We start from the raw sequence: 574,228 nt of genomic DNA on the forward strand, positions 1-574,228 counted from the left end.
GCATATGTAACCCAAGGTACCACTGTACTTAGCCAGATGGACCAATGGTCTGACTCAAGCTGTGTCTGCATGGCATTTTATTCTAGAATGAATGGGGACTGAATGCTTTCTTATCTACTGTTGTAAACAAAATATGCCCTGATTCCCTTATGGGGGACACAATAGCCCTTACAGAGTCCTTTGTAGGTTCTCCATCGGTCAGAGAAAATAACAGAGGCCAACCAGAGAATATTGAGAAGTAAAGCAGCTAGTAAGCCTGATCTTTATTAAAGCAGTTGCAACTGGGTGCTCCCCTCACACGCAGGAAAGGAGGAGGACCCCGAACAAAGGTGTGCAAGGGTTTATAAAGACTTTTGAAATTGCCCACCCTCAAACTCCAGACCACTCCCAGAAACATCATACATACATCACAGAAGGGCTGTAGGCCAGGACCACCTCCCCCAATACATCATACATACATCACAGGGGGTGGACTACAACAGAATCCTGAGTGTGTTGTTTATCTCCTGTCTGGCAAGTTACTTGATTGCATTATCTGGGTTTTGGCCACTCTTTTTTCTTTTTAATTTTTCATCATTTTCATAAATAACATTATGTTGCACAGTGGAATGAATGAGCATGTAAGTTAAGTGAGTTAGTTCTTGCGGACACAAGAGTCCTGAAAGCACTGCAGTTCTGGTAAGCATGCTGGGAGAAGGGTGTCTTCAACTCTTCACAGGAGTAGGAGTTGGTTTCATGGCTTTTTAAAGATGGTGATAGTTTGGCAGGATTTCCATTAGGAAGTCCAGCTGCAATGTTTGTGGCTGAGGCCGCTCAGTCTGCACTCGCCGAAGACAGTCAGCTCCACAGATGACCATGTTTTCAGGGATGACTTCGCAGGTGTTGACACTTCAGCAGGCTCCAAGGATGCAGCCGCTCATCAAAATCACGTTCCTACCCACAAATGCTTTGGACTCAGTTACATTGTTGTCTCCTATTTTCATTGCCTGGGAATAACAGCCAACTTCAAAGACATTGTTGGTGCCAACATTGTTTGGCTCCAACCTCCTCTGTATCAGGGGTAATGTTTTCAGGATAAACAACAAAATTCCTTCCAGTAGCACCTTAAAGACCAACTAAGTTAGTTCTTGGTATGAGCTTTCTTGTGCATGCACACTTCTTCAGGATAGTCATTTATGATCACTGCCTGTTCTTCTATGAGGTTACCTTCCCCAGTTACTATTGATCCAGCTTCTGCAATGATCCGTGCTTTGGGGTGAATGATGGTCCTAGGCCCAATTGTCACATCACCCTTGATTTCACTCTCGACACAGACAGCAGCTCCAGGAGCAGTCTTTACACTCTTCTGCGCCTTCTCTGCCCTCTTGCCCGCCCTCTCCTTTTGGCCACTCTTTTGTTATTATAACTACTTAATTCCTGAATCTAGGTCACAGTTCACAGGCTCACCCTATTCACACCTTAAATGTGCCCTTAAGGCAGGATTTGTGGGCACAAAGACAATGGGGAAGGGTTTTTTTTTCATTTCTTCCCTCCTTGCAGAGAAACATTTGGTCAGTTTGGGAGAGTCAAAATGGTTTCAGGACTGTACTGTTTCAAATATGTGGTTTATGGATTTATGTACGTGTTTGCCTTGTACATTTAATTTATATATTTGAGACCTTAAATTCTTAGAACACTACACAGGCAACACACAGGCAAGACCTACTGCATATTTCCGCCTGCCTTCTTGAGAAAGCAGCTTTCTTCCAAAAATAAAAGCTCATCGCAGATTGATTCTGCACTACCGCCCCCCAGCACAGATGTAGGCACCTGTGGTAACTGTGGGTGTATCTGCACTGGTCCAATGATTTTGTGGGTGCGCAAGCGCCTTGTATCAAAGTAACAGCAGTTGTATCGGCTTTCCAAAGCAAATGAATCCTAACTCAGATTCTGGTTCATAGATAAAGACGTCTGTTTGCAGCTTACAGCTTCTTTCTCTTTGGTTTCCCAGGATGCCAGAGGAAGATTAGGTCTTCATGCTGCCTCTGAGTAGCTGCTCAGTGGAATGCCATCTACCACACCCTGAGCCCCCAAAGGAAATGGGGGGTGAGGTGTGAAAGTCAACATGCTGCAGCGCCAAGTGAAGCTGACCCCTAGTGGCCACGTTTGGAATGACGCGTGTTTATTGCAGCCGCCCAGAACCATTCTAGAGAGGACAGAGGGACTCTCAGCGATGGGAGGAGAAGACAGTTGGAGTAACAAAAACCAGAACCTTTGGACTCAATTAAGGAGGGCTGGCGAAATGGAAAATGAAGCCATCCACAGCCGAAGCGGATGTGAGAGGACGTTAAGCAGCGTGCGCAGCTGAAGAGAAAGAGGGTTTGCTGCTACTTTGGTTTCCTCCAAAGGAATTGCCTACGAGTACAAAGCCTGGCGGGAAGTGGTCCCTCTTCCAGAATGAGGGGGGAATTCTGTCCTATGATGGGAAACTCACAAAATAGCTAAAATGCTGCCCTGTGGTTGTGTGTGGGAGCCAGCTTCATTTAATGTAGGGGTATACATACAAGCTTTTGAGTTACCCTTAGAAAGTATGGAAATGCAGTAGTGAGAGCAAGAGGCCAGGGGCTGCATTACCTGCAACTATGTTTAGTCACCTCAGTTACATAGATAGCAAGTTTAACACACTCACACTCACATGGTATACAATTATTATTATTATTATTATTATTATTATTATTATTATTATTTTGCTATATGTTACAACTGAGCAGCTGCCCTCAGCCCACATACTGTAGCACCAAGATATTTAATGGTGCATGTCTGGTGATGAGATTGTAATGCAGGAAGCCTCTTCTCTTTTGTTTTTTGGAGTGCAAGGTAGGCTTGGGGTGGGGGCGCTGAGCCCCTGCCTGAAGGTGGGGAGGCCCTGCAGGCAGCTGGTGTCCCGCTTGGCAGGTCAGAAATTGTGCTGACTAGGGTGTTCATGGTCAGACTCCGGTTCTGCCGACATACACGACCCCTGGCACTGGACCGTCACCTCCCTGGGACAAACACCTTGCAGCGGGATGATCAGGCACGTCACTTATCAGTGAAACATGCAAAGAAAAGTGCCAGGGATGTTGATGGCTCAGTATCAATAAATAATAAGACAAATGAAATCACTTCTCCTAAATGTCAACAGACACACCCAAGTGAGCTGCCAGAGCATTTTTCAGAGCTATGGAGGCCATTCCAGTAACAATCAGAGGCAGGGCAGAGACTTGGAGCCAGAATTCCTGGCTTTGGTATTAGTATCTGGAAAAGGAATGGGGAGGGTGTAGTTTCCGACTGATTCAAAAGGTGGTGTGGGTGTTTGTTTCTCTTGTTTTAGCAGCCCCCTTTTTGTGCTCTTCACTTTAAATTAAGATTATTAACCACTGAAGGGGACTGCAGATTAATCTGTAGTTCCAAGGGGAGGGAGAGCAAGCTGCTGTCACTTCTTTGAATAGACAAGGGCCCTTTACAGCAGGTGAAAATTCAACAGGTGAAGCACTCTTCTCCATGACAGGAAATGGAAAGAAGCAGAAGTCCTAGAAAAGGAAGAATGGATACAAAAACTTATGGAATATGCAGAAATTGTGAAACGTGCCAGAAGAATAAGAAATCAAAATAACAAACTCTTTAAAAAAGAATGGAAACAGATAAATTGTAAACAGATAAAAACATGAGCAGGATTATTGTAATAACCTGCAGTTTTATAAGAGTATATATTTACAGTAGATAATTAAACAAGTAAATTAAATGAATTTGGATATGCAGAAGATATGAAAAAAATTAAGGAACTACAGAAAGGGGGAAGGAAGTCAGATTTTGAAATGTTAAACGGATTGTAAAATTAATGAAATGTATAAATTTAAAAAGTATAAATAAAAAAGGAAAAAAGGAAGAGATTTTCTTTTGTATTTTGCCTACCACCCATGGATACTATAGGATCCATGAAAGGAAAATATGAGTAATGACCCCAGTTGTTTAGATTTTCAGTAGAAAAAGGAGTGCCCTGCATTTAGTTTTGAAAAAGTTTTCCTTAAAACCACACAGGGCAGCCTAGACGCAACCCTTGACTCTCCTAGGTCCAGAAGTGAGGAGATTGCCAAGGGTTACTTTGTACTGAGAGAAAGAGTGTCGTGCTCACATGGGGTATTTTCTTTATTATTATTTCTCATGGAGGACTAAAAAAAGAGAAGAGAACTTGGCAGAATGCTGCAGAAATGGATGGTTGCCCAGATCTCCCCAAACGGGGGACTGAGCTAGCGCTAGAAAAGTAAAGGTGAGAAAGTCATCACCCCAGCAGGACAGGATGCTCCTCTCAAGTTCTCCAAGCTCCAGCAGGCGAGGCTTTGTCCATCCTTTCCTAGTCAAGCCCCAGGGCGGGGTGTCAGCAGACAGAATTCTGCATTTGACTCTGGCTAACTGAGATCATGGAAAATAATAACAGCAACACACCCACCCTTCCAAATGTTGCAAAACATTTGCTTAGGCAAAAGCCTCGGGGAACATTGTGAGGCTGCCTGGTGGGTATGAGAATCTATTCCCAGAGCCTGCAGATTGTGTGGCCCAAACACAGGTGCCATGGATCCCCACACCTGACTCAGATGCAAAGCAGCATGGGAAAACATTGCTGCCTTCTGATGCCCTATCACCCCACATCCTGTCTTAGATCAGATCAGACTATTCAGGCACCTACCTCAGAATGGTCTGCACTGGCTGTGAATGTCTCTGCAGGGTTTGAGGCAAGGGACATTCCCAGCCCTGCCAGGAGACGGCAGGGACCGAACCTGGGAGCTTCTGCATGCAAAGCAGAATCTCTATCGCTGAGCTATGGCTCTTCCTCTGCTTTGAATGTCTGTGCACAGTGTCATTCGGAAAGGAAGGAAGAAAGGAAGGAAGGAAGGAAGGAAGGAAGGAAGGAAGGAAGGAAGGAAGGAAGAGGCATCCTCCTACATGCGTGCAGAGTGCCTTTCTCAAAAACTTGGAATACACTGGGTTTTCAGTCATAACGTTTGGCATTGAGATAGTTCATTCCAAAAGTGCTGAAGACTCAGCAGAACATGATTCCAGCAGAATAGCCTCACCAGAACAGTCCTGTAGGGCAGAGCATTATTATCACCATATTTCAGGTACAAGGTCAGGAGGACAGGGGTTAGTTGCCTCAGGGCTCCCTCACACTTCCTTTTGTGCTGTGTTTCTAGACACGGTTCTGGGTTTAAAAGCTCCATTCTATGATTCTGTGCCAAAGTAGTGTGTGTTTTTTGTCCTGACACTTTCCCTGGGAAAACCTGCATTTTACCGCTCACTTGTAGCCGTTTGTCTCATGCAGTGGTAAAATGTGGGTGTTCCTGGGGAAAGTGCTGGGACTAAAACAAAAGCAAAACCAGTCAGACAGAGAGCTTTAAAATGCAGACCTGTGGCTGGAAAGCATAGTTAAAAGGAAGTGAGAAGGAGCCTTTCATCTACCTAATGCTGCCTAGTGGCTAGCCCGTGGCTCACTGGATGTCGCTGGACTCCAGCTCCCATCATCCCTGATCACTGGCCATGCTAGTTGGGGCTAATGGGAGCTGGAGTCCAGCGACACCTTGGGAGCCACAGGTTCCTCACTCGCTGACCAGTGGCATGTGGTCAGTGGACTAGGGGGACTAGGCTACTCCTCTAAATGCTCCTGGTAAATTAGAATATTAAAGTATTAAAGCCTGACACCTCCTTCCCCAAACCCAGGAAGCTTCTGCCCAGGGAGGGAGGGAGGTGCAATGGTCGTGCGCACGACATCTCCCCCATTGCCCCCTCAAGCCTCTGGCCCCAACTGTTCCTCTATGAAAAATGTCACTGCATGCCACTGCCACTGAGCTAGTGAGGTCATAGGTATAAACACTATCTAAAAACAGGAGCTGGGGATGTGCAGTGCACTAGACAAGGGGCTGCACATCCTCTGCCTCTCCTCTGTAATTCAAGCAGTACCCTTCATCGCTGACATCACCTTACTTAAACAGGGCACCTGCACCTCTTCAGGACTATACAGAACTTGCATCCTGCCAACCCAGCTGCCTAGATGTAGAATTTAGAAGCAGGAGAAGAGATGTCTCATTAGTTGCTGGTTTAACCAACTCCAATTCTGCCTTGATAAGAGGTAAATTCCTGAATCCGAAGATAAATAAGGGTTTTCCAATCTGACCAAACTTCCTTCCTTATGCTGAATACAGTAAAACTTAATTGGAATAAAGGGACTCAGTCCTGGAGTGCCCCTAAGCATGTGCAGAGTACCATTGTCAGTTCCCTCACAGCAAGACTATAGATGTAATGATGTGTGCGATGAAGCATTAGAAAAAGCCTCACTTCTTTTTTAAAGTTTTAAACCAAGGAGACCTCTTAGGAAGCTAGTGTATTGCTTTTATTTTATTGTTCTTTTTTATAAATAAATAATATTCCCAAATCTCAATTTTAAACAGATCACAATCTGACAGCACTATATGTCTCCTCAGAACCTCATTCAAGAGAGATCATACCCAGAAAAAGTGTGCATAGGATTTTAACCTGGGAGCTGTTAACCATCTCTGCCTCTCAGATGTGGTTGGGACTCCCACTCCCATGAGGCCCGCTAGGCATGGCCAAAGATCAGAGATGATGGGAACTGTAGTCCAATGACATCTGAAGGGCTATGTAGGTTTCGTATCCTTGCACTGATTAAAGGAGAGGGTGCCTAGCTCAGTGAGCGATGGCTTCTCCAAATAGAAGGATTTGGATGCCTTGGGCTGTGTGCACACTGTACTTTTAAAGCACACATTTTCACTCAGAGAATCCTGGGCACTGTAGTTTGTGAAGGGCTGGTGGGGATTGTGACTCTGCAAGGGATAATCTCAGGGCTTTATATCAGCTGGAACTCACCGGACTCAGTTCTGGCCCCTCTCAGGTGGGCGCCATTGTTGTTATAAGAGAACAAGGGAGGCATTCGTGGTGATAAACTACAGTGGTACCTCAGGTTACAGACTCCACTAACCCAGAAATAGTACCTCGGGTTAAGAACTTTGCTTCAGGATGAGAACAGAAATCATGCTCCGGCGGTGCAGTGGCAGCGGAAGGCCCCATTAGCTAATGTGGTGCTTCAGGTTAAGAACAGTTTCAGGTTAAGAACAGACCTCCGGAACGAATTAAATACTTAACTCGAGGTACCACTGTACTGGATAAACTACAGTGCCCAGAATTCTTCCGGGGGGGGGGGGTGCTTCACATGCTCCTTCAAGCTGAGCACAGTGTGAATGCAGCCTTGCCCCTGGAATCCAACAACACTTGGAGGGTAACAGGAAGTGAGATGACCTGTGAACAGAGGCACTGGGGGCTGACTGATCGTTCAAATGCGTTTAAGTCAGCGAATGTATCATTGGGAGAGAAAACCTGGTGCAAGGGAGTGGGCAGGGTTGTCCAAATCTGGTTATTAGACACATGCGTTTAATACAGTGATCAGATTGTCTAGAACCCCATCGTCATGCAAATGGCACTCTCCTCTGTGCGAGCTCCTGGTTATCCGAACACTTTAGGATTTGGGGGCATCCCTCTGCTCCAGCAACACCCCCCGGAAAAAACCCCTGTCCAATTCAAACACAGCCCTCTAGATTTTTATTTGAGGGGCGGGGAGTTAAAACCTGACTCGGTTTATTAAATTTCGTTTCACTCGGTTGACTCTTAACTGCGTTTTCATGGTAACGCAGGGCAACCAATCACAACCAAACCCTTTCGACCCAAAAAAATTGGCACAGAGTGCTCGATTTCCTTCAAGCAAGGAAAACCCCAATGTGACATCATCAGTTCTTGCAAAACCGGAGAACTTTAACGCCGCTTGCAAAACGGAGCAGTTAATTTTTTGGGGGGGAGAACTCGCTTTGTGTGTGCGCGCGCGTGGTTGTTGTTGTGTGTGTTTTAAGGTGTGTGGGGGAGTTTAAAGCCAAATCTAGAACTCAAAACTTTTTCCAAATATTCATCAGAGCTGTTCCTGGCTCCCCTCCAAAATTCGCAGCGCTGGCAGTTTAATGAGATCCATCCTGCCCACCCCCTGTCCCGTCGAGGTGGGGGCGGGCGGGCGGGAGGGAGGGAGACTCCTCCTTTTTGTGAGTCATTCTCGGGCGAGGGAGGGAAGGAGGGGAGGCGGCGAGCCTCCGGAGCACTCACGTTCCGGGCGGGTTGGAGAAAGAAGACTTGGGCGAGCGACCATCCGGAGCGCCGGCTGGGATTTTGCTCCGGCCTCTCAGCCCATCCACCGAGCCCCCCTTCTCTCCACCCCGCACCCCCAGGCCCAGCTATGTTGCCCCGGGCCCTGCTCTTCCTCTTCGGCGTGCCCTGCGCTTGGGGCTTCAACCTGGACGCCGAGGCGCCGGCGCTTTTCCGCGGCCCCCCCGGCAGCTCCTTTGGCTTCTCGGTGGACTTTTACCTCCCGGACGCGCAGAGGTAAGGCGAGGCAAGGGCCGGGGGACACACTTGGTGGGTGTATATTTTTTGCGGAGGGGCATAGCGGGACAACTTTCACTCTCTTCACATACACCCCCGCATTAATCCGGGGACTCGGATTGTCTGTGAAAATGGGAGTGGAGGTGGGGATACTTGATCGAGGGACGTGCGCGCACATCATCCAAGGTGCAGGAGATTTAGCAAAGCTTGGATAAGAAGTTAGAAAGGGAAACGAAATGGAATTGGCTCCGATTGAATTGGCTTCGGAAAGTGTATTCTCTCTCTCCACTCCCCCCCCGCCCCGCACGACTCCACAAATCACGCCCCCCTCCCTCGGCTGGCCCGCCGCCCGTTCCCTCTTCCAGCCCCACTAAGTGGTTGCAGACCCACCGTGCCCCGCCTGGTGCGTTTCCTCCCAGCCCGCTCCCGTTACTCGGGATCTCCGCCCCGCGCACTCCCCTCGGGCGACGGCGCCGCTGCTGCTGTTCGCGGGAGAGACGCGCGCTGGCCCAGCCCGCCGCAGGCGAGACGGGAGGATTTTCCGTGCGCGCCCCCCTCGCCTCGCCGCTCTCCGTGCGCCCCCAACAGGCTCCCAACGAAGCATTTCCTGTAATCGGAGCTCCGTCCCGCCGCTCTTGTTCCAGCGATTGGGGGGGGGGGGAGAACAGAAGAAGGGGGTCGGCTTGGGGTTGAATGAGCTGGAGTTGGGGGTGGAGAGAGAGACGCACAGTCGGTACCAAACCTTTTGTCGGGACCAGGACTAGGGAAGTGGGTCTCTAGCTTGGGACAAAGCGGAGAAGGAGGGTGGGAGCCTGATTGTTTCTCTTCTCTTCTCTCTCTCTCTCTCTCTCACACACACACACACACAAAGGTGTGCTTAGTGAAGTAGCAAAGTTACTGTACTTACTTTCCTTGCTCCACTCAGGCTTTTCATATGGTGTTTTGGGGGAATGGGCAGGTGGGTGGGGAGGAATTTGGCAAGGCAAAATGCTGAAGATCCTGCTCTGGATCTCCTTTCCTACATTTGAGAGAGGGCCCTTATTTGCATCTGTTTGGACGCAGCAGGTCCCAGGTGTTCATTCTTTAGCATCCTCCATCGGGCTGGGAAAGATTGCTTCTCTGAAACCCCCAGGGGAGCTGCTGCCAGTCAGTGTAGACAGTACTGAGCTAGAGGGATCGGTGGTCTGACTCAGTGTAAAGCATCTTATGTGGTGGCTGATGAGCAGAGCATCCAGCTAATCCTCCCTGGACTTGCCCACGCTGATGGCGTCTAGCAGAAGAAAGCATGCTCAGACCTCCTTCCTCTCTGGCCAGGATGTTCAAGGCATCTAGAGGGTCGGGTGTCGAGGACACATCCGCATCCTGGTATGGTCATCGGAAAAGAAAGGCTGCTGCTTGAGACAGTGGGAATATTGTGACTGAATATCTCTCCGTCTGTGACAAGGAGGGGCAAGCTGAGTAGGGCAGCTCCTCCTGCTCGTGCACACACCAGAAGTCTGGAAGGCTTGTGCAAGTCAGAGGTGGGGTGGGCCATGTGGCACAAAGGGGAGTACAGGTGGGGGCACATGTGCACGTCAGAGACTTCCACCTCCCAACTGAGCTGCTGCTGCTGCTGGGCAAGTGGGTGGGATGTTCCAGTGGTGTCATTAGACAGAGGTGTCAAGCCCCCCCCCCAAAAAAAAATTGAATGAAAGAGCCAACCCCCCCCCCCCCGTTGGTGGGCATTGCCATTCCAATGTTGTGTGTGTGCCATGACATGTGATTGATTATGTGGGACCAGGGCCTGCTTACCCATAGGCGCTAGGGGTGCAGGGCATCCGGGCGCCAGGCCCAGAGTCTGGGTCCGAGATTTGGAGTCCGGGGATTGAAGAGCCAGGCCAGCCGACAGCCGCTGCCGAGCAGAGCAGAGCCCGTCGGAGCACTGCAGGCTTTTCTGCTGCCGGTGCTGCCCTCCTGCGCACGTGGGATTGGCGGCCGTTGAGAGGCCTGCCCAGCGCATGCACGCTGCTCACACAAGGCTTCCCTCCCAAGCCTCTGTGGGAAATGCTCTCCTTGGGGACGCTGGGCAGTTTTTTGCACCCGGCGCTGCATACGCTAAAGACGGCCCTGTGTGGGACAGGGCTTACCTGCCCCTCCAATATTTTATTCAAGTTGGCACCCCTGCCATTAGATCAGGCCGTGATAATTGAAATGTTTAATTAAGGGCTTCCCCATTACAACTAATAAATCTGTGGTCTAAAATTACTGTATTTTTCCATATATAACTCAACCCCATGTATAAGAAGACCCCTATTTATTCTTTTGTAAGTTCGCTGAGCTGTTGAGCAGCTTTTCAATGAGCCCCCAGTAATACACCGCATAGCGGCACTCACCAAATACTCTTTCTAAGCCGGGAAGAGCGGCTAAGCAGCCTCCTCTCTGACATTTCCCTGCTCCTGCCGCAGCACCAGCCCTTGCTTGCTTAGCATATTAACCCGTATTAAGAGGACCCTCAATTTATCACAAAAAATTCAGAAAAAGGTTGTCTTATACATGGAAAAATATGTTACCTAACTTCACTTAGGTTTTCAACTAGTGCCACCAACAGTACACATTCAAATATATCATTTCTTAAATTTTATATACTGTCCTTCCACCCAAAGGAGCCCACTAGCTGTGTAGTGGATTTAGTCCCAAATATCTTCTTTTGGCCCAGCTTTCTAGAAGGACCTTTAAATGCTGGTGCAATACAGTGTGCAGTGGCTTGGAATAAGTTCCATTTAATTCACTGGGACATCCTCCCAAGTAAACATGCATGCAATCAGCTTGAAAATCTCTGAACTTGTATACATGCCTAGGTTTGCACTCTCTTTTAATTGACACACAGGGAATATATGCTGTATACCCTGAGATGACAGCTGCCCCTCGCTCACAAAAGTGCACCAGAGGAGAGTTGGGAAGGAAAAACTCCACCCTTCCAAGTTTCATTCAACATCCCCTGATTGTGTAGACGAAAGAATGGTTTCTGAGCATTAAAAGAAAGCAAGCAAGCAGTAGCTAATCTGCCATGAGCAGTACTTGGGGACACGCCCTTATAATATGGCAAATGGCGCCTGATGCTTCAGAAGAGCCAGCGTAGTTCAGTGATGAGAGTGTTGGCTTCAAGAGAGCTAAGAAACCCAGGCTCAAAGTCCCCACCCTATAAAGCTTGCAAGCCCAGCTTCCACCTAATGTAGTGAGCCAGAAGGTCACTGGAGGAAAGGAGGCCCTTGCACGATTCTGTGTAGTTTGTGCTGGAAATTGTTTAAAGAATGGCCTCCCTCTGAGGTCAGGGATAGGGAACATGTAGCCCTCCAGATGTTGGGCTTCAGCTCCCATCAGCCCTAGCCAACATGGCCAGTGGTTAGAGAGGTGGTGGTAGGTATAGTCGAGCAACATCTGGAAGGGTCATTCCTGTTCCAGGTGCACCAGTCACTGCTTTTGGCCTGGCTGAGATTGCCTTGGTGAACCATCCCACATCTTTTGCTAAGTGCTGCAATCTTTGCTATATATTTATTCTGCCTTCCCAAGAAACTTGGGGCACCATGCGTGGTCCCATCCCCGAAGATTATCCTCACAACAACGCTTTGAGGCAGGTTTGCCTAAGAGAAGGGGATCATGCCCGAGATAACCAAGTGAGCATTTGTAAAAATTACCGTATTTTTCGCTCTATAACACGCACCCGACCATAACATGCAAGTAGTTTTTAGAGGAGGAAAATCCGTAGGCATGCCACCCGTAGGCATTCCCTCCATAACACGCACAGACATTTCCCCTTACTTTCTAGGAGGAAAAAAGTGAGTGTTATGGTGCAAAAAATACGGTAAGCTCATGTTTTCCCCAGTGTAAGCCCATCACTCTACCCACTACATTACATCGCACAAGGTGGTGGGGGTGGGCCTCTCACTTACTGGCATCTGGTTCCATGCAGCCAGGGCTGGTTCCAGGTCTGAAAGGGCTCTGAGAATGCCAAGCAATGCTGAGCAGCCTGGGTGTGGACACTCTTTTAATTTCCCACAATGCTCCGCAGCCAACACTATCCTCCAGATGTCGCTGGACTCTGCGGCTCCTCTCATTGCTGATGATTGGCCACGTTGGTTGCTGCTGATGGAAGGAGGAGTCCAGCAACATCTGGAAGGTAGCAGCTTGGTTACCCAGAGTGATGCTAGGTTGGGGACTTTGCAGGAAATTGGCCTGGTGACTAGATCCAGCTGATGGGTGTGCTCGTCCAGAAAAATAACAAGTAAGGGAGGCATCACTTTGGGCCCTGGCAGCTGCCCCTGACACCAATCCCATCATGCCCTCAGGACTTGCCTATCTGCATTCTCTTTGTCAACGAGTTGTTGTTTTTTGCGGGGAGGAAGGGGAAATTAGCTCCTCCCAGATTGGTGAAACTCCCCATGCCCTCCCATTTCCTCCATTTAATCCATACCATCCCAGTAACACTGTCACACAAGCAGAAGCAAATGAGGCGCCCTTCGGTCAGATGTCCACCCGCAGCCGAGGGGCAGAAATGGAACTTAATGTGACATCATGCCAGATTCCAGATATGAATTGGTGGATGTTCCTTTTCAGGCAGTTCCCAGTAGTGCTTGCACTTGTCTGGAGAAGTTCTCATTGGCCTCTGCCCTCTGTGAGCTTGCAAGAAGCAAATGCATCATCCTCCCCAACATTACGCTGCTCAGAAAGAGCCCAGTCGTCCTGGGCATCTGGCAGGCTGCCTTGCTTGGTGTTGAGCCCTGGCTCTGAGCCAGACCCTGAAACCGCCAGGCCCTCTCCTCTCCCCAAGAGACAGAGATAGATCCCAGGAGTCCTGGCCCTTCGTGCCTCAGCAGGGATGGGCTGGCATGTGCAGCAACTTGATTCTTCGGGCTCCCACTTTCTAGGAAGGCTGCTTGAAAGCCAGAGCATGGTGCTGTGTGTGATGTGTTTTCTCCGCCACCGCCACCGTGGCCTGGTTTAGGCTTCTCCACAGGAAACAAGATTGTCTTTGGAGTACTAGCAGGGTGTTTTGAGATCTAAAGCAGACTTTGGAGTGAGGATCTTTCAGCTGTGCTTAGCAAGCACAGTGGCTGGCTCAAATGCGATAACATTCGTATATACGGGATGCATTTGCATGCAGGAAATAAGATGCAGCCCTGCCTGTGGATCTTTATGTGTGATGTTTGCACATGGGCTGCAATGTGCATGCAGACTGGAAAGCCACAGGCTGCTTACAGGGGTGGGTGGGACAGCCTTCAGTAGCACATTGCACATATACCAGCCATAATGTGTGCGCTGGTTGCATGTTATTTACCCCACACGTGGGGCTCTCTTTTTTGTCACATTTGTAGCGACTCTTGCTAATGAGTGGATAGGACAGTTCTGTGGTCCAGTTTGCTTGATCTTTCATCTGGATGCTTGTTTGGTTTTCTTCATGCCAGTAGTCAAGAAGAGAGTGCAATGGCTTCTCTCACTCACACCTCCTTGTAGGATGCTGGTGTTCCCAAGAAGGAATAGAGCAGGGATAGGGAACATGTGATTCTCCAGAAGTTGTTAGACTTCATCTCCCACCACCCCTGGTGATTGGCCATACTGGATGGGGCTGATGGGAGTTAGATTGCAAAAATATCCAAAGAGCCGTAAGTTCCCCACCCCGAGATATATTTGTATGGTGATAGTGGTGCTGTTGTGACACACCTTAGATCAGGTTGGGACTGCATCTGAACAGCCACAAGTTCCCCAAGTTCCTGGAATAGAATAGGGATCTGAGTTAATAATATCTGTGTGTCAGGTGTGGAATGGGGACAGTCTGACAGTAGCTTAGGATCAGGCCTATGAAGATAAAATGAGGCCGTGGCAGAGAGAGCATGGGTGCTATTTTGAGGCCCCTGGAGTTGTTGGCATCCATCTGTCTAGAGAGACAATGGAGGGAGGGAGCTTCCAGGGATGAAATTAAACTGCTGTGTTAGCAGCACTGAAGTGCCCCCCCCCCAGGATGCAAGCCTGGACAGTGTGTGTGGAGGTCCTAGCCTGCCCAGATGCTGTTCCCCCTTTCGGCCTTGCTGATGTGGTTCAAAGGAAAGCAGTACAATTGGCACCAGCTGGGCTGCAGGAGTTGCTGGAAGGAGGTGTGCAAGGCACCATCCAATCACCTTAGGGATTCCAATCTGGAAAACCTAGCCTTTTATTCTGAAGATATCCCACAAGGCAGCAGAGGTTTAGGATCAGCATTTATTTCTGCTTGGTGGGCCAGATTCCCAGGCTGACAAGCCCCACCTGCCCCTCACTTCCCTCTACAACACATGGATAACTGCCTTTTTGACTGTGGGACCCACTATTGGTCCACTCAATCCACCAGAGCCTGCCTTTGCATGCAGGGCAAGTTCCTAACTCACTGAGGGATTGAGACCCATCGCTACCCTCAGCTGGTTTAGTCGGCCAGTCAAAGCCGTTCCTGGGGTGTGGCTGCTGTCGCATGCTGGCAGCTTCTAGGAGCCACACGAGAGCTGAGTGCAGGGTGGGGACCAAAGGTGGGCAGACCACCCCAGAAGGAGTACAATGTGTCCCCCACCAGAAACACTACCCTATACACCCCTGTCCCTGGGGAAAACTGGTGCCCTCCAGACTATTGTTGGACTACAACTCCCATGATCCCCTGCCATTGGCCATGTTGGCTTGGGCTGATGGGAATTGACTCCAGCAGGTTCTGTGTCTCTGAGCAAGCACTTGGTCTTGCACTGACACCACACATTTGAGCTTCCAGACAGCCTTTGCTCCTTGACTGATTCCAGGGCTCTTAGGCAAGGACCAGCAAATTCAACTGCAATGCCCAACAGCCCTCTCCTTTCTGCTGATCTTCCCCTTCCCCTCTTCTCTGTTTCCATACTGCACTTGAGGGGCCCGAAGCTGCAGAAAATCAAGGCTGAGACAAAGAAGTGTCTGCCTAAGCAGCTGGAGCAGGTATGCAGTGACCACAAACCCACCATGGTACGCTCCTGAGAAACAATCCAGCCAGCAAGATGGTCCTAACTGCTGCATATTGCAGAGCTCAGTGGGGGTCTCCTGGTCAGGCAGCCCATTTCATAGCATTTTATAATTCTGAGCACAAGACACAAGGTTTGAACAGATCAACATTGGGCCATGAAAATGATTTCTCTGCTAAGTCATTGCTAAGAAGTGGCAACCTTTCCAGGTCCTGCACAAGTTCACAATGGCTGGCTTGGCATCTGAGTAGCAGTCACTAATTAATTACGTAAAGTGAAAGGGACAAAGAACATTCCATGCATGTCTTTGTCCAGGCTGTTGCTTGAAATTCTTGGCAAAAGATTTTGGTCTAGGATCTAGATTTGGACAGGAGACAGGAGGGACGTGCATTGAACCCTAAAGAGTTGGCAGTTGGCCCACAAGGATCCCTCAGAGATGTTCAGGGTATTAGTAAAGATGTAGTTATGCTCATTCTGTCTGGGTCAAGGGCAGTTCAGAATTAGCAGAGGATTGTTCCCTCAAAAGGCCCCTCCAAATGTTATTTTCCTCATGGTGATTATCGGGGAGGTTTTAGGCAATTCCTCCTTCAATACTGTTTCAAGGTGGAGAAACTGCTTCATTTTCAATCAGTGCGTGATCCTGTAAGTTTCTGCTGGACTAATGTAAATGTACTAGAAATTTTGCTGGTGGTGATGTTCTGTGTTTGTTGCTTTAGTGCAGGAGTACTTTTCCTGACAGCCATAATAGTGTATTGTTGCACCAAAAGATGTTGCAGAATATGCAGCAAAAAGCCCACCCACAGCAGCCTGCAGAGGCTCAAAATCCCTCTTCTCAAGCTCCTGCTCTACACGTGTGTCGTGGTCTCAGCTGTGTACAGTTGTAGGGAAACAAACGCAGCCTCTTAGATGTAGGCTTTCTTAACAGCTTAGAGGCAAGCCCTAAAAAGTAATTTGTTTGCTCCCCCAACCCCTGCTTCTAAATGGATGAGTCCTTTGTAATGTCCTGATGTCGTGTGTTATGGTGATATAGCATCATTCCATGCTTTGAGTGGGGTCTCATTGGCTGTCCTGAATGACATGGCTTGATTTCCTTGAAATGCAGTAATGTCAGGCATTGCTACATAATGGCAACCCATTTTCTCAGTGGTACTAGATCTTCTGTGTAGACACATATGATGCTCTTCATAGAGGTTGTCCCCTTGCTACAGAAGTCCTCCATAGAAAAAAAGAGGACCAAGCCCATGATTCTCCCCCAACTCAGTGAAAAAGGTACTTTTCCAGTAAAAAGTCCAAATGTTTCTTGTGCTCCCCCTACCCCCACCCCCCGCAAACACTGGTGGATCTTTGTTCACAACCATTGTAACATAGGATGAAATGTCGGAATGAAACAAGAGACTTAGGGCAAGATGTGATAAGCCCTCCAAGACTCTGGAGACAATTGTAAATCGGTTGTTATCAACTACAGACAACAAACATAAATACATATCAAAAGCTGCTTTATACAGAGTCTAGCTCAGTGTTATTTACTCTTGACTGGCAGCATCTCTCCCAATATCTCCAGCAGAGGTGTTTGCTCAGCTCCGTTCCCTGAGGTCTCTTAAACTGCAGGGGTCTGGATCTGGGACTTATACATGGTAAGCATATATTCTTCCACTGAGCCATAGCTTTTAAAAAAAAGGGGGGGAAAGTGCAAAACTCTTTGCAGCTCTTGCAAATGTGACCTTTTTATGGATCGCCAAAACAAAGTTCCTTGCCGAGATTCCAGGGCGGAAAGTGACAGCATCAGCTTTTTTATTGCAGGAAGGGTTGGTTGGTGCAAGGGGTGGGTTCTGTACACAGCATTCACTTCCTGGCAGGCTAAGCAAGCCTGGTGCTTCAGCGCCAACTGTCCCTGTTTTATGGTTCCTGTCCTCCTTTTGTCTCTCGGAAAAACACTGAGTGTACATTGCAATACACACACAATAGATCTTCCCCTGTCCAGGGGAAGTTAAGTCTCTGCTTTTGAGAGGGGGATGTGTGCATGTTGAAGTTGGTGTGCGTGCATGTAAATGTATGTGCATGGACACACAAATCTAGTTTATTGCTTCCTTTCCTTCCTCCTTCTCTTCTGTGCCTATCCAGATAGTAAATGTGTCTGAATGTGGCAGCTATTCCAATAATAAGTACAACCAGATCCACTGAAAGACGTTATATTAAGTTTTTATTTAAGCTGGGGGTGGGGGAACTATGGCAATTTTACAAAGAAACTGCTTCCAAACCAGAGCAAGGCAGCTGCTGCTGAGTATACAAATACACTGTATAGCTTCAGGCTCCACTGGATCTGGTAGTTCAGTCTGTAGGGTAGGGGCATGTTGCTGTTAAAACCACAAGGCTGTGGGTTCTAGGCCCATGGGGTAGAGGGACGGCTGTAGCTCAGCAGTAGAGCACTTGTTTTGCCAGCAGAAGGTGCCAGGTTAGGGTGGCAAGACATAAAAGTGAACAGGGCTCCTGCATTTTTGTGGAAGGAGGAATTTCAGAGGCTTTAGTTTGCCCGGGAAGCTCCAACTTTCGAAATTCCCTCTTCTGGGCAACAGCTGAAGGTGCAGGAGCTGCTGTCTTTTGCATTTCAATATTCAGTTCTAGGTTTGATCTCTGGCACCTCCAGGTAGAGCCTGAAAAGACTCCTGGTCTGAAACCCCACAGAGCTGCTGAGAATCGATGTAGACAATCCTGAGCTATTTTATGGTGGGTGCAGCGTTAGAAACTCAGATATATAAGCTAGGCACCCAATGGCACCTTAAACCAAAGTTATGTTCACCAAAACAGAACATCTAGTTTCCATTTTGGGGCAACAGGGCTCTAAAGTCATATTTTTCAAAGGGTGGACTGATGGTGATTGATCAGTAAACATCTGGCTTGTTCAGATGACAACCTTGAGCTCAGTTAAGAGCTTTGAGAACTTAAAGAAGAAAAGTCACTTGATCCAGGGGCTGTCCACACATATATATTGTTCTATTCCTAGTTTTTATTAAAAGTTTTTTTGTGTTACAAAACAAACAGAAAAGAGAAGGTACATCAGTTGTCTCCACTTTCGATTTGTAGTTTTTTCAGAGTTGGTTCACATTTAGTGATTGACACTTTTGCCATAGACATCTTGCACTTGAGGGAAGGAGACATGGGGTATTGTTCTTTCGTTCTATTGCGTATTATTAGTGTAGGGTGATTGTGTCAGCATCACATTGGTAGGTCCTTTGTTTATGTATTTATTTATTTGTATTGATAATGCAAGAGGTTAGGGGGTCCTGAGCTTGGCTGGCTACGTTCAGTTGATTGCAGTGTGACTTGTTTGCAGGGGGGAGGTTGTTGCCGACCTCTTTTTCTTAAAGGCGACTGCTCCTGAGCTGGCTGCACAGAAAAAGCATTTTGGTTCCAGAAATTCATTCCAATTGTGCAGATAAAATATAATTGATAGAATTCTACAGGGTGGGGCATTAGTGTGTAAAAACAGTGCAGATCCAATGATCCCCAGATAGTGGAGCCTGGTGCCCAGGCATCTTCGCTTGGTCGCAAGTGGTCAAAAGCCAGGTGCAAAATGCCTGGCTAATATCAAACACAGGCCAGGGTTAGAAACTGGGATACAAAAGCTAGGAGCCATATGGCTCCTGGGGCCTGGATTGCGGGTGCTAAAACAGAATGTTTAGTTACCACTTGTGTGTGTGTGTATGGGGATTTCTTTTTTAAAGACAGATAGCAGTATTTTTATTTTTTGCCGCTGGATGATTCAGGGGGTCTGCAGGGTAGCGCAGCAGCAAAAGATTCATCTTTTACTACTGCGCTACCCCCAAAAAACAGCTGATTTGAGTGGCAGTGCGGCAGCAGCAAAAAACAAAGACTTGTCTTTTGCTGCTGCGCTACGGGTGAATCAGCTGTTTTGCGGGGTAGCGCAGTAGCAAAAGATGTGTCTTTTGCTGCTGCACTGCCTGCAGACCCATTGAATAACCTGCCCAGGCAGGTGGAGATGCTAGGTGCCAGCCAGTCGCAAAATGCAACTACTGCTTGGCTAATTTTGAATGCTGATTATTGCCACCCAAAGGGGCTACAGTGCATCAACTTAAAACCCAGACCATTTGTGATATGAAAAGTTACAGGAATTCAGCAGTAGGGTGCACAGATTGGAAATTAAATGTGTCCTGAAACCTTTGCAAGCACAGTATTGAAAGCAGGTCCATGTGGTCAACCCAGTATAGCACTGTGGACACAAAGCATCATGAATGTGCAATAAAAAGGATTTCCAGAGGAGACCTTTGTCCTGCACAATTACGGTTAAGTTATTGAGTGTCAAAAGCCCTTAACAACTTGGGACCACTTTACCTACGGGATCGCCTTGCCTTACATGGACCCATTTGACCACTTCCATCGGTGGAACTGGCACTATGACAGGTGCCACATAATCCCCGTTCCACATTTGTAAGAACTCAATTCTTTACTGTGGCAGCGCCTGCATTTTGGAGCTCCCTGCCTATTGAGACCAAGCAAGCGCCTTCAGTGTCCTCTTTTTGGCACCTGCTAAAAACATTCCTGCTTGGACAAGCCTACCCAGATGCTTAGGAAGTTGGGGCAATTTTAATTTGTTGTAGTATTTTAACTTTTGTATGTTTTAAAGTGTGGCTGTACATTTTTCTTGTTTTTACTATTTTACCTTTTGTAAAATGTTTTGAGGGGGTTTTCTTTGCAATCAAGCAGTGTATTTATGAAATAAATTAATTGCAAAGCACTGTGCACAACATTGATGAGACTTGTTTCTGAGATACTATACTCCATCTTAAGGAGAGCAAGACACGGATGGGGTTGTTTGGAGTAGATTTTGGGGGCTGCCCAAGAGCAGATGGGATGGGACTAGGGAAATCCAGTGGTACCAAAGGTGCAGTAAAGAGCGGTGGCTGAAGCAGAGGGGTCTTTTGCAGGGCGGTTTAAAGTAACAGAGAGGAGAAGTGACTGTCACATTGGTGTTGGTGGCATCCAGCCCCACTGCAGAAAGTCTGGCTAATGTGGTTGAGTGACTCCTTCCCTCTGATTCAAGGGGGAGAACCCTTCAGAGTTGGCAGGGGGTGGAGAGAAGAGAGCTTTGATGGCTTTCTGTCTGCTCCTGGTTTAGTCTAGAGCCAGCTTTCCTCTTTGCTCATCAGCCAGGGGTGTGCTCCTCCCTCCCTTGCTCAGCTGGCAGGACCCCAGACGGCACCAGGCCAGAGGCAGCTTTGAGCCCCCCCCCTCTCTCCAGTTGAGTTTGAGGAACGCAGAGTCCCTGGTTGATGTGTTGAGAGACCAGGAAAGGTAGTGACACTTACAGTGAGGTTCTTAAGTCTTGTGCAGATCACCTTTACTAAGTGTGGGTGGGTGTTATTGAAAGTTTTGTGGACATTTTGGAAGAGGTACAGCAGCTTGGATGAAACAGGTCTCACTGACTGTGCTTCTTCAACATGTTGCTGGAAAGGAAAGGAAATAAGGAGAAGGTTTATAGTTTTAGATGTTGCCATCAAAGAAGGGACATTAATCAGTGTCCATTTCCAGGAAAGGCTGCCATAATGGAATGAAAATGGTCTAGGCTGCTGCTCCAATTCTATCACAGAAATGTAGGAAGCTTCCTTGTACTGTCCCATCTAGCTCAATACTGTTTACTCTTAGTGGCAGTGGCTTTCCACACTTTCAGGTATGAGGCATTCCAAGTGCTGACTGGAGTTGCTGGGGATCCATCCTGGGACCTTTTGCATGCTAAGCAGATACTGTACTGCAAAACTATGGCCTGGTGTATCCTTGATGCTTCTTGCATGCCTGCGACGTGCTCACACTCTGGCTCCACTCTGACAAAGAGAACTGCTACAACAGGCAGGACTTGTGGAGAGGCAGTATCTCTTCTGCCTCTCAAGAGACTCCTCAGCTGCGGCCGAAGGTCAGCCTGCATGGGAGGTCAGGAAAGGACCTCTTCCTGACCCCTGTCCATTGGCTGACCTCTCCCACTTCAGCCCCTGACCTCTGCCACCCATTCTCATCTTCTTGGTTGAAATGCAAGCCCTCTGGCTCAGCCTTGTGACAGCTTCTGTATTTTTTTCAGTGCCAAATGTCTGTGGCTGCTTGCTTCATCTATGCTCACCAGCCCCAACTGACTTCTTTGGAGGGACCCAAAGGATGACTTGGCAATGGCTGGGCTCACAGTGCTAATCATGCCGGTGAGATTTCAGTTGCTCTGGAATCAGACCCCTTCTGTTGTCTCTTAAAAGGGTTCTCCATGGCAAACCCGGCTTGACTTGCTCAGTGTCTGGATTGGCTGCAAAGGGCTTAGGTCCACGCTTGGATGCCATCGTCTCCGGGGACCATGGGGACAGCAGCACCCCATATCCATTTATTTATTTATTTACACCGCGCCACCAGCGCTTGACAAACTCAAGCAAAAAGGCAGATCTCTTCCCCTTAAGGAGCTTACATTCTGATTCATAGGATTGTCAAGTTGGAGGGGATCCCAAGGGCCAACTCCTTGCAATGCAGGAATCTCAGCTAAAGCAACCATGGCATATGGCCATCCAGCCTCTTAAAAACCTCCCGACGACGGGGAGTCCACCACCTTCCAAGGAAGACTTTTCCATTCTTGAAAAAGTTCTTACTGTCAGTTCTTTCCAGTGTTTAGTCGGAAGCTCCTTTCTTTCATCTTGAAGCCATTGGTGCAAGTCCTACCCGCCGGGGAAGGAGAAAACAAGCTTGCTCCATCTTCCATGGAACAGCCATTGAGATATTTGAAGATTGCAATCATATCTCCTCTCAATCTCCCCTTTTCCAGCTCCCTCAACCATTCCTCATAAGGCTCTGTTTCCAGACCCTTGATCATCTTGGTCGCCCTCCTCTGCACACGGTTCAGCTTGTTAATATCCTTCTTAAATTGCGGCACCCACAACTGGACACAGTATTCCAGATGTGGTTGACCAAAGCAGAACAGAGCAGGGCAAGGGCGAGGAAGTTGGGGCCCTCCAGACTACAGCTCCCATCACCCACAACCACTGGCCTTGCTTGCTGGGGCTGATGGGTGTTGGAAGCTGGGCAGCCCTTACTATTACAGTGAACAAGTTGCTGGGGTGACAGATGCTGTGGGGGGGCCACAGCAGATTTCCTCCATCCTCTGTAACTGCCTGCACAGGCTCTGTTGAACAGTGGCAAGCAGGGCAGACCAAGATCCAGGAGGAAAAGGAGGTGGTGGGCAGCAGAGCTGTGCAGAGATGCACATCTGTGAAAGATCCAACTTTGTGGCCACAGGGTAATAATATATGTGCCAGTACAAGCTGTGAAACAGATGGAGAATTGAGAAGGTGGTGCATATACACAGGCCAGCTCACTGAGGAATTCTCCTTTAGGAACAGACGATGCCAGTCTTCTACAAAATCGGACCATTGGCCACCCTGATCCCTGCCAAGCTGTGCATAGGATTCCATGGGTCATGGCTCTCAACCAGGGCCTGCGCTCCTTTGGAGAATTGAAGATGTGATGGAGACTGTCATAGCCCTAAGATATATCTAGCACAGTACTGTCTACAACAGCCTTTCCCAACCCTACCAGGAGATGCTGGGGATAAAATTTGCCAGGGAATCAAACCTTTGCACTCTTCCCACTGAGCAGTGTCCCTGCATCTTCCTTTTTACAGCTCCAGCCTAGCATAATCCACATTCCTTTTCCCAGGGAGACGGATGTGGAGTGCCAGCTTGGGTTGCTGCCTCCATTATCATCATCAAAGGCCTTAGAGCGGGACCAGCTGCTTCTCCAGCAGGTTGCAGATTAACCAGCCCTGCTTACTGTTGGCTATTGATTCACCCACCTGAAAATAGAGGCTGCCTTCAGAGGTCTAGGGAATGGCCATGGCCTGAGGGCTGGTGCAGCCCCAGACTGTCAGATTTGTTTGGACTCCTGGCATTTGACCAAATGGTCCCCAGCAGGAACATGCAGCAGGAAAGGAAGACAGAGCCGCATATCAGATTTATTTCCCCCTTCGGCTGGCCGCCTACTTATGCTTCTTGACCCTCCTTTAATAGTGAATCCTGTATATTGGAAGCCAGTAGAATCCTATCTACCTGCACAAAGCTGGCAGCGTGTGTTGCATACGTTGCCAGAAGGTTGTCTTTTTGCCTTCTGGTTTATTAAGAGGCAGGAGCAAAGGACTCTGTGCCTTTAATGACCAAGGCCGGCCAGTGTGGTTCTTTCTCCAGCAGCTGCCCATGGGTCATTGCCCCTGCACCCCATTGACTCTGAAGCCAGCCCACCTGTGGCTCACGGCACCTGTAGTTCTGAGACAAGATCTCCAGATATGCAGTCCTTATCTAGGTTTGAGCTCTTCAGCCATAATGCCTCACCTGTGCAGTAGCCTTGAAAGCATGTTGCAACAAAACTCACCCACAGCACTGAGTCAGCAGGATGAGGAACAGATTCGTTGTTTTCCTCTGTTGACAGCAATCAGTGTGTTGCACAGGTATAGAGGGGAAATGGGGGTGGGTGGGATGGGAAAATCTTGCAATGCAAGGGGTGCAATCTCTCTCTCACACACCACTCTATATTTCAGAAACTTGTTTGTTTGCAGTGCGTTTGGATACCACTTGAGCTACTGTAACCAACTTTTGCATTACAGTTCCCAAGATCAAGAAACAGGTTGTCAACTGCGTCTGGATACGGCTGGGCACCATTTTGAATGAAAATAAGGGACTGAACCTTTAGAAAATGCCACTGATTTCAAAACTGGCCTGACTTCTTTGGTTTCTTAGAATTCTTAGACCATGCTGGGCACAAGGTGCTACATTTGTGTGGTGGAGAGAGAGAGAGAGAGATTTCTATGCCAAGCTCAGATGCTTACATGTTGAGCACAGTGGTAATCCACCACAGCAGTAGTCAGCTAGGAAGGTTTCTGCTATTGCCAATTCTGCTTTTGTGTGTTGCTGCTGGACATTTCAGACAATGTGTCTTGCATTTCATGGCCTTTTGGCCTCACCATTTATCAGTTTTGCTCGCTTCCATACTCATACATATATGTCCCTGCCAGTTGAAAGTAACACCTTATGCATTTAATGACACAAGGCTTTGGTCCGCAAAAGCTCATGCCACCATCAATCTGTTGAGTCTTTGAAGGTTGCTGCAAGATTGCTTTGCATGTTGGCTGGGGCTGAGGAAAGTTGGGAGTCCGACAATATGTGGAGAGCCACAGGTTTCATATCCCAGAAGCCTCTGCAATGTGCAGAAGATCCTTGATAGATGTTCAGAGGTTTCATGCCCCATGTGTTTCCTCTTGAGGCTGTGTTGTTGTTAACACCTGCAACATCACAGTTTCCTCTTCCTCTTGAATCAAGATGTTTTGACTGAGCTGGAAGTTTGAAGGCAAACTTGATTTGGGCCTGCAAAAAGTTAAATCTACCAGGACAGTGGTGAAGCTAGGATGACGCCGGGGGGGGGGGGCTGTACTGCTTCCTGGAGGGCAGAAGGTTACCCCATCAGGCCAGAAATGGTTAGCCACCCCAGCTCTGGGTCTTGCTCCTCTAGGTTATGTCTAAGCTACAAGGCACTTTCCTTGCTTCCTGTTGACTGTAGTTGCGTGCCTCTCTAGATGTTGCTGGACTACAAATCCCATCTGCCCTGGCTACTGGTCATGCTTTCTGGGACTGCTGGGAGTTGTACTTCAGCAACACCTGGAAGGCTGAAGTTTCTCCACACTTGATAGAAAGGCTTTGTAAGTAGAACTCACTGGGGAAAAGAGACAGTTTCAGCTGAAAGTCTCAAATGTTCTGCCTGGGACCTGGCATGTCTGCAGTGGAAGGAAATTCCATAGCAAGGGGGCTGCCAGTGAGTGTGATGCTCATGCAAGATGTTTTGGGCCCAGGTGTGGTACAAAATGCTAAAGGTCATTGTTGCAAGCATGTGTGTGTGTGTTGATTCAGCCAACACCAATCTTGTTTGAGCTATTCTTCAAGTGTGTGTGTCTGTACATGCACACACATACACACCCCTTAGACTGGATTATGTGGTCAAAAAGGCAGCATTGCTCTGACAACATATAAGGGAGAGAGTAGTCTCTCAGGAATGTGAGACCTGAGCCTTTCAGTGGCTTTATAAATCCACAAACAGCACCTTGAATTGTGTCAAGAAGGCAGTCTGGGAACTTATGTGGATGTTGCAGCAGTGTTGCCAGTGCGTTGCCAGATCTCTTTGTAAGCAAACTGCTTTTCCGTGGGGGGCTCCTCGTGCCCTGTTAACATGCAATATGAAATGTCCTGCTTCTGGATACCAGTTGCTGAAAACTGCAGGATGGAACCTTCCCCCCACCCCTGCAGATTGCCACATAGATGTTGTTGGACAACAATTCCCCCAACCCTGGCTGGGGGTTAAGGAAGTTAGAGCACGATATGTTGGCTATTCCAGGTCCATCCATTACCTGCCCACCCTATCTGGAGGGCCACAGATTCCCCATCCCTAAGGAAAGAAGTACCTGATCACGCAATGCAGCCTGATATTCCCAGCACTGCAAAATATTTACAGGCAGCTGCAGTGCCTGTGAGATCGGAGAGCAGGAGGCTTGTGAGCAGTACAGTGCTGAGGGAAACAAACAGTGCTATGTCTTATGCCCCCCCCCCCCTCTCTGGCTTCCTGAGGATGTGACAGGGTGGCAGCCCCCAAAGGGTATTGTTGTGTCATTTGTTGGGAGGGAATGTTTTGTGTTTGTGTGTAGCAGACCAAACTGGTTCACACATGCAGCTACTTTATTATCTTACCACTTGACAACACAATGGCTTGCAACTGATGGGAATAAATAATGCTGTGTCATTTAAAATCTCTCTTTCCACCTGCTAAGAAGCTTAGAACTCAAGAAAAGCCCAGCTGGATCAAGCCCAATGCCCATCTGGTCCAGTGTCTTGCTCCCGCCATGGCTAGATGCCTATGAGAAGCCTACAAGGTAGGACTGTTCAGTGCAACAGTCCTCTCCTCCCTTGTGATTCCCAGCTTCAAATAACGAAGGCAGGAGGTAGCTAAACCTCTCTTCGGAGCTGCCCTGGATGTTGGCCCTCTGCCGGCTGAGGAGTAGCTTACTCCCAACTTGACCCTGTTTTGTATGATTGATTCCCCACTCCCAGAGAAGGAAGGACTAACCCAGGGGTCAGCAAACTTTTTCAGGAGGGGGGCAGTCCACTGTCCCTCAGACCTTGTGGGGGGCCGGACCCACCGCCTCCCGAAAGGCCCCCCCCCCACCTATGCCACTCATGCTGCAGCCGCCAACACTGCCTCGTTTTCGGCAGCTTCGGCGTCCTCTGTCTCGGTGGGGTACAGAGCCCACACCACTGGCCTGGGCAGCAGAGGCAGCCTCCACACTGCTGCCGCTTCCTTCCCGCTTGTCCACCTTAGCGGGAAGGAAGGGGCGGCGCCCAGAGGCATCCACAGCTTCTGATCCTGCAGCCAATCAGAAGCCATGCCGCATCACGGAAGTCAGTATCCGCACGGCGAAGCCTCTGCGCCATGCCTGACAGGCATGGGGACTGACCGAGGGGGCAGCAGGGTCCACAAGGTTTGCGGGCCAGATTAACAAGCCTGGTGGGCTGTATCCGGCCTGCGGGCCTTAGATTGACGACCTCTGGACTAACATATCCCATTGCTTATTTTGTTGCTGAGAGGATAAAAAGGAGCAGGTTCTGCAAACAGAGATTAGATAAAGGCCTTCCTATCTACCTGTGAAAATATCGTCAGAGAGGCTAGTTGAGGAAGGGAAGACTCAAGTGTGTCCCTAGCCATTATCCTTGGGTTCCCTGTTCATTATGGGACTGCCACTTCATGGCAGGGGCAGATATTTCAAAAGGCATGTTTGCATTGTAAATGCAACCCCCTTTAATGCAATCCTGCTCCAAAAAAATTCTGGCGGCTATGTAAACTAGTGATCTGCAATACTTATCAACAGGATCATGGGTCATTACTCCCAGATGAATTAATCTGAAATAGCTAATACTCCTGGGGTCTGTACTCACAGACCCTACAGGCAAATCCCTGATAGAATTTGGGGTGAAATTATTGGATTTTGTGGGGCATAGTTGAACAAATATGCAAATGAACCAAGACAGACTTGAGAGAAAAAGGTCTGGAGTTGTTGGGACTGAACCAGTTTTATTACCCAGAGAAACTAAGTTGACAGTTGAAAAGCTCCTCAGTCATGATCTTCTTCCTTTTTTTTTTTTTTTTGGTAACTTCCCCCGCTCCAAAATCCACAGGAATTAGGGCCCATGACTACACCCTCCTGATATAATGAGCTCCAGTCTCTTTCTTATTATGCATTCCGTGGGAAAAAAAATACCTTCCTTAGTTTGACTTACCATTAGCTTTCTTTTGCTGATGTGTTGGGAGATTGAATTTTGATGTCCTTTATATTTTTCCTGGAAAAATTGCCCTCACTGAAAACATATCCCTGGATGCAGAACACAGGTGGCTTGTTCAAATTTCACACTGAATGCAGGTACAAGCTGTCTCTGCACAAGTGTTTGTGTGGAAGGGCGAACACTTCCTGATTTGTACAGCTCAGCTATTTGTGTAGATGGCAAACTTGTTGAATGTTACCTGTGAATAACTACAGCCATACAACTCAGCTATTGTGCACATAGATTGTGCACTCGTTGAATGCAATGTGAGAATAGCCCTAGTTTTGGGTGCCTTTCAGTAGAGGTCTTAGCTCCCAGTGGGGTTGGTTTTCCTTTAGTAAAGAGAAGCCCCACAAAGTGCATTAGTGTTTTCATCAAAACTCTGCAGACGTTCCCATTCAGTTTAGCATCTCCAGGTCTCAAGAGCTTATTGGCCAACCCCCAACAACAGGACAAACCCACACTCCATGTTAGAAATCAGGGGTAGGCAACGTGAGGCCCGTGGGACAGATCCTGCCCAATCGCCTTCTCAATCCGGCCTGCAGACAGTCCAGGAATGAGTGTATTTTTACATGAGTAGAATGTGTCCTTTTATTTAAAATGCATCTCTGGGTTATTTGTGGGACATAGGAATTCATTCATATTTTTTTTCAAAATATAGTCCAGCCCACCACATGGTCTGAGGGACAGTGGGCTGGCCCATGGCTGAAAAAGGTTGCTGCCCCCTGTTAGAAATCATGAGATGCCTTCCACCCAAGTTTCACAGCTGTGGTGGAACTTGAGCTGGGCAGATTCTCTTGTTCGGTTTCTCCATGGACATTTGGTTTGTCCTGTGGCTGCAGTTTGGCTTCTCCCTGCATGGACGTCTGCCAGGGAGAATGCTCAGCTGATTTTGTGGGGGTGGTTTGGGGGTAGATGTGCCCCTGCTGTCTCTCCTTCCCTTTCATTCCTCCTTTGGTTCTCGAGGCAGGAGTGGTGTTGTTGTTTTTAAATCATTCTGCTGGTTCTCACTGGTGTGAGTTTCTCCAACAGACTTTGAAGTTGGGTTGGGAATCCTGGCAGGCTTCTCTTTATCCCAGTTACTTTGGTCTGGGCTACGAATCAGCAGTCGGCTCCCTGCAGAGATTTGAAAGGGGGGAGGTGGTTTTGAGTTCCCACCGATTCCCTCCTAGCAGTCGGATGAGTCTGGCAGGTTTGCCGCGCTGCGGATGTTCTCCTTGCTGTGTGCCACCCGCCCCCTCTGTTCTGATATGGTGGGGCTCTTGCTGCCACTGCTGGGTATCTTAAGCTCTTTCCCAGGCCTCTTTCTGGGCCCCAGGAGGGGTGGCTTCACTGCCTGCTTGCAGCTGCTGAATTGTACACCTGGCTGCCTACACAAGGGCCCTTTGTCCTGCACCAGGGAGCTCTGAAGAGGGGGTGGGGGGTAGGGTAGGGGAAAGGGAGAATAGGGAGGCTGCCAGGAGTTGGGGAACAGAATGGGAGAGAGGAACCTGGCATGGATATCTAAATAAGCCGGAAGCAATAATTTGAGCCTGCAGGTAAAACAAACAGACCTGCTAGTGGGCTGGGGGCTCTCAGGAAGACCACTAAAATGCATCATTACAGAACACAAGGAGAAAGGCTACTAAGGAGTAGATTTCTCCTATCAGAACTGCCAGCAGCTCACAGCATTTCTTTACTGCAAGCCCACATTGTTCTGGACTCCAAAAACTTATCATTCCATCTATTCCCAGAGTTCAGGTTCAGGTGTGAGTGTCATTCCATTTGTAGCCAAAATGACACTGTCCTCCCAGGAGAGTGTTACAGGAATTTATGTAAAGGTTGCAGGGGGGTTGCCCCTCCAGCAGACATCATACACACACACCCCATCTACCAAACTCAGCACAATCACTCCTGCAAATGTCCCCGCAAAACACTTCATCACAGTTTTTTCCTATGTCTATTCAAAGGGCCTCTGCTGCACATTAGCAAATCCAACAATTCACTGATAAATGTATCTATGTACTGGCTCACTGGGAAAACTTTAGAAAGTCATATAAAGTCGCTCCAGTATGGATTTGCACCATTCCAACTTTGTTCTGTTCAGGAAACGAATGGCTACCAAGGGGGGAGTCTGGGATGTGAGCAGCCATAATCCCTCAAGCCTGAGACCAGGTACTCAGCAGCCTCTTGTACAAGAGATCATCACTGGCATCCTGGCAGGTGGGTGTCAGACAGGCAGTCATCCCATGGACAAGGGCAAACCACCCAGGAATGGATTAGGAGTGTGATAACCTGACGAGAAAACCAGGAACTTGTAAATATTCCTACTGTATCACTTGGTGGGTGTGTGGTGGTGGGTAAGGGAGGTTGGGGGCAAACCTGATGAACCGGTTTCTACCAGAAAACCCCTCACTGTTTGTGACATATTTATGATGTATCTGTGATGTATGCATGATGCTTCACCTGAGTGTTCATGAGAAAAAGGGAAAACTTATAAGGAAACAGTGACAGGTGGAAGGGATTTTGCGAGGGCACAAAAAGGCAAGTTGTGGGGCTCCAATTTATGGGCGGGGAAAGTGGGCCCCAAAGGTATAAGCTCAATGAGCCTGAGGCAATCTGTGGGTAGCCCCTTCAGGAACAGGAGTTTAAGGGTGGGAGGAGCTTAGCCAGGCTCAAGGTGCATCTGGCTTAGACTCATCCTTTTGCTTCCTGCTCCCTTTCTTTCCACAGTGCCAGTGTCCTCGTGGGAGCACCCAAGGCCAACACAAGCCAGGTGGACGTTATGGAGGGGGGTGCTGTCTACTACTGTCCCTGGCCCCTTGGCGAGAGTAGCTGTATACCCATTGAATTTGACAGCAGCAAAGGTAAGCGGGATGTGTGGGGTTGGGAGGTGCCAATGGTAAGGGCTGGCTAACTGGCTGGCTACTTGCCCATCCTCATCCACCTCCAATTTTTACTCTGATTTTCAGTCATAATAATAAGAATAATAATTTATTATTTGTACCCTGCCCATCTGGCTGGGCTTCTCCAGCCACTCTGGGCAGCTTCCAAAAAAGATTAAAAATGCATTAAAATGTCACACATTAAAAACTTCCCTGAACAGGGCTGCCTTCAGATGTCTTCTAAATGTCAGGTAGTTGTTTATCTCTTTGACATCTGATGGGAGTGCGTTCCACTGGGAGAGTGCCACCACCAAAAAGGCCTTCTGCCTGGTTCCCTGTAGCTTTGCTTCTCACAGTGAAGGAACCGTCAGAAGGCCATCGGCGCTGGACCTCAGTGTCTGGGCAGAACGGCTACTCCAGATTCCCCGAATTCCCACTTCTTCTTTCTTCCCTACTTAATTCAGAAAATAAAGGCAACTGTGTCAGTCTATAAGAGCAATTACAAAATCCATAGTAGGACAAAGCCTCTATTAGGCCAACCAGAATTGCATGCAAGCTTTTGAGTTCCCCAGAACGCTTCATTGGCTTGGATGGTGAACAGGGGAATGCAGCCGGCTTCTGTTTATGGTCACGGTCTTAAGAGGTTTGTTAGACTGTGATCAGAGGTGCCTGCCCAAATTCCCCTTGTCAGAAACACCAAAGCCCAGCTCCATACTCAAATCAGGCAACTGCAGGGGCAGAGGAGCCTTTGGCATACGTGCTGCCGGGGTGCAAAGATCCGCCCAGCACCCCACAAGCGCTGCCATTGTGATCTTTGGTAAATGAGTGCATAAAGTCCTTTAGTGAAATAGTAGCCATACATTTCGGCAATACCTACGTATATATGTATTTTGTTTTTCTAGCTCAATCAAAATTATTTATTATTTCATAACAGGTAGATAGTTAAGAGCTTAGGCTGCTTCAGCGGTGGGTGCCTGGCAACCCCCAGAATTCTGCGCCCAGGTGCCCTGCACCCCTTGCACCCCCCTGTGCAGGGATTCTTCATGAATTTATTTGCGAGTGTGTTGTCAGGGGGGACCTGGGTATTCCTGACACATAGAGCTTATGAGTGTGAGAGTGCAGTCCTGGATTAGAGGCATAGGAGCCAAATCCTAGGGGCTAAGGTCCCTTTGCCCCCCCCCATTAAAAAATTGAGGTTGATGGGCATTGCCATTCAAATGGTGTGTGTGCACCGTGACATGTGATCAGGACAGGCCTTACCTGCCCCCCCCCCAAATATTTTATTCAAGTCACAGGGTAGAAGAGTCATGCAGTCCCTAGAGAGCTGGGGTGATGTTGTGGTTAGGACATTTGCAAATTAAAGCAACTGTGGTGAGCACCACACACACCTTGTAGCTAAGCACACATTGCAGCCTGACTACAACAGGAGCAGCAGGGAGAAAGGGGGAGTGCCTCTGCGGCAGCATGGGCATCCACGGGGGTGAACCCCTGGATTAAAGTGTTGGACCCAAGTTCTGATGAGACCCAAGTTCTAAATTCCCCTGCAGCCATGAAGGCAAATGTGAATGAGCAAAGGAAGACCAGTGCTCCATCTAGCTTCAGTATTCTCTATCTCAGGGTTTCTCCAGTTGTTGTTTTTTGGACTACAATTCCCATGATCCCTGACCACGGGTCCTGATAGCTAGAGATGATGGGACTTGTAGTCCAACAACAGATGGAGACCTAGGTTTGGGAAACCCTAATCTACACTGATTCTCTAGGTTTTCGGGTAGGGTTGTTCCCCAGCTCAACTTGGAGGCACTAGGGATGGAGCCTAAGACCTTTTGCATCGAGAGCATGCACGCTACCTTCGAACAGCTTCCCTTCTGCACAGCTGGGTAAGCTGGGCTGATGAAAGGCTGGTCACTGTCTCTCGACCCATCCCACCTCACAGGGCCGTTGTGGGCAGGGGGGAGAATGGTGTACTGTGAACTTCTGCAGGAAGGTTGGAATGAAAATACAACAAAAACACAGAACTAATCTTGAATAAAGAGATCAAAAGCCGCCCACAGGCAGAGTAAAGTGCAAATGTTGACAGTCTCCCTTTAGGTTCAAAGGCATTCTGTGTTGTAGGAGAAGAAAAGGGTCCAAACCAGGGGTCAGCAAACTTTTCAGCAGGGGGCCAGTCCACTGACCCTCAGACCTTGTAGGAGCCGGACTATATATTTTTTTTTTGGGGGAGGGTGAACGAATTCCTATGCCCCACAAATAACCCAGAGATGCATTTTAAATAAAAGGACTCATTCTACTCATGTAAAAACATGCTGATTCCTGGACCGTCCGCCAGCCGGATTTAGAAGACGATTGGGCCAGATCCGGCCCCAGGCCTTAGTTTTCCTACCCATGGTCTAAACTGTCCCACCCCTGTAACTTTGTGGCTCAGAAAGGCCTGGACTTTAGTTGGCCTGGCCTGGCCTGGGGCTTTCCTGTCTGGCCGCATGGCTCTGTGTTGACTTGGCTGGTCCTCAGTGGACGTGGGCCAGAGAGAGTTTCCTTGGCTCAGCTAAGAACAAGAGATCAGATTCCAGCCAGAGAGCCAAACAGGCCATTGCTCAGGGAGCCCCTACGTCCGCGTAGGCCTGAATCTGGGAACTACTTTCCAGGTGGCTGGTGTGCTGAGAGCAAGAGAGAACAATACTTTTCTTTTAATCCTCCCAAAAGTGAGCATTTTATTTCCACAGAGGTTTCTTTTTTTCCAGGCAGAATTGCTGAAAGCAAAAAAATGAGTCATTACAAGGATACTAATTTCTGGAGCTTTTAAATTGAATACTTCCTCCCTCCCCAGAAACTACAAATAGGGCAATGTAAAAAAAAATGAGCTGGAAAATCTACAGCTGAGCTGGGGAGCCTGTGCCCCCTCCAGATGTTGTTGGACTCCAACTCCCATCAGCCCCTGTCAGCACGGCCAGCCATCAAGGATGTTGGGAGCTGCAGTCCAGCAACCTCTGGAAGGCCACAGGTCCACCAGCCCTTGTCTGGGGCAACTGATTGGTAAGGCTTTTTGTTTTCCTGCACAGTCTTCTCAGAAGTAAATCTCAGTGAGGTAAATGAAGCCTATGCTCAAGTACCTGATTATGCAGAATAGCATCTGCCCAAAGACCTGCTCCGACCATAATGCTGTAAAGATGGATATGAGACTAACTCCAACCGGCTCCTTCAGATGGAAGATGAATGACAATTTGTTCAGAGATCAGGAGATTACCAAAAAGGCCCAAAAAGCTTTGAAGGACTACTTTGAGATAAATTTGAACACTACGGTGGAAAAAAGAACCGTCTGGGACACAAGTAAAGCGGTTATGAGGGGGTTTCTGATACAACAGAACACCATAAAGAAAAGAGCACAGAATGAGAAAAAAGATAAGATCCTGGAGAAAATTAAAGAATGTGAGAAGAAGTTAAGATCGAGACCGAAGTCAAAGGAGATTTTAAGAGAAATTAAACTCCACCAAGCACAATATTCTAAATTGATAAATCAGGAAGTGGAATGGAAAGTTAAGCTAATGAAACAAAGATCTTTTGAATCGGCAAATAAATGTGGAAAGCTGTTAGCATGGCAGCTGAAAAAGAGACAAAAATTGAATACGGTCACAAATTTAGAGATTGAAGGAAGAAATATTCAGAACCCGGTGGAGATCAGAAAGTGTTTCCAGAGATACTTTAAACAATTATATACACAAGGGCCGCAAAACGAGGTGGAGATAGAACAATTTTTGATAAAGAATGGTCTACCAAGGCTGTCTCAAGAAAATAGAACAATCCTGAACTATAAAATAACACAACAAGAGATTGAAGAAGCCATTCAGAACATGCAACTGGGCAAATCTCCAGGGCCAGATGGGCTTACCTCCAAATACTATAAGACATTGAAAGACTATTTGATACATCCATTAATGGAGGTTTGCAATGAAATCATGGAGGGGAAGAAGGCACCGGAGTCGTGGAAAGAAGCTTTCATCACATTGATACCCAAACTAGAAACTGAAAAGACACAACTTAAGAATTACCGCCCCATCTCCCTCCTAAATGTGGATTACAAAATATTTGCAGACATTTTAGCAAGTAGATTTTAAAAAGTTTTAAATGAAGTAATTCATAAGGACCAGGCAGGCTTTCTCCCAGGTAGACATTTGTTTGCTAATACAAGGAATATTATTGACATTTTGGAGCTTTTGCAAACAAATATTAATACAAAAGCAGTGTTAATATTTATAGACGTGGAGAAGGCCTTTGATAACATCTCATGGAAGTTTATGAAGAAAAATTTGGAAAGGATGGGAGTGGGACGGGGGTTTGAGAATGGGATAGAGGCAATTTATTCGGAACAAAAGGCTAAATTGATAGTGAACAATGTGGTGACGGAAGAGTTCAAAATTGAAAAAGGAACACAACGAGGTTGCCCTATCTCCCCTTTGCTATTTATTTCGGTCCTGGAGGTGCTCTTGAACATGATTAGAGGAGACCGGTTGGTGGAAGGAATTCAGGTAGGAGCGAAACAGTATAAACTTAAAGCATTTGCAGATGACCTAGTTTTGACCCTACAGGAGCCAGAGTCTAGTACGAAAAGGGTATTACAATTGATTCAGGAGTTTGGTCGGGTGGTGGGATTTAAACTTAACAAACAGAAAACCAAGGTTTTGGAAAAAAAATTGACACCTTTAGAATCAGAAAGGTTTCAGAAAGAGACAGAGTTAAACGTGGTTAAAAAAGTAAGATACCTAGGGGTAAACATAACAGCGAAGAATATGAGTCTATTTAAGGATAACTATGAAAAGTGTTGGTCTGAAATTAAAAGGGATTTAGAAGTTTGGTCAAGATTGAAACTTTCCTTGTCAGGACGAATTGCTGCTATAAAGATGAATGTATTGCCAAAGATGTTGTTTTTATTTCAGACTTTACATATTGTGGATAAAATGGAGTGTTTTGGGAGGTGGCAAAGAGTTATCTCCAAATTTGTCTGGCAGGGCAAAAAGCCCAGAATTAAGTTTAATATACTAACTGATGCTAAAGAAAGAGGGGGCTTTGCCCTGCCAGACTTAAAGCTGTACTATGAATCAGCAGCTTTCTGCTGGTTGAAAGATTGGCTGCTTCTTGAAAACACTGATGTTTTAGATTTGGAAGGATTTAACAACATTTTTGGATGGCATGCATATTTGTGGTATGACAAGGTTAAAATTCATAAGGCTTTCAAGAACCATATTGTCAGGAAAGCAGTGTTCAATGTCTGGATAAAATATAAAGACTTATTGGAAAATAAGACCCCAAGGTGGTTATCACCAATGGAAGCCAAGGCCCAGAAAAGACTCAATATGGAGGCCAAATGGCCGAAATATTGGGAAATAATAGAAAAAGATGGAGATAATTGGAGGTTGCAGAGTTTGGAGAAATTAAAAGATAAAGTGCGAGATTGGTTACATTATGCTCAGATCAAAGAAGTTTTTAAGTTGGATAAAAAGATAGGATTCCAGGTGGAAAAATCAAAGTTAGAAACGGAATTGTTAGAACCTAAGACTAAGGTACTTTCAAGAATGTATAATTTGCTGCTAAAATGGAATACACAAGATGAAACGGTCAAATCGGCTATGATAAAATGGGCACAGGACATAGGGTATAATATTATGTTTGCTGACTGGGAAAGGTTATGGACCACCGGTTTGAAATTCACGGCATGTAATGCCTTGAAAGAAAATATTATGAAAATGATATATAGGTGGTACATGACCCCAGTCAAGCTTGCAAAAATATACCATTTGTCTGATAATAAATGTTGGAAATGTAAAGAAACTGAAGGAACGTTCTTTCACCTCTGGTGGACCTGCCCTAGAGTTAAGGCTTTCTGGGAAATGATATATAATGAGTTGAAAAAGGTATTTAAGTATACCTTCCCTAAGAAACCAGAGGCCTTTCTTTTGGGCATCGTCGGCCAGAGGGTGTTAAAGAAGGACCGAACATTTTTTATGTATGCAACAACAGCAGCAAGGATACTTGTCGCTAAATACTGGAAAACCCAAGATTTGCCCACACTGGAAGAATGGCAGATGCAACTGATAGACTATATGGAGCTTGCAGAAATGACTGGCAGAATCCGAGACCTGGGAGAAGAAGTTGTGGAGGAGGACTGGAAGAAATTCAAGGACTATTTACAAAAATATTGTAAATTGTATGAATGTTAAGAAAGATGTAAGATTATCAACAATATGGCACCAATAAGTTAGTTAAAAGGAATATGAAGATAAATGAAAATATAAGAAAAGATAAATTTTGGATAAATATTATGTTAAAATTAAGCTTTTAAGGTTTGGGTTAAATTATCTAAAATTAGGGATACAATATCAGAAAATTATAATATAAGAATTGAAACAAGGTGATAAATTGCTGGGTAAAGTTCGAAAATTTGGAACGCAGGAACGAGAGATGTGAGGAAGTCCAAAGAAGTGAAGAAAATGTGGATATTGGAAAAATTATATGTTATTTTGTTTGTTCTTTTTATTGTTCTAAGAAAATCTTTAATAAATATTTATAAAAAAAAAGATTATGCAGAATAGCTCTTAATGAGACTTTTAATCTCAGGGTCATGGGTTTGAGCCCCACGTCGAGCAAAAAGATTCCTGCATTGCAGGGGGTTGGACTAGATGACCCTGGTGGTCCTTTCCCAACTCCACGATTCTATCGTTCTGTTGAACTGCAGCCCTGACATCCATATTTGGAGCCCACATAATCCTTGGAAGGCAAAGAACTTTGTTAACTGAATAAGCAAAATGGACTGAATGTCTTATAAGAAACAGCAAGGGTCGCAGGTTCGGTGACAAAAACACAGGCCGAATTCTTATATATACAGTATGTCATGGCATTTTGAGATATGTGTTCCTGGGTTTGATCTCATGCCTGTTTGGGGTGAGAGAAGGCTGCGCTGCCAATTCTGTTTTGTTTTGAACTGCATTCACAAATGAAACCAAAGTATCACAGCAGCTGTCAAAGTAGAGCTGGAAAGATTCCTGTTCTAGGGACTCCTTGTTTCATGTTTTGTTTATTACTTTTTTACTCCCTGCCTCTTTCCTCCGTGAAGCTGAAGCACAGTGCCATCCCCCCACCCCAGTGATCTGATCTTTGCAACAGTCCTGCGAGAGGCCATAGTTAGCTCATGGTCAGCCATGGCCAAGTAGGGATTTCAGCCCGGGCTTCCTCAGACATGATCCATTGCACGCTAGCAGCACGAAACGCTCCACCCTCCTGGCTCACTGTGAGCGGGAGGGTGGCAGCTGAGCCAAGGTCCCTAATATCTCCAGACAGGAGTAGTCCTGGAAAGTCACTGCCTCTCAGTGTAGGCACTACAGTCATACCTCGGGTTGAAGTAGCTTCAGGTTGAGCATTTTTGGGTTGTGCTCCGTGGCAACCCAGAACTACGGAATGCGTTACCTCCAGGTTTTGCCTCTCACGCATGCGCAGGCGCTCCAAATGACGTCACTTGCATGCACGGAAGCAGCGAATCGCCACCCGCACATGCGCAGACACAGGTTACATTCGCTTCAGGATGCGAACAGGGCTCTGGAATGGATCCCGTTCGCATCCAGAAGTACCACTGTACTGAGCTGAGTAGACCCAACGGTCTGACACAGTCTATGGTAGCTTCCCATATTGTGGCTTCTTCATGTGTCTGTGGAGTAAAACAGATTTTTGAAAACTTACTTTCTTGAGGGAATCCTTTCCACATCTGTTTCCCAGCTGAGGACTCCTTGCACATTGCAAAGGCTTGTGGGGAATGGTCTGGGGCTCTGTCTTAGGAGCACTGGTCAGCCTGTTCTCCTTAATCGCGGCCCCTGCTTCCTTCGGGCTCTCAGTTGCAGGAAGATCCAGCATGGCAAGGAAGCGTGTCTGCCATTGCCAATCATCTTCTCACTGCGGAAACCTTGAGAGGCATCCAGGGCACCTCAGAGTTTCCTGGACTGGAGTTTGAAGAACCACTGGAGTGGAGATCGCACCATTAGGGAGGGTTGTGGGGCCTAAGTGGTTTTTGATTAACAAGAACAACCTCCCCCCTCCCTGGTCCTGCCCTCCTCCTCCTCTTCCAGTCTCCTCTTCCCCACCAGATGGGAACAATGGGAAATCTTGAAGGGGGAAATGGGCAGCAGTGCTATGTTATGAAATATTTTCTCTTTCTGAATAAACAGGGGAGGAATTTCTGGAGCATTGTTCACAGTGGCGGTGTGGGATTTTTGAAATTGCAAACTGCAGGGATTGTTGATTTTTCAGGCAGTGATGTGAATTAAAGAAGGGTGGAGGGGCGGGCTGGAAATGCCCACGTGGAACCAAATTGTATTTTTGGCAGTTCCTTTAGTTTAGAGTAAATTGAGAGAGGGAGAGAATTGGAAATGCCCTTAATGGACGAGAAGTAGCTTGTGAGACTTGGCATTTGTTTTATACCTGGTCTTCTGGGGTCACTGCCTGACGGTTTCTTTTGCAAGAAAGGGATTAAGTGGTGCTCGTTCCTGCAAGATCTGCGGGTATTATCACTACATCCCATTGGATTGATATGAAGGGCCTTGTATGAACCAGAGCCAGGGGGCTGGGGATGCCTCTTCTGGTCTGGATCAAAACCAAAGGCAACAACTGCTGGGAGAATAGCAAGCTCACAGCCTCAGATCAGGCTGTTCCCCACAAGCTCCATCCCACCCCCTAAATGAAAACGGGAATCCCTCTTCCCTCTTAGCACTCCACGTGGATTTAGTACATTTTCTGCATAAGCTGCTGATCTGGACCTTATTGGGAAAAGTGGAGAAACATTCAGGGCCGTAGGGGGACAACCTTTCTGTGGGTGGGCAATTCTCTGCAGCAGGAGTGATGGCAGGATCCTGTCGCACCTGAGGCTGAGATGGGGCAGAATTTCTAGAATTTCCTAGGCTCTCCTCGGAGGCCGGAGCCATGACTAGTGCAGGGGTTTATGGGCTGCCACATCTGAGGGTGACCACAAATCACCTTCATTTAGTTAGTTTCTGGCAGTTGCCTTGTGAAAGACAGTATTTGTTGTATTGGTTATGGTTTTTTTATAGTCCCTCCTCCCAGTGCCGCCCAGTAAATATAAAAATACAATACAATATGCCAACAACATATATATTGCAATATGTTGGTTATTCTTATGCTTTATTTATGTATTTCAATTTTTTATATTAAGTTTTTATTTAGTTGATATCATGACCTATAAAACACAGAATCATTAACACTGATTTTCATGGTTTAAATAAAAAGTAGTGTGTTCTGGCATGCAGTTTGGGAATTAACCAAATGGGGCAATGATCACATCTTAGGAAAACAGTGAAAAGGTGGAGATTTTGGAAGTATTTGTGGTGATGGGATGGAGCCAGAGAAGGCAACAAGTCAAGCAGATGGGGAAGATGTAGGAGGAGTAGAGGCTGAAGAGACCCGGAGCTGCAGTGCAGAAGGTCCCAGGTTCCTATCCCAGCATCTCCAGCTAAGTCTGGGAAAGATTCCTTCCTGGTCTGAATTCCTGGATGGCCGCTACCGGTCTGAGGACAATATCAGGGTAACAATAGTGTGTAGTGTTCAAAGTGCTTTGCATTACCTTGAAATCTTTACAACATCCCTGTAAGGCAGGCCAGCATTGTTATTCCCAAAATTATAGAAAAGGGACAGGCTTCCAAGACTGAGAGTCGGCAGTTCACCAGCAGCCAACCAGCAAATTCACAGATCAGCTGAGAGTTGAACTGCTCATAGCTCATGTTCTGAACCATTATGTTGAAGTGCAGACTTGTGGGGAGTGATAGAAAATGCAGTGCAGAACCACCGTGGCGCGTGGCGCTTGCTGGGCCTGCTTGCCTTCCTCACTGGTCAAAGAACCAATGCTCTGACTTGGTATAAGGTGCCTTCCTATTTACTCTTCCACCAAAAGGCCAGGAATTCTCAGATCACATGCTGTGCTCTGAGAGGAGCTGAGTTGTGCCTCGGTGGGGAAGGGGAAGGCTGTTTTAAATGCGTCCATCAGTCTAGGCTTCTTGTTCTCACTCTCTTTCTCTGCCAATACAGTGGTACCTCCAGTTGGATCCTGAGGTTTCTGCAACCAGAGGGACCGCTTCTGCACATGTGCGCGTGGCAAAAACCCAGAAATATACTTTCGGGTTTGCCGCGTACATATACCAAAGTTTACGTAAGTGGAGGGATACGTAAGCGGAGGTACGACTGTATGTGAGTAGTGGCATCAACTCAGTCTCCTCATATTGCTTTGCACCTGATGGATGCTGGAGATTCCCAGAAACATCCCCCTTGCCCCCAGAGAATGGTCCAGTCCCAGAATCCTGATGTGCCTGGGCAAAGGGGAGGTCAGGATACCTGGGGCCAATAGTCCTTGGGTTATCCCATAGAAAACACAGGAAAGCAGCATAGCAACATGGAAAGCTACCTTGTACTGAGTCAGATCATTAATCCATCTAGTTCAGTGTTGCTTACACTGATTGGCAGCAGCACTTCAGGGTTTCAGACAGAAGTCTTTTGCACCTAGGACTTTCTGCATGCAAGGCAGATGTTCTTGCCACCAAGCTACAATCCTTGTTCTAGGGGCTGACTGAAATGATAGTGTATATGATTTACATCCTCTGTCTCTGCCCATCCACCTTCTTTCAACAGTGAGAGTAAAATTTTATCCAGAATGCTGGAAGGAAGTTGTGTCCCGGGTATCTGAAAGCCTTTGAGGAACACTGATCCAGACCCCTTTGTGTTCTCTGTCCAGCAGGATCCCGCATGGAGGACTTTAATGGGATGGTGGAGCAAATGGAGTTCAAATCGCTGCAGTGGTTTGGAGCCACAGTGCGGTCACATGGCAGCTCCATCCTGGTAAGAGCATGAATTTGGCAAAGCGCATAAGCAATTGGTTGACCGGGGGAACCCGGACCATCTCCAGATGGCCACAGTTTTGCAGGAAAGATTTAAGCGCATACCAGAATTCTATTTTGGAAATGGATTGAAGTGCTCTGTCACCCTAGCACAACAACTTTGCTTTTGGGAACTTTTTGCAGTTTGGGTCATGACAGAAAAGTGTGTTGAAAAATGTGTGATAAATGAATGAATAATAGGAAGATGTTTAAAAGACCCCACAAGAAGATCGAGGTGAATGCTCATTGCCCTATAACCTCGCTGCAAACAAACCAGCATGAAGGCTCAATAAAGACCGGATATAATTTAGCCTTTGCATAAATGTTGTGGAAACACATCAGGATGAATGAGCAAATAGCTTGTCGCCAGGGTGGGGGGGTGGGGCTCAGTAACAACAGCCCATGCTGGTTCAGGTTTTGTTTTTAGCTGCTTCTTCCTTCTCATCACAGGACCCCTCTGCAGCATGGAAGCTGTGAGAGCTCCTGCCTCAGTGGCTTCTGGAGCTGCCATAGCTAAGTTCTAGGCACTCCTGGCTTGTGTGCTACACAGATGTGATCTATGTGCCTTCAGTGGCCCAAAGTCGCATGTTTCTTGAATATTTGATAACCAGGGCTAACGGTGCCTCTGTATTGGGACTGGTGAAACCAGATCCCTCTGAACTGGAGAGCGAAAACTGTCACTTTCCCAATTTTTCGCTGGGTTCTTTTAATTAAGGCTGCCATTAACCACAGGAGGGGAGAAGGCTCCTGTGCTCAGGTCACGGATGCAGATTACTCAGCACAGGCCACTGGTTGGCCACTATGAGAACAAGATGCTGTTACACTGTTGAGTAAACATTCATAGGATTGCACTGTAAGAAACCCAGAAATCTCCAATGCGGCAACGCCATTTCTTCCCTTCTAGATTTCTTGCATATCTAAGTCCACCCACCCACACAAACACACAGAGGCCAGTTATTCCCAGTGTCAGAAACCCCTGTTGCAATGCTGTGTCCTGTTGTGATCAAAGTCCATTGATAAAGTTTGTGACAAACTGATGTAGACTTGAAGGAAGATGTCATACAATAATACTGATCTTCCTCTGTCTAAATACGCTGTCTGGCCCCTCTAAAAAGAGATGGGAGAGCAGGGGGAACTTGATCTCCTTATTAGTCCCCTCCCAACTAAGTTTTATTTTCTTTCTTCTTAAAAAAAATGTCCCTTTTGAAATGCACACCCCAGTCTCCCCAGTACTAAGAGTGTCAGATGCTCATTTCCAGGTGTTGCTTTAGGGTTGCCAGAGGTTTTTTTGGGGGGGGTTGCTTCCCTGCAATTTATTAGTTACCTTGCTGAACTTCAAACTGTGCTTTGAACTCCTCAACTTTCCAAAGTCTGTCATATGGGGGCAGGAAGGATGCAGCTAGTAAGAACTGCAGGAAATGCAAAGTGTGGTGGTGGTGTGTGTGTGTGTGTGTGTGTGTGTGGGCGGGCAGGCGGGTGTTGGGCGTTGCTCAAGCAACCCTGTGGCCTCACTAGGACACCCTGTTTTTCTCTTTGGTTTCCCCCAAGATGCTCCCTGTAGTCCTTTTCAACTAGCCTGCTGCAGGCAGGGCTTCCTCCAGTCTTTTGACATCTAGGACATACCTTGTTGCTTTCTTTCTAAATTAAAATGAGAGGCACACTTCACTCCAACCTCACTTTATTTTGCTTGAAACCTTTTTTTAAAAAAAGACACCCTTCATCCTATTTGAATATAAGGTTAGTTTACAGAACAAAATCAATTAAAGTACAAAATGCAAACAGTGCGTATGTGACAGGAACATAGACTGCTTCCCCCACTGCTCTGGCTAACTCAGGATTCTCTACAGCAGCTGGCAGCAGCTCTCCAGGATTTCCCTGTCCCTCCTGGAGATGCTGGTGTAGAGAACCTGGGATCTTCTACATGCCAAGTAAATGATCTACCAGTGATCTATCGCGCTTCTCCAAATGGTGGGTGGATATCTTGGGTCCCAGGACAGCAGGAAGGCATCCTCCTTGCAACTCAGGGGAACCTGGGTCAACATTGTCTCCTGGCCTGGAGCACCCCTCCTCTTTTCCTACTTAGAGATGGGACTCTGCTTTTTGTCCAGTGTTGGGGCTTCTAGGATTCTGTTATGCTGGTTAACTAGGAAATTCTAATGCATCCTGGATTCTTTCCCTTGGGACAATGCGAGTGCTTGTGTTGGTGCAGAGAGTGACCGGTGAATGTATCAAAGAGTGTGCCTTAAATCACCAAGGAATTCTTCCACCTTTTTCATGGCTCTGACACAGTTTGGGACTCTTTGCTGTAGACTCTACAATGTAGAGCAATGTCCTGATCTGGCCACATGTGGATAGAGATGCTGGAAAGGGTGGTGGCCGCAAGATAGGCCTGGATGTTGCAGGGCAGTCATCTGCAGAAGGTGGCACATCTCTACAGAGGTCGTTGGCATTGCTGAAGCTGCAGTGTTTGACCCTTGAATTGTACAGGGCTAGTCTGACTCCAGCTGTGAGAGCTTTGGCCACAAGTCAGAAGACCATCTCGCTCCCAGCTTCTGTACATTAAAACTGAAAGCTCGTGGTTGTAAGAACATTGTAACATTAAGAGTCAGTGCATGAGATTGCTTGTTTTCATCTTCCCTCCCGACCCCTTTTCCTTTTTGTGCCATAGGCCAGAGTGCTGGGTTATTTATATTGATTTGTAAGCAGCCCTGGGAGTTTTTTTCCATCAGAAGTGGGGGGGTAGAAATGCTTTGCATGAGTGAAGACTGTGGAGCCCTTTCCATTTGCTTACCAGGCTCATCTTCTTCCTCTAGGCCTGCGCCCCCCTGTACAGTTGGCGAACCTACAATGACGAGCCTGAGCATGAGGTTGTGGGCACCTGCTTCTTGTCCATCAACAACTTCACCAAGTTTGTGGAATACGCACCTTGCCGCTCAGGTAACAAGGGGCTCTGGCAGGGGTTCAGCCCTTGCACAGGACCTCAGCCTTTCTTTCTTTTTAAGAAAACTGTATTGAATTTGTGTAGAAGTACATTAGAAGATTCCACTGGACACCACAAAAAATACATATAAAACCTTAACAACCAACCAGCACATCTGCTGAATAAAATAAATGGTTGGTAAACATAAGGGGGACCATGAGGTTTATTAAGACAGTTGGCAACCCTTTCATGCAGAGGTTCCATTCCTGGCCCCTGTGCACATCGACTGAGTGCATGGAAGTCCACCCCTTTTATGACTTTTTGTGACATTTTCAGTCACTTCTGAGTTTGGTGCTGTGTGTGATTACATGTCTTTCTGACATGTGCTAATTGGTCATCGCCTGTATAACTAATGGAACATTATCTTTAAGGTAACTTATTGAATGTGCCCAAAAGGTTGCATAAAGGAGGGGCTGACCACATTTTCTCCCCTTGTTAAACTGGATGTCTAAATCAGTTCCCTATGATTTCCTCAGTCTTTGAGAAAGAAGGAAGGGGACACAGTAGTGTCTTTGCTGTGTTGGTTCTGGGTTCCCTGATCTGTAGCTCTTCCTCCATGGAGGTGCATCAGTGTGCTGTTAGGCTTTTTTTTTTTTACCTTGCCTTAGCTGTGTGCCACTGTGCAGCTGACTTGCGCCTGGTGATGGGCAATGAAGGTATGGGAGCTGCATGTGGTGGTAAGGTTTGCCATCCACTGGACTAGGGAGCTGGAAGAAGTATGAGTGACTATAGAGGTCCCTTCCTTGTCCCTTGTACTAACCCCTTTTAATGAGCCGTCCCTCCTGCTGAAAGAACACGGCAGATGAACCGAAGGGCCAGCCAGCCAGCTGCTTCCTAAGCATAATCTGGAGCAGTAGGAAGTGGGTGTGGGAAAAGCTGGGAGCGTTTCCCTGGGGAGACCCATACAGTGATCACCAGAAGGCTGCTGTGCCACCAGCAGAGCCCCCCCCCCCCCATAAGAAAAGTCCTGTTGGATCAGGCCAAAGACTTAGTCTAGCATCCTGTTCTCACATTGGCCCCTCCAGTCTCTAGAGAGCCAGCTCTTGCTGAGTTTACTGCACAGCTTGAGGTCAGCTCTGGAAGAGGGACTTCCGGCAAAAGCATTCCTGGTCCCCCACAGATGCACACAAGCAAGAGCTGTCCTTCGGAGCTCTGAGGGAAGTCATATTGCTGAATTGAAATGAAGAGGAGGAGGATTACGAAGATGAGTTCAGCTTATATTCTGCCCTTTATCAAAAGATCCCAAGACAGTGTGCAACATAACACATTACAGAGCACCAATAATAAAAACAATAACAGACAGCATAGTAATAGAATACATCCAGTTTGCCCCTTGCTGTGTTGTATCTTCCACATCACCCACCAAATTATTGATGCTGAAGGTTTGCTATTGTGAAGCAAAGGGATAACAAGCTAAAGCAGGGCAGGGTGGGCACAGCAGCCTGGGTTCTCTTATTGTTGTCATATTCCCCCTAGGGCCAAGCTGTTCTCTTAAGATGAGAATCCTTTCCCAAGGAATTATTATTATTATTATTATTTGCTGTGGCCTCTTGATAATTAGCATAATTAAGCTAGGGGGTGCCTGCCTGAAAGGAGAATGCCTGTGGCGGAAAGAGAATGCTGAATGCGCAGCTTCAAGCCCCAGACCCCCACTTTGCCAAAGGAAAAGACTGTTCCCATCTCCAGAGACCATACTTGGTGGATAATTCACATGTCATCAGAAGACATACCCCACCCTCTGATTGGGTCGCCCCATCCACTCTGGGTGGCTTCCAACAGAATATAAAAAACACAACAAAAATCAGACATTAAAAATGGAAAGTCATCGTTGTTTATCTCTTTGCCAGCTGACGGAGAGTGAATAATAACAATGGGGATTCCTCTTCCCTGCTCAGGGCTGGGATTCCCTGCTGGACCTCTGGTGCTTCATCCCAGCTGTAGTACTCCTTCTAAAGTATATGCCTGAAAGTCTGGCTGTGATCAGGCAAATGGCACTTTGCCCATGCTCTAATGCTGTCTTGGTTGCCCATATTTTGTGAGGGTTTTTTGGAGGTGAAAGGCTGGATCATTTATTTTATTGTAACAGTTCTGTTGTTAGAAGCTAGTCACAACCTGAGGCATATTGGCCTCCTGTTCATGTGTTGTCTGACAGAACAGTTTATTTAGGGAGGAATCAGCATCATACACTCACAATCATTCTGTCAGTGCAAGCATTTCACCCCCTTCTCTCTCTCCTCCAAGTGCACTGATCTGGTGGTTCTCCAATAATTCATCTGTAAGCCTGTGGACAGGACCACCTTCTGATGGACTGGGATATTTTTAATAGCATATTTATTGTTTGGTGATTTCTGGCTCCAATTAGAGGGTGGCTTCAGTTTGGTGGGTGAGGGGAATAGGACCCTGTATTTAGAAGGGATCATTTTGAATGCTGGTTGCAGTAGGCCCTCTACCCCACCATGCGTCACACATTTATTAGTCATGCAAATATGAATAAATATTTGCAACAGGCAAATCTGAAGCTTACCAGAACATATTCAAAAACTCTGATTGCCAATGCATAATTCAGCTGCAAAAGGCATGATCCTCTCTTGTATCCTCAAGCTTCTATACTGTAACTTTTTCCAGCACCTCTGAATTTCCATTTCCACCCCCCACCCCTTTTGTCTTTCCTTCTCCTGCCAGAAAAGAGCGGGCTCAGATTTCAAGGCTACTGCCAGAGTGGCTTTAGTGCTGAATTCACAAAGGTGAGTTTCCATCTCTGCCAAGAACATGGGCGGAACATGGGTTCCTGTATGTGGGGGTTGGGACAGAGATAGTCTCCTTGGCATGAGGGTGGCTGGCTGTGGATACATAACAGGCACTGTAGACGCATCCACATGGCAGCTGTCTGCAGCCCCAGCTGTAATGCCAATCTGGAAAGCAGTATAGCCTGTGAAGCCCACAGGAGGGTGAATTGTATGAGTTGTATGGGTAAATGCTCCTGTGCTTAGATCAGCCTTCCCCAATCTGCTGCCCTCCATAGGTTTCTGGAGTACAACTCCCATCTTCCTTAGCCATGCCGGCTGGGGATGATGGGAATTGGAGTCCAATAACATCTGAAGCTCCCTGGTGGTCTAGTGGTTAGGATTCGGCGCTCTCACCGTCGTGGCCCGGGTTCGATTCCTGGTCAGGGAAGTTGTGTTTTTGACACGGGTGGCACTGTGGGTTAAACCACAGAGCTAGGGCTTGCCGATCAGAAGGTTGGCGGTTCAAATCCCCGCGACGGGGTAAGCTCCCTTTGCTCAGTCCCTGCTCCTGCCAACCTAGCAGTTTGAAAGCACGTCAAAGTGCAAGTAGATAAATAGGTACCGCTCCAGCGGGAAGGTAAACGGCGTTTCCGTGCTTTGCCAAAAGCGGCTTAGTCATGCTGGCCGCATGACCCAGAAAAACTGTCTGCAGACAAATGTTGGCTCCCTTGGCCAATAAAGCGAGATGAGCGCCGCAGCCCCAGAGTCGGCCACGACTGGACCTAATGGTCAGGGGTCCCTTTACCTTTACCTTTTAACATCTGAAGGGCAGGGCAGAAGACCAATTATTTCGCCTCTCTGTCAACCCAACTCTATGGGACACCTGGCTGCCATTTCCCTTGCTAGTAATGCTCTGGTTATAGAACAGGGGAAAGACGTGCTGAGAGTTTGCGGGGTGCTGCTTGGGAATTTCTTCCCTATCAAGCCTGTGCACATACATGCATCACTGTAGCCATCTGGATATTCTGCATCAGCCTTGTACTTGACAGCTCCCCTGGTCACCCTAGGCAACCCAGGACTCAGTGCAGGCGAGTGAGAGGGCTTGTAAAAGGCTGGTAACTTCTGATCTACAAAGCAGATCTAATGCTACCTAAAATATTGTTTTCTAAGACAATTTCAAAAATGCTTTTGAGTATTGCTGCCAGTCTTACAGCTCCTCACCTATGTTCAGCTGAGGCTTGCCAACACGTACCTCCTGAGACTGGTCCAGTTCCTAAAGCCCCTGCTTTTAGGTGTCTTCTGATTGCATCATTGATGGCTCCTGTGTGACCTTTGTGAGTCACAGCCTGGTTGCTAAGAGAGAGGGTGCTGAGCTGAGGGTGGTCCAATGTGACCAGGGTGATCTCTGAAGTGATGGGGATGTCAGTGGGTGGGTGTCAAGAGGGAGTGTGATGTAGCAGGTACGGAAAGTGGAGTCGTTCAAATCCCCTGAAGAGCCACAAAGCTGGCTGGGTGATTGTGGGTCAGCTACCATCTCTTGGCCCAGCAAACCTCACAGGGCGCTTGTGAAGATACAAGGGGAAAACTCAAGGCAAAGGTCGGGTGAACTGGCTCAGATACCTCTGAGGAAAACTAATGTTTTTCGTTGTCTTGGCAGGCTGGACGTGTTCTCCTTGGTGGCCCCGGAAGCTATTACTGGCAAGGTGACCCCCTCCCAGCTTCTTTGTTACTATTATGAAAAATATTACTATTTTGGCAATATTTATTTGATCCTTATTTCACTGGTCCAGCTGATTGAGATTTATATATTTATTTAGCTGATCAAGTGCCTCCTTTTCAAACACACCTTCTTAACCATAAGGGCTAGCAACATACTCTTTTCTGTTCTTTTTTCTTTTAAGGAAAAGAAAATGAAAGCTGGAGATTCCCAGGAAGAGCAATTTTTCTGTGTTCCTGTGGAATCACAGCATATCCATAAAGCTGGTCACTGCCTCAGACTCCTTGCACGTGGGGATATTGACATCCCCATTTCTCCCCCCCCCCCATCTCCCACCTTCCTGTCCCCCAAATTCAGGATAACTTCATTCATTCATCCATTTAATGTTTATCTGGCCTCTACTCCAAGGAGCGAGAGGTGGCACACAGAATAACCTCCTGTTATGTTGTTATTATTATTGTCAGTGTTTATTATATAGTATGTTCTTTAAAAAATGTCCTTGTATGTAAACAGTCCTGAGATCTCTCTTGATGAAGGACTGTTTAGAAATTATTTGGCTAGGTTTTACTCACAGTAGGTCCCCTGAAATTAATGGAAGGGACTGAGCTGTATGTTTGCAAAGCTTTTTGGAATGCCACCCTATATAAATGAATTTATCCTCACACCAACCCTGTGAGGTAAGTTAGGCTGAGATGTAGCCGACTTGCCCAAAGTCGCCCAGTGAGCTTCTTGAGGGAGTGGGGGATCTGACCCTTGGCCTTCTCAGTCCTAGTCCAACCCTCTAACTGCCACCCCCCTTTCCCTTCAGGCCAGGTGCTTTCAGCAGCCCAGGATGCCATTGTGGAGGTATATGACCCAAATTATTTAGTCCTGGAGGCTCGAGGGCAACTCAAGACGGGTCAGGCTAACTTCAAGGCTGATGACAGCTACCTTGGTGAGTGCTGGATGGAAGGAAAGGGTTGGAGAAAGAGAATATCATTGTCTTAGGACAGTGCTGGAGGTGGAGTCCTGAAACCCTGTCATTCATTACCATTGGCTGTGCTGCCTGGGAGTAATGGAGGAGTTGGATGGAGACAGACAGACAGACAGACAGACAGACAGACAGACAGACAGATATTAAATTTTACAAATTATTTTAAAATACAATCAGAACATATCGCTCTTATCAGTTGACCTACCATCCTTTGTGCTCCTCCCTTTCCCACAATAAGAGCAACGATCAGGAGAGGCTGTTGATTGATCTTGCAACAGTCCAGAAGTCCAGCAAGTGCAGGTTAAGGAGGAGCTGAACACCTAGAAGGCCGCAGGTTCTCTAATCCTTGCCTTAGGGGGTAGCATTTGCTTCCTGGGAGCTGGTTGCCTTTGCCCATTCTGTTCTTCCTGGTTGGCTGAGCAGGTGGTTCTGGCGCTTCAGCACTTGCTCAGTTCAGAATCTGGGCCCTGTTAGAAAGAAAGGGGTGATCAAGCCTTTGTCAATGGGCAGTGGATCAGAGGTTTCCCTGAACTTCAGAGTCAGCAGATCTCTGCAAGATCCAGGGTACTTGAGTTCACCCCTTGTTTCATCCATGAGGTGGGGGTGAGTAGTGTTCATGGGAGGTGTTGATATTATTCACAACTAATAAGCAGAATGATGCATAAGCATCTCTTCAGGGTCAACAAGGACATTCTGGGATACCCCAAATGCTCTGGAATTAATCTTACTTAACAGACAGATGTGGTTACATCAGCGTAACCACACTATGATGGTGAAATTTGTCACTCCATGTCCTTTATTTCAACCCAGTCACAGAATTTTTTCACCTCCTGATGATGCTTAGGAACATAGGAAGCTGCCTTTTACTGAGTCAGACTATTGGGCACACTTTTCTCTGCACCAAGTGGCAGCTGTGCTCCCAGATTTCGGGGGGGGGGGGGCTCTTTCCCAGTCTTACTTGGAGATGCGGCGGATTGAACCTGGAGCCTTCTGAATGCAGAGCAGAGGCTCTGCCACTGAGCCCACAACCTGTCCTTTTCCATTTCCCTGCAAAAATGACCACATGCACTTACCTTTAGAGAAACCCAGAAGGGGCTTATCCCATCTCCTCCAAAGGGAAGGATTTTGCCTCCTAGCAATGTTCAGCCTGGGGCCAGATTGCTGACTAACTAGTTGGCATTATGGGACCTATGGCTACCTGTGGTACCGCATGGCATGCTGGGAAATGGCAGTAGCGTTTCCTGATGGCCCTGGTAGGTGCAGAATGGCATGCATTCCCCCCTTAATCATGTTGTTTCTCCTTTCCCTCTCCCTAGGCTACTCTGTGGCGGTCGGTGAATTTAGCGGAGATGCCACTGAAGGTACTAATGGGCTTATTAGTAAGGGAAGATACTTTCAGCATGGGTGGTAGGGCTGGTTTGGAGAGCAAAGAATCTAGAATTGTAGAGGTCCTCTAGTCCACCCCCTGCAATGCAGGAATCTCATCCACAAGAGACTGCCATCCAAAATCTCCTAAAAACCCTTCAAGGAAGGAGAGTCCACAACCTCCTGAGGGAGACCATTCCACTGTCAAACAGCTCTTATTTTCAGAATGTTCTTCCTGATGTTTAGTCGGAATCTCCTTTCTTGAAACTTGAATCCGTTAGTACAAGTCCTACCCTCCAGGGCAGGAGAAATCAAGCATGCTCCATCTTCCATGTGACAGTCGGGTTTATGTGTACCTTGTGTCAAAAATATATACCTCCATTGCATTCTGAGTAAATCACACACGTCAAGATTTTAAAATGTTGTATAATTCTACCCCTCCCCCCAAGACAATAAATAGGTTTTCAAATAAATTATAACTTTATTTCTATTTTTTGTTAGAAAGTGTGGAGGGAATATTGGAATGCAAAAATAAGAGTGCAGTTATGAGGGCAGTAGGAGAGAGATTGGGGTTCATATTATTATTATTATTATTATTATTATTATTTTATAACCCACCTTTACCCATGACAGGGACTCATAGTAAGGGCTTGGAATTAGTAAATAGTGCACTGCATTATTATCTGGTTTCTTAAAGGTCATACTGTACGTATGTATTTTCCTCCTCTCCCATGAGGGCTCTTCCAGGGTCCATGATCTGTGCCATATGCTGCTGTTCACAGTGTGCTTGCAGCAGTTCGGACTCCTGCTGCCACTGATTGCATTGTGTTCCTTTGCTCTCTTGCAGACTTTGTGGCTGGCGTTCCTAAAGGAAACCTGACTTATGGATATGTAAGAGCCAAACCTGTGCCTCCTTTCTCCCCGCTCTCTGTGTGTACTGTAACTCTCAGTCTTCCTGGCAACCTTTGCATCATTTGGCGTGGGCTGAGTGTCCCTGTCCCCCTGCCTGCTTTGTAGAGCTGGAACATTGGCCATACAGTAATTCCCTTGAAAATGTGCTCTAGGGGCTGGCACAGAATTTGGCAGCAGACCTTTTGTGGATGGCAGGTGGGTTGTCAGGAACTTCTGTAAAAGTGCTCCAGATGCCCCTCACCACCATTCTCACCAGGTGCACAGGATGCTGCCTCAGGTTCTTCCAGCTGCAAGCTAATCTACAAGAGTGTTTATTTAAAAAATTGCTATACAGCTTGGACCTTAAAAGAACAACTTCCTTAGATCTCCACTTCTTCTCATAACGAGGAACTAACCCAGTGCTCTTCAACCTTGGGTCCCCTGATTGTGTTGGACTACAACTCCCATGATCCCCAGCCAGTTTAGCCAGGCTAGGGGTGATGGGAGTTGTAGTCTAACAGCATCTGAGGCCCCAAGGCTGAAGTACACTGGCCTAAACCAATGGGGTAACCTCTGGGATGTAGCTGGACTACAATCCCCTAATCCCTGAGGGCGCTGGCTTTGAAGGTGGAGTCCAGCAATCTCTGGAGGTTTTGCAACCAGGCTGCTGAAGGTTGCCTGAGAAATACTCTTTATCTCCTTTCTACTTGGGTTATTAATGGATAGATAGGGGACCAGACCCAGAGGGTGAAATTCAAAGTAGCATTCAGGAAACGGCTCTGTTGGCGCAGCCTGATGGAACCACCTCCTTTTCTGGGGGTTATCTCAAGCCCCCACCCCAAGCCGACTGGGGGGTGGGCACTGGGGAAGGGAAGGGAACCGTGTTGTGCTAGCAGGACTCTCTGAATCCAGCCCATAAAGTAGTACTGGTAGCATTATTTATGTTTTTATTTTTTAAAGTTGTTTAAAAGCCATTTGAAATCTCAATCCATTCTTCATTTTTCTTTGCAATGCAGCAAGCAGTCAGTTGCTTCTGAGTCAAGACTGGTCTATTAGGGCACTGCTCCACCAACCTCCGTCTCCCCCCAGTCAGGGGCATCATGTGTAGGGGGTGCAGCCGGGGTGAAGGCTTGCCACATTTTCCTGGGGGGGGTGCATTTGGCTCCTCCTGCTGCTCTGACAACCCTGCAGCACTTTGCGAGGCTGGAATCTGATCTGAATGCTTCGCTGGGCAAAGCAGGCAAGGCTGTGATCGAAGGGCACATTGCTGTTGCATCCTTCTCACACCGCCCTGCCATCCCCGAGCTGCTTTGCGAGGCTGGGATGGTGCAAGGGCTGTGCCACCCAGCTGAGCTCCACCCTGTGCGGGCAGGCAGGTGGCACAGCATGGCCCTTCTTGACTCCAGTGGGGGATCACTCCAGCAGCAAGGGCTGGGCTGGCGCGGCAGGCTCCATTCATCCTCTGCCCACCCCACCCCCTGCACACACGCACGCCCCGGGCACTGGCAAACCACGCTATGGCTCTGCCCCTAGCCAGTCCCCACCTGCTTACAACCAGTCCAGGGGGAGGCAATGGGCCACCAGATTCTTTTCTCCTTAGTCTCAGTGTCGCCCTTGTAGAACTCAGGAGAGAGGTGGATGCAGACAGAACCAGAATTAGGTGGCTGTGCCAGCCTTGTCCTCTGGCTCCAACCCCTGTTGGCCTGCCACCTTCTGCCCTACCCGTCCCGGTGGACACCGGCCTCCGCTGCTCCTTCCCAGAAGTTCCGTGAGAGGCATGTCTGGCCACATCCGGGCTGAAGAGTCCTGTGCTGGTGCTTTGTGGTGCCATGGCATCAACCGGTGTGCTTTTGGGTGTAGCCCCATCGCATTTCCCCTTCCTGTGTGGTTAGTGGAGGGCCCCACTCACAGGAAGGTGCAAGGTAAAAGTGGGTGTCATCCCACCTGGAGGCGCTGGTGTGTTCTTTGGCCCCCATGATCCCTTGCCATTGTGACTTTCCCCTGACACGGGACACACGAGTTCACGGTGAGCTCAGTGAGTCGTTGCCTCACACATGACACGCCAGCCTGTCTCTCCTCCTCACCCTCTCCTTATTCGGCACCACTTAGCTGCATGTTTGTTGTTGACCCTATGGGTTGCTATGGTAACGGGTGCATTTCTAAAGATGAGGGAAATGTAGAGGCCCGAAACCAAACAAATCTGATTTCCCTGCGGCCGTTTGGCTGCGGCCAAGAACCAACCCCATGATGTTGATGCAGAGGTTACTTTGGGCTGCGATTCTGTTCGCCTCTAACATGTGACGTGGCCCTTCCTTCCTCCTGGCGCTGCCTTTCTCTCGGTGACCTTGCTGTGACACTGAGTCGCCCACAGAGCAGAAGTGGTGCTAAGGGCACCCTCCTCCCAAAGCTCCCGCAATACAGCATCCGCCAACTCATTTTCTGCCACACTGTGGGATCCTTTGGGTGAGGTTTACTTCTGCATTCTAAGTTTGGGGCTGTAGTGCAGGAGGCATCCAGACTCAAAACAGATATTTTTACCTCAGGGCTGTTCTCTCTCTCCCTGCTGGCATCCCCCACAGTATAGCATTTCTATACTGTCCTCTCATAAAATATCAGGGCAGTGTACAGCAATACAATACAATACAATACAATACAATACAATACAATACAATACAATACAATACAATACAAGCAATCATTAAACTGACTCATGACTCAAGAAAATTCTAATCATTCACACATGTATAACATAAACATAAGCTCATGCACACACATATATGAGTACTACCAGTGTTGTGAAAAACTGCCTATGTGGATGAAGGAAGGGAAAATGTCCTAGTGATAAGAGCAATTAATTGCAGTGATTTGAATAAATTATTAGTATTATTTAAAGAAAAGGTTTCTATTTTGGTAGCCAGGACTCCCAGCTGTGGACGGAGAATGCGTACATGGCCAGAAGGGAGACCCCGGGTCTTGGGAGCAAAGCCTCCTCATTTCCCTTTTCATCCCTGTTAGGAGAAGTTGGGTTGGCTCCTTTGCCACAACAAGCCTTTCCCAGCTGAGTCCCTTGAGTACTGATGAACTATGACTCCCTTTATCCCTGGCCATTGGTTGTCCTGCCTGGGGATTATGGGAATTGTAATCCAGCAGTGCCTTAGTAGAGGATTCTGGCTTTGGATCAGTCTAATGAGACTGAAGACCTCTTACTTTCTCTTCCTTTCTTCTTTCTTTCTTTCTTTCTTTCCAGGTCACAATTCTAAATGGAAGTGACATTCGGCCCCTGTACAACTTTTCTGGAGAGCAGGTAAATGGCTGCACTGTTCACACTGAAGCCAGGAAGGAGGGTCTTGATGCTGCAGCTGGGCCATGCCCAACCTCTGACAGAGGCCCCAGAGCCCTCGTGCCAGGCTCCATTGCCATCCCTTAGGGGGACACCTGCGTTAAGGTCTGAGGTTCCATCCAGGAAAGGACAGGAGCAAGAAATAGGAAGCATATGATGGTTCCTGAGATCCACTGTGTTTACTAGTCCTATTTCCTCCGCACTCACCCCCCCCAAGCTTTCAGGCTACCTGGGGCCTTAGACAGGACTTTGTCTGTGCTGTGATTCAGTGTATCAAAAGTACAGGATTTGGACTGATTGGGTTCAGGGTGTTAAATTTGGTTTTCCGTACAGAGTATACCCTATATGTGCTTATCTGTCTGAACAGAAGTGTTGTTGCACAGCTGGTAGTCAGGGATGATGGGAGTTGTAGTCTGACAGCAACTGGAGGGCTCCCAGTGGGACAAGGCTGCCCTGGAAAACCCCAGAAATTTTTGGAACTATCCTGTCTTGGAGGTGTGCAGGTACCATGATGGGTCTGGGGCCCCATCTGCCCAATGCATTTAAAGCAGAATTATGCCACTTTGAACAGTGTAGTTTATGCTGCAAGTTGTCAGGAGATCTCAGTTCCCCTCACAGGGCTATAATTCCCAGAGTTCCATTTGCAGATAGGTAGCCGTGTTGGTCTGCCATAGTCAAAACAAAAAAATTCCTTCAGTAGCACCTTAAAGACCAACTAAGTTAGTTCTTGGTATGAGCTTTCGTGTGCATGCACACTTGTATCTGAAGAAGTGTGCATGCACACGAAAGCTCATACCAAGAACTAACTTAGTTGGTCTTTAAGGTGCTACTGCAGGAATTTTTTTGTTCAGAGTTCCATTGTGAGAATTGTTGCTCTGGGAGGGAACACACGTTTCCTAGCAATTCTTGGCCTGCTTAACAAACACACCTCCCAGGATTCTTTGGGGAAAGCGACCATGAAGATGCTTTCACTGTACAATGCAGATGTGGCCTGGGTTTGAGGGGTCTGTGGGCAGTCAAGAGTCCCGCCCTGAGCAGACAGTCTGTCACGATTGCAGGATGCCTGCCCCATGTTGACATCCTTCAGCCTCACCAGCTGCCTGTCATTTCCCTCAACAGATGGCTGCCTATTTTGGCTATGCTGTGGCTGCCACTGATCTCAACGGTGACAGGTGAGTGTTGAGGAAGGGTGACCACAATCACTAGTTTTGTGTGTGTGTGTGAGAGAGAGGGGGGGGCTTTTCTCCACACTGGAAGAAGCTGTGGGAATGTTTGACTATCTTTGAGTTTGGGAGATTTTGGGTGGGCTCTGTCTGGGAAGGAGGAAGAGCGTTGCCCTGGATAGCAGAGGGAAGGGGCAGTGCAGACCCCATGGAGATACTCTGGCCATGGTTGAGGAGGGGGGCTTTGTGCCTCTAGACCCTGCTGCTCTCCCACTTCCACTAGTGCTTCTCTGAACCCCGGCAGGGAGCTCTTTGTACCTTTTGGATCCAGAGTTGGTGATTTTAAGGCTCTTGCTCTTTCTCCTCCCACCCCACCATGCAGCCTAGATGACCTACTGATTGGTGCCCCCTTATACATGGAAAAAACAGAAGATGGTCGTGTGCAGGAGGTGGGCAGAGTCTACATCTTCCTGCAACAGCTGTACGGCATGGAGCCAGTGGCGTCGGCCGCACTTACTGGTCACCAAGAATTTGGTCGCTTTGGCAGTGCTATTGCTCCCCTGGGAGACCTTGACCAGGACGGCTACAATGGTAGGGATCTTTGACAAGGAGATGCAGGGGTGGGCTGCCCCAGACATTTGCATCCCACCTTTCATCAAAAGTTACCAAGTTCCTAACAATTTTCTTGCAACTTGTGAGCATCCATGAGGACATTTTCATTTTATTGCTGTTGCTAAATGTCTGCCCTTTAACTTTTTCACTTTGACAGCAGGATTAACCAACAGCTTGTTAGTTCTACCCTCCCTTTATTCCACAATGCCACACGGGCATTGATGCCAGATCCCTGTTCCACTCAAAGCAGTTCTCCCGCCCTTCCCAGATTTTTCATAGCTGAGGTTAAGGTACTCTGGTGGATTTTGGGGAGTTTTTTATGAGTTAAGATTGGAAGCGCACCCCAATCAATGCCAAACTGCATCTGCATGTTGTATTGTTCAGGGCATGCTTCCTGAATGGCAGGAGGCCAGTGGAGAGTAGCAGTTCGCACAGAGATGCAGGAGGCAGCCCCCTTGAAAATGGCTGAGCCTTTCCAAGGAGTGGGACTGGACAATCTCATCTCACCTGATGCAGCAGCACAGTAGCATTGTGGTCCAACTGCATCTGAAGAGCCACAGCTTTAATTTGTTTGCTTTCTTGCAGCCCACTAGCAAGCCCTGGGATGTGGTTTTGAATCTGCAGAGTCCTGATCTCATGAGCCATTATATAACTAAAAGTACAGAAGGGTCAAGCCCATCATTTCGACATTTGAGCTCATGTACCTTTAACAGTTGTGTAGATGGGATAATTTGGGCAAGAGCAGCTGTTCAAAGCAGTGTGCACTTACTGAATTCCCCTTTTCTCTATTCAGCTGTTATAGGTGCTGGACCCTTGGTGATCGACTCCCCCTGCAACACAGGCTCCCATTAGGGAACCCTCTTGAACCTGACAGACAAGTGTCCCACAAAATAACAAAGCAAAGTGGGGATCAAGTTTAATGTGGTACATTGAAAGAGGAGGCAGCAATCTGTTCAGCAGAATATGTGTGTCTGATTTGGTTCCCCGCCCTAGACATAGTTTGCATACTCAAGATAGCATACAGTAGATTAGTTTTCCTTTAATGTCATAGGCAAATCAGAGGAGCTCCAAAATCATTAAAGAGCAATGATTCCTCCTGCCCTTTCAGAATACATTTATGAGCAAGGTCTGGATTCTGATCACAGCCAGATGCAACCCAGGACAAAAGTTTTATAGGTATTTGTGACCCATATTTGTGTATGTAGCTGAATAGGAAAACCCTACATGTGATTTGGCTGCCATCTGCTGGAGGAGGTTCATACTGCACATTTGCATCGTCTATGTATGTCTGGGCACACCTTGAAGCAGGTACTGAAATTCCTGGTTTCTGCTACAGTCCTGCACAAGAGGCTAAGGCCTGGTGCTTTTCCTCTTCTCCATTGTTTTAATTTATTGTGTTAAAATATTTCCTTTTGTCCCACCTTTTAACTCAGAAGTTTCTAAAGCAGCTAAGAGAGAAAAGGCAGCAAAAATTAAAACTAATTGGAGCGGAGTGTGCATTCTTGTGTACAAATCCTGCGAAACCGTTTCTGAGCTCCTGTACTGGGGTTCCCTGGGCACAGGAGTTAGGGGGATGAGGGTGAGGAGTGAGAAGAGGTTACTATGTGTTTTTATTACATTATTCCCCACCTTTGCTCCAAGGAGCTCCAGGTGGCATACCTGGTTCCCCCCTCCTCTTCCTATCCTCACAACAACCCTGTAAGGTGGGTCAGGCAGAGAGACAGTGTCAGGCCCAAGGTTGTTCAGCAAGCTTCATGGCTGAGTTGCAATTTGAACCCTGGTCTTCCAGGCCCTGGTCTGACACACTAATCTCTATACCATATTGGTTCTCAGTGTGGTTTTTGGTTAGAGTACTAATGGAGGCAGCCTGGGGAATTTGGGAGACAACTCAGCAGAGAGAGAAGGAGGGTCCCTTAATCCAGTTGGGCTCCTTTTTGAAAGAAGTGAAGTAAGACCCTTCACCGTCTAAAGTGGGGAGGGATGGGGGGCTCTGTAGGACCAAGACCAGCAACTCAATTTATCTAACTGTGCCACTGCCAAGAAAGGCTCCGGCGGAATGCGTGGGCAAGACCAAGAGTGGGTCCAACGGTCAAGAAAACAGCTTCTGCATGTGCTGTTGAGGAAAGTGAGGGGCAGGTGGGGCTGTCCACCTGGGAAGGGAGTCCATCTAGGAGAAGGAACACTCTGGTCCTAAACCTCCTCTGCTTTGTGGGGCATCTTCAGGAAAAGAACAGACTAAGGATTAAAACCTACACACATCTGGAGTGGAGTCTCCTGCAGCCCAGCTGGTGCCAAACTTATTGCTCTGCTTTTCTTTGGGCCACATCAGTGAGGCTGAGAGTGGGGTCATGTCTGAGCAGCCCAGGACCTCCATCCACCCTGCCCAGGCATGCTCCCCAGGGATGTCATTTCAGTGCTGCTAATGCAGTAGTTTGACTTCACCCCTGGAGGTGCACTCAATTGTCTCTTGAGCCAGACAGATGCCAGCAATATAACGGCTTCCAGTTCTGGAGGTTATAACCCAGTGTGCCCTCCTCTCTCTCGGCCTTTCTGGCCTTCCCCTCAGCTCAGCTCACAGCTCAGCAGTGGTGATGGCAGTTCCCCTCTGGCCGCCTAACTACCACCCCTCTCTCCCTCACCCTCCAACTTGCGCACAGGCAAGAGTTGTCAGTCACAGCTGGCTGTGCATGCGCTCAAGGGCGCTAGCATGACAACAGTCTCAAGCAAACGGGAAGAACTGGTGCCTTATTGATGGTGGTTAGTCTGTCCTTCTTTTTTCTTTATCCCAATTGTCACTCCATTGCTTTTTTTAACCCCTGCTAAAAATTCTTTTCTTTAATCAAGCCTGTCCAGATGTGCATTTGACATGTTGTTTTTAACAGGTAATTGTGCTTTGTTTTTTTTTTTAACTGCTGGTTTTACTTCTGTTTTGAAATGCTTTAGGCCAACTTGCTTTCAGCACATGGGCATTTCTTTAAATGAGTGTTTTGTTTAATGTCAACGGTGGGGAACCTTTGGCCCTCCCGTGGTTGCTGGACTCCCAACTCCCTTGGCCATGTTTGCTGGGGCAGCTGAAAGTTCAACTCCAAGAGCAGGAGAGGCAACCTAAGGCCCAGGGGCTGGATGCGGCCCAATCACCTCCTCAATCTGGCCCGCGGACAGTCCAGGAATCAGCGTGTTTTTACATGAGTAGAATGTTTCCTTTTATTTAAAATGCATCTCTGGGTTATTTGTGGGGCATAGGAATTTGTTCACTCCCCCCCCCCCAAAAAAATATAGTCTGGCCCCCCACATGGTCTGAGGGATGGTGGACCGGCCCACAGCTGAAAAAGGTTGCTGATCCCTGTCCAAGAGCATCTGGAGGGCCAAGGTTCACCTGCACCTGTTTCATGCCGGCCACTTAAGAGGTGTTTGTAGATCGAGTGGCATCTACGCCTTGTCAAATACCTGAATGAATGCTGACGCTGGAATTTGTTCCTGCAGATGTGGCCATTGGGGCCCCGTTTGGTGGCAAGGAGCAGCAAGGCATGGTCTATGTGTACAACGGCCGGCCTGGCGGACTGAGCCCCAAGCCTTCTCAGGTGTTACAGGGCCACTGGCCAGCTGGCCAGACTCCAGACTTCTTTGGCTTCTCCATGCGTGGGGCTAAGGACCTGGATGGAAACGGCTACCCAGGTGAGGACTGAGTGTGAAACCACAAGAAAGGCTGCAATGGGGCATCTGAAGCATCAAAGAGCCATAGGTTATCTTTGGTAGCTTTGCATGGATGAGGTCCCAGGTTCTGTCCCAGCTCTCTCTGGCTAAAGGCAGAAATCCAAAGGGGACCCAGCAAACTCTTTATCCTGTAGAGCAGGTTTAGCCAAGTTGTTGGACTCCCACCAGCCCCAGCCAGTGTCGCCCACTGGCCAGGGATGATGGGACTCATCGTCCAGCAATATCTGGAGGGCACTCTGTTGCCTGACCCTGATACAGAGGCAATATGGTTCTCTGTACAATTGAGTAACAGCTTAAGGAAGTCCAAATACTATACACAAGTGGGATCTGCAAGAAAACGTTGCCATGTGGAGTGCTCCTGTTCACTGTATCAGCCAGCCAGCCAGGCTCTCTAGGATGCTAGGCAGTTCCTCCCACCTGGGTTCCCATTCCACCCCCTTCAGCATTCTGTGGCCACTGAGCACGCTCAATCCTCACTGAACTGTCGTGAGGTTTCTCACAGCTTTAGTGGTTTTTATTTTAAGATCTTTGTGCTCTTGATACCTCCCTTGTGCATGTATGGCGCCATTTTGGCTCTGTAGGCAGCGGCACTCAAACTCTGCATGTTGGAAATAGAGGGAATTATTATATTCCTGATGATTGATCAGATAATCCGACAGCCAGTTGGGGCATCTTGTATCCTAAGGAGCATGTTAACATCCGGTATAAATATAGGTCTTCAGGGAGGCAACCCTCAGAATGCTCTCAAAGGCAGAGTGAAAGCAAGAAAGTGTCCCAGTGGTATTGTAAAAGCCCTCTGCAATGGCATTTATAAACACCCACTTTATCATGAGCATTTAATATCAGGTCTCCAAAGAGACTCTCACTTGAAGGGCAGCAGTCATGCAAGGAGGCTACCACCCTTGTCTATGTTCAAGTGGTCCATTGATACTTATATTCGCAAAACTTGGACATAAGAGCATTATCTGCCCCTAACCATGCAGCTGTTGATTTGCCCTTATCTCAGAGGGCTTTGCAAGGAAGAGCAATAAAGGAGGCTTCCTCTGAGCATGTGCTAAGTGGTTTTCCCCATAACCACTGAGAAACAATAGGCAATGTGACACATAAGCAGCTTTGAGCTAAGTTTCTCTTTTGAAACCAACCCCTGGAAAATGGTATCAAAATCTGCAACAAGATAGAGCTCACTGCCTGTCCACTACTTTCTCTCTCTCCACCCTTCAGATCTGATTGTGGGAGCCTTTGGAATGGACACAGCCCTGGTTTACAGGTAGGCCCTGTGCATAAGGACTGTGGATGGGGATGCAGACAAATGCATCTCCCCACCCCTCGATTTGGGGGAGAAGAGTTTGAAAGGTTCAGAAAGACAGGTGAAATGGTAAAAACATCACAGTTCTTTCTCTCCCTCCCTCTCTTGCCTACCTTCACAGGGGCCGCCCCATAGTTCATGCAAGCGCCACTCTCAGCATCTTCCCCACCATGTTTAACCCTGAGGAGAGAGCTTGCACTCTAGAGGGCACTGGAACCCCCGTTGCTTGGTGAGTGATGTTGGAAGGAAACCTTTTCTTTCTTTTTTTTCTTTTTTTTCTTTAAATGTTCTTTCTTTCTTTGTGTGTGTGTGTGTGTATGGCAAATGAAACTTAATAAAAAGAATTAAAAAAAAAAGGAAGGAAACCACAGTGGAAGGTACAGTCCTGATGGTCCTCAAGTGACGGTGGCAACTGTAGCTCAGTTGGCCTTATTCTGAGCTACAATTCCCAGTCTTCTGGGGTAAGCCATAGGGAAGGACCATAGCTCAGAGGGAGAGCACATTCTCTGCACACCAAAGGTCCCATGTTCAATCCCCAGTATCTCCTGGTAGGACTGGGAAAGAGCCCTGTGCAAAACTCTGAAATAGGCTCCTGCTGGTCAGTGTAGACCACACTGCGAGGGGGTGTGGCCTCATTTGGTGTCAGGTAGCTCCCTGTGTTCCTGTGGCAGGTGAGCCATTTCAAAAGCAGTGTCTTTCCACACTGTAAAGGAGTAAAGGAGTATCACAAGCAAAAGCTCCCCACCTCTCACCAGGACGCTTTCTGGTGTTTACCCGATGGGAGAAAGAGAAGAGTCCCATGTGGACAAGCCCTAAGAGAGCTGTGACTGTTAGACCCATCTGAGATCAGTGCCGGGGCTTATCTCTCAGTAAGGGAGTCTTAGGACAGGAGGCCTTTTACTATTAAACCTGCACTAGCATGTGCATCTTGGTGTCTGCGGTTTTTTTTTTTAATGGTATGCTACTGTAGGAGTGTTAAAAAAAACCCAACAGTTTGTAAAATTCCAGAAACGCTTAAAATGTGGGGGGCTGTCCTTTTTGAAAAACAGTGTCCATGGATCTACATATTAGTGGGCAGCAGTGCTGGGAGCTGGAAGGAAGCCCCCCTGTGGGTGCTTGTAGCAGCTGTCCTAACCAAAGAGCTTCTACTGTTACCTAGAGGCTTCTCACCACATGGAACTTCATTTGCAGGCTCCTGCATGAACAAACCCCTAGGAGCCCTTACCTCCGTGCTTGCACTAACTCATTCACTCCAGGCAAAGCAGAATCAGGAAGCAGATAGTCTTGTGACATTTTACGGCAGAGGTGAAATAAGCTGTCACAATGGAGATCGGTTTCATGTGGTCTCCATGTGACAAAAATAGCATGTGCCTTCCAGATTTGCTCCAGCTAAGAAGGGGCTGTATTGATCCTCTAGCCATGAAAGGGGCCTGGGGGGATATTTATGAACTGAGTTTTTCAGTTGCTCAGCAACTGGAGAGAAGTGGGGGTTGCCCTGGCCACTTGCCCAACTTGACTATGAATGGGTGATTGTGATAGGCTGGTGACCCGGCTGGGACCACATGGCTGGGAGGAGATGCTGAGTCATCCAGACAGGAACACACCCCAACCACCACCACCCCACCATCACATGTTAGCCGCTCTCCCCCCCCCACCACCCCAACTCTTGCATCAAGAGAATCTGCCTCTTGAATGAGCTTCCCATTCCACACCTAGAACAGCTGCCCTGAGGCCAGGTGCCTTTTGTTGCCCTCTTCTCTGCATTTCAGTTTGTTCTGCCTTGGAACACCTGTGTCCCTGGGAACAAGGCCCAGATTCCCCTTGCTGCCCCATCCCGTTTCCTTCCTGGCAGAACTGACAGAACGTGGCACATCTTTCCTATCTCCATAGCCATTCCTTTTTTAAATAGGTGGCATTCCTGCGTGCCACTGGATCTCCTCTATCCTCCTCCCCCCGAAGTTCTGTTTCAACTCCAGCTGCATCAGAAGGCACCCTGTCCAGAGCACCAGCCTCCTTTCCTGGCAGTGATTTCCATTTTTATAGCACCATAGTGCTTTACAGTGATTAAAGCAAGCAATCCTTTGAGGTAGGCCCTTGACAAGGAATAACCAAGGTTTCAGGACTACAACTCCCACCAGCCCATTGGCCAGCTGGGCCTGATGGGATTTGGAAGGCACCATGTTGACTACTCCTGCCCTTAAATCATGTCATTCTACTGTAGTGGAGATGTAGGGGAGCCCCTGACTGAGCAAGGATCTGAACCCAGGGCATTCACATTCCAATTTGACCCTCCCTAGACTGAACTGCCTTTCACTCATTTCTTACAATGACTCATTGCTCCCCCCTTTCTCCCATGTCAACAGCATCAACCTGAGCTTTTGTCTGAATGCATCTGGGAAACATGTGCCCGACTCCATTGGTGAGTAATATGGGGAAGGGGTGGCATCTATGCCACTGACAAGTGCTGGCATCAAGAAGTTGTCTCAGAGTCTAGCACAGCTGGTCCACAGGCATCTGGTTGACCACTGGGAGAACTGCATGTTGGGCTAGAGGAGGCCTTTGGCCTGATCCAAAGGGCTCCTATTATGTTCCTATGAACCTTCAGCATCAAGGAGGCCTTGGAGTTAGGTCAAGATCAGCTGGAGGTCAAGCCACGTTTTCAGATTCTGGGACAGAAAGCATGGCGAAAGCAGAAGGCTACACAGCAAGGATGGGGAACCTTGGCCCTGCAGGTGTTGCTGGACTCCACCTCCCATCACCCCACAAGCAGAATGGCCAATGCTCAGGAATTATGGGAGATTGAGTCCAGCAACATTGAGAGAGGCACTGGAGGCCAGCAATAAAGCGAGATGAGCGCCGCAACCCCAGAGATGTCTGCAACTAGACCTAATGGTCAGGGGTCCCTTAACCTTTAAATTGATGTGTAACAAATCTGAAAATAGTATTCTCATCGTAAATTTCTTTCAGTTGTAATGAAAATGGGCAGGAAGAGCATCTGCCACACTTGTAGTGTCCCATAGGCCCCAAATTACCAATGTCCGAGTACAGTGCAAGAGTGTCCCTTCCAGATGCCAAAAATGCTGTAACTCTTAGGAAGCATCGCAGAACAATTAATAAAGCTGAATGATGTTTGGGTGGTCTGGGAGAACTCCACCTCTATTATTGCATAAGCAATGAAATGTTGCAGAATATGCCTGCAAACAACCAAACCATCAATCTGAGCACTCCCTGACTGCCATTTTGCTAAGAAACCAAGAGTTATATCTTGTGGGTGTGGGAGCCCCTCTTGGGCTGTGTTCTGGGGCATAGTGCTATCACAGCTCACTTGACCCCATCTTCTTCTCTCCTGCATGCATAGGGTTCAATGTGGAGCTGCACCTTGACCACCTCAAACAGAAAGGGGCAGTGAAGAGAGCGCTCTTCCTGCGTTCCCGCCAGCCCCACCTAGTCGAGACCCTCCAGATCCGCAACGGTGCCAATTCTGAGTGCCGCGAGATGAAGATCTACCTCAGGGTGAGTCTCAGTCTGTGCCCACAAGCTCTGCCTTCTTCTCTTGGGTGTGGCTGTTCTTCAGCATATTTCTGCACTTCATTGCAAGGAAAGTTGTGAGTTGCGGCTTTGTGCAGGGGTGGGTAACCTGTGGGTTTGCCAGATGTGCTGGACTCTGCTTCCCAGCACCCACATCCAGGGATCTAAAAAGGGTTCCCACAGTGGCTGGCGTGTGACTGCACCTGCAACTCCATGCAGCCCTCGCAGTTTGGCTGAAGAGTCAGAGGAGCACCCGTCACCCCATGGCGCAGCAAGCATTTCTTTGCAGCATGGAATCCATGCCCTCGGTGCCTTATCCCCCTCTGTCTCTTTCTCCAGAACGAGACTGAATTCCGCGACAAGCTCTCCCCCATCCACCTGTCCCTCAACTTCTCGCTGGATCCAGAGGCCCCGCAGGACGCACATGGTCTGCAGCCCATCCTCAACTACCTCACGCACAACCACATTGAACAGAAGGTACTCTCGGGTTGGAGGATTACTCAGCAGTTGCTCCCAGCATTCCATGAACACATGTTTGGTGCTATGGGATACAGAAAGGGCTTCTCTCCTCCCTGGCAGGGTAGACTGCAGTGCAGCGACACTCAGCCTTTCTGGAAAGATAATAACCCAAAAGCATGTAAGGTCTACAAGACAGGGAAACCTAATGCCCTTTGTCTAGAATATGTCCCTATTCGTTTCAAGAAGAACTGCAGGCTATCCAACGGTTAATGGTCACTTTCAAAACACGACAGCTCAGAAGTAGTGGCTCAGTCTTGGACACAACAAGAAGCCAGAATTCCGGGACTCGGCAAGAAAATGCTGCCAGCATCTTTTCCCTGCCTGCACGGGAGGAGATGGGAAGCATGCAAGCCCAAGACTCACTGCAGCTTATGAACATAGTTCTACGCCATGGTTTAGCTGTTCAACCAAATACAGCTTTTGTAGTTTTGTAGCTTATGCTATGTCAGCATAGCAATAGGTTAACGTGATCCTTTTAGTGTCAGCAAACAGGCAAAGAGGTGTTTTTGTCTTTTTTGCCCACCAGGCCCAGATCCAGCTGGACTGTGGTGAAGACAATGTCTGTGTCCCTGACCTTCAGCTTGACGTTTTTGGGTAAGGCTCTCTCTTGCCTCGCTCTGTGGCATCACAAACATGGAAGAAGCCAGGCAGTTTGGGTGCTGTTTGCATTCTGTTGCTTTATCCACCTCCCAGAATATTCAGGCAGATCCCCACTCCCCCTTGCATCCTTGTTACACATGTTGAACCCTCTGCTTTCGTGGATTCAGGAAGGGATTGTAGCTGTTGGCACCCTCTGCAGAAGAAGTCCTGATCTCCCTCCCTTCTTCCAGGGGTCTACTCTCTTGCTAATCAGATATTTCCTCTTCCCAGCGCAAGTGCATCCAGCACGGCCATGTGGGAACACCAGAACATACAATACAATACAATACATGCACACCTTTGGCATTGGGGGGCTGGGGAGCAGTGATTTCCCTCGGAAGGGTTCACCTTCAGCAGTTTGGCTCCCTCTGCTGTTGTAAAACGGAAGTGCAATTGGACGGGATAAAAAGATGGCCAAAACTATGCTCTTCTTACTACCCACAGCAACGTCTCCTGCTTCTCTGCTGTTAGCTGATCTCGTGCCTTTCCCATCTAATAGCACATGGACATAGATTATATCACTTCTTGTGTTGTGTCAGCAGCATCTTGCACACTGCTTGCCCATATGTAAATGTTTTAAAAAGTAAGCTTTCTAATAATAATGTAAAAGAGTAAGAATTGCAAAAGGCGTCGTATAAAGAGAAGCAAGCTATGAATTAAGGGGAGGAGGGCATGTGCTCATCCAGCACCAACAATCCCTTCCTATCTGAATCTGTCTGCAATCAATGGGTGGGGGGGCTGTAGCTCCATGGAAGAACATCTACTTTGCATTATGCCTCTGAATCCCTGTTGCTGGGAATTCCAGGGGGGCGGGGGATGTAGTTGCACCTGCGTCCTCCTTGCAGGTTTCCCACAGGTTGGTCACTGTGAGAACAGGATGCTGAATTAGATGAGTCATTGGGCTGATCCGGCAGGACTCTTCTTATGTTCTTCTGCATGCAGAAGGTCCAGCCCCTGGTGTCTCCAGGCAAGGCTGGGAGAAACTCCCAGAAGAGCTGCTTCCAATCAGTATAGACGTTGCTGACCTGGGCCAGTCACCTGACTTTGTAGAAGGTCGTTTCCTACCTTCCTAGGGATCCTGCTGAACACATTCAGTGCCCTTCTCCTACCTTAACAAGGTTTCCATTCCAGGGTGTAGAGACCTGAGATCTCAATTAAGCAAATGCTAAACACTCAGTATTGGGTGCATTCAAGGAATGCTCTTGGAGGCCTTTGTTATGGGATATATATATATAGCACTAGTATTAAGGACACAATAGGTACTCCTTTTTACGCAGAGAGATCTGTGCCTGGCATGCACACTGAACATACAGGCCCATTTTCATTTATAACCCTGTGTATAATGGGAGCTGCCCAGAGGGGTGGGGGCATAGCTGCTCAGTCAGTAGAGCATGCAACTCTTAATCTCAGGGTTGTGGGTTCAGTCCCCATGTTGGGTGGAAGATTCCTGCATTGCAGGGGGTTGGACTAGATGGCCCTTGTGGTCCCTTCCAACTCTGCAGTTCTATGAATCTACCTGAGGCACTTCTGGGGCTCTCTTTGTTCCATATGTCAGTCCAAAATGAAGGGTGGGGGAGAAACTGAATACAGTTTTTGCCATTGTTTTTTAAGTTCAAAGTGATAGAAGCTTCATGTGTGAAAACATCCAGAGTTGCATGGCCTGAAATGGCTGCTCTCTATATTGTACCTCCTAAAAATGGGCATCCCTGGATCTTCGCTGATATGTGTGTGCTCTTCTTCTCCTTCTTTGCTGGGTCTGTCGCAGGGACCACACTGTTGTCTACCTGGGAGACAAGAATGCGCTGAACCTCACCTTCCACGCCCAGAACCGTGGTGAGGGTGGTGCCTATGAGGCTGAGCTCCACGTTACCATCCCACCGGAAGCAGACTACATGGGGGTTCTGCGGAATCATGGGGTACGTGCCTCCGCTGGGGGGACCCCATCCTTCTGCAGGCAAATTGCCTTGCAACCCCTCCTGGCCAGGGGGGAGTGAACTTAATGAAGAGGCTGTCCTTTCCCAAAGCTTGGAACTGAGATACAAGCACAATTCTCAATTTTTGGGAAAGCAGATATATGATGGTGGGTTCCTGAGTATGATCATTTTTAAAGAAGAAGAAGAAGAAGAGGCAGCAAGTTTATCCTTTGTGGGTTTTTGAAATAACATAGGAAGTGCTTTTGCAAAAAGGTCTAGTCCTCATGGGGTAGGAGGTCTGTGGATAGATCTATGTTAGAAATTGATAATAGGTTTTGCAGCTGCAACTATCATGGCCCCCTCTTGAGGGATCCAGAGAATGCGGTTATGGTGAGGCTACAATGCTTGATTGCTTAGATAGGTATATTAAAATGCTCTCAAATTTCTTTTTTTAAAAATAAAATAATGTCCCTGATTTCCTCAGAGAGCAGACTTTCTGAGTCAACCTGTGGGTGGGGCTGGTATGATGACTCCACCCATCATCCCAGTCTCTGCTAACCGGATGTCCTCCAGATGTTTTAGAGTACAGCTCCCCGCGGTCCCAGCTAGTGTGGTCCCCTGCACCCTTGGCAAGGAGGTGCATCAACGCCATGCTCTGGGGGAAAAACACACTTTACTGCAATAGCCACATGAGAAATTGCTACATTTGATGCGACCCAAATACTTTAAGCATCTGTCGTGAGGGTGAGGCAATGCACCAACCCCTGAGCTCAAGCACAGGCAAGTCCACCCTCCTCTTCTCACCCTTGTTCCCTTCTGTCTTCTAGAACCTTTCCAGCCTGAGCTGCCACTATGACACGGTGAATGACACCAACATGGTTTTCTGTGACCTCGGCAATCCAATGAAGGCAGGCGCCAGTGTGAGTGTCTGCACTCCCTGGCAAGGGGGTCTTGTTAGGGGCAGGTGGTTGGAAGACTTTTCGAGCCACTTCCCTGGCGCTTGGGATGTGCTGGGAGAGCCTGGAATACCATAAGATGAGAAGTCAACTGTGGTGAAGGGATCTATGGTTATGGTGCGAAGGGGCCGCTCATTGGAGCAAGGCAAAACTAGCAAGCTGTGATCAGAGCCACTTTAATCTATTTGTGATAGGGGACTCAATGACAAAGTACGAGAGAGCTTCTGTGTCCTTTGGGAAGCTGCAAGCAGGGAGAGTGATGGCACTCATAATAATGGGGGGGAGCGTATATATGGGGCACAGTGCCTTTTCCTCCAAGTGGGAGCTATTTGTTGGGGGGCATTCATCCCACCGGTGTGTGAGGATTAACCAATTAGGGTAGGGCTAGCTAAGCTCACCCAGAATAGGAAGGTTGACTCTACCATAAGGCAGAGGGAGGCCGCTGCCTCAAGTGACACACAGCCATTGACAGTGGAGAGTGGGGGGAGGGACACAGATACTGACTCTTCTCTTTTCCGTATCTCGCCTAGCTCTGGGGTGGCCTACGCTTTACTGTGCCTCACCTTGATGCGAAGAAATCCATCCAATTTGACTTTCAGATTCACAGGTAAAAATGAGCCAGAGAATTCCCCCAAATTCTCCCCATAGCTGCCCCTGTTTCCTGCCCCAGGACGGCGCATTGCAAGGAAGGACCAGGGCTAAATGGGTGAGATGATTTTTGGGGAGGCTTGTCTTCTGTTGCTGACAGAGCAGGGATTGGCAGCCTGTTGCTGGGCTCCCATCATCCCTGTCCGTTGGCCAAGATGGCTGGTGATGATGGGAGCCGGGAGCCAAATGACACCTGGAGGGCTGCAGGTTCCCCATCCCTGTGACAGAGGAACCGCAGGATTCCCCAGGGCAGGATTCAACTAAGTGCAGAACACGGTCCTCTGGTGCAAAGGAATTCCCCCCTCTCTCCCCCCTGCGCCTCTTTAATCCTTTCCGGGGGACGGGGTTTTTTTGCCCAAGTGGCACGTGTCCTCGCACTCTGGTCATGCCTCTTCCTTCCCTAGGTTGATGACAGAGGGGTGTGCATGCGTCTGTGTAAAAACTACAGAGGTACAATTTCCACCCATTGCTCTGCCCACTTTTGTCTCTGGGCCCACCTGCCTTTGGGCTGAATGAAGGTCCACAACCCCTTTCCTAGCTGCTGCTTGTGTACTCTTCTTCTGTGCAGTGCCAGTCCTACATACAGTCACATATGACGATGTCTCTTTCACTACAGCAAGAACGCAAACAACTCCCACAGTGAGGTGGCTTCGTTCCCCTTGCGTGTCGAGGCTGCCGTTCATCTCAAAGCCCAGGGGTGAGTGTGACGCCAGAAGCAAAGTGTTTGGCATGGTCATTAATAGTTTTAATAAGAAGGTGTGAGTGAGGCCCCCACATCTCTTCAGTCCCCAAAGGGTAAATTATAGCTCTTCCCTGGTGAACCCCTGTCTCTCTTTGGGAGGGATATACACTCATGAAGTGAGCTCTGCTCGTTCATTGAGACCTTCCCCTCTGCCTCCCTCTTTGCTCCCCCTGGGGGTTCCCTCAACCCTCTAGCTCATATTTGTGGGCGGTGTGGGGAGAGGAGAGGGGGGAAAGCCCTGGTTGAGCTAGAGGAAGCCCCTGCGTTGGCTTCTGCGCTCAGGACTAGTTAGCTGAATCTCACCCGATGCTCAGTTCCTTTGTAGCAGCCCCAAGAAGCAGGTCTAGGAATCCTGTCTCTGAAGTAGCACTAAGACAACACTCCAGATGCTTCGGTTTAGCTGGTTCACACTCAGTCTGTTTTCCCCACGGGAGGCTAAGCTAGTCAGAGGATATCTGTGATCGAGGGGGAGCATAAGAGAACAAGTGGTCCTTTAGGAACTTTGGACTTTGTGAATTAATAGAAGAACCTTGAAGCTGCCCTGCAGTGAATTGGCAACCAGCATAGTTCTCTCAGTAGCAGAGGGTCGTGCTGTGATTCTTATTTACTTCATTTCATCTGCTTCTGTGAGCCACACGAGCTGTAGCTTCTGCATCAGAAACTCTTTTGTTTCAGTAAATAGACAAATCCAAATACACATAAAGCATATTAACAATAATGTTTGATGTTTTATAGTGTTTTTAATATTTTCTTGGGAGCCACCTAGAGTGGCTGGGCAACCCAGTCAGATGGGCAGCATGTTGTGGTTGTTCTTGTTAATTTACTATTTTTTCCTCTTGGATGTTATCATCACCTTTTTGAAGAATCTAGGTTAGCTGCCTGGAACAATTTATGGAGCAATAAAAATATTTCAATAAATAAATGATACCAATGCCAGAGATCTTACAATTTGATATTGCTGAGGAAAAGGGGCTAGGAAACGGATCTTCATTTTGAAATTACCAAAGAGAGATTTTTTAAAAGTTGCAATAAAATCCGCTGTTACCCCAGAAAACAATACAATGCAACTGATGAGGGCTTTGGCCTTCAGGTTTGCAACACTCGTTTTATTGCAATTCTGTAAAGTTTTTGTAATTTTGCGTTTTTTGCCATTTTGAATAGCCTAAATAATTCATAAGGATTTTGCTCTAGCCTGTTTAAAATTGCTATTTCTTCTGCATGTCTGAGTGCCTTCCTTTCCCCTTCTATAGAGCATCCATGCCAGAGACAGTGTCCCTTCCAGGGACTGGCTTGCTCCCAGGTCGAGCGCTGCAACGAGAACAAGACGTGGGCCCCGGTGTGTGCCATGTCTATGAGGTGGGTGTTGTCCACAGACGACAAGAGTGCAAGGGTGGTGGCAGTTCATGCATGGGCAGGATCACTCTTGCTTTTGGAACCATACCTTTGCTTAGCAAGCAAGGAGGGGAAAAGGGGAAATTCTGAATCCTGTGCCCAGTGCTGTATTTCTGTGTTTCTTCTGTGTTCCTGAAGAATTATGGCATGCACACTATCTCATATTCTTAGCTTTCAAGGTTTCACAAGGGAGAAATCTGTTGGCAGCACTGATAGCTAAATGGAACCTCCAGCATTAGAGGCAGTGTATCATTGGATAATGGGTGCTAAAGGGCAAACTGCAGGAGAGAGTGTTTGCTTCATTCCTGGAAGCACGTGGCTTGCCACTATTTAAAACAGTACCAGTCTGTCTCTCCTCCTTTCTCTGTGACCACTGGGCCTGTCCACCATTTTTAGATCATTGTGCTTTTCCCCCACCCCCATCCCTGCTGCTCAGTGCTGGAGCATCTGCTTTGCATGCAGGTGAGGGGAAACTTCTCAGTCCTTGCAACCCCCAGAGAGCCATTTCCAGTCATAACGGACCACTCCAAACCAGAGGGGCTCATAATCTGACTTGGTGACGTAATGCAGCTTCCAATGTCCCTGCAATTTGTTTTCTTCCCATTTGTCCTGCAGTTTTTGAATGACGGGCCAAGCGCCATCAGCGAGGGGATCCTGGACATCAGCTGCCCGCTCCGGACTCAAGGGCGAGCTGTGATGTACATGACACGCTACGTGGCACAAGCCAACTGCACCTCCAGCCACCTCCTCAACCCGTCACGCCTGCAGGTAATGGTTGGTCAGCGGGCGGGAAAAGAAGCGACTCTGCAGAGGACTGGCCTGGGATGTGAGTTTGGGGCCTGGAGCTCAGCCTCTGCAACCAGGGACAGTGCAATTCCCTATCAGCACAGGATTAAAATGCTGAGGAGTAGGAGCATTTTTAGGTGGGTGGGGGAACTCAGCGTTTACACTGCAGAATGCCAGCCTCTCCTCCAGACAAGCCTATTTATTAAGCATTCATCCTGATTTGATTGCACGAAGCCTGCAGAAAAGTTAGATCATGTGTATCCTTTATTGGGCGCTCATTTTAATTTGTTTGTAGGGAGGTTCTATGACATTGAGCATTCATCCTAATTTGCCTTTGGGGTGTTTCTACATCTTTCTATTAGTCATTTGTTCATCTTACACTTTTCAATGCATTTCCCCATTACTTTCCAAACTGCAAAAATCCAGTTTCTGGGGTTTTTAAGTGGATTTGTTGCCATAGAGACAGATCGCCTTGATCCACTTTTAATTATTCAAGCTTCTTGGTATTTTCTTGACTCCTTCCTGAAAACTCTGACAATCTGATGGCCCTCCAGGGTCTGAACCTTCTTTGTAACTCATCCCCATCCTGTTCTGTGCCAGGAACCCTAACGCTTTGCCCCTTCCCCAACATTTCTCCAATAGCCTCTCTTGCCCCCGGCATATATTTGGCCTTTGTAACCTGCCTCCATTGGTCAGCTGGAAAAGAAAAAACCGTTAAGCACGGTATCTCCATGAGACACTGCATGCCTGCTTCTTGACACAGACCCAGGAGCTGAGTTTCTCTTGAACAATGGGATGGGGAGGGTTTTTTGTTTTAAGTGAGAGATGCTTGACTACCAGAGAAGGAGACTGCTAAACCTCAATGAAAGAATCAGCTGTTTTCTTATAAATTCTGTGCATCTCCTGTGGCACTCCTGCTCCGTCTGATTCAGCAGAACTTGTGGACATGCAAAGAAGCAGAATGTTAGTTCAAGGATGGAACTCAGTGACTGTCACCAGCAAGGAAGGCTTTAAAGAGGGATCGGACAAATTGATGGAGGGTATCGGTGGCTCCTAGCCATGGTGGCTGTGCTAAGGCTATTCCTCCGTCATCTGAGGCAGAAGGAGTTGTTGCAGGGGAAGGGGGAGCTTAATGTGGGGGGAATGGCAGTGGGGTCGGTGAGTGGAGTGAGCAGAAGTGCAGCATCTATGTCAACTGTATCACTGGGTCACAGCTAACTATAGAAAGGCTTGTACAATGGGCTCGTGACTATTGATAACTTATTTAGAAAGGTGCCTTCTTTCTCTCTTAGCTGGAGCAGAGCTCAGCAGCTTCACCTTGGCCAGAGCAGCACTATGTGCAGAAACAAGATGGAGTTTTGAACACTCTGGTAAGCCTTGTAGCTTCTTCAGCTGGGGAAAAAAAATCACCCAGAGTGACCTACAGCAATCAGTTAGCTGCCCTCAGACTTTCAGTCTAAAATACATAACATGTAGGAAGAAAAATGTAAACTTGAGCACATGCTCTTATCTACAGAGCGCTTACAATGACCACCTGGAATGCAAGAGGAGAAGCCAAAAGTTGCTGGTCCAGCTGAGCTGATGGAGTGGTCCTGCTTCCCTTCTCTTTCTCCTGCTGCTGCTGCTGCAGCCTGACAAAGCCCCTAATGCGGTGTTTCTCAGCCCGGGGTCCCCAGATGTTGTTGAACTACAACTCCCATCATCCCTGAATTCTGGCCTTGCTAGCTAGGGAATATTGGGAGTTGTAGTTCAACAACATCTGGGGACCCAAGGTTGAGAAACGCTGCCCTAATGCATCCCTTCCTCATGCTCTTCCGCAGCCTTTGCTCACATGATTTCATGTCATTCTAAGATCTCCGTCGGTATGAAAAGTTGTGTACAGGCCTTATCATTTCCCTTCCCAGCTATAGCTTTAGAGCAGGGTTCCCAAAGTGTGGAAGCAGCAAGGAGAGGCGGCTCTGCTGCCCTCAGAGGAGGAAGAAAACTGCAGCTGGGCCAAGATGGGGCGAAGAGACTGACAAGGCACTGGAGTGGAAAGTCAGTACATGGGAAGGAAGGAAGCCATGAGAAAAAGGGGAAAGGCTGAGAGACAGCACATTGCAGTTCCTAAGCAACCGGCAGAAAAATCATTACGTGGTCTGCCAAGACCCTCAACAATTTTCAAAGGGTCGTGGGTCAGGGAGAAAGTTTGTGAATCACTTAGACATAATGACTTTCCCCAGGAGTTACGCTTTAGTTGTTAGAAGCACTGTTGCTGCATCCGATCGCTGCCTTTGGCCCTGGTGACCTAACTGGGTTTCTGGGGGTGTTTTCAGCCTCAGGCTCTCTTCTGACTATGGTTCCTTCTTGTGCTGTAGAAATGCAATGACGAGGAGTGCTTCCAGCTCCGCTGCCACATGGGGGCAGTGCAGAGACAGAAAAGTGTCAGCTTGCGCCTCTACTTCCGCATCTGGTCCAAGAGCTTCCAGCTGGTAAGCCCAGCACCTGCCTGGAGCCTCTTCCAGGCCTCACTTTACAGCTGCAGATTTGATTTCGGGGTTAAGAATCGACTTGAGAGAGATGAAGAGATTGCTGGTTGCTGGCTGGCTTTCACAGCATCTGGTGTATTGTCCTGAAACCCCTGCAGCTCTTCCACCTTTCCCAGACCCTCTTGCCTCCACTGGAAGGACACACCACACACACCACACTTCTTGACTTGGCTCAGCGGATCCACATGATTGATTGATTGATTGATTGATTGATTTATGAATGAATGAATGAATGAATGAATGAATGATAAAGGCTTATATCCCGCTTTCCAAGCAAACAAGCCCCAGAATGACTTGCAGCTGATGATAAGAATCAAAGCACTTATTTCTTGGTGGTGGAGCAATGAAGAGAGGCATGCAGCTGGTGTCTGTCTGTCTGACCCTCTCTTCCACATGGAAATGTTGTTTGCCTAAATAAAATAGTCACTGCAGGAAGCCAATGGCCTTCCCTTCCCCATACATTTACTTTTGCAGGCTCATCCTTTGGGAAGAGGATATGTTTGACTCCACACTAGGTCTCTTCAGAGTCAGCTGGCCACATACTAACCCAGGGCATCCCAGGATCTGGTCCTCACTTTTATTTTATCCCCTTTACACATTTGCAGAAAGAGAATAATCCCCACACCATAGAGTGCGAAGCTGTCTACTACGTGCAGAAAGTGCCCTACAAAATCCAGCCTCTAGAGAAACCCACCGCTTACCTCAAGGTCAGTATTCATTACGATTAACTATTGTTGATGTTTATTGTTATAAATCCTTGGTGGCGGTGACAATAATAGTAGTATCCTGCTTTCAGGATGCAGATCTTTCCAAGGTAACTTACAAATAGCATTAGAATCACAAAAACCTAGCATGTCTTCAGGATCCTAACCACAGAACAGTTGGAGATAGATGGAGAGGGGGACAGGACAGTTTAGCTGGAATACATTTTGTTGCTTTTCAAACAAGTAAAAATTAGCCTGCAGTCCTGTACTACAGAGGTGGGAAACTGGATCTGACAGATTGGCCGGATCATTATGACATCAGGCCAAGCCTGACGGGGGGATGGGCTTCCCACTTGTCAATCACTTTATGTCACAATGACACTGGGTGACTCATTCTTCCATAGTGCTGTGCTGCAGAAGCCCCAGTGATCAAATGATGGTCAACGCTTGCAAAGCACTGTTCAGGGAGCTTTGCAGGTGCTGATGGTTAGCTGATCTATGGTGCCTGCAACCTCCCTTTGGGCCAGTTACGCCTTTGCCTGCCCAACATCTGCCATCATATATGACATCAGGGGACATGATTTGCAGGCCACTTGGGGGGCTGGGGACCCAGTTAGGCCCACCAGCCAGGGCTGCTGCACACACCTACTTGGGAAGAGGTCCCATAGAACTCAATTGGGCCTTCTTTCAACAAGCTGTTGAATCATGCTGTTGATCAAAGAGAGTGTTTTGCACATCTTTCTAGATTGGATCAGGGTCCATCCATGGAATTCTGGTTCCAATAGGAGGCAGCCAGATACCTCTAGATAGACTCTCACAACCAAGGAATGGCCACCTTTGGTGTTCGTTCCCTGTGCCTGATACTGAGGAGACTGTTCCTGTACATGAGGCTTCCACTTAACCTCTGGATGCAAGACAGGTGATAACCTTATTCCTGCTTCCTTTCTGCTGACAGGTGCAAACATCACTGCACTGGCCCAAGGCAGAGACCAGTCAGGGGGTTCCTCTCTGGATCATCATCTTAGCCATTCTGATTGGATTGCTGCTCTTGGCGCTGCTCATCTATGTTCTATACAAGGTGGGATAACTGAGTTGGGAGAAAGTGGGGGGGGGGGCGAGGTTCAGAGTTGGAGATAAGGTGTTAGAATCTCTGACACACCAGCTGCAAGTAGGACTGTAATGACTAAATTCATCAGCTTAGGATGCTCCATGTTTTTATGCTAGACTGCTAAAAAGCTTTGCTTTCAAATGCTTTTTAACAGCAGTTTCTTGGCCTTACAGTTGCAGAGAGCAATATGAACAAATAATAATAAAATTCCAAATGCCAGATGAAGACTGTGCAGGATTTCAAGTGGTAATAATGGGGCGTGGCTTCAGCGCTCTGGACAGCTCCTGGCCCCTCCTTTCCCTATTATTTCTAGTCCCTGCAATACCCACCCCGCACCCTCATAGACACTTTGAGACATTTTTGCACATTGCACAGAGCTAAATTCAGGTTTGCCATTGCCTGCATGCTCAACTGAGAGTTGCAGCTACACTGCAGTTACCTGGCTAAAGCACCTCCAACAGTTGCAAATGTGTGTTTTCTGCTTTCTGTGCAACTAAAAGTGTCATGTGTGAGGTCATGTATGATGCAGGCAGCAAGGAGCAATGCAATTCTGCCCTTCACATGTAGCTGCCGCCACAAGGAATCTGGAGCAGCTGTAATGTGTGAGCCTCCCCCTCAGTCCCTAACGTTCCTAATTCTTGGATTGTGGAAATGAAAGACTTAGTGCAAACAACAACAAGAAGGAAAAAAGCATGACACATGTAAATCCATCTTTGGCTTTGGTCGCTTGATGATTACAACATGCAGTCACAATTTGCATGTGAGAATGCGCTGCTGCCAAGTCCAACTTCTGTGATTGCCCTGCATTTTGATGTAGTCAGTTCACATATTCAACAGAGACTTAGTGATTTGTACACTCGCGTGAAGGAGTCTTAAGTGTGCTTAATTTTCATGATTTATTCTGACTGCAGAGTTTTGGTTTATTTTTATTTCCTGCCTTTTTGCTATTTTGCAAAAAAATCTCAATAACTTTTGTGTTCGGATCTTCACTTTTTGAAATATGGCCACCCTAATTTCTGTGACTTGTGCAAAAACCTCTCTGCTTTTACCCTATGGGTGTTTCTAGTTTGGAGATCTGTCTGAAAACTAGCAGGCAGGATCTATAAGATGCAGTGGGCTAGTGTAGTGTTACAAGACTCACAGAATAGATTGGTGGAGCAGTCCCGCTCTTGTTTTGTACTGTTATGGGTAAACTATGCTGGGAATGTCTCCTGGGGGAGTTTTCCTTCTTTTGGTTGTCTCCCCATCACGATGAAGGTATCTAGAGATGTGCACAAGGCATGTTCACTGCAGTGGTGTTTGCCCCGGAGAAGATTCCTGGGTTGTACCTTTTACATTATAAGCCCTGATCTTGTCTCTGTGTTTCCTCCACAGCTGGGCTTTTTCAAGCGCTCACTTCCTTATGGCACGGCTATGGAGAAAGCTCAGCTGAAGCCACAAGCAGCTTCAGAAGCCTAGCAGGCCCAGCCTCGCCCTCCATGTAGGTGTGTTGCCGCTGCTGCCCTGCAAAGAGGCACCAGGATCGTCCGCTGTGAGCACTGAGAAGGGGAGCACAGCCAACACCAGCAGGGAAGGGCCACAGGCACCGGGCCCCACGGACTGCTGCAGAGGCCAGGCACCTCTGCTCCTCACAGAGAAAGAGGCTGCAGGCTCTCAAGGCCCAGCGCCCTCCCTCTCCCCCGATTTCCCTGGGGCTTGGATCCTACAAAACCCATCGTGCCCTGACGGGGGGTTGCAGCAAAGGCATTTGCTCCCAGCAAAAAAGGGAATACTTGAAGCCGCTGGAGCGGCCGGTGCTGGTCTGATCTCAGGCCCCCTAGTGTCAAGCTGTCTGTTCCGTCCATATGTGGGGAAGGGCACAGTGCCCTGGACAGTTTCCAAGCTGCCAGTCTCCTCTGATAATAACCACAGCTTGGCTGAAAGAGAAAAAGAAGCACAATCACCTCCCGAGTCCAGCTCTTTCTCCGCCACAGGCCGGAACAAAGGATCCTGGGCTCTCACTTCCGGTCTTCCCCCCAGCCTGCTTCCTGTGGGGGATGATGTGGGACAGAGACTTAAGCTGGGAAAGCCAGGTGCTCCCGCAATGCCAAAGATTTGCCACGTTTGGAAGCCAAGCCATCACCCGGTGTCGGCCCGGACTCGCCGACGGTCTTCGCACTGATCTCCAGAAACCGCTAGAGATTTTATTTTTCAGATGCCACTTTAATTAAAAGAGGATGAAGAAATGAGAATGAAGAAATGAGGAAGGTGCCGCTGCCTCATGACCGAGACAGGGGTTGCCGAGTTTAATTTAAAATGTTCATGTGCAATAAATGCTTCCATATTTTCCATAATGCCTCTTTCCCCCCCTAAGGATGACGAACTGCAAGGGGTTGAGAATGGATGAAAATTCCACTGTTGGTTCTTGTAGGTGAGAGTGGGAATTCTGATGAAAAAAAGCCTGAAGAGTGAGATGCAGGAAGGGGTTCAGCGAGAAACACCCCTAGTAAGGGCAATAATAATAAGGGCAGAATACTAAAAACATGATAAAACAGCAAACAATGCCTTTAGGCGTTTTCTAAGTCAGATAGTTGTTTATTTCCTTGACATCTGATGGAAGGGCATTTCACAGGGCAGGCGCCACTCTGTTTGGGGGTGGGGGTGTTGCTGCCATTTGTGGCCACTGAAATTCAGGCTGTTGGGGAAGTTTTCTATTTTCCCGGCATTTTAAGATCCCTGTCTGGGCTTAATGACCAGGTTCCAGGTTTATTTGCAAGTTGTTTGAAAAAATAGCACTCTTATTCTGAGTGTGTGTATAAAAAAGCTCCCTCTTGCTTGACTGCTGTGGCAAGAGTCCAATAACCAAGGAGAAACACCCCCCCCAAAAAAAAAAAACCAGAATCCCAGAGTAAGTGGCAGCTGTGGCCCTGTGGGGGTGAAGAGGGTTCCTCCTGCAGACAGGGCCTGGGCCCACTCACGTCTGAAGAACACGTAGTGTCAGACCTCGGCTTACAGACGCTTCAGGTTGCGTTTTTTGGGTTACGGACGCACCGAAACCCGGAAGTACCGGAACGGGTTACTTCTGGGCTTTGGTGGTCACGCATGCGCAGAAGCACCGAATCGCATCCCACGCAGACGCGGCACTGCGGGTTGCAAACTTGCCTCCCGTACGGAACACGTTCACAACCTGAGCATCCACTGTACAGTGTAAGCTGGTTATTTCAAAACCAGCTTAAAATCCGTATTGTGACATTGGTTCCATCATTTTCTGCCTGGCAATACATTGTGAATCATGTTTGTGCTATGCAAAAATCACAATGTGGGAAAAATCGTGAAGCCAACCAATACATCACATCATTTAGCTGGCAATATGATGAAAACCAGCTATCACCCAGCCCTAGATGTCTCAAGGGCTGTGGACATTTTTCTAGACTCCATTAGAAACAGAAGCAGGAGTGATTACGTAGTATGAATTTGGATCTGAGACTCAGGTATGCCACATGGTGTCTTGTAAGCTAATAGATGAACAAGGGCCTTGCTTCCTGCTTTGGTTCTGTGTTTGCATCAGTCAGTTTTCTCCTTAACCCAAGTGAAGCCAGAACATGCCACAGCTCCCTAATTGCTGCATACCTCCTACACGATTCTTGGGTGCAGAAAATGAATGACGACATATTTGTGTAATTAATGCTTTTATTAAACAAGGTCTGAGGTGAGAGGTTTGCTGTGCACAGACACCATTTGAGGGGAGAAAAAACACAAAAGAAATGCAGTCCATCCTCCCGACCCATTTACTCCACAAGTCCCATAGGAATAAAGAAGATTGTCTGGCTGCAATCCTATGGGTCCTTACATGGGAATGAGCCCCCCAAGTAATCATGCATATATAGGCCTATGCCTTAGCTCTACAAACTTGGGAGAGTCACTTGGGGCTCACTTTTGCATTAAATGTGGACTATTGGGGTTGTTAAATGCTTAACCAAGTGCCCCAGTCTAGTTTTTTTGACCACCACTTTGGCCCTGCAAAGGGGGTGGGAGTTACAAAGCCATCTCCCACATCAAAACCATGCTGGAGGCAACTAAAATGTAATTAAGGTGTGTTTTAAGAATGAAATGCACACATTTCTGCCCTCATCCAGCTAGATTGAGTGATACTGCTGCTCACATTCATTCCCTCTTACTTTGGGGGAGTGAACGCACACAGTACTTTTAAGGCCACAGTTCCTACCAATGCTTATTTTTATTTGTGTGTGTGTGTTTATTACTTAAAATATTTTTAAAAAAGCAAGCCCCATTGAATTCAAGTAGAACTTCCTTCCTAGTAAAAATGCACAGGGTTCATTGAGAAGTTCAGCTATGTCTACTGCAGAAGGAGCAAGAGTGGAAGCACCACACCAGCTTCTTAAAAGAAAGGTTACCTGATATCATGCAAACCAGCTGGGTGGGCGATTCAGCATCACTTTAACTTGTCAGCTGTGGAAGGTTAGGACCAGGAAGATTTCAACACTTTCTAATCTCCTGTGGGTTCTACAGAGGCTCATCAAGGATTCCACAAAGGGGCAATCCCAAAGCAAAGACAAAGTCCTTGCATTGGAAGTTTATGTAGAAAAACACTCCAAGGAGGCAGAGAAAATTACCTTTGGGGCTGTTTCCATGTAGGAGACAGGACATTGCATCAAGCTTCATTACCCCTGGCTATAAGGCACCAAGGCAGCTCTATATTGCCCAAGGTTCTCTCTTTGGCTTACAGCAGGATTGGGAACAAGTAGCCCTCCAGACATTATTGGACTCCCATCACCTGGCTGTTGCCCATGCAGGCTGGGGTTGATGGGCCACAAGCCCTGCCTGCCTGCTCTGTACTATGAGAAGCTTCGCCTGCTGATTTCTACCATTCAACCTGTAGTTGAAGGTATAAGAGCAGACCTAGCTTCTCTCCCTGCACCCAAAAAGTCACTGATAGTTCTTGAGTAAAACAGGAGTGTCTACAGACTTGGGGGGGTACTTAAAACATAAATCACTTGTGTATATGGTGGGAGAGAAAGGGATACAAAAAACTATATGCATAGCCTAAACAGCACAAAGAAGAGATTTAACAACAGGTTAAGGAGAATCTCAGCTCTTTAGGTATTTAGGTAGGGAAACTAGGGGAGAGAAAAATAGATGGAAAAACAGGGGGAGATGGCTTGAAATCTGAGTAGGAGCAACCACCCTGCAACATTTTGTTGCAGGTCCCCCTTGTGATATCTGATGCCCCAGCAAAGGTTGAGAAGAAAACTACCCCTTCTCCTGCCCTTTTCCCTCCCCAGTCCTCCCATTGACCTTTTGACCTGGCTAGATAAAAGAAGGCTCATTGGATTTAAGGCACTCTAAACTGCTGGAGTTTTTGGATGCAAACATTCTTTTTGGATGCAAACAGCATCTCAGTTGGACAGCACATCTGAGGACTCGGACACCAGCTTCCCATCCCGAGTCTCGATCTTCTTGATGACAATGGCCCTTGACTTGGTGACTGCAGAGCTCTCCAGTGGGGAAGAATTCATGGAGTATCCACCACTTGAGTATGAAGAGCTGTAGCCACCCCCATAACTACTGAAGCCACTGGACAGACCACCTGGGTGGGAACAAAGGAGTTTAATATTAGAGACAGAGTGGTGTTTCCAAACCCTAGACAGGGGAAGAAGCTGCCCCAGCTAACAACATCTATAGCACATAAGAGCAGCCCTGCTAAACTAGGCCAATGGCCCACCTAGCCCAGCATCCTGTTTGCATGGTGGCCAACCAGGTGCACCTGTGGGAAGTCTGCAAGCAGGACCTGAGCACTTGCAATTCCCAGCAATTAACAATCAGCAATCACTCCGAAAGTGGAGGCAGAACATGGCCATCATGGCTAGCAGCCATTTACAATGATGAAAACTAAATGTATATGCATATGCATTTTGTTAATCGGTTCCCAGAACAATGTGAGTCATCCATGCAACAGTGGGGCAGTCCTGTTAAAAAGTTTCCTCTGGGCATCCCAGGGTCCCCTTGGTCAGGACTCTGGGAGAGAACTGATTTCAGGGCAACAGTGATGCTTCTGGGATTCCCCCCCACCCTGACCACCATAACACAATCTGCATTGGGGAATTATCAGCCTTAAACACCCCCCTGAGGTGATATTGCTGTTCCTATTATTGGCAGAAACTGGGGAATAGCATAGATGGTGGATACATCCAACATGGTGGCTACATTTCCAAAATTTCCACCTATCAATGGAGGTTGGTTAACTGGGGCAAATAGTGCCCTGCCAGTGCTCAACCTGCCAGGCAGCCCCTTTCAGCCATTCCAGGAGTTGTACTGGCTGTCAACTTCCTGCCCAGTTTCAAGGTTGCCCTTGTAGAACTCAAGAGGAGGATGAGGACCAATCTAGAAGGAGTTGGCTTTGCCTCTCATTGGTAGCGCTGGCTATATCTGCTTTTCAACTGGTGTGTCACCAGCAAAACATTGTGATATAGAAAAGGGAAATCTAGTTGCCATGACTCTTTCATGCCTCAAAACATAACCCTGTGGATTCATCCTATGCCTCTATTTCAATGAAGTTGCATAGTCTGCTTACCTGAATAGCCGGTTGTTTTGGTCTGAATGCTCAGGTTCTGCATCCCTGACTCCAGCCTGCCAAAGTGGGTGGAGGGGAAGACAAAGCAAAAACAAAATCAGCATGCAGGGACAGAAGATGCAGGGACAAAAAATGGAACTGCTGAAAGCAAAAGTCTATGTGGAAGTGGAAGCATTTGTCGTCTATGTGCCGGCAATCCCAATTGCTGCATTGCCATGTAAGGACAGAGCACTGGAGCATATGCTGCTGCTGCTGCTGCCAGAATGCACTACTGGTTGTGGGGGGTGGGAGGAGAGGGGGCTCCAGAGAGCTGGGGGGGGGGGTTGCAGGTGTATTCTGCAACATGCCACTGACAAAATAATAGTGGTGAATTTCTACTGGACAGTCCAGTCCATTCTGCATTATTGATCGTTCCACTGTCGCTTTCAGGAGGGGCACTCTGGCATTAATAATCAGTGTAATAAAAGGAGGACGAAGAAAAGGCATCCCAGAGGAATTGCGGTATAGTTACTACAGAAGGAAGGGGACATGCACAAACTGGAAACAAAGCAGTACATTAGCCCCCAAAATTTTTGCAGACACAAGCAGTACTGGAAACTAGATCCCCTATGACCACCCAAATGCCACCAAGAGCACTTTTTTTTAGAAGTACACATGTCAGAGCCCTGTCTTGGCACCCACCTGTTCTCTTCTCCTTCCAGAAGCTTCCTATAGGTGGCAATTTCTATATCCAGAGCCAGCTTGACGTTCATCAGCTCCTGGTATTCCCTCAGCTGGCGGGCCATGTCTTGCTTGGCTCTCTGCAGGGCAGCCTCCAACTCAGACAGTTTGCTGCTGGCATCCTTTACGGCCAACTCCCCACGTTCCTCAGCCTCAGTGATGGCAGCTTCTAGATTAGCACGCTGGGGAGGGGAGGAAAAAAGGAAGAGCCCAATGGTTTTCCCATTTGCAAGAGAGACATTCAGCACTGCCTGTTAAAATCCCCAAAGCCAGAAGCAGCGGTGCAGCGCTCCAGAGTGCATATAGGTATGTGCATATGTGTGTATGCCAAAGAGTCAGTCCTATTTCTGCCTCTGGGTCCCTGCTGTCTCCAGTGTCCTGGAGCTGCCCAGTCTGCATGAAAGAAAGGGGAGTTTTTTCACCACTGAGAATAACAGCCACTGGGGACTGGCTCCTAGGGTCACTCTGGAAAAGAACACTGAGGAGGAGCTGTTCTGTCTGCTCCAAAACCAAGCATTTAGGAGCACTGAAAACACTAGGTGCTTCAGTTTCAAGGGAAATGGTGTGCTGCAAGTTCTGCCAAGAGCAATGGAACTTGAAGAAAAACACAACCAATATGATATTGGAGCAATCAAAATCATTTGCCTATGTACAGGTAGGTGGTTGAGTTCCATGAGGTCAGAGGCCTGCCTCTTTGGCTAATGTTATTATATATGGCACTGTATCAATCACAAACATTGCCTCCTGACCTGGCCTTTCAGACCCTCAATTTCTGACTGTGTCCGGTTGATGATCCTGTTGAGCTCATTGATTTCATTCTTGGTGTTGCGGAGGTCATCTCCATGCTTGCCTGCCACTGACTGGAGCTCTTCATACTACAGGGAGGAGATAAAAAGAGACAAATGTGACATGTGTTGGGAACAGCTTCCAAAAAGGTGTCTCTCAGTAAAAGGCGAGGGTCAGAGAATCTGAAGAATCCAGCAAGGGAAGACCTTTGCAGACACTCAGATGGAGTGCCCTGTTACTACTGCCATGACAGGCAGATTAAACACTTAAAACACACAGCGCACACACAAGGGCAACCTCTTAAAACATGGAGATATTTAACCCTCCACAGCTGTGACCCTCCCCCAGTGCCCTAATGCTGCAGTAAGACTGGGGGGGGGGGTCTTCCACTGGTGAGCAGAGGGGATGCTGCAGGTTGGGTGGGTGGGGCCCTTCTCTTCCCCACCAACCAGGGAATAGAGCAACTTTTCCCAGATGTTCTCCAGGTGTTCTTGAACTACAACTCCTATCACCCCTGACCCCTGTCCACTTGCTAGGAATGATGGGAGCTGTAGCCCAACAACGTCTAGGGACCAAAGACTGAGAAAGGCCTATTAACATTTCAGAGCAGACATGAGTCTAACATAGCATACACACCATACATTTAAAGCACATTTAAAGCACTCCCGCCCCTTTAAAAAAGGAATCCTGGGAATTGTAGATCTGAGCGGGATAAGCTACAGTTCCCAGCATGTCAGGATGTTTTAAATGTTACGGTGTGTAATGCAGCCCAGGCACAAAACAAATTGAGGGAGTGGCCAAGTCATTGTCTCCTAAGCTACCTAAGACGTCCCATTGGAAGGGCTAAACTAGGATCAGCCCCTGAAGTTCTTGGAGAACAGGTACAATATGAATGGGGCAGGTCCTCTGCATATGCCTCCTGCAACTTCCAAGAAAACTGGTAGTACACTGGAGTGGCTAAGAATATGAGTCACAATGCACAAATACTTCCTAAATCTCACTTCAGCCACAAACTCTCCTCATGTGGCCTTAGGCAAGCTATTATCTCTTAGCCTCACCTGCTTCCGTCTGCAACACAAGGATGATCATAGTAATACAGGGTTGTTGTCACTGAGATAATATATATGTTATGCACATTGCTCATACTTTATGCCAAATTATGATGATTAATGTGATTGATGTCAAAGGGCAACTTTCCACCCACCATCATCTCAAATACTGATGCTCACCAGCATGTGTTTGGCAGCCCCATTCCCCATCACCCACCCCATTTGCAGATTCTAGGATCAAGGCAGCTCACTTCCAATTAAAAATATAAATCCATCAGACAACAGAAGCCAGGAGATGCAGCACATGGAATTCAGGGGCAATTCAGAATAGAACACATCAACCCTTGTCAGAACACCATTATGCAGGTCATGCCAGTAAATGGCAGTTGTTTTGGAAACCCTACCTTATGCAAAAACTCACAAAATTCAGGATCCTTTGTAACAAATTTCACATGCAAAGTTAGCTAACCTATTGGAAGCACACTAGCCCTTGGTATTCTTGCCAGAAGTCTATACATACATTCCCCCTCCAGATGTTGCAGATTTCCTCCGTACCCATAGTCCAAGCAGATAATTTTGCTAGGATTGTTGCTTTTTAATCTGAAATTATGGGGCAGTGTTTATCAATTTACCATAAAGGTGGTGCAAAACAAGGGTGGAAGTATCCTGTTTCAATATAGTCACGCCATTACAATTATGTTAGCTGACACTGGCCGTCTTTCACTAAGGAGAACAGATGTAAACTTGTTGGTAATTCAGGGTTTTACAAGGCAAAGATTTACATCCTTGGCACTGTGGGAAGTTTCACTCTCCCTGGCCACATGGCATGAATGTGATGTGAGGACTGTGATGATAACACAGTCAATAGTTCGCATAGTACTGGGGGTGAACGAGTCAACCTATTGCAAAAAAATATGAAAATCCTCAAGCTCATTCACATGACGTTTCTCACAGTTTACTGGGGTTTCATGTCTAGCTAGACATCCTAACAGAAAACATGGAGAAACACAGATCAAAGGTCCCCCCCCCTCGTAATATGCCAGTTTGCACCCTAAAGAGGAAGGATTCCTAGCCCAGCCAGGAGTAAGCAAGGCAGGAGGGCTCACCTTGATCTGGTACATGCTCTCTGCCTCAGCCCGGCTCTTGGCAGCTATTTCTTCATACTGTGCTTTGACCTCAGCAATGATACCATCCAAGTCCAAGCTGCGGTTGTTGTCCATAGACAGGACCACAGAGGTGTCGTTGATCTGAGACTGCATTACACGCAGCTCCTGCATGGAGAGAAAGTTGGAGGCAATTTGGTATTACCATCATTAATCATGATCAAGAAGCAAACAGCCATGAGGAACCAAAAAGGCCTTCAAGAACAGGAAGGGGCATTTTATCATGCTTGGCGGACATCTTAAAAAATCTTTTAAAAATTGATACAAATACATTAATACAGAAGATTTTGAGGGTTAATATTCAACTGAAGCCAGAACTCCTCCTGCTGGGACTAATGGGATACACAACTAGAAAAAGATTATGGAAGATTATTTCAATATTTGTTCACAGCAGAGATTATGCTATATGCACAAAGATGGAAGGACTTACTATTAACTACTATGGAAAAATGGTTATTGAAATTATTGGATTTGTCAGAGATGGCAGAGTTGACATGTTTAGAGAAAAGTCATTGTTGACATTTATAAATCATTAGGCACCTCTTAGGGACTTTTTACTGTGAAAAGGAAAATGGAACTTGTCTGGATATCTGGGTTTGAAGACTGAAAAAAGTTTGGTTTATGGAAAGAAGAATTAGATGTTATTCTGGAGCAAGTGTTTTGCGTAAGTCTATATACAGCTGATACAGAATCAGAAGTCTGGCCCTTTCCTTTCCTCTTTTTCTTTATTTCCTCTCAGTTTTTATGTTAAAAAATGCTTGGTACTTGATGTTAACATCTGTACACCATCTTTTGTTTTTCAAGCTTTAAATTTAAAAAAAATTCTTATGCAATGAACCAAGAAAGGCCTCAAAGTACATGCTCTGCGACAAAGGCACAGCCCTGTTCTCTGCAAGGGGTTTCAACACTTAGGGTCAGGGACAGGGATGTTGGGCTGCCACACCTATCAGATCCAACCAACATGGCCAGTTGTCAGGAATGATGGGAGCTGGAGTCCAATAACATCCAGAGCGCCTCAAATTCCCCATCCTGGTTCTACTCCATCACCTGTACTGAGATTTCCTAGGCCATGTTATTAGTGGTTAGAGCAACGTTTCCAAGAGTCCAGCTTCCTGGAAGAAAGTGAAACACTTTGCCCAACAATGCCTTCACATATGCAGCCCAATAAGATAAGCTTTGCTAAACTTGAGCCACTGGAAAGTCAACTTTAACGGTATTGGAAGGAGGAGTTTGTTCATGTCTCAACACACTAGTAAGAATAGCTAAAACCTTATTAAGACCAGGGCCCAGGAAGCTAAAAAGATTTTCAGCATTAGACATGGAGGTGGAAAAAAAGATTTGCTATAAAGTTTAAAGACCCTGATAGCCTCTTTACACAAGAAGTCTGGAAGTGGCAACACAAGAACAGGCCTTTTTTGCAGTGGCTCCCTGTTTGTGGAAAGCTCTCCCCTGGGAGGTTCGCATGGTACCTTCATGATACACTTTTAGGTGCCAGGCAAAAACATTCCTCTTTAACCAGGCCTTTGGCTGATTGACAAAGTGTGTGGGGTTTCTTTTGGGGAGAGGGGTATTGGGTTGTTCTTGTTTTTATTTTGCTTATGTATTTTGTGTTTTTATATTGTGATTTTATCCTGTGCACTGTGCAGAGACCTGTGGGTATAGGGCAGTAAACAGATTTAATAAATACTAGTAATAATTTCAGTCCATGGATATGTCTGGGCTGCCTATTCTTATTTTACAGGTTCCCCCTGGTATTTCCAAGCAAAATAGGAGGAATGCCCATAGGAACCTGCTTTGTCCTGCACCAGACACTTGGGTCCATCTAGTTAAGTAGTGCCCATGCTGACCAGCCACAGGGACATGACAGGGATTGAACCTGGAAGCCTTGGCACGCTGGCCATTCTGTTTCCTTAAAGGTGATGCCTACCTCATCATACAACTGCCTCAGGAAGTTGATCTCGTCTGTCAGGCATTCCAGACGGGACTCCAGCTCAACCTTGTTCATGTAGGCCTCATCCACGTCCTAAGGAGGTAGAGCACAAGCCACCATTATAAATAAAGACCTGTCCGAAGTTGTCACAAAGCATAATAATCACTAGCTAGGAAATCACTCACCTTCTTCAAAAGGACAAACTCATTCTCCTTCTCAGTACGATGGTTGATTTCCTCTTCATACCTAATGGGAGAAGGAACAGGATGGATTAGTTTAGGTGACAAGTGAGCCTAGAATGGCTTCATTTAAACCAAGGCCACATGATTTTGGTGCAAAGACTGCTTTGGAGACACTGTATTTGAGCATGTGCAGAGTGTGCATATGCCTTCTCCTGAGAAACTCTAAATATCCCACATGCAACCCCAAAGGACCTCTAAAACAGAGGAATCGGACATCATAAACTTCCTATCAAGGCTCAGTCCCAACAGCTTTCACTTCACAAAATTAGGTCTTAGCTGGTTTAATTCACAAACCAAAATTAAGGTGTCACTCAGCTAGCATCCAGTTCAGTTAACGAGCAGAGCCACATCCGGATGACATGATCTCCATCCCCTTGTGCATAGGATTGCAGCCTCTGTCTTCAGGTGCAATCCAATCCCAGCTGTGTTCCTCTTTATAAACCGCCCCCTTTTTTCAACATGTTATTCCAGTCTGTTTTCTCTTCCTCTTTTGTGAGGCAAGGTGCATGAGTGGTAGACACCACCACCAGACATAATATATGCCAAAAATGCATGGAGATGGAGATCCTAATCCTGTTCTGGAGATTGCTCAGGAGTGGGTTGTGGTCTAATCACCAAAGGCTGCCCAGCTCCTCCTCTGGGTCAGAGATGTCTCCTTGGAGCTCCCAGGTACCACACCCCTGCACCCTCCCAGTCCCAGGAAAGCTTGCAACCCTAATGAACAGTATTCCCTTCACTGTCAAGTATGTCTTGGGCGGCAGGCAGGGTGTCCATATGTGTCAGCCTCATTTTGGAAACAGTCAGACACTTGCAAGACTGGTTCGTTCACCCTGGTGGTGGTGCACTGCAGCAGCTGTAGTTGTGCTTGGTACTAGGAGGAAGAACAGCACACTCCGGTAACATGGTGTGTACACTTGACTGAAGAGTCAAGGGGGGGGGTAAAGCTACCATGTGCAGGTTTACGACCCAATCATTTTAAGATTCTGCAAAACTGTCTTCCATCCGTTACTTCCTCTTAAAGGGAACAATTCATTTCAAGTATAGCATTGTTTAGAGATTGCTTTTTGTATGCTTTTTAATTCTCATTTCTCCAGAAGCTTCGAAGCATCTTAGAAACATAGGGTTGAAGATCTTAAAGCAGTAAAATAGTCAGCATACAATCTGCCCTTCTCATGTTGTAAGTTTCTAGAGCCCCACTCCACCTTCAGAGTGACCACAGGTGTGTGAAGAGGAATGTGGGGGAAGAAGATGACAAGAGCCAACACAGTTGCTCCCTGGAACGAATTCCTCTCCTCCCATCTTAAAATTATATTAGCACCAATCAGGTTCCTTCTTCGGCAGCGTTTGCTAACGTTCCCGATTGGAGTGGGGAACCTGGTTAGCACGGACTGCAACCCAGAGACTGGGACTATTACATCTGCATTAATCAGACATATGGGCAGCAAAAGGTCATTGTCAGGAAAACAGATCCCAAGCCAGACACCACTGCCAACTTTAATATAGGGAGCCATTCACATCATTGGTGTGGACTAACAACTTTTATGTTAGAAAGAAGAAATGCAGTAACTTCAGGAAGCCAAATAGTAGAGCTGATTCCAGAGCAACTATAGAATTTTCACAGCCTTGACAACAGGCGTGACTCAGGTTTAGTCAGAGGAAGATTAAATAATGAAGGTGCAATAACCCAGCTGCCCCCCACTCACCTAGTCTTGAATTCTTCTACAAGGCCCTGCATGTTGCCCAACTCAGCATCCAGCCTCACTCTCTCCTGCCCCAAGCCATCCAGCTGCCGGCGCAGGTTGTTGATGTAGGCCTCAAACATGCCATCCATGTTGCTTCGGGTGATTTTCTGGTTTTGCAGGAGGCTCCATTTGGTGTCCAGCATCTTATTCTGCTGCTCCAGGAAGCGAACCTGGAGGCAAGGGGGGAGAACAGAAGGGATTCCATCCAGTTAAATATTCAACATAGAGAGCTCACTTCTGTTTCATCAGATGCCAAAATGGTGCAATCTTCTATCATGTCACAGTTGGCACACCCCCACCATATATTTAAAGCAATGGCTTTCCAAGGAATCCTGGAAGTTTACCCCCAACACAGAGCTACCAACCACACTAAATAAATTTCGGTTCCCAATATTCTTTTTTGCAGGGGGAAGACTACCAATGGCTACTAGCCGTTGTTGAAACACCAGTGACTCAGAGGATCTTGCTGCTTCTGCAGATCAGAAATGACCGAAGGGCACATTCTTAAAAGGCCTCGGGCCAAATAAAAGACCTTTATACTACCAGCAGGCTTCTGGTTAGGAGCTTGTTTGACAGCTGTTGCCCAGGTTCAACAAACACTATAAACAGATGGACGATAAAAGCAGCCTAATTTCAGCCTAAGATGTGTGTGTTAATAAAGGTTGTCCAGGATACAGGAGAAAGCTTTTTAGTTCAGAGTGCCTACTGTTTGCCAGAGGTCTTCCCCCTTTTATACCTTCGGCTTTGCATTTATCATTCCTTCTCCGTCACCCCATCCTCCTGCAGGGAAGAGTGTGGGCCCATAATAGAACTACCAATGGAGACCACTTTCAAAGCTCCCTGTGAAAAGTTTTTTTTCCACACAGCAAAAGTTCAGCCCACTACCATGTATCAGAGAACTGTATGAAGGCAAACTTTGCAGCAGCACCAACAAGGGGGGGTGGGATCTGATCAATATTAGAAGCTACAAAGCCACATAGCAACAACTGCCAGAGGAAACAATTAAAAGCAACTGCCACTTGGCAACCATTTTCATACTCTCCAGCAAAGGAAGCATGGCAAACTTCCTATTTGTTCTATACCACTTCTACAAGCCTCGCTTTCTTTCCCCACCACCATTAGGGTTTCCATATTTCAAAAAGTGAAACTCTAGACACAAAAGTTGTTGGGCTTTTTCTGCAAAATCTAAAAAAAAAGTTTTTGAGCTATTTTATAGGAAATTTGCCAAAATCTACACTTCCAACATGGGATACCCTATGTCCAGATTCTCCCAGACATTAAAGCGATTTACGTGCAGGCACCGTTTCCAACAGCCAAATCCTGGCTATGTTCGGGAAATTCCAGCAGCCCTAGCATGCACAAAAGATTCTGGGAGTTGTAGTTTTATAATTAATTTTATAATGATTGATTTTAGAGTGTTGTTTATGCTGTACTTTTGTACTGTTTTATTGTTGTTAGCCGCCCTGAGCCCAGCTAAGGCTGGGGAGGGCGGGATATAAATAAAATTTATTATATTATTATTATTAGTTTGTTGAGAGTAATCAATTCTCAATTAGAGGTTCATTGCCCCGACGTCAAAGAACTACAGTTCCATGGCTATTGTGGCAAAATGCTTATTAAAGCCAGATTTAAGCATATAAGATTACCCCAGGTGATAAGACGTACGGGTGAGTTGGCATTGCTGGTGTTTAGGTTGTGTACTTAATCTGAGGCAGCGCTAACTAAGACTTAGACCTGGAAGCCATTTTTACAGGCAGAATGCAGAAGCCCTGTCAGATGGCAAGTAACAACAATGGAGTGAGTGTCTTTGTGTATACCTTCTAACCACAAACAGTCCAGCCCTCAGTGTGGAGAGAGTTGTATTTGGGCTCATCCACACTTCCGCTTGAGCCCTTCCTAGAAAACAGGTTCAAGTGGTTTTCCTGCTCCCTTCTCAGGGAAAATCCACTCTCTTGCTCTAAATTACACCAAACTTCAATCTGGGGGAAATTACCTTTTGCTCTGAGTGCTAAAGAGCTACTTTCGGGAGGGGGAGCAGTGGGACTAGAGGAAGTGTGTATAAGCCCTCATGTCTAACCTTATGGAGCCCTTCATCTCTATAGGTTCCAGACATGAGAAGCTGCAGCAGTGTTTGAGCTAGAAAGGTGTGGAGCCAATTGGTGACTCCTGTATTATTTATTATTAACACTAATAATTACCCGAGTCCTGTCTGGCTCGACTCAGGTACCATCTGGTGCACATTCAAACACCACACCTGGTCTCTTAATACACCCAATTTCAAACTCTGCATCTTTTTGTAGGAAACAGAGGCCTGACATGAACTGAATGCAAAGGAATCCAATTAACTGAAAGCATTCCTGGAAATTCAGAGACAATGCAAAAATTGGAAGGGCCCCATCCAGGTGTATCAAGGAGCCTGCCACAGACTCCATGCAGGAACTTTTGCAGAAAACTATTATAGGCGAGGAGGGCCTTCCAAATTTTGCAATCCAGTCTCTGATATTCTATACTAAAAACTTGGCATAGCCAGGAATGCACATGGAATTCAAGTTGGTGGTTCTCTCCCTCTTCCCATTCTGCTTTAACATAAGGGGTGCCATACAGAAATAAGGCTTCCACTTTCTAACTCTGCTTATAAGAGTTCAGAAGCTGGCTGCAGGGTCAAAGTTTGTAAGCTGCCTCTCCTCAGCTTCACCTCTCATACCTGCACATTTCCTCCTTCCTACCTGCTCCTGCAACGGCCCTGACTTTGGCAATTGGTTCCATCAGGCTGAGGATAGTTAATACTAGGGAAAATGCTTTTACTCTTCCTCCTTTGAGGAAGTCTGAAGGCTTCTACCCACTAGTATTCAAAACAGACATTCGGAAACCCAGCTCACAGGAAGCTGCCCAATAGGAGTCAGACCACAGGGCAGGACCAAGGGCAGCCGTCTTCACATTTTCACTCCCAAAAGGAGAAAGCACCAGGGGAGGATAAACAGGAATCCCACTACCTAGAATGCATGCTGGGGTCCCCAAGACTGCAAACAGCCAAAGAAAAATCCACAGGGGAATGGATGTCTAAAGGGGACCCTCACCACTGGTTAGCAGGCAGCCTTTCAAAGCTTGCTTCTAATGATTAGCCTGCTCAGTGTTATCCCAGGGTCAGGGTCAGTGAGAACGAAACTTTTGATCAAGGTTGGGAGCACAGAGGGAATTGTGAATGGCAGCAGCGGGAGACAGCCCAATCCTGCAACCACTCCTGACAGACTATAATTAGAGATGGAAACATTATGGCAGCACCTGGCAAAATAGCTCCTGAGAAGCAAGCAGCAGAGTGTTAAACAGAGCTTACTCCCAGGTGGTTGCATAAAGGTTTGCAGCCTCAAAAGGCACCTTTAGGAAAGCCCCATCTGTTGGCAAACAAAATTGCTCATAACCTTTGACTAAGGCCTCTGCAGAAGGGGGCAGCTTGCCCTTCCATCCAGGGAGGGTATTCAATGATATATGGTGAGTCATTGATAGAAAATGTGACCTTACAGTTTCCTCTCTTTCCCTACCCACGTCCTTTTTAACCAGGAAAGTAGACAGAACTTTTTGTGTGTAGTCGGCTCTCACACCTGTAGGAGGAGCCTTCGCTTGTTCAACTGGTCTGATCACACACCGGACCAGCTCTGATTCCCCCACCATGGGGGCGAGCAAAGTCCAGGAAACTTTCAGCCCATGAATGTGCTCTTTAAAAGCGATCTTTAGCCTCTCGTTTCCAACACAGATTCCTGCGCACCACCCAGGAGTAGAATCCAGGTTTCACTTTCTTTGCCTGCACAGCAAAGGCCTCTCTCGTGCTTCTCCTTCACTGTAATGACTGCCATTTGCCGAATTCCCTTTCCTCCATCTCGCACCTGGGTACACACACCCTCCTTCATTAAGGACAGATCAGCTGACAGAAGAGAGATGCGAACTTTTACAGAGGTTCCCTCACAGGTCGATTCTAACCGACTCCTTGGGCTGCCTGCCCCCCTACCGCTTTCCACCTCCATTCTCCTCATGCATGAAGCTCACCATTTAATTTCCCCCATCTTATCTGGGATTGTGTCTCCTCGGAGCCAGGGACCCCTTTTCCCTGTGGAAGGCGCTGGTGGGGCCGCGTCAATTAACCCCACAATAACACACAACCAAATCAGGGAGTCCTCTAGTCCCACCCCCCACCCCCGCTGAAACCACTGGGCCTCACTTCTTCCTCGCGCCCCCAGCGTCCAGCGGGTCTCTCCCGCCCCCGCCCGCCCGCGGCCCCACCTTGTCAATCAAGTTGGCGAACTTGTTGTTGAGGGTCTTGATCTCCTCCTTCTCCTTGGTCCGCACTTGCTGGATGTTGGGGTCGATCTCCAAGTTGAGCGGCGCCAGCAGACTCTGGTTGACGCTGACGGCCGTGATGCCGCCGCCGCCCAAGGACGAGCTGCTTCGGAAGCCCCCGCCGCCGAAGCGGCTTCCCCCGTAGCTGGAGGAGGCATAGGAGGTGCTGACTCGCGAGGCGCCGACGGGGCCCGCCGTGTAGGAGCGGCTGCTGAAGGAGCGCGCGGGGCCCGCGGAGGCGCTGCGGAAGGACGAGGTGGACGTCGTGGTTGTTCTCTTCATCGTGGCGCCGTCGGGGTCGAGCGGGAGGAAGGAAGGCAGGCGGGCGGGCGGGCTGCGAAGGCGGTTCGGGCGGCGGGCGGGCGCGCACCTCCTTATATGCGCTGGCGGGCGAGGGGGCGGGCGCGTCCTGGCCGAGTGCGGACTCGCAGCACCTGAGTGGCTTTTGAGAAAGCAAAGGGGCGGAGCCCGGGCTGCCTCGCCACGGCGGGGGGGGGGGCGCACCTGTTTTAACCCTTCTCTCGCTGGAGAGCAGAAAAGAGAGCCCTCTCCCCCCGCTCGAGGCTTCCCTGCGGCCGAGACGCCCAAAGAGGGCAGCAGTTGCCCAAGTTTGTCCAGGGGACCCTCCCTTCTCGCTCTTGGGGAATTGCACAAAAAGGGCCTCTGCAGCTGGAGCTCTTTAACGCGGCTTTCCCCGGACATTTCGACACCTGGGAGGAACGTTTTCAGGTGTGGCCCCGCTGTGTTAAGTGGAGACCGGGGCTGTGTGTCTGCGCGGACTTGCAAAGGGGAGCAAGGCAAGACAAGACAGTGAATATTCAACTTCCACTGGGAAGTAAAATAACAACTTAAAAGGAATAAGCTCCTGAACAGCAAAGCAAAACACCTGTTAAAGATAAAAAAGGTATATCTTGCCGGTATTAATAGCCATACAAGTACAAAAGACCCCCCCATAAAGACCATATTAGAAGGAAGGAAGACCATTTTAGTTAAAGCTTTGATATTTGTCTCTGCTTTTATCCTGGTTTTCTCCCCATTCTTGTTCTTCATGGAAATAACTCCTTGTAATCACCATACTTTCTGTATTCCAATAAAGTTGACGTTAATAATAATACCCAAAAAAATTACTGAGGGGACAAACACAATTTCAGATCGCCAGCTACTGCCTTTAAAGAGCCAATTAGGGGCTAAAACAGATATGGGGTGGGATTTCTGTATGCAGATCTTCCCTTGTTCTTCAAATTTATTTCAATGCAGAGACAGGCTTAAGACAGTTTGTGCTACAAACTGATGGTCCAGAAAGTTCTTCAATGTGCAAATCTAGCTGCTAATTACCAGCTCTGACAAATGTACCTTGTAAGAGCAAAGGCAGCATTGCAGATTTACAACACAATCCTTTGCAGATTTACCTGTAAGCAGCATTTGCTTTTTGTAAAAACTGAGGTGCTGATACTAATATTTTGATAAACATGCTGAGGGTGCCAGTACAAAATGGCTGCCATTGACAACACAAACACAGGTGCCAGAGGTTGGCTGAGTGCCCCTTGCCCCCTTAAGTAACCAGAGATTGTGGCAAACATGGGCTTAGAAACACTGCAGAGCCTCAGTCCCTTTCCGCAGTGGTCACAAGGCATTTGGGCCTCTGAGGCAGACCCCCAAACAGCAACCCGCTTCCTGCCAGGGAAGAAAGACCAACCTTGGGATCTGCTGCCCCTGTGGCTCCTGCCACCTGAGGCTGAGGCAGCTGCCTCACCTTGTCTCATGAGTGGGCCAGCCCTGCCAGGGATCACTGTAAAGGGCCTAAGGAAGCCGACGCCTCCCTTCCCTGCTGAAGTCACTGATGGGAGAATTCCCCCTGCAGATTGCATGGGGTCCCCAGGTTGCATGGGGAATCCACTTCACAGAGCAGTCATGAGGATGACTGAGATCACGGTTGCATACACACCATCCACTTAGAGCACATGACTTCCTTTAAAGACTCCTGAGAACTGCAGTTTGCTAAGGGTGCTGGAGGCTGTAGGTCTGTGGGGGGTAAACTACTGTTCTAAGGATTCTTTGGCAGGGGGAGTCATGGACTTTAATTATGCTGTAAATGCATGGCATGTACAGTATACAGTGGTACATTGGGTTAAGTACACTTCAGGTTACAGACTCCACTAACCCAGAAATAGTACCTTGGGTTAAGAACTTTGCTTCAGGATGAGAACAGAAATTGTGCAGCAGCAGCAGCACAGTGGCAGTGGGAGGCTAAAGTGGTGCTTCAGGTTAAGAACAGTTTCAGGTTAAGATTGGACCTCCGGAACGAATTACCACTGGTGCCTGTACCGAGGTACCACTGTACAGTCATAGTCTGTGAAGCTGACTTAGTGACCATGTAGCACATTTGATTCTTACAACTGAAAGCACTGTACAAATGCTAAAGATTCTTATTTATGGCACAGATGTATAGTTCCTATCAATGGAGCCATCAGGGCAAGATTTGGGGGGCAGAGACCCAGCAGAGTGAGCAGGGAGTGGGCCAGCTCACCACATTTTGATGTAACACATTACTAGCTAAAGAGCACCCCCCTCCAGTATGGGTTTCAAATCCCAGGCATCTCCAGGTAAGTCTGTGATAGATTCCCTCTCTGGAGCCCTGGAGAAATGCTGGCAGTCAGTACTGAGCTAGGTGGAAAAGTGGTCAGACTCACTATGGGGCAGCTTTGCATCTTACCTAAACTACTAAGTCCAGAGTCTGAAAGGTTCTAACACGGTGTTTCTGTAACTGTACACTGAGCATCACTAGTGCGCATCAGAGCCACAGTCCACCACCAGCTTTGGTGGGCAGATGTTAACAGCAGCAGCAGCTCCCCATAAGTATAGGGCAAGTACTCATGTGGGAGCTGTCTGCCGGCTAACACCCCTCCAAGCTGCCCCTGAATGGGGTTTGAGTGCAGTGCTTTTTGGATTCCTAGCAGCTATGCAAGATGGCGCAGTCTCATAGTTTCAATTGTTCTGTGCAAATATTACTTCTTTTTTCCAATTTTCCAATTTTTTAATTACTTTTCAAAAAAACACACCCAACAAACAAACAAACAAACATCCTGTTTGTAATTAAACCAAACTTGGTAACATTGTTAAGTGACTTCCTCAAATCCCCCTGATTGAATTTCATTATATATCATTTTAACGGTTTTCCCAAATCTATCTTCTCAAAGAAAAATTATCTTTGTCACTTAACATCTTTCATTCCTTCTATCTGGCTTAAGACATCTTAATTCCTATCCTTACATTTTTAAACCCTAGGCCGATCTTGTATTTGCAAGCTTTTCCAATTAGGTTATCTTAACATATTTAGCTAAATAGTCTTTAAATTTTATCCATTCTTCCTGGTACTCCTCCTCCTTCTGGTTGCGGACTCTTCCAGTCAGGTCAGCCAGCTCCAAAAAGTCCATCATCTTCATCTGCCACTCTTCCACTATTGGTACTTCTTGTGTTTTCCATTTCTTTGCTATCAAAATTCTAGCAGCAGTTGTGGCATACAAAAATAATTTAACATCTTTCTTGGGAAATTCCAAACCTGTTATTCCAAGAAGAAAGGCCTCTGGTTTCTTAATAAATGTATATTTCAACATTTTTTTCAGTTCATTATAAATGTTCTCCCAGAAGTCTTTCACCATGGGGCAGGCCCACCACATATGATAAAAAGTACCCTCTTTTTCTTTACATTTCCATCATAAATTATCACTGTTGTGGTATACCTTTGCTAATTTTACAGGAGTCAAATACTATCTATACAGCATTTTCATTATATTTTCCTTTAACATCATACATGCAGTGAACTTGGCCCCTTTCTTTGTGCAAATATTACTTCTGCCTTCACCATCAGTTTTTAAACTTACCTAGCAAGTGCTAGAGGAAGTGCAGAGGAAGGAAGAGGCCCATGTTATTTGGGCTCTGTGTATTATTATTATTATTATTGCTCTTAAAATTTATATACCACTCTTCATCGGTAGATCTCAGGACAGTTCATAACATAAAAATACAAGATAAAAACACAAAATACATAATAAAAACAATAACAAAACAATCCACAAACCCATTAGAGGCTACAAATGCTAATGGTCTGTTTATCTGGTGGCAGCAGGAGGAGGTGAAACAGTGGCTGAGGCTGGTTACCTCCAGGCATCGCTCCTGGTATGCCTTTTAAATGCAAGCAGTTAACCAGCTGGGTTTGGATCCCTTGTTCTGGAAACCATTTCCTCCAAAACCAGACAAGAAAGCTAATCTGAAAGGAGTAATCTGTTACTTTAAACACATGTAGGAGCCTTGGAATGAAAGGGGATTTTTGCAAATGACCAACATCTAGCCAATTAAGGCATCTAAATATCTAGTTTTCTTTAACTCACTGATCTGTGCTATTTGCATGCAGTCATCTCTCTTTGTATCCCAAGGGTATAAGCTAAACAAGGAGCTCCAGTCCCTCAACCCTGAAACTGCATCAGATGCTCTACCTTGAGCAATGTTAAGCAACCAAATGCAAAGTGATATCTAATATGGTCTTTAGCCAAATGGCATGCAGATAAGTCCTGCTATGATTTGTCCTTTTTTCAATGTCTTGTTCTTGGGGTATACTTGTTCTTTTTAGGGGGACTTGTTTTGTTTTACTTGATGAACTGGGATGCTCCCTATGAGGTTTTGGGAATCAGCTTTGATTCTGTTGGTAGGTGAGGGATAGTGGGAGGGCATTTGCATTGCTTCAGGTGAAAGATGGGGAGGAAATGGTTGGTCTTTTTGTTTTTTCAGCTGTAGGATTTGCCCATGATTTGGGGTTGTTGGCTGCTTTGAGTATTTTGCTGAAGTGAGAATAGAGTGGAGGGGCTGCAGCGCTGTGTGCAATGAGTGTGTGGTTCTTGAATGAGTGGGTATGACCATATACAGTATTACTTGAATTCCTGATTTCTGTTATTGCATATAATAACAGATGTGCTTGTATATAACAGTCATGTGATGTATATAATGTTGCAAACCACCCCAGTCTCCAAGCAGGGCAAGATTCCAGGGGTTCCAGGGTCTGTGTTTCCCTTGGAATGTGGCACAGCAGAGACTCTGGTGTTTTTATAATATATGGTTTATTTGCACATATATACAACCTGAGCCTATGATGGAGGTGTTCACAGCATCAAAACCCCAAGAGGGTCCTGCTTATCCCATAGCCAAAGCCTTGGATTCCAGCAGAAGGGAAGCATGAAGCTCTCTTTGCCTTTCCAGCCTGCCATCCAGCTTCCAGCTCACAATAAGTCTCCTTGTTGGCCTTTTGTCTTTCCAGCTAACAGACAGCTGAGGGAGAGAGGCACAGAGCCACTCCCTTTGTCGCCTTAAGGACATCAACCTCAGTCTGCTCTCAGCCAGCCTGCCACCTGCCTGCATTCATATTTACAACTAGGCCAAGACGTGGCTTTGCCTGTCATTGGCTCTGACACCACCTACTGTTGGTCTCCCTGCCTTCTGCCCTATCAGCCCCAGCATCAGGTACCAGCCACTTCTGCACCTGAACCACTGATCTGCCTTGTGGCAGAAAATGCCAAAAGTGAGGAATGAGGTTCCCTTAGGACACCCCTCCCTCCTCAGGTTCCCCATTTAAAACAACAGTGATGAAGAAAAAATAAATGGGGTGGGCCTACCACTGGGGGTTCTGCCACTCCACCTTCACTCCTTTGCTGTTTTCTGCCACGCCCAGAACCCCTTGCTATTGGGAACTTGAGCACAGAAGATAGGAATGTGCTTATCTCTTGCCATGCCATGACTAGGAAAAGTCTCTGCAAACAGCAAGAAAGATTGTGAGTCCTATGCAGGCTCAGTTTGGGAAAGAATGCAACACACACGCAAAGCTGGGTGCAAAAATGTCTTGTGTCCACACAAACAACAGCTCACTCTGCAAACATTGATGGTTGCAAAGGCTCTAACTGCAACACCTGGGAACAAGGGGTATGTTCTGTTACTGGGGTGGAGGGCTGTTTTCCCCTGTACTCAGATTATTGCATGACAATTAAATGTTTCCTTCTTGCATGTTTGCTATATTAATGCTGCATGCACACTATACCTTAAATTAAAAGCACATTCAAAACCCATTTCTCTCCCCCCCAAAGACTGTAGTCTTTTAAGGGGTGCTGGGAATTGTAACTCTGTGAGGGGTAAACTATGGTGCCCAGAATTCTCTGCAGGCATAAATAGCTTTGAACACCTATAATACACACCTATAGTACGCAGCCATAGTCTTCAGCCTCAAGCAGCTGTTGCAGAGATGTGTCTACCATTTGTATAGCACAGAGTTGCATCTCAACTGGCCACTGTCTTAAAGAGCAGCTGGAGGTGAAGAGCACAGATGGGAAACCTTTTTTTCAGCCAGAGACCACTTGGCCAACCCTCATGCCAGTAGTAGGCATGATCAAGTCAAACCATGACACACACTGGTAGACCCTCTGTGCCCAGAATTTTTGAAAGAAACAATGTGCTTTGCAAAGTTATAGTGTGTACACAGCCTAGAAGCTTCCCCAGACTCCAGGGGTGTGTTCTCTAAGACAGGGGTGAGAGACCTCTAGAATATGGGCATAATCTGACCCACCAGACCCCTGAATTTGGCCCTGCCTCTCTTCCTAATGTGAGTGTGTGTGTGTAAGCCCCGCCTACCACCAGTATGTGGCCCATACTACTCCCCTCCCCATAGGGAATTAGGCTTTGTGGGGAAGAAGGAATGCTCCCCATCCTTGCCCAGGTAAAATGGGCTTGGGGTGGTGGTAGTTCAGTAGATATGGAAGCCCAAAGGCAGCAACTGACTTTTCTGTTCTTTTAATGACTTCTGTTCTTTTTAAGGCTCAACCCCTTAGATTTTGTTGGGAGAAGATATGATTATTTCAGGGCCAAATTCATCTGGTTGCTATGTGAAAATCTATTTGGGCTTGACTCTGAGCAAGATGCTGGGCTCCAAAGGATGCGCATACACACAGGTGGGAACAATGCACACAGAAGTGGAGTCTTGTGGTTTGGTTTCTTTGCAGCGCTGCCCAACATGGAAGAAATTAGCTGTTTACAAACAAGCGAATGGTGGCTTGGCTCTTCAAGCTGCTGCACCACGAACAGCCTATGAAGTTGCAGCTGCTGCATATGCAGTTCCTTCCAACACGGGCATCTTTGTATCCACACAGATGGTTTCACCGAAGTGCTGGACGTTGGTGGAACCTTTTCAGCACTGCTTGAGGTTAGCCATGCATTGCGTAATTGCCTTGAGTAAAATGTGCAGGAAGGAAGGAGGGAAAATAAAGTATGTGCTGAGCAGGACCAGGACAACATTTCAGAGCTTTGAAGGTTGCTAAAATGGTGAATCATAAAATGGTAAAGATATGTCCCCTGAGCCAGATTTATTGTGAGTTGTGTCTTTGGGCAGGTCCAGGCAAGAGGTTCTGATAGACTAGATCTGCATTCCAGCCTGCCACAAGCTTTCTGGAAGTTGAGATCAAAACATGCCACATTATGTATCTGCCCCTTATCAGCTGTGTTGTGTGAATCAGAGGGGTCCTGTAAAGTCTGGGGTGAGGAAAAAAAGATCCTGGGGTGTATTCACTCCAGCTGTTTTTGCAGGATATGTCCCCAGAAAAGCTGCTGCAATTTCATTGCAAACCTACTATAGTGTCAATGCTGCACTTTTGGTCTTTAATGTGGCAGGTCCTTTTTTAAGGGGGACTCACTGCCTCATGGTATTCTATGTCAGGTGAGGAATGTCTGCAGGCCTGCAGGCCTCCTACCTGGTCCTTGAGCCTCTCCTTGCCAGGCCACACCCCTCAACAGCCTTGCTTTGCATACTCCTTGAATACTTGTGCCTGACTGGAATGTCTCCTTAAAACACAAAAAATTACTTTATACTATTGTCTTAAGTTGTATAACAAATATAACTAATATAACCAATTAATAAAATTAATAAAGGAGAAAAGATTGTTACAAAAGCTAGAACATAACCAACTGGACAAAACCAGAAACTAAACTACCAAGAGGCATCTATGTGCAGACCCCACACAAAATGCAGAGATACAGTATTTAAATTAATAAAAAAAGGAAATCTTTCAAAAATCCGCTTACTGGAGTCCACCCTAGGGATTTCCCTTTGATGCCTGAACTATTTGCATAAGCAATAAATCCTCACCAGTTTCTCGCAAAGGTATCTTTGTGCTCATTTCCTCTAGTAACTCTTAGTTGGCGTGTAACTTTCTCTGCTAGGTCTGCCTGCCAAACCCTTTTATTCTATGCTGTTAAATTAGCTCCTTAAAATTCCTCCAAAAGTGGCAATAGCTATATGTGCAGCTAGGATGTTAATACGTATCCTATCAGGGGTTTATCTGCCAGGTCCATGTTATCATCTGTAAACATATTTAATAGCACAAGCTACTTGCTTTCTTGAACTCTGACAATACCTTTTGCTTGCCAGGATGGAGAATGGAGAGGTGTGTGTGAACATGAGTAGAAGCCAGCTTGCCACAGAAAGACAAATTGGACCTTTGCTGTTCGACCCACTTGTGGCTCCCAGGATGTTGCTCAGAAGGGGGTGTGACCCTCAGGCTGGAAACTGTTCCTCACACTTGTTCTGTGCAGAATGCAAAAGCAGCAGGACTGGCCCAAGACATTTTGCTGTCTGAATCAAAGGGCAGGATGGTTTGTGCCACCTCATGCCACCTGTCGAAGCTGCCTGGACTGGTAGCTGAATCTCCCTTCAACACTGGCACTGTGCCTGGGGCCTCTTCCACTGACCCTGAGGGCATCTGGCTGGTGTAGAGGTTGCAAGGCTGGTAGCATGCCTGCCAAGTGCCCCGTTTTAAGCGGGACGTCTCCCCTTTCTTTGAAGGCACCATGGGGTCTGCCTTTGTCTCTGGGCACCCAATTTTGCACAGCCTGCGGGGGGGGGGTCACAGAAGCAGTTCCTGGAGCAGCAGCAGCATTGGTGCCTACCAAGACGGCACCCTTTCTCTTTCCTACATCAGCCCCCAGGAGAGGGGTCTGTGTGCACGTGCAAAGTGGAGGAGCCTCAGCTGCCAATGGCCCAACACAGCTTCCTCCACAAACTACTTGGTGTTAAACTCCGTAAGTAGCTCTCACCTGGAGTGGAGGAAGTGGCTTCCTTCTGCCACAACAAGTGCGGCGGCAGCATGCGTGCAAGTGGACCAAGGTGGCCTGGGCAGGCAGGGGGGAGTGGTGGGCCATGGCAGCAGCATGGTGGGGGTATTGTGGGGGAAGATGTCCCAGATTTTGGTCAGAAAAAGTTGGAGGGAGGCATGCACAGCTCTGCACCCCTCAGCACCTGCCACCTGAGGTTGCTGCCTCACGCTCTGAAACAGGAGGGTCAGCCCTGAAGAGCAGATATAACCAGGAGCCCTGTCCATTTCCAGGTCTGCTAGCTGAGGAGGGCTCCAGGTGGCTTCTTGAAGCAGCAATCTGGGCCTACTTCCAAGCTGGCAGGTTTGAAAGAATGTGAAAGAATAAAGTGGGAGATACAGTGTCAGGATAGGGAGCCCCCTGTACTGCCATGGTTTTGTGGGAGGGATGCAAGCACATGGCAGAACCTGGGGCACCTGTTTCTTTGTGGAGGGGGTCCCTGCTATCTCCAGGCAGGACTGGGAAAGGCTTCCCATTTGAAAACCTGGAGAGCTGTTTGGCAGCCAATGCAGACCAGCCATTTGGACCACAACTCCCATCAGCCCTCGCCACCAATGGCAGATGGTCAGGGGCCGTGGGAATTGTAGCCCAACAATATCCAAGGCACTAGGCTGGGGAAGCTGGATGCAGAAAATACTTGACTAGCTGGACACAAGTCTTTTCCTATGTTCCTAAGAAAAGAAAGCATTTTAGGCATCGGAATGTGAATTGGCATGTACCCCTAGAGTCTGCAAAGTGACGATGAGAAAGGGAGTACAGCAAGAAAGTCAATGTGACATTCATGCCAAGCCAACAGCAGCGGGTTCATGAAAAGAAATAAATGAAGCAGGTTTCAAGGGTTAGGAGGTCTTTGGTTGGTGGTGGGGGAAAACGACTTGTCTGTTCCACCACAATGTAGATATCAAAATTAGCTGTTGATCTATCACAGGTTGAAAGAATCTGCTTTTAATGCCAGCACTCAGCTGAGTGTGCACAATATGTTCCTTGCCCAGATTGATTTTGAACATTTTTTTAAAAAAGTTCTGTTCTTAAAGAAAAAAAAGTTTTACAATTGTTCATGTTTGGTAGAGATTGTGACTTTGAGATACTCCAGCAGAAATGTACATTTAACACAGGGCTGGGGAACCTGTGCCCCTCCAGAGGTAGCTGGACTCCAGCTCCCATCATTCCTGACCATGGCCATGCTGGCTGGGTCTGATAGGAGTTGGAGTCCAACAGCAGGAGAGCCACAAGCTCCCCAGCCTTGATCTATGTGCTTCACATGCAGAAAGTTCAGGTAAAATGGAGAATGTCGCTGAGTCCGAAACCCTAGGGATGGAGACAGTTCTGACCGAGATGGAACAATTGTCTGACTTGGCTTAAGGTAGCATTCTATAGTCCTAGGAAATGCAAATATAAGCAACAGTAGAACATAAGGGGCGCCCTGCTGGATGAGGCCCATCTGGTTTAGCATCCTGTTCTCACAGTTGGCCACTCAGATGCCTCTATGAAGCCTGCAAGCAAGACCCTTCACCTCCTACACCAACCATTTTTCCCTACAACTCACCCCCCATGGGCCATTCTCACTACCTCCCACCTGGGTCTAAAATGGTCTGCAGATTGAGGACCCACCCAGGCCCACTGATTCTCCCCTGAAAATACTCCTGCCTCTGCATTTCCCTTACAAGGAAAACTCAGGACTGGGAGCTCCCAAAGTTTAGCACAGTCCTGAGAAAGGCGTTATTTCACCTATGTTCTGTCAGTGTGATCTGTCTGTAGAATTAGAAGAGCTTGCAGGAGGATCACACCCAAGACAAAACACACACACTAGTGGTGGTTGGGACATGTTTTGCAAGTCATGGACCACTGCAATGGGGGAGGCCCCTTCTGGCTTAATCTTCATGGATCCCAGGAGCCAGATACCAAGTGGGGGGGGGGGGAGGCTTGGAAATGCAGACATGTTGGAGTCTGTCTATTGTCAGGCATCAGCCTATGCCTAGTGCGGGAGGTTTCCAAGGGGTTAAGCACCTGATTGAGGGAAAAATGCACCTCAACCTGTGTGCCCCTCTGCATTCCTGAGTTGTGAAGCAACTGTCTACTGCCCTGTACCATGAAGTTTTTGCTTTGCTTCCCACGCCTCATTTACTTTCAAAGCAGCAGCAAAACACTTTGGACGCAAGCTGTACCAAATTCTCCTGCTTGCTTTCAACCAAGTGTGCAATATGTCACTTCTGTGTCAGAACTGACAGCTGTGCTTAACTCCTAAGCACGCAAATTATGTTAGCAGAAAGATCCTAAAATCTAATACGTTAGCTTGGAAGGCTGGAGTGCAAAGGGGAGCTCTGCCAAGAGCAAATAGGTTGCAACACCACACAGACCCTTTTTAAAGGAGCCACTGCCATTACACCCCTCAGATTTTCAGCTCCAGAGTTGAACTACCTTTGAGTGAAAGGAGGGTGGATTGGGGCCTACAAGTACCATCCTCAAATTTCACTTGCCTTGGGCCAATTACCTGACTGGCAGTTAATGTTCCAGCACCAGGTCACCAAACAACCGCAAAGCATGTGCATCTGTGGCCCGTGGGGGTTAAAACTCCACATTCAAACTTTCTATTGTGCCCCATGTGAACTAATGAGAGGGGATGCCTTTATTTGTTGATAGCCACATTTCTCTCTTCTCCTTCCTCCTAAAAGAGCCCAGGGTAGCACAGGTAGCAAAATCTCTTGGACTAAAATGTATTTTAGGGAGTCGAGATTAGAGGTTCCCCTATCCCTTCAGGTTCTAGGATTCCATTGCAGAATCTAAAGCCCTGAGTATAAAGGGTGATGGTTGATAGAACGTTACCATTTCAGCACCTTCCCTCTCCTCAAACACATGAAGACACTATTTGCTCTTTGTTCTCTCTTATCCACTAGCAAAAAGGGGAACTTGATGCCACTAGGAAAAAGAAGAAGTAGAAGGAAAGGAACTGCAGTCAAATTGAAATCCACAAGGCCATAAATTAGGTAATGTGTCTTTGTTCTGGCAAGAATCTTTCTGATTAGTCCAGATCAATATTTAAAATGCATCATGCACCACTATACACAACAAGTACAGTATATTCATAAACTCAATTCATCAAAAACACACACACACACACACACACACACACTGCATGCATGTGGCAAATAAACAGACACACATATCTTTAAAGCACCTTCACAGCACATGGTCCGTCCCCCCCCGGGAGCTTGGGTACTGTAGTTTACCTCTCACAGAGCTACAATTCCCAGTTCCCTTAGCAAACTTTGGTTCTCAAGATTCTTGTGGGGGTGGGGACTGTGCCCTTCAAATGTTTGTTGTTGATGTGACCCAAAGTCACTCTAGATCAGTATGCGTAGTAGAGCTCTTCCCCCTGGCTTAGTCTCCTATTAGACTGACTCTGGACACATGACTCCCAACACAAATCTAATTCACAGGACAGGGCTTCTGGGCCCAGCACCCCACTTTGCATAGCTTTGTGTCTTCTGCAGCATGGGAGACACTCATGTGGTCCAATCCAGTATGACTGTGTGTTGCATGGGAAGGACTTAAGCACATTGGAGGGGGACAGATGGGTAGGGAGCCAATTTGTGAATAGTTGAATTTATATAGCTATCCGGTAACATCCGTTCTCCAGGTGGCTCACAAAACAAATCTAAAACCTAGCAGTGCAATTAAAACCCAATTAGAAAGGGAAAGACCCAATGCCCATGTAGTCGAATAATTTACAGGCAGCCTCACAGGCCTTTTGGGAAACCACTGCTCCTTCCCACTGTGGGTGACAGGAGAAATTAATCCCTAGATCTGAACCACTTTTAACTCTATGCTATTCCTGTCCCACATTCAGTTTTAAGGTGTTGCCTGCAGGACTCTTTGTAGATTTGGCTGTAGCAATGGACTTGACACGGTTACCCCTCTGGAATTATGGAGCCAGGTCAGTAACGCTTATAACTAAAGCAACCACAATGCAGAGCTTATGTGATCCATTTTTCCCTTTTAAAACTGAGCAACTGAGCCAGAGAATGAACGAATGGGGTAATTAAGCTTTTGTGCCACAATAGTTCTCTGGACAAAAGAACCTGGATTGTACCCAGCCTGTCAAGATCCATGACTTGACTGGCCGTGCACTGCAAGCAGCAGCCTCATTTGCTGGGAGTGAAAGACCTTCCCAAATCATTAGCTAGATGTGCAAGGCTAAGCCTGAAAAAAATGCTAAAATAGTCTAGCCTACACTGTGATTGTAAAGAGAGGTTGGAGAAACTACTGTACAAGAATAGAAGGAAATATCTCCTGGGTGGGTATTATCAATAAAGCTGGAATATCTCCAATGTCTTCTGAGAGTATAAACACAACCAATAATCATAGTGGCGATTTCTAACAATACTCCTAAGTACCACAGTGCAGTTTTCATGTACAAAGCTGTATACACATTAGAATGCTATATATGGACAGCCTGTTATCATGTCTGGCGTTAAAGTGGTCCTTTGGCCACTGACTTGGATTTCGCAAGATCTAAATGAAAAAATAGGATCACGCATTTAAAGCACTCATTTATATCACTTTAACAGACATGGCTTCCCCAAAAGAATCATGGGAACTGTAGTTCGTTAAGGATGCTGGGAATTGTAGCTCGAAGAGGTGGGCTCTCTGGAGAACTCTCAGCGCCCTTTTAAGGGTGCTTCAAATGTATAGTGTGGGTGTGAACTAGGTTTCCATACAGAGATTTCCCTCTCCACAAGTGCAGAAGGCCTTTTGCAGCCTGCCTCCTAATGGATGAAAACCTCTTTTGGGATCCTCCTTAGCTCTCCCTAATTCATGCCTCAAGGGGCGGGGGAGAAAGTTAAACCTTTGCTGACTTTTCCTAAGTCCTATCTCAAAAAGATTTTATATATTTTTTGCAGTTTGGTGCCTTTGTAGACGGCTTACATCTGTACTTCTGTAAATGAATTAATCACCATTTTATTTGTCTGAATGGAATGAGTCCAGATAAGGTCCGTCTCACCACTTCCAAAGCCAAATTTCTTGCAAAAAGAATCAGTCTGTAATAAAGGCTTTAAAAGGTGACCCCGGCCACACCTGCAACTATGAGCAAACTTACAGGAGGCCATCCATAGGTGACTAATCTCTCAAGACTGTATTCAGAAGGTGGGAACCAGGGGGGTGAGAGGAAGAAAGACTGACCTCATAGCCACAAAGTTTGAGGCTGCCAATCCTATTCACACTTCTGTGTGAGTAAACCTCACTGAACACTTGGGTTTAGGAAACATATCTCAAAGCTAAATTAAAGCTTGCAGGAATTTTAACCTGTAGATGAACCAACTACAGCTTTAGTTGATTCATTGGCAAGGTTCGGTTTTAATCATTGATGGCAAATTGTAAATAGGAGAGCTACATATTCAGCGCCCATTTTTAAAGGAATCTTTTTGTTTCAGATTTTATTTTCTTATTTACTAAGTTTCTAGACCGTCCTTCATCTGGGGATCCCAGATGAAACTCAAAATGTTGAGATGAACAAAATGTTACAGTCTAGCAATGAGCCATAGCTTTCATTTATAACATTGAATGATACCCAACGTAACTTAAAATGTTATAAAGGGGCCTCTATTATGTTGCTGGTAATGCAATAATTGATTTAAAGTGAGCTGATTTTTTAACTCTTTGAAAATACAACCAGTGTCTTCTCAGAAGTAGGTCCTGCCAAGTTGAATGAAGTTTACTCCAAGGTAAGTGTAGGCAGCCAAGATGGAGAATAGGAACCAGCTAGCAGGTTGGATCCTGAGCTCCCCCTGGGGCCATTTTGACAAGTGGGCAGGGCTGCCCCCTGTCAATCACCTGGTGTCACCATGATGTCAGGTGACACAACAAGTCTGATTTTGAGTTCCTAATTTGGGGGGGGATCCTTTATAGATGCTGCTCAAGCTATGCTTGCAAAGGTAGATCCTTTATATTGTCGGCTTGAATTCAAACTAGCACTTCAAAGGAAGAATCAAGAGTGGACTCTAAGTGTGGACTTCTGATTATTTGCAGAGTGACAGAAAACAGTGCCAAATTTGGGAAGCACATCTTTTTGATGCAAAGAATCAGGAGCACACATATAGTAGGCTTCTTCATTTTAGCCACAGCTTGAAATTCCAAGCCAAGTTTCCCATGCTGGACATCAGATATGACATCAGGCAAAGGAAAGGTGGGCATGATTTGCCCCAAACCCACTGACAATGTAATTAGGTTGGGTGGAATCGTCCATCACTTGGCATCCATACTCAGGTATGGTGTTTTGTGTATGTGTTCATTGCACTGCAAAATTCCATCAGAGGAGCCCTGCTGGATCCTGTTCTCACAGTGACCAACCAGATGCCCCTAGGGGAAGCTCGCAATCAGGACCTGAGTACAACCACACTCTGCCCCACTTGGGATCCCCAGCCTCTGGCATTCAGAAGCACACTGCCTCCGATAGTGTAGGTTGAGCACAGCCATTGAATTCGCTTCAAGATGCTTCATAGGAAGCAATTCCTAATAGATGAAACAAACAAACAAAGAGCAAGGAGTTGCTTAGAATGGTAGGTTTGAAACTGCACATGACATGCACATCAGAGCACACAGCGTTCTCAGGCACACCCTCCCGTTACAAAGAGCAACCGTGAGGTCCAACAGGCCTGGCCCATATTAACTGTGCCTTAAGAGAGGGTTGGACAGATAGGGGATTGGGGTCTACTGGCGCTCTAGGTGATTTGCAAGGCTGGTCGGAAAAGGTGTCTGACTCCCAGTTGTTTAGATTATTTGTTTTATTATATTGTTTTTAAAAATAGATTTAAATCCCACCCTCACTCCACAGCATAGAGCAAAGGGTAGCTTTCAACAATAGTAGATAATCCCCACACATACACTGTAAAAAATAGTATAAATTTCAGCACCACCCCTCCTCTCCCCTTCTTCCCCAACCTTGTACTGTACTCAACACTAATGACTCATAACAAATGTAACTGATCTGTAAAAAAGACACTACAACCTGAAAAAAGAGACAGTGCACATACAGTACTTCTGTAAACCAAGAAAATCTTTAATAAAAAACATTTTAAAAAAAACAATAGTAGAAAATCAGAATAAAAGCAACTGCTTAAGAACAGCAAGAACAAAACGACCTTTATTTCTGCTCTTTATTTCTAACAGCCCCTCACATGGCTCTGTGGTTGTCCTGATCCACAGGCCCCATGCGAGTGGTTTCTTGCAGGGAAACCAAAGAAGGATGTCAAAAACATGAGAGTGATCAGTTCTAGTGCTTAATTAGAAGAATCATCTTACAACAGAGCCTGCAAAGTCTTGCTGCAGTTACAGACTCAGGGTGAACACCAAAACAGCAAGTAGTTGTCATGACTTGTCCACACCTGGGAAAGCATTTAGGCATTACTTATGCAAAAAACAGCCAAATCAGTTTGGCCAGAGCCTCTCATTAGTCCACCTGCTAATGGATAGCTCCCCTCCCTATGCCAATAACCAAGCATCCCAAGCCCACAGATAGGCACCACATCAAAGCAAGCCAATTAGCATATATCAAAGCAAGTGCATAAAGATATGTGAGCTCATTCTTGCAGCAACTACCAATTAGTCTTGGGGTTAAATTGACTACCAAGATGGCGTTTACAGGCCTCCTGGAACATTTTCACCATTTGGTTCTACACAGTGGTGGGTAGATTCGGGGGTGGGGGTGGGAACCAAGTAGATCAAAGAAATGTGATGTCTTCCCATCCCTGCTTTAGGATATGCATCTCCTCCCACCCCAAATCCAGCAATGGACATAAGCTCCATGGCATACATGTAAAGATTCTTCAGTGGGCATGTCAACATGGAAATTGCCTCCAGAAAACCACCTGCAAAGCCATCTCCCTGCGAACAGAGAACTTTTCAAAGCCCAAGTAAGAAGGCCCCATTCTTCGGATGACTCAAAAACCTACTATCAAGTAGCTGCAACATTCTGAAGACACCCTACACTTTCTCTTGTGTTAGAACCCTGTATGACACCTTTTACTGATCTCCACTTGCTCAGATGCTCTTTGGCAGCTATGTTTAATTGATTCACACTAAGCTGGAAAGAAGTATGGCCACGGAATGCAAGCTTAGGGCCTCCCTGATACCTGCTATATGAGTGCAGGGAAAATGCAAAAGTTTTAGAACCTAGCTGCTAATAAAGTCAGTGGGAGTAACAAATGTTCAAAACCTTTTACCCAAAAACTCCATGAGACATGGATCATAAATGTGTCTAAGACTGCCCCAATGGAGTCCCGCTCCAATGTTCCATAATTATTTGGATATGCCAGAATCTGGAGAAAGAAGAGGCCAAATTTTGGCAATTGCTTAATCTCATAGGCTGGATCTGGCCAGGCAGCAACAGTAGATTCTTGGGGGAGGGTCTATATTCTCAATTTCAAGTTTCCATTAAACTTGTTCAATATGCACTGGCTCCCTGCACAAATATTTTGGGAGATAATCAACAAGAGGAGTGTGCACAGTAAGGATCATGCGGAGTGAGTTTGTGTACATATAACTTGCATGTGCATAAACCTGTATGTGTGCATCGAGATCAAAAGCTTTGACTGGTGCATCAGCCTGTGCTCCTTCCTAAAATGGCAGATCTGGTCACAGTGATACGTGCCTTGGTCAACTTCCAATTTTATTACTGTAATCCGCTTGACATGGGGCTGCCCTTGGCAAGTGTGCTGAAACTGCAGCCAGTGGCGTAGCTAGCTGCTCAGGCGCCTGGGGTGGTGCAAATGCCCTGCACCCAGGGGTGGGGCAAGCCGGGGCAGAGCATGCTGCGCAGAACCTCCACGGAGTCCGCAATCCCCACGTTGCCATTTGGGGCAGTGCGGAGCCTGCAGGTACCTGAGACACCTGGTCACTCCCCATGAGAGACATGTGGCTCAGGTGCGCTGCAGGTCAGGCCCCGCGGTCACCCCCCTCAGTGATGACACCCGGGGTGGCCCACCCCCGCCGCACCCCCCCCTCCTACGCCCCTGACTGCAGCTGCTGCAAAATGCACCAGCCAGATTGCTTGCTGTGAAGGATCTGTGTGGTTCACTCTGTTTCTCATTTTCGCAGTCTTACATCATTGGTGGATTCTTGTCATTGTCTTGAACTCTGCTCCATTTGTTTAAGGTTTAGTTTTTGTTTCTTGATGGAGTTTGGTTTTGTCAATGTAATCATCACCACCATCCTTATTTATTTGTATGCCACTTTTCCATAGTTAAACTGCTCAAGGCAGCTCGCAACATGGAAAGATCTACATGATTACAAAAACAGAACCAAGTTTAAGTAGTCGTAAGCAATGAACAAAAACATCTGAATAAGTAAGCAATATAATTAAGGAATCCTCACATAATTCACAATAGGGTTCAACAATAAAGGTACAAAATTTTATAACAATAGAGCAAAAAAAACTGAACCTGGGAGAAATTCCTAAACAATCCCCATTGTCTCCGGCCTTCCTAAGCAGCAGCTCCTGCAAGATTTACAGGTAAGGCTACATTGAGGTTTTATATAAACCACTTTTTTGCCAGGGCTGGGAGCTTGTTAAGACCAAAGATCACTATCATTTTCTTAAGTAAATAAAATAAAATAGATCTAATTATCTGCACAGGGCTTTCCTCTCTATGAAACATACAAGATGGGATGTCACTCAAACATTCAAAACACTTCAGACACATCCTGGCAATAAAAACAAAGGTCCAATAAATTCATTCTAGGGTGGCTTTACTCACTCTCAACCTGCCTTTCTTCTTGTTTGGGGACATACTTGTTTGACTTTGCAAATGTCTCACTGAAGCAGAAGCAGACCCAGAAGAGATTCACTGAGGTTTATCTGATGTTTGGGTTTCATCCAGTTGATGGGTCCCAGCAGTTTAGGCTTGACAGGCCAATAAAAGGAAGCAGGACTGTACAGCCTTCGCTCATAAATGAGCAACCTAATCAGACCAGGGTTGTCCCAGCCGGGAAGGAGCCAGTGCTCATCTGCAATAACATTTGGGTTGTGTTGAGTGAATCTTGATTTGCTGATCCAGATTACATCTGAAGAAAACAAAGCCGGATTAAGCCTGCACCCTGATCTGATTGAGGCATGCTTTCAAGGTGAAACTGAGGGCCGGTTTGGTCATGATGACATTTTGGCCTGACATAGTTGTCATTCTGGTTCACTGGAATAGATGGACGGTTCTGTCCATTTCAGCAAATTAGTTCATATTTGTATGTTATTTTAACTAATATACACATTTTTGTGTCCCTATAAATTTTTTTGTAACCATATTTTGTTGGGAAACTGCAATTACACTGGCTTTTAACACTGTGTGTTTTCAGGACCCACCTTATTCCTGTGACTGTAATTTGTTTTTAACTCTTTTTAATTCTGAATTTTAAATTGTTGTAACCTGCCCTGCAACCTGCTGGTGAAGGGCAGTTAATAAATGTAGTTAATCATAACCATCACAAAATTTGGAGAAGTGAAAATTTCATATTTTTTAAAAAAAGATATTTATTAAGATTTTATATACAGAAAAAGGTTACAGAATAAAAAAGAGAAAAAAGAGAAATGAAAAAGCTACAAAAATACAAATGAAAAATACAAAATACATAAAAAATAGATGAAAAATTGAAAACAATTAAAAACAAATCAATCTTTTCATGTCTTATATTTCATTTACTTATTTTCCTGACCTCCTCACACCTCCCTTTTTTTGTATTCCAGTTCACATGGTTAATTCAGCAAATCCTTACCCTCTTTGTTTTTATCTTAATTTTATATCTTAACATATTGAGCTTCATATTTTCATCTAATTATCAATCTATTTTTACATATTCTTTAAACTTTGTTGCTAAAGCCGTCTCATTTCAATCCTACATCATTTTAACATTCATTAATTTTACAATGTTTCTCCAAATAGTCTTTAAATTTCCTCCAATCTTCTTCCACCAACTCTTCTCCCTGGTCTCGGATTTTGCCAGTCATTTCCGCCAGTTCCATATAGTCCATCACTTTCATCTGCCATTCTTCCATGGTGGGTGGATCTTGGGTCTTCCAATACTTTGTGATGAGTATTCTTGCTGCTGTTGTTGCATACATAAAGAAAGTTCTGTCCTTCTTTGGCACCAATTGGCCGACCATGCCCAGGAGAAAGGCCTCTGGTTTCTTCAGGAAGGTATATTTAAATACCTTTTTCATTTCATTATAGATCATCTCCCAGAAAGCCTTAATCTTTGGGCACGTCCACCAAAGGTGAAAGAATGTACCTTCATTTTCTTTACATTTCTAACACTTATTATAGGGCAAATGATATATTTTTGCAAGCTTGACTGGTGTCATGTACCACCTGTATATCATTTTCATAATATTCTCTCTTAAGGCATTACATGCCGTGAATTTCATACCTGTGGTCCACAACTGTTCCCAGTCAGCAAACATTATGTTATGTCCAACATCTTGTGCCCATTTAATCATAGCAGATTTAACCGTTTCATCCTGAGTATTCCATTTCAACAGCAAATTATACATTCTTGATAATATCTTAGTTTTGGGATCTAACAGTTCTGTTTCCAATTTTGATTTTTCCACCTGGAAACCAATTTTTTTGTCCAAGTTGTAGGCCTCCCTTATTTGATAATAATGAAGCCAATCTCGCACTTTATCTTTTAGTTTCTCAAAACTCTGCAATTTCAGTTTGTCACCCTCCTGTTCCAAAATCTCCCAATATTTTGGCCATTTGGCCTCCATATTGAGTTTTTTCTGAGCCTTTGCTTCCATCGGTGATAGCCACCTTGGGGTTTTATTTTCAAGTAAATCTTTATATCTTGTCCAGACATTAAACAATGCTCTTCTGACAATATGGTTTTTAAATGCTTTGTGTGCTTTAACCTTGTCATACCACAGATATGCATGCCACCCAAAAATGTTATTGAAACCTTCTAAGTCCAAAATGTCTGTGTTCTCAAGAAGCAGCCATTCTTTCAACCAGCAAAATGCTGCTGATTCATAATAGAGTTTAAGGTCTGGCAGGGCAAATCCACCTCTATCCTTTGCATCAGTTAATATTTTAAATTTTATTCTGGGCTTCTTGCCCTGCCAGACAAATCTAGAAATATCTCTCTGCCACTTCTTGAAACAGTCCATTTTGTCCAAAATTTGCAATGATTGAAACAGAAATAACATTCTTGGCAATACATTCATCTTTATAACAGCAATTTGACCAAACAAGGAAAGCTTCAAATTTGACCATATTTCAAGATCCTTTTTCACTTCTGACCAACATTTCTTGTAGTTATCTTTAAATAAATTTAAGTTCTTAGCGGTCATGTTAACCCCCAGGTATTTTACTTTCTTAACCAATATTAAACCCGTCTCCTTCTGAAACCTCTTTTTCTCAATCGGTTTTAAATTTTTCTCAAGAACCTTAGTCTTTAATTTGTTCAACTTAAATCCTGCCACTTGACCAAATTCCTGAATCAATTCTAATACTCTTTTAGTACTAGATTCTGGCTCCTGTAATGTCAATACTAAGTCATCTGCAAACGCTTTAAGTTTGTACTGTTTAGCTCCGACCTGAATACCTTTGATCAGATGGTCCCTTCTAATCATGTTTAGCAAAACCTCCAGGACCGAAATGAAAAGCAATGGGGAAATTGGGCAGCCTTGTTGTGTCCCTTTCTCCATCTTAAATTCTTCTGTCACCACGTTGTTAACTATCAATTTGGCCTTTTGTTCTGAGTAAATTGCACCTATACCATTTTCAAAACCTTGACCAACCCCCATCCCCTGAAGATTTTTCTTCATAAAACTCCAATAAATATTATCAAAAGCTTTCTCCGCATCAACAAATATCAAAACTGCTTTAGTATTAATGTTCACTTGCAGCTTCTCTAAAATGTTAATTATGTTTCTCGTGTTGTCAGACAAGTGTCTACCCGGGAGAAAGCCGCTTGGTCTTTGTGTATCTCCTCAACTAGTACTTTTTTCAATCTTTTAGCCAAAATATCTGCAAAAATTTTGTAATCCACGTTAAGTAGGGATATGGGACGGTAGTTCTTAAGTTGTGTTTTTTCAGACTCAGTTTTCGGTATAAGTGTAATGTAAGCTTCCTTCCACGACTCTGGCGCTTTTTCCCCCCTTGGAGAAGTGAAAATTTCAAAGATTAGCTCCATTTCAATTTGCAGGCTGGTTCCAGAAGTGCAAACTAGACAGGTTCACAATAAATGCAAATGAACGAATCTATCCCACATCGCTATTCCCTATAAATCATGGAGCCAACCTATGGATGCACACCCCGTCCTCCCACTCTATCTAGAGCAATTCTCCCCTCTCTTCTAAATGTTAATAATTAATCATGCACTGGCACAGACTCCGGTTAAGAGGGCAAACCATGGTTCCTTTGCAAGTCAAGTATACATAACTATAGCTGAACCAAGGCTTATGGTTTGTCTCCTCCAGACAAATCATGAGCAGTAAACCAAGCGCAAACCTTTCTTAAAGCTCATGATTTGCATGGGCCCAGGTTGGGATGTACATGCTAAGCCAAACCATGGCTTATCCCTGGGGAGGATAGCAGCAGCAGGAGCAGAATAGGGGCACTGTGGCTGCAATCTTCACTCTGTGAACCTGCACGTTTACTCATTCATGCTAAGCCATAGTTTTATGTAGTGTCATGTACAGAACTAAACCAACTTCATTCATCCCACTGACTATTTTGTAGAGCACCAACAGCCTTCTTAGGTGAGCTGTGTTGAGTTGTACATCTCCTTGAACAATTTGCAGCTAGGAATGCTTCCAGACAGGCAGCTCCTAGAACTTCCTAAGAATTGGTCTCCTGCTGTGAACTGCAAGTGGAATTGCAGTGGACTTTCCACACTGTTGGAGGTAATGCACTTTTTTGATGGACACATCCTGCTACATTCAGTCCACACCAATGGCAGCAACATAGCTCCACAGGCATGGAAAATGTAATTCACATGAGCAGCCATTAAAAAGAAAAAGAACTCAATTTACAAATAACATCACAATCCTGCATCAAATTGGGACCAAGAAGCTTCTGTGCCCCATTAAACAAATCTACTCCCCACTTTCTCCACACCCCAAATTAATTCTGTACTAGCAGGTGGGGGGGGGATGCTCCCTTCACAAACTTGAACCAGCCTTGGATTAATGGAGAGGGAATTTCCAGCTTCAGCTAAGATTTATTTCTATGTTTTCAAAAGGAATGCTGCTTTGATCAGCCTGCTTTGAACTGCTTGCTCTTAAAGTCCATCAGTTTCCTCATCTCTTTGTTAAGAGAGATGGAGTGCAGAGGAGGCGTGGGACTGCTTTTCAACCAAACCAAACAGGAGCCTGGCACCAGCTGGATAAAAGCAGCTCCCCTAGGCCTGTGTTTTGCCAAATAGCATTGCTCAGCAGGCAATGGTGATAACGCTAATGAGCAGCTGTGGAGAATGCCAGGGCAGATGCTATGAAGTGCAAGGAAGGGGAGATGGACCTTTGAGGTGCATGTTGGATCTTTTTCTTTTATCAGATTATCCTTGGACTGGGAAAATTAACTGGAGGGAAAGTAAAATTTGCCACTTGGATGAGGGCAGCAGCTGTGAATGGAAAAACATGCCCACCTGGGATGCATCAAGTCCACCTGAAACTGCCATTTGTGTACACAGCTGCACACTTGTCAGGCAGGTCTGTCTGCAGCTCTACTCTGAGCGTACACTTGGTGGCAAATGGTTGAAACAAGGAACTCAGCTTATTTGTGGAATGTATTCTCCACTTCTCAGCCAAAGCTTATGAAGCAGCTCCAGCTTCCCTGGAGTGAGAATTCTGTCCTTCTGTGCAGATAACTATTCACCTGGCAGAAGAGTAAGTAGGAAGAACAAGAAGAGGGCAGCCACCCCTGGTTTTCTGCTACTAGATGTGGATTAAGGTGTGGTCTAACTTGTGTTTAGCAAACAGCAGGCAAGGCTGTTAGGCTGCATTAGAGTTCTGGTGCATTTCCCACCAGCAGGGTGAATTTGATTTCTGTTTATTTACAAATCTACCAGTTTGAGCAGGAATTATGGGAGTGGAGAGGCAAGCACATGGGCAGGCAGCTGTACTGCCTCAAAGCAACCTCAACACACTGGAGCCCAAATTCACCCTGCTGCTTTTTTGTGTCCACTCTCAAGACAAAAACAGATCCTGTCCCCCATGCTAGCAAGAAGGTGTGATATGTATTCCAAGTTGATAGAACAACAATCCCCATTATCTCCCATAAATTAAAGGTCCGAGCAGTGTCTAAGGCTGGAGGGGCAACTTGTGGTCCTCCATATATTTGTTGGATTCCAACTCCTTTCAGCGCTGGCCAGTTGTCAGGGTCTGGCAGGGCTCTGAGGAGCGGGTGGCAGAGGCAGGGGGGTTAGAGGCTGATCCAGGGGCAGTTCCATAAAATCTCTGCCATCCTCTTTCCTGCTGTTTCCAAGGACCAGGGGGGTCTTGAGGAGGCAGGCACAACAGCACCTTCTGTGGAGGAGAAGTCGCAGGTTTAGACAAGGGCACTTAATTTTGGGTGGGGGCAACGTGGTCGCGCTGTTGCTTCAACAATCCATTTCAGAGTGCAAGCCTGGCGAGAAGATGCCAGCTACTTACTTGCCAACTGCATGTGTGTGTGTTCAGTGCACCTTAGGAGCTACTGTAAGTGCTTTGCTTTGTCAATTAAGGATGAAACCGGCCATTTGTCCTCCTCGGGCTGGATGTGCTCAGGATGCCAGTATGGCCAGTGATCAGGGATGGTGGGAGTTGGAGTCTGACAACATCTAAAGACCCACAGGTTCCCCATTCTTGCTTAAATTGACTGCATACACACCAAACATTTAAAGCACATCCCTCCCCCTCCCCCCCAAGAATCCTGGAACTTGTGGTGTTTTTAGGGTGCTGGAAATTGTAGCTATATTGGAGTAATCTAAATTTCCAATGATTCTTTGGGGGAATATTTTAAATGTGCTTTAAATTGGTGGTGTATGCAAAGCTTTAGAGACATTCTCCACTTTGCACAAAAGGAAAACATGCCTCATTCATTCATTCTACCATATTGGGTGGGGTGATGCAGGAGCATTTCGGAATTGCCGTTCAACTATGATAGCCACAACACACAATGAAGGGCAAGAGAAAGGCAGGGCAAGCCAGCTGCAGAGACTGCACTCTCCCGATTCCGTTCCCTGAAGAACAATATAAACAGAGAGAGACTTGCAACAGAGGGGCAATTTGCCCTTCTGGGAATGAGGAGCTTTGGCAGGCCAAGCAAACCCAAGGAACTTGAATCAGGGCCAGTCCTGCAATGAGGCAGACCGAGGCAGCTGCCTCAGGCTGCAGGTGTTGAAGTGCAGTGAATGAACCAAGCTGTGAGTGCCAATCCAATTGGCTTCTGTATGTGCCCTGGGGGAGAATGCCATCTTGTCCTTCCCCTCAGGTCACAAAATGTCTTGGGCAGGCCCTGCTTGAATCCCTCCTACTAACAGAACATGGTGTGCAGAAGTATAGCCACATCACCCTGGTAGTTCACTGCCTAATTAACCAGCCTGTGTAGCCACCCGGGATCAAACGTGGTGGTGAAACTTCACAGTGGAGGCGTCCTGCTCTGGCCAATGATGAGAAAAGCCTTCCATAGAAGCAGGGCATGAACAGGAAGGATCTGGGGGTGCTGTTAACTCTCCTAAGGCCTCCTCCCTCCTGGTAGGGCAGTTGGGCCAGTGCCATGCAAGACCATCTTGCTTGCTGGTGCAGCAATCTGAATGTTGCCACACTGCAACGTTTGGACTTTGGTGTGGTTGTGTGGCTAAAGTGCTGAAACAACACAACCAGTAAACTAAAACTGAGCAGCTGAGAGCCCTGCCACTACCTAAAAATGCATGCTTGTATATTTGGTGGGTGGGGCTGAAAGTCTCTTGTAATTTGGATCCGCTAGTAGTTTTTTGCTCCTCCTATGCCAGTTGTTTCAGTTTAAATTGATCTTGTCTAATTGTGGTGTTCCAGAATGTGGGTTTTTTTAAATTTTAAAGGCTTTTACTCGTGGTCTTTTTTAGGATGTTGTAAACCATTTTGAACGGGACGCGGGTAGCGCTGTGGGTAAAACCTCAGCGCCTAGGACTTGCCGATCGCATGGTTGGCGGTTCGAATCCCCGTGGCGGGGTGCGCTCCCGTCATTCGGTCCCAGCGCCTGCCAACCTAGCAGTTCGAAAGCACCCCCGGGTGCAAGCAGATAAATAGGGACCGCTCACCAGCGGGAAGGTAAACGGCGTTCCGTGTGCTGCGCTGGCTTGCCAGATGCAGCTTGTCACGCTGGCCACGTGACCCGGAAGTGTCTGCGGACAGCGCTGGCTCCCGGCCTATAGAGTGAGATGAGCGCACAACCCTAGAGTCTGGCAAGACTGGCCCGTACGGGCAGGGGTACCTTTACCTTTACCTTTTAAACCATTTTGAAATTTTCTTTGAAATATACAGTGGTATATAAATTACTTGAATAAATTTCAAGACTTTAAAAAACTGATCAGCTTGCCTCAAGCAGACAGGCACACACATCAACATTTCAGAAGCTGCCTCCCAGCCCTGCCCCTCCCATGAGCCTGGTGAGTGACTCCTGCAACAGAACAGCCCTGTTGGCAGATGAAGGTTCTCTGACCTTTCTTTTGAGGTTTTTTAAATGAAGGAGCACTAAAGACTCCAACACAGCAGCTTCTGTTCAAGAAGCTCTCAGCCTAAAATCACGTCCACAGCATTCTGACCCAGAAGATACAGAGACGCTTCTATGGACTTGCAACTTGCTATCAGCTATAGTATCCCTTATAGCTCTGTAGATTAGACTATCCTGGTTGACCATCGCTCGGGGATTTTCCTCCAATTGTTTTTCCAAGATTTCATAAAGCTTGTCAAATTTAACAGTGCTTAGTCTGAAGACATTAAGATATGAGGAGAAGCAATATTTACACAGCGGCTATTAGGAGGGATAAAGACAGTGCCTGTTATTCTTGACATAGTCAGACAGGCTCTCTTGGCAGTTAGGAGTGAGGCAGGGCGGACAGAGGAATGTTCTGCATTGTGAGAGAGGTGATGGGAACTTGGGAAGGGCTGGCTGCTGAATACATTCCCCTATTTCTTTGGGGGCTTCGTTATACTGTTGTGAAGTTGGATATACTGACAAGGACGTCTCTCAAAATACCCCCATGTTTGCGTTAGGCTCATGGTTTTTAATGGGCCTCTGTAAGGAGGTGTTCCTCACCAGCTCCATTTTTGGGAAGGCCACAAGTTCAGTGGGTAGAGCATCCACTTTGCATTACCAAAGGCCCCAGCTTCCATCCCTGGCATCTCCTGGTGGGACTGGGAGTGTCCCCTGCCTGAAGCGCAGAGAGCCACTGTCAGTGAGTGTGTGGAGTCTACACTGTGGACAGTTCTGACCTAGATGGACCAGCTGTCTGACAAGCTGCAAGGTAGCTTCTTCCTATGTTCCTGTAAGCAGTGATAGGTGAACCCCGCCTTGCCTGATTTGGATTGGTCTTCTTTAGTAAAATCAACTGATTTGATTTTCAAGAATATTCAGTGACTACTGGAGAGGGACTTTTGACTTGATTCCAGAATCAAACCCTATCATGCTCTTAAGGATGTCCCTGTGAAATAGACAGAGCCCAATGGCCTCCATTCTAGAAACCACCATGGCTAACCCTCTTTGTTTTATTAATTCTTCCTTTCTCCAAACTTGTCCAACAATGGCTCTGAGCCAGTCCTGTCATTAGGTAGAGTGGGGTAGCTGCCTCTGGCTCTTGATTTTAGGGTATCATGAAAGCAGGGCTGGTCCAAGGCATTTTGCCACTTGAGCCTGTCGGAGAAAAAAGTGATGCCTTTCTCTATTCCGCACACAGAAACCAGAATTTTACGTCAACACAGCACCCACCACATCTGAGGGCAGCATGCACAGCCCACGCCACTGTTTTGGAGTGTCTTCTGGTGATACAGTGCAATGAGCCAGGCTTTAGTGGCTCACCTCCAGACTTTGGCCAACATACTACAAGTTCTGCACCAAGGAACGATGGGTCCTGCTGTGTGCTGACATTATGCAAATCAATTATGCAAATCCAATTATTTCCATATGTTTGCTTATATTGTCAGTAAGTTGTTCAGCACTAGATAGTCACAGAAAGGAGCAGAAAGCTTTTGCTGATGAATTGATAGGAAGGAAATATCAGCTGGGGGGTCAAATTTTGATCAGTATTGGTCACAGAAGTTTTTGAGATGGGGGAAAATGGCAGCCACCAGAAGGAGATCCAGAGACAGTGGGTGTGTTTTGCCTCCACAGCCCTGGATTTTGAGCTACTCTGAAACTCAGTGACACCATCGCCACCGCTGCCCCCATCCCGTTTCACCACACACAAATGGGTCTGAAAACTGGTGAGGAAAGGGTTTCAGCCCTAATTATAAAGAAGGTGAGCCCACTAAAATTGTTTTAATCAGCTGACAACTCCTAATCGTTATCACTGACTTAAGTGTAGCAGCAGTGAAGGCCCCCAATAGGGTCTTTCCCTCTGTATAAAAACTTCCCTTGAGGAAAACACCAGCACTGTCACATCTGATTTGTCCTGCAGTCATGAGGATCATTGCTCCCGTCCTTGCCCCTAACAAAGATCTCTTACACAACATTTACTCCAAGCAGCCCTTCAGAATAGGTGCGCATTGCGGGATTGGAGGAGTGTTCTCCATATATGCTCCAATATTCTTTGCAACTAAAAATGAATTATCCAGTTAATATTTTGGCCTCTAATGCAGGAGGAGGACATCATTTCCATCCCTAGGGCCACATTCTCTTCTAGGTAATCTGTTGGGGGCCTCATACCAGTGGTGGGTAGGGTTAGAGGGAAAAGCAGGCTGCAGAATGAATGTAAAATTTACTTTTGGACACTAGGCTAGTTTCTACACACACACACACACACACACACACACACACACCTCTGTCCTCCATCCTGACAAGCCAAAGACATGATCAGAGTTCAAGGACTCATTCCATCCAGGCAAGGAAGGTGCAAAGCAAGATCATGCATTTGCCCTTATTTTTACTGATTATTTTTACTGATTTCTTCTTGTTTTTGCAAACTGTATCTGTATTGCCTTGCTATACTGCTTGTGCCTTGAAAAGTGGGATATAGGTAAGAACATAAGGAGAGCCCTGCAAGATCAGGCCAACAGCCCAGCCCAGCCCAGCCCAGCACTTCATTTTCCCAGAGGCCACCCAGATCCCTGTGGGGAGACCACAAGCAGGATGCAAGTGCACCAATGCACTCCCCACTTGCAGTTCCCCTCAGCTGGGTAGCAGCAGGCCTTTGGGTTACTTACTTACTTCCTACATTTATATACCCAATTTTCTTCCAAGGAGCTCAAGGTGGTGTAGAAAATTCTTCTTCTCCCCATGTCATCCTCACAAGAACCTTGTGAGGTATCTGAAGAAGTGTGCATGCACACGAAAGCTCATACCAAGAACTAACTTAGTTGGCCTTTAAGGTGCTACTGGAAGGAATTTTTTTCTTGTGAGGAAGGTGAGGCTGAGAGAGAGCAACTGGCCCCTGGGCACCCAGTGAGCTTCATGGCCGAGGGGGGGTTCAAACCCTGACATCCCAGGTCCTAGTTTAACATAGTTCCACCAGAACACCACTGGGAAAGAAGGGAGAAGGAGGGGGGGTTCCCCACTGGCAATTCCCAGTAACTAGCATATTGCCTCAACCAGCAGAGGCAGATAATCAAATCAAATAAATTCTGGGAAAATGAAAGAGCCGCCACCCAGAGCAGCCGTCAGAATGAGTCCTGCTGTCGCCGCCCGTCACCTCCACCACCAAAGGAAGGTGAGCCCGCCCTCCACCCCATGAATAATTGGCAAAGGACTACAAATGAGAACAGCATTTATTTCAGAACTAGCCTGAGGCAACGAAGAACACAATCCCTCCTCTCTCTCATGTTTCCTGTAGAGAAGCCCTCTGCACTGGCAGCTGAATCTTAGGTCAACACAGGGGATGGAATGGGGTCCTCCACCACACATGAAGGGAGGCATCTGGGCACGTTAGGGGGCTCAGGACAGGTTATGTGGGAACAGAGGGTAATGCCTGGGGTGGCTCGGGAGGAATTAGGGGTGGCCGCTGCTGGCTCCTAGCACCTGCTGCCACAGGCTGCCACCTCAGGCCCAGCACCAGACCACATGAGGCCCCTGCATGGTCCAGCCAGTGGGGTCCCTCCACTAACCCCCCAGCCAACAACCGTCATATCTGTGGTGGCAGCACCACCAATCCTCCTCCTCCTCCTCCTCATCATCATCTTCCTCCTCCCATGGTGACTTTTCTGCCACTTCCCTCAGCACCTGGACTCTGAGAAAGGGCCAAGGCAGAAGGCTTTTAGAAGCCAGGTGTTACGGTGGCCAGGAGAGCGCCTGAATTAGCACCAGGGTTTTCTGCAGAGCCGAGGAGGACTTTTTAATTAGAATGTATATGTTCATACCTGTTTAAAGTCTTTCCAGCCAGCACACTAAACTGCCGTAGTGGCACAGGGAATGATTAATATCCACCTTTTCCCTCTGACAGAACTCAAGGCAGTTTACAGATAAATATAAGAACCGCTAAAAACATAGGAAAAAACAATCATTATAAAACTGCTAGAATTAAAACTGTATACATATACATATACAGTGGTACCTCGGGTTAAGAACTTAATTCGTTCTGAAGGTCTGTTCTTAACCTGAAACTGTTCTTCACCTGAAGCACCACTTTAGCTAATGGGGCCTCCCGCTGCCACCGCCACGCGATTTCTGTTCTCATCCTGAAGCAAAGTTCTTAACCCGAGGTACTATTTCTGGGTTAGCAGAGTCTGTAACCTGCAGCATATGTAACCTGAAGTGTCTGTAATTTGAGGTACCACTGTATAAAATCTATTAAAACAATACTGTAATGCCTGCTGGCGTGGTTGCTCGAGAGCGAACAGGCAAGACTCCCACTGGTCTTTTCAAAGGCTTTATTATCAGTGCAAAAACATTCACAGTGCAGAGCGTCCCAATTCCATGTCTTGCTCAGTCACTAGCAGAATCTGAGAGTGGGCGGTCCTTAAACTTTCGCCAGCAGAGTAGTCTCTTGACCCCCATCCTATGCCTCCCCTCTCTGCACGTAAACCGACTGCACAGAGAGGGCATGGCCAAAGGGGGACCTGCCTCCTCCCCCGCTTTGCTCATGCAGGGTGTTCTGTCTCTCCCTTGTATCTTCCGAGCCCTGCGCCCCTTCCCCACTAGAGGCGTGGCTTCCCTCCTCCACAGAGGATGTCCTGCTTCTCATGATCTTCGGAGGCTCCCTGTAACCCAACTGCCCTTCCACCTCTCGCCTCTGAGCTGATGGTATCCCTGACACATACCAATGTGAAACAGCATGGCACCAGTCCTTTCATGAAAAACAATCAGTTACCAAGAAAGCCATTAGCTGCTGGCAGCAAGACAAAGAAGGAGCCAGTCTAGCTTCTCTAGGGAGGAAGGTCCAAAGTCTGGGAGCAGCCACTGAGAAGGCCCTCTCCTGCATTCCTACCAACCATGACTGAGAGGTGGTAGGACCAAGAGAAGGGCCTCTCCGGAGCAACTCAGACTCTAGATAGAATCATACTCGTATGAGGGAATATGGTCTTTCATGTAACTTGGACCTCAGCCACCTCACCCAGAATGCCAGGCTCTGAGAGGAAGGAGCTGGCAATGAGCAAGGGAGTGGCAGGTTGAGCTGGTGAGGCCCCCTTCTGAGTCCTGGGGCCCTTGGATAGTGCCCAATCTGACCAAGGGCTGGTGCTAGACGTGGGGGTATGTACCCAGACCCAGTGACTTGTTAATTTTTAATATAACTCCAGCTGATGAAACCAACATAAAAAATGCAAAGTACCCCAGTGGCAATCCCTATTCCTGAGACACTGAATAATGTCATTTCATGAGTAAGATATGGTTTATTGGCTTCTCATAGGTAGCTCATTCATTTGCTTAAGCAAAAGCAAATGCAAAATACTGGAACGTGCCGTGTTGACAGATCAACTTTCAGCTTGGCAAAAGACGGTTTACTTACCTGCCTCGCCCAGTCAGCATGCATCCCAGCCAAGGTCACACCCTTTCATTCATGCCCATAGCCAGGCAGGCCTTTTAACGGGTTCACTGTCTAATCCATCAACATGGACACTGTGCAGTTAGGCTAAAGAACTGTTGCAAATAGTTCCAAAATGTCAGTCCTTCAGCAGGGCGTTTTGATGTTGATTATTCCGGTATTGTCAATATTGTCTTAAAAACTTGAGTTTTTATTCTGCACTCACCCAGAAGGTTATTTGACTTCATTTGAGTGTGACATGACACTGTGGTAGCGTAAGCATTTATTTATACAAATGAAAAACAAATGTCTTTGCAAAATGCCTGGTTGGCATAGAGGTGCTCTAGAGCAGCAGGACCATTAATGTGCAAGCCTATGCTCCGAAGTTAAGTCTCATTGAGTTCAGTGGGACTTATTCCCAGGTAAGTGTACATGTCTGTTTGTTGAATTTGTATCTCACCCTTCCTCCCAAAGGAACCCAGGATGGCAAACAGCAAAGTGACAAGAAATGGAAACCAAAATCAAATAAGAGCACACGCACACGCACACGCACACACAACATACAGTTGCAATCAATATTATTCAACCCCCATTGCAAATTGGGTCTATTATCAAAATTTACAGACTTTCGTTTGCAAATCAAACAAAAGCAACTGAAATAGCTCAACACAACAGATGCTTCAAGTGGTCCCCCCAAATTCAGCTGAAATTGCAACTTATACCCGCTTCTCTGGTCTGCAGTTCTCCCCTGGCTGAGGCAGGGCTGATGGGAGCTGGAACCCAGAAACATCTAGAGGACCACATCCTTGTTCTATACTTTTTAGTGTTGGTGCTTAGAAGGTGCATTAAATTAGCAGAGTTTTTGCAAATTACTGAATTCTTGCACGTGCACACCACACTAGCAAACTGCCCTACAGCATTCAGCATAATCCATGGTGCATGTTCATTGTTGTGGGTGCATATGGGACTGAAGTCAGATTCTGACTTCCCAGGTGCGTACTTGACCTGTTTCTCCATCCATATTTTATTGCTGTTCTGCAGCACTCACCCTATGGAGCCTCTGTCCACTCCCCTGCCTCTGTTGGCATCCCTTAGAGTGGGAGATCCAGGAGAAGCAGCAGGTAAGGATAGAAAATTATCCTGGCTATTTACTGAGACTTATTTTTGTGTTTATATGGCTGCAATCCCAATGCACACTTGGGAAGACAGTTTCTTGGATTGCAGAAAATTCCATGCCAGTTTATAACTGAGTACAACAATGTATTTATTTTATATATCTCAAAAGTCAAGACTCAACAAAGAGACATTTTCATTAGAACATACATTCCAGAAAGCAAGACCAATCACTCCATATTTTGTTGAGTAAGTTGATTTATTGATTTGATATACTGTCTTTAGTCCATGAAACACCCAAAAAGGCAGTTATAAGCCCAACAGAATAAAAAATCCCACTGGTTTTTTTAAAAAACAACAACACACAATTCTGTGTGGGAACTCAGCTTTGGCTGCAATTTATATACACTTACCTAGAATAAGCCCTATTACATGAAATGGGACTTACTTCTGAGCCGGCATGCATAAGATTGAGTTAGTACATATAAGAACAGAAGAAGGGGGAAAGAGACCAAAGACTCATCTAGTCCACCATTTGGTTCTTACACTGGTCTGCTTTAGCCTTCTACCTAACAAGCTAGTTTTCTATGTGCAAGGACAGGGTTGGGGGGTGGACATGTCACCAACATTTTGCAGTCATGTTGGTTATTGCCTTCTTACTACCCCCCCCCCCCGCTCCAATCCTGTGTGTGTGTGTGTGTGTGTTGGCTGATTGTCTTGCAGATCTTTAGTCCGTAGAATGTTCATTCAGGCTTGGCTACTGTAATTCACCCAACCTGGGACTACCTTTAAAGACAGTTCAGAAGCTTCATTTGGTGCAGAATGTGGCCGCGACGGTGGAGGTGAGGTGGGCAGTTTTGTGAATGCCTTTGCTGCACAAGCCACGATGGTTTCCAGCCCAGTTTAAAGTGTTGGTTCTAAAAGTTAAAGAATGGATGGCAAACCTGTGACCTTCCAGATTTTGCTGGACTCCAGTTCCCATCAGTCTCAGTCATTGTCAGGGATGGTGGGAGCTGGAGTCCAACAGCATCTTACAACAACAGGATCCCCATCTCTGATTTAAAGCCTTAAATGGTTTGAGCCAAAGCTATGTGCTGCATCACCTGCATCTGTTTCTCATCCTGCTCACACAGGTCCCAGAGAGGAACCTTGCAGGCTAGAAGAGCTGGGGAATCGGATCCTGTTTCCTCTCCACACCAACCAGCAAAGACTAGTCTTTGAGCCAAGCATCGCATTTCAGCAGAGCACATTTTCTCTCTCGAAACAGCCCCTGGCTACCCCCCTCCATGCATTCCAGCCACACCTAGGGGAACAATGCTGAGTTCAGGCAATTTTTTAAAGAAAAAAATTCTCTAAGACTTATCACCCTTCCTCTAAATAAATTCCAGTGACCTGGAGAGTGTAGAGATAAACTTTATGGGTGACATGAAGAATGGAAACATTCCTCTTAACAAGCTGGGATGGGCCGCCTGTGATTTATGGATCCCCCCTTCAGTTTTCCACCACCCTCCCAACACTTGGCCTAGTGGCCTAGTCCACCATATGGCACAGTGCTGTCAATGGACTAAATGTGACACTCTCTGCCATATACCGGTAGGTCTGGCATCTCCATCACGTCCTTTTGGACAGCATCTGACAACCACAAATGGTTGACTACAACATACACAGTGACCAGATGGGAAAGAGGCAGTGCTGGGTAGAGCCTGGATTCACTGGCAAGTAGAGTGTTCACTTAATACATTTACGGCACTGTGATACCACTTGGAACACTCATGCCTCCCCCAAGAAATTCAAACTACAGCTCCCAGAATTCTTTGGGGGAAGCCGTGAGCCATGACTGTTCAAAGAGGTATCATAGTCCTTTAAATGTATGGTGTGAAATGTGGCTACAGAGTGATCAGAGCTTGAGGTAAAGCAACAAATTGTGTCCTCCCCCGGGGGCCAGTTAAATTATTTTGGCACCTTGGACAAAAAATCCAACATTTGCCCCTCTGTAGCAGTAAAAATACACTAATATGAAATTTAAATAGTAGCCATTTGCTCCCCTTTCAATGAAGCCCAAATCAGGTAGATCAGGAGACACATTAGAGTGGATTGAGAGACTAGAACTGGGACTATCATTCAATCTTCATTCAGCTGTGAAGCTTCCTGTGTTGACCTTGGGCAAGTCAGCCTAACCTACTTCACAGGGTTGTTGTTGGGATAAAATGGAAGACAGGCAAACTACCTGCTCCTTGGAGAAAACGTGGTAGGGGAAGCAAAGTAACTTGCAAAGAAGAAAAAGAAAAGGAACCTTGTATTTCACTATGAAAGCTTTGGAATAAGGGTGATGCATCCGCTAGCAATGTATTAGCACCATCCGTGGGTACATAAAGACTCTTTGAACTCCTAAAAAAGCCACATTTAAAACCAGAAGCTGAAACATTCAAATCACACACAAAAGAGAAAGGCTAAGGAGCCAAGAGTCTCCCTTCCCCTCGTCAACCAGCAGGGCATTCTGGATTGATCACATTCAAGTTTTTTGGTTTTCTAGTTTGGGAAAGTCTTTCTAAATATAATTGTTATTATTGTTTTGTTTTATTTGGCAGCCTGCTGCAATCTGAGGCTGAGGCAACAAAGAGACAGGAATGTGCAAACAAAGGAGGCTAGATCGGAGAGAGAGATTCTGCCCCACCCATTGCGACAAAGATCAAAGAAAGTTCAGGTTCTACAATCTCTATGGTTCTGTACACCACATGGGAAACTAAAAAAAATCAAAAAAATCAGAGACTCTAGACAGGGTGGCCAATCTTTTACCCAGTGCTCCTGACATAACAACAGCAACATATTTCTTATACTCCACCTATCTGCCTAGGTTGCTCCAGCCACTCTGAGTGGCTTCCAACAAAAATACAGAGAGAAAGAGGGTGGGGGAACACGAACAGCAGCCTACTTTGAGTTAAATAGGGCAGTCAAAGCAGAGAACAGTGCAAATTTGCAGAAGTACAATTGCTTCTAAGCAAATGAGCAAATTGCATCAGGAGAGTACTGAAACTGGAAGATGAGGAGCCCTTTGAACCACCTCCTACAACACCAGGACCCATAGAGCCGGAGCCAGGGTCCTGGTGGGTGCCTTCCCCTGGACCAGAGGAACTGTGTGCCTCCCACAATTAGTCCACCTAGGCAGAGAACGCACCAGCCAGGAGGCCCTGGAATGCAGGACAAATGCCCTTTCTTGACAAGTGCCCAGAGGGCTGGCTCCCCAGGGCACAGCCTAGGAGAGGGAAATTGAAGGCAGGGACTCAGAAGGGATTGGTTTGCTTCTGACCTTTGGAGCTCTCCGTGGTGCTGCAACCACCAACTCCTTCCTCTGCAAGCTCTTGCTCTGTGCGCTCCTATCAGAAAAGGGCAGCAGCTTGGATGAAGTTATGGAAGCTATTGTTCTTTTATTATTTGTTACCATTATTCTATCATATAGATCTATATTTAACTGATGCTGTAAGCTGCCGTGCAGCAAAGACTGGACAGCTTTAAAATACGATGAGACAGATTCATGGAGAAGAAGGATTGTTGGCTAACAGTGATATCTTCACCACCGGAGGCAGTGGGCCCACATCCACATCCTACATGCAAAGCACATGGCTTCCCACAAAGAATCATGAGAAATGTAGTTTGTTAAGGGTGCTGAGAATTGAAGCTCTGTGAGGGGTAAACCGCAGTTTCCCGGGTTGTAAGTCATGTGCTTCAAACAGGTGGCGTGGGAGTGACCTCACCAGTTGCTCAGGGAACGTGGAAAGTGCTGTTGCCCTCAGGTGCTGCTTGTGGTTTGGTCCCTGTGGGAACAGGATGCTGGACTAGATGGGCCTCTGGTTTGATCCAGTGGGAGTCGTTCTTGGGTCTTTAAAGCCAGGGTATTAATGTTTGCGATGCGGGTGGCGCTGTGGGTTAAACCTCAGTGCCTAGGGCTTGGCGATCGCATGGTCGGCGGTTTGAATCCCCGCGGCGGGGTGAGCTCCTGTCTTTCAGTCCCAGCTCCTGCCCACCTAGCAGTTCGAAAGCACCCCTAAGTGAAAGTAGATAAATAGGTACCGCTTTATAGCGGGAAGGTAAACGGTGTTTCTGGCCACGTGACCCGGAAGTGTCTTCAGACAGCGCTGGCCCCCAGCCTCTTAAGTGAGATGGGCGCACAACCCTAGAGTCGGACACGACTGGCCCGTACGGGCAGGGGTACCTTTACCTTTACCTATTAATGTTTTGAGTAAATTATATAAATAAATAATCTGCTGCTGCCTGTTGGGATGGGGAGGGATGGCAGTGAGCCCCAGAGGGAGTGCCAGACTGGCCATGATCCCACTAGCAAAAGCCCAACGGCCCAACCTTGCAACTGCCTCAGCCTCCGCAGCAAAACCACCCACGCTGGGAGGCTTCACCCTGCACCCCCACTGCTATGGCCAGATGCTGCCTCTTGACTGTATTCACTGAGGTGAGATTCTGCCATTCCCATCTAGGGGTTTGTAGAATTTGGGGGCTGGTTGCTGAACTGATAAAGCTTTCTCTCTGGAATGCTTCATGACTTCACCCAGGAATGAGAGTGAGAAGTCCCAGCTTCCACTCAGACCATAAATCAGGGAGAACCACAGTCACTGGTTGTGCAAAGCTATGAGGAAGGAAATGTAGAGAATTAACCCCAGAGGCATCTGCCAGAGATCTTCTCCGGGGAGGGATGTCTGAGTGAAAGCTATTTCATGCACACCTGAGGGCTAAAACTGATGCAAGTCTGGAGGTCCGTGATCAGAGCTCCCTTCCTGGCCTCCAGTTAAAGCAGTGTGTGGGTTGCAGGGGCTCAGTATCAGAGCACTGGGGAAGGGAGCATTTCACCCCAGAACTTGATGAAGGGTGGAATAGAAGGGTGGTGTCCACCTAAGTTAAGAGTAGACTCAGTGATATCAGTTGACTTGCTTACAAGGCCACCCTAAATCCATGAAATGAAATAAACAAAACAACCCATGCCCTCACACTGGCTCCCGGATCAAAATTGCCCCTCTGAAGCTGATATTATACGCACAGCAGATTTTAAAAAGTATGGCACCATACAGGTATTTGCCAGGCTAGGAGCAGATTCTGGGAGGGAGGTTTCGATGATCAGGGAAATAATGTGGTTGGTGGGGTTATTTATTTACTCACTTCATTTATATAGCCGCCCCATAATTAAAACACAAGCAAACAGCTCCCTTCCACCAACTGCCTTGACCCAAATAAATGGGGGGGTGTCTGGGGGGAAATTAAGGGAACTGTGCCTTGTTTTTGTCTCTAAGACAAAATGTAAGTGTATTGTAAATGTATTGACCTCAAAATGTAAAGCATAAATGTGATGGACCAATGCTTGAAGAAGTTTGTACCATACAGGTTCACTCATCCAGCACTCAAGACTGGTGGGCTGCCACTGAATGAGAGGGAGAAACTTTGTGATGGCTGATGTGTAATGTAGGAAAGAGTTTAACACCAAGACAGATGTGACGATTAACCAGAAAATGGTGAATAACTGGTCATCCCTGCTGAACTCAAATGACAAATTACCAAGTGTAGAGAAAATATTTTTGAATCCTGAAGAGGACAGCCCTGCAGTCATGCAGATATATGATATGAAATAGCCTAATGCTTGTTTTGACATATAAAATAAGTTCAAGGGCATATACACTTGAGTTCTTTTTGAATTTATCTGATGGTGCTGTGTTTCAGGCTTCTGTGCAAACAAAGAACTAAGAGCAGACTTCAGCACTGTTGTGGAATGTGCGTGGTCAGTGATACATTGCCGTGTAAGCAGAGCAATTTCACCATATAAAGACACTCTGGCAGAAATCTAAAGAAGCAAGCAACTAGGGCAAATGCTCCTCACCACTTGGGACAATGCTGCCATTTTGCTAAGTGATTTACTGCACAATGCTATGCATGTCTACTCATAAATAAGTACATTGAGTTCAATGGGATTTACTCCCAGGAAACTGTATATGATTGCATCCCTAATATACAACATGGTAAGTTGCCATTTGGGGAATGATTATGAGTATCATTTGAATACAAACATGGTGGGGGAGGGGGTATGCTAGAAGTTTATAAAATTACAGTCATGCCTCAGAAGTCGAACAGAATCTGCTCCAGAAGTCCATTTGACTTCCAAAATGTTCGGAAACCAAGGTGTGGCTTCTGATTGGCTGCAGGAGCTTCCTGGAACTGGAAGCTGCAGAAGTGTTCAGGAGCCAAAACATTCAACTTGCAAGGTGTTCGACTTCCAAGGTATGACTGTACAGTATAGAGAGAAGACCATTTTCTGCTTCTCTCATAATAATATAGCCCAATGAAGACCATAGGCAATAGATTCAGGACAGACCAAAAAAAGTACTTCCTCCTGTAACACATGTTTAATTTGGGGAACTCATTACTGCAAGATGGATTGGTGGCAGATGAGAGAGAGAGAGAGAGAGAGAGAGAGAGAGAGAGAGAGAGAGAGAGATAGATTTCCTGGAACTGGAATGAGCAATCTTCTCTTATTTCTGCTTGAGAGCTGGATTCCCTCATGGCTAACCTGCTAGAGGCCACATGACAATAGGAAGCAGGGCCAAAGCAAAGTGGCCAGCGACCCCCCCCCATTCATACACAACCACACACAGGCATATAAACATCCATTTATCCACATCCATTCCCATTTATTCATTCAGTCACAATACACACACATCCAGACTGACTTCCCAGCTGCAATATCCAGGAAGATTCTGCCATCTTCCCATGGAGCAATTAGGCTTGGGGAGACGGAAGCTTATCCCACTGAAAACTACAATGACCCATCATGTACCACACACAGAATGCCTCTAAATGCCAGCTGCTGGGGGGGGGACAACACCTGGAGAGGGGCCACGAGGCCCTGATTGTGAGCTTCCCAAGGGCACCTGGCTGGGCTGTTGTTGGAAAAGAGCTGCTGGATAAACGGCAAGGCAATTCTCGTGGCCTTTTAAGAAGAGAACAAATATAACAAAACAATACAGTTCTGGGCACTTTCCATTATTTGTGCTGTCCAGAAACAAGAGGTCAAGCCTTATTCTTTACATTGCTTGTGGACGCACCCCAGAATACTATGCATTATTCTCAGCAACTCTTTGACCTCTCCGAAACCTGTAGGGCTATCCAAAAGAAGAACAGCTTAACATGCATTTTTAAACGCTCAAGGGATGAGAAGATCAAGAAACAAATCTGTCCGGTTGCACAAAGGAGCTGACCAGAGAGAGAGAGATTGCAAATATTTGCAGTATAAACACTCAGAAAGCAGTGGAGCTGGCCGTGATGGGTGTGGTGAGGGAAGTGGTGGAAAAGATCTGTGATGAGACTGCAAAATCCAGCAGGGGAGAGCAAAGTAGACCATCTCACAACAAAGAGAGGAATGCGGCAGCAGGATATTATCCTAGCTGCAGAAGGCAGTGCGGGTTACTACTGAGGGCAAAGAGCCTGAGGCAAGGTTCCCATACAGCTGAAGTGAGGAGCCTGTGGCCCTCTAAATCAGTGTTTCCTATGTTTTGGGACTACAATTCCTTGACCACTGGTCCTGCTAGCTAAGGTGATGGGAGTTGTAGTCCAAAAACAGCTGGAGACCCAAGGTTGGGAAACCCTGCTCTACATCCTCAAACCATTTCAGGCCCAGAAACCGCCTTTAATCCAAATATGGATTTGGGGACCCATTTCTTTTAAAAAATCTGAACAAACACCTATTTTAGGACATGGAGAACTTATGGCCTACCATATGTTGCTGGACTACAATTCTCATCATGTCTTGCCAGCGGCTAAATGGAACTGTCTGCAAGGAAGAGGATTAGTGGACACTATAGGGATCTAAAAATGGTAGCACTCAGAAATTGGGAGTGGGGGAGAGAAGCCAATGTCTTAACCTTGTCATACTTTAACCCACACTACACCTCAAAAAAGTGTCACATTGGAACTTGCCAGCAAGTCATATATTCTGGTTTTGGGGCTCAACAAATCCTGGGAGTGGCCAGCTCCCAATGGAAAGTCATTGTCCCTTTTCAGGTATGTATTTACAATATTGATCTTGCTTGCCTATTCATCTTCAGAGGCCGCTAGCATGGAATGCTCTGCACAGTAGTGTGACACACCTATTGCTATGACTTGTATTGCTCGACCTTTCGGCTTTACTTGGCTTAGAAATGCACACATACATTTTCCACTCCCCTTCTAATCTCTGTACTCAGGAGATATATATATGTATATGTACACTCGCCAGGACCTGCATCAACAAGCAGTATTCTCAGGGAGCTGCTGGTGGAAGCCCCAGTGTGCCAGAAGAACCTGCCACTGACATCTGCAGCCCCTGCCATTCAAAGTCCCCACACGCCTTGGAGAGAGGCTACTTCAGATGCATTGTGGGAAATTTAAAATGGCAGGTGGCTTGCAGCAAGCTGGCACAAATCACAGCACTGCCCCTACTGATTCCTCCATCACCACCAGGTAAGGACACCAACATTGGAGAGGGCCAATAATACAAGGGGAACATTGGGGGGGGGGGTTAACTTAGAACCAGCCCTACTGTCCATTAGGACAACCACTTCATGCATGAGGCAAAGAGGAGTCTGGCCCATGGAAGCTGGCCTGGTATGTTAAACTTACAGGAACATAGGAAGCTGGTCCCCCTAGCTCAGTATTGTCTGCAAGGGCTCTCCTAGGTTTCAGGCAGGGGTCACTCTCCCAGCCCAACCCAGCAACTGAACCTGGAACCTTCTACACACAAAGCAGATTCTCCGCTCCTGAGCCTCGGCCCTTCCCAAAGATTTGTGTGATTTAAAACCCCCCTGATTTGTTTCCACTCCCTCCCGTATGAACTTCTGAGATCTTCAGGAGACTTTTCGCACTTGTCATGTGAAGTGCAGGGCGCAAGGACGTGTGCAGAGAGGCCTCCTCAGTGATGGGACCCAGATTGCTTTGGCTCTACTTTCCTCCTGTAGCAGAGTTTCCAGGCAGAAGGTAAGGACCACTCCTCTGGACTGTGCATTTTAGTGGTATTGGATGCTGCCCTTGAATTTTTCTCATTTTGTTGTTCTCTAGCGCTGGACAATTTTGTATGTTTTGATGCTGTTGTGATTATTATTCTTGCTCTGTTTTCTTGATTGGTTGGGCTTTATTTTTGTGCGTTACTAGGGGTTGTTGCCCCTGCTTGCTCCGTCTGCCAACTCTGACAACCACTCCCCACTCCTCCCCTCCCCCAGCCACCCACTCCGACTGGAGTGCAAGTCCACACCCAGGCGCGCACAAAATTAAGGCCCCATTCACAAACCCTCCTTTCAGCTCTAGTCCCTTTCTATGGGGCGCACCCTCAAGGTGAGTTCTCCCATCTAGTATGTCATAACTGATAAGCTTATCAGCTTCTGCTTCCTGTGTTGGTTCTCATGGTGGAGCACCTTATGCAATATAGAGCCGTGCTGTGCTCAGTCTCTAAAAGGAGAGGCAAAGGTCTAAAATGTAGAGGCAAGGAAGGGGTAGTTCACTATCGGCCCTCCAGATGATGTTGGACAAAAAAATCCATCGACTCCAGCCAGGGAAGACTGGGGATGTGCCTCAGCCTAAACTCCCTTGCAAGGTTGTTGTGAGGAGAAGAGGAGGAGGAGGAGGAGAAGCATGTACACTGAGGTTACCAGACTTTTCCCAATAAATCCAGGGACATGGATTTTGTATGGGAACTGGTTTGTAAATCCGGGGACTGTCCCTGGGGAACAGGGACGTCTGGCAACCTTAATGTACACCACCTTGAACTCCTTAGAGGAAAGGTGGGATTCAAATGCAATAATAAATGAAAATAAGTAAATAAATGTATGAAAACGTCTTTGATGACTTGATGGTGAGGGGAAAGCATTCTGCACACACTCAGGTGTTAACTTTTCTTCCTTATTGCTTCATGTGTCTCAGTTCTTGCGTCCCAAAGAAGAAAACCAGTTCTACCCCAGCCAGGTCACCTTGGAGAGGGCTTAGCAAATCCGAGGGGTTTTTGTTTGCTTGCTTGCTTGCTTATTATCGTTGTCAAGGGAGCTCAGTGCAGACGACAGCAATAAATACTCAAAAAGAATCAGAAAATTGTGAAACCACAATATCGTCAGTCAGTTGCCTATCACAGGGCAATCTCTGAGTGACTTACAACCCAGTCGAAAAACTTACAACCAATAAAAATGGGAACAATCAAATCAATACATAAAACACCAGCCTCCACATTACAACAATGGTTTTGCTGCCAGTTCCTGTCCTTCTCCTGAGTAGCACATCCTCACCCCAGCCCAAGACATTTTGGCACCCAAACTGAGATATCTAATGCCTGCCCACTTTGTGTTAAGAAGATGAAGATAATGATACGGTTACAAGCAAGCTAATATCTAACGGGACCTCAGGAGTTCCAATGCATATCCTGGGTTGGTTCCCTTTGAATGCGATCACTGGTGACTTATGGCATTTGGGTAATATGTTAATTAAATTTATACTCCAACCTTCCTCCCAAAAGAACCCAGGGTGTTCTCCACCTCTGGTGTATATAAACCTTATATTAAAAGGTTTATATATACCAGGGGTGGGGAACTTGTCACCCTTCAGATGTTGCTGGACTTCATCTCCCATCATCCCTAACCATTGGCCAAGCTGGCCAAGGCTAATGGGAGCTGGAGTCCACCAAGACCTGAAGGACCACAGATGCCTCACTCCTGATTTACACATATATACAGGCTGAGCATATGATGGGGATCCACAGTATTCACTCCCCTGGTTGCCTTCCCTGCTAATCTGACATTCAACTGCCCATTGCTCCTAGAGGCCAATGAGCTAATTTGGTTTCATTTTTTCTTCCTTTTCTTTTAATTAAAAGTCCATATTCCACACATACCTTGGGAGTACCTCGATTATGCAAGAAAAAACCCTACTTTGCCTGGGAGTGGCCCTGTTTGAAGGCTCAGCATAGGGCCTCAAGGTTTGCTCTTTGAGGGAGGACATGGTAAATAAATACTGCTGCAAAAGCTGGAGGTGATGCTTCTGCCTGTCATTTTGAACTGATGGCCCTAATACCTCCTCCACAGAAGAGATCAAAGAGACAGCTAAGGAGGTAACCAGCCCCTGGAGCAGGAATGGGCTGGAGTTTGCAATCAGCCCAGAAGTGCCTTGTGAAGCGACCTCACCGTGCACCCACAACGATCCCTGAAGATGAGACCTGAGTGGCTCACCCCTGCATGCAAGGAACTGGGTGTATTGGCCTGTGACCTTTTGTACTCCAGGGACAATTGGCAGTGTTGCCCCTACAAAAGGTGAACAGAGCAGGGGGGGGAGATGTGGGTGTCTTGGTGTAGGGCCATGTCTCTCCATCTGATGCCTTTGTGATAAACCAGGAATGCAGTGGGCCCCGTGGCAGACAAAAGGTGTGGGCTTCCTGCTGAACTGGAGGGCCAGCAGGATTGTACGTGCGCACAGCACAGCCTCCTGCTTATCAGCATGTTGCTCCTCAGGGCAGGGCAGAGGGTGGGACCACACCGCTTGGAGCGCTTCCTTCAAACAGCTACATTCCGCAGGTGGGGTGTGGCAGCCCACAGAAGTCAGGAAAAAGATGCGCCAAGTGAGCAAGGCTCTCTCGACAGCAGGGATGGGGAACATCTGTGGCCCCGCAGGTGCCGCTGGACCCCAACGCCCATTGCCCCTGACCATTGGCCACGCTCTCTGGGGCTGCTAGGAGCTGGAGCCCAACAACTTCTAGAGGGCCACAGATCTCCATCCCTGCTCTAGAGAAAGATACTTGGGACTCACTCTCTCACTGACACCTGACAGCAAAACTGCAAAGGCATTAGTGGTACCTCAGGGGAACCTGCAACTCAGAGTCTGTGTGTGACCCTTAGCTTAATTTTATGTGGGGGTGGAGAGAGCCAGAGGGAGAGGCCAAAGGGGTGGAAAGAGCCAGAGGGAGAGGCCAAAGGCACAGGGGAAAGAAAGGGAGAACCTTGGGGGGGGGGGAGCCAAAACATATGGAAGGCTAGCAGGAGGAAGAAGCCCCCTGCGTGTCCATCCCCCAGCAGCATAGGGAGGCAAGAGGGGAGACAGAAACAAAGTGAGAGAAAGAAAGAAAAAGACCCGCTATTGGCTCTGGTTCCACCCAATGATGTTATATATCACCATTTTGATACACATGAAGTTTAACACAGGGCTGGCCTACATTATGCAGATCCAACATACACACCGAACATTTAACAGGCTTGGCTTTCCCCAAAGAATCCTGGGAACTGTAGTTTCCTCCTTCTCACAGAACTTCAGTTCCCAGCACCCTTAACAAACTACTGTTCCCAGGATTCTTGAGGGAAAGTCATGTGCTTTAAATGTATGGCGGCTGCTCCATGCAGTAGAGGCTGGTGGGCAAGGAGCAACTGTGAGGTGTTGGAGGCAGTGGCGTAGTGTGGGGGTGCAGGGGGAGCCGGCCGCACCGGGCGCAACATCTGGGGGTTAGGGTTAGGGGGCGCAAATCCACGGGTTAGGGGGCGCAAATTACTTGCCTTGCCCCGGGTGCTGACAACCCACGCTACACCACTGGTTGGAGGGCAGAGCTGTGTCTGCCCCATGGCCTGCCCTTTATCCCTCAAGCTTGCCAGATACCCTCAGGTGTGGTGGAGGATGCTATTCCATCACCAGCATTGAAGGAAGATTTTACTGCTGTCCCAGTCAGATTTTATTCATGGATTGGGAGGGGGCAGGGCTTTGTGTTTGGCTTCAGGCCCCTGTAAATACTAGAAACATCCAAAAATGTGCCTCTTGCTAGGAGCTTTGAGAGAAGTTGTACCTGCCTGATACTGACTCAGGCCCATGTTCTCTCCAGCCCAGCCCTGAAGTCTTAGATCTTTTGTCTGAAGATGCCAGAGATTAAACCAAGGATGTAAAAAGGTGTGCTCTGTCCCTGAGCTGTGGGGCACAGTTCTTGAGAAAAGTTAAGTATTGGCCACAGCATTACTCAACAGGTCTCCTTTTCACAAAGGTAGATTCAGCTAAACAGGCAAGTTGGTGAAGGTGATGACTGCTCCACATATACTTTGGCAGGACTAGGGATTTTGTTTACATTTTAATGAGCAACCGTCTAATTTGCACTTCACGAAGTGAAACAGGTATCTTTTGAAATTCACACTTCTCCAAATTTTACGATGTAGTTCTCAAAGCAAATGCTATGTACAAAATGCATAAATATGAGGTGGGGAAACATGCCTAAAAACACAAATATATTTATGAAAATAACATACAAAAAAGTATTCTATTAGGGGAAACTGCTTGCAAAAATGTATCTGTTGGACAAAGCTGCATATGACTACAGTGGTAGCTCAGGTTACATACGCTTCAGGTTACAGACTCCGCTAACCCAGAAATAGTGCTTCAGGTTAAGAACTTTGCTTCAGGATGAGAACAGAAATTGTGCTCCGTCGGCGCAACAGCAGCAGGAGGCCCCATTAGCTAAAGTGGTGCTTCAGATTAAGAACAGTTTCAGGTTAAGAACAGACCTCCGGAACGAATTAAGTACTTAACCCATGGTACCAGTGTACATGCTTATTAGGAGGAATCTGCACTAACATGCTGATGAAAAATCATGAGGAGTTTTGGAGAACTGAATTTAAGAATGGGGGGAAATGAGAAAGACAGAGAACTGGAATGGACAGATTGGCCCATTCTCCGTGACAATTGATCTGGGTGCCACCACTTTGGGGGGGGGGGGCAGAGAGAGCCTTGAGAAGCCAGATACAGGGGTCCTCATTGCCAACATCTGACACAATCAGTTAACTTCCCTGCTGTTAACCAATTTTATGGCTATGGCCTTTATTTAATGACGGTATGGGGTTCCCCAGATTAAAAGACACCAGTAGAGTTATCTATTGTTTGGGGAATCCTCTTAAACACACTGAATCAACTATTCACTACAATGTTATCAGAAGAGAATACATTTCCACTAGGGATCAGCTGTAAGTGGTTCCCCCCCTCCCATCTCAATCTTTGACTAATGAATTTTCTACATTGTTTAAAACTCTCAGGCCTCATTTGTAGGGAAATTATTTCCCCATTGTGGAGCCACATCACTGATTTAGAGTGGATTTGCTGAGAGCTTGGCTGAGGTCAGCACTGAAATGACAACCGTATCTGTATGTCAAGTAAATCTCACAATGGTTTACAAGAACATTAAGAGCTGCAGCAAACGGAAGGTTAATAATCCATCCTGTTTCTACCCTTCTCAGAATAAGGACAGAGTTTCGTGTTTCCCCATCTTCAAGGTTTGTGCTCAACCACTTTCTTCTTTTTGGATATACCTTGCTGTCTTCCAGAGGGGTGATCAGAGAGGTGAGATAGCATGTGGAACATTTTCCTCATGAAGCAAGACTTGCAAGGTTGCAACTAGTAGTTTTGAGTAGGCATGATAAAGGTTTGTAAAATTACTAGTCACCTGCACTTAACAAGTTGGCTAGTGAAAAATATACAATGGTACCTCCGGTTAAGAACTTAATTCGTTCTGGAGGTCCATTCTTAACCTGAAACTGTTCTTAACCTGAGGTACCACTTTAGCTAATGGGTCCTGCCATGCCGCCGGAGCATGATTTCTGTTCTCATCCTGAAGCAAAGTTCTTGACCCAAGGTACTATTTCTGGGTTAGCGGAGTCTGTAACCTGAAGCATCTGTAACCCGAGGTACCACTGTACCTCTCACATACCTCTCACAATGTCATGCCCACTTATGCCTAGCTGCCCATTTGGCAGACCTTGGGAGAATCTTCCTTCCCAATTTCTCTTCCGATTGCACAACAAAAATGGCCGGCAAGTGTTGAAGCCAAGAGGCAGGATCAACCATCCTCCTATTGGTCACCCATAGTCATCATTGGCCTAACATTTGGGTCAGCTATTAAGACCGACTAATAGTTAAACTTGTCTTGTCTACACTAGTAGACAAGGGATAGAGAACTTGTGGCGCTGATGTTATCAGACTACAGTTCTCATGATCCTGGACCACATGCTGGCTTGGGCTTTGGGGAGCTGGAGTCCAAGGACATCTCGAGAGACTCAGGTTGCCAATGGGTAGTAGTGACCAATGCATAGTAGTAAAGTAGTTCTTTATTGAGGGACTGCAAACCAACATTGCTTCTGGCCTCTCTGTTAATACTGATACCATTCGAAAAAGAGACTTGCGCATATGATGCTGCTTAAACAGAGTCAGGCCACTGAGTCATCTGCTCTCCTCCAAGAGGGGAGGAGTATAGCATCAATAGGAGTATAGCATCTAGATCAAGGGAAGTAATAATGCCACTGTATTCTGCTCTGGTCAGACCTCACCTGGAGTACTGTGTCCAGTTCTGGGCACCACAGTTCAAGAAGGACACTGACAAACTGGAACGTGTCCAGAGGAGGACAGCCAAAATGGTCAAAGACCTGGAAACGATGCCTTATGAGGAACGGCTAAGGGAGCTGGGCATGTTTAGCCTGGAGAAGAGGAGGTTAAGGGGTGATATGATAGCCATGTTCAAATATATAAAAGGATGTCACATAGAGGAGGGAGAAAGGTTGTTTTCTGCTGCTCCAGAGAAGCGGACACAGAGCAACAGTTCCAAACTACAAGAAAGAAGATTCCACCTAAACATTAGGGAGAACTTCCTGACAGTAAGAGCTGTTTGACAGTGGAATTTGCTGCCAAGGCGTGTGGTGGAATCTCCTTCTTTGGAGGTCTTTAAGCAGAGGCTTGACAACCATATGTCAGGAGTGCTCTGATGGTGTTTCCTGCTTGGCAGGGGGTTGGACTCGATGGCCCTTGTGGTCTCTTCCAACTCTATGATTCTATGATTCTATGAGCTTAGGTAAGGGTCTTTCCTTATTTTAACTTTACTTAAATAAATATTCAAAGCTTTAAATAATTTAAATTCCTTTGGCGCCTTCAATCTCCCCCTTCCGCTGGTTGTACAGAACCTTCTTTTCTTACAATGCCCAAAGAATAACATTTTTTCCCTATTTGATAAGAATCAGCAACAGTGGTCCTTGGGGCTAATCTGGTCCATAGATTCTTTACCTCTCTCCACCCACATCCCATTTACCAAGAGTAGGATGTGGGGAAGGAATTACATTTAGAAGAAGAGTTTGGATTTGATATCCCGCTTTATCATTACCCAAAGGAGTCTCAAAGTGGCTAACATTCTCTTTTTCCTTCTTCCCCACAACAAACACTCTGTGAAGTGAGTGAGGCTGAGAGACTTCAGAGAAGTGTGACTAGCCCAAGGTCACCCAGCAGCTGCATGTGGAGGAGCGGAGACATGAACCCGGTTCACCAGATTACGAGACTGCCGCTCTTAACCACTACACCACACTGGCTCTCACTGGCTCTCATTTATATGAATGGGACCTGACAGCAGCCCATTTTAAAGAAGCATATGATTGGAGTCTTTTTTCAAATACGGTTGCCAACTGACCAGGAAAAAAAGATGGACCACCCTGCTCCTGTGCCTTTAAGAACAGCCTGAGCTACAGTAATTGGCAGCTGAAGCTTTTTGCAACATGGAGATACATTCTATTGCCTGCAGGTGAAGCTGTTTGTTAATGCACAGGTGTAGAAGGGACAGTTAAAAATAGTCCATGGCAAAAAGAATTCCTATCCAGGGCATTAGGTGCACCAACAGGTTGACATGCATTAAGAACTAGAAGCAAAACACACACACACAAAACCTAGAGGGCACAGACAATATAATCCTGTGCGATGCTGAGTATATGTAATAGTTCTGGTAGGTTAGAAGAGCATTTCATAGCCAAAAGCATGAAAATAGGTTTGTTACACAAGAAAATACTGAACTGGGTACGTAGCAGAAAATTAAGACAATTCACTGGCTTAACAGAGACAGGTATGTTGTCAATGGCCCATTTAAGATCATTAGTTGTGATGTGTTATGGCTTTGGGCAGTGCCATAAATTCAGGAGCAATTATAAGGCCTCTCTCAATCTGTACATTCAGTCCTCACTGGAATCTATAAACAGTGGGCAGCTTAAGTTTCCAGTCAGAGAAACTCCCCATTCAGGTTCTCATAGGCTGACATGCCACAATGGAAGAGCCAATGAGAAAGTTCCACAAGGCAAAAAGAGTCAGGGAGTTTAAAGGGGGGGTAGGGAGAAAATGGCAAACTACCATCAAAATGGCACTCAGCTGTCTCCTCTTTCTGGGACAGTGCTTGCCTCAGTGGCTGCCCATGTATGCAGATATCTGGCTATGGGCACCTCCGGATTATCAGCATTTTGCAGAAGGGATTCAAGCACATACCGGGAAATTTAATTAATGCAATTAAAGTGGATTAAATTGCTCTGCCACCCTAGCATGACAAATGCACTTTCTTGGAAAAAGGGACTCCCAACACAGTCTCCCAACAAACAGACCGGAAGAAATGCTCGACAAAGGCCAGATATAATCTAACCTCCATGTAAACTTTGTACAAGCAAGTGGGGAAGAATGCACAATAAATCTGTCCTCTGGACGGGCCCCTTGACTGCTGGATGGAATCCCCCCATTCAGAGGCAGCACACCTTTGAACATCAGGTGATGGGGACAATGATGGGGCAGGGAGATGCTCTCCTACTGTGCTCACAGGCTTCCCAGAAGCATTTGGCTAGCTGCCACTGGACCAGAAACAAGCAAACTCGAACCAACCAATCCATAGCTTAAAAAGGAGGTAGAAAGAACCACCGGGAAAGCATTGTAGAAGACCAGTTTGTTGTTGGGGGGGGGGGAGAGAATGACCTTAAGTCCTTTGAACTTTGCAGTTCCTTCTTAAGGGTACTATAATAGAAGCAAAAAACTGTACACATTATTAAAAAAAACTACTGGCATCTCCTAATCATAGACAGTGCTAAGGGATAGTACTTCTCCACGTGCATATCGTTAAACTATGGAACTCCCTCCCACAGGAGGCAGTGAGGGCCACCAACTTAGAGGGCTTTAAAAGAAGACTAGACAAATCCATGGCTCCCAGCCACGATGGCTCTGCTCTGCCCCCACAGCTGGAGGCAGCAATTCTTCTGAGTACCAGTCACTGGAAACCACAGGAGGGGGGAGGGCTCTGGTGCTCGGATCCTGCTTGTAGGTTTCCCACTGGCATCTGGTTGGCCAGGGTGAGAACAGGATGCTGGCCTGATGCAGCAGACTCCTCTCATGTCTTTGTTCTTAGCTTGGCCAGCCCAGCATTCTCCAGTTGCTTCGGATTACAACTCGCATCAGCCCCAAGCAGGCTGCCTGGAGTACTCCCTGCTGCCTCGTCCATCTCCTCCTCTCCCTCTGGCCTGGTAGCCCTACCATGAGCTTAGGTGGCCTTGGGCTCCTTCTGGAGAAAGGGCAGTATTGAAAATGTAATAAATGGGAATAATGTTTTACATATGGCAGTGTTTGAAGGGCAATCTGATCCAAGACCGGTTCAAAAATAAAGAAACCTGTAAAGATCAGATGTGTGGCATTTGCATTTGCCCATCAACAGTTAGCATTGCACCTGGAGAGAAGGCTGAGCAGGCCTATAATATTCATTCATTCATTCATTCATTCATACCCCATCCATCTGGCTGGGTTTCCCCAGCCACTCTGGGCAGCTTCCAACAAAAGATCAAAAATAGAATTAAACGTCAAACATTAAAAACTTCCCTGAACAGGGCTGCCCTCAGGTGTCTTCTAAATGTCAGATAGTTGTTTATCTCTTTGACATCTGCTGGGAGGGCGTTCCACAGGGCGGGCGTCACCACCGAGAAGGCCCTCTGCCTGGTTCCCTGTAGCTTTGCTTCTCGCAATGAGGGAACCACCAGAAGGCCCTCGGCGCTGGACCTCAGCGTCCAGGCAGAACAGAGTGGGTGGAGAAGCTCCTTCAGGTATACTGAGCTGAGGCTGTTTAGGGCTTTTAAGGTCAGCACCAACACTTTGAATTGTGCTCAGAAACGGCCTACACATCATCTAGCCACAGTCTTCCCAACTATAATTTTACTTAATTATAGTAATTGTTCCTAAAAAGGTTTTATCAATCTGTACCTTCTTTGGTCCTCCTTTTTGGAGATGCCCAGGTGAAAGTCCCACCATGGGTGGGCAGAGTGAATGCGGGCTTGAGAGGTCTACATACAGTATCCTGCTCACGGGTCCACAAAAGCCTGAAGCCCTCCTTGGGAAAAGCACTCTGCGTGTGCTCAAAGGAATTAGTTCACATTCTTTTTCTGTATTAAATGAGCTGCAGTATAGAATGCAGGATTTGTCCTCAAAATTAGGTACTGGGAGATGCATCTGAGAGTGATCCAGTGAATCTGCGGAGATGAGAGTTGAATCAAAATGGGAAATACAGTGGTACCTCTACTTACGAGCACCTCTGGTTATGTATCCTTCAGGATACGCATGCGGCAAACCCGGAAGTATTTTCCTGGGTTTCGTTGTACGCACATGTGCAAAAGTGTTCTACCGTGTCACGCGCATGCACGGAACAGGCACCTCCGGTTGCAAAAACCTCAGGATCCTACTGGAGCTCCAGAACAGATCCCGTCTGCAACTGGAGGCACCACTGTAACTGTTTTGAGTTACATAAACTCTATGGAGAGATTTGGAGGAGGCTTGAAGATGTGTGACCTCAGCCTTCACAACTGAATTTGCTGTACTAACAAGAGGGGGGAAATCTTGCTTCACCACCAAGTCAGGTCTGCTGATGAAGAATCTACAACAGCCTCCTCCAACCTGGTGCCCTCCAGAGGTTCTGGACAGCAACTACCTTCCATCACAGCCAGCATGGTCAATGGTTGGGGATGATGGGAGTTGTAATAATAACAATAATAAAAATAATTTTTATTTATACCCCGCCCTCCCCAGCCAAGGCCGGGCTCAGGGCGGCTAACAAGTAATAATAAAAACAAGTTGAATGAATGCAACTTAAAAACAAGATAAAAATACAACAATTAAAATATTGAAACATTAAAATATTAAAATGCAGCCTCATTGCAGGAGGAGAAAGGAAAAGAAAAAGGAAAGGTGGGGCGAATCAAATTGGCTCCAAGCCAAAGGCCAGGCAAACCAACTCTGTCTTACAGGCCCTGCGGAAAAAAATCAGATCCTGCAGGGCCCTGGTCTCATGAGGCAGAGCGTTCCACCAGGCCGGAGCCAGAGTTGAAAAGGCCCTGGCTCTGGTCGAAGCCAATCTAACTTCCTTAGGGCCTGGGACCACTAGGGTGTTGTTATTTATGGACCTTGAGGCTCTCCGTGGGGCATACCAGGAGAGGCGGTCCCGTAGGTACGAGGGTCCTAGGCCGTGAAGGGCTTTAAAGGTCAAAAGCAGCACCTTAAATCTGACCCTGTACTCCACCGGGAGCCAGTGCAGCTTGAAAAGCACTGGGTGAATATGCTCCCATGGCAGAGACCCCGTGAGGAGCCTCGCTGCAGCATTCTGCACCCGCTGGAGTTTCTGGGACAGCTTCAAGGGCAGCCCCGCATAGAGCGAATTACAGTAGTCAAGCCTGGAGATGACCGTCGCATGGATCACTGTTGTAGAACAAACAGCTGAAGACCACTCAGTGAGAAAGCCTTTGGGAGGACACCAGGCGGCAGGTCTGGTGGTTTAATGCTAAAGAAACCAACACAGGAGAGCACAGGGTGTTTCTGGGCAGAAACGCCCTTACAAAGTCCAACGTAGCTTTAGGGTTATGAAATCCGTGCTGCCTCACGGGACTCTGATAACGCTGGAGGAAGCAGCCAGACCTAGCCCCACCCTCACCCACAGCAAAGGCTATTACAGGATTGTGAAATGTTGCCACAATGTACCAACACAGATCCTTCCAAACAGCAATTCCTCCCTTTAAGGGTCATGGATCAGCGGTAGAGCACCTGTCTTGTGTGCAGAAGGCCCCTGGTTCAAGCCCCAGGTGGGGCTGGGGGTGACCTGGGGGTGAATCCCTGGAGAGCTGCTGCCAGTCAGTGCAGATAGTACTAAGCCAGATAGACCAATGGTCTAATAAGCTATAAAAGAGTGTGTTTTTAAGTGGTGGTTTTTTTTTGTATGGCTTAGTTGAGATCCCTGCATTGCAGGGGGTTGGACTAGATGACCCTCAGGGTCCCTTCCCATTGTATGATCCTATGTTCCTTCCATCCTTCTTTCCTTCCATGCCCACCCTGATGTGGCCCAAAGGAAAGCAGAGCCAGATGTTTGGCACCAGCTTGGCAGAAGGAGCTGCTGGAAAGAGGTGAACAAGGCGCCTTCCAACCGCCTTAGGGACTCCGCTCTGGATTCGGGGAGGGATTACTCCTTAGCTGCAGATACCTAACCAGGTCTACTCAGAAGCATGTCCTACTGCATTTAATGAGGCTTACTCCCCGGTAAGCAAGGCTAAACCAGGCGCTGAATCTGAGGAGACACATTCGGACCACCAAATAAATGTAGCTTCATTCACTATGAACCCTGAACTTTGGGACCCCCTCCAAACCTTTGTAGGGCAAATCCCATGTTTTGTAGTGGCCCCCATACTGGGTAATCAACACTCAGACTGGAGGCCATAGGTATCCCCAGAAACCCAACATTGTCCCATTCACTCCAAACTTGTGCCAAAGTTTTGTAGCAAAAACCCTGCACTCTGTAGGTCCCATAGGAGCCACCTTTTGGGGCTGGGGCTCTTCAGTCCCCCAATAAAACATTTGAGGGGGCAGGGCCCCCAAAGTTGATGGGCATTACGATTCAAACTGTGTGCGTGCGGCGTGTCATGTGATGTGCCCCCCTCCAATATTTTATTCAGGTTGGCACCCGTGGTAGATCCTCCCCTCCCAAAAAAACCCCACCCCTGAATAATTGATACTACGACCCCCGGTTTGATGTATCAATTATTCAGTGGGTGGTCCTACAAAACGCGGGGTTCGCCCTACGAAAGGTTTGGAGGGTGTCCCAAGTTTCGGGGTTCGTAAGTTTTGGAGAGGGAGTAACGAGGCGGAGGAGTAAGGGACGCTTCTTAACACCTGGCCCAACGCATTCGGTTTGCAGCAAGCAGCTCTTGGATGCGCTGGCCGAAGCCTTTCGAAGGCGCGGACACACCTCGGTGCCTTCCTGCGAAAACCGGAGTGGACGCGCCGTCGCTCCTTCTTGGAAGCGAATTGGGGGCGTCGGTTCCCGGCCGCCCCTTCCGCGCAGCGCCCGGCGGAGGTGGGGCGTGTGGGCGCCGGCCAGGCCCGCCCTGCGGCCGCCGGCACTATAAAGCGCGACGGGAGGCGGGCGCCGCCGTTCGCCCCTTGCAGCCCGCAGCGCAGTCGGCCTCCTCTTGCCCCGTCGCACCGCCGCCGCCATGAGTTACTCCAAGTCCAGCGTCTACTCCAGCTCGTACCGGCCCGTCGGGGGCTCGGTGCGATTCGGGCCGGTGGCCAGCGCGGCCAGCGTCTACGCCGGGGCCGGCGGCTCGGGCTCGAGGATCTCCGTCTCGCGGTCGTCCAGCCTCGGCTCCAGCTACGTCGGGGGCGGCGGCGGCGGCGGCTATGGAGGCAGCGGCTTCTCGCTTTCCCTCTCGGGCTCCGGCGTGGTCCACAACGAGAAGGAGACCATGCAGGACCTGAACGACCGCCTGGCCAGCTACCTGGAGAAGGTGCGCAGCCTGGAGGCCGAGAACCGCCAGCTGGAGATCCAGATCCGAGAGCACCTGGAGAAGAAAGGGCCCAGCACCCGTGACTGGAGCCGCTACTTCGAGCTCATCGAGGACCTGAAGAATCAGGTGAGCGGGGGGGGGGGGCGCCGAGAGCAGCCTGCCTCCGGTACCGGAGAGGCCGGGGGCTCCGAGAACCCCTCGCCGCCCTTAATCCCCGCCAAGGCCACAGCCCGTGAGCCAAGGTTTGCAAAACTAAAAGATGCAAGCTTAGTAGCTCAGTAGAAAACAACAATCAAGGAGTAGTTAAAAGTAGCTGGAACTGTTCCGGGGGTGGAAGGCACCTTGCACATGCCCCGATGCACTTTCTTCTCCGTACATAACTTTATATGTTCCAGAGCTGAGCTCCAACCTTGAAAAGAATGTAGGGTTTAAACCCAGTCGGTGTCAGGTTCAGAGAAGGTCAAGGAGACGAAGTCAGTGCCTCTCCAGAAGTGACATGGTTTGATCCCCATTAGAATTTGCCCTTTGCACATGCATCTTCTCTGCCCGTACAAGAATGGATCTTTGCTCCATGGAATATAGAAGCCCCGCTTTGTCTGATGTGGCCAGAGGCCATTAGCTTTCCGCTTCAGCTTCCTCCCACTAGCTTACTGTGTTTTCTTTAGACAGCCACTAAGAGGCGGCCTAGTGTTAACCACAAACTGTGTTGCCAGATTTTCAAACCATCCCTGACACTCAGCTTTTAACAGTGGTTTGAATATACCGAGAGAGAGCAAACCATAGAGAGAAACCATATCCGCTGCTAATTCGTGCATATCAAGCCACTGTTAAAGGCATAGCTACAGAAACTATTTGAAAAGTTGGCAACCCAAACTGCAAAAAAACCCACATTGGCACAAATTGATGGTGGAGAAGAGAGAATGCCTGGAACTTAGCCGATAGTTTTGCTCTGGGTTCAGCAAGTCTGAAATGATCTTCACTAATTTGCTTCCGTTCATGAGGTCAGCAGTGCTAATCAGGATTTCATAAGCATCCACTAAAGTATTTATTTTCTGCTAATTCAGCTGGTAGCTTCCCTTGAAACCTCTCTGTATCCCAAGCCCCACCTTCCTGTTCATATACCAGGTATCCTAGGTGCAAACACTTAACCATTTTGGGTTTTTTCTTTTTAAAAAAATTGAGGATATTATTGTATGGAATGTATAGGGAAACCATTGTATGTATCAGTCTTGATATGAACCGGAGCTCAGCAGCCCTTGAAACCAGGTTGTTATAATAGCAGAAAGGGTGCTTTGGGGCATGTGAGGATTGCCCTTCTCGCCCCCAAGTATGCTCAGTCAATACATGTAGGTCTTTGGATAGGATTCAAGATCCCAATAACTTAAGTGTGGTACCATGGAAGTGTGAGTTCCAGTGATTTTAATTTTTGAAATTCTTGGATAGGAGAACACACCTCTACATCAGGAAAGCACTCCATTCCCAGTGGTATCCTGTTACGGGTCTAGATTTACTGCTCTTGTGTTCTGTTTAACTGCTTCCTGACAGTTCAATAGGTGAAGTGTTTCCAATAATGTAGCTTCACATTTTGAATTTCTGCCCAGGACCCATGTGGAAGCAGGAGGTCAGGGGAAGGTAGCAGACAACCCATACAAAGAGGCAGAAAACCACTCCGCTTGCTCCTATCATAAACCTAGCTCTTGTTCCTTCCTAAGAGTTTCCCGACCAAGAGAGATTCCTGGCTGCATGTGCACACAGGTCAATCATGAACCAGACTAGGGGCTAATCATTGCCATGTTAGCAATTGCAGGCAGCTGCAGCCCGTCCTTTCCAAGAAGGTTGTGTGTGCGGGATTCACTCTCTCCCCCCCCCCTAATTCATTCCTGTAAGCCCCATTGTCTTTCTGTCTGTGGGGCTAGAGTTATCCACTTCTTTTCCTCTGCTTATACTCCCTTGCACTGAGATCAGTTGTGCACTAGATAGAAAGCAACCGAAGCTTTTCTTCTAACATGGATAAGCAAGAACAGAGGGACAGGGAAAGTCTGCAGAAGTCCAGGCGGTTGTGCATCTGTAAAGGCACAAAACGCTTATTAAGGAGGGAGGAAAGAAGCAGGTAACCAATAGTAAGAGTCAGTCTGGCTTACTCAGTAGGGAGGAAAAGCACTCTAACCTCCACCCCCCCCCATACAAGTCAAACAATTTATATTTAGTCATAGGTCATAAGAAGGAAGCACTATGCTGCCAGAAAAGATGGCTCAACAAAAAATACCAGGGGAGGGGAACTTGTGACCCTCCAGCTGTTGCCAGAATACAGATCCCATCATCGCTTGCCATTGGCCAGGCTGGCTGGCTGGGAGTCCAGCAACAGCATCCGGAGGAGACAGTGCTGTACAAAGTGAACAAGTAATTAATATCTCACGTTTTACTGCCACTGCGAGAAAAGGCATCGAATTATAGAATGGTAGAGTTGGAAAGGGACCATGAGGGTCATCTAGTCCAACCTCCTGCAATGCAGGAACCTTTTTGCCCAACCTGGGGCTGGAACCCACAACCCTGAAATCAAGAGTCTCATGTTTGACTGACTAAGCTACCAAGGTCGATACACATTTTTCAAACACAAAACAGGTTTAGGGTCTAATTCTCTAGTTAAAACTGCCCTGGTTCTAGTTAAAACTGAGAGCTGAGGCTCCACTCCAAAACTGAGGACTTGAATGTGACACGGACAGTCGGTTTCTGTGCCTTTTACAGGGGTGGCCAAATGCAATAGAGGACAGAGCTCCTGTGCCTTTTAAAACACCAGTTAGAAGAAGGAATGTAAGACTGCCTATGCCCCATATAGTTAAAGCATGTTGTTTCCCCCAGAGAATCCTTCAGAGTTACAATTCCCAGGATTTTTTGGGGGGGAGCTTTAAATGCATGGTGTATACACAGCCTTAGTAGGTGTTGTTTGTCATGCAAGCAATACACCATCTGAAATTCCCATTTTAAACTACAGTTTGGGAGCAGTTTACTTGCCCACCCTCCCCATGTGCCTGCCTTGCCTCTTCAGTGTGCAAAGCATGCCCTCCTGCAAGTACCACACATAGGATATACACTCCAAGTCTGTGGGGAGTGGCACTTTCAGTGTGGCGGCACCTGTTTGTGCTGTGTTGTCTAGCACTTGGGGATCCTTTGAATAAGCAGTTTATAGATAAGGGGAGCACTGAAATGTACAGATCTTGTTCTGGTCCCCACCGCCGCATGAACATGCAAAATCCACATGCAAAGCTTCATCCTAACATGCACACATAGCAGTGGGTGAAAAGGCTTCTCAACCTTCCATTTCCATCATGCCCTGTGACTTCTGGGAAACTGGAACTTGTGAGGCGGGAAACCAACACCCAGAGGCTATAGCAGTTGGGTTCAAAGGACAATTGTGTGCTGGGAAGAATGACTGAGGGTAGATTAATTATAAAAAAATATGTTTGTTCTCGTGAGTCATGTATAGTCAATCAGCAAACAAAGTGTGCACACAAAAGGATAACAGTGGAAACGACTTTAGCACCTGGTGAGAGCAGGTGAATGGAACAAAAGGGAAAGGGGCTGGGTTAGAGGCCGCAGCTGCAGGTGCAGAAGATGAAAGAGGTGCAGGGAAGGTCTCCTGGGAAAGCTCAAGGGGGGGGGATGCGTTTCCAGAAGCAATGCCCCTTCCCCAAAACACAAGGAGAGAGAAAGTTTCCTTAAAAAAACAAAATCAAACCAGGCTTCTGTGCCAGGCAGGGGCAGCATTTGCATTTGTGAGGCCACCATGGGACACTTGCAGCCTTACATGTTCTCCAGGCAGCTGCTGACAGGATGGTGGTGAAACCAGAGCACATTTAAGTCCCTCATAGTTTACACCTCAAGGTATGGTTGCCTGGAGCACACCCAATGCTCCAGAGAGCTTATCCTCAAAACCTTCCCTGTTACCTGTTCCTGCTAAGAACAAAGGGCTTCTTTAAACAAGCAGGATTTCCTACAGAGAAGAAGCAGGGCCATTTTCACATGAGAGGCAGAGAGGGAAAGGCCAAGAGTCACTGAATTTAAAGAATCAGTCACAGAACTGAAGTGAAGTAGAATCTATGCTTTGGGGATCCATCAACATCCGAGATTACAGGTGGGCTAGGATTCATCATGTTGGGAAGGCAAGGAAACCATTTTGTCCTTGTGCTTCTACTTGTAAAGGAAAGAAGGTGGTTGTCTCACCCACTTTCTTAACTTGAGAGGTGTCCCTTTAAGAATCTCTCCTCCTCTTGTTGCCTTGGGAACTGGGAAGGTGAATTGCACCTGTGTTGGCTTAAGCAAACAATAGGATCTGTGTAGGCTGGCAGGAAATCAGTAGATTCAGGTTGCATTAGCCTTCACTAGACCAGAAACAAAGAGGAAGTTGGCAGTCCTTGGCATAAGGCTGGGAAAATAATTTTTGAGTGACACCAACTTACTCCAAGATTAGTTGGCTTAAGGATGATGGTTGCCAACTTTTATTTCAGCCCCTGCTCCTCTTCCTTTGAACAGCACCCCAGTTTGCAGATCTTAGGAGGTGATGTTTGCCTTGATGATGAAACTTGAAAGTTTATTCGGCTCAAGCTGCTGTTGGAGGAGCAATGACTAGTTGTGCCCTTTTTTCTGGACAGTTGACAACTCTTCTAAAGGCTGGTATATGTCTTTCACACACTGCATTAATTACTAAGTTTTGTGCTTCCTTTCTGTCCTCAGATCTTTGACCAGACGGTGGATAACGCTCGCATTGTCCTGCAGATTGACAATGCCAGGTTGGCTGCTGATGACTTCCGTGTAAAGTGAGTGGACTTTCTTCTTGTTGGTCCTGTTTGGTCCTGGGATCCCTCCAGAGGCCCATCTCTGTAGAACATGAGACTCAGGGTTATGGGTTCGAGTCCCACATTGGGCAAAATATTGCTGCATTGCAGGGAGTTGGACTAGATGACCCCCATGTTCCCTTCCAACTCTGATTCTATGATTTTATCATTTTGGGACCTTAGAGCAGCTTTCCCCAACATCTTTCCCCAGATGTTGGTCTACAACTTTCATCATCCAAATCCAGTAAGGTCAATGGTCATGGCTAAGGTGAATTGTGGTCCCATATCTGGGGACCCAAGGTTGAGAAAGACTGCCCTGGGGTGTAAAGTATCACTATCTCTATATGTGCATCATTTCATATTTTTATGTTGTAAACTGCCCTATGATCTTTGCATGAAGGGCACTATTTTAATTTAATTAATAATGATGATATCTGTAGTTAGAGCAAAAGCAGCAGCCTCCAACTCTTCTTTTTCCATGGGGCGGTAGGCATGTATAAAGCCTACAGATATCAGAAAGGGAGGAACACAAAGGCCAGTGGGTCTCCTCCATCCCTGCCTACGTGGTGTTGTGCAGGACTCTGGTTTGCTTCCAGAGATTGCTTGCATTCAATCTCAATGAGTCCTAGTTCCAGTGGTAATTTCTGTCTCCAGTGGAATGAGGCCATTTGAGTGGCGAGCAATATCAGGCAGATGGGGGTCACCTGCTAGGCCCTTTCTATGCGTTCCCTCTTAACAGTCCATAGTTGCCAAAAAACAGAGTGGAGGGCATTTAAGTGGGGAAGGCCTAAATCCATACAGTCGTTGGATGACACTGGGGTTTCAATGGCTAGCCATGCATCTGTCCAGACAAAGGAAGGAATAAACTCATTCACTGGGCTGAGAATACTTTGGGTAATCCTGTAAAGTCAGGGTTTAAAGGAACCAGGCACTGAGTGGGTGGGAGAACTGTTGTTGGCCTCCCACCTCACCAGCCCCCAAAAGCATATCCAATGTTCTTGATGGGCGCTGTAATCCAGCAATATCTGGAAGGCCCCACTCCTGACCCACAAGTATTCCAGAGTGCTTTTTAAAAAAAAATCTGTAAATTTTGTGCCAAGAAAAGATTAATCCCCCAACCTGCATAGATTATGCACATTTAACAAATTTGCACAATTTCTCTGAATTCTGCAAAATTTGTTCACTAATTTATTTAGCATTTTGCATGCATAAATTTATTCTGGTTTTGCTAACCCCAGAAGAGGGACAAGGAGCAGTATAAAGCACCAAAGATCCACCCTTAACCAATGGAGATCTTACCCAGCAACCTCTTTGGCCTCTAAACTGTCAGCAGGCATTACATGTTTTTAAGCATATGTTTAGAGTCAATAAGGGCTAGAAACTTCAAAATAAAAACCAAGAAGCCAAATTCTTCATTCACCTGCACTTTTTGTGCATTTACCTAGGATCATTCACGGCATGTGCACACCCCTGCTTCTTACACTCTGAATTAATCCCCCCATCGCCAGTGTACACATCTGTTTGCAAACTGATTATTGTGAAGACCTCATTCCTTCTTCCCTGTCACCCAGGTTTGAGGCTGAGCTGGCCATTCGTCAGTCAGTGGAGAGTGACATTAATGGCCTCCGCAAAGTCATTGATGATACCAATATGAGCCGCCTTCAGCTGGAAGGTGACATTGAGGCCCTCAAAGAAGAACTGATCTTCCTGAAGAAGAACCACCAAGATGTAAGTCTCTACTGTGGTCACTGGGCAGAGACAAGATGGAGTTGGCAGGAGCAATAATTTGATGGGAGATACTGACGGGGGCCTGTCATGAATGGAATCAATGGCTTTGCACATTTGGGACACACAGCACCTTCAGAGTCTGTGCTCATTTTATGCCTCCTCTTCCCTTGCTAGGAAGTCAATGCGCTACAGTCCCAGATCGCCAACTCAGGACTGACAGTAGAAGTAGATGCTCCCAAGTCACAGGATCTGGGCAAGATAATGGCTGAAATCCGGGCACAGTATGACACCTTGGCTCAGAAGAACCTTGAGGATTTGGACAAGTACTGGAGCCAGCAGGTGAGCAGAATAACTTTTGCAGCTTGCTCCTGACATGCCCCCATAGCATTTCAGGGTTTTTACAATAAAAGAGAGGTTTTGACCCCAGAACTATAAACCTGACTGCCCTCATGAAGAATAATATGTCTTCCCACCTTTCCATTAGATCACTGAGAGCACCGTCATGATCACCCAGAATACCAAGGAGATTGAGACCGGCCGTGCTACTGTCACTGAGTTGCGCCGCAACGTCCAAACACTGGAAATTGAGCTGGAATCTCTGCGCAACCTGGTACGATCTTCACCTATCATTCCAAATATTGCAGGGGTGGGGAGCCTCAGTCCAGGGAGCTATGTGGCCCTTTGGACCTCTCTGCCTGGCTCTTGGGAATCTGCCCAGACCAAGCCCCCTCACCTTGCCCTCCTCTAGTGATATTTACCAGGCTGGAATGTGTGATAATAGCTGCTCCTTGCCTGGATGGCGCTGGGTGTGGGTGTCTGGCCAAACCCCCAGATGTGACCACCTTGGAAGGTTGCCCAGAAAGGAATATGGCCTTTGGGCTGAAAGGGGCCCCCGTTCCTGAGCATAGTAATATAGTAACGTAGCGCTTGCTTGTTTGTGGTGCCTTGTTAGTGTTTTAAGTTCTGTATTGAGAGAGAGGCACTCTGCATGGAATTATTTCATAAATCAAAGGTGCAGCCTGTTCCTGAAACAGAGGCAATATATGGAGTGTATGGGATGGAAATACCACCTAAGAACAATAGAAGTGTTGTTGGCTTCGCAAGCAATGACCCTGATCCCCAATCCTGTCCCCTTTTTTATTCTCTCTACAGAAAGCCAACCTGGAAGGAAACCTCCTTGAAGTGGAGAGCCGCTACGGCATGCAGATGGAGCACCTCAATGGGCTATTGCTGCGGACTGAGGCCGAACTGGCACAGATGCGGAGTGATGTCCAGCGCCAGGCAGAGGAATATCAGGCTCTGCTGAACATCAAAGACAAGCTGGAGGCTGAGATCAATACCTACAGAACCCTGCTGGAGGGCGGAGATGAGTTCAAGTGAGTTTTTCATTCTTTCATCTTTCTGGGGCAAAAACACAGGACTGGTCATCTGGGCTCTCCCAAGCTAGACACAGATGTTCTATAGATCACCACAGCTCTGGTGCATGTGGCCCTTTCCCTGCTCTTTCTCTGTAAGCTCTGGAACATCATTTCCCAATCTTGGAGGGGAAACTGCTTCTAGTCACAATGGCTATATGCTACCTTCGGGATCAGAAACACACACCCCTCGATGCCTCCAGCTGCCAGGCATGGGAGAACAATGGCAGGAGAAGGCTATTGTACTCTGTCTTGCTTTTGGGCTTCCTGTAGGTACCTGGTTGGCCAATGAGGATGAGAGAGGATGCTGGACTTGATAAGCCTTGGGTCTGCTTCAGCAGGGCTCTTAATGTTCTTTTAAAGTGTGCGTCTTGACTGAATTAGGATAGAAGGTGTGATGCTCACTAATGCCAGAGGAGATTTACTTTTACAGTACTTAAGAGTATACCTGTTAAGTGGAAGCCACAGGTCAGTCTTAGCAACTTGAGATGAACCTTGTGCACAGTTCTATTCTTAAGTTCTAGGACATCCTTTCATGATGGACAAATTCTAGACTCCCAAGTACACTTGCCGAAATGGGTTGTCACTGGTCCTGGCCTTGCGACCCCTAGGACCAGGAGGCTTTCAGATTGGGCTGCTTAAACCACCTTAAATTGGCTTAAGATGACTGGATTTCCCCAGGAGGTAACAAGGAACTGGCAGCAGTGTCTCATGTTCATTGTCGGTGTCTTCTGTCTCTCTTCAGCCTGAAAGATGCATTACTGGAAAGCACCATGCAAACTACTCAGAAGATCCACACCACCAAGATCATCGATGGCAAAGTGGTGTCGGAGACGAGCGAAAGCAAAGTGATGAAGCGTTGATCCCACCTGCTGTGTGGCAAGGATTGCCACCCGGTGCAGCTAACGTTGCGCACCTTTTGTTCCAGAGCTGGAGGGTTCCGGGGAGGGACTGGGGTGGGTCTTAATGAAATTCAATAAAGAAATGTTATTAAAAGAAGTGGTGTGGTTTGTATGCCTATTCGTCTATTTTGCAGAGCCCCCTCCCTCCCTCGTTCCTGACCCTGGGAATCCTCCTGCAAGTGGTATCCGTATTCAGTGGCTTTGCACATGGTGTGCCTTGGAACAGGATACTGAGGCATGTTCTAAGATGCTCACTCTGGTGCCTGTTGGGCTTTTTGCCACTTGTGAGACGGAAAATGCACCTTAACACAAATGGATTTTCTTTTTTTAAAATGATATTTATTAGAAGTTTAAAGATTACAGAGAAAAGAGGAAGAGAAAACAACAAAAATTTAACAAAACATACATTACAATACATAAAAAATACATTAAAAATAATAAAATAATACAACAATAACAATAAAAAATACACATCCAATATTCCATATCTTTATCTTTCATTTACTTGTTTCATCAACCTCTTCACACCTCCCTTTTTGTATTCTAGTTTAGTTATTTGTTTCAGCAAATCCTTTCCATCTTTCACTATATTCTGTCGTTCAGTTTACCTTAATTTATTTTAACCTTATCTTACCATAAAATGCCTTAAAGCTTAAAACTTAATACTTATTTATACATAACTCCTTATATCATTTCTACTAAAGCCAAATAGTTTCATTCCAACATTTTTCCTAATACTCGTTAATTTTACACTAATTCCCAAATCTTCCTCCAATTCTTCCAATCTTCCTCCAACGTCTCTTCTTCCTGGTCTCGGGTTATGTCAGTCCTTACTGTCCATTCCATCTAGTCTATCAACCTGGTAATCTTATGTCCGAGGCTCTTAAGTCTTTTCCATGTCCCTTCTGCAGATCTTCTTGTTTTGTACCTGCACTTTACCTTGTCTTTTGTTGATCTCTTTCTTAGTTTCTTTCCTTTCTCATTGAGGAGTAGGTCTCGGGGAAACTCGAACCCAAAAATATCTCCATCTCCCCTCAGCAAATCAGCCCATTCCCCACAGTCAGCAGTGTAGTCCGGAAAGTATTTAAAAGCATGTTTCAAAGTCCCTCCAAAATTAAGAGTCCCCACAACTCCAGACCCCCCCTGGCCTGCTCCAGATTCTATCTTCAAGAACAGCGGCTTATGCTCCTGCAGGACCTCGGATCTCTCAGTTTGTGTTACTTGAGGTTCAGCAACAACCTCCTCCATTTTCTTCTGCATTTGCACTTGCCCTGTCAAAACAGGTTCCTGGGTTGGTTCCTGAATGGTTTCTATATAAGTATTCACTGTTTGTCCAAAGTTTTTGACTGCAACAGTCATCAAATCCATCTTCTCATGCATCTGCTCCAACAAAGCACTTGTCTTGCAGAAAGCAAGCACCAAAACTACTTCTAAACACATTTTTATTCAAGGTCAGAGTCTGGTCCCACGATCCTAATCTCCACAGCTGTGAAATCCCCAGATCAACTCCAGCAACAATTTAACAAGCTCCCTCTAGAGGAGACAATTTCTATTTGTATCCATCTTTTGAAAGCAGGTCCAACAAAAGAAAATTACTTTCATTTTTCAATTTTTATGTTTCTTTTAAATGCAAAAGGCAACATTGGAATCAATTTGTTTCTCTTCTTTAACTGTCTGTCAAAAGACGTTCCATTCCCAGTCAATGAACTTCCCCAGAAATTTCTGTCTCTGACACCCCGTTCCCAGGTTTGAGACGGTGGAAATTTATCTTTCTTTACTCACTCTCTGCAGGCTTGAACAATCAAAATTCCCCCTCTTTTCTTCTGCTTCCAAGAAGGGTTTTGGTGGTTAAAACTGAAGGAAATTTAGACCTTTATGTACAACTTTCCAGGCTTTAGCTTACACAATTTTTGCTTTAGTCTATTTACAAAAGCGGAAGGCGGACGTCCTGTTTAGAACCTTCCCGCTTCAGTGCCGGATTAAAATGTTTCTTAATCCAATTTTCCGTTCTACTCACGGGTACTTGTTTAGAGTCCAATTGTCCACAGGAAAAAGTCAGCGCTCTCCGGCAACGGCTGTGCGGCTTCACTCCGTAAAAGTAGCGGTCGATTCAAAACACCGCGCCGCTCACCCCACGTCGCTTTGGATCCCCAAAAAAGGGGTTCCCTGCGAGTAGGGGAGGCGCTCCTGGTATCAGCCGAATCCCACGTTCCCAGGCTTCCTCCGCCTGGGATTTTTGAGGGGTCTCCGCCTTCGCTGCGGCGGCAAGACCCGATTTTTGTGGAGCGGGTTCCTCTCAGTCAGAGGAACTCCGCCATTGCCGATGGCGCTAACCCGGAAGTCCTCCAAATGGATTTTCTAGAATAAGGGGAAATCTGGTTTAAATGTTTAAAGAATGACCATGACAATGCATGGATGCACGCCATAAGTTTCTGCAGCCCGGAAAAGCTTGTGCTGTAATAAGCAATCTACGGCAGCCGCATTAAGTGACCCTTGGTTGCCAGCACACCCAGGAAGGCAGCGTCAGGCCCTCCGATGAATGGAATATCAGTTTACTTACTGGGAGCAAAACACTCCTTTGCAAATATTTGTTTGCAGGGAGAGGGCCATTTCCAGGAAAGGGATCCAGCCATAAAAGATTGTGCAGCTTGCCTGCCAAGCCCCTACCATGAATTACCTTTGAGGCTGGCTATGTCTGTTGCCCCACCCAAGGAAGCTGAAGTGTTACCCACCCCTGTTCATTACTAGGGGATTTATATAGCAAGAGAGACGGGGTCCCAAGTCCTGGGTCTTATACTGAACCTTGGCTCTCCTGTCCTTCATCCCTTATAAAAAACCAACCACTATATAGTACTGCAAAATGAAGTGTTGAGACTCCAGACAACCACCATTTTAATTTATTCACAAACCTATGTTTTAAGAAACTGTTTCATGTCACAGGCCTGTGTCCCACGTGTTTTAAGTACTGTTAGGAATTTGTGGGCTGGGGGGAGGTCATGGACACCAGAGCCTGCTTAGTAGTGTAAAAATGCAGGCTGAATCTGCTCCCTGGCAAGGAACTGCTTGGGGAGAAGAACCACCATGTAGTACAAAGGAAGGTAATGGCCCATTGGCACAAACAGTACCTCCTCCCATGAGGGGCTGGTGAGCAGAGACAAAAGCCAGGTTTAGGCTTTCCATGTTCCATAATGGAAGCTGGGAGGAGGAGGGTGCCCAGGTTACAGGGGGTGTGATGTCACACAGGAAAAAGGTGTCCTTTTAAAACTGAAGTTTGGAGGAAAGTACAGAGCTGCCTGGGAGAGGCTGCATGCAGAGACTGGGAGCATGGCTGGCTTCTGGCCTGGACCCAAGCTTGCTGAAGTTCAGGGAGAAGCAACAAGAGAGACTCGGGGTGTAATGTTCTGCACTTCCACCATCAAAAATCAGATGTAAATCAACCATATTTCTTAAAGACACTGCAGACTCTGCCATGCCTCATTCCAAACCCTGGTTTCCCAGATAATTCTTCAACACGCAAACCACTATACCAGCACTGGCTCCTGGGTGTGTCATCTTCAGTCTTGGAAGAAATGGTACTTCACAAGTTCTCAGGTATTGGATTCTTACAGAAATCTACAATCTATAGGCAATCAATGCCCCAAGCATAGAGCTGAATCATTTTCTAGGAATGGACATTATTGGTGTTAGTCAGCCCCTCTAACATTACCCTTGTATTCCTCAGCATCAAGGGCAACAGCTTTTCCTGCATGAGTTCACTGTATGGAATGTTTTTGAAACAAGGTGGACTTTGAATTTTATTGTCGGGAATGGAAGGACTATCTGGAGAAATGTGTATGTTGGCAGAGTGTCCGATTACTGCGAAATGTGCAAGGCTTAGGCAGACTCTTGCCAAATATGGAATTGGGTGCCCCAAACTTCCAAGGTAGAGGGAGGAGCTTGAAGCCAGTTGGACAGAACAGAGATCACCCTACAGCTATGTGTGTGTGACAACAAAAGGAAATCACCTGGGAGATAGCCTTGAGTAGAGAAGATTAGTAACTCAGATTACCATGGAAAATGCATATATAAGCAAAAGCCCCTTGTTGCTGCCTTATCTTTAAATACAAGCCTGGAGCTGTTTGCAACCCAGACACAGATAAGAGGAAGTCTGTGTGGAGAAATGGATTAACTCCCACCCCTTGGATGTCTTTGGGTAACTTGTTAGTTCATCTCACTACAAAAATCAGCCCAACCCAGAGATCTCAACCTGCAGCAGTGAAGCACATTGTGCAACTGTGCTTGCTTGGAGACCCAACAGATGGCTAGCGCTATCAGTGTGGCTCCACAAGTCACCTATTTTGTGACATGTTCTCCCTCTGCCCTCCAAGAGGTGACTGATGCTTACAGCATCTCACTGGTGCTGCATGTCCAGTCCTGATTCAGTGATAAAAAGCTCAAAAAAAAACTCATATAGTTTTGGCAAGTTAGGGAAACAAAGTGAAGTTAGTTCAGGAAAGCTAATAATAATAAATAATAATAATAATAATAATAATAATAATAATAATAATAATAATAATAATAATAATATATACCCCGCCCTCCCCGGCCAGGGCTGGGGAGCCTGTGGCCCTCCAGATACTGTTGGACTCTTATCAGCCCAACCAGCATGGCCAGTGGTTAGGGATGGTGGGAGTTGGACTCTGGCAACTGCTAGAGGGCCACAGCTTCCTCACAACTGGCTTTCGCCATAATAAATGTGTTCCATAGCACTCTAATCATTTTATCTTGTTCTGTAACAGACTAGGGGCTCACCCACACTTCCACTTGCCTTATGCTTTCTAGGTGTGGGTCCAAAAGGGTTTGCCTTTGCTCCACTGCTTTCTCCTAGAAAACCAACTTTTTAGCACTAAATTGGAGCAAACATCAATCCAAAGAAAACGCAATTGACGTTTGCTCCAACTCAGGCATAAAGGTCGGGTTTTCTGGGGGAAAGCAACGGGACAAACGGCGGTGAGGAACAGACCTAATATTGCCTACCCTACACTGAAAAATAATATTTGTTTGACTTAATGGCTTCTCCATGCTACAAAAGACACAAAGATCATTGCATCTGAGTGTAGGGGGAAATTATTGCCCTGGGAGCCCCCTAGATAATTTAACCTGGCTCTCTTGATGCCTTCCTTCTGAGTTCTGCATTTTTGGGAGGATAAATTTTGTAGAAGGGGCTGCTACCAGGCATACACATGCCAAGGGCCAAAGGATTACTTTGAAAGAAAGCAATCTTTGTGGAGATACAACTAATATCCCTTAGATAAAGTTTCACCACTCTTTACTGGCTCCAGGAACCTTTAGCAGTGCACATTCTGGACACTATTTGGAGATTAGAATGACCCTGGAGGATAATGACACAAACCTTTAACAACCAACTCATACTTGGGGCCCATTCAGACTCTGGCTTTGGACCAGCCCAGGGGCTTCGGGGAGCTAAGTAGTAGACCCTGGAAGCTTCAACAACTCACACTCACATGCTTCTTTTTCTCTGAAAATCTGTGTCAATATTTAAAAGGACGGGTCTACCATTATCACATATAACAGGGATGGGGAACCTGTGGCACTTGGACTACAACTACCATCATCCAGTGCCAGATTTAGGGTGGTGCAGGCACTTACCCCACACAGGGCACTGAACCAAGGAGGCGCAAAACTGAGAAGATCCATAATTGAGAAGATCCATTTGGAAGTGCCAAATTTTGGCCTTGCACAGGTGCCATGGTCATTCCTGGCCACTTGCCATGCTGGCTGCAGCTGATGGGAATGGAATTCAATAACATGTGGTGCCATATACCTTGGGCCCAAGCCTTTCTTATGAGCTATCTGACACATACATGAATGGCTGCAATACAGATTTAACAAGGCGGAAAATTAAGGCCCATGGAGGAAGATAGATTTGCAATTCTACTTCAATGGACATGACTTTTTCTGTCACCTGTGTGTTCTGTTTAAAGAACAACATTGTTTGGTTCTGCGTTGCCACAGGGTCTTGTATTCCTTACATTTGGCACACTGGAAAAAAGTACAGTTGGTACCTCCCTGAGCAGTAGCTTTAGGAGGGGTCGCTGCACTATTGGGTCAGGTTAGTAAGCCCAACCCGATAGCCCAGCAACACCCTCCTGAAATTAATCTCTGCCACATCACCTGGAGAGGAGCAACCAACTCTCAATTCTATCTCTTCCTGACCTTCACAGCAGCATAAGCCTCACTTTTGGAGAGAGTTAATGCTAATCAGCTCAGCCAGGTGACTGTCACAAATATTCTGATTGTAATTAACACAATTTCCAAGGGGTGCCCGTGTGCCCTTGGGCTGGCTGAGAGGGAAGGGGAGCGCACTGCTGCCACCCCCACCCCGTCAGCCTTTCTGTTGGGCTCAGGAGAACAAGGGAGCTGCAGAGGCAGCTTTCTTGGCAACAACCCAGCACCACCTTGCCGGAGCTTCACTCCCAAGCCAAGCCTGACCTGGGGTGGGAGAGGAGGAGAAGTGGCGGCAGCATCGCCCTACCAATCAGCCCAATGGGATTGAACGGAAGGGCGTTTGCCTGCCCTGCTGCGTCTTGCTCACGTCGCCTTCTGTACCTGCCCACCTGCGGCACCAGGGAGACACACTCCACTGCTGTTGCCAGCACTGCTGAGAGTGCCGGAGAGAGCGTGCTTGTTTGTTTTTTAAGGGAAACCTGGGGCAGGTGTCATTTGCAGGCTCTGCTATAGTGCTGGTGCCCTAACAGCACTATAGCACCACATGAACAGCTTGCAAATGAACACTGCTATGCCTCTGTATATGGTTATATATGGTATATAGGATCTGGGTGCCAGAGAACCCAAAATTCTTGGATTTAGTAAGTTAGAATTAATCACGATTTGACTAAACTGGGCCAGACATGGAAACCTCTGCATTTAGTTTATGGATGGGGGTCATGGAAGAACAAAGGTGACTCACCATTAACCTTTTAAGTAGGCCATTGACAGAGACTTTTTGGGCTCGCAGAAAATGGGAAGAGCCCCACCCTGTGGTGGAAGATCATGGAGACACAAGGCCAGAATTTAATTTCAGGAGGGACAGAATGGAAGTGGCTGATGTGGTAAGCAAGCAGGAAAAAAGTGTCACTTTTGCAAGCTGGAGAGGGGGGCCCAGAGGAGGAGGCAGACAGTCTGTTTTATGCTGCAGAGAGGATCAGACACATTTGGGTTTTCTTGGAATCTAAGGCTGCAGCAATGGGAGAAACAGGACACTCTTGGGATCTGAATGCCCTCTCCACCCAGACACAGGTTGTATATACAGTATGTGTAAGTATAGGGACACGGGTGGCGCTGTGCTATGAACCACAGAGTCTAGGGCTTGCCGATCAGAAGGTTGGTGGTTCAAATCCCCACGAAGGGGTGAGCTCCCGTTGTTCGGTCCCAGCTCCTGCCAACCTAGCAGTTTGAAAGCTAGTCAAGTGCAAGTAGAGAAATACCCGTAGGTATTGCTCCGGGGGGAAGGTAAATGGTGTTTCCGTGCACTGCTCTGGTTCGCCAGAAGCGGCTTAGTCATGCTGGCCACATGACCCAGAAGCTGTCTGCAGACAAACGCTGGCTCCCTCGGCCTATATAGCGAGATGAGCGCCACAACCCCAGAGTCGTCCGCGACTGGACCAAATGGTCAGGGGTACCTTTAACTTTTAAGTAAATCTTATACCATAAAGACAACACAGACTCCGCTGTGTTTCATTGTCCCAAAAGAGAACACACCTGGAAAGCACACCTACAACTCATGGAATCTTGCCCTGCTTGTGGAGATTGGGGTGGCGTGTAACAATATGGTGAATAAGGATCACGCCCCTCTGCTCAGGGAAGGGCACAGTGGTGGCGTATGTGCTTTGCACGCAGAAGGTCCCAGGTTCAACCCCTGGCGTCTGCAGGAGTCTCTGTCTGAAACCCTGGAGGGTCACAGACTTTGCTGAGCTAGATGGACCAATGGTCTAAAGATGCTTGACATTTGCAGAAGCTACAGAGTGTGTATGTAGATGGGAGTTCTTAAAAATGGGAGCGAGAACTGCAAATGTAATCCAACAGGACAAAACTGGCAAAGGCAACCAGACAGGAGCAGCAACATGTTGCTGCCCTCTCGTGTCAGATTAAGATCAAGCACTGCAGTGGCCATTTCAGAACCAGGTGAGCACACAGACTTCTCTGTAGTCACTTTCTCCAGTTAGGAGTTAGGAAAAGAGACCTGTCTGTGTCTCCTCTTAGTGCTAAAAGTACTGCTAGATTCAGCAGTGCTAGCACTATATTCTGCCCTAGACAATTGCCTAGGGTGGGGAGAAGGAAGCTTTGGCACAGGAGCAGGAACAGGGCCGACCCACCCATAGGGCAAAGTGAGGCAACTGCCTCAAACGACAGGATCTGCAGGGGCAGAAGATCTCAATGTAGATTTTCCCTGGTGCCATTTTGGGGTCCGCCTGAGGTGTCAACATGTCTTGGGCCAGCCCTGTGCAGAAGGATCTCTTTGCCATCGTGCCTTCTCCACCATGACAGCTATTGTGTACTCCTGTGTTGCAACGTTCTGGAAGAGAGAATGCAATCCTCTCCTTTGCTTCAGCTTTGTCACTGTCACCCCCTGATGCATGGCATTGTGGACAGGTCCGGAGTGACTCAGTAGGAAATGCCCAAACTGTGGAACAGCTCAGGATTAATCTGGTGCAATTCCAAGCAGCTGCAAGACCCACTGCAGGTATTCGTAGTTCTAAACTTCAGTGGGTAGACAGAGCATGACCAAATCTAACACTCTGTTTGTTTGACCAATACATCTTCCTGACCCGTAAAGAACCATTTCACAATAGTCTGGAGACCGAAGCACTGAGAGTTCCTATTGTTTTACACTGCTTCAATGTCAAAGTGACAGGATGACCTCAGACTGCAAAGCTATAAGCAGCCTCTGGGTGCAGCAGCTGGATCATGAAGTATGTGCTCTATTTATTTATTATTTTCCAGCATAGTGCCCCACCCCCATCTCATAAAAACACAAACAATCTAAAAGCAGCGGCACAGATATGTAAAAGCACAATACGCTTTAAATAAATAAAACAAATTAGAAATGCTGTCCAGTCAGGAATAAGGGCTGTATCCAATGCTACTCAAAGTAGGACCCATTGAAAGTCCAGAAAACAAACAAACAAAGTGAAAGTTTCCCTGGGAATATAATTCAACAACAGTATTAAATATAAATATAATATCTAAATAAGACAATACACAATGGAGGCCAAACATAAACAGGATATTTTTCAATGCTACTGTTTCCTAATTTGTTAGATAGATAATAATATGCTCACAATAAAATTAGAAACATGCATAATATTTTCTGTATTACCTTCCAGGTATTCAACACATTATTATATATATTTTCAAATGCAATGCTAGACAGAGCTACAGAGTTCGCAGCTTTATTTGGGTCCAGAAAACTGCCTTCAACACGTTGGGTTTGTGTCTCTAATTTGTATTACACTGCTTATTCCTCAAGTATTTCAGAGTGGTAAGATGATGGATCCCTGGCTTCTTTTCCTGTCTGAACACAAAATGAATTTGTGCCATGTGACCAAGGTGTTGTTTCTACATTTTCCTTTTATTAATTATTTATTGCATCTATTCTCATGAAAATCCCGAAGTGGTTTAACAGAGACATATATAAAAATCAATTTCAAATCCAATACAGTAACAGATTGGGATAAAACTCTCCACTTAAAAGGCTTGTTGAAAAAGGAAGGTCTTCGATAGGCACTGAAAAGACAATTGAGACAGCACCTGTCTTCAAAGAATAGGCACCACCACCCAAACAGCCCAATTGGTATCTTCAGTAAACTGTCTCCTGCAGAGTATAGTGATCTGTAGAGTATATCAGAAGTGAGAGGATCTTTTCTGTGTGATCTTTTAGGTTAGCTCCTTTTAAACCCAGTTATGGTAATTGTTTAGTTATAGGAATTTTGGTATTAGCTCTTTACTTTCAAGTTCTTAGTTTTGTTTTTTGTATTAATCTGGCATCGTATTTTTCTAATTCTTAAAAATTGCTTCCAAAAATAAAATTACTGTTGGATATGTCCATCCTATAAACCACTGAGCCTTTGGGGCTTGCCGATTAGAAGGTTATCGCTTCGAATCTGTGCGACAGGGTGAGCTCCCATTGCTCTGTCCCAGCTCTTGCCAACCTAGCAGTTTGAAAGCATGCCAGTGCAAGTAGCCAAATAGGTACTGCTAGGACGGGAAGGTAAACAGTGTTTCTGTGCACTCTGGCTTCCATCACGGTGTCCCATTGCACCAAAAGCAGTTTAGTCAATGCTGGCAACATGACCCCATAGGGGTCCTTTACCTTACTATGCACCTTTATCGGTGCAGCTTCTCCAGAAGAAAGGGGGTTGAGTTCCATTTATATAGGGTAAGTTAACTGCTGTGTTATATCATCAGCAAACAAATTTTATTGAATTATTTCCACCTATAGGTTTTTTATACTTCATGTGATATTGCATGTATTCATATCAATGTTCACATTTAAGATCAGAATCTCATACATTTTTGTTGTGCCCACCTCCTAATCTATATTTCATGTAATTTTGATGTTTCTCCTTCAGATGTATTTGTTTCTTCTGTTATTATTTGCTGAAATAATGTCAGCTGCCTATTTGCCTGAACTCTGCTTTCTAAGCCCATGTACCAATTTTTTTCCTCTAAGGGCAGACAATCACATCAGAAGGCAATGATTTCTATGGATGTATCACTTTCAGAAGCATATGTCCATTTCATTCATGCATTGATTAAACTATGATTTTTCTCCCCTCCACATGTATAATAATTTCCTTAAGAATAATGAAGACTCCCATCAGACTTGCATAACTTTGCCAGCTGCCCTGTAAGTGGAGTATAGGATTGATCTACCCATTTAGGGACAATCGGCTTGTATTATGCTCAGCTCCAATTTAGAGGCTTTTCTGGAAGGCTGAACAGACTTCTATAGTTGTTGGCTTGTGATGAAGATACTTGTGCTAGTTATGAATTTTATGCCTAGCGTTACATTGTTAGTACATAAACCCTACTCCAAGAACTGTGGGTGTCATTGCTGACACAGTTCCTGACTGGTGGGCTACGGCAGTGCTTCCAAAAGGCACAGAGCAGGGTGTATGTGCCCTTTTCTCAGCATATTTTTATTTTCTGACTGTTTCCCACCACCCTTCCCAGGCTGAGCACTTACTGAATTCAGCATCCGTTCAGTGGCGTATCTCCAGCCCCAGTATAATGTCAATATTGGATTGCTTTTATCCTTGATTTGTTTTCTTATCGCCTTGTTTTATATAGAATTGTTTTATGTTGTATTTCATCTTTCTGTTGTGTTTTACATTGTATTTTAACCACTTTGAATACCACTGTGTAGAAAGATGGCATAAAAAATAAATAATGCAACATTTTCCAAGAAGGATTCATGTTTTCTAGCTAGCACCTGTAAAACATTGTCCCATTACTGTTTTGGGGGGAGATTAGGTTTCTAGAAGTGAAATAACTGGGACCGGGATGGGAGTCCTGTGCCACCCCAGATGTTGTTTGACTCCAATTCCCATAAGCCTCAGCCAAGAGTCAATGATGATGGGGGTTGTTGTCCAACAACATCTGGAGGAGAACAGGCTCCCCATCCCTTATCTTGTGGGTTCCAAGAGATACTGTATTGGCTGTAGCTGCACACACATGCAGAGACAGATACGCAGGTACAAAACGCAGATTCCCATCCGCTTTCACTAAGGTTGTCAGATCTTAAGACTTTGCTGGCAGAGAGCTGGAGCAGATCTTGATGAGGCAGAGATGAGGCACAGTAGTTTCTTGCAGGGGGAAAGAGGCTGACATGCTGACTGTTTATCTGGGTGGACCCTGATAATACATGAGTATTATCCCTTGCTTCTGGACACCAACCTTAAGATCATTCAAATTAATCCTTTCCAACCTAGTGCCTTTCAGATATTCTGTACTACAATTCTCATTGGCCCCAGTCCGTACACTGCTTGAGAGAAGGCTCCTCTTCCCCTCCAGGTCTGTGGAGGATGCTCTGTTTTTTTTTTATCACATAGGGACGACCATCTTTTCCCCACCACATAGCTAATCTATTTAGCAGTTCTCATGCTGTTGATTAAAGCCGAAAGAACTGAGATAGTTGTGGTTCCTGCATTGCAGGGGCTTGGACTAGATGACCGTTGATGTCCCTTCCAACCCTACAATCGTAGGATTCTATGCAATTTATGTGGCAGAAAATATGAAGTGGACAACACAGATTACATAAAACAACATAAAATTAAACATTTTCTCCACTTTTAAAAATAACTTTTCCAAATATGGCAGGGGAGGCTTGAGTTTTCAGCAAGAGCCCTGAAACTTAACAGAGAACTTTACAGAACATTTAAAACAAATTAAAAACCTCCCACTGGCACTGAATAAAAAATCAGCACATCATCAGCGAGAAAGTTTCCCCCCCACCCCGCATGCTAGTTTTCTCCTTGCAGGGTGCCACTGCTACTTCCCTCATCTTGAATGTGGAAATTGCGGGGGTCTGGGACGTGGGGGGGTCACCAGCTCCAAAGAAGCATATCCTTTTAAATGTGTTTGTGGGAGGGGAGGGGTATTATGCACTTTGTTGTTTTTATGTTGTGAGCTGCTCTGAGATCTTTCGGTGAAAGGTGGTATACAATTTTAACCATAACAACAACAACAATAATAATTCAACAAGTAAAGCAAACTAGCTAGGGGGATCCTCGAGGACCCCGAGGGTCGAGTCCGACCCCCTGCCACGGTCGGGAGGCGTAGGAGGGAAGGTCCGCAGGTGTGGCCCACCGGGCCAGTAAAGCCAATCTTAAAGTGGCCGAACTCGGGCCGCCCTCCGCCCCCTGCTGCGCGACAGCCCCCCACTCAAGGCGCCGCCGACGGCGGGGCTCGAACTTCCGGCCTCGCCTCCGCTCGACGCGACTCCGCTTTCCCTCGCGCTTGCGCCCGACCGCGCGACCGCGGCGCCTCTCCGGACTGAGAACCGCGGCGCCAACCCGCTCCCTCCGCCGGCTTCCCTTTTTTCGGACCCGCCCCCCTCGGAAGGAGGAGGCGCCTCTTTCGCTATAATCACGTGACGGCCGCATCCGGGCCCTTTCGCCTTCTCTCCCTCTTCCCAACATGGCGGCCTCAGGTGAGCGGCGGTCGCGGGGCGCGTGGGCCTCCGGGTCCAGGCAGGCCGCTCGGCCGCGCCGGGCTCGGCCTCCCTCCAGAGCCGGGAGCGGGGCGGCGGGAGCCGGGAGCGCGTCCCCCCGAGAAGGCGGCTCTCGCCCTCCAGCCGCCCCAAGACCGGAGCGGGCGCGCGGCTTCGAACCAGGCGGCCTCGCGCGGCTCCCGCTCCGGCCTGTTGGGGGGGCGGGGGGGCGCGGGCGGCACTTGGAGCTCCGTCAGGGAGGGGCGGCGGGGCGGCAGATGGCACCTTCTTGGGCCGCGTCCCAGTGCGCAGGCGCGCGGCAGGCGCGGGCGAGGTGGGGCAGGGCGGACCTGGGCGGCGCCCACGTGGGTGCTGCTTGGCTGACTCGCCGCCGCCGCCGCCCGGGCTGGCGGGGCGGGGCGGCGGAGGCTGCGGGGAGCTGGTCGCCCGGCGCTTGCCCGCCCCGCCTCCCTCGCCGCCGCCCCCGGCAGCGGGTGGCATTCAGGGGCCCACCTTCCCCGCGCACCCGCCGCCTGCCTGCCTGCCTTCTCCCCCACCCCGGGAAGGAATTAGCAAAGCCGAGAGGTCAATCCGGAAGCCCTCCTGGACCCCGAGCTCCCAGGATGGCCTGGGCGGGTGGGGGAAGGACTGTCGTCTCCCTCTCGGCCCTGCTTTGGAATACGGGGAGGGGGCTGAGAAAACCAGCCCACCTCGGAGAGCTGCTGGAGCGGTTGCTGAGACTCCTGTGTGCGCGCAAAGGGCTGCGCTCTCTCCATGAGGGAGAGAAGTTTTCCCTGCGCGTTCACGGCCCCCGATCTTACTTGCCTAGTATGGTTGCCTTCTGGCCTCCTACTTTTCTGTTATCTGGCTTCTCTGGAGGCTGTGTTCTTGCTCTGTCCCAAGATGGCCTTCCTATTTACGCCATTGCAGTTTACTAGGGAAGTGTCCAGGCTGTTCTTTGTTATATCTCTTATAACACCTGGTGTATTGGGCTGTGTACGTTTTGTGTGGGTTTGGGCCAGTCATTTTGCCACTTGGTTTCCTAGTTCCCTTCCTTCACACACCACCAGTCTTGAAAAGATTGACTTTGTCTATAGGTGCAGCAGGATGAGGTGGTAGAATGACCTTCATAATGGAAAGGGGATCATATAAAATTCCCCTCTATAAACAACACCCACATGAAAATGAGCACAGTGCAAAATCAGGCTGGACTAGAAACACCGACTGATATGCTAGTAGCTTCCTTACAATGGGGGGGGGGGGGGAAGATTCAGAAATGGCTTTCCTTGCCTGCAGTCTGGAGTGTTGCAGTCCAGTCTACCATTTAATTCTCCTTCATGTATGCTGTGAGTTGCAGGCTATTTCTCAAATATAAAATTTACCCATCAAATGTCTGGAATGCTGGGTCTGTTGCGGCCTGACTCCTGCTGCTTGCTTGCTTGCTTAGCTTTGTCTTTGCTGGAAGAAACATAGGAACAGTTGGGTCCACAGGGTACTACTTACCATGCTTTCTGTATGCATTTCTGCTTTAACATAAAATGAGCCTTCTCTTGTTCTTTGCACACTACTTCCCTATTTTGATGGGGACATAGCACATTGCCATCTGTGTAGAAGATGCTTGTGTCTTCCTGTTGGAGAGTTAATTTTATTTCTGTGTGTTGATAGCACAATAGTCTGCCAAGCTCTAGTGTAACAATTCCAAATTGTGTCTTGGATAATGGAAAATACATCTGCCTAAGATCAACCTCAGGGTGAAGTTGATGGGCTTTGGATAGGTTATTTATTTGACTCTGAAAGGCACCTCTTTGTTCCCTCCATTGCCAGGTAACAGGATTGCTCTTTGTGCTTTTCATAAGGTCCAACTCTTCCATCTAAGGGATATGTGGTGACACTGATAGCTGTGTTCCATGGAACTGTGTTCTGCAGGCAAATCTCTCACCTGTACTATATTCCCTACATCTGCACATTAAAAAAGATTGTTTTCGGTTACATTTAGTAAGTCCTTACAAGATGACAATGAAGCTGATTTTTAAATACATAATTTTATTTCTAAATTTTGAAGTTCACAAATCGATACATACTTTTAAAATATTAATGAGAATATTAGATTGTTCTGCCCCCAGACTGGTATTTGAAAAACAGAGTAGCTCTCAGTAATACAGAAACTGGGCATCAGTCATTCTGCAGTATCATGTCCCAGGAGTTCCCTAGGACAGTGTTTCCCAACCTTGGGTCCCCAGCTGTTTTTGGACTACAATTCCCATCATCCCTGACCAATGGTATTGCTAGCTAGGGATGATGGGAGTTGTAGTCCAAAACCAGCTGGGTACCCAAGGTTGGGAAACACTGCCCTAGGAGACAACATCCAGAGGGCAACAGGTTCCCCATCCTTGGTGTTTAGGTTCTCATTACATGTTGAGCTTACCTCCCACACTACACTTTTTGCAGCCCAGTTGCTTGGCTTTGGTGGGGGGCATAGAGTATCCCTTGTTTACTTTATTCCAACATTCCACTTTCTTAGCTCCTGGAGTGGTTTCCGCTGCTGAAAATGGAAGCTCGAGGACTGCTCAAGGTGAGGAGGATTTTAGTATTTCATTCTTTTCTTCTGACCTGCCAAGATAATGTGGCATATTTTTAATCTCTGAATATGGTTTGCATAACAGCACAAGGGATCCCTAAGAATTAGGGAGGAGCACTGCAGCATCTTCCATACAAAACAAAGTGTGAATGTTTCTTGTGTAAGTGTTCTTTGTGTCTGTCTGCTTGGGTAATAAGTTCTTTGTGTCTGTTTAGATGTTGTGGGTCGATCTCTGCCAGGCATGACTTTTTCCCAGTGGTTTAGTTATGGTGGCTGACTTCCATATGCCTTTGAAATGCACCAGACTGCACCAAATAGCTGCACTAAAAATACTAAAGTGAAAATGAGAGGGCACACCTTCTGTATCTTGTTAGCTGGATACTATAGTATTGCAGTTAACCAGTCATAATTCCATTAGAATTCTACAGTTTACTTTGAGACATTTGCTGCCAGAAATGAAACACCTCTGTCATAATGGATGGTCTTTGCAGAGATCAGGCATTCTGCTATTTGACTCCTAATGGTAGGACAAACCATTGCAAATGCTTTGAGAAGCACATCTTAAATACTTGAGGGGTTTTTTCCCTGTGGGCCGGATTCAGCAAACCTGGTGCACTTGTGAAAGCCAGCACTAGTGTAACGAGCTCCCCCCCTCCCCCGCTTGCCCCAAATCTGCTGGAGGGTTGGGAGAACTCTCAGAACAGCATGCGATGGGAAAAGAAGGGGAGATTGTTCAGCCTGGCAAGCAAAAATGCTTGTATGAGCACGGCATTGAATTCTATTCTCTCCATAAGTCTGAGTCCACTGTAAACCTGATTGGGGGTTTTAGCACCTAGGGGACTTAAAAGGGGTTGAATCACATTTTTTTTTTTTAAGTCTTAGCTGGAATGATGGCTTTAAATAATTTACCTTCTTGCCAAAGTTTGGAAACTACTGTTTATACAACTGTGAATCTTTTGCATCTTGCGTAGACACAGTGGGCTGTGCCAGAAAACACAGCAGAGCTTGAAACCTGGTTGCATTTGTTTTTCATAGGTCAGTGCAGTGTGTATTATTCAATCTAGTAAGTTTGGCAAGCTTCCTTCACTTGCAGTCTTAATTGAAAAGAGAGCTAATCCATTTCCTCTTTTTTTTAAAAAAGGTAGGTATTCTTTTGTCATACTGCATTGGCATAGTGCATTTATTCATTAGATTTTTTAAAGTTTATATTTATTGTCAGGCCTTTGTATAAGGGTTGATTATATATCATTGTGTTAGCCTTTAAACAAACCTGCAAATTGGGTTAGGCTGAGAGATGGTGACTTGCTCAAAGAATCCTTATGAGCATATATTTTGTGCCTCAGATGATAAACGTGATAAGCAGTTCCATAAAGCTGTGTTATGATAGGACAGGGAGATTGTATTTCAACAGCAGTTTCTCTGTGGCTGCTGCTGCTGCCTCAGCTAAGTTACAGGAATTGTATCTATTCTTGACAGTAGCTTTTAGGTCTTAATTTCTGACCCAGTTCTTTAGAACAAGAGATGCCACGAAAACAGCCTTGCAGGTTTGAACAATATGGGCATAATGGGGTCTTGTTTGGCAAAACGGGGGGCCTGTAATATAGGCAGGGACTGTTGTTGAGTTATGGATACCCTATACCAAGCAAGAAGAACTGTTTTCAGCCATGTGGGGGTTATTCAGTATTGTTCTTGATCTTTGACAGGGTTGGTGATATAAGATCAAGCAACACTGTGTATCTTTGCAGTGTGACTTTGCCGTACTGCTTGCTCTCTCTGAGTTGTCAGCCATTTGATGCAAACTGAGCCTGCAGGTTTTGAGTCCAGTTCTTGCTTGTTAGCATTGCATTTGTTGTCACTGAGAAAGTGATACAAATATCCACTTTTAAGAGTGCCATGCCATGGGGGACAAAAGAAAGTGGAAATGGCTGCATGTGAAGGTATATAGTTTGTTAAAAATGCAGTTAGTAGGCTGCCTGCTTCTAACCAACTAAATTTTTAAATAATTCCTAAGCTGATTGATAGTTCAGTACTCTCTGTGTGTGTTTGTCCTTACCAGCCTGAACTTCAACACTCCAAAAGGGCTTACTCTAATATTTTGTTAAGGAAACTGGTGGGTTGTTGGGTTTTTTAAATGGCATTTTCATTGCATTCAATTTTGTAAGTGACTGAGCATCTAAGGCTGCTAATTTTATATTTAAAATAGTCGTACCAATAAATACAATGCTAAAAGGTTTGCAGCCTCTGAGTTGCAAAGCAAGGAGTCACCTTAAACCAGAATATGTGCAACATGGATTGTTAACCGATAGTATTAACTGGAACCACACCACAGTTTGAAACATTATGAACTGGGCAAATGTCTTAGTTGTATTTTGGATGTGCAAAAGTCAAAGTGAGCTGCTGATACAGATGGTAGTAACATTTGTCTATGACAAAGACTTCATATCTTATGTCCAGTAAACTTTTATATTCCTTCATATGTTTGATCTCTGTAAGAAGGTAATTACTACACTTTCATTTATGCTTTTAAATTATTGTACTGATATCATTAAGCTGCTGCAGGAGCCTCTGGGCATTGTTGGATAGAAATTTGAGTCAATAACAACCAGCTTCTACTGATGCCCCATGGCAGTTTACAGCAGGCATAAGCAAACTCGGCCCTCCAGATGTTTTGGGACTACAACTCCCATCATCCCTGAACACTGGTCCTGTTAGCTAGGGGTGATGGGAGTTGTAAAGTAGATGCTCGGGTTGCGAGCATGATCCGTGCGGGATGCATGTCCGCAACCCGCAGTGGCACGTCTGCACACGTGTGGGTTGCAATTCGGCACTTCTGCGCACACGCGACTGCCAAAACCCAAAAGTAACCCATTCCGGTACTTACGGGTTTCGGCAGTCCGCAATCCGAAAAAACGCAACATGAAGCATCTGTAACTGTAGGTATGACTGTAGTCCCAAAACATCTGGAGGGCCGAGTTTGCATATGCCTGGTTTACAGGTTGGGCTTTGAGATTATTACTGTGCACTATGATGAGCAAAGCACAGTGGAGGGTCTTTCCTGCCTTTCACTGAAATAGATCTTGTCTGATGACGTCATTTGGGGAGTGCCCCTAGGGCCCATGCAGCAGTTCTGTATCCTATTTAAACTTGATTTATCTGCAGTGGATATGACCAGTGCTGTATGTTAATGAGGGTAGGAGGAGAGTTGTGGGTGTGAAGGTTTTGTGGTTTAAATGTTAAAAAGACTGGGAAATAAAGCCAAAAGAAAAGTGTGCTGTTAACAAGATCAAGTTGGGTTCCTGTATGTAATTCCTTTTACATTGGGCTTTGGGGTTCCAGACCGTGGACTGAAAGGACCACAGTTGTATTTTTGAATATTCCTATCCCAAACGTGGTGTGGAGGAGCTATATGTTGGAGCCTTTGGACAGCAATGCAGAAAGTCCTGTTTTTATTGCATGCTACAAAGAGGTTTCCTAAGCTACACAGTTGACAGTACAGTGGTGCTTGTGTAGAAAAGTGACCAAGACTACATCATGAACTAGGATGGCCTATTGCCTTTCTATGAGCAAGCAAATAATTTTGACCCTCACCTACCCCCCCTGTTTTTGGAAAAATAGGAACATGCTTTACAAGATTGTTGTAAGGATGTGCTGTATTTGAACACTAAATGATTTGTGTATAAATATTGTGTATTAAATTGGAGTCCAGTTTTAGTATATAGGCTGTACAAATCTGTTATGGGCACGGATAATCTCCTTGTCCAGTAGTTACTTGAAGGGTTAGCAACTTTCTAGGCTCTCATGAAGTCTTTCCCAGCCCTGCTGTTTGTGGTACTTGATGACTGTGATTAAAACAGGAGCCTCACATATGCACAGAGATGCATGCAGCTCTTCCTCTTTCTAATGGGACCTTTTACAATGAGGTTTCCACTCACAGGCATGTTGATCTCATTGGAATACCAGTCTCTTCTAGTCACTGGGAAATGGAGAGTCTGTTTGGGAAGCTCAAAAAACATACTTCTCCAAAGCACAACGATGATGAGACTGAGATTCCTCACTGTAAGTAGGCAAAGCTGCCTATGTTTGAAGGGTACTTTTCATATATTCTGACAACCTTGCCATGAAGTCACAATGTGATGACATAATTGAAATTATCACAATGTGGAGGCAGATAAACATGACCCTGTAACTTTACTGTAGGATTTGCACTCTTAATAAGAGAGGGGAGGGAGCAAATATTTTAAAACCATGCCGTTTATCTTTGGTCAAGTATTGGCCAATTACTATGCAGGTTGCAGAAGAAAGTAAGTAAATTAAATGGGTGTCCGTAGCTCAAAAGCATTAGGTGTTTCCAGTCCATAGCACTGGGTCCATTTCCCATACCCATGCTTTTCACACAGAGGGAGTAGGATTCTCTGTTTGCTGGTGGTGTAGGAAACAGGATCCAGCCCTAGTCGAATCTGTAGTCTTCTTGAAACAGCATTGAATGTGGTATATAATGAATCACCCTATCAGCAGTGAATCATAATGCTTCAATGTTGCTTCTTCACCAATTACTGTTGGTAATTGCAGTGGAAATATCCAGCTTGTTGGTCATCATGGCTGCAGCTTTAACGTAACTATGAATGCAGAGTTGAAGCTGCTTGTTTTCGTTCTCCATAATTCTTTCCAAGATAGAATGTTACTGACGGGGGAGTTCATGAGTGCTATATACACACACTTGTTTTACTCCAGGACAAAGGTTTAAGGAATGCAGAGCAGTCAGTGATAAGTTGCCAAGATGTGAGTAGTAAGTGGCTGTTCAGAACATCACTTGGCATTAGTATGAGTGAGGATAGACATCATCATAAGTCATGGAAATTCATATGCCAGGTTATGTCCTCCCAATTATTTTTTTTCAAATTATGCAGTATTATTTTGTTTTTATAGCTGATAAGTTTTAACAATATGTTCATTATTGTAAGCCACCCAGAGAACTTTGTTTTTGGACAGTATATAAATGTAAGTAAATGAAAGGACAGCGAAAATTGATGAATCAAGGGTTGTGCAAAATTTGCTTACATTGGTGCAATAGTAGCTGATAAAATAGAGCTGCTGTGTAAATATTAGGAGAGTTGTTTCTGTTATTCTGTCTTCTGTTATTCATCCCCTCTCCGTCCTGCTAGCAGCCTGGGAATGTTATTGGGACATGGTCCGATACAGCCTGCTGGAGCTTCTCAATTCGTTCTTGCTGGGACTGTTAAAGGTCTCTCCCCCCCCCCCCCCGAGCTCCATATAGAACTGCCTGTATATAGACAATAAATAGTAAAATTTAAAAGGCCTAAAGTTAGATGATCCACAAAACACAAGTGTGGTCACTGGAGAAGTGTGTTTGCTGGTGGGTCAGCTCCATGTAATAAACAAAATGTTGGGCTTGTTTATTAAAGACCCAAGTTCAAAACTTTACTCCTCTCAGTAAATATTGTGGCTGTTGCACACATCATGTTTTTTGGTATATAACTGTGGTGTGAATATTACTGATAGCTGATGAAAAGACTGCAGTTTATAAATGTGACATTGCCCTCTAGTTTTCCTTCAGTGGAGGAGAGGTAGGAAGATGTGAGCAGAGATCATGTGAGTGGGCCACACAGTCTCTCCCCACTTCACTTCCCACCCAGCCCCATAGCAGATTGCTTCTTTTTGCAAATTGTAGGGGACTTGCCAGCCTGGTCTACCCTTATTCAACCCTTATTCTGAATAGAGTCCCTGCCCTTCTCTAGTGCTGGGAGACAAATAGAAGCAGTGTACAAGGTCAAAGAGAATGTATGGCAGAGCCTTGTCTCCACCATCACCATCTACCTAGGAAAGGTAGGTAGGGGCTTGCTGTTGCAGTAGTACTTGGAGCATAAGATCACAGGCAAGAATCACCCCTTTGGGGTGGGTAGCAAAGGTTGTTGCATGGCCACCAAGGCCAGCTAAAGCTGGCAAATCCTTGCTTATAAAGAATTAAACTGACTTTGCCCACCGTTCCTCCCTCTCCCCCAATTTTAGCTCCTTACTCTTTCCCCCTCTCAGTATGTTTTATCCTCCAGCCAAGGACAGCATAATCCTACTACGGCCCAGTTAGTCACCTGTTCTAAGGGGGAGTTTGTACTTCTAAGGAACAGAAAGTGCATTACTCTTCCAAGAAGTAGGAAACACTGTGTGCCCCTTTTACATTGGAAAGGATGTTCCCTAAAGACATTTCTGTGGCCTCAATAGTATCAGTTATTCCAGATCCTCCTCTCTTCTAGAGGCTGTTCCTCTGCTTACAAGTGTGCTTTCTAGCAGCACTGTATGGGCCAACAACTTTGGTATGTAATATTTAGCAGCATTTCAGATAGGATAATCGAGCTCAAAAACAAGACTTTCTTTCCTAATAATAATAATAATAATAATAATAATAATAATTTTAAAAAGCATTTAGGGTAGCATTCTTCTCTGTTTCAAATTCTGACAGCTCATAGCAAATACCCTCCCATTCTGTCTGTCTGACACATAAGATAAAGGGCAGACTTCCAAGAATAAAGAATTGTGTGCTTCTAGGATAGAAGGTTATCTGCTCTGTGTGTAGGCTGTTTTCTACCATTGTTAGGAAGCGCTGGTTCCTTTGCCAGGGCTTTAAGGTTTCCACCTAAGATCTAGAAATAGGTTGAATTTTTGCGTTCCTTTTTTGACATGGTAAAAGCCCAAAGGCGTTCTGTAGAATTTTAGTTTTTATTAGTCTTCATGACATTTCAAAACTGGGATTTTCTGTGGAGCACATTTGACACAAATAGTGATCCTGTGATAGATGTTGACTCATGGTGATTTTTCCACATATAAAAATTGGTGTGGCCATGCAACCTGAGAAATGAGATTTTTATTCATCTATGAAAGTACATGATAAAACTCTTGTGTTACACTTCCTTACCTTTAACAGGAAGGGTTTGCTTAATGCTACATTTAAGGTCCATTTAAACCCACGTAGGTTGGATAGCAAGCTTCTAAGGGTTCCTACTCTTTTTTAAACCCTCAGCTGGCATCTTTGAATGTTAATTCCAGCATTCTGTGTATTGAGTAGACGACTTTTGCTAGATTTCCTTGCAAGCAAAACCACAATATAATTTTTGCTGTGCCATCAAAATATATAACAATTAAGGTGAACAAAGTGGCAGTTGTGTTCTTTGTGTTTAGGATTTTAACATTTGGTGTTGACTGTTTTTCTATTATAAGTTATGCAGCATTCTTTATCATTGGGGATCCCCAGTAACTAGGGCGGTTCTCTTGAGTTTTACTGGAGGCAGAAACTCCCCCAGTGTGGAATAAGAGACCTCCCACAAGTTAAGTACAATTGACAGAGAACTATGAAGAGGAGTCTTATATAGAGCTCTGAGTATTATCACTGGCCAACAGTTCTCTTCTCTGGTTTGTGGATTCGTGGAGGCTTGTTGGGTATACAGAGTTCTCCCTGATGTTTACCTCATTTGTAAAGCCATTGTGTGACTTGGCTTAAGCTGAGTAGGAAGTGAGCTTCTGGCTCAGCAGGTCATCTGGACCCAAGATGACTTCTCTCTGTCCTGATCCCATTTCTGGGCCATGCTGCTAGCTTCTTTCCTTTGTTAAATTTTGCTCCTCTGAACCCCAAAAAGGAGGCAGTGGTGTCCTGCCTATGAAATTCTCTCCTGATGAAATGCCTCTCTGCAAACACTTTCCTTTTTTACAATGCAGAATACCAATATTTTCTTGGCTTACCAAGAACTCATTACAAACTGCTATCTATGGATGGGATAACTTAGAACACTGTCACAACAGGAAAATGACGGGGAATGAAGCTGTACAACACTTTATTTTCTACTGATTTTGAAATTGAATCTGTTTGAATTCAAGTGTATGTTTTGGTTGTGCTGAAATGTGTGATTGGGTGTTGCTGTGGAAAAGTGGATTTGTAAATCAATGTCTTCCTGTCTTAATGGCAGTTCCTACTGTCTTTTGAGATTGCTTGGTTTGGTTGCTTGTGTTCAAATCAGTAGCAATAGACTGATCGGCATTGTGTATGCAAGTGAACGGTAAAGGACAATAGCAGTTTCCAACGTTTTGAAGAGGCTTTTGTATCACTTTTTCTATTTCTTACAGCTAAGAAGAAGAACAAGAAGGGGAAGACCCTGACTCTGACAGACTTTCTAGCAGAGGATGGCGGTGGTGCTCCCACCTTTGTTCCAAAACCAGTTAGCTGGGCAGATGAGACAGACGATCTGGAAGGAGATGGTAAGATAAAACATAATAATGGTGTTTGGTTCGGGGGGGGGGGTTGCTTTGCTTCTGCTGAACAGTTTATAGGTGTCAGTGAGAAAACATCCTGGAGTTTCTTCTAATCTTGACTTTTCAGCTATTATCTCTTTCCTCCAAACTGGTGTCATACACTTGTTGTTGGACTGCAGTCAGTCCCAGTCAGCATTGTTAATAGTCAAGGATGATGGTGGGTTGCAGTCCTATATCTGAAGGGTACCATATTGGGGAAGGCCAATACTAGCAGTTTCTTGTTCTCTGCTGCATTTTTATAATGAATTTTGGGTAAGTAGTTATTTTGTTTTATTAGAGAAAACAAAATAAGTGTCAACTAGGACAGCTATGGAAATCTCCAGCCATGGTAAGAAGCCAAAATTTATGCCCAAAGGGTGGGGTCTTATCTCTGCTGTCATGCTTAGCTTTGGGGGTGCTTGGAGCACAATGAAGCTAATACAATTTCAGAGCTAAGGTACCATATTCCTCCCCAGTACTGAGTCCTTCTGAAGCTATCACAAGCCCCTCCCCATTTCTAATTTGGTGGGCTTTTGGTGTGTATGCAATGACATTAAGCAGTGTATCTTCCTAAGAAATACAGCCCATGGAAACTTTAAGAGCATGCAGGACTGTCACTTGGCTTCAGTCACATAGAGAGTGGCATTCAGGGTGGGCCCTGTATTATGTACCCTGAGGTTGCAAAAGACTGAAGTGTTGCTGCAGCATCTTTCCCTGCACATGGAGGCACTGGTTCATTTATAATACCTCTTTGTGATACCTCTCCAAGGTGTTGGAGAGTCATCACAGCCCTCAGCTACACACCTTGAAGTGAACATTTGTCAGCAGTCATTGCAAGTGCTACTAATATGGAGTTGTTCTTTAGGACAGTTGGCTGCTTTTTTTGCAGCCATTTCCCATACATTCTCTTTGAGTGGATTGTTTGGGACCAATTGCTTGTGTTTCTGTGAGTTAGAATGTGGGAAATTGCTTATGAAATGGCATGGCATTTTTATTAGGCTGTTGTTTGCTTGGAAAAATGAATCCCATTTGGGGTGGTTTGTGGAGGTGGTGCTCTTGTCTAATAGTGACCAGTCCCTATAAGTCTCCAATACTTTCCTCGCTGCTCACAAGTCGAATGGAGGCTGAACATTCTTTGCTGTTCATTGTAAATGCTCTGTGTGTTTTCTAATGTGTAACGCTTTTCCCTCCTAGTTTCTACCACCTGGCATAGCAATGATGACGATGTGTACCGAGCCCCTCCAATTGACCGTTCCATCCTGCCTACTGCACCTCGGGCAGCTCGGGAGCCCAATATTGACAGAAGCCGTCTCCCAAAGTCACCCCCCTACACTGCCTTTCTGGGAAACCTGCCCTATGATGTATCAGAAGAGTCCATCAAGGACTTCTTCAGAGGGCTTAATGTGAGTATTTCATGGGTAGCTTTAAAGTTCACGGTCTGGTAGTGCCACGTGGAATCCAGTAGAAAGCATTCAATAAGAATCCAGGTATTTTTTGTGTCACCTTGAGAGGATAGCAGCATTATCTTAAGCTGTGTGAAAATGGTAATGTCAAGAGAAATTCCGCACATGCCTTGTCTTTAAAGATGATGTTTCTGATATGAAACTCCACAGGAGTTTCCCTAGCAGCTGGTAGAAATCCCAGGCCTCTTTGATGAAGTAAAGAGCGCTTTATAAAGTGAGAAGAATGATCTGGATTTTTATATTGTTTCTAGCTTCTCAATACCTTACAGCTTGGAAGGCAGCAACAGACCCAACTCTACTATTTTCAAATAGCTTTATGCTACATAAACCTATCAATTGTAAAGAGTAGTTTTCTGCTTCTGGTTAACCCAAAGCAGGCAGCCACCCCTTAAAATAGTGATGTTTCATGCAGTTTGCTGAGTGGGTGATTGGTCAGCGGTCTTGTGTCCAAACATCTGGCAGGTACAGGCATAGATCAGAAATATAGTGGATTCGGTTCCAGGCCACCGCAATAAAGCAAGTCACACAATTTTTGGGATATCCCAGTACATATCAAAGTTATGTTTATACTGTAGTCTATTAAGCCACCCCACCCCAGTTGCAGGGGCAGAAAGAGAAAAACCTGTCTCCAGCCTGCTCCACTCCCATGGCTAGAAGAGGAGGGGTGGTGGCGCCAGTACTGGGGGGTTTCCTTCCCCTGGAAGTTGCCAGGCTTCCTGCAGCTGCACCCACATTCTTGTAAGGAGCAATATCTGCGAAGTGCAATAAAGCAAAGGCATGCCTGTCTAAACCACAGAGCCTAGGGCTTGCTGTTCAGAAGGTTGGCGGTTTGAATCCCCGTGATGGGGTGAGCTCCCGTTGTTCGGTCCCAGCTCCCACCAACCTAGCAGTTTGAAAGCACATCAAAGTGCAAGTAGATAAATAGGTACCGCTCCGGCAGGAAGGTAAACGGCGTTTCCGTGCACTGCTCTGGTTCCCCAGAAGCGGCTTACTCATGCTGGCCACATGACCCGGAAGCTGTACACCGGCTCCTTCGGCCAGTAAAGCGAGATGAGCACCACAACCTCAGAGTCGTCCACAACTGGACCTAATGGTCAGGGGTACCTTTACCTTTTATGCCTTTAAAAAAAAGTAGTGACACTGTGCTTCAAGAGTCTGGTTCTCCTCTCTCCCCCACTTGAACAGAATTAAATTGGAAGGAGGCAAGGCCAGAACAGTAAATTGTGAAGAGATGCAACAGGCAGCTCTTGTGAGATGTGCTCAGAACTCATGTGAACTGCTATTTCACACAGCACATGAGGGTTTCTCTTGTCACATGGTTTGGGAATTGTACCTCTAGTGATTTAGCATGCTGGAAGGACAGATCACAATTCCCAGCAGACAAGCCTCTTGTTTTGAAATGCTGTACATAGCTTGGGGCTTAAAAAGAAACAAGACAGGTGTGATGAAACTGCATTTGATGTTGGAAGGAACTTCCTGTACAATAAAGGAAAGCATCATTGATCTTCTTTGTTGTTACACCTATCTTGAGTCAAGCTCCAAGAAAGATCTAACTCTCCTGTGGTGGTCAAAAACTGAAGAAGATTCTTCCCTGCTAGCCATTAGTCTAAATATATATTTGGTAGCTTTGATAGCAATGAATGTGCAGTGTAAATAGAAATGTATAAGCTTCAGGTGATCTGCTGGTTGGTTCCAATCTACCTTCTGAGTACTCCTGACCTAGAATAAAGTTAGCATCTTTTTAAGCAGTCTTTATTGAAATCAGGATGGTTAAGACTGCAGTCCTGTATACACTTAGCTGGGGTTAAGGCCCATTTAACTTGATGGGAGGAGCCTGAGTAGGCATGCATAATAGTGTGCTGTAAAAGGTGTGTTCCTCCAGTGTTTCAATATCATCTTATAAGTGAAGCAGAAAGAATAATTGGTGTTAGTGATGCGTGTGTAGAATCATAGAGTTAGGATAATCGTTCTGTTGGTGTGAAACACCAGAGTATATTATGTGGTCTGATTTAAGGAGTGAAAATCTATCACCTGCATCCACTCCTGCCTTTCTCTTTTCAAGTGCCCTTATTGCTATTACTAATTTTTTAAAGGTTTTTTTCTAACTGCTTTGAGGGGGTTTTCTTACTATCAGCAGTATATAAGTTTTATGAAATAACATTGTTTGTTTGTGTTTTCTGTATATACAAGCACCATATAGTGGAAAGGTAGGATACACATTTAACAAACAAATGAGTAAAGCCCAAGGACATTTTATCCTGGATTTCAATTGCCTGCGAGTTATACAAGTTTGTATTTTATAAAGGCCACCCTAAGGGTGAAGGGTGGCATGAAAATGTATTTAAATAAGTGCAGTGGGTGGAGTATGGCACCTGGAGACAACCACTGCATCTTCTTTGTAGGAAGATGTTTACTTAAAATATTTCCCCCTCTCACTCAACTGCAGATAAGTGCTGTTCGTTTACCACGGGAGCCTAGTAATCCAGAGAGGTTGAAAGGATTTGGATATGCTGAGTTTGAAGACCTGGACTCCATGCTCCGTGCTTTGAGCCTCAATGAAGAGGTGAGTTGAAATCTGCCAAGAAATGTAGTCATATCCTTTGGCTTGATGTAGCCCAGCCTCTGGGGTGGAGAGAAAATTCAAAGGAGCAAAACTCTTGAAAACTTGATTGAAGTAATGATGCATAGAAAGTACTTCACTTTGCAGGTATATCTATGTCTGGATTAGAGAGGAAAGAATCATTGAAAGAGATAACCTGTAACAGGATCTGGTGCATTTCTGTCAGCTGATGTGAAACTCTCAGGGCACAAAAGGCAGTATGTTTCTAAAAATAACCTGAGGATGAAGGCAGATTATGCAGGCTGCCCAACCATGTTGCTGCTTGCAAACCTATCCACATACGATTAAGTACGCTTCCAGTGTGTTTCCAAGCACAATTCAAAGTGTTGGTGCTGACCTTTAAAGCCCTAAATGGACTCAGTTCAGTATACCTGAAGGAGCGTCTCCACCTGCATTGCTCAGCCCAGACACTGAGGTCCCCATCCGAGAGTCTTCTGTTGTTCGATCATTAAATGCAATAATTTGAGCTAAAAGACTGTTTTCAGGGGTTTAACCCTTTGCAGGAGTTGGCAAGGATCTGGATTGCCAGAGTAAGGTTTCTTAAGGCTCTACAGTTGCACTCCCTAGAAATTTTATTTTCCTAATAATGTTTGCAGACTGTAAGTTTAAGGGCAGGAAACCTGTTCATCTTAGGCAAATCCCAGTTACTCAGGATTTCCTCAGGATGCACAGAGGATTCCAACGTGTTTATGGAATAATGCATGCTTTGTTTGGAAGCAGTGCTGGAAATAAGGTACAATAGGGACACGGCTGGCCCTGTGGTCTAAACCACTGAGCCCCTTGGGCTTGCCGATTGAAAGGTTGGGGTTATTATATATTTATTTTTGTAAAAATTGACTGCTTCAGAAGATGCATGGTATACATCTGAAATGGACTGCCTTTTATTATCTCCAATTGGCTTCTGAGAAGTTGGATGCAGCCAAATGCAGCCACATTGATTTTGAACACATTCATATCCACCAGTTCAAGTTAGGCACTTTTAGAATAGTAACCTTACATATTTTTTAGAAGCTGGGACAGTGCCTGTTAACCTCAATCTCCAACAGTGGGCTCAGTAATTTCCCCCCTTCTATCTTCCTCCTAGTGACATGAAAACAATCTATAGTAAAATGGCAAAGATAACAGTGCAATGAATGGAAGCAAAATCAGATAAAATTAGCCACGTTTTAGAAGTTGGCCCCCCCCCCCCAATTTTGTATCTTCAGAGCAGTCTGTTGAAGTACTTAAGGACAGCAGTGATCTGTCCTGTTCTGATTGGCATGTCTCAAGTCTCAAGCAACTTGGGTCAAGAAATTGGACTCAGTTTTCTCAGACAAGCCAGATAAAAAGTGTTAACTATCGTTCAGCAAAAAGCATTTTCAGGTGGTTGTTCTCCTGCCTTAGCTATTTTAAGTAGATTATTCTGGCCATCTCAGATACTTGGCAAGTGATCCTGCCTCTGAAGTCTAGACAATACCACCTGAAGACATCCAAACCATTTTTCTGCCTCAACAATTTTTTTTGCAAAGGACAAAGCTATAATAGGTACAGGAAAGTAAATCTGTAAACTGTTAAGGGTGTTTGTGACAGCTTGGAAGCTTAAAATAAGCAGTTGTATTTGTTGCTGCAGATATTGAGGGTGCAATGGGGAGGGAGGAAGAGGAAGTTGCACTGTGCAAGCAGAAGTCTGGTACACAAGCAGAAACACCGGATACACTCTTGGATGAAGAAGCTTTTGATACCCTGTGTCAACCTATTTGCAAGACTGGAGACTTTTCGTGGGCCATAAACATAATCTTCTCTAGTCGTGTGAAAGACAGAGTGAAAGATCCAGGCCTTGGTTTGATTGAATTTAACTCCATCAGGCATCTTAAAACTCCATGACCCTTCACATTAGAGAGAACACATGAACAATGTGGCATCCCTGCTTCCATCATTACATACCTGGGGATGCCAGGCAAAAACATTTCATTTCTGCCAGGTCTTTGGCTTTTAGTAATCTGTGGCCTCTTTTAGTGGGTGGGGTGTTTTAATCTTACCTTTTAAAAATATGAATGTCTCAGAAGTTTCTTTTTTATGCTAAGTCACTTTTAGTCAGTTTAATAAATAACAATTCTGCTAGCATCCTTTTTTCCGTGTGTTAAAGTGATAGGTGCATCCATTTACAAAGCAATTTTCTACATGTGTTGGTCAGATATAACCTTGAACTTGCTGTACATCTTCTTTAAAAAATGGGCTTTAAAATGCTAATGTTCCACTGTATGTTCAGTCTCTAGGGAACAGGAGAATACGAGTGGATATTGCTGATCAAGCTCAAGATAAAGGTAAGTGCTGTGGCTTTGTGAAAAGAGGTCATCTTGTACCAGTTAAATTTTATACACAAAGGCTGGAAAATAAAGCTGTGAAACTACCAAGTTTCCCCCACTTACTAGCAAGTCTTTTCTGTGTACGGATGAAATTGACGAGGAGAGCTTATGAGGTTTACCTGCTTTTGACTTGATCTTGTTGGGTTCAACAGTGCAAATTGCAAAAGGTACCTAGTAAATTCAGAATTAGCACTGTGGGTTTCCATTTCCTTAAAAGTGCCTCTCCAGCCCAGTACAGTACAGGAGGTGTGAGCTACACGATTCCACAGAGCGCATTGAACCAGCATCCTGCTCCCTCTTACCTACACACTGTGATCTTGCCAGAGGTCACGTTTATTGCTCCGGCAGAGAAATTATTAGTGTATCTTTTTTTTCTTTAACAAAATTTATATGCCACTTGGTTGTAATAAAACCTCAAAGTGGTTGACAAAAAAAATCTCATTACAATTACCCATAAAAGACAGTTAAAAAACAGGTATTTTAAACATTTTAAAACTTAAATCAACAATAAACTAAAAACAGATTAAAACACGTGTAACTTCTAGGTGTCTGGAGAGGCTTGCCTAAGCAAAACAGTTTTAAGGAGGTGCTGGAAATAATACAGCAAAGGCACCTGCTTGATATCAATAAGGGAGTTCCAAAGTGTAGGCGCTTTTACTTTCCTCTCTGCAGACGTCTGAATCCATGAAACTGGATGTGCCATTTAACTGTTGGGTTGCTTTTCCTTTCTTTTGCAGATAGGGATGATCGTTCTTTTGGTAGAGATCGTGACCGCAACCGGGATTCAGAGAGATTTGAAACTGACTGGAGGGCCCGTCCTGCTACGGATAGCTTTGATGACCCCCCTCCCCGCAGGGGCGAGGATAGCTTTGGAGACAGTGAGTTCATCACCAGTTGCCTGCTGTGCTAACTACCATTTTCCTTGCCCTCTTCTAATTTTCCTGCATGCTCCTGAGTTGCTGAACCCCTTCCTTTATATTCTGTTCTTACAAGAGTAGCTTTCCTCCCTGTTCTCCCTACACATGATTCTAGATTGAATACTAGCCAGTTACTACAAAAAGCTAGGGAATTAGGCACACTGAGGAAGGGCTGTGGCTCTAGGGCAAAGCCTCTGCTTTCCACGCAGAAGGTCCCAGGTTCATTCCCTTGTATCTCTAGGTAGTGCTGGCTGTGTCCCGAGTCGGAAGCCTTGGGAGAGCCACTACCAGTCAGGCAGACAATACTGAGCTGGATGGACCAGTGGTTTGACAGTGTAAGCAGCTTCCTGTGTTCTGGGCTTCTGGAGTCGTATCCTGTACCTATGTTCCCATTGATGCCAAATACACAACGGAAGATTTCTAGCAGTTATTTCATTGTACAGTGGTATCTTGCTTTTCAAACTCAATCCGTTCCGGAAGTCTGTTTCAAAACCAAAGTGTTCCAAAACCAAGGCACGCTTTCCCATAGAAAGTAATGCATAACGGATTAATCCGTTCCAGACTTTTAAAAACAACCCCTAAAACAGCAATTTAACATGAATTTTACTATCTTAACGAGACCATTGATCCATAAAATGAAAGCAATAATCAATAAAATAAATAAGACAGTAATGTAGATTATTTCTTAAAAAAAAATCTTACCTGCACTGATGATAGTCATTGTTTGGATGGGGGGCTTTTATCAATTTCTGCGGTCACACAATCAGTCAGTCAGTCAGTAGCTGAACTGGGTTCCACACAGTCACAAAAACAAATTAACCAAAAAAGCCTCGAAATCAAAAACACAAAATAAATAGCAAAAACAAAAGCGTCAAACTTAATCCATTCTGGAAGTTCGTTTGACTTCTGAAATGTTTGAAAACCAAGGCGCAGCTTCTGATTGGTGCAGGCGCCCTGGAAACAATAGCCGACAGCCGCAACAGACATTTGGTTTCCGAAAAATGTTTGAAAACTGGAACACCAAAGAAAACCGGCTGCGCTGAAAACAACGGAAGGACAGGGGGCAGGGCAGCCAGAGACGAGCTCAGATGCTGAAATTATGGAATTTTTGTACCAATGGAAAAGAGAATTTATGAACAGTATGGCTAAGATATCAGAGACCATCAGTACCAGATTGGATCACTTTAAGAACACGGCGGAAGAACCGGAAACAAGAAGAATAGATGCAGGGGAGACCCTCTGGCAACGACAGGAGGGAACATTTGTAAGCCCGGGGGGCGGGGAGCTAACTGAAACTCCAGAAGGAAAGACAGGGGAATATGAAGGGCAGCATACACAGAAAATATTTGAGGAAGTACTGTATTGGTAAAATCACCAGTGTTAAGACAGGAGGAGTTGAAACTGGAAATGGCCTTAATTGGTAGCAGCTTCTTGAGGAGCTTTAAATATCAGTACAGACAGGAATTAGAGCAATTTGGGTGAAATCACAACTGTGGAGACAGAGAGAAATTTGGAAGGAAGGAGGGTTGAAATGGGGAATTGTCCTAATGGGAAGCCTCTTTAAATATGCCAAAGTAAGAAAAAAAAGAATGGGTAACAGTCTGGAAAATCGTTTTTATTTAGGGGTCAGCAGTTGTAAATAAATTGGGACATCAGCAGGCATGGATTAAATCAGGCATACGCAAACTCCAGCGCTCCAGATGTTAGGGACTACAATTCCCATCATCCCTGACCACTGGTCCTGTTAGCTAGGGATGATGGGAATTGTAGTCTCAAACATCTGGAGGGCCGGAGTTTGCCTGTGCCTTGATTAAATGCTTGCAAAAAGCAACAGTTAGGATAATTTTAAAGGGAAATAGCATGAAAGCATAGGTGTGTAATGTATAAAGTGGTTTTAATGTTTAAAGTATCTGTGCTGTATACCACAAGTTTAATTGTTTAGTAGTTGGAAATTTGGGTAAAGGAATCTGGAATGTAACATGATTTGGTTTATTTGAAGACCCAGAAGAGGGGGTGGAGGAAAGTCTGGGGATTTGGGGGGCGGGGTAAAAATGTGTTCTTTTAAATTATTTTTAAATGCTAATGAGAAATGTGTGGGGTAATCTGGTATTGATACAATGTAGCATATATTTTGATTTTGTTTTTTTTAATTGAAAACTAATAAAAATTATTATTATTATTAAAAAGAAAACCGGAACATTTACTTCGGGCTTTTTGGCGTTTGGGAACCAAGGTACCACTGTCCATGTCTCGTGTCAGTCAACCAAGCTGGCTTGGTACTCAAAATGCAGTCATTTCTTGCTCCAAATGTTGCATGATTTCTGTTCATGTTTTTACAGCATAACAGAGACCGTAAAATGGAGTCCTAGCTGCACAAGTGCATTGAAGGCTAATCCCTGTTTTCCTTGTTCTCTTTCAGACTGAAATGCGGAAGACCCATTTCAGTCTGAAATGGGGATGAACTCAGCAGGTTCATATCATGAGCTGAAGACATGGAGGCATGTCAGACATTTATGCTTCATGACTGTAAAGCATGCATTCTACAGGCTACTTTTTTGAGAAAGGAATGCCTTAATCAGAAGACAAATACATCTGAAATCTTCTTGTCTAACAGTCTGGAGAATTAGAGTATGGCAGCTGTGAAATTGTAATCAGTGTTTTCACAGCTATTTTTTTGAAGCACAAAACTTGAGTTATATGTAATTGCGTGATTGCCTAACCTCATGCATACCTAGGAGGTAGCTTTATAAACAGTTCGCTTATAGTTCAGAAGATACATAGTTCATGTATGTTGAGATTCCTGCATTTCAGGGGGTTAGCATAGAGGACCCTTGGGTTCCTTTCCAGCTCTGCAGTTCTATGATTTCCTGTGAATTGCCCGCCTCCTTTTGAGAAAAGCACATTTCCTCTACTATTCTCTTGCTTAGAACAAAGACTTTTTATGATGGTGGGGATAATTTTCTAGGGGTACTTCAATACCTGTTTTTTCATCACATTTTCTACTGTGAACCTTCTGGGTGCAGTGGAATATATATGTAAATACTTCTTTACAGTACAAGGCAATAAAATGTTTCAATAATAAATAGTTCTGTGACCAAGCACTATGGTAGTCACGTGCTGGAAGATGCCTAAAGCCTGCCCCCTGAATCTCCCCCAGCTGTGTCAAACGGTTTCTGAAAGTCATTGCTCTGTGTCTATCTTGTACATGCTATAGCTTTTTCCCCCTGCTTTAGGGTATCGAGACCGTGATCGTTACGATTCGGATCGGTACCGTGATGGTCCCCGAAGAGAGATGGATCGGTTTGGGGGCAGAGATCGTTACGATGACCGTAGAGACTACGATAGAGGAGGTACTGTGGGTCACAGACTTCATTGTGGGTCTGGGGTTTGAGATGCTTACAGGAGCCATCGCTTAATATAAACATTTGCTTACATTGCAGCATTGGCTAGGTAATACAGCTCCCACATTCCCCTGCTATCGATGCAACCTTTTAGGCACACAATCCATTTTATGTATAGTCATTGTGGTCTGAATGGCTTTTCTCTCTTGAAGGTGAAAATACTTGGAAGTTGGGATATGGAATATAGAGCACTGCTGCAGTTTCTTTTCTCAAAGGCTTAAAAAGATTTTGCTTTTGTGTTTCAAGATTCAGTGATTGCTCTTGTGGAAAGACATTTTGAGTGTCCTCCCTGCTTGGTCTACAAATACCTCTTGCATCTTGCACACACCTTGATACCTGCAGCACTCTTATTATTTGTGCAGTTTTTAACTATTATATTGGTTGTGGAGATGTAGTAAATGAGGCGAAGTTACAATTTTGGGTTCCTTTCCAACCAGTCATTTTTCTCTGGTTTCTTTTGCTTCTGTGGTCTGTTTTCCTTCCAGGCTGAGTGATCTTGTAATTAGGAGTGGTGCTTTTGTACAATTGTGCATGACTTGAGTCCCTACTAGTTAGCATTTTCCAGCTGTGTTAATTAAGCATTTTTGGCCATGTTTTGAACTGAAGTGGGAGGTATTTTCTTCAGATGTCAAATAGGACTCCAGATCGTGCCCTTGAAACTGTACATGAAATCTTCCTGAAACTGGCTTGATCTAACATTGTGTGCCATGTTTGGATACTGCTTGATCAGGGACTGTGTGCCTCTGTATATGTAACCTCAGGGAAACATTTTGATAGCTGCACATGTTGGAGGGGTATAGGGGTGTGTGAATGTACATACAGACTCTGAGGTCTGCTCTCTTTTCTGACTCGCCTGTGAGCACTCTGGGGTGCTGTCCTCAGAAATAATGGTCTTCATGTTGTGCAAGATTAAACCACTGAACTTCCTTTTCCTGTAGGTTTCGACTCTAGGTCAGGCAGTGGTAGAAGAGCCTTTGGCAGCGGATACCGTCGGGACGATGATTATAGGGGTGGTGGTGACCGCTATGAGGACCGTTACGAGAGGCGAGATGATCGAATGGATAGGTGGAGCAGCTCGCGGGATGACTATAGCAGGGATGACAGCCGGCGGGATGATAGAGGTATGCTCGGTGTTTGCTCAGAAGCAAAGAAATGAGAAACTGTTGGCTTTGCTGTCATTGTTTGTTGTGTATTGCTGCAGATTATTCTGTTCCCCCTTATTCCTTGTGGTATTCTGAATTCGACCCTAGGCCATGGCGATGTTTGCCTCTTGCCCTACCCAGTGTATATGGTATGTTGCCAGATCCATCAGACACTGTTAAGAAAGATTTATTATGTAGCCTAGCCATTTCTGAGAACTGGGTGACCCACCTTTTGTAGGAGGTTTGTCTAATGATTCATTGTCCCCTGTTGGGCATGGGTCCTTTTCTGACTCTTCCTTGCTTCCAAGATCTCCTTATGCGGCCTAAATGCCACATACCATTCAGCCTTTAATCCCCACCTCCTTATCTAAATAAGACAACCATATGAATTTTTCACAATTCTCCTGCTTCTTGGCTTTTGCCTAATCCTGAATCCAGTGGCTTTGCTTTTTCTGAACGGTTCTGCTTTTTTCAATCTCCTGTTCTTTTTCTCTTAGGTCCTACTCAGAGGCCTAAACTGAACCTGAAGCCTCGGAGCGCACCCAAGGAGGAAGATACATCTGTAGCTCCTGCTACCCAGTCTAGCCGTGCAGCCTCCATCTTTGGGGGGGCCAAGCCTGTGGACACAGCTGCAAGAGAGCGTGAAGTAGAAGAGAGGCTACAGAAGGAGCAAGAGAAGCTGCAGCGCCAGCTGGAAGATGATAAGCCCAGGCTAGAGCGACGGCCCCGGGAGCGGTAAGTGACAGAGAAGGAGCATGAGCTGCACACAGTCCAGTAGAGAAACTGCTTGAGTTAAACACCACTTGGTGGGTCACAGGCTCAAGCCGGTGATCTGTGCAAAAGGTGCCATAGATATGTCTGCAGCTCCTCTGATGCTGCAAAACACCCCTATAGTAGCTTCCTGCTGAAGATGGTGAAGGGTGACATTCCATTAGCTGCCTTGGTAGGTAGGTTCATGGCATTACAGAGCACTTTTGGGGGGCCAGCTATCTGTGTAAGCCCAGAGAATGAATGCTAGGCTAGCACCAGGCTTGCCCGAGCTGCTGTATCCCAAACTGTGTCACTGCCGCATGACAAGCAGCCATACTAGCCTAATGACAGGTGGCTGCAAGGCCAAATCACATTACATATAATCCCCTAGCAAATTAAAAAAGGTCTTAAGTTTTGTTTAACACATATAATTTGAGCAGTTAAGAAACATCTCTAACTGCTTCGGAGCTTTGTTTCAAACCTGAACATAGGAATGCATCATGTTGAGGGTTGCTTCCTATTCCCATTGTCCAGAACCTTTTCACTTCCAGGATCACACTTCCCTGTGGACAGTGTGATCCAATGCTCCACTTCTCCAAAAAGTCCCTTTTCTTCTCCCCAAAATGAGTTCCTTTAGGAATCTTCCTCTGAAAGGATATCTCTCTGAAATTGTGATGTATTCCATCTTGGAAAACTTGAGGAGGGTACCTTCTTGTGGTCTTTCATCTGGGCATTGATCAACTCTACATTTGCTTAAGTTCTGCAGTACTGCAGCGTCAGCTGCTCCCTGACCAGTGACTGAATCAGTAAGCTCAACATAAGAAGACTCAAACCCCAGACAAACTTAGCAGACCACCCCACCTGGTCTCCACTAAAGGGCTGACTTGAGCAGTACTATGGATTGAAAGGTGCTAATGGCACAGTTGTCTCAGTTTGATTTAACCACCTTGTTTTTATTTATTTTTTGTAGAGTTGTGCATACTTGTTTTTTATCCAGTGCCCCACATTTACAGTTAGTAAGCCTTGCTTCTCTGTATATGTTCTAGACACCCCAGCTGGCGTAGCGAAGATAACCAAGAGCGGTCACGGACAGGGAGTGAGTCTTCACAGACTGGCAGTACAACTCCTTCTGTGGGGACAGGCCCAACAGGAAGAAGTAAGTTGTCTTTGGGGTATCATTCACTTAGCCCTGAAGTGCATCGTCCTATTTCTGGAAAGCCCCATAACTTTCCTGGATTATAGCACGTATTTCAGTTGGGAAGCTTCAGTTGAGTCACATGGCAAGCCTATGTCTATAGATTTGAGAATATGGGGTTTCTTAGTTCTTCGTAATGGAAGTTGTCCATAACCTACCAACAGATCGACTAAATAGCCGACCAGCAGGGAAGCTAGCAGCTTAAGTAGCTGTCGATCAGTGGTGGTACTATATTGGCCCGAATATTAGCCACACATGCAAAATTCGGGGGGGGGGGAGAGACAGTACCCCAGTATAAGCCACTCCCTTCAAATTCCGCAGGCACTCACACCCATTCCGTTTTACCATATATCTGTTTCAGCAGTGCTATCATAAAAGCCAATTTTTGTAGGGTTGCGAATTTAAGCCACACTTAAAATTTGGAAAAAAGTGAGGCTTATATTCAGGCCAATATGGTATTTACAAGTTAGTACTGTACAGTCGTCTCTGTTAGGACAAATGTTTGTCCCTCTGGTTGTTGGTAAGCAGTTGGATTGCATTTTTGTTGGTGTTGCTAGTCATGTAAATTGCCTGTTACCAACAGGTAGATTTTATACAATCGACTTCGTAACAGAGTCTACAATGACTGGGTGGAAGGGGCTGGCAGGGAGTGGGCTAGCTTGGACACGGCTGCTTGACTGGGTGGAAGGGGGCAGCATCCACCGCCTCCTGCTCTGGCCTTAGATTTTCCCAAGGGAAGGGCCAGTGGGGAAGGAAGGATGCAGGCTTGGGCTCCACTGTGCAGCAGCACTTGAAATGCCCTCACAGCTGTGCGTACATTCACCCTGCCGGCAGGAGTGTGAGCAGCAGGGGACCATTGGATTTCACAGCTGCCAACAATCCCCAACCGCCCTCTCAGCTTTGGAGATGGTCGGGATCACTGCACAACTGAGAGCAATCCCTGCCCACCTCTGCAGTTGGGAGTAACACTCATCATTATCATGCCATTTCGACACTTAGCACAGAGAGATTTGTTGAAGCCATCTTTTTAGGTTTTGGTTTGTTGTTGGGGTTTTTTAAAAAAAGAACCTTAGATGCTCACTACCCAGATTCCTGTTTGGCGGGAATTTTCATTCAACTCTTTGCTAAGGGAAAACACAATGCTTCTATTTTCATGTACAATTGACAAATGCTGGCTTTGGTCTGAGCCTATGGGCCACGTTGACTAGATTGGGCTCTGCTGCTGTAAACTGAGATGTATTTTAACAATTGTTTGTTTTCCTAGCCAAAGCAGCCATCAAATGGTGTTGACAGCATTGGGGGAGTTGCATGTTTAAAACCTTGAGGCCCAAACTAAACATTTTTTTGTAAGGGTATCACATTCGTGGGTGGGTGGGTGAGAGAGTGAGCTCGATCATAGCAGTGGTACTGGGGGAAGATGATTAACTCATTCCCATGAAACATTTTTCACTATCAGAAAATAGTGAATCAGTATCAGTATCAGAAATAGCTGAAATAGTATCAGAATCACTTCCCTGCTTGCTTTCTCTCATGCAGGCAAAACAAGTAGGATTTCAGCTGGTGGGAGGGGTGGTGTCTCTGTGTGTGTGTGTTTGTGTGTGTGTGTGTAAAAGAGAGAGAGAGAGAGAGAGAGAGAGAGAGAGAGAGAGATTCCTCAACCACAGTCAGCTTCACAGACCCCATGCCAGCCTGCATATAGACTGGACATAGTAACACTGGACTAAACTGCAGGATTGTCATGCCTCTCACACACACCTCATGCATGCCCACTTGCACTCACACACAATAGAGCATAAACCTTTAACTGGGCAATCGCACATCCACACCCCCCACCTGGATGTTTCTGTTGCTTCCTATGAGCGATTGATCACTTCTACCCCAGGAAAGACAAAAAGACTGACATGCAAACCAACCAGGAAGTCTCTTCATCAAACAATGGAATTGTCAGCCCAGATCTTTTCACAGGTCTGTGATTGTATTGTGGATGTACACATGGCCCAGTTTAGGCTTGTTCTGTGATCTTCTGCTCTGTAAACTCACTGGGTGTTTTTGGTGGTTTGTATTGGTAAAACATGCCAACTAGCCCAGAATCACTGGGGAATGGGCCAGGAAAAAAGTGCTTTCCATCATACAGCCAGGGTGCATATGCATATCTTCTTAGCCCATGTTGTATTGTATCCTGCGCTTCCAGCCTCACGAAGGAGGGAGAGTGAAAAATCATTGGAAAATGAAAGCAGCAGCAAAGAGGATGAAGGTCTGTCTCCCACTTCCAAGACTCCCAGGGAAGAGAAGCTTCCTCTGAAGGTGATGCCAGCGCCTCCGCCAAAAGAAAATGCCTGGGTGAAGCGCAGCAGCAACTCTCACCCGGCCCGCTCACAGAGCTCCGACTCAGACCAGCATTCCCCTACAAGGTGAGGGCCTCTGGCAGGGCTGCCCTTTTCAGCCAAGGACTTAATCTGCAGGAGGGATGGGAAGCATGTAGGCTGCATGGTACAACGCTAAGGCGTAATAGAATCCCAAATTATTATTATTATTTAAATGCATAAAATGTGACAGCAAAATGTTAGGGATTGTGGGCAAGGTGGGTGCAATGGAAACCAAAGTAAGCTTTGGTTCACTAGGGTAGGTTTTATTCGGAACTCATGATTTTGAAGTGGGGATTTATTTTCTTTCATATTGTGTTGCTGGGGGTTGAAAGAGCTGTGGTTCTGTAACGCTGGGTAGCGGGTGGCCCTGCTCACCTGTCAGGATTAAGGGAGATGAATATCTGGTCCTCTAGCCAGACAAGGCCCCCCACCCCACCCCAGCTTAAAAGCTAGCTTCACTATAGATAAGAAACATTAAAATGCAGCAAAGCTAAATAAATAAGTAGCTGCAACTTCTTGGCAATCATTTTTAATGATTTCTATGCAATTTCACACACATTTTACTTACCAAGCAAAACTAAATTATATTAATTTAAATAAAATACCTTTTGAATTCCCAAGCCATGTTACAACTTTTTGGCACCCCTCATTTTAAGGAATTTGAAAGTTGAAAAATTCAACACACCTGAATGTGACGTGGAGTTACAGTAGCAACTTCCATGGAGTGTACAGTATGCACAAAGCATCAACGCTGCTTTCCTCTGTTCTTTGTTGCAGCGGCAGCCAGGCTATGCCACCCCTGCCTTCAGAAGATGGAGTGCCCTCCAAGAACGCCCCAAGGAAAGGTAAGGCTCGGGTGCGGAAACTTACCTGTGGCCCTTTGGGGCAAAGAGAGAGAGCCCTGGCGATTGAGGATTGGTTGTGTGCAGCTATTGTGCCTGGCAATACACATGCATTCTTTGTTACTTCCTCTCTGTTGGGTGTACGCTGCTTTGAGGAAATGGCTCTTGTGGCTGGCAGCTGCGTTTATTATTATTTATCTGCTTTATTTCATTTATTTATTAATCTCTTCCTGGGAATCATCTCAAAACAGTTTCACAATACAAAAAAAAAATCCATATCCAAAAAACAATTTCAGATAATTGCAGATACTGAGCAGGGTTCAAAATTCAAAATATCTACTTCATAGCTATTCCAAGAAAAAGACATCTCTGCTCCCTCTTCACTGAGAAGTCGTGAAAGTTCCCAGTGTCATGGCTTATTGCTTGCAGGTGTAGTTTGTAGGTTTATTTTCTAGCTTGCCAGGAGAGGGCAGCAGAGTCCAGTGAGGAGACACCTTAAATTCAGTCTGGGGAAATTCTCTGTCTGGATCCTGGTTTCAGGAATCTGCCACATGTTCAGTTGTTGATGGTTTGACGGGCGAATGACAAGCGGCATCTTCCCCACTTGACTTCTCCTGCCCAATGTAATAGAAACTTGTAATACAGTCCTTAGGTGTGTTTACTTTGAAGTAAGTCCCGCTGTGTTCACTGGGGCTTACATGCAGGTAAATGTGTATTTATTCCCTTCTTGCTGACGGCAAGGTAGGTTCTGTGGTCAGGATGATCACAAGTTGATAAGAAAATTGGCACAGTATACTTGGAAGTTCAACTTAATAATGGAGTAATACAGAAAACTATGATGACCCTAAAATTCAGGGAGGCAACCCAAGTCAAGAGGACTCACATTTCCTCATTACAAAGTAGGGAAATCCACACAATCTTCCATATTTTTAGGAGAAGAAAAAATTAAGAGCAAGAGGGTGGAAAACAAACCTTAAGGCTGGTACTTTGTTGCAAGCAGTAGTAAATTTCATTGAAATGAAACTTGCTTAGTGTTAGGTAGGGCTGGGTGAGATCTGGGTTCCAACATCACAATATTTTGATATATCACAATGTCTGAAATAAGGCTGGAGCTAATGCAGAGGAGAAGCGCGGTAATGTCCTGGCAATTCCTAATATTTAAGGGTCTTACTCTAAAACTGATAATTTTTTACTTACCTTTAACTTATTGTTAAAACAGTTATGAAATTCTACTTCTTGATAGCATGCTTCAATGAAACCGCTTAAGATTTCTGGAGACTATATTACTGCAGTTTTGTGGGCATATTTAAAATTTATGGAAGTGGTAGATCATCTGATTCATTACTCAGATGTTCCAGTGGAATTCTAGGCATGTGTAAGCCTCATTGAGTTCAGCTAAACCTACTTTCCTGGGAGTGAGCCCCATTAAATTCAGTAGGGCTTCCTTGTGAGTAGACACACATTTGCTTGCACTCCTTACCAACAACACCCCCCCAATCATTTTCACCCCACACAACAACTACCCAATCTCCCATTTCAGCATAAGGAGGCCACGGATAATTCTTCCCCCCTCTGTTTCCCACAGAAGGGCCCCCCAAAAGCCCCCACCCACCCCCACCTCCGAGAACCTCATGGCATCTGGGAGAAAATGCACATGGAGCAGGCCACCCCCCCCCAGGCTTTGCTGTTTCAGAGAATATGGGAAAGTGAAGTTTTAAGCTTCCCTGGCAGGACACATCACACAGAATACTTGAATCACCTGTAGGAAGGGACCTCTGAGGGCCAGCCATCCTCTCCCATAGGAGATCATAAGGCAGCAGAGGCCTCATGTCTGTGAGCTACTACAACAGGCAACATGTAGCTCACAGACAGAGAAGGAAGGAAAGAGCTGGGGCTGTCTTTAAGGGCATGGCTATGCGCTTTTTTTAAATTCTTGAGCTAGAACCTCATGTCTCAGAAAAGCAAGGGAAGGCATCAGTGCACACACCTTGACACACACACATTGAGGTGGGGAAAGGGACAGGGCACGATCCCCCCCCCTACTCTAAAGGAAATAACCCCCGTTAATGGGAGAAAGGAACTCAGAGCAAGAAGCCACCTCCCAGCCTGGCACCTTTTATTACACACTTTTAGCAAGAGCCGCATAGCATCTGAGGAGCTTGCTGCTCTGCAGGCTGTTCAGTGCTGCCTGCTCTTGCGATTGGCTGTGGCTACAGGATTAGGGGAAGAGCTGAAGCAGAGACTGTTTTTTGCACAGCGGAGCTGAGGCAGAGACGGTTCTGCAGGGATTGTGATATTTGCATTAGCCAGCCGCCTGCTCTTGTGGTTGGCTGTGGCTGCAAGGAAGTAGGGGAGAATTAAGGAGGGCTCTGCCGAGGAGCATACAACGCAGTGCTTCAAAATCACAGGCAGGCAGGTCCTTCCCAGCGATCGCCCCTCACAGTGGCTTGGCTATGGAGTGATGATGTGGGCAGGTGGAGCAACCAGGAGGAAGGGAGGAGGGAGGCAGCCTGTCTGCAACGGAAGCAAGGCACAAGCAGGCAGGTGAGCACCTTATCAGGCTTCCTCTGGCACTAGTGCAGGCTCAAAAATGTTACCGCAACAAGCTCTTCAAACCATTTTCAAATTATTTATCGATGTATCACACAGCCCTAGTGTTAGGGTACTAATAACCTGGGTGGGCTAACTTGACATCTCATTGCTGAAATTAGTTCAAGATGGAATGACAGATTTGTCTCAACTTACTTTAGGTGATGAAAACCGACCTGATGAAGGGAAGGAGAGTGCTCCAAAGGGCCGAAGTGGAAATTCTGGGTGTGGTCCTGGAGATGGAGGCAGCAGAGACCATTGGCAAGACTCAGATAGGTACAGTTGTCTTCACATCCTCATGCTCTGACTCTGGAAACCTTGTGCCGGGGGGCAGGCAGTGAGCAGCTAAGGGAATGCTGGAGATCCACTGTAAGCTGATACAAAACAGCTGGAGGCTGGAACACCCGACTGCAGTTTGCTGTCTGTGGCACACAGAGCTCTGGGTTGTCCAGACTCATCTGCATAGGGCTGGAGTGTGGGTTGCACCTGATGGGTTGAGCATGGAGCAAATGGCTCTCACTGCCATTATTCTATGTGTGTAATCCTTGTCCTTTGGTCACCTTATTAACGTGGTAGCAGTTTTCTTTTTCAGGAAAGAGAGTAGTGAGCATGACTCAAGACCTGCATCTGAGCCAAAGAAATTCGAAGAGAACCCTACCCCCGTAAGTGCTGAATCTGTTGCTTTTTGAGCAGTGATTGTCAAATGCTGGCGTAATTAGGCAGCAGCTCTCTGTCATTCAATGTGCCAGAATGTATCGGGATTCCCTTAGGACTTTACTCAGTTAATTGTGGATTCAACTAACTGATTATAATTCTGTAACTAAAATATTCTTGTGCTACATTCAGACTTCTTGCTGAGAAGCTTTTACAGCACTGGTACCCATAGTTACTTCCTATTACTGGCTCTGAAAAGTGGGGAGAAGGGAATATAGGCTTCACCAATTGATAGAGAACAGAGGATATTCTGCTGATAGAAGAGGAGGCACACGAATGTCACAGAAAGCCAAGCATCTGTTTTCTAAATCCTCAGCTGGAAGTAGAAGTGCCAAAATCCCAAGTTTGTACTCTTGTAAAGCAGATAGTTGTGTTTTGTTTATATTCTCAAACTGTGCTCATTGGTTATTGAATTCTTGGTTTTTTGTTTGTTAATTGGAGGATGGACTAATAATAAAAAATAAAGTTTGCCACAGACAGAACAAAGACCAGATCAAGAAATTTGCCCTGGAAGTGCATGCAAAGAATCTTGGCCACAAAGCCCACTTCATAGGGGGCGCATGGAGCTTGTTTTTCCTTTTTCCTTCATTGCAACCTTGAGAAACAGCGATCAGCCCAAAGGTTGCCCAGTGTGGTTTCAAATTCAGGTCCCCCAGTCTGCCATTTTTATCCGCCATGCCGGGGTGGTACACTTCTAGGTTGTGGGCTGAATTTAGCCACTGAGGCTGTTTTCCTCAAACCACACCCACCTGGCTGATCCAGCTGCTTCGTGCATTGGCTGATTTCATTCCTGATTGGTCACTGTGTTCTCCCACCCTGACAGCCCAGCTTTGACAGGTGGGCAATTTCATCCACCTGCAAAAGCAGGCTCTCAAGGTGGGGGAAATAAAGATCTGGGCCAAAAAGATTTCCCACCCTGCCCAGGGTGCTGCCATCCCACCCTTCTCTAATGTCTGTGTTACACCGTCCCAGGAACACCTGATACCCACAGCCCTATGTATAGAACGTGTCACAGGATGGCTTTCAGTGTCCAGTTTTGAATGCTGTTTTAACACCCACTTCCCTAACTCTCTTGCAGAAATTTAGCTGTGCTAGCAAGTATGCTGCTTTGTCAGTGGATGGTGACGATGAAGCAGAGGGGGATGAGTACGCTGATTAAATTCTCCGGCCCCTCCATGCCGTCTCCTTACCGGTTGCCACCCAGGAATATTCGGCAAGCAAAACCAAACCTTTATTCAGACAAGACAGAAAAATAAAAGCCTACAAGTCAACATCTCCTTGGAGAGACCTTTCTTAAACCTTTCTTTAAAAAAATATATGAAAAAGTGATACAGTTTCTCTTGCATGCTGCTGCAGCCTTTAAAGTATTGAACTAACTGGAGAAATCCCTGCAAAAAAAAGTATAGCAAGAGAGAAAATGGCAGGTGTCTTTTTTAAAAAAGGAATAGGCCCAGTGTGTGTCTTGAGTGTGACTTCATGCAGCTTCCAATCACGTCCAGAGCCCCAGGTCCCTTCCCATTAAAAGAGAGGCTAGCACTTGAGCAGGCCAGGTGCGTATTAGTTGAGCACAGTGGGGACATGGACAGCTAAGATCTGTCTCCTCCTTTTGCCAGGTTGGTTGACTTCTGCAGTGTAAGCTTCAAACGAACTTGAAAGCATTTTAGTGCATTGGGAAAAGGAGGAGAGCAGTCTTGCCTTGATGGCTGGGGGAAGAGATGAAATGGCTTTTCAAGGCAGAGAGTTGGCATCTCTACACAAGTAATCCCTGAGGTTTAAGTTAGAAACCTCGCCCTGGTGGTGGTGGTGTCCCCCTCTGAAACCCATCAGGTTTGGGGAAGCCCCAGGCAACACTAAAGCTGAGTAGCAAACCTTTGCTACCAAAGGAATCTTCTCAGAAGCCTCAGAGCTGATCCTGGGGTTGTACCCTTGCCTGTCCCCAACAATAAAGGCTGCTGACAGTTGGCTTCTATGTTGAAAGCCACTTTCCACATAGTTTGGCCAAATGGTGCAAAGACTCTCTGTGCTGGTGGTCACCAGGACCATGCAGTGCTGATGTGGAAAGTGCGCCTTGCATATGAACCATGCAGAAAGTAACTTTTTGTATGTCAAGGTGCTCCACCATATGGAATCAGTTTTTGGTAACCTCCCTGAAGGAGGTTGCAATATATATGAAGGAGCCATTGGATTTATGGGAATCATTAGTTGAAAGAGCAATTTCTGGAGACTATAAAGTTTTCTTGAATTCCCCCCTTCCTATCCCTTCCTCTTCTGCCCCCTTTTAATCACTGAGGTACCACCACAACCACTCTCACAAATTTAAATAGCACCTGTTTTAAACTTGGGCACTGTTTAAAGGTAGCAAGAGTCATTGAAAGTTTGACTGAGCATCATGTGACTGTTCCAAGTTCCTTCCTCACTTTTGGGCAAGTAGGTACACAACATGACTGGCAAACTTCCTTCAGCCCTTACAAAAAGGGTTTACTTTTAGTCCCCTAAATTTCTTTTTAAAGCTTCCTTCGCCAACACCATCAGACACAGAGACAAGCAATCTCTTCCATTTCTTCCAGTAGTCTTGGTCCTTTCATTCTTCTTCCTTGAACTAATTAATGGGTAGGACAAGTGGGAATTCAATCCACACAGTGGAACTGAAGCAGCACAAGGTTTTACTAGCCAACTCTCAGCAGCCTGATTTACATGGTGGCTGCAGAGGAGGATCTGGCTAGCTTTTGGGAGGTGTGCACGGGCTCACCAGGGAACTGCCAGTTTTTACCTAGTTGGGGAGGAGAACTGTGTGATTTTCCTCTTGAAGCAATTCTGGCTGAGTCAAATACAGGATTTGGCGTGTTGTAAACCCTGCCGTGGTTGGTGTCTTGTTTCAGTAAATTTTAGCTACAATTTAAACCAGTCCTTTGAAATATACAGAGTAGTGGCACATCCTATGGGCAGGATATAAAGGAATGGGAGGGGAGACCCTGCTGAGTGCAGATAATTGATTTGAAATGCAATATTGCTTTGACTGTGTGAAATGCTGGGGGGGAGGGGCTATATTTGAGGTAAAGTGCTAATTTGCATACCCCAGAAGCATTTTCTACCCTCCCTTCTCTCTCTCTCTCTCTCTCTCTCTCTCTCTCTCTCTCTCTCTCTCTCTCTCTCTCTCCCTCTCTCCCTCTCTCTCCCTCTCTCTCTCTCTCTCTCCCCTATTCTCTCTCTTTATCTCTCTCTGCTCTATCAGGACAGGTTCACGAATGGATTGAGGTGCATTTTACACATTCTGAAGACATGTAAAATTTGTACAAAATATCTTCTATGAAAATGATTTGTAATCTGTGTGGACTTACTGGGAGATGTCTTTTATTATGTAAAATTTTCCCTCCTCCCCCCTTCTTGGTTTTTTTGTTTTTCTCCAAATAAAACTAATCTTTAAAATAATGCTTCAGCACAAGATTACTTTGCCAGTGGTGTCTCTTCTCCATCAGGACATGGATGTTGCTCTCAAATATATAGAACTAGTAGGGAGTGCCATCTTGATTCAAAATGGTGGACACCAATGTGTCCCCCAGAATCTGCTCAATCTTCTGGAGCGCACAGGGGGCTCTAGGGGAGCAAAGCCCCACTGAAGGCTGGTAGTACATTCTGTCTGCACACACAGGATTTGACACAACCCAGAGACTTGCTGATGCAAAGAGATGTAATTGTAGATTTCATAAGTTATGTCACCGATTCTCTTTGTAAGATCTCTAGAGGGTAGGCGATATCCTTTCATAAATACAATACAAATAATTTGGGGACGGGTGAGTGAAGCCAAGGCCCGTGATCCCTGCAGCCCTTACAAGTGGCCCCTGTTGAGATCTCATTGCTGCCCACATTTCTCGCTCAATGGTTAACTACAGAAAACTGGATCTGTCAAGATTCAAGTTCTCTGGCTTCCCAAGTCCTTTGGTTTGGACTAAAAGCAATTGACTTGTTCACTTATTTGACAGGAGGGCTGGGGACGGGGAGAGGAACTGAGCCTTGGTTCTTTTCCGTCTATTTCTGAAATAAAAATTACCTTTCTTCGCTTGCACAATTGCGTCTCTGTGCCTCCTTCCCTGTGCTTGGATTGGTAGTGCAATGCTTTAGCCAATTCCAGTTCCCTCCCTCCTGCCAAAGAAGCAGGGGGTGTGATCAAGGCTTGGTTTTATAAACAGCAGGAGAACACAGTGCCCTTTTCATTGTGCATCCTCCCCACATAAGGCATCTGAAGACAGATAGTCATTGAGACAGCATCTTGTATACCACCACCTCCTGCACTTGATAAATGTCCCAAGTGCCTTGTGAAGTCCAGGCTGGCTTCCAGGCATGGAACGTACCTTACTTCAACTCACTGGAACCCCAAGCAATTGGATTCTGTTGGCTGCTTCCACCACTCTTGTGTCCATCAGCGCAGCAAGGCTTTGTGCAGTATGGGTGCCTCCTCTCCCTGCTAGTAATCTGGAGGGTGACCAAAGATTATTTTGGAGCTGGAGGGAGGAAATCCAACCAAACCCTTCCCCTCTCCTCCATGCTTAATCTCCTGCGCATGCGCCACTGAGCAGAAACAAAAATGAGCCAGAGCTAAAGAGGAAAAGGATAAATGCTCAGTAAGCCCATTACAAGACCAGTGGTCTACATTCTCAGGGAAGAAAGAAGAGCCTGCTCAGAGGTGCCAACTTGAATAAAATATGGGGGCGGGATATAACAGGGTGCAGCCACATCATTTGAATGGCAATGCCCTTCAACTTTGGGGGAGTCTCTGCCTCAAATATTTTATTGTGGGGTCCAAAGGGACCTTGACCCCCTAGGAGTTGGCTCCTCTGGCCCTGCCTGATTGGACCAAAGGCCCTTCTGGCCTCACAGTGGCCAAGCAGATGTTCCTGAGAAGCCTCGTCAGGAGGTCAGGAGGGCGGTTTCTCTCTGTTGCTGTTCGTCTCCACTGGTCGGTTTTCAGAGGCATCTTCCCCCTCTGATCCTGGGGCTTCCAAGGGCAGGGAGGTGCACAGCCCCCAGGGAGAAGGGTTTGGCTTTACACACACCCTGCCCACTCCTTTCCCCTGGGACCAGAGCAGCCAGTGGGCTGGAGGTAGTTCCCCCACCCACAACCCCCCTCCAGAGCTGAGTCACATGTGCTTCCGTCATCCTTGCTGGGCAGTAATCAGCACCAGATTTTCTCCGTTAAGACCCTTTCAAAGGCTGGACATCGTCTCCCTCCCCACCTCCACCAGTCAAAACCACTTCCAAAGAGGAGGAAGAGTCTCCAGCAGCTTTTATTTACTGCAGCTGGGGGGTTTCGAAACCTTTCATAAACATAGCTGTAAAGGTTATGGTGCCTCTGGTTGTCTGCAAAGCCCACCCTGGGTGAAAACGAGGCAAGAGAGGGAGAGGGTCCCAATAACAAGAGAGCTGCTGAATCAGATCAAAGCTGTTTCCAACAGTGGCTACCAGAGGCTTTGCAGATGAGTGAAATGCCGGCAGGGTTTCTTTGTCTCTTTTAAACCTTTTTGGAATTGGTGTGCTTGTATACAATGGATGCTCCTTGGTGCCCGTTGGGACTGCCGGGATAGAAGGCAGAGAGGCCAACAGTAGGTGGCTCCAGAGCTAATGACAGGCTGGCAGAAGCACCCCCTGGACTGGCCCTAAGAAAAAATGCAGGTGGGGGACGCTAGTTGAGGGCGCAGTGACGCTGGTGGGGCAGTGCCCCATTCAGCCTCCTTAGATTGGTAGATTGGTCGGCGGGGGGGGGGGGTGAGAGGAAGAGTGTGACAATGTGGTGATCTGAAGAGAGAATTGTAGATAGTAACTGAACTAGGTGAATCAATGGACTGACCTGTGTACACACCACACATTTAAAGCAAAACAATACTGGGAACTGTAGTTTGCCCTGCATGGAACAATAATTCCCAGAACTACAATTCTCCATTTTATTTTCTTTTTTTAAACTTTTTTTTTATTCGAAATTAAAACAACACATATTATCCCGAAACATATCATCCTTATTTTTTCCCCCATTTTTCCTCCCTCCCCCCACCCTCCCACACAAAACCCACCCATCCCCACCCCCCGGCTTCCCTCAGTTCCAGTCTTTGATTTCTCTGAGAATGCTGTTTTCTGCATGTTGTATAGTTGCAGTTGTATGCAGTTGTATGCAGTTGTTGCAGTTGTATAGATCCTCAAACTAGCTGATTATCATCAATAAAAAAGTTTGTGGATGTTTATTCAAAGCCAGCCAAGGAGTACAGTTCGCTTTGTTGCGTCTTCAAATATTTTGTAAAGGGTTCCCATTCATCTTTAAAGTCACAGTTATCCTTGTCCTGTAGCTTATATGTCAATTTTGCCAATTCGAGGCTCCTCACGGGGTCTCAGCTGCACTGGCTCCCGGTGGAGTACAGGGTCAGGTTCAAGGTGCTGCTTTTGACCTTTAAAGCCCTTCACGGCCTAGGACCCTCGTACCTCCGGGACCGCCTCTCCTGGTATGCCCCACGGAGAGCCTCAAGGTCCATAAATAACAACACCCTAGTGGTCCCGGGCCCTAAGGAAGTCAGATTGGCTTCAACCAAAGCCAGGGCCTTTTCAACACTGGCTCCAGCCTGGTGGAGCGCTCTGCCTCATGAGACCAGGGCCCTGCAGGATCTGATTTCTTTCCGCAGGGCCTGTAAGACAGAGTTGTTCCGCCTGGCCTTTGGCTTGGAGCCAATTTGATTCCCTCCCTCTCTTTCTTTTTTCCTTCTCCTGCGATGAGGCTACATTTAAAATATTTTAATATTCCAATATTTTAATGTTTTATTTTAATTTTGTTTTTAAGTTGTAATCATACAACTTGTTTTTATTATTGCTTGTAAGCCGCTCTGAGCCCGGCCTTGGCTGGAGAGGGTGGGGTATAAATAATAATAATAATAATAATTATTATTATTATTATTATTATTATTATTATTATTCTGCATAGTCCATCAATTTTTCTTGCCATGATTCTTTAGTTGGGGTTTCTTCAGTCTTCCATCCTCATGCGGCCGTTGTCACATACGGCTGACAACAACTACAATTCTCCATTTTCTTAGCAAGAAGGCATGTGCTTGAAAGACACCTTCCTACATTCTTGCTTAAGATGGCAACCCTGGGATATCTGAGAACGGCCTTGCAATTACAGTGATTGCAGCAAGTCTTGGGCAGCGAGGTCACACGGAGGTGGCCTTGGCGCTAACCCACCATTGCAAAAAAACCTTTTCACATCTTCCTTTGCAAGCCCTGTCTTATTTATTCTGGCTCTTGGAAGGTAGGGTTGAGCCAGCAGGGTTGAAGCTCTTACTGTGTTGCTGTGAGTCATGCTGTTGTCTTACACACAGGAACATCTCTCCATCGGCTTGGCAGAACCTTGCCCAGTGATGGGAGCAAAGCTGTCAACTTTTCCCTTTTCTTGTGAGGAATCCTATTCGGAATAAGGGAATTTCCCTTAAAAAAAGGGAAACGTTGGCAGCTATGGATGGGAGGCGATCTAATTTAAATGGGCACTTGGACTCTTCCAGGTACCTGCAGAACAAGTAACTAACACACACACACACACACACACACACACACACACACACGACGGAGGTTCAGATTTCATTTGCCTGGCATTAGCAAAGATTGTGGATGGAGCAGAGAGGAAGGAGGCTGTGGAAGGTCTGACAATTAGAACAATTAATTGTCCCTCTAAAGGGCGCCAGAATTTTAAAGAATATTTGGCTAAATATTCTAATATAAGATAAACAGAAATTTCTTGGAAGTAATAATTAGGCTTAGGGGTAGAATAAGAATACGTTGTTAATAAACATTAAGGATTAAAATATTAATAAAGGAGAAGAAGTTAGTAAATGAAAGAAGTTAATATTATTAGAAATATGAATTTGGAGAACTGCTAAAGAGGAGATTTAATGAAATTCAGAAGAGATTTGAGGAAGTCGGTTATCAATGAAATGAAATTAGGATTTGGAAGTAAAAAAATCTTTTTTGTGTGTTTTTTCTAAATTGTTTTTTTGTATTGTAGTGTTTTTCTTTTTTCTTGTTTTTTTCCCTATGTGATAAATGTGAAAATCAATTTAAAAAATTGGGGGGGGGGGATAAAGGGGGCCAAGCATTGTTACTGGATCCCTCTTTGGAAGGTACACCACAAAATGTGGACTGCTACTGAGAAACAGGCAGATAGGCCCTTGGCCTTCTCCATACGGGAGATGACTGTGTGTGTGCAACCAGCGGTGGACTTTGGTAATATGGCAAAAGTTGACACCCCCCCAAAAAATATTTTCACAATGATTCCCTTTGGTACAGTTGTTTTTAGGGATCTTCTCAGTAGGTACCCATATAAATATCGTTTATTTTTTTAAATATATATATTAATTTGTGCCCCTTCAGCTTGGTGCCCTGTGCGCGGGACGGGGATGGGGGGGTGAGAGAGATGACAGGAAAACAGTGTGTTTAGCAAGGTGTACTGGGAGGGGGGGGAGACAGGGATCCATCTTGGGCAGACTGGCTGAAGGCAGGCTGGGAGAGATGCCTTGGACTCCAGCACTGCGCTGCTATTGGGAACAAACCCCTCTTGAGATGACCATGCTTTAAGAGCTGGACTTCCTCCATCTAAACTCAGCTGTAAATATGTGAATGAATCATATTTCTTTATGCCATGGCACAGACTCTGGTTGAAGGCCAAGACCCCTGGAACTCCATGCAAGGCTTGGCAAGTTGGCAGGGATTGGGGTGACCAGTAACAATACTGACAGTTGGGGAGGTGCCCATAGAATCACAGAACAGGAAAGGGATCTCAACCACGGCCTAGTTAATTCTGCTTAGTAGTACAACATCCCTGATAGGTGTCCATCCAGCTTCTGCTTTAGGATAGGACCTCTAAGAAAGGAGACTCCAGGATCACCCAAAGCCGTCTGTTCCACTTGCAACCCGACAACCTGCTTTTTGAGCATCCATCCTGCTTTGTTTTCAGGGAAGTTAGGCAAGTGTCACCCTATACTTTATAGTGCACTGTCCTATCAGTTTCTTCAAAAGGATGTCACATAGAGGAGGGAGAAAGGTTGTTTTCTGCTGCTCCAGAGAAGCGGACACGGAGCAATGGATCCAAACTACAAGAAAGAAGATTCCACCTAAACATTAGGAAGAACTTCCTGACAGTAAGAGCTGTTCGACAGTGGAATTTGCTGCCCAGGAGTGTGGTGGAGTCTCCTTCTTTGGAGGTCTTTAAGCAGAGGCTTGACAACCATGTGCCAGGAGTGCTCTGATGGTGTTTCCTGCTTGGCAGGGGGTTGGACTCGATGGCCCTTGTGGTCTCTTCCAACTCTATGATTCTATGATTCACTGCAAAAGTCCACTGCCATTGCACAACCTGAGCTTGTTGGTATGCAGTTCAATCCCACTCAAAAGTAGTGACAGCCTGGAAGCGTCCACACTGTCAGAAAGTTCTTCCTAATGTTTAGTCTAAAGCCTTGTAATTTGAAGCCTTTGGTTTGGGTCTTACCCTCTGGAGCAAGAGAAAACAAATTTGCTCCATCCATCTATGTGACAGCCCTTCAGGTCATTAACTGCTGTGCCCCCTTAACCTGACTTTTTTCGTGCATTACTCAACCGTCACTCCAGCTAATCTTTCTCTACTTCCTGAAGTTTCTGCCTGGGCTTGACAGCCAGGCACTCCCAACCTATGTTTCCCTTCAGATGATCCCTCCCACCCCTCTTCTGCCAGCTTTTATGGGCTCAGGGCCTGGATTCCTGTGCTCTTACTCCTCTACAGCTACCTGCCAAAACCTTTGGCCCAGGGAAGTTGGCACAATAGCACTGGGTATGTTGTTAGACTATTACAATGCGTTGTCCTGGAAATTAATCAAGTCAAATGAATTTTCCATTGACGTTGCAAATCCACACTCTGGTCAAAATGCTTAATGGGAAGGGAGAGAACAGCCCTCTATCTCTGCCCTGGCAGGGTGGTGGCTGCAAAGCAGCGGTGAGGCCATCCCAGATGTTGCTAGACTACAGCTGTCATCATCGCTGAGCAGTGATCATGCAGGCTGGGACTGGTGACAGAGCATCTGAAGGGCCAGAGAGGTGAGCCACCTCTGTCTTAAGACACACACACACACACCCGTCTCAACACCTGGCATCTATTATTATGCAAGGGTGAAAATAACACTAACTCAAACTTGACTTTACAGCAGCGGGGGCTACCTGCCCCCCTGCATATGGTGTTGGACCAGCCTCAGGGATGATAGGAGCTGTAGTCCTGCAACATATGAAGGGCCAAAGGTTAGACACCCTGAGAAAGCCCCACCAGCTGACTGGTGCAGTTCTTGCTGCAATGAAGGGCACAAGAACAATCTGCCTTTAGGTCAGTTGGCAACCCTACTCTTTATTGTGCCTTAGTCTTCCTGTACTAGTCAAAACGCACACACAAAGGGTTTGGGGTTTTTTTAGGTTTGTTGAATGGCTTGTTGCCAAAGGTGGAGTATCTAGCTGGCTAAAAAAGCAAACCCAAACAAAGAAAGTCTCTTGCATTTGAAGCCTTTTGTGCATCCTAAAAGGAAAATTTCTGCCAGCTGGGCCTTCCTGCCTGCTGGGCTTCCCGTATGCCCTTCTCCTGCTACCCCTTGTGTGAAGCTGCATTCTGCAAAGCAAGGGAGAACCGGGACTGAGAGGGAGGTCTGACGGCCATTGCAGGGCCTCCACAGAGGCTCCCCGTGAGCAGCAAACAGGCTGTCTCGCTCCCTCCCGCGCACAAAGGCCACAAGGCTGGCTCTGTGGCTCCTTGTCGGCATGAATCCCAGCGAGGAGACAAACCTGTGGCCCCCGTTTTCCTTCCCATGCCCTCGCCTGCTTTTCTGCTTCTCAGAGACCCCGGAGAGCAGCCAAAATCAGCAACTGGAACCTACTTGCTTATATAGAGACAGAGAGTTTCCTGTGGGGAAGGAAGGAAGGATTCGTCTGTGTTGTGGCCCTGAAGTGCTGCTCTCTGAAAGGCTGCTGGCTGCTGATTCTGCAGATCAGGGAGCAATAAATTCACTGCTCCCTGTTTGCAGAATCAGACACACCCATCCCCAGACTTTGCACATACACATCAGTGGAGACTGGCGCATTAGGGCACATGGGGCAGCGCCCACAAAGCTTTGCTCTCAGCCAGCCTCCACCTGCCTGCCTGCTTCCTCACAATCAGTTTAGGGTCAGTCTCCAGCTAAGTGCACATCATGTATTTAAAGCGCGCCCACACACACACACAGAGAGAGAGAGAGAGAGAGAGAGAATGAATAATGGGAACTGTAGCTAGGTAAAGGTGCTGGGAATTGTCACCCCATGAGGGGTAAACTACGGTTTTCAGGATTCTTTTGGAAAAGTCATGCACTTTAAATATATGGTGTGTACACTGCTTGTGTTGCTTTTGTTGAATTCAGCAGGGAGGAGGACAAAACCAGAATTAGCTAGCTCTGCCTGCCTTTGGCTCTGACACCACCTGATCGTAGTCTCCCTGCCAGGGAACTCAGGATGCTGGGATTCTTCTATGAGAAACCCTTAGGCTATGCGGGGTCACGAGGGTCACCTAAGGGTACCTCATAGGCTCAACAGCCAAGACCTTGTATGAACCAAGACGCTGTGGAATCCTTTGCAATGCACAGAGCCATCCAGAAAGCCGTTCCTCTGAAGCAGGCAAGTTGAATGGAAGACTTGAGAACAATTGGTCCAAAGCAAAGGTGGGGAACTTGTTGTGGTGCTGCTGGTGCTATTCGACGACAATTCCCATCAGTCCTGTGCAAGGCCACAGTTTCCCCATCCCTGGCATAGATGTTGCAAATCAGTTTGGAATATTTCCTGAAATTTCCTACAGCATCAGGAGGGATCAAGTGTGGTTTTCCAAAAGCCACCGATAAACAAACAACTGTTGAGTTGAGCAAAGTTGATTCGGTGTGAGCTTGGCTGCCCTTCTCCTGTTGTGGAGCAGCTTGCTATTCCAGCTGGACGAAACAACCAAACAGAATCACATGACTCCAGATGTGACTGCGTTAATGAAGACAACAGGGCAAAGAGCCATGGGATTCTTTGGGGCAGATTTAGAAATATGTGCTGAGAACTATGCAACCAGAATGTTCTGCAAAATCCTCTGTAAACAGTTTGCCAGAAACGGCCTATTTTAAGGGTGAACTCTGGACGATCTTGAACTTGAGACCCGGCTCCATGATGAGACCCATCTCCTCCCTTCCTGTCTCACCATGGCACCAGCAGTGACTTTGGGATTGGTTCAGCAGTTCTGAATCTTATTTGTTGCCTTGTTTTCTCTTCTTTGAGGTTAGGCGGTGACTGTAGAGGCAAGCGCTTCCCCCCCGCCCCTTGTGCAATGACAATAAACAGACGGACGCCTGGAACTTGGTAATAAGCTTCTATCCTTAATGGCCAGGCCAGCCGCTATCCGCCTGGCAGGCAGCAAATTTTAATAATCTGATTGGGAAGCTATTTTGCTTGTTGTCGATATCCGTTTCATGTGGGCACTGTCCCACAAGACACGGACACTGCTGAGTGAAGTAACATTATTTTGGTCTCAGATATGACCTTCAAAGTAGGTAGTTTATTTCAAAATATAACCTGAATTGAATCCACCCTGCACCGTCGCTGATCCCTAGGGGAGGGCAAGTCTTGCTCTGCTGGCAGCGTTGGCCCTCAGGGACAAGCAGCCCATCAAGAAAGAGGTGGTCTCAGGAGCCCCTCTTGAGGGTGGCCAGGGCCACTGCGTGGCTGACTCACCTCCTTTCATTCTGATTTTTTAATCATTTCCTCCCCATTCAGGCTCAGCCCGAGCGTTTGTGATAAAATTCTATGAGTGCCAATTTATCTCTTATACACTTCAGACCAAATGGCACCTCATGTATTTTTGTTGGAGGCTTCCCTGCCTGCTACTCCCCAATTCCTTTGTTCCAACTGCTGACCACCTTGTTTTTCATCCATTGCTTTATGCCACTCACTTTACAAGTCTGATGCATGAATTTGCATGCACGATTCCCCCAATTCCCCCAACAGTGCACTCACATGTGTGGGCCTGATCACAACCCCTCACATGCACAGCCAATTGTCAAATGGGTGCTGGTGCAAGGTTTCCCAGCGCCTGCAACTCAAATTTGGGGGTTTTCAGGTCCGTGTGCAGCTGCCTGAAGGTAGCTAGAAAGTAGCTTAAGTTTAGAAGGTGGAGTCCAGTTCACAAAATCTGAGACCCTCTCTGGTGCAAATTACCGTAAATCCAGGTTACAATGGCCTTCTGTGTGTGCCTTTGTGATGCATTTTGAGCATCCTGTTTTTACTGGTAAACCCCCACTCACCTCCAACCTCAAAGGGCAACCGTACCTTCCACCCAGCACATTACTTGGGGTGTCATTTCTTGCTACACCTGGGAGACCATATTTGCTCTGCTCTGGACTATGTCATGTCATTTTTATGCTTAGGAGTAAAAAAAAAAAACCCTGTAAAGGAGGAAAAAGGGGAGGACTGCATGTCAGGAGGAAGACTGGGAGTCCGATGAAGAACAGGATAGAAGCAATGAAGCAAGGGAGGACGAGGATTCAGGAAACAAGCAATTTTATAGCTATGAGAGCAGCGTGGTACCAGTCCTCAAGAGTTGTTAGATTCTGGGGCTTGGGGGAAATGAATCAAACCCTGAGGGGTGAATAGCTCTCACACTGTGTGGGTGGGGGTGAGAGAGAGTGCACATTAAACAAATACTACTGGCAAAGATATCTAGTTGGCTCCAAGTAATGCCCTGTAATTGAACTGTTGTTGAACTGACACTGCCATAAGGCCCCTGCCCCGCATTATAGTGTGGTAGACTGCTTATGGATTCTTTTTTTTTAACATTAAACATTCATAAATTGAATGAACGAAGGAAGGAACGAATGAATAACAACCTCAGAGCAGGCTGAGAAATGCTGGCATGCTAGATATAAGCACTGCCTGTTTGTCTCTGGTCTTTGCTGCCCTTGCAGCAAAGCCGCTCTTAGAAATAACCTGCTCTCCTTTTGCAAAGCTGCCTTACAGCTCCACCCTTTCTCTGTTCTGGGTTGTGTGGGTGGCTAATCCCCGAAGTGCTCTGCTCATCTTTCTTTGGCACCTGAATCAGCCCTTAATCCTTTGGGTGCTGTAACCTGGGGTCCTTTTTCTTGTCACACCTCTTCACCCAGAGTGAGCTGGTCATTCCCAGGGTAGGTTTGTTACACATCCTGACCTTCTGTATCTTCTTCTGCATCTTTTATAACTGCAAAATTGTCAAGTGTGACTATGTTTTGTATCAGATGGGCAAAGCTGTGTCTGGCAGAATTTCCCCTTCTGTGAAAGGCTTAAGAGATACAAGAGCCTTCTGTGGGCCTGGACTTGGCAACTTTCATATTAAAATACAGTGGTACCTCTGGTTATGTACTTAATTCATTCCGGAGGTCCATACTATTTCTGGGTTAGCGGAGTCTGTAACCTGAAGCATCTGTAACCCGAGGTACCACTGTACTTACTTTTTTCCTATATGATGCATGCATCCAGAAGGCTTCTTCTTCTGTTGTAGATGGTTTTGTGCTCAGTTACAAGCCAGAAAGTGGGAAGCAGGGAAGCTGCATCTTCAACAGGGCAGAAGTTGGCACCTGCCATGCTTGGGCAGCTGCTGCCCACCACCCATCACCCTGGCAGGGCCTGCTGCCAGGTCTGTGCTGTGGTTGCTTCCAGGGGACTTATTTATTGAGCAGTCATCCCTGATTTGTTTGCAGACAAGCGAGATGCTGCTGGCTAGTTAGTAAGCCCTCAGTTTGGTCTGGTTGCAGGGAGGTTATATGATGTTGGGTCAATGCTATTGTTATCCCACACTTTCCATTTCACTTTCCATATAATGAAAAGTTCAATGTCTTGTAGGGGGAGCAGGTTTCTTTGGAGCAGAAGAGCACTAAATCCACTCCAATTTCACTACCTGAATTTACTAGGCATGTGATTGAATCTTATCCCCCAAAACAGTAACTGTCTGGAAGTGCCGCAAGCCTCTCTATCTGTTCTTCACCTTGCCTAGTGTTCTAAGCAGCACCTGGAAGGTGGGTCTAGGTGTCATTCCATTTCCCACAATGCCTCTGCTGTTGTGTCGCTCTGAGGAAGTGTGAGTAATTGTATGCACCCTGCCCTGGGACCTTTTGATCAAGGGTAGGTTATAAATTCACACAAGAAATAAGTTTAAAATTAACACGCCAGCTCTCAGCTGCCGTTGCAGTCGATCTGCACTGCTTCTCTGGGCTCCCTTGAATACAGACCTGGCCTAGGTCTAAGGCATTCCCTCCTCCTCCATTTGTTAAACTTTTAGTACCTTGCATTTAAATTTAATTTGGAGCGTGTTGCATTGTTTGATGCTCCATTTGACTGTATGGTCCATCCTGTGTCATGTCTGGCGATACAACTAAATGCATGGATCCGATCACAATCACTCATGTGCACACTGTTTGTTGAAGAGACACTAATGGTGTACATTTTCATGGGCATGAGTGCGCACACACACAAGCTCCCCTAATGCCACCAAAGCCCATAATCGGGTCAACGCTGCTAGCTTGCAAGTGAAGATGAACAGTTGGTACTATTTATTTCCCTTGTTGTGTAGGTAGCCTCAGACTAGCAAGCACCAAGACTAATGCTCCTCCTTCCCCTCCTGCCTGCATTGTTGCCTGCCATTCCAGGTGTTTACCTGCCCCTAATTACTTGCCTGGGTGGGAATCTTCCTGGGAAGCAGCAGGTTTGTGGGAAGGGCCATAGCTAAGTGGTAGAGCACCTGCTTTGCACCCAGAAGGTCCCAGGCTCAATCCCAGGTGAGGCTGGGAGGGATCCCTGCCTAGAGAGCCCCTGCCAGTCAAGGCTCATCCACACTGACTTTTCCTCTGCACATTCCAGGCACAGTAGTCCGCACTTTATAGCTTCATGTCTGAGCCCTATTTTCTTTGTTCCACAGCTTTCCCTGCGAAAACCCGCTCTTTATCACCCAATAGGAGATAGCTCAGTTGGTAGAGCATGAGACTCTGAATCTCTGGGTTGTGGGTTCAAGCTCTACGTTGGGCAAAAGTTTCCTGTACTGCAGGTGGTTGGACTAGATGACCCTTGGGGAAGTGGCGGAGCTTCATGCTTCGGCACCGGGGGACGGAGAGCAGGCGGGGGTGGGTCTGGCACGCGTCCCGGGGGTGGGGTATGCCGCCTGCAGGGGTGTGGCGCCCAGCGCAGGAGGGGGGCAGCTGCAATGGCAGCCCACCGGGATCACGCTGCCCCCACCTTCCTCTTCCTCCGTCAATGCCTAGGGGTCCCTTCCAATTCTACAATTCTGCAATCCATGGAAAACCCAAATTGCCATTTGTTGCACTTCAGCTTTAAGCAGCAGGTTTTTGCAAGTAAAGTTCAGAGGTGAAAGAAAGGGTGCTTGGACACAAAGCTTTGAAGCATGAGCCTGTCCCTGGAAAGTGTGGGGCAAAAGGTCAGCGTGGATAAGCCCTCAGTGTAGACAATACTGGTCTAGATCAACTAATAGTATGACTTGGTATAAGGCAGCTTCCTATGTTCCTACATTTCCCTCTTTGCTGAACATCTGATCTCCTAAACTTGGACTATCTGAACACATCTTGAACCACCTGCAGCATTTGGCAGAGCTCTTTGCAAATAGCTATATAGCTGTGCATGTCAGCTCCATTGTCAGAACCCCCAGCCCTTGAGCAGCTGCGCTGTCCCCTGTGGGATGCTGCTGCTTCCTCCTTCTAGTCAGTAAGAATTTGTCACTTGCAAGCCTGGGGATGCCTTTGTTTGTAATGGTAATTAATACTTGCCTTCCCCCTTATTGCTAGGAAAATGGTGGGAGGACAGGAAGGATGTATTTGGATAACATGCTTTTAAATGCAGTATTAACTTCAGCTGAATTTAATTAACACCCAGTGATATCCACTTGTAGATTCCATGATGTGCATCTCACAGGTTGCTTTCCAAATTTCCCCATCCCCCAAATTAAAACTGGAGGCACGTCTCATTCTTATCTTCAAAGTTAGTGTGTCTGGGAGCTGAGTTTTGGCATAAATTGCTGTTCTAGGGCAGGCAGTCTGCTGTGTCTCTCTCTCTCTGGAGCAATTGAATGATCTAGCCCAGGGGTAGGCAGCCTAAGGCCCGCTTGCTCAATTCAGCCCGTGGACAGTCCAGGAATCAGAGTGTTTTTACATGAGTAGAATGTGTCCTTTTATTTAAAATGCACCTCTGGGTTATTTGTGGGGCATAGGAATTCGTTCATTCCCCCCCTCCCACAAAAAAATATAGTCCAGCCCACCGCATGGTCTGGTGGACCGGCCCATGGCTGAAAAAGGTTGCTGACTCCTGATCTAGTCACATCTGATGCAGAGACAGAGGAGAATTATTCTCCATCCCTCCACCAGAGGCTCATTGCAAGAAGGTATGGCCAAAGAGCACCGGTGAATCATGCAGGGAGGCAGCTGGCCCCCTCCTCCTCACAGAAGCCAAAGTTCAGTTAAAGAATAAATTAATTTCTAGCTGTGCAAAAGTATGCCCTGTTGCACAGCTTTGGCATCACTCATCTAGCCCCATCTGTGTGCTATGTTTTGAGTGACTTGTTTTTGTCTGGAATCGTAAATCCTAAGAGCGAGCTCAGTTCTTCAAGTGCTGCTGCTTATGCAGCCGAAACACCCGAGTAGGAGTTACTGGCAGATTAGGAAAGAGTTCCAAGGTTTGGAGAACCCTAATCATACTCATCCTAAGGCTGGGGAATCTCTCAAACAGCCCAGTGTAAACTGAGCACACTTGGTGGCCACGGGAGGTTGGCAGGCTATTGGAGGGGGGTGTGGAATGGAGCCTCTTGGGGGAAAGATTATGGCAGGCTGGCCGGAGCCCTAAACAAGGGCACTCACACTGCAACATTTTGTTCCTACTTGTGCTTATCATTAGCAAGGAAAAGACACATCCGTGACAGAGGAGTAGAGTAAGAGAAAGCCTGGCAAAGAGAGACAGGAAGTTCACTCCAGGTATGTTGCACATGCATATATTCCTGTTTAGGAAGTGGAAACCCAACTGCTGCTGCTGCTTTTTCCTCCCCCTCCTGAGATGCAGGCCCTGAAGCTGCTGACCCAAAGCACCAAAAGCTGGAAGGAAACAGGATACAGATCTGGCTGAATGGTACACATGTCTCTTTGTTACTCCAAAGCTGCTCTGGAGGGATTTTCCAGGGGATAATATGTTTCCAATTATCCTGTTACGCTCTTTGGAGTGCATGTGTTCTGACAAGGCATCCTCCCCATTTCCAACAATATGTCATCTCCCCCTGCGTTTCCCTCTCCGTGTTATTCCCTGAAAAGGTTATGACCTTCTTCTCTGTATGTTCATGCGCGCGCGCGCACACACACACACACACACACACACACACCCCATACTAATCTACCTACATCTCAGGGGGCTCCACTTTGCCACCTGTTTACAGGCCCAGTTTTGCAAACTCACACAGCTTCATGTGGCATGGCTGAGTTTGCTCTGGCACTGAGCTAAATATTATTAAGACTCTGTATGTGTGTGTGTGTGTGTGTGTGTGTGTGTGTGTGAGAGAGAGAGAGAGATGGAGAGCAAGGGGGTGGAAAGAGTGGGACAGGGAGGAGGAGTTTGTAAGGCAAGGCAGTTCCAAAGATCCAGAGAAGGGGGGGAAATACCCACAACTTTTGCCGGAGAAAGAGAGAGAGGAAGCAGAAGGGATCGTATGGGCTGGGAAGGAGGGTCCGATTGTTGGGGAACGGATTGCTGCTCTGCACCCCGGGGGAAAGGGAGCCCAAGAAGCGCCACAAGAATGCAGCTGACCAAGGTGTGTTACCTAACTCTCTCTCTTTCTCTTGTTCTCTTTCTCTGCACAGGCAAGCATGGAATTACAGGCTGCGTCATCTCATTAAAATTATTCAGCCAGAGACGCTGGCTGTTTTGTGGCATACGATGGCAAGGGGCGTGAATGTATGAGTGTCTAGATGTGTTTGACTTTCTGGCTAGAAGCATGGATGGAATGGATTCATCTCCAAAGTTTCATAGAGACTAGAAGCTGGGACACTTTTGTCTCTGTGCAATGCAGTCTATTCCGTTCCCTACTTCTGCCTCCTTGCTTCTTGTATTCATTTACGCCTCTCTTTTTTTGCTGTTCCTGAATCAGGGTGTGTTAGTAAACAGTTCCTAAGAGAGCTTTAGTCAGAGTGACTGAACCCTCACAATGGCTGTGATTGTGCTTCTGCTAGAATAAAGCACTTAGCAGTTCCTGGCAGGGTGGGTGGAAGGGAAAAGGCGCACATCGGTGCTAGTGTCCATGTGCCGGCCGTTTTTGTGCATGTGCACTAGAGTCAGTTTTCATCCCACTCCCACATAGTTTTAACTTCCAGAGGCCCAATTTGAGCCTGAGGCTGCAATCCTCAAGAGTGTAAGTCTTGCTGGAATAAATGGGGCTTATGCTCAGAGTAAACTTGCCTAGAAATACATTGTGTTTGTGTGTGTGTGTGTGTGTGTGTGTGTGTGTGTGTGTGTGTACACACACACACATACACACACACACCGTATTTTTCTGTGTATAAGACGCCTCTGGGTATAAGACAACCCCTATTTTTAGGGACACCAATTTAAGAAAATAGGAGGGAGATTGCCCAGTGTATAAGATGACCCACAGTTTTTCACATAATTTTAAAGTAAAAACTAGTCTTATACATGGAAAAATATGGTATATATGATATGTATGCATGCAAATAAATAGTTAGAAAGGCTCCCCAGAGGCTAAGTGGGAGCTCTGTATTCTGCTTTTGTCAGAGTGGGTTGTTTGGACAACTCTTCTCAGTTGTGGACACCACACTTCAGAAAGTCCATTGCCTCCAGAGGTTGATGTTGATCACAGGGGCATGGAAACCCATGAGGTATAGTTGAAAGAGCTGGATATGTTTTAGTGTGGAAAAGAGCAGATTAAGGGGAGGCATGATAACTGTCTTTGAATATCTGAAGGGCTGTCACATAGAAGATGAAGCAGGCTTGCTTTCAAGAACAGGGTGAAAGCAGAGTTTGTGGAGCAGACTTGCATCAGGAGGTGAGGGTGGGCTCTCCACAGCTGGAGGTGCTCAAGCAAAGCCTGGACAGCTGTCTGCCAGGGATGCTGCGGCTGAGCAGGGTCCCCTTCCAGTTCTAACATGCTGTGGCAGTGCTTCACAAGGAAGAGGTGCAAGAAAAGAAGGACTGGTAAATGGGAACAAGCCAGTTGTTTGAGAATCCCTCCCTACCCTGCCCCACAACCCACCCACTCACCCCAGAATTACAGTATAGTCACTGCATCTGACAGGAGAGGACAACTCTCTTGCTTTGAGAGAACAGCTTGAAGCCTTATTTACCTAGGGATCCATCAGCCTCGCCATCCCCGGACCTTGGAGGGAACAAAAGTACCAGGAAAGCAAAATCTTCTTTGGAGAAAAAGTTTATTAAAATCTATGCACAGAGACAATCTGTACATAGAGACAACCAGCAGGATACCTCCTGAAAGCTGGCTGTAAAGAAATACATTTCAGCAAGCCTTCTTATACCTTTTGAGCATTTCCCCCCTCCCATTCCTTCCTCAAATTTTCCCAATCAGCTGGCAAATGTTCAACTTATTCCCTTATATGGCACATCTATCTGCTGGCTAAGCACTTCCTCATACGTGTCTTTCTGCTAGCTAAGCACTTCCCCATACGTGTCTTTTCTTATCTTTGCATTACTTAAGACAGGAAGCGTATGGCAGGAAACATGGTGATGATTCGCCGTGGAAGAAACTAAAAAGTTTTAAAAATTAGTTTCTTGCATTAGATTCACAAAATGTTTAGGGGTATGCATCCCCCTAGAAACCACCTTTTTGCCAAGGCACCCAAACATGGTTTGTAGTTTTGAAATATGAAAACAAATGCATGTTATAAAAGACAGAGTGAGACCTCTTTGGCAGGCTGGTTAAATTTGCAAACAGCTGCAATTTTCTGGCTAGCTGGTAAGGCAGGAAGCTGGACTCTTGACCTGCCTGAGTTTAGCAAACACCCATTGTTTGGTAATGCCGCAACTGCAAAAACAGGATTAGTACAGGAATTTACTGCAGGAAATATTTGAGAGCAACCCTTACAAGGTACAATGGTACAGAGAAGGTAGAGAGAAATCCTTCTCATGCCCTGCATGTATGTCTTACATTTCTAAAAATATTTCTAAAACAGGTAGCACAAAAACAGGAAACAGCTCCCAGTCTGCAGAGCTGAAAACAGGAAGCAACTTCTGGCCTACAGAGCTGACGCATTTGCGGTTTTCTGCCTAGCTGCACAACTTTTAGCTTCTTTGCCTTATTAACCCTTCCTTCTCCCTTCACTCCCTCCTCTTTTTATGAACAATCTATTACTTAGATTCGTTCTGGGGTAAGGGTCTATATTCTCTCATAAAAGCAATCACACGAGGTCCCATCGTGTGGGATATCATCTTTTCCCATCATATTCTGCAAGCATTGCATCAAGCAGGGAATACAAAAGCAGAAAAGCAAAAGGATTATAAGCGGCCCTGCTATCAATACCTTAATATGTCTGATCCAACCACCATCGGGCAGCCAAGAATATAACCAATTCCATGGATCACCTTCTGTAATTTTTTTAGCGGGTTTTCAGCTATCATTGTTTCCATGTGGTCAATTGTGGCCGAAATGCTAACATTGTTATCTGGGATAAACATACAGCATGAGAATGAACTAGCACACAAACTCCTCTCTATGTTGAAGATGTTACCAATGGGAATTCCATGTAGCATCAAACCTGGCCGTTTAGCATAAGGTGGTATGTGCATACACAGCCAACAATTGGAGAGATTTAACATTGTGGTGAACTTAAACATATCTTGGACATAAATATTATTCCTCCACATCTTATGATAATTTTCTCCTCGTGATGTTTTATCCAATAACCTAGTCCCCATCTGTCCATGTTCACCAGGTGCAGCACTTTCCTTGTCTCCTGCAACTATGAGAACAAGGAATACTAGGAGGATCATCAAGGGGATAGAAGGATTTGGCTGTTGCCTCCCGCAGAACCTATGACGTTCATGCCAGCAAAAGAAAAGGCACATCCATATGGCAAGGGCAGTTGAAATAACCCCTATCCACCATCCCCAATTACTCCATGGTTCCTCCCACCAATATTCAGGGAGTGTGCTCATTGTTGAAGAGCCCACTGATATTCGTGCTCGATTACCTGTTGAGCCTCAAGGGTGAGAGCCCACCGGTGAGCTGATTCTCCCACTATGTGGGTCAACTTTCCTACTAACCCTGTTGGGTGGATTGAACTCTCGTGCTGCCTCCCTACTGACCAGGGCATATGGAGGCTGAAATCCTGGGGTGGCAATTCTTATTTTGGGAGGCTCGAGCCACCACAATTGTCAGAGGTGGTACTGGCACTTGTTCAGCAATTTCAATGCACACCTGGTTAAGGCTCCCACCCCTGCAACACTTGCATTAAGATAGGTTCCGTCCCATTTAGGTTACTCCCTCCCCTGTTTCCAATAACCAATGAGCACGCCATCTCTTGCCACCGGCAAGACGAACCAGTCATAGCAGAGGCCAGCAGGCCAGTAAGGGCGGTATGGCTCAGTGGGGTCAGGGCTGTGGGGCATAGAGCAAATCAATACAGAATATAACAAGGAGAGAAAAGAGAAAGTCCTTATGAAAGTATTAAATGTCCTGGTGGACTTCCTGGATTAGTCCCGGCACGGGTTTTCACGTTGGGGACGCTGCCCACGGGCGCCCCTCCCATCCAATTCTTCAGCTGTGCGTAGAGATATCAGCTTCCGGTGTGATATCAGCAGAGCGGTCGTCTGCCAGGCTTCTGGAGATAGTCAGCCGAAGGGAGTTCTCTGGATCTGGTGTAACTGTCCAGTCTGAAATGGCTTTCTTCACTGAGTATGGTGGACCCAAGGGGTAATGCCGACAACTTTCACGGCTGTGGGTGTGAAGAGCAGGACGATATAAGGTCCCTTCCAGCACGGTTGTAGCAGCGTCCGTGCCCAATCTTTTACCCACACTTCATCACCTGGCTCGAACTGATGCAGCCAACACACAGGGGTTGCGAGCCTGGGTCCACCTGTTTGAGACAAAAGAAAACTCGGAAGAATATCTGGACTTAATTATTCAATTGCATATCCTGACCAGCATGTGGGGGCAACATTCTGACATATGGGACCGGTCTCCCAACCACAATTTCAAAGGGTGACAGATGGGTCTGTCTTAATGGGAGACTGTGGACCCTGAATAATGCCAGAGGTAACATTGTCACCCAATTAGACCCAGTTTCCTGTGTCAGCTTGGATGGCTGATTCTGGGGTCTGTATGCTGTATGCAACTTTCAGTTGTAGTGCCTTAGCCAACTCCTGCAACACTGAGTGAACAAAGGCTGGTCCATTGTCAGCTTCTGCCCCTTTGCCAGGTTTAGGGCTCTGGTGAGCGCAGTTAATTCTGCCATCTGGGCCAATGTTCCAGGCGGGAGTGACTTTGCTTCGATCACCTGGTCCTCCAGGGCTACCACTGCATAACCTGCCTTCCGGTGTCCAGCCTCAATGAAGCTGCTTCCATCCATAAACCATGATGGCCACTGGGGGTCTGCTTTATCTTTAAGGTCAGGCCTGCTAGAGTACACCTCATCCATTACTTCAATGCAGTCATGCGTGGGCTCCTCACCTTCTCCTACCGGTAATAGGGTAGCTGGGTTGAGGGCTGTGGTGACTTGGAATTTCTAACGCGGATGTAATAATAACATCTGACATTTCCTCATTTTAGCCTGGGAGAGGAAATAGGTGCCTCTCAGCAGATGGCACGCTGATTCTTTCCTAAGCGGCCTCGCCCTCCTCCCCGGGCAGTTTCTCCCAACGGTGGACCTCCCATCCTCAGGGCCATCAACTTCTTTGCCTGGTACTTCTTTTTCTTCTGGGCCTCTTCCTCTTTCTGATTATAAGTGGTCTGGGCTTGTTCCAGCATCCATTCAAGGGTGTGGCCCATAAAACCATTGTGGTTTTGTTTTTGTTTTTGTTTTTTGTTTTTGTTTTTTTTTAAATGTTCCTGCGGATATCGGGCGCTGCCTGGGCTACAAAGGCAGTTTTTATGATAGGGACATTGGCAGCCTCATCTGGGTCCACAGGGGTATACTGGCGGTAGGCTTCCTTCAGCCTCTTTAAGTAGGCTCCAGGGGCCTCCTCTGTTCCTTGCACTATTTCTCTGGCCTCCACAAAGTTGGTGAGTTTTCTGGCTGCCCTCCTCATGCCATTTAAGACATTCTGGCGATAAGTGGTGAGGGTATTTTGCCCTTCAGTGGTCTGATTTGCTGGGTTTTCCTCAAATGAAGGGTTTTGGTTCCTTCAATTATAAATTTCTGCACTAGAGAAGGGGACATGTTGAACTGTACAAGTTCTATTGGGCACCACCCCATCAGGTCCCGCGGGGGCCAGAGGGTCATACACTCTGCGGAGAGGCATCACTCTGGCCGCGCCCTTTTCCTGTGCCCTATGGAGGGTCACACTTTTCACTGCCTTCCTCTGTCCATGTCTTATTATTTTTGGTTAGCTCAACTAATCTTTCTACAAACTCTTCATCCTCATCATCCTCTTCTCTTTCTTCCCTTTCTTTATCTTTGCCCAGGTCTAACAATGCATTGTCCACGGGATTGGGGGCTGGGCCATCTGCTCCCTGTGGCGGGGGTGGTGCCAGGGCTGTTGCCGGGGCATGGGGTGGTGGGGCATCAAAACTTTATCTTCTTCCCTCTCTGAATCCTGGAGGACTGGGGGTTGTCCTCCTCTCTTCCTGACTGAGCAGATACGGCTGCCTGAGACTTTTTGGCAGCATGACTTCAGCCAAGGGGGGGGGGGGTTCCTTTCCACATTGGTCTTCCAAGTGGAAATATAGGGGATTTGATCAGAATGGACATTCAAAATATTCTGATATAATGGATTAAATGAATTGCAAATCAAGGGTCCTGGTGGACGGCCAATTTATTCTTCTGGGTGGGCCAATCTAATTCACAATGTCCTCATCCTCCCCTCATCAGCTTGGATCCCCAAAAAGCCTTCCAAAGGGGTGCTTTTACTTTGGCCAGAACCCATTTCTTCCAGAAACTCCGCTCCTATTCACAGTAAAAATTCTCTCATACTTCATATACTACAGATTGTGATTTGGCGAGGTCGCCCTGCCAAAAAATGCACAATCCTGCAACCGCTCGGCCAAGGGGAATGCTAAACCCCGACCCTCATACACCAAGACAAACACTGGAGTATCTGGTACACACACACCACACAGAACACACCAAAAATCACAATATATATATATATCCCACCCTCTTCTGTTCCCAACTTCTGCTGGTGGCATTCTCCTGCACAACCCTGCAATCGCCCAGCCAAGGGGCACTAATACCCCAGCCCACACTCGACAATTCAATCACTGGAGTATCTGACATGCAACATACAACATACAAATCACATCAATATAATTTCCCCTTATTCCTGGTGGCTGGCACTCTATTGCACAACCAATTCCCTTATTCCTGGCTGGCACCTTATTGCCTGTGACACCCTGCCACAACCAGGGGAGGTTGATCAAGCCTCCTGCCCTTTTCCGTCGGGCTGCCCTTTCCATCGGGCTTACCTGTTCCGCTGCGGACCTGTCCCCTTTCGGCGCCGTTCTCTTTTCCTCCCTCAACAAGATGTCTCCACTCCAGAACAGTGTGGCTGGCTCCCCCCCACGAAACAGGCGGGGTGCGCACGGGGAGCCTGCAAAACGCTGCTGAGCTGTTCACCTTGGTTGAGCCTGGCCCTCCGGTCCATATTGGGGAGGAGGCTAATCCCGGACGAGCCCCCAAAGAAATGAAGCCTTATTTACCTAGGGATCCATCAGCCTCGCCATCCCCGGACCTTGGAGGGAACAAAAGTACCAGGAAAGCAAAATCTTCTTTGGAGAAAAAGTTTATTAAAATCTATGCACAGAGACAATCTGTACATAGAGACAACCAGCAGGATACCTCCTGAAAGCTGGCTGTAAAGAAATACATTTCAGCAAGCCTTCTTATACCTTTTGAGCATTTCCCCCCTCCCATTCCTTCCTCAAATTTTCCCAATCAGCTGGCAAATGTTCAACTTATTCCCTTATATGGCACATCTATCTGCTGGCTAAGCACTTCCCCATACGTGTCTTTCTGCTAGCTAAGCACTTCCCCATACGTGTCTTTCTGCTAGCTAAGCACTTCCCCATACGTGTCTTTTCTTATCTTTGCATTACTTAAGACAGGAAGCGTATGGCAGGAAACATGGTGATGATTCGCCGTGGAAGAAACTAAAAAGTTTTAAAAATTAGTTTCTTGCATTAGATTCACAAAATGTTTAGGGGTATGCATCCCCCTAGAAACCACCTTTTTGCCAAGGCACCCAAACATGGTTTGTAGTTTTGAAATATGAAAACAAATGCATGTTATAAAAGACAGAGTGAGACCTCTTTGGCAGGCTGGTTAAATTTGCAAACAGCTGCAATTTTCTGGCTAGCTGGTAAGGCAGGAAGCTGGACTCTTGACCTGCCTGAGTTTAGCAAACACCCATTGTTTGGTAATGCCGCAACTGCAAAAACAGGATTAGTACAGGAATTTACTGCAGGAAATATTTGAGAGCAACCCTTACAAGGTACAATGGTACAGAGAAGGTAGAGAGAAATCCTTCTCATGCCCTGCATGTATGTCTTACATTTCTAAAAATATTTCTAAAACAGGTAGCACAAAAACAGGAAACAGCTCCCAGTCTGCAGAGCTGAAAACAGGAAGCAACTTCTGGCCTACAGAGCTGACGCATTTGCGGTTTTCTGCCTAGCTGCACAACTTTTAGCTTCTTTGCCTTATTAACCCTTCCTTCTCCCTTCAAGCTGAATCTGCCACTGTGTCCCAGGTGTGTGAAACGAGGTTTCTGGTCAAAAAACACTTTTTAAAGATCATTGCCGACACCTTTAGGAATGACAGAGGCAAAGCTTTCCTTAGCTGTGCACAGTCTTGACCCATTAAGAAGTAACTGCGCAGCAACTGCAGTTTCTCTTTAAAAAAACAGAAGTTTTTGCTGTTGCATGTGGCGATGGGGAGCATCTTGCAGCAGTTGGCAGCCGGTGGCTACTGTTCTGCTGCCCCACCCTTGCCCCTAAAATACCCTAAAATGGCACTTTCCAGAGGGATGTTGAGGGAGAGGGGGAAATGGAAGAGCTCTTCTATTAAAGGATGTGGCAGAAAAGAAAAGGTGCCACTGCAGTTATGAGGGCTGTGTTCCACCTCCCCTGTTGGGGGCAGTATGCCTCTGAATCACAGCTGGAGGGGATGCTTTTGTGCTCAGGTGCTGCTTGTGGCTTCCTCTGGGGGCTCTGGCTGGCCACTCTGAGAAGAGGAAGCTGGACCAGAGGGACGTTTGGCCTGACCCACAGCCAGGCTCCTCTGATGTTCTTATGAAAACATTAAGTGTCTCCTGAGACCTCTGAAATCAAATGCCCCCTTTTAGCCATATGTGAATCAGGGTGAATTCAAGGAAGGGAAAGGGGGAGAGATTTCATTTCATCTCTAAAATTGTAGACAGCTGTCAGTTTTGTTTGCTTAGTGCTGCTGTTTTGAACATGTATCAATATGGGGTTTTAAAATTATAAATAAATACATGAAACCAAAAAGTTTATATGTTGCCTCTTGGCCCTAAAAAGGGGCTTTGAGTGCTTTACAGCAATGGAAGACTAGTTACATTAAAAAAAATTAATTCACAGCATTAAAACTGGTAAGACCAAGGCAGTATCCCACACCATACATTTACAACACACTTAAAACGTATTTCCCTCCCTCCCTCAAAAAGAATCCTGGGAAGTGCCGATTAAGAGTGCTGGGAATTGTAGCTCTGAGGGGTAAACCACAGTTCCCATGATACTTATTGGTGGGAATGTGCTTTAGATGCACCGTGTGTATGCAACTTCTGCTATGATTAAAATACACTAAAAGCTGAGTGAAATACAAATGCCACAACCAATTCATTTAGAAAATTGCAGGAAAAGGGACCAAATTTCTCTGGCTTGATTCTTAATTTTTGGTCTTAAAAAAAATAATGTTCTGCTATTTTGAACTTTGATGCAGAAATAGAGTAAATTATTTTAAGAGATGGCATTCCTGTAACCCAGGGTGGTGAACATCAGCCCCAAGGGCCAAATCTGGCCTTGGGAGAAATATGTGTGAAAATGTGTATGAATTTCCATCCATACTTTTTTTAAAAAAATTGCATGTATCTTTGTTACATTTCTAAACCTAGGATTAAAAAAATGAGAAATTGAGAGAAATAAAAATTGAGACACTGGCCATCCCTACCTGGCACTGTAAAGCTCATCAGACTCAACAGGACTTCTTTTTTAGAAGACCCCTGGAAGTGATTGCACTACTGTATATTACAGAGCAAATGATGAGCCTTCAGTGATGGGCAATAAAAAGAAGGGAGGGCAGGGAGGAGCTTAGCAGTGATCTTCAAGGTGAGAATGGAAGGTTTTCAAGCACGCAAGAGTGTCTGTTCAGCTGTGAAATGTGGGAGGCTATGTAATTGGTAATAGGCTTATAGGCAGGCAGGCATCCCAGGAGTTTCCTTAAGGGTGGGTCACAAGGCCACTGAGATTGCTGAGCACAAGCAGCCCACTTGCAAGTCTAGCTTCTCTGACCCCTTTTTATTCAGGTCCAGCCCAAGGCCAGCCTGAGGAAGAGCAGCGAATCCCTCCCCCCTCTTTGTATAGTACATAAGGTGGATCAACTTATTTTATCCCCTGAAGCAGAAAAATCTCACAAGCACCTTCTGTCTCTCTGGCGGTAGAACAAACCCAAGTGATTGAAAAAAACACATACTGTCTTTCCATGACTTCACAAATCCACTACCCAGAGGCAACAGCCTTTCTTGGCCCCTGGTTCTGGGGCTGGAAGCAGTGCAGGGTGGATAGGAGCTAGTAAGGAGGTGCTGGGGGGGGGGCGGACTACGTACATACCATGCATTAAAAAAAACCACACACCCCCAAAAATCCCAAGAACTATCGTTTGCTAAGGGCATTAGGAATTGTAGCTCTGTGGGGGGGGGGGGGTTACACAGCAGTTCCCAGGTTTATTTTGCCAGGGTGGGTGTGTTGTGTGCTTTAAACTGTATGCAGAGAGATATTTAAGGCATGTAACACCAAGATGTCTTACCTGTGTTTATAAAACAGTGAGCAGTTTATGCTGGAGATGTAAAATACTCAGTGCTGACATCTTATATATTTTCTGGACCAAATAAGGAAGCTTTGGATTGATGTTATTAAAACAAGTACAGGACATATATTACCAACAGACCCACTAGTAATTTTGTTTGGTTGTATTAAAGATGTAGGACCAATGGTTGGTAGAGGGATGGCCCTTTACTTATTGACTGCAGCCTGTACAGCTATTGCTTATAACTGGAATGAATTTGATCCCCAACCCTGGATGATTGACTGACTAAAGTTTGGCCTATAGCTTCCATGGCTAAACTGACTAAAATGATTCAAGGTCAAAGTGGGTAGACAGAAGTATGACAATTTTCTTTAAAAATATGCTGATGCAACAAGGTACAAGAAAACCTAAATCCACATGCTTTGTTGGGAATATTGTGAGATTCTGATGTATGGATTTAGCAAGGTTTCTGGAATAGTAGGATGAGAGTCACCTAATAACCCCATCAGCAGAAGCCTCTCCCCACACTCATGAAATTGGCTCCAGGGGGTGGAGTCAGAAGGAACCCCCCCCCCCAAACAGCATGCTTGTGCAGATGGAATATTTTTAATAGTGCCACACTGAATTCTACCCATGGTTAGCGTTTACCTTGTTTAAATGTACTCGATTTTTTTCAAAATTATTATTGTGTTTCTCCCCACCCACCTTTGCTTGCATACTGTTAAATACAAAAAATCTGCCCTCAAAAGATACTCAGAGAGAGCAATTCTGCTGTCAGGGCAGGCAAATAAATGGCTTGTCAGACCAGAGCCTCTCTTTCAGCATCTACATTTTCTTGCCTCCCTCCCCACCCATCTTGCTTGCTATAGAAGCCCCTCTCTCTCCCTTCCTTCCTTTCTGTTCCTCTGTGCTTGTTGGCTTAGTCCAATTCAGAGGACGTTCTTTGCATTTTTTGAGGTTAAAACTTCTGGTGGGGGGGGATTTTTTTGGACAGAGCAAGGGCAGCAAGTTGGGTATGAGCACAGCTCAGAAAGATTGGCTCAAGTGGCGAAAAAACAAACCAACCCACAGGCGCCTAATCCATGTGAATGAGGAACAGAAGGAGCCTCTGGAGGGGCTGATTGGCAGGCGAAAGAGGGTTTTTGAGAAGATGGGTGTAGGGGTCAGGCACTGTGGCTGAAGAGCATTGAAGAGTATTGAAGAGCATAATAGCATAAAGCAGCTTTCTCCCAGCATGGTGTTGTTGGACTCCAACTCCCATCAGCCCCTGCCATAAGAATATAAAATGTGTCCTGCTGAATCCAGCCAATGGGCCGTCTAGTCTAGCATCCTGCTCTCACAGCGGCCAACCAGGTTCCTGTGGGAAACCCCCATGCAGGACCTGAGCGCAAGAGCCCTCTCCCCTCAGACAGTTTCCAGTCCTGCTTCCAACTGTGGAGGCAGAGCATGGTCATTGTGGTGAGGAGCTGTTGATGGCTTTACCCTCCATGAATTGGTCTAATCCTCTTTTAACGCCATCTAGGTTGGTGGCCTCCCATGTGAGCGAGTTCCATAGTCTAACTGCGCTGTGTGAAGAAGGACTCTTGCATTCTGGAGTAAGAGGAGGAGACATTGACACAGAGAAGCATCCTAATGCCACGTGGAACATCTTGTCTTGTCCTGACAATTCTGCGTCACTTTGTGGATTGCTTACATTGTAATATGATTCTCCTGAGTCGGCTGGACAGGGGCTACTACCATTTTATAGTTCCCAGAACTCCATCTGGGTAGTTAGCAGAGCAGTGTGATATGCGTGTGCATTTGGCATTTCCTCTCTTTAATCCTTTCTGTCACCCACACACACAGACTTGCGTGCTCTGTTTGCTGCCTGCTTTGTGGGATTCTGACTTTTCATGCTAATCGGTTTTTGGTTACATAGCAGAGACGTGGTTACTCAGTTCTGGTATATGATGTCATTTATGACTTGACTCCTGCTTTAATTTAAAAGACCCGGGGGAATAAATATATGACCTCATTATCAAGATGGGACATTTGAAGTTTTCAAAGAGTCTAGATGAGTAGCTGTTTTTATTTGTGCCATGCTCTACTAATGGCCCCATAGGAATCAGGCAGACCACTCCACGGAGCGGAAAGCCTGGGCACCTCCCTTCAGAAGAAGGGCCACAGCTCAGTGGCGGAGCACCTGTCCTACAGGCAGATAGTCCCAGGTTCAATCACCAGCATCTCCAGGTGGGACTGAGAGACAGCCCTGCCTGAAACACTGGAGAGCTGCTGTCAGTCAGTGCAGACAACACTCAGCTTGAAGGACCAATGAGATTAGGCAGATTCCTATGTTCCTGTGCAGTCATTGCTCTGCTGCGAACTGCACCTTGATTTCATTCAGACTTGGTTTTATCAACCAAAGGACCCTTATGCAGCAGGGGTGGGGAGCCTTTGACTCTCCGCATATGTTGGACTCCATCAGCATACCGCACAACTGTCCTGTTTTAAGTGGGACATCCCAGAATTACAGAAGCTGCCCCGGCTTCTGAGTGTATCCTGGGGTGTCCTATTTTGGCTCCCATGCTCTGACACACGTTTTTGGTCTCACACTCTCACCTTGTGCTTGTGTGCCACCCACTCCTCTTCCTACTTCTAGAAGCCGTGCCAGCTTCCAGAAGTACAATGGTGGGGGGCGGGCAGTCATGGGGGGGTGAGAGGGGATGGGGCCTCCATCAAGGTCATGTCCCAGTTAACCTCACCAGGATGTTGGAGAGTATGCACCAGCCCCAGCTGATGGGCTCTTACTGCTGGTCTGGAGCAGCCAAGGGGAGAAAAGGAGGAGGCTGGGCTACTTTAAAGAGTGTGGCGCACTGTAAATTCACTGTGTTTTACCATCTTGGACACTTTGAAATTGTTTGATTAAGAGACTTTCAGAAGTCTTGAGACCTCCTTCTTATTGACTGGCTGAGCCCAAGCAATAAAACATTTGCTGAAATACTCTTTATTTTGCTATGTATGCTATCTCTGCTGCTTCTCTGCAAGAAACTACCTTTATTTTGTAATAGTTTTTTCCTAGAGGCTAGCGGAACACCCCCGTCTAGACTCAGGGGTGTTCCGAGGCGGGGCCGGGGGGCGGTCCAACCCGGGTGCCATTCCAAAGGAGGGGTGACAAATGATTGGCGGCACCTCCGGGGCATGCGTCACTCACCGCACATGCCCCCGGGGTGGTTGCCATGCCCCCTGGGACACGCACCATGCCCCCTGGGACGAGCACCACTCTGGGTACCAGAGCAGGTTGCTCTCCCTCTGTCTAAACTGCTTGCTAACAGGCTAAGCTGGGTCAAGAACCCTTTTTCAAGAAAGTGAAGGGAGCCAAGCACCTTGAGTGGAGCAGGCAGGGGAGTCCCGGGCCTTAAAACAGTTCACAAAATGGTGCTTGCAAGATGCTAAAGCTGGAAATGAGAGGTCGTATTCCTGGAGAGACTGTGTGTGTGTGTGTGTGTGTGTGTGTGTGTGTGTGTGTGCGCGTGCGCACCAAAAACAGTAAAAAGGGGAGAATAGTTTTTTGTTTTTTTAAAAAAACCAAAATCCTTTACATCAAAGGTTGAGAATCATATGTTGTTGGACTCCAACTCCCATCAGCCTCAGCCAGCATAACCAGTGATCAAGGATGATGAGGTCTGTGTAGTCAAGCAACATCTGAAGGGCCATAAGTCTCCCATCCCTGTCAACCCCGAGGCTCTATTTTACAGAAAAACTGCACTGGCAGCCCTATTTACCGTATTTTTCGCTCTATAAGATGCACCAGACCACAAGACGCACCTAGTTTTTGGAGGAGGAAAACAAGAAAAAAAAATATTCTGAATCTCAGAAGCCAGAAGAGCAAGAAGGATCGCTGCGCAGCGAAAGCAGTGAACCCTCTTGCTGTTCTGACTTCTGCGGTAGCTGCGCAGCCTGCATTCGCTCCTTAAGACACACACACATTCCCCCTTACTTTTTAGGAGGGAAGAAGTGAGTCTTATAGAGCAAAAAATACGGTAATTAAAAGGATTGCTTGTGTGTCTGTGTGTATACATATACTGAGGCTAATTGATTATAAAGAATGCAAACCTGAAATCCTTCAGCTATCATGTACTATGATGGGCATTTGCAAGTTAGAGAATTGTGTGCACCCTTCCAAAAGCAACTTTCTTTATCTTACATAAAGAACGGTTGTTTTTCTAGTTATACCAGGTGTCTAGTTGCCAAAGAAGCCTCCTTTGGGTAGAACTGGATACATTTTGTGTAAGATGTTTAGGAATATTTAATAGTGGACCTCAGTTCAGGATGGGTTTCCTTCTTCTTTCTCCTACAATCATGAGATGTCATAAGGTTGTCATGTGAGTGACAGGTGGGCAGCACCCACAGCTCAAATTTGACCTGTGATGCCAATCCTGATAAGGATCTGGCCCATGGAGCCAAAAAGGTACCCGTCCCTGTCCTGGATCTTGTGAGTTACTTCCGGGGCTGGTTACACTCTTGTGCTGAATCCAGCTAAGTCATTGCGTGAATGGAGCAACTTCTGCAAGCGCAATGGAGCTTTGTCCTCCTTCTCCCCGTCGTGTTCTTATACAATTTAGGAACTTTCACCATTTTGGAACTAACCTAAGTTTTGCTTGCCTGTGTCTTCTGAATGCTGTATGGAAAAGCACATGAAACCATTTCTAACCTACAAAACATGTGGTCTTTTTCAATGCTAGAGGAGAACTTTGGAAGAAACTCACAAGTGCATATTTTAAAGGTCTAATAGCCTGCATTTGCATGCTTTACTTGGCTGCATGTTTTGTGATTTTAAATCTCTGCTGGGGTTCTCTCACCAAAGAGTTGTAGTTGTTGTTGTTGTTTAGTCGTTTAGTCGTGTCCGAGTCTTCGTGACCCCATGGACCAGAGAACGCCAGGCACCTCTGTCCTCCACTGCCTCCTGCAGTTTGGTCAAACTCATGCTGGTAACCTCGAAAACACTATCCAACCATCTCGTCCTCTGTCGCCCCCTTCTCCTTGTGCCCTCCGTCTTTCCCAACATCAGGGTCTTCTCCAGGGAATCTTCTCTTCTCATGAGGTGGCCAAAGTACTGGAGCCTTAGCTTCACAATCTGTCCTTCCAGTGAGCACTCAGGGTTGATCTCCTTCAGTATGGAGAGGTTTGATCTTCTTGCAGTCCATGGGACTCTCAAGAGTCTCCTCCAGCACCATAATTCAAAAGCATCAATTCTTCGGCGATCAGCCTTCTTTATGGTCCAGCTCTCACTTCCATACATCACTACTGGGAAAACCATAGCTTTAACTATACGAACCTTTGTTGGCAAGGTGATGTCTCTACTTCTCAAGATGCTGTCTAGGCCTGTCATTGCCCTTCTCCCAAGAAGCAGGCGTCTTTTAATTTCGTGGCTGCTGTCACCATGTGCAGTGATCATTGAGCCCAAGAAAGTAAAATCTCTCACTACCTCCATTTCTTCCCCTTCTATTTGCCAGGAGGTGATGGGACCAGTGGCCATGATCTTCGTTTTTTTGATGTTGAGCTTCAGACCATATTTTGCGCTCTCCTCTTTCACCCTCATTAAAAGGTTCTTTAATTCCTCCTCACTTTCTGCCATCAAGGTTGTGTCATCTGCATATCTGAGGTTGTTGATATTTCTTCCGGCAATCTTAATTCCGGCTAGGGATTCATCCAGCCCAGCCTTTCGCATGATGAATTCTGCATATAAGTTAAATAAGCAGGGAGACAAAATACAGCCTTGTCGTACTCCTTTCCCAATTTTGAACCAATCAGTTGTTCCATATCCAGTTCTAACTGTAGCTTCTTGTCCCACATAGAGATTTCTCAGGAGACAGATGAGGTGATCTGGCACTCCCATTTCTTTAAGAACTTGCCATAGTTTGCCGTGGTCGACACAGTCAAAGGCTTTTGCATAGTCAATGAAGCAGAAGTAGATGTCTTTCTGGAACTCTCTAGCTTTCTCCATAATCCAGCGCATGTTTGCAATTTGGTCTCTGGTTCCTCTGCCTCTTCTAAATCCAGCTTGCACTTCTGGGAGTTCTCGGTCCACATACTGCTTGAGCCTTCCTTGTAGAATTTTAAGCATAACCTTGCTAGCGTGTGAAATGAGTGCAATTGTGCGGTAGTTGGAGCATTCTTTGGCACTGCCCTTCTTTGGGATTGGGATGTAGACTGATCTTCTCCAATCTTCTGGCCACTGCTGAGTTTTCCAAACTTGCTGGCATATTGAGTGTAGCACCTTAACAGCATCATCTTTTAAAATTTTAAATAGTTCAGCTGGAATACCATCACTTCCACTGGCCTTGTTATTTGCAGTGCTTTCTAAGGCCCATTTGACTTCACTTTCCAGGATGTCTGGCTCAAGGTCAGCAACCACGCTACCTGGGGTATACGAGACATCCATTTCTTTCTGGTATAATTCCTCTGTGTATTCTTGCCACCTCTTCTTGATGTCTTCTGCTTCTGTTAGGTCCTTTCCACTTTTGTCCTTTATTATGGAAATCTTTGTACAAAATGTTCCTTTCATATCTCCAATTTTCTTGAACAGATCTCTGGTTCTTCCCATTCTATTGCTTTCCTCTATTTCTTTGCATTGCTCGTTTAAGAAGGTCTTCTTGTCTCTCCTTGCTATTCTTTGGAAATCTGCATTCAATTTCCTGTATCTTTCACCATCTCCCTCGCATTTTGCTTGCCTTCTCTCCCCCGCTATTTGTAAGGCCTCATTGGACAGCCACTTTGCTTTCTTGCATTTCCTTTTCATTGGGATGGTTTTCGTTGCTGCCTCCTGTATAATGTTACGAGCCTCCATCCATAGTTGTTCAGGCACTCTGTCCACCAAATCTAAATCCTTAAACCTGTTCCTCACTTCCACTGTGTATTCATAAGGGATTTGACTTAGATTGTATCTTACCGGCCCAGTGGTTTTTCCTACTTTCTTCAGTTTAAGCTTGAATTTTGCTATAAGAAGCTGATGATCTGAGCCACAGTCAGCTCCAGGTCTTGTTTTTGCTGACTGTATAGAGCTTCTCCATCTTTGGCTGCAGAGAATATAATCAATCTGATTTCGATGCTGCCCATCTGGTGATGTCCATGTGTAGAGTCGTCTCTTGTGTTGTTGGAAAAGCGTGTTTGTGATGACCAGCTTGTTCTCTTGACAGAACTCTATTAGCCTTTGCCCTGCTTCGTTTTGATCTCCAAGGCCAAACTTGCCAGTTGTTCCTTTTATCTCTTGACTCCCTACTTTAGCATTCCAATCCCCTATAATGAGAAGAACATCCTTCTTTGGTGTCACTTCTATAAGGTCTTGTAAGTCTTCATAGAATTGGTCAATTTCAGTTTCTTCCGCACCAGTAGTTGGTGCATAAACTTGGATTACTGTGATGTTAAAAGGTCTGCCTTGGATTCGTATCGAGATCATTCTATCATTTTTGAGATTGCATCCCAGTACAGCTTTCGCCACTCTTTTGTTGACTATGAGGGCCACTCCATTTCTTTTACGGGTTTCTTGCCCACAGTAGTAGATATGATGGTCATCCGAACTGAATTCACCCATTCCCGTCCATTTTAGTTCACTGATGCCCAGGATGTCAATATTTATTCTTGCCATCTCATTTTTGACCACCTCCAACTTACCCAGGTTCATGGTTCTTACATTCCAGGTTCCTATGCAATATTTTTCTTTACAGCATTGGACTTTCCTTTCGCTTCCAGGCATATCCGCAACTGAGTGTCCTTTCGGCTTTGGCCCAGCCGCTTCATCAGCTCTGGATCTACTTGTACTTGCCCTCCGCTCTTCCCCAGTAGCATGTTGGACGCCTTCCGACCTGAGGGGCTCATCTTCCAGCGTCATATCTTTTATATGCCTGTTGTCTTTGTCCATGGAGTTTTCTTGGCAGGGATACTGGAGTGGCTTGCCGGTTCCTCCTCCAGGTGGATCACGTTTGGTCAAAACTCTCCACTATGACCTGTTCATCTTGGGTGCCCTGCTCGGCATAGTTCATAGCTTCTCTGAGTTCTTCAAGCCCCTTCGCCACGGCAAGGCAGTGATCCATGAAGGGGCTCACCAAAGAGTACTTGCTCCAAACCTGGATCATCCATGGAATTCTCCTTTCTATATTTTAATTTTTCCTTACCAACCAACACTGAGGAGAGGAAGGGGCAGCTCCACTGCGCTCATGGAAGTTGTTCTGCACATGCAGTGATTTAATTAGATACAACCCCATGATTTTCTGAAAAATAATATTTTTAGGGTCACCGAATTCTACAATAAAATCTGGCCTCCTGTATACGTTATGCAAGTTAAGCAAAGCCACATGATCCACAGCAACTGTACCTGTTGACCTGAGGCAGTTGTTAACATAGTCCGTAATAAGAAGATTAGACAACTTCATAGTGGATAAGGTGATCTGTGATGACAACTTGTGATGGCTCTATGACGCCTCCGAGAGCAGAGGCAGCGTGCCAGTGAATACCAGTTGCTGAGGCAAAACAGCGCGAGGGGGCTCCGTTGCCCTCATGGCCCACCAGGGGAAAGAAGATGCCTGGTAGATGGACCCTTGGCCTGGCCCAGCATGGAAACTCAGTCTCTTGTGTTAATGAGAAACTCTGGAAAGGTAAATGTCAGGCGTCAGGGAAGCCAGCTTTGGCTCCTCCTGCTGTTCTTAGCTGTATGATTTTAAAGCTGTACTATTAGGTCTAACATAGCCAAACTAAGGGGCTAATGGAGAGGGAAGCTGTGTGTGTGTGTGTGTGTGTGTGTGTGTGTGTGTGTGAGAGAGAGAGAGAGAGAGAGAGAGAGAGAGAGAGCGCAATTTGATTCCAAGGGAGCCTCTCAGGACCTGGACTGCTGCACTCATTTTCCCAGTCTCATTTGTCTGAAGTAGAAAAGGAGAAATTGGAAATGGAATTCCTGAGGCCTTGTTTCTTATTGGAATTCAGTCGTGATGAGCAGCTCAAAAAAAACCCCAAATGCCAAACTGCTGCTGCAACCCCCTGCCTGAGACAATGGAAAAAACTGCAATATGCACGGCTTGGACTGTAGCCCTTGACTGGAAGTGAGTGAACCAAGCAAAAGATTTGCCTGTCCCTGCCGTGAGACGTCTCCGTCAGCCAAACTAGAAGTCATCCAGTCCTTGATTCCTCAGTTCAAGGAACCAGCCCCCCCCCCATAAGCCTCTGGCCATGGATCTTGGCCTTTACCCAGGGAGGAGGTATGGAGCACTGACACATTTAAAACATGTGGCTCTCCCCAAAGTATGCTGGGAAATGTAGTTCATCCCTTACAGAGCTACTATCCTTGGCGCCATAAACAAACTTCAGTTCCCAGGATTCAGGAGGGGAAGGGCAAAGTCATGCGTCTTAAATATGCCTTAAATATACAGTGTGTGTCAGAAGCAACACCTTCTCTGGAGGATTAAGATTCTTCTGAAGTTGTGCAGGGGCCCCTCTGAACACCGAGGGACCCCAGCCCCTTCCAAGCCCACAGGAACATATACCCAGCATGTCGAAGGCTTGAATTCCCGACGGGTAAGGGTCCTGTTCCTCGAGTCAGTGTGGTGTGGAGCACAGAGTGGTGGACTTAGAGCTAAACTAGGCATTTCTACGTATACCTGGACCTGGTGATGAAAACCACCACAGCACTTCTGGCTTTCCACATCATTGCTTGTGGAAAATCTACCTGGTGGCCTGACTCTGCAACAGTCAGTATGTTTCCTTCCTATCCCTGCTTCCCTTTATTTATTTATTTATTTATTTATTTATTTATTTATTTATTTCATCTTTACATTTCTATCCCACCTTTCCTCCAAGGAGCTCAGGGTGGTGTATATAGTTATCTCCCTTCCCCATTTTATTCTCACAACAGCCCTTTGAGGTACTTTAAGCCGAGAGATGGTGACTGGTCTTTGTCCGGCCAGCCCAGGACATTTTGGCACCTGAGGCAAACCACAGCATGGTGGTCCCCTTCTCACTCGGGAAGAAACAGGGAGTGAAGACCAAACCAGGAACAAAAGAAAAACAAAGATCTGCTTCGGATCCTGCCTCCTGAGGTGGTCACTTTACTTGGTGGTCATGTGATCAGTTCATATTCTAGAATCTAGACATTGCTAAGGGTAGGCACAAATTTACTGGATGATGTTTGGTTTAGCCTTTGGTCTGAGGAGACTGAGCTTTAGGGAAAAGGAAAAGATGGCTCCTCTCTCCATTCCACATACAGAAGCAGACCCTGCTGGCGGTTGAATCTTACTTCAACAGTGGCAGTGGGGCACCACCTCTGATGCTCCTGAGGGCCAAGGGCTGCCTCAGAGAAGACAAGGCACACACCGCTCTGTCTGTTCTGACCCCTCAGCATATGCCACCCGAGGCATCTGTCTCACTCTGCTCAATGGCAGGGCCGGCCCTCAGCTTCAGATCCCTGCTTGGCATCAGTGGCCCTTGCCCAGATCTCACAGGCTAACAAACCATAGGTTATCAACCAGAGAACATGCTGAGTGCCCACCTGCTTCCTCCTCATCTCATCCTTCACACACCTGGCTGCAGCGCTTCTACCCTGGCTTGCTAGGCCACAGTTGCCCCTGTCTTAAAGCCGACTGCGTTTTTTCCGGTTTTATAACCAGAAGTTCAAACTGTGTGCCATGTTAGTCTTTTTCTTAGCACCTCTGAGTTTTAGCAGCTATAGAAGGGCTTTTTGTAGATTGTATGTGTCTTGACAAGAGTTGGTGAGGCCTCTTTAATGGTTTGGTGCTTAAGGAAAGATGGTGTTGAGTCAAGGAAGGAGAAATCACATCTTATGTTGTGAAGAATCACAACATAAGTAAATTCTTCACATTCTCATGAAAAATTGTAGAAATATCATTTCAGGTTCACATTCAGGCTATGATGCCTGCTCACCCAGCTGCAGAATGATCTGCCTGAGAAGACTGTGGAATAATCTGAGGAGAAGTCTAGGCCAGGGGTCAGCAACCTAAGGCCCATGGGCCAGAAGTGGCCCACGGAGGTCGTTTGACCGGCCCACAAGCTGCCCCTGAAGTGAGATGCCCACTCAGGCACCGTGCTAAACTGGCACAGCATGGCACGGGGACTCACTTCCGTGGTGCGAAAAACACATCTGTGCAGATGCCAAAAATCGCGGGCGTGATCCAGCCCACAGAGGGGCTCTGTGGGACTGGCCCAGGCAAGATAAACCTTGCTGACCCCTGGTCTAGGCAGTGCCAGAAGACCTCTCAGGATGCAAGTACAGGGGATCCCTGTTGCTTCCATAGCGTGCTGAGTAAAAAGCAGTAATTGTTACCTTGCCCTGACAGAAAGGTTTAACACAGTGGTACCTCGTGTTATGTACCATCCTCCTTACGAATGCTTCGGGTTACGTGCTCCGCTAACCCGGAAGTAGATGCCCCTTGTTGCGAACTTTACCCCAGGATGCGAGTGGAAATTGCGTTCCAGCAGCATGGCAGCAGCAGGAGGCGCCATTAGCGAAAGCGCGCCTCATGTTACAAGCAGTTTCCGGTTACGAATGGACCTCTGGAACAGATTAAGTACATAACTGTACTGCTGTTTCAGTTCAGTATGGGAATATGGGATAGTCCCAATTAACAGTAGCACACTAGAACAAAAGTGTCTGAAATATCATGCCGTAGGACATTTCAGGGCTCCTCCAGATGCCCTGTTTATTGAGTATTTATCTTGATTTACTTCCACAAGCATATGTGGCGTGCAGGTTAAATTATATCCTGTCTTTATTGAGCATTGATCCTGATTTGCTGGCACAAAGTTTATTTATGTGGAGTGGAGGTTAGATTATATCCTGTCTTTATTTGATTTGTTGGTGGGTAGGGGTTGTTATATGAGAATGAACATTCATTCTGATTTGCTTGCGGGGTGTTTATACATCTTCCCATTAATCACGTCTTCATTCTACAATTTTCAAGGGATTAAAGCACTCTGTCACTTAGCAAGACAAACCTATTTTTAAAGCAAACAGACTTTTTGTGGTTAGGAAAGAAATGGCAAAATGCACCAAAAAGTCTAGGATGAACAAAGGATTAATGGGAAGACTCCACAAGCAAATCAGGATGAATGCAGGATGAATCCTCATTGTCTTTGTAAACAAATGAAAGCAAAGGCTCAATGTAGACTGGGAATAGTCTAACTACCACATCATCTTTGGGTTGTCTGAAGTGGCCCTAAATATCCCAGCATGTGTTTGAATTCCTTCCTGCCAAAGACTGAGTTCAGAGCTGCCCTTAGCCTTCAAGGGGACACAAGACTCTTTGTGTTTTTCAAATGGAAAGTCCACGGCTCATCTGCATTACATCCAGTCCAGATGCGTTGACATCATAGATGGGAGGTATAGGAGGATAAGGATGGGCCAAGGCCCACTGAGAAAACTATCCTGCTCACCTTTTGGCCTCCCCTCAGCTGGCAGAGTTTTATGACAGTGTAAAGGTAAAGGTAAAGGTAAAGGGACCCCTGACCATTAGGTCCAGTCATGACCGACTCTGGGGTTGTGGCGATCATCTCGCTTTATTGGCTGAGGGAGACGGCATACAGCTTCTGGGTCATGTGGCCAGCATGACTAAGCCGCTTCTGGCGAAAACAGAGCAGCACACGGAAACGCCGTTTACCTTCCCGCCAGAGTGGTACCTATTTATCTACTTGCACTTTGATGTGCTTTTGAACTGCTAGGTTGGCAGGAGCAGGGACCAAACAATGGGAGCTCACCCCGTTGCAGGGATTCGAACCGCCGACCTACTGATTGGCAAGCCTTAGGCTCTGTTGTACTAAACATATATAGTTGCAATTATTATTTACTTCTGATAAAGCATTGTTATTTGTTTGCCTCACTCTTCCTTCAGAAGGCAGTAAAGTCACTAATCCTTCATCTGTCTCTATCCTAACATACTCATTAAGCTCTGGTGTGTATCTCATTCCAAATCCGAGAGAGAGAGAGAGAGAGAGAGAGAGAGAGAGAGAGAGAGAGATACTGAACTATCAGGAGAATATTTCAAGTCATTGGCTCTTATTGCTCAACCAATTGTCCTGGGCTATTAACATGTTTTTTTTCTAGTTAAGTTTTTATCAGCATCCTTAACACCTTCTTTCCTATATGGTTTACATAAATTATTTACAAATTATTTTTAGCTCTTCCTGGAAAAGAGGGTAAATCGGGCTAACAAGAAATAACGATTAAATCTAAAGAAACATACATGATGATTCATGGTTAGCTATATACAAAGGAATTTCTTCTCTTCCTGTCAAGCACTTCAGGTCATTGCAATCAGTGTCCCAAGACCAATAAGCTTTCTAAAGAAAACATTCCCTTTTCAGGCTATTACATGCAATAGTCACCATTTGCAAAACAAAAGGCAACATTTAGTCTTTCATGCGAAGCTTTCTGTGCTCCTCTCCTGTGTGCACTTGTTCACAGGATAGACATTCTTCTCCACAGCTCACAAATACAACTAAGAATTTCCTTGACCATGATTCCTTCCTGGTCCTCAATTAATAAGGTTGTTTGCTGAGATAAATAGAGTTTTATTATGGTAGGGCCAGGAATGTGTGTTGGACCATCACAGCTACATTTCAGAAAAGAAACGAAAAAAACTGTTTCACCTAAGACTGACATTTGCTAATATGGACCAGTGGCTAATCAGGGTGCTGGACTTAAGACCAGGGAGGCCTGGGTTCACATTCCCACTCAATCCCAAAGGTCACTGAGGGAGCTGGGTCAGTCACTCTCAGCCACGTCACCGTGCAGGATTGTTGTGGTGATAAAATGGGGGCGGGGGACACATGTATCTCTGAGGAGGGGGTTATGCATGTAATCAATTTATAAATAATTTTTCATTTTTTCCAGTAGTCCAGACACCTACACTCAAACATTCTTGCTGCATTAAAAACACATTTCCCAATACAGATGAAATATCCTCTCTTGGCACAAGGACACTTCCTTGGACTTCCACTCACTAGGATAACGATAACCTCTTTGTGGCCAATTTTATTGCCAGCCTCTTAAAAAAGGTACTTTCCCCACTAAAGCAGCCGTCCTGTTATGTACTGAAGTTCTCACCCTGGGCCAGCAGGGGGATACTGTAGATAGTTATGCAAATGAAGGATCGAAAGTGACGTTCAGTGATTGGATAGTTTGTATGCAAATGAAGGATTGAAAGTGACGTTTAGTGATTGGCTAGTTACAGAAAATGGTTACTGCTGCATTCTAGTGGAGCTCTATATAAGCAGGCTGACTGAGCTCCTCAGTTCAGTTCTGTTCCAGCTTACAAATAAAGAGCTGCTTTGGAAGAATTGCTGTGTCGTCTGATATGTTCGCCCACAACCTAACACCAACGTGTCTACTCAGAAGTAAATGCCATTGAATTCAATAAAGCTAAGGGAAAACCTAACAACATGGTAGCAGGGCCGGATTTGGATGGCAAGCGGCCCTCGGCTACTCCACTTGTGAGGCCCCTCCCAACCCCCCACCCTCACGACAAAACTGAATGAAGCCAAGGATGATGATGGGCATTTAAAATTCTGCAATTCAAAATTTCTCCTCTAAAGGACATCTGAAAACTTCATCAAAATTTGTTTGTCTAAGTTTGTCACTTTCAGTGAACAGAATGCTCAGTGCGGACAACCTCACATTGTGGCCCTTAATTCATTTTTAATTATTTTGAGTCTTGAAAAACTCCTCTCTCCTGAGCAGTTAGTGACCATAAAACTAAGAAATAGCCGCAAGATTGCTTCCACATTAGGAAAGGCCATCAGAATTTTTTCCTTGTATATAATTTGATAAAAGTCTGTATGAGACAGAGAGTGCTCTGCTGTAAGCCTATGGCTTTGTGTCACGTAGAGGTGAAAGTGCAAAAGTTCATCACTAGGTTTCAGGTCAATATCTTCTGGGTATGCTTTCATCAACAATTCAACACCTTGCTTAATTTCTTGCTTAGATGCTGTCAAAGTAGCAAGAATGGCAAACAATTGTGCAACATCACTGTACACAGTACTTCTTTTTAAATTGGCTTCAAGTGCATCTAATATAGGAATAAAGGATTTTATTCTAAACCTATCTCTTGAAGATAGTGCATCTAAGACATCAGGTGCACTTCTGTCATTTCTTTGCCATTCCCTCACTCTTTGTCTCTTTGTTTTGTAGTTGACATTTGGCAAGGTGGCTTTTGCTTGTTTCTCAAGCTCATCAGACGTGAACTGTACAAACTTGCACCAGAACTCAATAACAGGTCTGATTTCTAAAGGGCTTTGCTGACCTTGTGAAAATGACCTAGCACACGGATTTATATCTCTAAGATTTTGCAGACTTTGGCTATGAACTGGGGCCCCACAAAAAAAATTCAAGTTGGGCCCCAGAGTTTGGACCGCACAGGCTGGCCCTGAGTCTCATAGTTGCTGGGCCCAAGTTGCCCTGCCAGCGCATGAAGTCTTGGGTTTGCAATTTGGGGTGAGAGGGGACCGCCCACTGTGGGGTGGGCAGGCTGGGGAGGCCCCCTAGATTTAGAAGCCCAAGGCTTCAGTCTACTGAGCCCATACATAAATCTGGCAATGAATGGTAACTATTTAGTGCTGATAGCACAGCTAAGGGTGCTTCCTGGCAACCTATTTATTGCACATTCATCCTAATTTATTTGGAGGGAGATTAGATGGCCTGGGTTATTTAATTGGCAGCGGCAAGAGTCAGTCCAGCACAGTCAGTCAGTCAGTCATTAAGTCTCAATCTCTAGCTCCTGGATGCAATTAGTCCTGCTCTAGTTAACTCCCTCTTGAACACAAGCCTAGTTGCATCCCTCATGTGTGGGTGTGGGTTTTTTGGCATTTTCATTAAAAAACTCAACAGTTTTGGGGTCTTTCTAAAGATAGCTCTTTCGGGGGGAGGTTGCGTTTTTTACTTTGTTAGCCTAATGACTGTTGGGAAGAAAGTTATTAGATGCTCAAGCAGCAGAGCAGAGGCAAAGCTGCTGCAGCAGATTGCATAGGCTTCCCTGCAGGAAGGAGCCCCAGCTCACTAGCGTGGTGGCACATTCATTTTTATCACAGATATCCTCCCCATAAATGACAAGTTCTTCCCCAAATTTATAGGCTCTTCTTAACCTCTCTCCAAACTTTCGCATAATTGTCTTTAAAAATATTGATATTCCTCAGTGTTAAACACACTCCTAAATATTTAATTTTCTTTTCAATCATTAATCCTATTGATAATTGTAGTACATTTTTTATCTGGCAATTCATATTTTTCACCATAATTCTTGTTTTATTTTTGTTAAGTTGTTTTCTCTCTGAATTCAGAAATTTGTTCTAAATCCCTTGGTACACTGACCATAGATTCCTCTACCGCTGTCATCACATCATTGGCAAATGCCTTGTGTTTATATGCTCTCTGCCCCACTGTTATCCCTTTGATCTCTTCATCAGATCTATTTATTCTAGCCAGAACCTCCAACACCAATATAAACAATAATGGTGACAGGAGGCAGCCTTGTCTTGTCCCCTTAGTTATTTTAAATTTTTCTATTGAGGCATTATTCACTATCAGCATAGCATGTTGATTAGAATAGCTTGCCTCAATTGCTTTCAAGAATATATCTCCACAATTTATTTTTTCTAAAGTTTTTGTCATAAAAGTCCATGAAATGTTATTGAAAGCCTTCTCGGATTTGTTTCCCTGCTAAAGCAATGGGAGGAACAAAGTGCTGATTGTTGAACAAGGTTTGCTGACCTGGCAAGATCTAAACAGGCAGGAGATCTTTGGTCATGATTCATGATAAATAGCCCAATGGCGTCATCAACTCCTTATGTGTGGCAGTGGGAGGCAAATGCATTGTTGGGGATTGGTAGGAATGAGGAGTTAAAAAATGAATGGTATTATAATGCCTTTATATATATCTATGGTGTGGGCACATCTGGAATGCTGCATGCAGTTCTGTTGTTGGTTTGCTGCATAGACAACTTTTTACACGAGGCACCTCCTCCTGCCACGCCACACAGCAGGCAGGCATGCTTATCTGTGAGGTAGGAGGAGACAAAGGGTGCTTCAAGTCTCCTCTATTTTCAGGTGGGATTCAACCACTTCCCCACAAAACTGGACTTTTAACAGAAAGCGACAGGCAAACTGGAGTGGAAAGGGTGTGGCAACACTTGCTTTGAAGCAAAGTCATCCAAGCTGTCCACAAATAAATCAGGATGAATACTCAATAAACAGGTCGTCTGGAAGCACCTGCAAAGAACCCCCCCCCCCAAAAAAAACCCTACATTGCCTCTATGTGTCCCTGCCACTTCCTTGCCCTTCTTTTTTATATATTAAAAATACCCTCTTTTTGGGTGTGGAGATCTGTCATCCCTAAACCTCTGACTGTTCTCATACCTACCTTCCCTCCCTTTTACTTCAAGGGATAGAACAGATTAACGTTCCCTAAGAAAGCTGCCCCTTAAAAAATGGAAAACAAAAATCCCTGCAATTAATTAATTAATTGTGCCAGTCAATCAACCCAACGAACCAATCATAAATGATACTGACAGTGCAGCCAAACCACTCCAATTCTTCCTCTCCAGAGAGTTTAATCTCCCTCTTCTGGACAGAATTTTATAGGCGTAGCCAAAATATTGTCCTCTTGCCAGGATGAGACAGCATGGGCAGGTGGAGAGAGGCCCCAGCAGACCCATTTTTGCTGTTTAAAGCGTGTGCCTGGCATGCAGTGCTTTTTTTTTCTAGAAAAGAGGTCAGAAACTCCCACTATTTTTGACGGACAACCGTACGTTCTTGAGCTTTTTTTAGGTGGGAGCCAAAGCCAGGAGCGGGAGTCGTGCCACTAAACAGCTGCCAGTAAGCTACAAAGAGGTGAAAAAAGCCCTGTTGGCCCGTCATCACAGCATACGCACCAGCTCAGTATTGTGAAGGAAGAGGTAGCATTTTATTGCGAGTGGGGAGAACTTTGTTTTTTGTTTTTTTAAATAAATTTTTATTAAATTTTTCCACCATAATAACACAAGCCACAAAGCAGAATAATACACAGAAACAGAAAAGGAAAAAAAGAAGGAAAAAAAGAAAAAGAAAAAAAGGGGGAAGGGAGGGGGAAAGGGGGAACAATAAACAAATAAACAATAATAACAAACTTAATTCTTCACAAATCCAACTTTTTAAACATCTTGATTGACTTCCTCAAATCCCTCCCTTCTGAGTTTCCTTGTAATTTAAAAGTAACAGCTTTCCAATATCATTATTAAACTAAAACAATTTCCAATTATAGTCATCTTATTCACTTTTCTTGACATTCTGAATCCCATTTATTTAATTATAACTTAATTTGTCCTAGGCCTATTTGTTTCTTTCAAGTAATTTCTATTTTTTTCTAATATTTGTTCAAATAGTCCTTGAATTTCCTCCAGTCCTCTTGAAACTCCTCTTCTTTCTGGTCGCGGATTCTTCCAGTCAGGTCAGCTAGCTCCAAAAAGTCCATCATCTTCATCTGCCAATCTTCCACTGTTGGTAGTTCTTGTACAGTGGTGCCTCGCAAGACGAAATTAATTCGTTCCGCAAGTTTTTTCGTCTTGCGAGTTTTTCGTCTTGCGAGGCACGGTTTCCCATAGGAATGCATTGAAAATCAATCAATGCATTCCTATGGAAACCGCCTTCAGACCAGGTCCGGGGACAGTCTGTCCCCCGACCTCTTCTTCTAAAAGCTGGGGGGGGACAAGGGCTTTTCTTCCCACCCCCAGCATTTTAAAAAACCCCGGGACAGCAGAGGACGTCTCCGCTGTCCCGGGGTTTTTTAAAATGCTGGCGTTCAGCAGCGAAGGCTTCGCTGCCGCCCGCCAGCATTTTAAAATCGCCCCGGGACAGCGGACTTCTCCGCTGTCCCGGGGCGATTTTAAAGCCCCCGGGAAGGCAGGCGGGGGGGAGCAAAGACTTTCGCCCCCCACCAGCCTTCAGAAGAGGTCCAGGACCTCTTCTGAAGGCCGGCGGGGGGCAAAAGTTTTTGCTCCCCCCCCGTCTGCCTTCAAAAGCCGTCCGGGATAGCGGGAACCGCTTCCCTGCTATCCCGGACCGCTTTTAAAATGCTGGCGGTAGGCAGCAAAGCCTTTCGGCCCCTGCCGGCCTTCCTGGACCTCTTCTGAAGGCCGGAGGGGGGGGAAAGGCTTTGCTCCCCACCGCCAGCATTTAAAAGAGGTCCCCGGAGATTTCCCTATGGGCTTTCTTCTTGCGAAGCAAGCCCATAGGGAAATTCGTCTTGCAAAGCAACTCGCAAACGGAAAACCCTTTCGTCTTGCGGGTTTTCCGTCTTGCGAGGCATTCGTCTTGCGGGGCACCACTGTATTTTCCAATTTTTAGCAAGTAATATTCGAGCAGCCATTGTGGCATACAAAAATAATTTAACATCTTTCTTGGGCAATTCTAAACCTGTTATTCCAAGGAGAAAGGCCTCTGGTTTCTTAATAAATGTATATTTCAACATTTTTTTCAGTTCATTATAAATCTTCTCCCAGAGGTCTTTCACCTTGGGACAAGTCCACCACATATGGAAAAAAGTACCTTCTTTTTCTTTACATTTCCAACAAAGATTATCACTTTTTTGATAAATCTTTGCTAATTTTACAGGGGTCAAGTACCATCTATACATCATCTTCATAATATTTTCCTTTAACATTGTACATGCAGTGAACTTAACCCCTTTCCTCCATAGCCTCTCCCAGTCCTCCATCATTATATTATGTCCCACATCCCTTGCCCAATCAATCATGACCGATTTAACTTCTTCATCCTTTGTATGCCACTCCAACAACAAACTGTACATTTTAGACATATTCTTATCATTAGTATCTAACAACTCCGTTTCCAATTTGGTTTTTTCTGTTGCAAAACCATTTCTCTTATCCATCTTATATAATTCGTTAATTTGATAATATTGCAACCAATTCACTTTATCTTTAATTTGTTCAAATGGTTTTAATTTAAAACCTTCCTGATTCTCTAACAACAAATCTGAATACCCCAACCATTTGTTTTCCATATTTAACTTTTTTTGGACCTGTGCTTCCATTGGTGAAATCCATTTTGGTGTTGTTCTTACTAAGAGATCTTTGTATCTAGTCCATACATTGTATAATGCCTTTCTAATTACATGATTCTTAAAACCCCTGTGGGCCTTTACCTTGACAGTGATCCATGCGACGGTCATCTCCAGGCTTGACTACTGTAATTCGCTCTATGCGGGGCTGCCCTTGAAGCTGTCCCAGAAACTCCAGCGGGTACAGAATGCTGCAGCGAGGCTCCTCACAGGGTCTCTGCCATGGGAGCATATTCACCCAGTGCTTTTCCAGCTGCACTGGCTCCCGGTGGAGTACAGGGTCAGATTTAAGGTGCTGCTTTTGACCTTTAAAGCCCTTCACGGCCTAGGACCCTCGTATCTACGGGACCGCCTCTCCTGGTATGCCCCACGGAGAGCCTCAAGGTCCATAAATAACAACACCCTAGTGGTCCCAGGCCCTAAGGAAGTAAGATTGGCTTCAACCAGAGCCAGGGCCTTTTCAACACTGGCCCCGGACTGGTGGAACGCTCTGCCTCATGAGACCAGGGCCCTGCAGGATCTGATTTCTTTCCGCAGGGCCTGTAAGACAGAGTTGTTCCGCCTGGCCTTTGGCTTGGAGCCAATTTGATTCCCTCCCTCTCTTTCCCCCCCCCCTTCTTTTCCTTCTCCTCCTGCGATGAGGCTACATTTTAATATTTTAATGTTCCATTATTTTAATGTTGTATTTTATTTTTGTTTTTAAGTTGTAATCATTCATCTTGTTTTTATTATTGCTTGTAAGCCGCTCTGAGCCCAGCCTTGGCTGGGGAGGGCGGGGTATAAATATTATATTATTATTATTATTGTTGTTGTTGTTGTTGTTGTCATACCATGGATATGCATGCCATCCAAATCGATTATCCAGTCCCTCCAAGTCTAACACATCATCATGGTCAAAGGCCTGGAAACGATGCCTTATGAGGAACGGCTAAGGGAGCTGGGCATGTTTAGCCTGGAGAAGAGGAGGTGAAGGGGTGATATGATAGCCATGTTCAAATATATAAAAGGATGTCACATAGAGGAGGGAGAAAGGTTGTTTTCTGCTGCTCCAGAGAAGCGGACACGGAGCAATGGATCCAAACTACAAGAAAGAAGATTCCACCTAAACATTAGGAAGAACCTCCTGACAGTAAGAGCTGTTCGACGGTGGAATTTGCTGCCCAGGAGTGTGGTGGAGTCTCCTTCTTTGGAGGTCTTTAAGCAGAGGCTTGACAACCATATGTCAGGAGTGCTCTGATGGTGTTTCCTGCTTCGCAGGGGGTTGGACTCCATGGCCCTTGTGGTCTCTTCCAACTCTATGATTCTATGATTCTATGATCATTCTCTAATTGAATCCAATCCTTGATCCAGCAGAATGCAGCAGCTTCAAAATATATCTTCAAATCTGGCAGGGAAAAGCCCCCTCTTTCTTTTATATCTGTAAGTAATTTATATTTAATTCTAGGTTTTTTCACCTGCCAGATAAATTTAGACAATACCTTCTGCCATTCTTTAAATCATTTGACATTATCGATGATTGGTAAAACTTGAAATAAGAATAACATCTTCGGCAATACATTCATCTTAACCACTGATATTCGGCCCATCAATGAGAGTTTTAGATTTGACCATACCTCAAGATCTCTCTTAATTTCATTCCATAATTTTTCATAGTTATCTTTGTAAAGATTCAAATTCTTTACTGATAAATTTATACCCAAATATTTAACTTTTTTCACAGAAACAAGGCCTGTCCTTTCAAAAAGGTTTTTTCTTTCCTCATTATCTAAGATTTTTTCTAAGACTTTGGTTTTGCTCTTGTTTAATTTAAATCCTGCATTTTATTGCGAGTGGGGAGAACTTTGTTGCTTTGGTGCGGTACAGTGGTACCTCTAGTTACAAACTTAATTCGTTCCTGAGGTCCATTCTTAACCTGAAACTGTTCTTAACTAGAGCATAGCTGTCAACGTTTCCCTTTTAAAAAGGGAAATTCCCTTATTCCGAATAGGATTCCTCGCGAGAAAAGTTGACAGCATTGAACTAGAGGCGTGCTTTCACTAATGGGGCCTCTTGCTGCCCTGCGCCGCCGGCACATGATTTACGTTCTCATCCTGGGGCAAAGTTCTCAACTCGAGGTAACTCTTACAGGTTAGTGGAGTTTGTAACCTGAAGTGTTTGTAACTTGAGGTACCACTGTATTTGTATATATCTTTCTTCATCAACATTTCCTACCTAGCCATTTCCCCTACCTGAATAAGCATTCCCTCCAGGCCAGCCATGTACACATTGGTGACTTGAAACACATCAGGTTGATCCCTTCTTCCCCGGCTGTGTTTCACATCTCACTCTTATGTTGCTGTACAGTCCAGGAAGGGGGCGGGGGGGGGATGGCTGCACATGTGCAATGACTGTCTCAAATGTACACACCTCAGCCTAAATTCCATTTCCAGATAGGATACAGTGGTGTCGGAGGGGGGCAGGAGGCCAGGGCCCCAGATGCAGAATCTTGGGGGGCACTAACCATGTGCACACAAGCACCCACCCATCAGCTGATGGGTGCTGGGTGACCGCGGCACCCGTCCCACTTCCGCCCGCCAGCTACAGGCGTGTGCCCATATGCTGGGTGGGGGCAGGGTGCGGAGGGTGAAAAGCAACCTCTGCGCCCCAGCAATGGCAGGGGCTTGGGGAGTGCAGAGGGTCTCTTCACTCTCTGTGCTCCCATCCCTGCGCCCACCTGGCATGCAAGCGCCTGGCCGCCAGCTGTCGGGCTGGGGCTAGTGTGCAGGGCAGGAGCGGGGCATGGAGGGTGAAGAGCACCCTCCATGCCCACCCTGCCCCTGCCTGTCAACACCAGGGGCTCCCTCTGCACTCACCCAGTTTCCGCCACTGATGGGGGTGGGCGCTTGCGAGCCAGGCAGGGACAGGGCGCAGATAGAGTCAAAATGGTTTCAGGATTGCTCTCCTGTACTATTTCAGACACGTGGTTTATATACTTATGTATGTGTTTGCCTTGTAAATTTATGAACATTTAATTTATATATTTGAGATCTTACATTCTTATAACAATTGCATTTCCCCATTGGTTTGCAAAGTGTGGGATGAACAAATGACTAAAGGCCTCACGAGCAAATCAGGGTGAATGCAGAACTAATGTTGATTTTCATATAACTGTGCTGCTATAAAGAAAGCAGAACCAGTGAAGACCAGGCAGATTCCAACCACCATGTACACTTTGCATAAGCAAATCGGGATGAATGCTGAATGCTGGAGGTCATCTGGAGCAGGGGGGAACAGGGCAGTAAGACAAGCCCCACCAGATCAGACCAAAGGAACAGCTCAGTCAGTAGAGTATGAGGCTCAGGCATTGGGTGAAAGATTGCTGCATTGCAGGGGTGGACTACATGACCCTCATGGTCCCTTCCAACTCTACAATTCTATGCTTCTAAGTCCAGCATCCTGCTGTCACAGGGGCCAACCAGATGCCCATGGGAAACCCACAACTGTAACTTGTGCATAGTTCCTGCGGTGCAGTTTCCACTCCCGCCCTACTTATTTCCCCCCTTGGAACTTGTGCATAGTTCCTGCGGTGCGGTTTCCACTCCCGCCCTACTTATTTCCCGCCTTCCCCTTTCCGTTAAGAGGCCTGGGAAATAAATAAGTGACTGCCCCAAGCCCCTAGGAGCCATTGTCTGCTTGGGGGGTCCTGGAATCACACAGGGCTAGGAGACGGCTATGCTAGACAGTTGGAAGCTGCCAAAATATCCCCCCTTCCTCCTCCTCCTCCTATCACAAGGGAACAGCCAGAGGTTAACTCTCCATTCACCCAAATAGCTGTGTTAACCCTTTAGCAGCCAGCAGCATCCTCATCACCAGACTCTGTGCATTTAGTAAAAGGTTGTGGTTTAAGGATTAACTTTAGAGCTCTGAGGGTAAGAGTCAATTCAAATGTGGATTAAAATCTTCTTCAGCCACCACCAAAGATTAACTGGGAAGGGTAACAAGCAGAAAACATTGGGGCTCTTGATCTTTTGAAGTGCCCCCATAGCTAGCCGGCCACACAGAATCGATGCTCTCCTCTCTCTTTAAGAATGCACTTGAAGGCAGATTTCCCCTTCCACTCCATAACCACAGCCAGCAGAAGATTTGCCTTAGGCCCAAATGGGCAGGGTGGCAACCAATGGTCCCTTTAGATGAGAAGCTATTAGTTAGAGGAGAGTGGGAGGCAGAGGAGGGAGGGTGGGTGCAGGGAAAGACTTAATTCTGCCCTCCTCCAGCTTCCCTTCTCCAAGTTGCTCCCCCCACTGCACAGGGGGAACATGGGCATAGCCAGGATTTATGTTAGGGGGGGCAGGCTTAACTAACTCAGTTAAGTATTTTTATTTATTTACTTGATCTTAGGGGAGTAGCTGCCCCTTCTGGCTACGCCCATGGGTCGGAAGTCCTTGGCAGTGCAGTTTGGAGGGGGGCGGAGCAGATAGGGGAAGGGTTAAGCACTCTTCCACTTCAGCCTCATGCAATGATTCCGCCCCCCTCCACACACACACCTAAGCAGCTTTCAAAGAATAAAAGGGAGCATCTGGCTGCAGATGAAGAGATAATGGAAGATATCATTTCATCATTTCTCCCAAAATAGAAGTTCCTTCTGGCAAGCAGACCCACAACCAGTGTTGTGAATGGCAGGGCGGAAGGCAGGAAGGTCAAGGGAGGTGGAGTCAGAGGCACTGGCACTAACAGCAAACATATTCTAACTCTATAAAAAAATAAAGAATTGTCTAGTAGTACCTTATAGACCAACTAAGTTTGTTTTGGTATAAGCTTTCGTGCAACTTAGTTGGTCTATAAAGTGCTACTAGACAATTTTTAATTTTTAAAGTTTTTATTTCAGTTGCGTCAGACCAACCCGGCTACCTACCTGAATCTATTCTAGCTCTGTTCCCATCCACCTCCCTGCTGAACTCTACAAGTATGAAACTGAGGCTAAGCTGACAGGCAGTGTCACTCCCTGCCCGCCCCTGGTTGTTTGTAAGTAAAAGGGCTGGTGGGTGGGGGCTGTTTGAGGGCAGACTCAGCTTGGTGGGGCAGTGCCCCATTTGCCCTAGTGAACCTGATTCCACCACCTTCAACCACATGCAGTCAAAAATGACAATATCAATACCAAAATCAACCAACAGAGGCAACAGAAACAGAATTGGGGGAAGTGGTCTCTGTCTCAGGGTTCCTCCAGATCAGGGGTCGGCAAACTAAGGCCCGCGGGCCCAATTGCCCTCTGGATCCGGCCTGTGAACGGTTCTGCAATCGCCGCTTGGATCGGCATGATAGCCCTTTTTTTCAAAAAAAAAATGGGCACCATTTTTTTGCAATTCCTCCCCCTCACTGTGGTGGCGTCTTCTCCGTCCTCCCTCCCTCTTCCTGGCTTCTCCCCGCCCTGTGGAGGAAAGGGGCTGGGCTTTGATAGGAAGCCTCTCTCCCCATGGCCGCGCTGTGGGCTGGAGCTTGGCGCACCTGATGGCCCCGCTCCTGGCACCCGGGGAAACTGGCCTGAAAAGAAGAGGTGCCGCCACCACCGCCGGCTCCCAATCACAGGCAGAGCGGTGGAGGAGGTAGGCAGGGGGAGGGGAGGGGCTTGGGGAGAGGGGGGGGAGAGAGAAGTCCCCTCTGCCACGTGCGCAGTCCAGCCCGCCACTAGGTCTGGAGGATGGTGAACTGGTCCCCTCCAAAAAATGTACTGTCATTTGCTGCTTGTGCACTACAAGCTGAGTTTGGGCCAATCAAACTTCATTCTGGATGTGGGAACCTGCACATAGCTACTGTTTGGTGGATACTGGGGGTGGTGTGTAGCCTTTGTAACAATACATTACCCTGATGATGATGTTATAAGACTTTCTATTCTCAATGCCCAAGACTGGAGAGTAGAAAGTGGGGGAGCTGTCTATACATTTGTGCTGCCATGTTTTAGTGCAAAACCAGCATGATATCACCACATCTTATTTTTTAAAGAAGCAGACTCCAGCTTTAAGGAAGGGTGCAACCCCAGACACCACCTACTACTAATGATCTTCCATCACCCCCGCGGCCACCCCCACTGCCTGAACCAGTAATGCATTTCCACTCCAAAGCTATTGTGTTCATCATTGCAGAAATGGCGACAAAGCTGGGTGGCAAATACGGTGCAATGCAGCAGTCTGGTAGTATTGTCATCTGGATAATAACTGAGTTGGAGAAATGATAGGCATTCCAGAGAAGACAGCTAGCACGGAAAAAGCGTTCTCTTCCAGCGTCATTTATTCCCAGTGCAGTTTGGTACCTGGCCAGAAGGTGGCGCGCTCTGATTTCCACAAAGGCATTCGTGATCTCTCCACAGCAGCTGTGAGAGGATTCCCTGCCGCCCCCTTTGGCAACGTTCAACACTAGAAGTTAATTGAGATGAATAGACTCAATATACACTGCTATTTGAGAAGGGAGTTTGTGGAGAAGGGGCAGTATTCTTTCTGTTATAAGCAAATGAAGAGAGTGCTGTACTCTTCACCTAGGAGAATGTAGCAAAAACATGGAATTTACTATATTACCATCATGGTATAAACCAGTGATGGCGAATCATTTAGAAACCGAGTGCCCAAACTGCAACCCAAAACCCACTTATTTGTTGCAAAGTGCCAACACGGCAATTTAACCTGTATATCTCATTTTTTGTGTGTGTTTCACGTTTCTTCTTTAGGGCCACTGTTGTAATAAATAACCCTTCTTAAAAGTTATTGCATTACATTCTTTATTAAATTATCTTTCCATTGGTATATAATTTTATGGCATAACTCAGTGCTTTTTTTCTTAAAAAATGTTTAGGGGTACTCTCATTTTGACTCAAGAAAATGACCACCGGGGGAAAATAAATACAATTCAAATTGGGAAAAATAAATGTAGTGAATTTCTTCTCCCGTTAAATTCACAAAACGTTTAGGGGTATGCGTCCGCCTGTGTCCCCACAGTAAAAAAGCACTGGTATTACTCCCAAACAAAGTGGTGTTATGGGCCATCAAATCTCAGAAATACATTTTTTTCCAGCAGGTTCCATAATTTTGGCTGCTAGTGTACACTGGAGGGCTGTACTGAGAGCTACCCTCTTCCAATTTTTAATATGAGATAGTAATGATTGTCTGCATGTGCACATACAAATAAATAAACCCAGCCAGATGGACAGGGTATAAATATTTATTTATTTATTTATTTATTTATTTATTTATTTATTTATTTATTTATTATTATTATTATTATTATTATTTGATGTTTCTTCGGCTGCCATTTGATCGCAGCCTCCACGGAATGAATTTCTCTGTTGGCTTCCACGGGAAGCCCAGCAAACATTCAAACCCAGCAGCCCAGTTTTAGGTTGCCGTCTTTATATGCTTACTGACATGGGGGTTAAGCCCTGCTGAACTCAAGGCAGCTTACTCCAGAGTAGGAAAAACAGACTGGCAGAAGGCCTTGGCACATCAAAAGTCATGCCTGCTCAGCCCCTCACTCGCCCCCCAGGCCCTGGTGCCGCAGGCTTTGGACAGCACACAGGACCCATCCTCTCCTCCTCCTCCTCCCCCACCCCCTGCTGGGGCAATGGCGCACTCTGAGCGCCCTCTCTGGCACGTGTGCCATAGGTTCGCCACCACTGGTATGGACACATGATTTGGGCTTAGTTTTTAATCCAGTTCATAACCCACACTATGTGTGAGAGAAGTCCTGTAACTATGTTAAACAAACTGGAACGTGTCCAGAGGAGGGCAACCAAAATGGTCAAAGGCCTGGAAACGATGCCTTATGAGGAACGGCCAAGGGAGCTGGGCATGTTTAGCCTGGAGAAGAGGAGGTTAAGGGGTGATATGATAGCTATGTTCAAATATATAAAAGGATGTCACATAGAGGAGGGAGAAAGGTTGTTTTCTGCTGCTCCAGAGAAGCGGACACGGAGCAATGGTTCCAAACTACAAGAAAGAAGATTCCACCTAAACATTAGGAAGAACTTCCTGACAGTCAGAGCTGTTTGACAGTGGAATTTGCTGCCCAGGAGTGTGGTGGTGTCTCCTTCTTTGGAGGTCTTTAAGCAGAGGCTTGACAACCATATGTCAGGAGTGCTCTGATGGTGTTTCCTGCTTGGCAGGGGGTTGGACTCGATGGCCCTTGTGGTCTCTTCCAACTCTATGATTCTATGAAACCCTCCCTTTCTCCTATTTCTTTATCAGCAGAAGGTAGTTTAAAGAAACCCCCACTATATTTATATAATAACTAATCCCCTCCAAGTGATTTGAAAGCAGATTAGAAAGCCAACATCACACTGCTAAAATGAGCCGGATTTTGTTTCTAAACAAGAGAAACAGCAGCATAACATCTTTGTTTACCTTTGTGCTATGAAAAGCCTCCTTGTCTAATGTCTGCAGATCAGGATGCTGTTAGAGGCACCAGAGCAGGCTGGGCTTGTTCTTTCTATCCGGTGGCAATACTACAGGTAAAGGAAGAAGGGGAGGAAAAACTCAGTGCTCCAGTCTATCTGGGAGCCCCAATCTGAATGGATACTCCCAGTAGTTAGTGACTGATGCAGTTGGGAACAGTTGTTGACAAGAGCTGTGACTTAGCCTTCTCCTTCCTGACAGGTCTCAGGCCTTCAGCTTCCTGGTTCAGCTGGTTCTGGACTAAGGATTCAGGAAAGGAGGGGAGGACTCTGCCAAGGGGAGGAAAGGGTGTGGGTCTCTCGAGTGCTATCAGCACTTCCTTTGCCTGAGGACAAGAGGCCAGGCTGAGGATTGGAAGGCCACTTGGGAGTCACAGTAAGCGCTAGGCATGTTGCACTGGTAGTGCAGTACTGAAGGGTCCGCATCTGTCGAGGCGGCAGAGAATTCAATGCAGGTAGATAGGAGATGGGTGGGAAAGGACTTGTTCATTCACAAATACAAATGGAGCAGACAGGAGAGAGAGAGACCTGTTAGACACCAAATATGTGTACACACCAAATATTTAAAGTGCATTCAAAGCACCTACATACCCACACCAAGAATCCTGGGAGCTGTAGATTGCCCCTCATAGTGCTACAATTCCCATCATCCTTAATAAATTTCAGTTCCCAGGATTCTTTGGAGGGGCGTGTTTTAGAAGTTAGCTAAATCCAGGATCTGATTAAAAGCTGCTGAGGCTGTGCACCAGTGATTATTTGGGGGAGACCTTACCGTATGCTGTAAAAACTTTCAGTTTTGTGGAATTTTAATGGGCCCAATCAGGACTTCTGCTACTTTTAAAAAAACACCAAGAGCATTGCTCAAGGCTGGTTTGCAGGCTACAGGATACCTTATAAAAGCTGATTTTAAGTTGCCCTGGGAGGCTCCATTTTAGCACAAGGGAAGCTGTTCAGTGTGCAATTACTCATTGTGCAGCAGGATAAATTTTCCTTATGTCAGCACCAAAGTCCCCAAACATAGACTATGGCAACCCTGGTGGGGTCCATTAAAATACTCCATGGATGTGCCACACTTCTCTGGATGCTGTTGGATTTTTTGTTTTTTAAAATGGAACCTAGAAAGCTGTATTATACTGTGTCTGGACATTGGTCCATCCAACCCAGCATTGTCTACACGGACTGGCAGAAGCTCTCCCAGATTTCCAACAGGTTTTCTCTCCCAGCCCAAACTAGAGAGGCCTAGGATTGAACCTAAGACCTTCTGCATGGAAAGTGGATGCTATTCTATATGCAATTGCTTGTGTCTTACTTGCTTTTATTTGGCTACTGTTCTTTGAGAGGTATTTGTGATTGTAGGTAATGTAAAATGAGAAGCATGACCATTCGTTCTCAACAGCTGAATTTGTGACCTTTGGCTTTGCATATGGGAGACCTGGGTTCAAACAGCTGCTTAGCCCTGAGAACTCATTGGGCAGCCTTGGATCAATAACAAAAATAATAATAATAAACATTTCCACAACTAAATCTTAACCCCAACAAAAACCTCTGCACCCAGCAGCCTCTAAGCATTCTGGTTAGCTGGTCTTGCAGAATTCACAGCAAAGCTGATCTCTGGATGCTTAAGCTCTAGCAACAGCTAGTCGGTGAGGTCCCCGTCCTCCCAAACCAGGTGGAAACAGATGGGTAACCCAGGGAATGAGTCTTGCAAGACTTACAGCAAAGATGGTCTCTCTGGGTAGACCGTATTGCGTTAGATACACCAAGCTGGTCTGATTCAATAAAAGGCAGCTTCTTATGTTCCCCATCTGAAGCCTCAACCTGTCACCATTCAGACATGTGAGCATGCTGCCTATCACCTTTTCATTCCGCTTCATGCCTATAGGGTCTCCAGAGCCTTGAGGAGGGGAGGCGGTTGAGGAGTATATGGGCTCTTCTCTTACCTTTGAGAACTCTTTGATTCCCAATAATTAATAAGGTTGGCCTCATTGGCAGAGTAAAAGTTTTAAAGCAGAGTGGGGGGGGGACCTCTGGCCCTCAGATATTGCTGAACTACATCTCCCATCCACCCAAGCCAGTATGTGTCCTAGTTAAGGCTGATGGCAGTTGTAGTCCAACAACATCTAGCGGGCCAAGGGCTCAGCACTCCTGTTTCAAAGCATGAAGAACAGTATTATCACTTCCTAATTGCTCATGCAGCTGGTAAAAGTGCCAGACATGACATGGTCCAATTCAAAAGCAGGCAATTTTTATTGTAGCAAGGGGTTGGTATGCCCTCTGTGCTGAAAACTGAACCTTTTGCACTAATGTTATCCAAACTGCCCAGAAAACCAAATCGTTCAACCTATATAGATTTGACAGACTAGCATCTATTTGATAGTTTTGGACAACTTCTTCAGTTTTTGCTCATCGGGGATCACAGAAGCTTTGCCTCTGACAAACAGAAATTTATCTCTCTTCCCCAGCTCCCTAGCTCCTGAAATTTCAGTGGGTGTTGCTTATATACTTTTGAATTCCCCCTTTTTTTGCAGCTGTAAGGGCTACAATCTTACTTTTATTTTAAAAAAGTGAATGGATGTGGGACAGAGGGAGATTCTCAGGATGCTGAATGAAGTGTACAGCCCTTGTACTCGAGTGTTGGGGGCACATGGAGGAAGCATTGCATAGAAAACACTGGTGTACAGAATCATAAAATTATAGAATCATAGGACTGTAGAGTTGGGAGGGACCACAAAGGTCATCTGGTCCAGCAGTGAGTTTGGAAAGTCCTTGTTTGCTGGAGAACAAGCCTGTTCCTAAGTAAGTCCTGCAGAGTTGACTCCCAGGTCACAGCAGATTTTAGCCAGATTCTAGGATGTCCATCCAGCAGCCCATGAATTGCCTCTAATATACCAGAGTTTATTCTGCCACCAATCTGAAAGTGTTTTGGGCCCACTCTGCTTCAGCATAACCATGTAGGCAATCTCCCCAACCAGGCCCCCATGTGGGTTAATTGACCGGGAGCTTAGATCCTACCAAAGCCACTTAAAAAATGATAATCAGGGTTCAGCCTTGAAATGAGCAAGCAAAGTAATAAAAATGCAGAGTGCTTTGCAGAATGTATGAAGTGCCTTTTCCTTCTACACTGAACAAGCCCAACCAGACCCACCCATCCGGGATAAAGCAGTTAGAGAAGAGTGATTTCCAGACATGGTCAGCCCCCCCTCCACCCCCAGACCCTTCTGCTTGGTTAAGGGAATCGGCATGGTTCATCTGTGCATTATATGGACTGAGCCAGGGCGATCAACTCTCCCTGCTTTCTGCCGCAGCTGTTGACTCGCAGAGCTGATTTCCCACTCTTTCTTCCTCTCTCCCCTCCCTTCCTACGAGATTTCATACTTTCAGCAGGAAACGCAGTTTGGGGGTGGTCATCATTCCCTGCATTAGGAGGGTAGGGAAAAGGGGCTGGGAAAAATCTCAGAGAGGGAGGGAGGGAGAAAGGAAGGAAGGGAGGGAAGAGAGAAAAGGGAGGGTGTGTTTCTGCTCAGGCTCAAGAGACACTCAGGTTTCTTTACCGCAAGGAAGTTTGCAGCTCCCTTCTCTCTCAGTAAGAATCGGGCAGAGGGGTTTTAGATGGAGGCCAGCTCAGGGGCTGCCACCAGTTTTGCAGCGCATTGAGATGCCAGCCCCAAATCAGACACCATCAGAATCCATGAAGGTAAGCTGGGAACTTTTCCTTTTCCCTTCCCTTACTGCTTGTGACACCGAGTTAGGGGGAGCAGCTTCTTGCAAAGGGGCTCCAATGGCTGGGAACACAATTTTCTCCCAATTTTTAAAGGCTGTGGCGGAGACACAGGATTGCTCCGGGAGTGGGGCCTGGATGGACCAAATAGGCTTCAAAGGCAGTTGCAGAAAAGGGGAAGAGGGGAGCTTTGATGGGATGCTGGCCTTTTGATGGGTTGCTTCCGACTTCACTAGACAGCCTGGAGATGTGGCTTTTGAAGGAGGACTTGTAATATTTTACAAATATGCTTTATCTACTTTATATGGGTCTGCAGGGGGCTAGCAGCTCATTTCACTTTACAAAAAAGCCCATGCAGAAGCCAGTGCTTTAAATGTGAGCATGTAAAAGCAGCCCTGCTGGATCAAACCACGAATCTGCTTAATCCAGAATCCTGTTTCTAACAGTGGCCAGCCAGGAAGGCAACAGTCTCTCCCCCACCCCCGCCGCCCATGTTGGTTTTGCCCCCAATGTCTGATGTTCAGAACATGGAAGTTTCACTTATTAGCTGTCCATGGCTAACAACCTGGGATGCACCTATGAGTAAAATGGGAGGGGGTGGAGCTCACCCTCTGGGCCACAGGCTCTTTCCCTGGGCTCCTCTCCCAGGCAGCTCCCCTCCCCAAGCCTATTCTGCACCCTTATGGAAGGCTTTTTGACTGGGAAGCGTCCACACACTCTGCTTGCCTGGGTGGAGAGGGGTGTGTTCTCGGAAACCTCTGACTTTTGTGTGGCTGGAAGGTACAGTGGTACTTCAGGTTAAGAACTTAATTCGTTCCAGGGGTCCGTTCTTCACCTGAAAGTGTTCTTAACCTGAGGTACCACTTTAGCTAATGGGGCCTCCTCCTGCTGCTGCTGCTGCTGCTGCTGCCGCCACGCGATTTCTGTTCTCACCCTGAAGCAAAGTTCTTAACCCGAGGTACTATTTCTGGGTTAGTGGAGTCTGTAACCTGAAGCATCTGTAACCCGAGGTACCACTGTAGTCACATCCATTGCTCGGCCCACTTTCTCCTCTGGCCCCTCCCACCACAGGCATCCACTTCCCTAAGCCAAGGTCGCCCATGTGGAAATGGGGCTGATAAAGGAGGTTCCCCAACCCCCTTTAAAAAACTGTAAGGTGATAAAGGGGTACAAAGTGTGAAATAATTTGTGACCATCAGTATTTGGCAAATGACTAAGCTGGGCTATGTTTGTGTGTCTCCCCATGATAGGGGATTTCCCAGTTTCCAAAATATTGTACCAGATTAACTGCCGCTAAGGGAGGATCCAACATCCAGTGCAATTTTGACACTTTAAGAGGGCTGCCAACTGAGCATGGCCTTGGGTAGGGCGACACTGGCTGGGCGCATGCTATACATTTAAAGCACATGCCCCCCCACAAAGGATCATGGGAACTGTACCAGTCACAGACTACAATTCCTGGATTCTTGGCAGGGAGGAGTTCCCTATATCAGCCATGTATTCTTGCCCTGTACAGTGGTACCTCGGGTTACAAACACCTCGGGTTACAGACTCCACTAACCCGGAAGTAGTACCTCAGGTTAAGAACTTTGCCCCAGGATGAGAATAGAAATCATGCGGCGGCAATGGGAGGCCCCATTAGCTAAAGTGGTGCTTCAGGTTAAGAACGGTTTCAGGTTTAGAACGGACCTCCAGAATGAATTAAGTTCTTTACCCAAGGTACCACTGTATATGGCCAGAATTGCGAGGGGTTGCTTGTAACTTCAGTCTTTGCTCAATACTGATCTGAACCATCCAGGAGACGACATTGCTTAAGACGCCAACAAGAATGTGTGTCTTGCATCACAATAAATTAATCCTACCGATCAAATAACGGTGCATATTTATCGAGTTGTTGCCTCCTGCTTCATTAGGAAAGACAGTTTACAAAGTCCTGAGCTGCAGCCACCAGTCTTGGCTTGTAAGATTGGAAGGGAACAGCTTTCACTGTTCAGTCCCCCCATGAAGCCCTATCGTTTCCTTCTGGCCTCAGCAGATATGCTGAAACCCAAGCTGGTCTAGTTTCACTTTTGTTTAAAACGATATTATTATTTTTTAAATGATATGACTATTTAGCGGCCCTGTTTGTGTAAGAGTGGCACCATGTTGCTGTTTTTGTATCTCTCTACCAAGAATTTTTAAAAAGGTGGTTCCCAAGATTCCCTCGCACTCCAACATGACCAAGAAACAAAACTCATACGGGTGACGGAGCCACGCTAAGTAGGTAGTCTAGGCAGATCCACATCATGCGTTTGAAGCACATCCCCCAAAGAATTCTGTAGGGTGCTGGGAATTGTACTTGTGAAAGGGGAAACTATAGTCCCAAACTTTTGGGGGAGAAATTGTGTGCTTAAGCCTTTGTTGTGAATTAGCCTCTACTAGGCTTGATCCTAGTGGGTTAAAGCCTCAGCGCCTAGGACTTGCCGATCGAAAGGTCGGCGGTTCGAATCCCTGCAGCGGGGTGCGCTCCCACTGCTCGGTCCCAGCGCCTGCCAACCTAGCAGTTCGAAAGCACCCTTAAGTGCAAGTAGATAAATAGGGACCGCTTACCAGCGGGAAGGCAAACGGCGTTTCCGTGTGCGGCTCTGGCTCGCCAGATGCAGCTTTGTCACGCTGGCCACGTGACCCGGAAGTGTCTCCGGACAGCGCTGGCCCCTGGCCTCTTGAGTGAGATGGGCTCACAACCCCAGAGTCTGTCAAGACTGGCCCGTACGGGCAGGGGTACCTTTACCTTTAGGCTTGATCCTCACATAGTTGTAGTTTTATCCCCTGCTTTGTTATGAATGAATTTGTTCCTCTGTTATCACAATATCCTGTCTGCAGAAGCTAGGCCACTCCAGGCTGGAGGGAGTGGATGGACTTGCAATGCATTGCCCCAAGTACACACCATCACCTTCTGACATATAAATGATTGGCTGCCATGCTCTCTTTGATGTGCTTGCGCAACAGTATCACCATGAGACAGTGGGAAGCCTGGATCTCATGGCACGGGACCCTCCCAAGGGGTGCTGTTCAGTGGAGGTGTGTACAATTATGCATGGTGGGGAGAGGTGGATATAAAAGGTTTCCCCCCCCCCTTGTGTTTCTAGAACTCGGGGACATCAATGAAGCTGAAAGGTTGGAAGATTCAGGGCAGACAAAATTAAGCACTTTTTCACGCACCTTGTACTTAAACTATGGAACTTGCTCCCCGAAAGAAGTGCTGTACTGATTGCACCAACTTGAATGGCTTTAAAAGAGGATTAGACAAATCCATGGAAGAAAAGGCTATCAGTGGCTACTAGCCGTGCTAGCATGCTCTCCTTCCGCTGTCAGAGCCTGTAGGCCTCTGAATCCCAGTTGCTGGGAACTGCATGAGGGGAGAGGACTGTGGCTTGTGGGTTTCCTGTAGACATCTGGTTGGCCTCTGTGAGAACAGGATACTGGACTAGATGGGCCTTTGCCCTAATCCAGGAGCACTCTTCCTACGTTCTTACGTGTCTGAGTATACATACCCTGAAAACATCCTTGAAAAATTGGGACATCTCATTTCCCCCTGTGAAAGCATGGCAGCCATTCTGTGCACTGTGATATCGTGCAATCGTGATAAGCGCTTTTGGGGGGCTGTGATCTTGTGCGGCACCCCAAACACATGTTTTTGGGTGCTGTGAGGGCATGACCCGCCAAAAAGCGTGTCTTTGGAGCACAGATGAGAAGAGGCATGTTCCGGTTTTAAGACGCAACATGTTGGAGGGTATAAGTATATAGTACATTTCACCCCCAAAAAGGTCCTGTCTCTGCACCACATTGCAATGGTGGGTATTTTGTTACTGATCTCTCTCACAGAGAGAGACACACACAGACAGTGCCAGCTGCTGGCTTCTGTCACTTAATCACGCTGAACTTAAATGTGTGTGCATTTTCAGCATAACCAAATCCACCGATAAGCCAGTGTGTGGCAGAAGAGGCAGCCAGCCAGGCCAAGTGGGCCCACTGCTTGCCTTCTCGCCTCAGTGGCGCTTTGGCTTGTAACCACCTTGCCCCCACAGCTGCCGCTCACAGGCCGTGGCTGACTCATCTCCATCTCTCTGACCTGGCAAGGCCAAGCTAAGAGGAGCAACCGAGTCTCTTGCTCACTGCTTTTGGCCTGCTCACCTGGTCGGTTTGCCCTCCCCAGCTGTCAAATAATTAGATGTGCTTTTTATTAGCTCTGAGTAATCCCTTAAACACTCCTTAAAAATGGGAGGAATGCTTTACAACCCTTTTATAGTGGGTGGCTAATAACACTTTCATTTGAGGGCAGCAGGGAGATGGTGAGTAGACTCAAGCGGATCCTGGCATTAATGGTTGGGTAAAAGTTGTAAGAGGTGGTTGTGTATATCAGGGCAGGCAGAAGGCCAGTTGGGATCTGATAGAGATCTACTGATAGATCTCTGGGTGATTTGTAGTAGATCAGCAAGAGGTTTTGACTCCCAGTTGCTTCACAGTCGTAGCAACGAAATGACGTTTTCCTCACCTAATTTATGCTGCTGAAATGAAATGAAAGCTATCCCATTGTAGCAGACTTTTCTGCAATGGGATAGTAAGCTGCTTGGTTCAGTTTTGGTGCTGAAGACAAATCTCTAGACTTAGACTATGCTCAGAGGCCACCCTGTTTTTCAATTCTAACTGTAACGTCATTTGTACCGGGCTCTCATTAGTAGAGATTGAGGTTCTATTAAAAATAGGGCTGATCCAAGAAGACTTGATGTCTGCCCACAACAGTGTGTATAATTTGTGTTGCTATATAAATGTATGTACAGTGGTACCTCGGGTTACAGACGCTTCAGGTTACATACGCTTCAGGTTACAGACTCCGCTAACCCAGAATAGTACCTCGGGTTAAGAACTTTGCTTCAGGTTGAGAACAGAAATCGTGCAGCAGCGGCGCAGCGACAGCAGGAGGCCCCATTAGCTAAAGTGGTGCTTCAGGTTAAGAACAGTTTCAGGTTAAGAACAGACCTCCAGAACGAATTAAGTACTTAACCCGAGGTACCACTGTATATGAAATCTGCCTCAAGGTAACATAAGTTCTGCAGCAAGAAAAGCTGGGTGCTGCAGCCTGAAGGGCTTGTGCAGATCTGCATATATTTTGCTTATTTTTTGTATAATTTAGTATTGGTTAGTAGTGGGGAAGGGGTAACTAAAATGTTATCATGCTTTGACTGATGGAAAACCTGCCCAGGATCAAACCCCCTCCCTGCACGCGTTTCTAATCAGAAACGTGTTTATCAGGTGCTGCCCATCAGCTGCAATCTATAAGGGTTTGTGTTGGTTTTTAAAAAATAATAAAATAATTCTGTCCTGCAGTAACAAGGAGGCAGGTAGAAGAATCTTAGATGAAGCTGCAGCTGCATTGTCTCCTGCAGCCCTGTCACATTCAAAGATGGAGTGCAAGATTGTGCTGTTGCCATATGGTAGGGTTGGGGGAACCTGTGGCCCTTCCAGATATTGCTGGACTCCAACTCCCTTCAGCCCCAGTGGACATAGCCAATGATCAGGGATGATGGGAGTTGTAGTCAGGCTTTCCATCCTTGCAATATTTATTATTTTTAAAATTAAATTTCATATACTGCCCTTCATCCAAGGGTCACAGGGAGGTTTACAATATAAAAACACAAAAAGACAAAATATGGTGATCATGGTTCAGAGGCGCTGGTTGCTTCCAAATGGCCTGTTTATTAAGGATTCACCACAATTAAAACAAAAAAAATTCCTTCCAGTAGCACCTTAAAGACCAACTAAGTCAGTTCTTGGAGCTTTCGTGTGCATGCACACTTCTTCAGATCTGAAGTGTGCATGCACACGAAAGCTCCAAGAACTGACTTAGTTGGTCTTTAAGGTGCTACTGGAAGGAATTTTTTTTGTTTTGACTATGGCAGACCAACACGGCTACCTATCTGTCACCACAATTAGTTTGCACACAGTTTGGAGGGGAGGTTAGATGATGGTGGCTTTTTAATGAGCATATGTTCAAATTCCTTTGGAGGGAGATGATACAACATTGATTCAAGCAGAGTGTCTGGGTATAAATAATAAAATTATTATTATTCCTGTCACTTTCCTTATTGCAAAAAGTCCTCTGTTTTTTAGTGTGGGGTGTGTGTCTATTGCGCAAAAGCTCCAAATCCACTTTTATTGTGCAACCTGAGTTTTGTCAGTATATGATGCTAGGAATACATGCATACATATATATACATAATTTTATTTGTGCGCCACCTTTCCATAGTTAAAACCCATGCTCAAGGTGGCTTACAACATGAAAAAATTACATAATTACAAACATAACAAAAGTCATTATAAACAATAAATAAAACATTAAAAGTACACAACCAAATTAAACAATTTCCATATAAATCACAATAAGATCTAAAATAAAGATACAAAAAAAAAACACAATATCACAAACAGCAACAACCTCCTCCCAAACAGCCGACTCCTAAACAATACCCCATTGATTTGGACTTACTAGTCTTTTGTTACCTAAGGAGGACTCCAGGCGTCTTACATTTAAAAATATAAGGGAAAGAAAATCGAAAGAGATGAATGTCATAAGCAGATTAACATTTTTGTGATTGCAAACAGCCACTCCCAACATAATTGAAACCCGCCTAAAAAATATTAATATTATTACATTTATATTCCACTTTCCCTCTAAGGTGCTCAAGGTGGCATACAAAAATCTCCCCATCTCATCCTCACAACCCTGCAAGGAAATGAGGCTGAGAGGCAGTGAGTGTTCCAAGGTCTCCCAGTGGGCTTCATGGCCAAGGAGGGATTTGAAGCAGGGTCTCCCAAGGCCTAGTCCAGCACTCTGACCATGACGCCACACGGACTCTCATGGACACCATCTGGAAGGGCAGTGAGAAAGAGCTTTCAGAGTAGCAGAAGCAAAGATCAAAGGCTGCTGTGGGTCCCACTAGAGGTCAAGTGGTAGAAAAGCAACTCATTTGAAAAGTATTTATTGTGAGTATTAAAAAAAACCAAAACTTTTTAAAGTGCCTCAACATTGCTATAGCTGTAGCTGTCAAGTCACCACAGGAGGAAAAGGCAGCATTTGTACAATGCAAAGCCTTTCAATGTAAGACAAGAACTCTTTCAGCCCATGCAGCACGTGAATTGTCCAAGGAGGAGAGACACTTCTGAAGGACAATGAGCACATTTATTTTAACGGAAATTTCTATCCCACTTTCCACTCCAGCAGCAGAGATGCTCAAACAGTTCACCGTGTGCAGCAGATATGATCAAAAGAAAAAAAAGAGCAATAATCCCCATCAGTTTAAATAATTAAATAATAATGTTTTACCAGACTTTTAAAAAAGCATTAAAAGAACTCAGGAGAGGGAAAGTAACAGACAGTAACGTAAAACAGCAACGGAGTTAAAAGCTTTGCTGGAATCAAATAAGAGAGAGCTCATCTCAGAGAGCTCATCTTGTGCTGCCCTTTCCAGGCACAGAGCTGCACCTTTAAGCTCCGGGTCCAAATGATGTTTTTATCTGCCCCCCCCCCCCAAGAAAACTCATGTTTTACCACTGAATCAGAGCAAATGTCAAAATCAGAGCAAATGTCAATCCATAGAAAACCCAATGGCGATTTGCTCCAATTCAGCAGTAAGACATAGGTCTTCCTGGAGAAAGTGCCAGGATACACATCCACACACACAACCAAAACCACAAATCTTTTTGGACATGGAACTTTAAAGCCCTGACCTGACCCTAGAAATGTGACACAAAAGGCAGTCTGGGTAAGTCCAGAGTCTGGGAAGCATGTGTGTGTGACACAGAGAGAGACTGTGACAGTCCCTTCCAACCCACGCCCCATTGGTGGGACCCCTGGCATAGCGTTGGGCTCCAAGCTTCACCTGCTCTTGCTCTACCACGGCAGGTGATGCCCCAAATGAGCCTGACTCATTTCCCTCTTCACTGGTGGGACAGCTGCTAATTCCGTGGTGGCTTGTTCTGGCCTTTGGGTGAATTTGGAATGCAATCCTTGCTTTGCCACAGACTTGGCTCTGGACCTTGGGCTTGGTTAAACTTGGATGTGTTTTTTCTATAGGCTGCGTCATGCTAGAATTTGGGACAAAATATAATTCCGCTGTTACTTTCTTTCTTTTTCTTTTTGCTGGTTGTTATCCAGGGTTGGCTACGAATAACACCCAGAATTTATAGCTCCATTTCAAACTGGTGTTTGTGTGTTTCATTAGGAAACTTGAAAGGAGGAATGGACACAAGCTTCTGGTGTGCCAAGATGGTGCCATTTGGTTATGGAGGTCTGTGACACTGCGCTTCTAAGTAAAAAGTTGTGAATGCCATGGGTGCCGCCCCCCAACCTGCCTCTCCCCTGCATTGTGACCACATCATCTGTGCCATCCTGGCTGCATCCATTTGACCCAGTTCCATGGCAGACGTTCAGCTTCCTCAAGGCAGCTCTGGTCTGACTCACTTTAACACCCACCCACGGTTGAAAGAGGCCAGCAAAGAGCCTTGGAAACATGGAAAAGGCAGACTCTCTCTTCTCTGAGCAGTGTCTGGTCAACAGCGTTCTGCCCAGAGAGGAAAAACAGAAGGAGAGAACAGAACTCTTTGCTTTCCCAGTGGGGTATTGTAGTAGTTTCTAAAGCAAAAACCCGAGTATCTGGTTGGCCACGATGAGAGCAAGATGCTCTGATCCAGCAGGGCTCATCTTATATTCTTGCTATTTAGCTATCCGTTACTTATGGCTGAATGCTTCAGTGGCTTACAAGTGTCTCAGCTAAGGTTTATCAAGCAGCATTATCTGGGCCTCTGAGGAGCACAGAATGGTCCCTCTATTGACAGCTCAGAAGAAAAAAAGGATTTGTGGAAACGAGAGTCAGTGCTGAGGCAACAGGGCTTTGGGACAGCTGGAGTGCACAGGCCTAGCACTTTCTGGACTGTCAGCTGAATCTCCCTTCAGCATTGTAACGGGTATACTGTAAGTGTTGGGCTAGGGGCACTCCAGCCCTCCCAAGGAGCAAACCGATGCCTTCAAATCAGAACCTGTTGGATAGTTCCACACTGTGGCTTGCTTGCCTCTGGTTGCATCTGCATCATACATTTAAAACACCTTTCCCTCTCCCCCACCAAAAATTCATGGGAACTATGATTTGTTACGGGTGCTGGGAGTTGTAGCTCCGTGAGGGGTCAACTACAGCTCCCACAATTCTTTGTGCTTTAAATGTATGGTGTGCTTAGTAGCCTCTGCCCCTTTTGAGTGCCTCTGCCAGACACTTTCCCATCCCTGGCTTCAAGGGGTGACCTGGGCTCCTCTGTTTCTCTGCCAGGCCCAGCTGTCCCTCCTTCCCGGTCCATCCTTTTCCATTACCTCCGCGCAAAGGGAAGGAGCTATTGTGTGGCAGGAAACAGCAGCTCCCTGCCTGCCCGCCTGATCTCGCAGCCCAGCCTTGGCTCCTGCCTCATTGTTTCCAGCTCCACATCCTCCTCTTTCACACACTCCCAAGGGCTGAGCTAGTTTGGGAAGCTGGATAAAGCAGATCCACCACAGCCACGGATGCCGTGAGTTGGGGCAGACCTCGTCCCTCTCATGTGGATTTGTTCTCAGCAATGCCAACCTGACAGTGTTTCCAAGGCAATTGTGGGATTAATGTGCCGTCACCATCATCTGTAACCATGAAGCCCCGAAACACCATGGACACTCTTCTGAGAGTGCTGGGAAGAAGAGAGAGCACCCGAGTACCAAGTGGCTGCCGGGTAGGTGTACAACAGAGACGGAGGGTAGGCACTGCAAGGGGAAGAGAGAAAAGGCGAGGAAGGGTTTTCTTGCAAGCTGTCCAAAGTCTCTGAGGTCACTTCCAGATGGCTCATTTATTGAGTATTCATCCTGATCTGTTTGCACAAGTTTGCGTAGACCTAGGCTGTGGATACACCATGCATTTAAAGCTCATGGCTTCTCCCAATGAATTTTGGGAACTGTAGTTTATTAAAGTGCTTTAAATGTATGGTGCTTATGCTGCCTTGGATTATTTACTGAGCATTCATTATGTTTTTGTTTCCAGAGAGGTTATATGATGTCGCATCAAGCAATTATTACCACACATTTTTCAGTGTGCTTCCCTATTGCTTTCCTTATTGCAAAAAAATCAGGGTGGGGGGCAGGGTTGTTGCACAAGCATGCCAAATTGGTTTTAATTGCACAACCTGAATTTGCTGGCATGCCAATGAATTCTACCCCCCAAATAGCGACAGTCTGGAAGCCCCTGTAGTGCATCTGATGAAATAGGCTGCAGCCTGCGAAAGCTCATGGCGGGGTGAATCAGTTAGGGCCAAACAACACATTTTAATAAACTTTTTAAAAAGCATACTTCTTGAAGAAAAAACAGCTTCAGGGTCCCGAGGGGCAAGGTTCAGCTTTGTGGTGGGCACCTGCCCTGCATACCCAGGTAAGACTAGGCGTATTCCCAGTCTGAAACAGTGTAGACTGTGCTGGATGACCTCTGGTCTGACAGTAAAAACCAACTTCCTCTGTTCCCCGCTCCAGAAGGTGCTCCTGATCTGAATTGGGGCCCCACACTGGTTTCCTACAAACACCCCCTACCCCAACTCCTGCTTCCCCCCATGCGGTTTACTGCAAAAGAATTTCTGTCTCTTTAGAAAACTATGAAAAGAATCTGTTTTGCTTGTTTTTTCTTCTTCTTCAGCTGACTTAACGTGACTACTCTTCTGGAGTATGAAGAAATATTTCCCCCTTCTTAAAATTAAGGGCAGTTGACTTTAGTTTAATTTTTTTCCCTCCTTGGTACTGCAAGGGACCTAATGAAACTAAATTACTGGGGGCTGAGAGGTTTGTCTGATGGATAGTGCTCAGAAGCTTAGGAACCAATTTTGACATTTGCTTTTTATTGACACAGATCTTAAAATCCCAGATGGGTGAAAGCTGGTTGGCCAAATGCCACAGCAGCCTGTTTGAGCCATTTCTTAGCATGCATCTTCAGCATGTAGCAGCCCTGTTTCCTCTTTCACTCTCTTTCTAAAGTGCTCTGGGAGGAGGCAGCTTCCTATGACCCCAGGTCTGATTTTGAAGTACGTACTCTGGTATGGCGGTGATACAAAAACAGCTCTGGTTCAGTCACAGGATTTCCATGATGCCAAGCGATGATGGCTTGCCCACACTGAAGGCACCATCAGAGATCAAATCCCCGCAGGGGGACACAGACCCCTCTCACCTTTGCAAACACAGAATTAGTTCACGGAGCCCGTTTGCACAGTCACTTGCAAGCCCTGAAGTGTAGAGAAAACAAGTGATGGTGTGTGTAAACCATCCCTAGGATGTGGGTCCTGTGTTGGATTTGGGGACACAGCTACCACCTGCCCTTACCCACACACACCCCATTTGTTGCCTAAAGTACACAAGGACATCGGAAGTTTCCTTATACAGTGGTACCTCGGGTTACAGTGGTATCTTCAGGTTACAGACTCCGCTAATCCAGAAATAGTACCTCAGGTTAAGAACTTTGCTTCAGGATGAGAACAGAAATTGTTCTCCGGCGGCGCGGCAGTAGCAGGAGGCCCCATTAGCTAAAGTGGTACCTCAGGTTAAGAACAGTTTCAGGTTAAGAAGGGACCTGCAGAACGAATTAAGTTCTTAACCTGAGGTACCACTGTATTGAGTCAGGCCATTGATCCATCTTGTGAGGGACGAAGGAAGCAGCAGCAGCAGACATTTTGTTCACAGGCTTATTTTAAAATGTTTTTCCACCAAGAGTTCATTAGGCATGGCCTTTCTCCCCTGGCAGGGAAATCTTCTAGCCAGCGTTCCAGAAGATCTGGGAATGCTGAGTAAACAGGAAATGAGACTGCAAATCTAGGCTGGTTTTGCTCCTTCTGAAATGACCCTAAGGGCTCAGCCATCCAATCACACACATACACACACACACACACACACACACACACACACACACACAGAGCAGTTGCTTTCGGTTGACCATTGGTCAGCTTTGTGGCCCTTTGTGGAGAGGCTATGCGAGACCTGAGTGCAGTTTTCACAAGTGTGGCTGCTGTGAATGATGCAGCTGTGCTGGAGCAGCTCCAGTGTGTGAGGCTTTGTATGAGTCAGTTGTGGCAGGTGCAGGATGGGAGGAGGAGCCCAACCCTCTCCCTGTCAAGAGTCCCTCTATCTTTGCACTAGTGCATTATTGTAGTTAGGTGCCAGCTGGGGTTCTTGGATCAGAGGAGCTAGTGGTAGGGACTCCCAGCTTCTTGGTGTCGCTGTAGGAGCTTGCAGAAGGAGAAAGCTCCTGGGCAGCTATCACTGCTGATGGCCAGAGTGTCACATTGCAACTACCAGTTTGGTTGAGGTCAGATGGCACAAGGGGACAATTGGAGTCGTGGTTCCAGGCAGCTGCAGATTCTAGCATGACCCCTAAGACTGAGCAATGACCTAGGCAGAGGCAGAGGTTTGCTCCTCTGTGCCTTTTAATGTGTATGTGCTTGGCTCCTTACATACAACCTTCCTGGGTTTCTCCAGGCTATTAGCTCTGACAGTTGCAGCCACAAGATTCAAGGATTATTCTGGGAAAAGGAGCTCTGAGGGAAAACTCGTATGGGCTAAGCAGACTTAGGCCATACATTTTAAGCATGAGGCTTCCTGCAAAGAATCCTGGGAACTGTAGTTTGTTCAGGGTGCTGGGAATTGTAACTTTGTGAGGATCTCCAAGTAAACAAATGAAGCAAAGATGTTCCCTGCATGTTGATGCTAAGGCTGCCAACTTATTAAATATATTTAATCTTCATGGATGAATTGAACTGTTGGCTGATTAATATACATTGCTGCATATTGCAAGACCTCAATGAAGATGTCCTTGGTAGGCCATTTCATATTTGAGCATGGCAACAAACCAGGCTCCTTGAGTGTTCATTTGACAGAGTGCAGCCAGTCTTGGCCCTATGGTGAGAGTAGGCCCAATGGCCCATTGGTTAGAACTCAACATCACACAAATGTTCCATCAGTGCAAACATTGCAGTTGCTAGATGGAACAGTCCTCCTCTTCCTTCAGGGGGTGCAAGGGGAGAGGAGGGGAGAGAAGGAAAGGCCCATTTGTGAGCTGGAGTCCCAGTGCAGATCTATCACTGATGGGCTGCATTAGGTGAATCCCACTCATTGTATGTTAGATTTATGATTTTCATCTTTTAAGTGTATGCTTATAAGCCATAATATGTGAAGTGGGAAGTATTCCCTTGGAGAACCTGCAAGAAGCAGTTTCTCTTGGGCTGAAAATGCTGACATTTCATAACTTTCATTGGCTGGGTTTGGATACATACCAGAAGGGAAATCCTTCTTTACATTTCTTTTTCAACTGATCTGGGACAGGAAGGCTGGCGCTGGCACAGCTGTGTGGCCAGAGCTGCTGGTCCTGGGATTTTTGCTTCTTGTCAGGTTTACCAGTTAATTGAGAGGGTGTGTGCGTGTGTCAGGATTTTAATCTGTGATTAATGGATAAATGTTGTAATCCTAAACATGCTTATCGGAACTCAGTGACACTTTTTGAAAAAACACATGCATAGGATAAGGCTACCTGGTTGGAGTCCTATGCACACCTCCAGGCAGCCTGATGAATTCAGCATTCATTCTGATTTGCTTGCACAAAGCTTATATGGTGGTTAGACTATGGGGCTGTCCATACCTGGGTTTAATGTGGTTTGGGAATGCATTATATCTCCTTTAATTTTCCCTCATTCATGTAGACCACCTAACACTGGTCTTGAAAGACCTACATTGGCTCCCAGTATGTTTCTGAGCACAATTCACTATGAGAAGTCAAGTTACAGGGAAGCAGGCAGAGGGCGTTGTTGTTGTTGTTGTTGTTATAATATATAGCTGTTCTCATCCAGATATTGCTGTCCTTCATTTTCTACTCCCTAAATCCAGAGATTCCCTATGCTTTGAAAAAGCTGACTAAGCTGATACTCCTGATTTGGGGAGGAAAAAGTAGTTGGAGGAAAATGTCACATGGAGATAAAGGAGACACAGGTGGTTCACAATCCACATTAAACCTAGCTATGGATGGATCCTTAGTCCAGTATTTATTGAGCATTCATCCTGATTTGCTTTCAGGGTGTTTACTCATATTCCCATTAATTATTCATCCCACACTTTTCAGTGCATTTTCCAGTCACCTTCCAAACCACAAAGGACCCCTCCAGGTTACCTATTTATTGTTTGCTTGCCCTGGTTTGCTTGCAAAAGGCTTACACAGAGATTGGATTACTGTATATCTAGTCTATATTGAGCATTACCGGTAATTTTGATTTGTTTGTGGGACAGTTATATGACAATGAACATTCATCTTCCTTTCATCCTGATTTGCTTGTGGGATGTTTGCACATCTTCCTGTTAGTCGTTTGTTCATCCCATTCTTTTCAAATGTGTTTCCCTTGCAATTCTTGTTGCTTTCCCAAAAGCCAGGTTCTTTTTGAACAAGTGGATTAGTTGCCCCAGGGCCACAGAGCGATTTAATCCACTTTAGATGTGCAAACCTAATGTTCCAGTAAGTGCTTGTATTCCTCCCTGCAAAACATGAGCAAGATTGAGCTGGAAAGGTGGCTAGCCCTACTACTTATTATGTATTGAAATTGTAAAATCCTCTCACCGGTCACTCTGCCATTGTGGTAGCTGTTGCTGTTTCTGAACAATTATGTTGAATTTCCTGGGAATGTAATTAAAGTGACAGTCTTTCAGACAGACTTCCAAGGCTTTGATTTAGGCTTCATGTGCAAAACATGGGGTTTTGCTTAACCAGCAATTTGATGCATAGGGTTTTGAAGCCAAAGAAAAGAACCCATTTCCAGGTTCTTAAGACCTTCCCACATGCTCACTAGCTCATTCCAAGCAGTGCTGGGAAACCTGCACCAGGGGAAAGAGGGGGGTGGGTGAGAACCAGGAAATGACAATAATCATAAAGCAGGAAAGGGAAAGGGACTCTATTGGTTTTCCTTTTTTGTGAAGAGATATATTTTTTTTGGGGGGGGGGGTATTTCCAGCAAACTGATCTGCAGGGCACAATGAAGCAAGCAGAATTTAGTTTTGTTCTCAAACTGTCAGCTGTGCTGGGGAAGCGGTTTTAAAAGCACTGATATCTTGACAGATCCTTAAAATAAATAAAAAAGTCCTGTTCCTGACCTCTGGAGCCCAGCCTGCTATTCTTAAGCCTTGACCAATTCCCATCTGGTTTCCTGAGTTATGGAACACTCTGTTCTGCTGGGTGGGAACCTCCCATCCCTTGCAAAGCTCTGCAGCAATGCAGGAGGAGGTCAGAGATAATGTGCTGTAGGTCCCCTGAATTAGCTGATTGTCATAGATAGGACATACGTACATAGTATTGGTAAATTCTGCAGCAGGAGCTGGGGACCTCAGGCCTTGTGCGGGATTATGGCCAATGCAGCTCTCTTTTTCCACCCCCAGGATTCCCCCCCCCCACCAGCCCTGCTCTGCATCCTCCCTATTTTGCCTGGCTGGAATAAGTAATTGAGCTCTGATGAATGCCTCTTGTTTGTCTGGATGAAGAATTGTAAGTGTGTGTGTGTGTGTGTGTGTGTGTGTGTGTGTGGAACAAATCAACAAAGTTAAACTGCATAGCTGTTGCTCTACTCTCTTTTGCCTCTGGTTCCTTCCATCGCTGGCATGGACGTTGCCCTCAGGGTGAAAAAAGTCTCCCCACCCCTGCTCTGGAGGATCTGTGGCTCTGGTCAGCAACTCAGTTTTTTGGAAGGCTGCTTTGAGAAGAGCCCATCTCCCATTGTGGCTAGATTGCTCACTGGGGCAAGACGGTTTGAGCATATTACACCTGGCTGCCTATTAGTTTCCAGGTGCAATTAAAGGGCTGGTATTGACCTATAAAGCCCTAAATGGCTCAGGACCGCAGTTTCTCAAGGACTGCCTCTACCCATATAAACCAACCTGGACTCTGCATTCATTATCTGAGGCTCTTCTTTGGGTGCCTCCTCCATGTGATGTCTGGATGGCAGCAACACGAGAACAGGGCTTTTGTGCAGTGCCCCCCCCCCAGTTTGTGGAATGCTCTCCCCTTCATTATATATCTTTAGGTGCCAGGCATAAACGTTCCTCTTCAACCAGGCCTTGGGCTGACTATTCTATAGTCTTTTAAATGTGTTTGTGGGATGGGGAGCTATTATTTTGTTGTTTTAACTATTTATTTGTGCTCTTAACCTGCATTTTTACCATATGAACTGCCATGAGATATTGTGATGATGGGCGGTATATTTTATTTTATTTTATTTTAGTGGTTGCCAAGCAAATCCTGTCTCCATATAACTGCCCCACAAACAAATCAGAATAGTCAATTAAGATGAGATGCAGTCTTAGGGGTGCACAAAAAGGACTCCACTCTGGCTAGAAGCCAAGGCTCCAGTGGGCCACTTGGTGGAGGAAACTGGTTGCTGGCAAGGGCCATCGCAGCAGTCCTGCAGGGGCCCCTCAGTCGGCCAGGCAAACTTTTTTAGGTCCATGGCCTCTCCTGGCTTCCCAGGTGCCAGTCCATCTACTTGCAAAGGGTCAAGGTTGCCTAGGTCTGCCTCTGCCTCTACATGAATTTCTGTGCAAGCTAATCGGGATGAATGCATAAATTGGTTGTCTGGAGGAGCTGGAAGTGAGTTTCTCAGAGGCTTCTGCAGCTAGGGCCTCAGACAGCTTCCAGACTGTCACTGTTTTGTGTGCGGGATTCAAGTCTCATAATAGCAAGTTCAAATTATGCAATTAAAACAGATTTGGCTTTCCTTCGTAACAACAACAAAAAAATATTATTAATAGCAGTAGTAGTAGTAGTTACTTATATCCTGCCCATCTGGCCAGGTTTCCCCAGCCACTCTGGGTGGCTCCCAACAGAATATTAAAAATAGAATCAAACATTAAAAACTTCCCTAAACAGGGAATCTGCCTTCAGGTGTCTTCTAAAAGTCAGATACTGTAGTTGTTTATTTCCTTGACATCCGATGGGAGGGCGTTCCACAGAGTGAGCGCCACTACCGAGAAGGCCCTCTGCCTCGTTCCCTGTAACTGCACTTCTCGTAGTGAGCGAACCACCAGAAGGCCCTCGGAGCTGGACTTCAGTGTCTGGGCTGCATGATGTGGGTGGAGATGCTCCTTCAAGGTATACTGGGCCAAGGCCATTTAGAGCTTTAAAGGGCAGCACCAACACTTTGAATTGCTCGGAAATGTACTGGGAGCCAATGTAGGTCTTTCAGGAACCATGTTATAGGGTCTCAGTGGCCACTCACATGCTATTTGTAGTAAAGAAAGTGGGATAAAGAGATGCGCTGGAAAGTGTGGAATAACAACTGCTCAATTTGATGTGTAACCTCCCTGCAAACAAACCATGATGATGCTGACAGTGGTGTTGCATCCTTTGCTGGTTCCCGGGGTGTGCATGCATATATGGGCAGGACTGGGGGCAGGGCATGGAGGGTAAACAAAATCCACCACGCCAGCCCAGCCCTTGCCGCCAACACTGCAAGGTGGGCACTGGGCCTGGAGGGGTCATGGGGCTGTGCTGCGCTGCGCCACCTGCCTGCCTGCCTGCCTGCCTGCCTGCCTGCACAGGGGGGAACCCAAGTGGCTGGCACAGCGCTTGGCGGCTGCATCCCCCCCCCAACACTGGTCAGGTGGTCATTCAGTGAGGGGGCCGGGGTGTGGCAGCAAAACCAGACTGGGCTCTGGGTCCCAGAGACCCCTGCTAGCAGATAGGGCAGGGCGGGGTTCCTTGTGGGGGGCATCAGGTTTGCAGCCCCTCAAAATTCTGTGCCTGGAGCTATACTGCCCCCCTCGCCCTTCCCATGCTACATCCCTGGATGCACTCATGTGGCTAGTCTGCTAGAGAAAAATTAGGGCCTCCAGACACCCTTTCCTCGTGCATTCAGGATTATTTGTACTCACTATGGTGTTGGGGGGTCATATGCAACCCTGCTTTTGATCCTGTTTACGCCTCTAAAATTTGGTGCGCAGGCATACTGCTTCATTTCCACTCAGGACATGTCCTGCGGCTTCCTGCTGAAATCCCATCACTTCTCATACAGCAAATGTTCTCTCTGTGTGTGTGTGTTTATTTTTGTAACACTTTCGTTGTACTGTAGTGCAAAGGTGCCCCTCCTGATGGCAATAATATCTAACACTGGAGAATCATTGCAGAACTAATAAAATGGAATGATGCATGGATGGTCCAGTATAAATTCATCACTGATGCATCCACTGCTATTGCATCTGTGACATGTAGAATTATATACTCAGTCTGGAGGGCCCTGTAAAAGAAACCAAATGCCACCACTACTCCCATGAAATGTTTTACTGGGTGGATAAAGAAAACACCAGCTAGATTTCTGGCGTCTGCCACCTTTTATTCCTTTGATAGGTTCAGTATTGCTCTACTTTCTATCCTTCCTCACTGCCTGTAAACTTAGGGGGAGGGGCAGAGGAAACTGGATATATTCAGAAGTTTAAGAGTTGTTTGAGCATTGGGTTGGTTTCAGAGTCCTCATCCTGCACACATCATTTCCCCCAAATTTCCAATTCCTTAATTCGTGCCCTTTGCACTAATCTTTCTTGCCCTGAGGGAAGAAGAGCATTAGGAGTCGTGTGCTTTTGCCCTCAGGCCCTGCTTGTGGTCTTCCCATAGGCACCTGGTTGTCCACTGTGAGAACAGGATGCTGCACTAGATGGGCCTGTGCCTCATCCAGCAGGGTTTTTCCTTCTGTTCTTAGGAACCAGACCATTGGTTTCCTCAGGGCATTTGCTGTGTACTTTGAGTGGCAGCCGCTCTCCAGGGTCTCAGCTGGAGAAGGTTCTCCCCAGCACTGCTACCCAACATGCTTTTAAATGGAGATGCCAGAGACTGGACCACTTACATTTGAAGCATGTGCTGTACCATTGAGTCACCTCCCTTGATGCCTTCCTGCTTCCATCTATTCCCAGTCCAAATAGCCACCTCCATCCCCTTCAAAGCTCACTTCCTGAGCCTTGCCATACCATTCTGGATTCTTAGTAATAATAACAACAATAGGATTTTCAATTTTCAATTATTTTTCTAGGAAATGCATTACAGTATAACAATATGAACAATAAAAACATGAGTCATGTGAGTTACAGAGTCAATTTGTTGTCATATTCCCAAATACGCCTCCAGAGTTTAACTCTCCATACAATGAAAAGGTTCTGCAAAGGCTGTCTTTTAATTTCCATAACTTACCCAGAATGTAAGATTTCTGTTCCTTTGGCACCAGATTTGGATTGGTGTGCATAGCAGTGTAAACACAACTCTTCACATGACTGGGATGTTGTGTAGCTGGGGAAAGCACCTCTCAACTGGCACACAATAGCGAGCAGTCATTGCGCGGCACTGTGTGGCTGAGTCAGTGAGTAAACATGTTGTTCTGGACTCACTGAGAGCAAGGAAGGAGGGGGAATGGATGCTGCAGCAGCTCCTTGTGGGCCCTGATTATGTAAGAGTCACTGCCCAGCCAGTTCCTGCTTTGGTGAACCTCCTTGCCCGCCGGCAAAGGCTGTGGTCAGGACCAGCCCACCATCCAAACAGATGGTTTCCTTCCCCAGCTTGGTGTGGATTTCAGCATGTTGGTAAGAGATATTAGGTACCTGATTTTGCCATTGCAAAGATGCCCAGCTGTGTTGTATGTGTGTATGGATATGTATATGTGCATATTAGGATGGAAGAACTGGCCCATTTTGTTTCTCCGTGTCTCGTTTTCCCAGTCTTAAATTTGGTTCTCCACATTTTTGCAGCAATTTGTGATTTATTTATTTAATTTTCATGAGCATGAAAAATAAATAAGCAGCATTTTAGTGCAAATTTCTTGATATAAACATGCTTTTTTGTATGTCGTTTAATGTACACCCTTGTTGTGCAAGGATTTTCCCCTTGTATATGCATTTTTGTGAAAGTGGTTGGACCAAGTGCATTGTAAAGTTCAGACAAGTATGCATGTCGGGAAGTGCAAATTTGGAAGATTCTCCTTTAAAAATGAACTGAATTGAATCCCCCCATCTCTAGAATGCACAGTTTTGTTTTGTTTTTAGCAGTTCCCGCATTTTAATGACACTTTCAAAGGTTCCTTGTTGTTGTTGTTGTTTAGTCGTTTAGTCGTGTCCGACTCTTCGTGACCCCATGGACCAGAGAACGCCAGGCACCTCTGTCCTCCACTGCCTCCTGCAGTTTGCTCAAACTCATGCTGGTAACCTCGAAAACACTATCCAACCATCTCGTCCTCTGCCGTCCCCTTCTCCTTGTGCCCTCCATCTTTCCCAACATCAGGGTCTTCTCCAGGGAGTCTTCTCTTCTCATGAGGTGGCCAAAGTACTGGAGCCTCAGCTTCACAATCTGTCCTTCCAGTGAGCACTCAGGGTTGATTTCCTTCAGTATGGAGAGGTTTGATCTTCTTGCAGTCCATGGGACTCTCAAGAGTCTCCTCCAGCACCATAATTCAAAAGCATCAATTCTTCGGCGATCAGCCTTCTTTATGGTCCAGCTCTCACTTCCATACATCACTACTGGGAAAACCATAGCTTTAACTATACGAACCTTTGTTGGCAAGGTGATGTCTCTACTTCTCAAGATGCTGTCTAGGCCTGTCATTTAATTTTGTGGCTGCTGTCACCATCTGCAGTGATCATGGAGCCCAAGAAAGTAAAATCTCTCACTGCCTCCATTTCTTCCCCTTCTATTTGCCAGGAGGTGATGGGACCAGTGGCCATGATCTTCGTTTTTTTTGATGTTGAGCTTCAGACCATATTTTGCGCTCTCCTCTTTCACCCTCATTAAAAGGTTCTTTAATTCCTCCTCACTTTCTGCCATCAAGGTTGTGTCATCTGCATATCTGAGGTTGTTGATATTTCTTCCGGCAATCTTAATTCCAGCTAGGGATTCATCCAGCCCCGCCTTTCGCATGATGAATTCTGCATATAAGTTAAATAAGCAGGGAGACAAAATACAACCTTGTCGTACTCCTTTCCCAATTTTGAACCAATCAGTTGTTCCATATCCAGTTCTAACTGTAGCTTCTTGTCCCACGTAGAGATTTCTCAGGAGACAGATGAGGTGATCTGGCACTCCCATTTCTTTAAGAACTTGCCATAGTTTGCCGTGGTCGACACAGTCAAAGGCTTTTGCATAGTCAATGAAGCAGAAGTAGATGTCTTTCTGGAACTCTCTAGCTTTCTCCATAATCCAGCGCATGTTTGCAATTTGGTCTCTGGTTCCTCTGCCTCTTCTAAATCCAGCTTGCACTTCTGGGAGTTCTCGGTCCACATACTGCTTGAGCCTTCCTTGTAGAATTTTAAGCATAACCTTACTGGCGTGTGAAATGAGTGCAATTGTGCGGTAGTTGGAGCATTCTTTGGCACTGCCCTTCTTTGGGATTGGAATGTAGACTGATCTTCTCCAATCCTCTGGCCACTGCTGAGTTTTCCAAACTTGCTGGCATATTGAGTGTAGCACCTTAAGAGCATCATCTTTTAAAATTTTAAATAGTTCAGCTGGAATACCATCACTTCCACTGGCCTTGTTATTTGCAGTGCTTTCTAAGGCCCATTTGACTTCACTTTCCAGGATGTCTGGCTCAAGGTCAGCAACCACACTACCTGGGGTATACGAAACACCCATTTCTTCCTGGTATAATTCCTCTGTGTATTCTTGCCACCTCTTCTTGATGTCTTCTGCTTCTGTTAGGTCCTTTCCACTTTTGTCCTTTATTATGGAAATCTTTGTACGAAATGTTCCTTTCATATCTCCAATTTTCTTGAACAGATCTCTGGTTCTTCCCATTCTATTGCTTTCCTTTATTTCTTTGCATTGCTCGTTTAAGAAGGTCTTCTTGTCTCTCCTTGCTATTCTTTGGAAATCTGCATTCAATTTCCTGTATCTTTCACCATCTCCCTCGCATTTTGCTTGCCTTCTCTCCCCCGCTATTTGTAAGGCCTCATTGGACAGCCACTTTGCTTTCTTGCATTTCCTTTTCATTGGGATGGTTTTCGTTGCTGCCTCCTGTATAATGTTACGAGCCTCCATCCATAGTTGTTCAGGCACTCTGTCCACCAAATCTAAATCCTTAAACCTGTTCCTCACTTCCACTGTGTATTCATAAGGGATTTGACTTAGATTGTATCTTACCGGCCCAGTGGTTTTTCCTACTTTCTTCAGTTTAAGCTTGAATTTTGCTATAAGAAGCTGATGATCTGAGCCACAGTCAGCTCCAGGTCTTGTTTTTGCTGACTGTATAGAGCTTCTCCATCTTTGGCTGCAGAGAATATAATCAATCTGATTTCGATGCTGCCCATCTGGTGATGTCCATGTGTAGAGTCGTCTCTTTTGTTGTTGGAAAAGCGTGTTTGTGATGACCAGCTTGTTCTCTTGACAGAACTCTATTAGCCTTTGCCCTGCTTCATTTTGATCTCCAAGGCCAAACTTGCCAGTTGTTCCTTTTATCTCTTGACTCCCTACTTTAGCATTCCAATCCCCTATAATGAGAAGAACATCCTTCTTTGGTGTCACTTCTATAAGGTCTTGTAAGTCTTCATAGAATTGGTCAATTTCAGTTTCTTCCGCACCAGTAGTTGGTGCATAAACTTGGATTACTCTGATGTTAAAAGGTCTGCCTTGGATTCGTATCGAGATCATTCTATCATTTTTGAGATTGCATCCCAGTACAGCTTTCGCCACTCTTTTGTTGACTATGAGGGCCACTCCATTTCTTTTACGGGTTTCTTGCCCACAGTAGTAGATATGATGGTCATCCGAACTGAATTCACCCATTCCCGTCCATTTTAGTTCACTGATGCCCAGGATGTCAATATTTATTCTTACCATCTCATTTTTGACCACCTCCAACTTACCCAGGTTCATGGTTCTTACATTCCAGGTTCCTATGCAATATTTTTCTTTACAGCATTGGACTTTCCTTTCGCTTCCAGGCATATCCGCAACTGAGCGTCCTTTCGGCTTTGGCCCAGCCGCTTCATCAGCTCTGGATCTACTTGTACTTGCCCTCCGCTCTTCCCCAGTAGCATGTTGGACGCCTTCCGACCTGAGGGGATCATCTTCCAGCGTCATAACTTTTATATGCCTGTTGTCTTTGTCCATGGAGTTTTCTTGGCAGGGATACTGGAGTGGCTTGCCGGTTCCTCCTCCAGGTGGATCACGTTTGGTCAAAACTCTCCACTATGACCTGTTCATCTTGGGTGCCCTGCTCGGCATAGTTCATAGCTTCTCTGAGTTCTTCAAGCCCCTTCGCCACGGCAAGGCAGTGATCCATGAAGGGGCAAAGGTTCCTTACCCAGTCCCTTTGGTTCACTTTTTGCACTTGTGTGCACACTGTAAGGGCTGTTTAGTCCATTACACTGAGGAAAAACCAGAAGATGTACCAGGGCTTAATTCTTCAGTTTAAGCTTGAGGTAGAATTTTCATTCCATGAGTTCATGGATGAATGGATGCCAGTTGCAAAGGGTGGCATCCAGCAAAGTAGTTGCACCAGCATAACAACTTCTGCCCATGCAGGGGAACTACCACTCTTCCTCTTCCACCCTGTGTTGCCCCTGCACCTTCCCAAATTTGCTCCAGAAGATTGGAAGAACACCCAGGGAAGATTTTTGTGTGTGTGGAAACCAGCAAAGGTAAAAGGTGCTGTACTAAGAGGGAGAGGGAAGGTTTGGCACTGTGCAAATGCACTGGTGGAACCAATTTTGTTCTCCTGCTGGTGTGTTTGCACTGCGCCAATCTCCTTGCCCTCTCATCCCTCCTCTTCCCAGTAAGCAACAGCGACCCACCTGCTGTGAAGCAAGTGTTGCAGCTGCATGCCACTCAGCCACTTCTGTTTAACAGGAAGGCATATAAACACCTGCAAGCAAACCAGGATGGTTCTTAGTTGTATAACTGCCTGTAAACTAATCAGAACAAATGCTCTGTAAAGTCCTGATATAGTCTATCTGCTGCATACATTTTGTACAAGCAAATTGGGTTGAATGCTGAATAAGCAGGTCATCCAGAGGAGGCCTTTCAGTTGTGAGACACACAGTTCTAGCTTCACCAGAACACCTGTGCTCCTAGCGCATAATTTGCTATGGGTAAAGTATGAATTCTAAACCGTGTTCGTGATGGTGTCCACTGGCAATTATTCCAGATTATCATGCAGATAGTGTGTGGTGCAGAAGAGGTTTTGTTTATAAAAAAGGAGGTGGGTCATACTTAAGGTGCATTTGATGCATTTCAGTGTATGCCTGGTTTAGGACCTTGTAATGAGCACACATGCTGGCAATTAGGTAGCTGACTGCAATGCCTCAAGCATGGGGTAGGGGCATGTAGTAAGCCCATATTGGGGTAGGCAAGCCCATATTGGGGTAAGAGGGTAGTGTAAAAACTATACTGGGAAGGGGACAGGGAACACTTATGGTGGCATTATTCGATAGAGTGGTGGACAAGGACCAGGGAGATCCAGGTTCAAATCCCTACTCAAGTCACAGCCACACCATGTAGCTAAAGCACATGGCTTCCTCCAAGGAATCCTGGGAATTAGTTTGTTGAGGTGGCTGGGAATAATACCGTTGCAACCTCTAAGGCTAACCCATTTTGCAGGCCTGTGAGGCAAATAGGGTGTGTGTGTGTGTGTGTGTGTGTGTGTGTGGAGGTGATTTATGCATCCAGCATTGAGCTCCTTTGGGGGATGGACAGAACATATGTGGAAAAAACGAATTTAACTTTGGATGGGGTTCCATGTGACTCACCTCCTATTTTGGGAACTCCCTGCTTACCATCTAGGAAATGCCTCTGAAGGGACAAGGGGCTTTCTTGGGAAGCTACACATCCGATATTGGAGCTGAGACCCCCAGGGTCCAGCCCAGCCCCCAAGGTCTCCATAACCACCTCCAGTGTCACAAGGACACCCCTGCCCGGCCATTTTCTCCCCTGTGAGCCAAGAAGGCAACAGCAAAGGGGACTTTTTCAAGCACAGCTCTGCCCACATTAACAACAAGAGCAGAGGCTGGTAAGCATTTTCTCTTCTGTGCCCCAAGCAGACACAGTGGAGATAGTGAAGTGTGCATGGAAAGAACCTTGGCAGAGCCTCTGGGACTGACCCAGCAGAGGCAGCAACAGAGGGGCAAAGAGCACTTTGCCTGCGTTCTCAGGTGAGCCTGCATGAGGAAGGGATGGAACTGCGGCAGGAAGGGGTGCACTTCTGTTGTTGGGAAAGAGGCTGGAAAAGCAATTTGCAGCTTGGGTTTTACAGGAGGGAAGGCGGAATCAATAAGTCTCTTGGGCAAATGAGTGCTCCTAAGGGCGCATCCGCTGAGAAAGCCAATGCAGGGGCAGAGAGTATGCGGGGGGGGGGGCATTGGGAGGGGAGAGTGCGTTGCCCGAGGCAGAACTTCCCACAACCTAATCCCTTGGGTGACACAGAAAATGCTCTCTCTCTTTCTCGCTCGCTCTCCACACCGATTTACTCCCATCCGGCTTTATTCTAGTTTTGGAGCTCACCTGGAGATGTCAAAGGCCTGGGAACAAATGCTTAAAAACAGCCTTGCTGAAAGCTTGCGACAGATTCTTGGTGGGTTTGGGGAAAGGTGAACCCAGCCTTCACAGACTACAGCTGCCACCATGGAGGGCACCAGGTTGGCGGAGGCCGGGGGAAGATGTTTGTGCTTGTTGACTGCGTGGACTGGGAGTGGAGAAGCATCTGACCATGTTGCCTGCTGATTTGTGCCTTGTGACTCTCGGCCAGTCAGTTTCGACACAGGGCAGGTCCTTCCTGCTCATCTGTTCGGAGTTCAGTTTGTTTCTTTACTTTTTGGGGAGGGGGGCTGGAAGGAGGCCTTTCCCCTGGGAGCTTCAGACAGCCGCTTCTTGCTGGGCTCCTGCCCCCTTGGCCTCTCACCTGGGCTGGCCAGCAGCTCCTGCGTCTTGCCCTTTTAAACAGATAACTTGTTTTCACAGTTAAGAACCCCACAACAAAGCAGGCGATTCATGGTTATTTATAGCCCAGCCGGCCATGCTGTGGCCCAGTGTGAATTGGCTCATTCAGTAGGGCTTATGTACACACGCTTTGAAACAGAGCCCTCTTCAGCTCTCCTTGAAAGAACTACATGTCCCAGGAAGCCTTCCTTCTTTGCAAGGCGGGCTTGCAATTTGGGCAGCTTTGCCTGTTCCTCCTCTTTCAGGCCTCATTTAAGCAGGCTGCAACTCCCACCACCGCTAGGAGCTGGGTGTGCTCTATTTGACCCCCACTTTACAAATTCTGCAGCCTGAATAATCCTTTTCTTGCTAGGAGTAAATGTTTCTGCTTTTAAGATTCAAGTCCCTACAGCAAGCCTTCCCCAGCGGTTGCCTTCCAGATGTTTTGGACAGACTGCAGTATTGTTATAGAAAAAATAGGGGGGTTGGCTTTTGCTGTCCAACTCCCCAAGGGATGTAAAATTCCCTCCGGATGGGCATATAGGACCCCCCCAAAAGAGGACATGTCTGGGAATTCCCAGATGTGTGGCAGGCAACCCTACCATAACACTGCCCTGTGTGAAGAAGACTTTTGTAGTTTTCCCTCTAAATCTCCCACTGCTCTGTGATGTAGGATGACTTCAGGTTCTTGTGTGATGAGCGAGTGAGAGAAACTTCCACCCACTTTCTCCACGCCATGTGCAATTTCTATAAACCTTTATTACACCTCTCCTTATTTGCCATTCCTCCCCTGAACCAAATATGCCACTTTTCCTTCTAGGGAAGTTGCCCAGTTTTATTGCAAGATTGTAGTCTTTCTTTAACCAAAGAAAAACCACGGCCGCAACAGGCCACAACAGAGGCCCCATGGTGGAAGGGCAGGCCCTAGTCCAGTTGCCTCTGGAGCACCGGAGGTAATGCAGCAGGGTGCAGTGGTGGGCGGTAGGGGGTGCTGGCAGTGGGGGGTGGAGACCGGGCACCCACAGCAAAAGCTTTGTGGGGTCCCAAGCCCCCAGAGCTCTCTGGAGATGGTGCCAGTGGGGATGGTTGTACATGGACCTGCTTTCGATACTGTTTGTGCCTTCAGAAGTTTTGGGGCAGACATGGCCTTGTTTCCAATCAGTGCATATCCTGTAACTTCCTGCTAAGATCCTGCAACTTTTTTATACCACATATGTTCCAGGATTATTGCTGTTGTTTGTTGTTGTTTTGGTCTTGCTTTAGAGCTCCACAGTGCAAGGCTTCTCCTCCCTCCAACTGCAATAACGCAGTAACATTGGGAAAGCATCGCAGAGCAATTAGATAAAGTGGAATGAAGTGCGGATGGTCCAGCCCAAATCCACCACTACTATTGTGTCAAGAATACAGCCATCCAAAAACACACCCATCTGGGGGGGGGGCATTGCAGCATAAATGAATCCCACATACAGCAGCAAAGCACATGAGAAAGGAGCCTTAAGCAACATGCTATAGCATAAGGGTGTGCAAAGTGATCTGGGGCTGAGAATGGAGGTGGGTGTCAATTTGCAATCATGTCCCTATATTCCTCTGACGTGTCAAAGGCACAATGCAATTGCTTGGCTTAGGAGAGCCCTGCCCATATTGTAGCTGCAGGCAACTTTAACGGCAAGAAAACTTAGTAGCTGGTGAGATTTCTAAGAAGAGGTATGATTATGATATCTGAGTACAGATCCCAATATCTGAAGGTGTGTTTGTTGTGACATCTCTCACACACGTGTGTATACTGCTTGGGTTGCTCATATTCTATAATGCACCACATAACATGCACACTTTCCTCCCTGCAGCATATGGAGATGTGTGGAAGGAGAAGGGAAGCTCTGCTGGTAATCCATCTCTCTCTCTCTCTCTCTCTCTCTCTCTCTCACACACACACACACACACACACACACTGCCCAATTTGCATGACTGGAATGCAGCTCCATTTCCGGCAGGACAGCTGTTGCATTTCTGGGTAATCCAAGCTTCAGTGCCCTCAGAATCCAGGAATGGGGATTTTGAGGGGGGCACTGAGAAGGGGAGAAGGCTAGGGAAGGTCATTTGTAAAACTTGTCAGCTGAGGAATTCCTACTGTCATAGATGGTGCTTGTAAAAAAAACCCCTCTCTCTTTACATAGTATTCTCTAGACTCAGGGCTTTTTTTCAGCCGGAACTCTGGAACTGAGTTCCAGCTCCTCTCAGATGGGCACCACTGCCATTCTAAGAGAACGAGGGAGGTGTTCATGGTGAGTTCCAGAATCTCTTTTACTAGAAGAATAGCACTGCCTAGTCCAGGGGTTGTCCACCTGGTCCCTACCGCCCACCAGTGGGCATTTCAGGATTCTAGGTGAGCGGTAGGGGGTTCTATGGCACAAGCTGAATCCTCCTTCCATTGAGCACTGGCAGGCGGTATGGAAATTTTACCATCAAGAAAGAGGCATTAGTGGGCGGTAGGTATAAAAAGGTTGACTACCGCTGGTCTAGACTGTACTGTTCTCTTGAATATAATTTGCTTTAATGCATTTGAATATTGTATTTTAAAATTGTTGTAACCTTCCCTGGGACTTCATGATAAAGTGCGGTAAGATATCTAAACAGCAGCAGTAGGAGCAGCAGCTGTCAGGGAATAGGAATACAGTACTTTCCTTTCCTTCTTATATATATAGTTCATTGCTAATACTTATAAATCGCAAATCTTTGAGCAGAAACACTCTCTCTTACTGATGAATTGCGGTGAAAGTATTCATTCCTTCTGATCACTTTTTGGAATTTTCAGAAATAAACAAGCTGAGTTTAACTTTCAAAGAATATGAATGTGCTCAGTTCTGAACAACTGCAGATAAACAGCAGAATGTGATACTGGAAACAGAATTCAGCTTCCTGAGAAACTCATACCCTTTTCAGAAAGATGAATGGAATCTTTTCACCCATTTCTCATCCTTCAAGTTTCTAGCTCTCTTCATTGCAAAGATATGCTTCAAAGCATTTGGGCAAGGCTGGGTCTCCAAAGCTTAGAGATGTTGCACAATACTATTTCCAGTTGACAGCACTTGAGCTTCTGTGCCTCATGGCTGACCATGATTAAGAGATGCAGAATACTTATTGTTTTAATGAAAATTAATCATTGATTGTTTATTACTGGAATAGGATGCATGCTTCCGCTGATGTAAACCTTGTAATTAGGCTGCAGTTTATGCAGTTACCTTGGAGTAAGCCCCATTAAATACCATGGAATGGACTTCTGTGTAGGTACACAGAGGATTGCATAGTCTTATTACAGGATGATGATTATATGCTATGGTCAAGGAAATATTTGCATTCATGCAACTGTAATTACCTGTACATGCCATCATTAAAGTAAAATGGTTACTCAGTTTCAGAATAAATTAAAATGAAACAGAGAAACATGAATTATGCAAAATAATGGAAGAACAACAATAAAGTAGACACAATTGGATTCGGATAATTTATATCACAGAATTTCCTTGGAACAAATATGTTGCTTTAAAGAAGGGAGAAGGAAGGGCATTGTATACACAGCCCTCCACATCAGCCCAAGAAGGTGAATCTGATAAAATTGCAAAGCAACTTATGGTGTATTCAAATTGCAGCTTAGTACTGTCATATATTGAAGTATATCACTCGGATTCCTCAAACCAGCTTTCAGTTCCTACTAATGTGTAGAAAGGAGATTCACTTTTGTTTATAGAGCCAAGAATGGTGATAGTGTGGCTATTCCAGTTTACTAATTAAACCGGAGTAAAATATTGTGATTTTGTTTAAGTTGCTCTTAAGCATACCCAGATGACTATTTATCTTCAAAGCATTTATTCACAAGAATGGTAAGGTTGCAAGACCCCTAAAAGGCCACCTAGTTTATCCCCCTGCCATGAGTCAGATCTCGCCATCCACCAGCATCCCACAAGAAAAAGCAAACTACGCCATTCAGACCACAAGGCGAGCAGAACACATCTCTTGCAGAAAGCTGATTACAGAGTGAAATAGCCAGTGAGCCAAGTTTAAAAAACAAAGCATACAGGGGCACTGCCAAACTGACCTGGGGAGAAATTCCTGCCATGCCCAATGTATTTGTTTCCTTGCTTCTATGTATACATTTAGATGTATTTTTTTCTGCCAGGGGCACTCAAATCAATTTACAACGAATCTGTCAAAAAAAACACCAAACCCCCCCCCCCACACGTGAAAGCCATTGTAAGAAAAGTTCAGCCTCCAGCAAAGTCATAGGAGTAGTAGCTAAAACAAATAAGCAATAATAAAAGCACCACTGGAAGCCAACTAAATCGTAGAATTATAGTTGGAGGGGGAGGCAGAGGGCATCTAGTCCAACCCTCTGCAGTGCAGGAATCTTTTGCCCAACATGGGGCTTGAACCCACAGCCTTGAGATTAAGAGTCTCATGCTCTACCAACTGAGCTATCCCAGCACTCATTTTTTTTTTTTAAGATATATCTTGTAAGGGGTAAACTACATGCTGCAACTGATAATGTCTGGTATAGACTCCCAACATTATCCCACTGTGAATTTCTCTGTTGCTTGTGGTGATGGGAAAATTGCTTTGTGTAAGTTGAACAAGTTGTTTTAGATAGGGGAGGAGACTCTACCCCGTCCTGCCATTTTCAGCATAGGCTGCCTTAAACTGTGCAAGACAATTGGTCCATCAACACTGACTGCCAATGACTCTCTGGGGTTTCAGACAAGGAGCCCCCCCCCCCCTCAGCCCCACCTGAAAATGCCGGGGATTGAACTCGGGAGCTGCTATGTGCAAGGCAAACGCTCTAGCACTTAGCTGTGGCCCTTTCCAATCGAGCCCTCACTCATTTTAATGTGCAGTTCTGCTGGAAATTGTTCATCAGGGCAGGGGCATGGTGTGGGGAAGACCAGGGGGCTGTAGCCCCAGGCACATGGTTTTAAGGGGGCATGAACCAGGTGCCCCCCCCACAGGGATCTCCCCCCCTGCCTGCCACTGGGGGTCTCTGGGCCTCAGGGCCCAGCCTTGCCGGTGTACACCTGGTTCCATTGCCAAGGGTCGCGTTGGCCAGCCAGGTTCCCCCATGCATGGACAGGTGGGCAGGCAGTGCAACGCGGCCCCGTGAACTGTGTGCCCTGCGCCTGGCAGCAGCGACAAGGGTTTGGCTGGTGCAATGGGCTTTGTTCACCCTCCACGCCCAGCCCCTGGTCACTTTCAAGGTGAACGTGTGCATCTGCTCTTCACCTCAATTTCAGTTAGCGAGGGAAATCACTGCTATCTTCCGTCCATGTAGTTGAGATTATACATTCCAAATGAGTGTAGGTATTTCTTCCACGTTCCAGCAGAACACTGAACATTGACCTGGCACCCGCCATTCCAGGAAGAATGATCTAATGGACCCTTAGCATGCACATTCCTTCTATCTGTAGAGGATTAGGCTGGGCCTGCAGCTTATGGAGGAATGTTCAGCAAAGTTCTGCATATGTCACAAAAGTTCATTGCAGTCATTGGACTTTATTGGGGGGAGGGTGTCCTTCCCAAAGGAGTGGACTGATTTTGTTCATGTTCTTCAGTTCCAACTCTACAGTTCTTTGATTCTATAATTCTATGATTCTAAGAGTCTGGGCCTTACACACACACAGAAATGCTCTCCTCGCCAGCAGGTATGTCTGAATGTGATTAATTCGTATAAAGATGGTCTTGCTGGCTCAGATCCATCTCTAGTTAGTTGAGAGCTGCAACAGTTTAACTTGCTTGTGTCATTGAGTTCTGCGGTGCTTACTTCCTTGTACGTGGGTGTAGCTTTACAACCCTAGTTGGTTAGATCAACCAATTCTAAAAGAATATTTTCGTTAACTAAAGAAGATGCTACCCTTTGCTTACAATGAAGTGAATTATTTGTTAATATGATACGTATAAAAACTGCAGATGTCAGGTACCATCTTAAGAGGCTTTCCTCCACTAATACATTCATTTTAGTGCACAATTTCTCCTAACATATGCATTTTGTACATAGTACGTAGCAGAATTTGTAGAAGTGCTAATTTCGAAGAATAGCTGTGTTCATGCATTATTTCGGGAAGTGTGAATTATTTAGCTTTGCATTAAAAAATGAACCAACAAAATTTGCATGGAGGTTATATGATCCAGCCGTCAAGTGATTGTTATCTTGTACCTTCCACTTTAGTCTTCTGACACTTCTTTCAGTGAAAAAAGTCCTATGTATTTATTTATTTATTGGATATGGGTGTGTTGTGCAAGAGCACACTGTTTTGTTTTGCAAAGGGTGTATGCCAACATCTACCTGAATGTGTAAGGAATTAGTGCAGAAGTGTGACAGTGAGTGTGCGTTGTGCCTGTTTCTAGTGGCGGCTGGTAGGGTGGGAGGCCGGCAGACTAACAGTAGGTGGAGCCAGCCAACTAGGAGACAACTAGGTCTAGCCCTGGTCCCATCTTCCTCCCTGCTGAGTTCTACAAGGGCAAGACTGAGACTGAGGAGGAGGAGGATGAAACTGGCAGCCATGACCACCCCCTGGACTGGATGTAAGTAAGAAGGCAGGTGGGCACTTGCTGAGAGGAGACTGAGGTTGGTGGGGCAGTGCCCCCTTTGCCCAAATGGACCAGCCCTCACTGTCTTTTGCATTGTAACATGTCTGCATTTTAGTACCTTCAACAGCAGCACAGCTGTTCTCTTCACATCTTTACATTGTGGCTTCACAGACACATGTCCATGGTATCTGTTTGTGCAATGAACAGATATTTTTATTTTAGCGATCCCCCATACTAAATCCCTGACCCTGTGTTTGTCATTTCAGCCTGGGAAGGTGTCCGAGCCTCACACCTTCAAAGAGAAAGTATTTAAGAAGAAGAAAAAGGCCTGCGTTGTGTGCAAGGAATCCATTGAGACCCAGGGTCTTGTTTGTAAAGGTAAGAGCTGTCCAGATATAGTCCTCCCAGTCTTCCTTATCTTTCATAGCGGAGAAGCAAAAGGCCCAGTCAATATGAATAATTCTCCATCTATTTAAAAAACACAGAAGCCAGGGTTGTCATTCAGTTAACAAGAGCATCCAGGACAGCAGAATTAAAAGGAAGTCATGTGGCAATTAAATAACCACACAGTGCTCTTCAATGTGCTTTACTGTTGTACCATATACCTTATTGTTAATTGCACATCAGAGAGAATCCATCTTTAACGTTACAAGGTGTGGATCTGGAATAGCTTTTCTGAAAGTGTTTTTTTTCTTGCAGTGTGCAAAGTGGCAAGCCACAAGAAATGTGAAGCCAAGGTAAGAGCAAAGAGGAGTTTGTTAGAAAAAATAGGGGGCAGGGTGCTGTTTAGTGGCATATAATAATCACTTCAGTTTGCATTCTGTGCACATAGATGCGTGTTCCTTGGGAGTTTAATAAACCTACCCCACCCCACCCCAAAGGCCCCTTCAAGTGTGTGAAGGAGCAGCAGCAGCAGCAACTCCCACAGCCCGACATTCCATTCCATTCCTTGCTATGTGTGGGTCTTTTTAGCTTAGTGCTGGCGAGTGCATGCCTCCTCTATGAGGTCACCACTCTGTCCTATGTTTTGACTGTTTGGTGTCAAAATGCCCTGTTTTAAAATGGAAACAGGGTGCCTTTGCCTGCACTTGTGAAATGTCAGCCACCTGGGTGGAAAGATCTGAACCATTTTGGGGTTGCCATTTCCAGTTCGAAGGATGGTATCCTCATAATCACCATTCTTTATATAGCACCAGCCACATTCATGGCGCTTTACAAAGCGCAAGAGGGCAAGTCCCTGCCCCGAGGAGCTTACAACCTGAAATTGACAGACAGGAAGCAGAACCAGAAGGGGGTGGGGTGGGCAGAGTTAAAACAAGGTAGGAATCTGTGGTTGTTTCCGTTCTTTGTGCTTAGGGTTGCTTTAAGGCGAGGGTGAGGAGTCTGTGGCCCATGGGCTAATTGTGACCCTCCAGTCATATGGGGCTGTCAGGAATCGCCCCATGTCACACCCTTCTCTGGGCCTGTTCCCCAGCAATGCCATGTTGCAATCAGTGGCGTAGCAAACTCAGGTGGTACCCAGTGCGGTAAATTTCTTGTCACCTGCATTGAAATTATTAAAAGAAGGAAAAACAAGATGCTTACAGTTGCAAGTGTTATTTTCTGTTTTATTTACTTAACATTGTGAGCATAAGCACTTAAAACCGTTTTTTCCCTAACTTTGTTCTCTGCAAATTTTGAAATCACATCATCAAAATCAATTCCTTTTGCTACTTTGTTTTCAATTGACAAAATGGCCAAGCCAGAGACCCGAGCTTGACTCATAGTGGACCTAAGATAACTCTTGATTAATTTTGGTTTTGAAAAACTCCTCTCACATGATGTCTAGCAATGTAAACCGAATTTTAGAATAACTATTCAGAGATTTGAAATAAGGCTGAAAGCAAACAGGAAATTGCCCTAAAAATGGCAATATAGACATACTGTATATTTGTGTTTACCTTTTAGGCTGTGCGCCTGTTTCAGCAATTCATATAAGCCTCTAGTAAAAATGTCATTTATGGAAATAGCAGGAGTTATATAATCGGGTCTTACTCAAAAATGTCAGGAAGCTACTTTGCAACTACTCACTTTTAACCTAGGATTGCATCCTCTGCAGGGAGACAGAGCAGCTTCAAGCCTGTCTGCCTAATGATAGAAGCACCTTGTGCTCGTTCATGTCACCCTGTACAGCAGCTGCACCTTGTCTTCATTGATCTGGTGCTGAAACCCACAAAGTACTTAGTACTTCAGTACTTAGCAAGTGAATATAAAGTAAAGCACCAGGGACTTCATGCCTCTGTAGACTAATTGTCAGACCCAAGGGGGGGGGGAGTACTCTATACATTTACTTGAGAATTGCATGCCTAATAGTACCTATAGCATAATTGCTTCTAATTTCTATTGCTTATGAGGATGACTTTTCTCTATACTTTTCATACACGGCTATGCTGCCTCTACAAGACAATACAAAAAAAATCACCAGTATGCACCTGTGCCAGGTAGTGTGTAGAACCTTGACCATTAGGGCTCAAGACCCAACTAGTCATTGATATATTTATGTAGTGGTGCCCACCCTGTGGAACGACCTCCCATCAGATGTCAAGGAAATAAACAACTGTCTGACTTTTAAAAGACATCTGAAGGCAGCCCTGTTTAGGGAAGTTTTAAATGTTTGAAGTTTTATTCTGTTTTTAGTATTCTGTTGGGAGCTGTCCGGAGTGGCTGGGGAAACCCAGCCAGATGGGCGGGGTATAAATAATAAAAGTATTATTATTATTATTAGTTATTATTATTATCAAATAGATTTCTAGCAAATACTTCTATAAAACGAGCAAATTATGTCATATTATTTTCTGTCATTTGAATGAACTTGAGAATGGTAGCTACTCCTAGTTCAAATGGCTGGAGAACTAATGGTTCAAACTTCATGAAAAATGGCACCTAAAAGGACATATCTAGTTAAAAAAAATACTATTAATGACTCTATTGTTTCAATTCATTTTATGCTCCTTTACATCCATGTTTCTAGCTTTCATTTCCCTCCTCTACTCTTTCCCTGCTCCATATCACAAACCCAGATAGCATAACTGCATAGTTTTACATATATTTATTGATTGCATAGCATGTAATTAATCTATTGAACATTCACATTGTTAATCAATCTTGGCTCCATTAGCCTATGTTTGCAACTAAGGCTGTAATCCCTCTGTCCCATTCTACTTGTCTGTAGGAGATGGAAAGCAGAGCTCACTCCATCAGCTCTGCTGCGACAGACCTAGCCATGGCTACCCAAAAAGCAGTCCCATGTAATTCAATGAGGTTTACTCACAGTTAAATGGGGTTACAGTATAAGACTGCAATCCTATACCCACTTACTTTGAGGCACATCCAGCTGAACTTGGATGGGAATGACTTCTGAGTAGATATGCATATATTTCACTGTAAAGTAGTCTCTCTCTACAATTGCAACCCTGCCTCCAGTTACTCAGGTATAGAACGCATGCATAATTAAGGGCAGGATTGCACCCACAGCTATCACACAGAACTACCCCTGGGGATGCACACATGCCATGGTAATTTCTCTGCTCATAGAATCCTATCCCGAGAATGTTAGGCTACAGTCCTACACACACTTACACGGAAGTAAATCCTATTGAACTGAATGGAATTCCTACTAAGGAAACATCTTTAAGAATGCACTAGTAGTTTCACTCAACATTAGCTGTGATGTGATCCCATGGATTTCAAATGACCAAAATGTAACTTTCTCCAAATTGGGACCATAGAACTGTCACATATTAAACTCCTTCATGACAGGAACATTCACCTGCACATACACACCCAACTCTACAGATCAGCCTTTCTCAACTTTGGGTTCCCAGATGTTGTTGGACTACAACACGCATTATCCTAGCTAGCAGGACCAGTGGTCAGGGATGATGGAACCTCGTGGCAAGAAGCAGGGGGTGGGGTGGTCGGCGAGAGCTTTAAAATAAAGAGGCGCATCTTGGCCATCAAAGATGGCGGTCCCTTTTCTACACAGAGGAGGGTTTGGGGGTGTTACAATCTGAAGGTGGGGGGCACAGAAGGAGGAGAATTCAATGCAAGCATGAAAATGATGGCGTTGGAACTGACCTGTTTGTGTGTGTGTTTAGAGGAGGGGGCAGAATGGAGAAGATATAGGGGAGGAGGATCAAAGCCCCAGCAACTCCCGTGTAGTTCGGTGCGCGTTGATTAAACACGCTCCATGGTGTGTAGGAGGGAACGGCATGAATGAACAGGGGAGGCAAAGAGGAAAAGGAAGGCGGCAGCAGCAGCAGCAGCAGCAGCAGCTGACTTGCTTTGGTGCACAGGTGCGCAAGGCTGGATGGAGGAATCACTGCCCTCCGAAGAAGCCCCTCAGAGCCACCTCTAGGGGCAGAGCCTCCTTAAAAGGGCAAACAGGATTCTCTGGGTCCCACCAGCCTTTATTTGTGCAAAAGAGTATGGGTTCAGCCGGCATTATGACACCCAGGGCAGACTGTACCCCACACCCCTTGGTTGCAGTGCATAATAGTGCTACAGTGGTAGGTTTATGTTGGACTGTCCATACTTCAGTCCCACCTCCCCTTTTAGTTTTCCTGCGATGCTTCACCAGTGTTACCACATTATTGCCACTTGGAGGGGCACTCTTGCACTGTAGCACAACAAATTCGGGAAAAGCCCCAGCCCACCGCTGCCCAGAATATCTGCGATATAAAAATAGGTCACAGCAGGTTTCAGCAAGAAGCTATGGGACACTGCAAATGCAGCAATATTTATTTATCTGTTTCTTAAAATTTATATACCGCTTGATTGTAAAAATGAATCATGAATGCACTACAGTGGTACCTCGGGTTAAGAACTTAATTCGTTCTGGAGATCCGATCTTAACCTGAAACTGTTCCTAACCTGAGAAACCACTTTAGCCTCCTTTTGCCGCCGCCGTGCGATTTCTGTTCTCATCCTGAAGCAAAGTTCTTAACCCAAGGTACATTCTGGGTTAGCGGAGTTTGTAACCTGAAGCGTCTGTAACCTGAAGCATCTGTAACCCGAGGTACCACTTTATTTATTTATTTATTTATTTATTTATTTATTTATTTATTGTTTGTCTCAATGCCTTCATTTATTATCTTATTTTTACTTTTTTAAAAATATACATTTTTATTAGTTTTTACATATATTTTCCAAACAGAACATTTCATCTCATCTTAAACAACATTTTGGGTATTTTAGCCTGAGACTTCCATCAACCACGTCTAATGATTTTCAGACCTCATCTCTTAATCTTACATTTCTTATCCTAACTATTACTTTTAATACAATCCATAACTTAAAATCCATTCTCATAAATCTTTTCTGTAGTATTTCATATAGTTCTCCTTACAAAACTTCTTGTAGTCCTACAAGCATAGTTGGTTGGTTACAATTGTCTTTCAGATAACTTGTATATTTACTCCAATCTTTCAAGAATTTCTGGTCCCACTGGTTTCAAATTCTCCCTGTCATCTTATCCAATTCTGCGTAGTCCATCAATTTCATTTGCCATCCCTCTTTGGTCGGTAGTTCTTCCTGCCTCTATTTCTGTGCCAATAATACTCACGCTGCAGTTGTCGCATATAAAAACAGTTTTTTATCTTGTCTTTTAATGTCAGTGCCTACAATACTAAGTAAAAATGGTTCTGGGTTTTTTATTATAAATGTATATTTCAACATCTTTTTCATCTCATTATAAATTATTTCCCAGAAGCCTTTCACTTTTTTACATTCCCACCACAGATGATAAAAAGTGCCTTCCTTTTCCTTACATTTCCAACATTTATTACTTATTTTATACATTTTAGCTAATTTCACTGGTGTAATATACCATCTATACATCATTTTCATTACATTTTCTTTCAAAGCACTACATGCAGTAAATTTTGTTCCTTCTTTCCATAATTTCTCCCAGTCTTTTAGCTGTATATTATAACCAAAGATGAATGCACTATTTTTAAGGCCTCGCTAGGAGATGGAGGCTTCCCCTGGCTCTGTGATGCCCTTTTGTGACTTCTTTATAGATGAATGTGCTCTCCAGCATGCCAGTGGAGGCTGCAGGAGTCGGGGAGTCGCTGAGGAAACATAGAGCTCTTTGCACAGGTTCTGGCTTGAGCCTGGCCAACTTCCGGGAGGGAAGTGTGGAGTGTGTGGCAAGGGGCTGATCTCATAAGGGCATACAGAGGGGTGGTTGGAACAGAGGCAGCTGCAGCTCATGGGGGGGGGGGGAGCCAGGTTACGGGGAAAGGGTCAGAAGGCCTGACCTGAAGAGGATCCCTTTGGGGTTGCACGGCTGCTTTTGAGCATAGCTGCAGCCTTTAGCTCTATGGACAGGCCTACAGCTATGGAAAGAGAGAAATCTAAAAACAAAAGGGGGGAAAAAATCTTTTAATGATCAAGTAGAGCAAATGCAAAAATGGCAAAAGATTAAGGTTTTCATTTGGGGGTGGCAGAGCTGGCTTTAGTTTAGGAGATGCAATGGGCAGGGCAGGCCTTCTCTGTTGCAACACACATACACCCCACTGGAATTAATTACGACTTGTTACTATAGATATTTAAGAAGCGATGTCCAGAGATCTCCCTCCCCTCTTGGGCTATGGTAGCAAAGAGGGAACAGGGAGGGAGAGAACCCCTCTCCACTGCCCTCTGGCTATGCAGTCTGTTGGGCAAAGCCATAAACAGCTCCTCAAAAATTGAATGGGTTAAGTTAATTTAGGAGAAGGGCTGCAGCTCAGTTGGTAGAGCATCTGCTTTGCCTGCAGAAAGTCCCGGGTTCAAGTGCATGGCGTCTCCAGGCAGGGCTGGGGCAGACTCCATCTGAATCCTGGAGGGCCACTGCCAGTCAGTGAAGGCATACTGAGCTAGATGCCGCAGTGGCAGCTTCCTGTGTTCCTAAATCTTGCAGCCTTAAAAAGAAACCAAACACGTTTATTACTGACAGCATATAGAGTTCCTGCTTGGGCACCCAATCAGGCCCTGACCTGCTTAGTCTTAGCAAGGCTTCTTCATTGTGCACTTGCTTTTCACTGGGGCTTCCAGTGACCTCCTTTGTGATTACGGTAGGTCCACCTTGGCCACACTCCTGTGCACCGTTATCCAGGCATGATGAGCCCTGGAGTCGGACCCTGCGACTCCTGTGAGATCCAGACCTCTGGCCCTTTAAGCCCGCACGGGGCCGCTCTTCTGAGTTGTGTAATTATGGAGCGGAGTTTGCCTTGGACCTGGGCCAAGGGCTGCAGCTGGAGGAGAAGCCACTTAACTCCAAGCTGCTGCTGTTCTGGGACTAGTCCTCCCCCCCGCTCCCCTTTTCTAAATAGCGGGATCAGTGGCCGTTTCTGCAAACACAGCTCTGCTCTCAGGAAAGACGCGACAGCAAGTGGGAGAATGCGGGGAAGGGAGGAGGACAGCTAGGAGGCTGGAGGGTTGAGCAGGCTTAGTCCCTCATCCATGGGACAGCTGGGACCTCTGGTTTCCTCCGTGTAGCTGGTGCCTCTTTTGGGAGGCTCCCTGTTGGGCAGAGAGAGAGAGAGAGAGAGAGAAGAAAAGCCGGCACTGATCGCTGGATTGCAAGCAGGGAGAAGAGCTGCCGCAGCAGACCTAGTGTAGAATTGGTATCTTCCAACAGGTGGGCTGGAGGCGTGCACGGTTCTGCTAGCAGAGGTGTGTGTTCTTCCCTCGCCACAAGGGGGCAGCAGTCCCCGGAAGGAGCGCTGGTCAGTGGACACTGCTTCAGGTGAGGGATTAAGGATGAAAAGGTGGGTAGAAACCCCCATTGCGGCCGAAGGGACCACACTTATTTATTGTTATTTATTATTTTGTTATTTATTTATGCATTACATTTATTCATTTACTTGTTATGCTGCATTCATTAATTAAGCTATACACTGCCCATTGACCAGGTTTGAGCCACGATAGGTAAATGGGAGGCATTTGCTATATTCTTTTGTTTATTATGGGTGGGATTCAACTCACCAGCCCCAGGAGCGGAAGCTGCAACAGGACTTCCTTGGGGATTTTGCCCCCTTTCCTCCCCTGTGCAGCCCATACTTAGTGGGAGGGGGTGTTGAGAGAAATCCCAGAACAGCAGACGGGGGGGGGGGGGCTGAAACGTTTGCTCCGTCTGGCAAGCTGAAACGTTTGCCCTGATGGAACGATTGTCACAAAGCTGCCTTGTATTCCTCCCTATGTTCATATCCTGTCGTTCCTCGGGGCGACCCAAGATGACATTTGTGGTTCTTCCATGACCCCTCTTTGTCGCATCCTCACAATAACCCTGAGAGATGGGTTAGGCCGAGAGAGAGAGTGTGTGTGTCACAGGGCCAAGGTCTCTCAGCGAACTTTGTGGCTGAGAAGAGGTGTGAACCTGGGTCTCCAGAGTCCTAGCTCAATGCTCAAACCACTACACCATCTTGGGCACCAGATGCTGGGGATAAGCAAGGAGAGAAGGCCCCTCTTGCCTTCATGGCCTGCGGCCTTCCAGATATGTCTGTCTACTGCTGGAGACAGATTGCTGGACTAGGTGAACTTTGGTTTGGATTCAATAAGGGAGTCCTAACATTAGTATTCATAAGGTGCAGGGCAGTTTACAAGCACAGTGTACATTGGGTTGGATCCAGACTTTGCCTCCTGTGAAAGCAAGGGCACTTTCCAGTCACGGAAGAATCCTACTGGCAGAACACGAAAGGAGCTGATTTTTGCTGAATGTCGTCTTCTCCTGAAGCCTGCTTTTTCTCCTGAAATTTGGCTTTGGAGGGCAGGGGGGGGGTTGGCTCTAGAGAGTGTGGCCCCCCCCCCCTTTCTCTCTCTCTCTCTCTCTCTCTCTCTCTCTCTCTTTCTTTCTTTCTTTTGGAGGAGAAGACATTCTCAGCTGCTCGGAAGCAACCTCTGTTTCCCCCTCCTATGTTGCTGGCCTGTAGCTCCAACCTGCATGGCCGACAGTCAAGGTTGATGCAAGTCATAACCCAACATTTGGACAGCACCAAGTTGCGGGAGGTTGTTCTAAGCAGAACCTGAGAAGTGGGGTATGAAATGCATAGCTCTTGAAAAGAAAAGTTCGTAAGTTTTTGCCTCTGCTGTTTATTTGGAGTCTCCCCTCCTTCTCTCTCTAAGTTGCCCACGATTCCCCAGCGGCATATGGCTTAGATCTTGCGTGACTCGTCCAGAGCAATTTGTTCTGCAGCCTCCTCCCTGGAATCTCTCCCCCTCCGCTGTTCCCCTGGTGGGGAGAGTTTCATCCTTGGACTCTGGCTGGCGGGAGGCCATTCAGGGGAGGCATCAGGGACAGTAAGAAGGCTGCCCTGCAAATCCCTTTGGTGGGCTTTCCTGGCACACAGGGCCTGACAGATTAACGTACTTGGAGGTGGTGTGGATTTCCACCCCTCCTGCAAGCCACAACGCCCTTTTCGTCTTCCCTTATGTCATGTTTTGCCTTCCCCTATAGTGAGTGGATTGGCTTGCATCCAAAAGTCATCTGGAACCGCTTTGCTCTTGTGAGCTCATGAGAGGTACCGCCATGCCGGATCAGACCAAAAGCTGCATCTCGTCCAGGATTCAGTCTCTGTCAGCCTCTGGAGAGGGTGAGCAGAGTGGGTGGGGCACATTTTTTGAATGCTTCCCTAGCTAGCGAAAACAAAAACTCCCTACCAGTAGAAAAGCAGTGCATCAGGAAGATGGGACCAAGCTCAGCCTGCTCCTTCCTGCGCTGATTTTCTGCATGCAGGGAGATTTTTGTTTTAATTAACTTACTTTAATTTAAAATACTCACGTAAGCCTTCCCATCACAGCTTACTAGAGGTGATTTAAAGAAAAAGAAAATGCACTTCAACAGGAAAATGGCCACAACTTAAAACTCAGCTTGCAGTTCTTTCAATTGAAACCATCAATTTACTAATTAAAGGTCCTTTTAAAAAGTTGATAAAGATGGGGCTATACGTTCTTCTTTTGGGGGAGAGTTCCAAGAATTCAAGGCCACTGTGGCAAAGATCCTGTGGCTCCTGCCTGTCAGCCTGACGGAGGGATTGAAAGCAGAGCCTCAGAAGCCGTCTCAAGGCCTGGGCAGGTTCACGTGGCTGCAAGCCGGCCTTCAAACAACCTGTTTCCAAACCCTTTATGGCACGGGCAGGGAAACTTTCAGCCCAAGGGCCGCGTGTCAGTGGTGGGCGGAGCAGGGGTGCAAATTTTACCTTTGTCCAATAGGCACGCTCCCACACACCCCTATCTGTCCAGGCAGACTAAGGGCATTTTCAGAGTCCCAGGTCATGTTCCAGCCAACCAAAAACACTTGGGCCAGTGACGGGTGCAGCCTGTGGAGCATTCTGAGAGCCAGCTAGAGTGGCCTCAAGGTCCACATTTGGGCCCCAGGCCTGAGGTCCCCCCCCCCCCAAGTTTATGGCTTCAAAGAGGGAGCCTAGAGCTTTCAATCAAACCTTTTATATTCCTTTAATGTAGAGGAGCATCAAAAATGTGATCCCCTGCAACCTCTCTAGTATCGCCTCCTCCGTGCATAGGTCCTTAGAAGAGGCATAGGGAAGGCTGAGATCCATGGCAGCCCAGGTTTGAAGACTGATGCATAAATGGACCTGGCTAAGCTCCTTTCCTGCTCTGTGCCTCACCCCCACCCACCCCCCGCTGCTGCCTGTGGCATCTGGAAGGAGGGGAGTACAAAGCCCCCACCCCTCCAAGCTCAGAGGCCTGTCTATCCTTTGCAGATGTGCCATAAAAATGCAATGTCTTCCTTTTGCTAAGAAGCTGCCCAGCTCATCCGGCCGTGAGGCCTGCTAGCTGTGCAGTTGGCCTGTTGAGATGTACAGCCTAGACTTCCTCCTAGAGTTTCCCACATCCTGGCGACCTCCCCTCTGCCTCCCATGGGCTGGTCCAGATGTTTTCCCAGGCCAGGGCTTGCTGGAGGGATCAAGCCAGAGGGCTTGGGAGGGGGAGGCAAGAAGCTTCCTCCAGAACAGAGCGCACACACACACATCTGCTCCACATCCCAAAAGTTTCCCACAACCGAACCGCAGGAGAACATTAAAGATTGGAGGCCGTTTGTGTCTGAGAGAGGGCATGTGTATGTGGGGCAGGGTGTGGTGATGAGATGAAATGGGGCATGAGCAGTAGAAAGAACCCCAGACTAAAGACCCAAGTGCATTTGCAGAAAGTGGGAGAAAACTTGAATATGAGTAGAGAGATTAGTAAATGGATGGTGAATTATCCTGAGTTCTTATCGACTACTCAGGCTACCACATCCCTTTAATCTGCTTCCAGTGGGTCAATGCATGCATTAATTGTGTCCTTTTGAAACTGCAGTACTGAGGTTTCAATCTCATGCACGCATGCTTGGGATAAGGGGTGCCGACTTGCCCCCCACATTGCGGAGGCCCGGCATCATGTGATGTCATATGCACAATGGAGGGGGCGAACCAGGCATTTACTAGCCTGCTGGCCCACACATTTTTCTGTTTAAAATGATGTGTGGCTGAAAGCAAAGACACACTTTTTAAAAAGCTTTGGATACTAGGAAGCTATTTCCGACCATCTTGGTGATGACTATTTATAGGTCTGCCTGTGAGTAAAAATTACATTTGTTGGACTTTGTTCTGGGGGCCAAATTAGACATGACATGCCCAACGTTTTTCCCTCCACGGCTAATCATAGTTCCAAAGTATGTGTGTGTGATTTGGATCTGGGCCATGGCAGGGGAGCAAGCATTTGCTGACCCCCTCATGCCCTCCTCCATTATGCTGATCTAACCCTGTGGCTGCTATTAGCAATCAAAAAAGGTAACTGGAGATGCATTCCTGTGTCTCTGCTGTTAATTTCTCCCCTTTCTATGCCTACATGTATTCTTATTAGTAGCAGCATTTGGTGGTATTCAGCTCCTGTGTCGCATTAGTGCAAGGGTTTCCACATGGGACTCCCCCCACTTCCCCCACATGTACCCCCAGAAACACCTAGGACAGATTTAAGGGGAGAACAGGAAGGAGAGGGAGAGAATAGTCTATTGCACAAATAGAAATCCTTGTGCTGACAGAATGTTCATCTAGCACTGTGTTTAATGTATTTTTAATCTTTTGTTGGAAGCTGCCCAGAGTGACTGGGGGAACCCAGCCAGATGGGTGGGCTAGAAATAATAAATTATTATCATATTATTATTATTATTATTATTATTATTATTATTATTATTATTATTGGATACTTAGAATCATAGAATTTGAGGGAAGGGCCCAAAGCCTACCCCCTGCAATGCAGGACTTGCAACTAAGGAACCCCTAACAGATGCCCATCTAAGTTGTTGTTATTGTTATTAGTATTGAATCACTTTTCACATAAATCTCAATCCTATAATAAAAACAAAGTAGAACAGTTTGAAAAATGATGCAAATAATTACCCAAAGCAGAGACCTAAAAAAAAGTATTCAATTGTTCCTGAAAATGTGTCTGTCAAATCTGAAGAGGAATGCTCTTCCACAAAATGGGCAGCCAAACTGAAAGCCTTGCTCCAAATTGTTGTGGAGCACCTGATGGATTCAAGTTCCTGAAAGCTTTTCCTTAAGTTGGGGCTTATCCACACTTCCTCTCGTTCTGCTGGGAGAAATCGCTCTTTGAGCTCAGCTGGAGCAAAGGACAAATTGATTGCCTTTTGTTCCGCTCTATCACTAAGGGTGGTTTTAACTTGGAAAGGAAGGGGCCAAGGGGTAGACCACTTGGACCTGTGTCTAGAAAGTGTTTTCCAGGCATGACACAAGCAGAAGTTTGGATGAGCCCTTAGTCTCTTAAGTTGCTACAAGATTCTCTTTGTTTTGACTATTAAGCTTTTCTCCTGTTTCCCGCTCTTGACTTCACTTCCCATCAATAATGGTGTAAAACATTATTTCAGAAGGTGTGGGGAACGGAAAGAGGGGCGGGTTATGAGTCATTGATTCCTAGGTCTCTTATTCCAAGTCATAATCCTTGCCCCTTTTTTCAGCCTCTGAAGCAGTAGATGACTGTAAGAGCGCAGGGGTGGGGAACTGGATCATGGTGGAGGGCCCAATCCTTCCCTTCCTCCCTCTCTCCCTGTAGGCCAAGTTTGACAGTTGGTAGCAGTCAACTAAGTGATAAAATTCCACAGGAATGCAGCAAATACATAAAAATCCAAAAACTGCATTCATTCCATCAGTGCAAAGAATGTGCAACAGAACGTTTCCTCACTCTCCTCCGCTTGCCTGCACTCTGTACCTTCCTCAAATCTGCTCAGGAAGGTTGTGGAGGGGAACTCAGAGAAGATTAAGTGTGTGCGATGGGAAAACTCCATTGCACAATTATAAACCCTTGCTCTAACTGAATAACTTTTACTTAGAGTTACATTGGATTCAACCCATAATTCACAGCCCTGTAATTTCTGGAATTGGATTTGAAAGTGATAGGACTACGCTATTCAACTCTGGTTCCATTTTGAATGTTAACCCAGCTGTGCACAATCAGCTGTATAATTTTATCCCACCAGGTAGGTGTGTCTTACCCCCAGGATTCAAGATGCCTGCTCAGCCACAAAACAAAATCTGTGTATTCAAAACTCCCAAGCTTTGCTTCAAGAGGCAATTTAGATGAAGGATAGGGAGAAAGGGTGGGGAATCCTCTTTCTGCCCCAAAAGGCAAGTCATTCAGAGGGCAACAGCTGGCAGGTCACAGGGACCTGATTAGATTCAAAATGCTTATTGATTGTTTTTTGGAGTGCTAATAACAATCTGGCAAATTAAACTATCCCCCCAACTCCCCCAGGCTTCAGAAGAGAAGATATTCTCCATCCCACTTGGTGTTTGTTTGTTTCTTTAATTAAAGGCACAGGTCACAAAAGAATAACCTGCGTCATGTGCAACAGGCACCTCTTTTGTCTCTTTACTTAATTGCACCCTTGTTCACACACAGTGTAATTTCGGTTGTGTTGATAGTTGGTTTGACAAAGGCACTCTGACCTGCCACTTTGCACCACATGATGGGACAGAGGCAGGAGCTGCAACTAGCTTTGACACCCAGACAAAACTACTTGGTTTGATTGAGCCCCACAGCTTTCCAGGTCTGAAAAAAACATAGGACCCATTGAGGCAATGTGTTTTGCATTTAAAAATTAAAATCTCATGAACTCAGTGGGCAGAGCATGAGACTCTTAATCTCCGGGTTGTGGGTTTGAGCCCTAGAAAGATTCCAGCTTTGCAGGGGGTTGGACTAGATGACCCTTGGGGTTCCTCCCGACTTTACAGTTCCATTATTAGTATCATAGAATTGGAGGGTTGGAAGGAACCCTGAGGGCCTTCTAGTCCAGCCCCCTGCAATACCTCTTCCTCTTGCGCAGAGGGATCAGTTTTGTCCTGCAAAGGAGACTTGGCTCTTCCAACAACCAGAATCTGTGCCTGATGTTAGTTTATTTTCTTTCAAAGTGAAAGGTTGATCATAGGGAAACATTTTTTACATTATTTACAATAGAAAACAGCAGAACAATTCAAGTAAGGCTGTGCTTATTACTGGCATTTGGGACTTGAGAACACTGACGCTTTGGAAGTTCTATTGCAGTGCAACACGGGAGCGTCTGACTCTTACCTACCTAGTTTTCATAATGTAGCCCAGGAACAGAAATAAACTCTTCTTAGTCTGGAGTGTGACCAAGATGGGAGCAGGGAAGAGTTTGTTTTTGTAAGGGAGCTTCTTAAGGAAGGATGATGGGCTCCAACATGTAAGCGCAGGGTTCATGTGCGTAGTGGTAAAATCACCCTCCCCTTCCCCTCAAATGCAGCCGTTCCTTTCCTGTGTGTGACTCATGGAAAAACTTTACACATGTGCACAGGCATCCCAGCTCCTGTTTGTCTAGGTAGGAAGGGGGATTCTTTTTCTGTCAAAGCCACATTGCTTATGGGGGCAATATCTTGGGGGCTGCTAAGTTTATTTGGGTGTGACTGAATCCAGCAGTGGGCACAACCATAGCCCAAAGTGGGCCTGCCCCCTACTTTTCTTTTTCCTGACGTCTCTTGTGCCCCCCCTCTCACACACACAGAGTGACTGACACCCTCTTCGTTCTCCCCATTCCAAGGGCTTCCTGCCTGTGGTATTTTGAAATTAGGTTGGAAGCCTAAGAGTCTGATCTGATTCTACATCATTTTGGTGATTTCATCACTAAGGGATTAATGATATGCTGTCATGAAGGGGGCAGCTGCATAAGGAAAAATAGATAAGGGGTATTTACAGTACATGTTAAAAGGGATGTGGGTGGCACTGCGGTCTAAGCCACAGAGCCTAGGGCTTGCTGATCAGAAGGTCAGCGGTTCAAATCCCTGCGACGAGGTGAGCTCCTGTTGCTTGGTCCCTGCTCCTGCCAACCTAGCAGTTTGAAAGCACGTCAAAGTGCAAGTAGATAAATAGGTACCACTCCGGTGGGAAGGTAAACGGCGTTTCCATGCGCTGCTCTGGTTTCGCCAGAAGCGGCTTAGTCATGCTGGCCACATGACTCGGAAATACTGTCTGCAGACAAACGTCAACTCCCTCGGCCTGTAAAGCGAGATGAGCACGCAACCCCAGAGTCATACACGACTGGACTTAACTGTCAGGGGTCCTTTACCTTTTTATTTACATGTTGCAACTCCAAAACTCAGTGCTCATACTAAAATTCGCAGGTTTAACAAAATGAACGCACATAAGCCTATCCCTTCTGACAGTTCTGAACCTGATCTTTAAAACTTTGCAAAACCTGTTTGGAAGTTACAGCAAAGCATGGCATTGTGGAGGGTGGAAAGGTTAAAATGAAAAGGCTGTGAGAGATGAGCTGGTAGCTCTCCCTTGCATGACACAAAGACTTTTCCTGCTACACACAACCTATGTATTACTCAAACAAGTCTTCAGAAGCAAGAGATCTAGGAACTTTCTTATATGATCCCATGGCAGAAACTTGATAATTTTTAAGACTTCAAATGCTGTGACAGAATCTGTACAAAATTCTATATAGATGGTGTTTCAGCTGCCTGTTTTGATTAGCAACTTGATTCAGTTTTGGAGATTATTCATTGCTGATTTTACGAATGATGCTTACAGAACCTGTTGATTGAATTGTTCTTTGGGAGTTTCAAGGCTCTACTTTTTTTTAGTTGCAGTTTACATACCCTTATTTTAATATGAAAGATGCCTTGGGTGAATTTTGATTTGGAGAGGTGGCAAATAAATGATTTAAAATAACTATAATAAATAAATGTGCTTGTTGTGTAAAGCAGGGATGTGGCCTAACCCTCTTTGGACCGAGGGCTGCAGTCCCCCTTGGCCAACTGGAGGGGGTGAATGCCAGGAGTGGGCATGACCCAAAGTAGGCGTGGCCACCCTTATCCCCCCCCGCCCCCACCACATGACGCAGCCTCTGCTCCGCAGCTGATCTCTGCTGTACAGCTGATGAGGGAAGTTGGTCTCCTCCTTGCTCATCAAATGATCAATTTGATTACTTGGGAAGGAAGCAAATTGCATCCCCATCAGGTAGGGGTGACTGGAGCCCTCTGTTTCTCATTTTCCTCATCTTAAAAATACATATCTTCATGAAAATTCCTCAGCATTTTGGTGCAAATTTCCTCTTTATCACATTTTTTGTTGGCAGTTTGTACACATTTTTGCAAGCAATTTCTCCTAACATAATGCTTTTGTGTGATATTGTCAGTCTGTTAATTTTTATACACATTTTCCCTTAATATAAGTGTTAAGTGTGAATTTTGAAGGATGGCTGTGTTTCTGTTCTTATATTGTTTCAGGAAGTCCAATTTTGATAAATTCAACTTTAAATGCAAACTGAGAGGAATTTCTCCCCATGTCTACCATCAAGGCAACCTCTCTCCCAAACTCCCGATCATACCTTCTTTTTTCGTTTTGCTGCCACTGCCAAATGATGGAGTATTTGGGGACTAGCAAAATGTGCTTGATCAGGCCTCCAGGACAGGGGTTAGGTACCCCTGCAATAAGGAAGCAATATTTCTGAATAATATCTGGTTTGAATCCATCTAGCAGCCAAATTCATCAAAGAATGTTGGAAAATCAAGCTGAAAAAAAGCAATCTATAAAAATTGCTCTTAGTTAGAGTGGTATGTCTAATATTAAAACAAATTTCATTTGGGGAGGTTTAATGGTATAGCCACATGGTCCCTCTTTCTCTCCTCAGGATGTTAAATAAAACCTTCCCTGTTTTCTGCTTCAAAGGGCATTTTACATGAAAGGAAAGGTGAAACAGAATCTTCCTATTTACAGGAATTGGCCATTTATGTACATCTCTTAATGTTTGGCGTTCTTATTAGGAAAGCAAATGAATCCTCTCAGTAGAAGTGTTTGCCTAACTCACAAATATTCTACTTAGAACTTCAAAAAATGTAGCATTATCCTATTTCAGGTTCACATTTTGATTTTTGTACGCCCTTATAAACATGTCTCTGGAGCACAGTCTCTGGGGCCTGGGGGGGGGGGGGAGCGGGGAAAGTGGCAGGCAAGGAGAGCATTAAGCATACTGATGTTTCTCTGTTCCAATCCCCCCCCCCCCCGAAACAGCTTTTATCTCACAAAGTACCACGGGCACTCAGGATTATATTTGCCTGTCATGTTTAGCTCTACTCTGATGTTCAGTTTTTGTTTGTTCACGGACACATACATGCACATTCATGTGTGCGCGTGTTGAGTGAAAGCCAGCAGTTGAACAAATATTAATAAATTTCGACTCAATTATTTGTTGCTAGTAACATCCATGGCGGAGCAAGGCAAACCCCTTGCTGACGTGGCCTCATCCCTTAGATCAGGCTGCCAAGGGAGGTGGGGGTTCTCTGTCCCCTGAAAGCAGCAGTGCCAGAACCTGTAGAAGATGAAGGAGACGGCACTTGGTCCCTCCCTCTTCTCTCATAGGTCACCCAGGGATGCAAAGGCAGCTTCACCAGGTGAGATGGGAGAGCAGCCGGGCTGAATAGCCTCCCTGTGCTTCCCTCCTGGGTGTGGGGTGCAGCCTGTTTACATTTCTCTATATATAGCAGAGCCCCCACCGCTGTGCTGCCCGCTCTGCCTTCCAGCCGTGATGAATTGCTGCCTATGTGTGCGCCGTCATTGGAAGGGCCCAGCCAGGCCAAAGCAAACACCCTGATGGGAAAAAGAGGCAGATCCTGCCTCTTAGAGAGGCAGTCCGAGGAGCTGAGCAAGAGTCTTTCTCCACTCCCCCCACTCCTGAGCATGGAGAGAGGAAGGGGTGGTTTGGTCATTGCAAAGCCCTGTTTGTGGGGATGCTGGCGATCTGGGAGGCCTCCCAGCTGAGCAGCCAGGGATGTGCAGCCGGACTTTTCATTCTCTGTTTCTTCTCATTTCCAGGTAGCGTCATCCTGCCAGCCCCTCCCTCTACCTGAACTGGTAAGTGTGGATGTCTTGCCGTCCACTGTATGTTTTATGCCTTACCTGTGGCCTTTCCCCATCCCCTGCATAGTTGCTGTCTGCTGTGTTTTAGTTCAGTGAGGATGGGGATTTAGCACAAAGCATGACGGCATGTATTTCTAAATTCACCATGTTTTTTTTGCCTTTCACCTGGCTTCACCTCTGCAAAGGTTTTGGCAGGCATATGCATCAGCAAACCAAACACTGATGGAGTTGTCTGTCTTGCACACTCCCAACCAATTTAACATTTTTTTGGAACTTTTAAAATGATGATAAACTAATTTATGTTGACAAAACCGCTACCAAGGATGAGGCAGGAGAGGTGTATGTGATACCAGAAGCCCCCAGTCAGCCTGTGCAATGCATTGTCAGATTCTGCCCCATATCTACAGTTCCTTCATAGAAGTATAGAATTCCCCAGGCGTTCCTTCCTAGAGAGAAGATTGTATGTGAGCAAATCACAGTGGGTGACTCCGCTGCTTAAAGCAAGGGTGGGGATCCTGTGCCCTCCACATGTTGTTGAACTGCAACTCCCATCTGCCCCAGCCAGCGTGGCCACTGGCCTCAGCGGTGATGGGAGTTGGAGCCCAACAGTTTATGGGGGGACAGATGTTCCACAACCAGGAAGGCTAAATACTGGCAGGTGGGTGGATTCCAGCCACCACCACCTGCCATTGATGAAGTAGTTCTCTGATGAGGTATTCCTTATGAGCCAAACTGCAGTTGAGGTTATAGGTGGGTCTTTGCTGTGGAGGTTTGTGAGAGTACTCAGTAAGGAAAGTCCTTTCTTCAGAGTGTATAGATGCATGGATGGGAATATGGAAGGGAGAGGTGGTTTCCTGGGTTGAAAGCCCAGCTGAGCTTTGGATTTGTTGTGTACTCTTGGACACGTTCTGTTTCTTGGTCTTGGCAGTGGGATCCAAGGCCAGCCCAGCCATTAGGCAGGGTGAGGCTACTGCCTCAGGTGGCGGAAGCTCCTGAGGCAGCATTTCCACGGGCACCACACCACCTCCACCAGCAGCAGCAAAGAAGCGGCGCCGGCATTGGCACCAGTTTCAGCCAAGATCAGGGCTATTTGGGGCATGATCTTGCCTGAAATTGGTGCCATGATGGTGCTGCTTCTCTGCCCGCAATGGATGTGGCAGGGCACGTGGTGCAGGCAGCAATGACAGATAATTGTGGTGGCAGGAGCGGTGGCAACAGTAGGACAGGGCAGCACTTCCTGATTCGCCTCAGGTAGTGAAATGGGATGCACAGCCTGGTGGGAACAGTATTAGCCCGGCTCATAAGCTCGTAAGTGCTGCTGTGAGAATGTGAAAGAACAACTGCAAGGAACCAGACCAGATTAATGGTAGCAGGAAGCAAAATCTCCCACTGAAGAGGGAATGAAAGAAATGTTAATAATGCAGCTTGAGAGGATGCATTCCCTTGCTGCTGACGTCTGATGGGCCTATTTTCTCTGTGAGGGCCAAGACAGGAGTTGCAACCTTCCCTGTGAGCTAACCTGTTAGCAACTGGGAGGCGTTCTACGCCACCCAGTGCAAGAAGGGCCAGCTAAAGCACAATGATTTTTTGGCTACTGTCTACCATACAGGAATGTTTCACAGAAATGCCAAGATACAGATAAGAGGCTGTCCAACTTGCTTGCTCCAGAGGGCCTTGCAGACCCCCACCCCACTCCCAAATTGATTGTGACCTTAACTTGCCTTGAATCTGGGATCAGCAAAGGTATTCTAGTGACCTCGCAGGTCAGGAAGACTCAGGAGACTCAGTTCATGGCTGGTTTAGTGATTTAGGAGATGGATGGTCCCTTGACTCTAGCCTTGCAATGGAGGATGAATGTGGCTTCATGTTAGTTTTTAGAGAAGTCAAGATAGTAAGAAAGCTGTATGTGATCCTAATTATCTGTAGCTCCACTGTATTGTTTATTTTTCTCTCTTTTATTGATTGTCCTTTTTACGCTTTTCCTTGTTCTATTTGTCCTTTTTTGACGTTTGTAACTGCTTTCTCTGCTTGCAAAGCAAAACAAAAAACAAAACAAAACAAAATAAAGGCCTATCAGGTGGCTTGCCAGCTTTTTGCTGCAATGACAATGAGCTTGAAAGAACAGGTGTATCCTCTCTAAAGTGCAACCAAATGTCCCCCGCCTCTTCCCAGTCCTGAGTGCAGGCTCTGTTTCCCTCGCAGGTTGTCCCAAATTGAACAGACAGTAAAGGAAGTGAGAGACAAGTAGTCTCCAGGAAATGTAAAGAGGAACCAGGCTGACAACTTATTAATAGCTGTCCATTCAGTGACCAAGGTGTGGGGGGAGGGCAGGAATCGGGCCACATAGCCATTTTCTCAACACAATGAAATTGTAAGTCATTTGTGTTTGGCACGGCGAGACATTCTTTTGACTATGCTGACATTAAAAGATTGCAACCTGCCTTTCTGGCTGCAATAATCCATGCGAAGCAAAGAGTTCGCAAGCAAGGGTCAACAATTTTTGGCTGAGCTTGCTGACCAAGCCAAAAATGGCAGTTCCAGCTCTTAGCAGAATTTCTCAAGGAGCAAGCTGGGAGAAGCATGCATTGTTGGAGAAGCTCCCACCCAAGGGAAAGGCAAGCTCATCAGGCTTGCCAGAGGGTGGTGCCACACTCTCTGTGGTGAGTGCATTTGTTGAAACCGTTTGCCAGGACATGGCAAGCTGCTGAATGCCCTCACCCCATCAAGACAGTGTGATCTGCATGGGCCATATTGTGGGCTATTGTCTTATATCAACTTCACTACCTTATGATCAAGGAAAGAATGGTCATGTAAACTGCAGAGATCACAAGGATGTGCATACTGTACTTGTTTCTTTTTTAAATTGTGAATTTGCAGTTCATTTAGGGAGGGTATGAGAAGTTTCTTAAAACTTAGGGTCTGCCACTGAAAATTGTACTCCCATATCAAGTTTTCCCTCTTCCCTTCTATAATATGTTTTAAAACCCACTCCTGTGTCATGACATCGTTGCTTTCCCTACTAGGTGTCGTGGGCAGCAGGGCTGTAGAAATGCACATTTTATGACATCAGAGGGGGGTAAGGTTAATTACACTGTAGCTGGGAGGAGAATTTGACATGAGGAAGCCATTATCAGTAGTAGCTCCATTTCACTCGCATTTTAGTGGTACAGTACCTCTAACTCCCATCAGTCTCAACCAGCAAGGCCCATGCTCAGGGTTGATGGGGGTTGTAGTCCAAAACATATGGAGGGCCCCAGGTTGGCAAAGTAGGAAGGTGTCGTGTCGCTGTTGCCCCTGTGTACCTCTCCTTCGACTCCGGTTTGTGGATCAAGCCATCAAGGAATGAGCTTCAGGCCCCCCACTGCAGCTGGGGAGAGTCCCAGCCATAGAAGCTGCATGGTGCTGTCTTGCATTTAATGCTCGTCTTTGTGATTTTGTTTTGCTTTCCTAAACACTCTCCTTCTCCCCATTCTTCCCCATTTGTCAAGAGGAGGAATACAGCTCCAGTCCGGCGTATTGAGCATTTGGTAAGACTTTGCTTTCTCTAAACTCTCTTAACTCTGCCTGCGGGGCTTTCCAGTCTAAAGTTTGATTCACTAGCGACTGAAAACTGTGTTTCTAGACACCATGCTGACATGTAATCAGGAAGGGCATGTAAGGGCATTTTTCTTCTTCTTCTTCTGCTTGTAATTACATTCATTTTTCTACTTAAAAGGTCTTTATTCATTTCATGACTTGTTCGTTAAAATCACATTAGGTTCAGTGCACATTAGTCAAAGAGACATTTGTTTCATAACTTGAGTTCATTTCTCTCTCTCTCTAACTTCTTCTAATCTCCCTCTCTCTTTTTAAAAATGGTGACGTGGGAAGATAGTTGGCTTTGCAGCTGCCTCCAGGCGGCCTCCCTCTCTTTCCTCCAGGTGCTCCAGAGTTCCCTGCAAAGACAGATCGATGGTTAAGCCACTCTGGGAACTGTAATGCTGTGAGGGGAATAGAGGCCTCCTAACAACGCCCAGCACCCTCAACAAATTCTGCTTCTCGGGATTCTTTTGGGGAAGCATGGCTAATTAAAGTGGCATGCTACCACTTTAAACATAAATTATTATTATTATTATTATTATTATTATTATTATTATTATTATTATTTAAATTTGTATATTGCCCTTCATCCAAAGATCACAGGGCTGTTCACAACATAAAAAATACAAAATGAGAACACAAAATACATAATAAAACAAGAACAGACCAATAACCTGCCCTCTCACAATCACGTTCAAAAGGCCATAGAATGTTAATCAGCCAAAGTTTTGGTTGAAGATAAATATTTTTGTGGTACATCTTCCAGCTCCTGCAAATGGCTGGATAACTCATTTATAAAGTCTGAAATTTTCCTGACGTATTTTTATTAGATATGTCAAAAGTGAATCTGTTAAGTTCACTTTTTAAAAGCCTTTCTATCAAGGTGAGTCAATTAAGATGGAAGGGATGAAAACAAACTTCTCACTTTCAAAGATATCTATTTATTAATCTATGCATGCTAATCTGAGTGAGGGAAAAGATTAAGATCATTATGTTTTGTTCTTAAGAAGTATAGCCTGAGAAGGAGAGAGCCCTAAACCTATTTGCTTTTTCTACAAATCTCATCCACCAACTCAAGGAGACATTCTCAGCCCATCAGTGGTTTCCCTGTTAGCTTCATATTATTAGCCCTTATATTGCAGGTGGGGAACTGAGGCTGAAGCCAGCTAGTGGGTTAACACAAGAAGCAAGATTCAGAACAGGGTTTCCTCATTCACAGCTCTGAGACAAACTACATCTTACATTATTTGTGCTTTTGCAAAAGGCATTATTAAGCGGACTGCTTTCATTTTGAAAGAAAAACACCCCTGTTGAGCCCCATCCAGGAACAGCCATCCAATTCATCTTTAGGGGCAAATAGCAGTTGGCTAGTTGTGGTAAGGGTGACCAGCTTAAGCACACTTTTGAAAAAACATGAATAGTGAGCACGGGAACATTGGAAACTCACTTATATTGAGCTAGGCTGAGCTGCAGTAGTGAGATGAGACACAAACCTGTAGACTTCCTTCTGCTAGGGGGGTTGTGGGGATGGGGGGGGCACAAGCCTACGAGAGAGGGAGGCAGCAGTGCAGACGCCTTCCCTCCATGGCAGAATTTGTAGATCTGACATTGGATGACGACAGGAGCAGCAGAAGTGGGGGGAATGTGGGCACAGTACCATGGTGGGTGGGGCTCAGCGTCCCTGTGGATATGCAGATTGTTCCTTCCCTGGTCATCAGATCAGTCCTTTGATGAGTGGAGAGGGGGCACTGTGAGCTAAGGTGGGGAAACTGTATGCCCGTGTGCAAATATACGAAGGTGTGTGCCCCCCTCCCCCATATGTGGTCCACATGCTCACTACCCTGGTAGGCTGGCCAAGGGGAAATGCAGCTCTCAGGCAAAAAAAAGTTTGGCCACACTCCTGCTTTAGAATAGAAAGAAATATGAATAGAAAGAAATCTGTTGCTCTGTTTCCTGCATGCTATTCATTGCTCTTTTCAGTCAGAGTCACTCTATTCTTGCTTGCTGTTTTGCTTTGGAAGTGCTTTTTTGATGGCTTTCCCCCAACTTCCTCCCTCTCCACATTTATTTTTCAGGGCTCTACCAAGTCCCTCAACACTACTAAGCAACGGAACACGCTACCCAGGTAAGGGGTTTGCATTTAGGTTTTGCATTCTTGTCATGCTGACTTGCCTTTGCGACCTATAGTTATCCTGTAACTTCTGCAAGCAGCAGATTTGTGCTTTGCAGAAGGTGGTAATTTAAATACCATTCCGTGATTACAAAAGGCATGAGTCTGGAATGCTCCAACCAATTCTGATTGGCCACATTCAGCTGGAACAAAGACAAAGAGAATCTATAATGTTTATGGGCCCAGGAAAGGCCCAGCAATAGTTTTGAGGTACACCTGCCCTGGGCAACCCTGTCTCCCCCACCCCTTCATCTTTTGGTGGAACCCCTCCAAAATCAGCACCCAAATAAGAAGGCAGTGTAGTTTTTGAAGTGTGGCCTTATGATCTCTTGAGATCATATTTTCTATGAGGTTGTGGTGTTTGTCTCAGGAGCCTTGGCTCAGGGGTGGTTTGATATACAATAATATTGATAATGTTCAGTCAGTCAAGTCCCAATTATGTAAACTCATTTGCAATGCAAACTATAGGTGCAGTTGTTCTACATGTCAGAACAGTGCCTGTATTTGAATAGATCCCTACTTGATTCAAGCTACATTGGGGATGGCGATAAGATATGGTGGACTTCTGCTTCATCAGTGGAACTTCAGAAAATGGAGATTGGTATATCTCACCCATATCACCATCTAATCCCCACTCAGCTAAATTCTGTGAGGCAGGAAGCACTTCCTTTTGTGCCCTGCTTCCTAGGCACAGGTCTGGGATTTCTAGGTCTGCATCTAAGTGGGTGGTTTTTTTATCCCACCACTTTCCCTGGGAAAACCCACTGTTTACCACTGAATTGGAGCAAACGTTGATTGGTTTTTCTGTGGATTGTCACTGGTTCCAGTACAGCGGTAAACAGCTGGTTTTCCCAGGGAAAATGGCATGACAAAAAACAGACTTGGGAACAGACCTAGAAATCCCAGACCTGTGCCTATAGTTTGAAAAATGGACTATATGGCCCAAGTGAAACCACAATGCCTGACAGTGGCATTATACTGCTGTGCACAAACATCATAAATAACCAACTGTCAAATTAGAAACCATGTTGGGACACCTTTTCTGAAATCCCCTCTTTTCCATCAACATTTATTCTATTCTTTGGTCCCTTTTGCAGTGTGGTAAGTTGGGCCTGTGTGGATTAGAAAACAACAATGGCTTGCTTCCCTCAACCCTTCCTTCCTTCCTTCCTTCCTTCCTTCCTTCCTTCCTTCCTTCCTTCCTTCAGGAGTTTCAGTCTAGACCACGTGATGGAACGCAAGTATGACTTTGACCTCACCTACATCACTGAGCGCATCATCTCTGTCTTCTTCCCCCTGGCCTTGGAGGAGCAACGTTACCGTGGCAACCTTCGGGAGGTGGCCCAGATGCTAAAATCCAAGCATGAGGACAAGTACATGGTAAAGAAGCCAAGGGAAGCCAGGGGTGGCAATGGGTAAAACATCCATTAGGGGGCCATTGCAGTGTGGGCACGTGAAATCAAAAAGTGAGCCATTCTGGATACCTGGGGTTGAGTGAGTGTGTGAGGGATGCCTGCTTCTTAGAGAGATGGGGAGCACCATACCATGTAGACACAGGATGCTCAGCACAGGAGCGTAGGGATCTTTCTTATACTGTGCCCAGCCATTGGTGCATCTAGCTCAGCTATTGTCAGCTATTGTCTGGCAGCTATTGTCTGATTTCAGGCAAGGGTGTTTTTCAGCCCTATCCGGAGACACAGGGGGTAGGAGTTAGGACCTCCTGCATGAGAAACAAGTGATCTGCCCCTGAGCTACAGCTCATCCCTTGGAATTCGTCCCTGTTCCTCAGTTCAGTCTCCTACCTGAAGTATGGCATTGGAAATCTGCAAGCCGCCAATTCAGATACCCTTATGGGTATTCTTCTTCTGGGCTGTACAGACACACTTTTGCATTTTGTAGGCTTTGCAAAGGAACACGGAGCACAGAAGATTGATGGAACTGGTCTGGGGAGGGGGAGAAAAGTTGGAATGGGAGGATGGGGAAGGGTTGCCAATGTTTTAATTTAAAAACAGAGTCCCTGGGCATCAGGGTTGGTGGCAGAACTAGAGCAGACAGAGCCAGGTTAGAATCTGGTGGGGTTTTGCAACTCGTGCTGGTGAGGGGCAGAGAAATACTGGCATGATGAGTACAATATTGGCTGGCTGGTAATTGTGCCAGGGGTCACTGTGAGTAACAGAAGCTAGTGAGATGTCTCTTTGTGTCAACAGCTCCTCAACCTGTCAGAGAAGCGGCATGACATCATCAGGCTGAACCCCAAGGTGAGGGAGAGAAGGGTTGGGTCTCAAATGCTTATATTGACCTGGGAACAGAGTTTTGTGGTGGTGGGTCTCGAAAATTCTAATGATGCAAACTTGCAAAATAACTGTCTGTGCCTTTCTAAACACAAGGTAAACAGACAGTGAGTCAAGCTTGCAGCTGTCACTTTTGGCTGTATGCAAATTGCACATTTAAGGCACATGACTCCCCCCAAATAATCCTAGGAACTTTAGTTTGTTAAGGGTGCTAGGAATTGTAGCTGTGTGAAGGGTAAGCTACAGATTTGTTTGATTTGCATTTTCATAATTAAACTTGGGTTTCCAGTTGCAGGATATAGGGAACGTAAGAAGCTGCCTTGTGCTGAGTCAGAGTGTAGGTCCAGCTATTTTCTGCATTGACTGAGGTAGCAGATGTTGTGGTGGGGCACTGCTGCTGCTGCTGCTGCTTTTTAGTGAGATTGGAGAAGGAGGAGGAGGAACGAAGTGGCAGTGGGGTCAACGTGGTGCAAGACCACTGGATTGGCTCTGCCAGTGCACTTGCACCGCAACAACTCTCCTCCTGGAGGTCAAATGTGTGATGCCACTCCACTGTCCACTCCTGCCCGGTAATGGCTCTCCAGGGTTACAGACCAGAGGTTTTCCCAGATGCTGGGGATTGAACCTGGAACCACCTTCATGCAAAGCAGATGCTCTTTCCCATTGTTCTGTAGTAAAAAATAAAATACAATCTGACTCTCTTGGCTCTACTTCCATTTGTTCTGCCTTCGTATACACATGTGCCTCCTTAATGTGTATGCTTCTCTCCCCTTCCTGGCACAGGTGCAAGACTTTGGCTGGCCAGACCTCCATGCCCCACCTTTGGACAAAATCTGCTCCATCTGCAAAGCCATGGAGACCTGGCTGAACTCAGACCCACAGCATGTGGTTGTGCTTCACTGCAAGGTGCAGAGGGAAATGCCCTAATTTTCCTGGCCATTATAGATGGGCATTTAGGGGAAGTGGCTGTGGATGGTGGAGACAGAGGGGACTGCAAAGACACCAGAGACTGGGGAAAGGGCTTTGGACTTCTGCAAGTCATGATCTGTGGGTTCTCACAGTCATTCCTCTGTCTCTCCCCCTGCCTCTGAGTTGGTTCCCATAGTTTTTTGGGAAACTTCTTGCACTTCTAGGCTGATGGTGCTGCTGCATTTTATGGTCCTAGCTCCAGTGTTTAATGCCCCCCCTCTCTCCTTCTCCCTCTTTGTGTCAGGGCAATAAGGGCAAGACCGGCGTGATCGTAGCAGCCTACATGTACTACAGCAAAATCTCTGCAAGGTACCAAGCAATGTGGGGAGGGGGTTGTAGTTGTGTGTGGTGGGCTGTAACTCTACTTGGCTTCTGTCTTCAGCTCAAGACAGAGACTCCCCAGGGGGCCAACATGCAGGCACCCACTGGCCTCTTTCCTTTCTTCCTTCTTCAGTGCAGACCAGGCCCTCAGCACGCTGACCATGCGCAAGTTCTGCGAGGACAAGGTGGCTGCTTCTCTGCAACCCTCCCAGAAGAGGTGAGGCCTGCAACTTCACCCCCACCCCCACCCCACTTTCCCCTCTTCCTCTGCTGTCATGCATGTGAAAATAAGCTGCAGGATGGGTGGGAAACGCATCATGTCAAGACGTTGCAGGGGTGTGCTGTGAGAAACTTTAGGGAAACACAGAAATGGGGTAGCTGTGTTTGTGTGCATGTTGCACTAGATATGAAGCCCTTGTGCCTGAAGACCATTCTGGCTATCCATCGTGCCCTTCTACTCTCACAAATCCACAAGATCCTCAGGGAGAGAAAATGTGCTGGTAGTGTTATGTGCAATAGCTAGGAACAAAGGAAAAATTCAATTCAGTTCACGTTTAAAGACAAATCTACCTGGTTTGCACTTCCTTCAAAAGTTGCACTTCTCCGAATTTTGCACTGCAGTTCTCCAGCTAAGGGCTCATCCATACTTTAAATTGCCCCATTGCTTTCCACTGGGAAAAGCTGTGGTTTAATGCTGAATCGGAACAAACGGCAATCTGCTTTTCCACAGTTGTTGTTTGTTCTGATTTAGCACCAAAGAGCAGATTTTCTGGGGGGAAGTAGCAGGGCAAAGGCATAACTGCTCGGACGTTTGCCTAGATTGTATGGGACAAGCAGAAAGCGGCTTGGACCCATGCTTGCAAGGCATGGGACAAGTGGACGTGTGGATGAGCCCTGTGTAATTTGTTTTTAAAAATGCATATACTAGGGTAAACTCTGCATAAAAATGCATATACTAGTAAAAATAGCATTAAAATGCATTATATTTGGGGAAATTGCTTTGCTAAAATGTGTATGATAGGCAAAATCCCATACAAAAATGTGTATTAGGAGAAATTTGTATTAAAATGCTTATGCATTTTCATGAGGATTTAAAAATGGATTTCATGATGTGGAGACTTGAACTTAAGAATGGGAAAATGAGAAACCGAGAAACCAAAAGTGATAGATTTGCCCATCCCTCAGGACAGCCCACTCCCAGTGCACCTGCAGTTAACAGGGGCTGCATAGCTGTTATGCTCCCACCAAGCAGACCTGATCATCTGGATAGGTGTAGTAGCTGCTACACAGTGTTGCAGAGATTTGGAGATGGAGAGTGAAGATGGAAGGGGAGCAGTGATTCAGGGGGCTAGTTGTAAACCTCCTGTTAGCCTGATAAAGCCTGGAGGCTTTGGAGCTGGTAAAGCCAACTGAATCATCTGAATTACCACCTGGTACAAGTGAATTTTCCCCCATATACACATACAAAAGCTCCCTATACATAGGTAACTAGACATTGGGGAGCTGGATTCTAGCCAGCTTTTCTCCCCAAGATGCTGATTGTCTAATTGTGGAGATGTTTTCTTCTTTGGGACACTTCGCACCCCGTGGGCTGTCAGATGTGGTTCGACACAGATGGGGACTTACTACCTTTGGGGCTCTTGGCTGCTATTATGAAAGAGGGAGTTTAGAGGCTAAGGGGTAAAGGAGGAGGTAGGTTTGAGACCCAGAATTTCTCCTGGAATCCTGTTGGTAAGCCTAAGAGCTTGTGCTGACCCTTCTCTCTTTTCCCTGTGGACAGGTATATCCAGTATTTTAGTGGGCTACTCTCAGGCACCATCAAGATGAACAGCAACACCCTGTTTCTGCACCATGTTCTTCTCCCAGCTATCCCCACCTTTGGGGCTGGAGGAGGTAAGTGCTGCAGGTGATGTCCAGAAAATACATCTCCCCATTCAAATGCAAGACCGGCATGGGCATGGCTTAAAAGCCTGCTTGCACCTCCCGTCTGTTCTTGCACGCATTTGTGCATAGCACTATTTCAGGTCAAACAAGAGTGACCAAAAGGGTGAGAAAAAGCAAGAGGGAGAGGGGGGAACTGACCTGGCAGGGTTTTATAAAATTGAGAATAGCATGGAGAGCACAAATAGGGAGAGTTTTCGCTTTCTCTCATAACACTAGATCTTGAAGTTGCTCATTTACGTTGATCGACAATTCTTCATGTGTGGGACCTGCAGCAAAATGTTGCAGTGTGACACACACACACACACACACACACACACACACACACACGGTTCCTTTTCCCATTCCCTGTGTCTGCCACCCCACCCCACTTCACCCTGCAAACGCTGTCAGCAGTCTGTGCCTCCTGGGCCTGCTCCATGACTTCACTGGTGGGCTGTTTTAACCCTCACCTTTTAGGGTTCCCCCCCCAAAAAAGATTTCTTTGTACTTGGGGTTTTCTAATTGTGTTGAAACCTCCCTTTTGCAGGTGGGGGGAGCTACCTAAACAATGGCACTTAAAGCCCAGTAAAGAGAGCAATACACTATAATAAAGTTAGGGAATTCACTGCCACCAGATGTGGGGGAGGGGGCATGGGTTTAGATTGCTTTTGATCTGAGACAAATCTGTGGAAGGGGCACCTGTCAATGACTCTTAGTTAAGCTGCCTAAATGAGAACCCCATGTTCAGAAGCCTTGGGCTGCCTTTGTGCCCTGTTTGAAGAATTCCCAGAGGTATCTGACTGGCTGCTGTTGAAAACATGATGCTTTTATCACCAGCAGGGCTCTTATATCCCTAAGATTGTGCTAGGACACAAACATAGCAGAAAGTGTGAGTGTGTATACAGGGCTAGTTCATCTGCCAGTAAACTAGGCAACCATTCAAGGGGGTCACAATTCAAGGAGTACCCACAATCTCAGAATTAGAACACAAGCCCCATGTTATTGTGCTAATTATGGTATGCTCTCCAGTACATTCTGATCTGAGTGTGCACCCCATCTGCATGAAATGAGGTTGTAGAATGAACTCTTTGTTTAGGCAGGGAAGCTGGTCCTGATGCACATTTGACCTATGTAAGGCCTTGTGAATAAGAAGATTCCACGTGGTGTAGGTGTGGAATTGTTAGTACTGGTGCTAGAACTGAAAATCAGTAGAGTCACCAAATTACATACACATGCCCAACTTTCCTTAGGAATTGAGTTTGTTGGCCTGACCCATCAGGCTTCTCTTACGTTCTTATCTTTCCTCTTCCAGGTTATCAACCCTTCTTGAAGATCTACCAGTCCATGCAGCTGGTGTACACTTCTGGGATCTAGTGAGTATGAGTGGGTTCTGCCTCGGGCAAATGCCTGGGTCACCCTCTGAATTCTTCATAGATAAGGGCCAATCTCCTTGTAGCTTCCATCCCAGCTGTCCTTCTGTTTCTTCCTGTCTTGCAGCAGTCTTCATGGTTCTGGTGGAACTCAGAAGCTCTGCATCAGTCTGGAGCCAGCCTTGCTCTTGAAAGGGGATGTCCTGGTGAGTGGTGGCAGGAGCTCAGGATGTAAGGTGGGAAGGCTGGACTTGGTGGACCTCTCTCTGATCCAGCAAGACGCTTCTTTATATTCTTAAGGAATAACTAAGACTCAGAAACGCAATTATGCTGTAGCTGGTAAAGAGATCCCAAGTATGCTATCTTCCTTGTAAATGTAGAACATGCTGTTACATAAGGGGTAGTGAGATTGGTGGCGTCCATATATTATTGGACTACAACTCCCATCATCCCTGACCATTTGCCATGTTGACTGGGGCTGGTGGAAGTTGGAGTCTAACAACTGGAGGCCACCACACTGGATACCCCTGTGGAGATTCTGACATCATTATTTAAAACAAACAAATGATCCACTCTGTCTCTGTTTTTCCCAGAGAAGGTGACTCAGAAGTGGCTCACTTCACTTTTGCCTCTGGTCAGCAGGTTTACATATTTTAAAATAATGTCTCCAAAAATTATGAAATCTGTTTGACTGGAGATGACTGAGGTAGGGGGAGTGGAGAGGAAGTGTGGGGGTGTACCCTGAGTAGCGATGACTCTATCTCAAGCAATTTCCCTTTAAAAAAATTATTTAAAAAAAAATTCAATCACATTCACATTTAGGATTCTCTGAATCTCTTGACTTCCCTCCGCCTTTCTCTGGTTTTCATTGTCAATCCCTTTTTATTCAGCTTATCCTCGCCCCCCCCCCATCTGTTATTAACTTTTCCATTATATTTTGTCTTTTACAAGTATTACTCTAATCCTGCCAAGGTTTTTAGTTGTTTACAGCGTTCTCTTAAATAAGCTATAAATTTTTCCCATTCTTTCCTGAACTTCTCCTCATCCTGGTCTCTGATTCTCCTGGTCAATTTTGCCATTTTGGCATAGTCCATCATCTTCATCAGCCAGTCTTTTCTGGTTGGAACCTTGTCTTCTTTTCATCTCTTTCTCAAGCAATTTCGAACACTCCTAGGAAACGCTGACAGCCTTAATAACTGTAATTAGCCGATTCATCACTTCATCTGTTTTCCGTTTTCTTCCAGTTTGGCTGAAGACAAAATAAGTTTATGCATAAAATAATTGCTACTGGATCTCTGGAGAGCTCATCATCCAGCATCTTCAGTCTGGATGCAGGCTTTCCACAGGCACCTGGTGGGCCACTGTGTGATCAGGATGCTGGGCTAGAAGGGGCATTGCCCTCATCCAGCAGGATCTTCCTATATCCTGAATCAACTCAAGTACTTTCCGTCAATGTTCCTTGACCATGGAAATAATGGTGCCACAGTAAATGTGCACAAAATCTGTGGGCTTGGTGTATGTGAACTTGTGAGCGTGCCCAGACAGCTGTGTATGGTGGGTAGTAGCAGAAGCCTGCTTGCCAGCTGGGAGAGCTAGGCCTCGAGTGATTATTGTGTTCATTTCCCCTCCTTTTTCTTAGGTGAAATGTTACCATAAGCAGCTCCAGGGCACCGAGCGTGATGTTGTGTTCCGGGTCCAGTTCCACACCTGCACCATCCACAGCACCCAACTGTGGTTTGGTAAAGATGAGTTGGATGAAGCCTGGAGAGGTGAGAGCAAGAGGCCTAATCCTTAGGCAACAAGAAATCAAAGCAAAAGGGTGGCATTCAACTCAGAGCTGACCTGTTGAAATCAATGGACCCAACTTAGTCTTGTTCATTAATTTCCCCAGGTGTACTCAAAGTCTGGTAAGGTTAATTTATTTCAGCATGAGTTTTTGTAGACAAGAACCTATTTCTTGCCACAAAATCTCTTCATATGCTTGCTGCAGCAGACCAAGGTCTGGTCTGCATATTCAGCAAAAATCCATGATAGAGTCCATCCCAGGCTTTACCACTTAGGACTTCAAAGAGAAGGAGTCACATTTTTAAACTGTCCCTGCAAGTGAAAAATGTGCTGCACATGGACATTGGGGGGGGGGGAGGGTAGGCCAGAACCTTTTCTCCCTGGTGCGTTATTTATCTCCATGAAGGAGTTTTTTATTTGAAGGAAGCATTCAGAAACTGAATTCAGCCTTAAGTTGTAGAGGCCAAGATTTTGCTGAACATGTGGCTCTCCTAGAGTCTAGTTCTGCAAGGTTCCACCACAGAACACACCTTGAGAACAACCTCAGGTTTTAGGTGAAGGGGGTTGCAAGTACATTTCAGACTAAAGCCAGTGTTTGCGTGAACATGGCATGTGATGCAGGTAATCTCTCCTGCCTTATTTCCTTCCCTAGATGAACGGTTCCCATTTGAAGCAAGTGTGGAGTTTGTCTTCTCTTCCAGCCCTGAGAAAATTAAAGGTGGGTGGATGACAGAGTTGGAAGGATATGGTTGCAGCACTATGAACTACGCCACAATCACCTCCTGGGTCATTCCAAAAGTCAGGTCTCAGTGCATGGCCTAAAGCAGGAATGGGGAACCTCAGCCCCCCTCTGGCCTCTCTTGTCTGACCCTTGCTCCACCCACCTTGGCCTTTGGCCCCAGCCCCACTGGCTTGTGGCAGCCAGAGGTGGCAGTCTTGCTGAAGCTGAGCAGGTCTTGATCTGGCTTAGATGGGAGACTTCCGGAGACCCCTACAAGTACTGTCTTGAGTGATTATTATGTTCATTTTTTGCTTCTCTCTTGGGGTGGTTGGGGTGGTTTATCAAGCATCTTGGAAGGCCACAATTTCTGGCTGGCGAAAGGAGGTGTGTTTGGTGTGCTGTGCTGATCTGCCTTTAGAGAAATGGTGTCATTTGGAAGCATCTTAAATTACCATGGCACTTTTGGGGGGGCGGGGAGTGGGGGTGACATCTTCCTTGCTTAGAGTGATCCTTCCCCTGAACCACCAGACCAATAGAAACACCTTTTGTCCTGCAAATATTGCCGGTGGTGAAGGGGGGGGCGTGAGCAAGCATCATCTGTCGATGGAGATCAAAGCATTTCCTTCTGCCATAAGTTCTTTAAGCTTCCCATTTCCTTGTATGGTCAGGGCTGTGTGTATACCATGATTACAGGAGTGAGGGTGGGCAGAAAAGAGACAAGGAAAGAGGCAAACTGCAAGCAGACCATGGACTGGGAGGTTTATTCCTGTGGAATGAAAACCATAAGAAGTATAGTTTCGATTTCAAGTCTTCTGTTAGCTAGCAAGGTGGTGACTATGGGTCTTATATTCATTCACTTCAAAGATAATTCATTTGGGAACCTTCTGCCAAAATTGTAGCATTTGCCAGTGGGGTATCTCAGAGTAGCTGCCAGTGGTCTTTCATCCAGGTGCTGATGAGATCCACATTTCCTTAGCTTCTGTAAAGCTTCAGAATCAGAGGGAATCCCTGACAAACCAGAGCGCAGATGGAGAAAAGCAAGTTCAGCACATCAAGACTTTATTTTACTTATTCATTTTTGGGGTTGGTAAACAGCCACTCCAAAATGGAATCCAGATGGCTTGAATTTACTGTCACTAGAATTGAAACTGAAAACCAGGGGTCAGTCTACATGACATTCTAATACGTCTGTGATGACCCCAGGGCTTTCAGAGTATTTAGGTGCAGATGTTCCATAAGGTATAGTGGTTGGAGTGTTGGACTAAGTCTAGGGAGACACAGATCCCCAAATTCCCATTTAGTCATGATGTTTGCTGGGTGACTGTTCAGTCACTACCCCTCAATCCAACCTGCCTCACAGGGCCAATGTGAGGATATCATGGGTTTGGAGAAGCAGGTACACAGCTTGAGCTTATTGAAGGAAAGGCAGAATAAGAGCACTAAAAACCACCTTACTAGGATATATGAGAAGGGGGTGGAGAGCATTTGTACAACGCATGTCTCTGTGTGCTCTGCATGCCAATCTATTTGTTTATTTAAAATACATCAAAAAGAATTCCACGGCAGGGTACAAGCAGAATAAAATATTGAACTTTAAATCTGTAAATGCATCAAATTTCGAAACAACATAAATGACAGCAGAGAAAAGAGCATCATCCTTCAAAGGTGCAGAGTGACTTCCTCCGTCCAAGCTCACAGCTGATATTGCATAAATGCCTGGGTAAATAGATGTGCTTTGAGCTGAAACAGGGGGGAAAGAGTGTCAACCAGACTTAAGTGGAAAGGGCTCATGTCCCATAACCAGGGGGCCACCACAGAGAGAGATACCATAATTGCACACCCCTTCAGGATGCTGACCAGAGACAGAGGAGAACACCTGGTCTCCAGGGTAGCCAGATTTTTACCTTTACTTCAATGTCATTCCAAATGATAGTGTTTTATTTTTCCCGTTTCAGTGAAAGGTAACCATTAACTGGCATAGTAGAAAATGAAGAAATACACTCCTTACATGAGGGCTTGAGTAGATCTATCCTTATAGGCCCATTTTGGGCAGAGTGACAGAAACGTGGGAATCCTATTTTTTAAAAATCCACAGATTAGGCTTTTTAAAAACATTGTCAGTCATGCTTGAGCCTGTTGCAGAAAATCCTAGGTTATACAGTTAAGTAAATATGCACATCCACAATCCTTTTTATAACTCTGCTGACTGGTGTGCAGCCACTGGAATATGCTATCCATTCCAAACATTATCTTGAATGCACTTAATCCTTCTAATGCTGAGATTCTCTGGCGCTTCCTGTCTCTTTCCTCAGGCCGCGAGACCTACAGGAACAACGCTGCTGTTGCAGTAGATTACAACATCTCCAATCCCATAGTGCGCTGGGACTCCTATGAAAACTTTAACCTGCACCATGAGGACAGCCTGGAAGGTACACAGGGAATAATAATAATAATAATAATAATAATAATAATAATAATAATAATAATAATTTCCCCAGTTACAGATAGGTAGCCGTGTTGGTCTGCCATAGTCAAAACAAAAAAATTCCTTCCAGTAGCACCTTAAAGACCAACTAAGTTAGTTCTTGGTATGAGCTTTTGTGTGCATGCACACTTCTTCAATTCCTTCCAGTAGCACCTTAAAGACCAACTAAGTTAGTTCTTGGTATGAGCTTTTGTGTGCATGCACACTTCTTCAATTCCTTCCAGTAGCACCTTAAAGACCAACTAAGTTAGTTCTTGGTATGAGCTTTTGTGTGCATGCACACTTCTTCAATTCCTTCCAGTAGCACCTTAAAGACCAACTAAGTTTCGTGTGCATGCACACGAAAGCTCATACCAAGAACTAACTTAGTTGGTCTTTAAGGTGCTACTGGAAGGAATTTTTTTGTTTTGAATAATTTCCCCAGCCACTCTGGGCAGCTTCCAACAAAGACATTCCTGCAGTCTCTTCCTAGCACTTACACCCTTATTGCCACACTACTTGGGCAAAACTGTGTGTGTGTGTGTGTGTGTGTGTGTGTGTGTGTGTGTTTCCTGCAATTCCACACTTGGGCCCAGGATTTGGTATTTGCAGAACTGAGATTTTCTTGATGCAGAAGTCTGGTTGTCATGGCACAGAATTTTGCTGTTGTGTTTGAGGATGTACAGTTGAGCCACATCATGCACTGGGATTATGTTCCAAGGGTAGTGTGCATATGCAAAAATCGTGTACAGTGGTACCTCAGAATGCAAACGGGATCTGTTCTGGAGCCCCGTTCACATCCTGAAGCAAAGGTAACATGCGACGGCACGTCTGCGCATGTGCGGGTCGCCTTTTGTCGCTTCCGCGCATGCATGTGATGTCATTTTGAGCGTCTGTGCATGCGCGAGTGGCGAAACCCGGAAGTAACAGACTCTGTTACTTCCGGGTTGCCATGGAGCGCAACTCGAACGCGCTCAACCCGAAGCACATTCAACCCGAGGTATGACTGTATAGGCAAAATTGCCTTCTTCTGGTTGGCTGCAGGCAGGGGCATGGAGGAGCAGGGAAGGGCTTTGTGGTGAGACCTTCTTGGTGTCTCCACTGCCTCCCCTCACTCCGCCTGTGGAAGGGAGGAGGAGGAAGGCGGTCCGAGAGATGAAGGCAGATCCGTCACAGCCAGAAGAAAAGCTCTATAAGGGACCCTGGACTGGAGCTGCAGCCAAATGCATATAGTTGAAATCACATAGGATTAATGCACGTAAGATGTGACTCAGCTGTACACACATGCTTATATCTAAGCACCACACACTCTGCTTATATCTGAAAGTGGACAATATTGAGATTAGTTTTTGTTTTCACAAGGATGCTTCGGGCAGCTTTCTGCTGTTGGCTCTAAGGCTTCTTTCAAGACTGAGCTGTATACATACCACAATTCAATCAGCCCATCTTAACTTCCTGCATTGGTTACACTTTGAGTAGATGAGCGGAGCTCAAAGTTCCCCCTTGATTTTTAAAGAAATTTGGTGTTTCAGAGTTTGAAACCTGTAATGGGAAAAGGGGGCTGCTCGTGCGTAAGCGTTTAAGCCCTCCAAGCTTTGCCATCAGTTCCTAAACTCTCCCAGTCCGCGGAGCCAAGGGTGCATGGCTACCTCAATCGCTGGCAGAATCCGTCAGTGGGCGCTTCCAGAATTTACGCCAACATAAGAGTTCCTTGACGGAAACTCTCCTTCTGGATTCTCTGCGTGACAGTTTCCTGCGCGGAGTGGGCGTCCCCAGCAGAGGTCCTGAGCCCTCCCCGCTGTTCTCACTGGAAACATCTTGGAGCCATTCCTCCGATTGAGTTTCTGCAGGAACTCTCCCTCTCCCCCTACTGGTTCCTTCCTCCGCATCCGAAGGTCTCCTAGCCTCCTTGAGCCCTTCCACCACCTGACTCTCCAATGGCAGTTCCCTGACAAAACCCCAGTCTGGACAGGATGATAGGGCTCCTCCCCAGCACAGACACATCTGGACTAAAGTGACTTTTTTGCCCCCGGGAGCTGTAATCCCAGCAGCTGGTTTTTACGCAGTCAACCCTGATTACAGTTTCCTCCTAACATCCACTTAAAGTAAACTCGTTAAGAACTAAAATAAATAAAATACCGAAGGGAGTAAGCAAATGGGAATTTAATAGTTGTGGCACGTCTGCCTCAAATGCCAGAAAAACGTCAACAGGATGGAATAAAACTCCTTCCTTCTTCCCAGCAAGAGCTGATATTTAGAGAAAGGAGGCCATCTTCTGCAATGTGTGTATTTGTGGAGAAAGAGTGCCATAAATTTGGAAAATTAAGTATAACGATGAGTTGGATCAGTGGATGGATGAGTAATGGCTTCTTGAAAGATGTATATATGAGGAAGAAATGCACCCTTCACAGGCCCCAGTGAACCCCCCCCCCCATACACACGCTGGACAAGGCCTGATTCTAGTTCAGCCATGTTCATTAAACCAAAACTATGGCAGAAGTGAGACAGAAGTTTTTAAGAGAGGTGAAGGTGATTTCAGAGAGAGGCTTTGCTTTCTGCAATATTCACATATATTTCCTTTGACTCGCCGTAGCTTCTGGCCATATTGGTTTTCCAGGATTTTGAAACAAAATAAAGGAACCTAGAAAACCTGATTACCAGAAATAAAAGCCGGATGCAGCCCATAAAAGGCATCCCCAATTTCAACGCAGTTTTAGCTCTAATCATCTGTCTCCAGCCATGGGATGAAGATAGGCTTGATGCTTATTTTTAATTTTTTTACTTTTAACTTGTTTTTAATTTTTTAGATTTAACTGTATGTATTGATATTGTTATAAACTCCTGTGATATATTTTAATGACACAGCGGTGTTTAAATTTTTTAATAAATAAAAAATAAATAAAAGGATTTTAAGAGCGGCCAAAGCAGGTTCTTCATCATCGAAGGAATCTGGTTCCATAACTTGTACAACAAACAGCCACTAGCCAGTCAATGCTCCACTCTTTGCACATCAAGTGTGCTTGCTCGCCTTTTTGTCACTGTTTTAAAGAAACACATGTAGGCTTTCTCATTTATACACACTTTGCTCAATTAAATAAACAAACTTCCTTTTAAAATAAGTTTTTTTAATTACTTGAGGAACTGGAGCACAAACTCATAGTCACAATAAATGTTTCACTACTTGAACCATGCTTTTCTGAGGTAGATGGGTGCAAGGTTGTTCTTGAGGGTGGTCAGTTCATGCAGTAGAATATGCTTCTGGTCCCCAGTCCACTGTCTGGAGAAAAGAAGGCAAGAGCTGTCAAAAATATAGATTCCATAGGTGATGTCATCAGGTGTGAGGCAGGTGAAGATGCTACTGCCAATGCACCATCAGAAGCCCTAAAGTGTCTCCTGAGGTGCACTGGCAAGGGAAAGCAGACTTTGTCTCTTCTGCCCATCAGCTGATGGGCTGTTGAGCCCAAACCTGGATCTGATGTGCAAGGGAGAGCCCCATGGGGAACTTGCTCACACACTGATGATGCCTGAGCTGAGTGTAGTGCTTTGACGTTCTGAATGCAGAACTTTGAAGCGCCCAGTTACTTGGTGGTCAGCCCTGCCCACCTCTCAAATTTGGTCTGCAAGGCTAGATCCTGATAAGAATCTGGCCCACAGAGCCAAAAAGGTTCCCCACCCCTGATGTAAAAGTTACTCATCCCCAGTACTAAACCATGAGCGTAGAGTGCGAGGCACCTGGACAAACGTGTTCCCTGAGTAGTTGTTTCACTTGTCCTTTGCAGATGTCTTGCACACCCGGGGCCCTCTTGATGGAAGCCTTTATGCCCGGATCAAGAAGAAAGGGGACCTGAGTAGCTTCTCCTCCTCCACCAATGGCAGCCCCAGTGGACCAGAGTCCCCTCCGCAGCAAGGTGGCCGCTTCCTGTCCATCAGCAGCGACTCGGGACACTCCTCCCTGCTGACCGAGAAGGCGGACGAGAGCACGCCACCGTCTAGGCTGCAGCCCACAGCTGCCGAGAAGGAGGAGCTGGACCGGCTCTTGGGGGGCTTTGGTGTCCAGCCTCGGAAGCCGAGTGAAGGGAGCTGTCCCCATGCTGTTTCCCCTTCTCCTACCAAAGAGAGAGAAACAGCCATTTTGGAAGATGAGCTCTCAGACATCGGTCAGCCAGGAATCCACTTTTCCTACCAAGCTCAGCGCTCTGGCCTGGCCCGCCATTGTTCCTGCCGCCTTGGGTACCGTTCCCACAGCCCTGAGAGGCCTCACAACGTGGCCTACTACAGACCAGATGGCACTCTGGAGAGGCGGCAGCCCCTCTACAATGGCGGGCCCTCTCACGCGCATCCTGAGGGGTACGAAGAGAAACGGCGGGTGTTCCGCTCCCTGTCTGAGGGCATACAGCCCCACGCCTACCCCTTCGGCCATGAGCCACTGCCGCCTCACAGCCCCAGCCGGCGGGAGCATGAGGAGCTGCTCATCTTGGAGGACCCACCCACTTTCTTATGCCCCTGCCAAGATTGCCAAGAGATGGCTCGGGAAGAGGCAAGGTTGCCCACGGCTGCCTTCTACAGCCTGCGCCTGGACCGGGACCCTGATCTGTGGGGGGTGGAAAACGCAAGGTCGCCACTGCTTCATCACCCGCTCCACCGGGAAGGGCAGCCAGTGCCACTTCTAATGCCCGCTACCTATGGGCACCACCATGTGCCCCATGGGCAACACCAAGCCTTTAACTTTGAGCCCAAGATGGTGGCAGGGCACATAGGTCACGCTTACCCAGCCCACCAGAGGTCCAAAGTGATGGAAGAGAATGCTGAGGCGTTTCCTTACCCCCGCTATGGCCCCCCTTACCCTCCAGGGCCATCCTACACCTACGGTCGGGGCCCAGCCAAGGCCTGCCTTGTCTCTGGATACTCTGGGTCTCCCCACTCCATTTCACCAACCAGCCCCCTGTATCCACCAACCAGGAAGCAGGGCTATGAGCCCCCAGAGAGCAGCGACGAATTCCTCCCGCCAGCACCTGTGGAAAGGCAGCGTGGTGAGTGTGACTCTCAGGGAGGGCCCCCCCTCCCACCAAGGATTTCAGGTTCAGCAGTTATGGGTGCTGTATCACGTGGCTAGAGAGGAACCAGGGGTGTAGTTCTTTGTGCTAGGAAAAGGGCAAGGGCAAACGTCCAGAAACCTTAGTGCAGGGACAGGGAACCTGTGGCCCTCCAGATGTTGCTGGACTTCACCTCACCATGTTTACCTTGTCTGTGAATGAAATATGCAGAGTAGCAGGACAGTAACTCAGCTGCTTCTGTATGCTTATATATACATATATTCTGTATATCAGTTTATCTGCACACCAGTCACCAGACAGTTTCTTTTGAGAGAGAGAGAGAGAGAGAGAGAGAGAGAGAGAGAGAGAGAGAGAGTAATCACTAATTTGAGGGGAGGGCAATAGAGAACACTTTTGTGCATTAGTCTGAAAATACGCCTGCCTATTTGTATAGACAGCACAGATGATGTCATTGCGCAAACTGCTATGTACAAAAGCCCACTGTGAAAAAATGTCCCCTGTGCATTTCAGAAACCTGCTTGTATATACAGCTTTATTGCCAAACAGGTAGACCTGGTATCCAGACATTGTGCTTCTCCTTGCTGCTGAAATCCTCAGTTTTTCCCCTGGTCCCCTCCAGCCTTTAAGGCTATGTACACGTGAACAGCTTAGAAGGCAACCAGGTGGCTCTTTTGTACACTATTGTACAAACTCCCCCCTCCCTTTAGCGCAATGGGCATTATAACACTGGGTTACTTTGCAGGGCTGGTGTAACTTGTGGTTTTTTGGGTATAATCATTTTAAACTTTCATCTGCATTGGCATTAGGAGAATAATTTTTAAAATGTTTACAGACTCTGGGGGGAGTCTGTGTATGTGTGAAATAACAGTTAGAGAGATTGTGGACCCTTTGCTGCTGGCTTTCATTTTTGAGTTGAAAGGTGAGCTATAATCTCCCCAGTTCTCAGCAACTGGCTCCTTTCTCCCCTTCCCTGGATGCCCATGAGCCCAGCATTCTAACCACTACTCGGTACTACTAAACATATCTAAGGGGTTCCATGCAAGAGCAGAGGCTATGAAATGCTGGGCTTTTGTTGCCACAATGCCTATGCAGGAGATATCCTATGAAAAGTGATCATTGTGCCCAAGGCCCTGGAATCTGGGACCCGTTCTCTGTGAATGGCTTTGTGGTATTCCAACATACCGTCTGCATTCCTCTCCTTTCCTTTCCACAGAGCTGCAAGACTGCAGGGATGGCATGATGGCCTGGCATGACGGTCCCATCTCCCTTCCGCAGCATCGTCAGGAGGTACGGGCTCACTGTGCAGACATCTCTGGCTCTCCCACTTCCTTCCACACCAGCAGTCCAGTATTCAGCAGTGACAGGTGGGTGCACCACAGAGAAGCCGGCACACATTTCCTACCTGTGGCTCTTTCTAAAGTAATCTTTCTGTCCTGTTTCAAAGTCAAAGCCCGCTGTCAATCATCATCCTGTAGAGCGATTAACTTTACCTGTAGAGCCACTGTTTGAACTGTGTTCCAGAAAAGGTATCAGATTTTTTGAAGCATATCAGGGGTTCCTTGGTGAAAAGGTCAGGAATGTTCCCTAAAAGACAGTCTAGTATTCCCTTGCAACTGGCAGCTACTGGTGGCAGTGCTGTCTCCAAGTGTGCCAGGGCATGTTGTCAGGCGGCTCAAGCAGAGCATCTGGGCTATCAACCTGGCTCTGAGAAACAAGGTGCTCAAGCTGAAGACCAAACTTAGCAAGATGCCATTCATGAGACTAGCAAACAACACTTAAAAACACAAAAGCAGCAGGTGCAGGACTCTTCTCCTGGGTGTGAACCATAGCAGGGTGACAGGTGAGTAGAAGAGTTAAAGCCTCAGAACTCCACATTTTGCACATGCACTCTAAATAAGTCTGACAGCTGTTTTGTTGACTGCTTTTTATTATTGTAGCTATTGGTCAATGGGTATTAATGTTTCTGGTTAACTCTTATTATTGCAAGCATGTCAGCAACTACTTGCCAACTCCTGATAAGTTCAGAACTGCCTCTAGGCAATGGGGCAGAAGAACTGTGCAGTCACTGAGGTGGTTGCTCAGCTGAGCCAGTAAAACAATACTGTGGGCCAGTCAATCTTGTGTGCATTATGTGAAAGGCTGTAATCCCCCCCCCCATAAGCCACCTTGACGGTCCTCACTGGGCAAAGGCAGTACCAAACTCGAATAAGGGCTTCTCCACACTCCCCTTTGCCACTTGTTTTCTTCTGTTTGCCCTGTGATTTCTAGGCATGCGTAAGAGAGGTTTTCCTTTCACCCTTCCGCTTTCCCTGGACCCCCTGCAGTTTACTACTGAATCAAAACAAACATCAATCTGCAGAAAATCTGACTGATGTTTGTTCTGACTCAGTGGAAAACATGGGAAAGTGGCAGACAAAAGAAGAACCTCTCAGACCCCTGCCGAGGGATCAGGACAAACGGAAGCGTGGATGAGCCCTAATAGTAATCTGTGGCCCTTGGATACACTTGGGTCCCTCCCACCCAACTACCAGTTTCAGCAGCTGTGGCTTTTCCCCTGCTTGCCAGCATGGACATCTTTTTCTGGGCATGCTAGATGCTATTGTCAAGATTTATTAATGATACGCTTTCTCTCTCACAGCCCTGGCACCTTCAAGCACAGCAACAGGGCCACCAGCCCCCCTGAAAACGTGCTGCGGCTAAGCCCCGAAGAGCTGGCTTCTCCTGGCTGGAAAAGAGGCCCAGAGAAGATGGCTTCTTCAAGCAGCCCCACACAGATGCTCACCCCAATGCAGGCCTTCACACACCTCCCCACTTTCCGCCCACAGGCTAATGGGACTTCTCTGAGACCAGGCCTCCAAGCACCACAGCTCTGCCCCCGCACCCACTGTTCTTCCAGCCCTCCACACATCACCCCCTCACCCACAGCCAAACATGGCGTCCCGGCAGAGGACCAGCCACACCAGAACGGTTCAGAGAGCTCTAGCCTCCAGGCCACAACAGTCTCCTGCGAATCGTCTGCTGAGGGAGCCTCACGGCCTCAGCTAAGCCCCGTCATGGAGAGACCGGCCCTAAGGAGCAGCTTACGGGTCCCTTGCTACAGCCAGCCTCCGCCCGGCTGCAGAACTGTGTCCAGTGCTCCAGCCTCACCTCAGATCCCAGCAGCCTACAACGGGCAGCTGCACTGTGAGAGAAATGAGGCCGAGGGAAGGCCCCTTCTCCGGTGCCCCAACAGCAGCCCCTCTCTCGGGCCCTACCCAATCAGTGTCCAGTCGCCAGCCCCTGGCTATGGTTTCGCAGACATGCAGGGCTCTCCAACCCCGGCCTTCCCCATTGCAACAGCCTACTACACGGGCGCCGAGAGCAGCCTCTCCGAACGGGACCCGCTCTGCGAGCCACAGCAGCCCCCGCTGCCTGAAAAGCATCACATACCGGCAGCCAGGAACTGGGAGAGGAGCTCACCGCCCGGCCGTAGCCCTGGCTCCGCTCACCATGTCACATTTGCACCTGGCGTACCTGATGGCAACACACCTGGCCCAGCTAACAGCTCTGTTCTTAGAACAGGTATTTGGTGTGGCGTTTGGCTCCATTGTCTCATGTTTAATCCCTTGCTGTGGCTTCCTAAAGGTCCACCCTCTGCTCTGCAGCTCCCTTCAGTATCTCAGTAACTAATTTGGATGGAGGACACTGAGGTGGTCCTCATTCCCTGGACTGTACCAGTTCAGGATGCAGGTGGGGACCGTGTGATTTGAATGCTCCCACCTGTGAAAAAATACCATGTGCATCAGGTTGAAGGCTATCCATCAAGCCCTCCTCATGTGTTACTCACCTGCAGGGGGTTAAGTGTGAAGTTGGCTTCTAGGCTCACTCCTGACACCATCTTTCAACAGCCATGTGTTGTGTAAAAAAAAGCCCAGTGTGTGAGCTGCTGCTTGTGTGTAGGGGCTTCACGCGGTCAGAATCAGGTGTCCCAATCACGTAGAGTAGCAGCTTTCACATTGGGTTTTCTTTCCACACAACTGCAGGCAACACATGGTTGTTGAGAGAGACTAATTCAACATCAGGAGTCAGGCTAAATTCCACATTGGTGCCTGACCTGTGAGTAACACGTAAATAGGGCTTATGAATCTTTCTCCCTGACAAGCCAACTTTCTGTGTAGAAGAGCATTTAGCCAGGCAGTCCGCACTAGCATTCTGAAATGGTTTCTGTTGTGTGGAAGGCTCCGACACTTGGTTTTTCTAACTCAGCAGTAGAGGCCTTGATCTCAAATGGTGTTGGGTGTAAAGGAGAAGCAGGCTTCCTTTTGAACCAAAGTTCCCTGGGGCTTAGCCCTGAAACCCAGGGTCCAGAATGAATAAAATATGGTACTCCAGCAACCTCAAGAATCTAGTCCATTTTCCTCATTCCATCTAAAGCTGTTGGCTGGGATTTGTTAGGCTTTAGTATTCTGTTCTGTTGATGTTTGTTTTAAATGTTATAAACTACTGTGTGAACAGAATCATAGAATCTTGGAGTTGGAAGGGACCCAGGGGTCATCTAGCCCACCCCCTGCAATGCAGGATTCTCAGCTGAAGCATCCATGACAGATGGCCATCCAACCTCTGCTTTAAAACCTCCAAGGAAGGCGAGTCCACCACCTCTCGTGGGAGTCCCTTCCACTGCTGAACAGTTCTCACTGTCAGAAAGTTTTTCCGAATGTTTAGTCAGAATCTCCTTCCTTGCAACTTGAAGCCATCGGTTTGAGTCCTACCATCCAGAGCAGGAGAAAACAAGGACCATCCCTCCTCCATGTAACAGCTCTTAAGTATTTGAAGATGGTTATCCTATCTCCTCTCAGTCTCCTCTTTTCCAGGCTAAACATACCCAGCTCCTTCAAGCGCTCCTCACAAGCCGCACACCCCATTGATTTGGGAATAATGAGGACATGAAGCTGTCTTATGCTGAATCAGGCCCTTGGCTCATCTAGCCCCATATTTTCAGCTCTGACACTCAGCAGCTGTCTGGAATCCTTACCTGTCCCCTGAGATCCTTTCGAATAGATTGAACTTGGGACTTGGGCCTGTGTTCTACCTATGACCCTTCCCCATTATAATATTGTGGTAAGAGTCACTTGGAACAGGTATGGGAAACCTGTGGCCCTCCAGGGGCTGGTGGACTCCAATTCCTATCAACCTCAGCCAGTATTACAGACGATGGTCAGGGGTGATGGGAAATGTAGTCAGGCAGCATCTGGAGGGCCAGAGGTTCCCCATTCCTGACTTAAGAATAATGTAAGTTAAGCATGTCAGACACTCTTAATGGGCTGCAAAAAATGTTTTGTGTTAGTATTAATGTTGCACGTTTTAAAAGCCATTCCTAACACTGCTGCTTGTCTGTCTTTTGTAAAGAGAGCCACACTATCTTCCATTTTCTTTTCTTCCAGATTCACAGCAAGAGAACCAGGTTAGCGTCAAATTTGTCCAAGACACATCAAAGTTCTGGTACAAGCCTCATTTGTCCCGGGATCAAGGTACACCATTCCCAAGCACTTTTGCCTAGTTTGGATAGGATCTAACAAAATCAGTATTTGACACATTCTCTAGAGCAGGCTCTCCCAACCTTGTTTTTAAAAAGCATCAAACAGCGCTTAATTCAATAACTGCTCTAGATCTCTCTTGCAATTCAGTTAATCACTGTGAAATATGTGTCTGCTTGAGTTGTGACTCTTGATGTTAACTTTGTGTTCCCCACTGGGTGATCATATTTAAAATGTCTCTGCACTGTAATAGCATATGTAATCAAGGCCATAGCTAGGGGGTGGTGAGGTGGGCCCCTGCCAGGGGCGCAGGCGAGGGGGGGCCTAAAATCGGCTGCGAAGGCCCTGTCCAGCCAGCGCTCCCTGCCCGCAGCCCAGACAGGGCAGGGAAGAGGGCGTGCTGGGCAGTGCCTGCTCTCAGCTGCCGCCCTCACCCCTTGGCCCTCCTGCCATCTGGGTTGGCTGGGCAGCCTGGCGGGGAGTTTGTGTGCGCCCCAAGCACCCCATCCTGGTTGGCTGTAAGGCGCCGGCTCTGCCTCTCCTGGACTTTGCTCAGGGTTGGGGCTGGGGAGGTCCACCAGCCTTGTCCCCTGGTGCTGCCCGGCCCACCTCACTGCCTGCACCCCTGCCTCTCCGGGCACCAGGGGAGAGTCGCCAGGTTCAAAGCCTGCCTACTCCATAGTCACTTTCTTTCTCTGTGTCTCCTTTCACACACCCTCCCTCAAAGGTGCCAACTTGAATAAAATATATGGGGGGGCAGGTAAGCACCGCCCTGTATAATTGAGATGGAGCACATGCACACTATTTGAATGGCAGTGCCCATTAACTGGGGGGCGGCATCTTCATAATATTTTAGCGGGGGGGGGGGTGAAGGAACCTTGGCCCCAAAGAGTTGGCTCCCTCCCCTTCTCCCTGTGAAAGTGGGGTGCTCCCCACTTTATGCGACTTCACTTATGCACGCAGTGGCCCGGAACGTAACCCGCGCATAAGCGGGGAGACACTGATGTACCATCACGTAGGTCAGCCTTCCCCCATCTTGGTGTCCTCTCTGTGTTTTGGCCTCCTTCAGTCAGAATTCATTACAAACGAATTCATTACAAGGTGAAGTGCATGAGGAATTGAGTGGGTGGAGGGGGGTGGAGGAGAGGCGGAAAGAAGAGCTAATTTGTCCATGGCTAAGGGGCCCTATCTGGATGGTTCTGCCAGGGGTTCAAGATCACCTATCTATGGCTCTGTATGGAGTGTATGTACAGTGGTACCTCAGGTCAAGTACTTAATTCATTCCAGAGGTCTGTTCTTAACCTGAAGCACCACTTTAGCTAATGGGGCCTCCTGCTGCTGCCGCACCGCCGGAGCACAATTTCTGTTCTCATCCTGAAGCAAAGTTCTTAACCTGAGGTACTATTTCTGGGTTAGCGGAGTCTGTAACCTGAAGCGTCTGTAACCCGAGGTACCACTGTAATAGCAAACACTTGCCTTTTTTTGTATTTGCCTGTGTTTTGGAGAAATGGTCACTGCTGCTTCCTGTCTGCTGGAGAGGAGGCAGCCATCATAACCGGCGAGTAGCAGGTGCCTTTAAAGAAGTGGGTGTCCATTTTACACAAGGAAGTACCAGGGACCCCAGTTGGTACTGGGCCTCATTCTGAAGAATAATGTAGTGTGATGGCAGAACTGCAGGCTTCTGCATACACAAGATTTGATGCTCTTACATTTTTGCTCCTGAGCAGCCATTGCCCTTCTGAAGGACAAGGAGCCTGGGACCTTCCTCATTCGGGACAGTAATTCCTTCCAGGGGGCCTACGGCCTGGCTCTGAAAGTGGCAACACCTCCACCCAACAGCATCAACCACTCCACCAAAGGTAAAAGCAACCAACCAACACTTCCTGACTTGCAGCAGTAGCTACAGCCCCATGCGAGAGAGTGCCTGCCTCCCAAGCAGTCGCTGCAGTGTTAGAAGGAAAACTCTGATCCTAAACCTACACTGCCTCGCGGGACACCTTCGGGAGAAGAAAAGGCTGCAGAGTAAACCACTACTCAAATATAGAGTTCCTAAGATGGTTGGTTGGTGTCTTGTAAGCCTCCTTCCAGCAGCTCCTACAGCCCCGGTGCCAAACATCTTGTTCTGCTTTCCTTTAAACCACATCTGTGAGGCCAAGAGGGCGGCGTCTTGTCATTTGGGCAAACCTTTCCAGCCTCCCAATACAAAGAGTGATGGGCAATTTGCCCATTCTTGTTCATTGTCCTCTCATCTGTGACTGACAAGACAAGGAGCAAAGCCTCCTCTCAGTATCGCACAATAGGAACACAGCTGCTTCTGACATTCCTGTGCCTCTTGGCCATGTCCTGGCCATGTCCAGCCAAGAAGGGAAATGCGGAGGGGTAACTGAGAAGGCTGGCAATAGATTTCCTTCCCTCCTCTGCCCATCCCTCCTCTTTAAACTACCCAATTCCTTCCTTAGCCTTTTCTCCCGTCAAGAGTGTTCTGAATTGCTGGCTCTTAATGTTTTATGTGATCTTTGTCCTCGTATTATGTCTTCTTGCTCCCCTTCATCGATAGGTTTAGTTTTTATTGTATCTGTGCTTTCTTAACTTTATGAACCCCCAGAGGATGTGGTTAACTGGAAGATACGTAAATAAGTTTCCATCCCTGGCAAATTCTCTCTTTGCTTGAGAGAGGTTGGAAGAAAAAGTATATAGGAGAGACCCTAGCAGCCATAACTGATGAGTACTCTGCTCTTCCTGAGAGCATGTTGCATAGGGAGAGGATAATAATAATAATAGTAATAATAATAATAAAAGTAATAATAATAATAATAATTGTACCCTGCCCATCTGGCTGGGTTTCCCCAGCCACTGGGCGGTTTCCAACAAAGATTAAAAATACATTAGAATGTCACATATTAAAAACTTCCCTGAACAGAGCTGCCTTCAGATGTCTTCTAAATGTTAGGTAGTTGTTTATCTCTTTGACATCTGATGGGAGGGCATTCCACAGGGCTGGCGCCACTACTGAGAAGGCCCTCTGCCTGGTTCCCTGTAGCTTTGCTTCCCGCAATGAGGGAACCGCCAGAAGGCCCTCGGCGCTGGACCTCAGTGTCCGGGCAGAATGATGGGGGTGGAGACGCTCCTTCAGGTATCCAGGGCCGAGGCCGTTTAGGAGTAGGGATGGACAGTTCACCCTATTTCTGCACGGTGTCAGTTTTGCCTGTGTTTATTCATAAAAGTCCATTCCATCCCACTTTCAGACTAATCTGTGAGTTTCATACAAAAATGTGTATGTAAGTTCATATTTCATATCCTTGTACACATTTTTAAACATATTCTGAATGTTAGAAATATGCACTTTTGAAACATATTTTGATACATTCATTGAACTGAGAACTGCATTGCAAAATTCAAAGAAGGGCAAAACCTAAAGGATAATTACATTCTGCTTCATATATTTGCTGAGGAGGTGCAAAGTAGTTAAGTTCACTTAAAAATACAAACCAACCCAAATTCTTCTCCCTCCTTCCATAGGCGATCCTGCTGAGCAGCTGGTGCGTCACTTCCTGATTGAGACGGGACCAAAGGGGGTGAAGATCAAAGGCTGCAACAACGAGCCCCATTTTGGTGAGTGACTGGGATAAAGAAAAAGAGGTGGCCATACACCTGGCACATTCTCATTTATATTTTGCAATGTAAAAAGTTACACACATACCTAAGCAGATAAGTTTTAAAGCCACCTGCTTGGAGTCTTGAAGGGTAAAGCTATCACTGGCTGCCAGCAGGATGTCTGTGTTCTGCCACAACAGTTGAAGGCAGTAAGACTTCTGAAGTCCAGTGACTGGAAGGAGCAGGAGGGCAGAGTGCTTGGGTCTTGCTTGTGGGTGTCCTACCAGCACCTGGCTGGCTACTGTCAGAACAGGATGCTGGATTAGATGGGCCCTTGGCCTGATCCAGCAGGGCTCTTTGTAATAATGTTATGATGTACCATGTGGGGCAAGTGGGTGCTACCTCCAGGAGCTCCTGATATCCTCATCTAGAAAAATTATGTTATGCTTTTGCTAGGGAGGTTAAGCAGTGCTCCAGGCTTGAGGGAGGAAGAGGGTGCTTGCTATGTGCAGGGAGGAGATACTGTCAGGAGGCTGTGCAGGAGAAGCAATGCTGTGCCCCATGACTGTTCCTCTTCTCCTTGCAGGCAGCTTGCCAGCCCTGGTGTCCCAGCACTCCATCACCCCCATCTCCTTGCCTTGCCGTCTCCGTATCCCAAGCAAAGGTAAGAAGTGTTCAGGAAGCTTTTGGGAGTCAAGAGATCTGGGTGCAGTGAGGACATAGTTTGGCTATAAATCTTGAAACAATCAAATATAATGCCTTGTATGGCAGCTTCCCCACATGAAGGCAGAAAGGGGGATGGGTGCATGTATTCCAGGCAAGTCGTCATCTCTGCTGCTTGGATTTTATCTAACTAATCTCTATTCAGAGTAGAGCCATCAAAATTAATGTACAAAACTAGCAGGTCCATTGATTTCAGTGTGTCTACTGTTAGCAGGATGCGGCCAAGTTTTCCAGCTACTGTTTCCCATGCTGGTATAAGCAGTGAGATGGCTCAGAGATAGAGCTAGGGATCAATAAATCTTTAGGTCAGATCCTGACTCTCATGAATTTACCAGGTGGTTCTTGCCACTCAGCCCCACACCCTTCATGTACCTTGCAGTTGCAAGGATTACAAGATAATAACTGCAGAGGGCTTTTCACCCTTGGAAGTACTTCGTTAAATGCTAAGGTTTATGGCAGCTTCATATTTACCACACCTGCAACCCACCTTTCTCTTGGGAAGCCCATGGCAGAAATTTAACTTTACAGCCACCCTGTAGGTTGGGACTAATCTTTACAGCTGAATGAAGTTTTGAACTTTTTTTCACCACATGCAAGCCCCACATCCTGTAACCACTGTGTGCATGTTAGACAGTGTTCTCTCTCTCTTTGCCTCCCCCTTTTCAGATCTTGTGGAGGAGAGCACAGAGCTGGCTGTTCCCACCAACATGAGCACAGCTGCTGATCTGCTGAAACAGGGAGCAGGTCAGTACCAAAGCAGAGAGGGAGGGCAGTGGGTGTTCATTTTTTTCGACCAGCAGCAGTTTAGAGAATTCCACTTCTGATATTCACAGGTGACGGGGTGCATAACCACACAGAGTGCTAAAGCCCCATGACTTACTTGCATTAGATCACCCAATGTGGGGCTCAAACCCACAGCCATGAGATTAAGAGTTCCATGCTCCAGTGGCTGCGCTATCCCAAAAAAGAAAGGTGGTATACAAATCAAAACTGAAAAATAGAAGCAACAAAACCTTGTTTTTTGTTCTTCATGGAAGTTGAGATGCACAAGAAGCTGAATATTGCACTAGATGTCAGTGTCACTCAAGTAGGAAGATATATTAGGCTATTTTTGTCACAAATAGGTAAGGAGGTCTGAAGGCATTCAGCAGCAGATTCAGCTGTGGAGTGCTAGTCAGTTTGAAAAGCTGCAAAGCAGCAAGGAGAGGATGAAATTCACAGGGGAGAAGAAGTGATTGAGGGAACGGTTGCTTAACCCTTTCCCTGCTTCCCACTTCCCACTGCAGCCTCTTCCCAGCCAAGGCTCGCTAACATCTAATTCAGACTTTGGTTTCAGCAGCGGAAAATCAAACAAGGATGAAATGGAAGGGATTCTCTTAAGTGTTTGGAAGCCTGAGCAGATGGGGAACTGAGTGGGGTCCGAGCTGTGTGGTTATGGAAGGTGCAAAGTTTTGGACAATCCATCTCTTTCTCTCTCCCCCACCTCCCCTCTTCCAAATTATAGCCTGCAGTGTGCTGTACCTGAGCTCTGTGGAAACAGAGTCCCTGACAGGCCCACAGGCTGTGGCCAAGGCAGCCACCAGCACCCTGAGCGCCACTCCTCGTGCTTCTGCCTGCGTCGTGCACTTCAAGGTGTCAGCCCAGGGCATCACGCTCACAGACAACCAGAGAAAGTGAGTCACCCTGCCTCTGCTCTAGGGGCACCAGGATACCCGTGGGCCAAGCCCCTCCTCCCCTTCTAGTATGCTGTTGTCTTCCCTGCCCATCTTGATATGTTTTGCTCTTCCCGTGTATTTTCTTCTTCCTGTTGTCATGAGAGAGACCCACAGTGGGATTTGCACCCCTCCTCCCTTCTTGATTCAGGAAAATTTCCTTCTACCCGCAGGCTCTTTTTCCGGCGCCATTATCCTGTCAGCAGCGTCACTTTCTGCAGCACAGATCCTCAAGACCGCAGGTAACCAGCAGCTTAGCCTGGCTTTGCCACAGGCTTTTGCTTAGCTTGTGCCTTACTCAGAGAACGCCAGTCTGCTGTCAGTGTTCTCTCTAGAGCCTTTACAGCTGTAGCTTTGAGGTTGTGGAGGAGCTTCTACAAAGGCTCGTCTGTGTGATCTTTCCTGGGCCTCTGGGGGAAATGTTAGCAAGCTTTAAGTTGTGTTCTAAGAAGAGGCTGTTGTGTAGAGACTATGGCTGGATCAAAAAAAAGTTTCAGGAAAATGCACTGTAAACCTCATAATGGGAAATCACATTGCTGAAAGACGGAACTCCATAGTGCCATCTGGTGTCACAGTGTTATAGCACATTTAACATTATTTTTCTTTACTGATGTCGCTGAGTCCTATATTTGTGTTTCCTACTTTGGTGGGCTCACAAGGTTCTAATTATAAGTGGTTGTGGGTTTTTGTTTGTGTGACTAATAAAATGACCACAGTTATGATAAATGAGTTTGTGCGCATGTGCAGGAGGAGGAATTGTCTGTTGTAAAGACCCCCTAGGGTGGAAAGTGCAATCACTTTGGTTGAGAACAGTGGTTGGGAGCCTTCAACCCACGAGCCGGATCAGGCCCACCAGGCCTTTTCGGGCCAAACATACCCACCTTCCCTAGGCCTGTTGTCATTGTGTTGATCGTGGTTTCTAAAGCCCTGGGGTCCAGGTATCCAAAGCAGCACCTTCTCCAAGGCCAGCCAATGTGATTCCTAACATTGGTGGAGTGGGTTTGTCTCTGCTTATGGTTCCCACTAGGATTCATGGTTCAAGATTGGATAGCAAGCCCCCCCCCCCATTCTAGAATCAGGACCTCCTGGAGTTAGGCTTGCCTTCATCATTATTTGCATTCAGCTGTCTGTTGAAGATGTCTTTCTTTACTCAGACCTTTACAGAACAAGCTTTTATTGTCTTATGCCTAACGTCAGCAAGTGATACTATGTTTTAATAATGTTGTTATTTCATAGAGATTTGGGGATTTGTAATGTGTTTTATCTACTGAAGTATTTTGTTGTTTTATCTTTTATTGTACATCACTCTGGGCTTCTTTTGGAGGAAGGGGAATTCATAAACCTAATACCTAAAAACAAATAAAGACCTCACAGGCAGTTTCTTAAATTGTGATGATGGTAAATACACTTTTTCTGATATGATATTATTCTGTCTGTCTGTCTCTCTTTAATTGCAGGTGGGCTAACCCAGATGGCACCACATCCAAGTAAGCATTGGGGGGGGGCAAAGGTCATGTGGCTAACTTTTCAAAGGTCTTGTCAGCCATTGTTTAAACATCCCTCCTGCACAAGAGAATTTGGGCAGGAATAGAGCCCCTCTCTGTGTCCCAGAGACTGGCTATTATTATTATTATTATTATTATTATTATTATTATTATTATTATTATTATTATTATTATTATTATTATTATATTGCTATTATTACTATTACTATTACTACTGCTACTATTATTATTATTATTTACAGTGTTTTACAGAGTACAAAAAAATTGTGTGGATGTTTTTTCCTCCAAAATTCTTTGGTTTTATTGTGGTCCCGAGAGCTGAGCCCTGACTTTCCATTTTTGATGCTGTATCCAGGTGCCTTAACCAGCCTGGAGTTGTGGAGGAGGGAGAATCAATTAAAATGGGTACCAGGACCATCTCTCACGCATGCACACACATTTTCAGCAGTGCTTTTCTCTTACAGGATCTTTGGCTTTGTGGCCAAGAAGCAAGGCAGCCCATGTGAGAACGTCTGCCACCTCTTTGCTGAGCTAGACCCTGAGCAACCGGCATCGGCCATTGTCAACTTCATCACAAAGGTTATGCTGGGGACTCACCGGAGATGAAGGGACACTGCTGCAGATCTCTCTGCAGGCATCTTCTTCCTCCTCCTCCCCACCTTGACCACTGATTTGTGCTGCTCGTGTAATGCGGGGAGAAGCTCTTATTGGGCAGGTTGGCAGGCCCAGGTGGAGTCACTGCTAGGGGGTTTTCTACTCCCCTGCCTCTCTCCCACCTACTGGCCAGCAAAGAGGGCTCTAGGGGGAGTGGATGTCAAGGCTGCACTCACTTCACTGGACCCCAGGAGTCTGCATTGCACTGTGTTTTCTTACTACCAGACAAAGCGCCAATGGATGACAACTTAGAAAAGGACTGTACAGCTTTAAATATTTGGCTGATTTTTTTCATAAGCTCGGACAAGGCTCTGCAGCACAACAGTAACTGAAGGCGTCTGGAAGCAATGAATATGTGGAACTGTCTGCATCCATTAAGAGGCAGCATATTGTACCATCCTAGTAGACGAAGAGGTTAGAATTACTCTGGGCAGGCCAAGGGTAGCATAAGGGCCAGCTTGCAAACACCATGTTGGGGAAATCTGGTTCTTGCTTCTCCGCTTCAAAGCAACAGAAGGGGGTGGTTCTGTTTGCAGGGTCAAAGCCCCAGCAAAGTGAGAAAAGCACCTGGGAATATGTTTGCCAGGGTTGGGGTTGGGGAGGAGACTAGTGGGCAGGTTAAGCTCTCCCCCTACTTGCTGTTTCCCCCACTCCTGCAAATCCCTTGCATATGGGCATGTGTGCCATTTTGCGGCACAGAACCAGCAGCCAGAGGTCCCAGCCCCATGTCTGCTTCTGATCATGCAGGTCAGTCCAGCCTGGCTATAAATACCCTTTAGACTTCTCAAGTACTAACCTTGTCTTCCATTAGTGAGGAAAAGTGCTCAACATGGTAAGATAAGTGATCCATTTTGGAAGTTTTAAGCTAGGTGGACAGCAGTCAGTTCTACTGTTACCTTTCTGGATGTGTTGAAGTAGATCAGCAACTCCCAAGTTGTGACAACCAGAAAATAACACCCCTCCCAGTGTTACATTACTGAAATCAAGGAGATGGGCAGGGGGCTACCCGGAGTGTTATTTGTGTGTCTGAAAGACTGTGAAAGTGGTTAGAGGGTGTCCGGGTTTTAGTAAAAAATGGAAGTAGATCTCATAAGCCTGAAGCCTGTCCGCCCTGTTTTAAACACTCAAGCTATGGCTGCAAAGCTGGTCTTGGGTGTTTTAGAATTCTAATTTAATTTTTTTAATGCCCCTCCCTTCCTTTCATCCTTTGCTGTACCAATATATTTTATCAGTCTGGCAGTCTTTCTCACCATTGGCTCTGAAGCTTGGATGTGGGTTTCAATTATTTTCCCACTACTCTTTGCCATTTAGAATGAAGGCCTTGCTTTCTGGATAGGATTCTACGGCAAAAACCCTTCAACTTATTCCAGTCTACATCTTGAATAGAATTGAGCACTCACACCTCTTGCATAGAGTGTTTAAGCTATCGGGTAGTATTACTGGACCCCCAACTCCTATCAGCCTCAGCCATTACAGCCAAGGGGCAGGGATAATGAGAGCCATAGTCCAGAGATATCTGGAGGTTCATGGGGTCCCTACCCCTGATGTAAACAGCATCCAAATGGATAGAACCCAGACTGCAGTAGGGAAACAGTAGGATTTGTAAATACTCAAAAATATTAACACGGGGTTGGGGTGGGTCACCTTTTTAGGCCATCAGTGGGAGAAAGATTTGTAATGCAAATCAACACTCTGACCAATGCCGGTTTTGCATTCACATTGCAGCAAGAGTCATGCATGAAAATGCACTGATTGTGTAAAGGAGGTGCATAGTCCATAACGTCTCTGGTGAGCTACCTTTCTCCTAGTTCTATAATGGAGCAGCCTTTATGGCATTAGGCAACTGTATGTGATAGAGGGGTCAAGTAAGTGGGAAGCAATGGAACCTGCTGTATTGCCTGAGTAAGGATGCTTGGTCTTCAAGTTACCAGGTTACCTTGTGGCAGGAGCCGAGAGTTGCGGCAGCAATGTGTGCTGAACGGACCAGAGCACAGTGAAGAGAATGGGACCAACTGCTCTCATATTCTGATTAAAATTAAAGGCAGCAGTAACCTGGGGGTTAGCAGAGTGAAGAACCAGGTTTTCTGAATTCTGCTCCTAGCAGGAGTGCAGAGAGACTGAGTACATGGATTTATGGCTGGATCATCTGGACCTGTCTCTGTGGGTGCTTCCGGCCAGAGGCTTGGTATTGCAAATAAGTAATTTGGGTATTACAAACAACCAACAAGTGTGTTTTTTAAATCAGATTTTCTGAAAAAGGAAAAAAATGGATCAAAGGCAGGGTGGGGGGACTACTGCTTGATTGCAGCTGCTACAGAACCTGTGCATGTATGGGCAGCACCAATCCCATGTAAGAACCTGTCAGGAAGCACCTTTTGAGTTCAGTTTCCAGTTCTCTCCAGGGCACAGTTGTAAACCAAGTGCTGTTTTTCCCAGTGAAGCAATGAAGAGAAAATTGGAGTGGCCATTTATGGACCAATCAGTTGATATCTTTGAAGTTGTATGTGGTTGCTTTCAGATGACCTGTTTATTAAGTCGTCGTTTGCATGTTTGCAAACGTTGGCTGTTTTACTGAGCATTTCTTCTAATTTCTTTGTGGCGAGTTCACATGACACCGCAACAAAGAACTGTTATTCTACCCTTCCCTGTGTATTTTCTCATGACTTTCCTTACTATGAAAAGTCTGGGGTGTTGTTTTGTTCTTGGCTTGTTGTGCAAGAGCACAAAAAGCCACTTTAATCAAGCAACCTTAATTTGCCAGTATGCAACTGAATCCCACCTGAAAGTATTGACAGTCTGCAAGTGCTGTATGTTTTTGAACACAAGATTCTCTGCCAGATTAAGGAGCACCTACTAACGGTATATGCACATTTGCAAAGAGGAACAGGGGGCTCTGTTCAGCCAAGGTCTTGGGAACACCTTAAAAAGCTGTTGAATGGGTTACAGAGAGGTGTCTTATCACATGCATTCCTCAGAGCTGTGTTGTCCCATTGTGTGAGGATATTCCAAAGTGTGTTTCCTTTTCAGAGAAGCAGCAGCGTCTAGTGGATAGAGGCAGTCAGAGAGAGGATGCTATACAGCAGCCTAGTCTTGCAATGAGGAGTAAGTGTATGGGATCCTTTGATCACTCCTATATTAAACCTCGCCTTTACTCTTCTTTCACTTACTGTCATTTTCACTGAGCGTAACAGGAAACCCTGCCAGGTGTGTTTCTTCCCCCTAATGAAAAGCATGTGTGGCTTCTTCCCTCCATAAGGAAATGTGCAGCCATTCCTAGCAAAGGGTGTTTGTGCCTCTTCCCTTGTCTGTGCTTTATCCGAATTTCATTAGTGCACTAATTGAGAAGGGGCTGCTATACATGTAGCAGTTTTGCTGAAAAGAAAACCCCACTTCTTGTACCTTTTTTCCAGCACTGGAATGCCATGATAGGAGAACACGCATCTGCTGAAATGCTGCGTTCAGTGTCTCTCCCAGAGGCTCAAAGCCCTGTGAGACAACTCATCCTTTTGACCACCAAGTAACTTTCAGATTGCTTTCCTGTGATGAGTGTCTTTATTAGCTAAAATAAGAGCAGCTGTTTACTTTGCGTTATATCACGTTGTTTCATGAGAACCTAATGGAGCTGGAACTAAAACAGGGGTTGGGAACTTGGGGGAGGGAGACCCCAATATTGTTGGGCTACAGTTCCCATCATCCCTGGCCATGCTGGCTGGGGCTGATGGGAGTTGAAGTCACCTGGAGGGACACAGGTTCCCCACCCCTGAGCTACAAAGGTGGTCATATTTCTTTCGCTGTATCACAGCCTTCCCCAACCTGGGGGACCCCAACTCCCACCTGCCCCAGGCAGCATTCTGGCTGGAACTGATGGGAGGTGCAGTTCAAAACAGCTGGAGAGCACCAGGTGAGCAAAAGATGCTGCAATGGGCCATGAAGAACCTATTTCTGGGATGACTGAAACTTACTTACTTTAAATTAGTCTGTCACTATAGCTTATGATAGCATAAAAATATTAAATCAACTTCTCTGGCAAACTGCCTAATCTCTCTATTTTATAAAGGGGTTACAGAGGGTGTCTCATCACAAGCATTCCTCAGGGCTGTGTTGTTACACTTTGGAATATCCTCACACAATGTATCTCCTTTTCAGAGAAGAAGCAGGGGTTGTCCACCTGGTCCCTACCGCCCACCAGTGGGCGTTTCAGGATTCTGGGTGGGTGGGTGGGAGGGAGGGGGTTCTATGGCACAAGCTGAATCCTCCTTCCATCAGGAAAGATGTATTAGTGGGCGGTAGGTATAAAAAGGCTGACTACCCCTGGACTAGATGATCCTTGTGGTCCCTTCCAACTGTATGGTTCTATGAGAAGGACTAGGATTGTGGGTCACAGGGCAAGGAGAGTCTACATGAAATACATAAAACCTGAGCTAGCAAAGGCCCTGCACTGGCCTTGTTTTAAAAATAAGCAGAGCACAGCCTGAATTGTTCTACCATTAATATTATGGCTAGAAAACTTTGAATGATTCTCCCCTCTAAAAATTGGGAATTGTATGATGTTGCATTAATAGCTTGGACAATTGCTGCCATTTTGATTTCTAGGCTGCTTCTTAGGTGCAATCCACTAAGCCCGGCTGTTGCTCATTGGTGGGAGCCATATGTAAACAAGTAGAAAAAGAGCAGCAGCTGAGCTTGGTTCTGTGTGTGTGTGTGTTGTGCTTTTTTACGCAACAAAGCAAAGAAGCCACCATTATTATTAAAGACGGCACATCAGTAGAAGAGGAGAAAATGGGGCTTAGTTAGCCCCCAAATCTTTGAGGGGGGAGGGAGGGTTGGGTTTAGTACAGAGATCTATTTTTGTCTACTAAAGAATTTATATATGGATGTTAGCCAGAGATGTCTTGATAATATATATCTATATATAAGGGGGGAGGGGGAGCTGCAGCACTAAGCCTGGTTATTTTTTATATCTGTATTTTTCTTCTCTGTGTATAAACGGCAACACACTTTCTGTTTACTTCTTAAAATTAACACCCAACGGGTGCTTGCTCTACTTTTGCTATTTGGCACCTGTGTCTCTTTCCATCATTGTCTTGTTTAGCTTCTCACTTTGGGAAGGGGAAAACAAAGACTGCAGCAGGCAAGGAAGGCCTGGAGATTCTCCAAGCAGGAGTCCTTTGTTGCAATCTGAATTTCTTATTGTGCTTTTAGCACCAGAAAGAGGTTATGGCCACACACTGGATGTGCTCTAGCTACAGTTACAGGAACTAGTCACATGCAACAGCAAGTAGCCCTAGCTCCAGACGTTCCAATTCCACACACAGAAACAGATACAGCTTGCCACTTCAATAACATCATGATGCACATTTGCCACTGTTGGGCGGGGAGAAGGCCACTTCCACATGCAGCGCACACTTAAAATCACAAAATCATAGACTTTGAAGGGCCCCAAGGGCCAGCTAGTGCAACCAGTGAGGGCACTGTGAAGATATAAGGTCCAAACAATGGAGAATGGGGCCAGGATGTAGCGAAGCATTATAAAAATAACACAGAAGCCTATTCCAGTGCTGGATAAATATGGACATTTCAACTTTATTGGATGTATAAAGATTCTTTCTACAGTGATGCAGCAGGAACCGGTGCCATGCAGAGCTGGAGAGGAGGAGGTTCTGTTCAGACCAGACAACCGTCAGCTTACACAGCCCAAGAGCAGGCTGCACAATAGGGTGCAGGGTGACAGTATTTTGGCTCTCTCCAAGGATTGCAACAGCAAAGCCTGCTGATCTCTCTCTCTCTCACTGGCATCCCACTCAAGTATTAGGTTATTTTGGTGATAGGAAGCAGCCACCAGTGGAAGTCTGCAACAGCAGCATGGATTGAGGTTGAAGATGGAGGTGCTGTCACATTTCCAAAGAGTCTGGGGTGGTTGCTGGCACAACATCAACATTCAAGCAAGAACGAACCACAAAGGGATCCTTATGCTCCCAACCCACCTATTAAAAACAGTACAATTGCAACAAAGCCAGGTAACTGGACCACAAGAGGGAGCCAGTGCAACTATTTGCAGGACCACCAGCTTCTGAGAAAACTAATAGCAGCAATAGGGCCAGAGGGGCTAGTGTAGGGGCCTGTCCTTCCCCTGTCTACCGCCCCCAAGGATCAAGGATCTCCTGCCATAGATTAGCCACACCTACACAAGTGACATCATGACAGATTCTTACAGTTCTGAAGAGCCTTTGAATAACCTCAGAGCCAAAACAGGTAAGGTTACAAGACAGCAAGCACAACGCAGAGGACAAGAGACCTAGAGCGCAAAGGAAGACAAGGGCAGGCCTACACATCAAGGGCCAGCCCTCATTAACTTGGAGGAGGAAGAGAAAACGCTTTACAATCAAACTGCAGGGCACATTTCACGCCCCTTATCTCTGCTTGCTCCCACTCCCACATACAAAATGGCAGTAGCAGCAGTACAGGTTTGCAGCAGCATTGCACCCAGGACAAGCACCACCCTTCCAGGGTCCAGCATCAATTATTTGAGGGATCTCAATGGCTCAGGAAAGGGAGATAGGAAGAAGGCAGGGTGCCCTCACAACACACCTCCAGACTGGCACTAGGAAGAAGGCATGCTAGCACAATAATAGGAAGGGAGTTCAGCATGGATGGAAGGCCGCCTCCTTTAAACAAGTGATGTGACAGGAAGGTGCACACAACACACAGGGAAATACAGTCAAAGAAAGATTTTCCCCATCTGTATAACATTCCCTCATGCAATCCTCAAAATAGGTATGGGCTCCTCTCAAGCTGCGCTTCAACTGGAGGAGCAAGTGTACATTAAAAAGTGGCAAAGGGATTTGCAGGGAAACCAGAAAGGCAAGATGTTGTGGGGCTGGCCTGCAGCTGGGGAGGGGCAACAAATGCCTGATGCAATATGGTGCACAGGAGTGGTAAAGAGTCGCTGTGCTGTTCCATCACAAAATGGGGCCCGTTGCATTCAGAGTGCAACGAGGCCAGGCCATCTCCCAGCCTCCCTTTCAAAAGCTGAGAAGCGAGAGCCACACAGACTCGGAACATTGTGATTGGGAAAAGAGTGGGACACTGTCCCAGTAATTAATCCCAGACCTGCTTGGGAACAAGAGCCTCAGGATTGATCCAGCATCCAGCAATGGTACAAGGAGCCCAAAAGTATCTGAAATCACATACGGATTTTTTTTTTTTGGGGGGGGGGGAGACCAAGATAGGTGGGCTCAGGTGGTGTTAGCTAGACAGATATCTATATGATCTATATGGCCCCATAGACAAAATGCTGCCCCTGGAGGCAGAGGCTGCAAGTCCAACAGAGAGCAACCTGGACAACAGGCCAGTCCAAGGAATGGCAGCAGGAAAGAGAGAGGCTCCCCGCACCCCTTCATTCTCAGCCGCTGAGCGGGTGCAGATCTACCTTGACCTTCTCTCCACTGCTCAGCATCCCAATAGTGGGATAAAAGCCCCCAGATGGCACCACAGCATCTTTCTTGCCAATAATCTTCCCATTGCGCGTGAAGAACACCTGGGAAGGGAAAGGGGTGGGAAGAGAGAGAAAAGAAACACAAGACTTCAGATCAGATCAGTGCAGTTTAGCTCTGCAGTTGATTCTCCTTCTGCAGAACCAGGCTCTGGATGAACTTTCCAAAAGGCAGATTGATTTGTTATGTGCTTAAGAACAATGCACAAAATTAGATCAGCTTCTACAAACTCAGTTGACTAAAAAAGTCGATATAAAAATCTGCTTTAAAAAAAATAATAATTAAAGACAACAGGTGACAACCTAAGACAGTCAACTAAAGTCTCTTATCCAGCTCTATTCAAGCTTCCAGGCGGTCAGAGCAAAAGCAAGGTCTAGTATCCCGCCCAAATCTAGTAATAGCTATTTGTAATCCAGGGTTTCCTATAAGGCAAGGAACCAGTTCTTAGCAAGTACAAGCCCAGCTTGTGCATAAAGGAATCTCTGAGACAAAATGCATGAACAGCTACCTTAACCTGATATGTATCTTGCTGGACTGCACCACTTCAGGCTGCAGGTGGGAAGATTAAGCATTTGAATGTTCAGGTTTAGAAAGGTCTCCTTCCACATACACAGCTAGAGGAAAGGTGCTACTAACTGAAGCATTAGCTGATTTGCTAGATTTGTATGTGCACAGAGTTCTGTTCCCCCTGTCCAAAAAAATAAGGGAACATCCAGAAATTGACACCCCCTCCCCACCCTCAGTCTGAAGTAATACAATCTATTATCACATGGCATTGCTTATTACCTAATTCACTGTTCCCATCTTGCTCTAGACTCTGACAAACCAACATTACCAGCAGTGCATGTCAGCAATGGGAACTCAAATACTGGCACAACGCTGGGATCTCAAGTTCTTTGTGACCCCAAATCTGGGAGTAAAGCCACCCTGGAGCATTGCTAATAGCAGCCACCAGGGGAACCTTAAACACAATGAGAAAACTAGCATAAACCAGACCAAGTGATGACAGACAAGATGATAATCACAGAGTAACGGGAGCATGACTTTTTCTCTTCCCTAGCATATACTGGGAACAGAACCGTAGAAACTCCTGAGGGGCTGACAGCAAGTTAGCTGCTTTACAGAGGCCTGTAACCTATCCCTTGGCAACACTCGGTAGACGTATGAAACAGCTGCCAACTTAAATGGCGGAGCTCCTGCCTGGTAGGACCCTGCCTTCTGACTGTGGACTAAGATGACAATAACCATGTGATTAACTATGAAGTGCAGCCAACAATATTCCTCTCAACACCACGTTCAGGGGGCAGGATCCCACATTTTACACTGAACTGTCCAGGGAAAGGGAGCTACTAGATCCTCCAGAACTGTGTCAGGGAGCACAAAATTTAGCATCCTGGGAGACATTTCATTATACTATAAGGAATAAAAGATTCTAGCCTCTATGGCTGCAAAGCTAGACCTTCTGGTACCTCAGAAACCTGAAGGGGGGGAGCTAAAAGAAAAAGCTCCCAACTCTAAAATGAGATTCTGTGGCCTGAAGACATTTGCTCAATGCAAGTAGTTTTTCTCTAGCTACACATTATGAGAAGCAAGTCATGAGAAGAAATGCCCACATCATTGAAAAGTGTGATCATTCTTCCCTCCCTGTGTTATATTTTAGAATTTCAAAAGTTATTGCCACATATTTATGTTTGCAGCCATTAAGGACTAGAAACCATTTTGAAAAAGAAAACAAATGGAGGCCAAGAGCTGCAGATGTTAAATGTTAAAGTGAGATACCGATACTCACAGCCCTATTTGTGATCAAGTATCTTCTAAAACTCTTGTATTAGCTGCTCAGTAGTGGAAGCTACTTGTGGAACCACTAATATGTGGAAAATAAAAGTCAGAATTATATGCTAAGGGAACCTACATTCTGCAACCAGAATTATTCAAGTCACCAACCAGGGGGAAGGGGTACAACCAGAAGGGTAATGAACATTGGTAATGTGCAAGTTGCAAGGTAGCCTTCCCCAACACAGTGCCTTCCACATCTTACTGGAGTACAAGCCCCATCATTCCTGAACACTCACTGTGCTGGCTGGAGCTAATGGGAGGTAAAGTTCAAAACATCTTGAGGGTGCCCTGTTGGAGAAGGCTGCTGCAAGGGTAGGGCTGAACCAATAAACTAAGGGAACTTAGGCTGCTCTGTTTCTTGCTTCCAAATAGAAGCCATTCTACTTTCTCAAGCACTTCCTGATTTGGGAAAGGGACAGTTCCACTCTTCTAAATGATGTGTTTTAATTCCATTTGATCTTGACAGAAAGAAGTTAGTCTTACCAGTAACTCTTGCTGGCACTTACCACCACTTTCTTGCCTTCATGTTCTTGCTCCATGTCTTCCCCATCCTCTTCCTCCTCCTCCTCCTCTTCAGCTTCCTGGTGCAAGTAAAGGACATTCCTCACGCCTCGCGGTTTGGCCCGGATAGCCACCGTGTCACAGCTGTCATCACTGTCACCTGTAGGGCACCCACACCCCTATATAATTCTTGCACTCCAGTCAACCACTACAGGAAAATGATTCCAAGGGTAGGCTTGACAGCCACAACACTGCCTCTGGCTCAGATCTATAGTCACTAAGCAAGCTTCCTCCCTCAAACCTTTTAATGGTAAGCACAGCTTCCGTACCCTGTTCTCCTCTAGCAATGAAGAACCTTTAGAGATCTTGCTTCTAGAGAAGAGGGTGGCAGGAACACTAGGCCATCAGATTCCTCAGGGAAGAGGGCAAAGTGAGGCCAACAGCTAAGTAACTTCAGAAACATGGCAACATTGGTCACCTTGCACAGCAGAAGGACCAGGTGAGGAAAGTATGAAGATACGTTATCACAATGCCACCATGCTGGTTTAATCCAGGCTTGTAAATGAGCCAGCTGCCTTGCCACCAGGGGAACTAAAAATTGCCTCCAAGTAGCCAAAAAGTGAGTCTTTACGGAAGTTAGGTTTTAAAAAACCCACCACCCCAATCTGCGCGCGCGCACACACACACACACACACAAGTTTAGACCATAGATGACCAATATAAACATGCTAAGATTTCAGCTTGCTAACACGTCCTGTGGATCTATTTGTCAGGGTGGTATTATCCAATGTACTAGAGAAAATAGATTAGTCCTAACACCACCACCACTATTATTATTATCATTATTATTATCATTATTATTATTCCCCACCCATCTGGCTGGGTTGTCCAAGCCCCTCTGGGCAGCTTCCAACACTTACAAAAACATAATAAAACATCAAACATTAAAACTTCCTGATACGGGGCTGCCTTCAGATGTCTCCGAAAACTTGTCTGCAGAAACTTGCCAATGCAAATCAAGCTCTGTTCACACAAGCATGTTATGACTCAGAGCCATCCACTGTGATGTATTTATTGCTTGCTTTACTTAGTATCATGATTCACCAAGTTCTAGACACTCACCTTCGCTGTCAAGGATGTAGTCACGCGGGAACATGATCCCACAGCCCATAATGTCTCCCTTGTAGCAGCGAGGCCCAAAGGGGTCACCCACTCCACTCCCATGAAAGATCTTGCCATCATCTGCAAAAGAGAAAAGATGTACCATTGATGCACTCTAGGAACAAATCTGGAAGAAAATGCTGACCTCAACCAGCACATGAGACTTCCGGGTATTCCTGCCTGCCCCCACAATACCAGCAAAGAAAAAATGCTGATGTCTCAAAAGCTCAGGTGGAGATGCTATAGGTATCCCCTAAGCCACACTGTCCAGCCAAACCATACCTCATCGCTTGAGCTTGGAGGGGGGTGTTATAGAGAGAGCATGTATGTATGAATGAAAGAGAAAGAGAGCATATCTATACACACACACACGGTTGAGCAACCTGTGGCCCTCCAGAAGTTATGGGACTCCCAACTCCCATCAGCACCAGCCACTATGTTCCATGGTCAGAGACAATGAGAGTTGATATAAAGGGACTCTGCCTAACTTTCAATTCACTTGGAGGCTTCCCAGTGTTTACTCAGACAAGCTCAAGGATTGCATAACTCTCTTGTTCCCAAGTCTTGGGAGCTCTGCTAAGCTATGGACTAATAGCTATGGGAGTGCAGTTTTCTGGAACCTGAAACATCAGCCTCAGGGTTTTATTGTGATTAGTATCCAAAACATGGCCAAAAATCAGAGAAACACTTAAGATTTTCATGCAATTAGATTAGCTGTTTTAAGAAAGCTTTTCCCACCACAAAAGTCATACAAGTTCAGCTCAGCTCTATTTTCTAGGCCGTTTTATTCCAATGCCATTAAGGATACTGACAGTCAGATGCTAAGTACAAAAGGTGAGATGTAGAGAATTAGGGTGAAAGTTCACCATTTCCACATTAAGCAAGCAACTGGATGGTGACTGAAAAGTGCTGATATGCAATGTGGGGTCTTGTTTGTCATCAGAGATAGGAAATCCTTTCAGCAAGGCTGAAACTTCATTTAAACCATGGTCACCTTTGAGACAACAACCCCACAACTCACTTTATGTTTTTTCAATTTTTCATTTCATGTTTCATGAATTTTACACATTCAAAGGATGAACCAGAGGTAGATGCAAGCTAGAAGTATACACGGTTCTTAACATGATCAGAATTTTCTTGACTCAACTATCAAAAAACCCTAGCATGATATTCATAAGTGAGAAATGGTTCCAGGAAGCAATCTGGGATTCCTTGTACATGAAGTCAGGAGAGTGTATCTCAGGGTAACAGCCCTGAGGTAGGTAACGATGAATCATGATTTGTGAAGAGCCTGGTTTCAACTCCTGAAGCACATTTGGCGTGATGGCTGAGTATGTCTCCCCAGGGCTTGAAGTGCTAAGAAACTTTCCCATAATGCCTGTTCACCATGCAGTCCCTCCAGGGCCAAACAAACTGGTTCATTCAATCAGGCACACTACCCTGCCAGGCCAGAGAGGGCAAACACACTATTCGACACCCATGATCAAAGACAGGCAAGTTCTGAACCTGGTGGTCCAAACAGTTCCCTGCCTCCAGGCAGACAAGAACAAAAGGGAGAAGGGAAGGGGGGACCCAGACCACTTGAAAGGCCTTGGCACTCACTTTGTCTCTCCAAGTTCAGCTATGCAGCGGATGCGGGCGCCCGGAGCAAAAGGCATGTGGCCAAGGTCCTTTGTCTCCATGAAGGAGGAAGGTTTGTTCAGCAAAAGGGCAGTAAATATTTTCCCATGTTGCCAAGGAAACTTTGGGAATAATGTTGTGTAAACATTCCAGAGTGTGTCTAAAATAATGAAGGCCGGCCAGCAAGAGTGCCTTTTAGGGAATCCCCCTCTGCTCAACAGGCACAGGCAAGGAAATCAAAACAGCAGGCTGGAGAGGGAAACGCCTACAGGGCAAAGAAGGATGAGGGATGGCCTTACAGGGGAGGAGGCAGAGGTTTAATGCACCTTCTCTCGCTAACGCTGCTGTCTAAGCGCTCCAGGAAGGAGATGCAGGCTGCCTTCTCTACACAGAATAACGTAGGGTTAGATGCAACTGGTTCAGAGGACTTCAGGCTGAAGGTGGGAATATTATTTTGAATGCTCCCTCAAACTCCCACAAATAACTAGCACAGTCAAACCTCAGTTGTCGAACGCAATCTGTTCTGGAAGCCTACTCAGTTTCCGAAATGTTCGAAAACCAAGGTGTGGCTTCCAATTGGCTGCAAGAGCTTCCTGCACTCAAGCGGAAGCCACGTCGGATGTTTCAGCTTCCAAAAAACGTTTGAAAACCAGAGCATTTACTTTGGGGTTTTCGGCGTTCGGGAGCCAAAATGTTCCAAAACGGAGGCGTTCGGGAGCCGAGGTTTGACTGTACATCAGGACTGTAACCCAGCTCACACTTTGCAGTGCTGTTTTTCTATTTGTGGGGAGCTGTCTTTGTTTGCTTTAACATGGGGAGGAATTTAAACAACATGATCATCAACGTACCATCTGCTAGGGCACTGTCCATTCTAACTCCCTATTCTGCCACATGCATGGATCAGTTCACAATGGCTTAAGTACAACTGGGACTCGAACTTACATTCATTGCTTACTAAGCTCAATATGTAGACAATTTTTGTTCTAGGCTACAGCTCATAGAAAGTGGAGAGAGAGCGTAACCGATAGTATTAGTTCATAGGATATTCTGAGACTAACTCAGCGCTGTGAACGCAGCACGGTGCAAGAGCAAAAAGGACTGGAGAGGAGCAAAGGCTCTTTGTGTTTGCTAAGCCATACTCAGTTATCATTACACTGAGCAGGAACTTGTAGAGGTATCTTGCACTCACATCTATCTCTATTTCCCCTCCCGCTCTTCGAACCGCGTTCAAAGGGCTTCCCAGCATACCAATATCCCAGTTTATTTTAGGCAAGCTATTTCCCCTAGGAGGTCTCTGCTTATTCAGTAGCAGTGGTGGGATCCATCTCAAAAGTCTGACCAGGAATTAGGCGTGAAGTAACAAGGCAGCTGAGATCAGAACCCAAAGACACTGCAGCCAGCAAAGTGATTAAGGAAAGGGCAACTGGAGGTAAGGAAGGCATGTTCAGCAATGGGTGTGTAGGTGGCTCTCCTGGTCTGCTGACGAGAAGGGTTTGATTGCATATGGCTTCTTAGCCATTCAAAACTTCAAGCTGCGAGACAGTGAGGATACAGGATATCAGGAAAATGGCAGAGAGTTTGGTATAGGGCTGGTCCATGGGCTCTGGTAAACTAACACACTTCTTTATAGGTTTTTTTGGAGTGGAGCCAAGTAAGGGGAGGGGGGAAATGATGGAGGTGTGTTGTTGTTGTTTTTGTTGTTGATGATGATGATGTTATTTTATTTGTACCCCACCCATCTGACTGGGCTGCTCCAGCCACTCTGGGCAGCTTCCAGAGGATACAAAAACATAATAAAACATTAAAAACATCCCTGTAGAAGGCTGCCTTCAGATGTCTTCTAAAGGTTGTATAGTTACATATCTCCTTGACATCTGATGGGAGGGTGTTCCGCAGGGTGGGTACCACTACCAAGAAGGCCCTCTTGGTAAAATTATGCCTTCTGTGGAGAAAGTATATAGGGAGTTTTTCTCCCTCTTTCATAATAGCAGAACCCAGGAGCATCCGGTGAAGCAAAATTGCTGGATTGAAGCTAAATTGCTGTTGTTCTTTGCAGATAACAGTCAGTCCAGGCCAGCAGAAAAGTTTCAAACTGCTCCTTTACCAAAGCCATCCTATCCCAACAAAAGAGGGAACTGCATTGAACATGTGGCCTGCATGGTGTGCTCGCTCACATATATACCAATACAGCCTCATGGTGGCCATGAAGTTACAGGGCAAGACAGTACTGAGGATAGCACCAAATTCAAAATCAGAAGAGGGAGGAGGCAAGCTCGATACAGGTAGTAAAAAGTAGCAGTTTGTTTAGTATGAATGTCCAATGCATTTCAACCATGGATCATCCTCAAGGCAAATAATTTTCCTATCTTGTTCTGGAAAAAAATAGAGAGAGCATACTCACTAATATGCTTTGAATACTCTTGGTGGGCTCCTTTATTGTACTAGATACAGATGTTGATAGGCTTCAGCTCCCATCAGCCCCAGCCAGCATGGCCAATGGTCAGGAATAATGGAAGCTGTAGTCCAATGGCATCTGGAGGGTCACAAGTTGGCCAGTCCTGCAGTAGCTGAAGACCCAAGAAGACCCTTTACCACACAGAAGGATGAGTAGATTTTATTAATCCAGCCTAGAGATACCTTAGTACAAATACATTAAGCACTCTTCATGACACAAACTGCTATTTTATCTCATATGCTTGCCTCCCAACTCTTCCTCCACTCTTATGAAATCATGGGCCACTCCTCACAAGGCAGCCTGAGCACGAATGTTGAAGCTCCCAAGTGTGCCCAAATTCACAGCTCTCACCACCAACTTCAAACCACTTAGACTGAGGAGTGAAATCAAGAGTGCAATGAAAAGGAGAAAACATTCGGTTCAAGGATACACAGAAGAGATCACAGGCCAAATCTGCGGCAGATGGTCAAGCCTAGAGAAGCTGAGATGCTTCTGGCTCTCATAGGAAGCAAATCTGCCTCAGCCAGCTGGCCATAGAGTCTGTGTCTGAGGAAAGGTATACAGGTCGGAGCCAAACAGTACAAATTGAGAGCATTTGCAGATGACTTAGTATTGACGTTACAGGAGCCAGAATCTTGTACTAAAAGGGTCTTGGAACTAATTCAAGAGTTTGGTCAAGTGGCAGGATTTAAATTGAACAAGTTAAAAACTAAGGTTTTAGAGAAAAACTTAACATCGATTGAAAGAGAGAGGTTTCAGAATGAAACAGGTTTGACTGTGGTTAAGAAAGTGAAATACCTGGGGATTAACATGACAGCTAAAAATGGGAACTTATTTAAAGATAATTATGAAAAATGTTGGGCGGAAGTGAAAAAAGATTTAGAAATTTGGTCAAATTTGAAGCTTTCCTTGTTGGGTTAAATTGCAGCTATAAAGATGAATGTATTGCCTAGAATGTTGTTCCTGTTTCAAACATTGCAAATTGTGGACAAGATGGACTGTTTCAAGAAGTGGCAGAAAGATATTTCTAGATTTTTCTGGCAGGGCAAGAAGCCCAGAATAAAATTTAAGATATTAACTGATGTAAAGGAAAGGGGTGGATTTGCCCTGCCAGACTTTAAACTTTACTATGAATCAGCAGCATTCTGCTGGTTGAAAGACTGGCTGCTTCTTGAGAACACAGACATTTTGGATTTAGAAGGTTTTAACAATGTTTTTGGGTGGCATGCATATTTGTGGTATGACAAGGTTAAAGCACATAAAGCATTTAAAAACCATATTGTCAGGAAAGCACTGTTTAATGTTTGGATAAGATATAAAGACTTATTGGAAAATAAAACCCCAAGGTGGTTGTCCCCAATGGAAGCGAAAGCTCAGAAAAAGCTCAATATGGAGGCCAAATGGCCGAAATATTGGGAAATTTTGGAACAAGAAGGAGATAGACTGAAACTGCAGAGTTTTGAGAAATTAAAAAAACAAAGTGCGAGATTGGCTTCATTATTATCAGATAATGGAGGCATATAATTTGGACAAGAAAATTGGCTTCCAGGTGGAAAAATCAAAATTAGAAACAGAGTTGTTAGAACCTAAAACTAAGATTTTGTCAAAGATGTATAACTTGCTGTTGAAATGGAACACTCAGGATGAAACGGTGAAATCTGCTATGATTAAATGGGCACAAGATGTTGGACATAATATTATGTTTGCTGACTGGGAACAGTTATGGACCACAGGTATGAAGTTTACGGCATGTAATGCCTTAAGAGAAAATATTATGAAAATGATTTACAGGTGGTACATGACCCCAGTCAAGCTTGCAAAAATTTATCATTTGCCCGATAATAAATCTTGGAAATGCAAAGAAAATGAAGGTACATTCTTTCACCTTTGGTGGATGTGCCCAAGGATTGAGGCTTTCTGGGAAATGATTTATAATGAAATGAAAAAGGTATTTAAATATACCTTCCTGAAGAAACCAAAGGCCTTTCTCCTGGGCATGGTCGGCCAATTGGTGTCAAAGAAGGATAGAACTTTCTTTATGTATGCTACAACAGCAGCAAGAATACTCATTGCAAAGTACTGGAAGACACAGGATCTACCCACTCTGGAAGAATGGCAGATGAAGGTGATGGACTATATGACATTGGCAGAAATGACTGGCAGAATCCGAGACCAGGGAGAAGAGTCGGCGGAAGAAGACTGGAAGAAATTTAAAGACTATTTACAGAAATATTGCAAAATTAATGAATGTTAGAATGATGTCAGTTGGAAATTAAGTGGTTTCCAGCTGTAATGCTTTAAGAGAATATGGGGGAAAAAAGGTTTAGAAATAGGTTAAAATTTATTGATAAGGATTTGCTGAACTAACAATTTGAATTGGAATACAAAAAAGGGAGGTATGAGGAGGTCTGGGAAATAAGTTAATGAAAAATAAGTAATGGAAACTTTATGTGTTTTTAAATATTTTTATTTTTGTATTTTTGTTCATTTTTTTCCTTTTTTCTTTTTTCCTTTTATTGTATTACTATTGAAAACTTTAATAAATATTCTTTTAAAAAAATAGAGTCTGTATCTGAGGAAAAGGCAATCTTTTTACTTTGGTTTATAGCAAGAAATCTCAAATTGTGAGAAAGGCTTCTCAAAGAAGTGTGGACAGTTGCCAGAGGCGCCAATTGTTTATCTGTCTTGTATTTTTTTTTTTAAGTGAGGAGCTTTAGCAATATTGTAAGCAAAATTATGTACATTCTACCATTGTTGCAAGAGCAGGAATTCTAAGTGAAGAATTCAAATTCACAGGAATCGCAGCTTTTCTTTTTTTAAGTTTCTAGCCCTTCAGCCTGGTGAGATCACACAGGAACAGAAGAAGGGAATGGGAATCTGATAAGGTTTTCCAATTGATGGAGCTTCAGTCTCCCACATTTATTTATTTAACAGGATTTCTATACAGCTTAATTGCAAAAACCTCTTAGCAGTTTACATAGCTCTTTGTCTCTTCCCATGAACAGTTTATCCAATCCACTGTTCTGAGTCATATAGGTTCTTTTTTCAGATAATTATTTTCTCATTGAAACCACCCTGTGCAAACATAACACTTAACCATAGTTCATTGCCTGTTAACCCCGGCAAAGATTCCTGATGATAGTGAAATCTCCTACCAAGCTAAGTCCTGCTCAAAGAGATCATTTAGATGGGAGGGACCACTAAGGCCATCTTGTCACTTTGCAACCAAGAGGCTGTAAAGTTGGGGGAACTACCTTAATCACAGTTTGATCAGTGCAGATGTAATACAATGTCTAGCCCTGGTTTGCAGAATATTATACAGATGCATATACTTTTTTACTCTCTGCGATAAATGTATACTAGTCATAGAATTTTGGCTGTAATAAAATGGGAATAATCTCTATTATTATTTTCTAAGTGCCAGAGAGTACACAATCCTGCCTAAAACATAAAGCTCACAGGTCGATAACATTTCCTTCATTCGTCCAACCACCTAGTGATGTGAGTTGCTAGAGAAATATGTAACCCATGGGTCACAGCAGAGCTGGGATTTGTCCTGCTTAGTGTACTATCCACATATTCTCAAGCATATTCACATCCTGAAGGAATACCTTCAAAAGCAGCTGCCAAAATCCCCAAGATGCTCAGTTCCTATTTTTCATGCTTGTGTGAGGCAGAATGTGTATTACACCAAAACCTGGTTGCAACTCAAATGTTGCACTTTAAAATCCACAAACTGCTTAGGGCCTATCTCCTTGTGGCTATGCCTAGTTTCATAAAACAACCCTCTTTACACTCCTGGATCATTGGGGAGAACCTTGATCTGCAGGTTTCATATATTTGCTTTCATAGATTCACTTGCTGGCTGTGCAGAACAAGGGCCTCTGAAGTTGTGACACCACATCTCTGGAATCTCCCACTCATGAGCTTTGCCTTCCTCAATTGCCCTTCAATCAATCAATCAATCAATCAATCAATCAATCAATCAATAGCTAGTGAAGTCTTTTTGAGGAAGGCATGTGGAGAGGAGACAAAATGCTATTTTAAATATGCTGCATTCATAAAATTGTATTGAACTTGTTATTATTGCTGATTTAGACACCTGTTGTTCAGTTTCCTACTTTCAGGAAAATGGAGGAAGGAAATATACCAAATAAAGTATATCATTTAGCCACCAAACTGCTCTTCCCACTGTGCCCTAAGCTTGGCCGTTGGTGCTGCAGATCTTCACTCACCTGCATGGTAGGCCACAGATCCCCTGCTCCAGCCAGGATGCCGGTTTTTCGGGTAGTCCTGGAACAAGAGAGAAACAGAACAAATCATGCAGCGTTACAATTTTATCACTGAAGGTTCTTTCAGCAGAAAAATGACAAGCTGTTAATACTGTATTTTAAAAGGGGTTTCCACTTGAAAGGTGCTTGATTCCTGCCTCCCACCCACCGCAGCTGCACAGTTCATAGAATCCTAGAATTGGAAGGGACCGCGAGGGTCATCTAGTCCAACCCCCTGCAATGCAGGAACCTTTTGCCCAATGTGGGACTTGAACCCACATTGAGATTAAGAGCACCAAGACGTGATCACTGAGACAGGGGTCCATGCTGAGTCAAGATTTCCCAGAGCATTACCTCAGTACCTCAGAGGGGCACATCCCAATGCTTTGGGAAACCTTGACTCAGCATGGACAGGGATTAGACCCACAAAGCTTTACGGCCACAAAACTGAGGAGGAAGAAAAGCCCTTACTGGAGTAGCCAAGACTCACAGTGTTCCAGCCTGCAGGGCATTCATAAGGGTGACTCAGCAGCACTTTATGGAGTTCCCTGAGCTCAACAACCAGGTAGTGCCTCTCTCACTAGGCTGGAAGGGACAAGAAAAAGACTAAGAAAGGGTTCAAGGAGTCTAAGGAAAAGATGCTGCAAGATCTTCAAATCTAACCACACCATGCCCTTTAATTTAACAAGTATTAGCATTCATTTAACGTGGTTTCTTATCACACTGGAAAGCTTCAGTTGGTACAAAACAAGAGCACTGCAGATATTTCCCTTCAAAGCCCTCATTGACCTGGGACCCACCTGAGTAATTTTACCAAAAGCAGACGACAGCAGACCAGCATGCCTTAATTTTATGCCTTTCGTAAGAAATGTATACTTTCTTGTGTGCTCTGCAATTTCAAATGCTAATCTTAGACCTAGCATGGCTTAAGCAGCTCCAGCTCTACAGAAATTAAGGCAGCTAAGGCAAGAGTTATGCCACATCTGCAATAGCTGTGCTTGCAGCTCCAATCAGAAAAGCATCTCTTAAAAAAATGGGAAGCACAAATACACATCATTACACGTGTGTTTTAAAGCACAACAGTGTTGGTTAAATGTTTAAACACCTTAATTTTTTAACAGAAACTGCCACACTGTGTGCCAGTGTGCCAAGAGAAATAAGCATATCCTTGGAGCTCATAAAAGCCAGGAAAGCTGCCCCTGCTGCTGCCCATTGTGTCTTTGTGTGATTTACTGCTCTGGTCTTCCCACCGCCACTGTAGGCAGATCCTCCCCCATCTGTACTCCTGATGCCCAAAGTGGCAGAATTACCTATGATCAGTGAGCCATGCAAAAATGTATGTATTGGGCTCATCTAAGGCAGGTAATTCTTACTATTTCATGCGCTAAATGCAACATCTTTCTGGTGAAAATCTGAGGTGCTTCCAATTTTAATTCAGGAAAAAAGAAAGTGCTTTAGCTAACAGACGTTTGGAAACACTTGTATAAGAAAATGAGCTGCACATTACTTTTTAGCCATCACACCCTATTGGTTGAGACTCATAGACTTGGCATGGTAGTCCCTGGGTTCCAGCTGATCTGGAAACAAGTCTCCTACAAAACAGCTTCTGGTGGTTACACAAACACACCCACACCAGATGTAGAATCAATAGATTGTTTAGGGGATAAGTTGTCCTCCTGTAGGGACAGGAACTCAAGGGAGGGTGAAAGGAAGTTGATCCAGTTATTTTTTCTTTTCTTTTTCTTTTTGGATCTTGTATGGCTGCTGGGATTTGCTTGCTCGCTGTAGCAAGATGAGGAAGGAATGGAATGGTGTGGCCTTGAAGGCCACGTGAATCCAGACCATGTGTTGAGGCAAACAACAGAACCAGATGGCCACATCAGACAGGAAAGGAAGAGGGACAGACGCCAAACCAGCCCCAAAGAACAATTCTGCCTGCTTCTAATTTGTTATCTGGAATTTAGCAATAAGAGAGCCTGGCTCAGAAAAATCTTTGTAGCAGAAGTTGTGCAGGAAAAAGAAGCATGAAAAGACAGAGAACCCCAAGGCTGGGAGGAACCAAGTAATGATCTAGACCCTTGGGGTTCTGCAAAGCAGTTGTCCCATGGCAACACACAAAACTGCCAGGGGCGCCACAAGCACTTGTTTGATATCATGTGGCTTTTTGCACTGAGGAATGTCCTTAAAAGGAGGAGGCTAGCTTAGAAATCTAACTCTTCCCTCATTTATGCAAAGATGAGTTTGCAGGAAAATGCCACCATACCTGTGCAATATGACCATGACACCAAGACTGTGTGAAATGGCTTCTATGTGGCAGCTGAATCATGTAGAGCGCCTCACCACACCATATTGCATGCATAATTTCTATCAGCCGCTGTGTCATTCCACCTCACAAAGAAGCCTCAAACAGACCAAGTTAAAGCCAGCGTTCAAGTGCACCCAGTGAGGTATCTGCTTCAGTTTTTTTCTAACTTCCAACCATTCTTTGTTTTGCAAAAGACACCAGACACTGCAGAGCTCTTTCCTGGGACTATGTTAGAACTAATAATTTTTCTAGTTGCAGCCTGGTGTCATACTGTAACCTCATTCACATAAGACTATGTGCAAGTGGAAATTTTCCATTGAACATGCAAGTAATCATGCATGCTACACCATTCTTAATCAGTCCCCAACCAAATGAGATGGCATCCAGCGCAGTGCATTTGAAGGGGCTCTATTAAGGACACAACACAGCACACTCTTCCCCCAACCACAGTTTTACCTTTCGAGCCAAGCCCAGTGCAATGTAGCATTTCTCTCCTGGATCTACGATCTCAACTTCAAAGTAGTGACTCCTGGTACTTAGTGGCTGCCGAGCTTGGGCTAGACCCACGTCAATTATGCTCTTCCCCTTCCCCACGTACTCCAGGAGCTGCAGAGAAAAGGATGACACAATGATCAGCTGTCCAGATCAGACCTGACAGTCCATCAAGCCCAATGTTGTTTTCCAGGAGGATCACAAGCAAGGCATGTTAATACCCATCCACTTGTTAGTTAGCACCCTCCACTCCAATCATTTGGCAGATTCTGATGTTGCCTTAAAAAGGGTGGGGGAATGCAGTGAAAATCTGCACTTTTCATTTCTGGGAACAGAAACCACATTTTCACAGCTGATGATAATCATCCTGAATATAGCATCATGTTTCCAAACAATTATCATGGATACATGAAAAGAATAACAAAAGGGGTGTCATTCAGCTAAGCTAATTTCACAGAACGGAGAAAGGAATGCAAGTTGGTCAGCAATGGAGAGAGAACTATGAGGAGCACAAGTTACTGGTTGAATGGCTGCATGATAGATAGCTAGTTGGTGTGCCTTTAAAACATATACAAGCAGTTCAAGACAAACTAATGTGTGAAACCATGATATGGAAAATCCTATCCCTGCAAATACTGTATATCCACTTCTGTGAATAAGCACCTTAAACATGCAAGACCACTTTTCTTCAACAAGTTGAAATATATCCAGATGAGGCAGCCTTTTTTTCCTCCTCAAATTTTAGACATATGAACAACAAACGGATTTTAATTCTACATTGTAGCTGTTTTAATTGTGGTACTTTTTATAAACTGCCCTGCTGAAGAGTGGGATATTAGTACAAACAATTAATTAGTTAATTAATTAAGTGGGAGTCCAAGACATGCAGTTGGCAAACATCCTTATCTTATTTTGCAAGTCTCCAGTATTCAAAGTATTTCAGTACTTTAGGAGATCAACATTAAAGAAAAACACTGAAATGTTTTTAATACAGAAAACATACAATTATGTTTATAGCAACAAAGATATTCCATTGTTCATAAATCTGGAAATCCAGCAATACCCCACCCTGAATCTGGCATTACAGGTGGAAAAAAATCAAGGATGGATGGAATCATTTTGAAAACAAAGATATACCATAAGGAAGCAATGCCATGAGCAGCAAAATTGTGAAATTAGATAACATAAGGAAAATAAATCATTATGCATTCCTTATTTTAGCATATTGAGCTAGAGAACTAACATTGTTATTTAGCATATACAGATACAGTAAAAGCAAACCATATTTTAATAAACAAGACCACCTTCTCCCCTCTTTTTCTACCCAAACCTTGTCTGCCAGGTACATTTCAAACTTTCGTACACCAGTTTTCAAAGCAGAGTCTTCTGCACAGGTTTCAAAAGTGCTACAAGTGCTAAAAGGGAAGAACTTTTTTCACATATCTTCTCATTTTGCATAATTTATTCTGCATGTGCAGTGAGCAGCAAGGAGGCAAGATGAGCAGGGAAGATCGTGCTCAGTTGCCTCCAGTGTTCCTCTACCATTTCAATTTTTAGCAGAGAAGGAAACAAAGAGTTGAACTGAGAAAATATATGGTTGTACTGAATCCCAGGATATCATGCACCCCCTGGTATAATTGACACTGCCAGGTGTTCCATCATCGAGCTAACACTGTTCTACTAGGAGTTCTATAGCTGTAGTTGCAGCAATGATGTGATCAACAGCTACTGCAAACTTGCATGAAGTATCTTAGTCCCAAGGGCATGGGTGTGCATGCACACAGACACCCCTCATGAAGCACAACCACATACTGAACTAATCTTTCCTGGCTCCTACAGCTCTGTGGAAAAACAGACCATTGACCCTTTCCACTAGCTTTCTGCACTGCTGCCATAGGATTCCAAGAACCACTCATCCATCTAAGCACAAAGCAAACATTTCAAGCAGCTAGAACAGGAAGCAGCTCGACATAAGGAGTGACCTACTCTGACAACGATCTATCCTGGAGGAAGAACAACTCTTAAATGTGATGTTCTTGTGCAAGTTTCAGATGATGTTATTGTTATTAGTAGTTTTATTGAAGGTGGCTTTATGTACAATTTAAATAAAACAATTTAACAATAAAAACAGATGCCAAACCAGACTGGGGGAGTGAGAATTCAAATGAGAGGGATGGGAAGCACAGGAAATTCAACTTTGGTCTGACTTGGCTATTGATACTGAACTAATGTTCTTGTTCTACATTTCCCTTCCAGATGGTACATATTACTGAGTGATTGGGAAAGTGCCTCTTATGGATGCATCTTGTCTGGATTAAATACAAGCATCTAGCTTATTCCTTCATCTATACATGACTAGTCTTAACTGCTGGTGCTGACTTCTCTTCAAGCCAGTGGACAATTTTAGGGTGCTATTCAGCTTTCTGGGCAAGTGACTAGCACTGCACATATGAACTGCATTTAGGGACCATGCTTAGCTCCATGTCCCAATAATACAGCTGGTATACTGGTAGCGAAGTTTCTAGTACAATAGTCATTCTTATGCATACATTTCCCAATAGAATGGGGGACACGGGTGGTGCTGTGGGTTAAACCACAGAGCCTAGGACTTGCAAATCAGAAGGTCAGCGGTTCGAATCCCCGCAATGGGGTGAGCACCCGTTGCTTGGTCCCTGCTCCTGCCAACCTAGCAGTTCGAAAGCATGTCAAAGTGCAAGCAAATAAATGCTCCGGCAGGAAGGTAAAAGGCATTTCTGTGCACTGCTCTGGTTCGCCAGAAGTGGCTTAGTCATGCTGGCCACATGACCCGGAAGCTGTACGCCAACTCCCTCAGCCAATAAAACAAGATGAGCGCTGCAACCCCAAAATCGGCCACAACTGGACCTAATGGTCAGAGGTCCCTTTACCTTTACCCTATAGAACAGAGGTAGCCAATGTGGTGTCCTCAAGATGTTGTTAGACTCCAAACATCCCTGACTATCGGCTAAGTCTTTAGGGTTGTCCTAAAAACCACGTTTCAGTTCTGGATCTAGGCATGTAATGCAAATAAAGGCGAACTTATTTTCTGCCCTTTAAATTATACTTCAAAATCTGCCCCAGTGGCAGGCCACCTTACCATTCCATAATGGGCCAGCCCCAAATCAATCAATGAGAAAGTACATGGGACCATCGGTCTACTGAAACTAAGCAGGTCTGGTCTCGAGAACCATATGTATGTCACTTTAAGTTCCTTGGCAAGATGAAAAGGCGGGATATAAATTTAAGAAAATAAGAAAGATGACCAACTAGGGCAGGAACAGGCATATATCCAGGAGCCCCTTTGGCTATAGGCAAAAGAGCAGACAAACAGGGTAAATATGCAAGGTGTGTTTACACCTAGCCCTGATGAATCACTTGCCAGGGCTGTCTTTAGAAAGCACTTTAATCCTCTTTTAATGGCAGGCCTTTTAAGAACTCCATTCAGTCATCAAAAGTACAGAAGGCCTGAAACAGGAACAGGCTTGGGCCAGGCAGCCCCACCCCACCTGATCTTCATGGCCCCAAGCTTCTATTTTGTGCTGCCCTGCCACCCTAGCGCTGTGCTGAAATATGTCATCCAGTTTCTCAAAGGTTTTCTTCCCTTGCAAAAGAGGCTTCAGCTTTTTTCTGCCTCATTCTCAGGACACTTCAGAATTTCTTTAGGGTTTTGGTGGGAATGCAGTCTTAAGCTTATTGTTGTGAGGTGGCCAAGACAGGGGTGGGGGTATTTCTTCCCAGTAAACAATTATCCAGCATTCTGCAGCCCCCCCCCCCCCGTGACTGGCTGTGCTTTCTGAAAAAGCCCTGGGGCAGGCAGGAGTTACCTGATGAGGGCTTTCCCTGGGCCTTAACTGAAGCACAGGCATTCGAAAAGCTTGCCAGGTGCAGAATACGGTAGAGATGATTTGTAGAATGAAATAAATGGCACGGATGAAAACCTGTTGTACACCTCATGTTTGGCTGTTTCTGGGTTTAGATAACAAATGGCGTACCGCAATGCTCTCTACATGAGGTGTCCCTTGAAGACACCTTATACTCTGGAAGCTGCAGCTACAGCAGAATGTGGCTTGGCAGCTGCTGAGTGGAGCAGCTTAAAATGCTGCAAACTACTGAGCCCTTTCAAGGTGTTGGCCTTCATGTTTAAAGTTCTAAACTGCATGTGGCCCAAGTACTTAAAGAGGAGCCTCTTCCAGTACTAGCAATCCTGTACCTTCAGATCTGTGATGGAGGCCCTGTTCATGGTACAGCTAGTAGGTACAGGACAGAGTCTTCTTTGTGGTGGCTCCTGAGTTGTGGAACTCCCTCCCATAAAAGTCCATCTCCCACTCAACCTATCAGTAATCAAACATATTTTTGAGACACACCTTTGTAGCAGGGGATTGTTTTCAATCTGATATCCCTTACCTGCTGTAGGTATCCAATAATTTTTAGTGCTATATTACTGTTATTGTTGTTTAAAGTTGTTCTGATTTATTATAATGATTGTATTTGCATTTTATTGTATGCCATCCTGGGCTCCTTTCAGAAGGAAGGGCAGGATACAAATAACAACAATCCTACTGGTACTGTTGATACAGTCACTGTGCATATGTTTCTGGAAGCGAGAAGGAAAAGTGACCTGGTGTCAACACACACTATATGAAGCGGACCTGGAAAGAGACATGGGCTGATAAGGTGCACTTCTCACAGAAAAACCTATGGAGATGAATGGCGTCTCCACAAATGTGACATGCAAGTATAGACTTTGGAACCTGACACAAGATTAAACATCCTGGGAGTCTGAGTTTTTATCTTATTTTATTTTTTAAAAAAAGTTTCTAGCCCCTATCATGTTGAAAATAAAACTTTAGACCATATAAAGGCAATGTCTGTTGTCATGAGGTGTGTTTTGAAGAGGTGAAGTGATTCAGCCTCTGTATAGTTTCCCTTCTCTCATTATAAACAGAATGGAAATTGTACCAAATCAGCCAGAAAACTGAGAATTTGCATAGTCTGTTCAGGTCACAGAACTTCACTTTCCTGGCAGGTTTAAGGATTTTTTCCTGAAAAACAGGATTCTAAAAAGGCATCCGGGGTGAAGGATTTCATTAATATTTCAAGAAAACATATGAAAGAGCCAGCAAGTTCCCAGCGGCCTGAAGAAGAACAGACTGTTAAGCAACACTGTCATGCCTTTCATAGCAGCACAATAAGCAGAAGTTCACTAGGCAATGCTTTCCAGTCTTCTTTTCCTCATGAAAAGCTGCACCTGTAAATTATTTGTCATGCAGCTGTTAAAGGCACAGATATAAGCTCCCTAGAAAAAAAGGGTGGCAGTTCCACCAAAAACGGCCAGCTGCCACCTTGGTGCAACAGGCCAGCACAAAGCCTGGATGGTGACTGGCCCTTTAGGAAACAGTTTCCATGCTGGCTTTCCTGAAAAGACTAACTGAATGCCTGAGGCTGCTGACTTCTGCCCTCAAGATCTGGTGATGTTGACTTTTACCTCAGGGCTTACTTGCTGGGGACAGAAAACTCAGGCTCATGAAAAGAACTAATGCTGCTGGATTTCCTCAGAAACACACTGAAGTGGGACGTAATGCAATATACAGGAGAGAATGCTTTTTTAAAAAATCCAGAGGAAATTCCTAGCTGAGAATAGTGTTGTTCAATGACCCCACCAAGTACAAATTCAAAAGCTAGTTAACAAAAAAAAAGAGAGAGAGAGAGAGAAAGGAAAGAAAAAACAGACAGACTTCTAATACTACAGGAGGGTGACCATAGGAAAATAGATGGCTTCGGGCTACTGCAACTCAGACATCCAAAATTCCAAGACAACCAGTTTTGAAAAAACACACACACACTCACTTTCAAGAGACGCACAGCAAATCCAGGCCTACCTCCCACTCTGCCAGCGTGCCGAAAACCCACGCCCAGCCTTTGAAGAGTGGGCTTTTAATAAACAAAATATTAAATTGTCCAAAGGAAGAATGCAAGTTATGCATTTTATTTTTCCATCAGGCCAGGGAAAGAGCCAGGAAAGAGAGGGAGTTTATGTGGGTGAATTTGGCACTGCAATTCAAAGGACAGAAAGAGGAAAGAGGTTGTCCTGGAAGGATCCGGCAGTCCTCAACCCGCTTGGCTGGGTCCAAACTCAGGATAAGCAGTTCTGTGCATCTTTTGAAAGTTCAGGGCTTCATCTCAGAGGACCGCTTCACATACTAGAACAATAGGAAAGGAGCGCTTCTGCAAATCCCTTCTGTGGTCTGAAAATGTCTCATCTAAACACCCTTAACTAATTCCAAATCACCATAAGCAATACATGCTTTTGGTGTTGCTCCGCAATCAGGATGGTGTGGGTTTATACATTGCTAAAGCTGCATTGTGGATCCCTTCCAGTCGGGATTCAGGCCTCATCATGGGACTGAAACTGCCTTGGTCGCACTGGTTGATGATCTCCGGCGGGCTAGGGACAAAGGTGAGAGCTGTTTCCTAGTTCTGCTGGATCTCTCAGCGGCGTTTGATACCATCGACCATAACATCCTTTTGGACCGTCTTGAGGGGCTGGGAGCTGGGGGCACTGTCCTACAGTGGTTCCGCTCCTTCCTCCTGGGCCGTGTTCAGAAAGTGGTGGGGGGGGATGAGTGTTCAGACCCCTGGGCTCTCACTTGTGGGGTGCCTCAGGGTTCTGTCCTCTCCCCCATGCTTTTCAACATTTACATGCAGCCGCTGGGAGAGATCATCAGGAGGTTTGGGCTGGGTGTTCATCAGTGTGCAGATGATACCCAGCTCTACCTCTCTTTTAAATCAGAACCAGTGAGGGCAGTGAAGGTCCTGTGTGAGTGTCTGGAGGCGGTTGGAGGATGGATGGCGGCTAACAGATTGAGGTTGAATCCTGACAAGACAGAAGTACTGTTTCTCGGGGGCAGGAGGCGGGCAGGTGTGGAGGATTCCCTGGTCCTGAATGGGGTAACTGTGCCCCTGAAGGACCAGGTGCGCAGCCTGGGAGTCATTTTGGACTCACAACTGTCCATGGAGGCACAGGTCAAATCTGTGTCCAGGGCAGCTGTTTACCAGCTACATCTGGTACGTAGGCCGAGACCCTATCTGACTGCGGACTGTCTCGCCAGAGTGGTGCATGCTCTGGTTATCTCCCGCTTGGACTACTGCAATGCACTCTACGTGGGGCTACCTTTGAAGGTGACTCGGAAACTACAACTAATCCAGAATGTGGCAGCTAGACTGGTGACTGGGAGCGGCCGCCGAGACCATATAACACCGGTCTTGAAAGACCTACATTGGCTCCCAGTATGTTTCCGAGCACAATTCAAAGTGTTGGTGCTGACCTTTAAAGCCCTAAACGGCCTCGGTCCAGTATACCTGAAGGAGCATCTCCACCCCCATCATTCTGCCCGGACGCTGAGGTCCAGCGCCGAGGGCCTTCTGGCGGTTCCCTCATTGCGAGAAGCAAAGCTACAGGGAACCAGGCAGAGGGCCTTCTCGGTAGTGGCGCCCACCCTGTGGAACGCCCTTCCAGCAGATGTCAAAGCGATAAACAACTACCTGACATTCAGAAGACATCTTAAGGCAGCCCTGTTCAGGGAAGTTTTTAACGTGTGATATTTTACTGTATTTTTGGTTTTTATGGAAGCCGCCCAGAGTGGCTGAGGAGGCCCAGCCAGATGGGCGGGGTATAAATAATAAATTATTATTATTATTATTATTATTATTATTATTATTATTATTATTATTACTATTATTATTATTATTATTATTATTGGAAGCTTCCATGGATGGTTTTTGTCTATCCAGGATCAGAGTGGAGAATTCTCCCACAGCCTAGAATGGCTAACAATTCTTCCACCTATGCTCAATTCTCTCCCCCCCCCCCCACCCATACATTTCTCAGCTAAAAATAAAGTACAATTATCTGAGGGCACATGAGATACCTTCCCCTTAAATCAACAGTGCAAAGGCTATGTAAGTACCAGAATACAGCATTTTGGGGGAGGGTTCTGCAGTCACAAAAAATTAAGCTTACTCAGAAGAAAAGGCAATCATCCATTTTAACCATGAAAAAGGAACCTAACAGCTGCATAAAGTGGGGAAAGGCAAGGGATAATTTTGAAATAAGAGAGGAAATGTAAATGGTTGGCTTCCCTGTTCTTGCAGGGAGCAGGGGGAGCTGTCTGGGTCAGGGAAGGTCCACGTCTCAGACTGGGACAGGGGATAGGCATGTAGAAAACAAGGGCTTATGTAAGGCCTCTGTGGGCAATGGCTTCCATTTCAGGCATAGGGTTAAGAATGTGCAAATAACTCTGCTGGATCATACCACAGGTCCACCTAAGTCCAACATTCTTTCTCCCAGCCAAATATCTTTGAGAAGCTCAGACTGGGGCATAATGGAAATATAGTGGCACTCTGTCTGTTCCTAGTATCCAGTAAGATGAAGATATACTAATTCTGAACATGGGAGGATCCGTTATTAACCACCCCAACCACTTGTGAAGCTACACACAAAAAGGATTTGTTGAGCCATCAGAGGCCTGTCTCTCCTTTAACACTTAGCCCAAAGTTGCACCTCCACCAGACTCACAATTATGAAAAAGAAATTCCACACAGAGCCCTTCCTGATGGCATTTTACTTCAGACCATAGTTTATAAGGGGAAGCTTCCAGCAGATGAAGGCAACAACATGTTGGCCAAGCAACGAGAGCATCCAAGACAAACAGGTGAACCTCTTAGATAAGCAGATGTAGGCCCCACTCTTTCTGCTGGTCACATGAGCCATATGCTCAGCCAACAACAGCTGAAGGAACTTAAAACTGGTAGCACATTCCAGATTTAGGCAGAGCAGAGTCTACAGGGCAGGATGAGAAAAATTCGTCCTTAATAAACCCCAAGTTAATTCCAGCAAAGGCCATTTTGTGGTGGGGTAGATGGAAGCAAGGAATCCTGAATAAGACAGGCCCAGCTCCAAGCCAATGCACCATATATTATGGTGTTGCTGAATGGAGAGTCTTTCATAATCAAATTTGCAGAGTTTGGAGTTACACTTAACTGTTTAAAGCCAACTTACCATCCCCATAGTCCTGACCCTCCATAGCAAGACCATTGATCTGGGCCATCTGCGCAACAAATGTAAGCTTGTGAGACTTATTCTGTTGAGTCACCTAGATGAATCCAGTTATTTCTATTCACCTTTGTTAGAAGGAAGCTATTCTTCTCTGTGGCTGCCATCACTTCATAAATGACAAACGTCAAACCTCAATCCCGTGCAAAATGTTTCAAAGAACACACCAAACACAAAAATATTGTACTTCCACCACACTTCTGAGAATCAGAGGTATTGTTAAAAGAAAAATAAAGAAGTTTCTAGTTCTTATTATTCCAGATTAGAATTTTTAGAGGTATGGGTATGCTAAAGCACCAATGACAGAGGAGAAGAGCACAACTCTTTATGTCCCTGCTCTCATGAATGGCAACAACTTTCCCCACTGCAATTCCTGGCACAGGTGGTGCTCTGCCAAATAAACTACAACCGTCTAATGCAGTGCACATCCGCAGTCACATGTTTGCTTTAAATATTATATTGCTTAATCTTTTATTCTGTGTGTGTGAACATTTGACATTTTCAATCACAGGATTTTGTTTTTGTTTTTTACTTCCTTGAGTCGGTTTAGCCAACAAAGGTGGAGAAACCAGAATGCTGGTGATATTAGAGTTGTTACACTGAAGGTCAAAGGGCCTGGAGAACCCTGTCAAAAGGCCCAGTGCACATCGGACCAAAAATTGTCCTGACACTAGTCTTTCTTCTGGAGACACATTTTATTTTTTAAAAAAGCAACTGAGTAATAACTTTAAAGGCAAATGGATCCCTGAATTATTTTGTAGTACCAGGCTCCTCAAAAGTAGAAGGATTAGTCTTCCTGATGTGCACAGAAAAGGGCATGTCAGTGAATGTACTCAAAGACCCCAGGGGCTGATATGAAGGAGTTGAAGGATGGACCATTAATTCTTGGGTCAATATACAATCCAAACAGCAGTAATAACAACAAAAATCCTGGAGGGAGTCTTAGCCAAACTGATGCCAGTTCCAACTGTGGTGGTGCTGGGAGGCAGTCTAAACAAAGTAACAGATAGATAATAGTGGAGCCTGACTGACGATAGTGGGACCTGAATGACAATCAGGACAGCTCAAGAGATAAAGGGTGGAGGGGGACAACAATTGGGTAGGAGCACACCACAGTTGGTATTTTGCTATATCTAAGCACCCCAGTCTCAGCAATCTTGCAACTCAAATGACAGGAAGAATTCCAAAGAACTTCCAAATAAACTAAGAACACCGATTTAGGATAGCTAAGTATCAACGTCTCATTAGGGCAAGTACTGCAGCATATTGCTGGTTTGAAGCTACACCCAACAGCATTAAATAGCTAGGATAGCTCAGTCAGCAGAGCATGAGACCTTAATCTCAGGGTTGTGGGTTTGATCCCCAAATTGGGCAAAAAGATTCCTGTACTGCAGGGGGTTGGACTAGATGATCCTCATGTTCCCTTCCAACTCTACAATTCCTTGATTCTCTTTGACTCTCAGGGACCATTATTCCCAAAGACTTGAAACTACAACCCTGTTCTGAGAGCACTGAAAGCAGAGCTCAGAACTGGAGGCAACCATAGCTCACTTGCTTGGGATGAATAGTAGTTATCAAAATGGTAACCGCTATTCTGAAAAAGGAAAATTTGTAGTATGGCAAGAACATCAGAACACCTATATTCATCAAAGCTGTTAATTTTCTGTTGCAACATAAAATAACAAAACTACTTTAAATAGAAAACCAGAATACCCTCAGCTATTAGAACCCCAGGAATCAGCTGAACTTCAGAGTATCAGGCAATGCTAACACAGTTTTTTAAAAAAAATATTTAATCATTTTTGCAACAACTGCAAAAGACACATACAACAAAAACCATAATAACACTAATAACACAATTTGACAATTCAGATTTGAATACTGATATACCTAGACAGCATCTTAAAAAGCAGAGACATCACCTTGCCAACAAAGGTCCGTATAGTTAAAGCTATGGTTTTCCCAGTAGTGATGTATGGAAGTGAGAGCTGGACCATAAAGAAGGCTGATCGCCGGAGAATTGATGCTTTTGAATTATGGTGCTGGAGGAGAATCTTGAGAGTCCCATGGACTGCAAGAAGATCAAACCTCTCCATTCTGAAGGAAATCAGCCCTGAGTGCTCACTGGAAGGACAGATCCTGAAGCTGAAATTCCAATACTTTGGCCACCTCATGAGAAGAGAAGGCTCCCTAGAAAAGACTCTGATGTTGGGAAAGATGGAGGGCACAAGGAGAAGGGGACAGCAGAGGACGAGATGGTTGGATAGTGTGCTCGAAGCTACCAGCATGAGTTTGACCAAACTGCGGGAGACAGTGGAAGACAGGAGTGCCTGGCGTGCTCTGGTCCATGGGGTCACGAAAAGTCGGACACGACTAAACAACAACAACATACCTATGACTACACCTTTTTAACAATTTTTCCCCACCTCTCCTCCCCCTACTTCCCACCACTGTCTGCCTTATCGCTTAAATATTCCTTCCAGATTTCTTCATATTTATCTATTCTTAATTTGTGTCGATATGCAATTTGTTCATATGTAGCTAGTCTGTCCATATTATCAATCCATGTGCTCAATGGAATCTTTTTGCGGCTCTTCCAATTCATCAATGCTAACACAGTTAACAACCCCGTCCCCAGCGACCACTTCAGTGTCTCTGGCCCAATTCCCACATGTGGTTAGATATATCCCCCAACCCTTATCAGAAGATGCTACACAACTGAATATCTGAACTGCCTCTGCACTGACCACAGGTGGTTGCTTAGTTACATCTCTCTAGCCCTAAACCACTTAGGACCACTTGGTAACTTAAGGACAGCTTTCTCCTACATAAGCCTGCCTCCACATTAAAATATCCCTCAGAGGTCCCTATTCTTATCCTACCACAGTAGAAGCAAGATAGGCAGCCAACAGAAACAAAGAGGTTCTTGGTGGTAGCCCCTCCAACACACACACGTGCACTTTGGAATTCTGTCCCGAGGAAGGTTTGCAACATGTGCTTTAATTTCTGCTGGGGAAACAAAGTGGGAGATAATCACAGTTCCCTGCATTTTGTGCCAGTTGTCTAGCTGCTGTATTTTCTACCAGTTCCCTAGTGTATAGTTTGAAAATATTAAGTTAACAACACAATTCTAACTACTGTATTGGCCCAAATATAAGCTGCACCTGCAAATAAGCTGCACCTTCAAAATTCAGAGGGGGAAAGAAAAAAAGACAATACCTGAATATAAGCCGCTCCCTTAAAATTCTGCAGGCACTCACACCCATAAATGGCAAATATAGAAGAAAATCCTACAGGTACGATTCCCCCGTCCTCCTGGGCTGCTACCTGGGGGCGGGGAAGCAGCGCTGCTTTGCTGGCGGCCTCCCCCCCTCGTTCCGACGTCTCGGGGGAGGCTTGGGAGCGGCGGGCGAGCTGGGCGCCAATGCTCTGCGCTCCCGGGCTGCTTCCTTGGGGGAGGGGAGCCATGCTGCTTTGCCAGCAGCGTAAGGTCACGAATATAAGCTGCACTTTAACTTTTCACAGTTGGAATTGGGGGGGAAAGTATGGCTTATATTTGGGCCAATACGGTATGTCTACTCAGAATTAAGTCTTACTGAATTACATAGGGCTTATTAAGTGGTGTTAGGATTGTAGCCTAACTTATGGAAGTTCATGAAAAAAGCATTACCTGTTGTGCAGGAGGTCCATCCCGACCATTCAGGGATGCTTGGGGGGGGGGGGGCACGAGAAACTTTCTTTCCAAGAACTTCCTTAACATATTTAAGGATCCAAGCCAGTTTATGTGAACATTAAAATGCACTCCAATTTCTCTTGGATAGAAGGACCAAGCTTATAAAATAAAGGCACTCAGTGTGGTGGTCGTGACTCAACAAACATTTTTCATGTGTTGCTATCTATTTTATCACTGTTTCTGTACTGTTCAAGAGATTGGGGGGAGGGAGACAAGGAGGAAGAACGCAAGCCAAAAGCATCAAGGCATTTTAAAATACGAAGGGCGACAGATCCCATTAACATGGCCACACCCTACCTTTCCCCTTCCAGCTCTGTCTAACAGAAGAGTACAATGTTCAGATATTTGTGGTATAATGCAGCAGCCAGACAGTATACAGGATAGACTTGGAAACAGCAGACAACCCAGGGTCTTGGTTGGGGCAAATACATCAACCAAAGCAATATTGGCTTTAAGGGGCTGACCTCCAGTCACCGTTTTAATCTGCTGGTGGAACAGCTGGCTCTCTTTCACGAAAAGGTCTGGAATGTCTCTTTGGCATGTCCTCAGATGTTCTCTACTAAAGAACACCAGATGAGAGCCTGGGACAGCATCTTGTTACAAAGGAAAAAGCTGCAGTGCCTTCACCCCACTGTGAAGCTTCTTCATTTCCAGATAACAGCTTTGGGGGCCTCTATAATTTAAGCCTCGGGGCAGAGCACATGCTTTTGTCACCATGAAGCCTCCTGGAGGTACACAGCCCAACCTGCCTGTAACATTCATCATTATTCACTGTGCAAACTTTGCCCTCAGGGTGTGAGTCTCCACCCCTCCGTGTTCCAGGCTGACATGGGGGGGAGGAGTGTGTTAAGATCCAAAATGTAATGGCATCCATTCATGTGCTACAGCTGGAAAGGGGAGTAACTTGACACGGGAAGGCCCTTTTTGGTGGCATCACTCAACCACCACAGAACATGTCATGCCTGTCAGGTAAGTTTTAATCCTACATGTTTGGAGGGCTTTAACAGCAGGCTATCTTCCAAGAATTTGTGGCTCTTAGTAATGATGTTGGTGTAATACCTCCATATCAGAGGTAACATGCCTCTAAATACCAGTGGCATGTCCTGTTTACAAGATTGCAAGGGGCATTTGGTTGGCCACTGTGAGAACAGGGTGCTAGATGAGATGAACTTTTGGTCTGATCTACAAAGCTCCTATGTTCTTATGCTAGGGTAGCAGTGGCCAACCTTTTGGATTCGTGAGCAAATTTGAAATATTGGGTGTACTGTGGGCATCACCTTGAGATGACTCCTTCGCTCTCCTCACAAACTTGTATGGCCACTCATGTTCTTTGCTTTGCAGAGGTCTGGAAGACCCTTCCTCCATGACTAGCACACACCCCAGGACATTCACTTGCATGCACATAAATCTTTGTACCCTGGGAGAGTTATTAAATGCAGGTTGGCACCAAGCTTCTTGCTATGAGTATTTTTAAAAAGAATTTCCCTGCGTCTTGCAGAAGTCAATCTTATCACCTGCATCCAATGTCTGGGGACATATGTGATCAATTTCTTGGGTGCAAGGCTACACATGGAAACAAATGAACTTCCGGAAAGACCACTTTAAGAGGCAAACTGCCAACAGTCCTTTGCAAAAGAGTTAGCAATACAATAAATCTACACCCCATTAGATTTTTTTAAAAAACTTTCATTACAGATGAAACTGTCTGAACAATGTTCTTCTGTTGACCACACCTTGGATTAAGATTTAATGGTGGTGCTGGGGGCCAGATGCAGCCTGCCTGCCTGCCACTAGTTTATCATCTCTGATTCAACAGAAAAGAAAAGCTTTTGAAGAGATCCTGCAGAAGGGGCCTAAAGAGGGCAGGGATACAGGAAGTGGGCAACACACAGCCTTCAACAGAACCTTTTGAAAGTGTCACACAAACAAAAAGTAGTATAGAAACTTGCAGATTTATAGAACGCTGGTTTCCTAAAGATCAGCCCACAAGACAAGAATCCTCAGTGTGTGTTATTTCCATAATGCATTCCCTGTCTCACTAGAAGTAATGCAGATGCTGTATTTGCAAAAACAAAAAAAACCCTGCATTGCACAATGGTGGGAGGAAAGGCTTTATAAATTTTGGAATTTTGCCAATATGCATAAACTTATCAAACAAGTTCAAGAAGCATGAAAACTTGAGAAATTAATGTCCATCAATCATTTGCGTAAGCAGATATTGATGCCTAAGATAGAAATGGAAAAGGTTTCTTATATTGCTTAATTTATGGACTCTGCATTATATTAATATTGCATTAAAGCATTCCATGTTAGAGATGAAAAGGCTTTTTTGGTGTTTCTCTTATTACCTTTAGGGACGCAGGTGGCGCTGTGGGTTAAAGCCTCAGCGCCTAGGACTTGCCGATCGAAAGGTCGGCGGTTCGAATCCCTGCGGCGGGGTGCGCTCCCGCTGCTCGGTCCCAGCGCCTGCCAACCTAGCAGTTCGAAAGCACCTCCGGGTGCAAGTAGATAAATAGGGACCGCTTACCAGCGGAAAGGTAAACGGCGTTTCCGTGTGCAGCTCTGGCTCACCAGATGCAGCTTTGTCACGCTGGCCACGTGACCCGGAAGTGTCTCCGGACAGCGCTGGCCCCCGGCCTCTTGAGTGAGATGGGCGCACCAACCCCAGAGTCTGTCAAGACTGGCCCGTACGGGCAGGGGTACCTTTACCTTTACCTTATTACCTTGAGAATTTTAAGTGATGATTTCCTAGTGAGTCCCAGAATTATGGTTTATCATATATTATGCATTTTGCAATTGTAGTATTCCTGTTTCTCCAACACATGCGTGATATATATCAAATACATCACTTTCTGAAATTGTTCAATAAAATATAATTTTAAAGGGGGAAGGAAATATACTTTATGCACATAATGCATGTTATCCACCAGCTCCCCAACCATGACTTATTTCCAAGGATAAGAATACTATCAAGGTCAGAAGAACTTGGTGTTCTGAATGCATAGAAGACTGCAGGATTCAGTAATACACACTGGGCTGCTGAAGGGTGTGTGGGTGCCAAATGGCTCCCTTAAGGCTGCTATGGGAAGGACAGAATGAGAACAATTTTAAAATTATAGATGGCCCTTCCCCCACGCCCCAAGTTATATTCTGTTAACAACGACAGCATTAGGCAACAGGGCAACTTTAGCAGGCAAGATAAGCAAATCTATCACTGGAAGCTTTCACAAATGTAGCTGAGTGAACATCTGGCCCAGATGGTTCAAGGCCAAGAGTGACAATGGTCAACACTGACAGCCATGCAGGAAACATTCCAGTGTGAGACAATCGTTTTCTGCACCACTGCAAAAACACAGAAGCTTGCTCTAATTAACTCCTGAGGACTCCAGTTTCTGGCATCCAGCAGAAAACAAGTCTGTATGATTCTAGCCCTCGTGTTGTTGGGAAAGAGATTTGAATGCAAGAACAGTGACTGAAATATGCTGATAAACCCAACTCACATGAACGTCAATATCCAGGATTAGGTGTGTGCTACAATTCTTTAAGTAATGGAAAAGAAATGCATATTGTTGGACACAGGGTTCAACTCACAACTAGAGCTTACAGCTGCTGGAATGTGAGAGGAAGACTTAATGTTTTCTCCCACCAATGGAAATCTGTAACTCCTTGCCATTCCTCACTACTCGCAAAACCAGTAGCATTATATAAAATAGTAATATCCATGCAGAGGTTCTCCATTTGCAAAAACTGCACCAGTTGCACAAGTCAGCTTTCCCTGGTGCTTATGCACGTTATTTTTTGTGGCCAGAGTAGACATTGCCCTACCAATATCCCATGTGAGACTTGGGGAGCGTCAAGTTTGTGTGCTGGTAATATTACATTTTTATCCCACCCTTCTTCTAAGGAACTCAGTGTGAGGATCATAAGCCTCTGTCCCATTTTAGTCTGGCAACAAGCTTGTGAGGTATGTTAGGCTGAGTGAAGGGAACTAGGTCAAGGTCACCCAGTGAACTTTTTATCTGAGTTGAGATTCAAACTAGTGTCGTAGAGCAAGATTCTAGGTGGCACAACATCAAATCAACTAGTAACTGATCCGAGGCTTCAGGTTCTTAAATAGCCATTTAAAAATGACTCCAGTACAAAACTTTGATATAATGCCTGTTTGGCACCCAAGGCCACCTCTTCATCCTAGGAACATTCCATGAACTCAAAGGCACATACTGCAAGATTATTTCAGCCTAATTCTCACAAAGTGATTTTAATAGATACAATAAATAAAATCCTCTGCACACCCCCAAGATTCTGTTTTCTATATACAGGGAAATATTTGTTTTTAAAAAACTTTTTTTTGTATTGAGGTAGACTGGACCATACAGATCTACATCACACCAACAATCAGGTTTGCCACCACAGTGAGAGCTAGGCCTTCATTTGTTGAACAGCAAGAAAGCCAGATGAGAAATTCTGGGAGAAAATAATAGCACAATCAGCATTAGCAAGGGATTAAACCAAAACATCTTCACCAAAGCCTCCTTTTGCAGCAGTAGAACCAACAACAGACAACGTGCATATCCGCGTCACAAGGAGTCACCACCACTTAGCACAGGGGCAGAGCATCTTTGGCCCTCCAGATGTTGCTGGACTATAACTCTCATCTTCCCTGACCACTGGACTATGCTGTGTAGAGATTAAAGAAGCTGGGAATCCAACAACATATGGGAGAACCACAGGCTCCTCATCCTGACTTAGTACAACAGGCTGCAGCATTACATCTGGGAGGTGCCCAGCCAAAAACCAAGTGAAAGAATGTGGTGTGAACACAAGGAACAGGAGCTTTGAAAGCAGAGCTCCCAGAATGGGTCAGAATATATGAAGGGGAGAGTGCTACTGAGCATATGAGGCATGTGCTCAAAGTATTGTTGAGCAGACAGTTGGACCCCACTTCCCAAAAAACTAGGACTAAAAAACACATCTCACTTTAGACATAAGGCTGTACTCTTCCTATCCTACCGCCCCGAGGGAGGGAAGGCTGGTGTACTCTGCCCAGCCCTTGGGATTTCAGCAGATTCTCTTCATATGCTGCCAAGCATCAATCTGAGCCCACAGGAGACAGAAAAACTGCTTCTAAAACAAGTACACAAGGAGTCTCAGGACACCATGTGCTTAGTCAGGGCCCCTAGAGAGGAGAGCAAGCAAGAAGAGTGCTGCTGGGTTACTGGGCAGATTCAAGAAGAGTGCTGCTGGGATACAGAGCAGATTCAGGCCCAGACGGCTCTATTTTGGATTTCTAGAGAACTGATCACAAACTAAGAAGCCAGTCTGAAAATTAAGCAGGAAGGAGGGGAGACAGGTTCAAGATCCATCACTAAATCCATATAAGTCCATTATTTTGTCAGCACCCTTAAGCCCTGTACCTGCCTCCAACCCACCCGCTCCCTTTTCCAGCACTCCCATATGCACAAGCAGACCCTCTTTCCTTCTCCTGGCAATGCCACACTTCAGCATCCTAGTTATTCTGCTCTTCTACATCCTGCACAGCAATCAGTATACACGGACGGTATATGCTATCTCATGAGGAAATGAGGCCACTTTTGGAATAACAGAGAATTCAGAGGAGCAAAGCCACACACTCCAGGCTTTAGAGCAGCGGTTTTCAACCAGTGTGTTGTGGCACCCTGGGGTGCCTTGAATTATCATCAGGGTGACATGGGCAACACTAGCCTCTGTCCCTCCTTCCTTCCTTCCTTCCCTCCCTCCTCTGATGCCCTCTCAAGACTCTGCTTCCCAAAGGCTTGCGTGGCTATTTGTTGCAGCAGCCCTGGCTACAAGCTCCACAGGCAAATGATGCCTATGGGCCTGGCCAGGGAGTGCTGGTTGCCAAGAATTGAGGCAGCTTTGGAGTATGCAAGCAAGCAGGCAAGGGAGCCCAGCCAGCCAGTCCGCCAGCTCTTGCTGTTGGGAATGGACAAACAAGTCCTAGGCCCCTTTGGGGCAGTGTGAGGAGACACCTCTCTTTGGGGCGGGGGCAGCAGCGGCTGCCCAAAGGACTCCCAATGAGAAAGGAGAGAAGAGAAGGCTGAAGGAACACTCCACAAGGGAGGGTGTTCAAAAAATGGTAAGAGGCTGCCAGCTCTGCAGGCAAGGTATGACATTCCTGGACTCCTGAGCCCCACAGGGGTGCTGCAGAAAAAGGAGCCATGGACTCAAAAAGACTGAAAACCTCTGCCCTAGAGCACGCTTTGCTGAATGGTTAGTGCAAACTGGCTTTAGCCCAAGTGCATCTTCTCCTAATGCACAGAGACATGGCATTTCAGCTTGTACTGAATCTCCCCCACCAGTCACTGAAGCTGAGAGGTACCAGCAAGAGTTATGCAGTCAACATGGTTACCTCCCCAACATGATTGCAGATCTTCATCAATAAGTGAAAAAAGGCACGTGTCTTTTTCATGTAAGTGAGCCTGCCAGATTAAGGCCAACAGTGCATCTAAATGCTTCTGGCATTCTATTACCAAAACTGGGAACCTCATAAAGCAGGACAGTAATCACACCCCTCCCCCTGCCAATTTGTCCTCAACAACCAATAATCAAAGGTACATGCAGAGAATAAAAAGTGGAGCCTGCAACAGAACTTTGCAGCACAACCTGATCCTAACAAGCTATTGAGGGTTCTGGCCAGCTTGGAACTTGTACTATTCAGGGAAGTGAGTGGGAGCAGGGAGATAAGACACCTTGATTGTCCTGTCCTGCACGAGTCCTTCCCCTGCTGTGCTATGAAGACATAGAGGGATCTGATTTAGAGCTGTCTGACAGCACTGAACTTGGGGTGGTTATGTGTCTGTGTTTGTCTGTGTTTGGGGGAGGGTGGGTCTGCAGAGGCGAAAGGAGTCATTTTTCCTTTCCTAACTCCTGACGTTCCCTGTACGGTGCAAGGAAATATACTTTTTTGAACCATCTCCCCCAACCTTAATCCCCTCTTCAATATACTTACAAAAAGCTATTAGGGACATATTCCTTCCTTTCTCCTTTCCCACACCCTTAAACTGGAACCTCAACACCCCATGATTCCTCGAGACTCAGCATTCTTTACCAGATTGTTTAAGCAGCTTTAAACATAGACAGTTAAACATTTACTGTATATATAGAGCAGGGTTTCCCAAACTTGGGTCTCCAGCTATTTTTGGACTACAGTTCCCATCATCCTTGCCACTGGTCCTGCTAGCTAGGGATGATGGGAGTTGTAGTCTAACAACAGCTGGAGACCCTGATCTAGAGTGTCCCCCAAGTATAAAGAAACAACCACCCTATTTTTGGTTGGCGTCACTTTGTTTAAGAACTGAGAGGTGTTTGATCACTCAAATTTGCAGCTGGGATGAATGACAACTATTCATGGGGCTGGACAAGTATATAGAGGATAGGATATCCCTCCCTCTCACCCAGATACACACTCCAGAGAGCAAGTAGCTGTTCTCTGGGTGGGTTTTTGAGGCTTTCCCCCAAAGCACAGCTGCCTTACCCAGGAGATCCATCACACCCCACCCCTCCAAGAGATGCTCACTCACTGTGCCACACACTTTCACATCGTGCAGTCGGCCCCATTCATCCTCATAGCTGTCCACCATCATGATGCTGTCGTCCTCTTCTTCATTGCCCAGCTCCGCATGAAGATGGAGTCTGACCTCTTCCCCAAGTGAGTGCATTCCCACAGCTGGGAAGAGCCCCTCTGGGGAAAGTGGCATTATAGTGGAGCCCACCTGTGGGAGGAAGCCAATCTCTCTGTTATACATAGCGCTGCTTCTGTTTTCCAGAAAACATCAGTGTAGCGAACTGGCCAAGAACCATTCTACAGATTGCACAGAATGAAGAGGCAGAGTGAGTTGGCAAAGTTCTTGGACTGTACCACTCCAGACTGTTGGGATGGGGGAGATTTTTTTTTTTAAAAAAAAACCCTTTGTATTTAGATAACTAGCAAGGTGGAGCAAAAGGTACAGCGTGGGTCTCCCCTTGATGTGCTAAGTTCTCTACATGCAAGGAGGGGGTTATTTTACATGGGGAAGAGTTAAAAAATGAAATTCCACTCGCAAATCAAGGTTGGTACAGTCCAGGATTCCATCGCCTCATTCTCTTTTAATATGTGACAGATGACTCCAAGTATGTAAGCCAGGAGTTCCCTGGGTCAAATTTCATTTCATTCATCAACTCAATAGGTGGCCTCGGGGAAGCTGATGTTTCTCTGGGAGGGGAAAATACTATATTTTCTGTTTCATTTATATATCCATGTTTCTTCCTTGGGGTTCCATGGGGTTACCAGGAAGCCACCCATTCAGGAACTGACCAGGCCCAGACCTGCTTAGTTTCAGCAAGGCTGATGCATTATGTGCCTTCAGGATGTGCCCTGGGGCAATGCCTCCTTCAACCCCCAACAAAGAAGCTACCAAGCTTACCCTCTTTCCATTTTTGGTGAAGAATATCTGAGCTGTCTGGACTTCAAAAGATACTGGCTCAATCCCACAGCCGATTCGGTCCCCAGAGCTACATTTTGTCCCAAACTGACGGCCCTTGGCTCGGCCATTGTAAAGTCTGGATGGGTAAACACACAAGCAGATCTTGAAATAAGTTTTAATGGACAAGATGTGTCATTATCCAAGGAAAAATGGACAATATTATGATGCACAAGACTAATAGGGTAACAGTAAACAGGTCTATAATCTTAAAGAACACTCTTTGAGTTTGGGAAGCCCACAGTTTAAGGTGTCACACTAAGTTCTATCCATTTCCTCACCAAGCAGAAGCACCCAGAAACGTCACAAGTGATCCTTCTAAGTTCCCTTGAAAAGAGGGCATAGCCAGAACCCCAGCCCCATTATCTTATCTGTATTCTAGAATTGGCTACTTACACATTGGTATCAGAAAGGCACCAACATCCTACAGCAAACCACTGCTAGAGTGGGAGAAGACTGATTCAGAAACCACTGGCCACTGTCTATGCTGGCTGATGGGAGGTGTCCAACAACACCTGGAGGGCCAGAGGATAGCAACTCCAAATCTAAAATAATGGTTGCTGAAGATGGGGGAGTGTCAGGCCCTGCAAAGCCTCCAGGATGCCTTCCTCAGGGTTTCTCCTCACACACAACTACCTCTGGTCACTCTCCCCTCTGTGTTGCAAAACACAGAATGGCAACCCCATGAGCTTTCAAGCACAAGAGTAAGATCTGCAAGCGAGCAAGAATGGCTGCTGTAGCAAGCAACCCAGATTCTCTGAGAAGAGTCCCGTGTGCATGCAAGCATGGACACACAGTCCTCAATACTGAGGAGCCACAACTCTTCAAAGCATATGATGTAAGGGGAGGAGAGTTATTTCCCATGGAACTTCAGCCCTGGCAGCTCTTTTAAAAAATTGTTTATTATTTCTGAAACATATACCCTCAGCCTTCAATGGCCAATCAGCATTCCTAAGGCAGCTTTCAAAACAGTAAAAACCAACAAACCACAAGTCATCTAAAAGAAAAAGAAAGCAAAGTACAGTATACAATTCCAAGCAATGGAACTCACAACAACTCAAAAAGAATTAGAAGCTTTATAAGTTAGCAATGTTAACAACCTGGAAAAGGAAAGGTCTTCACCTAGCAACAAAATGAAAGCAAAGCAGACACCAGACCTGGAGGGAATTTCACAGGCAGGGCATCACTCTCCAGGGGCCACCAGCTATCCTTCTTATGGTGGTAGGTGCAGCAGGAGAAGACCTTCAGATGCAACTACACACTTAAGAAATGCACATTGTCACCAGGAGAAGCAGAGGGGGAAATAAAGAATGCACACCACCATGTGTGAACATTGCAAAATGTGGGTATTTTACCTACTGTAAATGCACTGGAAAACTGCTTCTAATTCCAGTTTCCCTCACATAAGAGCATGTGTGCATGTGTGTGTCAGATATACATGCAATTGTTACACATAAGAGTTCACACTGAATTATTTCAGTGGCTGCAATGTTTAGCCAACTAAAGGATAAGATAACTTGCGTAAGCCATTTGATCTACAAGGTGGGCGGCCACTGAATGAGATGATACATTTCAAAGTAACATTTTAAAATGAAAATCTAAGAGTTTGCTTCATCTCAGAACACGCTATTCCATCACAAGCAGGAGAGAGCCAGCCATGGCACATGTGCATCACCTAAAAACAAGTAAAAGTATGGTTTTTATGAATGGCAAATGGAAGCAACCAAATTCTGCTGAATCAACTGACAGCCATAGTCAGTGGTTTTTTCTAAAAAAAATGTTTGGGGCACTCTCATTTTCCTACTCATATTGAAAGACTGCCCCTCAATGAGGCCAAACTTAGATTCACAAAATGTTTAGGGATATGCGTCCCCCTAGAAACAAAGCACTGGTCATACTTATTTCTTACACCCATGAAGGGGGGAAAACATGTAGAATGGCTCTTAAGCTCCTGAAATGTAAGCAGTCAACTCACTTGCCATCATCGGCATGGTAGGCAACTGAATCCGGTAGCCATCCGGGCTGATGGTCCAAGCTATAATACTGAGGCACCAGCCCCACTGCAATGGTCCCTCGCACACCGCTGTCCACAATGGACACCTAGGAACAAGACAGAAAAAAGAATGCAAGGAAGAGGGCCGGTTTCCTGCCTGGTATATAAAGGAAACATGAGTGGGTTGCTGAGTAGATTTTAAAACAAGCTGACTTTGTGCAGAATGTAACAATAAATAACATTGGGGACTGGAGGTGAGAAATGTTATTTGATATGACAAGATAGCAGAGTCACTGTAGCATATGAACTAAGAGGAACAAGTTCCCGGAACAAATCTCTCATACAAAAAAATTATGTAGATGACTTTAGGGAAGGTACTAATCTCTTGACTTCATATTTGCCATCTGCAACATGGACATACTGCTGACATGCTATAGGGTTTGTTATGAAGATTACAGACATAAGAGCATTATAAAATCCTTAACACACTCTATAATGGCTAAGAGCAGGGGTCAGCAAGGTTTACCTCGCCTGGACCAGTTCACTCCAGTGGAGATCCCTCCGTGGGCCAGATCGCACGTTTTCCCTCCCGAATTTCTGCATCTGTGCAGATGCGATTTCTGGCGCTGAAGAAGCACTATGCCGGCTTAGCACAGCAGCGGGGCCTCACCCGAGCAGCCAGCTTGTGGGCCGGTTAAACGACCCCTGGTGGCTGCTTGTGGCCCACGGGCCTTAGGTTGCCAACCCCTGGCTAAGAATGACTGGGTTTTATCCAACTGTGTGTAAGCAGAATGGACATCCTCTTGAGCAACATGACTTCATCTTCCTCTCCTCTCTCTCTTGCCCATCTTCAAAATCTGCTTAGGGGATATGGGGACTCTCCAGAGCAGATCTGGGGAGTGCAGGGGAAGTAGAGAAAGTTGAAGTCTGTTCACAGCACACTTGATTCTGCCCACTATTGTGAAAGGAGTTCCGGGGCTCCCCTTCTAAATTATCTACCTTCCAGGACCACACACCTCTCTGCTCACGAGAATGTGGAGAATGGGTCAAGTAGCTATTAAATATTACAAGTGGGATCTGCAACAAAATGTGGCAGTTAAGAGTGCAAGATTCTACCAACGCCCCTTTTCCAGGAAACTCCATGGCATACTTGCTCCAGGTTTCTGCTCCCACTCCACCCCACAAGTCTGTCAGCATTTCATCTTCATGAAGAATATTCAGTCATCATTCGGCTGTGGTGTTTGCGGGCGGGGGGGGGGGCACTCCTAAGGATTATTTAGTATTTCTGGAAACCTTAGGTTTGCCCAAGCCCATTGATCAGTTGCTACCTCCATTTTGGCTACATAAAGATCCACATCTGCAGAATGGAATCTACTCTCCCCTTCCCACTAACTTGCTAGCACAATGACCCCACTAGCAATGAATCCCGCTGAGCCAATGGCATAAGGACATGACATGGCCTTAGCATCAGCTGCCAGCTGCTCTACCCTGCACAGACTGCCAAAGGGATGTCAAATGCTCTTAAAAACAGTTCTCCCCACTATGTATGGAGGGTGGCTTCGGAAGGACGCAATAGGCATACGCCCTGCCATCCCCGTGCCATTTTGCAAGTCTCACAAAATGGCACTACACTCGCAGGGTGCTCTGAATGCACCCCTCAAAGTAGGGTGGCGTCAGCAGTGTCAGCCAGCCAGGCTCCCCAACGCATGGCCAGGCAAGTGGCGCAGCGCAGCACTGCTAGCTCCAATGGGCAGGCATCGATCTGGCAGCGCACTCCACCCACCCCAGGCGCCAACGAAGAACACTCTGTCAACCTACCTAGACTGAGTTTTTACACATTCTATGACCCATCAAGACAAATGCAGTCCTGTCAGCCATATCTTATGGTCTGCCAGGTCCAGGACAACTCTGTGTTTACAGTCTTAGACAAGCACCATTGAGAAATGGTTCAAAGACCACAGTAGACCACATTGCTGCTGGGATCTACTCAGCTTGGTGGTTCTAGGAAGTACCGTCGCTGGTGTTTGCCATCATTAGCAGCTCTTCCCTTGACCCAACCCCCACTATTATGTTTGTCATGCCTGACTTTTCCCCTTCGATGCAGAAATCATGAAACTACAACATCTCTAACAAATGGCTGCCTAGGCTCTCCTTAAATACATCCAAAGGAAGGAGAACCTCCTAAGCCAGCCTGCCCCACTGCCAATCAGCTCTTACCATTAGGAAACGTCGCCTAATCTTTTGCTAAAATTCTGGTCATTTGGTTCTAGCCTGGCCCTCAACAGCAACAGAAAACAAAACGGTTAGACACAAAAAGTGAAAACCATGGAGGATCCTTGGTGTTAACAGCATTTTGATAACTATTGCTCCAAACCTGTTGCAAAAAGAAAAAAAGATGCCTCCCAATTGTCAAGAGAGCTGAGCAAGTTACCTCAAAATAATTGTTGTCTTTGGTCAGTGGGCGAGGAGCAACGTAGCAGCCGACTTCACCAGAATTTCCATGGTAACTGCAGAAAAGATATGAGGTCAGCTTCTCCAAGCTCCAATCAAAGTACAAAATGCAACCGCTTTAGAAGCAGCAGCAAATAAGAAAACTCAGGCCTAGACATCAGGCCACAACAAAAGAAGCAAGGGACTATCAACAGTAAAGTCCTAAACTTCAGCAATCACCTCCTTCCTGGAGCAAGATCTCCATACTGCTGATACAGTATTTCTTCATGACACTGACTAGGCCAGAAGCCACTTGGAAACAGAATAACTGAGCCAGAGGTAGCCAACATGGTGCCCTCCAGATGTTGCTGGACTATAGTTCCTATCACATCTAACCACGGGTACATGCTAGCTGAGGCTGATGGGAAGTAGTCTAACAACATCCAAAGGGATTTGGCTACAGCTGACATAGGCAAAGGTGTAGAATTCAATGCTTTATAGAGACCTTCAACATTTGGTTTACAGGACAGGCGAGTTTAAAAGCCACAAAAGGAATTAAATGACCCAAACCTCAGTTCTCCAATTTTAAAAAACATATTTCTTTCCCTATAATTCAGGACTAGGGAACCTCGGTTTTATTTTACAACTTAGAAATATTTTCTTTTTAATATGTTGTCTGGAGAGCCACCAAAGAGGTAAAATTGTTTTATTGTTAGGTCTGACCCACTCAATCAGCTGACCAACCTGTTCTAAATGACAGCAAAGTTGATGCACCAAGTGGGTTACAAAAGGAGGAGAGAAGAGTGACCTATGAACTTTTTTCTTTCCTTTTTTATAAAAAGGAAAGTCAGCAGTGAGGTGGGGCTTAAATGCCATTAAATTCTGGAGTTTAAAACTTTTGGTGCTCTGATTGTTTCAACAACTAGGCCATCTGTCTTGGAGATCTGAGTTTATTCCACATATTTGCTATTTCCCATCAACATGCATTCAAAGGGATTAAATCCTCATCTGTAAGAAGTACAAAATGTTGAAGAGGTGGTTGGAGGATGGATGGCGGCTAATAGATTAAGGTTGAATCCTGACAAGACAGAAGTACTGTTTTTTGGGGGGGGGGGCGGGAGACTCCCTGGTCCTGAATGGGGTAACTGTGCCCCTGAAGGACCAAGTGCGCAGCCTGGGAGTCATTTTGGATTCACAGCTGTCCATGGAGGCGGTCAATTCTGTGTCCAGGTTAGCTGTCTACCAGCTCCATCTGGTACGCAGGCTGAGATCCTACCTGCCCGCAGACTGTCTTGCCAGAGACATGCATGCTCTACTTATCTCCTACTTGGACTACTGCAATGTGCTCTACATGGGGCTACCTTTGAAGGTGACCCAGAAACTACAACTAATCCAGAATGCAGCAGCTAGACTGGTAACTGGGAGTGGCAAAGACCATATAAAACTGGTCCTGAAAGACCTTCATTGGCTCCCAATACATTTCCGTGTTGGTGCTGACCTTTAAAGCCCTAAATGGCCTCAGCCCAGTATACCTGAAGGTGCATCTCTGCCCCCATTGTTCAGCCCGGACACAGAGGTTTAGCACCGAGGGCCTTCTGGCAGTTCCCTCACTATGAGAATTGAGGTTACAGGGAACCAGGCAGAGGGCCTTCTTGGTAGTGGAACCCGACCTATGGAACGTCCTCCCATCCGATGTCAAGGAAATAAACAACTACCTGACTTTTAGAAGACATCTGAAGGCTTAGGTTTAGGAAAGTTTTTAATGTTTGGTGTTTTATCGTGTTTTTAATATTCTATGGGGAGACGCCCGGAGTGGTGGGAAAAATATTAAATTTATCATCATATTCTTGTAAGAATATCTAATAAATGTGCTTCTTCAAAAGTCCAAAATAGATTCCTCAGCTTTTTCAGCACCAAAAAGTACCTTAATGTGTCTCCATCAACAAGGATGTGTTTGAACCTTTCTTGGTAGCGAACAGCTCGCACCTCTCGGATCTCCCGGATCCTTCTCCTCCAGTTCAGAAATCTGTAGTGCAGGTTTAAATCATCCATTATGGCTGTAAGGATCTACCTATGGGAGAAGATCATGTTCAAAAAGAAGTCTGTGTTGAACTCAGCAACTGCTGCATTGCCAAGAACCCAGAAGTTCCGAGGAATATACTATAGGCATCAGTTCTGCTTATTGTGTTTAGCAAGCAGCCATTACACACATCATCATCACAACAACAGAAATACTGTTACTAATAATGGTTTACATTTCTGCTCCCCAACCCCTAGTGGAACAAGTTTGGACAAAATAAAACAAGGTTCAAACCCTCAGCTGGTCATGAAGCTTCCAAGACAGATATGAACAATCTACTAGAAAACCAGGAGTGGGATACTTGGGATAACCAGTTTCCAACAGTTAGTGATGTTATCTCAACAGCATCCATTTCAACCAAGTTGCTCCAGCCACTGCAGCAAACTGATTACCATTCCTTAATCCTGCACCAAGCAGTGTTAACTCAGCATTACACAATCAAATGCTAAGTATACAATCGCACAACTCAGTTATTAAGTTGTCAAGTTGACAACTAATCAATTTCCCACAGAAAGAGGCACATGTGACAGCTAACGCATGCGCCATTTTCAGCCCCATAACAGGGGCTGAACAATGTCTCAGAACCAACCCCTATGCAAATGTGGAGTTGCCTGTATGCAGTAAACCAAGTCAGTTAAAAAGCATGACATTTAAAACAATAAAATCCAAAGTACAGGTTATGGGGTAATGCTTGGCTAAATAGGTATGCCTTCACACCTGTTCTGCTAGTGGTGCTTGCTTAGAACATGATCCAACTTTCTCGGAGCAGCCACAACCCATCTACGGTCTACAGAAACCTCAAGATTCCAGTCAGAGTCATGTGCTGGCTAGAATGCAATCTAAGAGGAGCAGTGTTGGAAACTGATATATGAAAGCTAGGAACTAAATGGCACCTTAAAACTATATTATGGGTGCAACAACAGAATGTCTAGGCACGATTTTTTAATATCAAGAATACAAAGCTGAAAATGAATGAGCTGCAGCTAAAATATTATGTTCATTTTTCACACAGTCTAGTCCTTCCCCTGCCCACCCCCCTAATATTCTTGAGTGGGGAGGCAGGAAAAAGTCCTCCTTTCCCAGAGCTCAGAAAACTGTTCACGCTAATGATATTCCTGTCGCAAAATGCACCTAGAACAATGGGAGTTTCAAACACTGAAGAGGAGACCCATTGGATCAAACCAGAGCCCCATCTAATCAATGAGACGCCTACATGAAGTCCACAAAGAGTGCGGCAGCACCTTTTCCACTTGCAATTTTCATCAATCCGTGGTATTAGGACATGTCAATTTAGGGGATGAAACTTAATGTCTACAAATTCCTTCAGTGAGGGGTTTTGAAAATATGTTTTTAGCTGCGAGGAATTCAAATTTGCTATTTTCTGTGTGGTTGAGCAACATTTAGCTTGATATGTTTGATGAAGAAGTACATTAACTGCTTTTGGAAAACCCCAAAATAATAACTTTACCTTCTGAAAATGTCACGCAATGCTAAATAATAACTATTAATATATAATGTAACTGCAAGTACTTGGCAATCATTTAAAAGGATTTCTATGTAATTCTACACACAAAACTAAAGTACATTAATTTAACCAAAGTATCTTTTGAGCTGCCAAGTCCTATTACTACTTTTTAGCGCCCCTCCTTTTCGGAATTTGGAAGTTGAAACACCCATCAGGCCCTGCTGAGGCATCCCGAGGCCCAGCCTCTCCACCTCTGGGCGGACCTCGGGGCCAGAGCAAAGGGAGAGCGAGCAGTCAGAAGCCCCGGAGCCTCCCCAGCAGCCAGGCCGCGTTTCCCACCTGGCGGGGCGGTTGTGGGGCGACAACGCCGCCGCCGCCGCCGCCTCAGAAGCCCTTCCTGGAGGGAGGAGCCAGGCGACCAGGGTTCAAACAGGCTCCTCCCCCCGAGGAAGGGCGGCAGCGGTAGCGGCAGCAGCAGTGCTTCTGAGACACATGCAGAGCGCCTGCCCTTCGCCGCTTCCAGGCCAGGTAGGCAGGCGCCCGGAAACTCACCCGGAGTTTCTCCTCAGGGAGGCGGCGAGCTGCTTCCCTCCCTCCCTCCCTCCCTCCCTCCCGGCCCGGGATGTCAGCGGGGGAAGGGCCCGCCTCCCGCCGCCCCCCGGCCGCCCTTACCCCGAGAGGCCCCGGGTCTCCCTCCATGGGCCCCGCCCCGCCCCGCGCTCGCCTCTCCCTCCGGCCGCGTCGTCCTCTCCGCCTCGCGCCTCCTGCCGCCCCGCCAACATCCGGGCTCCGAGGCGCCGCCTTCCCTCTCGCCGCGTCGCAGAGCTCCGCCCCGCCCCGCCCGGCTCCTCCAATGAGGAGCGGGGGCGTGGCTTCTGCGCTTTCCGGCGCTGGCGAGGGAAAGGAGGTCTGAATGGGGCCGCGTGACGTCGTTTCCCGCCAACGTGGGCGCCGTTTTCGAAGAAGGCTGAGCGAGCGCGACTGTGACGTAAGCAGGTTGCTCTTGCCGTCGTTGGCGCGGGAGACTCGGGCAGCTGGGCGTGATCCCCGAGGGGCGGCTCTCCCAACCCCTTGGCCGTGCAGGAGTCTGGAGGGGGGGGGGATCGAGCCCTTGGCCTTATCGCACCGCGCTCGACCCCGATGAGCGGCTGACACATCTAGCCATGCGCTGCTGACCGAGCTGTCCGGGCAGTGGAGGGATTTTCTTTTAAATGGCCGCTCGAACGCCCAAATCCCTAATCACGGTGTGGTGCATCTGTAGCAACAAATCCAGACACCTTCCTCTGCCCCAGCTGCAAGAAAACATGCCTCTCCTGTATTGGTCTCTAGAGCCACAGAAGGGGCTGCCACAGTTTGACTTTCTCTCTGAAATTGCGCTCTTCCATTGCTGAGACACAGGCAGATGGCGTCAGTTACAGTGGTACCTCGGGTTAAGTACTTAATTTGTTCCGGAGGTCTGTTCTTAACCTGAAATTGTTCTTAACCAGAAGCACCACTTTAGCTAATGGGGCCTCCTGCTGCCGCACCGCCGGAGCCCAATTTCTGTTCTTGACCTGAAGCACTATTTCTGGGTTAGCATAGTCTGTAACCTGAAGCGTATGTAACCCAAGGTACCATTGTATATATATATTGCTAGAAATGTTGGGCACGACCCCCACGCTCTGCCAAGTGGTAGCAAGATTCACAGGGGTGTTGCAGGCCTCATCCAGGGGTTGTGCTGCTGTGGAGAATTGAAGACATGGTGGTGCGTGTTATTCACATATTTACAGCCTCAGTCTGCATGGAGGGAGCCCAGATCTTACAGCATGGTCATTTCAAGAGTGGCTTGTTCCTCACAGTAGTGCAGCATTGGGAGTCAAAGGCATCTCTCAGCCAGACTGTCCATGGTCAATGTCTGTCACTGCCCTCACCCTCCTTCCCAGCACTCCATGTTAAAGACACACTTTTCCTGTCTTCATGGCAACCTCTGTCTGCCCAGGCCCAACACCTTTGCCATGTTAATGCTTCTATCCCAGGTGAGGCCCTGGCTTGGAAAGGAAGCTTAGCCTGTATTTTTCTACTGGCCTCCAATAGTAAAAAACCTACCATTTTCCGGTACTCATTTCTAGGGTTTAGCGGGGGGGCGGGCACCTCAAAATTATACAGTGGTACCTCTGGTAAAGAACTTAATTCATTCTGGAGGTCCGTTTTTAACCTGAAACTGTTCTTAACCTGAGGTGCCACTTTAGCTAATGGGGCCTCCCGCTGCTGCACAATTTCTGTTCTCATCCTGAAGCAAAGTTCTTAACCCGAGGTACTATTTCTGGGTTAGCGGAGTCTGTAACCTGAAGTGTCTGTAACCTGAAGCGTCTGTAACCCAAGGTACCACTTTATGAGACACACACACACACACACACACACACACACAAGGCCAGCTCATCCATGAGGCAAAGTGAGGCACCCACCTCAGGTGGCAGGATCCACAGGGGCAACATATTCAGCCTCCAAAGAAGGCATTGCCTGCTACTGGTGCCGCAGTGGCAATGAGAGGTGCGGCAGGCAGCCCCCCACCCCCAGAAATGCTGCCAGTGATGGCTGGTGTCAGCTGTGGTAGTTCCTAAATTACCAAGCTGAATAGAGCCTAGCTGCCATATTAGGTGGCTACAGTGGCCTCTTGGCAAATAGGAGGGGCTGCTGGTCTCCTCCCACCCTTGTTCCCAATGTAGATCTTTATTCCCTCCCCCTTGTTCCTGAGGCAGATCTTCACGCCCTCTTCCCTGGCAGGGAGGGGGCACCATTTTGTAGTTTGCCTCAGGTGCCAAAATGTTTATACAGTACACACATAACGATATCTAATCTATATCTATATAGTTCTAAAATTAAACATTGATAGAATTAAAATCCTCCCTCTCACTTTCTCTCTCCGTTTATTAGTTTTCATTCTATCAATGTTTAATTGCTTTTATTGAGAAGCTTTCCCCTGTTTCTAGCTGTTGTTTTTATCTGTAAGTCGCCTTGATTCCCTGTTTGGGGGAAAGGGGGCAGGCAATCATCCTCATCCTCCAGATATGATCTGGCATATCTACATGAAAGATTTGAACTGGCTTAATACTGATTCCTGTTCCCTAGGAGGACCCTAGGACGGGAACTGATGCAGGCACAGGATTTCCAGAGATCTATCACAGAACTTTTACAAAAGTGCAATGCTCAGTCTGGGTTCTCAGGGGGAAGGGCAGGGGGGGGGTAGAGAGGAAGGTCCTTTATAACCAGTTGGATCACCGGCTCATCTGCAGGATTTTAAGCAGAAGTTCCTACCCTGCCAAATAAATACCAGAGATTGACCCTACGAGTTTTTGTATGCAAAGCATATGCTCTGTCACTGCCGATTCGCAAAAATAAAATTGATGTAAAACTGATACTTGTGGGGTGGACATGCTGTAAAGTGAGGAGAAAATTCCAAAGGAAATCTTGGTAGGCCCTGTTCTGAATACTATAAATACTGGATACTATAAAAAGTACAATTAAGCCTGTTTTCAAGACAGTAGGTAAAAAGCCAAACATGTGTTTGTTTCGAGGTGTAGTCAGCACAGAGCACTGGTACATCATTTTCAGCTTCCCAAAAGCCTTCTACTTGCAGCCTTCCACAGTAAAGCACATTCAGCCATTAAACATTGATGAGGGTGGAGAGAAAAGTAGATTATGATACTTGGCAGCAGCTGCCAGGAAGTTGTTTTTGGTTTCTTGGAGGCTGGGGAATTGAACAGCACTGAACAGGAGCAGTCTATCTGAACTTCAGCAGTAGTACACTTGAAGCTCTACAGCCGTTTTTAACTCACCAAACCTCAGAGTCAAGGATAGCAGAATTGGGAGCTTATCCTGGGTACAGGAAGCAAACGTCACAGTGCAGCAGAGCTCAGAAAGTGCAAGCAGCATAAGGGGACCCCAGTTCCAAAGTTTAGAAGCTAGATGTGCACCATCTAGCAGCACAAACCTGGGGGAAATTATTTCACTGAGGCAGCAGCCTTTATCCCTAGAGTGCAACAGCTGTCAATAATTAAATAAAGGGTCCAGTCAATAACTGCTGTTCGTTAACAGCACCTCTTCCAACTGCCCACTGGGAGGCTTGAAACAGATGAAAAGAAGCCCTATAAGATGATGAGAGCTGTAGTTTAACAGCATCTGGAGGGAAACAGGCTCCCCGCCCTTGAACATCCTTGAGGATACAAAAACAGACATCCTATTAAAGTGTGATAGATCACCAACCCCAACAACAGCGTTGCCACCAATCAGCAGGTGAAGAATACTGAAGTTGGAAGACCAAGGAGTGCATGCGAAATAAATTGTGAGTGCAATACGCGGTGGAAGTCATCGTCAACATACTGTGGAAGTGAAGGTGGGCACCTTAACTTAATATTTCCATGCTTTCTGGTACATAAATGAATTATAACTTAAGAGGGAGGGAGGGAGGGAGGGAGAAATGCTCATATACTGCAGAAATGAAGCCAGACTCATTACAAGCAGGTAATTTGCTCTATTTTCAGTTCTTTTATGACCTTGGGTCATTTCGCTATACTTCTCTGTTCCTTGGCTTTCTGCCAGAAATGCAGAAGGAATATTTTTCCCATGGTTGCTTCTGCACTGTAGCCCTATCTTTATTGCTAATGTAGCATTGCTATTCTGTAATTTGCTCAAAGTACAATTAAAATGGAGGTTTCACAGGGTGCTTAATATAGTGCTGCATTGTCCAGCGATGCTCTTCCACATAACCAAGATCCTTCTTTAATGTTTACTTTATGTATAAGTCCCCTTTCCAATGTTTAGAATTTCCTGTTTGTAGGGCCCGCCTATCTTGTTACTCCATGTTGACTTCATTGGGAGACTTAAGTAAAGAAAACTGTCTTAATAAGACACTTCAAATGCCCTATTATGAGATTCTGTTCTAGGTGCAGGAGGAGTAGAGACTTCGTCACTGGTTTCCTTCTATTATTTATTTTCATTTTAAATGGAGAAATAGTGCTTTTTCACTTCTAAAAAATGAAAATAATGAATGAAAACTAGCTATTAATGCCCTCACCCTCATGGTAACAGAAAATGACACACTAGTCAGGGCAATTCATAACTAATCTCTTGCGTATCCATATCAAGAATAAATAAAATCGGCTGCACTTGAAAACAGGAAGTGTTTAACTAAAGAGACAAGATTCCTTTGCCCAGAGCTTTTTTCAGCCAGAACTTTCTTCAGCTCCAGTACCTCTCCAATGGGTGCCACCGCCATTATAAGAGAACTAGGCAGGCGTTCATGGTGAGTTCTGGCATCTCTTTTTCTAGAATAGCACTGCCTTTGCCCCAATAAAGGCTTGCTTGTCCACGCTTGGTCAGCCACCACCCTGGTGTAACTTCATTTTATTACGATACAGTGCCTAAAAACCTACTAACCAATGTCTTTGAGGTGGTTAGCAGGTGTGAGCAGCTTCTTAAAATGGTGCACCAGGAGACCAATTTCTGATCTCAATGATCTGGCAAGTTTAGGTTTCGACCAGAGATAGCCCATGTAGTGCTGATGGATTCCAACACCCCTGCCATCCCTGAATATTTGCCATGCTGGTTGAGGCTTGTAGGACTTGGGAGTCCAACATTTGGATGGCACCATGCAGGCTACTTGTGGGCTACACATTTCAAACATACCCTCATTGAGAATGATGATATTTTTTTACTCAACCTTACGAGCTTTCAAAAAAACCACGCAACCCTCTGGCAAGCAGTCTGAAGTGCTGGTTCTTGAATATACACACACAAAGAGAGAGAGGAAATTGCCCAGAAGCTAAAAGAACAGGACAAGGCTGTGTCTTTTTTGGGAGCATGCCTCCTTCTGTAAGAAAGCCTTAACTGTTGGCCACCAACCATCAGCAGCCCTAAACAGGCCAAGTCCCAGAAGTGTGAAGGATCACTACAAAGCAGCCATCCCCAACCTGTTGTCCTCCAGCTGTTGCTGGACTAGCACTCCCATCATCCCTGACCACTGGGCATGCTGGCTGAGGCTGGTGGAAGTTGTTGAACAAACATCTGGAAAGCACTGGGTTAGGAGATGCTGCTACAGAATTCCTGATGAGCTTCCAACAGAGCCTTGGCACCACCCACCTCATGTACTTTCCCCAGCACTTTTTCTCCTGGGCCCAACAACAAGGCTGCCACTCCACCAGGGGAGGACAGAGGCTGCCATTCCAAGGGTCATTCCTGAAAATTACATCTTGTCTGCCTGCTCCCTTTCTGTGGTTCAGGGAGCATTCCATTAGACTCCTGGGAGCTGCATCTCCTTCGCAGTACATGGGCGATCAAGTGCCAAAAGTCAAGAGCAGAGATTCCTCTGGAATTTTGCCTATGGGAGTGCAAAAAGGCTGCTGCAAAGGTCTGTTCCAAGGCTATAAAAGGGCATGTGCACTCAAAGGGTTGTGATGATCTTTTCTGAATGTGCAAGAGCAACATGCAGAGTGAAATGAGTTTGAAAGATAGCTTTAGCTTCAAAGGGTGCCATCCATTTGAGATATACCTTGCAGAGCCTCTAGAAGGTGGCTGAATTCAGTAAAGGGCAGGCACCTGGACCTTTGGGCAGAAGAGAACATTTGGGTACCTGCAGCTTTTCCCACTTCTGCCAAGAGGTTGCAACATGTCAAACTGTATCTGTCAATATTCCCTCCTCTGCACAAAGACTAGAGCAGGGATCAGCAAACTAAGGCCCAGGGGTCGGATGCTGCCCTCCAGGCTCGTAAATCCGGCCCACGGATCCTGCCATCTGCTCGGTCAGTCCCCGCGCACTGCGGTCACCTCGTCACACCTTGTTCCACACAGTGTTGTGGAAGTCAGTCCCCGCGTGACGAGGTGACCGCAGTGCGCGGGGACTGACTTCCACAACACTGGCACAGCTTTGGATTGGCTGCAGAAAGTTCCTGCAGCCAATCCGAAGCCTTGCCACCCGCGGCTGAAGTAAACCTGGCGCGGCCTTGGATAGAGAGGCCGACGGGCGGGCAGCGGGTCTGGGCATCGTGACGGGTGCATTATGGCACTTCACCTGGAGCTTGGTGCGCCTGCTGGCCCCGCGCCTGGCAGAGCTACTTGGATGACAGGCTACAGCGTGTGGAGCACGCCACCTGGGAGCTCCACAGGGATGGGTCAGTGGAGCAGCTGCTGCTCTTCAACGACTCTGGTGAGCGGGTGCCGCTGAGATGCACTCCTGAGAGCGTGCAGAGTGTGTTCCTCCTCCAGGTCCGGAGGCAGCTGCAAGACCAGCTTGAGGGTATTTATATTTTTCAAAATATAGTTCAGCCCCCCCACAAGGTCTGAGGGACAGTGGACCACCCCCCTGATTAAAAAGTTTGCTGACACCTGGACTAGAGATACTAGCACAAGGCTGCCAACTTACTTTCTTTTTTTCTATAAAATATTTATTAAAGTTTTTGGAAATACAACAAGAAAAGTCAAAAAAAATTTTAAACAAGAAAAGATGAAATACAAAGAAGAAAAAGGAAAAATCAAAAAGAACATAAAACAGAGAATTGAAATCCATTAAGCAAAAAAGAAATATCCATAGAAAATACAACAAATCTTCCCATTACTGATCTTTCATTAACTTATTTCCCTGACCTCCTCACACCTCCCTTTTTTGTATTCTAAGTCAATTTTCCATTTCAACAAATCCTTTCCCTCTTTTCAAATTTTTGTCCTGTAAATTTATCTTGAAATTAATATAACTTTACTTTCTCTCCTTTCACCAATTAACAGTCTATTTTTCCTAAATATTTGTAACATTTCTGCTAAAATCACATAAATTCATTCCAACATCATTCTAACATTCATTAATCTTGCAGTGTTTCTGTAAATAGTCTTTAAATTTCTTCCAATCTTCCTCCACCGACTCTTCTCCCTGGTCTCGGATTCTGCCAGTCATTTCCGCCAGTTCCATGTAGTCCATCACCTTCATCTGCCATTCTTCCAAGGTGGGTAGATCTTGTGTCAAGGCTGCCAACTTTCAAAGTGGCTCCTGTAGCTGTCCCTTTAACTCGGGTAGGCAGTGTTGTGTGATTTTAACTCCCATCATCCCTGATCGTTGGCCATTTTGGTTGGGGCTGATGGAAATTGGGAATTCAATAACATTTGGGGGGCACCTTGTTGGTTATGCCTGCAGCTTGACCTGGAGCCATTCGCAAGTGATTTGTGTTTCATGCCATGAAAAGCTTAACCTAATTATTGAGAGCAAACCTCTCAAAAGGCACAGGAACCGGCTGGGTGGATATCTAGCCAATTGGCAACCCTATTTTAGAGCCATGTCTTCTATTGCATTCTATCTCCCTGAATCCAGCTGTGTGCTGCTCCCAAGGATTGCTACCATTTTGCTAGTCCCAGTTTCTTTAACAGCAGCCAGATGTTCAGGCAAACATTAGCAGGTGATAATAGTTTATCTCCATACTGCGAAAAGTTATGCAAACCAGTGCCTGAAGGTGCACAAGCAGCCAAAGCTGCATTTTCCTGATCAGTTGGCAACTTTAATCAGTGGTGAAGACTGCAAGGTTCCCCTGGAGGCAGCACTCCACTGAATACCAAATGCCAGGTACAAAGGACAGGAGGAGGGTTGTTTCTTTCATGTCCTGTTTGTGGGCTTTCCCCCAGAAGCATCTGGCTGGCCACTGGGAAGGAAGATGTGGACCTAGATGGCCCTTAGTGGGCAGACCACCAGGCTCTCCTTTGGCTATTTTACCAGAACCCCAAGATCCATCAACCAAAGCCAGGAGCAAAGTAGTGACTCAGGCAGACAAACATGTTCTGAGAATTCAGGAACAGGGTGCAGCTGAACACAAGCTCACCCCAGGAATTTGTGATGGGTACCAAAAGAAACCAAGGTCACAAATCCTTTCACACAAAATTCCACTCCTGGTTTCCCCCCAAACATTCTTTTTTCAGCAACCTAATTGATTGTGAGTCAGAAATTCTTGCAGATCTTATACACATTCATATATACAAGACTTCTGCAGAAGGATATTCTCTTCTGCTCTAACCACTTAGCTTCATTCACGCCCCACACAGAACAGGTAAGGGTTCCTCCTCATCCCCTGTACATTGTAAGCGCTTGCCAAGCAGGAACACTAAGTCTTAAGAGCAACTTTTCAAAAACAACCCAAGTGATGGATGTCATGTTTTTGGAAAGAACCAGCCAAGAAGGGAAATAGCTGGGCAATTGAATTACACAACAGAGATGGACTGGAAACTGTAAGTATTCCAAGCATTCTGCCTGGATCCAAACAGAATAAAATTTTAAGGGTGGGAGGAAGAGCCCATCTCTCTCCATCTCTCCCCCCACAAAAAGGGGACACACAAAAGGGCCCTGAGCAGGGAAGTTTGGGCTCATTGCCGGCTTTTGTTTGGAAAGAGTTTCAACATCATCCCCAAATAATTACATTAAGTCAAACAGGAGGAGTTTGGGAGACAGACTCCTCTAACTCTCAGCCTAACCTACTTTGCAGGGTTGTTGTGAGGGTAAAAGCAAGGTAACCCCGTGTATTCTGCCTTGACCTTCTTAGACAAATGAGTGGGTGTCAGTTAAAGTTCAGCCCATGCCTAAATAGTTAACCCAGAAGTCCCAAGTTAAAAAGGGACAACTTTCACTAGTGTGTCTTAACCGGTCTTATGCACATTCCTGGAAGACCCAATGAACATAGTGGGACATGTCTGGAGGTAAATGACATCACATTACATTTACTCGGGAGTAAGCTCAACTGAGCTCTGGTAAAGACTCAACTTAAGCAGACACACAAGCACTGCAATCCTAACCCTCTGATTTGGGAGTCAGACCCACAGACATGGTTAGGATTGATTGCAGCCAAAGCTCCTGCCAGGTATTTCCATACCCAGAAGATTCAGCCTGATGTTAAAGGCACAGGAGCAGATTTGTGGTTAAAGGCACAGGAGAGAAGTAGTTTGCACAACTGCAGAGAAAGGAGCTGAACTGGAGCATTGCAGGAAAAGAGGAAAGAGCATGAAATAAAAGGGGGAGAAGTAAATTCGTTCAAGCCTTATGCTTCGATTTTGTGGTTGTAATACCCTGTTACCTAATTATCATCCTTCAGCACTCAGATGTTACAAGTGTCAGCAATTTATTCCCACTAACTGACGGTTGGTTATAACCACAAACAAGCACTCAGGATGAAGCGCCTGTCTCTCTTCCCCAACCCCATGCATTTAACAGCTTGGTGACAGGCAGAAATCCAATAGGTAAAGTGTTCCTGATCACAGTTTGCAAGCTGACCTTTAACACACCAGTCATTCAGCACAGTTGAAGGCTCAGAAGTACCTCGACTTCACTGCCACATGACTTGAAAGTTGCAACTTCACAAAACATTCATGGAGGAAAACAGAGCCTCTTGTTAATTTTTTATCATTTTGCATGTTTTAAGGTACAGGGGCTCATGGGGGGCGGGGAGAGAACTTGGCAGTCCTATCATCAGATAAAAGTCAGTATTTCCCCATGGCTGATTATTGTGTTCTCTAACATGAGAAAACAAAACTCCCGCTTCAGGCAAGAATTTCCTCATTCTGTTTTTCCCACAAACAAAATGGGAATATTGCACTGCAATGCTATCCTCCTTTATCTGGAAATAAAGTCCCATTCAATTTTGTGGGATTTACTTCCAAGTAGATAGCATTGTCAGTGTTCTAATCCAGGTGCTCAGGTGGGTGAGACAAACACCAATAGCATAATTGCTGAATTTGCATCTTAGCTTTTATTTCAAAACAGGCTAGTTTTGGGCTTCAGGGTTTCTTCCACTGCAGCAAGTTATTTTGACTGCGACTTGAGACTGTTATCTTTGCTTTACTCTTCAAATTTAAAAAGGTTAAATGTGTGGGTGCATGTGGAAATGTTTGATAAAATATTCTGCTTTAAGAATGAGATTTGTTTTTTTTACTTTTCTTCTAAAAACCAAGCCGAATTCTGATTGCCTGGAATTCCAAAGCAATACTTCTATTGCATTTACCGATGATTAATTGAACAGAATGGGACTTTCCTGTGAACATGGGCGTAGCCAGTGTTTATTTAAAGGGGAGAAGGCTTTATGTTGAGGGGGGGGGAATAACCCAGACATCTACAATGCAATCGGTCAGTTAAGTATTTCTAATTATTTACTTAATTTAAGGAGAGGCAGCTGCCCTCCTTGCACCCCCTTGGCTACGCCCATGCGTGTGAACGTGCATGCACGTGGCGTCTCCGTGCTGCCTAGGTTCAGAAGTTGAGAAGTGTGCAGCAAAATTCGTGTCCATGTTTACTACTTCGAAATAAGTTCCTGAAAGTGGGGCAGGCGACCTTCCTCCGAAGCAAGTGTGCAGAAGGATGCTGCTTTGCAGGCCCATCCTAAACACGGTTCCTTCTGATTTAACCATGCCATCCCCTCTTCCCGCTCCCCGCCAGGTGGGCTGGGTCGAGAAAGAGCGCTTCGCGGCTTCTATAGGCAGGGGCGCAGCCAGCCGCTTGGGCGCCCTCGGGGCTGGACGGGCCACAATCCCGGGGCCCGAGCCGCGCTCCGCTGCGGAGCCCTGCAGGCCCGCGTTGCTTTTTCGAGCGGCCAGGAGCCTGCAGGGAGTCCGCTCAGCTGTAGGGCGGCAGACGCCAGCGCCACGGTGCCCTCTCGGGCCGCGCGGAGCCTGCAGGCGCCTCCGGGTGAGACGCGAGGCTCGGGGGCGGTAAGCGCCCCCCCCCCCGCTACGCCTCTGTCTTTCCTCCATTTACGCCTCCGGGGTCTTTCCTCCAGTTCCTAATTCCGAGCACTCCGCGGCTTGCTGCTCAGGCGGTTCCCAAGACGAGAAGTGGGCGCTTGGCGCTTTGCGCGCTTCCTCGGCCGGCCGTTGGACGGGGCTCCCGCGCCGCGCAGGGCGCCCGGCCCCAGCTGCCCGCCAGCTCGCGGTCGCCCGCAGCCCCACCCCGCGGGCTGGCGCCCTTCCAGCCGGGCAGGCTGCGCACCTGGCGCGGAAGGAGGCCGGCAGCTCGGGGGCTGGCGCTGCGCGCTGCACGCATTTAAGGGCTGCCGCGCGGCGCTCCAGCCACTCTGTCCGCGGCTCCGGACCACCATGCTCCCGGCTTGCTGCTCGGAGACGGCGCTGCTGCTGCTGCTCCTCTTGCTGACCGAGGCGGCGGCGGCGGCGGCGGGTGGAGGGCGGCCGGGAGGCGGCGGCGCCCCTTGCGCTTCCCCGGCGGCGCCCGGCCGCGCATCCCCCGCCCGGGCCGCGCAGGCTCTTCGCGACGAGCAGGGCTGCGACGCGCGGGCGCTGGGCGAGCCGTGCGGCGTCTACACCCCGAGCTGCGCGCCCGGCTTGCGCTGCGTCCCTCGGCCCGGCGAGCGCACTCCGCTGCACGCCTTGCTGCACGGCCGGGGGGTCTGCGTGGCCGGAGGCGGCCGGAACCAGACGGAGGCGGCGCCCGCGCCAGGTGAGTGCCGAGGAGGGCGAGCCCGGAGCTGAAACGTGGAAGCGAGGGGGCGCGGAAGGCGGTAGAGAGTCCCGCATGGGGGTGGGACTAGATGACCCTGCGGGGTCCCTTGCAACTCTACAATTCTATCCTTACATGAAATATCGCGGGGCCAAGATTGCCATGCAAGTATGGAGGTTGAGGAAGTATAAAGGGGGGTTGGGAGCATATTGGATGCAGGAGATGACTGAACCTCGTTAGCCTTTCATCGAGATTCACATGTAAGATCCTCGGCGCAAAGGGAGCAAAGCCCTATTGAACACTGTGGGATTTACTCCCAAGTAAAGAGCTATAGCATTGCCGGCAGGGAAGGTGATGGAGTGAAACGATCAGCTATCCTCTTCCTGCACTCCCACTGTGTGATTCAAGTGTTCTTTCTTTACATTTCTTTAATTTTGTAAATACAGTAAAGGCAAAAGAAGAAACATCACCAGCTCACATTAAGAATGAAAATAATCCACACAGTCTGATTTAAACCTATATATTAATATAAGCAGTCCCTATGCCCCAAACAAAATTGAAGATTGTGAAGATGTACAATCAAGGGCAGAAAGGGAAGAGAAGTCTTTCGGGTGCTGGGTAGTGAATGTTGGCTGCTTCTTTTTCTAGCCTTGAAGCATAAAAGCCATAAGGGCTCATAGATTTTTTCCTGTGCTTAAACTACAACATTTGAATCTGAATTATTTACTTGATTTGGAATCATGTTTGTGAAGAGGGAGTAGGTACTTTTGAAATGTGTGTGCTTTGAGTTCTTTGCTCAGCCGTTCATGTTTTGTTCCAACTTTGGAAACATTTAATGCCTCTCTGGTAACTCGGACCTAACTATATGCATCCTGAGGACCAGAAGCCTCCATAGCCCCTCCAACCCAGGTATAAACACCAGGGGTGACCCCTGAAATCGGTTAGGTCAAAGCGGTGTGAAAGGAGCTCCTCAGGTTTGGGAATGAATACCTTAAGAGCAGAGAGGAGAGAAGTGTTTGCTGTCAGGAATGTTTTGGGATGGGATGGGATGGGGAGAATCTGCAGTATCTTCTTCTGTCCCTAGACTTGTGTGTGAGCTGAACAGACGCCACTGCCACCCTTGATCTCTCATGCCAGGCCTGAGTCGCCTTTTGCTCAGACTAGTAGTGGGTGCAGTGCAGTGGCATAGCGTGGGTTGTCAGCACCCGGGGCAAGGCAAGTAATTTGCACCCCCTAACCCGTGGATTTGCGCCCCCTAACCCATAGATTTGCGCCCCCTAACCCGTGGATTTGCGCCCCTTAACCCCCAGATGTTGCGCCCGGTGCAGCCGGCACCCCCTGCACCCCCCACGTTACGCCACTGGTGCAGTGCCAAACCTTGTCTTGCAGGGAGAAGACTGCAAAATCATCTCTGCCTACCTGGGGCTGCACCTTCTCCTGTTCTCTCTGGGGAGGGTTCACAAACAGTTCTTTACGGCTTCCCTTTGTAGACTGCAAGAATCCACTAGTTTGTGTGGTGGAGAGAGGAACCCTGGGAAGAAGAGCTTGGGCTTCAACTCTATAAAACTAATATACTGTACTGTGCAAGTAAAGTTTGGATCTGGCAGTTCCTTGTCATGAACCTACTTTATGAGTTGGATTTATGATTAGACTTGTGATTTAAGGACACTGTGCCTCAGAACTCTTGAAATGCTAGTACTGGTCTGTGGCAACAGGAGAGGAGGGGATGTGAGCATGTCTGGCAGCATGTCCAACTCTGCACAGGAGCACAACTCCTGAAAACACGTTTTTGCTTGCTTTCTGGGCGCTTGCTGACAACAGTCTGTTTTCTTTGATTGCATGAAGTGAGCCATAATCTGCAAACTGGATTACTTTGCAAGTGTCCTTGGTTTTGCTTTTCCCATCTAGCAAGCTGAAAAGGAGCCATTCTGCCAGATGCTAGGCAACTCACATGGGTACTTATTTTAACCAGCAAAATTTGGCTCTTATCCTTTGTGTTGTGACACAGAGCAGTGGACAAACAGAGAAGCTGGCCCTGCATTTTCCTTTTTCAAAAATCTTGGTTATGCTTGGCTAGACCTTCTTTCTCTTTTTGCCAGGACCAGTTGGAGTCTATAACTAGCCAGAGCAGAATCCAGATTTTGGTCTGCTATCAAACTCCCAGGCTCCCTGGGACAACAAGTAAGCAGTTAATCTGGATCCTGAAAGTGCAACAGGGACTGTTGCTTTTGACCAGGGATTTGACCTTGGTTCTAGTACATAAGCCTGGCCTGGCCAGTCCAGAGGCTTATACTGCCTATAATGAAGCTGATACTGTGCATTCTTAGTTCCTTCTGTTCCTGATGCTCTCTGAAGTTGAACACATCCAGTCCATGGAAACAGCCAAGGCTAAGTGTTAACATCAGGCCATGAGATTCTTGTCTTCTATTGGCATCCATCTGTCTCGAGAGATGAAATCAACCGCTGCATTAGTAGCACGGATGTGACCTTCTCAGGGTGCAAGCCTGGGCAGCGCGTCTGGAGGTCCTGGGCAAACTCCCTCTCTGCCTCACTGATGTGGTCCAAAGGAAAACAGAGCAGTATGTTTGGCACCAGCTGGGCTGCTGGAGTTGCCAGAAGGCATACAAGACACCATCCAAATGTGGATTTCTGTAGGGGTACTCCATAGCCTTTTCTTCTCCTCATGATCTCACAAGCAGCGGCAGAGCATATGCCTGCACTGCATGGGGTGTGCTCCCAGTGGGGCTGGAGGGTGCTCTCCTGGGTGCCACAGTCCAGGGGGGAGCTGCTGCCCACTCTCCTTCTGCTCTCCTCCTCTGGGTCAGACCTGACCCGGTGGCACAGCTGCTGTGGCTGGGCACAAGGCGCACCGTGGCCAAGGAGGCAGGGCCAGCAGCATTGCTGCCCATTCTCCTGCTCTCCTCCTCTGGGTCAGGGCTGACCCAGGGCTGAGCTGCAGACAGGCAAGAGCGCCACAGCCAAGGCACAGCTGCTTCTTGATCAGAGTCAGGCTCTGATGAAGGAGCCTGCTGTGGGGTGCCTGTTGGTGGCCCCTCACAAAATTGGGCCCAGAGCCACAGACACCCCCCATGCCTCTGCTCACAAGGCAGAAGAGATTTGGGGTCAGAGTTTTCCTTCTCCTAGATGGGCTCCCTTCCAGGTTTGACAAACCCATCTGCCCCTCACTTCCCTCTTCAGCACTTGCAGAAACTGCCTTCTTGACCATTGGACCCACTATCGGTCTTGTCCATTCAATCCACCAGAGCCTGTTTTCCCATGCAGGGGAAGTCCCTAAATCGCCAAGGGTCTGAGACCCATTAGCTCCTCTCACCTGGTTTAGCTGGCCAATTGAAGTCGTTCCCTGGGTGTGGCTGCTGTCATATGCTGACAGCTTCTAGGAGCCACAGGTGAGAGATGAGTGCAGGGTGGGGACCAAAAGTGGGCAAACTCAGAAGGAGTATGATGTGTCCCCCACCAGAGGTGCTATTCCCCCTCCTAACATCCCATACACCCTGATTCCTGGCATATATGGCCCTGACATTGCCTCCGCCCCCCACCCTGTGGTCTTATTTATTAAAACATGTATTTCCTGCCATTCAATTCATTTGGATTTCAGAATGGTATACAATCGGTTTATAGCATAAAATGATAATAAAACAAAATTTTAAAATGCCTGTGTGAATAAAAATGTTGGTTGGCACTGGAAAAACTGCAGTGTTGGTGGAAGCCAAGCCTCTATAGGGAGGGCATTCCATAACTGGGGTGCCACTACTGAGAAAGCCCTTTCCCTTACTGTTGAATAGCAAATCTCTGATGAAGGAGGCACCTGGAGAATGAACATCAGCAGAAGATTTTAAAGCACAGAAAAGTTAATATGGGAAGCCATGGTCTTTAACATTAAAAAAAATTAAGCATTGCAGATTAAAATCCTGCCATTCAGCTGTTTGGCAGGAAAAATGGCAGGTCTGAATCTATTCTATTTTGCTCTCCTGAACAGGTGATATGCAGAATTCTCACCTTTTTCAATAGAGCTCCATAGATGCAGGGGCAATAATGGTGGCAGAGCAACCAAGAAATGCAGAACGGTTGGGGTTTGCCAGCCTTAGCAACAGCTGCCTCATGGACCACTCCTCTGTGCTGGGTGAGTTGAGGCTGAAAGTCAGACCATTTGCAGTGAACTAGGCCCATAAAGTCAAAAGGACAACAGAAAGAACACTGGAACAGAATGATGTCATAGCAACATCATCTGGATTCTCCAACATTCCCAAGTGAGCAAGTTATGTCACTTCTGGAGAAAACAGCTATCTTGGTAGCCCTTCCAGTGCCATGGATTTCCAATGTAATGTCTAGTTGCTTTGTCATCATTTTGTAGAAGGTATGCAGATTTGAGCTTAGCTTGGCACTGAACATGCAAAACAGGTGCCCCAGTTACGCTGGCTGATATAAAAATAAAAAGATCTCTTAGTTTGGTAAGATGAAAACCACAGTTGGCAGCAAGGAATTGTGGTCAGCATGTCCCTCAAATGGCTTGTGCAATAAATTGTCATTCTCTTCTCAAAATAAAATCCAGAGGTAAGAAGGGATATTGGAGGTGTGGAGATCATGCCAAATCATTCCCTCTGCTGAGGGATTGTGGTTGGAGAACTGCTTGTGTTGAGCTTGTAAAATTCACTCTGCTCCTGATGACTAAGAAGCACTGAATGCCACTGCCCTGATGATTAAGAAGCACTGAGTGCATCTTCCTCCACCTCCTACTTTAAAATATTTTAAATGGCAACCTTATTCAGGCCTCTTGGCGTGAATTCAAGTATGTGCATGCATGCAGTTCAACAAACCCAAAATTGAGACATCAGTTTTTTACATTACAAATGTAGCACTGAACATTGTTTCATGAATTTATGACAGCTTTGTAGCCTGACATTGCAAGGAGGAGCAGCTTCAAACCTTGCTCAGAAACATTTACTACAGCCAAACAGTGTGTGGAAATCAGAATAAACCTGCATTTCAGGCTGCAATCCCATGCATGCTTATTTGGGGAATAAAGTGTTCAAGGACGCTTATGTCCAAGTAAACATGCAAAGGATTACACAAGTGGTCAAAACCTAGGAACACTGGGGGATGCTGGTGGCGCTGGGGTCTAAACCACTGAGCCTAGGGCTTGCCGATCAGAAGGTCAGCGGTTCGAATCCCCGCAACAGGGTGAGCTCCTGTTGCTCGGTCCCTGCTCCTGCCAACCTAGCAGTTCGAAAGCATGTCAAAGTACAAGTAGATAAATACTTGCAGTGCGCTGCTCTGCTTCGCCAGAAGTGGCTTAGTCATGATGGCCACATGACCCAGAAGCTGACTGCGAACAAATGCTGGCTCCCTCGGCCAGTAAAGTGAGATGAGCGCCGCAACCCCAGAGTTGCAGAAGCTGACTTAGAGAGAGCAATATCCAACAAATCCTTTGGAATACTAAAACAAATCCAGCTTTTTAATATCAAACTTTTAGACACTATTAGTGCAGAAGTAGTTTTTGAAAGATGAAAGCAGTGTAGAGTCTAGGCCAGTTGTGATCTGGATGGGACCTTCAGTAACTCATGCATACATCTCTCTTCCTATTTTGCCATTTTACCCATGCCTTGTTTTTGCAGTTAGGAAAACACTTAACCAACATCTGCCTGCTGTTTATGCTAGGCTAAGTGGGGCTTTGTATCAAATCGATTGACCCTTGATTCCATTTGATCAAATGACCTGGGTAAAGGTATAATTTATCATGTGGATAACTTGCAAATTGTCAGGGACCATGCTGAGGAGGAATGGTGGGAGCCGCCACCCTCCTCCTGATCCTGAATCTTCCCAGGAGCAGGAGGACAGTATAGCTTTGGAACAGTGGTTTGCAGAGGGGCATAGTTCAGAAGGCAGAAGCTGGGAAATACTGGATGGGGGGAAGCTAGCAGATCTAACACTAGAAGAGAGAGTTAACAGATTCACAGTCTCTCGCTACTATCCACCCCCCTTCCCCAAAGCCCGGGAGAGCTCAGAAAGTGGCAGAACAGAAAGCACAGAGGCTACAATCTCAGATTACAAAACATAGGAGTGACGTAGATTAAGAGGGACAGAGGGGGGAGTGACCTTAATTGGGAGCACCACCATTCTGGCTAGACGCTTTCTTTTGACCTTCGCTGTGTTTATTAAAGAAACTAACTGGTAAGAATTCCCTTTCGTCTGATCTGCTCATTTACGGCCACAGAGGAGGAAGCCGATCCCCCAAAGCCTGACACTGGTGCAGCATCCTGGATTTATCAATCACTGGTGGAAATGGTCTAGCATTTCACAGCCAGGAAGCCCCTGGAGTTTTCCAGGATAAGACTGCAGTTCTACTCATCCTTAGATAAGAAGGCAAGTCCCACTGATCACACTGTGAATTGCTTCTGAGTTAAACATGTATGTGATTGGGCAGCCTACAAGCACCCTGAGTTTTTAGATTCATCATGCTCTCTAATAAATATGTATGTAGCCTCCAAAAACAGGCTAATCTTTTATGGCTGGAACCATGCCATAAAAGGAACTTTCGGTGCTGCATGGAACTTGTCATTATGGCCTACTAAGTAGGCTTTGCCCATCGTTCTTCCTGCTGCTACCATTTCAACAGCCTTAAATGGTCTCCACTGAGCCAGGGTGCTGTGTGTACAATCCAGACTGAATTGGAGCTACAGTGGTACCTCGGGTTACAGACGCTTCAGGTTACAGACTCCGCTAACCCAGAAATGGTGCTTCAGGTTACGAACTTTGCTTCCGGATGAGAACATAAATTGCGTGGTGGCGCAGCAGCGGGAGGCCCCATTAGCGAAAGTGGTGCTTCAGGTTAAGAACAGTTTCAGGTTAAGAACAGACCTCTGGAAGGAATTAAGTTCTTAACCTGAGGTACCACTGTACTAGTAGTACAGGATCTCACAGGAAATGGGTTGATGCAAGGAAGCTCTGCTGCCCCCTTGAGGAGCTGTGTGGAAAATGCAGAAGTCTCATGCGGGAGCTGAGCCAGTGGTCAGCTGTGGAGCAAATCCACAGGTTGTCAGTGATCACAATCTGTAACGTGCTCCACATGTGTCTATAGTAACCAGTGATAATCTTCAGGTCCTCTGTGTGCTGCTGGGAGGGGTAATGTGTATATGATTGTGTTTTACCCACATCATTCATGTGCAGAAATTTTGAGCAGAGCTAATTTTACATCTTCATTATTGACTACTATAAGCTGTCTATTTCACTTGGGACTCATTGATGGTGGAGCGAAACAGTTTTCTCAACTAAACCTGCCCACTGAGCTTTCCTTTCTGGAAGTATCCCTTTATTGCTGGTGGGAAAAATCCATGTTCCTTCATGATTGCATAATTATTAAAACTGCCCCAAATGATACTAAAATCATCTGTCATGATTACCGTATTTTTCGCTCTATAAGACGCACCAGACCACAAGACCTAGTTTTTGGAGGAGGAAAACAAGAAAAAATATTCTGAATCTCAGAAGCCAGAACAGCAAGAGGGATCGCTGTGCAGTGAAAGCAGCAATCCCTCTTGCTGTTCTGGCTTCTGGGATAGCTGCGCAGCCTGCATTCACTCCATAAGACACACACACATTCCCCCTTACTTTTTAGGAGGGAAAAGGTGAGTCTTATAGAGCAAAAAATACGGTACTTTGACACACCCAAACTTGGTGAGTTTCTCCATTATTCCAGACTTGTTGATTTTTGTGTACAGAAATGCTTACTTAAATGGTAAGTGGCTGGAATTTCGCGACAGAAAGGCTGCATTATACATCTATTTCCTCTCTAAATTCTACAGTAAAAAGCACAACTGGGGTAAGGTCCTGAACACACACCCCCCGGGAAAGCATAACTTGACAACAATATATATGGGTGTGAATTCAGCTAGCCTCCATTCTGGTTGAGGTCACACAGGGAGAACTGAAGTGTTCAACACTTACAGTCCCAAGTGCCAACATTATGGGGCCGGAGGAGATAGGGATAACTAGATTAGGATTTTTTATATATTAAAAAAATGGGAAATGCATGTGACTGTTAAGATTCCTCCAAAACTACATTCTGGAGAATGTTAGCTTTAAAAACTGTCCTTTGGACACTGTTAGTTCTTGGCTGGAGATGGACAAACAGTTATTTGAAATAGCTGTTAGGCAAAACGGTGCTTTCCAGTGTACATTTCTTTCCTACATTTTTATCCTACGTGCCTTTCAGGGCAGTGTAGCTTCATGGCTGAGGGTTTTTCTGGATGAGTTGCTTCTAATGTCTTTCCAGCTCTTTGAGTATGTCCCAGTTGCTGCATCTGGCAAAATACTAGGCAAGGGTAAGATTATCTGAAATGTCAAGGAGGAGAAACTAACCAAAGTCTTTGGCTGTATTGCACATCCCACCATCTTTAGAGAGGTATTGCTCACTGATCACAACTTCTGATACCTGGCATAGAGGCATGTTTACTTTGCAGTTAATGCTAGATGGGTTTCACACATGTATTTTCTTGTTCAGCTTCCAGAACAATGGGCAGATATGTTTCTTTCAACTGCAGGGCAGTTTAGTTAACATCCCTACTGTGTCCTGCTTCAAGGCAGGGCTGGACTTCTGGGATCCCTCAGACCCCGTCAGCTGCAACTCATGCAGTGCATCCTTAATCACACCCCCTGCACAGGGTGGGTCGGTGGTGGTAAATGTTACCAGTTATATTGATAGAAATAACAGAGGCTGACTGTTCCATTCATCTTCTGTTTTCATGTTCTGTTTGGAAGAGAATGTGGATGCACCCAGTATTTCAACATTGTTCTCTGTAGAGTTTGGGAACTGCTGTCCTGCAGCTGGTCCTTCCTCCCTCCCCTTGTCTTCCTTAAGAAGGTGACTGAAAGGCTGAAGCCTGTTTCCATCTCTCTAGGTGATGCCTGGGAGGAGAATCACCATGCCGGTCCATCAACAGCAGAGCCTCTCCTGTTACAGAGCCAGGATCCACTGCAAGAGGTCACGGCTGGCAAAACCCAACTACAGCAGCTCTCCCTGGGCAGTGATGCCAAACAGGAGCGTGATATGGTACGTGGAGCAAGCTGCCTGTACTTTCCCAGCCAGAGAAAGAATAGAAGGGACTGCTTCCCTGCTGGCATTCTGGCTTCCTGCTCTGTATGGACCTTCCTGCACAGGAAAGTGCTGGTAGAAGAACTGAGGAACCTGCACATTGTTGCTCTTAACTGTCTGCTTCTATTTCTCTCTCTCTCCTTTTCACACCACCAAATTCCTACTTACAGAAAAGAATGAGGTATAATCTTTCTGGGATTGCATATTTTCATTAAGCCAGAGAAGGATCTCGTAATTGAATACTTCCTCATGGTTTAACACATACTCACAGCCTTCCTCCCTATATGGGAAGCCAGCGTATTGCTCTCTGCCATGCTAGCACTTTTATATGGTGCCTTCTGTATAAACCCTTGACTTGTAAAGCAGACCCAAACACTTGTATTTAAAGCACTGTTAAACCCAGGCTGAATACACTGCTTGACTCTTCTGGCTTCTGTCCACCTATGGGTATTATAGCTCTTTTGTCAATCCAATAGCAGGGAACCTGTGGCTCTCCAGATGATGTTAGACTACAACTTCCATCATCCCTCACCATTGGCCATGCTGGCTGTGGCCGATGGAGTGATCTAATATCATCTGAGAGGCCACGGGTTCCCACCACAACTCAACTACTGTCCTATTTCTGTTTGGCAGGCTCCTTGCCGCAGGCACCTGGCAGCCATCTTGCAGGAGTTGAAGGCCCCGCTCTACCAGAATGGTCAAGACATCTTCATTCCCAACTGTGACACCAAAGGGTTCTACAGGCGTAAGCAGGTATACTGAAAAGTTGCCTATAGGCAAAGTGAGCTACTCTTGGGCTTTTATAGCAAGCCATAACTCTAAGCAATAAGCTGAGTAATTTCTCAGTTGGTTTAGTGTTCTGGTTCTTTTGGCTTCAACTTTCCTACCAGAATCTTAGGTTAAAAATATCCAGTCTCTCCCACTGTGTATACAGGCAACTCCCCATATACACAGAAGTTGTGCTTTGAAGCACAGTGTGTCAGTGGGATGCATGTAAGCCCATCCTACCCCGTCCTGCCCCATTGCAGAGCTGAAGTGGCTTGCGCATGCCGATCACGCACAAATGGGGAATTGCCTGGATCCATGGGCTAGAGAAGCTGCTGTTTCACAGTAGTCTTATCTTCCACTAACATCATTGCCCCCTACAGTGTCAGGCATCCAAGGGACAGAAGAGAGGCCAGTGCTGGTGTGTGGATAAGAGAGGACGCCGGTTGGAGGGCATGGAAGAAAAACCCCTTTGCCTGCTTCCCAATGTCGACTGAGCGGTTGGGAGTAGAGTGCTCCAGCAGCAGAGATGCTTGTCCAGGAAGAATCGCTCTACTAGAACTGTTGCAAATATTTGCTTTTAACTTATTGTGCTGTTGCTGCCTTGCTGGGACCTTGCATTCCCTGGAATAACCTTGGAGCAGCTGTTGCATCTGATAATTTACAGAAGGGTGGAGGAGCCTGGACTGGCTGCATCACAACACGGGCCAAGAGGCGGCTTCTGACTACACGACTAAAGATGTTTTCTTGGATAAGCTATCAGTGGTTGCACTGCAAAGATAAGCTGGCACCTAAGCCAGCTTTACATTTAGTAGATGTTGCGTGCATCCTATGTTCTAAGCCGGTAGGGAGACATGAGTAGCCAGATACTGGGTGTGGGGAGGAGAACCAGGGCTGATCTAAAGCTTTTTACCAAGCTAGAAGTAATAGGAAAAATGGGAAAGGAGACAACTTTGTAAAAACAGATGACCATAGAGAGCCCGCAAGGGCACTATGAAATGGGAAAGGATGAGAAAGCAATCTCACACCATCACCAACACCTAGAATTATAATGAGATAGTGTGGAAGGGATAAATGGTACGGGGCACTGGGACACTCGCGGTTGTTCTTTTCCCCACTATCACCTGCTTGGTCCTTAGCCTGCCCTCTGTATCATCTTGCCTTACACCTTCCTCTCAAGCAGATTGTGGGGAGAGCTACATGGAGGGGGTCTGTGGTTGCCTGGGTTTCCCCTATTCTCTGCCATGTGCTTCAATTGGGCGGGGGGTGGATTCTGTATGTTTCACTGGCACTGGATTCAATAAATCTGAGGACTATATAACATGCTTGCTATTAGTCCTAAAGACTGGTTTTTCTTTGGCTTCTGAAAATCTCCTGGCACCAACAATGAAAAGATTCAGCTAAAGAAATAAACCTTGTCCCTAAGAAATGCTTGGAAAAGATGAAAAGGTCATAATTGCATCTGGTAATTAGAAGTACACCAGCATTTTTGTGGGGGATTTTAACTTTTATTATTATTTGCACCTAAGCATAACCTGCCACATTGTTTACTCAGGAAACCTGTCTGCTAAACAATTAGTAACAAAGAAAGTAAGTTTGGAGGCTGCCATCAGTTCTGAGAGGTCCAAGTTCTACAAGGAGGAGCCCTGTGGATGCTACTTTACATAATAGCCTGCTCTGTTGCTTCATGCATTTGTGGCATCAGTCTCCAGTGAACTCCTTGAAAAGGAAGCTGAAGTCAGGTAGGGCTATCCCAAGAGCTTCTACGGTTACATGCTTTTCCTCTTCCCAGTAGTGACCACCCTTCTGCGTGTGACAAGACAGAAGGGTGTGGGATAGAGCTGGGCTGCTATCTACTCTTTTTCTCCCCCCATGTGCTTTCTGATGAATGTGGTTACTCTATATTACCTCACTTGTATGTTTTTTAAAGGAATCAAATTCAACAAGTGAACACTTGTGCCTGGCCTTCTGTTAGAACTGCATCTTGTCTCTAAGCTGAGTTGTTTAGAAGTTCTTTGTAGTCAATCTCTTCACCATGCTCTGAAAGCAGGGAAACTAGTCTGGGGCACAGAGTTCAGTCACCCAAGTTCAGTCTTGGGCTTGTGTGTGTTTTTTAAAAAGCAAGTTTCTCGCCCTTAAGGTTAAACATGAGCAGATTTGACTAGAGGGTTGCTATTGCTACCCTTCCTTGGACACTAGTTGTGTGGGTGCCATTACAATTCTGCAAAACCCCTATGGCCTTGCATGCCTAAGGCACATTATTCCCACCGTAACATAACTCCAGAAATTACAGCTTGACCAGTGCCTTTAGCCCTTGGCTAAAAAATAGTGTGTACAAGTTAGATCGGCATAAATTGCAGGCTTGCTGTATAAGGAAGCATCGACCAGGCATTTCTGATCAAGCAATAACAGCAGTCACCACCTGCAAGATGATTCTCATGTTTGGGGGCAGGTTGTTGTTGTTCTTCAATAAAGCTTCCAACTCACAAGTGGTTTATTGTACATAATGCTAGAGAGCAGTCCAACAAGCAAATAGCTGCTTGGAACAATCAAGAGGCAATTTTAGACAAAAAACAAAGCAGAGGTATCTACTAAACCTTCCATAAGAAGGTGGAAAGGTTTATCTACCCCTCACACCATCACAAGTTTCATTTTCTACCAAAAAAGACTTTATTAAAAATCTTAACCTTCACTACACAACCGAGAAAGCATTGATATGGCATATCAGTACATTCACAGTCAAAAGTAACTTTTTTAAAAATACTGACTACCTCATAGAAGAAATAAAAGAGAAACACACACTTATTTAAACCTGTCTGTAGGCAGTTTGACCACAGTTAGGAGGTATTCCCCTCCACCTCTACCCCAGAAACACGTAATGGCTTACATCCCCAATTTGCATAGATCAAGTATTTTGCGACAAAGTGAACTCAGCATTTTGTATTGACTGTAACACTAGGAGGAAGACATTTTACACATACTGTTTCATATCCCATTTCCTCTCTGTGTTCCACATCACTAGCTGCAGCTAGTGGAGAAAGTACAGCAAAGTACATCAGGGCATGGGATAATCTGTACCATTTTGGAGAAAGGCAGCAGGATGCAGACAGGGGGTTGTGATTTTCAGTAGTCACATGTGTCTTGTAAAACTAAATTCACTCAAAATGTATACCAACAGCATGAAGTTCTCCCCATTTTCTGATCAACTATATTGTTTTTATGATCTCTGAATATGGAGAAAAGGAAGAATTTCGATCCCAAAAATCCTGCTGACCAGGTTCTGCGAAATATACTGGGCAGCATTTGCACAAGTATCAGGCTACAGAGAAGAAACAGAATAGCCAGAACACAGGACGTGACAGCTATTATCACCTTTTTGTGTTTGCTCATGTTGCTCCAAGACTAGGTAAATAAGGCACATATAACCAGTCCAGTTCTCTGTCATGCTGTCAACTATTTTGAGGGAGTTATTCCTGAAAGAACTTCATGGAGCCTCATGCCACCCACTCTTGGAAGATACAATTCAACCGATCTCTGGAAAATGTATCATTTTGAAAATGTAGGCCTTTGCTACATTTTTCTGTAGAAACTAATTTGAAAAAGGCTCAAGAAATAATAAGGACCTACACCTAAGTGAATCAGGTTGCCATTGTGTCTGTAATTCTTTAGGAACTATCCCTGAAGTTAAAAAGGTGGTAGAATTTGATAGGCTTAGTCGCCTATAACATTTAACAGCTCTTTATTAGATTGTGCCAAGCTGCATCTGCTAAAAGGAACAAACCCCCGAGGATCTAACTTAGCTGTCAGAATTTTTAAAGCGAGGTGGCAACGAGAGGGCCAAACAGGTGCTTGAAAGTAGCAAGGCATAAGTTAAATCCTGTTATAGTACCTGTATCAGTTACTTAGTCCTTTCTGACACCAAATAGCAGCTTCAGAGAGCTATACAGGCAAACTTATGTTGGGAGGAAACTAGTTCAAAACAAACAAAAACACAGAAAGCAGTAGAAGGCCACCCCAAAAAATTGGTTGCATCTTGTTTGCAAGCAGACAAAATCCTGTTTGAGCTGAAACATGCATGTGGGTCACCTGCTGTTCATTAAAGAACTGTGCCAAGCACAGGATCAAGCTTGATAGCATAAAGAGTTGCCTAACAGATGATAAGCACAGGAGCCACCAAGGGGGCACTATCTCTGCTGACCACCACAGACACCATGAAAAGTCAGACCTCGGACGACAGCATTCTGGGCTTCCAAGAAACAAAGTAGGACACCAACTAAGGTACTTACGGCAAACCCTAACTCAGCTGGACATTACACACTGGTGTAAGCCCCTCCTCTGGAGCCCCTGTCTAATCAAGGCAAAATAATTCATTATCAGCAGGTTTTAAATAGACTGTCACAACTCCACCTTGCTCCCCAGTTGCCTAGCCTCATTCACTCACAGCCCACAAGATACTGAGTCCAGGACTCTGCCCCATGTGTAGCTCACTGCATGTTCGGTTCATTGTTTAGTGTAGGCAGCAGGGCTTTAATAGAACCCCAGCCCATTTGCACAGTCTGCCAAGCATATACACCTTGTTCTGTATGTGCCATCCACAGCAGACTAGGTATACATGTGCTCACTCTAACATGAGAGCAGCAATGCTGCAACTCCTACCCCATGTCAACAAGGGGCATTACCAACCAATCTATTTGCATGAATACTAGCCAGCTTTGTTTCAGAAACTCAGATGATTCTGGGGCCAAAAGGTGTCCACGCATTCCTCTTCTTCAAAGCTGTAGTCTCGCTCTCCATCTTCCTCTTCAAAGAGCTGATCCTCCAGAAAAGAACCTCCCAGCCCATATTCCTGCTCATGGACAGAGACCTCATTGGGGACCACATGCGAAGCACCTTCTACAAAGTCAGCAAATCTGGGGAAAAACCAGCAGAGAGCAGTGAGAGTACTGCAGCAACCAGCAGATGTCTGAGTATGATTTAATGGCCTGCCATGAAATGCAAGTAACATGGGCCAATTAAAATTTGTCAGACAAAGTCCAAACTGCAAGCATGGCCAGGGGAATAGCCCCCATGTGTAGCATGCACTCAATAAAGCAATGCACACTTGGTAGTTTTTCCTGGCGTGTGGCACTAGCAGAGAAGCCAGCTTCAAACCTGCATCTCATTCCCCCCCCTTCCCTTAACTACCCCAGATCCCACCTCCCTCCTATAGCTGAGTTTGTAATCAGGCTGCCCTTTTGAAGGCTCCCAAAGGGTATAAGGATCCCATAGCACCATGCAGCTTTCCCCTCCCATCTTCCAATCATCTTGGACAGTACCTCTTGGGAGACTGGATGCGGGAGACTGCTTTCCAGGCAGAGAATTCTGGGCTGCTGCAGTACTCCCGCAATTCCTCCAGGGCTCTGCGTGTCTCCACCTCCCCCTGTATCCGGTACTCCTCCTCAGTCAGCAGACGTGGTGGGCTGGGCTTTTCTGGGGCTGTGGAGACCTTCCTGCTAGGATAGCAATGACATTAGTGGCAGCTGCAAGTCTGAACATCAAAGTCTGGTGCCTTCCAAGAACCCTAGAGCAGCTCAGGAAACAGTGTTTACTCTTGAGCTTCACTAGAATAGGGTGCAACTGGGAGTCTGTACCAAAAGGGCACAAGTCTGTGATTTTGGGCTAGGACTAGACCTTCTTCAGAAAGATTCTATCCCACTAGTCTTACACATTATCTTGATGGTTCTTCCCAAGACAGTCCTGTGATGCACAACAACTAAACACAATTTGGCAGTAATCGGAGTAGGGTATTCTTTGAGCTAGTGAACACTAGGTAGACATTTGAACAGACCTCAGACCTGTGTGTCATTTTCTTACACCAGACCCAAAGAGAGACCTTTTACAGACTGTCTTTTTAGGGCAATTCGCTCCCAGCCTCAAATTTTATGCCTTGAGGAGTCTTACGTCTCTTGTGTCTTACTGCTGTAAAGTTCAATTGAAAAGAGGTTTGCCAGGTATTGTAAATATACAGTGGCGTAGTGTGGGTTGTCAGCACCCGGGGCAAGGCAAGTAATTTGCGCCCCCTAACCTGTGGATTTGCGCCCCCTAACCCTAACCCCCAGATGTTGTGCCCGGCGCGGCCGGCCCCCCCTGCATCCCCACGCTATGCCACTGTAAATATATATGTTCTCATATGCTATGCTCATAGGCCCACCTGACAGAAGAAAAGACACAGAGAGCAGGAGGACCCAGGCATCTAAACATGATGCTAGCCTTTAGAGGGAGACAGAGCTTGCAAAAATCTCTGAAGGCACCATCTAGTGGTCTTTTTCAATCCAGCAACTGAAATCCCAATTTTAATGGTTTCAACACAATATCCATTTGACCATATTTGCCCAGAGCAAGCTCACCAACAATTCAACTCAGCTTCCACCATACAGGCTGCATGGAGCAAAAGCATACCCATTAATTGGGGGTTAAAGCATTAGGTTAGCTATTCCCCCTCCCACAAACTGTTTCCATCAGCTACCATTTCACCTGGCTTCACCTGAGGGAGGAAAAAAGAGATAATGGATGTGTTCAAACATCACTGTAAACCATAAGTAATGGCTTACTGTAAATATGTCTGCTTCATTCCTCCCCACTAAGTATGCAAAGGAAACAAACCACAATCCCTGGCTTGGCATCACATCTGAACTGGAGATCATGTTTTGTTTTATTCAAACAAACCATGATGAGAAAGCAAACTTTGGAGCAAAACAAACCATAATCCTTGTTTGGGCACAGCAGTAAGCCAGGATCATGGTTTGTTTCTGCCCCACCTTACGAAGGAGGAGAGAATCAGGGAGGAGTAAAACGATGGTTTACAGTGGCACATGAATGCTGCGATTGAGGTCTGACTGAGGACTTCCGGAGGTGGCCCGTCTGGCAATGGCTGCCCTTTCCTAACTGGCTAAATTTTAAATTTTGAGACCTTAATATTGGAAAACCTTACTATATAAATTAAAATAAGTTAATAATTTGCTGTTAAAATTTTTGAGTTTAGAAAGCAGGAACAAGAGGTGTGAGGAAGTCCAAGGAAGTGTATGAAATGTGGATACTGGAAAATGTTATGTTATTATGTGTTCTTTATTGTTAAACAGAAACTTAATAAAAATTATTTAAAAAAAAAAAAGATTGAGGTCTGACTGAGCTGGCTGGGATCCAGTCAATGGGTCCTGCTTTTTGAACACTGTCCCCATAGCACCTATTTCAACTGGTCATTAGAAGAAACTTTACCCAATTACATAACTTGCTATAACTTTTAACACCTGGTACGTGAATTTGCCTGCTTTCCTCGCCATTCCTTTACACTAGTATATTAAATAAACAATATAGTTTTGCAATCTAATATGCTGCACAGCAGATTGTTGCACAGTGCCCCAGAATTTTAAGTGTTCAAATGATTAACAACAATCATCCCATTCTGAGCAACTATCCTCTACAGGAGTGTCTAGACACTCCCTGTATATATATGCAAAAGTATTCATTCTCCTTCTGATTATCCAGATATAAACTACAGTCTTGGCTAACACTGAATGAAATATAGTAAATGATCTTTGAAGAGGCAATCCTTGTTCTCTCGTACATGTTAGAAATTTCACTGTGTTTTGAGCACATACACACAAACACAAGCACACACCTTATCTTACTAGTCTATTAATGTCTATTATTGGATTGTGCCTTCTAGGATGAGTAATGCCCTGCTTCCCATCCGTCACCTGTAGATAGCATAGGCCCACATGACTGGGTACTCCAGGTTTTTAGTGCAGAATGCAATTACGATCAGTGCGATGGCGATCTGCCGTATCTGGATGCCTGCGTAGAGGAAAAGCAAGCCAAGAACCTGCAAACCCCAAGTGAGGAGATTGATGCTGCGTTCGTTCTCCAGGGGCCCATATTTGTAGCACACTGCAAAGCTGATACACCCTACAACGAGCAAGTAACCTGCAAAGAAAGGAAACGAAATAAACGAAGAAACGTAAAGAGATACTCCAAGAATTAATTTAATTTAATTTAATCTGGACCCTAAACTATCCTCACAGTGAGTGACTTAATGAATGAAGCACCACCCCAGGAAGCAAAATGATGTGCTAAATCAGCCAGAAATAGATAGAAAACAATGACTATTCCCTAACAGCAAGAGGATTAAAACATGTTGCCAACAGCAGATTCCAGAAGGTAACAAAAGCCAAGAACTCAGGTCTTTTACACAGTCTGCTCTAGGAAGACTGGACCAAAAAGCCTTAAAATGAATGGGATGCTGATCTAGAAAGGTTGTATCATACCAAGTGTAATTAAATCAATGACTCCTGTGCTCACAATGCGTGCTTCTCCTCACATGGGATATTAAAAGGAAAAACCTCTCAAGATCAAAACCAAGTTAGGGTTTGGTACGGTTGACAAGGACTGCATAACTAGAAGCCTGAAACAGGTTTCTTTCAAGACACATGCAATACAGTGGTACCTCGGGTTAAGTAATTTGTTCCGGAGGTCCGTTCTTAACCTGAAACTGTTCTTAACCTGAAGCACCACTTTAGCTAATGGGGCCTCCCACTGCTGCCGTGCGATTTCTGTTCTCATCCTGAAGCAAAGTTCTTAACCCGAGGTACTATTTCTGGGTTAGCGGAGTCTGTAACCTGAAGCGTATGTAACCCGAGGTACCACTGTATCCAGTAGTGTAGCTGATGCCATTATTTCCTTCATAACTCCCACCCTAGTGCCTCATCCCACTAGGAGTCACCATCCAAATACCAGTTTTACTTAAATTTCTGTTTAAGTGACTCCAAATTATACTTGAGCAGAATTTGCTGAACACTTTTTAGCTGTCATTTTGGTGTGAACAAATATCAATGCAGCTAAATTTGCCTTAATTAGATCTCTAGGAACTCTTTACTCAAGCTAATTGGGAGCCGAGGATGAAGTGTGGAGGCTGAGCATTTCCCTGCATTACAGGGGGTGGACTAGATGACCCTTGGTGCTACTTCCAATTCTAAAATTCTATGATTCTATAATTCTAGATTCACTCAAAAATATGAAGAATAGCCCAAGGCACAGGCTTTGATGAAAAAGAAAGCACAGAAAGTCAAGAAATACTCACCCAGCAGATATTCCCAGTACAATTTACAGATCTCCTGCAGGTTTCTGAAGACCAGCTGAATAAGGTAAACAGAAAAAGACCAGCCTCCCACTAGCATGAGGTAGATGGGACTTTTCTAGGACACAAAAAGAACAAGCAAGCTATTTTCGCATTATCGACAGAGCAGACAATCCAGCTTGCCCTAAATTAGGCATACAGCACTACTAGGTTGTTACCATATGCAAACTGCACAATTTAAATTCTATGGCTGGGTTCTGGCAGGCAGGCATATTTCAGCATAGCCTGGCAAGATAAAGTTAGGCCACGTTCTTTGGTAGGGACTGATGAGAAGCATTTGGCCTAGTTCTCACAACAGCAAGTAGAGTGGCAAACCTGTATGTAGACTGTACTATGCAGGTTGCTGGTGGGGGCTCACACAACACAACATGCCCTACTAGAACCCTTCTTCCCAGCACTCTACATGCAGGGAGAGGTTCTTCTTTTTTTTTTTTAACAGAAGAGGATTAAATCATTTGATGCATACCACTGAGACACAGATTTACCCATTTTACCCACTAATATGAAATATGAAGCACAATAAGAAACAGGCAATTTCAATTCAAGCAGCTATTTAACTATCAGATAAATAGACTTGTCCCAAGACAGGCATTTTCATTTGCTGAATCCCATTTTTTTCTCATAGGGAAATATACCATTTGAACTGTGCGGTTGATGGCATGGATTTTCCTACATTGCAAAATACTACAACTGGGATTTTTAAAAGTGGTTGCACAACCACTAACATTTGAATTTGCGTATGGTAAGCTGGCGGAATGTAGTCAAGCAAAAATGGAATATACCCACTAACACATATACACACACTGCCAAAAATCATTTAACTTTTTTCTAGTATATATGGCAACCACAGTAGTAAAGTATTTATCACATTAAGTTAGTCCAGATTCCAACAAAAACGTGCACTGAAGTGCTTCTGAGCTACTATATATCAGGCAAGAGCCATATATTGAGAAGGGTGCAATAAAAATCCCACTCTGTGATGATGTGAGCCATGTTCATCTGCCCACAGCAAGCAAATGTTTCTCTTTTCCCTATTTTCAATTATTCCCCTCTCTAGGGTCAATGATTATTGCATCTGTCAGTTCCTCATTTGCAAGGGAAAGAGCACCGCTGTACATCCTGCTTCCTCTCCTCTCGCTGCTGCCATCTCACTCATTCCTTTTGCTAACTTAAAACAGTGAAAGGAGGAATATGGACAACAAAGTTGTATGGAAGACAATCTCTCTAGCCAAGACTGGGTGGTCAATGTGTCCTGCATGTTCTTTAAGCCGTGGACAGTCTGAATAAAGCACTTGAAATTAAAGCTGAAACATTTGGAAAGATGAACTCTGAACTCGTGGCTTTCTGGATGCTTGTTGCCAAAGAGTCTAGTATTGTCAATAGAACAGTACTTTCACTCACCTTGGGCACCATTCTGGACATTACATAGATGACAATTAGCAATGAACTTAGCACGCCGATGCTTATTCCAGCCGAATAGAAGAAAAGTGGACTTCTGCAAAGACAATTGTTAATTATTTCAGTTGCTGTGCAGTAATAACATATATACGTCCACAAAGGTTGTCAGGACGAGCAAATATTCAACACACGCCACAAGAACAAGGGAAAATGGCTGGAATACACCAAGAGCCAAAACCTTTGGCTGGCCTTTGGGTAACAAGCCGGAGTTTACAGTTGCCATGTGGAGGTGGAGATTGTTCTCTCTGTTGCTTCTGGCAAAGCCCACAAAGCCATGAGTCCAGAGAGACACTGGAGGCAGCATAGCCATGATTTAGCAGAGCAAAAGGCAACTTTCCGTGGAACAAAGAAGCAGCATGTCCTTTGCTGGCCATGGCACCGCTGGAGACAGGCAGTCCTGAGTCCCGGGTCTCAAAGGCCAGACAGAGAGACCTGGGATGGGGGAGAATATTTTGCTCCTGAGTCTGAGGTTCCCCACCCCTGCATTAGCCTTTCATTATTAAAACAAAAACCATATAACCTACTACCATTGCTTTAGACAGGAAAGATCAATCTGGTAGCTGTTACAGGCCAAGCAGATGGCTGCAGTAGATTATGTCTGGCATTTCTGCCGCCCATTACAGTGCTCACCTGCTCATCAAATCAGCACAGAAAAACAGCAGAAGGCCCAGAAATGTAACCACGAAGAGCTTGGGATCAAATGCTGCAAGAAAATGAAACAGTTCATCCGTTGTGTTGAACTGACCTTTGAGCTGCTAAATCTTTTGGATTAGGGTGTAAGGTAACCTCAAATGCTGTCAGACCAAGTGCCCATTTATGATGAGGCTTCATATAGCAATACTGCCAGACACACAACACTTGTGATGACCGCTTCCTGTCTTTCATAGGCATCATCCAAAAGCACCCTATACTTTTGTGCAAATCTAAAATTAATTCAAAGGGCAGAGTACAAAGTTCCTGTGCAGCAACATAAGAATGCTGATCTACTGTAGGAACAAGCACACTACATCCTAATGAAGGGACAGGTTACCTGGGTTTGGGTAACCTGTCCCTTCACTAACTTACCAAGAAGAAACAACACAGCATAGCACATAACTCATTCAAGCAGTTAATACTTTTCCTTAAAATAGTAGTTCTCACCATCAACATCCCTCCCAAGTAAAAGACAAAAATGAACTGAACAAAGTTTGACTTTACTCAAACTTTGGTACTCTGAGATAATACACACACAGCAGTTCACTAATTGCAAAAGGTGCATGCATACTGAAATGGCCAGGCTCCTGTGCAATATATACAGGATCAATGCATATGTGTCATTCACAAGTGATGGGTATTTGCACCCAAGTATAGAAGAATCAATCATTAATTGAAATTTCACACTAAGCAATAGGATCTACTTTTTAAAAACATTTGGTATACGAGTGTCATGTGTCCATTTTGCAATAGAAAATATTCTAGACGCATAGGTTTTCACAAGGAATGGTAAGAGATCACTAAAACCAGAAGAATACCATATAAGTCAAACTTACATCTCGTTAAAAAGCTAAAAAAAAGAACTTTGGGTCACTGCGACTTATTTGGCCCTCACAAAATGAATCAACTTCTCCATTAACCTGACATAGTGAAGCCTCTGACATCAGCATGAAATCCTGGTATTCATCCTACTTATGGCACCACATGTAGTACAAAGCATCTAGATTACATAACTCACTTGCCCAGCTAGTGTCCTGATATTCCTGCCCTCGCATCACTACTACATTTCTGTGCAACCAGAAGGCCTGCAGTTCACAGTATCAGGAAGTAAGCAGCTTAATCTAATTCATTTAGCAGTACTAGATGCACAACTAACAGCTTCCCCAGTAAGCCAGCAACTAAGGTAAAAGAGGACATACTACGAGCAACGATGATGGTGTAATTGGAGCCTTCTTCAAGCACATCAACTTTCAAACAAGTTTTATTACTGTAGAGACCTACAGTAACATAGGTGTCATTGAGTTTCTCTTTGAAGAAGGAGCCAATGTAGTTCCACACATTGAATCCCTCCAGTTCCTTAAGCTTTTCTTCATTTTCCACCTGGATGACTCGGATCATCTTGCTGCTTTTTACTCGTATCTGCAAAAGACAGAGGTGGGAAAGGGTTAGCCACAAGGGAGATTCCAACATTAAAATACAGAAAAATCAGAATATCACCACTCAAGTGGTATCTAAATAAACAACACAAAACTTATGTGCCATTATGAAATGCACGCTACAAAGATGAATGACAGGCTGGTTCAGAGGAAAGTACTAAGGAAGAGAAAGGGGCTTTTGGAAAGCATGCCAACAAAGGAAGCTGGTAAGATTGGTATAATGTACAATTATTATAAAGGAAAAGTAGAAGCATTCACTTGAAGGAACAGGATCAGAAAGGGAAAAATCAGGATCAGGATCAGAATGGGGAGAGAATGAGGAGACAGATGGCCAAAGTTCCAATGCTGAACTTCATTATGCAAACAACTGAGCAGCAAAACAAGTTTACAAGAGACTGTGTGAGTATTCCATTCAATCAAGGCTGAGGGCCTGTCCAGACACCGTGGCTCAAGTGGGTGGGCAGGAGCAACAGTCACCACTAAATTATTCATCCTTTTATGGAGAAACTGCTGTTTCCCAGGACACAAGCAGTTAAGCACCAGTGATAGTAACTGCAATCATTGCTGCAACAAGTATGAATCTCCATTGTTCAAAGTGATGCGAGCACTTACTTGACCTTGCCTATGACATCACAAGTCCCTTCCCCTTGGCTATTGTGCCATCTTCAACCAATCTTTTCTATTTTCCAACTTCTCTTCTTCAGTAGCTGCATAGCCAACCCTCTCCCACAAATAAAAAAGGCACCCAGCAAGGAAGAAAGATTAACAGCATAATCCTAACCTTGTCTACTCAGAAGTAAGTCCTACTGAATTCAACAGAGTTTACTCCCAGCTAAGTGGGGTTAGGATTGGAGCTCAGGTATGCAACATTCCATTACCTGGGTAGAAGAATACTACTCAGCTTATGTAATGCTGGTAAATACTGTGAAAAGAATAGAGCTGCTCCAATAGGGAAAGCACAGACATCTGCCAACCATTACTGTAGTTGGGTAAATCACAAATAGTGTATGGAGAGTTTGCATTACCCATAGAGATAAGTAACTAACTAAGGGATAGGAAATCTGTGGCCTTCTAGATGTTGGTGCACTCCATATGCCATCAACCACAGCCAGCATACTCAATGGTCAGGGATGATGGAAGATATCATCCAACGGTATATGGAGGGCTACAGGTTCCCTATTTGTCAGCTACATCAATCTGCAGCATAACTGGGGCTCCAAGAGATGACCTTGTCTTTGACTTTCATCTCCAACCATGATAACAATCTATTTTTCTCAAAGCCTGAACCTATGAACATCATTCTATAACACAGAATGCTCTTTTGAATAAAAGTTTTAATGACTGTATAATACAACTTGAAACAGAATGAGAAGGCACAGAGAAAACATTTGACTATACTGTACAGTGGTACCTCTGGTTGCGAACGGGAACCGTTCCACAGGCCCGTTCGCAACCTGAAAAGAATGCATGCGTGGGTCGCGATTCGCCACTTCTGTGCATGCGAGTGATGTCATTTTGTGCGTCTGCACATGTGCGAGCAGCGAAACCAGGAAGTAACCCATTACGGTACTTCCAGGTCGCCGCGGAGCATAACCTGAAAACGCTCAACCTGAAGCAAACCTAACATGAGGTATGAGTGTATACAAAACTAGCTTCACAGTAACACAGTCGAGCACTTCAACAGTAATCATGGCTCCAGTTCTGAGCCTTGAGAAATGCATTACACAGCACCCCATATCGTTCATCCACCACACACTCCCAACCAGTATGCTGAGAAACAAAAGACAATGGAGGTTTTTATGAAAGCTACATGTAGCTACTTAACAGAGATTTACATAATCTAGGATTAGTTCCCTTGAATTTTGTTAGCAAGTATGCAGACAGAAAGTTCGGCTGAGGTTCGTCAACTGCCAGAAACTTAAAGGACTCCATTTCTTACCTGAATTCTGGTCCATATGTCATGCCATTTTGGGGTCACCTTGTTTGTGTAGCAAAACTGCTTAGAGGAATTCTCTTTTTGCATGCGATGATCTTCAAGAGGCAGCACTCTATCTACTGAGTTCAAACAATAACCAAGGACTGCGTTAAAGACATTAGCAAGATCTTTGCCTGAAATCAGCGTTGCTGCCTGAGAATTGAGAGAACTGGGTTGTTTTATACAAAAGGTAGATCAGGATTAGTCTATTCAGTAAGGTGCTGGAATGATGCTCTCTAGCCTACACCAAGAAAGCACTATTTCCAAGAGCAGTATTAGCAAGAGGACACAAAAAATTCCAAAACATCACTATTCATTTTCACACAAGTTATACCACACCAATGAACTGCAATAGGCAACTTAAAAGCAGCCACTAACACAGGGTTTGGTGCCCCAAAATCTACACATAGTGGACAATGAGAGGGAGCCTGCACATTCATGGACATGCATGTACACAAGCACCTTCTACACATACCACCATGTTTTTTTCTCCTTCACTTCCCAAACAAGACCACGGATAAGTTATGCTGTCTTGATTTGGGTGGCATTTGCAGCATTTTAAAGAAACTGTCCATTTCGTGTTAATTATTTTTACTAGCAGTAATGTTCCCTGGCGCGCTTCATCCGAAGATCACGGGGCGGTTCAGGCTAGAAATGCGAAACCTGCCTTGGGAAGGGAAGGCAGCTTAGCCGAGATTCTGGCATCACCCTCGCAGCTCCTGGGATTCTCCGAGCGGGGAAACCGCACGGGGAAAGGGGAGGGGCCCGCCCTGGCCGACGAGGGCCGCCCTCCTACCCACTTACCTGAGCCGCCCACCGGCACCACGAGGACCACGGCCCCGAGGAGGAGGAGGAGGAGGCGGCGGCCAAGCCCAGGCCGCTCCGAGGCCGCGTTCGTCCCTCCCGCCATGGCCTTCACCCGCCGCCCATCCCGAAAGGTCGCTTTCTCGCCGCGTTCCTCTCGCAACCTATCGGAGAGCAGGACTCGCCGCCACGCGGCCTCCCCTGCGCATGACCGAAAGGGATATTAGCCAATGGCAGGCTGCTCGAGCGCGGCCGCGGTCGGGAGTTCCAACTCTCGAGGCCGCCTTGCCTGACGGTACGCTGAATGACGTGCCAGCAAGCCTATCGCCGCGGCGGCCTCTGTGAGGTAACGCCTCTCGGCAAAACTTGCTGGCTCTCTAGCCAACGACAAAGTCAAATCGCCCGACCTTGAGCCCGCCCCCAGACACGTATTGGGCTGCGGACGTCCCTTGTCAGCCAATCAGAGGAACAGTTTTTAAAGCTAAACCCCCGCCGCCGTTTTCAAGCGGCAACATAGCAACCAAGGGGGAATGTCTGACGTAAATCGTAGCGACTTTGGCTTCACGCGCGCGCTGCTGCGCAGGCAGCTGTTGAACCTCGTTGCTGAGCAACCGCCTGAGTGACAGGTGGCAGTTTCAGCTCTCGCTTTAGATTTCAACTGTTAGAATTCAATATCTCCAAGTGGAGGGAAAGAAAACGACTCCACCTTGTGGGAATGTTCAGGGATGCAGGAGAGGATATATTGTTTGTTTATATCCTTTCCAACTCGTGTTAACATGTTCCACAATTTAGCAGAGTAACATTCCCCTTTTTAAACTTGCACAGCTAATGCATTTGCTCAGGCTTGCTAAAGCCTCTAAAATACGTTTTCCTTTTGGTAATTTCCCATTTAGTCCCTCATAAAAAGATAGACACGACACAGTCTTCTATAAAAGTATAAAAAGAGTTTACTCACACATTCTGTTCACAGATGGATCCCAGAAGGCAGACTTTAAATTACAAAAGTAATATACACCTGGAAACTATCCCATAAGGAGACAGTCCCTTTGTAAACCAATAAAATCTTTAATAAAAATTAAGTTTTATAAAATTCTGTAAAGTATAATTACCACAAGATTTAGATCAGGAAGAAGAGAGGGAATAAAGATCTGCATCAGAATCTGCTGCCCCTGTGGATCCTGCTGCCTGAAGTACACTCACCCAACTTGTGATTCCCAGCAACGGCACAGTGGCTTTCAATCGCAGAGAACATGGCATCATGCTTATCTTCCAAGAATTTATCTAATCCTCTTTCAAAGTTGGTGGCCATCACCCCATCTTTTGAGAGCGAAGCTGTGCAAAGAACAGATAAAGGAGCTCACTGCGAGCCTGATTTCTCTCAGCTGTACGCCAAGTGTGCTGCCTGTCAGCTCCCTCCTAACATGTACACATGATGGGCAGGATTAATATATGGAGTCCCATCAGTGGAAGCCCTGCTCAAGAATATATGCAGGTGCAAGAAGCCTTGCCCCTTTTTCTTACCCCATGCCCCCTGAAATTAGGTCTAGAACAATATACCCGTACATAGTGTGTAAAGTACATTTGAAACACATTTTCAAATGTGTTTGTTAAGGGCTGCTGGGATTGTAATTCCATGAGGGATACTACAATGCCCAGAATTCTTTGAGGGGGGAAACGTGCTTTGAATGTGCTTTAAAGGTCCAGTATAGTGTGTATGCAACCAACAAGTAGGTGAAACTGATGCATATGTTTGTGCAGGAGCATGACTTCCCTTTATACCACAGCTTTTCAAACTTTTCATATTGGTGACAGACTTTTTAGACATGCATCATTTCATGACCCAGTAATTAGGTTTTACTGGCAAACTGGAGGTTAAACTAACCCCTTTCCAGCCCTGGGAGGAGTGCAGGAAGCATTTGCATGACACATGTACACACTGTAGCTGACACACTAATGTGTTGTGACACACAGTTTGGAAAGCTCTGCTGTATACCATAGACAAACAGGGAGGGTCCATATTTTTTCCAATGGCTGGATGTCTCCAATGTAGCTCTTAATATAACAGAAACCTCTATACATGTTTTGATGGGGAAGTTAGCTCACATCACTTAGGTTTCAGTTCTCATTTGTCAGCCAAGGCTGACATTATCCATTTCAACCCCCCAAACTTAATCAATATATCACTTCCCTGTAGCTGTAATTGCCAGAGGAAATAAAAACGAGCACACTAAACTTAGAAAAAATAAAGTTCAAAATACAACAGAACATTGTTACCTAAAAGTGTGGTGTGAGGTCACAGGCACCTGGTCTTGAATTCTCCAGCTCCCACCACATTTCCCATGAAGGGCCAGGCACCCGCAAATTTTTGTGCTGGGGCTGTGCACACCACAAGGACTTGTGCACCTGACGTCAGCACGCTTGCAGCAAGTGCGTCCAATATCAGCATGCCCTGCTGATGTCACACGTGCACATCAGTGGGTATACTGACGTCAGACGCATGTGCGCATGTGGCATGTGTAGCCCCAGGCACCCACTGGCCCAGGGCCAAGTTCGGGGTCATTTAACACAAATGCTTCTGCTAGCCAGAGGCTATATCCAGGATTGTTCATTTTATAGTTTGGTACACTTTATTGTTTTTCCAAAAATATAAAGAGTGGTGGTATACTCCCTCCAGTGAAGTCAAAAATATGAATGCATGATTGAATTCGGAAATTCCAGTGTTTCCTGCAGTAGGAGGAAGGAAAACACTAAGACGAATTCTGGAAATACTTAACCTGATAGTGGGGAGTAAAAATGACATTAAACCATTAAACGTTAATGGGCTTTGTTTCCTATTGCTTTTGTAATCATTTACAATTGGAGAAAGAAATTAATAATTTTCTGATGTAATGCATTGTCATATTGTCAGAAGCTAGGGCAATAAAAAGACAAGGTTAGGAGTGGAGCAAAACAGTAACTGTTGCAATGTAGAAATAATAGCTTCCAAGAAGCCCAGCAATTCTTTGCTGCTTTCTCTAGTGTAAAGGTGGGCTATCTTTATTTTGTGGGGGACCACATTCCCCTGGTGGTGGCAATGGCAGGAGGGGGGAGTAATCTCTGTGGGGCTGCATGCCAATGATGGGTAGAATCAGAGACAAAAGTGTTCTGGATTGACCAATTGCCCTATTCCAATTTTCCCCATTGCTATCTCAGATTAGAATTTCTGTTCTTATGCAAGTCTAGTCAGAAGTAAGCTCAAATGGGCTTCATAAGACAAGCAGCACATGGTATTGACCACACAGAATTTTTGCATGATATTGATTGAGGCTCTATCTTACACAACTTAAGAACATGATAGGATACAATATTTATTTATTTATTTATTTATTTATTTATTTATTTATTTAGCAGTTCTCCCATTTCCATGCTGCTTATCAGTTTGCAGGCCATTATTTAAGGGACTGAGTTCAATCGTTGTTTTTGTTTAGTCGTGTCCGACTCTTTGTGACCCCCTGGACCAGAGCACGCCAGGCACTCCTGCCTTCCACTGCCTCCCGTAGTTTGGTCAAAATTATGTTAGTAGCTTTGAGAACACTGTCCAACCATCTCGTCCTCTGTCGTCCCCTTCTCCTTGTGCCCTCAATCTTTCCCACATCAGGGTCTTTTCCAGGGAGTCTTCTCTTCTCATGAGGCGGCCAAAGTATTGGAGCCTCAGCTTCAGGATCTGTCCTTCCAGTGAGCACTCGGCTGATTTCCTTCAGAATGGAGAGGTTTGATCTTCTTGCAGTCCATGGGACTCTCCAGAGTCTCCTCCAGCACCATAATTCAAAAGCATCAATTCTTTGGCGATCAGCCTTCTTTATGGTCCAGCTCTCACTTCTATACATCACTACTGGGAAAACCATAGCGTTAACTATACAGACCTTGTTTCAGGACTTTTTGGTGTAGGATGTGGGTCATAAATTTAATAAATCTAACCTGAGCTAACCTACTCAGAAGTAAACCCCATTTGATTCAGTGGAACATACTGCCAAGTATTTATGCAGCTTTTAAGTGAAATCCTATGTTTATCTACTCAGCACACCCCAGTGACTTCAATGGGTCTTACGTCTCCTAGGTAATTGGCTCTAGGAGTGCAATCTCAGTCTCTTTCATTTGAAAGGGAATTATCAAGAGAGAGTGCATGAACTGTTCAGAGGCATAACTAACTTATTCACTTCAGGGCGAAATCTTCTCTTGCTTTGTTATGTTCATTGTCCTATTTTCATACCCTGTAAGTCTCCCCAGCAGGGATAATGACTGTCAAGGCTCTGTGAGAACAGCATGTTCACACCCACACTATCTAAAATATATGTCTATGGATAACCCTTGTTCCCGTGCCAAGGTCACATCGCTATCCTACCAGTCCAGCAGTCCAGAAAGAGAGAGACCCTGGCCTCAGAGGAACAAAACAGGATGGAAGTCAGATTAAGAAAGGAAAAGAGACCTTGACCAAAAAAAAGTGCTAGGGTAAGAGACAGGGATTCTTCCTTATTTTTTGTTGCCTTGGAGCACAACAGACCTCACAAGAATTAAGGAGCACATTCTAGCTGAGAAAGGAGCCATTCAACCTGTTTTGATAGTCCAGCCTGATGTACTGTAATTCAAGATGGCTTTCTCAGAAATCCCTCTCTATAACTGGTTTGCTGGTTGAGTTTATTGCTGCAAAAAGTGACTCAACGAAAAAGGAGCTTGATGGGCTCAGTCCGGCACGTCATGAAACAGATACCTGCACTGATAATGATCAGTGGCTACTGTTACCTGAACTTTCTGCTGGTGCATCCCTTTTCCAACAAGAACATACAGTATGTACTGTAAAAGCAAATCTCTTCTTCAAAGAATAACCTTCAAAGGTTGCTACATAAGTGCAGGTGCTTGGGGAATAAAAAGGAACCAGGCAAGATTAACATCCTAGAGTTAAGTGTCCAGTGCTGGCTGAGACACTTTAAGCAAGGATAGTTGTGCAGCTCAGGGAGGGCTGCCGTTGAGTATCAGTGCTCCTGCTTTAAATGCAAAATGTAGCTGTGTCAGTGCTTGGAATGCATCTCCTGATACAGCAGAGGTCTGAAACACAGAAGAGCTGCTGTCAGTGTTGACAACACTGAGGTAGAAGGGCTATTGATCTGACTCAGTACATTTAAGGCTGTTTATGATGTTTTTAACACTGGCAGAGCCAAAGTCCCAATGTTTTCCTCTGGGCAGCTGGAGATAGCTTTTCATGCAATGCTCATAACTGAGAGGCATAGGTACTCTAAGGTGGGATATAGTGCCACCAAGGCATCACAATGTACCATGCATAGATGGATATCTGACTTGGTTCTTTTGCAAAAAAGGTAGGCCTTTGTAGCAAGAGGAATAGCCTAAAGCATGCTTGTGTGCGTAAAATTCATCAAAGCAAGAAAAGGCTTCTTTGTCTTTGGCTTCAGAGTGTGAGAAATTAAGCAAGTGCCTAAGAGCCTTTGTAAGGAAAGAAAGCAACAACCCTACTTCAGAACGGATCTAAATTGCTTTTCCTTTTTGATTCTCTCCGGGAGGCTCATATTAGTGGGAAGGAAAGGCTCAGGGGGTGGACGGCAGCCTTTTCAACAAGCCTATGTGGGATGCAAATGCTTCACAATCCCATCCTTTCAACCCACGTGACCCGGCTCTTTAATGCCAAATATTTTCTTAATAGCATAATTGTCAAGGCCCTTCCCACGTGCTGCCCACTGCTCTGCACTTGGCTTGCTGCACCTGGGTAGGGAATTTCACACTCACTGCGATAGTGGGAGAGGAGGGATAGCTTGTAAACTGAGCTGATGTGAAGTGCTAGGACAGTCCTACTGCACACCCCACGATTGGCCAGCTCTCACAAGAAACCATGAGCTTCTCCAACCTCAGTCTGACCTCAGTCTCTGAGCTCATCCACTTCTCTCTGTTATTCCGACTTGAGTTGCCATATACTCAAGCTTGTGGAAATGTGGCTGAAGTTGGTTCCTAGCGCCTTATTCAACACAGAGCTACATGCATGAACACCCCAAATGAAGAACTGATGTTTATATGCCCCTTCATCCTCAAAATAAACTTTGGTCTACCTTCATCTTGGGTGTATCTCAAAAGGAACAGTTTCTCAGTAGCAGAGATCTATGACTGGCACTCTAAATTATCACTCTAATCATCAGCTCTAAAGAGTTGATAATTTTGGGGATAACTAACTGGAAACTAGTAATCAGATTAGTTGCTTTCATGATACAGTATTCTCAGGAAAGTCTTCATCTGACAGCTGGCCATTCAGATTATTTCAGCTTCAGATGGGAACAGATCAGTTGGCAAAGTTAATTTAGCAAAGTTAACTGATTAAGTAGTTGGAGAAAGTACCTGCAAAGCATTAAAGTAGGCTATCCATGCAACCCTACACATGTTTACCTGGAAGAAAGACCCACTGTTCAATGGGATGCATGAGATAGCAGCTCTAATACATTGCCAAGTTGTACAAATTAATGTCCAAAACTCTTTGTCTGTAATTGTAGGATTGCTGCCCATATACATAACTACAGTTTGTGACACGTATGACTCTCTGATGCCACATATACACTGCACCCATTCCATATTCATCCAGAATAGTATGTCAATCCACTTCTACTACTTCCTTCCCCTCCCCCACATTCTATATGAGTGCACGGGGGTGGGGGGAAACTAGCCACTTCTGATTGTGGGTAACTACTGGTAATCCATGGTTGGTCATCTTGAGTGGGGCAGAGAACACAGAAGCACTGCATTCCAGCTGTAAACATGAGGCATTTCTTCCTCGGTTAGAACTGAGGAAAGAACCCAAGGGTTCCTACATCACACACCCCTCTGCTATGGTGATGCTTCTTCTGAAGAGCATAGGAACTGCTTTATGCTGAACAGGCTTTATAACAGGATTGGGAACCTTTTTTGGCCAGATCCTTCTCTGTCCTCACCTCCCTGGGCCAACTCTAACAAGTGGGTGGGGAAAACCACCTGTCAATCACCTGACATCAAATGATTGACAGGTGGGTTCTCCCACTCACCAGTCAAAGCTCCTTGCGCAGCTCTTCCCAAGGGCCCAATAGCCATATGGATGCTGGGTGCCTGGGAACCGCAGCACAAGGGGTTTTGCTGGCCGTGTGCTTGGTGTTTCCCAAGCACCAAAAACGGGGCTGGTAAAGTTGTTTTTTGCAGTGAACAGCTGCACAGCCAATCCAGCTGTGCCTCTTTCTGTCCCACAAGACGTCAGGTATGGGGAGGAAGAGCATGGTTTGGCAATAAATACAGGCCTCACATGCCAAATTGGGATCTGTACCAGGGCCAACTCTGGCTCACAGGTCAGAAGTTCCCATCTCTGGTCTATACTGACCAGGACGATGATGATTTATTGAATTTATATACAGCCTGGAGGTCTCAGGGCCGTTCACAGGATTTCAGGAAGGAGCTAACTAGCTCCTAACTAGATTTGCTAGCTAAGAGCTTCTGCGTGCAAAGCAGGCGCTCTGCCACTTAGTAACAAGGGGGGCGGACTGCTCTGCTGGCACTTTTTTTGGGGGGGGGGGCAGCACCGTGCAGCTCCACCTCCAGGTCCAGCTTGACCCGGGGCTGGAGAGAGGAGAGTGGGCCGCAAGTTGGCCGCCCTCTCATCGGCTGCGTGGCGCCACGCGAGGATGCTGCCAAGGCAACTTTCTCCGGGTCAGGCGTGAGCAGCGGGCGCCGGGGGCTCCATCCGCGCCCCGCCCCGGGCAGCAGGAGGCTACGCTCCGCCGCTGGAGGGATTCCAGGGCCGCCCTCAACGCCTGCCTGCCTTCCTGTTAGAAGAACGAGATGGTGAGCCTTCAGGAGCGGGGGGGGGGGGGCTAAAAATCTCTCCTTGCTGCTGCTACTGCAGCTGCCCAAACCTCCAGAAATCGGAGAGGGGGATCTGCAGGCCGCCTGTCATTACTTCCTCGCTCCCCATTCGAGAGTATGGGGAGCGGTCCCCGCCTCGCCTCGGGGCTCTTTCGCGCCCGCTCCGCCCCGCGCCCGCTTCCCTGCAGCGCCGGGAGGGGCGGCGAGGCCGCGCGTGGGCGCGCTCCTTTCTGCCAGCCCCGCGAGCAAAGCGCGTCGCGCGCCACTGGCCGCGTGGGAGGCAGGATGTGCGTCAGTCCCGCGCGGGGGAGGCCAGCACGTGGAAGCCAGTCCGACCGCAGCGCTGGTGGGGAGGGAGGCGAGGGCCGGAGCCGGTCCTTTAGGGAGGCGAAAAACAGGATTTTTAAAGGCCCTCAACTTACCTGTCGCTGGCGAGAGCGGCCCATCGGAGGCGATAGAATGGGAAATCCAGACCACCCGCCAATGGCGAATGGTTGAGTTTTGAGTTTGTTTGTTTTTCTAATTGCACTGGAATTGGAGAATTCCTCTCCCTAATATGATTGCCCTCCTGTATCGCGGTGGGAAGGCGCAGACTGAGAAACGTCGGGCCGATGGAAGGCTGATTGTAGCTTACAACAACCCTGTACTGTCAGCCGAAGGAGGACGCTTTTGACCATCACTGTCTTGCTCAATTAGACACTGAACCTCGATTTAAGGTTCTCTTAAGTTAAAGCTGAGTTTCTGCAGTCTCATTTAATTATGGGACTCTTCAGTTTACCACAACATTTCCCAACCTCCATGTTCGCTGATCATCTACAAGTTGAAAGAAAAAGGTTAACCGGGGAGCTAAAATTATTTCAGGACAGTACTTTTAGAAATGCAGCAACTGCTAAGGGTTATTTACTCAACGATACTAAAAAGAAAGAGGCCCACCCAGGGATATTGTGCTCCTGCTGCCTGTGCTTGTGCACACACCTGCCTTGGGCGGTGGGGAGGCGCTAGTCATTACAACCCCAACCTGTATTCCACAGCAAAGTGCGTCCCACACCACTAAAAGGCGCTTTCGTTGCTGCTGCTGCTGCTGCTGCTGCTGCTGCTTTCCAAACAGAAACAGTGGCAACAGCGGCCTGTCCTTTAGGTGCTTCTGTAGTTGCAAGTTAAACCCCGTGGAATCAATGCAGCCAGCAAGGGGCAGTTGCCAGAGTGATGGACCTGGAAGACCAGGGTTCAAATCCCTACTCCACTCTCAAGCTCACAGGCTGGATCTAGACAGGTCAAAGAAGCAATTCGGTTAAACACCTTGTAAACTCATGCAGAGAAACCTGATAGGGAAAGATGGGACTCCACAGCACCAACTGGTGTCACAGTGTTATATTGCATATGCAGCACATATAAAACACTTTTTCTTTACCAATCTAGCGGAGTCCACACTCTCAGCCTAACTTACTTCACAGGGTTGTTGTGAGTATAAAATGGAGAATGGGAGAACCACGTATGCCGTCTTGTGGTCCTTGGAGGAAAGGGGGGACATAAACCTACAAATAAATAATTAAGCAGCTACCTTCCAGAGTCTTGTTTCCACCCAGAACACGGCCAGCTGCAAAGCTTTGGTACTTGGCTGAGTCACTGATTCATAATGATGCCACTTAGGTTGTTGAACTGGCACTGTTGCACACCACCCCAATTTCTGAGCAGTGTAAGATTCCAGGGGTTTCAGGTACATTTACCCAGGGCCTGTGTTTCCTTTTGGAAATGAGGCACAAGAGTGTCTGTGGTGTATTTACGAAATATGGTTTATATAATACACATATTATACAACCTGAGCCTACAGTGGAGGGGCTCACAGCATTCACACGCCAAGAGGGTCCTGCTTCTCCCACAGCTGCAGCCCTGGATTCAGGCAGCCATCAGCCATGGCTCTGACCCTCTCTCTAGCTTGCTGTGTTTTACTGACTGCTGCCTTTACCAGACTGCAACCGTCTACTCCTATCTTCCATCATGGCCAATGTTGAAAACCCAATCCTAAACACTACTCTACTTCAAACTCTGACCTTGGTCTTTCTAACTAACTCAGAGCTGGAGGAGGGTCTCTTCTCCTTGGCTTACTTAAAGGTCCATTATTTTCCCTTAGTTCTTGGTTAATGGCTCATCTCCCAGGTGATTACCTCATGAGGAAACTGGTGTGGCTCATATTTGACCGCAAACTGAATCCAGGAATTCATTGTCCAGCACTCGGTTTAATAACAAGCATTACATTCTAAATCTTACTGGGCCCAGGAATTTAGGGGAGTCTGGAACCCCCTGAACTCATATTGGTATGTTAACTCAAATGCAGGTCCTCCACTGTCCTTGGGACGTGTGCATAGAATTGCAACCCAAATCCTGTTTTTTTCCAAACACCTGCTTGTATGAATACGGCTTGCAGTTCTGACCTGCAGCCTAGCTCTGTAGCATTATTCACAACTGGTTAAAGAAATGAAGCTGGTGCTAGTTCAGCCCTGGTGGCAGATGGGGATTCAGAGCCCCTGCAGAGGTTGTGGGACTCAAGGATGGGCTAGCTTGTGGGCCAGCTTGAGGAGCATTAGCACTTTGAATCTGCCCCCCCCCACCTGGGTAGATGCTGTCACCATGCCTGTGGGAGGTTGCACAGTAGGAACCATATGTTACTGCTCAGGCCTCTCTGAATAGAAACCTTTTCTCAGCAGCTAAAGCTGGTCAGGAGGATCCGGCCTCCACAGAGGCAGCTTCCTGCCTACGCCTTCCTTTGCATGCAGGGAATAGCTCTGACTTCTCTGGGCCTCTGTTGCTTAGAAGTTGGGAGGTTTCTCGGGGCCTGGACATTGCTGAAGGAAGGCAGAAGGGGAGGGCCCCCCAAAATGCAGTGAAAGGGTGGCACAAAAAGTTGCTGAACTTCCGTTGCTACAAAACCCACAATGGACATTTCCTGTGCTGCAAAGAAGATGCAAAAATAAACTCACAATCAATTCCCAGCTGCATGGGGAAAATATAAATTTAGCTTTGGAGGGAGGTGGGAGTCAGAGCTGAGAGGCCAAAGCACGAGGGAGCTTATAGCTGGGGTGGCAGAATAGGGGAGGGGTGGCACAGCATTGGCCTTGCATGCAGGAGGTCCTCAGTTAAGCTCCAGGTAAGGCTGGGAGAGACCCCTGTCTAAAATCCTGGAGAGCCACTGCTAGTCAACTTGCTGAGTTAGATGGACCAACAAACATATTGCGCAGAAGACAGCTTCCTATGTTCCTATAATACTGTTGGTGGGGTACTTTATTCTGATCATCCTTTAGATGCAACTTTTGGGTCTTCAAGTTGTTTCTCTCCTCCTGATTCTTGGTGTCATCTCTATTGCCAAGTTCTCCCCAGAACCTCTGTACATGCTTACCCAATTCAACTGAGCTATATTTACACAAATGCACATTCTTTTCATGCCATGTGGAACAGGCTGAGATGTTGAAGTGAAAGGGCAGGATTTGGCAACTGGCCAATCCCACCCACATATGGCTACACTTTAGGTACAGCGTTCCTCTTTTTGGTGTGAGTACATCTGCAGTGTAAAGATGCAGTCTGCAGGAATGGGGACCTATTAAAGTGGCATTTATGCACTAAATGCATGTGGATATACGACTCATCCCTCTATGTTCTGTGGACATTTCCTCTCATTTACTGAACCCAATACATTGACTACTCATAAGTGTTGCAACATTATAGCCCCTTTTACTACAGCCCCTCCATCCTAGCCCACAAACCTCCAGCAGTTTTCACTTTGCCCTGTGAAATGAAGCCCTAAGTAGGTCCAAGTGTACAAGATCAAAAACAATTCAGGTACCTTTTCTATTGGATTGGATTTGCTACAAGCTGAGTAGCAAGTTTCAGAATGGCTCAGAAAGGTGATTGCTGAAATTCTGCACCTTGCAAGTGGAGAATGCATATGTGCTATTATATGGGGCAAAATATGATATTTTGAAGTGTACATCTTTACGAGACTCTGAGGCTAGTCATTTGTCAATCCATGGAATCTCCAGGTAAAATGAAAGGCTTCAGTCAAAGACTCTTAAAGAGCTGTTGCCAGTCAGATTAGATAACACTGTGCTAGATGGACAAAAAGCCTATTCCTAATGGGCTAGCTATCCAATGTCTAATAATAACTAGATGTAAGCTATTATATTCTGGTATCAAAGTCTCCACTGCAAATTTTCAGTGGAGTCATCCCCACTCTCCCAGTGTAATTCTTTGGGCACGATCAGGTCATTTAAAAAATAATAAAAACTTTTAAGGCATTCAATTTTGCTTTTAAAAAGACAATCCAAAAAAATTTGGAATGAAAGAATAATCCATTAAGCTTGTTTCCAGTAGAGTGGAAATTTGAATATATTCAACTATGGGCATATTTCGGGGGCGGGGCAGGACTTTGTTAGGGGGCAGAAACGACGTGATTGGTCAGTTAGTTAAGTATTTCTATTGTTTTACTCCCTTGCCCATGTATTCAACTACAATGGCACCACCACGGGGAGGCATTTTTAAACAAGAGGAGCATGTATCTCAACGCTGTTCCCATTTCAGTTACCAAATCCTGGCTCTGGCCACTAAAATATTTGTAAAATCATCCAGCAGGATTTTGACAACGAAGAATTTTATAATACACCTCTAACCCCCCCCCCCCGCCTCGGCACCCTTCAATTAACCTTGGAAGCTTGTTCCCCATGGTTTACACGGTCACAGGCACACTTCACCCACGGACGTCCAGTTCACACAATAGCGGGCAGCAGCACGCCCACCTCACTTACATGCGGGACCATGCACGTCACTTGCACTTGCAAACACAACATCGCGCACGTGAAGCCCAAGCACTCAGGGCGGGGTGCGGGTGCGGGATATTGAGCACGCAGCCCCGCCCGCGAAGCCCCGAGCAGGCGCTTCTCCCTTTCTCTCCTGCCAGGTACTCCAAAGTCCTGCACACCAATTTCTCCCAGGCGGGGCGTAACGCACAACGCCCAGAAAAGGGAGCCGGGGCGAAGCTGCCTGGTCGCCGCCCCCAGCCAGCGCGGCGGCGCCGGATCCTAACCCGGAGGAGGAGGCCGGGGACAGCCATGCGGCGAAGCAGCAGCGGCCCGGCCCGCGCGTGGGCAGCGCGGAGGGGCGCGCGCGCGAGGAGGCGGCGTTTTCCTTCGCCGCTGCCGCTTTTCTGGTCCGAGGCAAGAGCCGCCTGCCGCCCCCGACGCCTCCCACGCGCGGCACCAGCAGCAGCAGCAGCTCCGAGCCGCCGCGGCTCCATTGTAAATCCGGCGGCGTGGGAGGCGATTCCGCGCCAGAGGCTCCGCGCCGAGGCGAGGCGAGGAGGAGGAGGAGGAGGAGGAAGGGGGAAGGGGCCGAGGCGCGGCCAGGGACGGACGCGGAGAGCCAGCCCGGCGGACAGGCGCCATCCGACGCCCGGCGCGCACTCGCCTCTCGCCCAGAAGAGGAGGAAGGCGCCGCCGCCGCCGCCGCCGCCAGCGAGGCTCGAAGGCCCCGGGGTCCATGCCCCACCAGCCCGCCCCCCGGGACGCCTGCGAAGGAAGCGCGGCCAGGACGGAGCGCGCGCAAAAGTAAGCGGGGCGCGCGGGAGGGGGAGGGTCGTCTCCCTCGGTTCTCGCCTCTGCCCCGGACTCCGCTCCCGCATCTAGTCAGTGAATTGCCCGCTTAGGAGGCCGGGGGGGGGGGGGACGACGACGTAGATTGAAGGGAGCGGGGCGCGGCGGAGAGAGGAGAGCTGCTGGGACTCCCGGCTTCCGCGAAGGCGCACCTCCTGACCCGAGCCGCTCGGGCTCCCAAGCGGGAGATGCGCGGCCCGGTGCTTCTTCCGTGGCTTCTGCACACGCTCAAACCTGTCATTTTTCTGTCCCTGTTCGCGGGCTAAGGATTGCCCTTCGGGTCCATCTTCCCCAGCACCCCCGCCCTCAAATCTCATCTCAAATTATGCCCAGGGGTCTTTTGAGGTTGGGTTGTAGCATCCTGAATGCACCTAGCCAGGGTTTGGACTGGGAGTATCTGGGGAGGGGCAGGCAGGGCGAATCGTCTTTGGGAGATTGGGGAAAGTGTCTCCTAGGCGCTTCAAAAAGGACTTGGAAGCTTTCCTGGTCAGCTGGAGACAGCAGAAGGAACGTCCCCATAAACTCCCAGTCCGAAATCCTCCTTCCAGAAGAGTATTGGCAGGAAGCACGATGTGGGAGGAGGGCAAGGAAGTTTGGAGCTAGCAGTGCCTTCCCCCCCCCCTGCAAGCTTCATTACCCAGCTCCCTTACACCCCCCCCCCCAATCACTCACATTTCCACATTCCAGCACTTCCCCGTAGCATTGCTCCCGGGAAAAGACACACATAAACACATATGGGGGGGGGGGGAATGGTAGTTTACAGAACTATCCTAAGTGCCCCAGTGCCTTTCATTTTGACCAAGACGGGACAAGGAGTGGGTGTCTGCGGAGTGCGGGTGGGTGTGTTTTAGGGGAGACAAAGAGCATGTGTTTGTGTGTGGCCTCTTCCTAGTTTGCAGAGAAGATCCAAGTAATTTGAGTTTGTTTGAAATGTCCTTGGCTTTAGTGCAGACAGAAGGTCCCATTAGCTATTGGTGGTGCATCAGTGGTGGGGGGGGGGGAGAGCTATAGGTGCATTATGTGTACCTTCATTTCGAGTAATTCAGGGCAGGGACAGAGGACTCTCCCGGCATGCCATGGTCTGAGTGCAAAGTGTGTAAAGGGGTAAAGTAGATGCACTTTGCTGCCTGGGGTGAAGGACAACACCCCACCTCCCATTTCCCATTCCATGCCAATTTTGAACAGGCTCATAGCTGAGTCTTCCTTCCACACCAGGCTTTGCCCCACGACTGAGGGGGCTGCGGCCGCGTGACACCACCATGCTGTACATGCATGAGCTTGGAGGGTGGCCCCTTAATTGAAGGGGGGGGCTTGGCTCCCATGGCCCCGCATAGATGGCGCACGTGTTCCACACTGTGCAATGGGGCAGCATTCTTCACCACTCCTGAGGGCAACAGGCTAGTGTAAGAGGCACAGGGCAGGCCGCATGGCACACCTAGCACTGCCACCCAGTGTTTCAGCTGCAACTCCCCACTCACCAGCACCTGCTCCCTGAGGCATGTGCCCTCAAGCTTGTCTGGCCCTCAAGCTTAGGACTGTTTACGCAGACTAGTCGCAGTTCTCTGGAGTTTTAGGCAGGGGGTATGTCCAGCCCCACCTGGAGGTGCCAGGAATTGAACCTGGGACGTTCTGCACACCCAGCAGTTGCTCTCCCAGTGAGCTGCGACGCTTCCCCAGTTTCAGCATGCATTTCGTGTAGATCTCACTGAATAGGCTCAATGACAGTGCAGAGGAAAAAGTGACATGGGGGGCAAGCTCTTTGCTTTGATGGGAAGATGGCTGTGTGTTACGGTTGGAGGTTGTTGTGTAGGATGTGGGTACGCAAGACGACACTCACTTATTCCAGGCAAATTCATCCAGAGAAAATGCCACCCTCTGGCCTCGGGCTCACAATCACTAATGATGATCCGAATCACAGTCGCAATGTTTTACAGGGTGGCAAGGAGGTGGGAGGTAAACCTCTGGAGTGGGTCGGAGGGGGGGGTCTCTTCCACCCCCTTTATAGAATCACAGAATTGTAGAGTTCGAAGGGATCCCAAGGGTCATCCAGTCCAATCCTCTGTGAAGCAGGAATCTCAGCTAAAGTATCCCTGACAGATGCCCAGCAACCTCTTCTTTAAAACCTCCAAGGATGGAGAGTCCACCATCTCCTGAGGGAGTCTGCTACCAGCACTTAGCATCACAAAGTTCTTCCTGATGTTTAGTCGGAATCTCCTTTCTTGAAACTTGAATCCATTGGTTCGGGTCCTACCCTCCAGAGAAAGAGAAAACAAGCTTGCTCCCTCTTCCATGTGACAACCCTTAAGTTATTTGACAATGGCTTTCCTATCTCCTCTCAGTCTCCTCTTATCCGGGCTAAGCATACCCAGCTCCCTCAACCGTTCCTCATAAGGCTTGGTTTCCAGGCCTTTGATCATCTCGGTCCACCTCCTCTGTGCAGGTTCCTTGCTTAGGACCAGTTCACACAGATAAGTGGTACTTGCTTCTTCTGCACAATCGTCTTCTGTGGTATGATAACCACATGGAGAGACTTCAGTGTGCATTAATAGCTTACATGGGGACAGTCTAATCAAGGGCCTCTGTGTTAGCAGAGTACATAACCATTCACTTGCAGAAAACAAGCACCCCCCTTTTAGGGGCGAATCAGGCCTCAAACCAAATGGATTGTGGGTACAGGTTAAATTATCCATGTTGGTAGAGCATAAGACCCTTAATCTCAGGGTCGTAGGTTTGAGCCCCAGGTTGGGCAAAAGATTTTTGCAATTCAAAGGGGTTGGACTCGATGACCCTCTGGGTCCCTTCCAATTCTACAGTTTTATGATTCTATCATTCCAAACCTGGTTGTGGCTAATAAGCCCCAGCACGTGCTCTCCATTTGTCCACCAGTCCCATGCCTGCCTTCTCTCCTCCTGCTTTGATTAACCATGGGGGCGAGACAAGAGGGTGCGACTTCATCTCTCCGTTTCACCCACCCTTTCTGCCGGCTCACCTCGCACTCTGTCCCTGCTGCAGGCCTCTGGCTATGGCCCTGTCCCTGCCTCGTACCCTGGGCGAACTCCAGCTGTATCGTGTTCTGCAGAGAGCCAACCTCCTCTCCTACTATGAGACCTTCATCCAGCAGGGCGGCGACGATGTGCAGCAGCTGTGTGAGGCAGGCGAGGAGGAGTTCCTGGAGATCATGGCCCTGGTTGGCATGGCAACCAAACCGCTCCATGTCCGGCGCCTGCAGAAGGCCTTGCGGGAGTGGGCCACCAACCCAGGGCTCTTCAACCAGCCAGTGCCTTCCATACCTGTGAGCAGCATCCCTCTCTTCAAGATCTCTGAGTCTGGGGGCCGCAAGTCCCTGACCAACGGGCACACCAGCCCTGGAGAGACCCTCAGCAAAGCCAGCGCTACCTCCCCCGCCAAGAGCCCCTCGGATCCAAGAGAGAAGCTGTCCCCCTTGCCGGCAATTCAGTGGGGCAATCCAGAATCGGAAGAGGAAGGAGGAGCCTCCTCGCCCAGCGAGCACCCCTCACCCGCAGAGCACCTGGATCCAGAGCTGGCACAGGCGGTCTCGGAGGGTGTGGATCGACTGCTGCGCAGCTGCCCCCGTGGCGGCGAGACCGAGCTGAGGACCCTCATGAAGCTGAACAAGAAGCTGGCCAAAGCAGTGGGGCACATCTTCCGGATGGACAGCGGGGACCCTCGCAAAGAGGAAGAGATCCGGCGCCACAGCGCCATCTACGGACGAGGCGAGACCCGGCGATGCGAGGGCAAGCAGCTCACGCTTCATGAGGTGAGCCAAGGAGGCTGGCTGGGGAGGCAGGATTGCTCACCATCAGCCCCTGACTCCTCCAGGCCCAAGCAGAGCTGGCTCAGATCCAGAGTTTGCAGTGGAGCAGCCCTATGCGGTGCACCTGGGGATAACACGTTGTGGCAAGGGGAGTGCATGTCTGCTAGTTAGTATTGTATTGTTTTTAAAATGGGGTTTGGACGCTCCAACTCCAAAGGGAGCTAAATTAGCTTAGAGCCAGGCTTCCTTTTCCCTGAACGGAAGGAGCTTTGATCCGGCAGACACTGCCAGTGGTGGGAGGGTTGTGGGAAGGAATTTCTCCCAGTCCCCTGCAGCTTTCAGGGTAGGTTTTCAGGGGGTTGAAATTGCTTCCTTCACCTTTCCACCCACTGGAAGTATTGCATGAACAGAGTTCTGCCTGGTGATCTGTATATCACAGGCATTTTTTATTCAAGAAACTGGGAATAAAAGATTGATTCTGGATTGTTACAGAAGAGGGGAGTTAGACTTGCTGTTGTTCTTTGTCTGCCCCCTCCACCGCTCCAGCGCCCCTCCAGTCTTCCCAACAGCATTGTTACAATGGGGAACTTTCCTTTAAAAGAGACCTCAAACTGGCAAGCGATTGTGTGGAGTGTGTGCCTGGCACTCCTCACCAACGTTGCCCAGTTGTAAGCCATGCACTGCTCTCCAGATGGCAGTGATTGTCTGCTCTTTGCTCATGAGTTCCCCAAGAACCACAGGGGTAGACAACATGGTGCTCTGTAGGTGTTTTTGTACTCCAGGTCCCACCCTCCGTGCTCGTGGGCCATGCTGGGTAGGGTCGATGGGAGCTGGAGTCCAGCATTGTCCAGCGTTGCCTCCCCTTGCTGTACCCCAAGAGCCCTGCGGAGTCAGTATCCTCATCGCTTCCCTGCCTGCAGCTTCCCCAGAGACTCACTCTGCCCTCTCCATCCTCCCAGCTCACCATCAACGAGGCTGCCGCACAGTTCTGCCTGCGGGACAATTCCCTGCTGCTGCGAAGGGTGGAACTCTTCTCACTGTCACGCCAGGTGGCCCGGGAGAGCAGCTACCTGTCCTCACTTAAGGGATCCAGGTGAGAACCAAACCCTCTCGTTCTTGCTAGTGGTAGAGCCTTGGGGGGGGGGGTGGTTACCTGAAAGTGAGGCTGTGGCCTCCTGCTGTAATGCGACTGTGGGTCAGGGGCGCCAGCTCCTGGGGACTGAGCCCTTCTCCTCCCCCATCCCAGAAGGCAGAGGCGAACCGCAGAGCCGTGTGCAGCGCAGATCCAGTGGCTGGCTCTTCCTCCTCATCCTCCTGCTGTGAAGCAGCCTTCTGCTGGTGGCAGCGCCAAGAGGAGGCGGATCAGGAGCCACCAGCCACTGAAGTGACGTTGCCCCCCCCCATTGCCCTCGCAAGCTGGCGCCTCTGCTGTGAGGCAGGGTTGGGAGATGGTTCAGCAAGCAGCTAAAGATTCTCTGCCTGGTAGGGTGGAGAGCCTTTTCTTCTATTTGAACCCTCCCCAGCTGTCCTTCCAGATTGGCAAGAAGGGAGGCGTCAATGCCTACTTTAGTTAAAAGTAAATACAACCAAAGCTCTTGTTTATCTGGAAACACAGATTTCTGATCTAGAAGCCCTGTCCCCTAATTCCTGATAGGTGAGGATGCTTTGCCATTGCTCAGTGACAGAAGAATGTTTCTAATTATTATTTTTCCTGATATTTTTTGTGCCCCAACATCACAGAGACCTGGACTGAGCTTTGCTGGGTCCTGGGACAAAGTGAGTTCTGCCGAGGGATGTCCACCTGGCCTGTTTATCTCACCCCCTGGCAGGGCCTTTTCTGCAGTGACACCCCAATTTTGAAATACCCTGACTAGTGGTGTCAACATTAGAATATTTTCAATGCCAGATTAAGACTTACTTGTTTGCCCAGATAGAGCAGTGCCTAGTGGGTGGCGCAGGTGGGGCTCCAATGCTCTCCCAGCTTCCCAAAACTTTAACTTGTCCCCCTTTTGGCAGATGGTAGTGATTGAGTATTGGGAAGCCAGGAGAGCAACAGAGCCCCACCTGTGCCTCCACACTGGCTGCTACTGCCCAGATATTTTACAAGGTCTATATTTGTATTTTATCTGCTTTTTGCCTGTTAGTTTGTTTTATGATAGATTATGCTTTGCTTCAGTTGTATTTTGTTGTTGTTGTTAGTATTATATACTGCCTCGGGACCTGTTTGGATGAAGGGCAGAAACTTTAAAAATGAAGAGCTGCTTCCCCACTGCTCCAAATAGTAGTTTGGGCACCCGGGAAATGGGCTTGGCACTCTTTGGCAAGTGGAGCTGACCCAGCTGTGACTGTGCAGTACATGCACATTCTGCCACCCTTTCTGCTTATGGCCGTTGCTGCTGCTCTCACTCATGGAATGCCCTGGTTCAAATGTAAGAGGAATCCATTGTTTGGCGCTGAAGGTCAGGGCCTTGCATGAGCCTCTGGTTTGCAAGCACTCCCTCCACACCCCTCTCCTCCTTCTGTGCATGTGCAAAGAGATCAAAAGCTTCAGCGTTCACTTTTGAACTAACCACAGTTCGCAGTTATGTCCAAACTTGAGGACCCGTGGTTTGTTCTAATTGCGGCAAGTTATCAAACCCAGAGCATCAAACTGTAGATCACAGATTCCCAATGTAACAGAGAACTGTGATTAGTTCAAAAGGGAAAGGGGAGGGCACAAATCCAACACCCACCGCAACACGTTCTCGTGGTTTCCCATTACAGTGGAATCAATGTGGCAGTTAATGGGCAAAAAGAGTTTATCTGTGTGATATTGTAGGTGCCCAACGTCTCACTTAAACAGGCCCTCAGCTGCTGTGCCTGCAACATTAATATGCCTGCAGCATCCCAGGCTGCAGAATCCTGTATGCGCTAAACTGGCATGTTCAGGTGAGGGGCTCAGTTTAAATGTAGGAAGGCATGCAACGTTATATGGCTGAGTTCCTCACTACCTGGCAGTATGTTTAAATCATTCTTGATACCTTTTTGACTTCTTCAGTGCCCAGGCCAGGGACGAAATCCTGGCCCGTTACCTAGCAGAGTGTTCTGACTCCATTGTGTCTTTTGTCCTCAGGCTGCATCCGGATGAGAGCGGTTCTGGGCAAGCCAAGCGCTTCAAGCAGGAGGTAAGCTGCAGAGCCAGCCCAGTTGTGCCTGCATGAGATTGCAAGGATCATGAATGGGAAGCCCTGTGGATCCCCCGAGAAACTGCTACATAAATGGTGGTGGTGATTCACGTGTTCACACACATAGAAACTGGCAAGTCTATGGTACGATGGACCAGGGGAAAGCACTCACTTTGCAGGCAGGAGATCCCCAGCTGAATCGCCAGCATGGAGGTCTCTTGCCAGTCAGAGCAGAGACAGTGCTCAGCTAGATCAGGGGTCAGCAAACTTTTTTTGGAGGAGGCCGGTTCATCGTCCCCCAGACCTTGTGGTGGGTTGGACCTCGCTTGCAGGCGCACACGCGTCAAAGGGAGCTTCTCTCCCCCAGCCCCTCCCCTCCCCCTGCTTACCTATGCTGCTGCCATCGGCGCTGCGCTCTCCCAACCGCGGCTCCTGTGCCTGCCCTTGTGAGCGGTGGAGGGACGAGCGGCCCAAAAGGGCTGGCTGGCTCCGGAGAGGCGCTGCCCAAAATGGCGCTCAGCCAGCTCAGCCCAGCCCCCTTCCTGCACTACAAAAATGTGAGTCATTTTGGACTCACAGCTGTCCATAGAGGCACAGGTTAATTCTGTGTCTAGGGCAGCTCTCTACCAGCTCCATCTGGTACGCAGGCCGAGACCCTACCTGCCCGCAGACTGTCTCGCCAGTGGTGCATGCTCTAGTTATCTCCCGCATGGACTACTGCAGTGTGCTCTGTGTGGGGCTACCTTTGAAGGTGACTCAGAAATTATAACTAATACAGAATATGGCAGCTAGACTGGAAACTGGGAGTGGCCGCCGAGACCATATAAAACCAGCCCTAAAGGATCTTCACTGACTCCCAGTACCGTATGTTTCCGAGCACAATTCAAAATGTTGGTGCTGACCTTTAAAGCCCTAAACAGCCTCGGCCATGAATACCTGAAGGAGTGTCTCCACTCCCATTGCTCAGCCTGGACACTGAGGTCCTCCTCTGAGAGTCTTCTGCTCACTGCAAGAAGCCAAGTTACAGGGAACCAGGCAGAGGGCCATCTCGGTAGTGGCACCCTCCCTGTGGAACGCCCTCCCAGCAGATGTCAAACAGATAAACAGTTATGTGATTTTAAAAAGACACCTGAAGGTGTCTTTAGGGAAGGAAACTTTAGGGAAGTTTTTAGTTTTTAGTGTGTGATGTTGTATTGTACTTTTACAATTTTTTCTTGGGAGCTGCCCAGATTGGTTGGGGCAACCCAGTCAGATGGGAGACATGTAAGTAAGTAGGTAAATAAATTAGTAGTAGTAGTAGTTTAGAGTTCATTTCATCAGATCTCTGAAATATTATCCTCAGCTGTAACATAAGCTGCAGCTGCAGGTACACATGTGGGGCTGGAATCATAAGCAGTGGGATTAGAGAATAATTAAATGCAAAAAGTACTGGTCATAGTGACAATTCAATTAAAGCTGGAGCCTCTGCCGAAATAAGCTTCCTGGCTCTGACTGACTTTTCCCTAGCAAGGTTCGAAGCTAGAGAGCATCCACCCGCCCTTAAGCCTCCCCAGCTGGCCTCTCCTGCCCTGTCCCATCCTGGGCCTGCCTTCCAACACCCCTTCCCCAATCTGATTCAGGGCTCTGGGGGACACGCAGGAGACAGTGGAGACGCTGTGACTGCCGTATCTCTTGCAACATCAGGAGATTTGGGGCCAAACTAAATGGGTCATTAAATATGTACAGGGGTCTAATGTGCATTTTTATCTTTCAATAGCAGCTGCAGTGTGGGGGTGGGTGGGGGCGGTTAACCCTTTCCATGCATCCATCTCTTCCCGTGAAGCCATTAGTCTCACGTGGGACAATTCCATTGTGTCAACTGTTGGTTGAGCATTAATTCCCTTCCCCAGACACCACAGTCCCATTTCTGCTTGAGCATGGGGTATAGCTGACATTTGCAGTTAAAATAAAGTGCACATTGAACAGTTGCATGCATTTCAAGTCACTTTTAAGTGAATGGTCTCCAGCATTGAATCTGACAAACCTAGTGGGGGATGTGTTTACGGTGGAGGCAAAGTCTTTTGCCAAAGGACTATACGCCCAGCTTTAATGCCTGCCTCCCTTGTCCTTCCAGCAGGTTGCTGAGCACAGCCGTCCTGAACTTCCCTTGGTCTGCGAACCCTTCCTTCCTCAGTACCGGTCCAGCGTGGAGGAAGACACAGCCAGCTTGTCAGGGGAAAGCTTAGATGGACACCCACAGGGTGAGTGGACTGAGCTCCAATTAAATGTTCCAGCTGCATGGAGAAGTAAATTAGGGTGCCTCAAGACTGTCACTGTTTTGTGGGGTGGGTGCAAGTAAGTTTAGGTTTGTACTGTTTTGTTTTTTATAATTTTTATTTAGAGCATCCGTACCTTGCTTTTTAGCCAAAAAGGCTCCAAGAGTGGATTACATGCAGTTAATTCAAACAGGTAGTACCTGCCTGCAGACTTACTATCTAAAAACCACAACAAGTAAAGAAACGGGCAAAGAGGGAAGAGGGAAAAAGCAAATTCGGGCACCAATTCCTAAATAGTAGTTCATATAATGATCAGCTGTCAGGGAAACAGCTCAGGGGCAGGAGGTCTGATGGATTAGAGTCCAGAAATGGCTGAAATCCAGAAAAAATAGTCTGTTTTCCTGCAACAAATCCACTTTTTTAAAAAGTACAACTTTTTGAAGCTTGGAAAGTGACTGGTAAATGTATTGAAAAATGTGGGATGAACAAATGACGTAACAGGAGGACATATAAAACACCATGCCAGCAAATCAGGAAGAATGCAGGGCGAATCTTCATTGCCATATAATAACCCCACAAACAAATCCGAACAAATGCTCAATAGAAACTGGATCTAGAATCTAACCTCCATGTAAGCTTTGGGTGAGCAAATTGGGATGAATGCTGAATAAACAGGCCCCCTGGATCTCATGCCCTTTAGCCATGGGGCCAGAAGAAGTCTCCTAGACTCACAGGCAGGCTCAAATACCCTTCCTTTGTGTTGGAGCTCTGATTCTTTTGCCTTTTGTTTGTTTGCTCTTTCTAAACTTGGAACATGTGTTGACTTGTACATAATTTGGAATCATATTCTGTGGCTCACAGACTTTGCACAACAGCACTAAGTTCTGTCTGATTTTGACTTCATCCTGAATGCTTTCTGCATTTTGCCACCTCAGATTCTTCATGTGCACAGACCTTTCCCTCGCCAAACAATACAGATATTTTGAGCTTTGATTTTTTTTAAAAACCCTTGAGTATCAAAACCTACTCTTTTAGGCATATTTGTGTTTCCTAAAAGCCACCTCAGTGTCCTAACTGCCGTTTTCCAGAGGGGCTGTGGATTTTGGGCGGCAGAAAATTCTCAGTACCCTGACAAAACCAGCAGCCCCAGGGCGTTTATTAGAGGGATATGCAGCAGTAGGTTGGCTTTAAAACCAGCTTTTCATTTCTGTTGAAGAAACCTTCTGTGTTTCCTTCTCAGAACTATGACAACTTTCTCTCTGAAATGCAAACCATGTCATGTACATCCCTAAGACTTTATTCACTCACTTTATATTCCATCTTTCTGCACAGAGCAGCCAAGACTTGCTTGGCAACTCTCAGAAGATTCCAAGAGATTAGAAAGGGATCCCATAGCTCAGAGATAGAGCGCCTGCTCTCCCTACAGAAGGTCCCAGGGGCAGCTGTCTTGCAGGACAGCCTTCTCAAATCTGCTGCTCCAGATGTTGTTGGGCTCACAGCTGCCATCATCTCTGGCCTCTGGCAATGCTGACTGGGGCTGATGGGAGTCAGAGTCCAGCAGCAGCTGGAGAAGGCTGAGTTAGAATAACCTTGTGTAGCAGGACACATGCCTGAGATCCTGGAAAGTCACTGCCTGTCAGAGCAGATCAGCCTTCCCGTACTTGCCCCCCACCTGGCAGTTTTGACTGCGACTCCTTCACCTTGAACCATTGTCGTATTGTCTAAGGCTGATGGGAGTTGTAGCCCTAAACATCTGGAGAGCCAGCAGATGGGTAATGCTAGAATGGACAGTGCTGGGCTTTGCAGATCTGACTCAGGGCAGCTTCACCTGTTCAGAGACACAGCCAGAGAAAATAAAGATGGACACATTAAGACCAAAGGCTTTCTAACCTTTGGTCCTCCACATAGTGCTGGATTATACCTCCAGACCTGGCTGGCTGCATCTGAGGGGAGATGCGGTCCGACAGCATCTTTCAATACCACAAGTTCCCCCTTCCTGTTTTGCACTTTTCAATCGCCACTTCTGATTTGGCATTCCAGCAACTCCTCCTGTAATTCTGATAAGAGCACCGCAAAGCGTTGCAAGTCTCAGCAGGGAGGTGCCCCGGGTGCCATCGTTCTGAGGTGCCAAACTGACGTCATTGACGGGATCAGGTTCGTTGGGGCTAGGCCTCATGTGGGCAGGGAGCTGAACGGCAGCCGAGTTCCCATGAACATAGAGGTCTTAAAGGCATGTGACCCCTGCCTCGCGCAAGTCTCGGGGTGCTGCTCCTGTTCTCCTCAGCAGCTCCCACCATAATAGGGAACCTGCCTGGTCGCATCCCCAGCTTATGTGAATGGGTTTCTGTTTTCTGAATAGAGGATAATGTGTTCTCTGGACCATGGTGGTTGACCTGTGCCCTTCCAAATGTTACCCCAGTGCCCTTTCGTTGTTTCTCCTAGATAATGCAGATGCTGTTTAGTTGTAGATTAATAGGTTTTATGTGACTAATAATAATATAATAATAATAATTTTTTATTTATACCCCGCCCTCCCCAGCCAAGGCCGGGCTCAGAGCGGCTTACAAGCAATAATAAAAACAAGATGAATGATTACAAACTTAAAAACAAAAATAAAACACAACAATTAAAATAATGGAACATTAAAATATTAAAATGTAGCCTCATCGCAGGAGGAGAAGGAAAAGAAGGGGGGAAAAAAGAGAGAGAGAGGGGGGGGGAGGGAGGGAATCAAACTGGCTCCAAGCCAAAGGCCAGGCGGAACAACTCTGTCTTACAGGCCCTGCGGAAAGAAATCAGATCCTGCAGGGCCCTGGTCTCATGAGGCAGAGCGTTCCACCAGGCTGGAGCCAGAGTTGAAAAGGCCCTGGCTCTGGTCGAAGCCAATCTAACTTCCTTAGGGCCTGGGACCACTAGGGTGTTGTTATTTATGGACTTTGAGGCTCTCCGTGGGGCATACCAGGAGAGGCGGTCCCGTAGGTACGAGGGTCCTAGGCTGTGAAGGGCTTTAAAGGTCAAAAGCAGCACCTTAAATCTGACCCTGTACTCCACCGGGAGCCAGTGCAGCTTGAAAAGCACTGGGTGAATATGCTCCCATGGCAGAGACCCCGTGAGGAGCCTCGCTGCAGCATTCTGTACCCGCTGGAGTTTCTGGGACAGCTTCAAGGGCAGCCCCTCGTAGAGCGAATTACAGTAGTCAAGCCAAGACTAGATCAACTAATTACTATGCATAATTTAGGAAACACATGAAGTGCCAGTGGAAAACATGATTTAAATTATTCAAATCATCTGGGTCCACTCCCTCCCCCCGTGATTTTAATTGATGTGCCCTGGTTGAATTGTATGCAAGAGTTTCATAATAGTACTATAATATTTATTATTTTTACCCCATCCGTCTGACTGGGTTACCCCAGCCGCTCTGGACAGCTTTCAACATATATAAAAACATAATAAAACATTACACATTAAAAGCTTCCCTATATAGGGAATTCTTTATCTGACAGGATTGAAAAAAGCTGGAAGGTGTGTTCCCCTTGTATTTTTGGTCCCACCAAACATAAACTGATCCAGGAAACAGTGCTGCCCATTTCTACTCTAGGTATCTTCAACCTTTTTAGACTTAGGACCCACTTTTAACCCAAACATGCATTTGGGGACCCATTCCGTATGTTTGCATGGTGTTCCTGTTGCAACCTACCTTGGATCAGGCTGCTCCCACCTGTTGAAGAACAGTGTTCTGCTCTGTATCTCACTTGCAGAATGTGCGTCCTGCAAGAACAGAATCCCTACTCAATCTGCCTCCCTCAGTGATTCCAGTCTTTAAGAACCTATTCTAAGCTCCATTTCTTGACCATGTTAGAGCAGGATAGACAATGGGGACTTGGCTTTTCTGTGTCTAGGTTACTCCTAGTTCTTATCGTAGCTTTTGTTTGGAAGAGATTCTAAGTTCTGGAGTAGATCGGGTTATTCTGTTGACTCAATCCATTTTCGCACAAGTTCGCACCGTCCTCCAAATTGATTTCCCCCTCCCCCTTTTCTGCAGCAACAGGATCCTGTCCTCGGCTTACACCACCCCCCAACGCTGCCCCTGACACACTTCTGAGCCTCCCGCCCCATGGACTATGGAGTCGTCATATCCTGCAGCAGACTCTGATGGATGAAGGGCTGCGTCTGGCCCGGCTGGTGTCGCACGAGCGGGTTGGACGGCTCAGCCCCTGCCTGCCAGGGAAGCCCCCAAGCCAAGGTAAGAGGCTTCCTCTCCCAGGACTTTATCGGGCAGCACAGGCCTGGGATAGCAAGAGCAGCCTTGCCCATCAGCTTCGCTAAACTACTAAGTGGGCACCACAGCTAGGATAGCAACGGGCATATAGAATCAGAATTGTAGAGATGGAAGGGACCCTGAGGGTCATCTGGTCCAACCCCTGCAATGCAGGAATCTCAGCTAAAGCATCCATGACAGGTGGCCAATCAGCTTCTGCTGAAAAACCTACTTGGAAGGAGAGTCCACCACCTCCCGGGGGAGACTGTTCTATAGGCAAACAGCTCTTGCAGCCAGAAAGCTTTTCCTAATGCTTAGTCAGAAAGGACAAGGAGCCTTCACAAACACTGCCTAGCTGGGCTTAGTCAAGAAAGGCATCATTAAATCAAGAAAATGCAAAATACATGAATGTCTGGCAAGACTAACTTTGATGGCTTCCAAAACACAGTTTTGGGCACAGCAAAATCTCAATAGCCACATTAAGCTCAAGATCATCATGCTACCTTATATTGGTTATTACTATGTCGCAAGGAGATGCAGGAATAAAAGCAGCGTGTCATAGATTTTGTGCCTGCCAAATTCTTTTTGTTTCATTAATCAAGGGGGCTTCCAGGCTGATGCTGTTTTAGGGTGGGATTCAGTCACATACTGGCAAATTCAGGTTGTGCAACTAAAGCCGATTTGGACCTCTTGCAGAAAAGGTTGGATGTTTTGCGACAAGGAATGCGACAAGAAAATGCACTGCCAAGTGTAGGATAATGATTGGGTGATGCGATGTTGTATAACCTCCCCACAAACAAATTACAACGAATGCTTAAGAACAGGAATGTCTGGAAGCACCCTAAGAGTAAGCTTACATGAGCAAAATAATTTTTGACGGCAAAGTCCACCGTGTGGTGATCTTTCCTTGTGGTCACTGGAGAATGGCAGGGAAAACTGAGGGGATGGTGCTTCAGAGCTCCATCTCTAAGGGTATAACCTTTGGAACCACCCAAAAAAATACATTGTGCCTGTGGGGATGTGCAACTGAGGGGAAGCCCACAGTTGTGGCGGGAGCTCCTTGCTACTTGAAGTTAATAACAACAGAAAAAGAGGCCAAGGACAGGAAATTGCATATTTCTGCCTGACTTTCAATTTCTCATTTTAGAGTTCGGGGAAAATCTTTCTGAGCGGTGCCAGCCCCCAGCAGCACAGGCTGAAGCTAGAAGAAACAGCATCAAGGTGGAACCGGATACCAACCGGCAATGAGCAGCAGGTGACTTGTGGCTCAGTCGCCAAGCAATAACATGCCAACCAGCTCTGAACATCAGACTCTGGCAAGGGAGAGGGTCGCAATTCTCCCCATCACCACAAGGAGGCGTGCTTGGTTTCCTCAACAGAGCAAGGCTACCATATTAGCACAACACATTTTATTACTCCTGGTTCTCGTCACAAAATGGAGAACCTGCCTCTCCCCCTCCCTATTAACTATGTAAGATGTTGGGGGCCATCCTCACTACAGGCGATAGCCATGAGCTCAGGGAGACCCAATCTGTGGCTGGCTTTGCCCTGTGAAAGGCAACTGGAAGGTCAGCCTCACCCACAGCCTTTTGCCCCTCATGAAGCCTGGAACTCTGGGGTACATAGCCATAAAAACACAAAACCCCACACCAATACACTTTGAGCCCTGAATAGAAAGCTGATTCGATTTCTCAGACACAAGCATTGATTACACTGGGCAACAATTTTTTACTTTTTGAATGTTGTCTAGATTTCTACAACTGATTTAGGGTATTTTTGCACTGCTGAATCAGGAAATGGCATCCGTTTCTCTCCATCAGGTCAGGTTTTCTGTAAACTGAATGGTGGGCATTGATAAAGGTAAGTACACGTAAATTGCATGTTGCTTCACCATTTTTCAAACTTCAGGGCTTGAACTTCTGTTTCTTGGAAGTCCTGGAATGCTCAGCGGCAGGGAGGTCTCTCTTCAGAGTCCAACAGTAGTCAGCCATCATGACTGTGTCCCAGTGACCCTGATACCTGGTTTCTATCTCTTTCATGTCCTGATGGAATCTTTCACCCTGCCCGTCACTCATTGAACCCAGGTTCTCAGGAAACCGGTCCATATGTGAAAATAGGTAGTGCATCTTGACGCTCGTGTTGCAGCCCAGGTTTCTGAAAGCAGTCAGCATGTTGTTGACAAGTTCTGCGTAGTTTCTGGCCTTATTGTTGCCAAGAAAGTTCTTCACTACCAGAACAAATGCCTTCCACGCTTCCAGTTCCACTTCGTTCACTGAGTTTCCGAACTCTGGATCTCTGATGAGCTGATGGATCTGAGAACCGTCAAAGATGCCAGCTTTCAACTTCTCTATGGTCAATCCTGGAAAAGCCTGGCACAAGTAAGTGAAGCAGTCAACATCTTTGTCCAGAGCCTTGGTGAACTGCTTGATTAAGCCAAGCTTGTTGTGCAGTGGTGGGAAGAGTATTCTGTCCCTGTCCACCAGAGGGTCGTTGATGACGTTCCTTTCTTTGCAAGGCACCAATTCCTCCCGCACAGGCCAGTCCTTCTTCGTGTAATGCTGAGCACGGTCCCTACTATCCCACATGCACAGAAAACATGGGTACTTGGTGAAGCCAGACTGTTGTCCCAACAAAAAGTTCACCATCTTCAGGTCAACACAAATAAACCACGTCTGCTGATCATAACCAATTTTCTCCAGCACATACTTCACCGCTTCATAGTTCTCCTTCAGTGTACTCGAGTGAGCCAGGGGTATAGAGGCAAACTGGTTGCCGTTGTGTAGCAGAACCCTGGCGATCACATTTCAGTGATCACTTGCTGCTGTCAATGAACAGTCTCCAATCTTCAGGTTTGTACTGTGGCACTCCAAGCTTGAGCAGAAGCTGCGCAATATCTGCACAGTACACCAAGTCCTTCTCTTCCGAGAAAAAACGGAGGTACTCTTGATGCCTGTTGCGGAAGAAGCTGATGCGAGCACTGTCAGAGAGGAGGTTTTTTTCCTTCAGTCTGGATGCCAACAGTTCGGCAGAGTCCTTTGACAAGCTGAGGTCGCGAACTAGATCATTCAACTCCCTTTGGGAAAATGGACATGGAGCATCATCTTCAAGAACCATTTCTTCTTCTTCATGTCCTTCAACACTGGAGGCATCTTCTTCACTAATGTCAGGAAGTTCTCCGAAGATAGGCACTGGAATTTCATCACAATGAGCTATAGGACGACGTGCTGATTGAAGATCAGGATACTTCATGGGGCGGCTGCCCCATTAACTTAGTTTTGATCCCCCAATTTTATGCTTTGCTGGACCAATTTATGGAAGATTTCGAGGTTTTATGACTTCAAACTGATCCCTTTTCGACATAATCACCCAGAACTATCGGACCTGAATACTTCTTGTCATTAAAATAATCATTTCCAATCAAAACAATTATTTGACAAGGCATTTTACCCCCACCAACTTCTTCTAAAATGCTCCACACAAGCGTACATGTGAACAAAAACGTAAAAAAAGACATGTGGCCATAGCTCAAAAACTTGACCTGATTGAGCAAAACCAATGTGATTTTTGGATTCAGCGCATCAGATTCATCCTAAATCAGCTGAAAAAATGCAGACAACAAATTTGTTGTTGACCAGTGTTATCTTTCTGCATCCAAATTTCTTATGACAACGCACTGACTTACACTTGCATCCCATACGTGTACATACAACACATTCTCTCCATTGCCCTTCTCTCTCTCTCTCTCTCTCTCTCTCTCTCTCTCTCTCTCACACACACACACACACACACACTCTGCTTTGCATATGGACAAGTGGCAGACATGATATTCCTTACATTATTGTGTATCGGTTGTCACACTTTCAATTGTAGATTGTGTATACAATGCTCAAAATAGCTCCAGCATCATTACCTCCCTTGGTCTTGACCTTATTCCAGTGTTTATAGTCACCAATGGTACTGATTCACTGCTCAGTCGTGTTCTGGAATCCCGAGAGGTATCTGCTTCCATGCCTGCCTGAGGGAATCTGTCTGAGACTTTGACCAATTAAACAACATGGATCTATTTAGTGACTGCCATTAGTTTTTGGGGCATGCTGGTGAAATTTACAGTTCCATCCTGTTCCAGCAGCAGATTTGTTTTTTAATTTCTTATTTTACTAAAATTGTGTAGTTGCAGGAATTAGAATTGACTTTTGAAAAAGGCTTATACAAGTGAGTCTTCTCTCTGTTGGATCCAGAAGGAGCATCAGGCTCACTCCTCCACTGTGAGCAGCTTGCTTCTCCCAGCCGCCGTTTTCCTTTCCTGAGGCAACCAGTTCATACTCTGGGGCTCATCTAATGCTTTTGCTCCTTGCAAGGAAGAGAAGCCAGTAGCCTCAAGACCAAGAGGTGGTGTTGTACGATACAGGACGACTCAGAACCAGTGTTGCCTCTGGTACCTCAAGGGGAGTGTGATGATTTGAATGCCCCTGGGTTGCTGTGTGGATCTTCCATCTTGGAGCAGCTGCATGTAGGCAAGAAACTGGAGCACAATTGCATTTTTAAATTGGTATAACCCGCCCTGGGACCTTATGGCAAAGGCCGAGTAAGAAATTGAAGAAATTATAATATTCTAGCAAAAGGCAGCCATAGAGAAACAGGTAAAGGCAGAAGGCCCCAAGTGCATACACTGAAAATGCCACCTATTTATTTGAGGTTCCCACTTTGACAAGTGGTTTAATTTTCAGCTAGTTCTGGAAGTTTTGTAGTACTTTACCACTGTACCACTTGGAATCTTTCAATGGGAGATAGGACACATTTCTAGTAGAGCTCAACCACTTCCAGGGCAGAGGATTGATTATAGTGACCTGTAAGGAGGCCAGGAGTGCATGAACTGTACTGCTGCCATAAGGAAAGATAGTAATTGTTCAGCCTCAATCTTGCATTGTGTTGTGGGTCATATAAGCCAGAGCTAATCCCTCCTTTGGGCTTTCTTGAATGCAGCCCCATCTCCCTTCTCCATATGAATGGAGCAGAGGGGAAGGGCTGCAACAGGAAACAAGGAGGAAAGGGGGACACCTCCCTAAGGTTCTGGGGTGGGGTGGGGAATCTATCACATGTGGCATTCTGCTTGAGTAGACCTACTGAAATTAATGGGCCTAACTTACACATGTTCATGTTTTTCAGTGAATCTGTAGTCTGGGGTGGCTTGAAGAAAAGGCAACACAGTCCATTTCTGCAGTGCAAGGGAATATGGTGTTGCCAAGGGGAATGGATCCTCTGGATCTCCACATGTTGCTGAGCTGTAATTCCTGTCACCCCTGGCCATTGTTCATACTGGCTGGGGCTGATGGGAGTTGTAGTCCAACCACATCTGGAGGATCCCTGGCTCCTCATGCCTGGCATAACCACTGCTTGTCAGGATGGAGAAAAAAGAACAGTGACTGCTCTGTATTTTGCTGACGATTTAAGCTAATTGTACTGCAGTGAGGTTTTGTTTGGACATACAGGTGCAAAACATGGATTGTCCAAGGACGGCCATGAAATCCTGTTGAGGCAAGCATTAGCAGCCACAGGCTCTCGCTTCCAGTTCCTCATCTTGTCCCATAGAGCCTTGGTGTCTTTTTAGAGAAAATTAGCACCCTTTCCTTTGTAATGTGTACAGTAGATTATTTATTTTGTTATTTTGGAATAAAGTCTTATTTTACGGCTTATTTTACCATCTATTTGCACCTCTTCACAGGCTGGGAGATTAAGGGGCATTGGCAAACTGGTGGGTGGAGCCCGAACAACAGAGAACAGAACGGGAAAGGGGGGGGGGGAGATCTTGTTATCACGTGGAGTAGCAAAAGACCCTTCCCCACACTTCCCCAGGAATGAGAAAGGACAGGGAATTTTCACCCCACCTGGGTCTCTCACAGCCCAAAAGTCATACCATCACTGCTTGGGAATGGGATAGTTCTGGAATATGCTCTTGATAGTGGATCTTGGTCCCACCCAACCAGGCAAAAGTAGAAGGTCTGATGGGGAGAAGTGGCATTTGTGGGTTTTAAATCCTGAGTGTCTTCTGCAGCAGAAAAACAGAACCCAGGATAGAAGAACCAGTTGGAGTAATCCCACCTGCCCAAAGTAGATAGAGGAAAGCTCCAGCAGTCCAATGAAGGATCCAAGTCTCTAGTTCCTGAGAAAAATACCCTCTCTCTCCTGTCCGGGCTGCTGGTGGGGAAAGAAATCCACCCCGTGTTTTGCAGAAGAAACCACTTCCATGGAAAGCAGGAAAGCATCCAGGGCTATATTGGCCCCTCCCCAAAGGACAGTGCCAAGCAGCAAGCAAATGTGAGCCTCAGCCCTGCTCCAAAGCAGCGGCACTAGTGCAGTCCTAGCTCAGCAGTCGGGCACCAGCTTTGGATACAAAAAGTCCCAGGTTCAGTCACTGGCATCTCCATGTAGTGGTCTAACCTGGAGTAAGGCAGTTTCCTATGTGACTTCCCTGGATAGGCATAATTGGCAAGAATCCCTTGACAGCACATATCATTTCGCGGATCTGGCCCAGCACAGAATCAAAGCTGCCCTTGATTAAAGCAAGGATAGGAGGGTCCTGGGAGAGGGAGGGCATGCCTGGAGCCAGGGGAGGAGCTTCCTGTGCCCCGTAAGGATTTAGGGGGCATCAACCACCACCGCTCTGGGAGCATGTCCAGTCTTTGATTGCTGTGCGGTCCATAAAAGTCCCCACAAAGCATTAGATGTAAAGGCTATGAACAGATGCTGATCACCCCAGATTCTGATGATAGCGATTCATTTCTGACTCAGGATGTAGCAGATGGGCCAGCTCTTCGTCGGAAGGTGGGGAAATGTTCTCAGGCACCCTAGGGAGGAAAAAGAGAAGGTGGGCAAAAGCAGGATGCAGCCCCCTTGAAACATGTCCACAAAGAGATGTAGTGGCAAAGCATCTCCTTCGCGCACTGTCTGTAGGTACACTTGGCTTCACTAGGTTCCAGGACTGAGCATGGCATCTACTCTGAATCTCAGCAGCAGCCAAGTTAAGCCCATCAAAGCTACTACTGCTCCTCTTGGACCTACTCCCACTTCTCCCATCCACCCACATCCTGCCGAATTATCCCCTACACTTGAATTTCCAACTCACACACTTGCCACCCCCCCTCCCACAACCCTCCTAAAATTGGAGCATGCCTGCATTATATATTTAAACTACTTTTCCACCTCCTTAACCTTTCAGAAGCTCCCAGCTAAGAAATGCTGCAAACTGTAGGACAATGAAAAGGCAAGTAACTGATAGTGCTGCAAGCTACTAATTCCTAGGATTCTTTGGCCCTCAGACTCGGTCACAGGAGGAGGCAGCACAACAGGAAAAGCTTATCAACTGCAGGCAGTGGAGAGAAGAAGCCTTGCCCTCCTCAACCTTTATCCTTGCCCATGACTCGCTACACTTACCTTATCAGATTTGGTAGCACTGGGAATGAAAGATCCCTAACGAAGGATGTGGAGTTCTCACTGTGCGAGCAGTCCAGTGGCATTTCCACATCATGAGGCATGGGGTAGGCATCCATTGAGCCAAGGGGTGAAGAACTTCCCAGGGAGTAAGGGCAGCCCATTAATTCACTATAGGAAGCAAAAGAAGAACTGAGTGGAAACATGTCCAACTTAAAAGAGTCATGGAGAAAGGAACAGAACGTGTGTGTGTGTGCACGCACAATTGGATTCCAACCCCATAAGCCTTAGCCAGGGATTACGGAAGCTATAGTACAACAACATCTGGGAGAGGCATCTAGTGGGTTAGATGTCCTGTTCTAACTCTCTCACAAAGCAATAGCTTAAGCTAAAGCTGGCTGGCTGGCTAGTGGGGCTGATAATGATGTTCAGGGCTTTTGCCTTCTAAGCAGTATTGGATCTGATGTGTTTCTTGCTGGAAAACCAAAAGAAGCACTAGCTTAACTGGGCAAAACTCTAAGTAGCCTTAGTGCTAGGAAAATGCACACAGAAATATATTTATTTAATATATAGAATGTTCTCAACATCACTATATTATGCTGAGGAGCCAAAATGCATTCACTGAATGCGGCGAATTGTCTCTTGATGAATAGATGAGGTATTTAAACTGGGTTCCACATATGCTAATATTGTGCATGGTGCTGTTTCATTTGCTTTAATATTATATGCATTAACTAGCAGCCTTGCAGTCAGCATTGCTTGGGAATTCTAAAAAACAAAGAAACACAGCATGGTTTTGAAACCAGTGGTTAAAATCAGTGTAAGTTTGAAAGGTCCAGCCTATTGTGATTCAAAATGGCATCCAATTGTAGATGAAAACTTAATCTCAGGGACCATCATTCAAAATTTGGTTACAATACCTTCAGAGGTGTCCGAATGCACCGTTATCAAGCAGCTTTCATATACATACACAAAACCTAAACCTTAGACCTCACCAACCCTGCATCTCCCTCCCCTTGTAGATTGCTCTCCCCAAAACGTCACCCCTTATTTGCCCCCCCAACCCCACATCCTTTTCAGCTCATCCCCAAACCTCCTCCCATTCGTTTCTGCTCACCCAAACTGTCCTCTTCATTGCCCTCCTCTCTGGCAGTGGCACTGTGGGAAGGCTTGCCAAGCTCACCCTGCAGTGACCTGGCCTCCCATGTTGTATTGTGCCCACCTGCTTCCATTTGCCTCCAGTTACCTCCTCCTTGCTCCCTTGCTGCCTGCTAGTCAAACAACACCCCCTCCCCTTATAAAGCTCAGCCAAAGAGGAACAGGAAGGACAAGACAGGTCAGCTCCTTTAGCAACCATCCTGCTCTGCTGCTGCTCTCCTCCTCCTCCTCCTCAACCTCTTGACACTGCTGAGGCCAAACACCAACAATGGTGTGAAGTGTGTAGCAGCAGCAGAGCAGCATTTCCAACAGCTGCCTCAGCCTGTCCTGTTCCTCTGCAGCTTCCTGGGCTCATCTGCCTGCCTGGGCTGTGAGCCTGCTGTTCTGTCGCCATGCTGAAGTTTGCGTGGCCACATGAGCTGCAACATGACAAAGGACCAGTGCAAATACAGTACAGACACACTACCATGGATCTCTAGGTTTTGCCAGGTGGGAAGAGAACAGGGTTTTGGTGTGTTTGCCCCCTAGTGGGGCACATTTGTAACATTCAGTCTGACACTCATTCACACACACAAAGCAAAGACGTCTGCAATTAGGGCATGATTCTTACGGCAGCAAGTTTGGACTTCCATATGTTGTACTGATGGAGGGAGACATGCCCATAGGTTGCGCAATCATCAGATGAGGACTGTGGAAAGACAGAGCAAGGATATGTTAAACATATCCCAAAGGAACAGCAAATTGGAGATCCTATCCTATCGCAAACTCTGGAATGGACATGCAGAGCTGGGGTCATAGAATCACAGAGGTAAGGTACTGCAAGGGTAATTAAAAAAAGAAATCCCACCCTTATTAATTTATTTATTCATTGCATGTTTATCTGTCCCTTCCTCCAGAAATCTGGGACAGTTTCAATGGTGGTGCTTTTGCTCTCACCACCCTGTCAGGTAGATTAGGCAGAGAGAGGCTGACTGACTCAAGGTCACCCAGGACAGTTGCTCTACAACCTCAGATCCCCAGGTGTGGTTGGGCTCCAACTCCCCCCGTCGCCAGCCAACTTAGCCAACGGCTTAAAATCCTGGCAACTATAGTCCCCCCCCCGAGCTACAATTCCCAGTGCCCTGAACAAACTAAGTTCCAATTATTATTTTTTTGTGGGGGGGGGGGAGTCATGTGCTTTAAATGTGCATCAAGCGTATGGTTGGAGTGAGGTGCACACAGGTCCTCCCCACTCCTAAAGGACAATGGAACGTTATTGAGAGATTAGTGCTGTTTCATATGCACAGCTACTGCACAAAAACGGCAGGATTCATAGCAGAGGACTTACTCATAAGCAGGACCAGATGGGATTCCAGGATTCATGCTAAGGTTGCTTGAGGAGCCGACTGGGGTGTGATTCAATGATCCAGCGAATGAGCAAGGTCTGGAATTCAACATAGTTTTGGTATCAACATACATTTATTTGCTAGCTTATTTATTTAACATTCATTCATTTATTTATTTATTTTCTGCCCTTTAGGATACAAATCAAAGCTGCATATTAGGATGGCAGTTTGGAGACAAAATCAGGGTTTTACTATCTGACCGCAGTTATCTGCCCATTGCCCTGTTTCTAACATCTAAATATAGTACCAAATGCTCAAAAGAGACCAACTGTGGAGGTTGCTCTGGGCTCCCTCATTTCTCTTCTCCATGAATTTGTAGATTACAGCTTATGCTGTAAAGTGCAATATACATACACCAGTGATGAACCACCAAGAACAATAAACTTCTAGTCAATACAGTAGCTGCTGCTCTCATTAAGGAGCTCTTAGGTGGTGGCCCAGGGGATGGAGTCCCAAGTCTCTTGCAGCGAGGCCTAGACCTCCTGTTTCCACTTTCCCCCTGTAAGCAGAGGGGCTGAGCACAAGGGATGGGAGAATGCATACTTTTTTGTTTGTTTCTTATTTTTCCAATATTAAATACACTTCTCCAGATTTCCACCATCAGTCTGCTTTTCTTTAGTCTTCATGTAAATTCAGCAGCATTTTAGTGTTGATTTCTCTTACACGTTTGTATGCATTTCTGTCTAATACAAGCATTTTTGCAGCGCAATTTCCAACAATAAAATTCATTTGTGAATGTTGTTTTCACTAATATATGCATTTTCATGAACACTTTATCTCAGTATATGCAGTTTTGTAAACATTACAATTGCATTGCAACATTCAGAAAAATGCAAATTTTGAAGGATGGTTGTGCTCTGGTTCTCTCATTGTTTCAAAAAGTGCAAATTAGGCCATTTTGTTTTGCAACATAAACTGAATCAAAATTCTCCCCATCCGTACTAAGCATATTGCTTGCCACCTACTATCTTTAGTTTCCCAGCTGCATCTATACATATAAATCAACATATGAATACTTTTTTGCAAATTTGTGCCCTGGGCCCTTTCACCTATTTAGGAATATCTCCAACACATATACACTGCAACCCAAGACAAGAAAGCCTCATGAGAAGAAGCAGGGCAGTTTTCACCAGAAGTGTAAAAATCCACCCACTTACACATCCACGGTCATCTTCATCTTCGCTGGCTGGTACTCTTTATTCTTCTTTGGTGGGTCCACTGTGGGAGGAAACACACTCAGTGTTCATTCCTCTCAACACACAAATAGGTATCATTCCCACTCCCCTGTTTTTATATAAGATGAGATTCGCAATGATTTTTACATCCCTCTACAGGAGGGATGGGGAACCTGTGACTCTCCAAATGCCGCTGGACTTCTGCCCAACATCCCAAGATAACTCAGGCTTTTGACCCATAAATTGAATGGTACATGGGTACGTTCTTAGCCTCTTCCTTTATTAGCAATAAATAAATATGTTATTTAAATTTACATGTACAAACAGCAAGAATGAAGAGACATGAAAACAGGAAATAACCATATTGAGTAAAATTACATAAAATTGGGGGGGGGGGGGCGGACATAAAACATCCTAACCTGTCTTAACCAGGGTCAATGGACTTTTCTTCTGCTTGTCTTTGCTTGTTCAGCAAAACAAAAACAAAAAACCTCAGCCAATCCCCTGCCCACCCCACCTCAGCCCTGATGAAGATATGTTGGCCGGGGAGAAGAGAGGTAACCACGGGGGCCCTTCAAAAACACACATACAGAAATCAAGATTAAAAAAGTGCCTGACTCAAAAAAGTTGATGAGCTCAGCTAGTGCAACCACAACAGCTATGCCCCCTGGAGTGGATATTCTGAGGAAGGATTAACTTGGAAGTCTGGAATGCAGAAGAAAGGCTAGTTTTCAGCTGTGACTTTTGAATGTGGCCATTAAGTTAATAAATGCAAGGGAATGCAGTTTTCCAATTGTTTTAGAATTTGGGATGCAAATACTTTGCAGCAATGAATGAATGAATGAATGAATGAATGAGTAAAATAAAGAAATAAATGAAATAATGGGCCTTCTACTGGCCTTATAAAGCTGAGGCCAGGTCCCTCTGGCTGCAACCAAATAAGGTCCCCCCTGCCCTCACTCACCTCTCCTGAAAGCCTCGTGTTTAGGCCTGTCAGGATACAGGATCTCAAGCTGCGGCAGATCCAGAACACAGTCAGCAAGGTTACAGATGATCAGCTGCTTCGTTGTGAATGGCTGGATGTTCTCCACCTGAGTGGAACCTGAGCCAGGTGGGGGGGAAAGCGGAACAGGAAGAAACCAGTCTATCAGTCCACCGCAAAAAGCAGTTGCCTGCTATCTTGAGCACTGTCACTCATCCCTTCTGTCAGGGGGCCAGCCAGCAATAAATCACATGCAGTAAGTGAAGTTAACTTTTTATTAGAAGAAACAAGGCCTGCACAGGGGAGCCATACCTAGTGGGCACAGCAACTCTTCTCGGTAGGTTTTGCCTCTATAAGGCAGTCATGGAGATTGCAGGTCCCCGCCCTCCCACAGCTAAGGCCAACATTTGGTGCCCCTCCCAACCTCTCGCCTTCCATTCTGCTCAATTCACTACATCACAGTTGCAACGTCCTGCAGCACCCACTGAGCTCAGCACCCAGGGCAGGGGAACCAGCCGCACTGCCCTAAACCCACCTGCATCTCCTCCACTTTCTGACCCATTCTGTGTTTCACTCACTTAATGTGACATGCATTTTTGACCATGTACTTTGCATTAAACAAATGAATGCATTTAGCAGCTTCCCAGGACAAGAATTGTTATCTTACTTCCTTGGCAAATGTCCTTCACACGTAGCAGGAAGTTCTACAGTTTCAGGCAGCAGAACTAGTCTCTTTCCCAAAGTGTCTCCAATTTAGCACAGAATCTCCTCTTACTCCGAAACCCTCCCTTTTACATGAATTTGGTGAGAGCAAAACATATTAACAGCTGGGTTTAGACAGAAATGAGGGCAATTTGAGCTCCAACTACGTACCTACACTCTCAAGTGTTGGATTTGGACCACAGGCCTAAAGGGTTTTTTATGCCTTGGTGCAAGCTTGGAAGCACAGAAGCTCCATTCCTGCTTCTTGGTCAGAGCTCCTACAAAAATACAGCTGTATTCCACTGCTCCTTACCCCTTGGGACTTGGCGAGGTAATTTCTGATACCTGTCATTTCTTACAGCAGCAGGGGCATTTTATCTCTTTAGTTTGTTTGTTTGTTTGTTTGTTTAGTATAAAGCACATATTTTAATTATTATTTTTCTTTTCCCCTCCTCTTGCTTTTATTTTTTTAATGTATCTTTATTAAAGATTTTCTTAATTTACAAAGGTATGTGCAATGTCTCTCTCTCATATTTTTTCGCCATGTAACTTTTTTTTTTTAACAAATCGGTTTCATTTGTTGAGACATTAGGAAGAATAGGGGGAAAGAGGTGGAGGGGGGAGATGAGTAGGTGTGGGGTCGGGTGGTGATGTTTCTATTTTACTTAATATATGTGGGGTTTTGTGTCAGCATTGCTTGTGCAGGTTCTTTGCTGTTCACTTGTGTTCCTTTGGTGGTGAGAGTCTTTGTTTTCATGTGTGAGTGGGTGTTTTGGATCAGGTTAGCCATATTGAGTTGTATGCTGTTGGTGGATTTTTGTCATTGTCTTGTTGGACTGTGTATGTGATAAAGGGGAGCCATACTCGGGTGAAGGCATCTTCTTCTATTTGTCCCCGTGTCAGTTTCAGTTTATTGGTTAATTTTTCCTAGTAAGGCTGTTTCCCATACTATTTGGTACCATTGGTCCATGCTTATTCCTGACAGGTCTTTCCAGTGTCTGGTTATGTTTCTGGCTGCTGAGGTTATGAGGTGGGTGGGTTATGAGTTATTTGTGGTGTAAGTGGGTGTAAGTTGTCTTGGAAGATGTTTAGTAGGGTCAATTTTGGGGTGATTTCTAATACTTGCTTGGTTATTTTACATACTTCTCGTATGTCTGTTGTTCAGAATAGTTGGATTTTGGGACACTCCCACCACATGTGGAGGTATGTGCCTGTGGAGGTGCACCCTCTCCACCATTTTGGTGAGGTTCCTGGGCATATTAGTGCTAGTTTTCTTGGTATTAGGTACCACTTGTAGGTGATTTTCAGAGTGAGTTCTTTTCTTTTTGATATGGATTTAAAGTGGGGTTTAGACCACATTCTGGTCCACTGAGTGGGGTTAAACTCAGGGGCCAGAGGGAAAGCAGGTGGAGCTATGAATGCAAATGTTATCTCTGCACATGAGGCTGCAAATATTTTCTCCAGCCACACAGAGGTTTCCACACCCAAATTTCTCCATCCTAGCAAGCAAAAGTATATCAGGTCAAGGACACATTCCAGCCAGGCAAAAGCACTCAAGGAGGGCAAGGAGTAGGGTTGGCAAGGGGTGGGGCCTAGAAAGAGTCCCAAGGGCCTGATAGAGAGGAACATTTAGCCCCCAGGCCTGAGTTTTTTCACCCACACCACAGAAAAAGGGCCCTTGGCTGAATCTAGGCTGGGTAAGAGCAGCTTCCACAAGCCCTCCATGTTTTTTTCTGTGGTGTCACACTGTAAGCTCCTCATGAGGAGAGCTGGAAGGAGGGAAGAAGAAGAAGTAGAAGAGTTTGGATTTTATATCCTGCTTTATCACTACCCGAAGGAGTCTCAAAGCGGCTAACATTCTCCTTTCCCTTCCTCCCCCACAACAAACATTCTGTGAGGTGAGTGAGGCTGAGAGACTTCAAAGAAGTGTGACTAGCCCAAGGTCACCCAGCAGCTGCATGTGGAGGACCGGGGAAGCGAACTCGGTTCACCAGATTACGAGTCTACCGCTCTTAACCACTACACCACACTGCAACCTACCCCTTAATGATGGAGCCACTCTTCCCCAGCCCTTCAGCAAGAGGAAACCTAGTACTCCTTGAGATGTTTGTTCAAATGCTGCAGAGTTCAAAGGGAAGCAGCTTCCTCTTTAATAAAGGACACACCACAAACCAGGAAGTGAAGCACCAGTAGTGGCCGTACCCAGGATGTGGTACAAACTCACTAGCTCGTTCCCCTTGGCAATTCCTTCCGCAGCTGGAGGCAGCAATGCTTCTGAATGCCAGTTGCAGGAAACCACAGGATGGGAGAGAGATCCTGTGCTGAAATTCTGCTGGTGGGTTTCCCCCAGGCATCTAGTTGGCCACTGTGAGAATAGGATGCTGGACTAGATGGGCCATTGGCCTGATCCAGTAGGCAATTCTTATGAAGCTTTTAATGTTTTATGTTTTATTTGCATTTTTGCTGGAAGCTGCCCAGAGTAGCTGGGGCAAGCTAGTCAGATGGGTGGAGTACAATAAATAAAATTATTATTGCTATTGTTATTATTTTCTTATAAAAACAAAGCTAGAGAAAGCACACATAACCTCTATTCCTCACACCATTTCATTTCCAGCCACAGATAACTGGCCAGCCTCTGCTGGGTGTTGGGGGGCAGGGACTGCTGTAAGGGACGAGTATTCGCTTTGCATGCATAAGGTCTCAAGTTTAATTTCTGGCATCTTTAAAAGATTTCAGATAGCAGAGCTGGGAATAAAACCATACAAGGCTGAATGGGCTGATTCTAAACAGAGCAACATGCTATATTCATGCTGACACCTTGTGCTCCTGTAAGCAACCTGCTCTCAGTTAATTCAGCACTTGTAACACAGACCTGTGGCTCTCCACATGTTGCTGGGCTCCAGCTCCCACCATGCCTGACCATTGGCCATGATGCCCAGGGCTGATGGGAACTGGAGTTCTATTACGTCCGAAGGGTGTCAAATTCCCCAGCCTGGTTCTGACACCAGTCCTGTCTTAACACTGTGAGGACAGGTCAGAAATCAGCACAGGAGAAAGCCCACAACTGAAAGCTGACTGGCAGAAAGCTAGAATGCCTTTGGACCCCTGCCCAAATCAGAACCAGGGCTGAAGGCATAAGTTCTTGCCTACCAATCCATTTCCAAACCAGAACAGCAAGGAAGAATGCTAGTTTCTAAAGCACTGGCAGACAAACAGCATGAGCCCATCATATTGACTCATATGGAAGACCTAATTGGCTCAGTGGGTCTCACTCCTAAGTAAAGTTGAACAGGCTTGCAGCCAAAGTGATTTTAAAAACAAAACAAACCCCTCTGACTCTGGGGTGGGGCTTAGACAGGGGATCCTTAGGGAGGAGCAAATCTGTCAGTTTGGGTTTCTTTCACTTCCTCATTTTTCCAGTTCATTAAGTTCAGCTCTTTGTATTTCCACATCAGCTTGTGTGTACTGTATTTTTTAAGTCCTCATGAAAATTTAGCAGCATGTTAGTGCTCATTTCTTGCAATATAATATTTGTATGCTATTTTGTTGAATGCACATTTTTTTTCAAAACAATTTTCCTTTATGTAATGCTTTGTTGTATGCTGTTTTCACTCATATATGCATTTATACACATGTTGCCATGGTGGGCACATTTTGTGGTTGGAGAACTATATTGCAAAATTCAGAGAAGTGTGATTTGCGCAAGACAGTTGTGCTTCAGTTTGTTGCTGTTTTTGTTTCAGAAAGTGCAAATTAGATAGGCCCATTTATAAATGCAAAGTGAATCAACCCCCCCCCTTCCCCCAACAACCCCCTACTGCTCTAGCTGAGGCAAGAGCAAGCCAGCCTGCTGTTCTACGCGAAGCCGTACCGTCCGGAGCGTATGTGACGTAGGCAATGCTAATGCCACCAATCTCGGAGTCACTGAAGCGCAGCAGGAAAGTGCCGGGTGGAGCATTGCTCAGGCAACTGAAAACATACTGCTTGCTGATAAAGCCCATGATGAGTCTGTGTGGGACGGACGGACACAAAGAGAGAAAGAAGGGCGGGGGAATAGGGATTTAAAAGATCAGCCTTTTTGTGATAAGAAAAAATGATGGGAGGGGGGAAGCACTGGAAAGTGTGGAATATCACTTGCTTTGATGAAATGTCATCTAATCTCCCCACAAGCGAATCAGAATGACTGCTCAGTACAAAGTCAGTGTTGTCTAATCTCCCTGCAAATGAATCAGGGTGAATGCTGAACAAACAGATCACCTGGAAACACCCCAGTCAGAAGAGCCCTGCTGACCCTGAGGCCTGTGAGTTTCCTCAGCTCTGGGAAAGGGAAGGAAACACCAGCTTTGACGGACTGACTTTCAGCTTAGGGACCACTTGTTAAGAAGTGGTGCCACAGACCCTTCTCCTAACACCCTGGAGGACCCTCCCCCTCATCTTCTTAACAGCCCTGTGAGGTAAGCTAAGCTGAGAGATAGTGACCGGCCCAAGGTTACCCCATGATGTTCTCCTCAGGCTAGTCCAACACTTTTACTGGCTAATTACACCACACAGTGGCTCAATCCAGTTGCTTTCTTACCGGTCAGACCAGTAATCCTTCAAGTGCTTCTTAGTGAGGTAGAGAATCCCATCAAACCACTGCCAGAAGGTGAATCCTCGGCCAGGAAGAATCTCCTGTAAATGGAAAAGGTGAGTGAGTAAAGGAAGGAAGGGAACCAGGGATGCCCCACTCACCGCCATCCCACTCTCCTTACAAAACCCACTGAGGGACCTTATTGAACTGGGACCACGACACTTGGCGCTTCTGGAATTCCTCAGGACTGGCGTTGCTGTCACCAAAGATCTTCTGAGCCAAGAAGTAGTAGTGCTCCTTGAGCAGCCCTTTAGTTGTCTCCACCTCAGCCATGAACTTCTGGTTGAGAGTCTCACACATGGACTCCCAGCTGACACGCTCAGCTACCATGAAAGGGATGCGATTCTGGAATAGGCCAGAGAGACAGAACCTCATAGCTACGCAGAAACACACACAGAGAGATAAAACCACTGGAAGCAGCAGCAGGAGGAGAATGCACATTCATAATCTCTCCCACTCTTTGGTCTTCCCTGCCCACCTCACAATGGCAATGGCACACAAAATAACAGCAAAGAAGTAGCCCAAACTAAGAACAGACTCTATTATGTCCTACCTACAAGCTTCCCCTGCATAGCCAATATTCTCACTCACTTTGCACCCATGGGGGCAGGACTAGGTTTCCATGTTACATTACTGGCCTGGAATGAAGTTTTTCTCCCTCTCTCATCATATTGAGAGGTGGGGACATCTAATGAAGTTGAATGCCGGAAGATTTGGGGCAGGTAAAAGAAAGTCCTCACATAACTGAACTATGGAATTCACTCTCACTTGGATGTCTTTAGAAGAGGATTAGACAAATTCATGGAGGAAGATAAGGCTATCGATGGCAACTAGTCATGATGGCTACATGTTCCCTCTAGGATCAGAGGTGGTGGGCCTCTGAACAGAAGTGCACCTAGGGGGTGGCTAGGTTAGCCTCCACCAAGGACACAGGCCCCAGCAACCCACCCCCCCAATACCATACCTCCACTCCAGTACATGTGGGATATAATCCTCTGGAGCAGTCAAGTACAACATTTCCTGTTTGCCTAGAGTGAACATGCATGGGGAATGTTGGTCCAGCCAGCTGAACTTCCTGTTACACCTGGCTGGAGCATCCTTCCTTTTGCTTGTGACTAGTAGGTGGGCATGACCTTTCCAGACCTGGTGAAAGGCCAAGTCATGTAGCCACCTCCCTTTTTTTTCGTCCCGCCTGCTTCCTGCTTCACTTCGATTGCACTGCTGGCTGTCAGCCAGCAGTCCCTAGGTTATCTCCCATATGGGGTAAACCTGTTTGTACATATTTGTAACTTTAAGCCTAAAGCCTGCCTTCAGGGATCACACTGTGCTCTGCCTGATCGTGGGTAAAACTACTTTTTGTTACTTATGAATAAGACTGTTATGTCTTTAGTCTTTTAGGAGGGATTCAAGGGATCATACCAGGAACATATCCAATCTGGGCAAGCCAGATTGAATTGCTTATGTAAAGGGGGAATGCACTCTGCTGTATAAAGAAACTTGTTAGTGCGAGTTAGGAAGGATTATATTAATCAATATATCCTCTCCTGTTACCCACAATATTCCCACAATACACCTGCTTGCCAAGGGTGCAAGGGAGTCTAGGTATGCCTCTGCCTGTGAATACCAGTTGATGGGAATCCCAAGTGGGGAGAGTTCTTCTGCAGTGAGGTCCTGCTTGTGATCTTCTCATAGGAAGAACAGAGTGCTGAACAAGATGGGACTTTGGTCTGAACCAGCCGGGTTCCTCTTTTGTCCTTAATGTGAGAAGCTATGGGTCATGTGGAAGAAGTCCATGCACACTACAGATCACCCTCCCAGGTGTTGGGCATCTCCTTGTTCAGGTGCAACTAATAATGGAATCACAGAATTGTAGAGTTGGAAAGGACCACGAGGTTCATCTAGTGCAAAGTCTCCCAAACTTGCGTCTCTAGCTGCTTTTGGATTACAGTTCCCATCATCTCTGACCACTGGTCCTGCTACCTAGGGATGATGGGAGTTGTAGTCAAAAAAAATAGCTGGAGACCCAGGTTTGGGAAACCCTAATCTAGTCCAACCCCCTGAAATGCAGGAATCTCTCTGTCCAAACTGGGGCTCAAACCCACAATCCTGAGATTAAGAGTCTCACACTCTACCAGCTGAACTATCCATTTCACTTGATGTCACACCGTACTCTTCAATTCTGCCCCCAACAACAAGTGCTTCTACACCTTGGGGACACGGACAGATTTATATGTCAGCTTATGTCAATCACTTACAGCAGCGGCAAAGGCATTGTCCCATAAGATGGTGGCTTTGGCATTGTTCTCCTGGTTGCCATGGACGATCACCACAATGGGAAGTGACAGGGCCTGGAACACAAGAAGTGGAAAGAGGAAGCACACTTTAGCAGGGGGGTTGCTTTCTTTACAGCCACCGCCCTCTCCCCGCCCCTCATATCTCTCACAGGAGCACAAGAAGCTGCCTTAGACAGACTCAGACCATTGGTCCATCTTGCCCAGTGGACTGACTGGCTCTCTAGGGTCTCAGGCAGGGAGCTCCCCCAGCCCTACCTGGAGATGATGGGGATGGAGCCTGGAACCTTCTGCATGCCAAGCAATGCTCTACCACTGAGCCACAGCCCTTCCCTCGAGCTACAGCCCTCTCCAAATTCACTGCCAAAAACGAAGAATTTCCCATTCTAGAAACCAAAAGCGGTGACCTGCAACAAAATGTTGCACTGTATCCCCAAGTCCCTAACAGGAGTGCTCCTGTTTAAGTGGAAAATGAGGTGTGTGTGTAATATAGAGTTGGCTTCAGGAGGGAGGAGGAAAAGGAGTAACACTTTTCCTTTCCCAGATACCTGAAACTGGGCTATCTAGTAGTATAATTCAGATGTGGAGCTCATTGCAGATTTATTTACAAGATTTTCAAGAAAACTATTGCTGCTCACAGCTCCTTCAGCTCATCTGAAATTGCCTCCCATACAGGGCTGGCCCAAGACATTTTGCCACTTGAGGCAAAACAGAAAATGGTGGCCCTCCCTGCACCACCAGACTGGAGGCAGCCTGGGGAAGCCCTGGCTCACTGAAGATGGCGGGGGGGGGGGAGAGGCCATAGTGCCCCACTCATTCCAGGCAGTGGCTGTGGGTGACAAGCTCAGGATGCGACAAGTGGTGCGCTTCATGGGGGCCTTCACGGCCTTCACAGCTCATTCCATGATCTGGTTCTGAGGTGGTGGAGAGATCTTTCCCCTCAGGGGATGGCTGAGATGGTGACAGCTCCTATCCACAGCTGGAGGGGGAGCAGCAAAGATGTGCAAGAACACCCCTAACCTTTCTTTCCATATCTGCCTGAGGCAACTGGGCAGGCTTGGAGGTGGTATTTAAAAAGGCCCAGGCTGTAGTTGTGGGGAATTTCAACATTTCCACCAAGGCCACCTTGGTTGGGCAGGATTGGGGCTTCATGTCTACCGTGCAGAACAGCCTGTTGAGACTTAGGAATTGGGTCATCCCTGGAGCCTCTCTGGAATCCATTTATGCCCTTACAGCAACAAAATCACCAACAGGCCACAATCTGCAAGCCAAATAATGAGATAAACCTAAGCTGTTACCTGCAGGCGGAAGATGGTTTTGTTGGGACCAAGGCTGACACTGGCACTGAAGAGGATAGCGCATTTCTCTTCGGTCACAGACTCGGTGCTCTTGCGGTCACAGCGCTTGATCTTCTTTAGGAGCTGAAGGAAGAGGAAGGCAAAATCACACCTGGCTAACCTAGAAAATGTCACAAAAGCTGTGGGGTCAAAGTAACAACTTCAGCTACTGCTTGGGAAAGTTCTACTCCATACTTCAGCCTCCTTTTTATCTGTTTCTGATCCAACAGCCACGTTGAATCGTGATGCTACAGTGGTCCAGTTGTTCACAGAGTTCAAATTCAGAGACTAGAGTCTACAGCTACATCTAAACACACAGAAGAACAAGGACAAAATGGGGAAGTACCGTTCTGACATGGAAGATCAGAGGGCCTTACTTCAGAATATAGGAAGCTGCCCTTCTTTTTAAATACTCCCTATAAGTGGAAAACTAGCACAGAGTTTTGTATTTTCTTTTTTTCGTTTAAGTTTTGCATTTTGATTTACCGGTATGTATATGTGCAATACAATCAATAAAAAGAAAAAGAAAACTAGCACAGAATGGCAAGGATTTAGCTAGAACTTTTCTCCCTGCTGCGCCAATTTTCTTCTTGAAGCAAGTATTTTAATTTTTTTTAGTGGAAGACTATTCTTCCCCTGCAATCTGAAATGGAGCAGCCTATTCCTATCACCTCATAACTTCGTCATCCCATGCTGCATATGCCAGGTTCTCAGCCTTAGAGGCCCTCCAGGTGTTGTCAGATTACACTCCCACCATCCCTGACTGTTGGCCATTCTGGCTGGGGGCTGATGGGAGCTGGAGAGCCACAGGTTCCTCACCCCCACCCAAAGCTATGCCATCCCAGTTAATGGTTTGAAGGCACGCAATGCTGTGACAGTTCTAAAACTGTGTGTGTGATGCAGTCTGCTCAAGGCCTGGACGGAAGATTGCTTTAGAGATATCTTCATAAGACAATTTATGGTTTCTGAATGAAACCAGGGTACGTATAACATACAGTCATACTTTGGTTGTCGAGCGCCCTGGAACTCGGACGTTTTGACTCCCGAATGTGGCAAACCCAGAAGTGATTGTTCCGGTTTGTGAACGTTCTTTTGGAACCTGAACATCCAACAGGGCTTCCGCGACTTCTGATTGGCTGCAGGAAGTTCCTGCAGCCAATCAGAAGTCACGATCAGGTTTTCGAATGTTTTGGAAGTCAAATGGACTTCTGGAACAGATTCTGTTCTGACTTCCAAGGTAAGACTGTACAAACAAAATTATCCAGAGTCAGGTATAAAGTCTCAAAGCAGCTTTCTCCCAAACATACAACCTAGGGGAGAAGCACCAACTTGTGAGGGAGGCTCTGTTAGGATTCTTGCTCCGTGCTTGCAGTCATGGGATTGTATTCTATCACATGATGGTGTATGTTTTCATCCCACATAGTGGGAAGTGACGGAGACAGGATGTTTTGTATTACTGTGTTCCGTGAAGTGGGACTATTGTCCTTTGTTCTTTCTCTTTGCTGTCTGATGAGAAAGATGAAGGAGCTAAGTCAGAACGCTCCAAGTGTATTATATGTAAACAAAGTAGATTAGCCAAAATGCCGTGCTACTGAGTTTGTTACGTGAACCGCTAACACTCTACAGGATCCCTAAGTGTGCTGATACTTCTTGGTATCAGTGGCTGTGATGTTCGGGCTGAAGAAAGCTTTTGAAGCTCCCGAACAAACGACCAAGAAGGAGAGAACATGCCAGTTGGGCATGTGTCTCTCAGGGTCCTACACGCGAGCAGGATGATCCTAAATGGCTCGGGAGGCCAAACGTCACCAGTGGTTTCTCCTCCTCCCATCGCAAGCATTCAAATGTATGTATGCATACACACACACACACACTCTCCACTGCTGTAGTTACCATATTCTTAAAGAGAGCACAGCAGGCATTGCTTGTTGCATTTGTCTCCAGAGGTGCTGTGTTGTTCTGAATTTCTCCAGTGTTTTCACTGAAACCGAAAAAGAGAAAGTGCACATGAGTTATGTACTTCCATTCTGAGCCAGGGGTTAATAATTGTGGGTGTATCAGGCGAAAAACAACATTTTCAGAGTGACTTCCCTCAAACCACAATCTGATCTTGGAATCAGACCAACAAACGTAATAAAGGTGACCAAGAGCTTTGCTTTCTGTGGAATGGCCATCCCACAAATCAACACCACCCAACTCCAAAACAAGGGAGGGGGCTGTGAAAATGTCCTCTGCCTCCCCCACCACCCCGATCCCTGGCATGGTGGCGATCAAGCAGGAAAACATGCTGGCAGACATGCTCTCCAGCGTCGGGGCACCTGAGAAGGCAGCCCAGGAAGGCTGCGCGCCGCCTTTTGCCAGGAAGCAGGAGGAGGACAACAACCGGGAGCAGAGCCATCTTTAGCAGATGCAGAGGCTGGGAAGGGGAGCTGCACGCAGCTTCCATCCTAAGCCTCTGTGGGGATAGGTCTCCTCCCGCGGAAGCTTGGGAAGGAAGCTACATGCCCGCCAGCCATATAGTATATAGTTGGTGGGGCGCAGCTGGCGGGCGTGCAGGGAAAGGGGAGGCCACCAGCGAAGCCCCACAGCTCCCCCACTCCCTGGGGTGCCCCTGAGAGGCCGGTGCCCTGGCGCAATGAACCACTAAGACCAATGGGAAAGACGGCTCTGCTTGCAACCCTTTAGGAACTCTTTGTAGTGAAGGGCCCCTGAAATGTGGAAGCACCACTGGATATAAGCCTGCTCAGTGAACTCTCGCCCTAGAACTCCTTTAGGAGCTATGGGGGAGGTTTTGCAAATATTTCCTGATGCTGATGCAGAGGGTTCTCCCCAATGATGCTCAGAAATAGGACTTTGGAATATGTCAGACACAGAACGGAGTAAGTCGGGGGGGGGGGGGAGTCAGGGGCAGAAAGTCTGGCAGGATTGTTTTAACTGAAATGCCTCCCCTAGAATGGCTCATCATGTCTCTTGTCTTCTATCTCCGCTCTAGAATATGTCAGATTCACCTTGGGAAAGACATTTGTTCAAAAGGGGGAGAGGCAATCAGACCTCTTTGCTGCGCCTAGTATTCTATACCTCAAAACGTTGCTAAAACTGAGAAATAAAGCAACAGGGAGAGTGGCATGTTCAGCTGCAAGGGTTCTGCTCACCTGAGGACAGTCTCCAGGTGGCTAGTAGCTAGCTCCCGTGCCTGTTTCTCTGTCACAATGTCAGCGGTGACCGTGAAGGAGTGTGGAGACTTCAGCAGCTGTGGGCCCAGCAGGAATCGTGTGGTGGCTTGAAATTTGGTTTGGGTCTTCAGAACTTGTAGGGGCTGTTTGTCCACCAGGAATGAGCTGAAGGGGAGACATGAACAGTGGTCAGAGAGCAGGGGCAGTGAGAAGGATTGGCTATTAGCCCTGCTGCAGTCAGCCTCATCATTCTCCCTGCTCCCCAGTCAGTATGATGAACAGAAAACATGGATCTAAAGGAAGAACCAGCAACTGAAGGCTCCAGGGACAAAACTGGCCCCTAGAGTAGGACCAATCTGTCTTTCCCCAGTTGTCAGCACAGAGACAAGAGTGATTTATGGAGGAATGTCATGGCTGTGGCAATGGACTTGCCAGTAGCCTACCCGAGTGTGAGTGGCCTGCAACTCTCCACCCCCCGCCCCGCAAAGCAGCCCTTCTTTAAAACTAAATTCTGCTGGCAAATGTATGGAGACCCCAAGGGTAGCGTTTAAATGGCAGTGATGGGGAAGAGGAATGAGGAGAAAATGGTGGAAGCACAGATCTCAAGGCTGAAAGGACTTATCTGAAGAGTCCTGTCCCAGTCTCCAGGAGGCAGCAACAGTTATTCCAAATTTACATTGAGGCCACATCCACATCATATACCTAAAGCACTATGACAGCATTTTAGATGGTCAGGGCTTCCCCCAAAGAATTCTGGGAGCTGTAGTTTGTTAAGGGTGCTGTGAGGTGTTGTAAAGTTACAATTCCTAGAGCTCCCTGTAAAGAGGGACTGGTTGTTAAACCACTCTGGAAATCACACTTCCATGAATCTTGGGGACTGTAGTTTAACTCTCACACAGCTACAATTCCTAGCACCTTAACAAACCAGAATTCCCAGGATTCTTTGAGGGACGCCTTGTGCTTTAAATGTATTGTGTGGATCTGACCATACACTGCATTGTTGGGAACTGGTAAGGGGAAAGCCAGTCTTTGAGATGTGGCTATGTGGGTAGGGGGCAAGCAATTGCTCTCAGTGGCCTTCTGATTCTCTTCAGATCTATGACCTTGGTGCTTCTGGCAGAGATTCTCCTTACTTTTTGACGAGAGAACTAAATACATTATCCAGACGTTCCTGAAGCTCAGAGCTCAGCTCAGTTTCAGAGGCTACCAACTGCAGGCGGAGCTGGAAGCAAATGTCCACCAGGCTTTCAAATCTGCCAGGAAACACACCAGGTGAGGCTTAATTTCCCCTGCCACCAACCAAAACCCCACAACAACTCCAAGATTACACAAGCTTTAAGAACCGAACAGACTGGACAAAAAGGTGCTGCAGTCACCCTCACACCAACCGGCAACAGTGTCCCTGCCTTTAAGTCTATCAAAAGGTTAAAGCAGGGGTAGCCACAGGTTGAGGGCCACATTCCCTTCTAGGGGCCACATGCCGGTCATGGGAAGGACCAGAGACAAAAGTGGGTGGGGCAATGAATTTTAACTTTGTACGGTGGGCTAGTTTCGTCAGACAAGTAAGAAGCATGATTGGAGTTCAAGGGCACATTCCAGCCAGGCAAAGATATTTGAGGGACAAAGGAGGCCCAGTGAGGAGTGTGGCTGGAGGAGATTTGGGAGTGATCAGAGGCCAGAGAGGCTGCATTTAGTTCTTGGGACCTGAGGGTTAGAGAAACATCCAAGTTGATCAGCAAGGGTCCAGACAAGGGCTTTTCTGGCTATATGTATAGTTGCAGTGTTTAGGCAGAGCTGCTTTTTTGCAGGATGCTGCAATTTTGTGGGAGTGTGCAGCGTGGTACTAGGCGAGGAATTCATCCTCTGGAGTGTCAGAACTTTTCTTTTAAGGCTCACACACGTAAATTTCTAGCACTTGTGACTGCTTTGCTCTAGCCACAGGACATACACAGTCCTGCATATGATGTAAAAATAATTTAGAACACAGCAACTACATACCAGGCTCGTCTGGACACAGACTGGTCCAACAAGGGAGATTGCTTTGCCCCTTTTATATCTTAGGGGTTTGTTTAAGCAGCACGAAAGGGCCATAGGCACATTTAGACCTCAAGCTTCCTCACCATCAGCACTAACAATATGACTGGCTTTGCAACCTGAATTGGAAGAAACTCCCAACAGTGCCAAAGTAGTAGTTCCCCAAATGAAACTATGCACTAACTAAGCTCTCCCTGCACTAATGACCTTTTCTGGAGTGGAGCCAAGTCCTCATCAAAGGGAGTTCCATTCCCAGCCAGCTGTTGCTGCCTCTTCCAGATCATAAGTCTCATCAGCACCATTTTCTTTGCACCTTCTAATTCATTAGCTGCTTTCAGGAACAGATTCTGAAGATTTTGGAGAGACTTAAACAAGAGACAAATAGGTTGGTAGGCATGAAGAAGACAACAAATGCTGTTGAGGCATAAATCAGATGTGCCAAAGAACAGGGTGAGGCAAAAAAGATCTTGGAGTGTGTTCCCAGTAGACTACTTCCCCCAACCACGGAGCCATCTGCCACCAACTGCCCTGTGGGGAGAGTCTTGGTGACTTATGGTATGATGGTATCCTTTATTGTGGCTTTAAAGAATGTATCTAAAAGTTACTTGTCACCTTCACAGGACCTGTATACTAAAAGGAGGGATATAAATAAGTAAATGATTCTGCACCAATCTGTAGGCATGTTGTGTGTCCAGGGGTTAAATCAAGGTGGTTTAGGGCGTGGCCCAAAGGGCTGCATGTGGCCATTGAAACCTTTTTTGGAGGCTCTCAGCAACATTTGACTCCCCTGCCCCAGCTCTTGTGCCTCCTTCCCAAAGCCAGGTGCTGGGCTTTGGGAAGGAGGTGTGAGAGCTCTGACAGGGTCCCAGAGGCCTCCCAGTTCTTCCCAAAGCCTACTTAGCATTTTCCCAGCTTGGGGAAGGAGATGGGAGGACTCTAGGACCCTGCCAGAGCCTCATGCCTTCTTCCCAAAGCCTGGCACCTCACTTAGCCAGCTTTGGGAAGGCTGTGTGAATGATGGAGGGGGCATGAAATTTTGGCCTCGCTCCTCCCCGTGCCATGCGACAAAGCAATGTACAGCCCATGACTTCCATGGCAAAGTACTCCTATGGCTCACTTCTTATGAAGGGCCACAGGTTCCTTCTCCCCAATCTAGGTGATGGAAAGATATAAATCTTTTAAACAAAATCCATTCATCAAACAAGAATGGTGTCTGCAGAATGAATGGACCACCATCATGAATGGGTTACTCACACTTTCTTGCAGGTTCTCCTGGGGTGAAAATTGCAGGTTCAGCTGCAAAGGAACTGAAGACCATAAAATCATGATTAGCGTCTGCAGAAGAACTTCAGGCCTAAGTTAAGTTATCACAGAAGGACAAGGCAAGAACTTGCTGCCTAGGGTCGTGGGTTCAAGACCCACCTTGGGCAAAAGATTTCTGCACTGGAGGCACTGGACTAGGTGATCCTTGTGGTCCCTTCCAACTCTACAATTCTATGAATTCTCTTTCTCTGAATTCATAGAAATCAGTTTGTCACAAGCTTCTCCATATGCAGAACAAAGCAGCAGCTGCATTCTACTCAGTCTACAACACACCCTCACCCATCAGTAACTTTGATACTGACAAGCATATGGTTTGCTGCTCTTCATGAGCAAAGAATGTATGGATCAGAAGCTGAGGGGGAGACAAAATGGGAGAAGGGGAGAAACTGGTTACATGGATTGCTAGCAGGAGCAGAGAGCCAAAGGGCTGGTAGGCCCTTGCCAATGCAGGGGGGTTTGTCCATGCAGCACTCTTGATTGGCTCAGAGTGCTTGTTTGTGGAAAGCCCCCCTAAATGTTTCCCAGAATAATGCAGTGAACTGGAACCTTGAGCCTCCTGCTGGTGAGACCTGGATCCCTTCCACCAGGCTAGGGCTCTTCTTGAAACCCATGCGAGGGTCATAGACCTCGTTCCGGAGGTCTGTTCTTAACCTGAAACTGTTCTTAACCTGAAGCACCACTTTAGCTAATGGGGCCTCCTGCTGCTGCCGCGCCACCAGAGCACGATTTCTGATCTCATCCTGAAGCAAAGTTCTTAACCTGAAGCACTATTTCTGGGTTAGTGAAGACCTGAAGCGTCTGTAACCCGAGGTACCACTATATAGTGATCATGTCCAGGACTCTTTGCAGCCCAGGGTGCTCCCATACAACACAGAAAGCCAGCAGCATTCACATGGAACAACTGCCATTTTAAGGTAAGCCATTTCTGGCCCCAATGCAAGAGTGGCAGTTTGCTCAGCCAACCCTTGGGGTTGTGGGGCCTATGAGGGCACTGGAGCAGGGAGGGGGCGGCATCAGAGGGAGAGAAGAACAGGGTGGCCAAAGTGAGGTGATGGTGGAAGAAGGCACCTGTCCCTGTGTATCCTCAAACCTGGCAGCGTTCATCTCTGCCTCCTCACCTCTTGCGTTGCCGTTCATCTGATTCAAGCTCTCCCGGAGTGCCTGGATCTCCTGCACTCTGTATTGCAGCTTCTGCAGACTGAATATAAACCTCAGTTCTTCCCGTTGGCGTTGGATGAAGAGGGCCACATTCTGAAACTATAAGAAGCAAAAGTGAGACGTGGCACTTCCTGCTTCCATTTTCTACATATTTAATAGCTAAATAGCTATTGCTTTGTGAAACGCTGCAGAACTGGGGTAAACTGGGCAGAGAAGCTGCAGTGATCCTACAAAACAGTGGTGACAAGCAATCAGAAGAGGCTCAGCCTGAGGGCCCAGATGTAAAAGAAAGAAAGGACCAGCCGCCACACGTTGGCTATTCCTCTTACCTGTTGGGCTGCTGCTTGCTCTCCCTCTAAGATTCTTTTTATAGCCCCCACCAACTGCAGCGGCTCTCTCCGGTATCTATTCTAGAATTAGTGGGAAGAAGACAAATGTTGTTAATGCTTGTGCCTCAAGCCACCTGTGAGGTTATCCCATGGTTTATCCCCATCACAAGAATGGACTGAAATTGCTGTATAGACAAGAATGGGGAACCTGTGGCCTTATAGATGTTGTTGGACTACAGCTCCCATCATCCCTGGCTGTTGGGCAAGCTGACAGAGGCTAAAGGGAGCTGGAGTATAGCAACATCTGGATGGAAGGCCACAGGTTCTCCAGCACCCCCTTAGTGACCCTGGGAAGGAAGGGCACTCGGAGGCAACAAACTGGAGTGGGTCATGTTCCCCAAAAGTGAACCCAAACTGCAAGCTGTAAGCCGACCGTTGTTTATTATGTCACACCTTGCTTAAGAAACTGGCTCTCAAAAGCCTGGAAACTTAGCACATAATTGGCGAAGGGTTGTATCCAATGCTAGTCATGCTCAGAGCAGACCCACTAAAATGGCTAAGTTAGGCTCATTTATTTCAGTGGGTTTACCTTTCCTTCCCCCATGAAAGCCCTCCCTGAGGTTGCTTGGGGAGGTGTTCAGCAATCCTAAGACACCAATCCTTTTCAGTCATCAAATCCACCCTGTTCCTAAGTTACCAAAGGCTAGCCAATGAAACCCAATCCTTACTGCCTCTTTCCTAAAGTTTTGAAAAACACACCTTCATTAGGTGTTCCAGTACAGTATAACAAACTGCTGCGTTGTCCACAAAAAGGGACAAGAAGGTAACGTAACAGGATAAAATTGGCAGAGCGGAAGACCCTGTTTTGATCTGCCCCTCTCCAGCGCGGGCCTTTTTCAGCAGACATCAGTCTCCTACATACCTCGACACTGGCAATGACCTGAAGCATTGGGCCAGTCTGGCAGTTTTTGTTGGCCAGGTCTTGCAGTCTCTCCACCATGGCAGACAGGAGCCTGTCAGCAAGAACAGCACAGAAGGTGTCTGAGCTGTTGATGAATTCCCTGAGGAGACCAGGATAGTTGGGGCAAGCAGGAGTGGGGACAGGTTGAGAAAGAGAGAAGGAGAATTGGAGACTTGTTGGTCATTATTCCACAGCCAAATCCACCCACTCCTTCCTTTTCAAAATTTTGTCCAAGCCACCACATCACCTCATAGGCCCCATTTCTCTCTCAAGCAACAAAACATGAAGAGTTTTTGGTTTTTGGCAAAGGCATTCCTACACAGCCAGCCACTGGAGAAAGGACAACTCTCTGAGGCTCTGTACACACCATAATAAACCACATGGCTTCCCCCAAATAATCCTGGGAACTGTAGTTTGTTAAGGGTGCTGGGAATTGTGGCTTTGTGAGGGTGCTAGGATTCTTTAAATGTCCTCAAAATTATTAATCAATTATCTAAATTTGTATACCATCCTTCATCCGAAGATCTCAGGTCGGTTCACAACATAAAAATACAGAACACCACAAAGTAAATAATAAAATCAATGAGAAAAACAAAACAAAAAAATAACCCCCCCCAACTATTGCCCTTTCTAGGCTCAAGTAGTATTATTTCTGTCAGGTCCTCATTTCCAAGGGAAATGTATGATGTGTACACAGCCTAAGGCTACACAACACTAACAGTATGCCTATACCTGTCTACTCTGAAGTAAATCCCACTCAAAAAAGGACCAGTATGAAAAAAATGTGGTTTCCTTTTTCAGTTATATAAAAATGAACAAGTTATTTGGGCCTTCCTCCAGCATCGCATGTATCTGTGGGGAGAGGTTATGGACCTAGCAGCCCACCTATGAGGAAGAACGATGTACAACGGGGAGCTAAAATGACTGCTTTTTTGTTTACAGGAATGTAATTTTGATAATGCATGTTTTGGGTTTTTTTTTAAAAAATATATTTTTTAGGTTTATACATTTCACTAATTTTACAAGCATAATGACATTTCAAAACTTAACTTCCTTCCCCCTCTTTCTGTGGTTCCTTAAATTTATTCTTAATATCTTCTGCATATTCAAATTACGGTAGTTTAATTTGCTCATTTATTCATCTTATTTAAATATATACTCTTATGAAACTGCAGGTTATTACAATAATCCTGCCAAGATTCTTATCTGTTTACAATTTATCTGTAAAAATTCAATAAACCATTACCATTCTTTTATAAAAAGTTTTACAATGTATGTTTTTTGGAACTGGAGTACTGCACTTTGTTGTTCTGTTTGCAGTTGTTTTATAACTGTTATTTGTTCTGAAAACCAATTTAAAATATTTTAAAAGAAAGAAGAAAGAAGCCCTCCCCCTTCAGTTCTTAGGTAAACCTGTACAGCATTACAGCCTTTGTCTGCTGGCCAAAGGAGCAGGTCTGGAGAAGCTGGACCTGCATAATGTTCTTGTGCAGCTGAAGAGCCATTTCAGTAGACTTCCCCAGACTTCCAGATGGGGACTACAACTCCCATCATCCCGGACTACTGTCCATGCTGACTGCAGCCAATGGGAGTTGGAAGTCCAACAAGATCAGGAGGCTACTAGGTTGGGGAAAGCTTCTTTAAGAAAACTGACATAATTTCTGTTATGACCTGAAATGTGATGATGGTACAGGGATGACATCACATTGCAACATCTTACCCTGAGTTAATTCACTGACAGTAAAACTACTGGTTTTATGTTTTTATATTGTTGTAAAACACTATGATATATTTTTATGACACAGCAGTATACAAATATTTCTATAAATAAATAAAATAATAAACTGCAAAAAGGGAAAGCCCTACAAGGACACGTCTTCACTTTAATCTGTATATGAAGAACAGTTGTGCAGGATGAGATGAGGGAATGAATAGCAGTGCTGGGAGTTTGTCTAGAAACAAAGCTATTTTCGAACAATGCTCCTCTGTAGACTTACCAAGGCTGGTTTTCTAACCAGTCCCCCAGTAGGCATCGCAGGCTTCGAGGAAATTCTTCAAAGAGGCCACTGAATAGCTCTGGAGGCATGTCAGAGACAAGGCTCCACAGGGACATCTTGGAATTCGTCATCTGCAGTGGGAAAAGTAGAAGTTGGCTGTCACCAGACTCCAGAGAAGCTACGGCACATTGGCCAATCTGAGAATGTCTTATTTACTGCTGAAAAAGGGCCTCTTTCCCCAACATCTATGACAGTGTTTATATCCACAATAGGAACACGGGAGGCTGACTTATACCTGAGACGTCAGTCCATCTGGCTCAGCACTTTCTACTTTTAACTAGCAGCAGTTCTCTAAGGTCTCAGGAAGAGAAGGTTTCTTGCTTCCTAATTCTCTTTAACTGGAAATGGACAGATTGGACATCAGGCTTCCTGTCTGCAAAGCATCTGTTTTAGAAGTGAGCTGAGATCATCTTTTAATAAGATGCTTGTAAAATATTCCAAGATTGCCAGCTCACTGCAAAGCTTTCTGGAATGATGATGATGATGATGATGATGATGATGATGATGATAATAATACCACCAGTTCTGATGAATAAAAAAGGAAGGCAGTCTGGTAAATTTCTCTTGAAAGCAAGTTCCTCAGAATAGCAGCAAAGGTAACCTATCTGTTGACTGCTAAGAAGGACACAGGCTACAACCATTGCTGTTGACAGCACCCATCCTGTGGAATTCCTTCCCCACAAAGGCCTGCCTAAGTCCTTCACTGCATGCCCTTATGCAGCTGGTGAAAACCTTCTTGCATGAGTTTACTCAGCAGCAGAGGTACACCTGGGCTCCCTTGTGCCCTTAGTAAGGAGCTAGATGGTGCCACCCCCATCCCTTGCGCCCTTCTAGCCACTCCAAGTCAAAGTGGAGGGGTGTGGTTTTTGTGCACCCCCGGACCTGCACTGTTGGTGGGGGCCAACCTGGCCAACCCCTTGGTAAGCCCCTGCCCAGTGGGAACAGAAAACTGATGCTAGCATTCTGTCCTATTGTAACTAAGGGCTGGTCCACATTTCTGCTTGTCTCATGCCTGGAAAGCACGGGGCCAAGTTTTCCGCTTGCTTGCTTTCCAGCCACGGGATGATTGGTTTTGCTTTTGCCTTCCCCTTTCCTCCAGAAAAGCCACTCAAGTGCTAAATCGGAGCTGAAGGCAATCTGTTGAAAACCCAGTTGCTAAACTGCGGGTTTTCCCAGAGGAAAGCAAAGGGACCAACAGAGATGTGAATAATCCCTAAGCTGTTTTTAAATACAGTGGTACCTCGGGTTACATATGCTTCAGGTTACATACGCTTCAGGTTACACACTCTGCTAACCCAAAAATAGTGCTTCAGGTTAAGAACTTTGCTTCAGGATAAGAACAGAAATCGTGCTCCAGCGGCATGGCGGAAGCAGGAGGCCCCATTAGCTAAAGTGGTGCTTCAGGTTAAGAACAGTTTCAGGTTAAGAACGGACCTCCAGAACGAATTAAGTACTTAACCCGATGTACCACTGTATATGAGTCCCTTTAGTTTATTTCTGTCTCACGGTATCAATGCATTTATGTAAACTGTAATCTGAACTACTTTGGGAAAAGGACACTTATTATGAAAAGGTGACTGACCCTGTGTTTAAAAATGGATCAGTTTACAAATCCAGTGCAAAGTCTTTCCAAGGGATGTTTTATGGAGTCACTAACAATATCACCAAAGTCTGTAAATTTCCTAGTTGGAAAAACAATTCTGTCCACTTTATAACACTTGGCAGTAATAGAACTGGAATGTCATCCTTTTCCTCTCCTTAGAAGTTCTTCAACAGCTCAGACTGATAATAATAATAATAATAATAATAATAATAATAATGCTGCATACATGCATTAGTAGGTTTTCAACTATTTTTTATCCAGTTAACTTCACTCTAACCCTTTTCCCTTCTAAGAGCCATTTTATAACCTCCTTGAAGGCTGTACACAATGCTAGTCTAACGCAGAGGAGACCCACTGAATTGAATGAGCATGACTAACTTAGATCCATTCATTTTTGTGGGTTCAATTCTGAGTAAAACTTAGTTTGATATTTTTTTAAAAAAAATTCCATGAAGAGTTTTATCAATCTTTTAATTATCTTAAAAGATAATTAAAGATAATTATTACTTTCCCACATATAGTATAACACTATAACACCATACTGGGTTAATGTTAATGTTAAGTTATTATGTTTAATAATGCTTTATAATGCACAATAGTGCTATAGTGTGATGGTGTTATAGTACTGTGTGTGTGTATGTATGTATGTATGTATGTATGTATATTTGCCAGAAAAGCATTCTAGAAATAGTTAAAAGACAGGTTAAAGAAACCAAACAACAGTTATCAAATGGAAACCCCCCACCCCACCCCCAAAATGTCATACTGAATTTGTGTTGAGCTATGATGAGTTCACTTTCTAACAGGCCACTGCCCACGTCAAAACCTCACCTTTTAAAAAAGGCATGAGTAGTGCTAAAGGCATTTACACTTGCACAGATGATGCTATTCTTCCATTTGTCTGTGATCCAAAAAAGGAGGAGGAACCACAGGAAAAATTCAGGATGATATGGACAGGGGGGGCGGTTTGGATGCCCTGCAGAAAGCTAATGAACAAAGCACAGCAAATCCACACAACTGCACCAGGTTCACCACTGAGCCCAGTGCAAGGTGCCAATGTGTAAAACCCTAAATAACTTAGGATCCAGTTATCTGAAGCAGCACCCCCCCCCCCTAATATTATCCTGCACTGAGATCTGCTGCTCAGGCCCTTTGTGCTGTTGCCCAGCAGAGTCCGAATGACTGGGAATTCATTTTTAAAATGATGAAAAACTGCTGCTGTTTGTGGTCTCTGGGGTGAGTTAGTGATATCATGAAGTTTACAATCAGCTGGTTTTCTGCACCAGGGTGTGGACAAATCTGTCAATTTCAGATTTTTTAATTGTTCTAATCTTAAACGGAGTTCTCCGCATTTCCTCATCAGTTTGCATTTTTTACAAAAAGCTCATGAGAACTCATCAGCATTATATTGTTTATTTCTCTGATACACATACTTCTGTATACAATTTTCTCCAATATACACATTTTTGCAAGTAATTCTCCATATGCAATGCAGTTTTGTATAATATTTTCACTAACATATGCATTTTTATGCACCCATTAATAATAATAATAATAATAATAATAATAATAAATTTTATTTATACCCTGCCCTCCCCGGCCAGAGCCGGGCTCAGGGCAGATAACACCAGTAAAATTACAATAAACATAATAGGGGGAAAAAACCAATTTAAAATGCGGCCTCATTTTAAAAGTAGCCCATAGATAAAAACTGTAAGGGGAGGGAAACATAAGGGTCAGACTGAGTCCAAACCAAAGGCCAGGTGGAACAGCTCTGTCTTGCAGGCCCTGTGGAAAGCTGTCAAGTCCCGCAGGGTCCTAGTCTCTTGTGACAGAGCATTCCACCAAGTCGGGGCCAGTACTGAAAAGGCCCTGGCCCTAGTTGAGACCAATGCAACCACCTTGCGACTTGGGACCTCCAAAAAGTTGTCATTTGTGGACCTTAAGGTCCTCCGCGGGGCAGACCAGGAGAGGTGGTCCCGTAGGGATGTGGGTCCTAGGTATATGCACCCTAGCATATGCATTTTTGGACACATTCCTTGGCTGGAGAACTGCATCACAAATTCAGACAAGTGCAACATTATAAGGATAACTGAGTTTCACTATGCACAATGTTCCAGAAAGTGCAGATGAGGGAATTTTGTATTAAAATGTGAACTGAACTGAATCCCTAGCATCCCTATATGCACAGCTAGAAAAAGCTGGTTTCCCTGTAGCTGGATCTAAGAGAGAAGACTGCACATCTAAACAAAACATGGCAAGCTGGATTCCACAGTGGACATTCACCTCTCAAATTATGTACATCAGTAGGCAAAGTTCCACACCATCCCTCAGCTGAAGAGCATTCAAGCTCACACTGCAGCTCTTGGAAAGGAGCACAAATAACTCCTGGAAAGACACCTAACCAAACAATTCAGTACTCCTGGAAAGAAGTTTAGCACTCAAGCAGTTTTTTGTTTCTCTCTAGGGAGCAGGGAGCAGCTCTTCCCAGTGTAAACAAGAAGAAAAACTAGAGTAGAGCTGCCAGGTTGTAATCTGGAGATTTAACAGATCAGTACCAGCAAAATAGGATGCAGCATAGTCTCTCCTGCCCCACCATCCTCCTCTGAGCCTGTTGCACACCCTTGCCTAGGGGAGCAAATAATAAAATCAAAATACTGTAAAATAAAAGCTCTTGTTATTGTCCTGTAGCAGATCTCTTAGATCTCCAGCTTTATCCCACTGGAAACTCTTAGCGGGGGGTGGGGTGGGGGGAGGACTAACAAACTAGGAAGCAAGACTTTAGAGGATGAATAGTTAATGCAAATGGAGTGTTAAGTGTACACTCTGTACACGAGGTAAAGGGCTGAGGAAAACAGGTATCAGTACTCCACTCCCTCAGCCCCAATATAGTAAGACAGAAAAAGGAGAATCTAGAATTATTTTCTTCTGGGTTAGGATGTCAGGTGACTTGCACCATGCTACTCACTCATACATACAAGGTTATAAGCCTAGAATCCAGAGAGATCTGTCCTGTACATTTAAATCCCCCAAATGCATCGGGAAAGCAATGCAGCCAAGTCGGTTCCTCCTCCGGTCTTGTCATCTGCACCTCTCCCCCACCCACCTCCACCCTACTCCTCCCTCAGCTGCTGCAGTGAGCAAGTGTCACACAACAGGAAGGAGATGGGGCATGGGGGGGGGGGATGTGGACAAAGAAACCACAACATTTGCAGGCTACATGGCAACCCATCTACATAAACTTCTGTAACTCTCCAGTCTGAATAGCTTATTGCACTGCCTTGCCTCATCTCTTGCCTCCTTTGCTCTGAGCATAAGAGCAGCCCTGCTGGATCAGGCCAAAGGCCCATCTAATCCAGCACACTGTCTCACACAGCAAACCCTGTCCCACTCTGAAACCCCACCTAGTTCCCACCCTGGAGAAGCTCCTCCCTCCACCACCAATTGCTTCAATTGGCTCAGCAACTAGCCAAGCTGTTCCCAAAAATCATGGAAAGAGGGAAAGAGGGGCATACTGATCTTAGCGTCTGGTCTGAAGGCACAGGAGCTAGAAAAGGATCTAGGGTTCTTAATAGACCACAAGTTTAACACAAGTCAACAGTGTGGTGAAATGGCAAATAAAGCTGGGCTGCATCAACATAAGTAGAGTGTCCTGATCAAGGAAGTCATAGCACCACTCTATTCTGCCTTGGTCAGACCACACCTGGAGTACAGTGGCCAGTTGTGGGCATCACAGATGAAGAAGGATATTAATAAACTGGAAAGTGTGCAGAGGAGGGCAACCAAGATGATCCGGGGTCTGGCAACCAAGCCTTATGAGGAACAGTTGAAAGAGCTGGGTATGTTTAGCCTGGAAAAGAGGAGACTGAGAGGAGATATGATAGTCATCTTCAAATATCTCAAGGGCTGTCACATGGAAAATGGAGCACACTTGTTTTCTCCTGCTAGAACCCGAACCAATGGAAAGGAGATTGTGACTAAACATCTTGAAGAACTTTTTAATGGTAAGAGCTGTTCCACAGCTGTAGGACTCTCCTTCATTGGAGGTTTTTAAGCAAGAGTTGGATGGCCATCTGCCATGGATGCTTTAGTTAAAATTCCTTCCAACTCTACAATTCTATGAAGCTAGCACCTTGCTGAAACTTAATTCTGGGTCTGGTCACCCAGCGCCTGGGCCTGAGCATCACAAACATGCCACCTTGGGTCCCATGATGGAAAAGATGGGATACAAATATGTAAGAAAAGAAAACAAGACTTGTAAAGAAATATCAAGGATTGCAAATTCCATGTTACACTGCAACCCTGTGCCACAATGGGCTGCGGAACACAAGGAGTGGAAGAAGGAAATACTTAACCCAGAACTGGGGAACATTTGGTCCTCCAGTTGTTGCTGGACTATCAATGCCAGCAAGTATAGCCAACGGTCAGGGATGATGGGAGTTGATGTTCAGCAACAAGCGGGGGAAGGCTCTCCATCTCCGATTTCCCTTCCTACCCATTTCCCCCTAAAACTCCCTGCACAAGCTGCTTTAGGGTTCTGGACCCATTTGGGAGGAAAGTCTCAGAAGTGGAAGGGTTAAGCATTCCCTCCCCAAGGCTTTGGGCATGAGAGATACTTTTCCTGCACAGACTTATGTGGGTATGTGGCTGGATAGGGACACATACATCAACTGTGAAGTATGCAGTGGGATGGCTGGGTAGCAGAGCTCACTCCATTGGCTTCGATGTGGCAGACCAGCTCCACCAGACCTCCTCTACTGTCAATTGCCAACTGGGTGCAGGTGCACCTGCTTTTAAAGGGGCTGAGTTTGCATGATTAAAGAAAAAGGTCAAAGTGCAGGTAGGGCAAGGCGAAGCTCCACCCAAGTCAGGAAAAGAAAGCTGATGAAGTATGCCTTAGGGATGTGGGTGGTGGGACTGATGGTTTATGGCAGGGAAGTCAAAAGGTTTTCAGAGGACTCAAGAAAAATAACAAGCCCGGCATTGGGAGACGTGCTCATGCATTTCCTCCTAACTTCTAGTTTGGCTTAGAGATAATCCATTTGCTGATCAGTTAAATGTACACTGTGGAAAGTTGTCACTTGGCAAATGCTGTGCATCCGAATTGCATACACACACCTCCCTAGCCCAGATTAGGCTCTATACACTTCACCCACAAACAGCCCCTGACTTGAGAGTACATCATGATGTTATAGCTGTTCTATTTTAAAATTATCTTGCGGACGTGCCCTTTCTCATGTTTTCCAAAAACAAGCCTTCCCATGAGAGTTAAGCAGAGTTTTCTTCAAACAAGCAAAGGAGATTTAAGAATCTGTCGTGCTTCTTAGTTATTTTTAGCAAGCTTTTCTGATGTATTTAGACTCAACTTACTTAAAACCCACTTGCTAATGATTCTCCTCCTCCTCCGAGGTCTAGGCTTCAAGTGTGAATCTTGAGGTTACCATGGCACAAAACCACCACACACACAACAACGAAAAAAGTGTTAATGAATCAAGAAAGCAGCTCAGGATGAAGCGATTCTGCATATCAATAATATATTTATATTACGTCAATGGGGCAGAGTAGCCAAGCATTGGGCTTGAATGGTGGAGACCTGCCCTTCAGATCTTTGCACAGCTATGAAACTTATTTGGTTGCTCAGCTCCCACCCATAAGCCATGGGGATTGCACAAAGGAATCTCTTCGTGGTATTGTAGCCGTAGTCAGGGGTCGGCAAACTTTTTCAGCAGGGGGCCGATTCACTGTCCCTCAGACCTTGTGTGGGGCCAGACTATATTTTGAAAAAAATATGAACAAATTCCTATGCACACTGCACATCATCTAGTCCAGCCCCATGCGATGCAATTTGTGTTGTTTTTAATCCCTAGCCTTTTTACAAACCCCTAGGATGGGAACAGGGCGGAAACAGATAAAACTGCCTTGATAACTATGAGCTGGACCAGGTTGGGTTTTTTTGTAAGATTTTCTCACGGCTCACCCTACAAACCTTCCCCCCACCCCCCACAGTTGCTCAGCTAGTCATCTACAGGAGTTTGGTTTGTGTGAGAAGAACGAAAGTGAGAAAAGGCTGAACGCCAAAATTAAATAGGAATGGGGATGCCACGGCACACGGGTTGAAAACCACTGCACTAAGGGCTCAGCCACACTTACTGTTTGCTCTGTGCTTTCTAGGCACGGCTCTGAGATTTCCTGGCCCACGTCCAAGCACTCCCCCCGCTTCCCCCAAGAAAACCCACTCGGGAACGTTGAATCGGAGCAAACAGCAATTCAGGTTTTCTGCAGTAAACAGTGGGTTTTCACAGGGAAAGTGCTGGGGTAAATAATAATAATAATAATAATAATAATAATAATAATAATAATGGGGGGACCTGGAGAGCCTGGACCTGTGTCTAGAAATGTGGAGCAAAGGTATAGGTGGATGAACCCTAACACAGTTACCACTCAGATAAAATTTGCATTTGATCCTGTTATTTAAAAACACGTCTTTCAAAAAAGTAGAGGGAAGAAAAATTTACATGAAAGGGGTCAAAAGCATGGATCTGTAAGAGATCCTGTAGAGCAATTATGTTATTTTAAGCACTTACTAAAGGTAAAAGGGGAAGAAGCACAAACACCTGAAAGGAGCAGAAATCTCACACTAGACAGGTTTGCCACAGCAAAAGGCAAGATGACTTGATGATTTAAAGGAACAATTTCTGACCAGCGCAAGTGTGTGGCTGAGGTCTTTAACCTGAAGATTCAGAAGTTCTTGTTTCTCCAACTAAGCTCCTCCAGGCAACCTATTTATTCAGCATTCTAATTTGCTTACACATTCGTTAGATTATGGATGGTCCTTACTGAGCATCCAATCTAATTTGCTTATGGGGTGTGTTATGTATTGAAGTTCTCACCCGGCCACCAGGAGTATTGTGTATGTAGTTTTCACTCAGGTCCACGTCAGTTATTTTAGGCGGGAAACCCTGGGTTGTTCTTGCTACAATGTTGACAGCCAGCTGCCTATAAAAGCAGGCCGGCTGAGCTGTTTGCTGTTCAGTTTCTATTCCAGCTTACAAAATAAAGAGCTGTTTGGAGAAATCGCTGTGTCGTCTGTCATGTCTACCCACAATTCAACACTGGCGACGAGGATGGGATCGATGGACATCAGAGCACAGCCAGACGCGGCCACCCTCTGAGATGAGCTGAATCACGGAGCTGAAACACTGAGCGAAATCACGGAGCAGAACCAATACAGAGCTGACCGTTCTGGCTAGAGCACAGTGTACCATCCATCGCCTCCACGTCGGCATCGGAACCATGGCTTCACTCGTGCCTCTACCGCCGTTTGCCCCAGCCTCTGAATCCTGGGACTCCTACCTCGCTCGGTTTGACTGCTACCTCCAAGCAAATGAGCTGACAAGAGGGTCTGTAGAGCAGAAGCGGGGCCTCTCCTCAGCCTTTGTGGCCCCGAAGTGTTCGCGACGGCCCGAGCATTGGTTGCGCCTCTAGCAGTCCAGGCAGCACCTTGGGACACGATTCAAGAGAAGCTCCGCAACCACTAAGCCCCAAAGCCGTCCGAGATTGCTGCCCGCCATGCGTTCTACCACTGGAACCAGGCAGAGGGGGAGTCAATCAACAACTACACCACCACCCTCCGACAGGCTGCAATGCACTGCGAGTTCCGAGACTTAGATGATGCCCTGATGGATCAAATCATCTGCGGGGTCCGGGACATCCGTCTGCAACGGCATCTTCTCGCCAAGCCAGACCTCACGCTGCAGAAAGCCACTCAGGAGGCCGTGGCCTCAGAAGCTGTTGAACTCTCCGCCCAGGAAATCCACAAGGCCAGTAGAACGTATTTAAAGGACTATGTTGTTGGACATGTAACAATGTTGGTCTAATGGAAGTAATGTGAAATGTAACCGATATGCTTTGTGCCTAATTGAACCATTACGCGTAGTGCTGTATATAAGGAAACCATTACGATTGTAACTAACGCCTTATCTCGGTGGGGAGGGGTGTTATGTATTGAAGTTCTCACCCGGCCACCAGGAGTATTGTGTATGTAGTTTTCACTCAGGTCCACGTCAGTTATTTTAGGCGGGAAACCCTGGGTTGTTGTTGCTACAATGTTGACAGCCGGCTGCCTATAAAAGCAGGCCGGCTGAGTTGTTTGCTGTTCAGTTTCTATTCCAGCTTACAAAATAAAGAGCTGTTTGGAGAAATCACTGTGTCGTCTGTCATGTCTACCCACAATTCAACAGGGTGGTTAAACAACCATTAGGATTTGTCTTGTATTCATCCCAATTTTCTTGCAGGACGCTTACATGTCTTCCCATTAATCATTTGTTCATTCCGCACTTTTCAATCATTTCCCAGTCACTTTCCAAACCATGCAAAGTCTTTTTTTTTAGTGGATCTGTTGTGCTAGGGCAACAGAGCGCTTTAATCCACTTTAACTGGGCAAACATAAAGTTCTGCTATGCACTTTAATGCCCCTTGCAATATATTGGCCAGAAGTACCCTCAGACAGGGACGGAAGTAGGCTTTATTTCACCTGGGTCAATGACCCAGTTTGGCACCCCCCCCCCCACATATTTGCATACACAAACAAACACACACATGCTGGGAGGCTTCACCCAGGGCAATAAACCTGGCTAGCCCCGTTCTCTGTAGCTAGGCTCTGCTCTCAGAAGCACACATGATTTTAGTTTACGCATATGTCTGAGAATCAGTGTCAGCATCCCAGCTGCGGGAATGGGTAACACATGCTACTCATCAGATCCTGGCAATTTCCTGACAGCACTAAAATCTCTCTTCACTGCCAAAAAAGCCTCCAATGAGCTAGGCCTCAGCCCACTCTTTCCCTACAAAACCAAGAACTGTGACAAAAAAACTGATCACACCACAAAGAATAGAAAGTCTTTTCTGCACTTTTCCCTCTATATGTGTGTCAGTTTTCTCTGGTGTGTGAACCCAACACTGCCCTGGAGTTTATCTGCCAATTGCATTAGTTTGGCTGGTTGAAAGTCAGCTTCACTGCTTTGACAACTAATTCTAGAACTATTTTGCTATCATATATGTCAGGGCCAAAAGACATGAGGACCTCCAGATGGTCATGGACTGCAACTCCCATCATCCCTGACTATTGACTTTGCTGGCTGGTCTGATCGGAGCTGGAGACCAACAACATCTGGATGGCCTCAAATTCTTCACTCGGTGTAGCCAACATTAGTCTGAGCAGACCAGCTGAAATTAATGGGAGTGACTAAGTTAGGCTTGTTAATTTCAGTGAGTCTTCTCTAAGTAAAACCACTGAAGTGTTCTATTATTCTATTGCTGCAGTTTAGATGCCCAGTTTCCTCCAGTCTGGCTCCTTGTTGACTTCCTAAACCTGGTACCTGCTTCTCTGAAGATTCAGGAACAAGAAATCAGAAGCAGGGTAGAGGAGTTTGGATTTGATATCCCACTTTATCACTAGCTGAAGGAGTCTCCAAGCGGCTAACATTCCCCTTTCCCTTCCTCCCCCACAACAAACACTCTATGAGGTGAGTGAGGCTGAGAGACTTCAGAGAAGTGTGACTGGCCCAAGAGCAGCTGCATGTGGAGGAGCGGGGAATCGAACCCGGTTCACCAGATTATGAGTCCAATGCTCTTCACCACACTGGTTCACCAGGGGCCCCTGGAGCCAGCTGCTGTACCACACTAAGAAGAAATGCAGGGCTCCCCTATCCAGAAATGACCAAGGAGAGTACTGCATCTGAATAATTTGGTCCAGATTTTTCAGTATATATTAGCATTGTATTCTAGGGAATGTTTTAACACTCTTGTGTCTCAGACTTCTTATTTCATCCTCAGCATTCTGACCTCTTCACCTGAAGCACGGCTGGTCCCTTTGCTGTCTTCCTTCAATTCTGAGTAACACGAGGCAGCTGGGTCTAGCTGTCCTCCAGCTACTAGAAATAATGAGTGACTATTAAAAAAATATGTCAGCCTCCCGATGAAGCATCTGAAACAATCAGGATGTACTTCAATGTGTGATTCTGCCTGTAGCGGTTTCAAGCTTTTACAGTAAGTCAAGCCATTGCATTTACTCATTAATTATTACAAGGGAGAGGGTCAGAAACCATCTAATTTAGATAGTTGGGGCAAGACTGCAGTTAAGAGGTACTTAATAAAGAGCCATTTATAGCACACTATTGCAACAGCTATTATCACATGTGCCACAAAATTCACTAGCAAAAAGGCTGGAAATCTTTTTTTAATGAAATGAAATAAAATAAAGGTTTATTGACATAAACAAGGAAATCTTGAGACAGGTAGACATAGCTCTCATTTACGCCCAGATTTATAATGGGGCAAACGGGGTGACTGCACCAGGGGCCCCTGCCTGTAGGGGGCAGAGGTTCTGAACTGTCACTAAAAAGAAGCAGAAATAAGACTCAAAGCCTACAAGAAAGTTATAAAGGAAAATATGAAGGCACCCTTATTTTTTCCATACACACAAATATTCATGTATCCAATTTTAAGCAAGCAAACAAAGAAACAACTAGCAGCCCCTCACCACCACCTAAAAGCCCCTTCCCACCGTCCCAAGAAGACCAACAGATTGCAAATACTCTAAATCACATTCCCAGGTGCAGGCAGGCCCACAAAAAGAGAAGTAAGTAATTTAAAACAAAGTACAAATGAAAGGTCCTTTCCTTGTCCTTTCCACAGATTTAGAAGTTCAGCATTGGAATCTCTGGAATACAGTCATTTCTGGAAACAAAAATGCAGACACCCTTCTAAGTAATTTCAAAGAGATAAGGTGGCCTGGCTGTTTCTACGTTTCACTATGTATAGACAGTGTACTGGAAGAAGCAAAGATTGCCAGTGTCGAAGCAATGATTCTTCAACATCAACTTGGACTGGTCATGTGGTGCAGATGCCTGATTATCGTCTTCCAAAGCAACTCCTCTATTCTGAACTTAAAAACGGAAAGCACAATGCTTGTGGTCAACAAAAGAGGTTTAAAGACTGTCTCAAGGCAAATCTAAAAAAAAATTAGTATAAACACTGACAACTTGGAAACACTGGCCGAATGGAGAATTTTGACACAAGTTGAACTAACTAGTATTTATTAAGAAAATCACATGAACAAAAGACCTATTAGAAAAGAATCAACACTACACCTAATACTGTTTTGTGTTGGGCATGGCTGGGGCGCAGGGACCAAGCAGTTGGTAGCTGCTTTAGGGAATCCAGGGCATGGATTTTAACTCTCTGAAATTCATTTCATGTGTCCAACACCTCTCAGTCTCACAAACTCTGTCTTTATTGCTTCTTCCAGCAACCAACCCCTCCAACAACAGACTGTATTAAAAATAAATAAAAGCCCAAATTCAAGCCATACATGTTATCTTCAAAGAGGGGGGAAACCAAGATATGACAAATGCTCACTTGCAGGCTTCCTGTTAATTAGCATAAGTGCAGAATATGTATTTCCCCTCCAGTGAACCCAAACAGTGTTTCAGACCTCTCTCTCACATATCCAAGGTACAGAATTTAAGAACAGCCATTTATTAGGTTTTTTTTTCCTTTGTAGGAAAATGCATGATGCCTCGGCAAACATATAGGTTGAGTAGAGGGGCAGCAAGCTTCCAAGCAGGGTGGCAGTACTCGTCTCAAAGCAACATTGATCAAGCTCCCCCAAACCCTTTCTTTTTTAAAATAAAATTATAACAAATTTAACAGAAAAAAAGAAAAGGGAAAAACCCACACCAGCTCACATTGAGAATACATATAGGTTAAGCAGATGGGGAACAAGCTTCCCAGTTCCAAACAACATCAGTCAAGCTCCCCAAAGCCTTTCCTTTCTTTCAAAAGAGTATTTTATAACAAATTAACAAAGGAAGGAACACAGAGAAAACAAAACAATAGTGAAAAGAAAACACACCCACCAGCTCACACTGAGAGAATATAGTAACCATCAATATAGCTATCGTAATTTGAACGTATAAGATATCCAAATGTCCAAATACACATAGAATGCTTCTATCCACCTTAAACCTCTTAACAATCTTTTCCAGCAAGCACAAAACACACAGATTGTTCCCCTTTTTTGCCCACACTGAAACCACAAAAGCTGCTTCTTTTTCAGCCCGCACTCAAGCACAAAGACATGAATTCTAGCATCTTGACCATAAAAATACATTAATAAAAAATCTACTGTATACCAGGAAAACAATCACAATGTCATTTGTGATCCTTCTGTAACAGATCTTGCTACTGCACTGAAAAGTGCCAATTTAAACTGTCATGTCCTTTAAGAATCTGAACACTATCAAATGCCAGATGTCATTAAAAAAATCATACTTGCATCTCTTTATCTTCCTGCCTCTCCCCCTGCCGCCAATGTTACCAACTCCCTTTGGGAGGTAGATTGTACTGTATTATAAAGTACTTGCACATAATTTGCTGCCCATCTGATAATACCAGTAACAACAACAAAAAGACTTTAAAACTTTGCAAACACTGAACCAGAGCAGCTGGGGAAAAACATCTCCTTTGCAAAGCAACTAGCAGCCAAAACCTAAACACAATAAATTATGGAAGTAAAATATATTCTACTGAAGCCAACAAGATTTCCAGCCAAGAGCTGTGGAAGTGCCAAGTAAAGTTTGACTGGCTGTGATTTCAATTTCTGTTCATTTTAGTTGAACCCTAAAAACAAAAGAATGCATTTTTTTGCAGACGGTTGTAGCAAATGTTTGTTAACATAAGAATGTAATTCCGAAGGCAATTGGAGAGGAAGAGAAACGGGATTGCAGAACGACCTCTCCCTCTGCTCTGCGGAAAGACAGGCAACTTCTGGATCCTCCTTGAAATCTTTGCATCTCAATTGATTATTTCAAGAACTCTGTAGTTTCGTACCTGAGCTTTCTTTTTTCCTCTGCCCTCCCAATCCCTTTCCCTTTTGTGTTGAATCTTTTAGATTGTAAATCTGAGGGATGGGACTGCTTTATCACTGACGTTCAACCATTTTTGGTTGAAGAGTAGGATTGGAATGCTTTAAATAAATACATAAATAAAAATTAATGCAAATATGAAGAACCTGATTTTCATCAGCTTTCCTTTCAGGATAGGTCACCCAGAGCCCTTTCAGTGGATTAGCTTTGGGAGACAGACTACCATTAACACCCTCCCTTTACTTTCCTTGCCAAGCAGGAAAGAGAGTTTTAACTTGCCTTGGTTGCTTGCACAACAGATCCTGTAACATGATTCCATCTCTGACTTGAACCACTGGCATTTGCCTTTTTCTTACTTACTTCCTGCCCGCCCCCCTACCAAAGTGCTAATAATAAAATAAAATAAATCAACCAGGAAATGCTCATTTTTTTCTGCAATGCATTGATATTGCTGGCATGGTAATACCTGCTTAAATTTTGCCCTGGTCATAGGGACACAGACTGTGGAATTGTTATGGGAAATATTACATGGTGTAGGACCACAGAAACAGACCCACTTTCAAATTAAAATATTGTTATGAGTTTGTGGGTACCAGACACTCATAATTCTGGGATTTAGTAAGTGTTGGAGTTTAATCGATGTTTGGGAGTATTAAGATGTTGAATTTAGCAGTGTCAAGACACAAGCCAAACCAGTTTTTCTGTGCTAAGGAAATCACTAGAGACAGACCATCAGCAGAGAACAGGGAGGTGGGACATCAGCAAAGCAAAGATTCTGCGCCAGCCAGCAAATGGGGAGAGCCCCTCCCTGAGCTCTGAGATTGTTAATCAGAAGACAATGCCAGAGGTTTTTTTAGGAGGACATTTTTTGGATTTGAGTTGGCTGTGGTGTGATTGAGGGGAGAAGGTGTCAGTCTGTGAAACACCACAAGCTGGAGAGCAGGTGGGGAGGAGGTCAGAGCACAATGTGGGCTGACAATGCAAATCCAAGGCAGCAGCAACAGGAGAAACAGAACCCTTAGGGAGTGTAATGCTTTGAACTCTTCCATCGTAGGCTCAGGTTTTATATATGTGTAAATAAAGCATACGTCCTAAAGACACCACAGTCTCCGCTGGGACTCATTTCCGGAGGAAACACCCCTTGGAGACTGGGGTGGCATGTAACAATATGAACCACACTGAATTTCTGCTCTATCCCTAAAGGCGAAAGAGAAAGGATTCAAAACAGAGAGGTTCAAAAGGAACGGGGCCCGGGGGCCTAGAACTGTAGAGTCCTAAACTTTACTTAAAACGTGCTTGCATATCTTGTCACATGGGAACATCTGTAAAGTCATCATCTTTCTGTGCTGCAAAAGGGTTTATAACAGAGCTTTCCAAACTGTGTGTTGCAACACATTAGTGTGTCAGCTGCAGTGTGTAGGTGTGTCACACAATACAGTTGAATGGCCATGTGTCATGTATGATCTAGTTGAGATTCCTACATGGTTGGAGGTTGGAAAATATACCCATCGGCATCCCTTGAAACTCTACAATTCTATGATTTTATGGTTCTAAACTGGGTTGTTGAATTCAGGAACGTAGCCGTGTTGGTCTGATGCAGTCGAAATAAAAATAATAGACCAACTAAGTTTGTTCTGGCATCTGCATGCACATGAAAGCTTATATCAGAACAAACTTAGTTGGTCTATAAGGTGTTACCTGACAATTTTTTTTTCTTTTTTATTATTTTTATTTGGGTTGTTGAATATGAGATTCCTATATCAACACAAGGTTTTTCTTCACACTGGGACTTCACATTTTTTTAAGTTTTCACTCAGCAATAGATATGTTGAACTTCAGATGCAAAAAGGACACACACCCTCCCACTTTTCATGCTTCTAATGTAAAGTCCAGTACAGTAAATGCGCACCTGCCTCATGCATCTGTCATGAGCCCTGCAGTGCTGTCAGGATCAGGTTCTGATGGAGGAGGAGGAGGAGGAGGAAGCCTATGGTGCAGAATTGTGGGCACCTGGATTGGAGGAGGGAGAATCGCCCCTTTCCACTCAGACTTCAGTTACTTTGGAAGTTGGAGGTGCCAGCTCTGCTGCATGTGGCGGTGCAGAAAAGCCTCAGTGGAGGCTGAGTTGGCCTTTGATCAGCCAAGGAGGAAGCTGCAACTGAACAGGATGAGCAGGAGGGTGGAGCTATGATGCCTAGAACCAGGTGTTGTTTTTGTGGATGGGAGTAGACCCATCCGCCCCAAAGGAAGGCATGCTTGCAATCCCAACATTCTCATAAGGTGAGGGAGTCTTGCAAGCCCAAAACCTTGTAGGTTAAAGCTTAGCAGGAAGAGTGGGGAAGCTTGTTGGGACACTTTTGTTGCTTCTGTCCAGTTCTGAACTTCTTGCCCTAATCCTGATCTGCAACTGCAGAGTGCTGCATCTATCTCTTTCACACTTCCAAGAGCCTCTGTCTGAAAGCGTTGGGAGGGAGCCAGGAAAGCATCTCCCTGACAAAGGAAGTGCACAAATTACCAACTAGGATGTCACTCACACTTCCTCTGTCTAGCACTTCCTCTGACACAACACCCAAAAACAGCTCTATTTCTCTCTCTCAGAACTGCAAGTTTCACTCTCTTCTGCACACCAGTGCTCTCCAGGGTTTCAGTGCTACCTGCAGATGCTGGAGATTGAAGCTGATACTTTTTGCATTCAAACAGTGATGCAGGCCAGAAATGCATGCAGCTATTCAATGCCAGACAGCCACAAAAACACCTGCTGTCCTAGAACTTCTCCGAAGCTGCCGCTCTGTATAAATAGTGCAGATCGTCTGAAGCATCCTTGTGATTCTATCAGCTGATCCCCAGCATTGTTCAGCTTTTACATTAACTCACTGGTGACTCACATGGCCAATGATGCATTCCACCCCCCCCCCCAAATTAGCAGGGCGATCTCTGAATGTTCTTCTGTATGCGGATGACGCCGCACTTCTTGCCAGATCCCCTATTGGACTGAGGAGAATGTTGCAAGCTCTACATGAATACTGTGATCAGCATGAGCTCCAACCCAACTATGCTAAGACCAAGATCATGGTCTTCTCTGCCCGACCGAGACTCCATCGATGGTCGATGAACGGGATCCCCCTAGAGCAGGTTAACTGCTTTAAATATTTGGGACAAGTAATACGGTCAAATAGGTCTTTTCTGGCCCATAGAGACTATATAACAACTAATGCATCTAAAGCAGCCATCCAGATTAGATCTCTATATGCTAAGAATCAGGCTCAATCAGTGAAGATAGCTTTGAGACTCTTTCAAATGAGAGTCCTCCCCCTTCTTTTGGTGGGCATCTCTTTAGGCTCCCGTAGGGATTTTTTGAAACTGGATTCTATTCAAACGCGATTCCTTAGAGCCATCCTTAGGATTCCCCCCTCGGTAGCGGGTGTGGTTATGAGACTAGAGGTCGGCTGGCAAGCTCTACGGTATGTGGCCTTGAAGACGAAGCTCTGGCTATGGCTCAAGCTTTGTTTTAAACCAGTGGGTATTGCCTCCTTGATATTGAGGGACGATTTCCAATCATCGTGGGAAAGGGAGGTCATTAAAGAGGTTCAATCCTGCGGATTGTCTCACCTTTACTTTGAGTCTATGACGTACAATCAAGCTAGAGATGTGATCTCCCGGAGACTGAGTGACATTGCCAGACAAGAGGACATAGCCCAGGTAAAACCAGGGATCTTCCTAGGGGACCAGATTTATCGGACCATACCAGCCCCCTACCTTGCAGAAATCCACTATGTGGAATACCGCAGACTTCTTACAGAGGCTAGATTAAATGTCCTTGACTCTGCGATATTGTGGGGAAGGTACAGGGGAGTACCATATGCCCAGAGAACCTGTCATTGTGCCATGGGTGTGGCTGAGTCCACCAAACACATTCTCTTGACTTGCCCTTCTTATGCAGAGCTTAGACAAAATTTTATAGACCCACTCCTATGTCAATTTAGCTTCCTACCCGAAGAAAACCTGGTTTTACACTTGCTGAATAATGTCACTAGAGCTATACCTTCCTTGGTGGCCAAATTTCTTTTTTTAGCTTTTAAGCGTCGCAAGACTATAATTGACTGTATTGATATGGGGCTATCTGTTTAGCCCATTTTAGCGTTGGCTAAGCTCTAAAATCTTCCTGGATGTTTTAACTGTGTATTGACAAATGTATTTTTTTCTGACTGACGGTCGAATAAAAGGTTGATGATGATGATGATTCTATCAGCTGATAAGCTCTTAGAACAAGGCAAGTGTAAGAATAGTCCTGCTGGATCAGGCCAGTGGCCCATCTAGTCCAGCATCCTGTCCTACCAGATGCCTATGGAAGCCCCCAAGCAAAACCTGAGCACAACAGAACTCTCCCCATTTGGGATTCCCAGCAAACTGGTATTGTCAAAGGCAGACTGCTTCCCAGTACCTACCAACAGCCTTATCCTCCACAAAGGGAGGGAGAAAAGCACATTGTCCAGTTAACATTGTACGTTAACTAACTGAGCAAATGGGGAAGACAGCAGCTGAAAGTTATAATCTTATTCAAGAAAGGACATTTTGGTAAACAATGACAGCAAGCTTCTTTGCACCCTCCAGACTCAGGACTGTTTTATCCAAGGTCATCCAGAGAATGGAGCACACTTCCCCAAACCAGGATGAATCACATATATTGTATTAGAGCAAGGTTAAGGTGTACATCTCCAGCCTTTCTTTATACTGTTCTGAGTGGATTGCATACAAGACGTTTCTCATCCAAGCAGTTTACAAGGCTAGGTCTGTTTAGCTTCAAAACCATAATCGGGGCTGCCTGCAAAGGAGGTGGTATGCAGACCAAGCTATTTAAAAAGAAGGGCTAGCTCTCAATATTTATTAACGTGGCAAAATGATTGGGACACGCAAGTGAAAGGTTGCAGCGTTTCTTCACTTCCCAATAGAAGTGTCCAGGATACTTTAAGCCATGGTGGGGAGAATGTGGCCCTCCATGTGTCATTGGACTTCCATCAGCCCCAGCCAACGTGATTGGTGGCCAGATATGATGATGGAAGCTGCACTCCAGCAACCCCTGCTATAAACTGTAAAGAGCAATACCCTCCACCTCCTTTTCGGGATTTCCTATCTGACATCAGCTCTCCATAGTTACTCAGAATGCTCAATCCTCAGTGAGTCGCTTTTTTGGGTGGGTTGCCTCCTTAGGTTTTTGTAAAGGCTTTTTTTCTGGAGGGTACATCTATAAACCTTGGGATTCCCCTAAGAAACAGCTACCTCCCTCTTGTTTCTCAGTGGCCACATCTTGGCTCCATTCAGGTTGGCACTCACCCTCTGAGTCTGCTATTATAGGGAGTGATGTATCTTCTGTGTAGGGGAAAACAGGTGATACTGCTCCTATTCAATGTGCAAACTGAGTACCCCACAAGACAGAAATAATATTGCTTTATTCACGAAAATGAATGGTACGAACACACACAAATATTGACCAGCTTTGCTAAGCACACACAGCTACATTAATGATTTATGGCACAAAACTGATAGCTGGGGAAGGACTGGAGAGCAACCAATCTGTTCCAGTTTATTAATGATTCTCTACGACATAAAAGAGGCAAATTTAGCTCAACTGCAAGTAACCACACACCTGAATATTTACCCACCTGTTTAACTTGCGGAAAACATTGTCAGCCTCAGAAGGCTTTCTAACCGAAGTTTACACATGCAGCAGAATCAGGTGGTAAGAATCCTGAAGGGGTAAAGTGAACTGGACCAAAGCCATAGCTGGGGGGGGGGCGCTAGCTGGGTTTTTTGACCTGGGTGAAGCCTGCAGAGGGGTACCATTGAGGCTCCTGGCCTGTGTGTGTACAAAATGCATGTGGGGGTGCCAAATTGGGTCTTTGATGTGGGTGAAATACCGTATTTACTCAAATGTAATGTGTACTTTTTTGGTCAAATATGTCATGAAAATTAGGGTGCCCATTATATTCACTGGCACATTAGATTTGTGTAAATACAGTAAAGCCTAGTTTTGCCCCTGGACTGGACTATTTCAAACTACAGGAAGGGGCACCCATTTTGGATGATCCTTCACATAAAAGCAACCCACTGTAAGATTGCACGACAGGGACAAAAACAGGAGCCTTGTTCACTATTGAGGGGAACACTAAAAAATCTCATCCCACAGATGCAGTCCATTCTAGCACCACATAACCTGAGAATATTACAATATTGGGGCAGCATATAATTTTTAAAATTATAGAATGAGAACAACATTAGCAATAGCAACAACTCTACTACCTCATCTGACTAGGCCTAATTCTGGATGGCAGGTTATAGTACTAAAGTAACTGAAGAAGTAAAACAGGAAAGAAAGCAGACTCACCTCCCTGTTACCATGCCTGAGAAGCGTCTGCCATGACCTGCAAGGCATGTCAACGTGGTCTGCTCCAGATATTCAGGACTGCAACTCCCATCATCCTCAGCCAGCATGGACAACGGTCAGAAAATATGGGAGCTGTAGTTCAAAATATCTGGAGGGAACTATGTTGGTGAAATGTTTTGCATCTGCAATGTTTCTGATGAAAATATAGTTATGAAGCAAACCAACCCTTCCTTTTCCCAATACCTGCCATAGCAAAGCGAAACGCTAATTGATCAAAAAGTGATGAGACAAAGCCAAACTCCATTGGCTGCTTAATTTCTGAGACTTCCAGAGCTATCTATCAAATGGGTTTAAAACAAACAAACATTTGATGGTAAAACTTCAATGGTGCCATAAAATCCCCAGGCAGCTGATTTTGGAATCTATTAATGAGATTCTTAGAGGGGGAGAGAATTTTTTGGAGATTTTCTGCCACGGGTTCAAAAAGGACATGGTCCCCCTTGGTACTATGGCCATGCATCTCAACTTGGGGAATGGGAGAATGAGGAGAGGCAACATTTGCTGTTTCACCTTGTTAGGAGACCCCTTACTCCTCAGAGTTACAATTCTTAGTTTAACAGTCAGTCCCTCTTCCCCGGGGAACTCTGGGAATTGTAGCTGTGAGGGGAACAGGGGTCTCCTCACAATTCTCAGCACCCTTAACAAACTACACTTCCCAGAATTCTTTGGGGAAAGCCATGACTGTATAAGGTTGTGTGATACTGCTTTAAATATATAGTCCAGATGGGACCTCAGGCAGCAAAATTGTGTAGGCCAGCTGTGCCTATCTGGGTACACTAATAGAATTTTTCAGTATTCACACAAAGGTCATGCAGTACAAGGTGGCTCACATCTAAAGTCCTGGAATTTACAATCCGATGCATGTTACATAATATGTGGTAGGGGTAAGATTTAAAATCTCTGCAATCACACCCACGGAAAGCTGTTACAACTTCCTGCCAAAGTTTCCTTCTTGGGGAGGAAGAAAGTTTATACCACCTGCAACCTTTCATCCTATTGGCAATATAAGGTGTGCAGTAGCAAGTGTGTGACTCTTACCTTTGTACAGGAGGGTACAGCCCAGCCATACAAAAGGCAACGTTTTCCGCCCGCATCTCTCTGTCCCCCATCCAGTTAAGCAAGAAGGGTTACCAGAGCTCAAGAAAATGTTCCAGCCAGGCAAAAGCTCTCAAGAAAGGAACAGAGCAGGACCAGTCTGGGCTGAGGCCTGGAAAAGGGAGTGTGACCTAGAGAAAGTTCAAAGGGTGAGGCAGAGAGGTCTAGAGGGCAACTCCCAGGTCCTGAGATTTTCCACCTCTGCTCTAAATGCACAATGATGCTTTGCTTCACTACAGAAGTCTTTTAATTTGGCATCAAGGAAACAGGCAAGACATATCGCAAGGAAACCTGACAGCACTGCCTATTGAGGAGCATATTTCACTGAGTACGTCACAGCGAGTTCATCCTGACTCAAACATCCTTCTTTCAATTTATTTGAAGTGCAAGATGGCTGTGTCCCTGCTTCTGTTTTTCTTCAGAATTCATTCAGTGGTTTGAGAAAGGGATCCCTGCTCAGGATCTGTAAATTCATCCCGCTTCAGGTAAACAGATTTTGCAGGTTTTGTTATTGTTTAAAAAGGCCAAAGAAGCCTGTATGCTCAAAACATGGGATCTATGAAATATCTGTTCAGTGAACACACAAAGCTAGAGAAGGACAGTGCTGGATAGCCAAACCCTCAGCATCAATGTGAAGATAAAGGCAAAAGACCCCTGGACGGTTAAATCCAGTCAAAGGCGACTCTGGGGTTGCCGCGCTCATCTCGCTTTCTGGCCAAGAAAGCCGGCGTTTGTCATGTGGCTAGCAGGACTAAACCGCTTCTGGCACATGGAACACCATGACAGAAAGCAGAGCGCATGGAAACACCGTTTACCTTCCCGCCACAGCAGTACCTATTTATCTACTCGCACTGGTGTGCTTTTGAACTGTTAGGTTGGCAGAAACTGGGACTGAGCAAAGGGAGCTCACCTGGCTACACCCCCTTGGCACTGTATAGTGGCATTTACGTCAAAGGAGGCCAAACCATGTACAAATACACACACTAGACTCCTTCTACACAAGCAGGAAACCGGATTGGTTGTCAGGGGGTGTGGCTAGCAGGGATATTCCAACTTTCCCCTCCCATGTTCACTGAATGGGGGGGGGGGAGGTAGTCCATCTGTAATGTTGTTCTTTCAAACCACTTTCAGCTCTCTGAAAAACTATTACATTCGCTTCAGGTTACAGACTCCGCTAACCCAGAAATAGTACCTTGGGTTAATAACTTTGCTTCAGGATGAGAACAGAAATTGCGCAGCAGCGGCGTGGCGGCAGCGGGAGGCCCCATTAGCTAAAGTGGTGCTTCAGGTTAAGAACAGTTTCAGGTTAAGAACAGACCTCCGGAACGAATTAAGTACTTAACCCGAGGTACCACTGTAAACTGACACATAAATATGAACTGACTTTGACCCAAGAACAGCAGCACATGCTTCCTCTCTCTCTTTCTCTCCAGTAGATTTACTCCATTTCCACTAGATGTTGCTGCCCTGCCAGAGATCCCCAAACACCTTCTGACCAAATGCAACCTACTGCAGGCACTGAGCCTCTATTAAAGGACCACAGGCTCTCTGATCACCTTGGTTTTAGAACACCCTCCTGCTGCTATCAGATGCCACATTCTCCACACCCTCTAGTCACAAATCCCAACATGTTTTGATTTTGCATTTCCTTTGACCATAATTGCTAATCATAACTGATTTTCAGTTTCAACCTAGAAATGCTAGGCTTGGCTCCTACCAGCAGCTCCTATCAGTGATGCAGGCAGCATGGGTGGCACACCGTTGCTCCCATGTCTCCCAACACTGTGAGCTGCGGGCATTTACCAAGTGGAGGTGGGGCGGGAAGAGACATGTTTGACCTGGTGTGGTGTGTAGCAGCAGAAAGAGCAGTTTGGCCCTGCCATCACAGGCCACACTGGGCCAAGATCCCTGCCTCTCGCCCCTTCCAGTCAGAGCCAGCAAGCACTGCGTTGGGCAGCTGGGAGAGCAAAGGTGCCCCACTGGTACCACTTCACAGGCAACTGCAACTGTCTCCGGTGTGTACAGCCATGCAATAAATCAACCATGAAGCAGGTGGATCATATCCACACCACGCCATGATCCTCCTGTTTCATGGTAGCTTTATTGCAGTGCTCCTATACACAGAAGCTCAGCCCAGGATGTTTGGGTATTTTTAAAAATTGTTGAATTGACTACAGTCAAACCTCAGTTCCCAAATGCCTCCGTTCTGAAACGTTTCAGCTCCCAAACTCCAAAAACCCGGAAGTAAATGCTCCAGTTTTTGAATGTTTATTGAAAGTTGAACGTCAGACACAGCTTCTGCTCAACTGCAGGAAGCTCTCGCAACCAATCGGAAGCCGCACCTCAGTTGTCAAACGTTTTGGAAGCTGAACAGGCTTCCAGAACAGATTATGTTCGACAACTGAGGTTTCATTGTATATGGTTCTAAATATTTAACTGTTTAATTAACTTTATAATTTTATTAAACAATTCCTATATTATTATTTTAAAAGAAACAGTTAAATCAATTAAAATACAAATTGCACCATGCAAAGTGCATGATATATAAGCCAAGAACCCAACCACCAAGTAGCCCAAGCATTCTTTCTGCACTGAATTCAGAACTTTGAAAGGAAATGTTAAATAGGCTCCACTTCATCTGAAAAACATCTGTTTGAATTCTATGTTCTCTCAGTTCAGTTTAATAAAACTTTTTCTCCATGATTGTGACATCCCAAGCAGCTTTTAAACAACTGGTACCCTACATTCCTTCCAACATCGACTTTTTCTTTCTTTACAGAAACTAAAACACATTCTGCCAAATAACATTATAACATTCTTCCCGCTTAACTATTTCTTAGGCATTTCCTTAAACTAAGATTAAAAGGGAAAAAGGCTTCAAATAGGATAGTGTGTGAAAGTAAGAAAAGGTGGCTTTGAAAATGAATTAAGGAATTGTCCATTTTCTTTATACTGACTCGTCAGATTAAAACTTCAATTAAAGGCAAAAAAATAAAATCACTTTATAGTTTAGTAGTCAGGAAATTATATTGTATTGCAGGATTTTGGCAATGATAACCCAAGACCAGGAAAGGAAGGAAATCAAGGCAGATTACGTAAGACCAATTCTCTCTCTCCTTGCTCCTTGGATGTACACAGAATTCCTAAGACTGTGCCTGCCCTGTCTGGCACAGTGGGTCCTAGGAAGGAGGTAGCCAGCAAGAGAATGAGGCAAAGACTTCTCTGGACCCTTCTCTTGTGGTAGACCAGAATTTGAAGAAGGTTGAAGACCTGGGTGGGAGCAGGAGGACAAAGGAGGTGCCTGATCCTGGTGCAGCTGCGGACACTGCCCTGGGCATTTCCAGTGAGCAGGGGAGGGGAGGGGAGGGAGGGTCTGTGCAGACCAAGGCCAGACCTTTTGCCTCCTCCTCTCTCCTTTCCACATTTGGGGAAGGGGGAATGTTGAAACCAGCAATTCTGCTGCACTCCGAACTTGCCACCTGGGCCATGTGCCTCTTTCATTCCCCCTGCCAGATCCAGCGCTGCAACAGCGCTTTGCCCACTTGCAATTCCCAGAAATTGGCATTCAGAGATATACCGCCTCCAACCGTGGAAATAGAAGGCAGCCACCATGGCTAGTAGCCACCGACGGCCCATTCATAGGCAGTAAAGCTATTACTACATACTGTGCAAGCACATTCCATAGTTTAACTCTGCACAGTGTGAAGAGCTACTTCACTTTGTCTACCCTCAATCTTCCAACACTTAGGTGCTATCCACACTGTACATTTGAAGCACATTCAACACACATTTGAAGCACATGGCTCCCTCCCCCAAAGAATCCTGGGAACTGTTGTTTATGAAGGGTGCTGGGAACAGTAGCCCTGTGAGTTGTAAGGTACAGCCTTAAACTGTGGGATTTATTGTCCTAAAAATCCAAGCTTCTTTGAAAGAAGTAAACCACAATCCTGGCAGCATTTTCTCAGACTTTTCCTGGACTTCCTTATGATTTTGGCAAACACAATATGCTGTATCTTACCATTTACACAATATACCCACCGATATTCTGCTTCCACTGTATTACACCACACAACTTGACACGGATCTTACTCATCTTCTGAGCAACCACCACCCACTGTCCCCAAAGCTGCAGGCTGTACACATTTTGCTGGTTAGGCAATCCTTCCCAAGGAAACCAAGTGAATAACGTATTTAAAACACTTCCCCTTTATTAGAGTCCCCACTGCCCCTTAGACCTTAGTACAGTTTGACAGGATGCCTCGTTGGGCAAGATTATGATCATGATTTCTGATTTTTATGCTACTCTTCAACCAGATTCCCATAGTGCTTCACTACAAGGATAATACTATTATTATGTAAGTACAAACGCCTAAATTTACCAAAAGTCTCAAAATCATAAGCTGTAGGATTAAAACTGTGTCTGAAAAGTTTGAGAAGATACAACAAAGCCTTTGCTTGGCCCCAAAAGGACATTAAAGTAGGTACAGACAGACCTCTCTAGGGAGAAAGGTGTTGAGATCTATCCTTAGCACATGCGGAAGGACATAAATAGCCTGGCTGTCCTTCAACCACCCTCCAGCCCAAGATGTTAAGTAATAATAATACTTAACACATATGCATTATCTTGCCATGATTCTGGTATTGCATGCGGAGGAGTGGAGCCTGAGATAAAAGCGATGAGACAACAATAAAGATTCATAATCAGATCTCCGGAATCAGGAGTGGGAAATTTTTTCAGTTGGAGGTTCACATTGCCTTCCCTTCTCAGAGGACCACAGGCCAGCAGTGGGCGGGACAATGGCAAAAGTGGGTGGAGAAACAAATATAAATTGTATCTTTGTACAGCTGTCCAGTTTCTACACATATCTGCACCCCTTTCTCTGTTCTTCATCCAGACAAGCAAGAGGCAAAATCTGATTTCAAGGACATGTTCCGGTCATGTGAAAATCTTTGGGGTGCAAAGCAGGGCCAGTGCAGGAATGTGGCTTGGGGAGAGTTGCAATGGTCAGATAGGAGAGGTCTGCAGGGTTGCATTTGGTTCCTGGGCCTAAGGTTCCCAACCTCTGCTTTAAATGTTTGTAAAACGCAGCCACAGTGGGCATGCACACAGACCCTAATCTCAGATTCAGGTTAGGGCCCTGATGCTTTGGAAGCGAGGTGGTGGGGATTAACCCTTTCTTTGGTGCTTTCTGCAACTTTACAAAGCCGTTTTACAGGAGATAAACCTGTAATTAGGCAATATGCCAGATGGGCATTTTATGCTAAAATATTTCTTGCTAGTTTGGATACATGAATTGAGAGCTTTATGCTGCCATTATGCTGCACCAAAATGAACTGTTGTTAGAATTGAGCATTATTGTATTAATTACTAAACTTGACTATTCTAGGAGTTTGGTCAGTTATTTGTTCCTGTAATAAACCTTATTGTTATGAAACATTGTTAGGAGCAAGACTACTGTGAATGTAGTGGTTCCTAACCAGGAGGCGTCACATCCACACAGACTGGGTCCTGTATTCATCGGGTTGAATTCTGTGCTCAGCTTATCACTGTGGCATCTGTATCTCTTGTGTTGACTTGCCTTCTACAAAAACAAATCAAAACTGAACTCGGGGAGAAATACTCCATTTAGGTGGCCCCTGGTTCATGAATGCATCTGATGAATTACACTTTGTATTTTTAAAATTCCTGCTTTTAACAGCCTTTTATGGGCAATTCTAAAGTTTGTTTTATTTTGTGTAAACCTCTGAGAAGTTTTGTACGTTACAAACCAATAGTATATAATTCTTGTAAAAGGAAAGAAAATGGAACGCTCCCTAGGCCACAGAGGCACAAGCCACAGAGATATATTTTAAGTTTGTGAGGCAACACACACTCTCTCTCGCGCTGTGTGTGTGTGTGGCTTCTCGGTGCAACATCCTGCTAACAAGTTTTCTGGAATTCCCCAACATAAATTTGCACATACGCTGCAAGCACATGCACCAGGACACACTTTCAAAGCACGTTTGTGAGCTGGGATTTGAATCTATTAGCAGTGACCTTTTTAGGAATAACGTTTTATTGGGTTTTATAAACAAAGATCATAGGAATAATAAATGATATAAATAAATAGACCAAGTCTTCTCATGTGATTTGTAAATCACAAGAATAGCATAATAAATGTGCAGCAATATCTACAACATAAGGTTCATCATTAGTGGTCAGCATCTAAGTTCTTGGTTTCTGAAATGGTTTAAACAAAAACAATGGGGGAACAGGATAGAACAGTTAACAGATAACATTCAACATCACATAGCTAAATGCCTAATCAGGAGCTCTTGTGATTGTGCTTAGATTATGTGTGAATAATGTCGTTTTTCTTTTACTTTACCAATGAAATAATATAAAGTGTTGGCCTATTGATAAACGGGAGGGGGAGCGTTCAAAGAGAAGAAAACATTTTCTGTTTGAATTTAAATTTAGACCAACCAGATTGAGTCAAATGCTGGTGGAGATGGGCTGCTCGTTTTCTGGAATACAGTACTGGCAATATGTTACGAAATTAAACAAGACCGGAGTAAAGTCACCCTTCTCGATCTGTCCACGTGTCAATTGTAGTTTATTTGTTAATAGCAGTGGCCCTTTTTCAAAAAGGCAGGGCGGCGAATTACAAATCTGGAACGAGACCCAAGCGAGCCTGGCACTGGCAGCTCCCAAACCTATTTACTTGGAGTAAGACCCGCTGAAGCCAGCATGTGCTCGGAAGCGTGCGCAGGATCGCCCCTCGTTCCCAAGGCGCCTTTTTCCTGGGCACCTTTGACGCGGACGGGCTCCCCGGCGCCCCCGCAGCCTCTTTTCCGCCCGCTAGGAAGCCACCTGGGCGCACCTGCGCGGCCCCTCGCCTGGCTCCGCCGCCACCCCGGACCCGGCAGCGCCATCCCGCCCGCCCCTCGCCCCGCGGCGCCTCTTGCCAAGTCGTGCCCACCTGCTTGAAGCCACCGGGCTCCCTTCGCTCGCTCTCTCGCTCGCTGCGCTCCTCGCCCGCCTCCAAAGAGTCGCCTGCCTCGAGCCCTCGAGTTTTTTAATCCACCTGCTTTTAATCCCCACTTTCGATCTTTGAAGGGAGGCGACGCCGCCGATCCCAGAAGCTGGGGGTGGATTTCCTACTTCGGACGCGGCGCTTTGGGGCGGGGCGCGATCGGGCGGGCATCAGAGCCCGGAATCGCAAAGCGAAAGGAGAGCGAGCGAGCGAGAAGCACCCCGGGATCCAGGAAGCAGGACGGGCCGGGGCGTCGGCGGGGCCTCCTCTCCGCGCGCGCGTGGCCCCCTTGCCTGGCAAATGTCCGGCAGCCCGCCAGACCAGCGCTTCCCAAATCCCTTTGGCTCGCGCGCCGGAGAAGCCCCGCGTTTATTGGGCGTGGGGCTTTTGCATATTTCTGCTGCGCTACTTAAAGTCGCCTCCAGACCCTCGTGGCAAAAGATGATGGCTAAACTTAGGAATTACTGTGAACAGATGGAAAATATTTCTATTAAAAATATTTCTTCCCTGTTCAGGGAAGTTTTAAATATTTAACACTGTATTGTTTTTAACACTTGATTGGGAGCTGCCCAGAGTGGCTGGGGAAACTCAGCCAGATGGGCAGGGTATAAATAATAATAATAATAATAATAATAGATATAGATATAGATGACTTGTCCTTTATATGCAGATCCAAAGTGGCGCTTTAGTCTAAAGTCCCTGTTTGTACATGAAAGCAGGTTCTCCCTGAAGGAAAGAGGCTGGTAACAGCAACGCCTTCATGACACCCAAAGGGGCCTTTTGGCTCTGGATGGGTTTGGAAGAAGGAACTGGGTAAAATGGCCGCACATTGTAAGGGGGATTCGGAGGTCTAAACTGAAACTCAGAGTAGCCCTGATGGTATCCCTGTTGTCTTTTTTTTAAAAAAAAAGATATTTACAGTGGTGCCCCGCAAGACGGAAAACCCGCAAGACGAAAGGCGCTTCGTTTTTCAAGGCGCTTCGCAAGACGAATTTCCCTATGGGCTTGCTTCGCAAGAAGAAAGCCCATAGGGAATTCTCCGGGGACCTCTTTTAAATGCTGGCGGTGGGGAGCAAAGCCTCCCCCCCCTCCAGCCTTCAGAAGAGGTCCAAGAAGGCCGGCGGGGGCCGAAAGGCTTTGCTCCCCACCGCCAGCATTTTAAAAGCGGTCCAGGATAGCAGGGAAGCGCTTCCCGCTATCCCGGACGGCTTTTGAAGGCAGGCGGGGGGGACAGGGGCGCCGACTTATAAAAAATATTGGGGGGGCGGGGGCCCATACCGACTTATAAAAAATATTGGGGGGGCCCAAAACCTCCAAACCGCTGCTGCTGGGGGAACGAAAGGGGCGAGCCCCGGGCTGCCCCGACCTTAAGTGATCTGTGAGGGCCTGCCCTTTGTGGCAGCCGATTGGCTGCCACCGTGGGCGGTGAATATTAATGAGCTAGGGGGAATCCCCGCTTCTCGCGGGGCTGACGCCAGCCCCGCGAGATTGTTGATGGGTCGAGAGCCCGCAACCCCACCCCCTCTCTAGATCGGGAGTGGCTTTGTTTTAACTCATTACTGAATGTATTTTAAAAGGTAACTATCGTCAAACAAGGAAAATAAAAAATACCAACATAATTTTGTGATTTTACAAAGCATAATATAACTAATAATTTTCTTAAATTATTGGGGGGGGCAGAGCCCCCCCAAACGAATTTTTGAGGGGGCTCGGGCCCCCTCAGGCCCCATGGAGTCGGCGCCTATGGGGGGGGGGGAGCAAAGGCCAGAGCAAAGGTCCTGGACCTCTTCTGAAGGCCGGCGGAGGGCAAAAGTCTTTGCTCCCCCCCGCCTGCCTTCCCGGGAGAGCGGAGAAACGCAGCGCTTTCTCCGCTCTCCCGGACGGCTTTTGAAGGCAGGCGGGGGGGGGGAGCAAAGACTTTCGCCCCCCGCCGGCCTTCAGAAGAGGTCTCTTCTGAAGGCTGGCGGGGGGCGAAAGTCTTTGCGCCCCCCCCCACCTGCCTTCCTGGGGGCTTTAAAATCGCCCCGGGACAGCGGAGAAGTCCTCTGCTGTCCCGGAGTTTTTTAAAATGCTGGGGGTGGGAAGAAAAGCCCTTGTGTCCCCCCCCCCAGCCTTAAGAAGAGGTCGGGGGACAGACTGTCCCCGGACCTGGTCTGAAGGCGGTTTCCATAGGAACGCATTGATTGATTTTCAATGCATTCCTATGGGAAACCGTGCTTCGCAAGATGAAAAAACTTGCGGAACGAATTAATTTCGTCTTGCGAGGCACCACTGTATTGTAGTTTTCAAGAATAATACAATACGAAACAAAAAGAAAAAGAAACAACAAAAATACAAAAATAAAAACAACTAAAAACACATAGAATTTCCATTTACTTATTTTCTTTTAACCTGTTTTCCAGACCTCCTCATACCTCCCTTTCTTATATTCTAATTCAAATTATTAATTCAGCAAATCCTCACCATTAATTTTTACTTATTTCAAAACCTTATTTTTCATATTTCTTAAGCATTACAGCTGGAAACCACTTAATTTCTGTCCAACATCATTCTAACATTCATTAATTTTACAATATTTCTGCAAATAGTCTTTAAACTTCTTCCAATCTTCTTCCGCTGACTCTTTTCCCTGGTCTCGGATTCTGCCGGTCATTTCTGCCAATCCCATATAGTCTATCATCTTCGTCTGCCATTCTTCCAGAGTGGGTAGATCTTGTGTCTTCCAATATTTTGTGATAAGTATTCTTGCTGCTTTTGTCGCATACATAAAAAAGGTTCTGTCCTTCTTTGGCACCAATTGGCCAACCATGCCTAGGAGAAAGGCCTCTGGTTTCTTCAAGAAGGTATATTTAAATACCTTTTTCATTTCATTATAAATCATTTCCCAGAAAGCCTTAATCCTTGGGCACGTCCACCAAAGGTGAAAGAATGTACCTTCAGTCTCTTTACATTTCCAACATTTATTATCGGGCAAATGATAATTTTTTGCAAACTTGACTGGGGTCATGTACCACCTGTAAATCATTTTCATAATATTCTCTCTTAAGGCATTACATGCCGTAAATTTCATACCGGTGGTCCATAACTGTTCCCAGTCAGAAAACATAATATTATGTCCAACATCCTGTGCCCATTTAATCATAGCAGACTTCACCGTTTCATCCTGAGTGTTCCATTTCAGCAGCAAGTTATACATCTTTGACAAAGTCTTAGTTTTGGGTTCTAACAATTCTGTTTCTAATTTCGATTTTTCCACCTGGAATCCAATTTTCTTGTCCAATTTGTACGCCTCCATTATCTGATAATAATGAAGCCAGTCTCGCATTTTGTTTTTTAGTTTCTCAAAACTGCAATTTCAATCTATCTCCCTCTTGTTCCAAAATTTCCCAATATTTTGGCCATTTGGACTCCATATTGAGTCTTTTAAAAGCTTTCGCTTCCATTGGTGACAACCACCTTGGGGTTTTATTTTCCAGGAAGTCTTTGTATCTTATCCAAACATTAAACAATGCTTTCCTGACAATATGGTTTTTAAATCCTTTGTGTACTCTAACCTTGTCGTACCACAAATATGCATGCCATCCAAAAGCATTGTTAAATCCTTCTAGGTCCAAAATGTTTGTGTTCTCTGTATCCCTGTTGTCAGTTATCTCACAGTATGTGGTCACTGTTTGTATTTGCAGCTCTTTAAGTTTATTTTAAACTGATTGCATGGATTTGTCATGACCTTTGGCTAGTATAATAAATTTATTAATGATTACAATGCTATTAACGTAGCAAAGATGGGGCATGTGAAGATCTGCACGAGGAACAAGGGGGTAATAAAGATCTACATCAGAATCTGCTGCCCCTGTGGATCCTGCCACCTGAGGAGGTCACCTCACCTTGCCTCATGAGCCCTGCTGGCCCCTTCCTGCCAAAGGAGCCCAGGAGGCCAACACACCAAGAACAATATCATTATAACATTGTAAAAGCCTTTCGGAATGCCGAGGAACCTTCTGGAATGCTGGGGACAGAATTGTTGCTCCTTTTGCCACTTCCCTTTTTGTGCGCTCCAAGCGATCACTTAGAGCCTCCCCTTGGGAAAAGGATAATGGGGGGGATGCGGTGGGTTCTGCAATTGCCAGGCAGGCCTGGTCCAGGACCCTGGCGGGCCAGATCTGGCACACGGACCGTAGTTTGAGCTCCCCTGCCCTAGACTCGCAGGTAGCAGGGACTGTACTTTTTAATGGTAGCACCACAACTGAGGAATTCCTGCTCCTAATTATTATTATTTATTTGTACCCCACCCATCTGGCTGGGCTTCCCAGCCACTCTGGGCGGCTCCCAAACAAATATTAAAACAATACAGCATTAAACATCAAAAACTTCCCTAAACAGGGGGGGGGGGGGAGTTGAAGCCTCCATTTATAAAGAAAAAACATTGTTATATAAACCAAACCCCCCCAAGCAAACCTGCAAAAACTGCAACATCGCACAATAACCTACACCACAATGTTGCCTTGAAGTTTCACTAAGCAGAGGGAAATTTCTTATTGTATTTCACAACTACTCATCCGGTTTCAAATTCATAACATATTTACTCACTTCCATGCTATCATTTGGGGCCTCCAATTTTGTATTTAAGGGGGCTTATGTGTACAGTGGGAAGGGGTGAGGCAGGGATGGGTGGTGAAAACTTGATGCAAAACAGCCAAAAGTTAAATAGAGACCCTTCTGTGCTATTCTGGATACTGTATCTAAAAGAAGCTGAATGTTGAAAGATTTAGCATAGATAAAATAAAGTACTTCTTCAGTGCAGAGTTAATCTATGGAACTCACTGCCACAGGACAATCAGACAAATTCATGGAGGATAAGGCTGTCAATGGCTGTGTTCTCCCTCCAATTTTGGAGGCAGTGTGCCTTTGAATACCAGATGCTGGGAACTGCAGACTGGCCACTGTGAGAACAAGATGCTGGACTAGATGGGCCACTAGCCTGATCTAGGAGGCTCACCTTATATTCTTATTTATTTGTATTAATTACTATATAGCATACAATAGACTACTTAAAAAATAAGTGTCTATGAATGTGTCTTATGGCAATGTCTTTGCAGCCGTTGGCCAGAAAAGGGGTAAGTAGGTGCTGGGTTGTTATAATTTTCTCAGAATTTGGGTAGAATATGGCCTTCACATACCTAACCTCCTTTATCTTTTCAGGCATTAGGGACTGGCTTTTTTAAAAATATAAAGCTGAACATTCAGAGAAGAGGCACAGAATATCCATGAATGGCACAGCCCGCCCCAAGCATGCATTCCCCCCCCCCCAAAAAAAATCTGGGCTTCACAAACCAAGTGAGAATTACATGATTTATTATATCCTTGTTTTTTTAACAATATTGGGGAGGGATGAGAGCCTAGGTCAAAAGCTTTGCTTGTGCGAGGTGCCCCAAATCCTGGAGAGCAGCCATGGGACGGAATAAGTAGCAATACTGGATTACATGAAGTGGTCTGACTCAGAATAAGGCAGCTTCAAAAATAAGTCATGCCAGACCACTCTGATTTCTTTTTTTGATGGAATTACAAACTTGGTGGATCAGGGAAATGCTGTGGACATAGTGTATCTTGATTTCATGATATTGATGCACCAAACACTCAGGCAGAGCCATGTCCCATATTTTTTCTAACCCTCCCTTTTCATGGTAAACTCCAAAGTTTCCAGTGTTGGCCAAGCATGCTACTACAGGTGATAAGTGCCACTGGAGAACTGTTACAAAATTCGAGAAGTACAAATGGTTGGATTTGATTTGCGAATGGTTTTGCAAACTGTTAATTAGGTAAGCTTGCCTTTAAATGCAGACTGAATCAAATTTCTACCCCATCCCTATCCCTGATCCAGTCCGAGTGACAGTAACTCTCCAGATCCAAGACAGAAGTACTTTCTCTTGTTTGCTCCCTGAGCCTTTTTACTGGGCATGTCGTGGGGCTGAAGCTGCTCACCAAGGCAGACTCAAAGTTGCCTTTTAAAATATAATTTATTAATGTAAAGGATAAGAAACAAGAAAAAAACAGAAGCACAATATACATGTTGAAAAATAACCACCTCCAAAGTCAACAAGATCAAATACTGCAACTGCACTCAAACAAATGAAATATATATATATATATATATATATATATATATATATATATATCCTGTTTTTCTTCAGATCATGGACCAGAGAACACTTGTGTAACTGCTAAACATTCCTTAAACCCACAACACTGTACAAGAAATTGAGGAACCATCTTAAATTTACCATTCTAAACCTCAGGCAAGTTGTTAGTTTCAATAAATCAACTTGTATGCCAACTTGTATTCATTAATCAGTACTTTGAAACAATTATCTTTCATCTCCAACTCTGTGCACCCAATATTCTTGCTGAAACTAGTACATTAAATATTGTTTCAGTCTGTATTTGAATTTAAAAATTGAGAGGAAAAATGTTAGTTTATAATTGCTCTTTTTAACATGGGCTGAGTATAAAAGAGATATCAAAATAAAATTGATATCTCTTTGCCACACTCAGCATAATCTGAATATATAAGGGCTAACAAAATTATATGGATGTTTTGCCAGTCATTAAACTGGAGTAGCCAATGTGGTACCTTCCAGATGTTATGAACTGACTGTTATCTATCTGTCTCGGGATGCCTTCAAGGGCAAAGTCAAACTATCCAAGAGTTATAGTGCCTGTGGCTGTAGAGACCAATACAGAAGAGACATGTTTGGTTACAGCTGGGGCAGATGAAGGTGTCCAGCTGAGCTGATGCATGTGTATCATGGTGTTTTTTCTGTCTGCACTCCTCCCAGCTGTCTTTCCTCCTCTGGTCATTGCAGTGGATACAAGACCTGATTGTCTCCAGGTGCTGCAGTTGTCTGCAAGGGATTCCCACATGGGGTTCATGTTGCCAGCCTTCATGTCATGTTTGCAGACACCTTTGATGTACAAAACTGATCTACCAACAGGCCTTGTGAATCCTGCCATTTTCCATTCTGTGGGTGTGACCAAGCCAGTGTAGACATCCCTGAGACAGGAGTGTGAACATGCTGTGGGCTTGGGACAGCACATCTTTGCTTGGGACTCTGTCCTGCTGTGTGATGCCCAAAATCTTCCTGAGGCATCGTTCCCGGCAGGCGTTATCAATACAATTTTAATAGAACAAAACAATCCCCTCCTCATCTCATAGAGAAGATAAGGGGAGTCTAAAGTACAATGTAATAAAACAAAAACAAAGTAAAAACATTAATCTGTCAGTTTTTAAATGTTTTATTATGTTTTTATATATGTTAGAAGCTGCCCAGAGTGGTTGGGGCAACCCAGTGAGATGTGTGGGGTATAAATAGTAAAATTACCATTATGGACTGGGTCGTCCCTATTTTCATCAGAGTAATGTTGGGGAGTATGCCACCATCCTTCTCCAAATCACTCCCCCTCAAAACGTATTCAGAATGCCTGTCAGGATTCTATATATGTGTTTACATGTAACCAGCAAATTAATTAATTAATGCAAAGTATGGATGATTACATGTGTGATGCAACATGGGCTATAAAAGCTTTTCTTCTTGCTCAACAACTGCTGTCTGGGATTGCTGGAGCTGACAATTAAGGACAATTAAGGTCCCTGAGTTCATCACTTTTTGTTCAATCTGTTTTTTGAACAGTTGCACAGTTGCTGGCAAGCAGTAGAATTCACCCTATAGGCATCTCTGTAATCCTCAGTGCCTCAGGATGTGCAATGCAAGAACTGCTTCTTAGGATGCTAACAATCAGGGGTGGGTCTTCTCATAAGGCTAGACTACAACTCCCATCTTTACTGGCCATTGGCTACACAGGCTGGGATGATGGGCTATGGTACTACACCTGTCTGGACAGGAGAGCTGTCAGAATGCCTGTGAGTCATTGTTTGTGTCTCTGTGGCCAGGGAGAAGTGGAAAATATTGTCCACTTCATTATTTTCTTGTATAATTCTCCTGGAGTAGATTTCTCAAAGGAGTTCCCCAGATAGTTTCCTTTTAAGCAGTGAGGAGAAAATTGGTTATTTGTTGATGAATGGGGATGAATACACTGCCTGTAAGGTTTCTAGGTTCACCTTTGCAGCTCAGCAAAGGCAGGATTTCTTTGCACAAAATGGGGTGCTGATTTTATTTGGCACTGTTGCACTGGAGTCACATTCCCATAGATAACTTATGATTTAGAGCAGTTTATCTTCGGGCGTCATAGGACTGTCAGTATTTTGTGGGAGTGATTCAAGGGCACACTGGGAAAATTAGGTTTGAGCCAAACAAACAGAGCTGGAAGAGGGAAGACACAACTCAGACCTCCTACACTTCAGAGCATCACAGAGCTGGAGCAGAGGCAGATTTAGGGAGGCGCAACCGGTTTGGTTGCCCTGGGTGCAGAGCCTTGGAGGCGCCACAGAGACCCCGCAACTGTGAGGTAGACTGGAAGGCAAGAGACAGAGGGGCACCAAATTTTGGCATCACACAGAGCGCTGATGAAATGTGAGATCCCATCATGGTCCGCCAATGGCCATAGAACTCGTCCACACTTCCCCTTGTCCTGTGCCTAGAAAGCATAGGTCTGGGTCCATGCAGTTTCCCCTGTCCTGCTCCTTTCCCAGGGGAAACTCGAACTTTGGTGCTAAATGGGAGCAAATGTTACTCTGGGGGAAAAATTGCTGTGCTCTGACTGAGTGCTAAAAAATGATTTTCCCTGGGGAAAGCAGATGATCCCAGAGGCATAAGGCACGCAGGCTCAACCTGCATGATACATATAAAGCAGTCTCAAAAATAAGGAGGAGGCTGCAAAGAACCACATCAAAAGCAATGTGTTTTATACACTTCCAGATGACACGTGATTTCTATTCACCACCTCTTGCTACGCCCCTGCTAATTTTCCTATTCATTACATGTTTTCCAATATCCTCTTTTATCTGTCTACAAAACAATTCAAGATCAATCACAATTGCCATGCTTAGCCGATTCTCATTTCATGCATACAATGGCCACCAGAGATTCTAAGAGATTATCCTTTTCAGAGTTCCAGAACGATCATTCACTATCTAAAAACAGCTAGTTCTGTACTGTAAAAGGTGGGCAGACACAGGCCTTTTTGGTTTAGGTAGGTCATAGACTCTAAAGAAAATGGAAATTATACTGTTTTATGACATTATTATTATTATTATTATTATTTCCATCAGCTAGAGGGTCCCATGGCTGTAGAAGTGGAGCTGAGAATTGTGTTGTATCTGGCTATCCTTCCTATTATAACAGACTCATCACAGCTATCTGCCAATCACCCATTCCCACCACCCTTCTGAGTAATACCCCTCCCCACCCTCTCACTGTTTCAGTGTATCTGAAGAAGTGTGCATGCACACGAAAGCTCATACCAAGAACTAACTTAGTTGGTCTTTAAGGTGCTACTGGAAAGAATTTTTTTTGTTTTGACTATGGCAGACCAACACGGCTACCTATCTGTAACTTCCTATTATAGTTCTGAGATGACAGATGTTAGCAGTCACCAACTATTGTTTTTTAACCACTTTCATTCTTTTGATGTTTTCTGCATCTGTAGATCAAATGTATATTCTTCTGTGCTGATTTTAGCTTTGTGTTAACACTATTCAGTTGGCATGTGTCCTGCTTGGAAGTCACTAACATTGCCTAGGCGAGGTTTCCGGTTTCCAGTAATCCTCTCCCTTCAGCACAGTTTCCAGGAAACCCCTTATGTTAAAGGAAAAATGGAAGAATAGCACTCGAGGTGATTGCTCAAGCTCATTGTGGCTTTGTGTGGGGATGTGCAGGAATGGAGGGGGATGAAGTGTGAGTGTGGAGTAAGAGAAAGTAGCAGGGGCAGGGCAGGGGAGCGAGAATAGCCCTGCAATGCGAAAACTGCAAACTCACATTCTCATTGCAAAATCTAGAGAAAGAAAAACAAGCCCTCACTGTGCCTGTCACTGTGGGTTTTCAATAACATGTGTCTGATGCACATTTTTCACCTGACTCTGCTGCAGATACCACCTCTTCATTTAGCTGCACATGCCATTCTTTTCACATATTTGTTTACCATCCCCACTGAAACTGGAAGGGCAGCTGGTGCAGGTAATAATTTTGCATAAGATTCATAGTTCATAACATGCAGGGCTGCCGGTCCCAAGCAATGAATTCTGGTCAGGAGAAGGAACGACTCAAGGGCACATCCACAAAGGCCACCTTCCTGAATTCCTCATTCAGTGTTTTGTTGCTAAGCTTGGGAACACAGGCATCCACACATACCGCTGCACAATGAGTGATGGTGTGAAGTGGGTATTGCTGATCATCAAGTTTTGTAGTCAGAGATCTCCATCTGCTGTTAAGCTGCAGTGACAGAGCTGAAGCTGTATGAAGTTTGGGTGAGGATGAGATAAAGGAGTAGCAAAGGAATGCACCAGATCTTCTGCCCAAACCTTGTGCATTTATTTTTTAATTATTCTATTTATTTCTGAAAGGTCTTTCCCCCTATCTAAAATATAAATCAGGCAGTTTTCTTTACAAAAGAAGCAGCAGCAGCAGCAGCAGCAGCAACATAGGTCTAAAAAACCTGTATGTTCAAGAGCAGACAAGGAAAAAGTGATGGGGAGGAGTTAGCAAAAAAGACAGGGCTTGGGTGCACGAAAGTCCGTCTGAGGGGCATAATTTGTCTGCACTCACAGTAAACAGATACCTGTGTGCATGCCCAGCCCACAATGGATCTCACGTTTCTGGGAGTCGGGGAGAGTGTGGAATTCTTGACTTAGGTGAGGGGACAACAACACACATTACATCCCATCAAGCCCCACCCACTAATGAGGAACAGCATTTAATTGAAGGCACTCTTTTCATGTGTGTATGAAAATACACAACGGCACACATGGAAAAACTAGGTCTGTGTGACCCACAGGCGCATTAGCAATCTGGTGTGTACATAGCCTCAGAGCCACTCCCACATACCAATGCTGGCCTCCTAGGCAGCTTACAAAGTTTTATATAAAAAAAGGTCTAAATATGCAATTTAAAAAATCTTGAAACAAAGATGAGATTCAAGGGACAAAGCTGACTGAAAATATTATATTTTAATTTATAAGTTTCTGCGAGTAAAATTTTTGAATGTTAAAGTCTGGACATTGGTTTAATTTCCAAAGAAGGGTGTCACACATATATATGATTTAAGCTGCTTTTCTGCATTTTCGCTACTCTTACTTCAACAAGGGACTGAACAATAGGTGAAGTTTAATGAGCAATAGCCAGTAAAATTCAGGAGAGGTCCTGTTTCAAATGTGTTTGTTACCAAAAATTTATTTCCACACCTTTCTGGAGTGTAATTCTAACCCAGTTTCCCATAGTTATGAACAACAAATAAATTTGCCTTCCCTGAGCGCTGACTGAAGTAAACAAATCACTGATAAGACTTTCTGGGAACCATGACAAAGCCAAAAGTAACAGAAAGTCAGCTGATCAAACCATATCAGAAGAAGGCCTGTTTGAATGCTGAATGCTTCAGCCAGAACTCACACAAATGCACAGGAGACAGGAATGTTTACTCCATGCGGTCATTTCAGCACTCTCTCTTAATCCCAGATGCTCTCTTTCTTGAGATGTGGAGATTTCAGAAAGCATGGAATTGGCGACCTAGGGTGTGTTATGAGTGCATGCAAGAATCAATCAAGATCTTTGACTCTTACTTTGGATCTTGTGGGGCCTCTTCAACCTCATACTCAAATTGTTGTTTCTTCCTCCTTTTTCTAACTTGTCTCAGAGTTTGGTATTATTTTGGGTTGCCATATTTCGAAAAGTGTAAGTGAAACTTTTGGCAAACTTGTTGAGCTTTTTTGGCAAAATCACAAGGAAATTGGACATTTTCTGAGCTTTTTCTGAGGAAAATTGGCAAAAATGCCACTGCCAACATGGGCTGCCATATGTCTGGACATTTAGCCAATTTCCGCCTGGACACTGCTTGCGGCTGCAGTATTCCAATCCTAGTATTATTTCTCAGAAGCATAGATCAAAACTTGAGTGTGTTCATCTCACCTGCAACCCATATGGTAATTCTAGGTGACTTGCAATTGGCTTGTAGCTGAATTTAAATCTGAACCATTTTGCAGCAGCTCGCTTGCTAGATATTCTACAAACTTCAGAAAAAGTCCATTGCTAGCACTGTACAACATCTTCCATTGTACTATAGAATGCCAATTTTCTGCACGCCAAAAACCCTGGCCAAAACAATCAAGTGTTCCAAGATTTGTCATCAGTATTGTTCTTCTGATGCAACAAAACATGTATGTCCCCAACTGCATACCCTCCAACATTTCTCAAATGAAAATAGGGACATCCTATTCAACAACAACAACGTTATTTATACACTGCCTATCTGAATGGGTTGCCCCAGTCACTCTGGGCTGCTTCCAACATGTATAAAAACCTAACAAAACATTAAACATTAAAAAACTTCCCTATACACAGATGACTTCTAAAGGTTGTATAGTTACATATCTCCTTGGCTCAGGGGCAAGGTTGTCTTGGTTGTCATCCCATATCCTCCAAGATTTCTCTGATGAAAATAGGGACGTCCCATTCCATAGTGATAGTTTTACTATTTATACCACCCACATCTTACTGGGTTGACCCAGCAAACCTGGGCTGCTTCCAACATTAAAAAAAACCATAACAGAGCATTAAACATTAAAAAACTTCCCTAGGCAGGATTGCCCTACCCTCCAACATTTCTCTGATGACAACAGGGACTTCCTAAGGAGAAGCGGGACATTCTGGGACCAAATCAGAAACTAGGATGGCTTCTTTAAATCTGGGAATGTCCCTGGAAAATAGGGATATTTGAAGGGTCTGGTCTTTACAGCCACAGCAGGTGCTGTAACCTTCCAACAGCAAAAATAAAAACTCACCTCTTTTGAGGTTGAATATATTAACCACTGAGGGCACATTTTTCACCACTTACTAGTCTTCTCTTATAATGTAGAGGAGAAAACACTCAGCTACTTGAGTCTTTGGAGAAATCATGTGATACAACCTGCTGTGATCCATGTTGTTGTAAATTATCACTGCAATAGTCCAGTTAGAAGGGGCACTGTAATTTAAGTCAGACACAATACCATCTTCTCTCACTTTTCCTGACCACCTCTTTTTCCCTCTCTGTGTTTGTGAAAGGAACTATCTGTGGTACTTCAACGGGCTCTGCAGCCTGTGCTGGAAGGAAGGAAGGAAGGGAGGGAGGGAGGGAGGGAGGGAGGGAGGAGTCCCTGCTGACCTGATCAGTGGTCAGCACAAAAGTGAATATTCTCACGCCACAATCAACTGAAGAACATCAGGAAACAGTCACTGCTGAAGCCCTCCCATTAACCTTCCTTAAGACACAGAAAACTGAACTTTTAAGGATGAATATGTTTCATATTTCTGACGAATGAGCAGCTCCAAGTTACTGTGGAGACTGCAACTTTCATAGATGCCCATCAATATATTTGACATGGCTTCTATATGAAAGCTTGTTTCTGAACCTCACTATCAATATATGCTCCAATATTTAGCAGCATGGCACTAGAGGAAAAAAAGTTAACAGCTTCTCTGTTTTTTCAATGTATCTGAGAAATCACATCATGAATGTAGTACAAAGCTGGATTTTTATTGTTCTGCTATTATTTATGAGCATGAACATGTGGACTCATTCATGCAATCTGTCATCTTAGGGATACAACTTCCCACTCGTCATCAGTGACGTAGTATGCTTTCTTAATTCTCTGTAAATGTGGGGCAAAAAGCCGAGAATTAAATTTAAGTTGCTAACAGACTTAAAAGAAAGAGGCGGCTTTGCCCTGCCGGATCTAAAGCTATATTACGAGGCCTCTTGTCTCTGCTGGACGAAAGAGTGGATTAAATTGGAGAATAACGAGTTGCTGGATCTAGAGGGATTCAACAATAGATTTGGGTGGCACGCCTACCTATGGCACGAAAAAAAGAGAGCCCACAAGGGCTTTGAGAACCACATCTTTCGAGGCCCCTTAATTGAAGTATGGGACAGATATAAAAATCTGCTAGAACCTAGAACACCACGCTGGCTATCACCCCTAGAAGTAAAGAGCATAAAGAGACCAAATAGGGGAAATAGGTGGATAACATATGATCAACTGTTATATAAAGAAGGGGGAAAGTGGAAAATAAAATCGTATGAGCAGGTGAAAGAATATGTAGATGATTGGATGCTCTATTTCCAAATGAATGAGGTGTTTAAAAAAGACGGTAAAGAGCGAGGTTTTATGGAGAAGGAATCGATATTTCAGAAAGAGGTTATAAATAATGATATGAAAAATCTATCTAAAGTGTACAAACTGCTGCTAGACTGGAACCTGGCAGACGAAGAGGTTAAGTCGGTAATGATCAGTTGGGCAAAGGATGTGGGCCATAATATAGAATTCGAGGAATGGGAAAAACTATGGAAAGAGGGTTTAAAATTCACTGCATGTATGACGTTAAAAGAGAACACGATGAAAATGTTCTATAGATGGTATATGACACCGGTGAAATTGGCGAAGATGTATAAGACATGCAATAGGTGCTGGAAGTGTAAGGATAAGGAGGGCACGTTTTATCACATGTGGTGGGGCTGCGGGAAGGTGAAAGACTTCTGGGAAAAAATATATAATGAGTTAAAGAAGATTTTAAAATATACGTTTAGGAAGGAGCCAGAGGTCTTTTTGTTAGGAATGGTGGGAAAGGAGATTAAAAGAGAGGACTGTAAATTTTTTAGATACGCAATTACGGCTGCAAGAATGGTATTGGCCCAGAGATGGAGACAACAGGATATACCGACTGTAGAAGACTGGAGAACAAAATTGCTAGAATATGTAGAGCTAGATAAAATGACAGGGAAGATCAGATACTTAAGAGACCAAAAGTTCATCGGGGACTGGGAGAAATTTGTAGAGTATCTGGATAGCATAAGTAAAGGACAGATGACGCTTAAGGGATTTAAAGAAGCACTGTAAAAAAGCAGCAAGTATTGTCTAAAGGGAATAGGAGGAAAAGAGATAAATAATGTCAATACAAGTTTGAGGAATGCGTAAAGAATGTGATGAACACGGATGATTTACGGGACAGCTGAGGGAAGTTCAAAAGAGAAAGAAGTTAGGAAAACGATATGAAATTATTATATTTTTTTTTTGTTGTTGTTGTTTTGTTCTGTGTTATGTTCTATGTACTATGTTTAATAATAAAAATTCATTTGGAATAATTCTCTGTAAATGTGGTCATACTAAATTTAAATATTTCTCCCACATAGAACCTCATCTGACGCATCAACTGAAGAGGTTGGCATTGGGTGAGAAGTGCTTGGAGACACATTTGAGGAGGCGGAAGAAACTCAGCCACATCAGTAAGCAGAAGCGGAGGGGGCAGGTGAGTGAATGCTAGTTTCTTTCTCATCTAAAGGCCTACGTCATTAATTGCACCATGAAATGCCTCATCTGCTGATGCACAGAACTGATGCGTCACAGTGAATGTACACAAATAACTGGCTGCAGCACAAATTCATTTAACAAACCTAATCACCACAATTCTGACTGTGTACTCAAATGCAAGTGTGTACACTTTTGAAGCAAGGTCTGCTGCAGCAGTAAGAGGGCTGGACTAATCTCCACAAGGCTTTTGGCTTGGAGTCAATTTGATTCCCTCTCCCTCTTTTTCATTTCTCCTCCTGTGATGAGGCTGCACTTTAATTGTTTTAATGTTTTAATGTTGTATTTTAATCTTGTTTTTAAGGTGTATTCATTCAACTCGTTTTTATTATTGGTTGTTAGCCGCCTCGAGCCCGGCCTTGGCTGGGGAGGGCAGGGTATAAATAATTTTTTTAATTATAATTTTATTATTAAAACATTCTTTGTTTTGTTTTTTGTCCGGCAATGATTTTGGATTTGCCTCCTGAAAAGCCAATATTTATTTTTAAGCGCTATCTCTCTGTGTGTGTGTGTGTGTGTGTGTGTGTGTGTGTGCATGCGTGCACGCACACACACAGAGACAAAAAAAACAAGCTCTATGTTTGTACTTTGTGGGGGGTGTGCATTTAAAAATGTATTCCATAAGTTAATGTTCAGATAATTTTTAAAAATGTTTTTTAAAGGATCGGCACATACTAATGTACACACTACTGCTTACAGTTCGAAAGCACGTCAAAGTGCAAGTAGATAAATAGGTACCGCTCCAGCGGGAAGATAAACGGCATTTCCGTGCACTGCTCTGGTTCGCCAGAAGCGGCTTAGTCATGCTGGCCACATGACCCAGAAGCTATACACCGGCTCCCTCGGCCAATAAACTGAGATGAGCGCTGCAACCCCAGAGTCGTCTACGACTGGATCTAATGGTCAGGGGTCCCTTTACCTTTACCTTTACTGCTTACATCAATATGCAGCTGGTTTCTGAGCTTTTACCTTTTAATCTGGGAGAAAGAGTAGACCTTCCTTGCATAAGAGCATAAGAAGAATGTTTGGCCACAAAACCCATCCCCTGAGCAACATATGCATGTACAAACTTGGAGGAAGCTAACAAAAAATAATGTTGAAGTGCAATTTAGCAGAGCACAATTTGCACACAGCCAGCCACACCCCACTTAAGGCTGCTATTGCCTGTGTGGCATCGGTTTACAAGTGGCACTGGAGTTTCTGGGGCCCCTGGAGTAGACCAAAAGTTCCCCTAACTGCATGCAGCCGCTGTGTGGGACAGCAAGAATTGGTATGAGTTACCCTGTCCTTTAACCTAAGTTGGGAATGCTACTTCTTTTGTGTGCAGAATAACGTTTTTGCTTGATGTACCTACTGGGGTGCCCCTTTCACAGTTGCTCTGGAATTAATAAGCGGCAATTCAAAAGACTTGTTACGCTTCACCAGAGACATATTTGTTGGTGATAAGCAAGTACATTTCCTTTTTCTGAACTTCTAGTTAATGCATGTGCTAGTTTAAACCACACAAGGGAATCTAGCCAGTATTTGCAATTGATTACTTCAGTGATAAATAGGTAACACTCCGGTGGGAAGGTAAACGGCGTTTCCGTGCGCTGCTCTGGTTCGCCAGAAGCGGCTTAGTCATGCTGGCCACATGACCCGGAAGCTGGACGCCGGCTCCCTTGGCCAGTAAAGCGAGATGAGCGCTGCAACCCCAGAGTCAGCCACGACTGGACCGAATGGTCAGGGGTCCCTTTACCCTTTACCTTACTTCAGTCTAATTCACTGAAGCTGCATGATTTGCTAACCGCGTTCTCCTTCTCTGTCTTTCTTCTACTGCTGTTTTCCACACCATTATATAACCTCTATTTTTTCCAATATCTGGCATAGAAATTCCTACTGTAAATGATCCAATGCTTCTTGGGCATCCAATACCAAAGGTTCATTTGAGTTATGAATTAGGTGTATTCCATTCACTAGGATCCTGGAGAATATACTGCTGTGTTACAGTATGCTGAATTTTTAAACTTTTGAATTCCAAAAATAAAGGGTGTTAAAAAATGTAACATGACAGGAATTCAAAATATATTTTGGTTTTACTAGTATAATTTCGTTTTGCTTGATAAATAAATACGTAAAAATATTGACATTTTACGTTTTGTTGAAATTTCATTAATTTTAAACTTGTTTTTAAAAATTGTGAAAATGTGTGTTAAGTTGCATAAAAATCATGACAAAGGATTGCCAAATACTTGCAATTATATTATATATGGTTGAGTATAACAGATAAATCAAGAAGCAGAAACAGCAAGCAGACAAGGCTTGCTGAATATAAGTAGAGAAGTAAGCAGAATGCTTCAATGAAATAATTTATCTGCTGGTGAAAATGAATAACAAATGTTGTTGTTGTTTAGTCGTTTAGTCATGTCCGACTCTTCGTGACCTCATGGACCAGAGCACGCCAGGCACTCCTGTCTTCCACTGCCTCCCACAGTTTGGTCAGACTCATGTTTGTAGCTTCGAAGACACTATCCAACCATCTCGTCCTCTGTCGTCCCCTTTTCCTTGTGCCCTCCATCTTTCCCAACTTCAGGGTCTTTTCCAGGGAGTCTTCTCTTCTCATGAGGTGGCCAAAGTATTGGAGCCTCAGTTTCACGATCTGTCCTTCCAGTGAGCACTCAGGGCTGATTTCCTTAAGAATGGATCGGTTTGTTCTTCTTGCAGTCCATGGGACTCTCAAGAGTCTCCTCCAGCACCATAATTCAAAAGCATCAATTCTTCGGCGATCTGCCTTCTTTATGGTCCAGCTCTCACTTCCATACATCACTACTGGGAAAACCATAGCTTTTACTATACGGACCTTTGTTGGCAAGGTGATGTCTCTACATTTTAAGATGCTGTCTAGGTTTGTCATTGCTTTCCTTCCAAGAAGCAGGCATCTCTTAATTTCGTAGCTGCTGTCACCATCTGCAGTGATCATGGAGCCCAAGAAAGTAAAATCTTTCACTGCCTCCATTTCTTCTCCTTCTATTTGCCAGGAGGTGATGGGACCAGTGGCCATGATCTTCGTTTTTTTGATGTTGAGCTTCAGACCATATTTTGCGCTCTCCTCTTTCGCCCTCAATAAAAGGTTCTTTAATTCCTCCTCACTTTCTGCCATCAAGGTTGTGTCATCTGCATATCTGATGTTGTTGATATTTCTTCCGGCAATCTTAATTCCGGCTTCGGATTCATCCAGCCCAGCCTTTCGCATGATGAATTCTGCATATAAGTTAAATAAGCAGGGAGACAATATACAGCCTTGTCGTACTCCTTTCCCAATTTTGAACCAATCAGTTGTTCCATATCCAGTTCTAACAGTAGCTTCTTGTCCCACATAGAGATTTCTCAGGAGACAGATGAGGTGATCAGGCACTCCCATTTCTTTAAGAGCTTGCCATAGTTTGCTGTGGTCAACACAGTCAAAGGCTTTTGCATAGTCAATGAAGCAGAAGTAGATGTCTTTCTGGAACTCTCTAGCTTTCTCCATAATCCAGCGCATGTTTGCAATTTGGTCTCTGGTTCCTCTGCCTCTTCTAAATCCAGCTTGCACTTCTGGGAGTTCTCGGTCCACATGCTGCTTGAGCCTTCCTTGTAGAATTTTAAGCATAACCTTGCTAGCATGTGAAATGAGTGAAATTGTGCGGTAGTTGGAGCATTCTTTGGCACTGCCCTTCTTTGGGATTGGGATGTAGACTGATCTTCTCCAATCCTCTGGCCACTGCTGAGTTTTCCAAACTTGCTGGCATATTGAGTGTAGCACCTTAACAGCATCATCTTTTAAAATTTTAAATAGTTCAGCTGGAATACCATCACTTCCACTGGCCTTGTTATTTGCAGTGCTTTCTAAGGCCCATTTGACTTCACTCTCCAGGATGTCTGGCTCAAGGTCAGCACCCCCACTACCTGGGGTGTGCGAGACATCCATATCTTTCTGGTATAATTCCTCTGTGTATTCTTGCCACCTCTTCTTGATGTCTTCTGCTTCTGTTAGGTCCTTACCACTTTTGTCCTTTATTGTGGTAATCTTTGAACGAAATGTTCCTTTCATATCTCCAATTTTCTTGAACAGATCTCTGGTTCTTCCCATTCTGTTGTTTTCCTCTATTTCTTTGCATTGCTCATTTAAGAAGGCCTTCTTATCTCTCCTTGCTATTTTTTGGAAATCTGCATTCAATTTCCTGTATCTTTCACCATCTCCCTCGCATTTTGCTTGCCTTCTCTCCCCCGCTATTTGTAAGGCCTCATTGGACAGCCACTTTGCTTTCTTGCATTTCCTTTTCATTGGGATGGTTTCCGTTGCTGCCTCCTGTATAATGTTACGAGCCTCCATCCATAGTTGTTCAGGCACTCTGTCCAGCAAATCTAAATCCTTAAACCTGTTCCTCACTTCCACTGTGTATTCATAAGGGATTTGATTTAGATTGTATCTTACCGGCCCAGTGGTTTTTCCTACTTTCTTCAGTTTAAGCTTGAATTTTGCTATAAGAAGCTGATGATCTGAGCCACAGTCCGCTCCAGGTCTTGTTTTTGCTGACTGTATCGAGCTTCTCCATCTTTGGCTGCAGAGAATATACCGTATTTTTCGCTCTATAACACGCACCTGACCATAACACGCACACAGTTTTTAGAGGAGGAAAACAAGAAAAAAATATTCTAAACAAAACAGTGGCTGTATGATTTTTGTGGTTCATGCTGTGGCCACAGACATGTGATCTGACAGTGAGTTTGGGGTAGCCCAATACAAAAATCCTGAGGATCCATGTGGATCCGTGCTTTGTAACCACGTTTTAAGTGGGGAGGGAAGGAAAAACACTCAAGGGACAAGGAGCACACGTGGGGTGTGTGGAGAAGGATGCTGCTAATAATGCAGGAGAGGCTCCTCTCCGGCTTTGCTCCTTTAAAACAAGCAGGCTCTGCTTCTCTCCCTCCTCCCCGGCAAGAAAACCACGATAGTAACCACTCTGAGACAAATCAAGAAAAATTGCGACCAACACTCTCCCCCAACAAGCGCAGTGAGGTCAAAACACACACACACACACAGAGAGAGAACTGGCCCTAAAGTCGCAGGGCGCTGGGAGAGCGCAGGGGCGCAGGGAGAGTGAATGGAAGCAAGAGAAGGAGAAGGAGCCCTCACACACACACAGACACACAGAGTGTCAATCCTAAAGTCGCAGGGGCGCAGGGAGAGTGAACGGAAGCAAGAGAAGGAGAAGGAGCCCTCACACACACACAGACACACAGTGTCAATCCTAAAGTCGCAGGGGCGCAGGGAGAGTGAACGGAAGCAAGAGAAGGAGAAGGAGCCCTCACACACACACAGACACACAGTGTCAATCCTAAAGTCGCAGGGACGCGCAGGGGCGCTGGGAGAGTGAACGGGAAGCAAGAGAAGGAGAACGATGCCTCACACACAGACACACAGTGTCAATCCTAAAGTCGCAGGGGCGCGCAGGGGCGCCGGGAGAGTGAACGGGAAGCAAGAGAAGGAGAACGATGCCTCACACACAGACACAGAGTGTCAATCCTAAAGTTGCAGGGGCGCGCAGGGGCGCTGGGAGAGTGAACGGGAAGCAAGAGAAGGAGCCCTCACACACACACAGAGACACAGAGTGTCAATTCTAAAGTTGGAGGAAGAGCGCAGGGGCGCAGGGAGAGTGAACGGGAAGCAAGAGAAGGAGCCCTCACACACACACAGACGCACAGTGTCAATTCTAAAGTCGGAGGGAGAGCGCAGGGGCGCAGGGAGAGTGAAGGGGAAGCAGGAGGAGGAGAACGATAGCTTCAAGCACACACACACACACACAGCCCCTACAGTGGCTAATCCAAAATCGGACAGCAAAAAACTGCAGGCAGGGACAGAGAGCACGGGGTTGTTTTAAAGCAGCCAACTCCCACTCTGCTTCTCTCCCTCCTCCCCGGCTCCGCTAGCTGACAGGAGCCGCTTACACCCGCTTTGCTGTTTCAAAGCAAGCCACAGACTGCTCACGACTGCAGCAAATTCCCCCGCCATCTGTAGGCATTCGCTCCATAACACGCACAGACATTTTCCCTTACTTTCTAGGAGAAAAAAAACTGCGTGTTATCGAGCGAAATTTACGGTAATCAATCTGATTTCGATGCTGCCCATCTGGTGATGTCCACGTGTAGGGTCGTCTCTTGTGTTGTTGGAAAAGTGTGTTTGTGATGACCAGCTTGTTCTCTTGACAGAACTCTATTAGCCTTTGCCCTGCTTCATTTTGCTCTCCAAGGCCAAACTTGCCAGTTGTTGCTTTTATCTCTTGGTTCCCTACTTTAGCATTCCAATCCTCTATAATGAGAAGAACATCCTTCTTTGGTGTCACTTCTATAAGGTGTTGTAAGTCTTCATAGAATTGGTCAATTTCAGTTTCTTCCGCACCAGTAGTTGGTGCATAAACTTGGTTTACTGTTATGTTAAAAGGTCTGCCTTGGATTCGTATTGAGATAATTCTATCATTTTTGAGATTGCATCCCAGTACTGCTTTCGCAACTCTTTTGTTGACTATGAGGGCCACTCCATTTCTTTTGCGGGTTTCTTGCCCACAGTTGGAGATATGATGGTAGATATGATGGAAAAAAATATTTTTTTCGATTTCAGTATTTCTTTTCCTAATAAGCCCAGTAGGTAAGCCTCTGGTTTTTTCATTAATGGGATTTTAAGCATTTTTTTCAACTCATGTATTTCTCCCCAGAAGTACTTAATCAGAGTGCAGCTCCACCACATATGCATTGTTGTTCCAGCTTCCTTGTTTCATTTCTAACAAAGGTTGGATTTCAGTTTATAGATTTTTGCTAATTTGACTGGTGTTAAATACCATCTGTAGAACATTTGATGATCTTTGTCAGAAGGGTGACATTGACTACATCTACTTTGATGGCCTTGAAGATCCACGGTTATGCTGAAAGTTGACAATTCAGATCACCAGTTTCCCAGTATCATCACAGAACAGCATCATTCTTGTGAAGTAAGATAGGTGGAAGATATCTCTACCACTTTGTTCCAAAAACCCCCTGAAAAAACAGTTATTGCTAATATTGTAATACTGTAGCTTTCATGAAGAAGGGCATGACCTGCTGCAAATAAAACGTTTCAAATGTTTTGTAAAGTGCAACATGCAAATGTGACGCGATGGTGAGCTATGGCAAATTCAATATATATTTTTCAAAATCTTTTTTAAAAAAAGGATCTTCACAGCATATTTTTTTTAAATATATGTGTAGATTACACCCTTGTCTAACAGCAAGTGGACAGGTAGCGTTGGCAAGATGCAAGACACTGCTACAGAACTTGAAATTGAACCTTCATTCACCAGATTCTCAGTTGCAGAACTTCTTACTTCACTGAGTGACTGTGTCATAGAGGATCTGTTCACTTATTTCAAAGCATGGCAAAGGCAAAACCCTCAACCATTTAAGACTGAGAGTGTAATTCAGCATTTGTGTCTACTACCCTGTTGATTTAACATCAAAATAAAACACTCTTGGGTGGAAGGCCTATGCCATATCTTGTTTTAGCTGATGTGGTTTGGTCTGATGTGAACCTCCTTTGTATAGGAGTCAGCTCCTGGGGCCGAGGATCTTCGCCCTCCCCCAATAAAATATTTGAGGGGCCTCCCCCCCATTAATGGGCATTGCCATTCAAATGGTGTGTGTGTGCTTTGTCATGTGATCAGTTATGCAGGGCGGGCTTACCTCCCCCCCCAGCAATATTTTATTGAAGTTGGCACCCAGTTCCTTTGACATGTAAGCATACTACAATGGAAGTAAAGAAGTTCACTGATGAGCCCATGCAAGTTCCACAGCTGCCCTGCCCTGCTCAGTCTATAGCGAGATGTGCGAAAAGTCACATAGGCAGAGGGCTGGGCGTAGACACACGAGAAACGTGAGGGCTACTTCAGAGTACAAGAATCAAATCACTGGCTGCTGTCCAATAACCAATCAAAACAATACTTGATGAAACTTGTTGTTTCAATTTCTTATTAACTGATGTAATGATTGTCTAATGTTGTTTTATGATTTCAAGGCAATGTATTCTTAGTAGGATATGTTTTACGTAGAGAAACTATTTAAAAAAAATAGTATTATGATTATCTGACATTTTCAGAAGGTAAAATTAAAATTATGTGGTTTTCCATAGATTTACCAAGCTAAACTTTGTCCTGTAATAAAAATAGTAGATTTGAATTTCTCACACCCAAAAACATATTTCTAAGACCCTGACTGAAGAAAATTTCAAAAATTAAATTTCACCCCCTACAATGACACACCTTAGAGCTATGTGTCTGTTCTATGCTGCTTCTGTTTCTGGCTCCCCTCCTATGTCTCCTGACTCCTGTCCTCTGCCGGCGTACAGCTTCCACGTCATGTGGCCAGCATGACTAAGCCACTTCTGGCGAACCAGAGCAGCGCATGGAAACACCGTTTACCTATTTATCTACTTGCACTTTGACGTGCTTTCGAACTGCTAGGTTGGCAGGAGCAGGGACCAAGCAACGGGAGCTCACCTTGTCACGGGGATTTGAACCGCCGACCTTCTGATCGGCAAGCCCTAGGCTCTGTGGTTTAGACCACAGTGCCACCCACGTCCCTTATAAGATATGTTCTTCAAGTACCTAAATATGTCTCCAATGCTACAATACACCTCGAAACTGGATTCATAAGAATCGAGGCCAGAGTGCGGCTCGCAACTCTTAATTATTGGCTGAGACTAGCCTCCCTTCTGAGCAGCCTTGCTTCCTTGACTATCAAAGATGATTTCCAATTGATATGGATACAAGCAGTGGATAATATAATAACAACTAGGATTCAATCCATAGAATGACAGGCAGACCTAGCCAGGTCCCCCCAAAATTAAATTAGCGAAACTAGAAGATACTTGACTTTCCAAATGCCATACATAGCTAATTTTGAAATACCAAAACAACGAAGGGCTTCCACGTTGTCAGGCCCTCCCTTCAGCAATTCAGGAAGACCGCTATAGGAAGATACCATACAAGGAGAGGAAATGCCTGTGTGGCTCTGGGCAGCAGGAAACAACAGAGCGTGCCCTTTTTCACTGCCAGTATTACATAGACATTCAAGCTGGTTTATCCAGCCCATCCTATATAAGTTCCCTGGGCGTTCAGAACAACACTACATCTCCCTATTACTACAGGACAAAAGCCCAGAAGTCACATATTTAGTCGCCAGATTTTGTGCTGTCATGATAGATATTTGTTGGGATGGTCTATGCTACAAATCAGTCCTAAATAGAAGGCCCAAATTGTTAGATCCACACTTCTGAAGCCCCACCCCATACAGCTGTTCTTTTTAAACTGATCTCCTTTAAATTTTCCTTATCGGTTTTTATTCATCCATTATCTGTGCTTAATCAAGCATATGTATGTGTTTTAATCTACGTTTGGTTCTTGCTCCCAATTAATTTAATAATTATCTGCTTAGAGATACTGTTATGCTATTTATTTAGATGTTATTTAGATGTTTTGCTTATGCTGATCTGTGACCGTAATAAAGTAAAAACAAAAAAAATTCCTTCCAGAAGCACCTTAAAGACCAACTAAGTCAGTTCTTGGTATGAGCTTTTGTGTGCATGCACACTTCTTCAGATATCTTGTGTATCTGAAGAAGTGTGCATGCACACGAAAGCTCATACCAAGAACTGACTTAGTTGGTCTTTAAGGTGCTACTGGAAGGAATTTTTTTTGTTTTGACTATGGCAGACCAACACGGCTACCTATCTGTAACCGTAATAAAGTAAATTCATTCATTCATGTTCCAATTATTAACAAAAAAAATCAACGAATTTGGCTGCTGCACATCCTTCAATATCTCTTTTATATGTGTTAATAATGCTAAATCCCATGCATATATCTTTTCAATCTTGCAAATTAGCATCTGCTGTTCTAATCAATCATGGCTACAGCTCCAGGCTTGAATGCTGTTTCTAGCAATCCAAGATTCCTTCTCCATGGGCAAGTCATCTATTGCTCAACACGCAGAAAACCTGATATGACCCAATGCAGAAACCTAGATGTTTGTCTTGATATGGGATGGGAGTGCTTTCCAGAAAGTTCTGATGTCAAAATGTTGTACTGTTTCAGTGGATTTCTAAAAAGACGAATGCAAATATATAAGGAGTGTCTGGGCATGGAAGAGCCTTGCTCTATTTTGAAAAATCCAGTCATTTCCTTAAAAATAGAGACCTGGACAAATGTCGGTTCTCTTGGCCAGTAAAGCAAGATGAGTGCCACAACCCCAGAGTCGTCCGCGACAGGACCTAACGGTCAGGGGTCTCTTTACCTTTACCTTTGTAGTCTTAGGGTCTCTTTTGTAGTCTTTGGGTCTCTTTACCTTTACCTTTGTAGTCTTAGGTTGTGCATGGGGCCACCTGCTCAAGTTGCCTGCGGTGACATTTGCACTTGACATCTTCCAGGGATATGCCCAGAAGAGAATAAAAAATTATATCCTTCAAAAGAAGACCTCCCGCTTGAAAAAAGCTTTCCAAACACACACAAAATACAATCAATAAAAAGAGGTCAGCAAGAGAAAAACTAACTCAATAAAAACAGCATAAAACTAGTTACAGGTAGGTAGCCGTGTTGGTCTGCCATAGTCAAAAAAAAAAAAAAATCCTTCCAGTAGCACCTTAAAGACCAACTAAGTTAGTTCTTGGTATGAGCTTTCTTAGTTGGTCTTTAAGGTGCTACTGGAAGGATTTTTTTTTTTTTTTTTGAGCATAAGACTAGCTTAGTCAAGAATGGTGATTATGTCCCTTCACTTGCTTTGTAATGGTAGAGCAAGAGCTTCCAGTGTACAATCCCAGACATCTCCGGGTCGGGCTGAGAGAGAGACTCCCTGCAGAGGTGGGTTTAGGGGAGGGTCACCGGTTCAGTTGCAGGGATGCCATAACTTTTATTTAGAATTTACTTAGAATGGAGGGCGAAAGGAAGGGGCACCGAATTTTGGTATCGCACAGCAAGCCGCTTAAATTTTAGACCCCAGGGCCCACCAGTGGTCTCTGCCTAGAACCCTGGAGAGCCACTGCCAGCCAGTGTAGACAATATGGAGCTAGATGGATCAATGGCCAGACCTAAGGTTGCTTCCCATGGGTAGCATTAAGTTAAAATACCAGTAACTTAGCGCTAAATTTGTTCACTGGCAAAAGTGTTTTGTCATATTGCTGGTAACTTTGCTACACTATACACTGCACAATCTCTTGCAGGGACCGCCTCTCCTGGTATGTCCCACAGAGGAACTTATGGTCTTCAAATAAAAACATCTTGAAGGTCCCAGGCCACAGAGAGGTTAGGCTGGCCTCAACTAGAGCCAGGGCTTTTTCAGCTGTGGCTCCGATCTGGTGGAACGCTCTGTCCCAAGAGACTAGGGCCCTGCGGGACTTGACATCTTACTACCCCTGGGTGTGTCTCATGTAGGGCTGTGAGGACCCTTTTGCGGAGGGGCTGGGGAACAACGACCCTGCTTCCCCATAACAGGCACCCCTTGTGGGCTGACAGTTCATGTTTGCGGGTTGTGTAGCCAGCGAATTCTGGCCCGGGGCTGCTGCTGGGCCATCCCCTCCACACCCAGTCCAGGACCCGGGAGATGACCCTATCTTTCTTGGAATGGTATGCAACTTCTTGTGCCTGAATGGGGCGGTTGGGAAGAAGAAGAAGAAGAAGAAGAAGAAGAAGAAGAAGAAGAAGAAGAAGAAGAGGAGGAGGAGTTTGGATTTGATATCCCGCCTTTCACTCCCCTTCAGGAGTCTCAAAGCGGCTAACATTCTCCTTTCCCTTCCTCCCCCACAACAAACACTCTGTGAGGTGAGTGGGGCTGAGAGACTTCACAGAAGTGTGACTGGCCCAAGGTCACCCAGCAGCTGCATGTGGAGGAGCGGAGACACGAACCCGGTTCCCCAGATTATGTGACTGCCGCTCTTAACCACTACACCACACTGGCTCCAGGCTCATAACCTCTTGTGCAGGTGCTGGGTCGGGGCCTGTTTCCGGTAGTGGTAGCCTGCTGAGGGCGTCTGCATGGCCCATTGCCTTTCCAGGGCGGTGAATCAGTGCATACTGGTAGCTGGCAAGGAAAATTGACCACCTGAGGACGCGAGGAGACAGCACTTGGGGGTCTGCTTTTCAGGGGCAAACAAGCCAAGCAACGGCTTGTGGTCAGTCACCACGGTGAAGGGCCGCCCGTACAAGAAATCATGGAATTTTTTTACTCCCTTCACGATTGCCAGACCCTCCTTGTCGATTTGCGAGTAGTTCCACTCGGTTTCATTGAGTATCTGGGAAAAGTATGCCACCGGTACCTCTCTTCCATCCGGGAGTTGGTGTCCCAGGACAGCGCCAATGCCATAGGGTGAGGCGTCGCATGCTAGCACCACCGGCAGCCTCTCGTCGAAGTGTGCCAAGACCGAGTTTGAGACAAGCAAGTCCTTGACTGCCTGGAATGCGGCCTCCTGGCGCTGGTCCCACACCCAAGGGGCCTGCTTGTCCAGGAGTCTGTGTAGGGGCTCCGCTACCGCCGCCTTGTGGGGAAGGAAGGTAAAAGTTCAATAGTCCCAAGAAGGCCTGAAGTTCAGTCTTGTTCTTGGGCGCTGGGGCATCACAAATGGCCCGTACCTTGTCCCCAGTCGGGTGGACCCCTTCTGCGTCCACCATAAATCCCAGAAAGTCCACCTGAGGCACTCCTAGTAGACATTTTTCCCGCTTCACCTTGAGACCCGCCATCTGGAAACGGTGCAGAACGGTGCGGAGGCGGTTCTCAAACTCCTCTGGTGTGGGCCCGGCAATCAACACATCATCGAAGAAAGGGGTGACACCAGGAATCCCTTTAAGGAGAGAGTCCATTAGTGTGATGGCCTGGGATTCCGATTCAGAGGATGAACCAGAGGAATCCCAGCCTGCACAGGAGTCCCCGCCTCCAGGGCCGGCTGAACTGGGGCAAGGCCTAGATGCTGAAGAGCCTGCACCTGTGGCAGAGCACCAGGAGCTGGCCCCAGGTGAAACCCTTCTGGCCCCAGAGGTGCTTGAGGACTCAGTGGCGTCAGGTGAGCCTCCTCCAGGGCCCAGTAACCCTTCGGCCTCTCCTGATCTGCAGAGGCTTAGGGCAGAGAGGCGAAGGGAACTGGTTGCTCCCAGGAGGAGTGCTCGCCTTAAGGCCAGAGGAAGCGGGGCTCCTGGGGGCCGGGACCGCCCCCGGCCTTAGAAGAGGATAAAAGCCTAGTCAGCCCGGTCCCAGGTTGCGGGAGCAACGTCGTTGTTGGCTTCGGACCTTCCTGTGTTCCTGACCCCTGCTCGGCCTCCTGTTCCTGACCATCCGGTACTCCTGTTCCCTGCCCGGCCTCCTGTTCCTGACCATCCGGTGCTCCTGTTCCCTGCTTGGCCTCCTGTTCCTGCTCATCCGGTGTTCCTGTTCCCTGCTCGGTCTCCTGTTCCAGCGTTCCTGTTCCCCGCCCGGCTCTCCGCCTCGGACCTCGCCCCTCTTCGTGTGGACTCTGCTTACGCCCATGGTACCTTACCCCCGGGACCAGCACAATTAGATTCTGGAATATGCCTGGTGCCACGCTGACACTGAATTGCAGCCGCTTTACCCTGAACGCTCCTCTGTGCGTCACAATCATCTGTGCCTCTGCTGTGGCCTCATCTACTGGCAGCTGTTGATATGCTTGGGCCAAGTCCAGCTTGCCAAAAATTTCCGACCCAGCCAGGGTGGCAAGGACATGGCTGACCACTGGCACTGGGTATGCATGGGCCGTGAGGGCCTTGTTTATGGTACATTTGTAGTCTGCGCAGATGCGGACCGAACCATTAGGCTTGACGGGTGTGACGATAGGGGTTTCCCAGGGGGCATTAGGCACCAGCTCCAGCACTCCTTGCTCCACGAGTCGGTCCAATTCCTCGTCTATACGGGGTTTCAGGGCGAACGGGACCCGGCGGGCCTTGAGCCTGACCGGTCGTACTGCGGGGTCAAGCTGTAGAGCAATGGGGGAGCCCGTATACTGTCCCAATTTCTCATCGAAAACCCCCGGAAATTCCTTGCATATGGCGTCCACGTCCACTTGTAAGCTCATGTGGTCCACCCCGGTGACGGCTAGCCCCAGTGGTCCAAACCATGCCAATCCCAGTAAGCTAATGTAGGGGCCTTTGACCACAAGCAAGTCCAGTTGCCGCATCCGCCCTCGGTATTGCACCCTGAAGGTCCCCACCCCCATTGTGGGGACCTTACGTTTCTGGAAGTCCCGGAGGGTAAATGGATCCGGCCTGAGTTTGGGACCCCCAGTAGGACACAGTTTCCTTAAGGCCCTTGCCGAGATTATGGATAGAGTTGAACCCGTGTCAAGCTCCATGCGGCATGGGGCCCCCTCTATCTGTACCTCTACATAAATTTTCTCTACGTTGGGGTGGGGCAACTGGTATACCTGGAAGTCTGTGAGCTCCGTCGAGTTGCCTTGGTGCGTTGGGCCCCGGGACCTGGGGCTCTTGGATTGGTCATCTGATGCCTGGCGTCGGGTGGGCCGAGCCCGACACATCCGGGCGATGTGTCCCAATTTTCTGCACTGCCTGCACTCTGCGTTGCGGAAACGGCAGGTCCTCCTCTCGTGACTTTCTCCACAGCTTGCGCAGTTCCCTCCTTCTCGTCGAGGCAGCTGTGGTATGTGGGCTGCTTGAGTGCGCTGCTGTACTCGGTGCACCTCCTCCCTGTTGGATCCTGAGTCGTCAGTGAGGTCTTCGTGGTGGACCCTCGGTTGGGACAGCTGGCTCTTGCATCGACCTCTCGGCAGCTTCTGTTGCCAGGGCCTCCTCTAGAGCGACCTGGAACGTTAGGTTCTTCTTAGCGTAGAGGCGTCGTTGCAGCTTCTCATCCTTCAGGCCACCGACGAGGCGGTCACGAAGCATGTTCTCCAGCTCTGAGAAGTTGCAGAACCGGGCAGCTTGGCGGAGAGAGGTCACAAACCCAGTTATGGTTTCCCCAGGGGCTTGCCGCTTTGCATAGAAGGCATTTTGACGAGCCACCACTGAGGGCTGTGGCAAAAAGTGCCCCTTCAGCTGTTCCATTATTGTTTTGTATGGAACAGTAGCGACGTCTTCAGGTGCAAGGAGAGCCCGGGCGATTTCAAACGTCTCCTCTCCGCAGACACTGAAGAATATTGCCCTCTTCTTGGCGTCTTCTTCATTGGTGACCCCTTTGGCTTCTAGGAGGAAGGTGAAACGGGAGGCGTACGCTTCCCAGTCTCCAGAGGCTGGGTTGAACGGCGAGAAGCTGCTGTTGGTTGCCATTCTGAGTTCCTTGTGTCCCGGAGCTGAAGCCTGGATACACGGTGCGAGGCAGCGGTGCGGCAGGTGGCGGTGCTGCGGTGCTGTGTGTGGCAGTCAGCTCAGCGGGATCCCACCTTCATCGCCAGTGAAATATACTCAGAGTCGCAAAGTGATTTCATGCTCTTTATTCAGCTCATAGTGGTGAGGAGGAATGAATGAAAGTCCCCTCAAAGTATCTGCTTTATATACATTATTTACACAATGAGCTGCACATGATTGGCTAATTCTGGAATTCTACTGTAAGCCAATCAGGTTGTGGATTCACTTCTATCTGGAGCATGATTGGGTGGTTCCTGCCAACCAATCATACTGCTGCATTGTTTTAAGACCAATCAGACTGCTGCATTCTGAATCCTATTGTTGTAGGACCAATCAGACTGCTGCCTTTTGGATCCTATTGTTCTAGGACCAATCAGACTGCTGCAGTTTGGATCCTATTCAATTCAGTACATAACATGGGGTCAGAATGCTCATTTCCATTACAAATGCTTTCTTTCCCTTTTCTGTACTGCTTTAGCACGTGGCCTGCTCTTGCAGAAGGCAGGAAATAAACAATTTGCAGTTGCCTGACAATTGCAGGAGTTGCTCCTGGTCACCTAGACCAGTCTTCACAATCTCATATTTGGACTTGCCTAGGTGTGACATGGAGCATATCCTGCAGCTGCCAGACAACTTGGATTTGTTTACTTCCTTCCTTTGCAAAAGAGATTAGCTGCTGCAGCTGAGCCACAGGGGCATGATCAGCCCTCTGGATCTGAATGAAAGACCTGTCCAGTCCACCATCCAGCTCTTGCCGTAGCCAACCAGACGTCTATCGGAAGCCCGCAAGCAGGACTGGAGCTCATCAGGGCTCTTCCCCTTCAGGAACTCATATTCAGAGGCATATTGCCTCCAGCAGTGGGTTGGTGGGCATGGTCCTGCAATTGGTAGACTACCACAAACAATCCACAATGTGCTTCCTACCCCCTCCAGTGGCAGACCTGGGCATTTCAAATTTCAGTGGCACCCTGTGTGATGCCAAACTGGTGCCGTCCTCCTCTCACCTTACCTTGGACACTTGGAATATAACACCTCCATGTGCCCTGATTTTCCAGGGACAGTCATCCCTGCTTCTGATATGATCCCAGAATATCCCTATCTCACCTGCTGCCGCCAAGCTTGAGGAGGAACAAGAGCTGGCGCTTGTCCTGAGTGATGGAGGCTGTGGCTGCGGAAGCTCCAAGGGAGCATGCCATTGTTGCCCTATGGCTGCGGCTGCCATCCTCCTCCCTTGGGCAGCTCGTAGTGGCTGCTGGAGAGCGTGGGGTGGGGGGCTGCGGCTGCTGAGGCCCTGAGTGGAGACAAAGGGCAGGGCTGCCCTGGGTGGGAAGGCAGGGGGAGCGGAGTGGAGTGAAAGGAGCCTTGATTTTTAAAAAATATGCTTTGTGCATCCATGTCTAATCTTACCCCTTACCTTTTGTAAGTGTAACAAAGAATAAAATAAAATAAAATAAAATTGGGATTAAGGGGTTTTCTCAGGATGGTGGAGGATGTGTGCAGCGCCGTCTTAAGCATATCCAGCTCCGTGGTGCAAATATCCCTCTGGCGCCCCCCCTTCCCAGAGTTTTTGACCTTTTTTAGGGCTGGAGGAGGCGGGCAGCGGCTGGAGTGCGACTCCTCTGGCGGGGAAGAGGCGGAGGCTGGACGCAGCACCTCCCGGCTCAGCTGGCCGCTTTGTGCTGCGGTGGCCACGGCAGGCACACACCGAGTGAGCGGGCCTGCGCCAAGCGAATGAGGGCGTGTGCACCGCTCCTGCCGAGCGTCGGCTCAGTTTTTTGCCTTTTAGCTTTCTGGCGCCCCGAGAATTCGGCTCCTGCAGGGTAAAAGGGAAAAAACCGAGCCAACACTTGGCGGGCGCAGCACACGCACCCTCGCTCACTCAGCGCGCTCGTTCTGTGTTCCCCGGACTCTCACCTGGCGCCCTCCAGAACTTGGTGCCGTGGTGCCCTGTGCCACTAGCCTCTGTGGGCAAGATGGGCCTGGACGTGTGTGCTATGTCCCTGTTATGTACTGAGTCGAATAGGATCCAAACTGCAGCAGTCTGATTGGTCCTAGAACAATAGGATCCAAAAGGCAGCAGTCTGATTGGTCCTAGAACAATAGGATTCAGAATGCAGCAGTCGGATTGGTCCTAGAACAATGCAGCAGTATGATTGGTTGGCAGGAACCACCCAATCATGCTCCAGATTTAAGTGAATCCACAACCTGATTGGCTTACAGTAGAATTCCGGAATTAGCCAATCATGTGCAGCCCATTGTGTAAATAATGTATATAAAGCAGATACCTTGAGGGGATTTTCATTCATTCCTCCTCACCACTATGAGCTGAATAAAGAGCATGAAATCACTTTGCGACTCTGAGTATATTTCACTGGCGACGAGGATGGGATCCCGCTGAGCTGACTGCCACACACAGCACCGCAGCACCGCCACCTGCCGCACCGCTGCCTCGCACCGTGTATCCAGGCTTCAGCTCCGGGACACAAGGAACTCAGAATGGCAACCGACAGCAGCTTCTCGCCGTTCAACCCAGCAACGGGAGACTGGGAAGCGTACGCCTCCCGTTTCACTTTCCTCCTAGAAGCCAAAGGGGTCACCGATGAAGAAGACGCCAAGAAGAGGGCGATATTCTTCAGCGTCTGCGGAGAGGAGACGTTTGAAATCGCCCGGGCTCTCCTTGCGCCTGAAGACGTCGCTACTGTTCCATACAAAACAATAATGGAACAGCTGAAGGGGCACTTTTCGCCGCAACCCTCAGTGGTGGCTCGTCGAAATGCCTTCTATGCAAAGCGGCAAGCCCCTGGGGAAACCATAACTGGGTTTGTGACCTCTCTCCGCCAAGCCGCCCGGTTCTGCAACTTCTCAGAGCTGGAGAACATGCTTCGTGACCGCCTCGTCGGTGGCCTGAGGGATGAGAAACTGCAACAACGACTCTACGCTAAGAAGGACCTAACGTTCCAGGTCGCTCTGGAGGAGGCCCTGGCAACGGAAGCTGCCAAGAGGTCGACGCAAGAGGCACGGCCGAGCCTGCCATCCCAACCGAGGGTCCACCACGAAGACCTCACTGACGACTCAGGATCTGACAGGGAGGAGGTGCACCGAGTACAGCAGCGCACTCAAGCAGCCCACATACCACAGCTGCCTCGACGAGAAGGAGGGAACTGCGCAAGCTGCGGGGAAACTCACGAGAGGAGGACCTGCCGTTTCCGCAATGCAGAGTGCAGGCAGTGCAGAAAATTGGGACACATCGCCCGGGTGTGTCGGGCTCGGCCCACCCGACGCCAGGCATCAGATGACCAATCCAAGAGCCCCAGGTCCCGGGGCCCAACGCACCAAGGCAACTCGACGGAGCTCACGGACTTCCAGGTATACCAGTTGCCCTACCCCAACATAGAGAAAATTTATGTAGAGGTACGGATAGAGGGGGCCCCATGCCGCATGGAGCTTGACACGGGTTCAAATCTATCCATAATCTCGGCAAGGACCTTAAGGAAACTGTGTCCTACTGGGGGTCCCAAACTCAGGCCGGCCCCATTCACCCTCCGGGACTTCCAGAAACGTAAGGTCCCCACAATGGGGGTGGGGACCTTCAGGGTGCAATACCGAGGGCGGACGCGGCAACTGGACTTGCTTGTGGTCAAGGGCCCCTACATTAGCTTACTGGGATTGGCATGGTTTGGACCACTGGGACTAGCCATCACCGGAGTGAACCACACTACCTTACAAGTGGATGTGGACGCTATATGCAAGGAATTTCCAGGGGTTTTCGATGGGAAATTGGGACAGTATACGGGCCCCCCCATTGCTCTACAGCTTGACCCCGCAGAACGACCAGTCAGGCTCAAGGCCCGCCGGGTCCCGTTCGCCCTGAAACCACGTATAGACGAGGAATTGGACCGACTCGTGGAGCAAGGAGTGCTGGAGCCGGTGCCTAATGCCCCCTGGGAAACCCCAATCGTCACACCCGTCAAGCCTAATGGTTCGGTCCGCATCTGTGCAGACTACAAATGTACTATAAACAAGGCCCTCACGGCCCATGCATACCCAGTGCCAGTGGTCAGCCATGTCCTTGCTACCCTGGCTGGGTCGAAAATTTTTGGCAAGCTGGACTTGGCCCAAGCATATCAACAGCTGCCAGTAGATGAGGCCACAGCAGAGGCACAGACGATTGTGACGCACAGAGGAGCGTTCAGGGTAAAGCGGCTGCAATTCGGTGTCAGCGTGGCACCAGGCATATTCCAGAATCTAATGGACTCGCTCCTTAAAGGGATTCCTGGCGTCACCCCCTTCTTCGATGATGTGTTAATTGCCGGGCCCACACCAGAGGAGTTTGAGGACCGCCTCCGCACCGTTCTGCACCGTTTCCAGACAGCGGGTCTCAAGGTGAAGCGGGAAAAATGTCTACTAGGAGTGCCTCAGGTGCACTTTCTGGGATTTATGGTGGACGCAGAAGGGGTCCACCCGACTGGGGACAAGGTACGGGCCATTTGTGATGCCCCAGCGCCCAAGAGCAAGACTGAACTTCAGGCCTTCTTGGGACTATTGAACTTTTACCATTCCTTCCTTCCCCACAAGGCGGCGGTAGTGGAGCCCCTACACAGACTCCTGGACAAGCGGGCCCCTTGGGTGTGGGGCCAGCGCCAGGAGGCCGCATTCCAGGCAGTCAAGGACTTGCTTGTCTCAAACTCGGTCTTGGCACACTTTGACGAGAGGCTGCCGGTGGTGCTAGCATGCGACGCCTCGCCCTATGGCATTGGCGCTGTCCTGGGACACCAACTCCCGGATGGGAGAGAGGTACCGGTGGCATACTTTTCCCAGACACTCAACGCAACCGAGCGGAACTACTCACAAATCGACAAGGAGGGTCTGGCAATTGTGAAGGGAGTAAAAAAATTCCATGATTTCTTGTACGGGCGGCCCTTCACCGTGGTGACTGACCACAAACCGTTGCTTGGCTTGTTTGCCCCCGAAAAGCAGACCCCCCAAGTGCTGTCTCCTCGTGTCCTCAGGTGGTCAATTTTCCTTGCCAGCTACCAGTATGCGCTGATTCACCGCCTGGGGAAGGCGATGGGCCATGCGGACGCCCTCAGCAGGCTACCACTACCGGAAACAGGCCCCGACCCAGCACCTGCACAAGAGGTTATGAGCCTGGAGCTGCTTCCCGACCGCCCCATTCAGGCACAAGAAGTTGCACACCACTCCAAGAAAGATAGGGTCATCTCCCGGGTCCTGGACTGGGTGTGGAGGGGATGGCCCAGCAGCAGGCCTGGGCCAGAATTCGCTGGCTACACAACCCGCAAACATGAACTGTCGGCCCACAAGGGGTGCCTTTTATGGGGAAGCAGGGTCGTTGTTCCCCAGCCCCTCCGCAAAAGGGTCCTCACAGCACTACATGAGACACACCCAGGGGTAGTAAGAATGAAGGCCCTTGCCAGGAGTTATGTGTGGTGGCCGGGGATCGACGGAGAGATAGAGGCCTGGGTCAAACACTGCCAGGCCTGCCAAGAATCCCGCCCAGATCCCCCAAGGGCCCCAGTCCAGTCCTGGGAGTCCGCCCGAGCACCATGGTCACGCCTGCATGTGGACTTCGCTGGCCCCTTTCAGGGGAAAACATTCTTCATAGTGGTGGACTCCTACACCAAATGGCTGGAAGTCGCACTGGTACCGTCCACTTCTACGTCCGCAGCCATCCGGGTACTACGCAGGCTGTTTGCAACCCACGGGCTCCCTGACACTCTCGTCTCAGACAACGGGACTGCATTTACGTCAGGAGAATTCCAAACCTTCACAGCGCAGAACGCCATCCGCCACATCCGTTCGGCGCCATTCCACCCTGCCACCAATGGCCAAGCAGAACGCATGGTGCGGACCACCAAGGACACCCTTCGCCGCATGACGCAAGGGGATTGGGAGTACCGCCTTGCCACATTCCTCCTAGCACAGCACAGCACCCCCAGCTCAACGACTGGCCGGAGCCCCGCTGAACTACTAATGGGTCGGCGCCTTGCAATCAGATTGGACCGCCTTCACCCCGATAGAGCTCAGGATGAGGTAGTGGTGGGGGAAGGCAGGAACCCCCGGACCTTCGAGGCCCAGGACCCAGTGTACGCAAAGAATTTTGGGGCAGGCCCAGCATGGGTACCCGCCACAGTCACCAGGGTCACTGGCCCTGTGTCGTACGAGGTGCTAACGGATGGAGGGCAATGCTGGCGCCGCCACTGCGACCAGATACGGCGACGATTCCCGGGAGAAACCCAGGAGGAGGAAAGGGCAGAGGAGTCCCAAGGGAACAGTGGGGCAGTGAGGCCCATAGAGCAGCAGGGGCCAGCAGGAGAGGCAGAATCAGTAAATACAGAGAGGACCCGTGAGGCCGAAAGGACACCGGAACCAGAACCACGACTGAGCGAGCCGGTTGCGCCAGACCAAACAGCCCCATCACAGCCAGCATCCTTGGAACACGAGCCAGAACCTGAACACCGGACCAGGGAACACCACAGGCCGCAACGGACACGTAGGCCGCCAGCGTACCTTGAGGACTATGAATGCGACCTCCCGGGCAGGACTGGAACTTAGAGGGGAGGGGTGTTATGTACTGAGTCGAATAGGATCCAAACTGCAGCAGTCTGATTGGTCCTAGAACAATAGGATCCAAAAGGCAGCAGTCTGATTGGTCCTAGAACAATAGGATTCAGAATGCAGCAGTCGGATTGGTCCTAGAACAATGCAGCAGTATGATTGGTTGGCAGGAACCACCCAATCATGCTCCAGATTTAAGTGAATCCACAACCTGATTGGCTTACAGTAGAATTCCGGAATTAGCCAATCATGTGCAGCCCATTGTGTAAATAATGTATATAAAGCAGATACCTTGAGGGGACTTTCATTCATTCCTCCTCACCACTATGAGCTGAATAAAGAGCATGAAATCACTTTGCGACTCTGAGTATATTTCAGTCCCATAGGTGTGATGGTGGTGGCACTTGCCCTTCTTCTGATAGGAAATGCTCTGTGGGGTAATGACAAACATTGTGGGGGTCGAGGAGGGTCTGTTTGCAGGGAGTGAGAACATTCACTTAAGGAATGTTGGAAGGTGCGTACCTTGAGGACTATGAATGCGACCTCCCGGGCAGGACTGGAACTTAGAGGGGAGGGGTGTTATGTACTGAGTCGAATAGGATCCAAACTGCAGCAGTCTGATTGGTCCTAGAACAATAGGATCCAAAAGGCAGCAGTCTGATTGGTCCTAGAACAATAGGATTCAGAATGCAGCAGTCGGATTGGTCCTAGAACAATGCAGCAGTATGATTGGTTGGCAGGAACCACCCAATCATGCTCCAGATTTAAGTGAATCCACAACCTGATTGGCTTACAGTAGAATTCCGGAATTAGCCAATCATGTGCAGCCCATTGTGTAAATAATGTATATAAAGCAGATACCTTGAGGGGACTTTCATTCATTCCTCCTCACCACTATGAGCTGAATAAAGAGCATGAAATCACTTTGCGACTCTGAGTATATTTCAGTCCCATAGGTGTGATGGTGGTGGCACTTGCCCTTCTTCTGATAGGAAATGCTCTGTGGGGTAATGACAAACATTGTGGGGGTCGAGGAGGGTCTGTTTGCAGGGAGTGAGAACATTCACTTAAGGAATGTTGGAAGGTGCGCACATGCGTGCACATACACACACACAGTACAGACACAGTAAAAGCTTGTAAACTGAAGAAGGATGTCCAAGTTAGTTTGTTGTAAGCAAAAATAACCAAGAGTCTTGCAGCCTTTAACAGAGAGGACCAAGCTAGACTGTGATTGATTGAGTTTATATATATATGCTGCCTTTCCACAGGGAGCTGTGCCCAAAGCAGCTTAAAACAAACATTCAAAGAGTAAGAAGACGGAGCACTGAAGCGGGATAGACAAATAAGTGTGCAAAACATATTGTATCAATCAATTCATATGAGGATACAAATATCAACTTTAGCAAATAGAATATAAATTCAAGACGAAAGACAATGCAATAATAAAATTATCAATAAAAAATTAAAAACAAGTATTTAAAAATGTTTTAAAACTAATTGAAACCAACCATAAGCTAAAAACACACAGAACTTCTACGTATCTGGGTAGAGGAAGGAGTTAAGCAATGTCAATAGGCAGGACATTCCAAAGTGTAGACGACGCCCCATTAAAAGATTGATTGCAGTTATGGAAGTAGTATTATGTGGCCCTCGTATCATTGCCAGTTCTGCAGTTGGGACCAGTAGTGAGGTGTGAAACCAGGGGGTTTCTTCATGCCCAGGCAAATAGAATAAAACTTATTGATATGTTCTAATTCAGCTGTTTCACACAAGACTTTGCCATTAAAATAATGTAGTTGAAATGGCAATATATTAATTTTTTTCAAAATGAGTAGAAAGACTTGTAGTAATGTCATAAGCAGCATCTGATAGGTGACAATGACATCACCATAACAAAGATTCATCCGGGGTGGAGGAAGGGGGTGCGGTGGGGGCAGGGCACCCTAGGTGTCACCACTGAAGGGGTGACAAAATGGCAGGCAACACTGGCCATGGGGCCTGCAGCATGCCTGAGCCACGTGTCTCTCCTGGGAGTGACGTGGACGGCTTGGGCGCCCGCAGGCTCTGCACTGCCCCAAATGGTCCGCCCGCTGCCTCCCCCCCCCCAGCTGTGGGGCGGCTGAGTGGGAGGAGGCAGGGAGACAGAGACCCCGTGGAGCGTCCTGCCCGGCTAGCCCCGCCCCTGGCCGCAGGGCACGCGCACCACCCCAGGCGCCCGATTGGCTTGCTCTGCGGCTGGATTCGTCAAATGTTATTTCTGTTCATTTCTTCTCCCGGAAGGGTCAGGGGAGCAGCAACAGCTCACAGCCATTTGAAAGTTAGGAAAGTGTAAACTGACTGTAGCAAAGGAACAACTGAGCATTCCCTATGCAAGAATGTCATGTGAGAAAGATCTGGTCATCATTTGGGAAAACAAATTCCTATATTTGTATGCAACCACCCAGAAAAATTACTTCAGTATTTCTGGCAGTATGCCTGGATTTTGCGGCTGTGGTCCTTTTGAAGCTGTGTTTTCCTTTCCAGAATTGTGTCAGGTCTTGTATATTTAAACTACCGGCCTCTACAAAAGATAGAGAATTTGGTGAGTACTCAGTCCTCCTCAAGCAAAGAGTTCTGCAGTCAGGGCTGGAGTCACGTGGGGAGCCTGGGTGGGCTCACCCCCCGCAGAGAGATTCCAAACCCCTTCCTTGAATTTTCAGTTTTCGTTTTTTAAATACCGTAATTGAGTCCCATTCACTTATGGAGACATAAGGAAAACTGTGCAGGCAGGACTCATCCACCCAAGTGTTCACTGATCTTTCCTTCCAGTGTTGTGTCTGACATCTGCAAAGGCACTGGGATAATTGGCGCACAACAGGGACATTTCCTTTTTTAATAAAATTAAAATACCTGTAGTTAAATTTCAACTGTTCCACCCCAATTCAAATGTATCTCACCATGTGTTATCACTCAATTTCTAGGTACTGGTTCAATCTTCTGACACTCATAATCTGCTTGTGTTTGGGGAGAATGCAAAATGCAGATTTTCATTTCGCCTGGAAATGCACGCAATATCACAGGATAAGTCTGTACTATACCACCACCTTGTGGTGATGTAATGAATATCAGTCTTAAATTTTAACTATACACTCTGTGGAGTCCTTTCTTTTGTCTGTCCTCAATCTTCCAGTTTCACCGGATGCCTTTGGAGGCAGAACATAACCATCCTAGCTAGTAGCTAATGATAACCTTCACCTCCGTGGATTTTTCTAACCCCCTCTTAAAGCCATCCAAGTTGCTGGTCCCCAGTGTCTCCTGCGGAGCAAGTTGCACAGTAACTATCTGCTGTGTGAATAAGTACCGGTACTTTCTTTTTGTCTTTCCTGAATATTCCAAAATTCAGCTTCAACAAGTTCTAATGTTAGGGGGAAAAACTTTTCTCTATCTGCTTTCTCCATGCCAGGCACTGTTTTTTACAATTCTATTATGTTGCCACTTACTTGCCTTCTCTAAACTAAAAAACCTCAAAATATGCAACATTTATAATATATACAGTCAGGAGGCACTTTTTCGGCACTTGCGCATGCTCAGAAACACAAAATGACATAATGTGCATGTGCAGAAGCGCCGAATCGCAAATGTGCCTCCCACACGGATCACATTCGTAACCAGAGGTATGACTGGATATCTGTCTGTCTATCTATCTCCTGCCCATCTAACTGGGTTGCCCTAGCCACTCTGGGCAGCTTCCAACAAATATAAAAACCTTCCAACAAATATAAAAACACACTGAAAGAGAACTATATTAAAAGGATTCATAGATGGTATTTAACTCCAAATAGATTGGCTAAAAAGTACAGTGTGGAATCGGATTTGTGTTGGAAATGTAAAGAAGTAGAAGGAACGTTTTTTATATGTTGTGTACATGCAAAAATGTAAAAGAATATTGGGAAATGATATATAATGAGATGAAAATGTTCAAAATAACACCCCCCAAAAAAACCCAGATACTTTTTGTTAGGAATTAGTCAGACAGAGGTACCCAGGAGTCAGAAAAAATTATTTATGTATGCAAGAACAACGGTTCAGATCTTGCTAGCCCAGAAATGGAAAGTGAGGTGTTTCCCCAGCAAGGAGGATTGGTAACTCAGAATATGCAGAGTTAGCAAGTCTAACAAGTAGAGAACAAGAAGAATGAGTATTTAAGGAGGAGTGGATTTTTTTTGTCAAGTATATTGAGAATAATTGTGTACAATTGAAAACGCTGGCAGTATTAAAGAAAATTCAACAGTATAATAATAATAAATACTGAAGTGATGTAAGATAGGAAAACAGAAATAGACGGATGTATCAAAATACAACCGTACCGTGGTTTTCAAACAGAATGCGTTCCAGAAGTCGGTTTGACTTCTGAAACATTTGAAAACCAAGGCACGGCTGCCGATTGGCTGCAGGAGCATCCTGCAGACAATCAGAAGCCACGGTGGACGTTTGGCTTCCAAGGCAAAGTTCGCAAACCAGAACACCTACTTCCGGGTTTGCGACGTTCAAGTTCCGAGTTGTTCATGAACAAAGCTGTTTGAAAACCAAGGTACGACTGTATGCATGAATGAACCTAGGGAGGGAAGTCAATCAATGTATGGTATAATAAAAGATGCTTACCGTAATTTACAATGTAAAATTTGAAAATTTAATAAAAAATATTTTAAAAATAAATAAAAACTTAATAAACATCAAACATTAATTGTTGTTTAG

The 574,228-nt window shown here is 46.2% G+C and overlaps 10 protein-coding genes, 5 long non-coding RNA genes and 1 pseudogene across 43 annotated transcripts; 9 read left to right on the plus strand and 7 right to left on the minus strand.

Annotated features, from left to right (window-relative positions):
* Positions 1-351: 351 nt before the first annotated feature.
* LOC310839559 (dynactin subunit 6 pseudogene) lies at positions 352-1,710 on the minus strand (annotated as a pseudogene). Its single transcript has 3 exons — positions 1,706-1,710; positions 1,157-1,388; positions 352-1,065 (listed from the first exon to the last, which is right to left on the minus strand). The product of its transcript is annotated as a dynactin subunit 6 pseudogene (transcript).
* A 149-nt stretch (positions 1,711-1,859) lies between these two features.
* Positions 1,860-8,961, minus strand: LOC310840112. Its single transcript, XR_014561811.1, has 3 exons — positions 8,839-8,961; positions 3,006-3,548; positions 1,860-2,971 (listed from the first exon to the last, which is right to left on the minus strand). It is a non-coding gene; the product is annotated as an uncharacterized lncRNA (long non-coding RNA).
* On the plus strand, positions 8,125-80,186 carry ITGA5 (integrin subunit alpha 5). 3 transcript variants are annotated; one of them, XM_083729185.1, is made up of 30 exons: positions 8,125-8,448; positions 30,536-30,669; positions 41,462-41,565; positions 44,417-44,540; positions 47,266-47,327; positions 48,967-49,012; positions 49,835-49,960; positions 51,316-51,360; positions 52,212-52,255; positions 55,503-55,559; positions 56,715-56,767; positions 57,141-57,349; positions 60,854-61,045; positions 62,306-62,351; positions 62,512-62,619; positions 64,754-64,809; positions 65,749-65,903; positions 66,258-66,395; positions 66,964-67,031; positions 68,842-68,992; positions 69,817-69,909; positions 70,476-70,552; positions 71,210-71,290; positions 72,586-72,691; positions 73,343-73,495; positions 74,806-74,883; positions 75,871-75,984; positions 76,647-76,748; positions 77,701-77,823; positions 79,228-80,186. In XM_083729185.1, the coding sequence occupies exons 1-30, from the start codon at positions 8,303-8,305 to the stop codon at positions 79,309-79,311; spliced, it is 3,075 nt and encodes a 1,024-aa protein (XP_083585311.1). In that variant the 5' UTR covers positions 8,125-8,302; the 3' UTR covers positions 79,312-80,186. The 3 variants fall into 3 exon arrangements, with proteins under 3 accessions (XP_083585311.1, XP_083585312.1, XP_083585313.1); XM_083729186.1 differs by having other exon boundaries at positions 41,465-41,565; XM_083729187.1 differs by lacking the exon at positions 8,125-8,448 and adding an exon at positions 30,354-30,394.
* Positions 80,187-81,504: 1,318 nt separating this feature from the next.
* LOC310838589 (keratin, type II cytoskeletal 8-like) lies at positions 81,505-96,969 on the minus strand. The gene is made up of 9 exons (XM_083726094.1): positions 96,332-96,969; positions 92,018-92,226; positions 90,258-90,318; positions 90,070-90,165; positions 88,086-88,250; positions 85,894-86,019; positions 85,106-85,326; positions 84,425-84,480; positions 81,505-83,440 (listed from the first exon to the last, which is right to left on the minus strand). Exons 1-9 carry the CDS (start codon positions 96,668-96,670, stop codon positions 83,250-83,252), a joined length of 1,464 nt encoding a protein of 487 aa, XP_083582220.1. The 5' UTR covers positions 96,671-96,969; the 3' UTR covers positions 81,505-83,249.
* Positions 96,970-137,938: 40,969 nt separating this feature from the next.
* Positions 137,939-140,832, plus strand: LOC310834351. Its single transcript, XR_014559215.1, has 3 exons — positions 137,939-138,286; positions 138,674-138,799; positions 140,679-140,832. It is a non-coding gene; the product is annotated as an uncharacterized lncRNA (long non-coding RNA).
* Positions 140,833-151,016: 10,184 nt separating this feature from the next.
* KRT18 (keratin 18) lies at positions 151,017-161,386 on the plus strand. Its single transcript, XM_083729233.1, has 7 exons — positions 151,017-152,538; positions 157,144-157,226; positions 158,816-158,972; positions 159,147-159,311; positions 159,457-159,582; positions 160,125-160,348; positions 161,133-161,386. The coding sequence occupies exons 1-7, from the start codon at positions 152,119-152,121 to the stop codon at positions 161,248-161,250; spliced, it is 1,293 nt and encodes a 430-aa protein (XP_083585359.1). The 5' UTR covers positions 151,017-152,118; the 3' UTR covers positions 161,251-161,386.
* A 9,929-nt stretch (positions 161,387-171,315) lies between these two features.
* EIF4B (eukaryotic translation initiation factor 4B) lies at positions 171,316-209,148 on the plus strand. 3 transcript variants are annotated; one of them, XM_083729196.1, is made up of 16 exons: positions 171,316-174,502; positions 177,024-177,074; positions 185,211-185,342; positions 186,570-186,778; positions 189,285-189,401; positions 191,707-191,761; positions 192,541-192,681; positions 195,954-196,070; positions 197,060-197,242; positions 197,761-197,998; positions 199,060-199,169; positions 201,400-201,619; positions 202,352-202,419; positions 205,167-205,281; positions 205,598-205,667; positions 206,798-209,148. In XM_083729196.1, the coding sequence occupies exons 1-16, from the start codon at positions 174,490-174,492 to the stop codon at positions 206,876-206,878; spliced, it is 1,920 nt and encodes a 639-aa protein (XP_083585322.1). In that variant the 5' UTR covers positions 171,316-174,489; the 3' UTR covers positions 206,879-209,148. The 3 variants fall into 3 exon arrangements, with proteins under 3 accessions (XP_083585322.1, XP_083585321.1, XP_083585323.1); XM_083729195.1 differs by lacking the exon at positions 171,316-174,502 and adding an exon at positions 175,036-176,717 and having other exon boundaries at positions 176,858-177,074; XM_083729197.1 differs by lacking the exons at positions 171,316-174,502; positions 177,024-177,074 and adding an exon at positions 181,241-181,381.
* A 15,279-nt stretch (positions 209,149-224,427) lies between these two features.
* On the plus strand, positions 224,428-359,583 carry TNS2 (tensin 2). 6 transcript variants are annotated; one of them, XM_083729151.1, is made up of 30 exons: positions 276,575-276,996; positions 300,041-300,152; positions 300,474-300,511; positions 307,435-307,542; positions 318,147-318,185; positions 321,680-321,718; positions 323,846-323,895; positions 325,149-325,320; positions 326,148-326,198; positions 327,015-327,137; positions 327,445-327,509; positions 327,655-327,738; positions 329,302-329,414; positions 330,757-330,817; positions 330,942-331,020; positions 332,454-332,583; positions 333,252-333,317; positions 335,633-335,749; positions 339,564-340,814; positions 342,052-342,202; positions 343,477-344,399; positions 346,259-346,345; positions 348,079-348,210; positions 349,871-349,963; positions 350,532-350,609; positions 351,335-351,412; positions 352,173-352,341; positions 352,554-352,622; positions 353,838-353,867; positions 354,350-359,583. In XM_083729151.1, exons 8-30 carry the CDS (start codon positions 325,171-325,173, stop codon positions 354,489-354,491), a joined length of 4,242 nt encoding a protein of 1,413 aa, XP_083585277.1. In that variant the 5' UTR covers positions 276,575-276,996; positions 300,041-300,152; positions 300,474-300,511; positions 307,435-307,542; positions 318,147-318,185; positions 321,680-321,718; positions 323,846-323,895; positions 325,149-325,170; the 3' UTR covers positions 354,492-359,583. The 6 variants fall into 6 exon arrangements, with proteins under 6 accessions (XP_083585272.1, XP_083585274.1, XP_083585277.1 ...); XM_083729150.1 differs by lacking the exon at positions 276,575-276,996 and adding an exon at positions 286,690-286,882; XM_083729146.1 differs by lacking the exons at positions 276,575-276,996; positions 307,435-307,542 and adding an exon at positions 224,428-224,581.
* Positions 359,584-360,089: 506 nt separating this feature from the next.
* On the minus strand, positions 360,090-406,833 carry SPRYD3 (SPRY domain containing 3). Of its 12 annotated transcripts, none has more exons than XM_083729219.1 (11): positions 406,727-406,833; positions 404,382-404,528; positions 402,459-402,534; positions 400,010-400,134; positions 397,978-398,113; positions 397,108-397,287; positions 376,638-376,787; positions 373,841-373,898; positions 365,492-365,611; positions 364,375-364,529; positions 360,090-362,076 (listed from the first exon to the last, which is right to left on the minus strand). In XM_083729219.1, exons 2-11 carry the CDS (start codon positions 404,507-404,509, stop codon positions 361,942-361,944), a joined length of 1,263 nt encoding a protein of 420 aa, XP_083585345.1. In that variant the 5' UTR covers positions 404,510-404,528; positions 406,727-406,833; the 3' UTR covers positions 360,090-361,941. The 12 variants fall into 12 exon arrangements, with proteins under 12 accessions (XP_083585345.1, XP_083585350.1, XP_083585344.1 ...); XM_083729224.1 differs by having other exon boundaries at positions 397,096-397,287; positions 406,727-406,831; XM_083729218.1 differs by having other exon boundaries at positions 406,675-406,822.
* Positions 389,520-392,707, minus strand: LOC310840120. The gene is made up of 2 exons (XR_014561820.1): positions 392,252-392,707; positions 389,520-391,876 (listed from the first exon to the last, which is right to left on the minus strand). It is a non-coding gene; the product is annotated as an uncharacterized lncRNA (long non-coding RNA).
* A 10,667-nt stretch (positions 406,834-417,500) lies between the features above and the next one.
* IGFBP6 (insulin like growth factor binding protein 6) lies at positions 417,501-429,646 on the plus strand. Its single transcript, XM_083729261.1, has 4 exons — positions 417,501-418,447; positions 427,363-427,514; positions 428,190-428,309; positions 428,705-429,646. The coding sequence occupies exons 1-4, from the start codon at positions 418,090-418,092 to the stop codon at positions 428,816-428,818; spliced, it is 744 nt and encodes a 247-aa protein (XP_083585387.1). The 5' UTR covers positions 417,501-418,089; the 3' UTR covers positions 428,819-429,646.
* A 1,151-nt stretch (positions 429,647-430,797) lies between these two features.
* Positions 430,798-444,165, minus strand: NEMP1 (nuclear envelope integral membrane protein 1). Of its 4 annotated transcripts, none has more exons than XM_083729229.1 (9): positions 443,860-444,165; positions 443,020-443,135; positions 440,844-441,063; positions 439,582-439,654; positions 438,895-438,988; positions 437,437-437,551; positions 436,058-436,283; positions 433,637-433,813; positions 430,798-433,231 (listed from the first exon to the last, which is right to left on the minus strand). In XM_083729229.1, the coding sequence occupies exons 1-9, from the start codon at positions 443,963-443,965 to the stop codon at positions 433,039-433,041; spliced, it is 1,320 nt and encodes a 439-aa protein (XP_083585355.1). In that variant the 5' UTR covers positions 443,966-444,165; the 3' UTR covers positions 430,798-433,038. The 4 variants fall into 4 exon arrangements, with proteins under 4 accessions (XP_083585355.1, XP_083585357.1, XP_083585358.1 ...); XM_083729231.1 differs by having other exon boundaries at positions 443,020-443,132; positions 443,860-444,164; XM_083729232.1 differs by having other exon boundaries at positions 433,637-433,810; positions 443,020-443,132; positions 443,860-444,163.
* Positions 444,166-456,922: 12,757 nt separating this feature from the next.
* NAB2 (NGFI-A binding protein 2) lies at positions 456,923-472,725 on the plus strand. Of its 3 annotated transcripts, none has more exons than XM_083729209.1 (7): positions 456,923-457,313; positions 460,371-461,136; positions 462,093-462,226; positions 464,246-464,297; positions 466,411-466,537; positions 470,595-470,795; positions 471,958-472,723. In XM_083729209.1, the coding sequence occupies exons 1-7, from the start codon at positions 457,246-457,248 to the stop codon at positions 472,056-472,058; spliced, it is 1,449 nt and encodes a 482-aa protein (XP_083585335.1). In that variant the 5' UTR covers positions 456,923-457,245; the 3' UTR covers positions 472,059-472,723. The 3 variants fall into 3 exon arrangements, with proteins under 3 accessions (XP_083585335.1, XP_083585337.1, XP_083585336.1); XM_083729211.1 differs by having other exon boundaries at positions 457,142-457,313; positions 470,601-470,795; positions 471,958-472,725; XM_083729210.1 differs by having other exon boundaries at positions 457,187-457,313; positions 466,414-466,537; positions 471,958-472,724.
* A 2,750-nt stretch (positions 472,726-475,475) lies between these two features.
* STAT6 (signal transducer and activator of transcription 6) lies at positions 475,476-532,249 on the minus strand. 3 transcript variants are annotated; one of them, XM_083729193.1, is made up of 21 exons: positions 531,959-532,249; positions 502,871-503,001; positions 500,835-500,973; positions 499,913-499,993; positions 499,544-499,682; positions 498,357-498,409; positions 497,310-497,467; positions 496,202-496,321; positions 495,048-495,233; positions 493,789-493,876; positions 491,860-491,982; positions 490,526-490,618; positions 488,409-488,615; positions 488,217-488,311; positions 487,512-487,648; positions 482,921-483,058; positions 481,939-481,999; positions 480,724-480,819; positions 480,007-480,084; positions 478,242-478,409; positions 475,476-477,655 (listed from the first exon to the last, which is right to left on the minus strand). In XM_083729193.1, exons 2-21 carry the CDS (start codon positions 502,999-503,001, stop codon positions 477,559-477,561), a joined length of 2,388 nt encoding a protein of 795 aa, XP_083585319.1. In that variant the 5' UTR covers positions 531,959-532,249; the 3' UTR covers positions 475,476-477,558. The 3 variants fall into 3 exon arrangements, with proteins under 3 accessions (XP_083585319.1, XP_083585318.1, XP_083585320.1); XM_083729192.1 differs by lacking the exon at positions 531,959-532,249 and adding an exon at positions 516,867-516,887; XM_083729194.1 differs by lacking the exon at positions 531,959-532,249 and adding an exon at positions 509,904-509,925.
* A 4,157-nt stretch (positions 532,250-536,406) lies between these two features.
* LOC310840108 lies at positions 536,407-538,343 on the plus strand. The gene is made up of 2 exons (XR_014561808.1): positions 536,407-537,346; positions 538,201-538,343. It is a non-coding gene; the product is annotated as an uncharacterized lncRNA (long non-coding RNA).
* An 18,030-nt stretch (positions 538,344-556,373) lies between these two features.
* Positions 556,374-573,041, plus strand: LOC310840113. The gene is made up of 6 exons (XR_014561812.1): positions 556,374-557,068; positions 557,311-557,876; positions 557,927-558,134; positions 558,302-558,792; positions 563,246-563,850; positions 571,802-573,041. It is a non-coding gene; the product is annotated as an uncharacterized lncRNA (long non-coding RNA).
* Positions 573,042-574,228: the final 1,187 nt, after the last annotated feature.

Source organism: Podarcis gaigeae, assembly GCF_964106915.1.
Source record: "Podarcis gaigeae genome assembly, chromosome: 2".
Classification (NCBI taxonomy): Eukaryota; Metazoa; Chordata; class Lepidosauria; order Squamata; family Lacertidae; genus Podarcis; species Podarcis gaigeae.

Excerpts from the sequence above, each read along its gene's own strand:
- IGFBP6 (XM_083729261.1), top strand. The coding sequence starts at position 418,090 with ATGCTCCCGGCTTGCTGCTCGGAGACGGCGCTGCTGCTGCTGCTCCTC. Across the intron at positions 418,448-427,362 it reads GGAGGCGGCGCCCGCGCCAG|GTGATGCCTGGGAGGAGAAT; the intron begins GTGAGTGCCGAG and ends CCATCTCTCTAG. Across the intron at positions 427,515-428,189 it reads CCAAACAGGAGCGTGATATG|GCTCCTTGCCGCAGGCACCT; the intron begins GTACGTGGAGCA and ends TCTGTTTGGCAG.
- TNS2 (XM_083729146.1), top strand. The coding sequence starts at position 224,480 with ATGGGCTGGGAAGGAGGGTCCGATTGTTGGGGAACGGATTGCTGCTCT. Across the intron at positions 325,321-326,147 it reads AGCATGAGGACAAGTACATG|CTCCTCAACCTGTCAGAGAA; the intron begins GTAAAGAAGCCA and ends TTGTGTCAACAG. Across the intron at positions 349,964-350,531 it reads CAACAACGAGCCCCATTTTG|GCAGCTTGCCAGCCCTGGTG; the intron begins GTGAGTGACTGG and ends TTCTCCTTGCAG.
- NEMP1 (XM_083729229.1), bottom strand. The coding sequence starts at position 443,965 with ATGGCGGGAGGGACGAACGCGGCCTCGGAGCGGCCTGGGCTTGGCCGC. Across the intron at positions 443,136-443,859 it reads GGTGCCGGTGGGCGGCTCAG|TAGATAGAGTGCTGCCTCTT; the intron begins GTAAGTGGGTAG and ends GTTTGAACTCAG. Across the intron at positions 438,989-439,581 it reads TGTGCTGATTTGATGAGCAG|AAGTCCACTTTTCTTCTATT; the intron begins GTGAGCACTGTA and ends TTGTCTTTGCAG.
- ITGA5 (XM_083729185.1), top strand. The coding sequence starts at position 8,303 with ATGTTGCCCCGGGCCCTGCTCTTCCTCTTCGGCGTGCCCTGCGCTTGG. Across the intron at positions 41,566-44,416 it reads CACATGGCAGCTCCATCCTG|GCCTGCGCCCCCCTGTACAG; the intron begins GTAAGAGCATGA and ends TTCTTCCTCTAG. Across the intron at positions 68,993-69,816 it reads GGGTTCTGCGGAATCATGGG|AACCTTTCCAGCCTGAGCTG; the intron begins GTACGTGCCTCC and ends TCTGTCTTCTAG.
- LOC310838589 (XM_083726094.1), bottom strand. The coding sequence starts at position 96,670 with ATGAAGAGAACAACCACGACGTCCACCTCGTCCTTCCGCAGCGCCTCC. Across the intron at positions 90,166-90,257 it reads AGTTTGTCCTTTTGAAGAAG|GACGTGGATGAGGCCTACAT; the intron begins GTGAGTGATTTC and ends CTACCTCCTTAG. Across the intron at positions 86,020-88,085 it reads AGAGCATGTACCAGATCAAG|TATGAAGAGCTCCAGTCAGT; the intron begins GTGAGCCCTCCT and ends TCCTCCCTGTAG.
- SPRYD3 (XM_083729217.1), bottom strand. The coding sequence starts at position 405,317 with ATGGGTTGTGGCTGCTCCGAGAAAGTTGGATCATGTTCTAAGCAAGCA. Across the intron at positions 402,535-404,381 it reads GTTGATGGAGACACATTAAG|TTACCATGGAAATTCTGGTG; the intron begins GTACTTTTTGGT and ends TCTTTTCTGCAG. Across the intron at positions 365,612-373,840 it reads ATCTGTGGCCTACCATGCAG|ATGATGGCAAGATCTTTCAT; the intron begins GTGAGTGAAGAT and ends TCTCTTTTGCAG.
- STAT6 (XM_083729192.1), bottom strand. Across the intron at positions 500,974-502,870 it reads TGGTTAGAAAACCAGCCTTG|GGAATTCATCAACAGCTCAG; the intron begins GTAAGTCTACAG and ends TGGTCTCCTCAG. Across the intron at positions 495,234-496,201 it reads TTTAGTTCTCTCGTCAAAAA|CTCATTCCTGGTGGACAAAC; the intron begins GTAAGGAGAATC and ends TCTCCCCTTCAG.
- NAB2 (XM_083729209.1), top strand. The coding sequence starts at position 457,246 with ATGCCCCACCAGCCCGCCCCCCGGGACGCCTGCGAAGGAAGCGCGGCC. Across the intron at positions 461,137-462,092 it reads AGCAGCTCACGCTTCATGAG|CTCACCATCAACGAGGCTGC; the intron begins GTGAGCCAAGGA and ends CCATCCTCCCAG. Across the intron at positions 466,538-470,594 it reads CTTAGATGGACACCCACAGG|CAACAGGATCCTGTCCTCGG; the intron begins GTGAGTGGACTG and ends CCTTTTCTGCAG.
- EIF4B (XM_083729195.1), top strand. The coding sequence starts at position 176,694 with ATGTCCCAGGAGTTCCCTAGGACA. Across the intron at positions 186,779-189,284 it reads ACTTCTTCAGAGGGCTTAAT|ATAAGTGCTGTTCGTTTACC; the intron begins GTGAGTATTTCA and ends ACTCAACTGCAG. Across the intron at positions 191,762-192,540 it reads TGATCAAGCTCAAGATAAAG|ATAGGGATGATCGTTCTTTT; the intron begins GTAAGTGCTGTG and ends TTTCTTTTGCAG.
- KRT18 (XM_083729233.1), top strand. The coding sequence starts at position 152,119 with ATGAGTTACTCCAAGTCCAGCGTCTACTCCAGCTCGTACCGGCCCGTC. Across the intron at positions 152,539-157,143 it reads TCGAGGACCTGAAGAATCAG|ATCTTTGACCAGACGGTGGA; the intron begins GTGAGCGGGGGG and ends TTCTGTCCTCAG. Across the intron at positions 158,973-159,146 it reads TGAAGAAGAACCACCAAGAT|GAAGTCAATGCGCTACAGTC; the intron begins GTAAGTCTCTAC and ends TTCCCTTGCTAG.